The following is a 576,716-nucleotide window of genomic DNA, read 5'->3' as shown; positions in this document are numbered from 1 at the left end:
ACTTACTCTAAGTACAGGCCGTATGGAGGAATGCAGAGCCACAAAATGGATCCAGCTGAGACAAAAAGACCATCTGCAAACTTTGACTATATACATATATGCAATGTATGTATGAATTCACATTTGCATATATTCAAATAACATATATTCTTATATATATGCAATCACATAAGCATGTAATACATATATATTATTTTAAATGTAAACTAGTTTGAATGATGTTTCTATCATTTGTAGTGAAGCTCCCCTACCAATATTCAGTTGAGCTCAGGCTGAGAATTTATATGTGCTCTCCACCACTAAGTAGTTGTATGATCCAGGGCAAGTTACAGACCTTCTGTTCAGTGCAGTTCCTCATTTTTAAAGTGAGTATAGAAATGGTAGCTTAATTCATGGTGTTGTCAGTGTTAAATAAACAGTACATGTGAAGAGCTTACCCAAGTGTTTGGAATAAAGAGGTCAGCAAGTAGTACTTGCAATTTGATCGAGATCAGCAGAGGCTCTGTATGACATGAGTGGTGTATGCAGTTACACAGAGAACATGGCCCTCTTGGGGATACTCTCAATCATTCATATTCTACAGTGGGTCACTAATTTTTTATTTTCATTTAACCTCAGAAATACTAGTTGACCTAACAGGTCCAGAAAATTCCTACCAAATGGACCTCCTTAGAGCACAGCAAGAAGGCAGCATAGGCCATTGCTATTCAAGGGACTTGTAGAATGATTGGACCTTGGGATGCAGGATCCTGTCTGACATCTGCCTTACCCATGCACCTGGTCCCACCTGGGACAAAAATCCTGTCTGCAAACTTTGTCATTAGGTGCATGTCTTCTTTTGCCTTCTAAATTTAAACTAGTTTGCATTAAGCTTCTGTCATTTGCAAAAAGTTCTATACCAATCAATGTTTAGTGTGAGAGTTTTCAAACTTAATCCCTCCTTCCAATCCTGTTCCCACCAAGCACATTTCTCTAAGATAACTGACATAATCTTGGGCCTTCAGGACCCTGGAAAGTCTTTTGAGAAAGTTTTTGTCATCCAAAATTTTCCTATGGTAATAAAATACTGGGTACAGGGATAAATGTTTGAAAAGAAAATGAGATAAGAAAAAAAATACAGAAAAGACAAAACACAAATTAATATCTCACTGTATTGTCCATAAAATAGCTAATGCCCCCCATATTATTGTCCACTGTACCGAGCACAGAAACTCTTTACTTAATTTGGGTGAAGATCATGGAGCCTTTGTTATTTTAGCAAACCTTTTCATGTCATCTCCAGGCCAAATGAATTCCTAATAGTTCCCTTTATTAAATTATCAGGCTCAAACATCTACGTAACCATTTATATTTTAATAATTTTGTAACAACTTGAAAATATAGATACGAAAATAAGATAGTCAAAAACAAGATAGTCTCTTTAAAATTTAAAAAAATTCATAACAGCTGAAGTGTTGTATATCAATATTGGGCATCACACAATTTCTTAAAATTTAAAACCACTATGATCACTGATTGCCAACCTTATTTCCTGTTTCCCATTAATTTTTACATGAGACTTCCCTTTTTATCACCACCAAAACCCAACCCCAGTGTCAGAGTCAACATAGTGCATGCAATCTCATGCAGCTCATGCTGAAACATTGAAGCTGCTAACCTGTGTGCCATGTTTTCTCTGAAAATTCCAAATATTCTCCCTGTGAGTTTGTCCCAACACTCAGCACAGCTTGGGCACCATGATGCTAAGCCATTTCCAAGGTTTGTATTCTCCATACAACAGTCTTAGGAGGTCAGGGACTTTAATCAGGTATTAAAGATGAGCAAACCAGATTTTCAGGTTTAGTAACTTGTTTAAATATATGCAAGAACAGTGGAAGACAAGCACTTAAATTAAGGTCTCCAAAGCCTCTACCTTCAGCCGTGCTCTCCAATGACTAATGGAGGAAACAATATGTTTTTATTTTTAATGATTTTGTTAATTTCATGCCTTCATTTGTTTGATCATTCATAACATCTTTGTATTCAGTGCTGAGCCTGGGGCTGGAAATGGAGAATGAGCATGACCTGAGAAGACTACAGGGACAAATGAGGGCAATACCCTGGAGTATGTCATGTGGCAAAAGAATCCTTGATGATAAAGAAGTCTTTAGGTACCATCATGTTGACTGTTCATAAAATGCCATCTCCTGCGGAAGCAGTAATAGACACAAAGGAATAAAACTGCGAAAGACCCGAGGCTGTCTAGGGAAAAGGCCCCAGGGGAACAAGGGAGGCAGGAGGAGGGAGACAAATGTAGACCAGGGGCTGAAGTGCGAGGGAGGAGTCAGATTACCAGTGTTTTCTGGAAATATATCCTGCAAGGTAGTATTCCTCCAAAGAGTAATGATGATTCTGGAAAGATGCTTTTTAATAAATGGATCTCAAGGCAGTTGGAGAACCCTTTGTGGAATGTCAAAATAAACAATCTTTACAAATTTCTGCTGCCAAAAAAGGACAATAACAAACAACAAAAAGATTTTTGCTACTTGAGTATGTATATCTTTAGGAGCCACCGATGAAGAAGCTTGCATTCTCACCTCCTATGATGATTTTGCTTAAGCAAATTCAGATCAACCTAGTTTTCTTTAAAAGGCAACATACTTGCTAACTGTACTTCCTGTCTCCATTTTGGAGAAGCTGGGGAAAGGGGAAAGGTAAATGTAAAGACTATGCTTCTGATCCAGGTGTTCCCATGACTATATCTGACAGATTAGGGTTTCAAGTAGCTGCCAGAAAGTTGAGGTGTAACAATGAGTTTGCAACCTGAGCAGCTCCCATTAGTGTTCTGAACAGAAGCCCATGTGATTTCAGTTACACTTTCCTGTCAAAGAAGCACAGCCTGGCAGACAGGGTGGAGCTGAAATAAATATGCATGCCAAAATCTATTCAAGGAGAGAACAAGGTTGTCTCTACTCAAGGGTAGAATTGGCTCTGTTACAATTCAAACATACCATAAAAATGCTTAATGATGCATTTTCACAAGTCTTGCCCATCAAAATCCCCATGTGCCTGATCTTACAATTGCAAAGCTAATGGATCACAATTTGGAAAGAGATTTATTATCGAATTAATGGGGGAAACGGCCAGATACCAATAATGCTTATAATATATCGAGCATTTACAATGTGCTGAGACCTGTATGAAATACTTTATGTGCATCTGCTCAAGTCTCAAATGACTCTGATAGTAGATATAAGCCCTCCTAGATTCACAAACAGAAAAATGAATTGCTAAGCATCAATCATTTTGTTAGTGGCAGGAGCAGGATTGGGATCCAAATATGGGAAAACTAAAGAGTCTTACCCCTTTTTTTCTTTATCTTTTCACAAACAAACAGCAACAAAATTATTTTTTAAAAATGTGTTTTGATTTTTGACAGGATACCAAGAGATTTCAGTGCTCAGATCCTATTGAAACTCTGATTTTGAAGCTGTTTTGGATCCCTGCCCCAGAAGTCAGTAAACTTGAGAGAGAAGAAAGACAGGTTGATCCTTGTCAGGTTGTTTCCTGACAACCTCAGGGGTGGATCCTGCAAGGGTGGGCGTGATTGGGAGTTCTGCATATCAACCCTCCCTTCCTCAGAGGTTTTAGACACCTCCACTCAGAGGCTTCCCTAGACTTTAATGTGAGGTCCCTGGCCTCTCCTGGGACCCTTCAATAGCAGAATAGTCTTTTGAGGGGATGCAGTGGGAATGGCCATTCTCACTGCATCCCCTCAAAAGACTATTCTGATTACCAGTACAGAGATAGTTCCAAATAAATATGAAAAGAGACAAATTCACCCAATAAAGAATATGCATTTTATGATTTTGGTTATCATTTTGGAGAAAACATTAAAAAGAAATAAATTTTTAAGCCACCCCTAACATTATTTGTGTATCAATACAATTCAAAACTGATCATAATTTTGGCAGAGATTTAGAATAGTGCTCAATTCACAATAGCTAAACTGGAACCAACCTAGATGTCCTTCAATACATGAATGGGTAAGGAAACTGTGGTATATATAAACAATGGAATATTATTCAGCATTAAAAGAGAATAAAATTAGGGCATTTGCGGGTAAATGAATGGAGTTGGAGAATATCAAGCTAAGCAAAGTAAGCCAATCCAAAAAAGAAACAAAGGCTGAATATTCTTTCAGGTAAGTGGATGCTGATCCATAATGGGGCAGAGTCATGGGAAGAATGGAGGGACATCATATTGGGCAAAGAGGAGGAAAAGAGAGGAGGGGAGCAGGCATGGGGGCAGGAAAGATGGTGGAATGAGACTGAATATATGGTGCCACACTACATGGTATACAACCACGAGAATTGAAAAGTTTTGTTCCATTTGTGTACAATAAATCAAAATGCATTCTGCTGTCATGTATAACAAATTAGAATAAATAATTTAATTCATAAAATAAATATCAAATGTATATAAACAAATAAATATCAAATGATGTTTAGATATAATAAATAAATAAAATTAGAAAGAAAAAAGCTTTATTATATCACTCATTAGGATATAACAATCATAGTTAAAAGCATATCAGTATTTTCACCAGCTCTTTGACTAAGCACCCACTAACAACTACATTTCTCATAATTAGAAAAACATACCAAATGGCAGAAAATAGAGAAACATCAACTACCAAGTAAAACATGCATAAAAAATTCTTGTAAATATTAAGATATAGGCATATTAAGAAAGTATAAACTAGTCACAAACAGATATTAAATATAATAAATAAAAATAATTTTATTTATTTATTTTTCTGGTTTATTTCTGACTTCCAGAATTTTAATACAAAATTAGAAAAGTTGTTTTTAGCATCACAAAAACTGGCTATTGTGTATACAAATGATGATTTTTATTGAACTTAGAGAAGACCTACAGGTACCTGGAGGTTAAAGGGAACTCTTGAGGTTTCCATTTAAATGGGTATATTTTCATATTCATTCAATACCTAATAAAGTCTATATTTGGTTAAAAATGATTTTATTTGGCAATAAAATCTTTTAAATTAATCATCATTGATTCTGAATGTGCTGTACCTGTCATAGATGGGAATAATGTTCATTCAGTAAATATTCAGTCCCCACTCCTCTTTTGAAGTAGAATGCTTCTCTGCTCCAATGACCTTGAGTCACTTGGTCATGTGACTCACCTTGACCTTCAAACAGTGAGCAGAGGTAATGCAAGTAGAGATGTGGAGCATGACTTGCTTTCATGCACTTCTTGGAGAGAAAAATATGCCTTAGTAGCCACTGCCTCTTCTCAAAGGGGCAGATTCAACCCAGATTCAACCAGAAGGCTGGTGTGCAGCCTTCTGAAACAGAGCCCTTCGTGATGATCCACAAACCTACCCAGGAGAAATCCAGCACATGCTGTTGCATTCTGATGTCATGTGATAGAATGGTTGTATTTAATACCCCACTTCAGTCCACACCCAACAAGGTCTGACAATTTATTCTAGACCAACATGGAAAACTACCTGATCAAGTGATTTTAGCCGTCAAATTGCTTTTCTGTCTCTGGCCAGTACAAAATTTCTACTTCAGAGATCCTCTTCATTGGTGAATTTTCTTTTCTGTTTCTATGGGTCTGGCTTCTAAAATAAGTTGCAATTCACCATCAACCAGCAGGGAAACAGGGATTGGACCACCTGCTTCTGAAATGCTCAGCATATCAGTGTGAACAGGGTTCAGATTTGTCTGCATACAACTCATCATCCACATGCACTGCTGAAGCTTCATGGCTCTGGTCTCTGACGTTGGTGGTCCAGATGCTCACATCTTGGCAGTGGCTTTCTCATTCTGATATTGTCCACTTTCGTATTTGAAAAATTAGATGATAAATCAGATGGTCTCAAATAGGCTTCTGCAAAGCATTCTCATAGAACTGAGATCTTGGAGACCCAGTCACTACTTCTAAGTGCATCCAATAGTTTCTATTCCCCCTTTTGGGAAAATGGTACATTATATAAAATATTCCCAAATGACATTTATGGTCTACTTCCAACCCCAGGGGATGCTGCAACCACCTTCAGAAATTGGAATGTGGCTTTCATCTTCTCGTAGCCAGCCACAACCCTGGTACATCTCTTTGTCCTTCCCTATCACCAAAGTAGAGCCCCTTATGAGATACTCAGCCTAAACTTTTGGATAGAATTATCCAAATTTACTCATTGCTCTTTACTATCACAGTTAATTTAAACCAGGAGGATTTAAGCTGGGCTAATGTAAAAAAAGAGTAATTTACTCATGACTAGGGTTAAAATCAAGATTTAAATTTCCTTATTCAACTGGATATCAATTTGGAGAACTGGGTGAGGAATATAAATTTTAGGATATAGAGAAGGGGATTTAAAGTAACTTAGAGAAATCAGTGTGTATAGCCTCAGTTTTTTGGTATGTTAGGTGGTCAAAGAAGTAGATGAAAGAATACAGGAATCAATGTTATATTTTAAGTTATTGCTATGATGTTTCAAGTCACTCATTTTATTTTGCTATTAAGTTAATACATCCAAAAACTAAATCTGATGACAGTTTGAATTTGAATTGTTGGAAGATCATTTACAGAATTTAAGTCCTATGAGAATAGGGATTTTGTTTGGTTCACTGAAAGGAAAAATAGCTATCATGATCTTTAAAAAGAAAAAAAATATATAGTTGATTAAATTGATAGGAATAAGCCAAAACATTTTCCCCATTTGATTTTGACTTATAAATATCTGACAAATTTTGGAACAATTTGAGGAATATAACCTGAATATTAGTATATTCTTTCCATTTTATTTTATTTTATTTTTTTTAGTTTAGCTCAGCACAAAGTCGTCTTACTAGGAAAATGTAAAACATCAGGTACCATGCATCATATATGTCTAGCTCTTTGTTATTCAAATCCTCATGTCATTTTCTTTAGACTTAGGTGTGAGATTCATTAAAAATTAACATGTTCATCATATTTAACAGTTTCTATTCATTAAAAGTAAATAACCCATTTTCAGTAACAAAATTCACAAGGTCTTTTTTCCTTCACCAAGTTCAAAAAAAGCAGAACTATTTTTGAATAATGCAACTGTAATTTTTATAAAATGCTTTCCAGGAAAATCATTTGACATTGATTCATAGCTTCAGTCACTTGACAACCTGTGTAGTAACTTCACTTTGAAATAGAAAATAGGTTGTCAAAAGCTTTTCTTAATTTCCTATGAAAATATAAGTCCATCTCTGAAAAAAAAAGTTTGCAAAGGCAACTTCATGGACATATACAATCACTATTGATTACAATACATGGGGGAAAAAACATGTTAGCATTTAGTGAAAAATACAGAATCTAGCATGGCTTCCTCTGATTCTCTCGCTTTTCTCTCTCTGCCCCTCAATCTATGAAGATTGCAGAGATACTGTGGAGGAATAGAGAAAATCAAGCCTCCTTTCAACTTCTTTCTTCATCCCCTCTCATATATTAGCCTAAACCTGGACTGAAAAGAGAAGTGCTATTTTTCAGCCACTAGAGAATGCAAGTCAGGATTAAGTTGCATTATAACTACCTCCATAGGATGAGGGAAGGTCCACCTTTATTCTTAAGAAATAAAATATACATGCCTCAATCACATTGTGGATTTGGAGTGAGCAATCACGTGTGTATTTATCCCCATGATAAAGATTTATGTAATCTTCCTCTATACTTTAGCAAGGATGATTTCTGTCTAGAAATCAGTACAAATCACCTAAGACAACACGGGAACTTTTTCTGTAGGGAGACAAACCTCCACAGATTTCCTATGTTCCTTCATCTGATGAAAAGAGGTTCTGACTCACTTTTTTTAAAAAAAATTATTTATTTATCTTTTAAATAATTTTTTAGTTGTAGATGAACACAATATCTTTATATTTTTTTTTGTTTATTTTTATGTGGTGCTGGGGACCGAATTGGTCCTCATACATGCAAGGCATGTACTCTACCACTGAGCTACAACCCCAGATTTATACTGAAACATCAGCTCTCGCAGGGTCTTGAATATATGTTTTTTTTGGACTGGAACTTATACTAGGGCTTTCCTGATTCTCTGAGTTTTGGATTCAGACTAGAACTTAAATATCAGCTCAGGAATCCAGCTTGTTAGCTGCAGCTCTTAGAGCTTCTTAACCTCCATAATGTCTGATCTGACTCCTTATAATAAGTCTAGACAGACTGATAGACAAACGTGTGTGTATGTGTATATATCTAAATGTGCATATGTAAGCCTGTATATTTGTGTGCACACATCCTATTTGTGTTAATCAGCTTTACATCCTTGTGACAAAATACTAGAGAGAAACAATTTAATGAAGGAAATTTTTATTTAAGCTCATAGCTTCGAAGGTTTGAATCAAATGCCAACTGGATGGATCCTTTCTGGGTCTATGGTGTGGCAATACACATAGTAGAAGGATGTGGTGGGACAAGGCTGCCCACCTCATGGCAACCAGGAAGGAGAGAGAGAGAGAGAGAGAGAGAGAGAGAGAGAGAGGGAGGGAGGGAGGGAGGGAGGGAGGGAGGGGGAGAGAGAGAGAGAGAGAGAGAGAGAGAGAGAGAGAGAGAGAGAGAGAGAGAAGGAAAGAGCTGGGCACAATACATAGTTACCAAAGTCAAACTCTAGCCACCCACTTCCTTCTACCAAATTCCAACTCCTGCAGTTTTTCCCACCTCCTTGTAGTCTATCCAGCTATGAATCTGTCAATAGGTTAATCAATTGATGAGGTTATGAACTATATGATCCAATCAACTCTGAATATTGCTTCTCTGGGGACCAAGTCTTCAATACATAAACTTTTATGGGACATTCCAGATTCAAACTTTGACATTATTGGTCCTGTTTCTCTAGAACACTCTGACTAATGCATCCTCCTAAGACAATTTTACTTGGTGCATTTGCCTAAGCATACACACTCCAACAGTGTCTGTTTGATAGGAGGTTACTTTGGGCATTTTTTATTCTCTCTCCCCCACCAATATTATTATAAATATCATATAACTGTCCTGCTTAATATGATAGCTATTAGCTGTATCAGAATTCATTAAAATTAACCAACAGTTGACATTCAGTCCTTCAATCACATTATCTCATTTCAAATGTTCAATAGCTACACATGTCAACCACATTGTACAGCACAAATATAAGACATTTATTTAACCAAAGAAAGCCCTATTGAATACTATTGGACTATACAACAATGAATTATTATTCCATTAGTTCATAACTGCATAATATTCGTGCACCCCTTTATTCTACTTGAAAGTTTCTAGCACAATAAGAACACATAAGGAACAGTTTGTGTACAGTAAAAATTGCCTTTGAATGCATCAAGACATGGATATTTGATGCATATAACATTGTGCCTATATATAAAAGTACAATGTATTGTTTAAATACTTGTATCTCAACAATACAATATGTATGTGATTTTCAAACATGGTGTTTAAATATTCTATTTATTTTCTAATGCTCCCTCTCCCTATTTCTCTGGGACTGGTAGAACATTTCTGAATTTTGCTCCAATGTAGGTTTCTTTCACATTGTGTGAGTAGATTTCCAAACCTGGATAAAGAATGTCAATTCCTGGATGTACCTAGTTCACTTCTGGTCTGCTGGTACCAAGGTCACAAGTTACTGTTTAGTTATTACTAAGAGCGGCTTCCTGACCACTGGTGGTAAGTAAGCATGCTGGAGCAAAGCTGTTCACCACCTGGTAGCCAGGAAGCAGAGGGTAGGGTTAAGGCTGGGGACTAGAAGATAGAGTCCTCAAGAACCACCCACAGGGAACTGGAGTCCTGCCTGGAGTTGTGTGTGAGAAACTCAGGAGGAATTCGGGTGGGGCAAAATGGAAGAGAATTCTTATTAGTTTGGGAAATATAATAGAGAAAAATAGGTAAGAAACTTAGAAAAATGAAAGGATCTAAGGTATGAAGATAGAAATTGTCACAGCAATGTATGAGAAAGTTGACCTAACTAAAAAACAAAACATAATGAATAAGAAAGAAAGAATGACTTCACATCCCAAGCCAGTGAATTATTGAAGTCTCGGTGGAGATTGTGAAAGAGCCACATGCAAATCAGTCCTACCCTGAATATCCCAAATCTCTCCAACCTGCCAATGTTTCTGGGATACTCAGATTATTTTGTTTAAAACTGACAAAAACCCAACTGAAGGTAGCATAAGAATGGGAAGAAAATCAAGGCTCTTTAGGCTGAGGAGGTCAGCAGCAGTAGCCTTGGCACAACAGTATCCAGTAGGAAAGTGTCAGGAATCCATCAGTGACCAGCTCTCAGCTAGGCTCTTTTCCAAGTGGGAGTTCGTTCTTTGAGAACCTCTTAATTCGGTAACCTGGCAGCTCCAGAAAAACATGTCACTGTCCCTCCAACCTCCATAAAAAGGGGTTTCCCTCCTTTTCCTGTTGTGCTAGCAAAATTCCAGGTGAGCCAATCCCTGTAGCTGTGCAGAGGGCTCTGGACTACGTGATGTGGAGTGTGGTATATTTTATGCTCTAGTTGTGCAGATGAAGATCACAAAATGATTCCTGGAGCCAGGATTAGGGTGATCCCTGTCTCATACTCAAAGACTGAGAATTGAGCAGTGGTACCCCAAGAATTATCTTGAACAACTTTATTAGAAGATGGAGGATATATACTGGGCAGACCAAAATAAATATGCTTCCTGTGATTCCACTTTAGTGCCTTTATCTTCCTGCTTTAATGAGAAGAAATTGTGGTCCATTATTTGCCTTTATTTTCTTGTGATAGTAACTAATAAACCAATGATTATTTCATTACTGGTACAGAAACTACAAGTGGCTATTTCAAACAAGAATGTGGAAGCAGGTGCCGTGGTTGACATGTTCTTTAATCCTCACAAAGGTCATTGATCAGGAGCTGTAACCAACCTCCTGTCAGCTCTAATCTGCTACTGCTTGCTTGTGAACCCCATGGTTCAAGTTCATGTTGATTCCCTCATTTTCCCCCTGCCTGGCACAGGAATATGCCAATCATGCTTCTTTTCATTTCTTCTTTCTGATGATGCTCAGCAGATTCCACCTCCTAACTGGGTGTTCTCCACTGCAGGTAGTACAGAATGCTTTTGTGTAACATTATATTACATTAGTTCATATGGTGGAAAGTAGACTAGGGTCTCGCTAAATTTTCTTCTTTACATTCTCTACCTCTTCTGATTATGTCATCAAGAAAATATCTCTATTTGGACCAAGTATATCCTATTAGTATTGGCTCTTAACTCAAGAGAGCAAAATTGGCTCAGATTCCTTAGTGACCATTGGTATCTGGCTAAAAGTCCTCAATATTTTTATTTTCTTTGGTTGTGTAACTCATATCTCTGTGTGTCAAAAAATGACATTTAAAATGTAAAGGAATGCTAAAAATACAATTTTATACACTTTTACATAAGTAAAATAAATCAACCATTTTGCTAAAATATTAAAAGCACAGAAATATAAATGCTATGTTATAATGCAAAACTCACTACAATTTGCAATGATTATAGCTTTCAAAATGCTAGAAAGCTAAAATGGAACTCTGTTTCAAGGCTTCCCAGGATGTCTGTATATATGTGTGTATTATGTATTATGTTCAGACATGGATTTAGCATAATTTAGTAGATATCATTCCCAAGTTCCCCATGCCCTAGCATCCTCCCTTCCTCTCTATCCACTTCCTCTACTCTATTGGTCTCCTTTCCATTTTGTGAGATCCCTATTTTATGTCTTTTTTCCCTCTAGCTTCCATACATGAGAGAAAAGAGTCCACCCTTGACTTTCTGAATCTGGCTTATTTCACTTAGCAGAATGCTTTCCAGTTCTATTCAATTACTAGCAAATTACATAATCTCATTTTTCTTTATGGCTGCATAAAGTTCCATTGTCTATATATATCATATTTTCATTACCAATTCATTGGTTGGCAGATACCTAGGATGATAAAATAACTTTGACATTGTATATTTCAATGCTATAAATAATAGTTTGCATATATTATTGTAGCATGATGATTTGAGTTCTTATGGATAAATACCAAGGAATAGGATAGCTGAATCTTATGGTGGTTCCATTCTTAATCTTTTGAGGAACTTCCACACTGCAACCCAAGGTAGTTGTGCTAATTTGAAATCCCATAAAATATAAATGAGTGTAGTTTTTCCCACTTTCTCACCAGTTAACTGTGTTCTTGATGATTGCCATTCTAAATGAAGTGAAATGGATATTGTGTAGTTTTGATTTACATTTCCCTGGTTGCTAATGATCTTGAGCATTTTTTCACATTTTTATATTTTTTGAGAATTATTTGTTTAGGTCATTTGTCCATTTACTGATTGGGTTATTTGTTTTTCTAGTGTTAAGTTTTCTGGGTTTTTTTTTATATATTTTGGATATAAATTCTCCATCAGAAAATTAGCTAACAGACATTTTTTTTTGTCTTCCATTCTGTAGGCTTTCTCTTCAAACTCTTGTTTCCATTACTGTGTAGAAGATTTTCAATTTGAAAGAATCCCACTTGTTTTTCTTGGCTTTATTTTTTCAGATTTAGGGGTCTTGTTAAGAAAGTTGGTGACTGAACCAATACCTTGGAGTCATGACCCTATTTTTTTTTTTTTTTGTAGCAGGTGGAAAAATTTCTGGTCTGATTTCTAAGTTTTTTATCCATTTGAATTGATTTTTTGCAGGGTGAAAGATAGAGACCTACTTTCATTCTTCTATATGTGGATATCCAGTTTTCCCAGCACCATTTTTTAAAAAACATGTCCTTTCTCCAATGTTTTTGGCATCTTTTTTGAGCATCAAAATGCTGTATCAATGCAGGTTTTTCTCTGTTTCTTATTTTAATCCATTTGTCTTCATGTAGGTTTTGATGCCAATACCATACTGTTTTTGTTGCTGTTGTTGTTTGTTTGGTTGGTTGGTTGTTACTCCAATTCTATAGTACAGTGTGAGATCAGGTATTGTGATGCCTCCAACATTGATCTTATTGTTCAGAATGGCTTTGGCTATACTGAGTCTTTTCTTCTTCCATATAAATTTTAGGACTTGTTTACTTGTTTCCATATGATTTCAGAGTCCTAGATTTACACATCTGTTGAGATGGAGTGATTTTTTTTCTATTTCTGTAAAGAATGTCATTGATATTTTGATGGGAATTGCACTGAATTTGTAGATTTTTGGTCATATGGCCATTTTGACAATATTTATGGGAGGTCTTTTTATCTTTTAAGGTTGTCTTCAATTTTTTTCTTTAATGTTCTGTGATTTTAATTATAGAGTTATTCACCTTCTTGGTCAACTTACTCCCAGTTATTTTACATATGTGTGTATGTATGTATGTATGTATTGAGGCTATTATGAATGGAATGGTTTCCTTGATTTCTTTCTCAGTCTATGCACTATTGAAGTGTAGGAAAGCTATTCATTTTTGCATGTTGATCTTTTATCCTACTACTATGATGAATGTTTTTATTAGCTCTGAAAGTCTTCTGAGTTTTTCAGATATACTAATTATAGGGTCATGTTATCAGCAAACATAGATAATTTGAGTCCTTTTCCAGTTTGTATCTCTTTAATTTTCTTCTCTTGACTAGTTGCTCTGCCTTGAGTTTCAAGTACTTCATTAAATAAGAGTGGTTAGAGTGGACATTCTTGTCTTGTTCTCTATTTTAGGGGAAATGCTTTCAGTTTTTCTCTATTTAGTATGATGTTACCTCACTGATTTGCCTCCTGCTTTTCCCCATTTCTTACCTCTATTGCTGCTGCAGAACTGTTGATTTAATTCATTCTTTCAGAGCAGCTGTAGACTATTATCCCCTGAACCACCATCTTTATTCCTCAATTCAGCATTAAAATTGTTTAAGCACATTTTTTTTGCGTATGAAATTGTTTTTATATGGTATAAAATGTGGGCTATATATTAAAGCTAAATATCAAAAATACAAAGCATATGGTTTCCATTAAAGACATAACATTACACTAATAATTCTACAAACAACAGTAACAATTTAAAAAGGCCCATATCAAATTTCTGAATTTTGCAGATTTAATATGAAATAAAAATTGTATTTTTAGTGTAAATTGATAAAAAGCAAGTCTATGTGTTATAACTGTGTTCCACAAAAGCCAGGTTTTGTTTTAAATGTACTCAAATCTTGACAATTTAAAGAGGTTTTGTGAAAATAAAATTTTAAAATGAGAAACAAAATAAAACAGATATGAAAATAGTTGTGCATTAGGAAACATACTATTTCTTTGTAAAGGAGAAGGGGACTAATTAACATGCAATGAGAACTGTCAAATGGTCAAATCTATGAAAAGTTCAATAACATTAAAAAGACAAGAAATATGTATACACAAAATATGGATTAAAATAGGATGGTCATAAAGCAAGTCATGAGTAAATAATATTTACCACTCTGTAAAATTGGTGTTTGGGGAAATAATAATTATCCAATTTGACACCTACAGATAGTAGGATGGAAATGAAAAGATCTATAACCTCAAGTATGAAGGTCTAAAAAAAATGTTTCAGTGTTTCAGTTGAGAGTCTGGAGGCAGATATATTTTCAGATGAAATATCTTTTTTTTTTTTTTTTGGTACCAAGAATTGAACCTAGGAGTGATTACTCACTGAGCAACATCCCCAGCACTCTTTGTTTTTATTTTGTATATTTTGAGACAGGGTCTTGCTAAGTTGATTTGGGTCTCACTAAGTTGCCAAGGCTGGCCTTAGACTTGTGATGTTCCTGCCTCAGCCTCCTGAGCCTCTGGGATTATAGGAATGCACCACTGGCTCTAACGAAATATCTTAAGCTCTTAAAAGAAAATGGAATTTCTGTATTATATAACCTGGGTCAAAATACCATAAGATGTTAAAAATTTGCTCTTTAACATTATAAGAATGCTAAATGACTGTTATTTCAACTTGGTGAAAATGCTTAGTGGCCTTGAGACATTTTTTACTTATACAATTGGATGCATAGACACTAAAGGAAAAAATAAGTCAAAGCCATGTAGGTATGTGTGTGTATGTGTGTGTATGTGTGTGTACTGTGTACATATGTATCAATACCAATTGCACTGAATGGAGGCTAACAGTCAAGGACGTATTTATCTAAGACCATGGTGGTGGAAAGAAACAAAAGCTTAGAGTTTTTAAACCGTGGTATGAGCTAGTAAAAAAGCAGCAGAGGATGAAGGGCACATCACTGTGTTCATCACTGTGATTAGGCCACCTCTCTCTGTTTGCTAATTCGTACTTGCCAAGGGTGGGTTCCTATCCTCCCATAGAGACTAGGAGACAGGGGCACTATCTTTCTTGATAGTCCCATTTAAAAAAAAAAATTCCTCTGTCTTTGAAAAACATTTTCCAGGTCTGTAAAACTGGCAAGAGACTGTAGAAAGTTTCACACAGCAAAGAGGCAGGGAAAATCACAAGTAAAAGGGATATCAGGAGCCCAAGGACAGGAAGCAACCCATTTGATGATTAGTCAAACAAAGGGGAAGGTTAAAACTATCTGATCAACACACACACACACACACACACACACACACACACACACACACGTTCATATAAAGATGGTGCATTAAAAATAGATTTTATTTCAGAAATTGATTGGTGCTCAAAATTATGATGAATCCTAAATGTCTATTCCTGACTTACTAAAAAGAAAACACAAAACCACTGAATAACACAGAAGTAGAATTCTTCTTTCACATTTTTAAATATCTATCTTACATCAATCAGTCTTCATCAGTGTTTCAAATAGAGGCATCTGCAATCAAATTAAGAATAAAATAAGGATATCCACCGTGACCATTATCTATCATTCCCTTAGGGTCCTCAGCCAAAACTTCTCATCCACTGGTCCAGGAACCAGCAGTATGAGCATCTTCTGGGAATTTGTTAATATGCATAACGTGATCCTCACCTGATTCCCACTGAGTCCAGAACTTCAGGAGGTAGAGAGCAGCAATCAGTGTTTTAATACATCTTCCCAGTTATTTCTGTGCATGGTACAGCTAGTCCCAAAATATATATATTCTAACAGGGGCAGGCAAAAGTTTTTCAGTAACAGGAGCCATATTTTAGGCTTTGCAGCCATATTACCTGGGTCACAACCATTTTACTCTGCCAAAACAGCACATGCAGACATAGACAAGCTTTAAGTGAATGGTAGTGGCTATGTTCCAATTTATTTAAAAAGTCAGGTTGACTACAAATTCAGCAAGCATGTGAAAAGATGTCCAATATCACTAACCATTAGCAAATGCAAACAAACCTACAAGGACCCACATATCTATTTGGATGCCTACTATATGAGTACTTTACCACAGGAGAAGAATTTAAAGGGGAAAAAAATAAGTTCAAGGTTGTCCTTCATGCAGTAGGCTACCAACTATCATTTCTAGAATGTAGATTTGGATGACATCAAAAAATCCTAAAAAGGAATATAAGTATTAAAGCAAAGAAGTAAAATCTTCATTATTTTTTTCATTATTTTCAGATAACATAATTGTCATTACTTCCTGACAAACTACATATTATAGCTGTGCACTTGTTTATTTTGGTATCTCACAACAAGGGTGTAAGCTCTAGAGTCTTTGGGAATTTTGTCTGCAACATTCATTGTTGGAGAGCTGGCTCACAGAGCAATGTCTGACACATAGTAGGAAATCATTTGATATAATTAAGTTGATCGAAGATATGAATGTTCATTGCTCTCAAATTAATTCCTAGAATCAATATAATTCCCAAATAGAAATATTTGAAATTTTAACAAAGTGAACCTAAAATTCATCCAAATAGTTAAAAACAGCCCAATTAATTGGGAGGGGGACAAGGAAGCAACACGGCTCTGCTGTTAACAAACTGTACTAATAAAAGTTAACAAAATCCTGACAAATTGGAAATGTAGCCAATGAGTCTGGATTTAGTGTAATATGAAGATAGAGTGGAAAATCTATATGACAGTAGTATTAAGTAATATGAAGATAAAATTGAAAATCTATGTAAAATAGTATTAAGTATCAGGTATTTAAAAAAAAAAATAAGCAAAAGCTACCACATCGATCTAAAAACAGGAAACAGATACGAAAGTACCCAACAGAGGAAATATCCAGGTGGGGGTGTTATAGTGATGATTAACAACTTGGATTTTGATTTTGGAGTCTTAATATCAACTTTCACCTTTAGTAGTTTGATCTTGAGCAAGTTATTTATTTTTTAAGTCCTTGAATAATTGCAAAATAGAAATTATTGTATGTATATCATATTGTTTAACTGAATTAATACACAGAGAAGTTAGCATTATGTTTATCTCCTAGTAAATTCTTTCTAAGGGCTAATTTTTGTTATATCAAAATTGCCAGAGTACTGTGAGTTATTATAAGCAATTATAAGAAATTATTACAAAAACTTATTTAAAACAAAAATGTAATTGAGGGCTGAGGTTGTGACTTAGCAGTAGAGTGTTTGCCTAGCATGTGCAAGGCCCTGGGTTCGATCCTCAGCACCACATAAAAATAAATAAATAAAATAAAGGAATTGTGTCCAACTACAGCTAAAAATTAAATATTTTTTAAAAAAGAAAAAGTAATTAAATAATTTATCATAATCTCAAAAAGATGACAAAATTAAAATTACATATTTTAATTATACTTAGGGATAGATAAAAGTATTTGTACTTAAAAGGCAAAGGGTTGTGAAAAACAATATACAAATTGGTACACAGACTTGGTTAAGGGATAAGGAGAGATACAAATAAACTGAAATAAAAATGAGGCAAAAAGTACAACAGGATTGATATAAGTTCTCTTTGGGTGGTAAGCTTAAAAGGGACTTTTTAACAGGAGTAAATGCTATATTTTTAGTTACAGAATAAATAAAGCAACATGGAAAATCTAAATTATGATTTTGTGTTACAGTATATACATATCCTTTGTGTTTCAATAAATCACTGAATCAAATTTTTAATAAAATTTTAAGGAAATAAAGCTAACTCAACTTTCCCCTTGAGATTTATATCCACAGTATTTAGAAATCACATGGTTTTGTATTCATCTTCTCTTAATATTTCCAGATTGAAAAAGACAGAGCTCCACTCTAGTATTTTTTTTTTTTTAAAAAAAAATAATCCTAAAGGTCATTAAGAAAGGTCAATTCAGTGCTCTTAGTGTAGCATAGAAGAGTAAAGCCAATTTTAAGACCAAATCATCTTCTTAGAAGACCAATGCCAAGTTTTAGATACAACAACTTGTTTCAAGAATGTCTTGAAATGTGATAGACTTAAACCCCTTCAAAATAATTCAGTTGCTTCATTGTGGAAGATTTGGTTAGTCTTTTGTTTTCACAGTATTTTAGAAGCTGACAATGAATACAGAAATTCAAAGTAAATAATTCACAATTGCCCTTGAAAATTCATGAATGAATCATTGATTGTAGTGTATTTGTCTCTGATGACTGTGTCACCATGGCCAGTTTATCCTAAATAACTGGAATTCAATTCTCTGATCTGAAAAAAATGGAAAGGCTGGATGGGATGTATTTGAAGATCCTTTTTAAATCTAAAGAGAAGAGTGAAATTTTATAAACTGGACCATCTTGGTACTCTCAGGATAAATGACTTATCTAATCATAGATGTATATTAAAAACAGCATGTTTCATGTTTTGGCAAGAAGAGAGACAACAAAAAAATATATTAAGTTCAACACTGAAATTCTTAATACAGCACATATAGTCCATGCAGCAATTATCAAAGAAATTTTTTTTATCCCATAAAACCTAATAGCAGATTTTCCTAACTGTGTCAACAACCAGAATGACTCTATATTTTAAAAAAAAGTCATAAGCTTTATTGTTTACCACTAAAGGTAGAATCAAAATCTATTTATATAGATCTTGCCATGGTAATCATTCTTTGAGTCAGGACCATTTTAGACCTTCACGTTGTCTGGGTAATAATTTTAATGTCTTTGCCCCATCTCTGTCTCTTTCAGCAACATCTAATGAAAGAAAACTGTCTTTAAAAGTATTTTGTTCCACCAAAAATGTTGATAAAATCTTTAATAAAGTCTACTTGGACATTGGAGAAATAGCTTATTCTGACCTTTATAAAATATCCAGTGTCTAAAATCTTTGGTAAAGCTCTACCGACAATTTCCTAGATAAAATATGATGTCTGGGAGGCCTAAATGTAAACTACCATACCTCTATTGTTCATAATATTTACAATATTAATTTTAATACATTGCATAATATATGTGTTTATATGATGGTGTCTCCTTATGAATTGTGAGCTACATGGGTCCAAGTTTCTTGTTTTGGTAAAATCCCCAGGGCTGTTTGAAAATGGTGGATGCTGAACACCTGTCTGTACAATTAACGTTGAGATAATAAAGACTCACAAGTGCACCCTGGCTTTAATGCATATTGGTTTAGGGTGTTGGATTTTATTTATTTTTATTAAAAAAAATTGCCTTCTCCCATAGTTCAATATTTTGGCAAGTAAATCTAGAAAAGGAATAGCATAATTATTTGATGGTGAAGTAATATTCATGAAGTTGTTTTATTATATAAAGATCAATTCTAGTAGAATATTATACTTACCAATATAAAATGATATTAAGGGCAATGGGCCTAAAATTAAATATAGCAGTCAATCTACTGATGCCAATGTTCCTAAAATTTCTTGTGAAAATGCAAAGCTTTTAATTCTTCCACAAAGGCAAGACCAGAACACAAATACCCTTGGGAAAGAGCAGTTACAAGTTACTGATGTCAGAATTTTTCAGAGTTGGATAGAGGAAAGGAAAAGTAAGTAGGATATAGAATGTTGAACAGAGGTTCTACAAGAGGAGGTGAGGCTTCTAGTCTCCCAAAACTAAACTGCAAGCCCTGAATTCTTAGCTCAGGAGAGTTTAAAAACTATCGTGATCCCATTTTTGAATAAAATAATTTACAAGTTCTCCTTCACACTGGAAAACAATGGCAACTTAGCAGAGCTAAGCTAACAGAGCTTCTTAGCAGAGCTACTCACTAACCCTGAGTAAGCCATTGCTCTGAACCTGGTTTTCTCATCTATAAAACTAGCATGGCATCACAGAGGATATGGTCCTTACTTAATGTTAATTTTCTACAAACACCTTCCACAATATTATGTAATATAATTAATTGTGATGAATGGTTTTGTTAGTATGTATTCACATGGCAATCATAAAAACAAAAATGAAAACAAAAACAAACCTAAGCGTACTTAAAGACATGAGAGAATTCTATCTTTGTTTCCTGGTTTGACATGTTCTAAGCTGTTTTCCTCTCCCATGCCTCTTGATTTGACAGGGGAATAGAGGGGAAAGGATAATGTGGCCCCTGACATGCTCGGACCTCCTGTGAGATGTGAGTTTATATTCCACTAAGATGAATGAGTTTCTCTTATGCTATATTTGGAAGGAAATTACTTGGGCACAGATAAGTTAATATCTTCATATTGCTAATGCCTTTTTTTATTCTAATAGAATAATGTTTTTGAGTCACTAATCCACCCCACAGATGGAGGTGTGTATGCTTCTGAATCCTACAGAGACACAAGAAATTCATATGCTTAACAATATTGTTGTAAATATTGGAGAGACATGTAAAAGAGAGTTTGATTGGATAACTTGTGCAAAATCTCTTATTTTATTTATAAAGTTTTTATTTCCTTCAAGCCCACACTGTAATACTTGTTAATAGTATTCCTGCAAAAAGCTATTATACTATATCAACACATTATTAGCAGGAAGTAAAAGGAAAGGCTTAATTGAAAAAAAAAGTCTCTGAAAAGATTCTGGTGATATTAAAATCATAAAGTACAGGGACTAAGTAGTTTCCCTAGTAATTCATTATGAAACCATCTGTATCTTTATTGAGCCAAATGCTCTGCATAACATGTTAGGTACGCATATGGCCAAACTACCTTTGTATCTGGTATAGTTTAGATATGAAGTATCACCCTAAATCTCATATGTGAGGCAATGCAAGAATGTTCAGAGGAGAAAAGATCAGGTTATGAGGGCCTTAATCTAATCAGTGAATTCATCCACACAGGTGGATTAACTGAACCATAACTGTAGGTATGTAGAGTGTGGATGGAGGGAGGAAGTCACTAGGTATGCCTTTGAGGTTTACATTTTTTCCTGGTTGAGTGGAATTCTATCTTTGTTTCCTGGTTTGACATGTTCTAAGCTGTTTTCCTCTCCCATGCCTTTCTGCGGCCTTACTTTAGGACCAAAGCAATGGAGTCAGTCATCTACGGACTGAAACCTCTGAAACTGGGACCAAAATAAACTTTTTTTAAGTTGTTCTTGTTGGGTCTTTCAGTCAAAGTGACCAAAAAAAAAAAAAAGAACCTGAAGAACCTGACTACTAGAACAGAATCAGAAACAGGAAAAGAAGTCAACAAATTGCAATTAGCTATATTATAAAATCATGGTCACATAAGAAATACCATTACTGAACTCCTCAAACTGCTTCCCCATGGCCTATTCTCTATATATTGCACCTCGTTCTACTTCCAGCCTTTGCTCAGACACATGTGAAATGCTGTGTCCATGGATCTTGGCCTGCCCGTCTTACTTCATGTGGCAACTCTTAATGAGACCACCCATACTTTAGGAGTTGTTCTTGTATGCTAAGATTCTGTTTTATTTGTAGAGTGCAATCTTGTAGGAGTCATTATCTAGAACAGTGTCTGCTACTTAGGAAAAAAAAAACAGATATTGAGTGATGAATGAATGAAGCTCTCTCTTGTTTAACTTCATAGTGTGGATTGATTAAAAACAATGTAAGAAAAAGTTGCTCATGAGAAATATTTTCAAATAGCTATTTTTAAATTTTTTCTTACTTCTTTTTACAAAAAATGGGGGGGGGAGAACTCCTGGGAAAAATTATATAATCAAAAGTGGACAGATTTCTTCTCCAAATAGTAGATCAAGTGTAGCTTGGCCACCATTTATGCCTTAAAACGTCCTCTTGCATTGTATAAAAAAAGGGGATGGAGCAAGCAGGCTAGCGTGAACATGTGTGTGTGGAATGACCGAAGAGAGTTAGCAAGGCTGTTCCTGCCTGCTGCCCCAGCCCACAAGAGCAGTGGGAGTTTTATATCTTTTAAACAAAATTGGAAACTAAAATGAACACTTGGAATCTCATTTAATTCTGCCTCATATCCTAGCCTTTGCAACGTCAATTAACCTGCCCCAACATTTTATTGAAATAAAAGAACAAAACATTATGGAAATATACTTTCCCCAGCCATTTCAAAATTGTTGCATGTAAAAAAGGATGTCACTCAGACAAAGAGAACATAACTGAACCATTTTATGGGTTGATTATAGGGGGGAAATGCACTTCTTCCCCCCTTAACATTGTACAAATTCTGAAGAGGAAAGAATAGTGCTACACTTCACATAGCCCACTATGAAAAATATAATGATATGTGCATGTACAGATGTTGTTCTTTCAGTGAATATTTGTGTATTTAGCACATACTAGTTCTGTGCTAATCACTGAAAATATAGTCATGGATAACATAGCTGAGCATTTGGTTGTATTCTATCATAATGGGACCAGGCAAAAATAAACAAATAACTGAATGATACCATTACTGACTGTGATAAGAACAATGAAGAAATAAGAGAATAAGGGGAAGATGGTGACTGCTATAACTTGCATGATCAGGAAAGACCAAACTGGGACCCTCTGGGTATCTAGAAAGTTCTGGGCATATAAAATCATTGACCATTATTATAATTTATTCTTTTTTGTTGTTTTACTGGAGATTGAACCCAGAGGTGCTTAACCACTGAGCCACATCCCCAGTCTTTTTTATATTTTATTTTGAGACAGGGTCTCATTAAATTGCTTAGGGTCTTGCTATATTGCTGAGGTTGGCTTTCAACTTGGGATCCTCCTGTCTCAGCCTCCAGAGCTGCTGGGATTACAGGTATTCACCACTATGCCAGACTACTTTATTCTTTTCTCCTTGAGCATATATAGGACACAATATTTTCATTTTGGAAATTATAATAACTCCTGGAACTTAGAGAGCTTTGTTCTGAGATGTCCACTGAGCCCTTCGCATTTTCCCATTGGATGTACGCATTTCTAAATGGTCCAAAAGCCTTAAATGGTGTGAAGTAACAAGGTGCTACTCCCTCACAAGAGATAACCAGCACTTTTTCTAAGCAAGAACATCACATCCAACATCTCAAAATTAACATCCTTTTCAATTCCTTTGTCTTCAAGTCCATGTGGAGTAATTCACCAGTTAAGGAAAGTCCAGCAACAACTTGGAAGAGGTAGATTAAGCTGTAGTCATGCTAAATTTTAATTAGATCTGAGGAAAAGATATTGCTAGTTTCTAAATAGCCTGTTGAGTAAATGGAAGAAAGAAACCAGGCAAATGTGCAATTGCAATTAGTGGATATATTTAAACTCAATCTTAGTAATTATCTGTTAAGAATAGGAGTCAATGGCTCTTCCAGTGACCTTGAACAAATCGCATAATTCTTTAGGTTAAAAGCTTCCCAATCTGTTTATGAGGATGGATACCATTTCCCAGTTTCTGACCTCAAACAATAGGTCCTAATGAATATAATATGCTCTAAGATCTGCCTATAATTTTTTTCATTAATAGGAACCATTATGAGATTGCTAAATTTAATAAAGTCTTGGTGTTTCTATGGCACCTCAAAGAATTGTAAACTTTTCCTCCATCTTAACACAAACAGTCGAATTTCTGCTTAATTTTCCCCAAAGGTACTGGCTTCCATGTGTCCAAGATGAAGATTTTTTTTTCTCCAGAACACATTTCTAACATCTCAGACCCTTACTTATTCCTTTTCATTCTCACTTGTTAATTCTAAATATTCCATTTAGCATCATTAGCAACTTTAATTAACATGTATTTCAGACAGTTAGTAATGATAGTAAACAAAGCATATGAGTTGTCATACTGATGTGAAAGTAGGTCTTTTTTTGAGAAAACTGGTAAGACAGGAGAGAAGATGTGGAAGACTGCCACAGAAAGCACAGCTGAGCAGAGAACATAGGGAGTCAGGAAGAACTGGAATAGGACATTCTTGCCATTATAGTCCAGGCTAAATACAATTTAGTAGGCATATCAGAAGCATTGAATGCTGGAACAATTATTTCTTGGGTTCCTTGAACTGGATTGTCCAGAAAACATCTCTGAGCTCCTGAATCCTTGGGTGTCACGAGATGGTTGAAAGTTAACAATCATATGAACTGAAGACCTGGACGGCACTGGGATTGGCCCGGGAATATATAAAAATCCTCTAAGACTTGCACCCTGAACTTAGGTACAATTCATTCTGTAAGAAACACAGAAGGATAAATAACTGTCATCCAAACGGAGAAGTGTGAAACCAGCCACGGAGCAGGGGAAAGAGAGCAAACTGGGCACCATGGGGGTGGGGCTGGGGCTCAAGGAACAAATGGCATTTGAATTAAGTTTTCATGTAAGAATTTGATCAGAGGTTGATGGGAAGAACTTTGTCAAAGGGACAGAGATGTGTGCCTGTAAGTGAGAGTTTTTGAAAGTGAGAAGCTGTTCAAACCTAGAGAGCTTGGACTAAGAGAATAGGCTGAAGTAACAGAGGGTAAAGGTGTTCAACCTGTGGCTGGCCTTGCATGCCTTCTGCAGGGATTGAGGTTGGCTAGTAGACAACAGCTTGGTTCTGGGAGCAGCAAACAATTTAAAGTTGAGAATTAACATGATCAGTGTTTGTCAGTATTTTGACTGGATCGGTATGCTAAGAACATTTCAGTCCAGTCCACAGATTTATGTGTTTCAAACTATTCTCATAAAAGCTATGCTATTCGGTTGTAATAAATAGATACGTAAGCAAAATTCAATGAATTTTGGTGGATATCTGAGTTTAGCTATTGATTTCTCCTCCATCATAGAAGAGGAAATTAACTGTCATTAAAATAAAAATCAATCCTCTAAAGTGAGATGGTATTAGACACCACTTACTAAAATCTTTAGGGTGACAGTATTTTTCTCTAATTTTTCTAGTTATGTTAGAATTAATTAGCTGGGTTCATTTTAAAGCCTTGTTATTTAAAATGTGCCTGATTATTTACATATTTATATTTATTTAATATTTTTACCTAATTTTCCAGTGATTTTAGAAATAAGTAACAAAATCTGAGCTGGAATTTTAAGCTTTGTTGTTAAAAACTTTTATAAATCATCTTAATATACATTTTAATCATTAATAGATATTAATGTTGATCACATATAATTTTGCAATTTGAGTTAAAACCCAAGTACCAGTCCTCTGTTTTTATAAGGTATTGTACATCTGAATGCAGATGACATTAAAAGTTGAGTTCCGTTGAAAAACTTCAGGAAACAAAACTTTTCTTAATTTGTGGTGTGAGAACAATATGTTCATTTTCAGAGTGAAGCATGTTCCTATACTCATGCAATGGGAATAAAATATTCCCCTATATATTAGGTACAAAAATTACTTAAAAGGCCTCAAATAGTGCCAAGCATGATGCCATCCCTAAATTAAATTATAGATGTATGTTTGCTCATCGAACACATGGATCTTGCATTGAACTGCTCATAATGTAAATTGATTAAATATGTGGCCATTACCTATTCTACTGACAGCTGTTGACCATTTCCCTGAGGCTTAAACTTGTGTTGTCAATATTTATTGCATATTCATAAAGATTTAGGCACTGAACATACCCTGTGCATTAAGGCTCCATTCTCCATAGAGTCTTACCTTCTGCTCGGATGTCACCTGGTCTTCACAACACTAAACATGTCAGAGTAAGACATTAAAGTCAGTTCCACTTATATATTCATCCACAAGTATTCTTTGCTTTTATTTGTGTGTCTGAAACTGTACTAGGTGCTTGAGATTATATATAGCAAAGGACAGATATATAGGACCAATGTGATCTCTGCCCTCATGAAATTTATGATCCATTCAGCAAGAGAGGCATTAAGTAGGTAATTAAAAATGTTGTAACTGCTAAGAGAATTAGAAAAATTAAAGTTCTCTGGAATCCATAATGCAGGCACTAGGCTAATTCAGTTAAGTAAAAAAATTCTCATTACATGTAATTTCTTTAGTTTTGCCCTAGCCTATTTATTTTAGGCTTGGTGTTGAGACTAAACATTCATTTGTTCACTCTGCCAGAGTGAATCTATTTTATGGTCAAGTCTATCAGAATGAAATCTCAGAATACTCATCCAAGCAATTTGGAATTATTCAGTCTATTATATGGCCATTGAATGTGTGGCATGGGTTTTTAATTAAAAATCTTATATTCTGGAAATTGTAGAAACGTTTATTTCTAAAAGAAAGGAGTCAAATCTGAAATCAGAATAATTTCCTCTTGATTCCAATTGCTATTCAGGTTCAATATTCCACACCCAAATTTATATACAGTATTTTTGGTAATCGAACCAGTTTGGAAATGAAAGGCATAAAATTTCACTATTTTAATAAAAATCTAAGGAACAAAGTTCACATGGCTCTTTTATCCATCAGAATTTTGATTACCACTGTTAACTCTGAGAGGATATGATATGGGAGGTGAAGTGAATATTCTGTCTATGCAAAAATAGTAATAAAAAATGAAGGTGACATTATTACTTCTTATCTACTGAGCTTCATTATTTATCTGTCTTATGCCATTTCCCAACCACATTATCACTTCCTCTTTCCCTGGGTATTTCTGATACTCAACAATGGTTTAATTATAGTTACCCAGAATAATACAGAGAACAAAATGATTATGAACTATAAAGGATATTTAATTTCCCAGCGTTGGCCATAAAACAAATTTTGTGTAAATGCCTGTTTTAATTATGACAAGTATGTTTCTATACGAATGCATTGGCACCAGAGAGTTGGCATTTTGAAATGTTTTAATCCATTAGATAAAACCTATGACCAAGAAGATACAGTCATGAGTAATATATGGGTGCCTGGACCCTCCCTGGACTTTCTTATTACACAAAGACTCTCCTTTTTACTTTCCTATTGTAACCCATGACTAATCTACAGCAGCTGAAAGCTGACCTTAAAGAAGAAATTTCTCTTCTGCTCTTCTTTGATTGTTGGGGCAGCTACAAACTAAAATGATTTGCCAATCTCTGAGTCTGGGCATCCAGGGACAGACTATCAGTCAGGAAATAACCTTTATAGAGAATCAGCGTGCATGCAGGGCACTGTTCTAGTGTATTACAAAGGTACTGCAGTTCCTAGGGAAGCCCTGACCATCAGGGGCTCTTAAGTAATAGACAGTAATCCACTCCTTGATGAATCTATGACTCGACAATGGACATTTCTATGATTGATCCCATTCTCCATTGAATTAACTCTTCAGCCTCTCCGCCCATACTGATGGGATTGGCTATGACATTTTTTTATAATCACCTGATGATTCAGTCCCACCCAGAGTAGTCAGCTATTCCAAGGAGAGAATGATGAAAATAATTGCTCTTATAATAAAAAAAAGTATTATCATGTACATATAATAGATTCTTCTACTATGGACTACATCTAAGTTGACATATTTAAAATTTTTTGTATGTTTTGTCTTTTAGCAGATAACTCCATTACATAACTGAGAAAGGTGACATTCTCTTAGAAGGGGAAAAAAGTTTGCTATTTACCAGTAGGACATTCCCACTTGTGCAGAGACAGTCATAGCTTGGGGGGTGATGACGAAGGAACAAGGGATGTCTTGTTGGGGTGACGAAATGGTTTAACATCCTGGCAGCACCACTCTGATGGTACTGTAAACCTGGAATGTAAACCCTTAAATAGCTAAATTATATGACATGACAGCTATGTCTCAGTAAACTGATTTTAAAATTTCTAACTTTCTGTATCTGTATTTAGTTAGATAAAAAGCCCAACCAGCATTCTTGTTCTTCTCTTGATGGATTGTATTTGACTGCTTATAAAGCTCAGTTTACTTATTTCCCTTAGGCAACATAAAAGAAAAAAAAATACTTTGCAGGCTGAGCATTTTAGATTCGAAATCAGATATTACACATGCTTTAATGAAACACAACCTTTTTAATTACCCACCTGCTTTTCATTATCCAAAATGCAGATGAAACACTTAGTTGTTCCCTTCATTCTCTGTCTTGGAGAAGGACCTTCTTGTGCGTTATCTGTAGGCAGGGCATGTGGCATTTGAGGATTTTCCTTTCTTCCTCATCTGCCCCGAATAGTTCTCAAATGGACTGTGCTGCTACTGAAGCATTAGGCCTTGGTGAGAGCGACTGAGTTGTTTTCTAATAAGCACTGTTGCAAAATTATCTTTTAGTACATTACAAATACATAAAAGATACTGCAAAATGTATTATATTATTCCTAAGTAAGTCATAGAAAATGTGTGTTTTATGACTTGCTTGCTTTGATCCTTTCCTAAATGGATCCCCAAACAATTTAGGTTGTAAAAGAGGTGCATGTAAAACCACAGCAAAATGTAAACAAACCAAAATCACCTCAAATGATACAATAATTCTAGCAAAGGAAATAAAGAACTAGAGCACAGAGAAACAAAAGAGATAGATACCAGGTACAGATGGCTACTTGGCTACTAGATATGCAAGACAAAGCTAAGTTATAAAAAGACATATAACTATAAATATTAAAAGTTCACATAATGAACATTTGGCAATGATTTTTCAAAGTTCATTGGGAGCTCTAGTTCTTCCTAGCTTAGAAGAAATTCTGAAGTCCAAGTTGAATCTAGGCCAATTTGAGAGTCTAAAATTACTAAAGATTTATAAGGAAAACAGGGTAATCCAAGGGATACCCCAATATAAACATTTATGCATTCACCCGATATCCTTTGGGTCAGCACAGCCCAGTCTTTCATGCATAGGACTAATCTTTAGACTTGAAGCAGCAAAGATTCACAAGAATGGAAAAACCTGCCTTATCACTTATGTCCTGACAGTGGATAATGTCATCAAATATCCCACTCCTCTCCTAGGCTGTTTTACAACTATCACCCACTAACATGGGTATTCCTCAAAACTCTTTACTTAGGTTCCACTAACATTCTCCATTGTCTTCATGAAGGCAGATCCCTTCTTCATGCACTCAGTTAACACTTTTATGGGGATTCTCAGGTCCTCATCCCCAGTCCATCCCCTTGCTCCAGTGCCAGGACTCAAAATGCTGGTCAGGTACATTTACTTAGATTTCCCTAGGTCATCATGTCCGAACAGAATTCTGCATCAACCCCACCCCCAAGAATATCCTATCCTAACTACTGTCTTTTTGTCAAGGCCATTACCATTTTCTCAATTTCCTGAGCTCAAAATGCTACCGTCATCCTTAACCATCATTTCCTTCCTTTCCTGCATTCATAAATCATTGCTTGATTGATTTTTCCATTAAATTGTTGCATAACAATTTAGAAACTTCAGGGTTTTTTTTTCTATAAAATTTCTCCTGACTTCTGAAAACTTTAATTCCCCTTCCTCTGAATTACTGCAGAATATTCAATTTATGTAATTTAAACTGTCAGGTAATTTCATGAGGTTTTGTTTATAGTCAATATTCATGAGTGTGAATTGGGTTTCAGGGGGATAGTGTCTAAGTCTTTGATGTTTTAGTAATGATGGTAATGGTGTCTTAATGATGGTGATGCTGATATCAAGTCACTCCCACATATGCAACAGCCATGTTGGAACGTAAGTTGGTTATTTCTGGGGGGGGGGCGGGGGGAAGAGGGAGCCAAAGCTGGCTTGGAAGGTTTGGTAGAAAATAATGTCTCCCAAGGATAAACCAAGAGCCAAATGTCTGAAAATGAGGAATATAGCAAATGCAAGTTAGTAGAAGAGGTAGGTGGAAGGCATAAAAAGGCTTCTAGGAAGCGAGTTCCGTCTGAGTCACAGGTCAAGGGAATTCTTTCTAGTCAACTTGATAGAATCCAGAAACAGAATGAAGCATCTGGAAAAGGAAATGGTAGTAATTACATAAGAGAGATGTAGGTGGACAACTTACAAGAATGGAGAGAACAGTAGGCAAGGTAAACAGAAGACCATGCCAATCCAGAAACCAAGATGTCATGGACTAGTGGGACTAGGTCCTTCCTATTCAAAGGATGTTTTCTATTGTTGTTATAATGGGAAGTATTTCTAAGATACATTTTCTTTATACATTTCTGGGTTCTGGTCCTTTTCTTTCCTCTTGGTCAAAGCATAAAGTGAAAAATTCTGGTGATGGGTTTTATATCACTGGTTTGTTTTCAATCGAGGAAACTCATCCAAAAACAATTCATAAGTCTCAGAATTCTAATGTCTTTTCTGTGTGTTATTTTTTTTTTTTCTCCTTCCAGGACAAGTTCAGGGGATGTACTCGGGTAAGTCTCTAATTTGAAGACTACTTTCCTTGGACTTCCTTGGGAGTACAAAGGAAGACATATTCTCTTTTGCTTTTGTACTAAATCACTTTCTCCAGCATTGGCAACTGCCAAGGTCAATGCTTGGCACCAGAATCACGAGCCACCACACACCTTTGTAGGTTCAAACAGCAATTCTTTATTCCCGCTCTCACACCGCCTCCACACAGGTCCAGGGGCAAACGTGTTCTGCTGTCTCCCGCACAATTCACCTACTCCACGAGGCTATCTCCAAATCCCATTTTAATCTCACGAGAACTCAACGGGAACAAGCAGCAGGAACACCCTAATCCCAGCAATAATCTTCAACCTCTAACTTCCCTAAAACCCATTTTCTTAAACTGGCAACGCCTAAAACTCAAGGAGCCGGTTACTTCCTCAAACCTGATCAGCTCTAAACCCGGATCCGCCTTGGTCCTTGAGCAAGGTCACCTTATTAAAGCATGCATGCAATGTCCCATCGAATGTCCTCTAAGCAGCATGGGGTACGCTTGGCAAGGAAATTTCGATGCGTCATTCCTACTTGGTAATGGCCCTCAGCAGGCAACAAGTACAGAAACTATTGCATAGGTGAAAGGAATCGGTGATCTGTTCAGAAATAGGTGCAGTCCATGATGAAGACGGGAGAAAATACTCAAATTAGTTTACTAGCTCAAAGCAGAGAGGACTAACAATTCTAGAATGACTCAAGAGGACAAGATCTCAGTGGAAATTGGAGCACTGAATATATTCCTAAAATGATTCTGGTAACATGGAGACCATATCTCTATACCACCGCTTTGGGTAGAAGATTTGTAATGTTTAGAAACTCATTGGCTTGAGAAGTCCTGCCAAAACATATCAATTTCAGCTTTGATAAATAACCTGAGTAGTGTCTTCTTGGATATTTTTGTTAAAAATAATATCATACAAGTAGACATAAACACACACACACACACAAAACACACACACACACACATACACACACCTACAAATGTTGCCCTAAAGACAAGTTTTGGTTATTCTTCTGTACAGAAAGAAAATTTACCCAAATATGAAATTAGAGGACTAAACTGAAATTATTTAAAGACAGGTCTTCTAGTGGAAGTTATCAGTTTTGTTATAATTTGGTTTAATAAAAGATAAGATGTGATTAGTCTAATAGCATATTAGGAATAAAAACACACTTAAATTTTGAATAAAAAATGAAGCAATGAAGAACAAATTACTTACCCTTACTATAAAATAAAAACATATTAAATATTAAAGAATAAATTGCTCATGTTTGCCATAAATGAATTTCTATGGTTTAAAGAGGCATTGAAAGAGATTTTAAAAATATTGTACTATTTTCAGAGCACACAAAACCACCATTCATTTAGTAAAACAAAAACAAAACAACAAAAAAAAACAACACTTGTGATTTTGCCAAACACTCTTCCAGCAGCTAGATTATAAGCAACCAGGCTATATATAGAAAATTGATTACTTCAAAGAGCACCTTTGAGCTGTCTTTGTCATTTCTGCATCTCTCAGGGTGGCTGAATATCCTTAATTTCGCTTCTTTTTTCTATACTATGAAAGCATAGATGCCTCCCAGCTTTTTAAATTACAAAAACAAACAAAAACCTACAAATATATATTCTTATATTGATTTGGTTGGATTTTTCTTCCTCATGACTGGAATGCAAATGTCTAGATTTCTAAGATGATACCTTACGTATTGTCTTAGTGCAGGGAAGAACTTTTCCTTAAAGAAATGCCAGTGAGATACCTGGAAGGTCTAATAGTACCTCACAAAAAGCATCTGATACATTTTTCTACTCTATTACTTTCACTATTGAATTTCATAAGATATACATAATACAAAGAAATGAAAAATAAACTTCAAAGAGTCTTGTGAAAAACATCAGCAAGATGGCTGAAAAGAATGGAAGTATCTGCCTTCTGTCCATCGCCCAGAAGCCAGAATATAGCACATGAGCCAAGCAGATCAGCTGTTTGCTAGGTTAAAATAAAATACTCAGCAAAGATAACAGCATCCCAATCTCTACAAGACATCAATGTCAGTAGCCAAAATGATTCTTTAAATATGAAGTTTGCAAAGAAACATAAAATAGAACTTGAAAAAAAATGTAAAATGCAGGCTAACCCAGAATATTGGGCTTATAAACAAGGACTCTAAAGCATCTGTTACAAAACATTCCTTGATTTAAAACAAAATATGATCATAAGGAATAGATAGATAATCCTAGCAATAGAATGTAAACCATGAAAAAATCTAACTATCCTAGAACTGAAAAACTAAAACATCTTAAGTGAAAAACTGACTGGGTTGGTTTGAAGTACACTGGAGATGTGATAAGAAAGTAACAGTGAACTTGAGCTAGGCCTATGGATATCTAAAGATCTAAAAACACACAAATGAAAAAAGATTTGAAAACAACAAATGAAAAGATAGAAAAAATAAGTATCGAATATTCATGTCATAATATTAAATGAACTACCACATCTATAGCTAGAGTTCTAGAGGAGAGAAAAGCAAGATAATGAAGGCAGGAGGTGGGGGATCTAGACACAGTCCCAAAATTTGTTTTACTTTGGATGAAAAAATATAAACAAATCTAGGAAGTTTAGCAAACAACAAAAAAGATAACATATAAAGAAAATAATTATAGGACCATCATAGTTAAGCTACTCACACCCAAAGATTAAGTGAAAAAAATCTCAATTACAGAGCACCAAATTGTCTGAATAGAAACAATTGCATGGATTCCTCATCAGAAACAACAAACGTTCAAAAGGCGTTTAAATTATGGATCAGCTTTAAATTACAGAAAAAAATACAAGATGTCTGTGAAGTCAGAACCCTACATCAAAAACGATATCTTTAAAAATGAAGATGAACTACTCCTCCCTTTCAGTAATGGATGAAACAACCAAGCAGATCAACAAGGAAACAGAACACTTCAAAAACACTATAAATCAAGTAGAACTGTTACCTGCAGAAAATCTTACCTCAAAACATCAGAAAGACTTTCTTCTCATGTTCTCTTGAAACATTCCCTGGTAAAGACCATAGTGTAGGTTATAAAGTAAGCCTCGGTGAGTTCAAAATGAATGAAAGCACATATAGTGTGTTCTCTGATCACAATGGAATTAAATTTGAAGTAACAGAAAAAAATAAGAATATTATAAAAATGTGGAAATTAAACAACAGCCTTCTAGCAATCAGTGAGTCCAAGAGAAAATTCCAAGAGAAATTTGAAAATACTTGGTGATGAACCAAAACAAAAACATAGAAAAAACTTACAAAATCTAGTAGCGGTTACTGTCTTCAGGGGAAATTTTATAGCTGCAAACACCTATTTTTTTTTTTAGAAAAAGAAAAATTTTGAATCAATAATCTAAATTTTCATATTTAGAAACTAGAAAAATATAAGCAAACTGATCACAGACAAGACATAAGGAAGAAAATGACAACAACATGTAGACAGCAAATAGATCACATAGAAAATACAAAGAAATAGGAATTGGTTATTTGGAAAGATCAATAAAATTGGCAATCTTTTCACTAGGTTGAATAAAAACAACAAGAAAGTGGAAGATAATTCAAATTAGAAAAATCATGTATGAAATCTTACAGAATTAAGAAGGTTTAAAAGGAATAGTTTAAGCAATTGTGTGCCAACAGAGTGAATGAGATGGATAACTTAGCTAGAATGATATAAAACATTTTGTTTCTAGGTAGAAAAATAAAAATTGCCAAAATTAAATAAAAAAATAAATTTAATATCTAAAAAATTCTGTAAGTAAAGAAATTGAACATTTAATAAAAGTCTTCTCACAAAGAAAAATCCAGGTCTAGATACCTCACTAGTGATGTCTACCATATTTATTCTACTCTTTCAAAAAAGAAGTGGGGAAAAAAGTGGCAAAGAACATCAGTGTTTATAGCAGCACAATTCATAATAACTAAATTGCAGATCCATCCTAGATACACTTCACTAGATGAATGGATAAAGAAAATGTGGTATATATATATATACAATGGACTATTACTTGGCATTAAAAGAGAATAAAATCATGGCATTTGCAGGTAAATAGATGGGGCTGGAGAATATAATGCTAAGTGAGGTAAGCTAATCCCCCCAAAACAAAGCCTAATGTTCTCTGATAGAAGGATGCTGATTCATAATGGGGATGGGAGGGGCATGGGAGGAATAGACAAACTTTAGACAGGGCAAAGGGGAGGGAGAGGAAGGGAAGGGGCTTGGGGATAGGAAAGATGGTGGAATGAGATGTACATCATTACCCTAAGTACATGTATGAAAACATGAAGGATGTGACTCTACTTTGTGTACAACCAGAGACATGAGAAATTGTGCTCTAATTGTGTAATATGAATTGAATTGCATTCTGCTGTGATATATAACAAATTAGAATAAATTAAAAAATTAAAAGAAAAAGTGGCAAAGATGGAAGAAGAGAAGGAGGAGGAAGAGTAAGAGAAGAATCACTTCTTAAATCACTTAATGAAGTCAATATTACCTTCATATCAAAACCATTTAAAGTTGTCATTAGAAAACTATAGACTCAAAGTTCTGAAAAAAAGTGAAATTTAAAACTGAATCAAGTAATATGTGAAAGGAACTATGCACTATGAGCAAACAAGGTTTATCCCAGGAATTCAGGAACAGGGTAATATCAGATGTCAGTTAAGGGGCTGGGGCTATAGTTCAGTTGTAGAACACATGGTAGCATATGCAAGGTCAATACACACACACACACACACACACACACACCAGTTAAAATAATATATGAGCTTACCAGAATAAATGACTAAAACTGCAAAATATCTCATAAATACAGAGAAAGCATCTGACAACATCCAACATCTCTCTTCAAGATGAAAGCACTCAACAAATGAAGAACAGGAGGGAACTTCCTTACCTGACAAAGGGCATCTCCAATAAATCTGCTTATCATCATGATTGATGGTGAAGAACTGAATGCTCTTCTCCTAAGACCAGGAAAAGAGGAGGATCTCTATTCCCACTGCTTATGCTTAATGTTGTACTGAAGATTCTATATGGGGCAATTAGACAACAAAAAGAAATAAAAAAGCATACACATTGGAAAAAAGAGAAACAAAACTATCTCTGCAAGCATATGACATCATCTTGTATGTAGAAAATCCTAAGGAATACACACACACACACACACACACATACAATTAGAATAATAGTGCATGATATAAAACCAAAAAGCAAAAATTAACTATACTGTTCAGTGATAAATAATCTGAAAATGAATTAAGAAAAGTTTTATTTACTGTAGTGTTAAAATACTAAAATATTTAGAAATAAATTTTGTGAATGAAGTAAAAGTTTTGCATGCTGAAAACTACCACACATTAATTTGATCATAAACTTAAGCATTGAAGCCCTAAATCTGCTGGAAGAAAATGACAATATCTTATGACAATATATTTGCGCAATGAATCAGAATTAGTACATTTTGTTCTATAAGAAATTTGCTTTCTCTTACTAAAAGAAGTTCTTTTATTTGTGCGTATATATGTTTGTGTGTGTGCATGTGTCTATGAAAATTTTTATTAATTTTAGTTATACATAAGGAGGGGCTCATTTTGACATAATTATATAAACATGGAATAAAATTTGCTCCAATTTAGTTCCTAGTACTTCAATACCTCACCTTTCCCTCTCTTTCTCCCTCCCCCAATTCCCTTTTCTCCACTTTATTTGATCTTTCTTCTTTTTTAGAATCAGTGAATTATGGAGATATAGAAAGGTGAAATTCACTGGGATCTATTCATTTCCGTACATAGGAAAGTCTGGTCAGATTCATGTCCACAGTTCCTCCCTTCTCCTGTGCTTCCTCCTCAATTGCCTTTCTCTGCTCCATTGATCTCTCCTCTGTTTCCATGAAATTCCTCCCCCTCACTCGTTTCCTTTTTTCTCTTTTTTTCCCCCTTATTTTGATCTAACCTCCACATATGAGAGAAAACATTGCATCCTTTCCTTCTGGGTCTGGTGTATTCCACTTAACATGATTGTCTCTAGTTCCATTCATTTATCAGAAAATGACATTGCTTCATTCTTCCTTATAATTGCATATATATGTGTATACATATAATATATAATATATATATTATATATATCCAATTTCATATATATATCAATATATGATACATATCACACATATATACAAATATATCACATTTCATATATGACACACACACGCGCGCGCGCGCGCACACACACACACACACACTAACTGAGATAAGTAATTTTCTATAGGTAAATGGGTGGAAATCAGCTGGGAACTGATAAGAAGGAGTTTTCCAAAGTAAAGGAATCATTTGTAACTTAATATGAAAGCAGGTTTCAAGGGCATATGTATTTTTCAAAACTCTTTAAATTTTATCCTTAAAATCTTCACATGGAAGGTACACAGACCTTATCTTAAAAAAACTTAGCAAATAGTGAAAATAGAAAACCATGAAGAAAAGCATTTATGTAGTGAAAATGATTTCTCATGCTTAATCCCCTTTACAAAGATATTCTTACCTGCACAGGATGATTGAAGGCAAGATAGGCTTAGGGATTTGAGATTGTAGAGAGTAAGTGCTAGCTAGAGGAAGCTCTCTGCCTCCATGTACAGAACAATTTATTTCTGTTATGTGAAGGAAACTTTCAACCTAATTAATAAGGACAAACTAAAGTAGTTGAAATAAGCAAAGTGATGGTAATATAAAATCTTGCAATCTTGGAATCACTAGTTACAAGAGAGGGTAACGCTCTATAGACAAGATTACCTCTGTATGTGCTGATATGGAAACATAGGTATCCAGTTTTCCACATATCCGTTACTAAACACCTTTCAGGGTCCTGACAGTGCAGTGTCAGACTAGGAGGCACCACACACTTTGGAGCTTTGTTCCAGGAGTGACCATTCACAGCAGAAATAGTTATCCCTACAGGTACACAATGTGGGAGGTGGCTCAAGTGCCATTTACACCTGATAAGAACTGAGCTAAAGGTAGGAATATTTACACAAGCACTGTTCTCAGAATAATCACATCATTAGGCAGAGAAACAAGGACATGTGCACACTCATACACATACACACATGCGTGCACACTAATAATTCCAAGCAAATCAACGAAATTCTGTAGTAATATCTGTAGTAGTAATAAGTGGATAAATTCGTGATCATTCAAGAATGATCAGAATTAATTTTAGTATTTTGAAATCATGGGAATGATAGGTAGATTGAAGAACATCCGGGACAATGATGGAAGGAACTGAACGGTTCAGATGTACATATCAATTGTAGCAATAAATAGAAAGGCATTAAATATTCTCCTTCAAATAACATAATTCCTAGGCTGACTGAAAATCTAAGTTGATGTTTTAAGTGAAAAGCCTAAGATTAAAAAGATTTTTATGTTGTTAAATTCTAACAATTTGAAATGGAATAAAATGATGTATTAATAACAAAGGGAAAATATTAACACTATTATGGGGAAAATTTGCAGACACAATCTTAAATGAGTAATGAATGAAATCTAATATAACCACAAAGGGAATGGATAGATATCATAGGCCTCTTGGTAGGATGCACTGAAATTCTTGTGTTATTGCTAAAGAGTGCATAGCTTATACCTAACCATTAGGACATATCAGCCTATCTCAAAATGTACCTTCCACAAAGTAACTGGACAACGTGCTTCAAAATTATCAAGGTAAAGTAAGACAAAAAAGGGTTCCAGATTTTTTGTTTTTCTGGTAGTGGGAATCTGACATGGGGCTTTGTGCATAGTAGGCTATGATCTACCACTGAGTTACATTCCAGCCTCAATTCCAGATTTAAAAGACTAAGGAGATACATTACTCAGTTGAGAGGTTTTTTTTAGCTGTGAGCCATTTCTGAAAAATTACACAAAATTATTAGATTTTGTTTAAAATTGATGATATGAAAATAAAATTCTTAGGAAAAAAAAAGAGATTAAGGAGACTTGAAATGTAAATGTAATGGCTGAACCCAGGTTAGATCTTGAACCCAGGGGAAAACTTGTGAGAAATGACATTATGGATACATGTGGCAAAATTTCAACAGCGTCTATAGATTAAATGACAATATTGGTACATTTTCTGTTTTTGAGAATGGTACTATGGTTAAGTAGATAGATAGATAGATAGATAGATAGATAGATAGATAGATAGATAGATAGATAGATAGATAGAAAGAAAGAAAATAGACGATAGAATGAATGTAAAGCAGTTTTGTAAAATCTTTAAAATTTATTAGCAGGTAAAGAGTACATGTGAACTCTGTATATGTGATTCTTGTAACTCTTCTGAGTTTGAAATCATATGAAAAATTTTAAAAATATTGAATTTCACTACAGATAGATGAAATCTTGTTACTTTTTGAGTCAAAGAAGTTAGGAGCAAAATTATACAATCTTTTTAATATCTAGCATGAGAACAATTAAGGACCATATGTAAGTTATTTTTCAATATGAACTTTTAGACCAAGAAGCTTTTCTGTGTGAAGAACTCCTTATACATTTTAATAAATCAACATCAAAAATTCTTTTTGTTTTGATCAAAACTGTATTTGAAATTCCTTCAGTAGTCTACCATGAGACAAATTTAGTAAACAAGTGTCACCGGGAAGATTTCCTAGCTTTAACATCTCCTCTCAAGATTTAGGTTTTTGGAGGTTGAATTATTCATTTCCTTACTCTAGTTTTGAAGGAAAGAAGAAAAAAGATACCACCTCATTTGTTTTATTCAGCTCTCATTCCCATTTGACAATTTGACACTGTCACTTTTTTTTTTTTTTTTTTTTTTTTTTTTTTTTTTTTGCTTTTTGACCATTCATGCCAGGTGATGTGGAGAAATAGAAATATCACGCCTGCAGACTGCAGATCTGGTAGGGATTTTGCATTGCCATGCCATTTAATTTCTTTCCTTAGGAAAGTATAAAACAGTTTTCTCCTCCTATTTCTGTCCCCAGTGTTTACACATCTTAAAACTGGTGATGTATTGTCCCTCAAAAAAATTAGTGTCATATGTAAAAAGTTAGATAAAATCTCCCAGGCCTACAGCGATGTAAAGTCATCTGAGGTCACACTATATATATATATATATATATATATATATACATATATATATATATATATATATATTTGTTTTACTTTAGTAAAACACTACACTAAAATAATTGAAAACAAAAAATCAAGCAAAGAAGCAAAAAAAAAAAAAAAAAGAAAAAAAGAAAATAACCCCTCTTCCATCATCTACTGAAACCAGTGGTGGCCCTTGAATTTGTCCATATGCAAATTCCAATTTTGCACATAGATGCAAAACTACAGATAAATGTTACTATGTACATAATACCTCCCATACACTTCTGTTTGGCCATTTTTCTTATCTGTCCTCTGTGTGTTTCTTATTCCTCCTCTAGACTCCTTTGATATCCAGTGTTAGCAAATTGACAGTTTCTCTGACCTGTGGATATCTTGCACAGTATACACAAACATCCATGATGAAAGATCACTTATCTCATTAGCCAGAATTGATAGCTGCTCAATAAATGAAGAGCATAAACTGATGATATATAATTCAAATACATTTTTTTATTTAATCATATACACTCTTAAACATCATCTATATTTATCAGAGTATGAAACAGCTGACCTTAAACTTTCTTGCATAAATCACACCAAAGTTTCCAATTTGGGTTTCTTGTTTGCCAAGTGATTTAGTGTAGTATTGTTGTCCTTAAAGTTGTTTGCAAAGCAATTTAGTGTAGAACTTTTCCAGGTTTGGGTAATTTTCTTCCCAGCTTTTTTCACAGTTGTTTTGCGAACATGTAAGTACGTATTTTTTAGTAATTTTCAACCATGTAGCCTCGCCAAAGTTTTTAATTTTGTTTTCATCAGAACAACAAATCATTTTATACATATGCATGGATATACATATACAAATTATTTCATTGAATGTCATAAACACAGTAACAAGAACAAATGGCATAAAGGCATTTGGTAACAAACACAATTGGCCCTTAGTCAGTGAATGTTTAAAGGTCAGAACAAAAGTAAGGATAATGAGGCTGAAGTCAACTTTCAGGGAGCAGCCCCGTGCCCTTTGCACGTTTGGCATAGAGAGCACGGGTGGATTTAGTTGATCAATTAAATGGAAAATTGTTACAAGTACTATTACTTTTGTATCTTTTGGGTCCTTTGTTTTATTTTAATGAAATTATCCAATACATATTTCTCATGAACTTCCTTTCCTCAATTAAGGATACACAATTGTTATTTTAAAAAAATATTCATTCCTCTGGCTGCATGTGGTGCAGAGTCACACCTGTCATGTAATCATACATGTATGTGGGGTAATGACGTCCATCTCATTCCACCATTCTTCTCACCCCCACACCCTCTCCCCTCTAATCACTCTCCAATCCAAAATTCCTTCATTCTTCCCTACCCCACCCCCATTAGAGATTAGCATTGGCTTATCAGAGAAAACATTCGGCCTTTGTGTTTGGGAGTTTGGTTTATTTCACTTAGTATTATATTTTTCAGTTCCATCCATTTACCTGCAAATGCCATAATTTCATTCTTCTTTAAGGCTGGGTAATATTCCATTGTGTTTATATACCCCATTTTCTTTATCCACTCATCTGTTGAAAGGCACCTAGGTTGGTTCCATAGTTTAGCTATCAGCTATCATGAATTGAGCTTCTATAAACATCAAAGTGATTGTGTCACTGTAATATGCTGATTTTTAAGTCCTTTGGAATAAACTAAGGAGTGGGATAGCTGGTTAAAATGGTGGTTCCATTTCAAGTTTTCTGAAGAATCTCCACACTGCTTTCCAGAGTGGATGCACCAATTTACAGTCCCACCAGCAATGTATGAGTGTACATTTTCCCCCCACGTTGCCAACACTAATTATTGAATGTTTTGATCAAGATCATTATACAGACGTTTTCAGATATTGCTGCATTTATTTCTGCAGAATAAATTCTCTAAAGAGAGTATCTCTTTCCATTTCTACTTTAAATATCCTTGAATTTCATTCATAATATAAAATATGGGTAGAGCAAAAAAGGTCAGGGTATTAAAATAGACAATTATAATTTGTGTTTACACTTGAAAAGATTTTAAATGGTTAAAAAATTTCAATCCATCTGTGAAGCCATTCCTTACAATTTTGGTCAGCTAGGACTCAATAGCCCATTATCCTCCTATTCTGTAAGTAAATTTCTCTGCTCCATGTATTTCTTTCACATGAAGAGTGCTGTATTCAAAATGACTCTTACTTCTTTCCTCTGTTTCTTGCACTGATAAATCTGCCATCAAGTTCAAGAGACAAGAAAGCAGTGTACCCTGAGATGTTTAGGGGAAAACATAAAGCATTTAAACACATAAAATGGTAATATAATAGATGTGTAAGGACACATTTTCTATTTGTTACAAATCAAAACAATGTTTTTGTTAGTTCCATCTTTAGTTACCCAAGATAATGTAAATTATTTTGAATTTTACATTTGTAGTGGAATAGTGGGCTAAAACATACCAGGGTGTGGAATGCTTTTATTAAACAGTGACCAGGATTAATAAACTATTTGATGCAGATTCAAAGCTCACAAATACCCCCAGAAAAGTATCAGGCCCATCAGGTGCCATGAATCTTGAATGTCTTCAATCTCCTGCTACAGCCTTCTAAATCAGCTGCTGTGCATGGGCGTCTAATGATGTCTGATTGCTGATTCTGCAAAATGCACTCCTCTGGGATTCCATGAAGAGGAGACCTGATGTACTAACAGAAGAGTTGTACTCTTGATTATCAACAGCTTTGGGGTTCTGCAGTAGTTTCTTCACGACAGGATACATGCAAGTTTGGCTTTACTGTAAAGTTTTCTTCCCTCATTTTAGACATCCCAAGTATATGTGAGCCAGAGATGGAAAGATAACAGAAGTCCAGGGTTATAAAAATATACTTTGCATTATTTGACTGATTGAAAAAAATGAGTACTTCTTTCCTGGCTGGCTCTTCTAGAGTAAAATACAGATTCTTAGAGAAACTGTAAGATTTTCCCTGACAAACCCTTTTTGACAAGAACAACGATGAAGTCTGTCTTAAGGTTTTCATTAAAGCCTGACACCAAATTGCTACTGTGAGTTTACATAAATCTTGCAGTATATGCACATAAAGTGACTACACAGGAACAAATATTCCATAGATGGCAGGGTTATTATTATGATTTGTGACCTTATCCACAGAGTCAGTTTGAACCTTTGCTCCCTCAATTCCTGAGTTAACAGAAGCAAAATTTTGTATCTTCATTTAACAAGCCATTTGTGAAGGTGGCCTATTTCTAATTTTGTGGCATGGTATATTTCCAATTTGCTGTCTTTCTGTTATTTTCTACTCAATATTTCAGTAAAAAAACAAACAAAACAAAAAACAAACAAAAAAAAAAAAACTCCAATCCTTGGAGGACAGAGAAGAGAAACAGAGTAGAGAAGTAGATTGTTGCTTGTAGAAAGGGTTTCTCCACATCCTCCAAGTCAGCAATATGCTGTAATACTGAAACTCCAAGTCTCAAGAGTGAAACAAATTGGATTGGATGTATGGTAGATTTTCATGGTGTAAATATTCCCATTATGGATGATGTCCAGTGATCACTAAGTGCAGACTTGAAGAGAGATGTTGGCAATCAGTTTTGTCAAGCCAGCACCCTTCCTTTCCAACAAGCCAATTTAAAATGGTTTTGTCCCCATCACCTTGTATGTTTGATCAACTGAATTTGGATACGGGATGGATGGCAGGACTGCAGAGGTCAACAGAGAAGTTGTACTTCTAATTCACAATGTACCTGGGAGAAAGTGGCTAAGTAGAGTCAGAAAGGAAGTGACATTTCAGATATAGCTTCAGCAAGACTTTATTTCAAAATAATGTTTAAGCATCAGGCTACCTCACTGCTCAACCAAAATGACGCAAATATACCCTTGTCCATTTGGCACCCACAACTGTACACTCAAAGTATACTTAATCTCTAAATAAAGACAATGAAAAAATGTAATTCTGCCTAATATGGTATAACAATCCTTGGTGCCATTGAAAAAATACAAACCACTTCTCCAGAAAAGAGGTTAAATCCTTGTCTTATTTTGGTACCAGGGATTAAACTCAGGGGCACTTGACCACTGAGCCATATCCCCAGCCCTATTTTGTATTTTATTTAGAGACAGGGTCTCACTGAATTGCTTAGTGCCTCACTTTTGCTGAGGCTGGCTTTGAACTCATGATCCTCCTGCCTCAGCCTTCCAAGCCACTGAGATTATACCAGGTTAAGTCTTTGAGCAGCATTTACTCTTTCTCTTTATCTCTTAAAACTTAAATACTATTATGTAAAAATTGACAATACTTAAGCCCTACAACATAAAATCAATACTTCTAATGCTAAATAATGGAATAATTTAGGGGAGAAAACAAAATATTGGTTTATTATGTATAAAGAAACATGCAAACATATTAGAATCAAAGTAGGGAACACTGTTAATTACTGTCCTCATTTCTTAAGCCAGTTATATAGTTATAACTGGTTTATGACAATCTCTGACACTGCCCATTCTGTATTTCCTTCAGCATTTAAGTTGGTTGTGGTTCTTCACCTGGGGATGAGGGTGAGCCTGTACTTCATTCCCAAAGGTTCCAGCCCATTAGTCCTGCTGGGATTAGGTGGTCGCAGTTTTCCATTGACCTTCTTTATGGAGCAGGGTGATAATAAGGGAAACCCTGAAGGATCTCCAATTCCAGACTCAATCTCCTTAACCCACCTTATGGTTTAGTAGTCCAGTTTCCCTGGTTACTTAAGAAACTGCCAGCACAGGAACTCTCTTTGCCAGTTGATTCAGAGGCATGAACATGCCAAAGTGATGGGGCAGTCATCTTGGATTCCTATCTTCCTACTCAATGGAGTTATGTTGCCTTTCATGTTGGAACATTCTTCTTTTTTTGAAACTAAGGACTGAAGAGTAACAGAACAAAAGGTCATGGGAACATGAAGCATATATTTTGCTGGTGGGTCAGTGGGGATACTGGTGGATCATTTGACTTGCATTCCCAATCGTTGGACTTGATTCCTGGACATGCACCTCCTCCATCTGAGAGAAACAGCATTGTATATTGCACACTGTATCAGAGCACAAAGAACCTTCTGGAAGACCTTCTCAACTACTTACATAGCACTGCGAGTCTTCAAAAGGCCATTCTACTGTTTTATCAAGCCAGCTGCTTTAGTAAGGTTGAGAACATGGTAAAACCAGTGAATTCTGTCAGCTTGGGATCCTAGCCATAATTCTTTTTCTGTGAAGAGAATTCCTTGATCATAAGCCATAACAGTGGATAAGGCATCCCATAAATTCCCAGATGGTAGTTTTGGCAGAAGCATTGAATGCAGGGAAGGCATGTGCATATCTGGAGTTAAGTGTCTATTCCAGTAAAAACAAAACATTGTCCTTTCCATGATGGAAGTGGTCCGATATAATCAACTTGTCCCCAGATAGCTAACGTATCAAGGAATTGTTATAGTGGGAACTCTATGGCTAGCAGTTGGGCACTCAGCAGTGACCATAGTGTGGTCAATCTTGGTAACTTAAGTTCCACACACTGAGGCCATGCATGAACTCTCACACTTCATCTTTGTTCATTAGTCCATTGAATGAGGACAGGAGTAACTGAGGAAAGAGGCTAACTGGTATCCACAAGGTGTGTAATTCGGTCCACTTGATCATTTGGTCCTCTTCTGATGAATGTGTCCATGGAATGCACATATATTCATATTTTCTTGCCTATAGAGAAATCTATACATATACCTATTCCCTAGATTTCCTTGTCATCGATTTTATGTAATGTCCTTTCCAAATCTCCAACCATTAAACTATCACCTACAGACATGTTTTGATATGTAACCATATACATGCACATTTTCCCATCAGTGCAACATGAACAATCAGGTATGATTCTCAAAGTACTAATCACAGGAAAGATTTCCCTTCACCACTGTTTTGCAAGGGTGTTCTAGAAAAATGGTATAGGGCTGAAACTCTCCACTTTCTGGTGATATATCTATATAATTCAGAATCATCTGTAAACCATATCCCAGATTCCTCTGCTTCTGTCAGATGGGTGTAAGAACTCCTCATGAGGTCATCGGTTAAGAAAGAGATGGCATTAAAGCAGAGGTGGGAACTATGGGCATTAATCAACTTCTTTATGTGTCTGAGCAGGCCCTGAAGGCACAAACTACATACAGAAGTGTACCAATATATTATATAGATTCACACACACACACACACATTCATAAATATATACTTACATATACACACACATATGAATATCTTCCACTTGATAATGCAATGTTGCCATGCAAGCCCAACTCTACAATTTTGTGCATCAAATAATGTGCCACCTGTGATATGCAGCTTAAGTTGCATAACTTACATGATAGCTCATTTTGAAAATTAACTAAAGTCCATAATTTCTTCAAATTTCCCTTTGGTTTTATATGACATCCCTTTCTCTCTATTCCAGGATACTATTAAGGATACCATATTATGCTTATTCATTTTGTCTCCTTAAGCTTCCCCTGCCTGTGATAGTTTCTCAGAGTTCTCTTACTTTTGAACAAGAAAACTTTGACAGCGTTAAGGAGTACTGGTCAGGTATATTGTAAATTTAATTATAATATGCCTCCATGTTGCAATTTATTTGAAGTTTTCCTAATGATTAATCTCAGGATGCATGTTCAGACTAGAGTTGTGTGTTCTTAAAGGAAGATCATAGATGAGAAGCGACATTTTCGCCACATCAGGAGTACATACCGACAATTTGACCTCTTACTATTAGTGTTGACCTTGATAACCTGATTGAGGTAACGTTGTTGAACTTCTCCATTGGAAAATTAGTCTTTGTTTCTCCCCCAGTTTCCATATAGTATTCTTTAGGAAGAAGTCTCTATGGGCCTCACAGCCTTGAGTTGTGCTGCATTTCCTGGAAGATTGGAGAGTCTGTGCAAATCATTTGAAAATTCCTGCATGGGAGATTTGTATCTTCTGCCTTATTTTGTTTTTATTCAATCAGCCATTTATTTATGAGGGTATGAATATTGTGTTTATGTTATGCTTTGGATTACAATCTAATACTACTTTCTTTTGTTGTTCTGATTGTTTCAGTTTTAGCCATTGGGAAATTTGGGGTTTTTTTGGTTACTTTAATGGGCACATTATAATTACACATAATAGTGGAATTCATTGTGGCATATTTGTATGTGCCATGATATAATTTGAATAATTTCATTCCCCAGTAACTCCCTTTTCTCTCCCCTCTTTCCTCCTACCAAATTCACTTTCTCAACTCTATGGTCACCCTTATATCTCCATGAGGTCTTTTTTAAAAGCTGTTTTCTCTTTAGCTTCCACAGCCAAGAGATGACCATTTACTTTCTGATTCTGATTCTGGCTTATTTCATTTAACATAGTTATCTCAAGCTCCATCTACTTTCCTGAAAGTGACACAATTTTATCTTTATGATTGAATAAACTCTATTATGGATATACGTTATTTTCTTTATCTGTTGGTCTGATGATGGACCCTATGCTGCTTCCATAGTTTGGCTATTGTGAATCATGCTGCTATGAACACTACTGTGCAAATATCACTATAGTATGCTGATTTTAATTCTCTTTGATAAGTACTGAAGAGTGGTATAGTTAGGTCACATGGTAGTTCCATTCCTAGCCTTTTGAGGAAGCTCCATACTGATTTCCATAGTGATTTTACAAATTGAAAATGCCAATAAGAATGTATAAGTGTTCCTTTTCCCTGCATTCTCACCAGAATTTATTATTATTTGTATTCCTTACAACTTCCATTCTAATGGAGTGATATGAAATCTCAGTGTAGTTTTGATTTGCATCTACCTGATAGCTAAAGGTTTGGAACATATTTTCATATATTTGCTAGTCCTTTGTAGTTCTTCTTTTGAGAAATGTCTGTTTAGTTTGTTTGTTTACTCATTGCTTGGGCTATTTGCTTATTTGTAGGTTTTTGTTATTGTTTTTGGGTTTTTTTGGTGCTAATTTTTCTGAGTTCTTTATATATTCTGGGTATTAATTCTGTCTCAGAAAAATAGCTGACAAAGATTCTCCCATTCTGTAGACTCTCTCTTCACATTCTTGCTTCCTTTACTGTAGAGAACCATTTTAATTTGATGCCATCCATCTTATTAGTTCTTGTTATTTCCTGAGTTTTATGAGATTCTACTGAGGAAGTCCTTGCCTCCGTTGGTGGCCTGTGTTTTGGTATTTCTTAATAAAATTTTTTGAAACCAATAAAGTATGTTTTAAGGACCTCTGTGATTTTTATGCAGCTTATTAAGACAAGATAATACAAATGGAAGAAATGATTTACAGTAGAAGGGGTAGAGAGAAAAGGGGAGGGGAGGGGAGGGGAGGGGGGATAGTAGAGAATAGGACTGACAGCAGAATACATCAGACACTAGAAAGGCAATATGTCAATCAATGGAAGGGTAACTGATGTGATACAGCAATCTGTATACGGGGTAAAGTTGGGAGTTCATAACCCGCTTGAATCAAACTGTGAAATATGATGTATTAAGAACTGTGTAAGGTTTTGAACGACCAACAATAAAAAAAAAAAAAAAAAAAAAAAAAAAAAAAAAAAAAAAAAAATAAAAGAGGTTTACATATAAAAAAAAAAAAAAAAAAAAAATACAGTTATGTTTGTAAATGTATGTTCACTGTGTTTTTTGATGTGGGAAGTGTACATTTTCATCACATAGATTTTCAAAGAATTTCATTTTCTTTCACAACAGGAATTTTAAACAGAGATGAGGACTTAACTAGAGGAAAGTAGAATAAATGTTAGAAATGAGCACAAATATGGTAAACAAATGAATATTTGAATGAAATCTACTCCTTTACTACTCATAAAAATACCTACTTGGATGCTTTATTTTTCTATCATTAATTTTAAAATATATGTTACTGGCTTTATAAAACACATGGACAGTTATTTAGCACTTGACAATCCATTGAAAAAAATCATCTTAAAAAGCTAAAATTGATATTTAGTTGAGAAATAATTTACTATAATATTCCAAAAAAATCTCATTTTTAAATATATCTGTAAGCCTGTGATTCTTCTAAATGAAGCAAACAAGCTAATCTATTTCCTAAAATACCTTTGGACCCAGTCTAAAATAGCAACAAAAATATCTGTAATATAAAATAATTAACAAAAGTTTTTATAGGTAATTTTTAATTAGTTTATCTTCTATTATATGACTTTCATCTCTTGGGAAAACTGGTGGACCTAGTCATGTACTTAGAAGACAATATGCATTTTGTTTACCTGCCCTAGAAGAACTTTGGGGGAAAAAAAAAAACAGGCCACCTCCTTTCTCTGATTAAAATGTCAAAGGCATGCACAAAACAATTTGGCTGGTATACACAGTGATAAGGAAACACAGGCTTAGTTTAATTCATTCTTCTAAAGTGCCAACTGACAAGCTTTCATTGAATGCAGTCCAGGCTCAAAAGTATAATTGATGTCAGCTCAAATGCTCAGCCAACAGCCAACGACAAACACTGAATCTGTTGCTGTTGGCTTTGTTCGGGTTTCAGGTGCAGGGCCCCACCATATGGTATCCTTGAGGCAGAGCTGTTGTTATGGGTGTGTGTGTGTGTGTGTGTGTGTGTGTGTGTGTGTGCGCGCGTGCGCGCACACGAGCACAATTGCACACATGCATGCTTTATAATATTGCAAACATCCTTTATTTGCAAAGCAAACAAAGAAAAGGCAATCCACTCATTGTCTAAAACCAATAGAGACAACAAACTGCTGGGTGTTATTAAAGTTACACAAAGCATTAGACAAACAGAAGTTCCTGTCCAAGATATTGCTTCACCAATGAATTCTTTATTTGCCCTTGACATCCTGTTTTCTTTTCACCACCAAATGGCTGTGCATTTATAATTAATGAATTGACACTGTATTATTAATACAAAATTCAAGACATTATGTAACAGTCCAGTAAACTTATTCCACATTTTATACCCAAAGAATTTATTGATTCATCAATGCCTGTGACAGAACACATCTTTATACACATAAAAAATATTTTACTTGATATTGGCAAATCACTTGGACTAAATGATAAAAATGTGAATGAAAGAATGATTGCCTATGAAAAAAAGTGATTGATAAATTTAAAATATGGATTTCCCCAACACAGTCAATATATCTAGTAGTAAATATAATAGACCTGAAAATTTTCAGTATGTTATTTATGTGATTCCAATTCTATTCAATTACACAATTTTCAAATACTTATCAATTTTAGGCATTACATAAGGAAGACCTTATGGTGAACACAGAAATTAAAAATCTCTACACTCAAGAAACAGAGTTTTCTTATCCAAGAGGAATGCATACAAAACAGTGGATATTAGATACTGTCATGGACATTACAGTCAGAATGTAATCATCAATCAGAAGAAGCATAGGATTAAAAAAAACCAACAGGGATTTAAGTAAATCCCTGGAGATTCCATGAAGGAAGTGAATACAATTTTGTAGAATGAATGGATTCTATGTAGAAAAGCTTAAATATTGATTGTTAGTTCAAGAAAGACTAATAGTATGAAAAAAAACTAGGAGGCAAGAAAGAATATGCTGGGTGATTAGTAACCAGGCACAAGTAGCAGCACAGTGCAGCAGAGAATGCTGTTGGATAATTCACCTGTCAAGATTGGTAAGAACCTGTTTAGACTTGATGTAGTAGGAAAGTGCTGTCAGTAAAATCTGAGATTAGAGATCACTGTATCCAAAGCCCCTGAAGTTATCCGAATAGATCATGAATGGATCCACTAGGCAAACTCTTAATTTGGTTTGTTTTTAATGAAGAAGACAATGTAAAAATTTGTCAGTTGAAATGTCTCACTTCGCTAAAGAATGTTTTAATGAACAATAATGAACTTCTGTTTCCATAAATCAATCATAGGATAAGCTTAGCCCATGTAAACACATGTGCATTTATAGTACGATAATTTATTTTTTTCTAATTTGGTCTGCATTGTGAGTCTTAGGGATTTATAAACAGAAGTCAAAATCCTAGAAATCGATACTCTTGTTTATACTTACATTTTTTCATTTAACTGATACCTTAATTGTAATTATCAAACATATCTTCACTATAAACAGATTCATTGACTCTCTTGAAGAAATACAGCACATAAAGTTAGATGTTAAGTTGCTTCTGCCAGATACTTTAGGACAAGTTTTCCAAAATAATTACAAATAAGAAAGTTTTCTCCTGTCTTTACTGTGTATGTTGAGTTCTAAGACTAATATAAAATATTTTCTTTGTCTATGTCATATTCCTCTTCTGAGCCCTCATACATATAATAAATCTTAAAAAAACATAAGTGTACAAGACATGAGGTTGATTCACATCCAGTCATAAGACAGCCTTGGTTTGATTCATCTACATAATCCTGGTTTTCAAATTATAGTACAAGCATAGTTCCTCCTAAATAGTGTGATTTCCTAGTTAGTTTACCTCTAAGCACTTCCCCAGCAGGTACCCAGGTCTGTGTTTCCAGTAGTCTAACTTATGAACTGGAAGGGTTCGATGATCAGCATGCTGACTGATGTCCATTATGTCAGATTCAAACAGAGGATTTCAACTGATTTTCAAGATGTTGCTCCATCAACACTGAGGTCACCTCTCCACTATGTTTCTTTAAATACTCCTCTGAAGGTCAGGCAGGGTTGGCCAATATGTCCTGTCAGATTTTGAATTTGACCTTTCCCCCTAATCCTGCTTCCTAGATACACATTTGTCACAAATTTCAAAGAAACATGGTGACCATGTTGTTAGTCATCACAAAGACTTTATAGCCATTCATGAGCCTTGGATGAGAAGGACCTGATGAGAAGTTATCAGTATATGAATAATTGTTATGTACTCATCTGCAGCTTTTCCTGGTGCCACAACCATTTTTTAAAGTGGTGGTTCTCAGCTGGAATCCCTTGGAATCCCTTGAAAAGCTTCGATACCACTCAGTACCCAGGTCCTACCTCAAGCCAACTAAATCAGAACCCCTGCCCTTGGGATCATCAGCATTTTGAAGAGCTTCCCAGGAGATTCCAATGGACAGTCAAGTCGGAGCATCATTGTGGTAAAGGGGTGCTTTGTCATCAGATCCTTCTTTGACAGCTCTGAGGAGCACGGAGACTTTTCCACATCTCAGGTTTTCTGCCTGGAAGTTGAATTGGGTCAGTGTTACGTGACTCCAATTCATGGAATATTTGAGGACGTTGTGTGCCATCCAAATTATCTTAACTCAGTGTGTACTTCGAACCGGGGGAATGAAAGGGGAAACGTATGCCTCTAAGTCAGATGTCACTGCAGTCTTTCCTTTGCACATTGCAGAAGGATCAGCACAAACAAAATGAGGAAAACAGCCAACTCACTGAGTCATAAAACCAAAATGCTCTGGAGTAGGGACAGCTCAAGGAAATGACTGGATTTCAGAATTCAAATAGAGAGGTCACTAGGACCCAGGTCCTCTATCTCTTGGCTCCATTTTCTCTTGTGCTGGCATCTTGCCCAGGTCTCATAGTTGGGCCCTTTTGATTCCAGGCTAACATTATTCTAAGTCCAAGTTGAATAGCCCAGGTCATGGTTAAGCTCGGGCAGTCCTCCTACTTGGCCAACTGGATCCTGTACTCCTCCACCTATTCCTGGGGCAACTATGATAGAAGAGTACTTAGAGTCTACGTGTAATTAGTCTGTGTTTCTCATGCCCCCTTGCTGGAGCCAGGGGAGAGGGCCAATCTGAGGCATGTTACCTAAAACTGGAGATGGGATTTCTTCCAGAATTCACGTTGTTCCCATCTAAACGAAGAGGAGCAAGACTGTGATCCCTGAAAACATACAAAGGAATGACCCCCAAGGGCAAATGACAGTGTGGGGTGAGTGCTCCCTTGTACATTTGACCACACTGAGCCTCTGCCAGGAGTGAATGACAGACACCAGAGGGCACCTGAAAGCATGTCATTCACGGCCACCTTTCCGTGGGCTTCAAGGCAGAAAGGACCTGACACAATGGTTCCAGGTTTCAGAACATCCGAGGAAGAGCAGGAATCAATGTTAGTTTGTCAATATCAGCATGTCCTCCTTAATGAAACTCAGACAGTAAAAACACCTATTTAAGAAAAGAGAGAGAGAGGATGACATTTTAGAAAACAATATGGGAGATAAGCAATGGTCCTTTTTAAAAGAAAAATAAAAATCTATTGAAATATCTTATGGGGAGCTCAGAGGCAGGACTGGTTTGGTAAGCCTCATCCAGTTCTTCCAGTCATGAATCCTGGTGATTCCCTGGGATCTACTCCTTTCATGCATCTGCTTGTCAGACTGATAATGACGGCAGCCTACAGTCACATCACTGTCCATCACAACATCCAGGAGAGGAAGAACTTCCCTTCTAGCACTCCATGAAGGAGCACCAAGAGGCAAAGCAATAGTGCTTTTAGTTTGGTCTGTTTCTTTATCCTAGAAAAATATCTTGAAAGTGGTCATTCCACTTTAGTCAGCCTACAAATAGCCCACAAATATTTGTTGAGATGATGGTGCAACCATACAAGATGACAATGATAGGAATAAAAAAAAAACTACCCTCATCCTCATTAAGAGGATCTGACCTAGAGATTACATGGGTTTGGGAACGAGTGACCTATTGCTGAATTTGAATTCCAAATAAGATTTGGTGAGATTTTCTGCATCTCTAAGCCTCAGCTACTTAATGTCTAAAGTACCAGTAATAATAACTCTTACCTATAGCATGGTGAAGGGATCCATCAAAGCATGAAAACAATCTTTAGGACATAGTAAATGCTCAATAAATATTAGATATCCACCTCCTGCTTCCCCTTTCCTTCTTGTCTCCTTTATCTCATGATTGCTAACAGTTGTTAGTATATAATCATTAAGGCTAACACATCAAAATAATGTGCTATTTTCCTTTGGATTCGTTAGTTTGATTAGCAGATTTTTCTATTTCTATTTTGTAAATAATAAGATATATGGGAGAAACAGAGTTATAGAACAAAAAGGAAAAAGAAATTATAATTCATAATAATAATGTCATTCACATTTAAATGCCATTAAGACATTGGTATTCTTCTTTCCTTTATTTTCTTCCGTGAAATTTTTCATACCTAATCTTGTTTGCTTCTTTTACTTTCCTGCCATTCCCATCTTCAAGCAATCATGTCCTTTTATCAGCTAGACGAGATTTCAAGACCTTTTTTCCTTCCCCCCCTCCACTGCTTTCCTAACTGATCCTACTTCTTTCCTTCCTAATAACTGCAGGAGGTTTCAGTTGGTCTCTCTGATTCTGTCCTCCCAGTTCTATTGATTCTCCATGCTCCTGCCTGGATGATTAGTCTGACCATCTAATTTTTCCACTTTTAAAAATAAGCCAACAAATTTTCCATTGCTTCTGGGCATGGATAAAATAGATCAGACCCCTTGCCATGTCAACAAGTCTTCATAGGTCATGTTTCCATGTTGACATCAGGATTCTGTCTCAGTGAGCATCTCTCCTGCTTCATTCACTCTCCACCATACCTGCTGTGTTTTCTGGTAGCTCAGATAATCCTAGCATTCTCTCAAAACCCAGTTTCTTTTTCTGCCTACATACACTTGCATATGCCATTTTTCCAGTTCAGGAAAGAATATCAGGATTAGCATTTGTTAGGCACATACAATTTTCCAAGAATCTAATCTTCACAGCATCATAAAGATGTAGGAATCATTGTCTCTAAGAATAAGACACTGGTCAGAAGGAAATTGTCTAAGCACATGACCATGATTGACATAATAGCACTGCCTGACTCAATATATCTTTGCTCTTTCTCTTATGTAGATTACCCTACACCAGATTCTTTTTAGTGGGGAGGTAACCAGGGATTGAACTCAGGGCATTCGACCACTGAACCACATCCCTAGCCCTATTTTGGATTTTATCTAGATTCAGGGTCTCACTGAGTTGCTGAGCACCTCACTTTTGCTGAGGCTGGCTTGAAATTATGATCCTCCTGCTCAGTCTCTGGTATTACAGGCATGTGCTACCATGGCCAGCCCAATTTTTTTTTAAATTAGAATATTATAGTTACACATAGTTGTTGGGTTCATTTTGACAGAATCACTCATGCATGATGATCCTCCTTCCTCTCTCTTTTCTCCTTCCTATACTGATCTTCCTTTTACTCATTTATTTATTTAGATGGGTACTTTATACATGTTCATAAAGGCAAAGTTCCCTGGGGTATATTTATATGTGCACATAGCATGACTTTGCTAAATTCATCCCATATTTCCTCCCCTTTTCCATTCCTCTTCCCTCCCTCTCAATCTCCTTCTTCTACTCCACTGATCTTTTCTACATGTTCATGATTTTATCTGCCCAATGTTCTTTTCTTTATTTTGCTCTAGCTTCTACATATGAAAGATAACATATGACTCTTGATTTTCTGAGTCTGGCTTATTTCTCTTAGCATGATATTCTCTATTTCTATCTATTTACCAGCCAATGCCATAATTTCATTTTTATGGCTCCATTTCCTGCACTCAATTCTCTGCCTAAAAAAAAAATCCTCATTTTTATCTTTAAATCTCACTTTAGGCATTATTTCATCTCCAATTCTCTCAGACAGAAGAATGGACTAACCCATAGTGTCACACACCTGCTGGGAAATCTCAAAAGTTCTATATGGGGGACTCAAGGAAGCAATCCATTTGTAAGGAACAGACTGCAGGGGAGACTAAGGGACTTACCTTGGAGCTTTATTTATACAAGGGCCACAGCACTTCTACCTCATACACATGAAGATGATGCCAATGTGGATGTCCCTAACAGCCTGTGTGTGTGTGTACGCTATGATATGGCCTCTCCTGTGATATAAGCTGTAATCTAATTTGCCACTAATAAATCTCCCTGCCAGACTGAATGTGATCTCTGTCACATCTCATACAACATCTTATTCATCTTTTTATCCCAGGTCCTTGGCAGGAACTGGCTTTGTGTAGGAGTTCTGTAAGTGGGGAATACCAGAAACATTGAGTGCAATGGTCATTTTTTACCATAATAATACTTTAGAATCTTTTCGTAAAAATTCTTCAGGAAACACTTTGGAAATTTGGTGTATTACTTATCAAACACCAAGGCCCTATCTGCTAATGACATGTACAACTAATTTAGTAATTAGGTTATAATACTTTTAAACAAATAGGTCACTTTAATATCCAAAGTCAATGATCCTTTCATCCAAGTATGTGCCAGAATTTGCTCCTAAAATGATAACTTCACAGCTAATTCACTTCAATCTTGGGAAGAACTGTATTCTCTCATTAAAATTAAATTAAAATTAAACAAACTTTTTTCATAATCAAGGCTTGAAATTTGGATAACTTAGGTGAAAAAAAATAGTAATTGTAAATTTTATGAGTCTAAGAAAGTATGCCACATATGCTTTTTCCTCTCAAAGTAGGCCCTTCAGGGACAGGGTTGTGATTCTAGAGGGAAAACATTAGAGCCAAGATCCTGATATTTTGATCAGACATCGAGAGAAAAAAGTTCACAACCTCATGCAGATCCGTGCTTCTTCGTACATTCAAGGAAATAGGCAGGAAGCAATCATAATATTTAATTCTCTCACTAATCTAATAGCAATAAAAGTGGCTGCTATTTGAATTTCTATCAGACAAAACACTAGTTCCTTTTCATGAACAATACCATCTAATTCTTACATATATGCTCAAAGGCATTTCTTTTTCTCCCCTGCAAACTAAAGTTCAAAGAGCTTAGATAATTCCTAAAAGCAAGCAAAAGGTTAAGGTTTGAGGCATGATTTAGTATGCATTTTCTGTAACATATTTGATATCTGGAGCCTGGCAATTATCTCTGTACCATCTTGACTTTGTAACTATTAACTGTACTTAGTTATTTCAGGCATATTGATTCTGTAAGGAATTCTCTAACATTATCATTCAGAATTACAGACAAGTATAAAACTTAGCCTTCGTAATGTCTCAATTTACTTCATGAAACTATTTCAAGGATTAAATGATAGAATCAATAAAAAGTGCCCAGTCTGGTTCAGAGCTTATAAACTTTGATGATGATGATGATAATGATGATGATAATTTACTCTAACCTACTCATTATTCAATGATTCACTAAGAAACCAACTTAGAGAAATTAAATGGCAAGAACTTACAGAAAAACTGTGGTAGAGCCCAATTCTCACAATTGGATAGGGCAATGGGTACCTAGACACTGTTTGATGGTGTACTGTGACTATGACCATGTATATCCTTCCATGCAGGTGAAAATACCAACGCAAGGAGATGGTCTTCATTGGGATCAGGACGATATAATAGTGCCTTGCTACTCAACGTGTGCTGCAGTACCTGGAGGCTGATTACAAATGCAGACTCTCATGCTGCTCCCCAGACTTGCTGAATTGGAATCTTCCTTTTACCAAGATGCCTAGTGAGTCCTAAGCCCATTAAAGTTGGAGAAGCATTGATAGCACACATCTCAATATGGAAGTGATGTAAAGATGAGGAAGAAGGGCTGAAGGGAGACAAACCAGAGTGCCAACCCTGTCCCCACCATTCTCTAGCTGTGAGACCATGGGAAAGTTCTCATTGAATTAAAGGCAACATGTAATTAAAGCGGCTAGTAGAGTATGGTCATTCTCACTCGCATGATAATGAAGACAAAACCAGACAGCAAGATGATGAAGCCTGCTGCTTTAAATGACAAATAATGAGAGGATCTTGGTATGGGTCTAAAATGTCCATCTTTTAAATCAAATGGGAGTAAAAGAGTGAATTTTGACAGTAACTGTGAAACATCTACATTCACTTTTTTAAAAAAAATGTTGTATATTATATATACTTAAGGATATATATTCAATGTGATTTCACAATTTTTTGTAAAATGTTAGTTATCATTCCCAAATACAAATTATATACATACAGGGGAAACAAACCCTATTCAAGAGTATATTTTGGACACTGTCCACTAAGCCTAAGTCCTTCATTGACCAGCTTATTTTACCATAAATCAGTTTTGTGTAGAAATGGACATTTTTCATTTATTGAGTTGAGAATTCACCAAGTGTTCAAGTTTCTTATTTTATTAATTTTAATAATAGCAGTGGGGAATTGATGGGATGACCTCATTCCTAAGGTTATAAAAGCAGTCTGGCTAATATTTCAATGGGTTTTAATGTGGTCTAAATCCCAGCAGATAACAACATTAACCAGGAGAGATGATGGACTAGCCATCGGTTTTGGAGACCTTAACTTTTCTTTCGCAAAAGTGAAGTTATTTCACCAGCAGAATGTAACAATTGCCCTTAAATTCCAAGGTCTTTTTCTGCGATTGTAAAATGATGACATTATGATGGCCAGTGATGAAAAGATATTTTGGAGCAGGTTTGAAGGCATATTTTGTTACTGTTACTATCACGTGATTATTTCAAGTCTGGCCAAATGTCAACTCTTACATTGGGTGCTGGGAAGTAGACACTTTCCCAATGAAGATGGGCAGTCCTCCTCCACCTGCTGTCTGGCAGCATCTAAGTATCTATTCTCTATCAGAGAACCAAAAAAGTGCTCTCTTAAATTTATTTTGGCTGGTGTTATAAATGAAGCATCAGTAATCCTAAACTTCTGTGATCACCAGATGGCCTTAGTGTAGATTGGATAATGGGTTAATAGTATTACAGTTTCTCCAGGGACACTGTTTCTCCATATATGCATAATTGTATCTTCCTTATTTGCTTGTTTTTCTTTCTGAAAATAATAAGCAAATTATGAATTAGTGACTCAGTTTTCAGTCTGTGTTTTAGTACTTTCTAACATTGGTCTTTAAGCATTCTATGTCTATTTGGGGCACCAAGGTTAATGTCTAATTTGGGACACACCTAATTCCTGGGTTATTTGATTAAGGAAATCAAACGCTGTATAGACAGATAAGTTTAGGCTATTTAAAATTAATGGGATTCTTTTTCTTTTAAGTAATGAAGGACCCTGGGTTGTGGCAAAGATCTGTTGACCTATTTCTCAACAAACCCTTCATCAATAAAGCTGGGGACTTAATTTTTAGTTATGTTCCTAAGATTTCATTCCATTAGCATCAGTTCACAGAGAGGACCCTTAGGGAATTGCTTGTCAATGCTGATTTTGAAGTCATTCTAGAGACCCTTGAAATATTATATTTGATATCATCCTAAAACCTGATTAAATTGGCTTGGATAAGAGCCTTTTTCCCCTCACACCTCAGTCAAAAAATAAATCCTCTAGAGCAGTGAAGAGCCAGACAGAATGACTCCCATCCTCCTTTCCTAATCAAAGCCTGCATAAATCTTCTTCTTTTTTGATTTTTTTGTTTGTTGTTTGTTTGTTTATTTGGATTTTTGAGGTTAAAATGCATCGGATTTTCTCCTCTCTTAATAATGATGTTGCACAGGTATCTGGAAACTTACATTTCACTCTTTATAATATAGCATTCTTTTCTCTCTGAAGACTTTTAATTTAAGCCATTCTTAAAATTATTTGAAAAGGTTCTTATTGCAATAAATTATATGGACTTATGTTTTTTTTTCATTGATTTCAACAGCTCTTTAAATTTAAATATATGTCTTTAGAACATGTTCCCCATTTTAAGATTAACAGGAAGTTATAAACAATGCTTTAGTCCCTGAAATTCATATCCTGGCTCCATCTACAACCATCATACACCTAAATACTGCTAAAGAATTCAAACTGCTCTTCTTCTTTTCTTTTCTTCACTCAAGCCCCTAGTTCATGATATTCATTTGTTAATACTATTTTCTATATGCCTTCTTCTAGGTTCTAAACTAGAGTGGAGGAATGAGAGATATAATATTTCTACCCTAAAGACCTTATGAGCAAGTTGAAAGAATAGAATCATCAAAACACACACACACACACACACACACACAGAGAGAGAGAGAGAGAGAGAGAGAGAGAGAGAGAGAGAGAGAGAATGTAAAGTTGCTGGTCTGATTAGTGTCCGACAAGAGGAGCTGTGCAGTAACTAGTAGGTATTAATGAGAGGTTGGGGCGGCCCCTCAGAGCAGGGAGAATCTCACGGTGGAGTGCTTTTGAGAGAGAGCTAAAAGATGACAAGGATCCTTCCAGGAAGTCTTCCCAATGAAGAGGGAGCAGCTATGCCAAGGCCCTGGAGAGGAGAGGAGGCATCAGGAAAAGTAGAGTGGCAAGGTGCATAAGGAGACCTAAAGCCATGCTGTCCTTCTTGTAGCTAAAGAGCAGCTTTATTCCTACCTAAACCCATGCAAAGGGGTCTGCAAAGGAACAGCCATAGTGTCCCTGAAAAATGGAAAAACTCAAGATAGACTTGAATGCAACAGAACAGACTAGATGGCCTCTGTGCCTGACAATTCACCCATTTATTACCTACCATGTAGTTTGTTTTATCATTCCAACAATATGTTGTTATATTGAGTAAAGAAGACAAGTGAGAAATAAAATGTGGAATATAGGCTTTCAGCAAATAATTACCATGTAAATTTACACCTGATTTTGAATTTTGGAAATTGGAGTAAGAAAAGCAAAACTACAGTTAATGACATTTCATTGTATATTTCAAAATAGCTAGAGAAGAGGATTTTGAATGTTCTTACCACAAAGAAATGATAAATATTGGCGGTAATGAATGTGCTATTATGCTAATTACCCTAATTTGTAAACACATCTTACATTATTGCACTGTATTTCTCAAATATGTACAATTATTATGTGTCAATTAAAAATGAAATTAGAAAAAGAAATTTAGAAACAAATGCATATTTTCTAAGCAAATGTTGACTTTGAATACGTAGAAAGTATTTAAAGGTAAACGGCAGAAAATTAAATATTAACACCCTTACTAGGATATCAATTAGATGATGAAGTTCACTTCTAACTGTGGCCCCGAGCAGGGATAAAAGATACGCTCTCTTCTCCAGACTGACCAGACATCTTCCCTTTTTCCCAGGGATGAACTCCGATCTTTCATATTTGTGATTACCTGTTAGTTATTTCCATCTCCCCAGACCTTGATCCTGAAATCTAAGTTCTACCTTTGCCTGGAAGTGGACTTCACTGCCAGCCTTCCAGGAAGCAGCCCTTCTCCAGGGAGAAGACCACAGGGAGATTTTGCCACCCAAAACCACTGTAGACCTCCATTAATCTTTATTTATATTAATTTCAATTATGGATCATTTTGTCTTTTAATACAACTTTAGGTTATTTCATTATCTTGGTCCGCATCTATTTTCCATTTTTATCTGCTACTGTTGTCTAACTTCTCATTCCAAAGTTATACAGGATTTTAGTCCTTTCCTTTTCTTTCTCCTTTAATAATGTCTATTTTTCTCAGCTACTATTTTGCTTTCCCCCTTTGTGACATTTTAAATTACTCAAAAACAATAATGACATCAAAAGAAAAAAAGATAAAAAGGGAAATTACTAGTGATTCCAATACAAAATCTTTATCTGAAACTTCAAAGAACTTTTAATTTTTGTGTTTACCCCTTTTCTGAATATCTCTCCAAAATTTTTTTTTTTTATTTCTTTATTCCTGTGACAAGGACAAACAACCAGTAAGGCTCTGAGCTCTGTAAAGCTCTTGGCACTTGTTTCAATGGCCCATTCAACATGAAGGGCTGTCAGGGAGGAGAAAAGCATGGAACACTTATGGTGATGTTGTCAGGACTAATTTAAGAGTCCCCAGATGAAACAGTTTATGTTTGAACACATTCCAAAAAAATATCAGCCTCCACCGTCATGCCTGTGTCCAGAAGCATCTGACACATTAGCAAAATGCAACATTGACACTGCACTCTGCTGTGAAGAGGAGACCCAGGGAGAATCCCAGCACCGCTAGAACAAGCTCAGGTTCACTGCTTGCTGAAACCCACCATTCACCAGAAGACATCACCCCTCACCTTAATGAGTCTGTGAGGTTGAAGGGGTTTCGAAAATTCTTACGAACACAGGTTCTTCATTTCTCAGTTTTCCTGAAATTTTAGTAAAGAAGTAAATAGATTCTCAGGTGGCTCCTTAAAGGGTCCAACTCTAGAATCCCAGATCTCAATCTTATGGGTCAATCACGGAAGTCGTTAGGAGCTAGGTGTGCAATAGAAATGAGGGGAATCACAGGTGGGTACCACACCCTGCTGCCAGACACCCCGGCACATAGGGCCGGGCTCATGTTTTCTAAGAGCAATGAAGGGTAGATTTTCACCCTATTAGCCCTTTGTCCTTTACCTCACTTAAAATTTCCTCCACTCTTGAATTATGAACAGGTACTTTGGAAGAGAATGTGAGACATTATTTCATTAATTAACCAACCAGCCACCTCTATATAGATAAACTAAGCAACAGTTTGCCCATGTAGTCATTGAGCCTGAATTCTAAGATGTTCCAAAAATCAGCTATGAACATAAAGAAGCTGAAGTCTTTTTCCATGTTAACTTTATTGTGTTTTCTATGAAAAGAGTCCTTTCTAATCCTACCTTTTATCCTGTGCTTTTTAATCTATTTTATGTTTTTCGCTTTTATTCTCTGTCCCCCAGGACAACCATTTGCTTGATGTGTAACCTATTTTATAATAGGGCCTTGTTTAATGTGTATCTTAATTTACATAAATTACACCATTCTGTTTATTTCACTTCTCTATTTTTTCCACCAAGTGCTTTATTTTTTAACATCTTCCCATTTTGCTCTATTTATGTAGTCTCCTGTTTCTTTGTTAGAATAGTTTCCTATTGTGGCTTCAAAGGACTACCACAAAAAAGTGACTTCACCAACACAATTTATTCTCTTATAGTTTTGGAGGTCAGAAGACCAAAATGACTCTCATTGTGCTAAAATCTTAATGTTGGCAGCACTATGTTTTTTCCTGGATACTTCTGAGGGAATCTATTTACTCTCCTTTTGCAGCTTCTGGGGGTTGCCCAGGGTTTTTGGCACCTGGACCCTCTCCATACTCAAAGCCATAAATGGCTGATGGATCTTTTCTCATGTTGCATCTCCCTGAAATGTCTGTGTTTCCCTTTTCTCTAGTTAAGGACCCTTGTGACTATATTGTATTATTATTCTAATTATACTATATTAGGTATCCTAGGATAATATTGTTATTGTAAAATCAATTGATTAGCAACTTTAACTCCATCTACAACATTTATTCTCCCTTGTCATATAATGTAACCTAATGACAGATTCCAGGAGTAAGACGTAGATATCTTTGGGGGATAATTATTCTGCCGACTTACTCTAAATGGTATTGTACCCCATAGTTTTCATCTGCACATTCACCTTTTCCACATTGTCTCTTCTGAAATATATTATTGAAAAATATTGTTACATATTACATTGGAAATTAATATTATGTACCATTATATTGTGTTATATAAATATGCTGTGTTTTATATAACATGATCTTTCCTTTTTTGGATCACAGTGTATATGTATATTTAACTCAATGTAATCTTTCCAGAATGTACCATTAGCTAAGTATGCATCCTTATAAAGCTTCACAATTCTACCATCACTTATTATTAATGATTCTGAGCATTTCTTCATTGAATTTTTGGACTTCAAATTTCCTCCTTTGCAATTTTTATGTTCTTATTCTTTGCCACATTCTTGTCACTCTACAGAATTTTTTTTTAGATAACAATCCCTTTGTACTACTAAATATAACAAATTTCTTTTCTTTTGCTATTATTTATCTGTGAAATTTGCCTATGATACTCTTTGCTAGACAGAAATACTGTGATGATGAGTCTTTCACACTGTTACCTTATGATCTGTGTTTATAGAATTATGTTTTGCTTAAAAAATCCAAACTTATATGTCACATATTTTTCAATATTTTCTACTTGTAGATATTCACATTTAGATCTTTTAATGTATTTGAAGTTGATCTTTATATTTATGCTATTAGGTACAATGCAATGGTTTTCTCTAGACCACCTACTCATTAGTTTGCAATGCCAAATATATAATTCATTACATTTGTTTGTGAATGAGTATAGTTCTAAGTTTTCCATTCTATTCTCCTGATTTATTCATATGTTCTTATACCAGTAATATATTACCTATATTATTATGTCCAAACTACCTTATAGTTTGTATTAATATTTGACAAAGCAAGTTAACTCTACTTCCATGCAAACTTTTAAGGCAAATCTATAAATATATGTTATTTTTACACATAAATTCTTGTTTACCTGTAATATCTCACTAGGCAGAAGTCACCCATTTTCATGAATGGTAAATCCAATTTGTATGAGAACCTTAATTGATTCAATTTGTGCAATCTATGCTTAATTTGTGTTTTGTTTCTTAAGTAATAACGTTAAGATAGCAATTTCAATAATTTAAATATGAGATTTAGATTCTATTTGCATAGTGTCATTTGGGAAAAGCACACAAAAATGAGTACATTTTTAACTTTACATCTAAATGTTTTGGTGTGGTTACATCTGTGAGACAAGTTTCTAATAAAAATAGATCAAATATAGATTTCCATCTTACTAAAAAAACACATTCTTTTTGTGTTTCATTGTTTGATGAATGACTCCATTTAAACACTGTCATAAAATAAGAGTGGTAGAGGATAGCAGTTACAAATCAGAGCCTTGCAGTCAACTAGCCAAGTTCAAATCCTGGCTTCACCATTATCTATGTGACCTTGAGCAAATTACTTAATTTTCTTGTTCATCTATTTTTCTAACAATACAAGAGGATAACTGCAGGATTACTATAAGGCTTAAATTAGGTACTGAGTATTAAGTATTGAAAAAATAGTTAACAATGCTTAAGTTAAACTGTTATTACAAACACAATAACTTAAGATAGCATACCCTATATTAAAATCATGTACAATACAGTGTACATTTATGTTTTCCCACCTCAAGTTAGACAGCATTAGCATCATTTTAATAACTCTATATCATTATGTTAATGGGCATAACATTTTTATATTCCTTTCTTCCTTTCCAGTTCCTTAGACAATACCACAATCGAGAATTTCTTATTCTTTTTTATTTTTTTGAGAGTGAGAGAGGAGAGAGAGAGAGAGAGAGAGAGAGAGAGAGAGAGAGAGAGAGAGAGAGAGAGAGAGAATTTTTAATATTTATTTTTTAGTTCTTGGTGGACACAACATCTTTGTTGGTATGTGGTGCTGAGGATCGAACCCGGGCCGCACGCATGCCAGGTGAGCGCGCTACCGCTTGAGCCACATCCCCAGCCCGAGAATTTCTTATTCTTACCTACTTTGTCAGAACAATTTGTCAACAAGTTCCCCTGCCATCCTCTTCACTTTCAATCCATCTTATGTGATTTTGTTTGAATTTTCTTTAGGAAGTCCTGCTTAGCATCCTTCTTGCCTGCAATATGAAGTCAAAGTCCCACAGTCTGAGCAAACACATCCCCTTATTCCTCTGTCCCTCACTTTCACATTGTGGCCATTGTTTGATCCTTGTTATTTCTTTTGTCTCTTAAGAAATTATTCTCTGTCCTTTGGCACCTCTTGAATTCAAGTTTCAGCAAAACTGAATTTTTCCATAAAGCCCTTCTCTGAGCTGAGTTCTTTGATCACACACACACACACACACACACACACACACACACACACACACACACTCTACCCCAGTTTTCTATTCCATTCCTTCCCCTGTCCCTTCATTTGTTCTCCTTAATCATTTTCTCTTCCTGTCTCCATTATTTGTAATTTGTATACAAGGCTGAGTTTTCATACTGTTCAGAGTGAAAATGTCACATTCAGACCCAGCACATCACCTAGACCCAATGTGTTAATCACAGGTTGAATGAATGTAGATCACAAAGAAACAGAGGAGGGAACAAGTGGTAAGGCAGGGGAGAGTGGAGGAGATGGGGGTGAATGAGCCACGCAGGTTTGCAACCCAAATTAGAACAGCTAAGTTCTTCTGTGTCTGCACAAAATAGCAGAGCAAATTTGACATCATTTTTCTTTCCCTTGTCCCCAAGAATGTTTGAATGGTTTGTATTAAGAATATAAAGTAGGCTGCAGATTTGCCCTTCATCATAAAGAAATTTTTTAAAAAATTTATCAAAAGTTATTAAGAAGAGAGTAAAATGTTAAAATTTATTTTAAAAACAAAGAAAAAACAAAACACATTAGGTGCTAGAAACAATGTGCAGAAATTCTAACTCTAAAATTGGAAATCCTAAACTGGGCACAGTGGTGCACACCTGTAAGCCCAGATACTCAGGAGGCTGAGGCAGGAGGATTGCACATATAAAGTCAGCCTAGACAATATAAGGAGAACACATCTCAAAAATAAAAATAAAATTGGAAGTCTTCTACTATTTAGAATTCTTTTTCTACTTTTTCACACCTTGTTCTGGGAATCCCTCTAATTCTGGTCTCAATGCACATAATTAATTCATTTTTTAAACATTTTTATTGATTATTTTTAGTTATGCATAACATTAATATTCACTTTGACAGAATTATAGAAGCATGAAACGTATGTTCTAATTCAGTCCCTAGTACTTACCCTTTTTCTCCCCTCCTCCCTCTCCCTTTTTCCTTCTCTCTAGTGATCTTACTATTTACATAATTTTTTTAAATTAGTGTCTCGCTGATATGCATGATGGTGAGATTCACTGTGGTATATTCATATATATACATGCATACACACACAGGAAAATTAGGTCAGATTCTAAAATTAGGTAACATTTTAATAAAATTTTATGTAATTTGAATAAATCTTGTTTGTTTTTATTGGTGTTAAGATTTTTGTGTTCTTTATATATCCTGGATATTAGTGCTCTATCTGATGTGTGTGTGGTAAAATTTGCTCCCATTCTGTAAGCTCTCTCTTCACGTCACTGACTGATTCTTGTGCCAAGAAGCACCTTTTTAGTTTGAATACATCCCATTTATTGATTATTGATTTTATTTGTTGTGCTTTAGGAGTCTTGTTTAGGAAGCGGGACCTAATCTGACATGATGAACATGTGGGTCTGTTTTTCCCCTCTGTTAGGCATAGGGTCTCTCTGGTCTAATTCCTAAGTCCTTGATCCACTTTGATTTGGGTTTTGTGCATGGTGAGAAACAGGGGTTTAATTTTATTTTGCTACATATGGATTTCCGGTTTTCCTTGTACCATTTGTTGAAGAGACTATCTTTTTTCCAATGCTTGTTTTGGACACCTTTCGATAGTATGAGATAACTGTATTTAGCACATAATTAATTTTGATATGCTTTGTAAACATGTTTCTAGATTAGTTTTTCAATCTTTTAAAACTCTCCTTTCTAGCAGTATATTCCTTCCATATCTGTCCTGGTCTAGGAAGTGTTTTCTTAAAGCCATCCTATTTTGGAGATATTAAATCCACTTTTTAAATTACTCACTCTCATAGAAAGGAATGATCTCTGTCTTTGGACTGAAGAAAGTAAGAACAGAAGACAAGGGCGAATCAGTTGCTCAGAAAAACATAAGGGCAGGTGTTCTGAGAAACCCACAAAAAAGGAAAAGCTTCTGTCGATACCTTTATTCATTGTTAATAGAATTTCTTTATGTATGCACAGATTTTGTTTTTCTGAGTCTTCCAAAAAGCTGTCACTTCCTGGATTTAGAAAGGCCACTTAAATTCTATATTAATAAATATTTTATTTTACTAGTTATATTAGTTTTACATTGCTGCTATAGTGATTTCCTACACACTTTGTTTAAACCAGAAATCCAAAATCAGTTTTACTGAGCGAAAGTCATCCTGTAATCAGGGAGGAGGACTTCTACAGGAATTGGGAGAATTTGTAGACCTGCCCTTTCCAGCCTCTGAGCCACCTGCACTTCTAATCACCTAACCACTCACTTCCAGGATCACATCTCCTACTTCCTCCTCTGTAATCAAATCTTGCTCTGCCCCCTCCTTATGAGAACACTTACAATTACATTTTAAAGCCACCTGTCTGAGCCAGAGTAACTTCCCACCTCAGTATCCTGAACTTCATCAGACATTCGAAGTCTCCCTTGCCATAGAAGTTAGCATTCCCAGTTCCAGGGATTAGGACACCGACAACCTTGGGAGACCACCCACCCCAGACTTAGCTCACAAGGCACAACTTCTCATGATTTCAATGCTTCCACTTATTTAAAAATTATAGAATACATATTATAAATACATTTTAGGAAAAATGCCTTACAGTGATATGATGACTTTAAAATAAAATGCTTTTTGGAATGGAACTGGTGATGATCATACAAAGGAATATTCTCTGAATTGTTTTTACTTTGGGGAGTAGTGTTTCCAATAAATTCTGCAATAAACACACACACACACACACACACACACACACACACATTATTTACATTATAACATTGTATGAATGCTACAAACCTGCTTTACATCTGAGTCCTCCTTAAACACTCTCATTCCAATACGAATCTGCCTTTTACTTTATTTATTTTTCTGGTACTAGGAATTGAACCCAGAATCTCCTGCACGCTAGGCAAACACTTTACCATGTAGCTAAACCTCCAGCCCTGAATCTGTCTTTAATACCCATGTGCAGGACTGATTCTCCAATGCCAGATTCTGTCTCGACATTAATTTCCAGGCCCTTCTCTAAGCCTAATTACTCCAGCGTGCAAACCTGCCCTGCACTTTTAGCCTTGGATCAAGCTGGCATGGAGGATTAATTAAAGGATTTTATTTTTAGCTATCTGTAAATGCAACTGATGAGCAACTTCATTGAAAACTTTGGTTTACAAAAATAAGTAGAGGACTTGCTCAGGTGACCCGTGTGATCTTTACATATGAATTAAGTGCAACTTCCACAAGGTGCCTATTTTGAACCTCCATACCCTTCAGTCACTTATATCCTTATGGCATCTTATGATAAAAGATAAATTAACATTTTGGAAGATTATCACTTAAAACCACCATTGATCATTATCATTAGTATTATTAATAAGGCAGTTTAATATATGTAGCATAAAAGAGTGTTAGGAATATTAATATGAAACTTTGAAATTAAACCATTATTTCCTTGTCCCTGCTAAATTCTTTCATTGTCCACAAGTCTATGCTGTGGATTTATTTCACATGGACCACTTATACTACAGATTGCAGAGGAATAGTTGGAAGAAAAACTGGTAAAAAGGGAGAAGTTCTGGTTTCTCGTCTTAGATTGACAGCTATATCCATTGCAGGTATGGATGGAAGAGATTTAATTATTATATCATTGTTGTCACTGTTGTTTTGGGGCAGGTGTCAAGTCCAGGACCTTATGCATGGTAAGCATATTCTCTACCACTGAGCTATATAACCCAGGCCCTAATAAAATTATTTTAAGAGTTTCTTCTAATTTAAGGTGGTGTGGAAATAGGAAAAAAAATAAGATATTAGAGTGCTACAGTAGTAGATTGTTGTCCTAGGTCCCAAATGCTTTCTTAAAATTTTTGAGGGAGACAGAACTGTTAATTAAATAACATGTTCAGTATTTGGCAGAAAAATTGAGAAAAATCATATGTTCAAATTCATTGCATCTCTGTCACAAGTCTTTTTTCTGGGTCAGAGATAAATACATGCTTCCAACTTCCCTCAAAAATTACTTCTGCTGTTCTACATACTGGGTTCTTCTTTTTGCCTTTGTTTTCCTGGATAAATACATCATTTGTTTACTTAATTATCTTAAATTAAATAGAACTTTCCAGGTATGTATACACCAGACTCAAGTAGGCAAGTAAAGATAATTGACTCTTTGGAATAAGATATAATTACCCCTATAATATCGGGTCAAATATATCATCTTGAAAATTTCCAATGCGTTGTAAGACCAAAGCCCAGGGGTGTTCACATGTTTTAATCTTCCATTGTTCTACTGCTATCAGACATCTGACTGTATTGCATCACGCTTGATGATTCCCCCCTCCCCCCCGGAAAGATACACACATTCAGTATGAAGAACTTGGAAGACAGGGGATGCCGTTGGTGAAGCAGAGAGCAGAGAGCAGATGGGAAGAGCAGATTAGTTATCAGTTTGTGCTTTGCTTCCAGGGGACACCAGGCCAAGGCTTCTGGAAGCTGCATTCTCAGGCATTTACTCCTTATACTCATTCTTTCATTGGTAACATAGAATTTCCTTTTCTCAAAAAAAAAAAATATAAATCTTGTTCAAGAAGGACAGGAGTTTAACATGCCATCCTTGTTAAAAATCAAATCAAATCAATTTAAAAAAACAATGTAATAGGAGAATTTGGGGAATCAACTCATATCTAAGATTTTCTGATTATTTATAGATGTCAACCTGGTTGGTTGGAATGTCTGAAATGCCTGACCTGTGCACACTGGCCTTTCCTTAGGACTCAGCCCTTTCTTTTACATGCTTTTCAGTGGATTCCAGAACTTATGAATGAATGAATGAAGAACAAAGAAAATGTACAAAGAGACAAACCACTATGAATAAGGGGTAGATATAGAAGTCCTTTAGGCCAGCTCTGTGCATTTGGTTGTATCTGCTGAGACTCATGCAGCATGTGAGGCCTCCGCTGCAGTTGTCACCAGAGCCCTTTATTATTTTGTCTCCCACTCTCCAGAACATGGCTTTATGTGTTACCACCAGAGAACATCTCTCCTCCTTCCCACGTCCTGTTCTCTGAAGCTTCCCTGGTGAGGCATGGGACACATGGGCTTTGCTCTGTGGCATTTGATAAACTGGTGACCAGTGAAATAAAGATACCAACAGATACATCTTTCCTCCCTATTCATGGACAGCTTTTTGTGGGATGTAGATATTCATGTGGCCTCTGGAAAACAGTCTCATGAAATCAAGTGATCAGTTGTGCTGGATGCCAAGCAGAGTCCCAGTAACTAAGGCGCCATCTTGTATTTGCTCTTCTATCTTCCTGACTCTCATTGCTCACTCTTCACTCTTGCTTCTGTAGACTGCTCTTAATAAGTTTTTGCCTCATGCCATGCTTTTAAGAGAACTGGTCTAAGATAAGTCCTGTGGCCAAGGAGATGCACGGAGGTTCCCTCTCTAACCGACCTCTGACAGATGTTTTAAATTAACCCAAGATCCTCTTCTAGCTTTGTCACTTTGAATACTTTACCCTGTAGTTGGACAAGTCTTTTTGGAACTGAGTACAGTATTATTTCAAGTAATGTACTGATGTATTCAGTCATCAATTATAACCCACTGATCATTTATTTATTATAAGAAAATCATGATTTGAGGTATGTCGAGTAAGTCTAATAAATATGATCTACAAGGTAAACATTGAAGAAGTGGTTCCCTGGTGAATAAAAGAGACACTTACTTTTCAATCTCATCTCAGAAAAGGAGACAGAATTATCCTATAATTAGACTTCATTTGAACCCAGGGAAGCTGTGTAAATTGAACTCTACCAGTTAGCTGTGCAGTTTGTTAGAAACTTTCAAGAGATAGATGGAACCAGGGCATGTGATGCGTTTGGCTGGAACGTGGTTAAAGTCCATGTTCCTGCACTGGACCAAGGATACCTCCATCATCAAGATGGTGGATTCTAAAGTTCAGTTTGTAATTCTGTTTAACTTATAGTATAGTATCACAGAGACCAATAAAATCATCTAGGAAGCCCATTAGTACACAAGGCTCTAGGGCAGCACTAAATGTTGGTCTCAGGAAAATTTTTCACTCTTAAACATTATTGAGGACCCCAAAGAACTTTGATTCTAAATGTGGATTATATCTATCAACATTTTCTACATGAGAATTTAAAATTGAGAAGTTATAAAACTATTTATGCTTTAATTGAAAATTAATAAACATTTTATGCCTATATAGGTAAGATACTTTTAAGAAAAACATTTCTGAAACAAAAAGATACTGAGAAAAATATATTGTTTTATATTTCTGTAAACATATTAATGTCTTACTTAATAGAAGACAGCTGGATTATCATGTCTGCTCAGTATTAAATCTGTAGTTAAGAGAAAGGGAAGTATTTCAATAGTTTTCCAGATAATGATGGATATTCATTTTTGGTTCACCTCTGAAGCTTAACAGGAAGTATTTTAAAGGCTTTTTCTTTGCACTGTAAATCTGAAACCACATTGAATATTTGTTTTTGTACTCTATACATTGAAATTCTTTGGGTCTATCTTGCATTTTGAATGTGTCTTTTATCCATAACATGATTTTGTTAACATATATAGGTCAATTGGAAAGCATTGGTTCACCAAGCATTCAGATCTTCCAAATATTGACATCATTTACTATACAAAAGCATAAACATCATAATTGGTAATATCACCACCAGTGTAATCACAAAATTTTTTTAAGTACTGGAAAGTAGTCATGTGGTCATAATGGCAGACACAGGTTTTTTAAAGTTCTAATTGCTGTTAGAATGCTCAAATTTCTTTCACTGACAACAAATACTGTTGGTTATTTGCTATTAATTGACAAATAACCAACAGTGTTGGGTTTTCCATTTTTGAGAAAATATTTGCCAAATGTCCAAATATGATAACAACAGTTGTCCTCTCAGTAGTTTTTTCAAGTAAATATTGAAAAAAAAAAAATGAGGGCTAGTTGAACATACAATTAATATCATCTTTTTCCTTAAGACGTCCAACTTCAATATATAACAAAAAGTGCTTTATGTGCTTCCCAGATTACAGTATTAAAATGCATTTGAAGTCAACATTTAATAAAAATAATAACTTATGCTATTCTAATAAGGACAATCTCTGATTAGTGTGTGGTGGTGAAGAATTTGAAAATCGCGATAGTTTGGTAATAATCATGGACATGGCCTGGTGCCGTAAAGAGGCAGTGACAGTTTTGCCCACTGTGGTTTTTGTACTATCTCTGTAAATGTTAGCCCAGTGATAAAAAGGGAATAACATCTTGCCGTAATGGAAATTGTTCCAAATTCTTGAACTGGTCAATCCCAGGGGATTCCACATCCGGTACCTTAAGAACCTCTGCTCTTGGCAACAGGAGGGGGTCCCACAAAGTGCTTCCATGAATCTGAAGTATAGGCAGAGGAAGAGAGGGGACATCTCTACTTCAGATATGAAATATAAGAGTCTCAAAAGTACACAAGGATTAAGGGAAGGGAGGTGAGAGTGAGTCCTCCACAGAAGGCCACCAAGTCAAAGATGAAGATGAAAATAAGAGAATACAAGCCAAATATATAGTTCAGAAAGCAGAGGAATACAATGATAAGGAGGAAAGTATTGATCAGGACACCATCAAGAAAAATACCTGAGTGAAATTTGGAAGGAGACAGAACTCCAAGGCTGTTTGCCTCAGAACTTTCATTGTGTAAAATATAGGTGAGTTGGTCGTGCAAAAGGGGCCAATAACCACATAGGACCCTCCATTTTGACTGTTGGGATACACTCATGAATCATATTTATATTCAAATGTACCCTGCTTTCAGGAAATCCAATGCCAAAAATTAAAAAAAAATTAAAATACAAGTCAAATTCAACTCTAAACATAACAAAATGGATATTCAAATTAGGAAAAATTCAATGTGTTGTTTCCTTCAACATGGCCCTATATACTTCCTCAATGCCTGCAGAAAAGGAGATGATTCACAAAACTTTGGAGACATAAAGCATTTACACAAGTAGATTTCCTCTGGGGAAGCAGAGAAGTGAAAACATTTCTGATCAACACAGCTTCTTAAATTGAATTCAGCAACATTAATTAGACTCTCTAAATGGATAAGATATTCAAGAAAACCAAGCAATAATGTACTGCAATCAAATTCAATATTTTAGTAATTGTGAAAAAAAATAGAAGCCACAAATCACATGAGAAAGAGCTATAAATAATGTATCTTTAAAATCTCAACAGTATATAAATTTTAAAAAAGAAGATTTATAGTGTTACTACACCCCCAAGGCCTTAAACCATGTTTTATGTGATTTTTTAAACTCAGTTTTATTACGGTAAAGTTTACATGTAATAAAATTTACCCTTTTAAAAGTGAAATGTATTTTGACAAATACATACAACCATGCAACCACTACTACCACAAGCAAAACATTAAATTCTCAAAGAATATCCTCATGCACCTTGGTAGTCAGTCTCCAGGGCCCCACAGACTGAGTGGGAGAAACTTGCTGTTCAGTTTTTTTTTTCCCATAGTTTTCAATTGTTTTCCATGTTGTTCTTGAAGCTGTAAGTCCCGTCTTTCCATACATAAGTAGTATTGTATTATCCATTCACCAGAGGATGAACATTTGGGTGCTTTCCAGTGTGGGGCTATTTATTATAAGTTTATAAAATCATTTGCTTTGGGGGGGGTCTTAGTATACCCATATTTTTTTTATTTCTCTCAGGTAAAAAATTAGGAGTAGGATTGGCCGGGTTACATGATAAGTATATTATCAACTTAAAACTGCCAAGTCACTTTCCAAAGTTGACTGTACCATTTGGCACCCCTGCCAGCACTGCAGGAGAATTCCAGGTCACCTCATACTTAGGGGCTTTCATCTGTTGGTTTGTTTTAGCTTCCATCACTATGTCAGACATACAGTAGCAACAAATATTGGGGTTTTGATATATAAGCAAAGCATTTTAGATGTTTTTGTTAGTGCGCTACAGTCATACATAATGCCAGAGTTCGTTTTGATGCTCCTTTTCAGTGCCCAGTGCTTCTGCTGTCTCTCCCCTCTTCCCTTCCCTGCTCCTCTTCCTCTACTGTAACGGCGGCCTCCCCTCTATTTGTTCTCTGTTCTTTGAATTGGTGCTTTCTAGGGACACATAAAGGAGGTGTTCATGGTAGTATGTACATATGTTTACATTGTATAACTTAGTCAATTTTATTCTGTAATTCCATCTTTTTCCTGTCCCTTTTCCCTCCCTCTCAATTCCCTTACAGAGCTATAGTAATAAAACCCGCATGGTATTGGCATAAAAAAAAAAAAAAACAGACATGAAGACCAATGGCATAGAAGACACAGAAACAAATTCACAAGATACAATCTGATACTCACCAATGATGCCAAAAACATATATTGGAGAAAGCATGGCTTTTAAACAAATGGTTCTGGGAAAAGTGGATATCCATATGTAGAAGAATGAAACTAGGTCTTCATCTTTCAACTCAAAGTGGATGGAAGACCTAGGAATCGCACCAGAAATTTTGTGACCTCTAGAAACAAAAACTGAGGTCACCACTCTAACATACTTGTACAGGTATCAACTTCCTTAAAAAGATTACTAAAGTTCAAGAAATAAAACCAAGAATAGTAAGTGGGATGGCATCAAGTTAAACAGTGTCTGCACAGCAAAACAAACAAAAGTTGAAGAGATGCCTCCTGCTCATTCACTCTTCTTGCTAAGGATTGTTTTGACTCTTCTGGGTCTCTTATTTTTCCAAATGAATTACCAGACCTTAAACTATACTACAAAGCTATAATAACAAAAACAGCATGATAACCAAAACAGACATGTAGACCAAAATAAACATATAGATCTAGAAGACAGGAAAAAACCCACATAAATACAGTTATCTCATACTAGACAAGTCACCAAAAACATACGTTGGAGAAAAAATAGCCTCTTCAACAATTGGTTGTGGGAGAATTGATAAAGCATATGCAGCAAAATGAAAATAAACCCCTCTCTCTCACCATGCACAAAACTCAAAGTGGATCAAGAACCTAGGAATTAGTCCAGAAACCATGAACCTAATAGAGGAAAAAGTAGGCCCAAATCTTCATCATGTCATATTAGGGCCTGACTTTGTTAACAAAACTCCTAAAGCACAAGAAATAAAATCAAGAATTAATAAATGGGATGGACTCAAACTAAAAAGCTTCTTCTCAGCAAAAGAAACAGTCAGTGAGGTGAACAGAGAGCCCACATTTTCAGAGCAAATTTTTGCCACACACATGTCAGATACAGTACTAATATCCAGGATATGTAAAGAACTCAAAAAACTTAACACCAAAGAAACAAATAACCCAATCAATAAATGGGCTAAGTGGTTGAACAGATACTTCTCAGAAGATATACAATGGATCAACATATATATAAAAAATTGTTCAACATCTCTAGTAATTAGAGAAATGCAAATCAAAACTACTCTTAAGATTTCATTTCACAGCAGTCAGAACAGCAGCTATAACGAATACAAACAACAGTAAATGTTGGAGAGGATGTGGTGGAAAAGGCACACTCATACATTGCTGATGGGACTGCAAATTGGTGCAACCAATCTGGAAAGCAGTATGGAGATTCCTTAGAAAACTTGGAATGGAACCACCATTTGACCCAGCTATCCCACTCCTTGGTTTATACAAAAGGACTTAAAAATCAGCATACTATAGTAACACAACCACATCAATGTTCATAGCACAATTCACAATAACTAAACTATGGAAGAAAACTAGATGCCTTTTAATAGATTAATGGTTAAAGAAACTGTAGTAAATATACAAAATGGAATTTTCTTAGCATTAAAGTGAATAAAATTATGGCATTTGCAGGTAAATGGATGGAGTTGGAGGATATCATGCTAAGCCAACTAAGCCAATCCCCAAAATCCAAAGGCTGAATGATCTCTCTGATAAGAGAATACTGATCCATAACGGGGAAGTGGGAGGCATGGGGAAAATGTAGGAACTTTGAGCAAAGGGGTGGGAGTGTGGGGAGGGTGCATGGGGTCAGGAAAGATGGTGGAATGAGATGGATATCATTACCTTAGGTACATGTATAACTGCACATATGGTGTGATGTTACATCGTGTATAACCATAGAAATGGAAAATTGTGCTGCAATCAAGTACAATGAATCAAAATACATTCTGCTGTCATGTTTACTTAATTAAAATAAGTAAATAATTTTTTATAAAGTTGAAGAAAAAGCCTACAGAATGGGAGAATATTTTCGCCAGCTACTCTTCTAATGTACAGAATATATAAAGAATTTTTAAAAATCCTTAACACAAAAAAATAATAATAATAACCCAATCAATAAATGGGCAAAAGATCTAAACAGCCACTTCTCAAAAAATGTAATATAAATGCACAACAAATATGTGAAAAAATGCTCTAAACCCCTAGCTATCAGGGAAATGAAAATCAAAATTAAATTGAGATTTCATCTCACTCCAGTTAGAATGGCAATCATCAATAATACAAATAATAATAAATGTTGGCAAGGATATAGGGAAAAATACACTTATCCATTGTTGTTGGAACTGTGAGCTAGTACAAGCATTTTGGAAAGCTGTGTGGAGATTGCTCAAAAGATTAGGAATGGAACCACCATATGTCCCAGCTATCTCAGTCCTTGTTATCTACCCCAAACAGCTAAAATCCTAAACTCTGTTTAGTGTAGTGACGCAGGCACAACCAATGTGGCTTAATACACCTAGTGCTGAACATGTCTCCATTGGCTTATTTGCCACATCATTTTGGTTGTATCTATTCAAATCATTTCCCCATTATTTGTGGAGATAAGTGGTGGATAATGTTTTAGACTATTTCTGGGGCTTGAGATAAATAGTTTTCCTGCTCAGAAACGGAAATGCCTCTTCTGCCATTCAGGTGAAAGGGAGTTGAGTCAATGTGCTCAGTTGTTGAGCAGTGTGTCATTTTCATTGCGTGGTTTATTAGTGCATCAGAGACCTCATATTCCTGCAGCTCTGGGCTGCTGTTAGCTTGCATTTACCATGGAATCTGGAGAACAGGAGGCTTTCTCGGTGTTCTTAATTCATCCTTAGGTTTACAGCAGTTCCTGGACAATTGTATCAAAGGTGCGGGAGAGACAGGTTCTCTATCCTATTTCTCCTGTAAAAACAATAGACTTCTTTTGCTTCTATCTCCATCCTAGGTTCATGGTGGGGACAGAGTGGGATTGGTATTGGGATAAGTGATGTTGGTTTTCTTTTTTCAGTCTCATTTTGGGTCAAAGTCCTTCCCAATTCTCCCCATACTTGCCCACTTGTGTCAGCAAATCTGTCTGTCACTCTGGGTGTGTTGGTAGGAAACTCTCCTGTGTTTTCCATGACAGTAGACCTTGGCTCTGTATCAGCATACAGTCTTGGGTCCAACAGTGCTTACAATGGTTTCTGGCATTCTCTTGAGAACAACTGAATTTTGCTTATATCTATTCACAGAAGCATGTTAAATTGCCTTTTTCAGAAGCATAAGCCCCTTGCTTCATGTGTGAGAAATGTCCAGGGAAGTTATATCTCCTCTGAATGGTGGCAAATCACCACCAGCATCCTCTACTACCACAGGAGGCTCTCTCTGGTCTCTAGATCTTCCTTCTCAGTCTTTCTCACAAGGATCTGCCCAATGCAAAATAAAAATAACTGATTTTTGTTAATGATGGGAACAAAATACGTGAAGATGCCAATAGGTTCACCTTTATAGAAAAGTTGGCAATTAATTTTTAAATACGTGTTTATAGTTTTCAAAATTTATAAAACAACATTCAATATTCATTGAAGTGTTTATTAATAATCAATATGAATATAAGAAAAAGAATTTTTGGAGTGCTCACTGGCTATCTGCTTAGTGGAAGACATGACCCTGGGTATCACAGTTTAAAAGATGTGGCCTTTGTGATCCTGAGTTCCCGGTTTTTAGTAAATGAGACATGGAGTGGCATTGTCCCAGAACTTTTATATACCTCCTTTCATTTGATCTGCCCAAACCCTTTGTGAGACAGGTAGGTCTGCAACTACAGTGGTTTTACAGATAAGAACACTGAGACAAAAAAAGAAGTTAAATGATTTGTCAATGATCCTGTTATTCTTGTTTCATATTTTTTAGAAATCCCTAAAAGTGAGAGTTTAGAGCAATCCATTTCATTTTTTAAGCTCTTTAAATTTTTTAATTTGTTTTAATTAGTTATACATGACAGTAGAATGCATTTATGCACTCTGATATATCATACATAAATAAGGTATAATTGTTCATTTTTCTGATTGTACATGTTGTAAAATCACATTGGTCATGGAGTGATGTATGTACACATGGTAATAATGTCTGTTTCATTATACTATCTTTCTTATCCCTAAATCCCTTCCCCTCCTTCACTCCCCTTTACCTAATCTAAATTAGCATCCACACATCATAGAAAACATTTGGTCTTTGGTGTTTGGGATTGGTTTATTTTTCTTAGTATGATATTCTCCAACTCCATCCACTTACTGGCAAATACCATCATTTCATTCGTCTTTAGAACTGAGTAATATCTCATTTAATATATATGCCACATTTTCTAGGTTGGTTCCATTGTTTAGCAACTGTGAATAGAGCTGCTTTAAACATTGGCATGGCTGTGTCACTGTAGTATGCTGATTTTAACTCCTTTGGGTATAAACAGAGGAGTAGAATAGCTGGGTCAAATGGTGGTTCCATTCTGAGTTTTCTGAGGAACCTCCATACTGCTTTCCATAGTGGTTGCACTGATTAAAATCAGGAGCAAAATGAAATGGTTGCTGCAAATTGGTGCAACCATTTCATTTTTCTCCTGAATTTGATTAGCCATAACTTGGCTTGTCTAAGTGGTCTTTGCTTGGGATCTCTCATCAAGTTGCAGTTAGGTGTTGGCCAGAGGTACAGTCATTCAAAGGCTGAATTCAAAGAACATTAATTTGAGTTCAATGGTCAATATTTGAATTAAAATTAAACCTCTGCTTTCCTTGAGGGAGATCAAAATGTTCTATCATTACTGATGGTTTTTTATTTTTATTTTTTATTTTTTTTTTGCTATTTGAAAAGATGTACAAAACAAAAAGCAAAGTCACTTAAGTATCAGAAGTAATTATACAGTATTTGTATAGCTGAATAGAGGATTAACTTGTCATGATTTGCTGTAAAAATACAAATGATTAAAATATCCATTACTTATCATAGAATTGCAAGTTATATTCCATCCATAGAACTCAAAACCACTCTTCCATTAGACCCAATTAGGATATTGTGCAGCTCACTGTACTATTGCTGACTTATTATAAAAGGAACACTAAGTGTACTCCAAGTGGAGGTTTTGTTGATATCTGAGAATTATAAAAATATGCTCGTGGTTTTGAGCCTCTGGGCATTGCTGTGTGGAGGACACTGAGCCTCTGACTTCCCAAGCTCTCTTTTCCCCAGACAATGCCATCTGTAGTCAGAATTCACAGTCACCTAAAACTAAGGAATAATAACAGCTAAACACAACCATTCAACAGAAAATTCAGATTCAAAATCTAGACAAAAACTGAACTCAATCAATTGCCCTTTCTAATAGTTCTCATATGGACACCTCTGGGTACAATCTCAATTTTCTTTGTACATAAAGGTAACAGCACATGGATGTTTCTAATCTACATGATGAAACCCCAAATCTAGACAGGCCAGAAACAGTGGCTAAGTTATCGATGTTTCTCTTTATTTTTCCATATTTCTTTAATTCCATTCTAAAATCTTTCGAAGTGATTGTATATATGATCTTAGCAGGAAGGAAAGAAGGGAGGGAGGGAGGGAGGAAGGAAAGGAAGGAAGGATTCAAATCCTGGCATTATTTCATGTTCAAACATGTACATACAAAGATGAATGCACAACTTATAAACTAATGCAGGTTTTTAAATTTCTTTTGTTTCTGTTTTCACATTTTACTCTATTGTGTGGGCTTATTCTCTGTGTGACTTTCCTGTTTCATGTTAGAATTTAGTACTAAACACTTTAACGTTGGATAAATCCCTTTCTTCACTTATTCAAATCCCTGAGCAGTATATTAGTGTGAATGTGAGGGAAAGTTGGCACAAAAGGCACGAAGAGGATTTTTCTTTTCACCTACTGAGCACTTCCCAAGTCTAGCAGGGTCTGCTTTCACAAGTAGAGACATTTATGCATAAAAGATTTTATGCCTCTGAACAGGTGACCAAACTCCAAAAGATAGCAAATACAAGCGCAATATTATCAACAGTAAGATATTCTCCAAGCATCCTGAACAAAGGACTGGCAAAAGAAAACTGATATGAGAAGGCAGACAAGGAAAAAGATTTCCTCATTGTTACTATATTACTCTGGGGATTAGGAAAGCCAGTCAGCTAAAGTCCTTTTTAAACATCTTCATGTAGTTTACAGAGTGGATGAGGATACTGTGCTTTTAACTTGGCTTGGGTTTGTTGACATATGTTCAGGGTGAGCAACAGGGTGCTACAGAGCAACGTAGAGTTTTCCATCTTCTCCACATGGGAAATAAATACACCAACTCTTTACAGTCCCTGATCCATTCAGTTCATATCTTTTTTCCCCCAGTCGAATGATATCAGTTGACTTTGTGAGACTGTCTTAAACAATACATGCATTGTAACTATATCCTATTTATGCAAAATAGCGATCTGCCCTCTTCTTCTAATATTCCAATAATCTCTGATTAAGTAGCCTCCCTAATTTCCATGCTAAATTTCACTTAGGCAGTGGGCTTCTGAATTTTAACTCTCTAGAATCTGCTTTCCAATTGCCAGCATCAGAATAACCTGGCAAGTTTTCTAAGACACAGGTCTCTGAGCTCGGTGCACAGACAATTGTATTATTCCTCGCATTAGGAATAAGGTCCAAGCACATGAGTTTCCAGTTCAAAATGTTTGATGTCAAATATGGCCAGTGCCTCATGCCTAAGGGCTGTGATCTAAGTAGCAAATCCCTACAAGAAAGTTAAGAAGCACGTCCTCATCATCTCAAGGAGTCTTCCAGTTTTTAGCAGATATTGTGTCATGTTAAATCCAAAGCATAAGTAGAGTGTGTAATACTGATTAGCCATTTTATTTAAATTTAAGCATTCTTAATATAAAATTTAAATGTATAAGATGAATGAGAACCTACTTATACCTACAGAAGCACAAATGTGCATAGAAGTTTTCTATATATCAGCTTTATTTACACTTTGTATGAACACCAACATATCCACATTTATTCCTGTTCTGGGGAAACTGCATGAGCTCGCTCCATAGTCCGCATATATGATTTTTTAAAAAAATCACCAATATCAAGGTCTACACTGATGTTGTCTAAATACAGAAAACCACCCAAATTTATTTCTTCCAACTAATGATTTCAGATATTTATTTTAGGTTTTCTCTTCTTTCTCCTCCTCCTTTTTCTCCCCTGCCCCTTTTGCCTTCTCTTCTTCCTCTTAATACAAAGATCTTTATGAAGCACCTACTGTGTGTTGGATGCTCCAAGCTTTATGAGGAATGCAAGCTCAGACTCCTTTAGGGAGTTGCCATCACATTTAGGACAATGTAGCCCCTGTGTGCATGACTACATCATAAAACGGGGTCAGTATGGACAGCATAACAAGAAAAGTTAAAGAGGAAAGGCATCATCTCAATCTTGAGGGATAAGTAGGGTACCATGTTGGAGTAATTGAAACAGAATCTGGAGCACAGAAGATGCCCCATAAATCACTGCCCAGTGGAGATGCCATACGGCTTTGACTTTCAAGGACAAATGCAGAATCTGGACATAAGAAGATGAAAAAGGTAACATTCTAAGAGTCTGTAAAAGACTGAATGGTGGAAGAAGACAAGTAAAGCTTGGACTTACAAGTGAGAGGTAAATGAATGTACTTTGATGCCACTTTAATGTGCATGAACAAAAGACAAAGCAAAAAGTCTATTGTTGTAGACAGATTTCAGTTCCATGCTAAAGATTTTGCTCATTATTTGGTAGAATATTGGAAACTCTTGGCTATTCTGGATAAGAAATTTTTTTACAAAGATTAGTCTAGTCGTATTTATATAGGCTTTTAGAAAGGAGAAAGAATAGGAAGTGGAAACCTACTAAGGAGCTAGATAATAGTAGGGCTCATGATAGAGCAGTGGATATGGAGAGGAAGAAATGGTTTGACAATTGCTAAATATGTAGAATTTATGCTGCAAGAAAGCTGGTATTTACATGTGACAAGGGAATAACCCAATCCTAACTGCCAGCCTTCAAGTTTCTGCCACCCAGACTTTTGAATCCAATATAATGATGATGAGGTAATTTGGAGACATAAATAGTTTGAAGAATGGGTTAATAGCAATACTGATTTTCCATTTTTCTCGTCAATAGGAAACTCTCCTGTAATGATTTTTAAAAGTAAATCTTTAGCCAAAATTAGGTTTCAAAAATACATATTCCCAACCTGAAACCTCCTTTGACCAAGATAGAAGGAAAAACAACTATACACATTCATGTTCAAATGTGCTGGCTATACAATTGCTAAAATGAACTTTCTGGCAGGCAAGTACATTTTCAGGAATAGACAAGTGCAGTGTGCTTCATGGTGATTACTGACACTGTGGCGTGCCAGTGGAGTTGCAGCTCTGACAATCTGTTCATTTTGGGACTCTCAACAGAGAATCAACGGAGTGAAATCATTCATATGGCACTTGTCACTGAACATGAAAATGACAGAAGTCAGCACATTGGCAAAGCCATCATCCATTCATTTTCCTTCTAGAAAAACATTGTGTTTGGCTTTTGTACCCAGCTATTTCTCTTGATTCATTTTCCCCAGTTTATTATTCAAATCCAAGAAAACAGCTCAAATGCCCCTAAAATCGGTGGATACATTTACTTGATCAATACATGATTTTCATTTTGAGAGAGTAGGTGACATCCCAGATTTTTTAAGAATCAAGAACTTGGTGGCTTAGGATTGGAACGTGAGATTTGTGTCTTCTGTGACTATTGCTAAAAGAAAAAGTTCAATTTTGGATAATCAAAGGTAATTGTTAAGACTTCAAAACTTTTGTTCAAATCAGATGACAGAATTTGTTAAAATATATGCTTTCCTTGCAATGGAGAAAAACCGTGCCTCTCTCCATGTTAGGTAAGGATTATAAGCTTCTTGAAATTTTGTGCATATCCAGAAACACAGCTATCTTCTTTCTGCCTTCACCTCCAGGACAGTACTGATGTCAAGATACAGAAAGGGACAAGGGGAGTTTGAAAACACTTTCAAAAATAATGAGGTTGCCACTGATCATGCCTTTTATCTACGGGTCATAAAGCACTTCACATCACAGTATTCTTTCTCAGTCCTCATGAGGTGGACTGTATTACCTATATTTTACAGTTGGATAAACAGGAGCTCAATCAGGTTTAAAATCACACGGTGGGAGGGCTGGGAGAAGAGCCCAGAAGATCATATTCCCAGTTAGCGGTCAGAATCATTAGTGTTGCTCTAAATACACTCTTCTCCTTGGATTGTCAGTGAACTGTGACCCTACAAAATGGGGAGAAGAAGGAGGAAGAGATGAGGGAAAGAGAAAGGGTCGAGGGAAATAAGAGATGAGGGATGTTTATGGATGCACATTATATTTTCATGTGTTGGGCGTGGAAAAGACAGGCATGAATTGATCTAGCACTATCCATAGACAGCAAGAACCATATGCCTCATGGTCACTCACATAAAAGTACACACACACACACACACACACACACACACACTGCAGTGAAAAACAAAAAGCAATAAAGCATAGTAAATCGTATGTTCTCTAGTTGCTCATCTTATTCTGAAATTTCAAACGAAATGATCTTGAATAAGTTATTAAAAATTTTGGAACCTCAATTACTTATATGCAAAAGTCAGATAGTAACTCATACCTTGCTCAACTATTATGCAGGTTCAATAACACTTATATGTACCAATTGTCCGATTTACCATAGTCCAGTTCCATCCATGTACAGGTGCTCAGGACTTTTGTGGCCCTACTCACATTGCCCCTCTGGATTTTAAAAACTCCTCTGTAGGAGTTTTGGGACCATGATTAAGACTTTAAAAGTGTGTGTTTCCTAACTGAAAAGATTGGGTGGGGAATATGGAAAAACTAAGCACACAGTTGGGACCATTTCTGCTGGAAAATCTAGAGGAGATATCTGAAAAGCTGCTGGTGAGAGGTCTCCATCAGATCACAAAAAGGTAGGGATCTTGAGCAGAGGCAAAGCGAAGAGTTCATCCACGTCCTACCAGGGTTTTAACAACCCAATCTAGTTTCTCCCCCACTCCATTCTTTTCTTTTGAGATGATTCTAAGTCTCCTGCAAAGCAGCACTGTGGCCCTGTGGGACCCGGGCAGAGCTCTCGGATTGCTAGATCTAACGTGAACTTCCTTGTAGGACTCTCAGGATTTGGCTCATTGATTTCTGCACACCCCCATCCCTGCTTTCCCCACATTGTCCTGATCAGGCAGTTAATTCCCCTGTTGTCTTCCTGACAGTGAGCTGGGCTAGGCCACCTTTTGTTCTTTTTCTAGTCTCTCTCTGCATAAACTCAATGTTTATCATCCTTTGAGGCTATCTCAAAAGCTTTTTCTCCCTTAAGAAATAAATAAGTGGAGTTGGGATTGTGGCTCAGCAGTAGAGCGCTCGCCTAGCACGGGCGCAACCCAGGTTTGATTCTCAGCACCACATAAAAATAAAGGCATTGTGTTGTGTCCATCTACAATTAAACAAAAAAATTATCTCTATATATCTCTCCCTTCAAAAAAAAGAAAGAAAGAAAGAAAGAAAGAACAAAAAAGAAAAATAAGTAAATAAATGCCGCAGTCCTGCTGCAGCAAAATAACCGGGGGGTGGGGAACAACTTGTGTACATTGATACAGCAGGAGTAGGAGCCGTTTATTGTAGGACAGGAGTGGTATTTATACATTTCATACAGCTTATCTTAATTAGCATAAACTAGATACATCAGTCAACCAATAAGAAATCTCCACACTTAATGGCTCGCTGGCCTTCACAAACCACTCCCTCTGGCATTTTGCCAGGTGCCATCCAGACTTGTTTACAGACTCTAATATTCCCCTGGCAAAATGCCAGGCACCATCCTGACTTGTTTACAGACTCTAACAAATAAATAAATAAATATTTTATCCTCAGTGGAAAACTTTGGTTTTCAGGATGCTATTCCTGTGATAAAACCTCAGAGCTTATTTGAGATGTTTTAACAATCAAATCTGATTTCTCACTCGCACCATTCTTTTTTTTTTTTTTTTTTTGAGATGATTCTAAGTCTCCTGGAGGCAATGTAAATGTCACTGACTCAACGAGGGGATGTGTCAACTACGAGAAAGACTGAAGAGGAATGTTCAAAGATTAAGAGGATGTCAAGACCTTGTTGTGCCTCATGGGGAAAGCACAGGTTAAAGATCTAATGAACAGTTGGTCCTATTCCTGTGATGTCTGTGGTTGCGTAATGTGTCGGATAAAGCTTTTTGCACGTGCTTTTGAATCCTTACCCCATTTACAGACATTCACCTACCTGCTAAGGATCATCTTGTAAGCTAGGTACTGTGCTTGTTCCTGGGAAATAGTGAGATACCCTGTCTGACTCCATCTTTAAAAGACATCATAGTCACTGAGTGGAAGAGACAATCGGGTTGACAAAAGTGTGCTGGGGAGAAGTTATAAGAGTGTTTAGGGACTTCAAAAAGGAAGTCATGATGAAAGATGGGAGATGTCAGATTTTTCAGAGGAAGTGATGTTTGAACTTGGCTTTGAGGGAGAATGTGTCTTCGACATGGACGAATACAAGGAGGCATGGAAATCATGAAACTGCAAGAAAATTACTCCTTCCAATTAGAAATATAACAGAAGGAGATGCAGGGAGTGGTGGGAGCCAAGAAGTTGAAAGAACATGGGTCCAGATTGTGAAATCCCTGATCTTCTTTCCTTCAGGATTACATAACCCTGTGAGCAAGTAGAAGCTAGGACAAATGATGCCTTCTGATGCTTCACAAACCGTCGGCTGCATCCCTCTTCCCTGACAAGTGTTCCAACAAAACAAATCACTGATGATTCTCTTCCAATGTTCAGAGAATATATTTAATATAAATTGAAAACACAATATTAAAAATGTTTTCTTGAACTCCATGACAAAAAAATTTACCAAGTAACATTATGTCTTATAAACTAACATTAGAAGATAATTTAGTCTATGTCAATTTAAGCTTGTTGAATTAACAATTAAACCGTCTCAACAATAAAAATATCAATGAAAACATTTTCCCAGTGGCAAATCATAGTAACCACAAGTCAAATTTCATGGCACTCAGTTCTAGGTCAGGAGAAGGGCCTTAGGCACACCACTTAATCATAGGTGGCTCCTTCCTTGTCTTCACATCTTTGTAATGTCTAGCCAAGAAGCTGTGTCCCAGTTGTCACCACAATTAGTCAGTGGACCATGATTACTCATGAGATTATTTCAGTTGGTTTTGTGATACCTCTGTTTCCAAACAGCTGTCAGAAATGCGAGTTCTTAGGCTTTGAAGACACACCAAAAGGCAGAAGGAAGAAATGCATGGGGGTGGATGATATGTCAGTCCTGGGCTGATGTCTGAGGATGTGCACAGACTTCCAGGTCTAATGAGCCTTTTTGTTGAGGAAACACTTTCAAACACACAAGAAAAGACCCTATTCATGTTCTTGGCTGCTGTAGCTCTAATATATTGGGAGAACTGCATTTGACTATCTCATTTAGAATTACACACATGGTTCTTTTATTATGGTGGTGTTCTGGGCTGATTTGAAAATTAGCCCGGATTACCGCATTTTGTTCAGGCACCTCACCCTGTGTGAATTTGTACCCCCATCCCCATGAGCCCACTCCCATAGACGCTAACACTTCCACCCCCACCTACTTGTACCCTGACCACAATATCCTTGCTCTATGGGATTAATGCAAGAAAGTTTTCCTGAGCATGTGATTTCTATGACTCTTTTTTGGTAACTTTGCATTTGTATGAAATGTACCTTATGATTATGATGGCTTCTCCTGCCCACTCCACCCCCTTTATGCCTTATAAGCATGTTCCTGTCTTCGACTGGGGTTGAGGGTTGCAGAGAACTGCTTGGTTCTCTGTGCTTTTGGCCCCCACCAGAAAATAAAGATATGTTTTCACTTTCAAAATACTCAGAAAATTATTTGGAAACTTTGGAATAACATCTTAACAGTGGGTGTGAAAATAGTATTGAAATTTTTCTGGTTTAGCCATTATGAGGTACATTGGTAATGGTCAACTCATTGAAAAATCAAATATGATGTTTTAGATGAAGAAGCACATCTTTTTCTTACTCAGTTGCTATAGCTGGTATTTGTAGCAGAAGCTGCCACTGATCTGTGAATGTGCTCAGGTCCTAACTTTTGCTTGCTCAAAACCAAAAAACTGTTTACTTCTCACTGTGCACTCTGCCCAAATACATTTTTTTTCTGACTGAAGGAGTACATAATCAAGGAGGAATTCAAGAGTATTGGAGAGATGATGAACCTAGAAGCAAACTTCAACCAATAGCAGACAAGGAGCTGGTATATAAAACTTCAATTTCCTTGGTCCTCACTGGGCATAACTCTGAAGTGTGGTTCATACAGTTCCTCAGAGTTCGCCTGTGAGATTGTGTCCAGTTGCTCATGGTGGCCATGAGTTTAGTAACTCAGCTTTTCCTGGTTTTCTGTGCTTTCTTGCCTGTATTCGCCACTCCTCTACTGATGTTTCTCAAATCACTTCCTAGATAAACAATCTATGCTTGTTTGTAGAGTAACCCAGACCAAGACTGTCTAGGAGAGCCCTCGGTGCCTTCAGTATAAATATATGCACCCAAACTGTGCCTTTTCTTGAGAGCCCACAGTTCTATGGATTCTAAAATGTATTACTTAAATTCCTTTAGTTCATGGTGCACAAATGGTATAAACCCAGACCCTGCGGCATGTTAGGCTAGACATTCACTGCTTCAGAGAGAGGAAGCTTGCTCTCGCCCTCCCTGGGCTGGTGGCTGACTTTCACTAGTGCCTTTTGGATACATGGGCAGAAATGCAAGGGTCACCTCAGTTTTAGCTTCAAAGTTTCCCTCCATCCTGGGACACACTTCCTGCTCAGCACATTCTGCTCCACCATGTTTCACCCCACACAGAAGCCACCTGGGATGCCAGCTTGCCCCCGCTCTTTCACTCCCTTCAAAGATTCTTCCACATCTGACTCCTGGAAAGATTTTTTCATTCTTATTCTTTCCTTTGATCAAGTATTAATTTGCCTATTTAATTTTAAAATGTTATTTGATAAAGTTTTAGCAAAAATTTCTTCAAATATATTTTCACTTATCACTGTTTCTTATTGGAAAATATTCAAATGGTATGAATAATACTGTAATAAACATCTAAATATGCACAACTCAGCTTCAACTAAAAATTACAGATGTGGATCCAGATATACATATGAGTGCAAAGATATAAACACATAGACATGAATATATAATGATATTGCATACAAACAAAATTACATGAGATGACATGTAAGTATAAAATATGCAAATATATATATACTGCATATAAAATGATAGCATACAGAGATGTGTTGTCATTATAGCTAATCCAACATATATACCTGGTAAAATAAGTGAGGTTGTTCCCACCAAAGGAGTATGTCAAGTTATGAGGGATGCCTGCCATTTTCAAACTATCTTTTCTTTCATTTATTATCACTATAAAAAGACAACTGCATACTGAAGCCAGGGTTGTGGCTCAGTGGCAGAGTGCTTGTCTAGCATGCGTGAGGCACTGGGTTAGATCTTTGGCACCACATAAAAGTGAACAAATTGGGGCTGGGGATGTGGCTCAAGCAGTAGCGCGATGGCCTGGCATGCGTGCAGCCCAGGGTTCAATCCTCAGCACCACATACAAACAAAGATGTTGTGTCCGCCGGAAACTAAAAAAAAATAAATATTGAAATTCTCTCTCTTAAAAAAAAAAACAAATAAAATAAAGGTATTGTGTCCATGTACAACTAACAAAAATTTTTTAAAAAAGATAATTGGATACTGTTCTTTAGTTGGTCATTTTGAAGTGATTCATATTTCTCAACTAGGTATTATAGAATTTAGTCTTCCTTGCTACCAGATTTCAAAGCCAAGCATTCAACCTCTTTTATTTCTTCCTGAGAAAATTTATAACTTCCAAAAATTATGGAAAACATCTACTTTCTGAGTTTGGAGTGAATAATGAAAATTGTCTTAGCCCAGGTCTGCTGCAGGTGTTACTGTTGGTACTATGTTGTCACAGGATGATAGGTGGGGTAGAGGAAAAGTTCCTGGAAAGTCACAAATAAAAGATACCTAAGTACTGCAGCAAGTTTCATCCTGAACACCCTGGGCCTCCATGTTAAGAAGAACCTAGGGATGCACCACAGTCAAGGAGAAGGGTACCATGCTTGGAACCAAAACACACTGGTAAAGACTAAGAACTTCTCTTTAAGACAATTACTAGGTGGTAAAAGCTTTTAACCCAGTGCTGTCAGATCCCAGAGTCCCAGATTTTACCAGAGGGCTACATGGCTCCTCTTAATTTGCAGAGAAAAATGAATTCTGCATGATCAGATTTCACTATGATGGGGCCCATTGGATTTTTTTGCTATCAAGATTATCTCTTTTGATGTTGGGCAAGGTGGCACATACCTGTAAGTGACACAGGAGACTGAGGCAGGAGGATCTCCAGTTCAAAACCAGCCTCAGCAACTTAGCAAAGCCCTAAGCACCTTAGCGAGACCCTGTCTCTAATACAATATAAAAAGGGCTGGGGAGGTGACTCAGTGGTTAAGTGCCCCTAGGTTCAACCCCTGGTACCAAGAAAACCAGATAGTCTCTTTTGGGTTACCAACCAATGACAAATTAAAATTTATTCTGGAAAGTAACAGTGTGTAACAGCTGGTCAACTGCTTCATTATATAGTCATATTTCTTTTTCATATTTTTTCTTCTTCAGGGCTTAGAACATTTGAAATATTCTAATTCAGCCTAAAATAAAGCAGAAGAGTAATATGTTACATACAATTTAAGGTTGGATTATTTGTTTTATTTTTTTTTACTGTCTTTTTTCTTCCTCCAGTAATGATATTAGAAGGAAGTCCAGACATGAATGGCAAGTAATGGTTTTCTTTGACTTCATCAAAAAGTGCTATACTATTAAATATTGCCTAATTTGAAAGTAATTAATCCTCCATTTTAAAATTGCCTGAGATTAAATTGACTCATAAAAGGTATATTTGTACTCAATTTTATCAATACATACTCTTTTATTTCTCTATGTTCTTATAGCTTCTACCTACAAGACCTTATTACTGTAGCAGATGCTAATTCTTCAAAACTATAAATAAATATCCTGGTTTCTGATGGGATGAATTCAGCCAAACAAAAATATGGTTATGCATTGAACTGTTGAATTTATGTATAGGAATTTTTTTAAAAAATTAATTGCATTAAAAATACCAATATACTAAGAGTCATAGTCATAAATAAATATCTGCACAAAAAAGCTAGAAAGGATGTGAAATTAAGTTAGATAATCCAAAGTGCATGTAAATGCATATATTAAGGTATGTTGAAAACACTAATGGAAATTGAAAACTATTGATAAGAATATGTAGTACAGAAAAATTATATTCTATTTTAAAATTATATATTATATATGCAATTGTATATAATATGTACATGTAACATATATGTAATTATATGTATATATAATTCAATATGTGTGTATCTGTATTTTTTTTGTGTGTGTGTGTGTTTTCCCTCTTAATTAAGATAAAACAGAAATTTGAAATTCAATTTCCTAAAATCATGTTGGTTTCCCCTCTGGCTCTATTTCAATATCCCAGGCTGGATTTTAAAAAGACTCATTTACCCGTCTTCTCCTCCTATCTCAAAATCTTAGTAGTCGCATGCATCGAGTACCACAAGACTGAAACCACACCTTCACTCTGTCACACACAATCACATGAGATCAAGAAGCTTGGCAACGTAACGGAGCATGAACCCTGCTCTTTACCAGCTCTCAGATCCTTGAGTATAAGGGTGATTTATGTAACCACTTGGATGCATGTTGCATGTATGCTTTCTCTACTAAACTGTTTGTTATTTGAGAGCAAGGAGGGCATCTTCACTCATTTTTATATATTGCACATACATATCTTCAAAATAATATTAACTGCCATTTATAAAATTCCCACTATCTGTGTCTTACATATCCGTGGATGTATTTCAAGCCCTTGCATCTCTGTGAGTCTATCATCTCCACCATCATCTGTGACAGAGCAAACTTCTGCTAAAAACCACACAGTATGAAACATTTCCAATTGATGTTTATTGGATGGAGGTTATCTCATCCCCTTGAAGAAATGTGTTGAAATGCGTGCATTTGATTCACATGATAACTGTAACATGGAGCATGTTTAACAGGAGGAAAACCAGGACTTTAACTGCCCAGAAATGTGAGACATGGCCTTTCTCAGTTAAGAATGGTCTTACCCCAAATGACAAGAAGATCCCATTGAAAACTACTGGTAGGAGGTTGATGACTTTCTCTCCATTTCTCTATGAAATGTCTTTTTAAAAACTGCACCCAGCTGTAGTTGAGCATCCTGAGATAGTGGACTCTAATAAGCAAAACAAAACAAAAGGAATTAGGGAAAAATAAAGGAAAGGGGGAAGAATTTGATTCTTCTGGTTTGGGGCTTCCTATTTTCAGCACCATATCTTCACAGTCAGGTTATTTCTAGGCATTTAACTCAAGCGCCTTTTCTCCCCCCAATGACCCCATTAGTCAACTGATAATGCAAAAGATGTTAAATGTAATATGTTCTTCCCCTTGACACTCCTCACACTGTGAGCAAATTAAGAGAGTTCTCTTTATATCACTGTTTACTATGGGGATAATAAGCCTAGAGCTCAACATGCGTTTTATGTACTTTATGGAATAAATCACTTGCAAGTGATATTATGCCCAGATCTGTCTCATCTGACAAGTGAGTTGTTTGCAGTGCTGCAGACTGGAAATGACACTAAAAGCATACAGTGATTTAAGAGGCTAGTTGACTCATGCACTGGCAATGGCAGAGTCAATGGATGGCTGAGGGGACTGAAAGAGAGCTGGAATATCTGCATATTTCCATTCTCTATGAAGCCAAGGCAGACATGTTTTTAAAATAATCTTTTGTTCATTACACTCATCCTTGGCTTTATAATGAGCTTAATAAACAATTAACCCATGGGTCTTTAGCCTAATTAGTGAAAACCCATCCAGTTATTTTTTTCTCTGTTTTAACACAGAGCAGTGATATTGTCATGGGTTGCAGTGGGTAAGTGACAGTATGATAATAAAGCAGCCCCATCAAAATCCGAAATTCTCCCCAGCAATAGCTTGGAGAGACAGAAGGCAGTTGGGAAACAAGCAACATGTTCTAAATTAGTGTGAAGTTGCCAACCAATACTTCACTTTTGCTCTCCCACATCCTCTGCTGGTTGATGGAAGTAACAGAACCAGTTTCTAGATGTCAAGAGCAGCATTTCAATGGTGAGCACAGTTGGCACCTTCAGGGTCAAGTGCAAGACCAGCCTTGGGTCTTGATTTCAGAATCACTCCTCAGTGTTTTTCTCTCTTCTTGTTCACATTCCCCTGACCTTGAATCTCACTCCACATTTTTTTTCCTAACTGAAGGAGAAAATCAATTAGAAAGCTCATTGTTTGGTGCTCCTTCTTTCCTTCCTCCCCTCCTTCCTTTCTTCCTTCCCTACCTCCATCCCTCCCGTTCTTCCCTCCTCCTTGACATATTAGAAGCCACATAAGTAATGTTTTCATTCATCGGATATTTATTGTGTGCAACATTCATCAAGCATTCTCTGCTGGTCCTGGAGAGAGTTTATTGGCATTTACCACTTCGATTGTCTGACGTCAAGTACAGCCAACATTTAGTGAGAGGAAACTCTGTGCCAAACTCTGTGTTGGACATGGACATGCTTCATTAATAATGTATCCTCCCTGCTGTGAAAGAAATTCTTCCTATAAGACATCTAGATAAATAAAGGATCTCAAGATAGTGGAAACAGTGGCATACAAAAGGTATGCTTCCCGTACAGAAGAAGCTCAATGTGTGCACTGGGAATGGGGTTATCCAGTCAGGCTTTCTGGAGGTTTTCGGCCTGAATGTTGGTACTAGGGAGCTAACTGAATGAAGGGTATGGGATTCCAGGCAGAGAGGAGAGTTTGCATACATGAAAAGAGGTGAAACTAAGCATGGTATAAATCAGAGCTTGCATGAAGTTCAAAGTCTCCAACACAATGCATTTGAGATAAGAGGCAGCAGGGGAAAGGAAACCAGAGACCAAATTGGGGTGAATCCTTTTCACATGGTCAAGGCTTAGTTAGACTGCACCATGTAGGCCATACAGAGACAGCTAAAAGATCTTCACCACTGTGGAGGTAGGAGAGGGAAGCAGAGAGACACGTGAGGAAGCTCTGTAATCCTCTTGGGAAAATGACATGGACTTAAGTAAGGAAATGCATAGATTTCAGGAATGCTTGGGGCTTGGTGGTTGATTGGGCACAGAAACATTAAGGGAGGTGAAGGACTCGGAGGCAGCTAGCATTCTCACCTGGATGGATAGTGAGTGGGACAGGTAAGATATAAGTGAGACAGGTAACACAAGAAAGCAAAGAAGTTTGGGAGGAAAAAAATATGTATAAGTCCCGTTTTTGTCCTTTAGAATAGAGATTTTACTACTCAAAAAAATTAAAAAGTGAGGTAAAAAGTAGAAAAGTTATAGGGGGTGAAGTGATACATTTAGATTTTGTGCTCATTTAAAAATTAGTATTAAAAATATGTAAGTGAATAATGCTACCTGGAGAAGTTATATAATGAAGACATAGGTATTGCTGATATGACCACTGTTTATGGTTTGGATCTGGAACATTCCAAAGCTCGTGTGTTGAAAGCATGATTCCCAGTGAAGCAAGGTAAAGAGGTGGAGCTTTTAGACAAAGATTGGGTGATGAGCGGTCTGAGCTCATCAGTGGATTAATCCATTGATAGTTGGATGGCTATTGGGAGGAGGGACCAAGTGGAAGAAAATGGGTCACTGGGAGCATAATCTGGAAGGGTTTATTTTCTTTCCAGTGCTCTTAATATCTCTCCCTCTGTCTCTCTCTCCTCTCTCTCTTTCTTCCTCCCTCCTGCCCGATTTCCCTCCACCCCGTTTCTAGGCTGCTATTAACTGAGCAGATTTCCTTCACCACACACTTCCACCACGATGTTTTCCTTACCTCTGGCCCAGAGCTATGGAGTCAGCCAGCCGTGGACTGAAATCTCTGAAACCAGAGTTAAAAAATAAAACTTGCATAAGTTGTTCTTTTCTGGACAAAAAAAACGTTGACTAAAACACTAACACATCAGCAGATTAAAAAAGGAAATGCAGATTGTTGTAGCTTGGGCTGCTGTAACAAGGTATTGCAGACAGGGTGGCTTACAGAGAGCAGGAATGCATTCCTCCCAGCTCTGGAGGCTGGGAAGTCAGGATCAGGAGCCCAGCCTGACTAGCTCTGGAGAGCCCTCTTGGGGCTTGTTAGCCTCTTCCGTTCTCACATGGCAGAAATGGTGTTCAACGCTCTCTCCATCCAGTCCCTTTGATAAATCACTGATCCCATTCATGAGGACCCTCATAATCTCATCACCTCTCAAAAGCCCCACCTCAAAATATTGTCAGGTTGGGGATTTAATCAAAGGTAATTAATAAGAATCTTCCAATGAAAAGAGTATTCAATGAGATTCAATTCAATGCCATATATATTTATTGGGAACCTGGTAGGTACAGGAACTCAGCTGAGAATTCTCTGTGATCTTTTGAGGGTGGGGGACACAAGCATTCAGTCCCTAACATGGACCCTAGCAATTTCAGAAGTCTAGGAGGCCTTCAGTCAAAGTGTAGAATATTTGTATTTAATATTTGTGATATAGAAAGTGATAAAAATTTCTAGTCTGTTTTTGGTAAGTTAGTTAATTTTTAATGCTTCAGACTAAGGCAAAGAAAGAAAGAAAGAAAGAAAAAACATATAAATGCATTTGAAAAGCTATTCTAGATGGTTTATAACTATGAATGTTAAATTTTCCTATGTAGAGGACAGAAGTATATTCAGACACTCAAATGTTCAATGAACTAGAGCTACCAGATACTAGATAAATATTATCTATAAGGAAAATCAGAGCAAGTAAATTATGAACGACCAGGAAAGAAGAGTTGTTCTTCTCCCAGACTTACTGTGTTTAATGAAATTAAATTCAGCAAGAATTCAGTATTCACAATATTGTGCTAGATCTTGAGCTGGGAATGGTACTTGATAATGAAGGATTTAACCATTTATATAAAGTATTATTATTTTTCCTCTTTTAAGAAAAAGTTTTGTGCCCCCCCCCAAAAAAAAAAGAAAAAGAAAGAAAGAAAGCTTTTTCTTAAAAATTTATTCTGTGGATCCCCATTGGTAAAAGCAGCTTGCTCATTTGGAGGTTGCTAAGGAGTTGCTAAGGGATGTTGCACAGAGCAATATAAGTTTTGCATTAGCTGTGATGATCCATGATGAAAGGAAAAATACTTATTTCTTTTTTCAAAAAGGACAAAAAGATCACAGAGAATTCCCAGCTGAATTCCTGTACCTACCAGGTTCCTAATAAATATGCATTGCATTGAATTGAATCCCATTGAATACTCTTTTCATTGGAAGATTTTTATTAATTAGCTTTTATTAATTTTGACTTAGTCATGATGCAGTTAATTTAGTTGTCACTATTATTCCTCCATTTATCCTATGTTGGTAGAAAGACAGGAAAATTCTAATCGTGAAAAAAGGGAGAAGATAGCTTCTATTGGTGTGTGTAAAAAACTTTAAAATACCCCCAAAATCACAGCATGGAAGTCATTACCTTTTTATGTCTAACCAAAGAGCTGCCCTCAGACCAGAGGTTCCTAAGCTGTTCTGGAGTGTGTTTCCCTGTAAGGATATGATAAATCCAACTCATAGTAAACAATAACTGTGTACTGCCATCTGGAAACACTCCTTTTATTAGTTACCTTAAATGCATCCATTCTGCTCTTGTTCCTCCGACACCTTTTTCTAAGCCCTGCACCCAAGTTCATGGCCACACCTTTGGAAGCCACTTGAAGGCACCCACCACTTCATACAGCTATTGCTTTTTGTTATTTAATTTTAAAAATTAATCCCACCCCACAAATTCTGTCCCTCGACACAACTGACATTCCAGATGATCATTCACAGATGTCCTTACTAAGCACAGGATTGCACACACAGGCCCCTCAGCTGCATGCTGCTGCCACTAAGAACAAAGCACACCTGGCTGCCTGCTCTTGTCTCACAGCTACTCATGGAAACTGTTCCTTCCACTTCTATTCTCATCTCTCCTTTTCTCAACACAAAGAACCAATGGGCAAGAAAAACATCATGATCCCCTCCACTCCCTCTTTTCCTGAGAGAACTCACAAAACATTTTTTATCTCTCACTTCCAGGGCTAGAAGATCCAACTCATGAAAATTATGAACATATGCTATGGGAAAGTGTAGGAATAAACCTATAAAAATATGAAGGAAAGCTTCACTGATGGTTTTTTTTAAAAAGATATGATCCTATAGAGATTAAAAGAATAGGCACAGAAAAGACTTGACTTCTAGCTTATAGGATATTGTATAAGTCTGATATTGGGGTGGGTGACATTAGGCAAAATCTCAATGATATCATTGTCAACAAAATCATTTTTCATGTGCTTAGAATTTTTAGGCACTGATGCAAATTTAAATGATTTTATTTAACAGCAATTAGAAAAAAATTGTGATGAGAGAAGACATTCTATCATCTGTATTAACATTCTTAAATGCTTAGGTTAAAATGACTCCAGGTTATCATAAAACAATATGAAATGAATTAAAAATGTTTAGCTTAGTTATTTGGATATTTTGAAAAAAAAGGTAACCTTAACTGTACCATATTGATTGCAAATAAATTATAAAACTAAGTGTTTTTTAAAAGTTGATTCAAAATATAGATGAATATTTAATAGAGCTCTAGATAGAAGAAATTAAGAGCAAAGTAATAGATAAACTACTAGGAAATATTACTGTAATATTTTTAAATTTTACATTTAATTGTATAAAGAATAAAAGATCAAATACCAAGTCGAAAATTTTTTTGTAGAAAAAATAATGAAAATTTATAAACTTCATGTTAAAATGCTTTCACTTACAGATAATGAAATAACAACCAACGATCTTTCAATCGCCACCTTTTGTGCCTTGCCCTATCCTCAGCCCACCATTTCAGTGAAATGTGAACAGTTCCAGAAACCAGCACCTGTCTCTTTGTCCAGGGCCTTTCTCCATTGCACCTGGTGGTGGGCAGGAAGTATTAGGGAAAATCAGTCACCTTCCTCAACTGTACCCCCCTGCCCCGCTGCCCACCCGCCAAGGAATAACAACATTGTGTGATTATGCCAGTGCTCCTGTCTTGTGTGTGGACTAACTTTGAAGTTCTCAGTTCCAAAATGGGATGAAAATCCTCAAACTCATTCTGAAGATCTGCTCAAAAATGCACCTTCTTCTCTCCCCATTCTCATTTCGTGTCCCCATTCCCTACCAGCATTTTCCAGGATCAGCAACCAAATTAATCTCTTGTTCTCATATCTTGGTCTCAAAGCGGCTCCTAGGAAAACAAAATAAGATGCATTAACAACAAAATATTATAACAATAAAATCTATCAGCATGAAATTTGCCTCAAATAAAAAAAAATTGAACATTAAAGGAAGAACTAGTTTTTTTATTTGTTATTTATCAGATAGCTCAAGATCAAAAACTAATCCTCAACATTATAAAAGCAATACTGAGAGAATCCTTCCTACTCTGCTGAGGAGAATACAAATTGATGAGATGATGTTTATTTTAAAAAAGGAAAAGAAAATTGGCAAAAGATACAGCTCCCTAATATGTATGCCCTTTTGCTCACTGGGTCCAATTTTATTACTTTATTCATTTATTCACTGAATTGAATTACTTTAATTAAAATGGAGTTTGATTTATGGCATAGTTTATGCTAAGCATATAATCACAGACTAGGGGAACCTAAGCACAAAGTCTGAGGCTTAGTTACATTAGAGGGATCTGGTTCCAGTGGAGGAGGTGGGGGTGGGGAAGAAGTGGAAGAGTCCCATGGTTCCTCAACTTTTCTCCTTTGCCTTCCTCTTGGCTCTGAAATGTACTGCCCCCAGGGCTGTGGCTCTGATGCCCATCATTGCCTAAGTCATGCCACCTTTTCTCTTGGCCTGCTTCTCGGTTTGACTTTTCCTGAGTTATGGTGCTGTGACTTCCAGCATCTGCCTACCTGTTCGCTCTCCTGTGATTGGCTTGAATCTCATCCAGTTTTCAATGTCACTCCTCTCACAGCTCAGTGGCAACCAATTCTATTTTGTGACACTTTATCACCCAGACTATTGCTTCATTTGCTGGAAGGCACTCATACTCATGACTAAAAAAGAAAACACATGCCAACTCCCTGTTTTATAATCCATGTCCTGAGCAGTGATTGAAGAAAGGAAAACTAACAGATTTTGCCCATATATATTTCAGCATAAAAATTAGCTTTCCTTAAACAGTGGGTATGGCTTCTACTTTTCTGCAAAAATTTATTCCATACCATGAAAATCACTAACACATGATAGGAATGCACATTGTGTGTGTGTGTGTGTGTGTGTGTGTGTAACTCAGAAGTACTTTTTTTGTAATGTTACCTTTTTGTTAATTATTTTACAACAAATGATATTCAGAAATAAAAATCTGAAGTTTATATCATTCTCAGGACACCAATTATGGGAACTTTTAAACATACATCAAAACCTTCCCGAGCTCTTCACATAGGAAAATGAAATTCTGCCAAGTTCCTGATTTCAAAATGACAAGTTCACTTGTGGCAGCAACACACCGGAGGGACTCACTATTGCTTGCTCAATTGGCCACCTGCCAAGTTATTTTGGCACCAGAGGGATGTGCAGATATGTCATCAAACCACAATTTATAGATGCCACTGCAGCTAATGATCAGAACTGCTGCTGGAATTCTGTCCAGAGAGGGGTCAGGGAGTTGGGTTCCAAGCATGGATTTGTATCCTTATGAACACATCAGACCCAAAGGACATTACCTACCTATCATAGGTAGTTAAAAGAGAAAATAAATGCATTGTGAAATTAAACATATATTTGGATTTATTGCCAGCCATTTAAGATGAAATTTAGTTTCATTATATGTAAAATAATCTGTCCACATTTAACACTACATAAAGTGTGTAGAAAACTATGTTACTCATATATTTAACCAACCTCTTTGGATTAGCGATGAATTTGTGGGATTGAACTTTAGGCAATTTCCATTTTAAAAGTGTGTTGTACTGACTTAAATCTCTCCATGTGCCCAATGTCTGCATTTGATTTTACGTTTCAATATGTGAGGTTCACTGTATATACATTTAGTTGTTTTCTATTAACTTGTGATATGACTGTATGATTGGAGTGGCTTCTTAGATTGAAAATGCTTTGAGAAATATTTAATGTTTATGTCTCAAATAAAATATTTTTTAAAGTACCAGAAATGGTGAACTATTAAAGCATTATGTTTAAATAAACTTCATGTTTACCCAGTATTTTTACTGAGCTATTTGCACTTTGTGACTACAACATGTTTATGAAGTAGGAGTCACTGAATCCAAATTGTACTTTCTAAATGGGACAGAGTCAGGAATTTGCCAAAGATCAAAAACCTCATGGTTTAACAAGGACCTGATAAGTATATCCATGCTGCTGCTTCTTTGCTCCTTCAATACAGGTGACCTTGAAATAGATAATTTTCCACTGGCAGAATTTTGTGTTTAATATGAATAATGAATATTTATTGGTTTTCCAGATAGTATTTTAGCGAATCAGCCCTGAGTGAGACAGTTATTTGCTTAACGGTAGAGATAACCTCTGCATGTGATTTATCATGCCTTATAATTATAGTCTGCATATAATGAGTTCATTTTTACTATGTGCCATTGAGTTGTTTATTAGTAATATTGTTTTAGGCCAGCAATTCAATTAACTATACATATCACTGGTGATTTCTAATGATTTCCCTCTTCTTATAATGAAAAACAGTGGGTCTTTGTAGGTTTTAATATACCAGATGGAAGGAAAACGTTTGCTAAGTGGTATTAGTCTATTTTGTGCAAAAGAACAAGAATGATATCAAGGGCATTAGTAATTATTTGAATAAAAATAAGTGGTATCTCTACTCAATTTACAGCCTTATGAAAAGTTGTTTAGTCTCCAGCTTGGAAAAGTAAATCACCATGCTAGCTCTGTAATATATAAAGCATAATAAGACACATTTTTGTGTGGATCCAAAATATGCAAAACAGTGTTGCATGCATAATGTCATTAAATCCTGATAATAATGGAGCAGTACCCAATACAGGAGCAGGGACAGAGTGCCCTGGTACAGGCTATAATTGTCCATTTATGGATGATTTTTATAGTTTAGAATGAATATCTGAAAGAATGTGAAGCCAATGCCCAGTGTTTGAGAAAAACTTACTTTTCATAATCTGAAAAATACATGCATAAAAAGACCCTTCCACGTTTTGTCATCACTCACTGCACCCCTCCCCACTATTACTTATGGCATTAATTTTGAAATAGTAAAATCAACACATGAAATTTGGATTTGGATCCTGGTAGTGCATTCTAGCAAATGGTCCAATAGTCTGAGAGATAAAATGTCACAGAATATAAATTGTCACCTTTTGATGGTGGGAAGAGTGACACTGAAAGCTAAAAGTGGGATCCAAGTGAGGCCTAGGGGAAAGAATAGGTAGGTCAATGCCAGACCAATGGCAGAAACAGAAACGCAGTATGTAGTCCAAGACAGACAAGACACAGAAGCAGGTGGAAAGAAGGAGATGTCAAGACTAAAGCAACCGTGAGAACCTCAGAGCCAGGGCTTTGGTGGATGTGCAACTTGGGAGCCAAGAGGACAGAGGAGAAAGGTAGATGAATGCAGGAAGCCTGTCTACTGCTTCATTAGCCTGAGCTCCTCCATTCTTGTCATAACTAACACACAGAGAGCTTGAATGCAGGTTTCCTTTATCTCAGATTTTATTAGAACAAAAGAACAATAAAGGCATTTGTGAATTTATTAGATGCAATTTTAATAAGTCAGTAAATAATTAATGAAAATAGACATTGAGATAAACATAAGTACATTGAAAGGAAATTATATTTATATATACATTTAAAATTTATATATAATATACATATATATTTTTAATAATAATATGCATATTTTTTTCACCAAACCTCCCTCTTCAATTATTGGATTGAGTTATATTTTCAGAGCAGAATGGGAGGATTCCTTGAATACTTTTTATAACAATGATATTTGTTTCTTAATATTAAATATAATCTGATAAGTGAAGAATGGAATCTTTCTTCCTCTGTAATCAATTTTTTAATAACAGTGAAATAAATGTTTTTTTCAAATTTACTGTTCTTCTTTTATCTTATATTATTTATGCTTTTATTTTTTCCTGGTACCAGGGATTGAACCTAGGAGCACTTAACCACTGAGGCACATCCTCAGCCTTTTTTTTTTTTAATGATTAAAGTGTTTATTTCTCATGACCTGATTGAGTTAGTGGATCCTGTGGTAGCTGTTAATATAAAAGCCCTGGCTTTCTTAGAAAGTTTAAGACCACACCAATTATCACAGCCATCTCTCTAAGTACAGATGTTACACAACTTACAATGGGGCTGCACTCTGATAAGCCCTCAGAAGCTGAAAATGTATTCAGTTACCTAAATGCCAGGCATCATAGCTTAGCAAGACAGTAGAGCACCTGTTATTTAATGGCACAATTACATGGCAAACTGGGCAACAAGGCTCACTGCTGCTGCCCAGCATTGCTAGAAAATGCCCCACTGAATATCACTAACCTGGAAAAGATCAAAATTCTATGCACAGTTTCTACTGAATATACATCACTTTTTCACCATTGTAAAGTAAAAATTCATTTAATACAAGCATGTGACTTGGAGACCATAATTATGTTCTTCCAGACTTTTTGCTTTGAGCCCACACATATGTACATTTTTCTCCCTACAAAGACAATCATACAACTTATAGTGACACTATAATATATCATGGGCCATTTGCACTTGAAAGTTGAAATCCATGCTACTATTTAAATGACTACATGGTAGTGTGTTTTATTGTTTTGTTCATTCATTTATCATTTAAATTGATAAAACATTGTATATATTTATGTTATACATTATGAACTATGTATACCTGGTGGAATGGCTAAATCAACTGATTATGTGCATCATCTCATATGCTTTTTTGTGTAAAAGCATCAAAAATCTACTTTCTTAGCAACTTTTAAGTATATACTACATTGTTATTACTATAGTCATCATATCAGACAATGGATAACTTTTTAAAATTAATCAATTAATTAATTTACTTAATTAGGTGTATATGACAGCAGAATGCATTTTGATTCATTGTACACAATTGCAGCACAACTTTTCATTTCTCTTGTTGTATTTATGTTGGATTACACCATATGTACAGTCATATATATACCTAGGGTAATTATATACATCTCATTCCACCATCTTTCCTACCTCTATGCCCCCTTCTCATCTCTACCTCCCCTTTGCCTCATCAAAGTTCCTCCATTTTTCCCATGTTACCCCCCATTATGGATCAGCATCCACTTATCAGAGAGAAGATTCTGCCTTTGATTTTTTGGGATTGGCTTAGCATGATATTCTCCAACTCCATCCATTTACATGCAAATGCCATGATTTTGTTCCCTTTTAATGATGAATAATATTCCATTGTGTGTGTGTGTGTGTGTGTGTGTGTGTGTGTGTGTGTGTGTGTGTGTATATATATATATATATGTATTACACTTTCTTTTTCCATTCACCTATTAAAGGGCATCAAGGTTGTTTCTCCTTTAGCTATTGTGAATTGAGCTGCTATAAACATTGATGTGGCTGTGTTACTATAGTATGCTGATTTTAAGTCCTTTGGGTATAGATGGAGGAGTGGGATAGCTGGGTCAAATGGTGGTTCAATTCTAAGTTTTCTAAGGAATCTTCATACTGCTTTCCAGATTGGTTGCACCAATTTGAAGTCCCACCAGCAATGTTTGAGCGTGTCTTTTACCCCACATCCTTGCCAACATTTATTGTTGTCTATATTCTTGATAGCTGCCATTCTGATTGGTGTGAGATAAAATCTTAGTTTTTATTTGCATTTCTCTAATTACTAGAGATGTTGAACATTTTTTTCATATGTTTGTTGATCAAATGTACTTCTTCTGAGAAGTGTCTGTTCAGCTCCTTAGCCAATTTATTGATTGGGTTGTTTGTTTCTTTGGTGTTAAGTTTTTTTAGTTCCTTATATATTCTGGAGATGAGTGCTGTATCTGACATGTGTGTGGCAAAATTTTGCTCCCAAAATGTAGGCTCTCTCTTCACCTCGTTGATTGCTTCTTTTGCTGAGAGGAAGATTTCTAGTTTGAGTCTATCCCATTTATTAATTCTTGATTTTATTTCTTGTACTTTAGGAGTCTTGATAAGGAAGTCGGGGCCTAATCCAATGCGATGAAGATTTGGGACCACTTTTTCCTTTATTAGGCACAGGGTCTCTGGACTAATTCCTAAGTTCTTGATGCACTTTGAGTGTTTATTTTCATTTTTATTTTGCTACATATGGATTTCAAGTTCTCCTGGCACCATATGTTGAAAAGGCTATCTTTTCTCCAATGTATGTTTTTGGTGCCTTTGTATAGTATGAGATAACTATATTTATGTGGGTGTTTTTCTGTGTCTTCCATTCTATACCATTGGTCTACATGTCTATTTTGGTCCCAATACATGCTGTTTTTGTTACTATTGCTCTGTAGTATAGTTTAAGGTCTGGTATTGTGATGCCTCCTGCTTCACTTTTCTTGCTAAGGATTGCTTTGGCGATTCTAGGTCTCTTATTTTTCCAAATGAATTTCGTGATTGTTCTATTTCTATAAAGAATGATGATGGGATTTTAACTGGAATCACATTTAATCTGTACAATGCTTTGGGTAGTAGAGCCATTTTGACAATATTAATTTTGCCTATCCAAGAGCACAGGAGATCTTTCCTTCTTTTAAGGTCTTCTTCAATTTTTTTTCTCTAGTGTTCTGTAGTTTTCATTGTAGAGGACTTTCATCTCTTTTGTTAAGTTGATTCCCAATTTGTGTGTGTGTGTGTGTGTGTGTGTGTGTGTGTGGCTATTGTGAGTGGGATAGGTTTCCTAATTTCTCTTTCAGAGGATTCATCACTGAGGTATGGAAATTCATTTGATTTATGGATATTGATTTTATATCATGCTACTTTACTGAATTCATTAATTAATTCTAGAAGCTTTTCTGGTAGAGTTTTTTGGATCCTCTAAGTACAGAATCATGTGGTCAGCAAATAGTTATAAGTTGAGTTCTTCTTTTCCTATTTGTATCCCTTTAATTTCTTTCATCTTTCTAATTTCTCTGGGTAGATTTTCAAGGACTATGTTGAATAAAAGTGGTGAAAGAGAGTATCCCTGTCTTGTTTTTTTACAGGGAATATTCTCAATTTTTTCTCCATTTTAGAATGATGTTGGACTTGGGTTTAGCATAAATAGCTTTTACAATGTTGAAGTTATGTTCCTACTATCCCCAGTTTTTCTAGTGTTTTGAACATGAATGAATGCTGTATTTTGTCAAATGCTTTCTCTGCATCAATTGATATAATTATATGATTCTCATATTTAAATCTATTAAGTATAATTAATTATATTTCCATTTCCATTTCCATATTTTAACCAACTTTGCATTCTGGAATAAACCCACTTGGCCATATAGTACATTATTTTTTAATTAATGTGTTTTTGTATGTGATTTGCCAAAATTTTATTGAGACTTTTTGCATCAGTGTTCATCAAGTATGTTGGTCTGAAATTTTCTTTCCTTGATGTGTCTCTGTCTGATTTTGGTATCAGGATGATACTAGCTTCATAGAATGAGTTTGAAAAGATTCCTTCCTTTCTATCTCATGGAATAATTTAAGGAGTATAAATTTTATGTCGAGACAAGGTCTTGCTGAGTTGCTTAGGGCCTCACTAAGTTGCTAAGGCTGGTTTTGAACTCACAATCCTCCAGCCTCAGCTTTCTGAGCTGCTGGGATTACAGGTGTGAATCACCATACCTGGCATATCATGCATTTTAAAAATTTAATTTATAAAATATTTTTTTAGTTGTAGTTGAACACAATACTTTTATTTTACTTATTTATTTTTATGTGGTGTTGAGGACCAAACCCAGGACCTCACCCATGCTAGGTGAGCACTCTACCACTGAGCCACAATCCCAGTCCCAAAATTTAATTTTTAATTGATAAATATTGTATACACTCATCAGGTAAAACATGGTGTTTTGATGCATATTTATAAGATGGAATGATTAAATCAGGCTAGTTAGTAAATTCATCCATTCATAACATTTTGTTATGAAACATTTAAAATCTCTTTTAAAATTTTTGAAAGTAAATTAATTATCTAAGTGTGTATTATTTGGATTCTTTTTAAGTTTCTTTTTAAGTTTTTAATTAGCATGTACTAATGGAGTTCAGTCATTGTTCTGTCCATGCCTGCAGTATGCACTGATCAAACCCAGCCTCATTTGATCCACCCATCCCAACTTCTAGTGGTCACTCTTCTACACTCGGGTCAACTTTTCTTCTTTTCTTTCTTTTTCAACTTCCAGATACAAGTCCTGATCTTTCTTTTTCTGGCGAGCTTCACATCACATAATGTCCTCCAATTTCATCTGATTTGCTACAAAGCACGGGTTTTCATTACTCTCTGGGAACTTTCCCTGAAAGTTCAAGTGGGTGGAAACAGAAGTTCTGGGTGATAATCCTAGGAAATACCGATCAGAGAGAAGGACGGTGAAATGATGAAGAGAAAGGAATTTATGGAGTGTCTGTTTTTTAGTAGGTTCACACTCCAAATCATCCCACCATGAATGAGGATATTTCCAAGTTGACACCTGTCATTCTGTAGTGAGGTGGGAAGACTGCGGACTAACTCTGGCACTTCCAGTGCACCACAGCTGAACAGAGGCATGCTCAAGGAAGAACAGCAGGCACTGGCTTCACTCCAAGAGCATGTGCCAAGAAGAAAGGGGTGGGTCACCCACTGTGTCTGCTAAAAGGTATATTTTGGTTTAGTTGTTGTGTAAAAATCTTTTGATTTTGAAGAATTGTTAATTTCTGATTTTTATTGAAACTATTTTTGCTCATTTGTAGTTACTTTTATTTTTATGGACTTTTTCTATACAATTTAAAAATGTTATGAACTTTTCCTCTTACACTAAGCCTATGATATCTAGACTTAAATCTTTTTCTCATTTTTTTAAATTTATGTTTCATATTTATTTTGGAAAATTCTATCAGAAAACACAAAATAATGTTATTCTAGTTGTACAGTGAATATGTTTGAATATTCACTAACATGTTCAGCCTCCCCAGTTGCATAGAGCTGTAGTTATTCTCCCTCTCCTCCCTTCCTAACACTAAGGAGAGATTTCTTGGGAAAACTTGCCATTCGCCATTGTGTAGCAATGGATGGATCCAATTGAACTCAAATTGGGTAATCCCAACATCTATGCCATGGTTGCTGGACCTGATAATGAGCCTTTGCCAGTTAGCATATGTTCTTCCCTTGCTCACAGAGACTGAGTTAGGAGTAAATCAGGGGGAAACACAGGCAGTTTTTGAAGCTCTGGTCAGGCAGTGCCCTCTCCACAGGACGAGAATGAGACCCCATGGCTGTGGTTCCTGTCTGCACCCACCTCACAATTACGTACATATGTAACACAGCGGTCTGAGAAATAAGCCAACACAAAGACGGGGGCACCAGGCAGCTTGTATATGAACAAACTACCTGCAGCCCTAACTGGACTGTGGCTTTTAGAGTCTTTCAGTGGACTCATCCCACAATTCAGCCTCATTCTTGAAAACAGTTTTTATGTAGTTTTCTTTTTCTTAACCACACATAGCTGTGATTGATTGACATGAATATTTGTACTTTTTGTTAAGATTATATTTGATACATTTTTAGAGGGAAAGAAAAATCCACAGGAAAAAAATGTTTACAACCAAAGAACACGTAAGTTATTTATCTTAATAAAAGTAAAGCATTAAGTGTAAATGACCTTGTTCTCTACAGGAAGGTCTAGCAACAGACTGGCTGTTGTCTACTTACAACTATAAAATATTTTTTCTTATAAGAATCCTCCTATATAAAATATATTTTGGCAAAAAAAAGTATACTCCCAACTTTAAAATTTTGAGTTTTAAGCAACAATAAAGAAATTTAGTAAAAGTTATTAATAAGGAAACTAAGCCCCATAAAATTTAACCTATCTCTTGAGAATTTGTCAACTTTTGGTAAAACAATGACAAATTAGTCCTATAATTTCAGTTTAATTCAGGAAAGCTACTTCCTTATGGATAATAAGGTGTCTGAATATTTATACATTATATCTATTAATTCAAATATTTATGCTGAAAACATTTGTGATTATCATTGAGTTTCTATTTTCTTTGAGATATGGTACAAAATAACTCTATTCTATTGGAGACTGATGTACAAGGCAGTTAAGTATTCTCACACTTGTTCTTGGCATGTTCTTGTACTGCAAGGAGTTTTATGACTCTTTACACAAGTGCAAGATCTTAAACTTAAGAGGAAAAAATATAACCAACAAAGAATTCAATGATGAATGACTGAATACTGAATATCGTGATCAAGGATTCATCCATTTGGTTCTTTAAGGAGATTTTGTTTAAACTGAGTGTGCTTATATGTTAGATTGTTAATGCAAATGTTAGGGGGTATTACTGTATTTTGCAAAGTAAACATTTCTGCTTTTTCTATTTTCTCAGATATGTTTTGGTTGTCAGGCTGCAGAGTAAAGTCTTTAATCTGTATTACACACTTGGGGTCAGACTTCTCATTGTTGCAAACAACCATGGAACTCTTCCAATGATTTTGTTGATGACTCAGAAACACAGACAATGTTTTGGTATGTTTTACTTATTTCCTTTTTCTTAAATTCAGCTGCCTATCATCTTTCCTATGAGACTAAGTTCCACTGAAATAGGAATAGCACAGGCCTGATTGATTTCAAAAGTATTTGTGTAAAGCAAACCATGCTTATCAGCTAAACTAGCATGAGTCTTGTGAGGGTGATGACAAAGGTAAAAGCTGAGATGCAGCCTGAAGAAAAGTGAGATAAGACAGCATTATAGACTCAAAATCACTGAGTCAACAGATGGCATGGCATGTGTGTATCAAAGGCTACTTGAGAGTTTTTAAAAACCATTCCTTTAAAAATAAGGAATGCCATCAGTTAGGAAAAAAAATCAATATTCCAATAACATTGAGATTCAGTCTCATGGTGCCTTGAAAATACCAGTTACTAATGGAAATGTGTTGGATTTTTGTAATTTATAATAACTATCAAGAGGGATGGGGGAAGGTTGATCAAAGGATACAAAGTTACAGTCAGGAGCAAGAAGTTCTTTCAAGCTGCAGGGCAATTATAGATAATAACAATATACTATTCATTTTAAAAAAAAAGTTGTGTATTTTCACCATACTGAATTGATTAATGTTTGATATGATAGGTATATTTAACCTAATTTAAACATCATGCAAAGTATGCATGTATCAAAACATTATATGTTACCCTACTAATAGTACAACTTTTTGTTTTACGTAGGGGGTTGATTTTTTTTAAGTAAAAAAAATAAAACTCTTGAAAGAATATTACTATTTTTATGATCATAGTGAACAAGCAGAGGTTTTATACAAGTGATCATATTTGATATTCATATCAACCATTTAGAAAAATTATTTTAATTATCCTTGTGTTTCAGATGCAGAAACCAGGGTTCAGAATAGTTAAGTAATTTCCCCAAGACCCCAGAGTTTTTATGTAGTTGAGAAGAGATTAAACACAAGTCAGTTTTGAAGTTAAATGTCATATTCTTGTTATAACATTAGTCAACAATCCTATATACCAATTTTTGCATTTGTGAGTGTATTAGTCAGTTTTGTGGTCACTGTGATAAAATACCAAAAAAAAAAAAAAAAAAAGAGAAGGGAAGATTTATTTTGGCTCATGGTTTCAAAGCTTTCAGGCTATGGTTGGCTGTGTCCACTGCTTTGGGACTGAGATAAGGTAGAACATCCTGGCTGAGGTGTGGCAGAACCCAGCTGCTTACCTCAAGCCAGATGGGAAGCAGGGGGTGCTGAGGGGACAGGAAAAACGCAGGGACCAGAAATAATCTCCCAGGACACACACCAAGGACACATTTCTTAATTAGATCCCACCTACTACACTTTTCACCACCTCCCATTAATGCCATAAAATTGTTAATCCGCTGATTTTGTCAATTCCTGAGGATTCAACCACTTTCCAAAAGCCCCACCTCTGAACATGGCTGCACTGGGGACCAAACCTTTAACACAGGAGCCTTTGAGGGACTTTCCAGAAGCAAACCATAACAATGAGTTATCATAGGTTTCTTTTGTCTGCGGTTTTCCATACTGGTATGTGGGATTGCTTGAATATGCATAATGAATACATGCCATTCCAGGTGACACTGTGACTTTAAGACAGTAAGCTGTCTTGTCAAAGATACAATTGGTCACTAAATTCCCAGAATTTTGTCCTGTTCCTACTGGAAATCAATATATGTGAGTGACTACTTTGTTACAAAGACTAAAATGAGTTTTTAAATTATAAAGATGAATATGATTTGATTTATACCCTTTAAGATTTTTCGGAGCATCTCAGTTATCTTGAAAAGTTGTAACTGTAGCAAAGGGAACCATATTAAAGGAAAAAATCAATTTTTAACTTTTCTGATGTCTTAAATCTGAAAACATCACTTCCTAATGAAAGATTGCTAGCTTCAGAGTTAGATTTATCTATTTGTATACTACTCATTTCACAGAAATTCAATAGGAATTATGAAAAGAAAACTTTTAAGAAGAACAGAGAGACGGGATTTGAGATAGTCTGTGATACAACCCTTTGGTCTGACAGAGGGTTTTACTTAATAATACCATTGAGTCACTAGATATGCTCCATTTCTCCCCACTTTTCAATGGATCACTTCTCTGTTTGTTTTTTTATTGCTGTAAAAAAAATTAGAAAAAAAAATAGTGGGTTAAAACAGCACCCATCTATTAGCTCACAGTTCTGTCAGTCAGAAGTCTGGCACAGACCTGGGTTCTCTAAGAATCCGCCACGGCTGACTTCTCACATGGATATTCTGGGGAGAAGTCTGTTTCCAAGCCTACTTCAGCTGGTGGAGATTTCCGTTCCTTGCAGTTATGGAATTGAGACCCATATTTTCTTGTTGGCTGTCAACTGGAGTCTCTCCCTGATAGATATCGCCCATATTCCTTGCTAACCTTCCTTCTTCAAGCCAGCAACCATGCACAAAGTCCCTTTCATGCTTTAAACCTCTCTGACTTCCTCTTTAACTACTAGCCACAGAAAGTTGCCTGCTTGCTAAGGTTCCCACAGCTCCTTATGGATTAAGGCCAGTGAATAATCTCCAAAAGTCGTAGTTACAAACTCAGGCATTAGAACAGGACAAACATACTTCTACAGGATGTTCATAAAATGTAGGGTCACTCTCCCATGCCCTTGGAGAAGTCCTTTTTATAGTTTGTGTCATAGCGCGCATTTCACAAGCTCCACTGATCTTTGTCACAGTGGCCTCCTCTTGTCTTGCAGCTGATCTTGTACCAGAACTCTTGGCCACCGTGCCTATCCTGGGCTGATGCTGTTTCTCTCAAAGTCACAGAGGAAGTTGAGCAAAACCACTTTTCTCTGGACTTAGTGTCCTACCCTCTTCCCAAATACCATACAAGTCTTCTACGTGTAGCAGACTTTATTGAGGGAGGAAGACAGGAATCCTTCTTGACATGATATTTTCAAAGACAGGAGTTGGAACAGGTAAAGGCAAGTAAGACACTAGGGCACAAAATTTAAGAAATTGCTCCAGGACCAGTGGAAATGACAATCCTGTACCTGCCAACTCAGTGCTCCTGCACACCTGAGAGTTAGTTCTCCCTCCAGCTCACACAGCCACAGGATCCATCCCCAGTCATTTTCAAATCCATACAATAACATTCGTAAAAAATGGAAACTGATTCTATCAAAGCATGATTAAAGCAATTAAAATCAATTATCTGACATTCTAATGTACATGATTTCCTATGAATGTAGTAAATAAAAATAGACCAGTAGATTAGAGGAAGGGAATCAGAAGGAGGGAGGAGAGGGAAAGGGGAAGTACTGGAGACTGAAGTGGAGCAAATTATACCCCATGATTGTATGATTATGTCAGGATGAACCCCAATATTAAATATCATCATCATGCACTAATAAAAACATTTTAATAATCCAGCACAGAGTCCAATAATTTTGAAATAATGATAAACATAAATGGTATTTCAGAATATCTTCAAACTGATGATCTTAAAATATCTGTGATTTCTAGTAGTGGCCAATGTTTAGGAACACAGCATTACTATCTTGGGGGGGGGGTCTTATATTCACAGTAGAAGCATATTTTAATTTCCAATTAAAAATCACTCATGCAGAAAGATGGAATTTTTTTACCCAGGGTCATAGATGCCTTTAGTTCTGTCCACTCACTCCAGTTTAGGATTACAATATAAAACAATAATCCAGTATTCTGAATGCTTCAAGAAGTTGGGAAATAAAAAAAAAAGAAAAGATTATTCTGCGTCTCCAAGAAATAACAAATTTAAATTCGACTCATAGATGGTTTTTGAGTACAGTGTATAAGGCATTGGTTGAGAAAAGTGGTAAAGAAAAATAATAAAACACTTTTAAAAAATGAAAAACTAAGCCACAGAAGGATTTTCTACTCAAACACATTGCTGGCTTTACAATGGTGTTTCAGCTGCTCCCAGGGGGAGCCCAGTTTCAATTATTTAAACTTACGTTTGATCTACTTTAACTCACCTACTTTCAGTGGGCCTGGGCAGGGAAGGAGGGGGAAGATGCGAAAGATGATTGTTCTATAGGGCACTTTTGTGGTAATTCAAAATACATAACTGATTCATCAAAGATTACAAATCCGCAAGATTCCTAAGCAGTAGTAAATATTTAAAGCTCCTATGGAAATGGAATTAGAAGTAGGAATTAAGTCGTCTAATCCTTTCACCTGCTCAGATTCAATGGGAAGGCTTAATGAGAGAAACCCTTGGATATTTGCTGATGGTGCATTTGTGAGCTTCCCTTCCATTACTGAACACATGGAGAGAGTAATTTTTCATATTGACATTCACTTTTGAAAATGGTTTCATGTGTTAAAATAAATCCAACAAAGGAAAAGAACCCATTATCTTAAAGGAGATGAACTACAATAAGCTGATTCATGCCATGAGAATAATTTTATCTTACAAATGTCTTCTGCATATCATCTGCAAAGCCTTTTCTAAAAATACACCTTGAGGAGCTAACCCAAATTACCCTTTTTCAGCATGTAAAAAGCCTCAAAATACTGTGACTATAAGTGAAGTTGACCAGCTTAGGTTGACTTTTGACTATATTCTTTTACAAAATTGAGCTGCCATAAGTTTCATAAATCATTTCCTAAATCAGAACTTGATTTCATAGAAATAGGACACAAAATAGATTCTTTAGCAGAACTTGGAAATGCAGGATTAGTAACTCACCAATGGGGCTCAACTTTGGTGTCTCCATTAACCAGGAAGATGATAAGATGCTGATCATCCATCCCTAGTTCTGACACTGACCACTAGGATGCATTTCAACTTGGGTGCCTTGTAGGGTAAAGTATAGGATCAGTTTATCAACTAGTCTTAAATAAAGAACTTTATCCTAAGGATGAGTTTATGTGCCTGTAAAATGAACCTAATAACCTCACTTAAAGGGTTATCCATGAGTATCAAGTGAAATAATGTATTTGAAAGGACCTGTAAACTGTAAAATATGAGGTTGATTTTTTAATCTGACCTTTTCACCCATTTTGTTTTAATTTTCATTTTTCAGAGCTCTATTATATATATATATATATATATATATATATATATATATATATATATATATATATATACACAAAAGTCCTGCACATACTTATTGTATAAATTTAAAGGATATGTCTGGACATATGTATATAGTCATGAAGTCATCACTACAATTAAAATAATAAACATGGAGGTTGGTTGCTATTTAGATTTTTTTCTTTTTATCCAACTAACAAAGGAAGCTACAAAGTTCTGTTTGTGGGTTTCTGAGGGCAAAGGAACTAAGTATCTAGCACAAGAAGTGAGACAGTAGGCTAATGACAAGGGGTGTGCTTACCTTAGCAAGAGTTCTAAACTTCAGCAATGGCTAGACTTATGGTATGACATACTGACCCTTTTAAGACAATCCAGTTACAAATCTGTGTACCCAACAAAGGATCACATCCAGAATAAATAAAGAATTCCTGGGACTCAGTAATAAGAAGTCACCAAGTTTAAAAACAGGCAAAAGTTTCTTCACCAAAGAAGACATAAAAATTGAAACACACACATGCACACACACACACACACACACAAATCCATCTGTTGTGAAAATACAAAACACATGAAATGGCTCATTCTAAATGGCTAAATTTTTAAATTACGAATGACACCAAATGTCAGTGAGAATGTGAAGCAACTGGAACTCTCATACTTTCTTGGATAGGATATAAAATTATAGGATAATTACTTCAGCCATTCCTGAAACTGGAACCTGCCCAGGAATTATTAACAAAAGACTACATACAATGCAACTCATTCATGCAGTGAAATACACCTTAATCATAAGAAGAAACTGACTACTCATAAAAGCAACATGGGGACTACATCTCAGATCTTCATGCTGGTTGGAGGAAAGCTTCTAAAGACAGTGCATACAGTAGCATGCCATTAATACGATGGTCTAGAAGTGAAGTGCGGTGTCAAGTAATTAGAACGCTGGCTTTTGGGCAGGGGAAGGGCTGAAGATTGACAGGAATGAGGTGTAAGCAAGTTTTTCTGAGGTGATGACAGAGTATAAGTTACACAGATGTGTGCATTTGTCAAAACCAGCAAATGTACATTTAAGACTTATACATTACCTTGTATTGATTTTATATCAAAATTTTAAAAAGTGAAGAATTATTGAGCTGTAGGTATATTCACACTAAAGTATTTAGAGAAAGTATACAGATATCTGTAATTTATTAAATGCATCAAAAATAGGATAGATTGATGGATTGCTAGACAGATGGATAGATATGTGACAAAAAGTGTGGCAAAATATAGAATTGAGGAGATAAATCTATAAATGTTCACTGTACAGTTATTTTTTAACTTTCTATCAATATATTTGAAACTTTTATGATAATGTTTTGAACAAAAATGTGAAAACACATCCAGTATGCTACCATCTGTGAATCCTTTTCTAGGAAACCTGAAGTCCTGTTTCACAGGATGTGCATGTCCTTGCCTTTGCATCCTGATACAAAGCCAGACACCAAATGGGAGCAGTGGGATATACCTTGTTATATCCACCTTTGTTTTTCACCTTCACTGTGACTCCAAATGTCCCTCCTGGAGAGTTCCATCATGGTGGAAGGGAGTTTACTAGGAGCTACATTAACATCATAACTAACCTGGAAGCCGAGGTTCTGCCCCCATGTTTTCAAGAATCATAAGAAAAGTAGAGTGACATTGGCTGAGGGAGAATGAGCTTTGCCTCATGGGGTGGGATCGCTATCACCGAGCACAGGCCTGGGGGGGCTCTTCACAATACTTTTGTGTCCAGTGGTGAAAAGGAACAGAAAATCATGCAGTTCTTAAACTAACAGGATACCCCCTCCAGTGAAGAGTTCCCCTCAGCAAATAAAGTGTGGGTAAACTCTGGGCTTGGAAACCTGACCAAGGAAAGGAAAACAAGCAATAATCAGAGGGAAAAAAGGGATACTGTTCTGGATCAAGATCACATGAAGAAATGATGGCATAGATTCCCTCTGTATCTGAGCCTTCTTTAGTGGCTTTCTTTGGGACATTCAGTCCCAACAAATGACAACCAGTGGGCAGAATCTAGCAGAAGATGCTCACATGGTTTGGTTTCATTTTTAAATTTTTATTTAAATATCTTTCACTGGGTCGCCCACTCTCCTGTTCAAACAGGTTGCGTTTCTCATACTTTTCTTGCATACTTTATTCATAGGCATAATTACATATATACATACATCTATATATTTGCATATGTGTATACATATGTACACAGGTATGTACATATGTACATACAGATGTGTGTCCATATATATTTATGTATGCTATTTGCATAACCTTTATGAGATATTGAATTTGCTCCCACTTCTTCAGAGAGAGATTTCCATGCCTTTTTTTCTTATTTTTCTTCTCATTTTGCAATAGTTATTGATTGAGTTATTGGCTTCAAATTATCTCATGACTGTTGTTCAGTTACTGATAGGTTTAGACACAGTATTTATTTCAAACATTGCAGAACACAGAGCACTGAGCTGACTCAGGTACTGCTGCTATGTCTCCTCTGGCTGTAGCAATTGGTGTGGTGTGGGTACCTTTCTGTCAAAGCAAAGGATTTTTGCAGTTAAATACATTATTATTGAATTATGCAAACAATGTATGGGTATTTATGTGACTTGATATGCAAGGTGACACACTAAAAGGTCATGAGAAACCCAAATTTCTATGAGCTTCTTTAGCTCAAAACATGCTCAACAATTACGTTCACTGGTGGATGACGATAAACCAGTCTAACTGGAACTTCTCCCTTAAAAAATATAAAGAAGTAACTCTAGAAAAGGTGGATTTCTAAATTTTGGGCCTTATCCTTAAAAACTGCTGAGCTTGGTTTTGTTCCTTAACAGGCTTGCTGCATAGTCCAGTCTTAAAAAAAACAGAAATCTAGAATTACTTCTTGCCTGCTAAGACAACCTTCCCTGCTCCGACATTTACTCATATGTCCTTAAAGTAAAATGCCACCAGGAAAGATAAAATACACGTCCCATTTTGTTGATAAGTAACAGGATTCCATAGATGGTAGTTCATGCATGTGTGTGTGTGTGTGTGTGTGTGTAAACATACATGCACACTTGAATTATTATTGCCATAAATGTATCAATGTAATATTATATCAATTGTCTGTCACTGTATTATCAGAACCAATTAAGTGCCCAGCACTTCAGAGGTGTTTGTTTATTAAACAAATGCTTACAGAAGCTCTTCTCTAGCATGACCCTTACCTAGGTGCCAAGAACACGAACATTGCTAATAAATGTTTAAGGAATGAAAGGCCTATTTAGAAGTTTCCCTGGACTGATTTACAGAGCTCTCAAGAACCTGAGTGGATAATAGTTAGAATTAAAAAGTCACAATCTTTTATGCAAGATGTAGTTGGACTCACAGAGGTCATCCATCCAACCGACCAACCTTATAGAAGGCAATGACCTAGAGGTATCCCAGAATAGGCACTTATAGTTTTAGGACAAGATATAGCAGAAGACAAGATATCTCAGAATAAGCATTTTATAGCTTTAAGAAGGTTGGTACCAATTCTATCACAACGAATATACTTGCTAGGCATAGAGGGTAATTCACATCTTTCCTCAACTTAAGACTAGTTGCAAAAACTTGTTCTGGAAGAAAGAGTTTCATAAATGCTTTCTGAAATCTAATATAATGTGCGTAAGGATGTTATTATGCTTATTACCAAACCAGGAAAATGTTTCTGTTCAACAATTTAGTGCAAAATAATTAGCCTCAAAGAGGTTGTGATTTAGAAATGCTGCCCCTATCTCCCATTTACTTTAATTGAGTTTATGGTGCATGCAGGAAAAAAGGTAAGCATACTACTCTCCTCTAAAATTAAATTTTAGGAAAACTCAAGAATTATAGCCTCTTGTTGACCTGGTTTTCCTTCTGAAATCATCCCACAATTTGTTTATGACCATTTTCACATCATTAAACTTAATAGTGTTTTTTTTTTCTTCAGTCACTGCCTGTTTATCCTTTCTGGGTTCTTCATTTGGAGGCCTCTAAAATTGTTTCTGAATGGCTAATTATTTCCCACTTGCCCTATTTCTTCCTAACTCAGTCTCAGTCATTATCATTATGAGGCTGTTTCTCCCAGTTCATTCTCCTTCTCCTGGAGCTTCACCATTTTTGTTCAGACTTCCTGATTCTTTCCCCAATGAGATATTTGCCACATATTAATATCTGAAAGTATTACCTATGCATTATTGTAGATTTTTTTCAAAGAGGCACTTGATTTTTTTTAACACAAGGTATATACCATTCAAATATCACAGAAGAAAATCTAAATTGAAACTTGAACTTGAACCTAGAGGGATTATCAGGTCAAACAATCATAGGGATACAAGATGGCACTCTGCCATGGAGACAGACAGCAGGGAAGGGGGATATAATATGCATGATCTCTTCATCCAAAATTTTAATGTATGCTTGAGTTCTCTATTAATGAAGTTTATAGACATTTCCAATTAATGTTACAACTTCAACTTCTTTAAAATCATAAACTACAATGAAAACACAGGGAAGTATATAAAAAAAATCTCTTTAATTTTCTAGTACATCTTGTTTTAACATTTGCCATTATTGCTTATATTCATTTTCTATTTCTCTATAATAAATTACCAGCACTCTGTTGACCTAAAACAAGATAAATCTATTATCTCATCATCTCTGTAAAGTCTGGAGAAATACAACTCATTCTGCTGCAGGGAATCTCGAGGTTGAAGTAAAGGTATGTTGTGAGCACCATCCTCATCTGGAGGTTCTGGGGATGAACAGTGTGCTTCCAGGTTCATTGCAGTGTTGAAAGACTCCAGTTCAGTGTTATAGAACCAAGGACCCTGTTTCCTTGTTGGCTGTTAGCTAAGGGTCACCTTTAGCTCCTAGATTTGCCTGCCCATCCTGCCATGGGACTTCCTCCACACTCAAGCCAACCAGGGTACACTGAATCCTTCTTATACTTCAGTTTCTTGGTGTTAGTCAGCTTTCCATAACTATGACAAGATACCTGAAAAAAATCAACTTAAAAGTAAGAAAGATTTATTTTGGCTCACAGTGTCAGAGGTTCAGCCCATAGTCCCTTGACCGTACTGCCTGGACCTTTGTCTAGTCTCAACATCATGGTAGGAAGCATTCAGTTAGGAAAAGATGCTCACCTCATGAGGGCCAGCAAGCAGAAAGAAGGAGAATGGAAGGCTGATACCCAACTCCCTACACCAGGCCTCCGAAAGGGTTTATCTCCTCCTGAGAGACCAAGGCTTTGGCACATGAACTTTGAAGGATAATCAAGATTCACACCATAATATTACATGATCTATTTCTGAATTCTAGACCCAGATATGAGGGTTCCTGTGATTAAGTCATGTGATTGTAAGGGCTCAGATAATCTGCCTTTAAAAGTTAACTTGTGTTCTATAAATTAATGTAAGCACAGACACAGAATCCAGCATGTGTATAAAGTAGAATTAGTAGGATGTATAGAATAGCCCAGAATCTCAGGGATTATCCTAGAGTTCTGCCTACCATACTACTTCTGTGATTTCTTAAATAAAACCCTGAAAACATACAGTGCATACTGCATTGCAATTGAAATGAACAGAGAAGTTCTTTATCAATCAAGGTGGATAAATCATTTTTGCAAAAGAAGTGGGAAAATCAAGGTTAATATGGCTGGGCGATGTATTATTATCTGGGTAAGTTTTATAGATCTATTTGTCTTCCCCAAATCCTTTAAAAAGGAGACAAGCATAGTGCAGGCATGTAATATATTTGTTGAATTAATTAAAATAAGGTAGAATTTTATTCTTCAATTTTTTTAGTTGATTTTGAATTTTGAGGGTAAAACTAATACCACTACATATTTTTCCTTGGATAAATAATAGAAGTTTTCTGAGAATGAGATTAAGCACTATATATAAACTGTACAAGTGAGATGATATATAAATATGTAATACACAGATTGACATACTTAATAGATCCTCAGTAAATATTAATTATCTTTCCTTTCTTCTAATTGGAAATATTTATATATGAAAAACATACTTTCTCTCACTTCCCATTTTATCTCATCTTCCTTTAATTAACATTTTTTCCTATAGGGTTTACATTTTACTTATTTTATTTTATTTTTAATTCCACATATGCTTTCCAAATCAAAGCCATCAAACTGTAATAACACATTTACAACCTGGGTGATGATTTTGTTCCTGCTTTTAAAATGACTTCTGGTATTCAAGTCTATTGGCTAGCCTTATTTATTCCTATGAAGTTTAACTTGTACTCACAGAATGGACCTATGAAAGATTCAATTAAAACTTCAGTTACTAGTAGCAGTAGTAGAGCTAGCTAAGCAGCTATGATTAAAGAAAGTAACAAAATTTAAAACAGGTACTTTTGTGATAGAGGAATATTGTCTGGGGTATGGGTAGATACAATTTACAATTAAGGAACAAATTAATTTATTCAAGAACATTCAGTCCTAAAACTGAGGATTTTTACATTGTGCAAAATGTGTGTGTGTGTGTGTGTGTGTGTGTGTGTATCATAGTATTTTCAAGAAATCTTATTTTATTCTGTGCACTTATACAACTGATCAATCCAATAAGCAGTGGGCATAATGATGAAATTGAAAGAAATGTGTGCTTTTTGATTACAATGTGATTGATGCCTTTGTTGTATTTATGTCAAGGCATCATCATCATCATTCATGTTCTTTTCTGGGATTCAGCATTTCCATTTTAAGATCCCATTCAGCTACTAATACTCCATTATGAAGCAGCCTATGGGCTAAAATTGGTATTTATACAGGCAATAAGCTTAGCAGTGTATTTTCTAAATGATGATCAAATTTAGTCCCTCTGAATGATACCCTTTGATGGCTCTATTCTGCCCAGTTTGCTGTAGATTCTTTCTATTTCTATTGTGCACGATTACACTGGCAAGAAACTGCAAACACATTTCAAAGTCTCTAATTCATGTACTTATTAATGAGGATCATTGTATTGACATTTTCATGCACCTTGACTCACAATCCTATCTGTCATCTCTCAATAGGACACACCATTTATTGGCAAAGAAGTCATCTGAAATTTTAAGAAATCACTACGTGGGGTAGGGAGGAAGAGCATGAGAAGAAAATTACCTCTAGATAGGGAAAAGAGGTGGGAGGGAAAGGGAATTGCATGGAAGAGGGAAGGAGACCCCCTTCATTATACAGAATTCAGGTATGATGATGTGAGGAATAAAAAACAAACAAACAAAAAAGAAGTAGGTCACATTAGATTGGGTAGAGAGACGTGATGGGAGGGGAGGGGAGGGGAAGGGGGTGAAGGAAAGACATCAGAATAAAATAGACATGATTATTGCTGTATGTATATACGTGACTGCATGACCAATGTGATTCTGCAACCTGTACACTCAGAAAAATGAGAAATTATATCCCATCTGATTCAAATGTATGTTATGTCAAGATCATTTTACTGTCATGTGTAACTAATTAAAACAAATAAAAAATAAAAAAGAAATCACTACATGATTTTAAAGAAAGCAGTGATCTACTCTTGAAGTGCAATGTTTCAATAACACCTAATCAATTACTTACAATAAATACATGCTTATTACTAGAATGGGATTGGGAACATGAAGAAAAGAGAAAAAGAAAGAAAGAGAGAGGGAGGGAGAGAGGGAGGAAAAAAAGAAGGGAGAAAGAGAAAGAAAAGAAGGGAGGGAGTGAGGAAAGCTAGTCCAAGAGGCATCCTCATCAGTTGTCATGGCTTAAGCACCTTCCTGCATCAATCACAGAACAGAGTAAGAGAGATTTGAATAACATCTCACTTGTTATTTTCTACATGGCTGAATCTTGGTAAGAAAGACTCTATTAGAAACAAGGAAAAAAGAAGCAACATTTCACTGAAGAAAAAACTCAAGCGTGATTCAACCATTCAATAACTTAGTCATCAACTACAAATCATCTATTGGCATTTGGAAAATGGCATTATAGATCATTCTTGTGATATATATTTTCAGGTAACTATTATATATTAGAAATTTTATGAAATATTAGAGATAAAATTGTGAATAACCATCCTACTATCACAATAATAGTAACGATAATAATGTCGACAACTTGATATCATATGTTAAACCCATCATTATCAAGTGGTTTGCCTGATCCTTTGCTTGCCTCTCAGAACCTTTCAAATACCTAAAATCTAACTGCATTTTGTCAATGAGGAAACTGATTCCAAGCTGTGTGATTTTATCTGTGCCTCAGTTTGCTCATCTGTGAAATCTGAATGATGTGATTGCAGTACCAGAATCACAGTTAAAATGATCATGTGAACAAAGCAAAGGAAAAGTGCTTAGCACAGTTCCTGGCATAAAGCAGGCTGGGTTCTGTGCTGTGATGGCATCGTAAAAAGTAAATAGGTTGCAGAGCCATGTTCAAATTGTGAATGTACTTTGTTTTACTTACATATATGCTCACAAGCAAAATGCCTAAACCTCAGAGTGTTAATTTCATCAATCTCCAGATGGAGGAGTGGAAGTGGATTACAAGCTGTGACCAGTCTCTTCTTAATGTTTTCAGTATTTTCCACATTTTGTAAAATTAACATGAACTATTTTATTGATGAAAAATGGGGGGGGAATTGTAGCATAATAAACTGAAATTAGTGGTAATTTGCTTTATTTCCTAAATCTAGAAAGAAATGAAGTTGCCTTAAAAGACTATTCCTAAGCACTAAGCAGTTTTGTAATGAGTTTCTTTCTGCAAATCACCTTCTGCTCCATTTGCCTGAGTTTATTTTTCTAATAGAATATGTGAAATGGCATTTTGCACATTATCAGGTACATTGTGAATGAAATTATATGCATCCCAAAATAAAAATTTTCCTTCTGAAATTCATTTTGAAAATAAATATATGCTCTTGTTACAACTCATTTCCCCTCAGGTAAGGCAGAGATGAAGAAAGTTCTATTAAAACATGCCTGCAAGATCAATATCTCAGCAGCTACGGATATTCCAAGAATAGCTGTAATAAAGCAAAATGAAAAAGCATGGCTGATAGCATCTTTAGTTCACCTCTGAAGTGCATGCCAAGCCAAGGTAAGCTCAGATGCAAGGGATCTTCTTTGACAACATATTGGAGCACCCCAGAAACAAAACAGACCTAATAAATGTGTTTCAGCTGTTTGACTAGATATTAGCATCAGTATCCCTAATCCATATCATAGTGCAAGGCACTGATTCAGACTCTGGGGAATCAAGGAATCAGACAGCCCAACTTCTACTTGCATGAATGCTGCCATCATCTGGGAAATTGGGATTCAAGTGTTTGACAACATAACTGGAAGTCAGAGGTAGTACATGGTCACTTCCCATGGAAAAATAGAAGCTTTGAGAGTTTCTACAAAGGATCTCACTAGTTTATTAACACTAGATTAATTTCATGATACTGGAGATGATGTGGTATGTTGTCAATATATTTTTCTTGTGTATGTGTTGCATGAATATAGCTATTATCCCACTCTCCTTCAAAAATTAAGATACTCTTTTTCTATAAAAAATTATCTATAGCTGGAGTATTTGTACTAAAAGCCAGTGAATGTTGTCTTATTTACAAAATTTATTTTTGTGACACTATTTGAACTCTCACTATAGTAAGTTAACTTCAGGTATACAGGTGCAATTCTCTCAACTTAAAGTTATGAGGCAGGCTACAATTTTCTCCCATGGAAACTTCTGTTGGGGATTTCAATATGGAATCTAGGTGGGCAGTTCAGAATATTTTTACTTGTAATGTTCATCAAATTTGTAATAACATAGTATGCTTTAGTCATAAATTTAGGATGCATGATGCACATCATCTATGTGATCACATACTAGCTGTGTGGGAAGAGTATTATCATGTTATCCCCCTCTTACACTGGAGGAAAAGATTGCTCCAGGATGTTCCTGGACTCACTCGTGTTCACAGACAGATATAGAGAGCCAACTTTTAGGATTACTGGCAAGCAGCAAAAGGGCTACATTTATTGATATAAAGAAGTATTTAATTTTTTTCAGTTAAAAAAACAACTCTCCATTTACCCTAAATATATTTTTATAAGTACATATAATAATGTTACTACTCTTAAATATTGAAAGATAATTGATGACTTTCCAAGTTTTTTCCTAAAGCTAACCTTGTGGTATCTCCAAACAAAAACATTCTGAAAATATGGCATCAAACCCTGGATTCTACATAGGTGATTATTCAGAAAGTGCTCAACAACATTGGGAGCTAAAAAAATTCTGACTCGAGACGTTTCACTCAATAAATCTTTTAATTAGAGAAAATTGATTGTAATATTGCTACAACATTGAGGCTCAGCTGTTGATAATCATAAAGTAAGTCATATATTGCAGAGATCCTACTGTAATTTTAAACAGCAAGCATCTAAGTACAGACCTGAATCAAGATCAATATGTAAGTGCCTTATTCACAGTGCACTAATGGTCTCTAACATACCCTTAGGTTCTTGCATGAGCAGAATTAGTTTATCACCTGGGAGTTCATTGGCTATGCTATGCTGTATCTTAAGGCTTGAGCTGCACATCTACTTGCATACTCTTCCCTCTACTGTGATTGACACACTTCAGTTCTAGGCATTGTCTTCCTCAGACCAAACCTTTGCTGTTGTGCTCTGGATCACTGCTTCCTCGAGTATTCCTGCCAACCCCATATTTCTTCTGTGTTAATCATGAGTTTCATTTATTTATGCATTCATCTCCTTATTCAGTACTTAGACCAAAATGTTTTCTCAGTACTACGCACTGTCCTAAAGGCAGAAGATATGACAGAGAACAAAACAAATACGATTATTGTTACCATAAAACTTATTATAGCCCTAGTGGAAGAAGACATCAAGAAAGAAAGAAAGAAAGAAAGAAAGAGAGAGAGAGAGAGAGAGAGAGAGAGAGAGAGAGAGAGAGAGAGAGAGAGAGAGAAAGAAAGAAAGAGAGAGAGAGAGAAAGAGAGAAAGAGAGAAAGAGAGAGAGAAAGGGCGGGCAGGAAAAACAGTGACAGATACTACTAAAATTCAGATAAATATTTAAAAGAAATAAATAGAATGGTAAAATATGTTATAGAATATGTTTAGATGAGAAATTACATAAAGTATTATCTTGGAGGGCTATTTGAGAATAAATTTGAACTAAGAGTTTGGAAGGATGACATTTAAAAGTCAGTTTAAAAACAATCCACGGAGATTGGACAAAGCTCACAGGCGAGAACAGCTTGGCCTGGCTGAGGATGAGAAAGCACCTGGAGGTCGAATGAGCAAGTGAAAAGAAGCAAGAGCTCTGAGATGATTCTGGGGCACGTGCAGTCACTGAAACGCTCGAGACCTACGAAAATTTTAAATTATTTGAAGAGAAATTGGAAGACTTTGTATAGTTTTTAAAAGGGAAAAGACATAATTTCACTTTTTTAAAATTGATGAGTTCTCTTTAGTTATACATGACAGCAAAATCCATTTTGAGATAATTATACAAGCATGGAATATATCTTATTCTGATTTGATATTTTTTATTTATTTATTTATTTTTTTAGTTTTCGGCAGACACAACATCTTTGTCTGTATGTGGTCCTGAGAATCGAACCCGGGCCACACGCATGCCAGGCGAGCACGCTACCGCTTGAGCCACATCCCCAGCCCCTTATTCTGATTTGAATCCCATTCTTACTGATGTCCATGATGATGAGATTCACTGTGTTATTTTCATGTATGTACATAGGAAAATGATGTGAGATTCATTCTACTGTCTTTCATTTTCCTATTCCCCCATCGCTTCCCTCCCCATTGTCTAATCTATTATCTACACTTCTATTCTTCCCCTCACCAACCCCTTATTGTGAGTTAGCTTCCACATATAAGAGAAAACTTTCAATTTTTGGTTCTTTGGGACCGGCTTACTTCACTTAGCATGATAGTCTCCAGATCCATCCATTTGCTGACAAATGTCACAAAGTCATACTTCTTTATGGCTACTCCATTTTGTATATATATATGACATTTTCTTTATCCATTCATCTGTTGAAGGGCACCTAGGTTGGTTCCATGTCTTAGCTATTATGAATTGAGCTACTATAAACACTGATGTAGCTGCATCACTGTAGTGTCCTGATTTTAAGTCCTTGGGTATATATCAAGTAGTGGGATAACTGGGTCAAACAGTAATTCCATTCAAGTTTTCTGGGGAATCTCCATACTGCTTTCTAGACTGGTTGCAACAACTTGCTAGCCCACCAGCAATGCATGAGTGTACCTTTTCCTCCACTTCCTTGTCAACATTTACTGTTACTTCTATTCTTGATAGTTGCCATTCCTACTGGAGTGAGATGGAATCTCAGTGTAGTTTTAATTTGCATTTCTCTAATTGGTGGAAATGTTGAACATTTTTTTGATGTATTTGTTGACCATTCATATTTCTTCTTCCAAGAATAGTCTGTTCACTTTCTTTGCCCATGTATTAACTGGGTTATTTGGTTTGGGTTTTGGGTTTTTTTTTTTTTCTTTTTTGGTTCTAAGTTTCTTCACAGCAAAGGAAGCAATCAAGAGTGTGAAGAGAACCTACAGAATGGCAGAAAATCTTCGCCAGCTGCACCTCAGATAAAGTATAATTTCCAGGATTTACAAAGATTTCACTGTTCAAAAATAATGTTTCAAGGGCTTCTAGTTCAATTTTCCACACAAGCATACAAATCAGTACATATCAAATATCAATTAACTCCCTGTCTTTACCTGCGTTCTTTCCAGAACATATCCTCCTCAAGCTTCAATCTTAATTTTTTTATCTCTAGGTTATATATATATATATATATATATATATATATATATATATATATATATTTCCCCTTTGGAATTTCTCTTCTCTGCCACCTTAGAAATTCACTTCTCTCTCTCCTCTATTATATATGATGACACAAATATTATTGTAACACTCTGTTTCCTAGATACCTTGGCTGTAAGTGTGTGGCAGATGTACAATTAGCTCACAAGATATATTCCCTCCCCACCTTTTCCATATTTCACTGCAGGAACATACATGTCTTTCCACTCCGTTGACTTTGGGATTCTTTTGGCCAATGGAATGTAAACAGATATTATACTTAGTCCCAGGAGAAGTTTTAAGAATACTTGCATGGTTTGGCTCACCTCAGTTTTTGGAAAAAATTTTTGTAACAAATCTTAAGAATTTTCTTTTTTTTCCTATTCTGTTTTGCAACTCCTGCTAGTGGAATCACTGATATTCTGCATGAATTAACTAATTATTTAACTCTTCTATTTTTCATTTCTCTATCCTAGTTATTTCCATATTCTGAAAATTTACCCAATTTCATGCTGCTTTCCCTTTACTTATTTAAAATCTTGATATAGAAAACTGGGTAATATGCATTGTCATTTACTGTGTTCCAAAGACTGGTGGAGTAACAGTATTGAAAGGAAGAAAAGTTAGAGTTAAACTTCAGGCATAAGAAATTTTACTACTCTTGGTGAGAGTAGTGGATACAAGAGATATGAATTTTGGCTGTCATAAGCATCTACACCAAAGATAAAGGATAAGATTACTGAAAAAAAGGGAGATGTGATTAGAGATAAGTTCTACAACCAAGACATTAGGGGTTTTGGTAGACAATTATGAGATGGCAAGAAATGGAGGAGTTATGAGTAATGTAGAAAAGAGTGTAGAAGAAATAAAGAGATGTGGGCATAAGTAACAACAAGCCAGAGAGTTGTTCATTGCATCAGCCCAGTGGAAGGCATTAAAGTCTGCCACAGCAGCTTCAGTGGTTATAGTAAGGATGCAGGATTTGGTAGGGTTCATGAGCCGAAGAAAATAGAGTAAGTTCCTGAAGGGGAGTAAAGAAATAAAAAATGACTCCCAAGCATTTTAGAGCCAATAGAGATTTTGGAACATTTTATTGCTTTTCTTTAACTCAGGCAAATATACAAGAGAATACTAGTCCCTGGATTAGTAACTAGGATGTTAGCCTTTACAGAGATTGTAAAATTCTGTCCCTTAAGCAATGTCCTATAGCAACTCATTAAATGCTATAAAAGATGTATGTTCAAAGCACCATCTGATTGTAAGAGAAGGAATAAATCAGTTCCCCCTAAGTAGGTTAAGAAAGTTTCCACAAAAGCATGACATTTTAGCTCCATCCAAAACTATGAGTATTATTTTACCAACAAGATACATGGATATGAAAGGAAAAGACATGTCCATTAAGAGAAATGGTTTAAGCAAAATTCCAAGAATATGAAAGGGAAAACATGCCTGTTGAAGAGTGTGGAGACTAGAGATCAATGGAGAAAAATAAAGAAATATTGGGTGACATAGAGACTAAGGCTGGACATTAGACTGGAAGAAAAAGGTGATGTCCAATTAACAAGGACCTTGTATTTTCTACTGGTACACAACAGTAAGAGCAGTACCCTGTGACAGAAGCATTTGGTTTTTATAAGCCCTTACAGTGTTCCTGGCAGCAGCTCAAGAAGTCATGTTTCATGTAACTGAATCATCAAAAAGTCCCTTTGAGGTTGTCAAAGGGATAGATTTGTAGATTTGTCTGTGTTGTATTTTAGAAAAAAAGAATATATAGCAAGACTAACATTATGACTTGCTCTTACTCTATAAGTCAGGGAGAGTTAATTCCTATAACCAATAATCTAATGTTTTAATGACTTACACTAGGGACTTTTTTCTCAATTATATAGTATCCAACAGTATGTACAGTGAAAGGCAGTTCATGCAGTGTTTCAGAGATCCATGTTTCATCTGTGTTGTGGATTTAAGCTCCAGATAGTTCTCAGATCCCTCTAAATTTATCCAGCAAAGGAGGGGAAAAAATGTGTGGGGGAAGATATCACTCACCATTATATTCTGAGCAGCCTTAAGAATTTTCTGCATTTTATCACCCGTCATTTGCTGGTTCCTTTCATTTTCCATGAAATATCTGAAGTTTGGGGGAAAATCTCATATTCTTGGGAAGGTGTCGTAAATAAGAAATCTGTTATGTGCATCACACACACAAAAAGATCAAGAAGAATGTCTCATAGGTAGCAGTTAGTCCATCTCTTAAGAAGAGCAATGTTATCAGGATTTTATAACTCAAGTCCAAGGCTCTCTTTATGGGTGGCCCACATTGGAGTATCTATTCTGGGGATTCAATGAGGTTCAAGATTTTCTCTGCACAGAAGATCTCATCGGTTGCCTTCCTTTGGCTCCACAGGTTCTACTTAGAAAATTTCTAGGAGATTCACCATTTGCAAACTTGGATACAGATGGCCTCCCAATGGAGGGACAAATGTGTGCTGTGAGTCACAGATATTTCTTCTGTAGAGGATTGAATAGCAACCCTCAGAAAATTTGTGTCCACTATGACTGTAAACAAGGGGTTTGCAGATATAAATATTTAAGGATTTAAATGTGAAATTATTTCAGATTTAGGATGGGCCCCAACCATTGACTTGTGTCCTTGTAAGAAGATGAGAAGATAAAGTCTAAGAGAGAAGAAGGCCATGTGGGGACAGATGTGGTAGAAGTCACGCTGCCAAGCTATCACCACCTAAGCTGGAAGAAGGAAGGCAGGATTCTTCTAGAGTGTTCAGAGGAACTGGGGTCCTGCTGACACCTTGATTTCAGGTTTGTGGACTTCAGAGGATAATCGTGTTTAAACTGTTTTCCCACAGCACTCCTTAAAATGAAGCAGGCCTCATTTTCTCTAGGTTTTATTGTGAAATATTTTGGCTTTATGCCTCTTATATTCCATGCCCCATATCCTTTATTTCCCGCCTGGAATTGCAGGATCTTCCCTGTATTCACTCTCTCTGTCAATCCCCTTTCTCTCCCTCCCTTCCCTCCCCTCCCCACCCCTCCCCACCCCTCTCCTCCTTTTCCCTTCCTTTCTTTTCCTTTTTCTTTAATTGTAATCACAAATGATTAGGGTGTTCATCCCCCAGAAATTGAGAAGTGGGGTTGAGCCCGGTATATACTAAGGCTAAGATAATAAAATACTGCATTGTATTCTTAGCTCAAGGTCTCTTTCAGTATAACAAACTGCAAAGGTTAATATTCAATTTCCCTAAAGTTGGATTTTAAATATACCTGGACCAACCTCTTTTCTTATCTCAGGACCTCTAAGGTAAAATTAAAAGATGAAGGGAGGACAACATGTGAATTGGTTTTCCAGGGTGGTCATAACCAAGGTCTGCCTAACAGTGTCTTAAAACAACAGAAATTTATTCTCTCACAGCTCTGGTAAGGAAATATGCAGGGGCCTGGAGTTAGACAGACCTGTCTCCAGTGGCTGCCTCCAGTTTTTCACTCGAGGACATTGAACAGTGCACTTGAAAGTTCCAACCCCAAGGTTTTTTATCTGTGAAATAGAAATAATTCATTTCTGATCCATATGGTGGTTGAGGGATTAAAGAAGATGATCCAGGTAAAGATTGTAGCTCAACAGATTACAAGGACTCTATTGCAACTCTATCTATAGTTGGTGATATTTAGAACTGCAAGTGATCCATGAGTGTTAGCTATTATATTAACAGACATGAAAGTAGCTGTCCTCACTTTTATAATACACCAGAAATCAGGATGGACAGAGGATGCATGACATTCTAAGTGAAATCATAGACCTTGAAATCAGGTAGAGCTGACTTGAATCACAGCCCCACCAGCACTACCTCGGACTAGTTCCTAAGGTTTTTGTAAGGTTCAATATACTCATATCTCAAATGTGATTATTAATGTCACCCACATCAAAAGACAGCTGTGAATACCTAAGGAGAAGAGACTAGTAAGGCACTTTATATAGACTTTGCACATGATTAGCAATTGCAAAATACTAACTACATTATTATCAAAATAATACTGCCATTTACTCAGTTTCTACTAAGCCCTGAAACCTATGGCAACTCATCCTGCAGAATATTCTCCTGAAGTCTCAGAGCCATATGATAAATTAAATACTGCCATACCCTCATTTCACAGTTGAGAAAACATAACTCTTCAATGAATGGTGCAAAGTTATAGAAGGGTCAGCAATTCACAGTAAGGACTTCTGGGTTGAGAGGTTAGAAGTACTCAAGGACTTCTCAGAGAATGAAGATCAAGCAGAAATACGCTTTGAGCTGCAAAATCAACAAACTAGACATCCAGGGAGAAAAAGACAAGGACTCGGTGTCCCCTAAACAAAGAATACTGGATCCAAAGAAAGATCAATAGTCTATAAAGCCACCCGGTCATTTAGAGTCAATTATATTTCACATCCCAAAAACATATCAGATCTCTCTTCTCAAGGAGATTCTTTCTAAATTTATGAGTCATGGAATAGCTTTAATATATATATATATGACTATATATATATATATGACTATATATATTTAATATAATATATATATAAAAGATATATATATATATCTTTAATCATATATATAATACACAAAAAAATATTGAGAGAAATTTGGCCATATTACAGTAGTTTAATTATAGGCCTTAACAATGATTAATCTGCAGGCTGAAGAAGATAGGAGGAAAAATAAATATTTATTGTCTGAAGTTTTCTTAATAAATAAAATACTATTTTTAGATATGAAAGGAAAGGGCGTGAACTAATTGTCACATTTGTCAAAATATAAATCATGTAGTTTCTCCATATTGGTTTCCTAAATCCCTATGTTTTCACTTTGAATTATATATTTGTAATAGGAACACCAATTACTATTCATTCACAAAGGCATTTTCTTTCATCACATTTCAAACTTTTTTCAACATTATATCACGCAGGAAGATCTGAGAATGTTCCTTTCATTAATCCCTATTTCTAAAGGCAAGGACAAGGTTCCCAGATCTATTTGGATCCAGCTGGGTCACCTCCAAGGTACCTTCAAACCATTGATTCCAGAGGCTTCTATTCACAAGAAAGAAACACTGAAGCCACCATGCAGCTGTATCCTGTGAGGTTGTCATGGTAACGCATGAGCATGACCCTACAAATGCAGATTCAAGTTTGGTCACATCCAGTACAGTCAACAAAAAGATAACATCCCATAGCCAGCTGTCAGTACATAAGATTATCAACGTGTGTGTCTAGAAGGTACATCAAAGGAGGGAAACATACATACCCGTACTATTGGTTCAGGGATTAACTTCAAATCTCCCACCTTCAATATCCAATCTTTATCAACAATTGCTATATCTTTATGTGTCCTTGCACACACATACACACTATATATACATGTATGTACACATGTGGGTGCATGAGAGTGCATTTGTATGTCCTTTTGTCTCCATCTCTTCTTTTTCTTCACCTCAGATTCTACCACTGTGATCTTTCAACCAAATGACTGCAATAATTTCTGGTCAATTAACTTCTACCCTGCAATATTCCATACTTTTCACAGTGCCAAGGATGAGTCTAGATATAGTTTTCTTAAAAAAAAAACAATTTTCTTCTAAATTAACCAGGTTATGGCGGGTGAAACATATATAAATAGAATATATGTATGCCAAAAATTAAGGATGTGCTCAAAAACTGCTGGAAATATTTTGAAAATGCAAATGGCTACCTTGAAGGAGCCAAACATGAGATGATGCATGTTTTGAAATGAGTGATATAGGAACAGATTTTAAACCATTCATAAAACCAGAATTCATGAGTTCATATTGAGAGTAAAAAATAAATATATAAAGAAGTAAATTTTAAAAAATAAATGGGAAAGAGAACTAATAAAAATGACATGGAAGGATTATTAACTTCTACCCTGCAATATTCCATACTTTACACAGTGCCAAGAATGAATCTAGATATTGTTTTCTAAAAAAAAAAAAAAAAACCCACTTTGGGTTTGGGTTTTTTGGAATCAGTAAGGATTATAAAAAATAAACCAACCATTATAAAAATAATTTTCTCGGGTAGAACTATATTATCAATAGTACTAAATACTGTTGAATAAAAATTAAATAGAAAACGGGATATTTACAGGTTCTCAAAGTCTTCTCTGAGAAAGAAGAAGACTTGCAATGAAACCTCTCCATGGAAAAACTTCACAGATTTATCCACCTTAAATACATAGAGCGAGTATCACCAATTTAGGGACAAAGTGATGTCAAATAATTCTTGATGTGATATAGTGAGGTTATAATTTCTGTACTGTTCCTGTGAAAGAGAATCACTTTTGTGATATTCCTGCCAAAAATCCATTAGCTAATCTGATTATTATAAAGCATCAGTCAATGTCAAACTGAAGGGCTTTGGAGTTGGCACCTCAGCTGGTCTCTACTCTTCAAAATGTCAATGAAAGACGAAGGACAAGATCTCTTCCAAACCAAGGAGACAAAGGATGAATGGCAACTACTGCAATTTCAGTGCACCTGGAATTGATTCTAGATGTGGAAAGTGCAGTAAAGAATGTTAGAGAGACCACTGGGAAATCTGAATATGTTCTATGTACTGGATAGTAATGTATCACCATTGTACTCCATAAACTTGATAATTTACATTGGAGTTGTATAAGAGAAACTCCCTTTTCTTTGGAAATACTGAAATATTTAGAGGTGGAGAGTCACACTGTATATAATTCACATGCTGATGATTTGGAATCAGTAACAATAGTAATATTAATTATAATAAAAATAGCTTTGCCTATAGAGGAAAAAAAGGATAAAACCACCAATCTAGATCAAGAATATTAAGAAAGTCATTGTGCCATTCTTGCTAATATTAGATTTTCTTTTAAACTAAAATCCAGAATTTAAAAATCAGTTTTCTTGTGACATAAATTAGGCATTTTTTTTTTTTGCCCTAGATTCCTTCATTAGCTGTCTATTCCCATCAGAGTAAATTCAAATTTTTAAATTGTCCAAACTACCACTCTGGCTTTGTTCAGAGCCAATCTCATTTTCATAAGGATTTTCTTTCATCTTCAAGAACACATCGAGAGATCATGACTTTAGGTGCTCTTCCTTCTATTTGCATATCTGGTTTTCTTCCTTCCTTTCCTACATCCATCCTTCCTTCCTTCCTTCCTTCTTTCCCTCCTTCCTTCCTTCCCTCCCTCCTTCTCTCCTTCCTTCCCTCTTTCCCTCCCTCCCTTCTTTCCTCCCTCCCTCCCTCCCTCCTTCCCTAGCTATCTATCATCTATCTACCTATCTTCTAGCTCTCCTTTTCCTTTATTTTATAAAGCTTCCACATTCATGATCCTTAGGGAAGTTTCAGAGAAAACTTTTCTTCTTTCATCACCTCTTGTCCCCATCACAGTCCCTCAACTGCTTTTCTTCACAGCACTTTCTAAACTGACAGTTTTTCTACTTAATCATCTTCCTAAAGTTTGCTTGCTTATCAGTCATTTTTATTTCAACTTTCATGCTTCTAAAGGTCAAAACCCACAAATGACTTGTGCACTGTGCCCTACTCCCACTCCAGTGCCTTCAAAGCAAGGAACCTCCTACAAGAAGGGGTGTGACTGGATACTGCATGCCAATCACACAGACACCACAGGGCAAGCTCCTTTCTATTCCACCTGGTTAACAGCTCAGGGCTTTCTCTCCCTCTTCTTATTCTAATGGTCCCCAGACAACCATTCAGGGAGTTTCCTGCTCTGCATTATTATAGGTAAACTTGAGAAATCCAGGTCTAAGGCAGGGTACCTTCACTGACTGAGTTCTTCATACAGCAAAGTGATTTTCCAGCCTCTGGGATTTGAAGCTGATGCATCCTGATGTGGTCCATTCCACCTGAGTGCCTTTCAGAGTTAGTAAACCTTTTCTCTCAATTCTCTTCCACCTGTCATTGTAGCAGCTGTAGTTTCGGGTCCCCTCAGAACTAATTTAGCTCTTCATCTACATGACAGTGTCTTCTCACTGTTGATAGTTAGCTCTTCTGTAACTGAGGTTTTCTCTTATCTGAGCTTTTCTTCATTGGTCTTTTCTCCTTTGGTCTCATGGAAAATATTTCCCCCTCCTTTCCAGAAAATGAATCCATTTTCTTTTGTGCTGGAGTATTTTCTCTATGTCAAAGGGGTAAGGCAGTTTTTTCTGTAGCCCTGCTCCCAAGCAAAAATGAAAAGGATATGATACCTAATCCTGCCTTTGTTAATCAGTTAAATGGGTCTTTTCCAAGAGAGCAAAGACTATATTCCCTTTATGAGCTCTTCAAAGATTTTCTTCAGCAAGGTACTTGCAAAACATTCTTTCTTTTATTAGGATTGAGTGGACATAAAGGAAATGACTGACTGCAGCCACAGGAGGGGTGCTCAGATTTTGAACGCTTACTTTATGTCAGTTACAAGTTCCATGCCATTTCTTCCTATCAAACTTCCATTTGGTTAGAAATATCCCCATTTTCCAGATCAGGAAATGAAGGTGTTAAAATAATTCACCCAAAGGCATGTAATAAATAAATGACAGTGTATGGATTTTCACCTTTATTTTTACATCATGGTGACTCTTTAATTTTTTGATTAATATGTAATAAATGCACATATTTATTGGATATGGTGTATATTTCAACACATGCATACAAATCAAATCAGGCAACTGATCAAATCAGGGCCATTAACATTTCCATGTCCTTCTCATTTCTTTATATTTAGAGACTTTGACTCTTCTAGTTCTTCATAAAATGTTATTGTAAGCTATAGTCACCCCACTGTGTTGTGGAACACTGGTCTTTCTATGAAACTGGTTTTTGATACCCATTATGGAATGCAAAAAAAGAAAACATAGATTTATATACACAATAGAATATTATTCAGCCATTAAAATAATTAAATTCTGTCATTTGCAACAAAATGGATGAAACTGGAAGAAATATGTTAAATGAAATAAGTCAGACACAGAAAGACAAATACTTCCTATTCTCTCTTATATATGAAAGCTAAAACTGTTGGTCAGGATGTAGAAGAGGGATTACCAGAGTTTAGGAAGGGTAAGGGGGATTGTGAATAGAAGGATATTGGATAACAGATATCAAACTGATTTTAACTAAATCAAAAGTGGAATTTAAAGAAAAAATATTATGAAAAAATTACTCAGATGCTGATACTGAGGTTGCAAAATAGGATGGACACACAACAAACCACTAAACAGATAACCAAATATAATTAAGAGGAAAGAGATCTGGAGGCAGCATTGGGTCACAAGTGAAATATTAGCATCTACTTGTGTTGTGGTTGGCACATGGGTGATGTTTGCAAGTAGTACTAGAGTAATGAAGGTGAATAAAATTCTAGGAAGTAACAAAACATCAAAATAGAATAATTAGCATCTAATCCTCTCAATTAGTTAGATCCTTTGTATAGTAGTGTATAATATTGATCATCAGTCTTTAAAAGATGGACATCACTACCCTAAGAGCATGTACGAAGAAGACACTAATGGCGAGAATATACATTGTATGCAAGCAAAGATATGAAAAATCATGCTCTATATGTGTAATATGAATTGCAATGCATTCTGCTGTCATATATAACAAATTAGAATACGTTTTTTCAAAAAAAAAAAGATTCTAGTATACTTGGAGAGAGTCCAAGAAATACAACAGAAATCATGAAATTCACAAAAATACGCTAAAATTATTTGCTAAATGAATACACAAATTAATGAATAAAATTGGTCCTTTATACTGGAACGAAAATACAAAAGGGTGACCTAATTACAATCTTGAACAAAGTTGTTCTCTGCATCTGTGGAGACGTTAGAGGAGACCTTAAAAAGGGATCTTGTATTAGAGTTTAAGAATAACTTCCCTGTCCTCAAAATAACACAATAGTGAGAGAGTGGTGGGCAGATGTTCATAAATGATGTAGAAAATGAACTTTTCTAAAAAAAATTGGACTTCTCAGATCAGAATGCCTTGACCTAGACTGCAATTCACACTGAGACCTGTTCTAACTCTACTCTTCCGGGCACAATTACGAAATCTGATTTGGAATTATAAGACAAAAATGAATGCTTAAGACACATTTATCTCAGAAGTTCTTGAATTTTTCCATTCTAGTGATTCAGTAAAAATCTAGGTTCCACCCACCACCCCCATGGAATCAGGTTAATGCTTTCATTGCTTACTTCCTAAAGTTAAAAAGAACTTGGTGTTAGTCTAAAAGGGAAAAGGATCATAATCGGAAGATGATACAAGGAACCCATACTGGAAATTGAACTTCTTTCCCTCATTTCTTTTCTGCTAATCACATTCTGGAGCATGTCTGAAGTCTTTGGAACCACCTAATTCAAGGTTATCTTGATATCATCCACCCATTGTCTTAAAAAAAAAATCTCTATTCTTTGAAATATCTCTATAGATGTCCCACTAGGTACATTCCTAAAATTAACAACTGTTGCCTGAAGAAACAGCATATTCATAACAATAATAGTAACAAGTGACTTCTGTATTAGTCAAGGTCCTCTGAAAAGCAGAAGTCAGTATGAAATCCAATGTGCAAGAAATCTTAGGGGAAACTCTTGGGGTGGGTGGAGAAAAGAGGGAATGAAAGTGGGAGAGGCTGGAAAATCCAACAGACCACAAAGCATTTCTGATCCCAAGTGAAGGAGAAAAAGGAGGAAGGAAGCTTGGAGGAAGCATCTCATATTTAAGGAAAACTCAGCAAGACTGTGCAAGAGCCCTGGGGCCAAAGATCCTGATAGAAGGAGCCTGCCCATCCCCAGGTCCACCAGAAAGCCCTGTCTTGGAGTCCCTGCCACACTGAGTCAATGGCACTAACAGAGCTGTGGATTTCAGAATGTCCAGCTGACACCCTGACTTAGTTTTACTCTCTTCAGCCTGAGAACCGGGAGCCACATTCCCACTTCCACCAAGGCAACAGTCTCTTTTGACCCAAGTCTGTGCCACTCACTATGCTCAGTGCTCTGGATGAGTCAGTCTGCAGAGGACTTGCTCATTTTCCCACGGTGACAAAGTGGCAAAGAACACACTTCAGTTCTATCTCTCTGACTCTCTGCTCAAAACCCCCACTCCCTGCCTCCCACTGGAGTGTTCTACCTTGCTCCACAGCACACCTTCCTGATTACCCCTTTAAAATATCCTAAGTGAATAATCTAGGCTATAATTTAGAGCTATTTCTGCTTGCTTTTTATTATAATGGAGAGGGAAGGAACAGTTCAAGCTAACCTTTCAAATTCTTAGAAGGGTACTTTGGTCATTCGTTCTTTTTGATGAACAACATACTTTCTCATAAAAGGTTTACACGAAACTTGTGACCCAGTGCTACCATTATCACTATGTACCCGTAGCTTCACAGGGAGCGACACCACCCAGTACCTGTTAGATTCCGGTGCTGACTCATCCCCATACGTTGCTCCTATTTCTAGACATCTGGAGCACAACCTGTGTCTACCTCCTGTGGGTGTACCTCCCCCTCCCCCCATAATCCTGCAGTGTATTTTAGTGTCATCTTTTCCAATAATACTTCAGTTTCTCGTGGTATATTTTTTAGTGATTGCTGCGGCTTTTATTACTTGAATATCAGCTTGATCTCATTTAGAGGTTTTACAAATATGCTTCCTCTGAGTATGTCAGCTGCAAACATTAGGTCCAAAACCTAAGTGTGCAAACAAAAGCCTCACCTGTCATGTACCTTTCCTAACTGTCTCCGATTCCTTTCTGGACATTATTTTATCAGCTGCTTAATCAACAGTAAGTAGATTTTTTCTAAATTTTGAAAATTATTTTAATTAAGGTACAGTTTACATACAATGAATCAGCTATTTTAAAGTACAGCTCTGTGATCTGTCTCTGCCAATAAGGTATGTGACACACAACCATCAAGACAGAGAGTAGTTTCACCCCCACACACCAATTCCCCTGTGTACTCTTAACACACCTCCCTCCAGCTTCTTTTAAAAACTTATCTTTCTCTATCTTTGTAGTTTTGGCCCGTCTGAGATACTATACAAATGGAATAATAAGTTTTGTGACCTTTGTGTCTGTACTCTTTCATGTTAATGAGATTTATCTCAAATGATCGCTAGTGATAGGAAAGAAGAAAATTATATTTGTTCCAGAAAGATTAATTTAGATAAACATACTTTATATAGCATATAATTCTTATGACTTGTTAAATTTCTACTGTATGTTGTACCATATACTTGCTATTTTGCTTATATCATCTCCTTTTGTCATTATTACATATAACAAATTTATGCATTATGCCCACTTTGCAGATGATAAAATTGAGGATCAGTAAGCTTGTCTGGTATCAGATCTAGTGCACAATTCAAATTCAAGACTGTCCAAATTCAGAGTCCATGGGTTTTCCCTTACCTATGGACTCACAGTTTAGAATATAATTCAAAATACCTTTCTTAATACTATTGTTCATGGGCTTTCATTTTTAAAGTCAAACAGCTATCTTCAATCTGCACTATTGAATTAGCAAATGTTTTTTATTGTAAATATTATAAAAACTGAAATGCTAAATGTTTTAACATTTTTTTCTGTTCTATACTACTTTGTTTCTTTATACTTTATAAAGAAACAAAGTAGTATAGTAGTATATTTATAAATATAAGGCCTAATTTTTTATATTCAGTCTACATATAATCTTGTCATGATCAAAAGATCTGTTATTTGTTTACAATATGAAGCACAAATTGTCCCAGGCATTTTCACTTGTTTTATATCTATATAAGTATTTCAGCATAAAAACAATGAACAAATATTAGAATATTGCTTGCATATGTAAAATGGTCTAATGCTTGCATTTTAACAACATATTAGTTTGAATTGTGAAGTACCATGTTTAAAAAAAAAAGCTGATAGGTATATATCTCATCCAGAAGGCATTTTACAAACAATTTATATAAAATAAGCATTGATGATAAAATTCAACATGATTTTGCATAAGGAAACAGTCTCAGGGACTAGGGGATAGCTCAGTGGTAGGACACATGCTTCGAATGCCTTGGAATCAATTCCAGCAAAGGAATAAAAGATGGAAGGAAGGAAGGAAAAGCCTTAAATTCAGAAAATATGAAACCTTCACATCTACACAGTAATGGGCCTTATGAATTTATATAGATGCTCCAATTTTTCCACTCCACTTCATAATCTTTCATGCAGCAATAGCTTGAACAAACTACATCTATAATCCTCATTGATGTTGTAGCTTGGACATTGAAGTTAGGCACCATTAATTTAAACCTAAGCCCAGCCTTTATTTTGTGACTTTATAGTTTGATAGCATACTTTATCTTTCTGAATTCAACTTTCTGTTTCAATTTTTTTCATTTTTATAACTCACAAATAATAGTAATAAAACCTCCCTACCATTAATAATTTTGTAATCCAGCAATTTGCAAAAAGCTGAAGAATTAAAAATGTATATATTTTAGGCAGTTCTATGCTGCCTGAATTTTCTTTAACTTGCAAGTGTTGGGGTATAAGTTATCAAAGAAGAGTTAAAAGCAAATTTTTCTAGTCCAGGATCACTTGTACCTCCTCATCCTCCAATTCCCAGGATCCTAAGATCCTCTGCAGTAACTGAATCAATCCTTCAAGGCAGACTTTTCCACACTTGTGGTTAAATGTGGCCTCTGCAATCCCCAGAACCTTTATACTCTATACCAACCCTTGAGCTCTGCTCTCTGCCCTTCCATGGCCACAGTTCTCTGTGCCTCCCTCCCTCATTTGACCTCAATCCTCATGCCACTACAATAGCTTTGCAGTCCTGCTCAAAGCAAAAGGTTGATTAGCTCTCACTGTATATGAAGGTACCTCTGTGTGGGCCTCAGAGTCCCATCATTGCTGTAGAGTTCATTTTCTTGCACAGTATTCCTGTCATCAAGGATGTGGTGATGGGATTGACTGAGACATCAGCCTCCCTAGGCTCACAATCACTATTTCCTCCCATCAATGAGTTCTTATTGCTGAATCTACTTTGCCCAGCACAGATTTCTTATTCACTCAAAGCAAGCTCTCAGGTTGTGAAGCCTGACTTTCCTCACGCAGGTTTCGTTTCAGTGTGTGCTGTCGCTCCTCTGCTACCACAGCCACCCATCTTTACTTGACACCTCTGCGTGCATCTGAACCCTGATGAAGCACACAATTTGAGAGATTTTGCTTGTTTGTTTGTTTTCTGTTTTATGTCTCACCTCCAATCACATCTCCATTTATGTGACTTAACGGAATCAGGTGTTTGGCCAGGATCTGAGGCATAGTTACTTATCTCCCCAAAATTGTGTACCTGAGACCCATCCTAATGTAGATAACTTTGGCAAAAACAAGGGCTGAGAATTAATGTGGATGTAAAATACCAGACATTATGGTGAACATACAGGGCATTCTTTCTTTGCTCCTAGGAGGCAAAGATGTTTTAAGCCATAAAGCATTTTGTTCTGATTTTTCTTATCACGTCATTATGATTCAATTCAATTGTTGTTTACTGAGTGAATAAATAAATGTTTAAATAACATAATTAACACTCACTGGAAGGACAAATAAAATTATATCTACCTGAAAATCTCATATCTTATTTGCTTTGTGACTCATTTTCTAAGACACATAATGAAAATATCAATATAGATAATACTTTTCTAGATTCCCTATTTTGCAAAAGAAATGTTAGGTCAATGATATGAATATAGGTAAAACTCCAAAGATAATCTAAGTAATGACTTCCAAAGCCTGATCAAAACTCAGAAAAAATTAAAAATATATTTTGCAAATAATGATTGACATCATAATTAAAAAGGTAAAATTATCAATTACATTAAAGCCACTATACAATATACTGATTTAAAAAAATTGTTTTATTTAACTGTAAAATGAATTTGGTTCTTCAGCATTCATCAAATGAAATATAATATTTGCTTTGAGATAGCCTGTTTTTTTCATTTTACATTATTCACAAAGGCAAGATGTGTCTCTAGCATATTTTCATTATAAATGTCCAAATAACTTCATCTTATAAGAAATGTCATTTTCAAATTAGCAATTATAAAAGATGAAGGGATTTAATATTTCCACCTCAGAGATGTTTTAAATATGCTGTTTTTATGAAAACTTTGATATTATTATGTCAAGTTTCATAGGCAATCATGGCCTCTTTACACAGGTTATCCCTACAATCACAGTGAAGCTCATCAGTCTTCTAGAGCAGGAGGGATGTATAAATATTATGACAACAAAACAGCATCCTCATATTCTTAGTAACCAGATCCAGCCAACTCTTGGCTGACTTAGTTCTCAGCGTTCCTAATTTGTCTATAGTAGTATCTACAATCAATCCAATTTATTCTGCATCATGCCATGGTCAGGTAAATCTAAATGGTAAATATCCCAAAATGGATCACTAGTTTTGACATTGTAAAGAAAACTTGGAGGAGTCACCTTATTAGGTTCAGAGAGCACCTGTGTGTTTTACAATGGTTATTAGTTTGAGGTACTTCACTTCACCTCAGCCAAGTGTTGCCAGTTATTTAAATAAAGGCAAATATTCTTGGAGGTATATTTCACATTGATTTATTCATGTCTTTAATCCTTCAAGAAATTGCATTGTTATGATAGCATTTTAGGTCTTTTTATGTTAAGTCACTATTTCTAGTTATGTTCAATTTCAAATACTCTGAGTAATTAGTCCAAGATGGTTTAGCATAATTCCTAGTAGCAATTAACTACTGAAAGATGGCAGTGAGCTGATATATAGGCTCTATTGAATAAGTATTTCCTAGTGTGAACAAACAGGAATATAAGATTATTTTACTAAAAAAAAAAAATTTTAAACTTGCATGACCTCTTTCTACAACTCTGCACCTTGGAATGAATGATCAGTTGGATGCCAAGTCTCTTATTTAATGGAAATCCAAATATGTGCCCATAATTCCTTTTAATATTTTCAAGATTTTGAATTAAGATAGCTAGCTGTAAGAATTATCTTCCTCTTTCTCTTTCATCACACAGAACTTTTTCCCAAGAGCCATTCTCATAGAACAGCCCCCCCATATCTAAGAAATATACACTTGCCTCTAAAGGAGAGCACTAAATCATACTGGTTTTGGTGTGGTCTACGTAGCATCCAGTAACCAATATCCATGAGAAGGAGGTAGGCTAGTAAAATTAAAGATTGCATATAACTAACTGCAAGCAGGGAGCCTGTTTTTAAACATTAAAAAAGCTGAGGAGACAGAGATAAGTCAATGAAAGAGTGTCTTTATGTAAATTACACTTGCAAAATAATAAACTGTTTTCTAATTTAAAATAACTATTGCAAGCCTTAAAGTAAGTTTGTTTATAACTATTAATTATTTTTTACTTCAAACTAAAAATATCAGATTTATTATACATAAACATAAAAGTATATTTAAGCCATTTAAATGCCAGGACATATCAAAAGGGTACTAAGAACATACCGAAAAAAATTATGTCTAACTTTATATCTGTTTTGGTAGAAAAAACATCTAATAATTGTTTTAGAGTTATTGATTACCTTTACTTGAGATATTAAAATGAGAGTTTCTAAAATTATCAGCAATCCTCTCACAGAAATAGATATTTTTAACATTATCTTACTTTTAAAATATTTTAACACATTTTAAATATTGTATCTTTTGACTAAGAACTAATCTCAGGAGCCAGGATGGTTCTGCTTTTTGAAATACAAATTTTGCCAGGTGGAGTGGCACACACCTGTAATCCCAGCCACTGGGAGGCTGAGTCAGGAGGATGACAAGTTCAAAGTTATTCTCTCAGCAACTTAAGAGAGGCACTTAGCAACTTAGCAAGACACTGTTTCAAAATAAATTTTTTTTAAAAAAAATGCTTAAAAGGTCTGGGACTGCAGCTCAGTGGTAAAGCATCCCTGGATTCAATCCCTGGTACATTCTCAGACCAACCGTTATCAGACATTAGTTAGGTCATAAGATCTCCTCCTGCCAGAGGGGTCCTGCCCCAAGCCCTGAAGGAAGGAAAACCACACAGAGAGGCCAAGCAGCATTTGAACAGACAGGCCTGGTGGGCTTCCCCACCCAGTCTCTGAGCAATCAACCCATGCAGTGAAGTCTCAAAAAAAAAAAAAGACAGGGCTCAGAGAGCTATTCCAGGGGGAGAAGGAAGAGGGAAGCCCCATGCCCCCTCTGATACACCTCACTCTTTGCATCTCCTCCTCTGTATCTTTTATAATATCATTTATGATAAACCACAAACATAAGTAAATGTTTTTCTGAGTTCTGTGAGCCACTCAAGCAATTTAACCAAACCCAAGGAGGGGTAGTAGTGGGAATCCTGGTGTCTAGTCAGTTGGTTGAAGCACAAGTAAAATGACCTGGGGCTGGCTACTGACATCTGAAGTGGAAAGGGGGTCAGTCTTGGAGACGTGGCTTTCAACCAGTGGAACTGAGGCTGCCTCCAGGTCTCATCATGTTGGAACTGAATAGGACTAGAGGTCAGCTGGTATCCACTGCAGAATGGATTGCTTGTTTGTGTGTGGGGACAATTGTTTACAAAACTGGCGGCGGTATTGGTTGTGGTGTGAGCAGACTACAAACAAAACAGGTATTTATTTTCCTTGGTCTGCAGTTGTCAAAGAAGCTGGGTAGTGTGCGGCTCGGTTTTTGATCGGAGGTCTCAGGGTGAGCCCTCCCCCGGTGCCAAAGGCTGTTTTATGCTGTACAGATGCATAAAATCATATCACACGTGTTGGGAACTGACATCTTACAAAGACAATAGCACAGTAATTACTGATAGTCGTTAGCACTCCAAGCTACTGAGAATGACCCATAAGACCAGCTGCACCGAACTGGGAAACATGAGGAGGTCTGCTGATCAGAGAAGGCAACAATTTTCTCAAAGCTCCAAATAATGATGAATAGTCAGATTGTCTAATTAAGGTCACACACAATGATCCAGACTCTAAGGTCCCCCAACTCTAAAATTCTGTGAGAGAACAACGGCAGCTAACGGTTTTCCCCACAATGATTCTGCCGGACATCTCGCCAGGATAATTAATTCTACCTCAGAGCCTTCTGTGAAATGACTTTGGCTACCTGTAAATAAGTAAATAAGCCCATTGGAAGATGGGGTTTTTAAAAATAGTCCTTCTAATTGGTATGTCTTTAAAAGAAAATAGGAACCGTAGTTACAACGTTGATTCAGAGAATCACATAAAAATCCTAAAACCGTACTGTTTTCCCATCCCTTTGACCAATGTGAATTGGTATCTTCCTAACAGCCCACAGCTGTGGAAAGGACTCATTCCATTTTTTTTTTTTATAAAGTTCACACTTTATTTGCTAAATGGTACACTAGGGAATAGTGACTACATTAGAGCAGAGAGTTCTCATCTTACCCTGTAGACCATTCTTCCCAATTACTCTAGCACAGATTTGTATTAAGGTGTTTAATGAACAGAAGCTGCTATTTATAGCGTTATTTATCAAGGAGTACACAGACTGCATCTGGAATTACCCAGCAGCCTCAATCTCAGTGCCCTCTAAGGAACTCTGTCAATCAAGTTTCTCAGTTTCCCCAGAATTCCTGCAATTGTGGTGAACAGACCAATTAAAACTTCTTCTGCTTTCTATTCTCTTTGAGTGTGTGGCTACACTTGCTACCACAGCACTGGAGTGACAATTGCACTGACCTACACAGTCATATTGTCCCAGTACCATTATTAATAGTGCCAGGTTTTCATTCAAACAATTGATTTATAAGTTATATGCTTCTCCTGCCTATAGATGATCCTCCCAAATAGTTGGGGAGGAAATTCTGCAAGATGGTGAACTTTGAAATGTTGAGAACCACCACTGTCCACTCCCTGCATATAGAGAAACAAGAAAATATTTCACCTGTGAATACTCTCAGATTGCACCCCTGTAATTGAGAGTTTACTGCAAAGATAGAACAAAACATAAAAGATCAGGATGCAACTGTGCAGCCATAGGCACATCTCATGGAGAGTTCAAATGCCTTTTAATATGCAATATAACTGGCACTCTAATTTTTCTTAATACTATTCCACCCCACTCTATTGCAATAAGCAGGCAACCCATGCTAGAATCCCCTCTAATGTTTTGCTATAAAGATGACCTAGTCTCTGGATTTTACTTCTGATGTTAATGACTGAATCGCTTATTAAGTCCTTCCGGGCCATCACCCATCCATGGCATGGCCTCTCAGGGAAGCTCAGGTTTATGTGTGCGTCCCGCTTTCCCTCTGGTCAGCCTCTGACATCAGCCCCCCCCCCTCTCTACAGCCAGGAGGAGTCTGAGTCCAGAGCCTGAATTACCAGACTTGAGGACAGGAACTTGACCATATTTTCTGTGAGTGAAATGCTCAAAGAACTACATGTTATCTTAATTTGATCTACCCCCTAATCTTCGTCCATCCATGGAGATGAAGATATATCATGACTAGCTTGCTCCCTTGGCATCTCTTTTCTGGGGATGGAAGCCTGGGCCTCAGGCATGCTAGGTAAGCACTCTACCACTGTGCTACATCCCCACCTTCTTCTCTCTCCCTCTTAATTTCCTCTTCTAGCTCTTTCTTTTTCTTTAATTTTTTATTGGCTCTTTTTTGTTATACATAACATTAGGATTCAGTTTGACATAATTATAAAAGCAAGGACTACAATTTGCTCTCATTCAGTCCCCAGTGCTTCCCTTTTCTCTCCCTTCCTCCCTGCCCCTATTTCCTTCCCCCAACTCTACTGATCTTTCTATTCTAGATCATCTATCCCTGGGCCCAAGCTGAATGAGGCGTAGAATTGTTCTATGGGATCCATGCCATTTTTGAGGGCCTCTCTGCTACCATGTGACTGTGAGCTTGCAAGCAACTCTCTGTGAGAGTCTGGGTGACCTAGGCCACCTGAGGTATGTGGTAACATGCCCTTCCCCTCTACATTTCTAACACTATGGAGCTATCACTGTGTGGCAGGCATTAGAACCCCAGGCTAAATATTTTACTGGCATCTTTTCTGTTGGTTTCATAGCAACCCCATGACGTAGAGAGTCTTATTATTCTCATGGCAGGGGAACATCTGATGCTTGGTTTGAAGCTACTTGAGCTTGCTTTAACGTGGAGAAAATGAAAACCTGCATGTTTTGCAGATATTTAGAATAAAATCCCTTTCGAATGACAAAAGCTGACTTTCCCTTTTCTTCGTGTGTTTGTGTTCCAGAACTTCCCAGGAGAATAAATGCTGAGGGATTATATTTGCACAATTCTACTTATCATGCTCAGATACCTTATGATGCTGCCTTCTCAGTTATTTATTTTAGTTTGCTATTTCTGGCAAATGAGATACTAATTGATGCTAAAAGGAACCACATAAAAGCTAGGTTTCTGAGATGGACACAATAAGCTCATGTCCACCAGGGATCTAGTGGCCTCTCTGTTCTTCTTGACTCATCAAATAATAGAGATATTTTCCAGAGGTACGTGGAACAAACTTTCCACTTTGCATCTGATATATCTGTTTTGACCACAAAGCTATGAACGTGCTGAGTTTGCATGAGTTAACAAACCCATTACATAATCATGATTGTCTGAATTTAAAGGCAAGGAAACACATTTAGAAAGTTGACACATCAAATTTATTTCCACCTGGTAATTTCAAGTACTAATTATTAAAATCTCAAGTGCATATTTCCATACCACAGCTAAGTTTGGACTACAAAAAGTTTCTAACATAGAATACGGGAGTAAGTACATACATCAAATCACTCTGAAAATAGTAAAATATCAGAGTGTCATTTTGATAGTACAGACCACAATGAGTCCTTATCTGTAAATAAATTTTTTAGCCATTTAGTTTTCCATCCCTCTACATTAAACTTGTTATACTTATTCTAAGAGTCCTGAAATTCTATTTATTTCATTTACAAAGGAGGACATCAAAGCCTATAGATATGCATGATTGGCCAAATCATTTGCTATTTGATTACTATTATGACTAAGAATCATTTTACATTGACCTGTAACTTTTATTTATTTGATCACAAAGTACTTTGCATTCAACTGCAGAACAAAAGTGCATGATAAACAATTCAAAAGAACTCCCATTTTCTCAAGCCACCAACCTTCTCTTTTGCCATTATATCACCCCGTTATTCCTTAGCCATTTTTTAAATGTCTGTGAATTCTATTCTTATAATAGTGGACTGACAGTTCAGTGATTTTCTAGCAGTTCTCAACAATGAAGCATCAGGACAATCAAGGATTATTTAAATTCATAGAGGTGCAATGTATAGTACAAAATTCAAGTTCTCCTTTACCACCCAGGTTAATCATATCTCAATCTTCATTCAATCAGACTCTAGATAGCAGAGCCCACAATTGCCCATAGATGACTTTCTTTTTCAAGGGATGAGCTACTAAAAAGAGCAAGTTAGAAAAATAGCAAGAAAACTGGGTAGTTGCTAAAATAAAGGCTGCTTTCATGTTACATATTGCTAGTCAAATCAGGGCAATGTCAGTTTGGTAGGTGTTTACACTTTCAGGATCATGGTGGACACTGAGTAGAGATGAGCAAGTTGGCAGCACTGACCACTGTGCAGTCACCATTCCACAGGACTGACAGAAGACAGACCTCTAAATATAAGCAAGACAGATTCAGATAAACGGAACAATATAGAAAGGAGTATTAAAGCATTAAAATTAAAATAGTTTTACCAAGATAATAAGAACAAAGTGAAAGGCTTCTATTTTTAAAACTTCTATTTTTAGTTTCCTTTTAAAGAAAAATGATAAAGGCAAGGGATGTAGCTCAGTGGTGGAGCACTTGTTTAGCATGCATGAGGCCCTGGGTTCAGACCCCAGTATGGCAAAAAAAAAAAAAAAAGAAAAAGAAAAAAGGATACTAATAAAAATTGATAAGAAAGGAGGAAATTAGGTACATACTACTAAAGAGAAAAAAGCTACTAAACCAACCTATATGGTTTGGTCTTCAGAAAGGGCTCCTAAGACATTTCAAAATGGAAAAGAAGAAAATTCACTGAGCAAAGACCAACCATGTATTCACAGGAAATGGCAGAAAGTCTCACCAGGCAATGTGAACATGAGTCCAAGGTGAAGAAGAGCTTTGTTTTGTAGAACTTCAGATTCAGAACTGATGCCACCTCTACATCTCTGCCTTCCCTGTTACTATCTGTGTTCACTTTGTGCAATACAGTCTATATTGCCACTTTGTTTTTAAAATATTTTAAAAAGACATATGCCACTAAAATAAATTGAATAACAGATCTCTCAACATACCTGTAATAAAATTTCACATCAGCTCTTGATGGAAGAGAATGAATCCGAAGCTCTCTTGTCCTGGTCTCTGGGGATGCCCGAGGTCATGCCCTCCTCCCATTCATTGCCCAACCCAATTCTCTGTTCTGTGTAAGCTGAAAGATTCCTTTTAAACTTCATTTCAGGTCAACTACTGTTTCTTGCTTGCAAGCTTGCTAAAAACCAAACTCTCCTTCCCCTTACCCCTTGACAATGTAGTGAGGGGCCCCAAAGCATCTTCTTTACCTCAGTGATTTCATACCCAGGCAGCATTGCCCTGGATTATAGGGTATGTGGATCAGCACTAGGAATCCCCCAAATAAAGTGGGACCAAATTGTCCATAATGGTCAAATTCTTTTTAAACATATGGCTATCAGGGCTTTGATTTAAGCATCTGAAAGTAATCTACACACTATTCATATATAATGTGCATGATACATTGATTTAATCACACACTATTTCCAAAAACTCCTACCTGCATTTGGGAGAAAACATCCTGTTTCTTTCAAATTTAAATCTAACTTTATATGCGTACATTTCTTGGGACCACTTAAATTTTTAGACTTTGTCTAGTATCAGCCTAGATTTTAACACAAAATGTGATAAGTAAAGCAAATAAGCAGAGATTTATAAAGCATCTATTATGTGAAAGGTTAGTCTCAATAGTTTATCTGTAAATGTGAGAACCTAATTATTATTTAGTAATTGGTGAGACTTGTTAGGTCACAGTTTTAATGAATCTTTGAGATAAACCATCCTCAGATGCAACACAGAAAAACATTCTCTATAAACTGATGTCACTGATTAACGATCCTCACGTGAAAAATTAAAAAAAAAAAGTTTTACCCTATTTCTGTCCAAGAAGAGAACACCCCCAACCCCTTGAGCTGATTTGCGAAAATTTCTCTTATTTCTAAGTACAGCTTCTACAAATAAGGAGCAGAATCATAAAAGAAATAGGAAACTTGAGTTATTTTTTCTCTCTTTTAAGGTTTAGTGGATTTTTAAAATGACAAATGACTATATAATGCATAAATAGCACAATGTAATAAGGTTTCTTTAAGAAGTCATAATCAACCAAGTGTTTGCACATGAACTTTACAGCTGACTACACTCTGCAGTTCATAGAAATTTGGATCTTTAGTTTTATTCAAATTTCCTATGGAATGTTTAAATGATGGATGTGTCTGGGACATTTCAACCAGTCTTCCAAAGCTCCATCTGCCAGGCCATCTGGATTTGTATCCACAGAGAACTACTTGGTAAAGGATTATAGACTATGACTTAAAAAAAAGAAGAGAAAGGAAGGAAGGAAGGAAAAGAAAACAGCAAATTGTTACATGCACACAAATGAAACTACAATTATTTTCATACAATATTTTATAAAGGAAAAAGTTCCAAAACAGAAATGCATTTTCTGGGTTTTTCACCCATAATTCACAAGACTTATGATGAGTACTTGGCCTTTTTCTGTAAGATGTTTAAATGGCAGCTGTTATGGGTGCAGGATATAATTTGAGCAAAAGCTTTTGAGGACAATAGTTTGTTTTGCAAAGGTCAGGTTTCTTATATACTTGTGAATGTGTTCAAAAGGATTTCTAGCTAAATGTACCACATTTCATTGAGAATAAATTATATAAAAGCTTTCAAATTAAATGTAAGCCACCAAATCTATAGAGAATACTTTGTAGGAAAACCCAACACATTGTTCACATTGGATATTCTTTTTGAAAAGGTTAGTTGAAGTTGACAGAAAATTTATGAAAATTACTTATGTAGATACCAGATACTAGTTAAATCTTGTTTCATCACATATAACATATGTGAAAGTATTTGAAAAATGTATAGTATCTACTTCTATTAGAAAATAGGAAAAAAAGAAGTGTTAGGGTCTTTTTATCCCAGGCCTTTCTTCACTCCTTTGTTGATGAGGAAGCTCCAACACAAGTAGCTTTTGTCCCCATTAGATAGCAAAGTCTAGAATAGATTGTGTAGGTATGTAGATACAACCCCCATTAAATAAAATTTATTACTTTGGAAAGTTTTGATGAATATACCTCCAGTTGTAGACCCACTACAACTATCAACATTCACACCACTCTTGTCAACCTGCTATGGTGTGGATATCAGTTGGATATTTGAATATCCGAATAGTTCATGAGCTGGAAGCTTGGTCCCCCAGGGAGGGGGTAATATAAAGAAGTGATGGAACTTATAAGAGGTGAGGCCTACTGAGATGTGCTTAGATTGTCGGTAGCCTCACCTTCAGAAGGGATTAATGAAGTGTTCACAGGACACTTGTTAGTTCCCATTAGAAAAGGTTGTTATAAAAAGCAAGATTGTACCCCATCTGAACTCTGATTTTCTCTCTTGCTATGCAGTCTTTGCCACATACATTGTCCCACCATGATGCCATTCACCATGAGGCTCTCACAAGAGCTGAGCAGGAACAAGCACCATGCTCTTGGATGTCCAGAAATAGGGGCTAAATAAACCTCTTGTATTTATACAGAACCCAGTTTCAGGCACTTTCGTAGAACAGCAGAAAATGGCCTAAATTCAATACATGAAGTTTTCTTCTGTCCACTGCGGTCAATCCTCTCTATCTCAGACTTTTGGCTTCTTGTTTATGTGTCCTATAAATTTGCCATTCTTAAAAAATGTCATGTAAATGAAAACTTTCAATATATAATCATTTGGGTCTAGTTTCTTACAATTAGCATAATCCTTTTGAGATTTATGCATGTTGTTGCATATATCATAGTTGATTACTTTTTATTGCTGAATACTATTCTCCAAACTAGATGTTACACAAATTTGGACATTTGGATTATTTCTACTTCTTTGTGATTATTTGTCATACACATTTTCATATGTCTTTGATTAATATCTAGTGAGTAGGGTTGCGATGCCATATGTAAATTAAGCATTGTAAAACATTGCCAAATTACTTACAGCTGTACCATTGTGTATTCCTTCAATTCATGAAAGTTACAGTCATTTCCACAAGCTCATCAGTACTTGATATTCTACGCTAGTGGATGTATATTCTTAATCAAAATCCCAAGATTTTTTTTGTGTAAATTGATCACATTTTGTTGTGAATTTTATGAACATGCAAAACACTAGAATTACTGAAACAATTTTGAAAAACAAGAACAAATTCAAAGGACTTGAATTTCCTGATTTCAAAAGTTAATGAATTAATATTTTGTGGTTTGGGCAGAAGGAAAAAACACATAGATTAAAGTAACAGAATAGAAGGGGAGAAACAAAGCTACATATGAACACTCTCGAATGATTTTTGACAAAGATGACAAGGGAAGTCAATGGGAAGGATAATCTGTTCATTGTTATATTGCTACAACATTTTTTTAAATCCTTAGCTACTACATTTAGATCTAAGATCCATATTACATTAACTAATATGTGGTTTAAGGTAAGGATTTAAAAATATCTACATCATGGACATCCATAAGAGTAGGATTCTAATTAGAATAAATCATACTTCAAGTATGTATAATATGCCAAAACACACTCTACTGTCATGAATATCTAAAGAGAACAAATAAAAAGAAAAAAATTGGAAAAAATTATTGAGAAAATGAATAGACAGTGATAAACTAGAAGATAACATTTGTAAAGCATCCAGATAATAACCACTTGTCTTTGGAATGTATAAAGAAATCTTACGACTCAATAAGGCAAAAAAAATCAATAGAAAAGAGGAGCACAGAAACTCTTGGAGAAAGGCAAATTGCGTATGAACACATGAAAAGATGTGTGATATCACAGCCATTAGGAAATGCAGGTAAAAACCACAGAGAGAAACCTTTCTAGATTATATGAAAATATTTTACAATGAGGTAAAATAATTAAAACATTTGGGGGAGAATTTGACTCAGTATATGGCTTTTATTCTGTCATAAATAAACTAGACAAAAATGATCTAGGAAAAAGGATTTGTCCATTAACATATCACATAATCATCTTAAACACAACTGAGACATAAATAAGACTAATCCAGATTTTAAATGGATGCTCTTATTTCTATTTTCACTTTTTAAATTTAATAAATGCCAAATTAGACTCTCGATATTTCAAAATGACGAATTCTGGCTTGTTTCAAGTTCTATGCTTAATTCTCATAAAGAAAAAAATATTGGTTCTTAATTTTTTAAATAAGTAAATAAAACTTATGTCATAAAATTTATATAAGAAAAAACAGGTCAAAAGTAAATATATAATTAACTGGTTAACAGAAAACTTTAAAAATCAGCAGTCCTAATTTGCATTTTTCAACAGTGAAGCTAAATATTTTTCTCATGGATGTAGCACTTATTGATGTATTCTCTCCTCCAAAGTGTCATCACTTTTTCTGTTAAAATTTTGGCAAATATTATTGCCAGTTTGTTCTTTTCCACAATTCTTTTTAACAGATTATTTCAAAGCAAAAGAGTCCTTATGTTCAGCAGTACACACAGCAAATCTTCCTCCATAATTTTCAGCAGTCTGGAGCTTTGGCTATATGAAGTCAAAACATCTGACTGAAAAGTAAAAACTAAAAGCCGGCTTAAAGTTTTCTCTTAAGGACACTTGAATTGAGTGGAAAGCCAAACTGAGCACTCTTGGACTGTTTTAGTTTGCTTGAGGCTGACTTTACATCACATTGACTTCTACTTTTTAATTCAACTTTTTTGTTGCCAAATAAATAGAGAATTTCGTTCATTTATCTTGGTAACAAGAAAGTTTGTGCTTGAATACATAGGAGTTTTAAAAAATATTTTGAAGATATGATGTTTGCAACCCAAAGTAAAGTGTGTGCAGGTGAGTGCTTAGACTGACAGAGCATGACATGGATTTCACAAGTCTAGAGGATTCTCATTTCATCAAGGACATTAAATTACAAACTTTACTTCGGTCCTGCCACTTCAGCCAAGGTGGAGTAATAAGGGCTGAATTTATTCTCCTCTTTTTGGAAACACAAGTTGTTTGATTATATTCACATCAAATACACATAATAGGCAAATCCTCTACACAGTAGATGAATAGCTAGGGACACTGGGCGACTAGGAGTGCTAACCAGTACAGGTTTTCTTTTTTCTTTTCTAGTGGTAGAAATGGTTTGAAATTAGATAGTACTGATGGCCCTACAGCTCTCTAGATATATTAAGTTAACACTAAAACTACTAATTTTACATGTGTCAAAATAATATCAATAAAATTATCAAAAAATACATGAAGAAAAATCTGATAAAAATGCAAAGAAGGCAAATTCAAAGTTTTTTCCCAGGGATTTCAATATCGTTCCATCAACAAATAATAAAACAACCATAAAATAACAAAGAAGAATTTATTAAAATTATCAATAAATTATATCTAACTAACATTTAATGTATACTTCACAAAACAATATCCACATGTGCATTTTTTAAAATATATTTTTAGACATTGATGGACCTTTATTTTGTTCATTTATTTATATGTGGTGCTGAGAATTGAACCCAGTGCCTCACACATGGTAGGCAAGTGCTCTACCACTGAGCTCCAACCCCAGCTCCCACATGCACAGTTTTTAAGAGCATTTGGAATAGTTTCCAAGACATTCCTGACCATAAACTAAATCTCAAAAATTTACTAGTATTCAAATGATATAAAGTATGTTCTAAGATCACAAAAGATTTAAAGTTCAAATCAATTTCACAAATATATCTGGATCATTCCAGAATATTTGAAAATTAAATGACATATTTCTTAAAAATTCAAGGGTCAAGGAAGAAATCATTATAGAAACTAGAAATGAAAATGAAAATAAAAGCCTAATATATCAAAATATATGGGATGTGGCTATAGTAGTACTTACAGGAGTGTTTCCAACACTAAATATGTACAGAAGAAAAGAAGTCTCAAATAAGAAATTCAGTTGTCACTTAAAAAATAAAACTAGAAAAAGAAGAGCAAAGCAAACTCAGAGAAAGAAAAATACTAAAATAACCAGGAATAATTAATGTGGACACTAATAAAATTGAAACATAAAAAGGGGGAAGGGCAAAATCCCTGATGCTACGTGTTCCCTTGAGAGGATCAACACAATTGATGAATTTCTAGCCTGATTAAACAGGAAAAAAAATGCAGAAAAAGTTGAGGAGGAGAGAAAACAAATAACAATGTTAGAAATGAGAGAAGTGCTATCAGCATAGCTTTATGCATATTCAAAGTGCAATTTGTCTATTTGAATCAAACTGACAAATTACTTGAAAAACAAACTAATAGACCTCACCTAAGAAGAATTAATAGCCCTATGTCTACCAAAGAAATTACAATTTTAGTTAAAATTCTTCCCACTACAGAACCCTTTTGACCTAAATGTCTGTGTTGAATTATACCAAGGATTTTAAAAGACCAATTTTATAAAGTTATTTAAAACTAATTCTGCACAAAATCTTCCAGAAATTTTAAGGAAATACTTAACAATTTATCCCCTAAGACCATGTCACTTCTACAAAAACAAAATAAAGGTATCTTAAGAAAGGCAAACTATAAATGAAATTCCTTCAGGTATGCTAATGTAAAAAATTCTTAATAAATGTTTAATAAATTAAATCCAAAAATATATTTTAAAAGGATTGAACATTTTGACCTGATGTTTTTATCCCATAAATAAAAGATTAACTTAACTTTTGAATGTGTTTCAGCACATCAACAGAAGAAAAAAGAAATAGATAGATATACACACACACACACACACACACACACACACACACACACACACACACACATATATATATGACTGCATTAATAGAAAACATTTACTCAAAAAAATGTTTAAGAAATTTGAAATTATCTCAGTAATCTATAGCAAACTAAAATCTTCTTAGTTTTTTAAAGTATAACTACAAAACAAACAAATATAAACCACAGTAGCATCATAAATAATATCAAAAGAGTAGATGCTTTCCTGATAAGATCTGCTCTCATCATCTGTTCACCAGCCAAGAGGTAATTGCTGCCATATTATCCCAGATAAAAGAGAGAAAAGGCCTGTGAGTTTCCAACCTATAGGTTGGAAAGAAGTCAGACTAACTGTATTGATAGATGACATGAGAATCTATGAAGATGGTAAAATACAATCTACTAGAAAAATCAGAACTAATGGAAGAATTAAGCACAGTTATAGGACATAAGCCCAGAACAGAAAAAAAAAAAAAACTTATTCTATAGCAGAAATTGCAATAAAATATATTACTATTTACCACAATATCAAAATGTATGAAATCTATTGGAAATTTTTTGACAAATGTAGGAAAGACCTCTTTATATTAGAAATATTATGGTATGGGCAGTCAAAGAGCTACATAAATGAAGAGGTATAGTGTGCTCCTGTTGAGAACTCAATATTGCTTGGATTTTAAGATATTAATCCAAAGATATCATACTATCTCAATCAAAATCTTAAAGAAGCTTTTTCATAAAAAAAATCAACAAAATGTTCCTAAAGTTCCCATGGAAATGAAAAAAAAAAAAACACTGAAAATAAGCCAAATTTAGGTGGCATGGTGACACAGGCTGAAATTCCAACTGCTAGGGAAACAGAGACAGAAGTATTAAAAGCTTGAGGCCAGCCTCAGCAACTTAGCAAGATTCTGTCTAAAAACAAAATTAAAGTAAGAAGGGCTAGGGATGTAGCTCAATGGTACAGCCCTTGACTAACATGTGCAAGGCACTGGGTTCAATCACCTGTACTGCAAAACAATAGAAAGTAGTCAGGATTCAACTGAGTGACCTCAACATTTACTACAAAGCTTCTTATTTTGAAGGTAGTTCTAAAGATAGTATAATTTTGGTGTAGAAGTAAAGCATAGATAGATCAACAGAGCAGGATAGAATGTTAAGAAATAGACCCATGATACATGGTCCATTGATTTTGCATAAAGGAACGATGACAATTTAATGTAGAAAAGACAGCCTTTTCAATAAATGATGCTGGAATTATATAGTATATTAGTTTCTGGGGATGTCATAACAAAATGTGACATTTATAATAAAGCATGAGAGTGTCTTAAACACAGAAATTTTTCTCTTAATTCTGAAATTTAAATTTTTAACAGATCTCACTCAAACAAAAAATATTGTATTTCAAAGTAGACTTTTGAAAGAAGAAAATGGCAATCCATTGAGAAAAATATTTGTAAACCATATATTAAACCAACTATTTGTATCTAAAATAGGTAGAGAATTCATACAACTCAAAAAGAAAAAGTCCAACAGCCCAATTTTAAAATGTGGAATGTTGAATTGAACAAACATGTTACATAAGATAGCATACAGATGGCAAATTATCACATCAAGATGTGAGCTGCACCATAGGTATTAGGGAAGTGCAAACTAAAACCAGAGTGCAATGCTACCACACACCCAGTAAAAGGGTTGAAAATAAAGAGAAGGGGTGCACACACATTGGAAAACCTGTGAAGAAACTGGTCCCTGCCAGACACTGGGGGTGAGAACTTACCACGGTGCAAATGTGTGAGCCATTTTCTCAAGTGCTGAGTCTACAATCTTTGCATCCCACTCCCAGGTTTTCACCTGAGAGAAATGAAAGTATATGTGCACACACGAACATCTGTGTCAGCTTTATTAGTATTGGCCAAATTTTGGAAATAATTCACATGCCCATAAACTTATGCAAGGATAAATAAATGTGGTATATCTTTAAACTGGGAAACTACTCACCAACTAAAAGGAATGCATTATTGTTCCACTTAACTATAACTGTCAAATATATTTGAAAAAAAAATAACAGAAAGAAAAACAAGACAGCCGTAGCTTGGGATTGCATTTGTAAAAACTTTTAGGGAATACAATCTAACCTCTAATGACAAAAAGTAGATCGATGCTTGTCTGAGCATGTTTGGGAGGGGATTAAGGAACAGCAGGGACGCAGTTACAGTTCTGGTATAAGTTAACATATGCATTTCCTTGGTGTTCCCATTATCTTACCTTTTCTAGTGTTTAATTTAAATATAAATATAAATCAATTGTGGTTAGCAATCATGATAGGAAGTCTGGGAGCTTCCAAGAAAGTTTTTCTCATAGATTAAATATGAACAACATATAAAGGACCAACAAGAATAACAGCCCCTTTTTTGGTCTCTGAATGTTGTCATGTGTTTTAATTAGCTTTTTTTGCTGCTGTGACCAAAATACCTGACAAGAACAATCAGAGGAGGAAAAGTTTATCTTGGGGAATCATGTTTCAGAGTCTCAGTCCATAGATGACCATCTCCATTCCTCAGGGCTTGAGGTGAGGTAGAAGATGATGGCGGAGGTGTGTGGTGGAAGAAAGCAACTTAGGCCGTGACTACCAGGAAGCAGATAGAGAGGTCTGATGAAAAAGGACAAATATTTAACCCAAAATCATGGCCTCAGGAACCCACCTCCTCCAGTCACACCCTACGGGGCTACAGTGATCAGAGGATTTATGCACTGATTGGCTAAGGCTCTCATAACCCAGTTATTTCACCTCTAAACCTTCTTGCATTGTCTCACACATGAATCTTTGGGGGACACCGCATATCTAAACCATAACATTATGTGAAAATGAAATTGATCTAGTAAATCATAAGAGAGAGAATTGCTTCCATATTCTAAAGATGGCAGAGCTGAAACACAAAAATAACTAGATTTCAGGTGAAATTGCCAAATGGCTGCATCCACCAAACATAGAAGCTCCCTTCCTCCACACCCTTCATTATTAGAGAATATAATTGCCTTAGCAATTATGTAGCTGATGGGGAGTTTTTTTGACACATTAAATATCCTGTATAAAATGCAATTGTAAAATGTCCAATATAGTTTGAAAACTATCTCATCACTGGCATTCATGTTGACCTAAACTACAAATTATATTAGGCATCACCATAATTCTTACTTGAGGGTGTCTCCGGCATACAGGGAAGCACCCAGTCCTTGGCTGTCTGAGTGTGCAGAGTGGTTTGCCTAGACACATGTACAGTGTTTGTTCCTCTCCCATCAAGAAAGAAAGGTGATATGGAACGACCAGTCCCATGATGATACATTCCTGAAGTTTTCATGATCCATTTTCCTTCTTTTCTCTGACTCCTCTCCTGAGACACATGCAAAGCTGTATGACTTCCCCTTTTATAACCATGGTGATTTACTTCTGGAGGGTACAGGAATAGGGGTTGGCATGGGCCCATGGTCTGCTCACAGAATTAGAACTCTCCGTTAACTCAACAAGCTGTTTTCTTGAAGAGTTATTGTGCAGAACATCTTCACCCTGGCTTCTCTCCTTGCTGGTGGTCTGTCTCTGTTGTCACCTATCAACCTTGACTTCACTTTTGCTGTGACCCAAGATGATTGTTGTGTGTGTGTGTGTATGTGTGTGTGTATGTGTGTGTGTAAATGCACGCACATGCGTGTGCACACATTTTCATGCACATGTGTGTGCACGTGCTAATGCTGGGGATTGAACAGCAGGGGAACATGATCTTTTTGTTATTATTTTCATTCCCTGTTCATATCTGTCTGGTCCACTAGTCTAAAAGGAAAATATTTCATGACCCAAACAGTGGATTGTGGAACTATTTGATATTTACTCAAAAAAAAAAGTAAATCATATTATGGGCGGGGGGGGGGGGGAGGAATCAAAGCCCTCTGAACTGGTAGAAGCCAGTTGTATGAGAGATATGATGATTTTAGTTGGGCGGCAGGAGGCAAAATTTCATCATCAGAGATATTACAAGTTGAACGTGTCAATTTTTAAAGCACGCACTGAATTAATGAAAATTCTGTTAACATGACTGTTAGCTGTTTCTGATTTATTGGAAAGGAATAGGGAAGAGAAAATCATCCAGAAAGAAGCCTAATGATTGTCAGTAGGAACAATGCTGGCTCATTTGTGACCTTCCACGTAATGACTGCTTTCATCATGCCTCCTGGTAGATTGGTTTGGTTTCAGCTATTAGGTTTGCAACAGGCACTGAATTCCCCTAAAGGTACTATGAACTGCTGATACAAAACCCCAGGAACTGAGCACTACAGATCAGTTTCTAGTAACATCTGATCTGTCTTATGTTTCTGCTGAAGTAGATTTACCAGCAACAGAGAGAGAGAGAGAGCTGTCAAGAGTGCCCGTGGCACTAGAAGTGAAGAATCATGTTTAGGTTGTCACAGAGTAAGCAAGCCAAATAATGTTCTTCCCAAAAATAATGCCTGAAATCTTGACCGAGATTAGACTTCTCATAGCCTGGCCTGAACATAATCCTTATATACATTTCCCTTTGGCAAACTCAACCTAAACAAATCTTAGACTTACTGGATGTTGATATTCAGTTCAGGAAGCACAACACCATGATAAAAAATACTTGATAACGTAATAAAATGCACTGCATAAAATAATTAAAATATTCTTAATAAAGTGTAATTATGTGTTATCTTCAGCATTCAGAGTCATTTTATCCATGGTGCTTATTAACCATGATCATATATACATGCATACATATGTATAAATGGGGAAAAATCAAAGATATATGTATATACACATAATCACGTATTAATATGTAAACACATACACATATGAAAAATGTCAAAGATATATGCTTATATAATAAAACACAAGTTCACATGTGTTCACATATGTAAGAGAAGTATCTTGGAACTTATTCCCTTCTAAAGTGACTGTACATAAATTTAATAATGCATTTGGAATGATAGGTTCTACTTGGGATTGAATGGCTCTTCTAATTATGTGGATTAAAAAAAATAGCCAAATAAGAAATATTTTAATTCAAATGTCTTAAAGGAAATTAGAAAAGTATATATTGACACTTACACTTAAATAGTGCTTTAAAATTTATTTTTCATACATAACCTTTTCAGTTCCATATCCAGTAGAAGGCCATCCTTTCATCAGAGAGGAAAACATGACCCACAGGGGTTAATGCACGGGTTTGATATCAAACAACTGCTTTTATAAAACCAGCCCAAATAGCAGATGAGTAAAGTAATATCTATTTTTAAAGAAATTTCAGTGAGGCATTCAACTTAACCAAAAAGAGAATTTTATCCCAGTAAAAACAATCAAAAAATATCTGCCCTTTAAGCTGTGGTTTTCATATACAACTTTTAGACATAGAGACTAATAATGATGTTTCTACCTGTAGAATAGTACTTGATGACACCAAGTGTTTTAATTTTCAAAGTGTATCCTGTTGAAAGTTCCCCCACCAACATTATTTGTGAATAGTTGCAAAGCATTCTAATACATTGGGAAAGGATCAGGAATTTCTTTTGTTATGCTTGGTTCATTCTTGTCCTGATTTATGCTACTGGAACTGGTTTCTAAAGTCAAAGCAGAGAATTACATGGACTTCCCAATTTTAGATCTGAGAATTCTTTCCATTTTAAATAGGTACCAAGTTATCTACCTAGAGCATCTGGGCATATCATGCAGAATTCCTCCTTCTGAATCTTGCCATGTTGATTCTTTATCATGAATATAGTTCAGAATCTTTTAAAATAGTAGTGCTACATTAACGTGCTTCCCAACATTTACCACATTCTGTAAAAAATGTGTCCAGTTAGGAAAAAGTACATGCATTTTGCTATACATTTCATTGAAGTCATCTGTGTAACTACTTAATTATTTTGAGGCTTTTTTTTTTTTTACGTACTATCTACAATCTAAAATCCTAAATCTATTGTATCTCCAAAAGTCTATTTAACTTACAATCTTCTAGCAATTATTTAAAAATTGCACAAATAAATGTTCTTTTAATTCTTTTAAAATCTCTAGGAAAGGAAATTATGTACTTCTGCAATATGTTACAGTTTGATGTCTTCTACTCAGGGGTAATAATGGTATGAGGAGAAAGGGAAAATTAAAAATGATTAATAGGATCATTATTATACATTTTAAAATGCTAAATGTTAATTTTACCAAAAAGTATGTGTGCTACAACTTCAGAAAATATGAATGTTGTGATAGAAAAGAAAGACTATAATGAATCTTTTAAAATAATTTTAAAGTGCTTCAATGTACCAATACTTAATTTAATGATTTATTTGTTTTTCTTTCCAAAATAAACTAATTAGAAGTAAAAATAAAAGTGCTTTAAATTTCAAGTTCATGTATCAAACCAAGGCTGTAACTGAACATTTAACAGGCAGCTCCAATATAATGTATCCCTAAACAGAATCCTTTCCCCCCCACTCCTACTAAAAATGACCCACTTGCATGTATCCCCTGCATCAAAATATAAGTTTTGGGAGAAAAGAGACATCATCTGTTTTATCTATCACTTATTTTCAATTCCAAAATCAAAATCAGTGCTGGATGCATAGTAGTCATTAAATAAATATCTTTTCTTTCATTAAATAATAATAGAACATTAAACAATGACTCAAAGTGAGAGGCATTGGGTGTCAACCTATGATTTCCTGATCCCTTTACACTCTTATATAATTGGGCACCTCAAGTCTTTGTTTATGTGGGTTATATGTATAAATATTTTCATAATATAAATTAAAATTTTTTAATATTGTTACCATCTAGGTGTGCTGGGTTTGTTGTCTGCATTCAGCAAAGAACTGAAGAACAGGACACAGAGATAGAAAGCAAGAAGTAGATTTATTGCAAATGCAACTTATCCAGAGAGAAGGAGTCCCAGAGCTGGGAATGGTGGGAGAATTTGGGCGTATTCTTTTTATGGTCTCTGGACTTTCTTCCATTCCTTACCTCCTCCCCTGTCCACGTGCTCCTCACTGTTATTGATTGGTGCCCCCTCTGTCCATGCATCTGCTTAGTTTTTCAAATGGATCCCCCACTTAGAAGCACCAGCATGGAATTATCCGATTGGGTCCCCACTTACGTCCAGGAGCACTTTTGTCAAGTGGGAAGTTGACCTCATTTACAGAACCTCTCCATACTCCTTTGGTTTGGCCCGGCCCCTGACCTCCTCCCTGGACATCTTTCCTTGGCAGCCTAAGCCCTTCTACATCTTCCTTAGTATCTCTTAGTGAATTTCATAACAGAGTAAGAAAACATTTTGATTAAAATTTTTTTTTAAACTCTACAATTGGGCATAGTGGCACATGCCTTAATCCAGGTGGCTCTGGAGGCTGAGGCAGGAGGATTGCAAGTTTAAAACCGGCCTCATCAATTTAGCCAGGCCCTAAGTAACTTAGTGACACTCTGTCTCAAAATTTTTTAAAATTTTTTTTTTAAAGGGGTAGAATGTGCCGCAGTAGTTCAGCACCCCTGTGTTCAATCCCTGGTTTAAAAAAAAAAAAAAATCTACATTTTCTAAGACCAAAAGGTAATGAGAAGAGTGGCATCATATTACATTTGTAAAATCCTCTGTAATGCTGTTTAAAGTAAGACAGCACAGCTGGGCTTCCATATCTAATTCTACAGTCAATTCATGTTATGGGACAGAGAGAAATGCTTTTATAGCCTTTTAAAATAATTGTGAAAATTTTTCTTTGATCTTACACCAAAACCCAACAATTTCTAGTTAAAGGTTTGTTATAACGTGGAATCCAAATGGAAGTCCACATTTCACACAAATGTGGACTTCCATGTAAATGTCTGTTGGTTTTGGGTGTACCTAAGTGGAACTGACACCCCCTAAATTTTGTAATATCACATATTAGTAACTTGTACATTATTAACCCACTGAACAAAGCATTTCTTCCAAATTTTGACACATTGGTTATATGATATGATTTTAGAGGTACATTTGATGATATCTTCATAAGACTCAGCAAAAAGCTGAAAATTCTAATTTCTGTGAAAGACTGAATTTTGTCATTAGCAACATGGAGTCAAATGTTTTCCTTTCAAAGTTAGCTCATTGTATTCATGACAGAAGAAATGTATCTCAAATTTACAAGTCCGAATGTGCAATGTGTTTATTTGGTTCTTTCGTGTAAAGCGGTGTTTGTAGCATTTTTTAGTTCATCTTTGCATATGCATTATACATTTGGTAAACAACAGAAACACATCACACCTATTCCCTATGTTGTCACTCAGAGCATGAAACAATTCTTAATATAGTGAATATTTAATCAAACTTATCATTTCTATTGCTTCTATAAAGATATTCTTAAGTGAACGTGCCTTTCATTTTTACAACTTTACTGGTACTACTTTGTTTATGCTAAATTACCAGAAGTTTCTCCCATGATAGATTTTGTCCTATCCACAAAAGTCAACCCAGTGTATACAGCAGGTGATATCTTACTTTTTTAAATTAAAACAATAGTTTGGCTTCATGAATCCCTAAAGGAATACAATAGTCTGAGAAGTGCTGAGAACCACTGACATAGAGAATAATTTTATTTAATATTATTATTTTCATATGATTCTAAAATTTTGGATTTATGTGAAAGTAGATACATTATTTCATCCAATTTTATATTATTCATTAAAAATATGCCTATGATTTTAAGATACACCATCCAATTTGACCTCTATGAGACACACATTATAGCAGTCTACATTAGTTACTATAATGTAGTAATATCTTATAAAAAGGACACTTAGTGTAGGTACCATTTATCCAAAAGTTAGACTCCATCCTAATCAAAGACAGGGATATAATTAAAATTCAAATCAGCAGTTAACAGAAAGTTATTCCTGATAATTCAGTAGAAAGACTTGAAGCTGCCCAGTACAGTTTCAAAGCCAGCAGAGTGAATTATGTGTAACTTAACACTAATGGATTAAGAATCTCATACATATGATTGTCCATGGCAACCTGAAAATCACTTCATTTAATTTTTTACAAATAGCAACATAAAACAGACTTTTAAAACCTTTAGAGTCGTCTACAATTAAGTTTTCCTCCTAAAAATATCAAGATGATACTATTACAGTAGAGCATGGGACACAAGATGGAGCCCAATGTCTTGGGGTCAAATCCCAATGAGGGCAACCTTTCAGAGTGACAGCATCTATAAAATGGGATAGTAATAGTATTTCCCACATAGTATTAGCAGTTATCATTATTATTACTATTGCTTGCAGCAAAATAATGTTTGTGAAAGACAAATTAATTAATGCATGTGAAGTTCTCAGAACAATACCAGGGTAGAAGTAATAAATATTTTTATTTCATGTTTTAAAAAAAGTGAAAAGATTAAAAATATTACTAGATTAAAAATATTAGATTCTGCAATCTGCATTTGGGGTAAAAAATTGGGAGTTCATAACCCACTTCAATCTAATGTATGAAATATGATATGTCAAGAGCTTTGTAATGTTGTGAACAACCAATAAAAAATAAATAAATAAATAAAAATAAAATAAAAATATTACTAGGTATCTCCTGTCTACTTTTTTAGATCCTCTCAGCCTTAAATTGCCTGAGTTACTTTGTAACTTAAAATTATATAACACTAGTAGTAATGCAAAATGTTCCTGAGAGGTAGAAAACTGACTATTGCCCTTTGGGTACTGACTAATTTTATAAATATGCATAAATGGACTTCAGCCTCCCTGTCTACTTGTCTGTTCATTGAAATGTCTTCCTGATTCCCTAATTGACACCTTGCAAAATATTTGAGAAGAGTTCATTTTTTATTTGTATTATTGATGTGATTTGAATGTTTTAAAATTGTATTTTAGCACATTACTATTACAGAAATATGATATTAATTAAAGAGGAAAACACACTATGTGGCAAATTAATCTACCTTTGGAAGATGGTGGGACCAGGTGGTGTGGCTTATTGGCGACAGCCCTGGAAGTCCTCAGAGATCAACATGTTAATAACACGGAGCTTTCAAATCAGAAGTAATGGAGCTATTTTTTCACCACTGAAGAAAGATAAAAAAGAAAATACATTATTTTTTAAATCAACTATGGCTAAATATTTTAGCTTAGTTATCCAGAATATTTACTTCCATAGAGTATCTCGTTTCCTGACAAAACTACATATATAAAATGTTCTCTGCAAAATATCTAAAAAATATTTCTCTCCTCCTGCTCTGTCACAGTAATTTAAGTTGATTCCCTGAGCGTTCTATCTCAGGTTATAATTCTGGAACTGGAAGCAATAAGTCCTCAGTTGTTTCCCTCCCACTCTTTTTCTACAGTTGGCCTAAAAACTCACAGAACTACCATATTGAGTTTTTACTCCATTGTAAGATGAAATCTCATTTTGCATTTAAAAAATGATGCTTCATTTCATACACAATTTAAAACCAAATTATTAAGAATGCTTAAATATTTTTGCTTTTGAGAGATATCTTTTATTGTTCCTTTTTTAATATTGACCTATATTTAAAAATAGTAGCATGATAAAACTAGGAATTCATAGTTCAGCAATTTGTGGGTTGTCATGATTTAGGCAGAGAGGGACTAAATCCACATTACCTTTATGTAGATATTCACTTCGGAAAACGGCATATGGACTATGCTTAGCATGAAACAGTTCAAAATGTCATGTCCATTTACACATGACCCTTGTGATAACAACAGTTTACTTATTTACTAATTTATGATAGCTACTTGAAAGTTTAAGATAGTCAGAAGTCCCAGTATATACTAAATGTAAAATCAAAATAGTCTTTCTCATAAGCAAATAAAACTATTGTGTATTCCCATGAATGTATAGAATGGAAATAAATTTTTAATCCTAAAGTATCTGAATAATACTTAATTTGTGCAAATCCACTGAACACATCAAATTTTCTGTTTTATAGCAAAGTTAGCATATGTTTTGTTTTTTGGTTACTGTTTTATTCCAAGAAGCTCTTCAATTATGCCTTCTCATCAACACGGTAGAATCAGGCTGCAAATTTAAGTGGGGAGTTTTGTCAACCACATTTCTCGAATACCATAAAACAGGAATCAGTAATATAGATTTGTACCTTCATGCCAAATTCCTGACATGCAACTGTATAAAGAAAAGTACAAGTAAAACCTTCTGGAAAACTCTTGTTTAACATTCATAACATTTAGCATTCCCCAAATGACCAGTATCTTCATACATTATTATATACAGTAGATTAGCTCAATATATTCAAATCTTCTCTCATCTTGGATCACTTGGACTAGTCAAAAGACTACGAATTAAGCAAACTCAGTAACGTCTATTTAGTACCAAAACAAACAAACAAATACACCAAAAAATACAACAATAAGGATGCAGAGAGGAGAGAACAAGAAAGGAATCCTTATTTATAAAACACTAACAAAATAATGTGGGCCTTTTATTGAATTATAAAACCCTCCCCCAAACAAAACCTTAGTTTTGATCACACTCTAATCTAATCATAAATTATTCAGGCTTGTTGCCAGTTAAATGTCCATTTCCATGTGTGGATCTTACAGGGAAGAGTGACCTGTTTGAAGAAACAGGCAGAGGAGAGTAGCTATAGGCAGTATGAGGCAGAAAGAACCTCATAACATCCTGAGATGGAAATTCAAGGTTAAGAAGAGAACCCTGTGCTGTTTCCACAAGCTCACTCATGTGGTTTTGGGTACTTGAACACTTCTTCATTCATATCATCTTTTCTTTAATAATGCTTTAACCACTGGATTTATTTAAATTTGACAAGCAAGCTTTGGTGAATTTTTTTTATGAGTAAGCAAAATGATGTCCGCTTCTTTTCCACTTTACACAAATAACATTTAGAACCTTTAAGAAGGAAAGAGTTGTCTTTTAAAATGTAAATTAAAATTATTCCAAGACTAGGAACAATAGGGGGGTCCTTATGTTTATTACTTTCAGTAATAACTTGGTACTATATTTAAAACCAAAACAAATCTCCTATGCCTTAGGTGCCTCAAGGAGGAAATATCATTTTCCCTGAATTCTCTCTGGTTTCTGATGAGTAAAAAATGCATAATTTAGTTAAATGTAAATCTAACAATTTTATTTTAAAAAGTATGATTTATTTATAAGATTTGTACCTTCATGCCAAATCCCTGGCATTCAACTATATAAGGGAAAGTACAAGTAAAACCTTCTGAAAAACTCTCGTTTGACCTGCGTAACATTTAGCATTTCCAAAGTAATATTATTGGGGCTGGGATTGTGGCTCAGCAGTAGAGTGTTCACCTAGCATGTGCGAGGCCCTCGGCTAATTCTTAGCACCATATAAAAATGAATAAAATAAAGGCATTGTGTCCAACTACAACTAAAAAACAAGTATTTTTTTAAAAAGTAATATTATACTTGATTCTTATATGAAATTTGTTTTTCATTAACCATATTCCTTATGTTTCTTTTGAAAATAGGAAAATGAGCAGTGAGTAAAATGAGATCTTCTACAACGTTTTGAGGTTTGATTACACTAAGCCCCTCTCAAGAAAGTTTTCATTAATGCTGTAAATTCTGTGTGACTCCCTTTAAGCCAACTGCTATAGCTATGGCAGTAAGAAATACAAATAGCAGTAAGCAGGTTTTTTAAAATGTGATGTTAACTTTGGCAAGTTGCCTTTGACTTTTTCTGATCATGTCCCAGAAGCAGAAATCTCACTCTGCCCCAGCAAAATATTTTATTCATGAATTCAAAGATGGGAAGATCAAAAGGGGGTATAATTCAATTCAATGTGTTTAAGTGGACAGGAAGGATATTCTTTTATTCAAATAACAAGAACATTGAATCCAGAAAAGCTGTAGCACTTCCTTCTTAGGGAAGGGTACAATTTGACTGTATAAATTGTTTTGAAATTGTCTTCACCAACTTATTAATAGATCCAAAAATCAATCTAAAAATGAAGTAATTAGCCCAGCCTTTTGTCTAAAAAGGTAAAAAGGGGTATTTGATTAACTACAGCCAATGAACATAAAGAACCATCTTATGGGATTTTGTTTCGCTGAACATCTTGGGCAGGGTTGGTGAGATGCCACTTCTCAAGCTCTGTGAACTGACAGAAGAAAGACATTTCATTCACACAGTGACAAAAAGTCCAATCAGCTTGCTTATCAAAGGCCAGGGGGACTATCTTCCTGAGCACCTCTTGGGTACCAAAGAAAAGAGATGGTAAGTTTTCTAGAAAAGTACCTGCATCACTGGTGTTTTGGCAAGACTGGGCCCAATCACAGGGTATTTCCTTGCTCACAAATGAAGTTTTTGTTTTAGTGGTATACATCAATGCCTGGTCATATGATGAGAAAACATTTTATAGTTTTTAGATATAGTTGGACACAATGCCTTTATTTTGTTTATTTTATTTGTATGTGGTGTGGAGGATCAAACTCCATGGCTCACTTGTGCAAGGCAAGTTGCTCTTCCACTGAGCTCCAACCCCAGACCAACACGAATTACAATAAAAATCAAATGACAGAATATGGGAGAGTATAATTCTATTAGAGTGGGACATTCGGGAAACATGGGAATCAAGACAAATATAGGACTCCAAGGAAAATGTGGGTGCTCCACAGCAGCCTGCCTGATATTTGGTACATTGGCAGTTCCCAGATGAGTCTCTTAAACATCAACATCTGGCTTTCCAGCCTTAGTGAGTAGGGGGCTCTTTGAGACTCTCAGGGTTCTTAGCCTGCTCTGTGCAACAGTGTCAACTGGACAGTGTTTTCATGTCTGTCTCTTTCCTGAACCAATTAAATCTGTGTTCTTAGTGTAGGCCCAACACAGACATTGTTTAAATGTTGCCACAAGAGATTCTAACATCATGGTAAGGCCTGCCAGTCGCCAATTCAGGGAGAAATGAGGGATTTGCAAAGTAGAAAGGGAGATCTAGGATGCATCACATTTAGGGAATGAATATGAAAGTACATCCTTTCTCACTACCTCCTGGCCTGGCCTGCCTTCTGGATTCTGTGTGTGAGTGCCACCTAGATGGTTCTCACTGTGAAATGTTCTGACTGAAGGCAGGATGTGTGCATTATGACTGTGCCTTCCTGTGCTTCTTGTCCCGTTTTCTGCTGATCAAATCCAGGATGTTACAGCACAAATCAACACCCACTTCCCTCTCACAATACAGGCCATTGTCTTACCAAGAGCAAACTTCACCTGAAGAAAGCAGGCTACAGTGGTATAAACCTGGACTCCAAGATCTTAAGTAAGCTTGACTTGGTAGATAGTTCTTTGGAGCTACTGAACCCAGGAAATTGGATTAACTGAATTCTTATCTCTCCGCTTGCTGATCTCATCCTTAGAAATAGGAAGTTGAGTTTCAAGGTGGGTGGTGAGTGACAGGGATGCTCTAATGGTTTGTGCAGGCAAAAGAGGAGGGCTTCTGGCACGTGTTGCCCTTTAGAGGGTAAGTATGTTGAAGAAAGAGGAAAAGACTGAGGATTGGTCCCTGGGTCAATGGATCAGTGTGGCTGAGACAAAAGTGTAACAGGTAATGACTTTATTAAATTATTTGGTTTTAAATAACTATAGATTTCCATAAACTAAAAAACAACACAGAGAGATCCTAAGTACCCTTTATAATTTCCTTAAAATATAATGTCTTGCAAAACAGTATCCTGATCAGGATATTAACATATATTCAATCCGCCTGAGACCTGGGGGGTGTGTGCTTGTGCATTTAGCTCTTTTAGCTTGTCACATCTGTGGATACCTGCATCCCCCAACACCGTCAAAACACAGGACAGTTCTATTACTACAGGATCCTTTGTCCTGCCCCTTCATGACTACACTTAAACTCTCTCCTCTGCACGTAGACACTCCTAATTCCAGGAAACCACTAATCAAGCTGTTCTCTGTTTCTAAAGTTGTGCAATTTCAAGAATGTTATATTCTAAATTCATCTAATATAGAACCTCTTGGGAGTAGCTTTTTCCAGGTTTCACAATTCCCTAGAAATTCATCCAAACCATTGCATGAGTTAATACTTTGCTTCCTGACACTTCTGAGTAGTATTCCATGGTGTGTAGGCCCTACACATTGTTATACCTTTCAGCCATTGAAGGATCTCTAGGACTTCAGATTTACACTGATCTATAGATTTGTGTGAGCAGAGTTTTCACTTATTTGGGATAAATGTTCAGTAATGCAATTGTTGGATTAGACAGTTGCGTGTTCAGTCTTTAAGCAATTCCCACTTTTCAAGAGTGGCTCTAACATTTTATACTTACACCAACAATAATGTACGAGTAACCTGATTTCTCCACATCCTTATTCCTGTTTCCTGCTGTCACACTTTTTTTTCTTCTTGGTTTTGCCATTCTGATGGATATATAGTGATATCATGTTGGAGTATTTTGTAAGGCTTTTTGTTTTTGTTTTGTTTTGTTCTGTTTGTACTGGGGATTGAACCTAGGGTGCTTAACCATGAGCCACATCCCCAGCCCTTTTTAAATATTTTATTTAAAGACAGGTTCTCACTGAGTTGCTCAGTACCTCACTAAGTTGCTGAGGCTGCCTTTGAACTTGTGATCCTCCTGCCTTACCCTCCAAAGTTGCTTGGATTACAGGTATGCCCTCACTGCGCCTGGCTCCTGATGTAGTTTTAATTTGCATTTCTCTAATGCCTAAGGATGCTAAGCATATTTTTATGTGCTTATTTCCCATCTATATGTCCTCTTTAGTGATACGATGGTTAATGACTTTTACCCATTTTTCTAATTGAATGATTTCCTTTTACAGTTAAATTGCAATATATTTTAGACATTAATCTTTGATCAGATACATGGATTGTAAACAGATTGTTTCGTGTATTTAAACTGTCTTTGTATCTTTTATAAGAACTTTCATGGGAAAAAAGTTTATATTTTTTATCTTGATGAGGTTCAACTTATTTTTTCCATTTATGAATCATTTATGAATCATCAAGTTTAAGATCTAAATTAGTCCTAAATATGATGATTTTATCCTATTTTTCCTAGAAGTTTTATAGTTTTATATTTTAAGTCAGTGATTCTTTTTGAGTTATTTTTGCAGCAGTTGTAAGATTTAGGTAAAGGCCAACATTTCTTCCTATGTAAGTCCAACTTTCTACTCTGGTACTAATTATTTATCTCTTACATTAAATTGGTTTTACATCTTTGTCAAAAATCAGATGAGGGACAGGGGTTGTGCCTCAGTAGTAGAGTTCTTGCTTAGCATGTGTGAGGCACTGGGTTCCATCCTCAACACCACATTAAAAAAATAAATAAAAAGGGCTGGGGTTATGGCTCAGCTGTATAGCACTCACCTCGCAGTGCGAGGTCCTGAGTTTGATCCTCAGCACCACATATAAATAAATAAGATAAAGTTAAATAAATAAATAAACAAACAAAATAATGGTATAAAAAAAATCAGATGAGCTTCTTTATCTTAATCTGCTTCTAGGTTCTCTATTCTGTTCTACAGAATATGGACTATGCTCATTCATAAACATGGCCTGAAGAAATACGCTTATCAACTTCACCTCCCATTGGAAACAAGAAATAAATATGAAAATATTAAATCCATTTGAATACCACTAGCTGATAAAAAAAATACGCTAGTAATTTCTTATTAAATATTCCATCAGCTTACAAATGTAACTAGGAAAATATAGCCCCTTTCCTCTTTTGATATAAGCTGTATTAGTGCAAAATCAACAAATTGTGTTTTACACTTAAAATCACATCCTACACAGACTCCTGCTCCCATGTAGCCACCAAGACTGTTCACTTCCTCTATGAATGTTTCTAGGAGTTTATGACTTGTGATGGATCAGAGCATATAATAATCTCTATTCTTGACCAGTCCTCTCTCATTTATTACAATGCTCAGCTATGTTATATAAGTTCAATAATAAACAACTTATATACTCTTAGAGGAATAACTGAAATGTCTTAAGCCCAGAAACACCAAATATCTATCTCAAAAAATTATAGATAGAAAATCCAGCAGTGATTCTAACTTCAGTGAAGCCCCCGCCCCTACTTATCCCTTCCCCCTTTCTCCCTTACACTTCTCCTTTCACTTTTTCTTCAGTGTCCATATCTCATATTAACAGTTTGATAGCCTGTCTTGCTCCGATGCTCCCTCACTGGACCAATCTCTGCAACTAATACATGGGGTTCAATGATTAGCCAAATTTGGGATATAGATTGAGATGGTCAAGACCCACAGAATCATAGGGGATTAGGGAGAGAAAGCTTTTGAATTGGAAGATGGCAAAAAATAAGAAGTAGCCACATTTCTGAGATGAATGAGAGGTCAATACCAGCTCTACATCACAATGCCACCCAGAGGAACCTCACTCATGTGTAGGTCTGTATGGAATTATCTCTTGAGCTCTTATCCTCTGGTTGCTTGGTGTGGGGAATATTTCAACCTCCACATTACCTCCAAAGGTAGATTCACCAAATGTGAAAGCACTCATGTCGCCCATGTTTTCAAAGTCAATCTTGGAAGATTATATCATACAACCAAGACACACAGAATCAGAAAGCAGAAGCAAATCCCCAGATTTCAATGTAGTCATGGCAATTGAAATGATATTTCTCTCATAAAATCAATGTCCTAGTGAAACCGGGGTTTGAGATGAAATTGGTTCTCCACTTCTGCTGGTGGGTGGGATCTGCCTAAGCTGCAGGCCTCTGAAGTCAAGAAAGACTGTTTTAGTGTTATCAGCTAATCACAGCAGGGCCTGCTTGCCAGTGTCACTTCTGAGGGTCACAGTTGGCAAAACCAGATTCTTCTTCACTACTATCCAGTGGCAGGCTGCCACTGTTAACAGGGGGCCATGCACTCCAGTATCACAGCAGACTCCAGCAGCTCATTGCCAATTTCTTTGTTCTGGATTTTTATCTCAGGAATTCAAAGAATGAAATTCACATATGAGGAAGACTGTGTGTCAAAGAATAGGATTTATTCAAATAAGAAGAAAAAAGCAGAGCCCTTACAGGGAGACAGGGGACTCGAAAGGGGTTGCCACGTGAATATGCTGGTCTAGGGGTTTATATAGCTCTTAGGTCAATACTATTGGTCTGAATTTATGGCAGTCAGGTTTTGGAAAAGTACTCATGCTGTTGGTTAGCCCTGCAATCTCCATTCAGGTATGCCCCCACTTTCATTTTCCCTCTGCTTGTGGGCCCTGGCCAGCCATCATAGGGTGACAGCTTGGCATGCCCTGGCTCACCTTGGTTCTGGCTCATTGGGCCCCAGGCTGTAGCCTATACTCACTGCCTATGCTTCAGCCTGCCCAGTCTGCCATTAGGCTGCCACTTCTTGGCTGCACTTCTTCTCAGGCATTGATGGGCTGGCTACATGGCTCAGCATCTGGGGAGCCATGTTGTCCAGGCCAAGGGATTGGATTCACTAGCATTCCAGCCATACCACAGACACTCTCTGTGCTCATTCTGTCTACCTTGACAGATAGATTCTTATGGATTAAAGAGCACATCTCCAGATTTTGGTCTCTATATTATGGATGACTAGAAACTATTAAGCCATTTTTAACATAGACGTCCTCACCTTTCCCCACTGTCATGGTAGCCATTCTTCTGTTATTCTGAATGGTGTTTGAAGGGAAGAATACAGGAATGTGAAAGGCCAGGGGAAGTTAATAACAGAAGTCTTAGCCAAGAAGAAAGAAATTTTGAATGGAGCACTAACAGACTAGAATGGAAGAAATGACAATACCCAGATGATTTTAGAAGACTAACCAATGGGAATTTATTGAACAACCCAAATATGGGTAGAAGTTATTCTTTCCCCTGAAATGTAAATAAAATCTACTCAAACCACTTATTTGCCAACCTGTGAAAGACCAGTGATTCCATCAAGATGTTGGCTACTGCTAGAACTCCCTCTCATATTCTGTTCCTAATGAATCCTGAGCTCTTTCGCTCCTTGCATGTCAGCTCCTATTGCTTTCGATAGTACTTATCCTTGCTCTTACCCACACGTGAAACAGTCCTATTTCTTACTGTCTCCAAAATGCCAATCTGCAAAGGATCCGTATTAGTAAATATTGAAACCCGAGGGGGGCTCAAAGAGGGTACTGATGGATCTATGTATTATTTTAAAAGTGGAACAGAACTATGTACATTCAAATGGAATATGCCCTCCTATGAGTCCTGCAGGAACTGGGAGTTTCTCATTGTCCAGTATTCCTCTCCACAGCTTCCTGATACTATGCTATTTGTCCCTTCATCTTTTCCCATAGCCATCCATATTATCTTATCTTCTTCAAAAGTCCTGTTTGCTTTCTCACTGCCCTCCTCCATATATATCCAAATAACCACCAGAAAGCTTCATCTTTAAAGAAAAAAAAATATGTCCACAAAGGTGATTTAAAAAAAAAAAACTCACATTTTCCTTGAGTGGAATTTTGTGGCCAAATCTCACAGTATATTCTTCTCCCCCTAGTATCACTGGAAATTATGGGGGCGGGGTGCAATTAAGGATCAAATTCAAGTTTTAACCCTATTACAATGATACAAGTATGTAATAGATAGAGGGAATTATGACACTATGCTTACCATATACTGGGAGAATCTACTTGCTTCTATCTTTGAAATAACCCTGGGTTCTCACAAATATACAAATTTATTATCACAGCACCTCAAGTCCACATGTTTTCTTTGACTTTCCTTCCTCTCCCTTGGTCTATCTTTGAAATAACCCTGGGTTCTCACAAATATACAAATTTATTATCACAGCACCTCAAGTCCACATGTTTTCTTTGACTTTCCTTCCTCTCCCTTGGTATCAATCCTGTATATTAAAACAATTTTTTGTCCATTTTCCTTTGTCCATTTCCTTTTTAAATTATTTTGAATTTATGGATCCTGATGTGAGTATCTTATAGAAAATCCTACATGCAAAGTTCACAGTCAATATGTCTTTGGTCATATGCTACTCTTCCAAAATCTCACTTAAATTCAAAATTTGTCTTTTTCCGGGACTTGAATAAATCAAGACTGATTTCATGGTAACAGAAACATTCTTTCCTACCATATATTTCCTGCAGCAGATGGATATGTCTCTATATCCTCCGGGTTTCCAGCTCTATTTCCCTTTCTGGTATTCCATTCTCCTTTCAAACAGATCTTAGCAGAGCTTGTAAAGTTCAAATTGCTTCTTCAATTAGATGCCACATCTCTTCTCCATTCGTAAAGCTAAATCTTTATTGGATAAGAGTACCATCTTTCTTTTTCAATTTTTACTGATTAAAAGGAAAAAAAAACTTTATTCTCTTAATTCAGGTAATTCAGTTAACATCATTACCTGTGCTTTTGGTATCCCCTTCCCAAAAGCTGAGCAGTCATTCACTCTCCACGTAGTGGTCAGTCAGTTCTAGTTGCTGCAACACAAACCCACAGTCTCAATGAAACACCACAACAAAAGTTCATTGATTGTCCACATTACAGTCAGATTTGGGTAAACAACCCCTGTCCAGTTTATATTAGTGCCATAAGGACCTCGTGGCCTCTAGGTGACCACAGCAGGAAAAGAGCTAAAGACTGCATAGGATCCTTCTAAGGGTCAGGCTTAAAACTGATATCTATAACTTCTCCCCCTACCCTCTTGGTTGGAAAATAATCTCATCATTTTAATCTAACTTCAAGGGAGTTTGGGATAGACGGATTGATGCATACATGTATAAACAACATGCATGATTAGCACTAATGGTCTCTGCTACAAATCCTCAGCAGTCCTCACCCTCACAGTTTCTTTTCTCTATCTCAGAGGAACTAAGATGGGGCACTTAAAATGTGGCCAGTCTAATTTGAGATGTGCTGTGCATATACAATACATTCTGAGTTTCAAAAACTTGATAAAAATCATAAAATATCTTGTTAATAATATTCATATTGACACAAGTTGAAATAATAACATTTTGGACATATTTGGTTGAAGACAATATGCTACTAAAATTAATTCTTTTTTATCTGTTGCTTTGTATTCAGAAAATTTCAAATTAGATGTGGCTATACTAAACCTCTATTGGATGACACTGCCCTATAGATAAAGCATTCCAGATCTAAAATTTTCTTGAACTGTGTTTATTTTTTGGTATGGTAATGATTTTTTATCAAAACTAAAGAAAATGACACACTTTCTTGTTAAGGTCTGTAGACAAGTCAAAATAACACCTGGTATTTTGCCAGGGGAATGTAGAGTTCCTAAACAAGTCTGGATGGTGCCTGGCAAAATGCCAGAGGGAGTGGTTTGAGAAGTAACAAAAGCGAGCCTTTAAGTGTGGAGATTCCTTATTGGTTGACTGATGTATCTAGTTTATGCTAATTAAGATAAGCTGTGCAAAATGTATAAATAGCTCTGTTGTCCTATAATAAACGGCTTCCATTCCTGCTGTATCAATGTACAAGAGTTATTCGTCACCCCCCGGTTATTATGCTGCAGCCGGACTGCTGCAGATGGTGGCCCGTTAAGGGGAGCCCCGGGACACTCGGGGGGTAAGTGACGAAAAAAAAGCTGCCCGTCCATAGATAGGACGGGAGCAATCTGCTCGTCCCTAGACAGATAGGGCGAGAGGAAAAATGGCCATTTCGAGAAAATGGAGAAGATTGATGCAGTATGTTTGTGTCTTGTTTTGTCTCAGTGTATTGTATTGTCTTTATGATGAAAATATGGAAGGGGTGAGAAGTAAATTGATAAGGGAAAGAGGCACCCCAATGGAACGAAGAATAATTAGGGCATGTGTTGATAAGAGCCCAGAAACTCTAGTCAGAAAGAAAAAGAAAGTTCAGAAGAAGAAAGATTATCAGAAAAAAAGTTGCAGCAAAAGGCTATTACTAAATACTTTTCGTTACCGGAGGGTGCGTGAATCGGTGCAGCGGCTGCCATGTGCAGGAGCGAATCATGGTGTAGTAAGGAGTTTCCAAGCAGCGGCAGCCGGCTCTTCCCCGGGGAGCGGGACGCCATTGCAAGAGCCCAAATCTAGACCTGACCTGGAGGTACAGTCTCGCAGGCTCTTGCTCTCCCTGTGCCCAGTAGCAATTTGAGTCCGGACACTCTGCGGACTCTCCCCGAGGCCATCTGGGGCTGCCCAGGATGCTACAGCCGGCAGAAGACGCTACCAGCTTCCCTGATGTTTCATCATTTTCAATGCCAATAACTAAACTACAATGGTTCTCCCACACCTGGAAGCTAATGAGTAATGAGCACCATTAAGGCTTATTTCAAATGTAAAAAACCTTGAGATAATGTACTAAATTGTTCAGAAGGTTGTTTTCCTAGTAGAATGCTACAAGATTTTCTTTAGCCAGCGTTGCAGAGTTCCTGCCCTCGTCCCAGTGCTGGTGAAAATGAGTGTGGAAGAATTTCCAGTGTTGCTGAAAACTGGAGGAGACTTCGGCTGAAAAAAGGATGAGACTTCAGCTGAAAAGCGGACGAGACTTCGGATCAAGCTAGCTGCCTGCAGAACTTACCTGGACTGTGATTTAAGCTAGCTGCCTGCAGAACTTACCTGGACTGTGATTTAAGCTAGCTGCCTACAGAACTTACCTGGACTGTGATTTAAGCTAGCTGCCTGCAGAACTTACCTGGACTGTGAGTTAATCTATTGAGACACTGCTTTACTTGGACTGAGACAACAAACTGTAATGTACAACAAATTGTAACTTGATATCTTTGCTAACAGTGTCATTGCTGGTATAATTTTTCCAAGGGCTTCTTGCATGGAGCCATTAATTGGCTTGGTATTGTTACATTTTGTATCCTCACTTTCTGTTTGTAGCAGGTTATTTATGGTGTTTCTGTAAAAACCACTATGGTCGTTATTTAAATTAAACAAAAGGGGGAATTGTTAAGGTCTGTAGACAAGTCAAAATAACACCTGGTATTTTGCCAGGGGAATGTAGAGTTCGTAAGCAAGTCTGGATGGTGCCTGGCAAATGCCAGAGGGAGTAGTTTGAGAAGTAACAAAAGCGAGCCATTAAGTGTGGAGATTCCTTATTGGTTGACTGATGTATCTAGTTTATGCTAATTAAGATAAGCTGTGCAAAATGTATAAATAGCTCTGTTGTCCTATAATAAACAGCTTCCATTCCTGCTGCATCAACGTACACAAGTTATTCGTCACCCCCCGGTTATTATGCTGCAGCCGGACTGCAGCACTTTCTTATAGTAAATATCTGCATTCTTATTTACTCATTCATTAGTGATTTTCTTCTCTTTATATAAATTTACTGCCTGGAATCTTGAAATCTATAACCAAAATAAGAGCTTATCCAATGTTTGTACAGGAGTCAACTCAAGAGCAAATTTCAGGGTTGATTCAGGGATATCAAAGAGCAACCACGTGAATCCCAAGAAACCACTAAATACTAGATACAGTTGAAATCAGTAAACCAAGTTGAAGCACTGGGTGTAATATCTTTATGCTGGTTTGGTGCTAAGAATCTGAGTAATTGTGAGACTCACACAGGATTAGAACTTAGCATATGTTGAGAAATCCTACCCCTGAAGCATCAAGTACTCCAATGTTCTTGTTACTTGAGCAGAAGTCTACCCTGTCTCCAAAGATGAATCTTTTTCTCAAATTGCTATTAGAGTCTGCCTATAAGTAGACAGTCAGGCACTTTCTGAGTTGAGATGATTGGCTAATCCTTGCTCTCTCCATGTGATATTGCTCCTCAGCTGCTTGGAAAATTCATTGGACCTGATAAAACTAGGGAAAATATTAGAAACCAGAGTGAGATTTTGATAGTAAGATATTATTATATCCAGAGCATATGGAGATAATCAATTCCTGTCCCGGATTGTAGCCAGTATTATAAAGGACCCTGAAAGAGATACACATAAAAAATAATGGAGAGGAATGAAAAAAAGTTTCAATTCCCATGTTCTGAATCTGTATATTGCAATAAGGAACTCTGGAAAGCTAGATTGCACTTATGTTTTTAAAGCTGAAGGCGTGAGAGGTCTCTCCCCATACTAATTCCAAACTCTAATCTTACAGTTTTAGAAATACAGGTAAGTATTGGCAAATGCATGGGACCTATTTTAAATAATTTAGACTTTGCAAACTAAGTCTCTGCTGCAATTACATAACTCTGCTGTTGGCATATGAAAGAAGCTATGAACATTACATATTCCAATAAAACTTTATTTATGTAAGTAGAATCTGGGAATTGTGCTCTAGTTTACCAATGCCTGAACTACAGGAGGTGGGTGGAAAAGGTTAGAGAGGCAGGCAGGAATCAGAGCAGACAGAAACTAGGTCACAATACATCAGCTATCTCTTGCTATACAACAAACCACCCAATTCTCCCTGCCTCAAATCACAACAACTATTTATTTTCCCATAATTTTGAAAATTGAACAGTGCTTAGCAGACAAGCATGAGGTAATTTATGTCCCATTTTGTAGATCAAAGCAAGTCACAGAATAGTCCAGATTCCCTGCCTACACCATACACCGTTCACCAGGGTGGTTCAACTGGACCTGGAGATTCAAAATGGCATCACACTCACTCTTGGTGGCTGAGTGCAGAAGGATGCAGGGGACAAGACTAGCAGGGCTTCCCTGTCCCTCCCTTCACAGTCTCTTTGCCACCAACACACTCTCTCTCCTCATGGCCTTTCTATGCAGTGATGGAGTTGGACTTCTTTGATAGCAGACTTTTCATGGCACAGAGTCTTCCAATGCCCAAGCATGAGATAATTTCTATCCCATTTTTATAGATCAAAGCAAGTCACAGGATAGTTCAGATTCAAGAATAAGAATAATACATGCTACTGTTTGGGGAAAGAATGTTTTGGCAATCTTATTTGTAGCTCATTTTCCTCACACAATAAGTAGTTGAGATTTTTTAAATAAAATAGAAAGCCATTTTATCTAACAAGGAAATTACATGTTCTGATTTCAGTTTTGGAAAATATATATATATACATATGGAAAGAGAAATGTCTCCGTTATATCTTCCTGTAGTTATCTTTCTGCTGCACCTGGGAGAGCTTGGTGGTAAGATAGACAGGAACTTATGAGAACACAAAGGCTAATAAAGACGTAAGGAGTCTCAAAGAATGAGGGCTGAAATTCACCCGAGAGAGACTCAGCTCTTCCTGATGTCGTGACAAGCCTCAGTGATTTAAAATGGCTTCATGCTAATGCCCAGTGGCTCAGTGGAGGTGGATGGAGGAGCCAGGGCTAGCCTGGCTTCTCTGTCTCATGTGTGCTCAGTTCTATTCTGCAATTATGAGTTTACAATAATTATGGCTAGTTACCTCACATCCTTGCTAATGTAATCCCAAGGTGAATGAATTTGGCATGAAATAGGATGGTTTCAAGTCAAATGGCTACTAACAATTAGGAAAACTGAAAGCTCACATCCTACTGACAGCAGATTATTAAGAACAAAATGATTTTTCATAAGTTTAGTAAGTTCTTAAATTAGCAATTTATCACTAACATTTTCCAAAAAAGGGCATATCAAAAACCAAAATGTTAATTTTAATGCTTATAAAATCCCCATAAATGCAAAAATCAGTTACATACTGTATTCACTCTTGGTTATCATTTTTGTTTTCGTTTTGGTTGTTATTTTCTTTTGTTTGAAACAGAGTCTCACTATTTACCCAGGTTAGCCTTGAACTCCTGGTCTCAAGTAATCCTTCCCCCTCAGCCAAGGATCTGGCAGGTGTGCCTTCAATTATTGTCTATATAAACTTTGTATTTAGTCACTCATTGATTTTATATAGTCATTTTTATTTTATCATCAGTAGTAGTAGTAGTAGTAGTAGTAGTAGTAGTAGTAGTAGTAGTAATATTGGGAATTGAACCCAGAGGCTCTTTATTACTGAACCATATCCCCACTCCTTTTTTTTTTTTATTCTGAGACAAGGCCTCACTAGGTTGCTGAGGCTGGCTTTGAACTTGTGATTCTCCTGCCTCAGCCTGCCAAGTCACTAAGATTGCAGGCATATGCCAACCAGCTACATATTTTATTTTTAAGTAGTTTTCTAATTATTGATATTGCATTATACAGTAAAGATTCTACATATTCATTTATTGTATTCCTCTGCTGGAGACCTATCAATTTAGCATCAGTTCACTTTAACTGTAAAGAATGAACTTTATTTATTTATTTTCTTATTTATGTGTTTTTAAACAAAAAAAACACATGTCTCAGGGGAAATTTAGAATGAACAATAAAGAGAGCTAGTCTCAGTAGTAGGTGTGTTTTCTAAAACAAAAATCAAAAGCATCAGGCATGGAATCATTACAACAGTCATTAACGATAATGGAAATCGGTGGCCTTATTTCTCTGTCACTGAAAATAAGGCAAAGAAATGCACTTTAAGAGCATGATTTGAGAATATTCTGAAAGTTAAAACTAGTAATCAGCTATTTTTCCCTAGGTATTTGAAGTAATAATACAATTTCTTTCCTGTCATAGTATCAGGAGAATAGAATAAATGTGTTTCAAGCATCACCTGAAAGAGGAAATAGGAACAATTTAAAAGCATTCTCATTAAATTTAGCATGATTTCATTGTCCTTCAGCAAAACACATTTCCTTTCAGGGTTCTCTATTTCACTACCCTCTTGAAACTAGTTTGAAGAGGGAGACATGAACCGCTTGAATAATTTTCTGCCAACCATCTAGTATTTTCTTACCATTGCGTTTCAGCTTATTCCATAAAAATAGACTAGATCTTACCTAAAATGTCGAGTTACAGATAATATGTTTATGAATTCAAACACAATCAGCAATGAAGAACTTTTAAGACCCCTGTTGAACTTTCTTGTACAAGAAAGGTTATTTTTGTAATCTGAATAAGTGGCCTTGGTGCAAGAAAGGACCACAAGTCTTTGGTAACAGAAACCGGTTAAGGTCTGCTGGGGAGAAAGCAGTGACAATAAAAGAGAGAAGGAGATGGCCAAAGGAGTACAGGGATTGGGGACAGCCTGCAATGTGTGAGAAAGTTTGTTACAGACCTTTGGGTCCTAGTACACCCTGAGGACCTCCATATTCCCTCAAAGAGCGCTCTTAGCACAAACCAATAGAGTTATTTTTGCTGTCACAAATAGCATCCCTTCAGTGTCCAGGTTCAAGATTTTTTTTTTTTTAAATCTGCTCCAAGAGAAACAAGATTTTTAAACAATAGGAAAAAATTTCTTCGGTAAGGAAGAATTTTGGCATGGATTGTTGGAAATTTTGGCTTAATGAGGACATCACATAATGTGGCCATCAGAAGCCCTGAAACCCATTAGCATCACAGACAACTGCAGGCATGCCCAGCAGAAACCAGCTTTGCCCCCAATGGCAGTGAGAGGTTGGCCACCAGAGGCAGTGAGGAAGCAGTCTCTTTGCCCAACCTCCATGCAGCAGATGGGAAAGAAGATGGTGTCTGAAGTGAGTAAGGTTTGTTCATCAATATATCCAGAACACAAATTGTACATTGACCAAAATAAACGAAAAAAAAAGAAAAAAAATATATATATATATACATGCTAGTTAAATGTGTATCAGAGGGAAATTATGTTTTTCTAGTCATATGGTAGCCACTTCTCCCTTGACTAATAGCAGCATGGTTTCCTTTAAGTAGTTCCCCTTGCCGCATTGTGTGCTATCATGTTTACATCGTAAATAAGAGTGCCCTCCCACTATGAAGACCAAGAGAACCCCAGGGACTTTGGTAGATCAGACCTCTTCCTGCTTATCAAAGGGCACGATGTAAAAATACAAGTAAGCAATAGTAATTGGTATCTCTACCCAGCTACTTTGATATTTGAACACAATGAATCAAGATATGGAGAAATACAGGGAGTTGATTCCTCTGTGAAGATATTAGAACTCTGGTATTAAATGGTTTATATGTTAAGTTTACCATTACTAGTTCCTATCATTTCTGTTCAACACTCTGCTTTGCATTTATCCTGTGAATTTTGGGGTATCTACCAATAAATTCACTTTAAGAGAGATAATTTCTATTTGTAATAAAAGCACATGAATGAAATTATCAGTATGATATGAATTATAATGGTTATAATCGACACCTCTTTAGAAAACCAGTGTAATACTTAATGTTTTTCTTTGTACAATATGTCATTATTAAAAATTAAATTTTAGAGAAAACATCCAACCTTTGGTTTGGGGGGATTGTCTTATTTCACTTAGTTCCATGATATTCTCCAGCTCCATCCATTTACCTGCAAATGCCATAATTTTATTCTTTTCTAAGGCTGAGTAATATTTTGTGTGAATGTATGCCATATTTTCTTTATCCATTCATCTATTGAAGGGCACTTAGGTCGGTTCCATAGTTTAGCTATTATGAGTTGATCTGCTATAAACATTGATGTGGCTGCATCACTGTAATATGCTGATTTTAAGTCCTTTGGGTATATACCAAGGAATGGGAAAGCTGGGTCAAATGGTGGTTCCATTCCAAGTTTTCTGAGTAATCTCCATACCGCTTTCCATAATGGTTGCATCAGTTTTCAGTCCCACCAGCAATTTATGAGTGTGCCTTTTTCCCCCACAACCTCGCCAACATTTAATGTTGCTTGTAGTCTTGATAACTGCTATTCTGTGGATGTTAACTCACAATAACAGTGGAAGGGGCAGTACTAGGGAAGAATACTGTTACTTTAGATTAGGTAGAGGATAGTGAAGGGAGGATAGGAAGTATGGGGTATAAAGAATTGTAGAATGAAACAGACATTATTATCCTATGTATATATATGACTACATGACCATGGGATTCTACATCATATACAACCAGGAAAATGAAGAATTCTACTCCATTTATATATGAAAAACATTTAAAAATTGGATTTTAGACAGACCACTGCTCCATCAGGCCAACAGTTTCTGAGTAGTATGTTCTGTGATAGAACTATGATCGTGTTTCACAGGTTGTGTCTCCTTTGCTATAGACAGGATCCTGAGATGATCCTGGCCTGAGATGACTGTAAGCAATGTTCTATATCAAAGACTATCAGTAGGTCAAAAAATATAAACCCTCAAATAATGGTGCTGACCAAGGAAGTAAGAAAGGCATATCCTTCCACAAATATGTATCATTTCCAGTCAAGACACTGTCCATTCCAGAATGAAAAATGTCAAATAGATTTGCTGTCACCAAATGCTTGATTTGTCTCTGGAAGAGGTGGTGACTTATCTGCAGTCACTGTTGACCTGTTGGATCTTCAGGAAAGGCAGCAGCTAAATCACCTTTGATGAATAGGGATCCAGTCTTTCTTTTCCATCAATGGGTTTGAAGTCTGAAAATGACTCAAGTCAGAAATTAGGCAAAGGATTGTGACTTTGTTTCTTCTCTCTCTCTCTCTCTCTCTCTCTCTCTCTCTCTCTCTCTCTCTCTCTCTCTCTCACACACACACACACACACACACACACACACACACACACTGCTGACAGCCACCAGAGATGGTTAAAACTCCCAGTAACACTCAATAGGAACTTTGAAAATGGAGCAGCCTTATATAGCAATGCTATCTTTCTGCTTTCTATTTCATATCCTGAGGCAGGCTGGTTCAGGTGAGCTGTCCTCCCCAGTGATGCTGCCAGATTCATATTCATATTTTCTCTCTCTCTCTCTCTCTCTCTCTCTCTCTCTCTCTCTCTCTCTCATTGAACTATCCTCAGGATCTAGTCACTATATATTGATGAGGGTTTTCAACTCTTTCAGGAAATAACCTTTTTCCCAAGTTACCAGAATTCCCTACAATCCACTGCCAGGTTACCTTGAGAGGTAGAGATGGATCTTCACATTCAAGGCAGCACCTTCTATGTCCTTAAGTAGTTGCAGAGTAGAGGTCTGGTCTTCAGTTGCCAGCAGTGAGACTTCCTGTAGACCAAAAGGATTTAGGGGCATATTGGGATTTCGAGGTTCTGATATCATCAATGAAGTGTCCCTATTCTGTGATTGCCTAAGATCACACCTGCAGTGTTCACATGCGGAAGCATAAGAAAGGTAAAGCAAAATGAGCCCAATGGTCAGTCTCCAACTTGAGAAAATAAACTTTAGAATTGGGCAAGGCCAGGGCAGATTGAAATTTGGAAACAGATCACCAGAATTGAGACAGCTACATGGAGAATAGAAAACTGCTCAGGGAAAAAGCTCTAGAGATCTTCAGAGGATTTCCTTTGGTTTTCAACACAAGGTTGATCAGCACATGCATGTGAGAAAACTATAGCAGCCCAAGTTCAAAACGGACAGATGAACAAAAATTGATAGGCTTGATTAGCAGCAGAACTTCATGATGAGGCACACCCAGTACAGGGTGCCCTGCAAGCAGAAGGCAAGTGACAGCAGTGTTCAGATCTTGATGTCTAACTGCCGTCCTCCCATTGGGTGAACCAGAGACGAACCATGAACATCTTGAAGTACCACAAAGTGGATAAATACTCTAGAAATAAAAGGATAGAGGGACTTTATAGGGGCCCAGGAGCCAACCTGAACAAAACTGTCTCTAAGGCCAAAATAGGAACAATTTATGCAACAAAATAAAGTAGCATGGGTTATAACCCAATATACAAAACAAAGACATCTAGGTCCATAGGGATATAAATAAATAAATGGAGGGCAAGAGACGACTCTTCCTTAGAGAATTACAAATGATAGAAATTTTATACACTTTAGTGGTTTTTTTAATGAGTTCCCATATATTGTGTGAGAAACTTCCGGTCACTCACAATACCTACAATTAGAAAAGATCAGGCCAATCCCCATGGGATATCGGGAGATATATGGATTTTCCAGGCTCCTTAATTACTGAAGCTTAATAAATCCAGGAAAAAAAATAAAGATTGTCATTGCAGTCTCTGGCAATATCCCTGGGGAGAGCAGCTCACCTGAACCAGATTGCCTCAGGGTATGAAATAGGAAAGCAGAAAAATAGCATTGCTATATAAGGCTGCTCCATTTTTAAAGTTCCTATTGAGTGTTACTGGAGTTTTAACCATCCTTGGTGGCTGTCAGCAATGAGTAACTGCCCAGAGCCATTAGAACCCTTCGGAGCCTTCCTAAATTACATAGTGTGACCCAGTGTGCTGCTTGCACAGCATCCTTGCTGAGCACTTCCAAGGCACCTCCAGTTCTATATGTCCTAAACCAAAGTTATAACCTGCCCACAAAGAGCCACTTAGCTCTTGAATTGGTTGTATTCCAGTCTCTCCTATCCTAATGAATGACAACAAAGAAGACCAGTAATCTTTACAATTTTATTATAAACTATTTGGCCTGAAGTCCAAAGTCTCATAAAGCAAAACTTTAAAAGACAAAGTAGTTGTGGCAATAGATGCCACTTTATATAAGTGCAATGGAGAAACTAGAGAAAGAAAATGACAGGATCAGAGTTTTAAATTCCCACTTCAAGTTTCTTATTTCTTATTTCTTGAATTCCCATAGTGAGATTGGTGAAAACTGAAATCTGATTGTGTAAGTGATTGAATTACAATGCAAACTGAATTCACAGGCTTGGTAGTGTGCTTAACATTAAATTATAGCATTGGTGAAAAAATGGGATTTTAGTAATTGTAATGGATATATTTGGGTGTACTTTGATGAATATAATAACTTTAGCCTTCCCCATAATTTTTCTGGACTTCTCTCATCAACAAAAGCAGCTTCTCCCTTCCTGTCTTGTGTAAAATTAGCAATTCCCACTTGCCTGAAATCGTATAATAACCATGCCTAAGTGATTGCCTTGAAAGTTCATGCTGAACTTTTACCATTTTACTACCTCTTGTTTCCAAGCTCATAAGTATTCTTAAATTCTGGCATTTTTTAGCATAACTACCACAAAATCTGACCTAGAAGATATACACTGTGCATAGCAAATGAATGGTACAATTTTTCATTATATATATATATATATATATATATATATTATGTTATTAGTAGTTACTTGGAAATACATATGGAAGTAGATCCTGACCATGTTAGATCTAGGAGATACAAGGACTGTGTTATTGGACTAAGCTAAATTTAGTATGCAAATACTGACCAGAGATTATGGATGCAGGGTTATGTGTTCTAAGAATTTTGTGTAGCTTTAAGAGTTTATGAAGTTGGTTGACTGAAGCCCAAATTAGCATTGTGCTGCACTAAATGAGATGCTAGAACTTTTAAAGTGTGTATAAAAGAAGGAATCTGAGAAATTAGGGAAACTAGAAAGCTGGATTAGATTTCTCACATGTTACTGCTTATCCATTCCTCATGTCCTTTGAGAGGGCCCAGAGAGTATTCGCTTCACCAAGCTTTGAGAAATGTGGTGGCAAAGATAGCTAGCATCTTGAAAGGTTCCTTAGTGACTATTTTAATTAGCTCTTTCACTGCTGCAACTAAAAGACCTGACCAGAACAATGGTAGAGGAGAAAAAGTTTATATGGGGGCTTACAATTTCAGAGATCTCAGTCTATAGAAGGCCAGCTCTATTCTTCAGGGCTCAAGGTGAATCCGAACATCATGGTGGAGGAGTGTGGCAGAGGGAAGCATAGAAAGGCTAAGCTCAGCTCACCAAACATAAACTGCCGCAGTCTGGCCGGGCAAAATAACCGGGGGGTGGACAAGCAACTTGTGAAGGTTGAAACAGCGGGAGCCACTTTATTATGGGACAGCAGAGGTATATATTCCTAACTGATTATGCACAGCTTGTTTCAGTTAACATCATCTAGATACAGCAATCAGCCAATAAGGAATCTCCATCATCTTAATGGCTCGGTGGCGTTAGCTCACAAACCACTCCTCCTGGCAAACTGACAGGCACCATCTTGACTTGGTTGTGGCCCTCAACAATAAACTCCAAAGGCATGCTCCCAACGATGGACCTTTTCCAGTCACACCCTACCCACCTTTAGTTACCACTCGGTTAATCCAACGCAATCATTTCACCTGTGAATGTTCTTGCATTGTTTCACACCTGGGCTTTTGGGGGACAAAAGCATATCCAAACCATAACAGTGACAATTCTCTACTGATAAGGGATTAGAATGGGAAATGCCACTGTCCAAAGGGCCTCCTTGAATTCAACAGAGATGACACAATCCCAGAGTGAGAGAAATCAAGTAGAATGTTTCTCCCCTTTCCTATTTGCCTCTGTAAATCTAAGGTGTGCTAAGAATGATTAACTCTGTAACTTAGTGCTGAGATTTCTAGATACCATATGTGCACTGTGGCAGAGCTAGCAGAAAAAGAATACCACCAAAGACCAAGTGTGTGTGAATGCCACAGGGCTTCAGAGCCAGAGAGGCCCTCAAAATAGTTGAACCCCAGAGCTGTTTGCCCATAGTTAATTTAACATGAAGTCACTAAGACTGAAATAGATCTACTTAAATGTTACTTGATATATATAAACAAAGTAATCTAGACCTCATGGTTTTGTGACTTGAATCAATAGAATAGAGAGTCATAGCTATCACCCAATTCAAGTACCTAAGACAGAGGTAGGTAATTGAACACTCTTTGAATAAAAAGTTAGTAAATTCCCTTGGATAATTCTTTGCTTTGCTTCTAAAAGTATATCCTGTAAGTCTCCCTCCTATAACCTAAGATCAGAAAATGAAAAAGTGAAAATTCAGATGCTGCCATCTAGTTTAATTTTTTCAGGACTCCAGTGGTCTGAAACATTCCAAGATATCACCATCAAGGTGCAGAATAAATTGTTGCATTTTGCTAAATCTACCACTAAGAAAGACGCACAGTTCTTTGATTTGAGGAGGTAAAACTATAGAACCTATTTGGGTATGCTTTCTGCTTGAATTACTCACCAGCAACCTGTATATCCAGAAGTTCTGAGAGGATCACACAGTTAGAGAAGTTTTTCATCAGACTCAGGCTCTGAAAAGTTGCTTTGACATTTGGTTCATATATCACAGCAGATCCAATTCATGTTAGTACCTGTAATGATTACAACACAGAGAAATGAACTTCAAAGACTCTAAGAGTAAGAAATCCTCAGAAATGAAGATCAAAGCCATGTTCTCCTTTGCAGATAATTCATATTACTTGAGAAATAATTCTGTGTTTGCTATTGTCTCCTGGTAGAAATTTAATGCTTGACCAAAGGACATACAGGTATCAGGAGTCCTATGTTACTTACCATGAACTGAAGTTATTTGACCCACGATGCTATACATTTGGGTGTGAACAACAGCATTCCATCATAAAATGGATGTATTATATAAATAACAGACCTAAAGAGATTCTGAGGTATAATTAAATTTCATGAGCAAGAGCCTCAGATTTCCATAGCAACTACTCCTACTGCATCGACAGTTCTCTATACATCAAGGCTACCTACCTATAGCCACGATTCAGTTCTACTTCCCAATAGCAGATGCCAAAATTTAGCCCATGATAGAACATTGGCATGCTGGGAAGGATATTTGGGGGGATTTGAAGAAGTAGGGGGTGTAATATTGGATATCTTCATTATGGAAGAAAGAAAAAGATGTTTTTACTGGAATAAACCCTGGCCTTGTATATGGATTTGATTTCGCTGACCACAGAACTTTTGACAATATCACTAACTTTGGACTTAATGAAATGCTTTATTCACTGGAGTTGTGTTCAATATAGTATGATTTCCAATCCAAGAATTGTTTAAATAAGACATTAATTGTGGAAATGGACTCATAACCTTGCAATTCACTTGTGTTACAACAAAAGATTCAATTATTATGCCAGCAGGGAGAAAACACCTTAAAAACCTGGGGTACTTCCCTAAAGAATAAGTAGATACTTTGAAATAGTAGCCAATACTATGTACTATCGGTAACTTCATCTGTTGATTAATCCATTTGATGGATTAATAATTTGAATGAACTACTTCGTGGTAACTGTAGGCAAGTGGAGTGTGGGTGGAGGCCATAGGTCACTGGGGACATGACATTAGAGATTATACCTTGTCCTGGCTCCTCATGTGCTTTCTTGTTGTGTTTCCTGGCTGTCATTAGCTGAGAAGCTTTCCTTTACCAAGCGCCCCCACCATACTGTTCTGCTTCACTACAGGCATTGAGTAATAGACTCAGCCTACCATGGACTCTAAAACTCTTTAGCCCAAACTATACTTTTGTCATGCATTTTATCACAGTAATGAAAAGCTAATGCAGTGATTTTTGTGGCTGGAAAATATGAGTATGAGTCCAGGAAGCAAGGGATGAAGATAAGCGTGGGCCCTCTCGCCTTCTCCCAATAATCAGCTATTCATGGGTTTGCTTCTTATTTCCATAACATTAGGCTCTGATTATTGCTATTTACATTAATTTTAAAATTATTATGGTAAAATATGCATAACATAAAATATATCATTTTAATCTTTCTTTTTGGGGAGGGGCAGGAGCAATAACTAGGGATTGAACCCAGGAGTGCTTAACCACTGAGCCTCATCCCAACCCACTTTATTTATATTTTGAGACAGGGCCTCACTAAGTTCCCGAGGCTGGCTTTGAACTTGTGATTCTCCTGCCCCAGCAACCTGAGCCACTGATATTACAGATGTGCACTACTGTGCCCAACTACCATTTTAGCCATTCTTAAGTTTACAGTTTGTTATTAAATACATTTACATTGTTATGTAATCATTGCCATATATTAAGGATTACATAGCATTGGAATTTGAAACTTCCCATGCCATACCACAGAAGGAAGTCCCTATACTGGCTTGGGTGATTGATCCTAATGTAGAGGGTTAAGTAGAGAGAGAATGATAACTATGTATCTTGAACCCAGAAAATTCTCTCGGGTACCTTTAGTACTCTAATGTCTGCTGGTAAAATTTAATAGAAAATTACAGAAACCTGACAGCAACAAGATCATAATCCAGAGAGTTTGGGTCACCCTACCATATGAATATTCAAGACCAGTTAACTTGCTAGCTGAAGGCAAAAGGGACATAGAAGGCATGGGAAAGAAGAGAATAACAAATACTATGATCACATGACCAGCTGCAGAAATGAAGTCTATTGCATTATGCATACATATATAAACATAGATTTACATATATGCATTTATTATCAATGGCTCTCAGAAAAATTCTGTGTGCATGTTTTACATTTATTCATTTCCTATTGTCCTGTATTAATATGAGGCCTACAAATAATGCTTAACTCTCTAATTTAATATTTCAGTTGTAGACATCCAGTGTGCATTGTGACTAAATTAAGAGAAAAATAAACATTACCAGAGATTTGTAACTTCATGTCTCCATTTTGGAAAGAATGTGAGCACACCTTAAATTTGATGTAGAATAACTGTATCATGTTAGTAAATATATAATGCTGTATTTATCTTCATTTGGAAAGTAACCATAAAAGTGTTGCTAAAGAAAAACAGAAGTTGACTTGGCAAAGGAATTTCTACCCTGATTTATATTTTGTAACTTTTCTATCAGACCCCACCTAAAAGTTCTTGCAGAAGAGAAGAAAATAACTTTCACCTTCCAGAACCTCTTCTATATGGTTCCAGGTTAGAGCTTAACAAAGGAGGCCCTCACATGAGACTTGAACTCATGCAGAGAAGGAAATTCTTGATTCTTTCATGCCACTTGAAGCAAGTCATGCGTACAGAAGTGACATTCAAAGTGAATTCTCAGTGATTTTTTTAAATCTAAATTTTAAAAACTGTGATGTATAATATACATAACATAAAATCTGCCATTTTAGCCATTCTTAAGTGAACAGTTCTGTGGCATTAAGCACATTTACAGCTTTATGTAACCACTGACACTAGCTGTCTCCTAACTAAACTCATTCAACTTGTCAAACTGAAATTCCATACCCATTGAGGGATGACTCCCACAACCCCATTCTGCTTTCTCTGTTGACTTGACTGCTCTACATACTTCAAATACGTGGAATTGTACAGCATTTGTCCTTTTGTGTCTGGTTTATTTCACTTAGCCGAATGTCTTCAAAGTTCACCCATGTATTATAGTATGTGTCAGAATTTCATTCCTTTTTAAGACTAACAACTCAGTATATGTCTATATTTTGTTTATTTATTCATCTATTAATGACTATGAGGCTGCTTTTACCTATTGGCAACTGTGAATAATGTTGCTTATAAACATGGATGTGCAAAACCTGAGTTCCTGCTTTCAGTGTTTTGGGTATATCCAGGAAGTTTCAAGGACACATGCTTCAGGCTGCCATCTTTAATAGCAGCTTCTCTGACATTTGGTGGTGACATCTCTCAAGTTCATTCCTGAAGCACTTGGTTTTAGCCCCTTGTGGTCTCCCTTCCCCCACCACCCCAACACCATGGGGAATACAGAAATCTATTGGGATTCATGGTTTTGTTTTTGTTTTTTTTTTTAACAGGCATTCATTCAAAGTGACTTGAGATCACTGGGTAATTGCAGTTCAGTGCAGAAATTTGATGCTAGGAATACAAAATGAGTGATGGATCTTTGATCATCAGGAGCTTAGAGTTTGGATGAAATGTTAATTAAATAGGAACCTATATAAATGTAAAACTGGGAATCAAGGAAAGGGTTCTAAACAGAGGAGACCTGGTACCCAAAGATACCTGAGAAAGGAAATGCATTCCGTAGAGTGATTCTGCCCTTCTTTATATCTTTTTTACCAACTAGACTCTATCCTATCCCAGGACCTTGGAACCTACTCCTGTGGGTATTTGGGTTCCCATCTATTACTTAGTATGTTTTCTCTCTCTCTCTCTCTCTCTCTCTCTCTCTCTCTCTCTCTCTCTCTCTCCTTCCATCTTTTCTTCTTTCCCCTCTTCCTTGCTTCTTTCTTTTTCTTCCATTTAAGACATGCTTCAAATTCTAGCTCTTGTTACATCCTCAGGAATGCATTTCCTTTCTCGGGTATCTTTGGGTACCAGGTCTCCTCTGTTTAGAACCCTTTCCTTGATTTCCAGTTTTACATTTATATAGGTTCCTATTTAATTAACATTTCTTCCAAACTCTAAGCTCCTGATGATCAAAGATCCATCACTCATTTTGTATTCCTAGCATCAAATTTCTGCACTGAGCTGCAATTACCCAGTGATCTCAAGTCACTTTGAATGAATGCCTGTTAAAAAAAATAAAATAAAATAAACATGAATCCCAGTATATTTCTGTATTCCCCATGGAGTTGGGGTGGTGGGGGAAGGGAGACCACAAGGGGCTAAAACCAAGTGCTTCAGGTTGCAGTTTGAATTCTCAGCTGAAGGCAGCTGTCAGAGCTAAGAACATACCTACCTACTCACAGTCCACAGGAAGAAGATAGTTGGGGACACGTCATTAAATGTGGTGCTCAGAATGGTGACATTTGGGGCTTGTATTTTAGGCCACCCTCATGAAAGAGCACTGATGTTCCATTGTAGGAACACAAACTCCGGAGCACTCAAGCCAATCAGGAAGACCCAACAAGGAAGACCTACCTTCCTCTCAAGGAGAAAATGGCAAAGGGGGAAGAGCTAAGCAAGTCTGGTTTTTCTCAGAATGTTATCGGCCTCTCGATCTCAAATTGTACTTACCAGTGATGCAGAAAGAGAAAACAAGTGCACAAGAATAGAATAAAAAGGAAAACACAAATATGCCAACAGGAAGCAAGTTGCTAACGTTTTGGTTTTTGTTTTCTTTTAAAAGGAGATGATTGATTACTTCTAAATTCCTCATGTACACTGCAGATAATTATTGAGATCATTCTCCAAATCTGGCAAATAGAGTTCCCAATTTGAAATTCTAAGTAAGAAAACAAATGTTAATAATGTGCTCAGAATTTAACCACATATATATGTTTCTATAAAATCTTGTCTATGAAACTCGATACATATGCCCAACCCATCTCAAGTCTTATGTTTTCACAAAGTCTAAACACTAAAAATTTATATTGTCTTCAAAAGCTGAGAACTGATTTATTAGGTCCCAATCACAATTTCACCAGTCTAGTTGGGAACAAAAGGGGTAAGAAAAGTCCTATCCATTTATTCTCAATGGCTTTCCAAAGAACTTAATTGGAACCCTTCAGTTACTAGTTTTTCTCTTCTGATTCACTCAGATTTCCGAAGTGACTAACCCTTTCATGATGGCAAAAGGGATTTCAAATAATGAATTTAGTCACCGTCAAGCAAGCTTACACAGTAAGTGCCTGATAATTGAACTCCAAGCCATGGCAATTCAAAGCTGCTAAAAGGTTTGGTATTCATAGTTTCCACTACTCTTAAGTCTTAACTATCCTAGATGATAGGTGGAAATGGAAGAGAGTCTTGTTAACACGGCACTGAGTGTACAGCTTGAGGGGAAACCTGAGCTGATGTATTCCCAAGTAGCAGCAGACCACGAAGTAGAAGTTCGAGAAACACAAGAGGCCATGTGTACCAAGAGAGAAAGCCAAGGCTCTCAGGAATCTCCAGCAAAATGCACACTGTCATGGACTGAAAGATAACGGGAGCTGGAGGGCAGAAGGCTAGAGGGTCAGGTGCCTACAAGTAGATAGTCAACCAAATTGTTAAGAGTTCTGGGCAAGGCTAGAAAAACTCTCTGCACATCGATCCACACCAGTGAGGCCAGGATCCCAGCTTAGTGACAGCTGTTCAATACTTCTCACCCTGGAGAAAGCCTCCATGAAGCAGACCCCTGCTCAGGCTGCAAACAATGACAACAAACAGCTGGCAGCACAGCAAACGTGCTTGTGGGGAACAGGTACAATTCTCTGGCAAGGAAACACTTACCTGAAAGACAGAGCTCCCCTGTAATGTTATCCTCAAAGTCCACATTCCTAGTCCATGCTACAAACAAGTCCCTGATAGAATGTGCACGTTTCTGAGAACTTAAAACCTCCCTGGCCAGAGTCCAAAACTGGCCCAATTCTTTCAGGTTTCATGTTACATGTAGTGCCACCCTATAAATAGGAAATTCCCCATGAAGCCATAAGCGGGCGCACTGCAGTGTGTGCACGATGTGAGAGCTGTGTTTATCTGACACCCCCAAAATGGAGAAAACACCGATCCCATGGTCGGCTGCCTGGGCTCAGGAAGGAAAGCAAGTCAAGATTTGGAATTCCGTGGATGGACTCCTTTTCATTTCAGTTCCCTGCTGTAGCTAGATGTAAGCTTAAACTAAGCCATGGGAATTTGTTTTCAGAAAGGGATTGTTCTTGAAACGTCTCTAAATAGTTAATTTACTGTGTGAGGCAGGCAAAAGCTTAACTGTACAGTGACAGAAGTGAGAGGCTTTATATGGTTCCACCTGGCTTCTACTTTCTGCCACCTGTCAGTGTTAGCTATGATGTAGGAAGGCCCAATGCCAAATGCCTTGTTCAGATTCTATTCCGCCTACCTTCCAACCCAAACTAGCTCAAGATTTGAGAGAAGAGACAGGAGAGTATGGTGAAGCCCAGATAATCATGTTGTCAGTCAAAACAAAGCCATGCCAAGGTGCTGAGCCAGGATTCTTCAGACACAGCAAATACAACTCTTATGCTAATACAGGCCAAAGGCTTCGATTTGTTGAAATTACTCTTATCGGTATACCTTTTAAACTTCAAAACTCACATTGATACTTATCACTATGTCCCCAAAAGAACACCCTCCAAAACCTCATCAAACCAATTTTACATTTGAATCACCAAACCATTTTTGTAATGTATACTCCAAACTGGCTTTGTCCCACCTTATTTGCAGCTCCAACTCCATTCCAAGATGACTAATGGATTCTCAAAACAATCTCCAAGGAAGTATTGCAAATGTATGGCCAGGAGCATGATGATCCAAATAGGGATTTCCAAGTATTTTCCCTGAGCACCTAGCCTGTATCAAATCATTCACTCAAACTTCCATATGGTAACTGCTAAACCCTCCCCCAAACTCTATTGTGGTCCATACTTTTATCAAGGGTCTTCTCAAAAGAGCCACATGTGTTGAGTCTTCCTCACTCATGAGGTTTATGATAGAGAATTATTCATAGTAGAAAACTTTATATGACGTGTGAAGCACTTAGAATACATAATCTAAATAGAAAAGCATTTAGAATAAAAAGGTTTTTTTCCCCCCCTCCAAGATAATTCTATTTTTAGGTTGAGTGTTCTCATAAGTTACATACAAGATAGCAGTCTTTTCTGAGATACAGGTCAAAATAGACATTATCCAAATAGCATCAGCAGGGAACCCAGTTGGTAGAAGGAAGGTTTTGCAGACTCCAATGGTCTCACATGCTATTTGGAAATCAGTAGAGCACTGGTTGCCCGGCGCGGCGGTGGTTGCTATAGGGATGGACTCCTGTGAGTATCCCATCTGCTACAAGAGGGACAGCTTGGAAACCCCTCATAGGTCTTAAGAAGAAATGAAGCAAACAAATGACTCATCTGGTTGGGAAAGCTGGTTGGACTAAGTAGCTATTTCAGCAGATTTCAAGCATATGCCTGCCATGAGTCTTTGGTCAAAGTAGAAAAAAAAAACTTAATTTCAAAATTAGTTGCAAAAATAATCCAAATTTCAGTTACTCTGAACACATGCATGTTCACCAAGCACAATGTGCATCAACCCTTTCATGTTAAATTTAGCAAATGTGCTTTTATTTAAGTGCTTAATCTACTTTTTCCAGAACAATTAATATCAGCTTCTAAACAAAATTAAGGGCTCATTTAACAGACTCATTTTGGAGAACATAGAAAAGATAGACTAGTGTGATGCATCCATATGGGATGTGGGGAACTCATCCGTGCTGAAAAAAAATAATTCAAAGTTGTCTGCAACTTTTACTATTTTTACCACTCTACTTCATTACTAAGCAGAAAGATTGATAGTAAACCTGGACATGGGCTAATATTACTTTTAAACTCACACATCAATCCAAACTTACACAATTAAATAAGATCCATGTGGCACATTTGGAAAATATATATATATATATAAATTCTGTATATATATATTAATTGTGTATATATATATATATATTAATTGTGTGTGTATCCTATTTCTTAATTTAAAAAAAAGAAGTAAACCAAATCTCCTAAAAGTAAATTGGATTTCTGGACAATGGTATTTTGAAAAAGATTAAATATTTGAAGATATAAATCTGAATGGGCACTACAGTGTGTTTTCCTGATTCTGCCTATTTATTTGGTGCTGAAGTCAAAGAGCTGCTAACGAATGTGGTCTTTGTTTTATATAAATTTAAAATTATATGATTCAGCTAATGCACTAGTACAAGGTCTCAATAAGCTGGATCTTGGAGAGTCTCCTAAGAAAAGAGTACATCTGAGTGAAGAGTGACCTTCTAGAAGTTGTCTCTTCAACAGCCTAACAATTCAACATGTCACTACAGAAATTAAATGTTGGCATAGAGTTCTATTTCTCAGAATGATATCTCCATAAAATGGCCCTACCAATGTTCACCCCTTAAAAAATGAACTTGTGACTACTCTACTTTCCTAAGGGAGATGGGATATAAGGGGGCCAACGGGACATCTATAGTCCAACATTTTTTGTTGAATCAAAGAAAGAAGTAGAAAGATAGAAGAAGGCTCCATTTCTATATGAAACTGGTAACACAATCACAGTTCTCTGTCCTTGCATTGTCTTCAAGTGGCCTTGTTTCCTCTCTCCTTCTACCGAAGCTCTTCTTGGGGTTTCCACCTTGGCATTCACGCCCATTCTGTCTCCAGCTCTCAAACACCACCAAATGTAGTCACCCTGATTTTCACTTTCTCAAGGTACTCCCAAGTCATCCAGATCTTGCTAAATTGTAAATGACTGATAATGATATTCCTATAGTCCACATGAGGTAGTTGAAGATTTTAGCAGAAATCTTGCTTTTTATGTGCTAATAAGACAAATCATTTATTCAAGACACAATGCAGAAGAAACAGAGAGATTCTTTGGAGCTAGGCCAGGGAGTTTACAGTCCCTCTGATGCTGGCACACACGCAAAGCCATCTATCCTACTTAAAGGTGGGATTCAACCTTTGCTTACCCTGCATATAATGCAAGATTAAAATATCAAATGCAGTAATTTAGAAACATTTTGGAAACATTTAAGGAATATTTTCTGTACAGCTTCATATGTATATTTTACACTTTACATTTTTTCATTCTCTGAAAATTCACACAATCCACTTATGTCTTAATAGTGTGTAATGTGTTTAATAGAGAAGAATACCAGAAGGACAAAGTTTAAGATAAAGATGGCCCGGCAAAAGATGACCATATGATTGGCTTAACAGATTTACAAGAATCAGAGGGAGAGATTAAAGGAGGAGAAGATAGGCTAACTGGAAGCAAATGAGAAGGAAACCAATTTTGTGAGATTTTATTTTAAACAAATACATTTGACTTTCTTTGAAACTCAAAGCAATAGCAAAGCATCTTAGTAGATGGTTAACATACCCAAACAGAGTGAGGAAAGTTATGTCCCAAAATTCTATTACCAGGTTCAGAGTTCAGCTGGATGTACAAAATCCTGCAGGAGAGTGAACAAGGAACTAGTCATCAGGGATGAGGTAAGACAGGTCACCAAGGGCAAGATGGAGAGGGCCTTCCAGGAAAATGTAAGGATTTTATTTACTTTTCTATATATTTGTTTATGTATATGAGAAGGAAAATAATTTTGAGCATTCAAAGCTCATAAACTTACATTTTAAAGGGAACTTTTAAAATAGCTACTATTATTGTATCCCCCAATATTTTTTTCTAGTGTATTACAGAAAAAATTTCAATTAAATAGTGCCTTTATTGAAATAGATGTGAAGTTTAAAGCATGAATGAGTGTCACAAATTGCATACCTCAAAAGATCCCTAGGAAAGTATTAGTCTAAAATAATCAGGACCTAGACCTTGATTTATCAGACAAGCTCAGACCAGTTCAGGATTGTGATGTTTTAAGAGTCCAGCAGAGGGAAGCTGTGGATGACTTAGTCTAATGCTCCCATTTCACAGAGGGGGAAAATTGAGTCCTAAGGAAGCTCACTACATGCTAAGTGACACAGAGAGATGAAGGGAGAGCTGAGAAACGCCTCTAGAGCTCCTCCTCCCTCCCTTCTCTATTTCCAGAACAGTCTTGCACTTTGAATACCCAGTATAAGTTGGAAGTGGTAGAATGGACACAAACTAACTCAAAAGCCAAACTAAATAATGTTTTTGAAGAATGATTAAGCAGGGCCTTAAAGAATCCAATAATCTAGAACCCAGGTACTAGGTAGAGGGTTTGTTTCAAGTTTTTGAAATGCAATCAATCAATAGAAGATTGGAAACCTGGGCTTTGGCTCTTAAGCCTTTCTAGTCACTTTGATTTATTAGTTAATATCTTGCACCTTTATTTTTGAGCTATCAGTTAAAGATGGCATTGAATAGCTGGTGTAAAAATAAATGATAGAGTAATACATGCAAGTATTTACCCAAGTGCATATCAAAACGACAAGGAAAAAATTGAAAACACTAGAAAACAACAATGGAGTATGGTATATTATATATTATTGATTTTAAAGTAAGTCAGGAAAATATATTCAAATAGCAGTAATATTTATTTACATTTAAAGAAAAGATAGTATATTGAGAGGTGTTATTTTTAAACTCTATTAAAGAATTACAGAAAAAATGTTTCTTTAAAATCAGACATTAACAAATCATCTACTACATCATAAAAATAATTTCAACGTTGTAGGTTTTTGTTTATAAGGCAAAATGTTTGCAGGTAAATTATCAGCTATCCTGACAAGCTATCATTTCCTCTTCCAAGTGTACAGTCAGCATTTCAGCACAGGACTGTGTGGAGAGCATGTAATCACACACATCAGCCCAAAACATCAAAGCTCCCATCAAGATTTTGTGTTTGTGATTCGACATGACAATGAATTCAGTGAGTCCCAGGAAGTTCACAGTTGGTCTTCCAACTTCTTTAAACTGTTGAGTGAAAAGCAGATAATTTTATGATAACATGGATTTAGTTAAGGTCACCAAAATTTGTAAAAGCTATTCATAATGATGTATGCGTTATGCTTTTTCTGTTAACCTATTTTGTTGTTATTTACAAAAAGGAAATTAAAGAGATTTACAGATTCTTTAACATTTTTCTAAATTTAAAGGGGAATCCATTGCTTGCAGATTAAAGACTTACTCAACTACACTCTGTTGTTTCAGGGTTGAAGTGCTCGAATATGCTGGGTTTTCCCATAAATATTTGTATTATTCTAAAATTACATAGCATGAACATTCACTAAGTTTCAGCTCTGCCTTATTTTATTATTTTATTAGCTATTTTAATGTTATAGTTTATCTATGTGAAGAGGGAAATGAAAGTACTTACAGAGATCATGACAAACAGAACCGGATGCCTTTTCTGTGTCATTAAGATTCCAGGGTTGTTTGTTGTCTCTGGTAGTTTTCACACTAGCATCATTACTGCTACTGTATCACTAGCATTGTGTTAAATAAATGCATATAGATCTTTATAGACTTAAATAATGTTTATAAATTGTACTGGTCAAACTTTTCCAGAGAAACACCACCAATAGGAGATGTATATATATATGTATATATATATATATATGTATATATATATGTATATATATATATAATACATATATTCATATATATTTATATTCATACATAAATGTATAAATGTATATAAATATATATATGGAGATTAATTATGGTAATTGGCTCAGAGACAGGGAAGTCAACATGTCCCACAATGTAACATCAGCAAGTGAAGAAACAGAAACCTAGTGGTATAATTTAGTACTAGTGGGAAGCCCTGAGAACCAGAGAGCCCATGGTATAAGTTTTGGTGCAGAACCAAGGCCTCAGGAGCCCTAATGGCCAAAGGCAGGAGAATACAGATTTCTTGCTTAAACAGAAACCAAATTTGCCCTTTCTCTGATCTTTTGTTCTCTGCCTGCTCTTAATGGATTGGATGATAGCAGCCCACATCCGATGATCAGCCTTAATTACTCTACTGATTCAAATGATAATTTGTTCCAGGAGCACCCTCACAGACACACTCAGAAATAATATTTCACCAGCTCTGTAGGCCTATCTTAGCCCAGCCAAGTTGGCACATAAAATTAACCACCATATACATTTATGCTATTACTGGACCCTTAAAACAACACTTTGGAGTAGATTTTATTAACTGTTTTCCACATGAGGATACTGAAGTTGGGTGAATCACTGGTGGAGTGAGGATTCAAATTAAGATTCCTAAATCTGCCCTTTCCATGATCATTTAATGGTAGCATTTTGATGTCTAAAACGGATGTTGGAGTATAGATATAGAATCCATAGCATTCGTTTTTAAATAATTTATAAGGATAGATAGGACACAATGAAAGGTATTTAATAAACAGAATATACTCAATTGATTCATTCATTTAAAAACTTGGATAAGAAGTGATTATAGCAAAGTTGCAAGACACAGGTTAATATATGAAGGTCATTTACTTTTCTATATGCCAACAATAAACAATTGAAATTTGAAAGTTTAAATTCAATAATATCTACAATAGCACCAAAAAAGAAATATTTAGCTATAAACCTAACACAAATATGCATGAATTATTTGTAGAAAACTATCAAAATCACTAAAGAAATCAAAGACCTAAGTAAATGGAATGACAGTCTGTGTTCATGAATCAAATGACTTAATATTGGTAAGATGTCAAATCTATAAATTCACCTTACTGTTTCTATAGTTTTATATTTTTGAGAATGTCTTCAGTTGAAACCATATAATATATAATTTTTTCATACTGGCTTTTTCACTTAGCAATACACTTTTTAAGTTTCTTTCATGTTTTTCATGGCTCAATAGCTATTTTATATTGTTTTATCAATAAATAATGTGCCATGTTATGGATGTACTACAGTTTATTTATCCATTCAGCTACTAAAGGGCAACTTTATTCATAATCTCCCCCAAAATGGAAGCAACCAAGATGCCCTTCAGTAGCTGAATGGATAAACGAACTGGAGTATGTTATTCATTGATTAAACAATATAAAAGAGCTATCAAGTCATGAAAAGACATGAAAGAAACTTAAAAGTGTATTGCTAAGTGAAAGAAGCCAGTATTAAAAAGTTATATATCATGATTCTAACTATAAGACATTCTCAAAAACATAAAACTATAGGGACAGTAAGATGATCAAGTTTTGCCAGAGGCACAGAATGCAGGGATTGGGATGAATAGATGAAGTTCAGGACTTTTAAAATAATAAAATGACTCTATAGGTGCTGTAGTTTTGGATATAAGATATCATTTTGCATTTATCAAAACCCATAGACCCATACAACACAAAGAAGCAAATTTTAAAAGAATAATCATTTAGGAAGTTGGGCTATTCCACTAAAGAATGAAGATTGTGACAAGAGAATCTGGCTGTTTTTTAAATATATTAAACAATCTCACTGAAGGAGAGTGAGGGAAAGGTGTTCACCAAGTATATTTGGAAATGAAATAGGCACTGCACTCTCAGTGATACTTAATCCTCCTCAGAGTATAGATTGGTGCTTTTCTTTCTGCTGTATGTACACATAAATGAAACAAGTAAATAGAGGGCAGTTTCTCGCTGTTGACTTTTACAGATAAAGAGGAAGAGTCAAGAATGATAATGTGAAGGATTGGAACTGGTGACATTGATTTGAACTCACATTTAGCTAAGTATATATACAAATGGTTCCATCCAGAAATATATACCCACGGAACTTAATAGAAACACATCCATTTTGTTCTCTCAGCTAAGAAGGCCTAAACAAAACAACACCTACTCACAGCAAGCACCTGTGGCTCTCAGATTTTGTTTTCTAATACAGTTTCTCAACAAAAGCATTCAGGACACCTTGGGGAAATGTCCAACAAGCAGAACAGGTAGAAAATGCTAAGCAGAATGATGAGAGACTACTAAAGGTCATGACTTTTCACTGAAACCAATCCAGTGGATGTACTCAGTTGGCTGAGTAAGAAGTTCTGTGTTCAGGAAAGCAAACCCTAGGATCCCTTGTTCAGGCATCCTCCACGCTTAAAGCCTCAGCATTTGCAGGTAGATCACTCTTGCTGGGTTTTGCGAAAGTCTACTTTTGGCAAAAGGAATTGTTTGAGTGTTTAAGGGTAAGAAGAATGGGCACAGGAAAGCTTCTCTTCCTTCTGCATTTCATGTAAAATATAGGCTTGGGGGCTCTCCATACCCTCTCTCCTACAGCAAGAAGTCATGGGGGCTAGCATGAGAAAACAAATCTAAATATGGAAAGAAAAATATGTCTGGTAAAGTCACTTTGATTGAGCCTCTAAGACACAAAAAGGGCAGAGAGGTTGGCATCGTGAGCTGTGACTTGGTTTCCCATTTTTGCCTTCATCCCACCCCACCTTGGGTGTACAGGAAAATCCAAAGACAAACCCTCTATATTACCCTGAGATTGGCTAACCAACATGGAACATAGGAAGAAATAAGACTCTATTCATTTGCCTAGTGAGGGTTCCTGAAATTCCCCTTCATATTATTGTGATGTCTACAGTTAAATAAGAAAGAGTAACCTAGGGGTAACTATCTTATTCCTTATCAATACTAAATTGACTAAAGTGAGTCTGAAAGGCAACTAGCAACGGGGCCTATATGCTCTGCCAAACAGAAGCCTTTTATACATACGGCTTACTCTTTCCCTCTTTAGCTAACGAGGACACAGAATCATTGAGCACAGTTCAATAAACTAGGACTTCAGTGATCTAAAATGTGTTTTACTTTGTGATCCACCTCCTACAGTCAATTATGGCAATGATCATTTATTTCTAACCAGCAATTGTTCCCCTTTCCTTTGAGGCATCTTTGAGAAATTGGCCAGTGTGCGTGGATGGGCTCTCCTTGTCACTGCTAGAATCACAGGAGAAGCTTTGGCAAGAGCCTGTCTACGGTAACTTGCTCAAGAGCTGAGAGCACAACCCAATCAGGACCAACTGGAGAACTGCTATCTCATTTATTGACCCTGAGAGATTGAAAGCTTTTCTTCCTTCTGCATTTCGTGTAAAACATAGCCTTGGGGCTCTCCATACCCTCTCTCCTGCAGCAAGAAGGCATGGGGCTAGCCTGAGAAAACAAATCTAAAATGGAAAGAAAAATATGTCTGGTTAAGTCACTTTGACTGAGCCACTGAATAAGCTTCAACTTCCTAGCTATGGTCTGCATGAGGCAAAGTCTATGGATTTTGTTTGGAGAGGGATTTTTTTTTTGTCATTTTTCATTTGTTTTGTTTTTTGCTTAAGCCCATTTGAGGTGAGTTTCTCTCAGATGTGACTAAAATTGTCCTGATCAAAACATGTGTTTTTTCCTTGAAACTATGACTTTTAAATGAACACACATATAGCAAGATAACAACAGAGCTCCTTTAAAAAAAGATAATTATAGAAAAACTCAGGGCTGATTCTGTGTATAGTCAGTTATTAGGGGGAACATCTATTCTAATGGAACAACTGTAATATCATCTCTTAATATGATCTTACAGAACGAGAAGCCAAAGAGATGAGATATGTAAATGTGAAAATGCTTCATAAAATATGAAATGCTGTATGAACCTTAATTATTGATGATTTCCATCAGATAATCTTTGGGCTTCGCACATTCTCATTCACTGAGAGTTTGATAAGGAAACACATCTCCAAGAGGGGCCTCAACCTTCTAGGTAAGTTCTACCTGCTCCAGAGGGCTCCCAGCTTACTGGTCTGAATCAAAGATGATGAACAGAAAAGATCATTAACCAGAGATAGGAATATTGATGGCATGTGGCAAAAATAATTTAGTGAATTCTCGTATATTCTGTTCTTTTAAACATATCTCAATAATTTTTTACCATTCTCTAATACATATCAGGGAAATTAATGCTTCCCATGAAGTTAGATATTAACCCTATAACTTTTAATAGACTGTTATGAGGTCACACTTACTTTGTCTTTATAGATTAAGTATCCTATTAGAATATTTATTTCATATTAGTATTTTTAATTTGGTACTACTTTCAAATTTGTCGTCTAATAGGATACTTAAAAGGATCTAAAGGATCTAAAGGATCATTTTAAGCAAAACTTCTGTATTCCCCTCTATACTTCATTTGTGTCTTATATTTACATATGCACATGTCCTTTCATTTTGCTTTTTGTTAGTCTTTACATTGCACTTTTTAATCCTACTTTGCATTTCTGAAGTCTCAGATAGGAATTCTTTAATTTGATCATCATGTAAATTTATTTATAGGTTTTAATGATTTATGTACAATAATCACGAATTAACATCCTCTCACGAAGTTAGCATGGTGCTTGCTAACATATTCTCCTCTTTCCATATTAAAGAGATCTACTCTGGCTCTCTAAGCCTTTTCCCATGAAGATAAATACTGCCTTTAGGCAATTCAGTATACTTTCTTCTACAACCCATTACAGCTGTGAATGTATTTCTAGTATGTATCTGTCTCCTTGGGAGTCTTTCTGTTTAACTTGGAATGCTGACAATAGTATCACCTGAGCCTGGTGTCACCAGTGGTCAATACTCAGCTGGATCTTCAAGCTTAAAGAAATTGCAAATCAAACCTCTACCTCCAATGCTGTATCTATGATACCTGATTCTAAGATATTGGATAAGAGACCACAACATTGAACATAGGGGGAAAATCCAATGAAATAAAGAGTTTCCAAAGATGTTTTTTGTCTTTCTTTTTAAAATCAAGACAACATACTGATTTCAAATCTCAGATACTCTGGCAGGAGTTTGGACTATTATAAACACATAGAAGAAAATGCATGGTGAGTTTTGTATGCAAATTTATGTTTTGCCCACACATATAAGCAGTGGAGCAAATTCTCTTCCCATCACAGATCATGCTGTTCTTCCCTGCAGAGACAGAAAGCAAAAAAAAAGTGGACCACTAATGATTTATGCTTTTGGTCCTTTCAGTCAAAGCTACCCCATGCTAAAGTCAATGGCTGAGCAAGAAGAAGGGTTTCCAGTCTCTGGTGTTATACATATTGAGGAAAGACCATAGAATATTAACACAATTGATAAAATGAAATGTTTGCTCAAAATTGGTTATTTGGTATTGGAATATAAAGAAGAGCATTTGTCTGTTTCATAGCAAATATCCTGTTTAAATGTCTGCTTCCACCACTAAACGGATATTTGCAAGAAAGGGGCTTATGCATGACATTTATTTTTATTGTCCAAATGCTTAACAGGGAGCCTGGTTGATAACCAGCACCCAACAATTTTCCACTGGATGAATGAATGAGTGAAATGCTGTCCTCATGAATATTACTGTTATTTTAAACTAAGTTATTTCCATATATTTATACCTAGTATGAATCTATAACTTTTATAACATGACATTCTGCACAAAGACCAACATGATAATGGGTTTGGGTAAACACTTTAAAGTGATTCTAAATATGAATATCATGATGAAGAAAAATAATTTAATATGTCAAGCAGTAGAGTACAGGTTATATCTTTTCTTTTTCTTTTTTCTTTTTTATTATCAATGAAGGGAAAAGGAGAGAATAGCATTAAAAGGCTCATCTTCAAACAAATCAAATATGAGATGTTCACAAGGGATCTATTTTAAAAGGAAATTGTCTTCTCTGACCTTTGCAAAGTCCATGAAAGATAATATGCTCAAGGTATCAAAAAGATTAAAGGTGTGTTTACTAAGAATTAAGACTTGTGGCAAAGCATAATTTTACTTTCAAACTTCCTTTTGTAAAAAGACCATTTCACTCTGACTTATGGAACATTGAATTATAGAATACTCGCCTGTCTTGGATGAGCACAGAGGTCACACAATGCAAAGGACAGCACCATATAAATATGGCATATTTTAGAGACAAGAGAATATTTAAAAGATAATCTGGAAGTCTGACCTTTTGAAACACCTATTCACTTTTCACATTTTAAAAGCACCAAAGTAGACACACTTTTCATTCAAATAGAATCTTTCTAATATCTAGAACAGAGAAGACTTCCTATCGCTTCCAATAGTATTTGATTTTATCCTATCATTTTGCAAGTTACTACATCCTGGTGCACATGCACACACATGCAAACTAGCAAAAAATGAAAAGTTTCAATTCTCTAAATTAAAAATCAGCAAGATTTCCCTCCTCTTCAAACCAAAGCTTCCAGGGAAAGGAGCCTGCACTTGCTACATCCCCTCCATCCCTTCTGTATTTAATTCATCCGGTAAATATTTATTTTGGACCTCATCTGTGCCAAGAATTACTGTTCAGGCTCGGAAATCAGCAGTAAGGACAACAGACAATAATTGTTACACGTAAGTATTGTGCATTCTAGTAAGGAAGAGCTAGACAACAAATATCAACAATAAGTAAATCACTGATCGCATCACTTCCAAGAATGGAAAAATGAATCATGGTGTGTATGTTCAAGCTCTGAATGAGGGAGCAACTTTAAACAAAATGGTTAGAAGGTATGAAAAGTTGATGAACTAAAGGGATTTAACCAGAAGAATATGCAGTAGAATGTTCCCAGTGGAGAAAAGAGACAGTGCAAAGTCTTTCATGCGGAGGGCATTTGCTGGGTGTGAGGAACAGCAAGAAATGTGAGGCTGGAGGATCTGCCAAGGGGAAGCCTGAATGGAGATGAGGTCAGAGAGGAAGAAGCACCTCATGGTCACACTCACAGACTACCATGAGGAAAATGGCCTCACAGGGTTTTGAGCAGAGGTGTGACATGATCTAACTCAAAACAAATCCTTGAACAATTTACATTGTCTGTTTTGTGAAAGTTTGGGTAAGATTTGATGCATATCCTACCACCTCAAACTCAAGTGACTTCAAACAATAATGATTTATTTAGATAATGGCTCAAGTTCAGCAGTTTGATCTGGGCTGGACTGAGCTAGCCTGTGTCTCTATTGGTCTCCTCGGGTTCATTCACATATCTCTGGTCAGCAGCTCGTCAGGTATGCGATTCTGCTTCTGAAGGTCATTTGGCTGTCAGACTGCAAGACAGGTACAACTGATCCAGAAGTGTTCCATCAGGCTAGACTGGGATTCTTTACCCTAGTGGAATTGCAAAGTCTTCCAAGAGTAGAAATAGGGAATGTCCAAACGCACGTTCTTTTCACAACCGTTCTTGCATTATATTAGCTTACATTCATTTGGCCAAAACAGGTTCGTGGCTAATCCAGATTCAAGGGGTACAATATGAAACTGCACACCTGAATACAAGGGGAAAAATACTTAGCCTTGAGTGCAATCTATCCAAGTTGGTATTAGTCTTCAGAGGAGGCAAGAATAAAAGCAGGACAAAATTATTCGCTGTTTTTTGTTGTTGCTGCTTGTTTGTTTGTTTGTTTTTTGATAATCTAAAGAGAGATTGGGTCTGTGGCAAAGACTGTAACAGTGGAGTTAGTAAGAAGCCTTTGTTTTAACCAGACAATGTAGGTGATGCCTGTAATCACAGCTACTAGGGACGCTGCTGAGGCAGGAGATTTCAAGTTCTGGTCAGCAGGGGCAACTTAGCAAGAACTTGTCTCAGAATAAGATTTAAAAAGGGTTGGGGATGTAGCTCAGTGGCACAGCAGCTGAGTACCATGTACAACATCCTGGGTTTTCCATCAACCTCCCCAAATTCTCTCATGCCTCCCATTTTAGTCAGTCTTTCTTGCCTTCCCCTGACTTCTGGAACCACTGATCTCTTTTACTTCTAGAAAGTAATTTGGTTTGTTTTGTTGTTTTGTTTTTTACTTCCAGAAAATCATAGAAATGGAACTATGGAGACCTTTTCTTTCACTTAGAATAATTCATTTGAGATTCATCCATTTTTGTGTATATTAATAGTACATTTTTTATTTTTAAGTAGTAGTCCAAAGTATGTATTACCACAGTGTTTATTTACTCTTCAAGTGAAATCATTTATGAATAAACTTGTATTAACATATCATGTCTTTTGTGTGAATATAAAGTTTCAGTTGTCATGGGTAAATATGTAGGAAGGAAATTGCTGAATCATACAGCAAATATATGCTTAAGTTCAGAAGGAACTGTCAAAAGTCAGAAATTCAGCATTCCAAGGGGCTATTTTGCATTCCCTGGAGGTGTGCAGGAGATTTCCAATTGTTCTACATCATTGCAAGCACTAGGTGTTTTCAACTCATCAGTGTTATAGTTGTTATCTTCCAGCTACTTTAATAAATATTTGAGAGACTCTCATTGTGGCTTTAATTTCCATCTTTCTCATCACTGGTGATGCATAATGCTTACTTATCCTTTATATAAACCATTGGTATACCTTTGATAAAATATCTATTTAAACATTTTGTAGGGTTTTGTTTTGGTTTGGTTTGGTTTTAGGTTTTTTGGCGGGGCTATTTTCTTCACATTGTTGTTACATCCTCATCCACAAACCACCTTTATTTACATCCCCAAACTGGGGGAAATTTTCTGCCTATTTCCACAACTTTGGACTCTACAGAAAAGGTTATGTTTCCCAAACTCAGGGAGTTACTCTTATCATGGGGCACAACAAGAGTTACTTGGGATGATGAGCAAGAGCAGACATTGGGCACCACAGACTCCTTGTGACCTGGAACTAACAGGAAAGAAGAGAAGTCAGGACCTTGGGACAGTATTTGACCTAGATTAGCAAGAGGAGGCAGAACTGCTATGACACAGTGGGTCAAGGAGGAAATGCATGGAACACAGGTGACCCACCTGGGAGCCTCCAGGCACTTGCCCAGCTGTGACTGTGAATGGACAAGGGCAGCAGTTCTGGCCTGAGAAACATATTGATCCTCAATATGACTTCTTAAATAAAGCATCAAGATATGCAGTGTTGGCTTGGGATGTGGCTCAGTGGTACAGCACTTGCCTATTCTGCACAAGGCCCTGGGTTCCACCCTTAACACAGTCAAAAAAAAAAATGTGCACCCTAAGTGCTGATGAGGGCAAAGGAATTTAGAATGGGTAGCAACAAGGAGCAATTGGAAATCTGAGACCAATTAGTAGGCTTCTAGTTCATTTCTTTCATCTTCCTCTTCTCAAAAAAATTCTTCTCCAAAAAGAGGCTCACTAGGGTCCTGGAGGAGCTACTTCGATTGCATTTCTGAATGGGAAATCAAAACTATGCAAAATAAGGTTTTGACTATGACAACCATGGAGGGACATCATCAGGAAATCCCTTGAGAAAACCAGGGCAGTCAGTTGCAGGAATGGAGTCAGTTTATAACACCCAGCTTCAGACCTTCAAGGTCAACCTTGGTTTTCAGGTTCTCCCTGGCAGCCACAGCCAATGAAATGATTGAGCATGGCCCGGATGCTAGGACCCTTTCAGTCCAGTGCAAGATTCCTCTAATGGGAAATCCTTGTGCTGCGTCAGGTCTCTTTCACAGTCTCAGGTTCTTCCTGCCCAATTCTGCTGCTACTCCACTTTTCTTTCATAGACATGAGAGTTGCATTGTTTTCTGAAAACCTTATCAGTTCAGCTCTGCTCCGTGTTCCTTCAGCTTTCATAGGCTGAACTCCATGGGTTTCATAGGAACCTCCCAGTCCCATCCTCTCAACTCTGCTTCCCAAAAAGCCAAACATGATACAAGCAGCCAACAGAATACTCAGGCACGTGTAATGATAATCAAAATGAAGCTTGCTTACAAACATAAGGCATAAGGCCCTGGGTTCAATCCCTGCTCCTGAAAAAAAAAAAAAATCTTTTGCTCTTAGTATTAAGAAATCATGTCTTTACTTGAGAATAAGTTCTTGCAATAAAGTTGTTATCTGTGAAGTTATATGGGGAAATACACATGATTTAATTGTATTTTGACTTGATTTCTTAGTCTTGGATATTATATATATATATTTATACTCTAACTCTTGACCCCATAAATATTCAGGATTAGTGGGAGTAGAAGAGAAAAGAGTTGGTAATAATAACAAAAATTACATTACAAACAGAACTCAAGCACTTGCCAATTTCTATCATCATATTTCATAAATGGCTTATGTTGTACCTGCCACCCTCCCTCCATAGGAAATACCTAGATGCTCAGTTACATCAGAAATAACTTTCTGTGGGACTCCAGGGAAACAGATCCACAGGGGATTAACTCAGGGAGGCCCCTTTCTATTAAGGAATATAAATTTCCTGGGAAGGTGCTGTAAGTATCCAAGATATCTGAATCACAGCATTTAGATTTAAAAAAAAAAAAAAAAAAGCAGACTTACAATCTGGCTGGAAAGAGAAGCTGCAAAAAACGTCCACTCATCAGTGAGTGACATGAGAGGGAGGTGGGATCTTAGCTTCAAGTCTGATACAACCAAATGTAAAAATTATTCTGATGAATTAAAGCTGTGCCTGTGCTGAAATCACCATTAACGCTGTTGTGATGACGTGCATAGCGTCAACCCCTGTGCACACCCTCTGCCTCCTGAAGGAAGGAGCAGTTGACCAGATGCTCTCTGGCACATCTCCAAACAGCACTCTCTGAACTCTCGCCCTTATCCTCAGGAGAAGTCAGCTTTCCACCCAGGAGTGAAACCTTCCCTAGCCACTCTGACATGAGTCTCCATATTAATCATCTCAGGCAGGAAAAGTAATTTGTCTCCACAGCTGACTCAAGCCCTTTACGGGAAAGGTCAATAGGTGATGGCATCTTCTTGCTGGCGGCATTAGAACTTTTTGTGGATATGAGCATTTAGTTACCTCACAGTAACTGAATTAAGACTGGAAACCAAATAGCTTCATGTCCACTCAGTATCCAGCCCCAATTCTAGTAGCTTCTTCATCAATATCTCCATCTCCATTCCACTGGGAACATGAACAGAAGACACTTAGGAATTCCCTTCAGTCCTCTGTCCAAACGCAGCTTGCTCTCTGGGTAACAGGTAAATATTACTCAAATCTGAAACCAAATCTAAAATTGTAAGATCATCTACTATGGTTCACAAAATATCTGATGAATCTCTCTCTCTCTTAGTAGAACAGTGAATGCTATAATTACACAGTGTATCACTGATGTCCATCTGTTTCATAGGGAGACAGAGACCATCATAGGTATTTTCTAGAGTGATGGCTATATTTCCTACCTAGAACCCTTTTGTACCTCCTGGGGCTACATAATGTTATTCAAGGAAAGAGGGAGGAGCACAGTAGCTTAAAAGATTTAAGATACCAAAACTTTAAAATTAACTATATCCCATTAAGCTCTAACACTGCACACCTTATGAAGTTTTAAAGTCTCTTTCCTACAATCTAAAATAAGGCAATGTGGAATACTAGAAAGACCTTAGTTCCTAGAAAGATCACAGAGACTAGATGTGCAAATCTCAAACTTTCTCACCTATTTTTATCTTGTAACTTGGGACTGTTAACCCTAATCCAGCAATTTGTTGTAACGTTCAGTAATATAATTTTAAAGTGCCTAACAAAATCCTAATATAAAATGGTAGCTCTAATTAAAAATAATACTAATATATGTACTAAGTGTGATGTGAATGCTTTTCTCATACCATTAAATTTAACCTAATATGAACTACAAGAGAGATGTACCTACTATCTCAAGACAGCCAAATAAAATCAAGAAACCCCCATTAAAATTTAAAGTCAGATAAACAATGGAATTTTTAAGTATAAGCATGTCACACTTAGTACATGAGACATATTAACAGACATCATTTTCACCTGAAATTCAAATGTGGCTGACTGTTCTGTGATTTATTAGCTGAGTATGGCAACCCTCCATATTATTCTGTGGCAGTCTGGCTGGGCAAAATAACCTGGGGATGACAAGCAACTTGTGAAGATTGAAACAGCAGGAGCCGCTTTATTGCAGGACAGAAGAGGTATATATACTTAACTAATTACACACAGCTTAACTTAATTAACATAAACTAGATACAGCAGTCAACCAATAAGGTATCCTCATCATCTTAATAATTACACATAGCTTAACTTAATTGACATCATCTAGACACAACAGTCAGTCATTAAGGAATCTCCATCACATTAATGGCTCGCTGGCGTTACTCAGAAACCACTCCTCCTAGCATACTGCCAGGCGCCATCTTAACTTGGATGTGGCCCTCATCATTATTCCTATTTAAGATGAGATGACTAGATACAGTGCTAAAAAGACTTCCTCAGGATCACAGAGCTAGCAAGCTGCAAAACGGATTCCACTCCACCAGAGAGTCTCAGAGCAACCCCACTGAAATATTATGCAATACTTCTGTTTTCTCCGTAGGACACATGAGACAGTAATAGAGCCACACAGTGTAGATTTCCCTTTATCCTCATTCAAGATGCCAGAAGAATGAGTCTCAGCCACTATCACACCCACAGCTCAGTTGCACCAGGGCAGTGGAATGGGTGGCCCAGAGGCCAAAGAAAGAATCTGAAGATGGTGTGAGCTGTGTAATTCATTAGGAAAGCTTAGAAGAAATCAGTGACTATTCCTATAGGAGTTCAGTGGGGACAGTATCTCCATCCCTCACAGTGCCTTGCCAAGCAGTATCTCCTCTCCCTCATGTGTTCTGGTCCGGTGGAGTCAGCAGGACAGGTGACACATACCCTTTCCACAGTGCCCCAGTTCCACATCTGTCCCCACTGAAAGAGGTTTTATACGCTGGGCTACAGCAGGAACCTCAGCATTAGGTTACTTTGTTTGCCTACATAGCCAGCAATCCAGGGAGCAACCATCCTGACATACAAGAAAGAAAGTAGCTCTCTGCAAGAACTCGGCCTTGCTCAGTTCCTATTGTGAACAAAAGAAAGCCAGTGTCCTTCAAGAGAAGAAGTCTCTGGACATTTTAGCCTAGGCTTGTTCTCATCGTTCCCTTAAGGTGGCTAGGTTTAGGGGAACGAAAGGGGGGCATCCAGTGACATGAGTTTTATTATCCCCTTTTTCTTTAAGGACAATACAGCCTCTTCTTAGTATGGAATTCTTGGCTGATAGAATTCCATTCTAGGTGGAACAGGAGAGGTCGAATGAGTCAGCTTCTGCAGAATTTATTATGAATGTCAAATGGACCAAAGCCAATGTGAAAAGCAGGAAGCCATTTATAAAGAAACTCTCCCTCCTTGACCTGATTTTCCTATATCCTGACTTTATGAGGACAATCAAATATGCCCAAACATTGTAAGCCAAGTCACTAAATAATAGTTCGAGATGCCCCAAATTTTGTTTATTTGTTTATTATTGATCTGTAATATGATCTTCAGTGTTAATATATGTACCTAAAAACCAAAAACACTTGCAACTAATTTTAATTCATGATATTCTATTCTACCCTTTCTTTGCGTAATGCTAATCACTATATCCTAGGTGTACTTGGAAGTGTTTCTCAGTAGGAGAATTGGGTGAACTGACAGATGCAAAATATCGTCTCAGGGTTCCATCTTCCTGTTATCTCAAATAAGCAATCATTGAAGAGGGGGAGAATTTTTATAATGACGCTTCAGTACATGTGATTCTACAACTGCCGTCGGTGGCTGCTGTCATTGCCTGTTGGCTCCCCCTGGTTGCTTTGCATTTAATTTTGTTTGCTAACCCAGCCACAGGAGCAGCCCTTTCACAATGCTGGGAAAGCACCTCATGGTTGTAAACTCACTCCATAGAGACAAGGTAAATGATTAATGTGGTTGTTTCCTTGGCCTCGGAGGAAATATGAAATCACTGGGGTAAGGAAACAACACAAAATTTCACCCACAGGAGGGCTGCTGGTTCTGCAAATTACGATTAACAACAGATTGACAGAAAGGGAATAGTTATCCAGAAAATGCCAAGATAGCTTCAAATCCCATTCTATGACTTGTTCCGTCACAAAGAAAAAGGACCATTCGTTCCAGCCTCCTATATCACATGTTCTTCTAGGGGTGAAAAACAGGGGCTAAAGCCAAGACAGATATTTCTGTCTCTCCTTTCCTGTCACAGGTATGTGATTATAGAGACTTAGTCTAAAGACCTGCCTTGTATTTAGAGAGTCCTTTAACCTCCCAAAGAACTTCATAAGCATTGACTAGATCAGATGCAAGTTATACACCAAGACACGTTGATACGTGTTACTCATTTTCAGCCATTGACAGAAAACCTTGGCTAGCAACCTGAGTTCTGAGTTCTGCTGAGAGCTGCTCCTGCCTCTTTGTTTAATTTTGCCCAAGTCATCCACAGAAACTTCTCTGGAATGTGTCTATAGAAGCACTACATGCATGTATTTTCTTATCAATGTGTTATCAAATGAATTGTGCCCCCCGGAAGCCCTGTTGATATCCTAACACCCAGTATCTGTGACTAGGACCTTAGTTGCGATAAGATCTGTGAAGATGTAATCACCTTAAGATGAAATCGTGTTGGTTTCAGGTGGGCCTTAAATCTAATGACTGATGTATGTGGTAAAGAGAGGAAGACACCAAGACACACAAAGAAGAAGGTCAAGTGAAGGCAAGGCCAGAGAGTTCAGTTTTGCTGTCATGGGTCACAGAGAACCACCAGAAAGAAGGGGTCGTCATTTGGATCTGCAGTGTCCCCAAAGTCTCACATGTTAAAGGCTTGGTTGCCAACCTGTGACACTATCAGCAGGTGATGGAAACATAAAAGGTGGGTTTTAAAGGAAGAAAGTTAGGTAATCAGGTCATGCCCATGAAGTGTACATTGGGATGCTATCCCCTCCCTGTCTCCATCTCTTCTTGCTACCTGAATACCATGAGGTAAACAGATCTCTTCCTCCACATACTCCTACTGCTAGGCACAAGACTGAGCCTTTGGTTTTTTGGGATTGGTTTACTTCACTTAGCATGATATTCTCCAACTTCATCCATTCACCTGCAAATGCCATGATTTTGTTCTCTTTTATTGCTGAGTAACATTCCATTGTGTATATGTGCCACAGTTTCTTTATCTGTTCACCCATTGAAGGACATCTAGGTTGGTTCCACAATTTAGCTATTGTGAATTGTGCTGCTATACACATTGATGTGCTGCACCACTGTCATATATTGTTTTTAAGTCCTTTGTGTATAATCTGAAGAGTAGGATAGCTGGATCAAATGTTGGCTCCATTCCAAGTTTTCTGAGGAATCTCCAAACTGCTTTCCAGATTGATTGCACCAAATTGCAGTCCCATCAGCAATGTAAGAAAGTACCATTTCCCCCACAGCCTTGCCAACTGTTTATTGTTGCTTGTGTTCTTAATAACTGTCATTCTGACTAGAGTGAGATGAAATCCTAGAGTAGTTTTGATTTGCATTTCTCTAATTGCTAGAGATGTTGAACATTTTTTCATATATTTGTTGATCGATCATATATCATCTTCTGAGAAGTGTGTGTTCAGCTCCTTAGCCCATTTATTTATTGGGTTATTTGTTTTTTAGTGTTATGTTTTTCCAGTTCTTTTATATATCCTGGAGATTAGTGCTCGGTCTGATGTGTGTGTGTGGTAAAAATTTGCTCTCATTCTGTAGGCTCTCTATTCACCTCACTGATTGTTTCTTTTGCTGAGAAGCTTTTCAGTTTGAAACCATCCTATTTATTGATAAGTGGATGTTGATTCATAATGGGGATGGGGAGGAGTATAGGAGGATGGAGGAACTTTGGATAGGACAAGGGAGAAGAGGTAGGGAGGAAATGGGGATAGGAAAGATGGTGGAATGAGATGGATATCATTACCTTAGGTACACAAATGGTGTGACTCTACTTTGTGTACAACCAGAGAAATGAAAAGTTGTGCTCCATTTGTGTACTAGGAACTGAAATGCATTCTGCTATCATGTATAACAAATTACAACAAATGAATGAATTATTTAATTTTAAAAAATTCTTTTAAGTGACTGGGCCAACCATGGGTTGAAACCATGAAAACAATGAGCCAAAAACAAACAAACAAACAAACAAACAAACAAACAAAAACAACTTTTTTCCCCTATAAGTGGTTTATCTCAAGTATTTAGTCACAGCACCAGAAAACTAAAAAACAAAGGATTCTTCTCTAGCACTTTGAGAAAGGGTTTGATCCTGCCAACACTTTGACTTCAGACTTGGCTTCCTTAAACTGACAGAATAAATTTCTGTTACTCTAAGTCATCTGCATTGTGACAATGTATTACAGTAGTAGCCCTAATATACTAAGACAATATGCATACACACTTATCAAATGTAAGAGAAAACTAATTTGTTTTTTATGTAAAGCTATCATAAGAAAAAGATAAACTCTGTCTTCTAGGTGTACCATCTAATTGAGAGATTAAGTGAGTGTCAGCAATATCTCCAGATGACAACTCATAGTGCAAAGCAGCATTATGCACAAGATTTGATGGGACAAATTAGAAGCATAAACTATGAAGTTAAAATTTAAAGTGGAATGATTAGGTTAGTGCATTGTAAGGCCTAAAATGTCAAGTGTTTCCTTGACATCTTGAACCTCAGAGGGCTCCATAGATTTATGGAGAGTTCCCCTGCTCTTACAAGATATGCCCATCACCTGGCCAGCTAGCCCCACTATCTGCCAGACAAGCACACCCAACCTGTTCCTCGGCCCCCAAAGGTCCATTTCCCTGCAACCCACAGAGTGATTCTAACCAGATAATCATGCCCTCTCACAGGAAGGAGGACAGAGGTAGGAGACACCCCACCCTCTTGATATTATAATGCCTGCCTCCCATGGCCTTTGGTATCCTCTCTAGGACTCTGAGCAATGTGACTAGTAAATTGCTGCCAATCTTATCTGTCCAGTCCAGCATTGGTTATCCTCTGTCCAACAATTCCCAGACCCCAAGTTGGGAAGATCTCTCTTACCAATGGGATGAAGAGGAGGAGAATAAAGTAGCCCCTGAAAATCACTCATTAGGAAAACAAAAGACCTTTAGGCAAGGTGCTCTTGAGAATGATCTTAGAGAAAAACTCAGTGTGTCAATTAGATAAGAAAATGTGAGAAATGAAAGCACAAATCATTTGTGAGCAAAAGAAAACATCAACAAGTTGTAATCAGAGGAGATCAGCCCACCATGGGATGAGCCTAAGGATCACCTTACCACCTGGAGCTATGAGGGTAAAATAGTGTTAAAGAACCCATTAATTCCAATATGTACACTACAATACAAATTACGTGCTTGAATTACATACAATTATCCATTAAATAATTTTATATATTGAAGGAAGATGGTGGGCCCGAGGGAGGCAGCTTATGACACATATTCCATCTTATTGATTTCATAAGTTTGGAAAGCACATTATTTTAAAAATATTAGTATATATTTTTGCATATGACATATAGAATATTATATATCCTATATATAATATAATGTTTTATACATGGATATGAATACATTTGTGCCTATACATACAGGTAGACAGATAGACATGTCGGTAATGCCCTTAAAAATGCAACCCAACATGCAACCCTTTGGAAGTAGTCATGATTGGTGATCACTGAACTACAGCAAAGGTCTAAAATACTGACCTCTGAGAAGAATAATCTTGCTGTCTCAGTTCGAATAGAATTTTTTCTTCAAACTTCCATCTATGACCAAAATTTCTAATATCACAGAAGATAACTGCATTCTTTTGTTCTTTTGTAGTAGGGATTAAACCTAGGAGTGCTTAACAACTGAACCACACCCCCAGCCCTTTTTATTTTTTATTTTGAGACAGGATCTCACTCAGTTGCTTAGGGCCTTGCTAAGTTGCTGAGGCTGGCTATGAACTTGTGATCCTCCTGCCTCAGCCTCTGGCACCCCTGGAATTAAACGCTTGCACCACCACATCTGGAAATTCCACTCATTTTTAGATTAAAAAAAAATAGAGAGGAATATTTTACAAACACTAGCGACACCATAGAACTGACTTTAAGGGGGGATAAAGACGAGTCATTAATATTTTATTCATTTTCACTTTATTTTTTATCTATTTACTAAAACTGGGAGTTTTTAAGTGCAATGTATATTTTATAAGTAGTATCCACTGTCAATTTGAGCAACCATAGCCAAATTGTTATAAAAATATAGCCTAAATCTCATGGTGTGAGCTGACCTTTTTTTTATACCTTGTCATAGCTCATAGTTTTTTGCCAATTGTTCCTTACTTTGGAGGTTAGAACTCTAATGTTATGCAAGGAGAGCCCTGACATTAATTTTTAATTGGTTTGAAAACTCAGAAAACTTTATGTCTCTCTCATTTGCTGACATTTGCATAATGGCCCTTTTTGTTCCTTTTATTCTCAGATAATTGAGTCAGAATATCTCTATTAGACAAACAATCTCACAGAAAGACCCTTGGACCTAATTATAATCTGGTAAAATTAGACCAGGTAGAAAGTAAATGAATGCCCAATACTTTCATCTGGAACATAAATGTTAGAATATAAAGTTTGGGAGTATGGCCAGGGAAATAAATATGTATTATTATGCCCTATTTAAGAATCGAATTAACAAAGGACTAAAGTGACATTTGTTGGGTTGTGTCTGCTAATGAAGCTGTAGAATTCACCTACTCAGGGAAGCAGGGTGAGAACACTGGAGCGGGCTATGGCAAGACCATCTTGCTAACAGGTAGATCAAGCACAGATCCCACATGTTAGAAAGAGTAGTTACTTAAAATACTCTCATCTCTGAACCATCGATGACTCTAGTATTTTTATTATTTGATGAACCTCATTGAAGTATACATAAGCCATCAGTTTGCAGTTTACCTTATCAGTTCCTTTTCCCCTCATTTTAGACTATTTTTATAGTTTTCTAATGTTGATTTTCTAAAAAAATAAATAATACAATACCTGTCACTTCAGCATTTGGACTCTTTATGTGCCTGTGATTTTATTTTTGTGTAGAAAGCTCGGTCCTGGTCCTGAATGCCATTTTAATAACAAGACAGGATTTTGAGAAAAAGGAAAAAGAAAGTTATTGCTTTGCTAGCAAAGGAGAAACACAGGGACACGGGGGACTCTGGTGCGGTGATTCTGCCCATCAGCAGGAACAGGGGGCTTTTAAAGAGGTGACTCAAAGGTCATATTCCATTGTTCTCTGCCTGGAGTTGTAATTCACTTGTTAATTTGGGAGACAGTCATTTCTGAGGTCTTCTGGCACCATCCCCAAAGTCTGGATAACTTCATTCCCATGGTGGGTGTGTACTCAGGGACAGGTAACTCTGCCTCGGATAGAGAAGAAAGGTATCCCTGAGATGAAGGAGGGGTAGAGATTAGGGAAAGCAGGGAGAGAGGAAGAGAAAGAAACAGGTTCTGTAAGGATCCGGCGAATCACTGGAGAAAGAGACCACAAGAGACCAGCTTCATGCAATGGGCAGGAGGGAATTTATTGAAGAGGATCCTAATTCAGCGCGCTGAGGCTCAAGACTCACTCAGGAAGGGAGAGCGGCCCAGAGCCCAGAGCAGAGGTCAAGCAGAGTTTAAGTACACTTTTTGGGGAGGGCGGGGGGGGGGGTGCTTTGCATACATCAGAACAAATCATCATGAGGCGCGGGAAAATTGAACAACAACTCTGAGACGTGATTAGCACATTCATTGGCGGGAACCGGCCCTGCGGGGGTGATTGGTCATTCCTAAGCGGGGTACACATTCAAACTGATTGGTTCGGGCCCTGTGACGAACTGCATAGGTAGGCTAAATGGCCAGTAGGGCGTTGTATTAACTATCTCAGGAATCTGGGTGTAACAGAGGAACTTAATAATACCTAATCTTTTACATTTTAATTCAAGCTTTCCAGCTTAGAAACTTTACCCTTTCAGTTCATTTTTAAAATAATTTCAGTGACAGAGCAGCAAGGGTTACATTCAAAGCATAAAGTGGACCACTATTACATTTTGTTTTTAAACTTCATTCTCCTCTAGTGCTAATCACATTTTAGAGTCCATATTATTTTGTTATCCTTATCACATTTCTCTACTTCTAAAAATGTACTTAGTAAAAGAATGCCAAAAGAGATCTCTTTTGCTCTTCCATTTTGATGTAAGTGGATTTCTGTCTTAATTTTATTTTCATTGTTTTTCTGCTTTCAGTATTTCGTTATATACCATCAGTATTAGTCAGTAGGATGAACTAAAACATACTCCTAAGTCAAATTTTTTTTCAATTTGATATACAAATTGCTATACAATCTCTTCATTATCATCTCTTTATTCAGTCAGCTTCAGTTCTGGTTAATGTATTAATTCACTCCAATCATGAACAAAAAATACATAAATACACTACCCCATGAAGAATCGCTACTCAAAACTGGTATCATCAATGGGCTTCAAAATACTAAAAATAATAAAATAAAATTATAAAGGTGTGGATAAAAGAAATGCAATTCAGAGTCTGGAAATAGACCATTTTATATCAAAACGTGATTTGTGATTTTTTGTGTATACTTTCACTTCCGTATCATACAACAAAACTGAAAGACACTCCTAACCTGTAAATAGCTATATTATTTAAGATATATATTTTTTTCCCTTGTAAACAGTAATCACCACACTTTCCTGGGCTTGCCATAATTATGGACAAACCTTTTTACATGCAATTTAAGGTATTAATATTCAAATGAAGCTACTCTCTGAATGTATTAGCACTTACCACAATGATTATCCCATACAATAAATTAATGTGCTATATTACTTTAGGTTTTGCTTCATGCTTAATCACAGTTTCTCCTATTTAATTACAAATTAAAGACAATAATCAAACCTCACTTTAAATTGCTGTCTAAGACTAATGAATTTTCCTATCTGTCACAGAGGGAAGTTTCTATAACCCACTTCCCCACACCCAGGCCAAATCAAGTGCTTTTCTTTTGTGTTCTTATAATAGTGTCCTCCTTCCCAGCAGTTAACATAGTTCTAATGACTCTCTAGTTCCAGATTGAGTCTGCTCCCCTCCTGCCCCATGGTGAGCATAGTCCTGAACTGTCTGTGCATGCTAGGAACAGTGAGGTGCTCAATGACTGTGTGTTGAATAGATGTGGACTGCATCCCAGTGTTCTATGCCCCAACTATCACTAAGAAGCGTCTATTGCAGAGCCCTGTTGATCCCTGTAGAGTGCCATGAATGGCACTCTCCTATAGATCCAAACCCTTGCCTTGTAATACTGAGCACTCAACTTCAAATCTCATATCAGAATGTCAAGGCCTACCTGATTCCACAGGTGAGAAGTGTTGTTTGGGAGGATTTGGTAACTACTCCTGAAAGGTGAAATGAAAGAGCAAATGGAAAGGAAGACAGATTTGTGACTCGGAAGTGTGTTTTTAGCTCATCCCAGTGAGTGGTACTGATGGTATTTAATGAAAGATATTAATGTCTCAAAGATGAAGTAGGGTTATACCTTGAAATAATCCCTTTTTGGAGGGTAATTCCATTGTGGAATACAAATCAGGTCTTCCAGCTGATCACCACAACCATTCTGAGAGATTCATTAGCTCTTTTGTATGGCTCTGCAATGGGCCAAGCTGTATCCTTCACGTTTTTCTCTCCCTTGTGTACAAAATCTCAATATAGATTCTTATATGGTTCACTCTACAAAGCACAGCTGTGAGATTATTGCTTACTATTACATTAAAGAAAGAAACACAATTGAGAGGCGTAGATACAGTGAATAACTGATGAGCACTGTGACTGCAGTGCCTTTTTTCCTCTTCCACATTTCCAAATGTAGCTGAGAAACGGAGTTCATTTGCATACACCTTGCAAGTGGAATGTGATCTTAACAATTTGTATATTTAAGCCCAATCTGGGTTCTCCTATTGCTATCTGCATTAATCAAGCATAAGTTTATCAATGCCTGTTTTGATTGATGCTCTATTCTATACATGGTCTCCATATTTTATTATTAAAAAAGCTCAAAGGTGAATATCACTAATTTTGATTTTTTTTTTCTTTTAAAAATATGTCTAATTTTTACTATTGAGTCAGATCCTCCAGTTACAATCTGACTGTCATGCCCATTTGTAAGAAGAAAGAGAAATGAGAAGAAAGGGAAGAAAGAAAGAAGAAAAGAGGAAGGGGAGACAGGAAGGGACAGAGAGGCAGGAAATAAAAGGAAATAAAGAATCAAAGAAAGGAGGGGGAAAGAGGGAAAGAAGGAAGGGTGGTGAGGAGGGAGGAAGGGAGGAAGAGGGCAGGCAAGAGAGGAGGGAAGGGGGGAGGAGAGAGGGAGGGTTTTGATGCCCTTGAACATGCTAATTTAAAATTAAAGCTAGCCCTCTGCTGCAACCTGCTGACAGACTGGAGAACTACAAATGAGAGAATATTTAAGATTGGCACCAAGAAATGTATGGTAAATATCCTTTAAAATCCAGTAATCTTCATAGTTTTGTTAAAAATAGGATCAAATTGGGGTATGCCTGAAACAAAGCATCCACATTGTTTCACGAGTAGAAACAGAATAAATAAGTATCTGAAATAGACTGTACAAATATTATAATATACATTCTCCTCCGGGATACAGCTAATAGTCCAAGTTAGGAAGTTATAACCTGGCTCCTGGCCAGGTAAACACCGTCCAGGGAAGCCTGTTTTCAACAGAGGAGACCACAGTGAGGACAGTGCAGACGAAGTCCCCTCTGTCAGAGGAGACGGCATCAACATCCCCTTAAAGATCTGACTTTGATCAGAAGCTTGGAGGCTTCATCTGAATATTTTAAACACCTGAAAGTTACTTAAAATGGGAAAATATCTATTACAAAATGCCCAGAAACTCGTTCGGAGACCTTTTTCCCTGGCAAGTTTCCCTGGTGAGTCCTCTTGGTCAAAATTCAAGAATCCACACACTCTTCAGACACTGGCAAGAACCCACAGGAAATCCAGCTATAGCATAAACATATGCTCAATATTATAAGAGGTGTTTTGGTGAGGAGAAAGTGTTTCTGCCAGAGAAAATTTCATATTTTTATATATCATAATAAATTATATAGCTAAATTCTATGATATAGTAATATAAACACCAAACTTCATAAATGATGCATCATATATTTTATTATAACATTATTATGACATTATATAATATTATGATGCATTATTTTATAAAGATTGGTGTTTTCCCCTAGCAATCTGAAGGGAATTTAGGATTTCAACACAGAGAAAATGAGTGTTGATTTAAAAAGAGACTATGGGAGGTCTCCCACTTCTTTACTTAAATTTTTAATTTTTTTTTTCTTGAACAAAAACACCAAAATTGGAGGTATCACAATATCTGATTTCAAGACATACTGTAGAGCCATGGTAACCAAAACAGCATGCTACTGGCATGAAAACAGACACAGACCAATGGAAGAGAGATCTGAGAAATAACCACACATCTACAGCCATCTAACTCTCCACAAAGGCACCAAAACCATTCAATGGGGAAAGGACTTCCCATTCAATAAATGGCTCTGGGAAAACTAGCTATCTAGTGGCAGAAGACAGAAACTCTGCATAAAAAAATCTATTCAAAATGGGTCAGAGACCTAAATGTAAGACCAGAAACTCGGAAACTACTGGAAGATATGGGAAGATTCAGGGCCTTATAATACACAATGGTTTCTTTGATATGACCAAAAAAGCACAGAAAACAAAAGCGAGAAATAGAAAATTGTATTACCTCAAACTAAAAATCTACTGAGGAAATAACCAACAGAGTAGAAACAACCTTTACAACAGGAGAAATATTTACCAACACTCCATTCAACAAAGGATTAATATCAAGAATATATATAAGGGATTTTAAAAACTTAACAACAAAGAAACAAGTAATCCAATTAAAAACGAATAAAAGATATGAATTGAGACTTCTTGAAAGAAGAAATACAAGTGGTCAGCAAATATATGAAACAATGCTCAATATCATTAGCTGTCAGGGAAATACAAAATAAAACTACAATAAGATATCATCTCACCCCAGTTAGAATGGCTATTGCTAAAAATAAAATACTAGCAAATAATTCGCATGGATGTAGATAAAGAAGAACTTTCCTATACTATTGGTAAGAATGCAAATTAGTAAAACCATTATAGAGAACAGTGTGTGGAGTCCTCAGAAATATAAACCTAAATCTATCTATGGTCCAACTATCCCACTTCTGGGTATATGTCTATAGTAAATAAAATAAGCATACTAAAAGATAGCTATACCCCATACTGTGCACTATTCACAATAGTAAGACATGAAATCAGACAAGTTTCCCATCAATGAATGAATCAGTAAATAAAATGTAGCATATGTACACAGTGGGGGATATTATTTATCTATAAAAGAAAGAATGAAATCCTGTCATTTCTAACAAAATGGACAGAACTGGAAAGCATTATGTTAAGTGGAATAAGCCAGACACTGAGAAAAAAATATCACATGTTATCTTTCATATGTGGAAATTTAAACAACAAAAAGTTGAACTGAATGTAGAATAGTGATGAGAGACTCGGAAGTAAAGTTGGGGAAGATTCAATCTTCAAAGAAGATTCAATTTCATGAGTATATACTATGTAAATATACTGAAATATCACAATGAACCCATTAATATGTACATTTAATACATGTCAATCAAAAAGCAAAAATTAAAAAAAAATAGAAAAAGAGAAAAGAGGCTAATGTTGGTCAGTAAGAACCCATGGAGATGATATGTTCAGACCCCTAAGGAAGAAAAACACTTCAGACCTCCAGTATATGGCTGTGGGAACAGGGATTTGTCAGAGCTATTTTGTGTTGAGAGTTTCTTAAGACATACTCAAATGTTAGTACAGCTTTCATTGCCACAGCAACTTTAAGTCTTGGAATAAAAATTTAGAATTATTGTTTTGAGATAATAGAGATTTGAGCAAAATCTCTGCCTTTTTCCTTAAATCCCCTTGTTTAGCATGCAAGTACCTTATATATGGATGAAGGAGTTGTGGTCATAGGTTAGAGATTGAGTGAAACATGGCTCCATGTGGAGGAGAAAAAAGGAAAGTGAATACCTTTTGGTCATGGCATACCTCAGTGACATTTGTCTAGTGTGATGCATGGCCTAAGTGGTTGGTTTCCTGCTGAAGACAATGGATTCATTCTGGACATTATCAACCCAGACCCCTTTTAAAGAGGGAAGGGGGAAATGTATATGTATATGTAAATGTTTCCTACATAAGTGAAATTTTATTTCAGTACTGTTTAGAATAAAGATGTGGACATATAAATGACTATAAATACATAAATAACTGATGGTATAGCCCTTGAAATATACTGCATGCAAATAAATTCAAGAAAACCATACAACTAGTAGTAAAATAAATTAGAACAACATGGGAAGAAAAATTCAAAATTATTTTAGGCAATAATTAGTGAAGTACTGTCATTATATAAACATGGAAAACAAGTGGAAGGCTAAAATTTTAAAGTTTTCTTCTCTTTCTTGAAATATTGTATTAGGTTATCATGTTTGTAGAATAAGTGTATGTATATGCACAAACTCTGAAGCTCTGAGAAGTAGGTGCTAGAGATTCAGTGCACAAGAAATCCGGGGACTAGGGTGTAGCCCAGCGGTCAAGCCCTTGCCAAGCATGTGCCAGGCCCTGGGATTCATCTACAGCATCAGGAATGGAAGGGAGGAAAAGGGAATGGAAGAAAAAAATGTCTTTGGATTTGGAGAATGCCGGTGAAGGATGGACAGGAAAGCAGAACAGCGAAGCACAGAAAGGAAAGTTTGGACCACGCTAAAGCAAGTTCTGGAGCCAAGGTCACCCATTAAAGCATTTCCAGGCTCAGAACGGGCCTGTGCTAGTAACCTCATTGTGCTCAGTCATTGGCAGGCACAGCCCAGGGGAAAAGTGGTGTTGGCATGTACATTGGCGGTAGCTCCAAAAAGGCAGCTGGGACTCCTTCCAACTATGCCAAGTTATCACCCAGAAATATCCCATAGAACAGGGAGTGAAAGGATAAAAGAAATTGAAGTTAAAATGTAAAAGACTGGGTATTGTCAAGTTTCTAAGCTGCAAAGCCTGAGTTAAAATGTAAAGGACGAGGTATTGTTAAGTTTCTATGCTACACTCAAAGCCTGAAATTCCTGTGGCTGTTAGGACAATCCCGGGACTGCCCATTAAATAATCCCCCCCCACCACCACTTAGTTGTTTAACAACTTGGACCCTGTGCAGCTTGGCACATAGGCACCTCAGAGCCCAAACCAATCAGTTTGAATGTATCCCCCTCCTTAGGAATGACCTATCACTCCAGCCCTACCTGTTCCCGCCAATGAATGTACTAATCATGTTTGAGAATTGTTTGATTTTCCCTCAGTGTATGGTGATTTGTTAAAGGGGACTGTGATGTATGTAAAGTCCCTGCCCTCCCTAAAGAAGTGTACTTAAGCACTGATCAACCCCTGCTCCGGGCTCTTGGCCGCTCTCCCTTCTTGAGTGAGCATGGAGCCCCAGCGTGCTACATCTGCAATAAACCCCCTTTTGCTGTTGCATGAGTCGGTCTCTTGGTGGTCTCTTCCTCTGTCGTTCGCCGGACCCTTACAGGAGGAAATCATCAGCCTCTTATTCCCTACCTCTGATAGGCTCAACAATTCTTTCACTACTTTTTGGGGGGAGAATCCATTTCCCTTGCATTCTGTAATAACCTCTTACCAGTAATTATTTTTGGAAAGTGACTTAGAAAATATTTGGCACACCGTAGCCTATGGTTGCCCTAAATCGACAGGGCAGCTTGTCCACTACACATCATTCCTCGTCTCTCTGACTGGGGACTCTCCATCATAGACTGGGGAACCTTGCAACATTTTTAAATCATATATCATTTTCAATGCCTCTATGTTCCTTAAAATGCCAACTGGGGAAGAAACAAAAAGCCATCATTATCTCCTCCTTCCAATTATCATTCACTTGGGAGAAGCATTTCCTACTGAAAAGAATCTTAATGTGTGGTTGAATAATGGGGTTTTCCTTTTTAAGTTACATTGTACTGAAGAGATGGATGAGGCTCATGGGCTGTGCAGTCCTACCCGTTATGAAAAGTCAATCAAGGGGAGTTAACCAGGTTCCAGGAACAGGTGAAGGGGCAGGAACCAAACGAAGCAGTATAGAGCTGAATGGTCTGTGGACTTCCAAGGGCTCAGAAGTGTCTCAAAACACAGCAGGAGTCACAGGTCTTCTCTCTCTTGCTTTACTCTTTATTTCTAGCCCAGTAGAAGGCCTCAACCCTTAATTAGAGATCACCAGAACATGGAGCGTATCTTGGAGGCTGTAAAATAGCTCTGAATGCCTGGCTTGAATGAGGCATCCCAAAGGAAGAAGCAGTTTCTCACTGAGTTTCTCTTTCTGAAGATATTGAGTAATAATACTGAAAACAGTTCACCTTGTTGATCCGGGGACTGTTCTAAGCAATATCTTCACCTGGATAAGCCAGAAACTGTATCCCAGACAGTGATGGTCCTCATCTGGACTCTGCAGCCTTTTGTCTGAGCCCACCTGCCACAATCTGTGAACAGAGTAGCCCCCAGCACGGAGGATGAACACATCTTGAGAAGAGCAGTGATGGATTCCTACTCTTTTCTTTTCGAGTTTGCTTCTATAAAACATCTTTGTGAAGTGTATACATGCAGTTAACTTGTACCAATGTGACACTGGTACTTTCACAAGGAAGAAAAAACTACCTATTAGACAAAAATCAAAACTATTTGTATCATAATTTAAACCACTTAGAATTCCTGCTATTTAAAAAAAATGGTTATATTTAGCCCCCATACGTCTTATATGTACACTTCATTCTACTCAAGATGCCCACTCCAAAATGGAGATTTGCCACTTGAAATCATAGAAATGGATTTTAATTGTATTATTAGTGTCATAAAAAATAAAAGAATTTTGTTTCACCCAGTGCCATGAATTTATATCACGCTCTTTCTCCTTGACATATAGTGAATTTTATTGTGGATTTTATTATTTAAAATATGCTTTCATTACACAGCACACTATAGCTACAAGTTGATCCTATTCACGATTGTCCATTTTTCTCAACACTGACTTAATATTAGGTCAGTGATTGCTAGAGGCTTTCTGAATAAAATGTGTGGACTGGCACTTAGAGCTAGTTGGAAACGATGCCAATATACTTCTTCCAATATATCCAGACTCACAAAATAATTTTTTTTTAGAAAAAACAAATGTGGCACTCTCCTTCATGTATGTAGTGTGCATATGCTACATGAAAAATCATTCTCTGCCAATTAATGATTTGGTCTCCCTCAAAAAACCAGGATCTGCTAGCATGCACAAGAGATAGTGGTTGCCTTTCCACATGCTACACCAGTGATGTGACCATGGCCAACAGTAGTGTTTAATAAGGGAAGTCACCCATGGCTCATTTCCCTCTAAGCATACCTGTTGAAGAAGTCAAAGGTAGCTTTAGGAGCCTCTTGGCAATGGTGTGACTTGTGCCTGGTTTTGCAGTGAGAAATGCAACCTTGAATGGTGATACTTGTGGGTTTTGTCTCTTTTTTGTTGTTGTTTGTTTTTGCAAATTAAATCTTTGTTTTTCAGTTGTTTGATCTAGACCGTTTTGATCAATTTGACAGGGAGGTTACTGTTCTGTTTTGTGGAAATGATTCGTAAGAGAAGACTTCATGCCACGGCTTGACCAAATTCGTGGTACAGAGAACAGTGGAGGCTGGGAGAAGTGGAAGGAATTTGAGAAGAGGCCATATTTCAGCAGTTCAAATTTTCTCCCTCAGCTGCTTATGCAAGTTCTTCACACTTGCAAATTCACTTGTCACAGCTTGAACAGATTCCAGGATCACTGGTGTCCTGGTCACTATTTGTATATGACATAAATTTCACTTGGAGTTACTGCTTTCCTCACTGCTTCTACACTTTATTAGTTGATTTTATTCAAAGATCCATCTTGGAGAAATGTGGTGTAATGCAAATAATAGAACCATCAAAAGTGAAAAATTATAAAAGGCAAACAATAGAATGGGGATAACCAGAGAAATGTGTGTGCTGAGTTAAACTTTTCTTTCTTGCCTGAGACTGTGCTGAGACTTACTAGCCAACACAGTTCATGTAGTGTACACATGCTATTTATGATTAGTACTGTTACAACATAGGGGAACGCTACCACCCCAATTAATCTTATATTTCAATGTTATTAAATGAGATTAAAACCATTTTTTGTTGTGTTCACTTAGTTATAAAACAAAACTGTCATGTATTTCTTAACAGAACAACTGGAACAATCATTAACCAGAGATTCCTCTTTAAGTAGTACTGTCATAGAGCAATTACTAATTCTGTGTAATCTAGGACAGATATTCAAAAAATTATTTCTCAGCCAAGGCATCAGTTGGATCACTTTTGGCTGTCTGATTAAAATGTATTAAATGATAGAAGATTAATAATTCTCACATAAAGACAAAGTCAGAAATAGGTCGCTTTAAAAATTAGTGAAACCATAGCTCTGGGTTGTTTCTAAGATGACTACAGCAGCTGAAACTGTTCTCTTCTCACGAGACACACACAAAGCTGAAAAAGGGGAACAGCCTCTCTCTAAACCCTCTTTGTACCAGGGCATAAAAGTCTTTCCCAAAGGAACCTAGAAGATGCCCCTTCTTTGCCCTTCCTAATAACAATATCATTCATGTACACCAACCCCAGAGTGGCCAAGTGAGTTGGCAGCACCTCATTTAGTTTAGGCTAATCATGATTCACCTTCATCTGTGAACACGGCCCAGCAAGCCCTGTACAAAATCAAGGTTCTGGCATCAAGGAGGAATGGACTTTGGCAAATAGCTTTTGTGCAAACAACAAACTGTGTCTCTTGCACAGCAAGAATTAGGTTTTCAAGTAGGTCATACATTCCCCAAAATATATAAAACAAAGAGGCTTCAATTGAAGGAGCCTATGGACAATCTCAACTTCTCTATGTACTTTTCCCCCCACTAAGTGGCTCCTGAAGCATCCCTTTCAACCCTGAGGTACAGTTTAGAAATCACTGAGTTAAGAATTGAATGACTACACAAATAATTAAATGTAAAATAAACCATGACCAAATAGGATTCATCCCCAATATAAAAAGATGTTTAATATAGAAACCAAGGTAATATTCCTTGCTTTATGATTTTTATCATAAAAAATGACTTTTAGTAACATATCTTAATAGAACAAAAAGAGCTGGATTTGTCTTTTAGATGCTTTTTATCCCATTCTATAGTCCTTGCATAATAACATTTGAATTAAAAGGGCAAATATATACCTAAACATTGACCTGAAGGGGAGGAGCATTTCTGTCATGTTCACAAACAGTTGGAAGATATTCGGAATTCATTAATCTGGAACATTGGTCTCGGCAATTGGAAAACAAGATCAGCCTATACAAAATGCAGAGAAGGAGGTAAATTTCATTGCCTGAAGAGGAGACCACTGACTAACTAGGACATCCAGATTCAGCTCATAACTTTGACATGAACCAGGCATATCCCTTGTGGGAGAATCCTCTTCCTTACTCTTTAGACTTTCCCTTCCCATGAATTTTTTAGGTACACATAAGTAGATACACTAAAACATGAGAATGAATTTAATGAGTGAATATGTCAATAATGAGTCCTATTCAGCCAGTCCTTAGGACAGTGATGTTCAGGGAAACCGTATAGGCAATGACATCTGAACTGATATCAGTTGGATTCTTGTTACAGTCAGGGCAGTTATTAGAGTGATTTCCAAAAAAAGATGGAGTGGGACAACAAATTTGGAATATCTCTTGCATGTGCATTTTTCATGTTTTGTTGTTGCAGAAGAACAAGACAGACTCAGGTGTTAAGTAGTTGATTTGGAAGGTACAATGGACAAGTAAGGTCTGGAAAGGAAACCACTCATTAATGGCCTGTCATAGGACCAACCTCTACCATAAGCAACCAGACTTTACTGTCACTGGAAAACATGTTTCAGACTATCCCACCGGAGGCATCTGGGAGCTGGAGTATTTATACACCATTCCTGAGAGCTGAGAGAGAAGGGTTGCTGAGGGCTGGGAAACGAAAGCCCAGGACTTTCAGCTGCATTGTGTGGCCACAGCAGCTGTCAGTGGTACAGGTGGCAGTCCTCACACTTCCAAGGCAGGTACCAGCTCCTGGGAGTGTGCTGGCCTGGCTGAGTCATCAGAGATCAGAGAAGGGTTCAAAAGTGAGGGACTGAACTGAGAAGCAAGGGTACAAGACTACCCAAGTGTCACTTTTTGGTGACCCTTTCAGCCATTGAGGAGGAACAAGATGATCTACAATGTGACAGGAAAATACAATGGAGAAACAGACACAGGTGGCTAAACACACATGAGACAGCTGCCAGAAACTCAGAGAAATATCTTGTTGGCATTACAAGAAAGGCTAAGATTCAATGAGATCATATTTGGCTTCCAGTAACCATGACTTGTATACTACTGGAATGGTATTATTTGTAACTACTGATGAATACCTAGGAATGAGGTTTTTCATAATATAAGATCATTTGCCATTTATAATATCCAGATTCTTTTTTAAAAAAAGGAATGGAATAGAGAAGCTAAATATAAACATTGATAAAATTAATAGCACCACTCAATGTATTGGCAAAACTGTATTCAAACCATATGACAGTGGCCCTCAGATTCTCTTGGCTTCTCAGCAATTGGATATTAAAATAGACTTGATATAAAATTAGATCAAATCATTAAATTTAACAGTGTCAATTGACATTCTGCTGGGATCACTGTGTAGAAAGAGGTAATCTTGGGGGAGATGGGGCTGCAATTTTATAAATTTTAAAATGAGTCTATAAAGCCCGATGGGTGGTCAACCACAACTGAAATAAAAACTGCTCAGGGTCTGGAGAAATTAACAAAGAAAAGAGTGAAAAATAGTTCTGCAGAATATTATTTTCTTCCAGAAAATAAAAGGAAAAACCTCTGTCTTGGCCTCTCAGTCATTATTCCCAAGGCAATCCAGTTTATGTGGAAAAGACATTTAAAAATAAATCAACAGAATTTTCTAGCCACACATCCATGCCAGCCTCGACACACTGTTTCCAGTTATTTTCTCTTTTGCTCCTTTTTAGTGTATCAGCTGACAACTAACACTGGCCGACAAGCCCCCTCCCATTTGACTTCTCTCTGACCCAATTCAGGCTCCCTGGTGAGAAGGGATAGAAGCCAAGCCAGCCAGTGCTGGGCATTTGTTTACTTCTTTGTGTCTCAGCACAAATGATGATACCACTAGAAAGTGTCTGGGGAATAATGTGTCTTTGTTGGAGTGTGGCCTGCACACCTGCGGGGTCAGAGCAGGCATTGTTTAGTGGTTTTCTCATATGCCAGAACAGATGAGAAAGCAATTCTTGTTATTGCTTTGTGATTCAACATCCAACCCCTTCTTACCCACACAAAACTAGAGTAGGCATATGCACGCAGCCGGTGCATCATGAAGAACCCTGGGATGTTATTATTTTTGTTATTATTTTTTGTTTGTTTTACATTTTTCTAGCAGACGTTGATCAGGAATATTTTGGACAGAAACATTCGCCGTGTTCCTGCGGAATAACTTCAGTTAGTGCTGCTTTCCACATTATGCTATGAAAAGTTGCTTCTAAGAATAAATTATTCAGAGAATTTTAATGAATTTTCCACTATTCTGCAGAACTATTTTTCTCTGGTTTCTCTGTTTGTTGCTGATCAATTAGAAAAATTTTAAACTGTAACAAAATTATCTGGAGACCTACTATTAAAATATAGGTTGAAAAGTTGCCAATTTACTCTTCTAAAGATGCATTACACATTTTAAGACAGTGCACTGGCATATGCAAGCATAAATTATTCTCCAAAATAATGCAATTTATGTTGAAGCTCACTGGATACGAACCAATTGGACTTATCATGCTGAACACATCAATGGTAAATAATTAAAAGTGCAGCATTACTGTATTTCTGTGGATGATGACCTCATGTTCCACAAGACAGCTGTGACAGTGACACAGTATACAGGGTAGAACTCCAGAGGGACTATACAAGAAGAATTTTACCAATCTTATCAGAAGTCAAAAATTAAATTTGGCTTACCAAACAAACTTGAGATATAGACTTTCATGAGTTTGATTTCTGTGCTATAAATTGCCTGCCTCTCAGAGGGACTGAGAATTAATAGTTGTCATATTTTTGGCAGTTTGGAAGAAGCACCAGGAAACACAGTCTCCATAACCAGGCATCCACTGCCGACATTTATACAGAGCATTTCATAAACAATGAAACATCTATTTCATTTGTACCACTGCTGGATAATCCCAGGCCTTAGGGACTTCTGGATCGCAGATGTGACAGAAATTAGACTTCAACAGCCTTTGAAATCAAAATGTTTCTTTGTTTGGTTAGAAATGCATAACATGTTTATCTACAGTTCCATAAAACATGTTGAAAAATAAATCGTAATGATGTGATTTTGTTAGGGATATCAATATCTATGACACTCTGGTTTATTTGGAATCACTCTACCTTAATGTCGTTCTATAGAAAACATCCATATGCAGTTTAGTACAGCACCAGGGCTCATGCTCTGTATCAAACTAAGCCAAGTTTAGCTCTAGGCTCTCACATTTTCAAGTTTTTTTTTTATCCTTGGGCAAAATGCTTAAACTTTCAGAACTTTTTAAACCCCTTTCCTTTTAAATCTGTTTTTAATGCATAACAGGTTTAAGGGAATGGTTGAATAATAATATGTGAAAATGTCCTGGAAGCACAGAGTCCATAAAATGTAAGAGTGACACGAATCTAAATGGACAGTGTGCATGTGTGCGCATACCGACATGCACACCCTGGCCGCCAGCACTGCTGCACTTGGGGATGAGAGGGTTGACTCGGGGACTGGCATTGCAATTAGGAAAGGCTCAGCTTGCAGCTTAAGCTGGAATGCAAACTTGAATGGAGATAGCTGAGAACTCTGTAGAATTAAAGTGTAAAGAAAGGGGAAAGGACATCCCTGTGAACTCAAGATATTACTTTCATGTCAGAATGATGTGGGGTCTTCCTGTGGGTATGGCTTGAGGGACAGGAGTTGTGGGCACTGAAGTGGTGTACTACGGAGACAGAAAGGAAGATAGCTCTGAATTATGGCCAACCACAGCAACCAGAAGGATGCTGCTGGCTAAGGGATGGGACAGTTGAAATTAATAATTCCCTGGGGTTCTGCTGCTGGATTTCAGAAACAATGATACACAATTTTAATGATGTCCCCATTTTATAGTGTAATGCCCTGTTTCTCACCACCCTCTAGTAGTTAAGAAAGGTTTATCCATCACAAAATTTCATCCTGCTCTTAGATTAATGTAACCTTAAGGACTAAAGAGTGAGGATTATGACCGCATTGGGAAAGGTAGAAGAGCCCACAGAAAACTGGGTCAGCAGGAAGATTCAGGAATGGATGGCCAGGTACTATCAAGGAGGCCAAAAACAGCAAAGAATGAAAGTTTCGTGTGACAAGCCACAAACATGATGTGAAAGCAATGTGTAAAATTGTCCAGCAATGGTTCAAAGGAGAATGAATGTCTTCCATTGTATCAGAGTGAGGTTTATCATTTTGTGTATTAATTTAAAAGAAAGTAAACCCCTAACTTCAAGAGAACTCAGGGATATTCCAATTATATGAAGCATTAGTAAATTTACATTTTGAAAAATATCTGGATAGAGTTTGAAATCAACAAAGTGAAAAATTTGCAATTAATATTGATTTAATAGACCTCTTTGGTGTTTATTTAAATGTTGTTTTTCAAGGGTTAATGATCAACCTAGTTGGCACTTACACAGAATGGGAAAGAAAAGGGAAATCAAATTATATGGAGTCTCTCCTCTGTGCTAGGCATTTTAGGATCATTTCATTCATTCCTACAAGGAGAGTTTGATTTCTGTAATTTCTGTATTTCACACTGCTGTGAAACTGAAAAATTTTCCCCCATAATATTTAACAAGTCAGCAATAAATTCTTGCTGCAAACACACTTTTATACAACTAAAATGTAAATCCCAGAGTACATCATCTAAGGTCATGGATCCATCAGAGGGAATTGCTGTAGTTGAGCTTGTTTATAGATATTCTGCATATATACTCTAATACTACCAGGAGAATAACTAATGGATATGCTAGATACACTTATAAGTAACCACCTTTGCAAACTTAACAACCTTTACAGTGGGTATCTTTGAATCTCAGACATTTCTTAGCATACTGCAATTCACAGAGAAGGTAAAATATTCAGAAAGTGAAAGAAAAAAAAGTTGCTTCCTAGTTACAGAAGATATTTTGTGTTTCCTTTAAAAGAAAGCTAGGTGAAAAAATATGTCATATACCAAGCATGCCCTCATTGATGGTAGAAACTGCTAACTCTCCTTTAAAATTCACTTTCTACATCATGGAGAAAGAAAGCTTAAGCTCACACATGGCTACCAATTTAGAGACACCATTTCTCAAATTCCCTTGAGGCTGGATATGGTTATGTGACTTCTTTAAGGCCAATAGAGTTGAATGCAAGTGTTGTTCCCAAGATCAGGTGATCATCAAATTAAAACCTGAGTCACTTGCCATGGTGTCCCCCTCTTTCCTCTGTGCGATAATGCAGACAGGGTATGACACACAGCCTTAACTATGCAGATGAGAAGAAGGCATTAAGAAAGAGCAGAGCAACCAGATGAAGCTGGCCAGGGAACATACCCACCTTTCTGAAACAGAGGATTCATCTCGTGAATCTTTAGTGAGAGAGAAATAAACACTTTCTCCACACTTGAGGAGCATTGTCATGTGAACTTGGTCTCTGACTTCACTCTAACTGCACCCATGGAAAAAGGTCCAAGTCCTGAATTCCCATGCCCAATGAGGTATGTGCGTGACTCACTTTCTTCATTATTCAGAATAATTACAATCATTTGTGTAAGGTTTTATTTCCTTTGGTATGGTTGAGTAACTACATCCCTTGCCATTTGTGAGGAATTAAAGTGAGAGCAGAATGAGCTATTCAAAGCTCATGCTATTATAAAGTCACTTTTTCAGCTCACACTAACACTTTCACCACCAACTAATCTCTTCACTCTGTTAGTGTAAGAAGACATTTTGTAAAAAAGAAAATAACGGGACTCAACAAATGAAGTTAATTTTTATATTTAAGTCAAATTATTATTTTTTGTTCTGACCTGTTAGTGCTTGCTTTTAAAAGGCAAATTTAAAATGATTTATTGAAGTAAGATCATTTGGAAATCATTATTCAGATTAAATCACATGAAAGTCTGAAAACACTACCTGCAAATACAACTGGGGGTGAACTTGTGCAGGACAAAGAAATGGGATACCACTTTGCCATGCTGGTCTCATTAGTAGGAATATTCCTATTTTCTGCCAATTAGCATAATAAATGATTTTTTTCATTTATACATTTAAGAAAACATGTTGGATGTTATGAAAATAAAATAACCTAAACAATTCCTATATTGACATCACTCAAGAAAAACACTTCTCCAAGAAAATAAAAAAGGTGCAATAATATATCAGGGAGGGCGCTTCAAGATTTAAAGGTGGTTTTCAAATGATGAATGTCTTCCCTGATATAAGGATGCTGATTCCTAATGGGGATGGAGTGGGGAGCATAGGAAGAATAGACGAACTTTAGATAGGGCAAAGGGGAGGGAGAAGAAAAGAGAGGGAATGGGGGTAGAAAAGATGGTGGAATGAGACGGACATCATTACCCTAAGTACATGTATGAAAACTCAAATGGTATTAATCTACTTTGTGTTCAACCAGAGACATGAAAAATTGTGCTCTATTTGTGTAATATGAACTAACGGTGGTTTTCCAGTAGGAAAATTTCAAAGGAAAAAAACAAGGTGCAGTAGTTTTCCCTTAGGCATGGGGATTCTGTTTTAAGACCCTCTTAAAGCAGAAATCATGGATAGTACCAAACCCAATATACACTATGATTTTTCTTACTTGTTCTTACTATAGATCTCAGCAACGTCACCACATATTTTGTTTTTATTAGGACAAGGATTTTCATCATTTTACCTAAAGGAAGCATTTAACAACTTCTCTTTGACATATCCAAATTTCCAGCACCACTACCTCAGCACACTGGAATCATTATTGAGTAAAATAAAAGTTCCTTGAACACAAGCCCTGTGATGCATTGATGGTCAATCTGATAACCAAGAGGGTAACTGTGTGACTAATGGAAGGATGGATATGCTGGGCAGAGTCATGACTCACATCCCACTTGGGACAGAGTAGGATGGTGTGAGATTTCTTCACACCTCTCACAGTGATGAGCAATTTAAAACTTATGGATCATTTATTTCTGGAATTTTCCATGTAATGTTTTCAGGCCATGGTTGACCATGAGACTGTCAACTATAAGAATTTTGGAAAGTGTCTCTTCACGTCTGGCCCAGGGTTCCAGAGAACACATCATGTAGATAGAAGGAGTAGACTGTGGTTCTGGGCAGGAGTAAATGCTATTCTGGGTCCATAAGAAGGAGAGGTGAGTGCTTTGGCCTGCCTTCTTTTCCAGATATAAGTCAAAAGCAGATAAAATCATATCATAAGGAAACCAGGAAGGTATACTTATTCGATCCATCTGCTCACACTCAAGTCTGGGCAGATTTTCCTTGTACAATAATAAATAAAAAATTAAAAAGGGGCATGTCATGAAAAATCATGGATCAAGAGGAAAATGCTCTAGAACAAAGTAATAATAGCACTGAAAGATTGAATAGAAGTTGCCTCTCCATAAGATAAAAAAAGAAAACACTGAGAAATAGAAAATAAGGTAGTATTATGTGATAAAGGAAAACTTTAGGAATAATAAAGATAAAATATAGCAATGGCAAATTAAGTCAAATCAAAACTTATGATGTTTTAAAATGAATTAATGCTGCATAAAATAAACATGAGCTACTCTCCCAGAATGAAAATGAAACAGATTAGGAGGGGAAAAAAACAGTACAAGAAAAGGAAAAAAAAAAATAGGAAAAAACTCAGAGTTCATATTAGGTACCAGATAAAGACTAAAAATTAAATTTAACAAATCATTTTTTGAAAGGAAGAAATGTGTGCAAATCTAACAAGATCTCTGTATTCTAAACAAAAATTGATGAAAAGAGGGAATAAAGCAAAAGAACAGAAAAAAAAAAAAAAAGCTTAGTCATTTCACACCCTGAGGGCATTTCTGAACTTCTGAACTAATATCCTTTAAGAATAAACTACAATGCTAAAATCATTCTTGCAAAAGTGATAGACTACTCTTACCACGATCAAAACTGATAATAGTCATTTATTGTCAAATACTAACACTGTTTATTGTCAAGAAATAAACAAAAACAGTTCTGTCTTGTTCACTGTCAGAAGACAATGCAGCAGCCTAGGCTTAGGCTGATGTGCTCACAAGGTTTGGTCTCAGGAAACTTCAGGGAGAAGGTGGTGACTAGTTCATGAGGGTGGAGCTTTCATGAATGGAATTAGTGACCTTATTAAAGACACCCCAGACAACTGCCTTGTCCCCTCCGCCACGGAGTTCACATCTGGAAGGTGTCACGTATGAATGAGGAAGGGAGTCCTCACCAGACATCACGTTTGTCTATGGCTTGGCCTTGGAATTTGCAGCCTCCAGAATTTCACTTGCGAATGAGCCATTCAGTGTATGGCATTTTGATACAGAAATTTGAACAGACTATGACAGTTCCTTACACTCGTAAAATCTATTGAGGATTCTGAAGGGCTTTTGTTATGTAGATCATATCCATTTATACTTATTTTACCAGAAATAAAAAAAAGAGGAATTTTAAAATATATTAGTACCCTGGAAAATAAAAATAAACCCACTACATTTTGTAATAAATGACACAATTTTTAAAGTGTTGCAAAACAGTAAAAAAAGATAATAAAAGAATGGAATGATTTTTACATGTTTATGAATCTTTTAATGTTGGGCTTTCTTAGAAGATAGCTAGATTTTCCTGTCTGCTTCCACTTTCAAGTTCTTCTTGCTTTACACATAACATAACTTATGGAAACTTCCACTTTACGTTATGAAAAAAAAAAAACGAGACTGTAAAGGCCAGGTAGTATCCTACTATTAGCATTCAAAATGGTTTTGAACTCATGGAGTTTCTAGAAGGATCTCAAGGACCTCTTGGGTTCTCATACTTTGTGAATCACAGTCTTAGGCTGAAGGATATTTATCAAAGAAGTAGCAAAACTGTAGAGGTAAGGTGAGCCCAGGGTTGGCGAAGTCACAGGCTTATTGACATCATGAGGTTCTTCCTGCCCTGCTATTGAGCCCTTCTCAGACAGCACCTCTGTCCTAACTGACTTGCTACTTTGTGGTCCTAAAGCTGCTGTGGTTTCAGACATCAGCACTCAAGACAAGAAGGAAGTTTTATTTTTTATTTCATAAACAATTTTCATAGTGCAAAAGCAATTCTAAAGTGTCCTACTAGGTCCCTAAACATGCATAAAATAACATCCTTTGGTTAATAGAGAAAATTACCAGTGTTGCATTACACACACACACAGAGATATAGATGTAGGTCCTTAGGTATACACATATTCCCTTTAAAAGTTTTCTACTATTTATTCTAAAGGAAGCATCCAACATGTACAAGATGAATGCATCTTGCTATTTTTATATGGCATTTTCATACGAGTGGTATTAAAACTCAAAGGCTTGAATCCTAAGAAATCAGTTGAATTTTTTTTCTGTTTCTGACATTAAAAATGATGATGTGGAATTACACTTATTAGCATAGAAAAATACTCATAGTATATTGTTAATTTTTTAAAAATAAAATTTATAAGCTATCATACATAATATAAATCTACTTTTTGTAAACATTCAAAAGTGTGTATGGAAACATGTCAGGAAGACATATGAAAATAGTAATAGTGGCCACTTGTGGGTGATCCTATTGCAGGACATTTTTGTTGTCCATTTTTATATTTTTCTATATTACCCAGTTAATTAATGAATGCATATTATTTTGTTAAAAACACATTATCTTATAATGATACTTTATTAAAGCTATTTTCATCTTGAAAAAGTGAATATAATGTAGAAAACTCTTTAATTCACTAGCACCATTAAAAAGAAACCTCAAAAACATTTTTAGAATTAATTATAAACAGGCTTTCTCAACATAAGAAGCATTGCAATTTAAAAAAAATGGTACATATGCAATTGTTAGGCAATATAATGTGACCAATTTATATTCCATGTGATTTCATAGCAACAGCAGTGTGAATAGAAAGCATCAATCACATTCATGAGTATCTCTGGACCATATTTCTTAAATAATAATTGCAATTAATCTTCATCCTATAAAAACTTTTGTTAAAATGCCCTAAATTACTCTGTAATTGATTTGAAGATATAGAAATCACACTTACTTGAGGGCATGGTGTGCTGGACAGAGAGATAGTCTTGAAATTAGGATCTCAATGTCAAATGCAATCTGTTCAAAAAGTGTTAATTTAAATATCCAGCACCCTCTTCAAGAACCATTTCTTTAACTTACCTGTTTAGAGGCCAAAATAATTTCTATCTTCAACTTTACTATTAGTTATTCCAGCCTAGTGTTCTCTAACACTGCCTAGATTCACTTCTTCAGTCATGAATTACAGACCACCTAAAATGTCCTCGGTATAGCGAAGGACACTGAGGATACAAAACAAGTGAGAAAAGTGCCACTCCCAGAGATTGAGAGGTGGAGCCGGAAAGTGGTGTTTTAGAAAATCTGAAATGGTAAAGAAGCAGTGATGCAAATATTAATTGATTTACAGACAGAGAGACTTATAGGCAAGGTTACAGATGCCCGTGGTGTCTATTTGTAAAGTGGGAAGCAGTGTCCTTGGTTGAGACAGGACAAGGATGTGCAGATGAGGAAGGCAAGGGTCTGGACAATTGGACAGGGGGATGAAGGTAGGGGATTTTCATGGGGAGAACAGTCAAGGAAGTGAACCAGAAACAGGAAAATGGTTAGTAATTTAGTTTCAATTCTTGATGATATCAAAACAACACTGAGGCTATATGATTATGACAGGACAGGAAGCCAGAGAATGCAAAATGATCCTCCACAGCAGAATGGGTTGTTTCCTATGTATTGAGAAGGAAATGGATGTGCGTTTTAGGAAGGACAGAGATTGACACTGCCTACTGAATAAAAATAGAAATAAAAGTAGGAAATGAAAATAAACAGCCTAAGAAGGAAGGGAGTTTGCAGGAACCTGTGGTATCAGTATTACTGCTGACAGCTCAAGGTAATCAGCAGCACCAACAATCATTAAGGTGTAATCATAAAACTTTCAAACTCATTTCTTTTTTATGTTTATGCTCCAGTCTTTATAATGTGTCAGTAATTATGGTAGCATTTAAAAAGAAAGCTTAATTTAAGAATAAACCATGATTATGCGATATGTTATTAGGTAAATTAGAAAGCAGTGGTTAAACCAAAATAAGCAATGAGGACAGTAGATAAAAATCACCGATAATATTAATCATACAACATTCTGGTATTTTACCAAGACTGTAAACTTTATCTTCATAGAGTCTGATAATTATGGGTGAGAATTAAAAATAGCACCATGAATCTATAGAAAAAGCTCTATTTTAATGTTAAACTCTTATAAAATTGTTTTAAAAATGCAAATTTCAATCTTCTAAAGCAGTTTTTTGGAATGCAACTAATTTATGATTTGAGAGTGGATATAAATTTTTACTTGGGTGTTTATAAAACCTGCTATGGTTTGAATATGGCTTGGGTGTCCCCCAAGGATCCATTGTGACTGGGGTATGTCCCAGGGTATCAATATTGGAAGGATGCTTTAAGAGGTGGAGCCTCATGTGAGCTCCTTAGGTCATTTGGATGTGCCTTCAGAGGATAGGTCTCTTGGGACTCCTTAGCAGCTCTAGAGAAAGTTGTCATAAAAGGAGCAAGCCTGGTCCCACTCAGATATCTACTCCCTGGTTCAGGATGAAATCTCCTGCTCGCTCAAGTGTTCCTACCATTGCTATCTGCTCTACAAGGTGAGACAGCCAAGGAAAACCCTCACCATGGAGCCTATGACCTGCTATATGCACTTTGAAACTCTAAAACTACAAGCTAAATCAACTTCTTTTTCTTTAGAAGTATCCTGTGTGCAGCATTTATTACAATGGCACAAAGCTGACTAATACAAGACTCTGTTTCTTACCACATGCCCCCGTATAAACACCTGAACTTCATTGATTTTAATTCTGACTTTGTAACGATGCTAGCCATTCCATGTAAAAATGAGCTCAGCCACTTTCAAGTGTGTGGCCAAATATCCATTTTGCCAAGGACTAGATGAGTTCCAAGAATTTGGGACTTTTAGTCCCCCTTCAACCAAAAATGTGAAGAGAGAGCCTACAGAATGGGAGAAAATCTTTGCCACCTGAACCCCAGATAGAGCATTAACTTCCAAGATACATAAAGAACTCAAAAAACTCAACACCAAAAAACCAAATAACCCAATCAATAAATGGGAAAAGGAAATAAGCAGACATTTCACAGAGGAAGAAATATGATCAGTCAATATTTGAAAAAAATGTTCAACATTTTAACATAAGGAGTTAATTGATATTTGATATGTATTGATATGTATGTTTGTGTGGAAAACTGAACTAGAAGCCCTTGAAACAATATTTTTAGACAGTGAAATCTTTATATACCCTGGAAATGAATGTTCTATCTGAGGTGCAGGTGGCAAAGATTTTCTCCCATTTTGTAGGCTCTCATCTCATTCTTGATTGTTTCCTTTGCAGTGAAGAAACTTAACACCCCAAAAGAAAAAAATAATTAAAAAGACCCAAACCAAAAACAAATAACACAATCAATAAATGGGCCAAGGAACTGAACAGACGCTTCACAGAAGAAGAAATATAAATGGTTAACAAATATATGGAAAAAAAATTTTCAACATCTTAGAAATTAGAGAAATGCACTTTAAAGCTACATTGATACTTCATCTCACTCTATTCAGAATGGCAATTATCAAGAATACAAATAACAATAAATGTTGGCAAGGATGTGGGGGAAAAGATACACTCATACATTGTTGGTGGGACTGCAAATTGGTGCAACCACTCTGGAAAGCAGTATGGAGATTCCTCAGAAAACTTGGAATGGGGCTGGGGATGTGGCTCAAGCCTTAGCGCGCTCACCTGGCATGCGTGCGGCCCGGGTTCGATCCTCAGCACCACATACCAACAAAGATGTTGTGTCCGCCGAGAACTAAAAAATAAATATTAAAAGTTCTCTCTCTCTCTCTCTCCTCTCCCACTCTCTCTTTAAAAAAAAAAAAAAAAGAAAACTTGGAATGGAACCACCATTTGACCCAGCTATCCCCTCCTCAGTTTATACTCAAAGGACTTAAAATCAGCATACTATAGTAACACAGCCACATTAATGTTTATAGCAGCTCAACTCACAATAACCAAACTGTGGAACCAACTTAGGTGCCCTTCAACAGATGAGTGGATAAAGAAAATGTGGTCTATATACACTCACTAGATGAGTTCCAAGAATTTGGGACACACAATTTTACTCAACCTTAAAGAAGAATGAAATTATGGCATTTGCAGGTAAATGGATGGAGCTGGAGAATATCATGCTAAGTGAAATAAGTCAATCCCAAAAAACAAAGGCCAAATGTTCTCTCTGATATATGGATGCTCACTCACAATAAGAGGGAATATGATAGGGAAAATAGAAGTGCTTTGGATTAGAGAAAGGAGAGTGAAGGGAAGGAAGGGGAAATGGGAATAGGAACAATACAGTAGAATGAATCAGACAAATAACTTTGTATTATTCATATATGAATACATGACCAATGTAATTCTATATCATGTACCATCAGAAGAATGGCAAGTTGTACTCTATGTATGTTTAAAAGTCAAAATACATTCTACTGTTATGTATAACTAAAAAGAACAAATAAAACATATGTTAAAATTTTAAAATGTCTTATTTAATCCTTGTATTAACTGAAAAAGAGAAGGGGAAGACATTAAAAATAATTCACAATTATACTGCTCCTACCATGATTCTTCCAGTCTTGTGGGTCCTGTGTTACTCTTGAATGCACCAGACATGCATACATAGCAATAATGGCATAAGTATAATTTTACTGAGTTCTCTGTGTGACTTAACATTTTGTCATAAATGCACCACTGATTTTTGAAGAGCCACTCAACAAATCAATAGGATTCTCATTTGCACTACTCAGACATTAACATCTCCCTACCCACATCACTCTGATGATTAGAAGATAAGATTTCTGACTAGTACTTCATGCTCTTTATTATAATGATTTTTATGACACGAAAAATATATGTATATATTCTTCAAGTTCCTTTCAATCATTACTCTCAATTCCAATCCCTTATCCTGTCCTCAGAAGTCACCCTAGTATGATTTGATGAGTGTGAAATCTTTAGAGCATCATCAGAGATAAAAAGAGAGGCAGACAGAGACACAATAGATCAGGATCTGCTATGGTATTTGGATGATGCACAGTGTTACATTGAGGATTATATCAGTTCCCCTCCTTTTACAAGCTTCTTCAACTTGCTTTTCTCACTTAACAATGTTTTTGCAGAGTGTATATTCATCTGCATACTTTATCATCAGTAAGTCATAGAGTCTGACTGAGTGCTGGCTAAAAATTTTCAAGCAGCTACTTACTGTACATATTTCCACCATTATATATTGCCCCCCAAAATCAACATATATAAAAATCTTGGACAGTGTCCATAAAAACACTATCTTCAATACCAAAAAAAAAAAAAGGAAAAAGGAAAAAATCAAACTAAAAAGACAAAAAAGTCATTCTGCAGAGAGGCAGGGAGAGGAGACTTGACTTCTCTGAACCCATCTTGTGTTACAGTTTGACTCTGTAACAAGATTAACATGCTCAATAATGTTTAAGTTAAAAAAGGAAAATGAACAAATAAACAAGTCAAGCTAACTAAATATCCGACCACGTAGGGAATTTTTTTTAATAATGCTGATTCACATATTTTCACTACTCTACCTTTGTGGAATATATCTGAAATCAGCAATAACTGCAAAGGAATCTTCCAGTAGTTTTTGATGTGAGTGATTTTGTTATTATTTTGGAACGATTATACATATTTTGCAGCATTAGGCAATGGGAGGATTGTTTTAGAATAGGCTCCCTAGGAAAGAAAACCTAAGGCAATAGATTTTGTGAAAACATTGTTACGGTTTGGATGTGAGTTGTCCCCCAAAAAGCTCACATGCAAGAAGGTTGGGAGAAGATTGGGTTGTGAGAGTCTTAACCCAATCCGTGAATTAATTCCCTTGATAGGGATTAACTGAACGGTAACTGAGGGCTGGTAGTGTGTGGCTGGAGCTGGTGGGACATTGGGGGCGTGGCTTTGGGTATATATTTTGTATCTAGCAAGTGGAGACCTCTCTCTCTCTCTTTCCCCCTCCCCCTTCCCTCGCTCTGTCCTTTCTGACCATCATGTGAGCTGCTTCCCTCTGCCACAATCTTCCTCCATGATGTCCTGCCTCACCTAGAGCCCAGAGGAATGGAGCTGGCCTTCTATGGACCAAGACTTCCAAAACCGTGAGTCCTCAAATAAATCTTTGCTCGTCTACAATTGTTCTGGTTGGTTCTTTTAGTTACAGCAGCAAAAATGCTGACTAAAACAGAAATTAGTACCAAGAAGTAGGGTCATTGCTGTGACTAACCTGACCTTGTGGTTCAGAAGGTTTTGGGGATTTTTGAAATTGGTCAGAGGAATTTTGAGATTATTAGGAGTGCAAACTGGAAATGCTTTAGGTTGATGTAAGCAGAGCTTCATGGCTGATTCTGGTGGGACCTCAGAAGACCCAGAATGCCAATAGGACTGTGAACAGTGGAGACAGGGCTCTAGAGGGTTTAGAGGAAAAAGAGGCCACTGTGGGTAATTAGTCTAGAGGCCATTTGTTTTATGTTCTGGATGAGAAAAATCTGCATTTTGCATGTGTCCTGAGATTTTCTGTGAGGCTTGTTTTAAAAGTGATGGACTTTTTAACTTGGCAGAAGAAAATTCTAGATAGCATAGCATTCAGGAAGTGGCAAGGGTATTGCTGGCAGTTTTTAGCCAACTTTTTTGTGATATTCAGGAGGAGAAAGCAGAGCAGAAAGATTTGGAAGACTTGGACTTGAAAGCAGGAGTAAAATTGAGGCTAAGGAAGTTGCAGTTGTTGAAGACATTATTGCCACCAAAGAAATGCTAAAGACTTTGTCTAGAGACAATAAGAAAAGATGGCTTGAGGGTATCTCAGGAGCTGACAAGATTACACCCACCCCAGGCTCAAAGGAGTAAAAGTGAAAATTCTTTGGAGAAGAGACCAGTGGGGAATCCTTCTTGCACAAGGGGGCCTAGGGAGATTTTTCAATGTGCTCAACTATCCAGACACCCAGAGGCCACTGCAGCCAGGGTCCCTGGAGGCTTGGTTACTGCTCAAGCTGGCGGCAGACCTTGGTGTCAACCACATCTCCCTGATTCTACAGGAATGCAGGATGCTAGAGTTAGGGAGTCATGGAGGCTTCCACAAGATTACAAGGAAAGGCCTCCTTAGCCAGGCAAAGTGCAGTAGGGTCAGAGTCCCTGCAGACACTCTCCGAAAAGGCAAGATGTTCAAATTTGAGGAGGAAGCCAAAGCTGCATTGGAGATCCCTGAGCTTGGGACATTGTCCTAGGAAAGCTGCAGAAATTGAGCAGAAACAAGCCAACAGAAAGTTCACTTGGGCTACAAAAAAAAAAAAAAAAGAGCTACACAAGCCCTTTGGAAAGGACATCATGCCATGTGCTCCAGATGCCAAACACAGAACTACAAGACTTGTTTGCCCAGTTGGATTTCTGTCTTGCTTTGGTCCCATCCTTTTTTTCTATGCTTCTATTTTTTTCAATGGAAATGTTTACTCTTGCCATTATATATTGGATGAAAATAAATTGTTTTTAATTTTACAAGGGCTCACAATGTGAGTTTGCCTTTAGCCTCAGAGAAGACTTTGAACTTGAACTTTGAGCAATCTCAGAACTGTTGAGATGATGGGAACTCTTGGGAATGAACTAAATATATTTTGCATTGTCAGATGAGTCTGAACTTCGGGGTCCCAGGGACAGAATGTTATAGTTTGGATGTGAGGTATCTCCCGAAAGCTCATGTGTGAAAAAATGCAAGAAGGTTGAGCGAAGTAACGATTGGGTTGTGACAGTCTTAATCCAATCCCTGAATTAATCCCCTGATAGGGATTGATTGAGTGGTAACTAAAGGTTGGTAGGGTGTGGCTGGAGGAGTTGGGAGACTGGGGGCATGGCTTTAGGGTATATATTTTGTACCTGGCCAGTGGAGTCTCTCTGCTTTCTGGTCATCATGTGAGCTACTTCCCTCCACCACACTCTTCTTCCATGATGCTCAACCTCACCTTGAGCTTTAAGAAATGCAAGCTGCTGTCTGTGTATTGAGACCTCTGAAACTGCAAGCCCCTAAATAAATTTTTCCTCCTCTACAGTTGTTCTGGCTGGGTACTTTAGTCCCAGCAGTGAAAAGGCTGACCAAAAGAACATGCAATCCTAGGAAATCAAGAAGGAGAGGATGAACTTAGGAAAAAGGGAGACCCAATACATGAGATTATTTTGCAAAGCTGGCCCAAGCTTTACAGTACCTGTTTACTTACTGCCTATGACTCTATGAAGGCAGTATGAGACCACTTGATCTTTGAATAGAGTGACAGGTAGGGAATAACAATTGTTCTCTATTATTGATCAGAGTTATTTATGGGGGCTAACCTTCTCCCACTTATGTCAGGATGAAGGGCTTCTGCAGAAACTCTGGGACAGGAGGCTAGAGGAACAAAATACTGGGATAAAAATTTATTGCCAGGATATATCCTCAAGTGGGAGGAGATTTAAGCATCCCGTTTATCCTGGGACTTTTGGTCTTTAGTGGCAGTAAAAAGAGCAAATACCTAATTCTAGGACCATGGGAAGATTGGAAGCAGTTCCTAGAGCCACACCAAAAAATCAAGTCAAAGAATGTATGTGTGGCATTTCATACATTGAATCTGATATAATTATATGAATATTAGTCGGCACCAGGACTTTCAGCAAAGGAGAAAAAAGATATTGGTAAAAATCAAAGATATTGAGTGATCACCTCTGGTTCACAGATAGACCTGGAAACAACAGTATGAGCTTATGGTTTATTTTTCCCTTTCTAAAAATGTATGCCTAGCCCGACTCTGTCTGCTGAAATAACCTGTGAGCAATGGAAACCTGGTGACAATGAGCATTTTGAGTTCCCCAGATGTGTGTGAGTGGCAGTTTCTCAAGAAGGAATCACGGCTCCTCAAGCTAGCAGATGGCTCCAAGTGTGTGATAAAAAGTTGCACAAGATGAGTTCGAGCACTTTCCTTGGAACAGAAATCAAGAAACTGTTGAAGACTATTGATATTGCTTCAAAAGAAGAACAATGCAAACTTTTTTTGCCCTGGATAAAGATGGCACTAGCTTGTGTGTCTCAAACAAAAGTGATTACCATAGGCCAGAACACAGCAAATAAATGAAAACCCACAAATCAGCAGTTATATACAGAAAATTTTTGAAAAGTAAAGTCACCATGGTCATATTTGGAGATTGACAGTCTGAGATCATACTCTGAGGACTGCACAGTGAGGAAAGGGGTCAGGTGCTTGCCTTGTCCTCTATCGTAGAACTGAATCTCAACAACCAATTAGAAAATGAAGAAAGGCCTTTCAACATATAAGAATATCAGCTCAAATGTGCTGAAGAGATAATAGGAATGCCCTCATTTTGTAAGCCCTAATGAAAGAATATCTCCAGATCTAGACAATTACAAATAATTTTTAGGGGAAAGCTTCATGAGAAACTTCAGAGTAAATTGAGCAGTTTTTCAACACTGACCCCACAGCGAGCTGTAACATCAAATGCACTCGATATTTTTCTTGATATTATTATTCAATAAATAGCACAAAGAACCACCTAGAATGTGTTCCTGACTCCCCCAAATTGACCCTGAATCAAACCGAGCTTCCACATCTAATTACCAGTTTAAAAAAAGAGAATAGAGAAGCTTATAAATGACATCAGGAAGATGCTATTAGTCGAATTCAGACCTCAGATAAATAATGGCCTCTTCAACAAATAAATGCCTTCAATAAATAAGAAGGAGAGAGCTCTTTTTATAAGCTAAAGGAGACCTAAGAGACCTATCAGGTAAATATAGCATGTGGACCTTGATTAGATGCTAAGAGACAGATTTAAGACAGGAAAATTAGAGATGGACTCTTTTTAAGCAAAAATTAAACTACTACTCTTAATCATTAGTCCTGTAAGGCTATATATTAGCATATATTAAAATATTCTCCCTAATTGTTAGGCATGATAATGGCAGAAAAGTTAGATAATTTTTAAAGAGACCTGTATGAAAGAAACAAAGTAATTTACATGATGTATGATGTGACACCAGAAATTTGCCTTAAAATACACCAGAAATTTTAAAAAGAAAGCTTAATACAGATGAAATTAAAAACTGGCAAAATGCTCTTTATGGATAAAACTATTGATGACTCATTCTGTGCTATACATTTGTGCAGGTTTAAAATTTTTAGTGATAAAAAATTATAAAATTTGAAATCCATGCATATGTAATAAGATTATTTTTACAATACCGGGTCTTTTTAAATTCTAAACATCCATATAGTCTTGATCATAATATCAACAGATGAGGATGATGTAGGGAATCCCAATACTTCTGGCTGAGATGCCCATCATGAATCCTGCACACGCCTCTGAAGAACCCATGAGCCAAGTCTGGTGTGTGCTATTGTTTTAGTCAGCTTTCGGGACACGGCAACCAAAAAATCTGACAAGAACAACTTAAATGAAGACTAGTTTATTTTGGTTCCTGGTTTCAGAGTTCAGACCACAGCTGACTGACTCCATACCTCTTGGTCCAAGGTGAGGCAGAACATCAGGGCAGAAGGGTGTGGCAGATGAAAGTAGCAGGACAAGTCCCGAGGAAACAGAGGGAAATCCGTTCATCAGAGACAAAATATAAACACAAAGGCACACTCCCAGTGACCCACCTCTACCAGACACACTCTAACTGCCTACAGTTACCCCCAGTTAACTCACATCAGTGGGTCAATCCACTGATTAGGTTAAGGCTCTCATAATCTAATCATTTCACCTCTGAAAGCTCTTATATTGTCTCACACATAAACTTTTAGGGGACACCTCACCTCTAAACCATAACAACCACCATCATCAAGATGTATTGTTCCAGCATCTATGGTCCAGCCCTTCCTCGGGTCGGCTAACCCAAACCATTTTCACTCTCTATTCAACCAAAAATGACCCTGACATGGACATAACAAAATCTTGTGACCCACAACAACCCACTTTGGTTCCTCTCTGTCGGTGGACTCAAACACAGAATTGTCAGATAATTGTTTGAAAGGAAGAGTAACTTACAGGCCTGTTTCCTCTACACACAACCATGGTGTTGAATGTCACTGAAGAGAGATTTTTATCTCAAGAAATGCCAACATGAATAGAAATACTGGATGAAGAATTGGTGTTTTAAATTACTAGCTGATTCTACAAAAGCAAGCTCAAGTATGCAGTGATGCTTGTATGTGTGAACAGAGGTCATCAAAAAGAATCATCCTTAAAATATGTTTACTGAGGAAGCTGTACTCGGCTTCTAGTTTGGAGCCATGATTTTATCACTCTCCCAGTTCAATGATAAAAACAATTCAGTGGCATAAGAGTGTTATCAAATAACAGGACATGCATCTAGCCATTTGTTGATAATCGTTTACTGCTTGTTAATCATCTCTAGGTGTCCCCAGAAGACAGGGAGATGAAAGTGGAAGAGTTGCTTTCCACTGAGTTTGTTCAAAACAAAATTCAAACAAATGGTTCATTTCAGCTCTTTCCACAGCTTATGTAAACCCACTATTCTAGCAGTAAATTTGCATGCATAGTGTACATTTCACAATAATTGAACTGAAAGGTAAGTTTCAATATCTCAAAATCTCAAGTTTCAACACATACTCTTAGACAACAAAATCCTCATAAATTTTGTTTCTCTTCAGTAGATACGGGTCTAAACAAATTTTGAGCAATTTTTCTAACGGTACATAAGTATCAGTTCCAAAAATTCAATGCATAGTTTTAAAAAGAGCTTTACACAAAGCACATCTACTTTTTCAAAATAATTGAATCATCACACCTCACACATTCAAGAATTCCATGAAGATACAAATGTTTTTTTATTGCATTGACAGTATGAGAAAAACAGTAAGATTATGTCACTGCTCTGCAATGACATAGTCCTTACAGAGCACTGGCACTTTCATAGTTTCTCTGCTTTCAACTCATTGTAAATAAGACAAGTTTGAACTTACTATATTTGAAAATTGGAAAAACATCTCAAGAAAGAGTCAAGTCTAGGAGGAAAATAGGTCTTGTATTACTTATTCAGTAGAAATCATGCATATGGGAAACCAGCTCTGTAGTTGCATAATGAATTAAACAAGCCAATAGAGCAAGGTAAGACAACCCAGGGCATAGCAGCTGCAGAGAACTGATGGGCCTTCAACCTGGAAGGACTGAGGAGAGAAAAAGTACTGACTCCAAACCGCCCAGCAGAAATCACACCCACAGAGTGGGAGCTGCCTAGTGGATTTAGAACAGTGAACAAGTATCAGTTACTGCTTCAGAAATCACCTAACTAGAAACAAAGGGGGGGATACATGCTTATTTTTGTCTCTTGGTCTCTGATTTTACACCAAACATAACCAGAACATAGTTGGCAAAGGAGCCTGAGAAATATAATTTTTACAGAACAGCCTCCTACCATCCAGAACAGAGCAAGGAAAGCATAGAAGATGAATGTAAAGACCAAGAATCAAATAACCAATAGACATGTTGTCCAATTTAATATGCTTTTTCAAAAAAATTATTGCTGGCACTGTGACCAGCAAACAGCAGGATATCAATAACCCTGGGTCAAATTGTATTCATTGGCAAATATTTATTATGCAGGTCTAATGGATCACACACACGTTCTGTGTACAGGGGACATATATAATCAACAGAAATGAACTTCCTGCCTCATGAAGCTTGTAATCAAGTGAATTATCCAAGGCCTACAGCCAATTAATGCTCTGATACAAACCAGAAGATTCCTTCTGCAGTGATCCAGAACAGACTTGCTTCTACCACATCAAGCTGGGTTTTTGTTTGTTTGTGTCTTGCTTTTGTTTTTGTTTTTTGTTGAGAGTGAACACACTAACTTAGACTTTCAATGTTCTAAGAACTCAATGTTGTGTTTCTCCAAAATCTAAAAGGAAAAACTCTGTTAACAAAGTTGAACCATCTTTGATAATAATCTGGACTTTTTTTTTCAGAGAAACAAGATTATCAGGGCTGTATCCTAATTCATATCAGGGTGTTTCCTGATTAGGAAGCCTTTATAAATGACAAAACATTTAAAATTAAATTTATCAATTTTATTTAAAAAACATCATTTCAAAGTGACACACTGAAAAAGATGAGCTTGTATCCATTCTTATCTGAAGCACCACTAAAATTTCAGTAGCATTCCATTTCTAAAGTGAAGGCTTTTTTGGCAGGGCTAGGGATTGAACCCAGGGCCTGGTGTATGGGAGGCAAATACCTTACCAACTGAGCTATATCCCCAGCCTGTTCTATTTCTAAAATGGAAGCGTGAATAAACTAACCACCTAATACCTCTTCCTTCAAAAAGAGAGAAAATCAGAAACACAAGCTCCATCTTTATTAACATTGAAAATATCTGTAACTCTAAACCACAATACATGAGGAAGCACTGACAAGAATCCAGTAAAGAAAAATCCAGGATGTGGGAAGATGTCAAAAAAAAAAAAAAAAAAAAAGACAACTATGCTTCAGATCTCAGACAAAACTGACAGCATAATTACCTAAGGTGTCACCAACGGTCCTTGGATGGTAAATACTATAGTTTGGCTCACTAAGACACTATTCCCACCCCCTTCTGCTTTATTATTCTCTGATGCAGGGAAGAAATCAAAAGACTCAATTCATCATCTCTCAGAATAAACATAAAAGAATAAACAGGAGAGGGTAGGGATGTCCATCAACAGGTCTATCAATACAGTTGGAAGTCTGAAAGAATAGGAAAGAACTTGGTAATTTAAAAAGAGAGGAGACTGTTGCTGGAGGGGCCTGCTGCAGAGGTGGCGGAGATAAGATCTCCCAGAAGGCAGAGGGAGCCAGGAAGGACAGGAAAGGGGCCTGGTGTGGCCAGATGTGTATCTCCTGAGCAGCTTTGCTTGTTGACCCCTTCCACTTCTCCCATCCAACCAAGTCTCCAGGCAGGGATCTAGGGCTGGCAGTGTGGGTGTGCACCCAAAACAGAGCCCTCAGCTTTCACATTTGGTTGCCCTGCTGCTCACACACAGCAACATCTAGTTGTCAGGAAACCCCACCTAGGTTTAAAGAACTCAAGATCAGCCACAGAGCATGTCTAGGTGCATGACCTTAACCAGAGGCAGCCCAATCTGGCCCCTTAGAAAACCAATCACCTCTCTTTTCTTGAGTCCAGAAGGGCAAGCACTGGCTATGAGTAAAACCAGAAATCTGGAAGCAAAAGTTCAAGTCAAAAATATAAGCAATTAATCCTGAGGGAAACAGATCAATCAGAGAATAGAAAAAAAATTAATTAGAAGATTATAAAAACAAACTAGTTATTGAAATGTAAAATATATATCCATGTGAAAAAATATGTAGGCATTTACTCATCATGCAATTTCATCATTGTGTGAACATCATAGAGTCTATTATACAAACTATGATGCCCCGATGTCCCTAAGTGATACAGTCTTATGGGACCACCAACAAGTATGAAGTGTGTGCTAGCTGAAATATCACTATTCAGCACATGACATATCTAATATGCTTCACTATATTTAAGTTTTATTTATTACATATTATTGTATGTGTGTATATTAATGCTTTAAGTATGAACTTAAGTATGTATTTATTTATAAGTATATATATATACCTTTCCATATATATATACTACACTATATGGCCTTTTTCAGGACAGAAACAAATGAGAAAATACATGGGAAGAAATGGGAGAATGAGTAAGCAACCAAAGGATTAGAGTTGAATTTCCACTTGTCCAATTACTAAGATTCCTCTGCTAGCTGAGAAACACTGTGTGTGTGTGTGTGTGTGTGTGTGTATATATATATATATATATATATATATATATATAAAGTGTTTATACACACACACACACATACATACACATGTGAACAAGTTGAATGTTGAGTATCCTTTACTTAAAATAAGAGAATAAAGATATAAAGATATTTCATATTGGGATTTTTTTAGATTTTGAAATATTTGCATATGTGTTTTGAGATATCTTGGTTCTGGGACAAAACTTGCAACACAAAATTCATTTATGTTTCATAGTACCTTATACACCATTGCCTGAAGGTAATTTTATGCAATATTTTTATTGCTCCTGCAATTTGACTGTTATCTATCACATGAGGTGACCTATGACATTTTCCACATGTGATGTCATGTTGGTGCTCAAAAAGAGTAATCCGACTTCCAAAACACTCAATATTCAGGTAACCTTTATCTTCCTCATGAAAAATGAGATCTGTGATTAGACCACTTAGGTTTTAATCTCAGTTCCCTCACTTACCTAGGATATTTTAAATAATGTTGTGATTTAAAATGCTGACCTCATCCAGTTGCTGTAAAGACGAGGGAGTCCTGCTATTTGGCATCTATGCCTCCTGTCCTGAGCTCTAAGTCTGTCTCATCACAATGACTAGGGGCTTTTCCAAGACAGAAACAAAGGAGAAAGGATATGAGAAGAAATGGGAGAATGGGTGACAACCAAAGGATTAGAATTGAAGATCCCCTGCCCAATTACTAGAATTCCTCTGCTAGCTGAGAAACACTTCTAATGTCTATCCCCTTCCCCCAAGTACAACAGACAGACTTCAGGAGGCAGAATGGGGCTTGAAGTTGTGCAGAAGGTTAGACTATCCTCACCTTTCCTGTGAGACACCAGATGTCAGTAGACCAGGATATTCAGATTAAATACTTTATTTAAAGATGAGGTGGAGCTTCATCTTTCACAAAGAAGAGACAAGGAACCCAGAAATTATAGGAGAAAAACACATTTAGAGTAAAGTAAATAATCCCCCCAAATAAACAGAAATGGGAATGGTTAAAAGAGGTTGCTTGTGGTTAGTGCAGTGAGGAGGGGAAAGGTGGTTGGGGAAGTGATAGCTCATTTATGTTCTTTCATTGTTTTCCTCTCTGTCTTATTTGGTCCACAGTGTTATAAAGAGAAACTGACACTTACAATAATAAACACCGACGACAGAGTGCAAGTCTTACTTTTTTTCTTTTTCACTATAATTATTTTCTTTCTAATCTTGAGAACACATCTTTGAACGGCCATTTTCCACATTCTCTCCCAATGCTATCTTTAAAATAATAAATTATTCTGTGGGTAAAGAATATATCATTCAGGATTTGAGAATCTGGAATGAAGTGATTCAATCATGAGGGAAAAACTGGGGTTCTAATTTAGCTACCCTTATGCAAAAATATCCAAACTTTAAAACTATATGCATGTTCAGAAATATTTGAACAGTTTACTAAATTAATTACAAAGTACCGTTCTTCATCAGAGAGGTGATTCTACATTATTTTTAGCTTGTTTATTCCTCTGTATCTGAGGCGTAAGTGGAAGTGTTGTGTTGGAACAGATACAAATAAGAATATTCAGAATCTACAAAATATCCTGTTATGTAGAAACACACTTACAGGCTCTTCTGCTTACCAGAAAACTCTGATATCTCTACCGAGCCTTTATTTCTTCCCTAGATACATTCTCCTTAGTGTTCTCCAATTTGAGTTTGAGTCAAGAATGTCTTCGCCAAGGTTTCCAGTGAGCCATTCCTTGGTTGTTTCCTTGTGCTTCTGGGTCTTTCCACCAGCGTGACACACAGCAGGGCAGATCCTCCCTCCCCATCCTTCTCCTCTTAAAGCATCCAGGCTGATTGAGTCCTTGCACAATGACTCACAGAGATACCCACAGTGATTCACTCCTAGCCTGCACTTGTAGACACTCTATCAACAGCTCCCGTTCTTCCTTATAGGGAACAGTTTTGGATCCTTCCCCAAACTTGAAACCAGACTTAAATTTCCTTAAAGTTACTGAAATTCCACTTTGCTTTCTTCCCAGTCCACTCCCTCTTTAACGTCCCTTTAGGTCTGGATGTGGATATACTGCTGACATTGGGCCTTGAAGTTGGGCGGAAGGTTAGAATATCTTCAACTTTCCTGTGAGACGCCAGATGTCAGTAGACCAGGTTCTTTCTTTTAAACAAAGTGTTCTTATAGCCAGGTTCTACATGAATCCGTGTTACAGCCCTGACCAATCTACCAGATAAGTGAAAGAACCTCTATTTTTATATAATTGTTTTCTTCCATTACTACTCATTTCATTTTACTTTACCTGTGTAACTTGTGTAACTTTTTCCACTGGCCAATATTATCAAAAGCACAATATTTTGGCATATATATGATATCTATTAATTTTCTTATTCAAAATATCAGATAAACCAATATGACAATGCATGTTCAAAACAACAAAATAGGATTTATTTATGTATTTTAAACGGTTTTATTTATCACATATCTCCCCATAAGCTTTTCAAAAATACCTAAATCAGTTTGTAAAAAAAAAGTCATAAAGTAATTTTTACAAATGAATTCAATTTTGAAAAAACATACCTTTTAGATTAAATATTTAATCTACATTCATTTTCCAAAGAAAAACTTCAATTGTTTTTAACTTGGAAATAATACATAAAATTATGTTAGGAATATCAGCACTTTGGATGTTAAAATACCTGTCTGTAAATCTCTAGAGTATGGAGGAGTTTCCACTTGGAGTCTACCCATGCTAAGGTCTCATATTTTTTTCCCAGTAACTGCTCTCTAATTGTCCATCCCACCTTTCCTGCCGTATATTTTAATAATATTTGGTGAGATTCAGTAATTTTCCATTGAGTTTCACATCCTGAAAGGATTATTTTGAGCAATAAGAAACTGGACTCCAGTGGCTTTTGGTGGCACTAGTGGGCCACTTTCTAGGACAGGGGTACTACAAGTTAGAAGGAAAGAACCCTTTGATCCACTGCTCTCTGTCTTCTTAGGCACTAGCTCATCCTTCCTATTGGATGAGAAAGAGGTGTGACAGCGAGCTTCTCTCACCTGCATGAATGGCATCCTTCCTCTTGTTGTTTGATTGGCACACTCCTCTACTCAGCTCCTTCATGTTGCTGCTAATGTGGCACTCTTGCATGTGGGTTTTCTAAGAATCCCTGCAGGAGGTGGTTCTTCTAGTCCTGGATAGGTCCTCCATCAAGACCTCTTAGCCTCACCAAGTCCTACCATGGCCTCTGTGTGGTGGGCTTTTCTTATTCAACAAGTGACTTCTTGTATATGGTACTTGAATGAGCATTAAACTTTGCTCTAAGTACACTGTATACTCACCTTATGGTGACCTTATGTATACTTGGCATATGAAACAGGACTACCAGTTTTTCCATTGTCCCCAAAATGCCCTCTTCCTCTTCACGTTTCTTTCTCTGCTCAGAAAACACAAATAAAAAAACAAATATCCTTACTAAAGCAACAGACCAGGCAGCTAGACCCCTTCCCTAGATCCTGTGCTTTATAGAACCCTACTCTGACCCTCTTCTGAGCCTGTAGGACATGCCAGTCTGGAGCACACCTGATACACCCTCATGTTTAGACCCCAGACCCTGTGCAGTCTTTCCTGAGCTCATCTTCCCAAGACAAGGCAATGTCAGCAGTATATCCACATCCAGACCTGAGAGGGAGTCAAAGAGGGGTGGGAGTGGGCAGGGAAGGTGGGAGGTAGAGTGGACAGGGAAGTGGCCTGAATTTAGTCAGTTTCAGATGAGGCTTCCACTTCAACTCTTGTCCTGGGTCATCAACTGGTAATGATCAGCTTGAAACAGACTGCACTGAAGAGTGATGAAATGGTGTGTCCTTTTGCCCATCTTGCAGGCGTCCCAGACCTCCTGGAATACCACTCTTTTGCCTTAAAGGGAGAAGTACCACTCTTCCTTCTCCCCATAGGAAGAAGTAGCTGCCACCACAAACCTTCTTTGTACCAGGATGAAGCCCCTATCCATTCTCAATGCTTTCCTTGCCTTTGAATGAGGAAGGGTATCATGCATTCAGATGGTAGATAGTGATGGGGTCTTTAAAAGGGATCCCTCTTCGCAAAGTCCACAAAACCAAATAAAGAGATGGCTGACTCAATTGCTGGTGGAATATGGGACTTGTGTGTGTGTGTGTGTGTGTGTGTGTGTGTGTGTGTGTATGCGCACATGCGTATGCGTACACTTTCTGTACTCAATTGTACTCAATGCTTGGCTTTTATGCAACTTTAGTAACATATATCATCCACATCTTTTTAGATATATAATTATATTTATATTTATCATCTACCTATCTATCTGAGACACAGAGGGAAAAATAAAGAGGAGGCATGGAGACCAGAGACCAAGAAACACAATCACATTTGTTGTGAAGTATGAGACCAAAAGTGAAAAGGGAAAATTTAAAAGATATCTTTAAGGAAGTCTAAGTATGACTTGGTGTATCATGAACATTAAGTAAAGGAGATTGCCAAAGATTAACCTAAGATAAATGTCAAAACTTGACAGTTAAGTCCTTACATAGAGATCTAAAAAACAGTTTTATTTAGTCTGCTTAATGTTATAAAATACTTTAAAAGAAAAACAAATTTTGTGAACATGTTGAAAATAATATTTTTTATGAATTTTATGAATCACTATTTTATGAATCACTTTTAAAACTAGAAGATCTGAAGACCCTGCTCCATCTCTCCACTGGAGTTGAACAGTTCCTCTCCTTTGATGGGTGAGTGGGTCCCCAGTTAGCCCCAGTACCCTCCCAGATTTGCTCCTATTGACCCATGTCTTGGTAATCCCTATTCTAACATGCTTGTTCTAAGGAAGGTAAAACCGGTGACATCATTCATGTAAGCAGGAAAGAAGACCCTAGTGTAGTGAGTTCAATCCTGTTCACGCTCCTTCTGAGGTGACAGGAGAGCTCAGTCGAGGCAATTCCTGTAGCCGGAGGTGTAAGATTAAACTTAAGGAAAAGACAGCACAAGCTAAAGACTGTGTACAGGGACTGGAGGGACTACTGGGGATGGAGATTCAGGTGGGTAATTCACAGAGACTGATGATGCCCAGGATACCTGTGGCTGTAGAGAGTACACTAGGGAATCTACTGGTGGTAGGTCAGTTCCATGCCTTGCATGTGCATGCATGTTAAAATCACACAGAAACACATGTGTATGCACACTTGCCTGCTCTCTCTCTCTCTCTCTCTCTCTCTCACACACACACACACACACACACACACACACACACACACACACAACATAAATACCTTCACTGCTTGTTGGACCACCAAAAGTTTCCTGCTTCTCTGCAAATTGTTTTTGCCTGGGTTTTTTTTTTTTTTTTTTTTTTTTTTTGGTTTGGTTGTTTTATTTTTTGACATATTTCCTCTCCATCTAACATGGTATCAGAAAAGGAAGTCGTAAAACCTCATTTCCTCACGTGTGATCGTTCACCTTTAGTGGGATTAGGAGAGTGAAACACAGGCCTTTACTACATATTGTGGCCTTATAAATCCACTTTAGATCATTTTTGACAGATTTAGATTACAGCCTGCTATACAATGCAGCTGCATGTACAACTAAGAGTATATTTACTTGAACTTGACATAGAACAAGCAAGAGAGCCTTCAGGGTGTGAAGGAAAGAGGTGCCTTGGGCTAGCAGGCCTTCCAGACTCCACTAGTGGGGGTGCTGGTGCAGTAAGTCACTAGCTCCCCATGTGGTATCTTCCTGTACCCCTGGTGCTCACCACACTGCTGGCATGTCGCATCTGGCAGTTACCCACATTGTCTCACCCTGTGGTTTATTCCATCTGCCATGTGCCTTCTGCTCAACTGGGCCTTAAGCCATAAGACCCCATGACCATGGCCTGTAGGAGGTCCAGGTAAGTGAGAAAAATGGGGGCAATGTCTGCTGGGCTTCCTCACCTGTGCGGATACTGTATCCATTAGCACCTTTTCTCAAGCCAGTAACAGCAGAAGCAAACCATCCAGAATCAAGTAAAAAGAAAGATGCTTTGACTCCTGCAACTGAGGAGTCCAGGGCAGGTTTGGCTTCCAACTCTGCTCCTCCTTGTCAGCTCTACTTTCTCCACCTTGGTTCCTTCAGCAGCCAGATGCTGAGCTTGGACCACAAAGGGCAACAGCTCCCTGAACTGTACTCTTTCCACTGCATCTGCCTCTTTGAGAGTTCACATAAAATTCCAAGTGTCCTCTTCTTCTCTGGCTCTGCTGGCCCACATTCCCACCACTGAACCAGCCACCAGAAGGAAATGTACTGAGCGTTGTGGTTTAAGGTCATGAGCTTTGTCCAGACATCAGGAGCAGAATCCATGAAAATCCTGTGAACTAAGAGCCGAGGGCAAACCAGGTGGAGTCTCACAAGCTTGGAAGAAGAGCAGGGATTCCTTCTTAAAGAATCCAGAGAGCCCAACTTCCTTTTGTGAGAGGCACACTGCAGGGAGAAGGAGGAGTCCTTCTGAGGCTGGGGGTGACCACCAGAGAGCTGATGATGGGTGGCTTGCTGCTTGCACTCACAGGACACAAATGTAAATAAAGGGTTTATTATCTAACACGACATAAAATGTTAAGACAGCTTGTTTGTCCTATGACTGACTCGTTTTATTCCTGATAAATTAGTTAATAGTGTTTTATATTTTGTAGCTTCAAACCGCATTGGTGGGATTTATGCTCTGTGCATCAGTGTTGCAGAGTTAATTGGTTTTGGTTTATATTCAACATAGACTTCATTATTTTCATTCTCCCCAGGAGGAATTCTTAATTCAGCCTTATAATTTCTTTGCTGAAATACATCGACTGTTTGAAGCCTCTGAAGTGTGTAATCGTGAATGATAACAGGGCCCTCCCTTTGAAGAGCAGGCCTCCTCCCTTCTTCCTGTTTGTAGCATCCCTTGCTTTTTGTTGTGGCTCTGGAGACTCCGGGATGCTGTAGATACTTCACCTGTGTGGCAAGTTATTGCCGGGTGTTTCCAGGGTTACCCAATATCTCGCCCCACGAGAATCAAATAAGAAAACTGTTAGGAGGTAGGTAGGAGGGCTGCCCCGTATCTTGACCTTCATACTGCAGTTGAGTTCTGATTTCCATTAGTCCCCACTATTCATCTCCTGCCTTGGATTTTGCACTGGCTTGGATGCACTCTTCATTTTTGCTTCTGGAAAAATCCCTGATGTCCTGAACTTTCAAAGGAACAGTCTGTTCCTTTGTGTTGTTCCATATGGCCCTCATCATTGTGACCTCTTGTTATCCTACTTGATTATTTGCTTATCATACACTACTATGATGGCTGTTTCCTGGTACTTTGATTAAACAACTACAAATCTTCACTCTTTGAAATAAGCTGCCTTGATTTTCCTTTCTTTTGTCTATCCCTACCCAATTTTTTGCTACAGTCTAACCTGAGGAATAAAATTAAAAACAAATTCAATGATCTCAATACCTTGTCCTATTCCTGCCAGGCCACTAAAAAGCATCAATGTCCTCCCTTTCCACTTAGCATACAGACAAGGTGAAATGCCTTGATGGAACCTCAGCCCGGATGACACCCTTGGCCTCAGCCTCCTCTGTGTGCCTTTTACCCTCCCCATGTCAGCATGGCTGGCTCTTATGGAGCGGCTTGGACCCTTCTTTACTCAAATTGTTGGCACTGCCTAGGAATCACTTCCTTCCTTCCTTACCAGGATGCATCCACTAATGTTTCCTATCCTGTTTCCAGGACTATTGTCTAGGGATAACTTCCCTGCTTCTGTTTACTGGGCAGCCCTCCTCGTAACCCAGCTTCTTGACCTTCTCAGAATACCAGTGGCCTCTCCTTCATAACTATGTCCAAGTGTGTAGATCCACACTTTGAAATGTGGCTAATGTGTGTTTCTCTGCAAGCTCCTTCAGGACACCTGCCGTGTCTACCTGGCCTCCTGTGGAATTCTCAGCATTCAGTCCAGTGTCAACAGACAACAGACCCCAGGAAAGGTTTGTTCTTCTTATATAATTCCAGGGAACCACAGAGCAACAACCCGCCAACAGCATCCCCAACATCACCAGAGTCACTAGGGCCATAACAGAAAACAAGGGATGCCAGAAACCAGAAGGGCACTGCAAGGGAGGGCCCTGTTATCATTCACGATCACACACTTTAGAGGCTTCAAACAGTCGATGAATTTCAGCAAAGAAATTATAAGGCTGAATTAAGAATTCCTCCTGGGGAGAATGAAAATAATGAAGTCTATGTTGAATATAAACCAAAACCAATTAACTCTGCAACACTGATGCATAGAGCATAAATCCCACCAATGCGGTTTGAAGCTACAAAATATAAAACACTATTAACTAATTTATCAGGAATAAAACGAGTCAGTCATAGGACAAACAAGCTGTCTTAACATTTTATGTCGTGTTAGATAATAAACCTTTTATTTACATTTGTGTCTTGTGAGTGCAAACAGCAATCCACCCATCATCAGCTGTAGCCTTTTGTGGTCCAAGCTAAGCATCTGGCTGCTAAAGGAACCAAGATGGAGAAAGTAGAGCTGACAAGGAGGAGCAGGGTCGGAAGCCAAACCTACCCTGGACTCCTCAGTTTCAGGAGTCAAAGCATCTTTCTTTTTACTTGATTCTATGTCAAGTTCAAGTAAATCAACTATTAACAGTGTATGCATATGTATACACAACTATAGAGAATCATAGGTTACAATATAGATCATTCTAAAACTTCTTAAAATGATCTAAAGGTAAAAAAAAAAAAAATGTATGGACCTTGGTTTCACTTCCGTAATTCCACTGACCTTTAACAATAACACATGGAGAAACATTTTATAACTTTCCATTATGAAATAATCATAATTTAAAAGGAAGTTTCAAAAATGTACAGAGAACTTCCATGTATTCTCCCCTCAGCCTCCTGCCATAACCATACCCTGTACAACTACAGACCATGTCCAAACCAGGAATCTGTCACTGGTGCCACCCTCAGTGCTCCTTCAGAGTTGACCAGCATTGCATAATTGCATGCTCTCGTGTGTGTGTGTGTGTGTGTGTGTGTGTGTGTGTGTGTGTAAGAGAGAGAGAGAGAGAGGAGTTGGGGTGAGGGGGGAGAAGAGAAAGCAATTTTGTCATCTGTATAGTTCCAAGGTACAGACCAGATACATCACCAGAAGCTTCCCTAGTGCTACCCTCTGTACCCACAGCTGTACCTACTTCCATCTTCAATCCCTGGAAATCAGCATTCTCTTCTCCATCTCCATAGTTACATTATCTCAAGATGCCATACAAATGGAATTCTGCAACACATGACCCTCTGAAAATAAGGTCTTTCACTCTGCATTCCCCGAGTTGGCTAATCTACCACATGCATCTTATTTTTTCCTTCCTGTTTCTGAGCAGGATGCCTCAGTATGGATGCAGCCTAGTCCATTTCATCATTTGTCCACAGAGAGACCCTGGGTCATGTCTCCTTCCATTCTTAGGCTATTAAGAGTAAAGCTTCTGTGCACGGCGCCCATGCTTTTCTGTGAAGACAAATTTCCATTTCTCTGAGATAAATACAAGAGTACATGTTGGGAATAATTTTTAAAAGACTTCAATCTCCTCACACATCTCAAAGGCCTCATTTCTCTGCTCCAAACCTAGATCGTTCATGGATTTCAAAATATAATACCTGTGTTGGTCTCCTTAATTTCAGCCGAACCCAGCATCTAAACCTTGGATAGGCTGAGTAAAACAGTATGTTTTTTTTTCTGATTTTGACCTCAATATATTGAACATTTTCTGAACCCGCGGCCTTAGAACAAGCAGCTGAGAGTGGAATGATCAGATCTGTTTCTCATACAGAGGATTTAGAGGTGCCACCTAAGTCCACTTTAGTGGCTGGAAACAGCCTCCAAACACTAATGCATACTTCATAATCTAGTAAACAGTTCATAAATTTGCAATAAGATAAGGTGTTTCTGACGTCTCTGATCCAAACTACTGTCTCATATTTGAATTCTCAACATTAAGTATGACAAGTATCTAGGAAACAGGTTACTTTTTTTGTCTTAGAGTGTTACATCTTCTAAAAATCAAATTTGTGAGGGAAAGAGGAAAATCACTGAGATGTAATTCAATTGTTGAATTTCAGAGAATTTCATGTGTATCTAGTGTCTAACCTATTAACTATTCCACTGAGAAACAAGGAAATGGCCCTTGCATCCCAGAAGGAACACATTTAATATGCAAAAGAAGACAGAAAAATGCATTTCTTGAATTGCACACTAAATTCCCACTTACTTTATTAAATTAGTGGAAGACTTTTCTCTCTCAGTCCTCATTTTTCACGCTTTTGTCTGAACATAAATACACACACAGGGGACCCTGGGTAGATTCAACCTTGCAGATTTGGACACATCTGCCTAAAGTCCCAATTCACACAATGTACGAGATGGGAATGGAGAAAACAAAAATTTGGTCATGTGTTTCAGGAGCAATGACTGAATGCTGACAATATACAGGCCCTGTGTTCAATCACTTAAAACTGATCATCATTTAAATGCTGATGATTTTCAGGAGTGAACATGACAGATAAAACCTGCCTTCATGAATATTAGAAGGAATTCAATGGGGTCTGCTCAGATACATGGTAACTGAAGCACAGGGCACTTTGGGAGCACCTAGAAGGGGCACCATCTTGAGTGGGAACACTGAGATGTCTTTCTGGAATGAAATGTAAACTGACTCCTGAGTGAGAAGAAGCAAGTAGCCAGAGGATGTGGGAAATAGGGACAGGGAGAAAAAGCATTTCAGGCAGAAGGTGTGGTATGCTCTTGTCAGGAGGGTGGATCTCTCAGCCTCAGAGAGTCATTTGGAGAGAATGTTACACTAAGTGTGAGGAGCTTTCTGAGCCCAGGGTGAAAGGACAGCAGGGATCCCAGCATGGATGGTCTGTCAGGATGGTGGGGAGTTCCTACCGGAACTTGAGCACAACCGGGTAGGGCAAGTTTTCTTGATTGGTTGATTTTACCCACCATTTTCCTTAACTATACCTTTGATGTTTCTATACCAGTGAAACACATTTATTGAAAAAAATCCAAACAAGGTAAAATAGATTATCAGGTGAGGTTTAAAAATAAAGAGTGAAATAAGGATGAAAAGAATGATCTACTGGACAAGTACCTTCAAGAGAAGGTCTCTTGGGATCTCTGTGCACACCCTGATCTCTGCTAGTACTTCTGTGACCCCCTTCCCCAGTCTCCACATATCTTTCTGACCACGGACTCCTACCTCCCACAGTACCAACCCCTCCAGCACTCACAGTCCACAGCTCCTTTTCCTGCACACTCCCAGAGCACTTGGTACATTGCTAGAGGAACAGAATCAACAGGAAGTATAATTACAAAAAATGGGATTTATCAAGTTGGCTTACAGCCAGAAGCTGGATAGTCCACAATGGCCATCTGCAGGCTGGAGAGCTGGAGAACCAGTGGTGCACAGTCCAAGAGGCTGAAGCCCCAGAATAACAGGGATCAACAACGCTACCCTAGTCTGAGAGCAAAGCCTCCTGGAGAATCACTGGCAGATTTCACTTTGGAAAAGAGAAGAACCAAGAGTCTGATATCTTCAGAGGATTGCAGCAGCAATCAAGAACCCATTCAAGAAGAACTGAGCTTGCATCTGCTGCTGCTTCCTCGTTCTTCCAACTTTTATTCCATCCAAGCCATCATTCTATTGGATAGTGCTGTCCAAGCTTAGAGAGAGTCTCCATTTCAGTTGGCTATCCCACATGCCAATCATTCCTAGAAACACCCTCATTGACATACCCATAAGCCTCTTAATCATTGTCATCTCTTAATTCAATCAAGTTGACAATTCAAATTAACCATTATGCTAGGTTTTTGTTTTGGTGTGTCTGTCTTCCTTGCTGATCTCCTTGAAGACAGACTATGTGTTAGTTCCGGATCTTCATTCATTCATTCGTTTATTCACTTAATAATTATTTACTAAGAATCAAACAACACAGTTCGGGGGATGCTTCAGTCAACATTCCCCATCCACTTGGAGTCCACATTAGAAGGGGCCACACCATTGTAGCTGGAAGGCTTGGCTGGTTTCCTGGCTTCCAAGAAGAGAATACAGAGTCCAGAGGGATTTCTAGTTGTCCAGCACTGTTGAGAGGGAGAATTGTAAGGAAATTTGAGTCCTTCAACCAGCATTCTGTTCAGTCTAGAAAAAAAAGCTTTCCAAAAGTCAACTAGGGCTCTCACAAGAGAGAGCCCATTCCTCCCATCCTCCTCTTCACTGGCTGCTCATCCATTCTGAAGCTTCACCTCCAAGGCGCTTGTCCAGTTTGCCGAATCAGGGCTAATTTTGGTACTAGTGAAAGACAAATGCCACGTATTTCCCTTAGCTGCAAACCCTCCCCCCAAGGAGCCATTGGTTTTGATAACCATATGCTAACTCCATCAAATTTCTTTGAGTTTGGTTTTAGTCAGTTTTGTTTTGTTTTGTTTTTATTTTTCTGCTATGACTGAAAGACCCAACCAGAACAACTGTAAAGGAGGAAACTTTTATTGAGGGACTCATGGTTTCCGAAGTCTTAGTTCGTAGAAGGCCAGCTCCATTCCTTGGGGCTCCAGGTAAGGCTGAACATCAGGGTAGAAGAGTATTGGCAGAGGGACGCAGCTCACATCATGATCAGAAAACAGAGAGAGGTCTCCTCTCTCCAGATACAAAGTATATACCCAAAGCCACACCCCAGTTCCCACTTCCTCCTGCTATACCCTACCACTTCAGTTACCCCTCAGTTAAACCCTATCAGGGGATTAAATCAATGATTGGATTAAGACTCTGCCAAACCAGTCATTTCTCCTATGAACTTTCTTGCATTATGTCACATGTGAGCATTTGGGGGACACTTCACATCCAAACCTCAAAAGGTTCCTTTGAGCAGCCATTTTGCTAAAGAGTAATTGCACCCCTCTGGAGGAATGGAGAAAAAACAAAACAAAACAGTCTCTATGTCCATGAATTTAAGAACTGCCTTTCCATCCTCAAGTCCATGTGGGGTCAGCCCACCTGTCTTTCTTTTTAACCATATGATAATTGAATTTCAGAAATATCATTGCCCTTCTCTGCCATTAGACCTTGTGAGGCATCCATGAATTCACATCAATAATTTATTTGCATGCAGGACTCTCCAGTTAGTGATTTTGAGAGCTTATCCTTCCACCCTAGGCTCCTAGTCTTTACACAGTTCATCAGACACCTCCTCAGGCCTCCATATTAAATAGGAGGACAGGCTGTGCTCAGTCCTGCCAGCTCTTCTTATCCTTACACAATAAGGAATATCTCAACCATTCCTATCCAAATCAGTCTCCTCCAGCATGAACTGCTTCTCCATCTTTGGACATCAAAGCAGGAAAAAAATATTTATTTTCTTCTTTAAGGCTCACCTCGCCATTCATCTTATCATTTTTTTCAAGTATCTATAAATCAGTATTTTCTAAAAGGCAGTATTTTCTAAATCAACTTAATGATCACAATCACCTGAGGCACTTTAAAGAAGAACCCCAGGACTGTGCCCTTCAGGATCTGGTTTACAAAGTCTGATAAAGACCAAAGGATCTAGACCACTCACCAGCTCTCGGGTGATTCCAGTTGCCATGTCATTATGGGTAGCACTTTCTGATCCCATCACACGCTGAGCCTGGATGTCATGTCTCTAATGAGGATAGGAATTGGGGATGTTTATCAGGGGTGTGAGAGAGCTTAAACCTTTAAGAAAAGAGAGAGTTTAGCAAATGTTGCCCTATTCTTTCTATTAGGAAACCCTCCATTGTTGCACCAGCTCCTGCCACTTGCAGGTTATATGAGTTTAGCCAGAAGTAAGTGTCTCTACACATTTGCTACATCACTATGCCCCAAATTAAATCTTCAAGAGGTCATGGTCCAATAGGAGAGGACCAAGGTGAGCAACTAGGCGTGAAGTGCTCTGAGTGCTGGGATAGAAGTATGTGATTAGTTTGGTGCTCACAGGGAAATTTACTCAGATTGTAGTATCCAGAAGAGCTTCGGAGGAAGTGCTATCTCAGATGAAATATTGGCTCTCCTGATTCTCAGCATCCTCATTCTGCAAAATGGGAATTGAAGTTTTTACTACATAGGGTGCTTGTTAGATCAAATAAACCTAACACATCATTGGCACTCAACAAGTGTTAAATGTTCTCTGATTTTTTTATTGTTGTTGTTAAGGAATCAAAAATCCATTATAAAAAAAATACAAATAACATGGCATCGTTTCTCCAAGTATAATGAAGCATAAACAATTATAACTAATGTACCTGAGCCCATTATTCTAAAAATAAAATGGAGTATCTCCAGATACTGGCACCTCCATTTGGTCTTCATTTAATCTATATTATCTCAGATCAGGAATTATCTCCTCTGTGTTCCTTGCAATTTCTTACCCTGTAGCCAATGTGCAGTTGGATGGGACAAAGTACATTTTGTTTAAATTAAATTGACATTCACATTGAGAGTCTCTATTTTGCAAGTCATGTCTAATCATTAATCCAATCAAGAACTCAGTGAGGAGGTTATATTCTCCCATTTAATTACCCCAGGTTTATAATCCATGGTCCAGGAAATCCGGAGATTGAATCTCTCTTTACTGGCCTAATCAGTCAGTAGAAGCTAATAAAGATTTAAAATGAAAACTTCCTGGCATCAGAAGTCTTAACAGAAATAACAGGCTATTTTTCTAGTTGATGGCCAATTAATTAAGAAAAAAATCATTCAAAGGTTTTAAAAATTTCTCCTGTCCTCTGATACACCCATAGTATAATTTAGACATAGCTGTTAGATCACTTATCATAATAATAATAAATCATTTAAAATTTTACATTATGGGAAGCAAGAATAGCTTTTAAAGTTGAAAAAAACATTCCACTGGTTAAAAAAGAAGCCAGCTTCTAAATATAATGAGGGGGTTGACTTGTTAAGCTTAAACATTTGAAATAGCTCAAGAACTTTACATATCTGGAAATTTGGGGTTTAGTCTGCATTTTGTTTGTTGATTTTAGCTTTTACACTTCAACTGTATTTGTGCAATATTCCATAGGAAACAAAGAAGCATGCCTTGTGTGTATTTTTAGTGAAGATCTTTGCCAAGTTCACTGGAGCATACCATAGACTTGGAATGCATTGAGTCCTAACAGATACCGAACTTTAGAGCCCCTAGGAATAAAGAGACTGGAATCTAAATATTGCTAAGGATGACCCTGTGATGAATGGAAATATATTTCCTTCTAATACAGAGTTCTACAAATTGTTTAATTAGTTCCTAATGTAAACTTTTGGAATTCCACACTTAAAAGTCCAGATTTATTACTTTTCTTAAAAATAAGTAGATTTGGCAACACATTCCTGCACCATTATAGGCAAGTGGAGTGACAGCTACCCTCTTCAGAAGTGTATGTGATTTGTCCAGACACATCCTCCCTCACTTACTTGTCCTTTCTACTCTGAAGGCAAGCTAAATTGGAATCACCAGCCTTGTCCTAAAGCCCTCAAGATACAAACAAAGAAGGGCATCCTGGGAAAATAAGGCACATTAGTCCTGTGGCCCAATATTGCTGTATAAGGAACATCCAAAGCTCAACAGCATAAAACAATAAGTGTTTGTGTTTCTCATGTGTCTGGAGGTTAGCTGGGCTCCTCTGAGACAGCTGCACTCTGCCTGGTTCACACTCCTTCTGGTACCAGCAGAATAGCTAGGCAGCTTCTTCCCATGGCAGTGACAGAAATGGAAAAGGACAAGGGGAACCCATAGCCCTGTCAGGGTCTAAGCTCATCACTAGACACCATCCCAACCACCTTTTCCAAATGAGCAAGGGAAGTTGAATGGCTGAACTACACTCAAGGAGAAAGCTCTGTCCTTTAGTGGTGGCATACTTCACAATCACAGCATGGGAAGGCAGGGGGTATGAGGTAAATAATAAGCCAGGGACCCCATCTCCCACTGCAGAGGTAAGTAAACACCCCTGTGCTGCCTCCATCAAGCCCACTTTACTCATTCACCCTTTGTCTCTGCCCCAAGGCCATCTGATTTGGAGACAAGTTTGTCTAATTTCATCATGCAGCACTCCTGTGCCCAACATAGCAGAGCCAGACCCTGAGGAGCATCTGCTCCCCAACCAGGGCTCGTTATCATCAGTTTGAAGATAAAATACTATCTCATCTATGAGAAGTAAAGCAATTTCTCAAAGCTTTTTCTAATAAAATTCCAGGTTTTGAAGAACTACATGTAGATAAATAGATATATGATGATGATGATGATGATGACGATGACGATGATGGATGGACAGACAGATTTCTTTTTTCTACTTATTTATTTATTTTTGGTGCAAGGGATTGAACCCATGGCCTTTTGCACATGCTAGGTCACTGAGCTATACCCCAAGCCCTGAGAGTGCTGTATTAAAGCTATAAGGACAATACAGAACTGGACTACAGATCACTCTGGGGTAAGTTTTAAGTTCTCAAAGCAATCTGGTCCTTAATAATTCTCAGTCTAATTGCATCATATATAATATTATGGAGATATTTTTCCATTAGGGAACAATATTGTCCCTGTATTAAGGAAGCAAGAGCATTCTACAAATTAAGCAGCATTATTAACTTGAGATGGAAAAAAATCTCAGCAGGTTTCCCTTTCAGAATTGTATTTTCCCTTGCTCTCTTCTTCTAAGATGTGATGCTTTTAAGAAATACTAATAAGCTAATAAGCCATTGAATCTCTAATGAATGGACAAAGGAGAAGCAAAATTTATCAAATAAATTTTAACGTGCTAATTTGGAATATCATCTATATTGATATATGACCACTGGGATTCGTTAATTCTTCACAACAGAAGCTCCAGTCAAACAAGTGGAAGCTCATGTGTTTCTGTGGTAGTCCCACATACCCATCTTCCAATGTCCATAACTGGCCTTTGTAGTTAAGCTTTCCAGAAGGGCTGCCATTACCCACACACAATCTATCTCCCATAGCAGCAAATGAAGGAACGCAATGTGGATGTAAGAAACCACACAGGTGGCAACATTTCATAAGGTCCAAACCTCCCAAACCATCTTAGTCTAAAAGTTTGCAATATCCTTCTTCCTCACTGGCATGAAAGCAGAGTGCACATGCGCGTGCACACACATACATACATACATACACACACACAGACACACACACACACACACATATATATAAACATATACACATACACACACAGAGAGCAGCATGGGGTTCAAATACTTTAAATTTTGAGCTTTGGAACTATGATCCCTTTTTCAGACTAATTTTGTTTTCTTGTGGGGAAAAATGCTGTGGAGGAGAAAAGATAAACAGAAATTTCTATGTCTCTCCTCCATTCATTCCAAATCTAGAATATGCTATTTTTCCTTTCCTAAAACTTTTCCTATCTACCGCATGAATATATGTTGACAGCTTCTCTAGTTCAAGTCTTTCTATGGTAGCCAGGCAGTTGGGTTAGACTAGGACCCTCCCAGCCCAGCTGTTCATTGACAGGTACAGCAAGTACTTCCTGGTGGTCATGACCCTTCCACAAGGACAGTGAAGTGAACGGGACATAAAGAGTTTATCTCCTAACAGAATATCAAAGAATGTCATAAATAGCATTGCCCTCCATGAATGTCAACCTATCCAGCAGGGATGAGAAACATCATTCACAGAGAACATGTTTTGTTATATACTCTCATGGATTTAATATCACTTAATCCATGCAACTGTGCGGAAAGTTTGGATTTTCATTTTGTAAGTAGATAGGAGACAGGAGGGAACTAGAAGTTGAAAGAAATCAAGACATTATTTTAAGGTCACCCACTTATTGAGTAGCAGAACTTCTGCTGTGGCTTGGAATGGAAAGACCTTGGACCACTGCAAGGCCACTGAGTCCTGGGTTGAACACTACAATCATACTTTTTTAAAGTGCTCCTTGAAATGCCTGTAAATTCATGTGAGGAATATAATCAAAGCTACCTTCCTCACAAAATGGTTGATTTTGTAAGTGCTTAGCACACTTACAGATTTGCCTTTTTGTGTGTTTGTTTGTTTCTCTGTTGTGGTTTCTGAACAGAATTTTAAAATATTTGGGAAAGGAGTAAAACTTCTAGGCTATGTTTCTATACTAGAATTTTTAAGGGCAAATTGGTGCTAAGTGGCACTGAATCAAAGAGTAGAATAAGTTTTTTGGTTTGACTATGAGGTGTTCCTGCAAAACACGTGTTAATGCAGGAATACTCAGAGATGAAATGGTTAGATTATGAGAGCTGTCGCCTGATCCGTCCATCCTAGTCTGAATGGACTGACTGGGAGGCAGGGCATGACTGAGAGAGATAGTCCACTGGAGCTGTGACCTGAAAGGGTTCATCTAGCCTGTAGCCTGTTCCCCTTTCTCCCTTTGCTTCTCTAGTGGCCATCAGGTGAGCGGTGCCCCTGTTCCATGCTCTTTTTCCATGACATTGTGCATCAACATGGGCCCAGAGTGGTGAAGTCAGCGGATCATGGACTAAATCTCCGAAACTGTGAACTAAAATAAATGTTTCACCCTCCAAGCTGTCCTTGTCAGATATTTTGGTCACAGCAACAAAGAGCTGACTAACACAATAAGGTGCCAGTGTCTTTTTATTGGATAATTCCAGAGGTTGTGCCAAATATATGACATCTAACTTCCTCATAAACAGCTGAGAGAGAGACAGGGAGAGGTGGAGAAGCTGTGAGTGCAATAGGCAGGCCCAAGAATGCTTCTGCACAGTGGGTACGATGCTTCACACCCAGCTGTTCTCAAGCTGTGAGGCTGACCAGGAATGCTGGTGACCAGGGGTGCTGGTGACCAGGCTCTCCTGGGCATAGTTGCAGTAAAACTTTCACCACTGTCTCTTCTACCTTTTCTCTTCCATTAAGGATTTAAAAAGTAGATTTGCAATGAGTGAGTAATTAATACAAAATTCTCTGAATTTGAGAGATTTTGAAATTGAAAGACTTTGTCCTAGGTTTTGGTCTCATTGGATGCCTATTCTAAAATCTAAGCACAGCTCTTGTATATCTAACAATGGTTTGAATTGCTTATAAACTTCCTTGTACTATATGAAAAGAATACATAGATTTATTGATAACAAAGAGACATCCATCACATATAAGTGTATGTATATATAATTGTGTAATTCCTTTGTCTGAATTGTGGGATAGCTCAGTGATTGCTTCTAACCTAACAATAAAGATGAAGATGTCGCCTCCATGATTATGTAACAAAATCTAGTGCTCTGGTTCAGATGAGGGTTCCCCAAAAGTATATACATATAGGCAAAAGCTTATTCCCCAGGATGGTACGGTTAGGAGATGCTGTAGACTTTTAGGTGGCAGGGAGTAGTGAGAGGTTTTAGGTCCTTGGAAACATATCCTAGAATGGTATAGTGGGACACTACACTGTCCTCTGTGGGTGTGTGTTTGTTTCCTGACTTGACACATCACCACTCACTTTGATAATACTCTCTCCATGATAAGCATTCCTCACCACAAGCCCAAACCTGTGGGGCTACCCCATCTTGAAATTGAATCTCCAGAACCATGAACAAAAATGAATCTTGCTTTACTTCATAAGTAGCCTCTCTCAGATATTTGGTTACAGAGTTTCAAAACTGACTGAAACAGCTACTATCTTGACAAAAAAAAAAGCCTTTATCTCTTTTTTACTTTGATAAAATAAGCTGTAGTCATATTGGAGAAACCCAGGTTGCAAGGAACTAAGGACAGTTTGCAACCAATAACCATCAAGGAACTGAGGAGCTTAGTCCAGCAGCCTGAAAGGAATTAACCCTACCAAGAGCCATAGCTTGAAAGCAGATCTGATAACCTTAGCTGAGCTTTCAGATGAGACCCCAGTCCTCGATGACATCTTGATTGCAGCACTGTGAGAGATCCTGGGCCTGGGGTACCTAGTCAAACAGAATTGGATTCCTGACGTATAAAACTGTAATAATAAACATGTGCTACTTTAATACAGTAGTTGGGAGTGTAATTTGTTACAGAGCAATAAATAACTAGTACATCTACCCTTAAACACAAATGACATATCAACTTCCTCCTGAGCCATTAAGAGCCATTAAATAGTTTATCTTTCTTTAATACTCCTGAAAATGAAAACAAAATCAGTGAAATAGAATAATGGGTAAAATAAATGGAGATACATAAATGAAACAAAATGTTTCGATTTACTAAAGCTGTTGAACATTTTTTTTTCATCTGTTTGTTGGATATTTGTGTTTCTTCTTTTTGAGACGTGTCTCTTTAGTTCTTTTACATAGTATTGATTGGATTTGGGGGGTTGGGGAGGTTTTGTGTTAAGTTTTTTGAGTTCTTTATATATGCTGAATATTAATTCCCTATCTGAGGAGCAGGTGACAAAGATCTTCTCCCCTTCTGTAGGTTCTCACTTCAGACTCTTAATTATTTCCTTTAACTTGCAGAAGAATTTTAATTTGAGCAAGTCTACTTATTGAATTTTTATTTTATTTCTTATGTTTAGAAATCTTGTTAAGGAAATCGGTTCCTGAGCTGATATATAGGAGTGTGGGGCATACATTTTCTTCTAGCAGAATTTCTGATCTAATTCTTAGGTATTTGATCCACTTTGAGTTTTGGAACCCATCTAGATGCCTTTCATCAGATCAATGGATAAAGAAATTGTGCTATATATATACACAGTGGAGTATTTCTCAGCCATAAAGAAGAATAGAATTATGGCATTTTCTATAATGGATGAAATTGGAGACTACCATGTAAGTGAAATAAATCAGTCTTAAAAAGTTAAAGGTTGAATGTTTTTTTCATATGCAGAAGCTAATCCAAAATAAAGGGCAGCAGGGTCTGGGGGTATAGCTCAGTTGGTAGAGTGCTTGCCTTGCATGCACAAGGCCCTGGGTTTGATCCCCAGTACCACAAAAAATTAAAAATAAATAAAAAAAATAAAGAGGGAGGTGTCATCAAAACAGAGGAAATATCAGTAGAGCAGATTGAAGGGATTGAGAGGGAACAGGGAGGGGTGGAAAAGTGAAGAGCAGTGGAACAAATCTGAACTTTCCTATGTACATACACATATGAACATGCCATAGAGGATCCCAACATCAAGTATATCCATGAAATACTAATTTAAAAAGTTTTTTAAAACTATAAATAAATTACAGAAAGATCTGTAGAGTAGAGGGAGGGAATCAGGAGGAGGAAGCGTGGGGAAGAAGTGCTGGGGACTAAATTAGAACAAATTATATTCCATGCTCTTGTAATAATATCAAAATTTATCATGTATTGTGTATATCATATAATATACATGTATATTTTAATATGTATAATACATCAATAAAGACAAACAGTAAAATAAGGAAATATATTTTTTAAAAATCTCTATAGTTAATGACTTACAAATATCAGATAGACAAACCTATAAGTAAGACTATCTAAAATTCTTACCTGGGGATTCAGCATATCTTTTGCCAGGGCCAGCTTTCTGGTAGCTCATGAAGGACAAATGTAGGCATCCATCTCATCATTGTTTTCAGTGTCCTCTGGGTGGCTTACATTTGTTCATAAAAGGAAAGAGGTGGAAGATGACACATGGAAAGCAAGGTTCAGATGCAGGAGAAGACTATCTCCTGGACAATACCGTTGAGTCACGAAATTAAATTGAATCTGGAACCTGTTCCCTACCCAAACCTTGATCTGAGTTATAAAACAAAGAAAAAAATCATCTTCATTGTTTTTGCCAATTTTATTTGGGCTTTCTGTGTCCTAAACTGAATACATCTCACTGATATACATCTTTCAGGGGAAAATAACTGAAGTTCTATTCAGCTTTTAGAAAGCAATCGAAAAACATTGTCATGGTTTGAATGTAAGAGAGATCCTGGGCCTGGGGTACCCAGTCAAGTAGAATTGGATTCCTGACCTTCCAAAAGGGTCACATGTGAGACAATGCAAGGAGGTTTAGAGGAGAAATGATTGGGTTATAAGAGCCTTCACTCAATCAGTGACTTAACCGCCTGATGGGAATGAGTGGTAAATGAAGACAGGTAGGATTGGGCTGGAGGAGGAGGGCACTGGGGAGCTGGCTTTGGGGTATATATTTGTATTTGGCAAGTGAAGATCTCTCTCTCTCTCTCTCTCTCTCTCTCTCTCTCTCTCTCTCTCTCTGTGTGTGTGTGTGTGTGTGTGTGTGTGTGTGTGCTTCATGATCATGACGTGAGCTGCTTCCCTCCACCACACTTTACCACCATGATGTCAATTGCTTTCTAAAAGCTGAATAGAACTTGAATTATTTTCCCCTGAAAGATGTATATCAGTGAGACAGATTCAGTTTAGAACACAGAAAACCCAACTCAAATCTGAAAAAAAAATGAAGATATTTTGTTTGTTTGTTTGTTTGTTTGTTTTAGAAATCAGATCAAGGTCTGGGGAGGGAACAGGTTCCAGATTCAATTTAACTTAGTGACTCAAAGGTAGTATCCAGGAGACAGTCTCCTCCTGCATCTGAACCTTGCTTTCCATGTGTCATCTTCCACCTCTCATTTTCTTTTTTTTTCTTGACATATCATATTTCATACATTAGAATCAAGTGGGTTATGAACTCCCATTTTTACCCCAAATACAGATTGCAGAATCACATCGGTTACACATCCACACTTTTACATACTGCCATATTAGTGACTGTTGTATTCTGCTACCTTCTATCCTCTACTATCCCCCCTTCTCATTTTCTTTTTATGAACAAATGTAAGCCACCCAGAGGACACTGAAAACACTGGAGACCCAGTGGAATGGAGCCAGCCTTCTATGGACGGAGACCTCTGAAACTGTGTGACCCAAGTAAACTTTTCCTCCCCTATAATTGTTCTTTGTCAAGTCTTTCAGTCAGAACAGTAAAAAATCGGAAATAGAAATCCTGTCTCAAAATCACATTTTAAAAGGTGTGAATGTGCAGCTAGCTCAGGGGTTGAGTGCTTGCCTAGTAAGCTTGAAAGTCTGATTTTAATCCCCAACATCACAAATGAGTAAATAAATAAATAAAACCTAAACATTTGGACTGTACACAATATAAGCATGATATCTGGAAGTAGACATACATTATAATAGACTGAAAAATACCATATCTCTCCCAAAGATATCTGTATACCTATACGCTAATCCCTGGATCCTGATAATATTACCTTGCATGGAAAAAAATGTTTTGCAGATGTAATTAAATTAGAGCTTTTGAGATGGGAAATTATTATGGGTGATATCCTGTCTCTAAATAAAATACAAAAAAAAAAAAAAAAGGCTGGGGATGTGGCTCAGTAGTCGAGTGCCCTTGAGTTCAATTCCTGGTACCGGAAAAAAAAAAAAAGAAAATCTTTTATAAAAGAGATTTCAGACAAATGGAGAAGAGGAAAAGGTAAGGAGATGGAGCAGGAAAGGATTTGAACATGTAGTCTGCTGGCCTGGATACTGGGAGAAGAGGCATGAAGAAAGCAAGTGTGAAATCCAGCTCCCAAGCTGGTAAAGGCAGGAGGGTGGCAGCCAGCATCTCAACTTCAGCCCAGAGAAACTGACTGCATTCATCAGACTTCCAAAACTGAAAGACAATAAAGGCTTGCTGGTTTTATCTAGAACCAGAAGCCACATTGTGTCTCAGGTTCAACAGCCACAGGAAACGAGTGCACATATGAAAACAAGTTTCCAATAAGTGTTGTTCTGAAGGCATGATATCACCACATCTGGGAACTCCCACCACATGCTCCTCTTCAGGTGGCATCAGATGACTCCCTTTCTACCCAAAGTGGTCACTCACCCCAAGGCTGGACCAAGACACTAGTAATTCATTCCAAAAAAAGTTGGATTTGTTGTAAAATTAGAATATCCATGGGGAAAAAAATCAGCCACAGAGTAGAAGAAATCAAATGCTTTGTATATGCTATTCCAAATACTTGGAAATATTTCTGTATGTGTTAGGAGTATCTTCCTCAGTTGGATGGTATACAGTAATGGATCAGAACCGAGATCTCTCCAAAGTCATTTTTCTATATACTCACCCCTAATTTTTTGTTTTTGGCAATGAGATACATCAATTTTAGAGTGTTTTTCATTTTTATTTTACATTGTTAAATATCTATATATCATGCCTTAGTTGTGCCTTTAATTTTCAAAGTCCATGGTACAGCTATAATTCTTAAATGACTGAATTTTGAAAGTCAGAAGTATGTCCTTCCATCTCTCTATTTTTGCATTTATATGACAACTTCATTTGTTTATCTCAAAAATAATTCTAATTTCTGATCTCCAAGAAATAGAATAAAAGAAACAGGCCAGTCCAAATTCCATAAGAGACCCATCAAGTCCCTGCTGTGACACACTTTCCTAACAATAATTCACTGTAATGACACCCACCACAATTGTAACTAACAATCAATTTTGTAATTCTTCATATGATGTTTTTCTCCCTTAACTAGAACAGATCTCAGGAGAGGAATAGGCTGTATGTATCAATATTGCCTGGCTCATAATAAGTATCTGTTGAATGACTGAATACAATAAATATATATTATTGTTTCTATTTATTGAACTCATGATCATGATGTGAGTTGCTAATTATTTCATACATAAAGATAAGAAATCTGTACTGTATATGTCTCCCTTAGAATATTTCAATTTTAATACATTAACTAAAACGTTTTGTTTCTATTCCTTGATTATTGCAAATAGGATAAACTCAGAAATATTTGAACTACATATTAAGCACATTATCAGTAAAATGTTATATGACATAGTATTATGGTTTGGATACAAGGTATTCCCCCCCAAAATTCCTGTGTTAATGAAGGAATGTTCAGATGTAAAATGATTGGATTGTGAGAGGTGCAATCTCATCAGTGGATTAATCCATTGGGTGGATTAATAATATGCAAGGACTAACTAGGTGGTTACTGTAGAGGGTGGGATATGGCTGGAAGAGGTGGAACTCTGGGGGCATGTCCTTATGCTATTATGCTCTGCCTCACTTCAGGTCCATAACAAAGGAGTTGGCCCATCATGGACAGAACCTCTGAAATCATGAAGTAAAATAAGCTATTTCTCCTCTAATTTGTTTTGTTAAAGAATTTTGGTCTCAGTGATAAAAAGCTGACTAACATATCTAGAGATTATAGCATCAGTATCCAGCACTTGGAGCATTCAATATTTACACACCAGATAGAAGTGTTTCTCTCAAGTGACTTACAACGTTATTAAACAATAATAAATGAGAATGATGTGACTTTTTCTCCATATATTTTAACAGAATAAATGATTTTATCTGAATTTAAGATAAATAAAGTAAACTTGCAAATTAAAAATATCTTCAGATTGTTAGAGTGAAAATCTGACCGTGAAAGTACATATTCTATCAATCACGACTCCTTCTGTGTACATAGGATGAAAAATTATACATTAGAATGCTGGAAAAGATCCAAGTAGAAATTACATCATTTCTTCCACAGAAACTGAAATTATGCAAGGTAATAGAAAATATATTATAAAGTTAACAATGTGAAGAGTGCTTCAGATGATCAGCTCAAGGGGCACTACCTGTTCTCCACACGTAAACAGAATTTTGTTTACTGCTTAGGAAAGGCATCAAAGGAAAAAATGGCTTGGGAGGTGATTTGAATGATAGTTGGAAGTAAGACAAGCAGAGAATTCCAAGCCAGGGAAATGACTTTGAACCAGGATGTAGAAGTAGCATATTGAGCCTACTGAAGTTAATGAATAGGCCTATCATGACACATCTTAGCGAGAATGTGCAGCATGAGCTAATGAGATAATAACTTCTATGCTTTTCCAGATGCAGAAAGATATTTTTCCTCTTCCTACCCCAGGGAATATGTAAATTCCTTTCAGGGCAAAGGTCCACTCATGCTACCAAAGGATGCAACTGGAATTATTATATAACCTGGACAGGAAATGTAACTTTATTGACACCTTAAAGAGCAAAATGCCACAGGGAAATGATGCTTACTGAGCTTTTAATTGGTTTTCCATTGAATCTATAACATCAGTTATAATCAATTTGGAGATAACTGACAATTTTGCAAAGTTTATCTTTTCCTAATCAATTAATATTGCATACTTTTCCAAATATTTAGATCTTATTACAAACTTAATTTTTTCCTTTGAGCCTTATAAAGTTCATATCATACTTATCCATGGATATGTAAGTTTTCTCATGCTATTTTAAATGGTATCTTTAATTTTTTTCTTTGTTTCTCTGATACATAGGTATAGATATTAATTTGTATATTAATATATATTCATACATACACATAAAATTGATTTTATATAAGTTATGCACACAGAAAACTTGATAATCTCTCTTTTAATTTAATAATTTGGTAATAAAGCAAGTACTATATTGTTTTGAATCTTCCACCTACCCGGTCAAATTCTCTTTCAACAATAACAATTCCTATTCTTTGCTTACAATTCTATAAGTAGAGTCACTTTATTTTACTTACTGTGGTTATTTGCCTTAATATGCCACATAGATTGTTCAAAAAAACCAGAATGAAACCAGTAGTAGTGATTGTGGTGAATTGTTTTATTACTTAAATATCATTTCCTCTTTTTAGATTAAGTTACTTCCACTTTTTTCGTTTGCAAAAAGCTTTTGTGTCTTAATTTTATCAAATGCTTTCCCAGTATTGCTGAATAGATTATGCAATTTTCCTCCTTTATTCTGTGACAAAATATATGCTTTTATTTTCAACTACTACGCCAACTTTGTTTTTTGACCATAAATTAATTCATCTTGGACTGAAGCTCTTCTATATTTGTTAATACTTTGTTAGGATTTGTTTTACCTATATTGCTAAGTGAGATTGGAATATGTTATTTTCTCACACCATCATTTTTGGGTGTAGTAGGAAAATTTTCTTAGCTTTATAACATGAGTTAGAATACATAGCTTCTTTTTTCAATTCTTTGGAAGATCTAGTACAGTTTTAGAATTATTTCCTTTTTGAATATTAGATTGGACTACCCAGAGAAGTCAGCTGAGCCTGTAATGTTATTTCAATAATTTATTTAATCAAGCTACTATATAATTTTAGGAAAATTATAGTCAGTTTTAATAAGCTTAATTTTTCCAGGAATTTTTCCATTTCATTGAAATTTTTCCAGTTTTCATCACAAGTTTTCTTACTAAATTGTTAATTTTGCTAGGTCATCATCAATTTTTCATTAGCTATACCAGCTAATAATCTACTATAGACTTGTATTACCATAATATTGATAGTGTTTCTTCTCTTCTTCCAACTTGATCAATTTCTCCAGAGATTTGCTAAACAGCTATGGAAGCTTTGGAAGCTTTAGATGTCTATTTATAGATTTTAAAACACATAGAACTTCATGTTTTTCCCATGGATTTATACATTTTTGTATGTTAAAATGAATTCACAAGGAAAACTACTAAATTCTATGAAGTAAATCAGATACCTAAATAAATGGAGAGATAGTCCATGTTCGTGGATCAGAAGATTCAGCATTGCCAAAAGGTCAGCTCTTCCAACATGATTTGTATATATTCCACTCGATCCTAACCAAAGCCCCAGATATTTATTTGCTGAATACTGATAAACTATTTCTAAAGCAGATATGCAAAAGCAAAAAAAATTATAATCATAATAGCTAATACAACATAAAGGAGAGGAACAACTTCAGGGGACTGATATTCCTCAACTTCAAGATTTACTATAAAAATAAAGTAATCAAGATCATGTGGTAGTGGAGAAAAAAAAATACACCACACATCCAGTAATCACACTCCCTGTTATTTACTGAATGTAGTATTAGAGATAAGGTAAAGTGTGTTTAGTATTGTAAGAAACTGTCAAGCCACCTTCCATTGTTATGTACCAAATGAGTTTATACAAAATCTTGCACCCAAGGGTTTATAGCAGCTTTACTCTTAGTTGTCAATCAAGATGGAGTCAATCAAGATGTCCTTGATGAATGTAGGTGAATGCATAAATAAACAGTAATTCATCCAAACAATAGAATGATATTTGGTACTAAAAAAAAAAAAAAGTCAGCTATCAAGCCATGGAAAGACACAGAGGAAACTTAAATGTATTTCATTAAGTGAAATAAGCCAATCTAAAAAAGTTTCCAATTATATTACATTTTAGAAAAAGAACAACTCTGAAGATGATAAAAAGATAAGCAGCTACTGGCAAATAACAGAGCATCGAGGACTTTTAGGGCAATGAAACTATTTTTTATGATACTTCAATGGTGGGTATATCTCATTAAACACACGTTTGTCAAAACCCATGAAGTGTACCACCCAAAGTGAACCCTGAGGTGAACTATGTGCTTACCAACTGATCACCTATAGCAAATGTATCATTCTGGCTGTGGGTGTTCCCAGTGAGGGAGGCTGTGTGGATGTGTGGACCGGGAGTTTATGATAATTCTCTACACTTCCAGCTCAGTTTTGCTGTGAACTTAATATTGTTCTAAAAAATTTTCAGTCTATTTTTAAAATAATGTGTATTCTTAAATGCTCTTTACATGTGTGGATCTTTCCTTACAGTGTGCTAATATTCTTTAATCTGACTTTCTGTCTGTATTTTAAAAATTGCCACAAGCACATATTTCATATCACTATATCACTACCTCAGTTATTCTTACCACCATTGATATATTGCACCATAACTGGAAGCAGAGGACATTGCCATGACACTATTTGTAAGTCTGAGCTATTTCCTATATCTTTCTATCTTCAAAGAAACCCACTCATCCAGTATGTTACTAAGCTTTCAAAACTCCCTCAAGAGTCGCCTTTCCTACATTGGTTTCCTGACTTCCTGACTGAGCTGCGACTCCCTGTATGTGTTTCTGGATTACCATAATACTCTTATTATTACTTATCTCCTCCAGGATAGAACTTTTCTATTCCAGCACCTATGAAAGTTACCCCAAATACTATATATCAAACAAACGTTTGCCATGTAAATGGATAAGATTAAATTATGTGAAATTATAATGGGCAATTGGAGAGATTTGGCCTAAATTTTTTCTCCTCTACAAATTAACTTCTGATTTTTTTTTCAATGCTTTTTTCCCTTTTGTACTTCTCCTGCTTAAATGGAGGCCAACCTGTTTTTAACATGGATAACCATCTTGGTCCTGCTTTTCTAGATTTGCATCTGTCCTTTTGTGTTAACTATGGTACATAAGTGCCCCTCCTTCCACCAGGATGTGGAGTTTTGATCTGGGCTGGCCTCATGACTTACTTTGACCAAGGGAATGTAGTGCATTAATTCCAGGACAACTAACAGGCATGGCAGAGTCCATCTCCTCCCTCTTGAAAACCAGTTACCATCTAGCTGGTTTATAGATTTAAACTAGTGAGTGATGGAAAGTCATGGAGAACAAAGTCACAGAAACTGTACGAGAGCACTTCAGCAAATATGGGAGCCTCCTAGATGCTCTAGCCACAGTAGATCTCCTCCTTGAACTGCCACAGAAAGGATCCCAGGCAACCACGTGAGGAAGAACTTCCCAGCTGATTCCAACCTAAGCCAGGATCAGAGTTAATACTAGTAAATCATTTTTTTTATCTTAATCTACAGAATTCTAGAGTGGTTTGTTCCATAGCAACACCTATCTGAAACACGCTCTAAATATTCAAAGTCAAAAAGAAATTTAGGTTTATAAATCCATTGGAATATCAAGAAGAATTCTTACATTGGGAGTACCTACTAGACTTCTGAGTCTAAAGGTGACATCTCAAAACTGTGATTCAGATATCAGGGAGGTTCTGTAGCTACTCATCACAGTCACTGCCACAGCTGCCCTGTGAACCTCAAGCTGGTGGCTGCACCCTAGATCCCAAGCCTGGCCTCCACCACTGCCTCAGTAAATCCAAGTCCCTTTCTACCTTGTTTCCCAGCAGCCCCACAGTGCAACCCAGCTGGCACTTTATAGTGCCTTCTGAAACTCCCTGCAACCTTCTATCACACCCAGTGCTTCTAACTGCAACCTTTACTTCATATCCAGAATACAGACTCAAGGGAGCTTGAGGTGGAAGGTTTTACCTTTCCAACCTCAGGCTAGAAGCAGGATTGAATAGATAATGGGAGAAGTCTAGTATCCACCACCACTACCAATAGATTCTAAGTCTATTCCTTGTGACTCATAGACATGGAATGTATAATAAGGCCATCTTGGCTCCACTCTGTATTAGATGTATGACCTTGTTCAAATGACTTAGGCAGTGTGAGCACCAGCATCCTCACCCATAAAAATGGAGAGACTCGTATTTAATTTGGAGTGTTTTTCAAGAATTTGGGAAACATTTCAAAAGTTTATGGTAAAAACCTGGCACTTGGTACTCAGCCATTAAAGAAGTTCTACTAGTGGAGAAAAGCACAAGTGAATTAAAAACCACTGCACACAAAGGGTAATATCTGATCAGGTAAAAGTGACACATGTCAAACTAGGAAGGAAAAATTTATCCTAAAGAAGATGGCTTCTGATCTGAATCTAGAACTATGCAAAGGCCAAAAACAAGGAAAAGGAAATTCCAAATGCTGATCTCTTCCTCATTCAATCTGTGAATATATAGGAAGAATCATGATCCTGTGGCTCTGTACTATATTTCAAGAACACTATCACTAGCCTTGGATTTTCACCCCTTCATGTTTCTGGATTGATGGTAAGCAGGGATAATCATAGGATTTGAGTAACTAGGTAGCATTCCTACTTTTGCCACCAAGCAGTCTTATTGTTCTCTAGTGGATCTGTGGTACAGTTCTGAACTTCTAGGTTTTCATTTGTTTTATACACAAAACACCAACAGTAAAATCAAAGAAAAGCCAATGAACATAAATAGCTTAAATGACTTCCATGCCACTTCCAGCTTTGACAGTCTCTAAAATGCTTTGGTATCTATATATCAGACACCCTAAATGTGAATCCAACAAGAAAATTCACACTAACAAGTTAAATAAAGCCTATTAAATAGAATCACACACTAACCATTAGGCTTGGCTTCACAGGTAAACTCCATCTAAGTGGTGAACACTGGTTGAATAAATGTTGAAGCAAATGAAAGCAGAAAAGGATAATGAAAACTTGATGCTTTAGGGAATATTTTATCGAGCTTCACAAATCATACCCATGTGCTTTTAAGTCTCTCCAATGCAAGCATTTCTTCAGTAGAAGATGGGCTATGTGGCAGAGTGTCAGCAAGGCCTCTTGTTCCTGTCAGCTTGGAGCTTTCGACACACAATGACACTAACCGTCCTCCCTAAAAAACTACAAAGAGTATTTTGATTTTTATTAGAACTTTAAAAACTAGTTGCATAATAACTCTCCTATTGCATTTAAGATTTCTATAAAAATAGCTATTTTACTTCTTTTTTTTTCCTCTTTAGCAAATAAACAAACAAGGGTAAAAGGGACAATATCCTTGATTAGCTCAGAACAGAGCACATTTTAAAGCCTACACACAAGAAACTGTTAGAAAGAAGATAAAGCTATTAAAAACCCTCATCTACTTGTATTAATAAATTCTAATGATCATGTGGGGAAGAACAAAAACCCATTTGCTTTTATTTGAATAGACATCCTCAAGACCAATCAATCTGCCAATTCTGCTCAGGGCTTCAGAGAAGCTTACCATTTGTGCTGCTTTCCCACCTCTGGGCCAAACTGTGATATTTCTATTTCACTTCACTTGACCCACAGCAAGAGCAGAAGCAGGCAGAATAGATGCACAGGAAATGGGTTAGTGCAAACACGAGTGCACACCAAAACCACAGGCCTGAGAAAAGAGTGGTGACAACTGACACTCTTTTCTTTTTTTTTAAGAAAAATTTCCTGGAAATCTTTTTATATCAATTAGAGCTACCGAAAATGTTTTCTTCAACCGTCTTCTACTACCTAATCAGTGTATGGAATTAATGTTTTGCAAAACTTATAGTATTTTTTAAACTTTACAAGTATTATGCTTCTTTCTTAGTCTGCTATTAGAAAAAAAATGCATACCTTCTCTTTTGGAAAATAATCACTTGATATTTGTAAATATATATATATATATTTATGTGTATATACATACATATGTATACATACATATATATATTAACATTCTATTAACTCTGTGAACAAATTGAAAATTATGCTATGACTTCCCAATAGGAACAAATTTTATGTTCATATGTATCCACATATCTATGACATATCCAAATTATATGAATTAGACCCTAAAATCAATAAGAGAAAGACTATTAACACAATTTAAAATGGGCAAAAAAAAAAATGAGTGAGTTTGGCTAGATTTCTTTCATTCTTTTCTTATAGGAAATTGCCTGATTTTTTCCCCCCATCAATTGGTAAAGGATTTTTGTAATCTTTGTCTATTACAGATATTGGTCATTGGTCTTTTATTTGTTTTTACTACAAATATTTGCCAAATGATATAATTTGCCTTTTGGCTTTTTTTATATATTTTTTACCATAATGAAGACTTAAGTTTTATGTATTTAAACATTACAATTTTTTTCTTCTATAACATCTAAGGCACCCCTCTTGATTAAGAGAACATCAGCACTTTAACAACACACGTACATATGCACACGTGCACTCAACACGTGCTGGCTTGCTCTCACTCCCTCTCTCTCTCTCTCTTACTCTCACTCTAATAAACTCAAAACCAGTTCCTTGAGGAGACTAATTAGTAGATAATCCCCCTTGGAAACCCAATTGAGGAACAAAGGAAGGAAGCAAAATAACTCCAGATTAAGAATGAGAAAAGTTGGGGCTGGGGATGTGGCTCAAGCGGTAGCGTGCTCGCCTGGCATGCATGCGGCCCAGGTTCGATCCTCAGCACCACATACAAACAAAGATGTTGTGTCCGCGGAAAACTAACTAACTAACTAAATAAATAGATATTTAAAAAAAAAAAACACACACACACACAAAAAAAAAAAAAAAGAATGAGAAAAGTGACTTAGCCACTGATTGAGGAAAGATTTTAAGAGCCTTTAGATAAAAACAAAAAGACCAAATTAAATGTCAACAGAGGAAATAGAATGTGGGACTCTAGGCTCATTCTCTCTCTTACAAGTCAGCATCACGATGGAGAAGGGGAGGGAGCTTATTTACATGAGATAGGATGACCAAGTCCACTCATTGTCTATGAGAAAATAGCGCTCTGCTCAGGTCAGCTATAAAGGAAGGCAGTTGCTGTGGTATATTCACATATGTACATAGGAAAGTCAGGTCAGATTCATTCCACTGTCTTTCCTTATTCTATTCCTCCGCCCTTCCCTTTATTCCCCTTCCCCTCTATTTTTTTTTCCTATTTTTATCCCCCCACCTCTTGTTTTGGATTAGCTTCTGCATGTCAGAGAAAACATTCTACAGTGAATCTCAACATCATGTATATCCACAAGACACGAAGTACTGGGGACTGAATTAGAACAAATTATATTCCTTGTTTTTATAATTATGTCAAAGTGAATCCTGATGTTATGTAGAACTAAAAAAAAATAAAAGTATTCACAGAAAAATGAAAGAAGGCATTTTGGGGACAACTGGAGAAATTTGAATATGAACTGGGTAATAAAAAATTAAGGAATTGTTGAGTTTACTGTGTTAAATGATATTGTATTTATGTAGGCGAATGTTCTTACTTGGGAGATAAATGCTAAACTATTTAGAGATGAAAAGTTATGGCATAATTTAACCATTTCAAATTATGGGTATACATTCTATTCTTTTTGGTATTCTTTTAACAATTTTGAGGAATGTTTAAAATCTTCATAATGAAGCTAAATAGAATGCATATTAGAAGGAACACATAATTTAATGCTACATGAAATTCTAAGGCAAATGTTTCTGAAATCTAGAAAAGTTGGAGGATATTGTTAGTAAAATATAATTATTAAGAAATAAAATAAGTGGAAATCTTGTATAGACCAATTACCACAGAAGAGATTTGAAACTGATTATAGATCGCCCATTTAAAATGTGCCACAACCAGATGGCTCCACAGCTGGATTCTCTCCAACCGCTAGAGAATAAATAATCCCCGTGTTATTTAAACTGTAGTAGGCCATGGAAAGAGGCAGAAGGCTCTCCAATCCAATTTAGTAAGCTAGAAAAATATCTCTGGCAAAACGTAGTAAAGTTAATTCCTAAAAGAGAAAAGAACAATCCCACCCATGTGTAGAGATGCAAACTTCTTGATGAAATATTAGAATGTGGATTAATTTTTAGATTGCTGCTTTTAAAAACTAAAATAATTCTGTGACCACTTTGTTAGATATTGACGTGTCTATCTGGGAATGGTGGATGTCTGGAATAATCCACACACTGCTGAAGAGGAGGAGAAAATCAAAATGCCAAGCAAAGGAAATGCACAGGGTTGACTCAGGTGTGGGAGAAATTGATACATCCCATCCGATATTTACTAATTCTTCCCTTCTTCCTTAGATTGAGCCCAAATCTGCCTCTGCATAACTTTCACAGGTGGAGGGAAAAAAGAAAGATTCCAGGACATTGTTTTCCCCCTGAGGCCAGACAATGAATTAAAGCCAAATTTGGAGAGAAAAGACAAGATTGGTTTCCACTTAAAAATCTTCTTTCCTGTCAGTCATTTACCTCCCTTTGAGCTATGCCCCCAAGGAGTCTGTTGGACCAGTAGTGATAAAATGCTATACCGGGAATATCCTGGGCAAAATCCCACAGCCTGGCAGAGGTTCACATGAAAATTGTATCACTTTAAGTGTAATTTTCTTCCAAGGACTGGTCTGTCTTCTAACACAGTAATGGATACATATCATATTTGATCCATTTGTCCAAGAATAACCTGGAAGCACTCGGCTTTGTCAAATGGTCTCAGCTCTGGGAACTAAAGTATCCTCATCCATATGATCCCTTTTGCACGTATTTTTTCTTGTCACTCTTTAATATTCCTTTGGCAAGGCCAAAAAAAAGTACCTTATGAAACGGTATTCAGCCAAATGAAAACAACAACAACAATAATACTGAATTAAATCCCATTGTTTGCATTTTTATTAAAAAAAAAATGGGGACTGGGGCTGGGGCTCAGTAGTAGAGTGCTCACCTGGCCGCGTGAGCCACTGGGTTCCACTGGCAGCACCACATAAAAGTAAATAAACAAGATAAAGGTATTGTGTCCATCTACAACATATATATATATATATATATATATATATATATATATATATATGAAGTATTTGTGTCAAAGTACTTCTTACATTTTTGTTTATAATCAGGTCTGATTTCTTATTGCTGAATAAGACAAGTTTTAAACTTTTAATAACAACTTTTTTAAAAAAAAAAAGGTTTATTTATTTCTTCTATCAAAGAACAGAATTATGACGGTGTAATTTACCAATCCTAATTGGCTTCATTTTTAATTTTAAAATCAGGTAACACTTCATTCCATAAAACAGAATCAGTTTCCCTATGAGCCAAGCACTCCTCAAAAATAATTTGATGAGTTAACATCAGATTATTTATTTTGCTTACACAAAATAAGGACAAGGGAACTTCACTATTTCGCCAGTTGAAAATGGCTGTTTTCCCCCCAATCTAGATTTCTCTGGGAGGACCAGATGTGTCCGCTTGGTTTGACTGACTCCATGTTGTTGTCCACCCCCCCCCCAAACTTGAATATTGTCTCTGTTGAAAAACTAGCTTCACAAAGAAGGTGGCAGCAGGAAAATTTCAGAATCCAAAGCTTAAAAATAAGTCTTGGGCAGTGTGGGGTTATTTTCTGTCTCTGGGAGGGATCATCTGGTGTCTGAGGCCTGGGGGCAGAGGCAAAGTCCCCAGCTGCCCATCCAGGAGATGTCACTCTCAGTAGTGTCTGATGTCCTGAACTTTGCTCTACCAGGATGATGGTGGGTAAGGAGCAGAATGTCACAGGGGCCCTCTGACCCTCTGAGAGACAGAGCTCTCCCTGGGCAGACCCTGGGGCTGAGGGTCAACGGCCAGGGGAGAATCATGTCAACGACTCCCCCCCTGTGGTCCCTGAGGTCCTGGGGCAGGGATGTAGGAGGTAGCTATTGTCATAAGACGTCCCCATCCCCAGCCAGGCTGGCCGCCTGGCTAAGCAAGGAAAAAGACGTTGTCCCTCCTCAGGGCCTGGCCCCTGCACCTGGTCTCACTTCCTCCCCAGCACCGCCTGGAAGGGGAGGAAGTGACACCCAGGGGAAGGCCGGGAAGTGAGGCCACCGTCACATTCAAGTTCAGGGTGCGACAGCTCAGTCTGCCTCCAACAGGCCCCAAACTCGGCTCCCCTTCATGGGCCACTGGGCCACGTCCCTTCTGAGAGTCACACCCGGCTATTTATAGGCACAAGGACCCAGAAGTTCCAGGGACATGTACAGGTTTAGGCCCTCAGATCTGGAAGTGCCTCAAGCGTCCATATTTAGGCCCCCGGATCCAGAAGTTCCTGGGACATCCATGTTTAGGCTCCTGGATGGAGTCCATATTTAGGCCCCCGTTTCCAGAAGTTCCTGAGGTGCACATCCATGTTTAGGCCCCCGGATCTAGAAGTTCCTCAGGTGCATGTCCATCTTTGGGCCCTCGGATCCGGAAGTGCCTTAATAACTTAACTTTTAATAACTAAATAAAATGTATTCACCGCAATTACAGTACCATATTATCCGGATAAGTTATTTCCCTCTGTGGAACTCTTGCCTTATTGTAAAAATAGAGTACATACACTTTTCTCTCAATAGGGAATTAGAAAGGAGGTCTTGCTATATTAGAAAATCATTTGAATTTGGACATTTGCATTTCTAACTCAATGCCTATCTTTTTTTTTTATTAATTAGCAAATGTCTCTCCTTCTAATGTGCATGCTATTAAATTCTCTCTCAGCTTTCCCTTATGTACATGGGGGCAATATTTCATGTCCCAGCTCCCTTTTAGGATGAGTGAGTTGTGAATCAAGTAAAATAGAATACTTTGTAAGTTGTGCAACACTAAACAAACTTACAACAGTTAAGCCTTGAGACATGCTGACGCAGAAGTGAACTCCCAGGGTGCACTGGTCTTGGTATCACTTAGGGGAGGTTGCTCAATGCCACAGAATTACTCTAAACAGTGTTCATCCTACTTCCCACTGTCTCTGAATATCAAGACTTGAACTCATAGTCAGGACGGATGACTGAATTTCACACCACTATGCATGCCTTTAGGTCTTTGGGAAAATAAAAAACAATTTTCGTTTTTATACTTACTGCTGCAATGAAAAGATTCCTAAAATCTTTTCTTACTCATAAAACCCATGCTATCAGCCCTGAGCAAAGTCCTATAGAAGGATGACAAGTGAGGATTATTGACAATTTTGTTCTTCTAGTCTAATAGATCTTTGGACAAGTAATAAGGGCTTTCCATGTCTTAAAAAAAAGCCACTGGTGCTTTCATATATGGAGGAATTGTATCTGGGCTTTAAATAAGGGAGGGAGGCAGAGAGGGAGGAAGGAAAGGTATGATGGTTTGGATATGAAATGTCCCCCAAAGGGCAGGTACTAGCCTGTAGGAGGCCAGGCCAAGTGGGAGAAGAGGTAGTCACTGGGGGTGCACACTTGAAGAAGATATTGGGACCCTGACCCCTCCTTGCTCTCTTTACTTCCTGAGCACCAGGAGCTGAGCACTTTTGTTCTACAATGTGCCTCACCTCAGGCCCTAAGTGAGGGGCCAAAAGACCACGGACTGAAACCTGTGAACTCATGAGCCAAAATAAATCTTTCTTCCCCATAAGTTGATTATCTCAAGTGTTCGGAGTTTTTTTTTTTTACTAACACAAAAGGGGAGAGAGAAAAAGAAAGAGAGTGGGTCAAGGGAAAGAAAACTCCATGTTATTGAGACATTTTCAGTCTTATAAGAGAGCCATAATAATATGAAATGTAATAACACAGTCCTGGGAGACTCCGTCTCTGAAGTCTTATCCCCTGTTCCCCATTGCCCACCCATGCCCACCATTAATGCTTTGTAAGTCGCTTACTTTATTTGAAATAAAGCTTTTTGGAGACAGGGACTATTTTCTTAGCTCTGCATCCTCTGGAAGAGTGAGAATAGAATGGTCCATAGTTGATATTGCATTAAGTGTCTGTTGAGTAGGGTTATTTCTTTCTGATTGAATGGCTTGACCCATGCCACCTCAAATGAAAAGGAGAATTAGAACATGATAAAATTTGATTGTAGCTTATGCCTTTTGTATATTAAAGAAGACCAAATAATAGTAAAAACATGATTTGAGGTCATTGAACAAAATTTGAAACAACTAATTCCAACAGTGCCTGTTCCTTGAATTTGGGGAATTTCTTTAATTCCCCACTAGAATTTTAGATGGGCCTTCAACATAGGATAAAGAGGTTGAATAACTCCATTTACAGCATTTTAAAATGCAAATAAATTTATTTATGCGAAAGTTTATGTCCAGTGGCAGCACACTAACCCTATCCCTAATCTTAACCCAATGAAATCTTTGTGCTAGATGCTGTTTAAGAAATTTACACTGATTTGCATAACCCACTGAGCACCCAACCACATAGTTAACTATTTTATTTCCTCAATTTTCAGATAAGGAAACAGAGGCTTACAGAAGTCTGGTAACTTGCTTGAGGTAGAAGTAAATTTGAGGTTTAGAAGCATTTGGACTACAGAAAATGCACCTGTATCCACAAGTATGCTACAATTTGCATAGTCCTCAAATTCATGTTTTATAAACTGGCTGTTCTCTGGGAAATGACAACAAGAATGGTCATATTTCAGCAATGGCATCTCTTAAAATGAAAGTGTCCTGGTGTAGAGTGCAGAATGAAACATGGATGACTTTGAACAGCTTGGAGTGGGTTAAAGTCCAAGCAGGAACGTAAGCCAAGAAACTTGATGTAAGTCATGTCATTTTCATAGATTTGCTATTACAAAGCATCTTAGCCATGTCTCTTGATACAGTTGAGAGATTGGGAATCACCAAAGAGAGAGTATCAAATTAGCAGATCTCAAGTCCAAAGTCCTTTATGCAGCAGAGGACATGCCTGCATCTTCTGTGCAGGGAGTGTGTGTGTATACGCCTGTGGTTGGGATACTCAGCTCTCTCCCTATAGGACCCAGAAAGCTTCCCTGAACCCTATATGATTGTGGGGCTGAGGAGAGCCCTGGGTGGTATCATTATGGGAACTCTCTAGGAGTGAGACGCTGTGGTCTCTATGTGACACACACCTATGTGTAATGTGTGATGTCTGCTGTCACACCAATGTCCACCTTCCTTCTCAGGGTGATCCATGGAATCAACATCACATAGGGTGTGAGTAGAGCAAATAGACTTTGGTTCATCAAATCCTCTCCCAGCAGATTCTTGGTCATCTGAAGCTGGAGAAAGTACATTGGTAGTCACAAAGGAAGGACAAGTGATTTTCTGGTACTTGACATGGTTGAAGAGTGAGCCATGTGGGTTATTCAGGGTTCTGGATCATCAGGTTGCTCTGCCCCGATGCAGTTTTGAATATCACAGCCTTCCTTTCCAGCACTCTTTTCTCTCCTCCCTTTTGTCTCCTTGCCTCAGGCACTGAGCTCTCCCTTCGCACAAGCCCATCTGAGCCTTATAGGAGTTACCCTTAAGCCAATATTTGCTGAGTGCCCACTATGTGCCAGTGTTCTGAAATCAGAGACAAATTAGGTATCCTTTCCCGAAATGCTCAGGTTTAATGTATTATCTCAAGAGACTATGCACTTAAAGGTATCACACAGGTGCACCTGTTAAAGGGTGTGGTTAGAGAGAATTGTTCCTACAGAGATCTCCTGAAGCCATCACAGAAGTAACCACCTACTTGCTTACCCTTAAAGGTAGGGTTCCCGTACTGAGTACCAAATGGGAAAGTGCATATACAATGCAGAATACAATATTTTGTATTATAGGTTGTGTTGGAACCAGATGATCTTTCAGATACTTCCAAAATCTTCCAGAGCTCCTGCCAAGCATAATTTCTACAATATGCTGAAATGATGCCAAGTCAGTATTTCTGTCTAATTGAGTCCTAGGCAGCAGGGAGCTGACCCAAGTGCATTTAGCAGCTGTTTTAGAACTTTATACTGAAATGTGAACTTGGGTTAAAACTACATGCTTATTGACTTTAGAAAAAAATGGCAGGGTCACAAAGCCATAAAAAGAGGCTAAAAACCCCAGAATACTTGGAGAGGCTATCCCAGATCTCCCCAGACTGCCCTCCCAGGGACTAGCATCATTCTTCCACCCGCCAACATTGAGTTAGAAAACCACCCAGCATGTGACTCAGGCTGAGAAATCTTAGAAGACTTTTATCAGATAGCGATAGCCAGAGAGCAGGCCAGACAGACATTTGGTAAGACTGGGAACAGAAAAACAATACAAATGTTCAGTCCACTCTCCAAACCTGACCCATACTGCCCAGTAACCCCACAACTCAACTCTTACCTCCTCACCCTACCACCACCTGGAAATCTCTTACTCCACATTACCCTACTATGCTGCGGTTTAGATCGCATTAGTACCCGACACTGCCTTGTTCATTTCTTCTACTCATTTATTTATATAGGTGGGAACTTGCTGTCTCCCACTTCCACCACCAAACACCTTATCAGCCCCATACAGCCTTAGGTGGGGCTGGTAAGTTACTCTCCTTATCCTGAGTTTCTAGAACAGTGTGAAGTTAGTATACACTCGGTGCTTAATGAATACTGGCTGAGGATGAGAATGAATGCGGAAGCTTATTCCACAGTCCTTTTCTCTCAGTAGGGACTTCGGACAATGGAGACTTCAAAACGCTGGCTTAGGAGGGGTTACGGATATCCCAGCCACCAGACCCTCCATAAGCTCTGACCCCTGTCCAGGGATAGAAGACGTGAGCTTCGCCCCCGCCCGTTCTCCAGTCTGAAAATAGAGGTCTAATCAGCAAATGCGGCCAGAGCTCCAACCTTCCAAGCACTATCCAAATGGGGGGTGGTAGAGGTGGGCAGGCCCCGCCCGGAGCCCAGCAGCCGCCGCCGGGCGCCCTCCCCCGCCGCCTGCGGTCCCCGGAGTGGCTGCCCGGTCCCGCCAGCTGAGGCCGGTGGGCGGCGCGGGCTGGAGCCGCCCTGCGCGCGTCCTGCTCCAGCTGCGCCGCCGCCGGGCCGGGGCAGCCCGCCGAGTGGCTGTGCGCGCCCAGCCCAGAGGAGCGCAGAGTTTGGAAAGTCGTCTGGAAGCTTCAGCGGAGGGAAGGGGGTGGGAAGAGTGGGGGTGCAAGACAGAAAAACCCGCCTCTCGTGAGTTAAGCGAGGAAGCGGGGGAAAGCTCCGAGTTCCGCTTCCTGAACGGCGGGTGGGTAACGAAGGCTGGCGCGGGCAGGACCAGAGGGACCCGCGCTCTGGGACCGCGGCGGGATCGGCGCGGCCGGCGATGGCCAGTGAGCGGAGCCGCAGGTTCACCCGGAGCCTGCTGAGACCGGGGCAGGCGGCCGAGCTCCGGCACAGCGCCGCGTCCGCCGCCGCGGTGGCCGTCAGCAGCCGACAGCAGCAGCGGGTGAGTGCGGCGCGTCCTCCGCGCCTCCTCGCGCGCTCGGGGCTGTCAGGGGGCTGGAGCGGGCCTCCGCGAAAGCTCGGCGCGCCCCTGCCCTGCAGCTCGCTAGTCCTCGCCCCCGCACTCCTCCCCCGCCGCCTCTGCGGGCGCCCCTGACGCCACCTCCTCCAGGCAGTGCCACCGACGCACAAGGACACGGGGCGCTTTTGGGCACGCGGGACGCTGAGAGGAACAGCTGCGTGGGCAGCACAAATGCAGCGTGGGAGAGGATGTGCCCGGGTTTTGAGGAGGTTGGGAGGAGGCGGGGGTGCATCCACTTTATGGATAGGTGATGGGGGTGCTAAGGGACCCGGACGCGTGGGGGGTGGGGATCTTCAGACTACACCTCTCAGTCCACGGTTTTGCGCGTCCCTCTCGCCCCGGTCGACTACTGAACAGAGGGCAAAGGACGTTATCTGGGCAACTGGCCCCGGCTGGAGCTAGGACACCCTCCCCACCACCTTTACTCTAGCGTGGAAATAAATGTACTTCCGCTCAGCGCTCCTACCACAGGGTAAAACCCCACAAGCCACTTCATACTGCTCCAGAAAGGACAAATTGTACTGGCTGGTGGAGACGTGGATCATTAAAAGGGTCCAAGTGGCTTCTGGTATTTTTCTGAGGTTTTGCGGGGTTCTCCCTTCAATGGCGCGTTACTAGTTACTTCCTTATTGAAATGCCTTCTGAGTACTGGGTGATTTCCGCGGGAAGTTTTTGGGGCAGCAGCCAGTGTCTGGTGCCCAAATCCTATACATACATCTCCAGATGTTCGTAAATTCCAGTAGGTGTCATAATCTGGGATGGAAGTGGCAAAAGACGGGGGAGTCCACTCTGGTGGGAAAGGGAAGGGGAACAGCCTTACAGGAGACCCGGGCTCTGCAGCCGAGCTCGCAGCTTGACTTTGCTGGACCGGAATCCTCCTTGTGTGTTTCATTTTCCTTTTTGCCAGTAAATATCATTAGGAATTAAACGGCTCTTTTTTAGAGTGTCAAAGACAGTGTTGCTCTTGCCAATCACCAATGAGGAGGGAGCCAAAGGCTAGCTAGAGCCAGTTCCCACAGTGAGGACCATTCTCTAAAGCTAGAGGTCGGAAAGTTGAACAGAACGGAAGCAAATTGGCTGGCAGAGGAAGAGGCATCAGATGCCCAAGAAGGTGGGGGTGAGTGAGTTGGTGGCCTGGGTCCCTTTTTTTTTTTTTTTTTTTTTAACCATTGGCTGCACTCTATAGCTACCTCCAGATGATTGGACGGTTAGCCAGCCCTGTGCCAGGGACGGCCTGTGGTTCTGATATCAGTATGCACATTTTCTCGCGCAGGAAGGACAAACTGTCAAAAAGAACATTTGAAACAAACAAACAAAACAAACAAACAAACAAAAAAGGTAAAGATATAAAAAATCTTAAGACATGAGTAGAAAACAGTTTTTGGGATTGCAACTTTGTCATTCTCTACCATTTGCTTTACAATAACTGTTTTTTCAATTGATTCCTTTTACAGAATCCAGTTTACAATGTGATAGAGAAATACAGCCATAATAGCGTTCAACTGAAATAAACAGCATGCATCTATTTTTAGTTTGTGTTTAGTTTCTAAGTGCTGTTCTCCTAGAATTTCTGTAGCACTGAAATTTCTATAAAGTGTATCCCTTCTACACACACACATATGCACAAACCCTTTCTCTAAAACTGTATGAGATTTGAACTCTTAGCAGTATGTTGTCACAGTGAATAAGCTCAGTGTCTTTAAGAGCAGTGGGGGAGGGGGATTCACTGGCAAAGGTGCTCCTCCGCCTCCCTTGCTTCACTTCAGCACCTTGGCCAACACTCCAGAGGAGCTCTTGCCAAGACTTTTCAAGGGATCTTACACATCTAGGCAGGCAGTGTTGGCAGCGATTTTGGCAGTGAGACACGTGCTTTGCTTTCCTCCCTATCAGCTCCTGAAGGGAAGCAGGAAGGTGAGGAGTTCTCTTGAGTCAGTACCCCCACTTGGGGGAATGCTGAGAGGCGGGGTGCCTGTTTGGGACCTACAACCTTGACATTAGACTCTGGTGGAGACTAATCCTGGCTTGTGATGATCCAACCCCCTTAGATTCTTAATATCTCTTCTAGAGGTCCTCAAAGCCTGGTTGTCAAGGGAGAAAAAGAATAGAATAAGGGGGTGAAATGATGGGTCACTCATTTCAGCACAGACTGGGTGGATTACCTGTGCGTGTAAGCTGTCAGCCAGTGAAAGATATTTGAAGGGCACTGAAAAGTCCTGCTGAGAAAATCCATCTTGCTGCTGCGTAGGTAGTGTCCTTTCTGAAAGCCATATTTTAGGAACCCAACTCCTCCGGCATGTTAAGAGATTGCTGTAGGGTTGAACTTTGTCAGATCCTATAGGAGCTGAGGAGATTGTCAAATTAACAAGGTTGTTTTGAACTCTGTGAATGGTGTGTGTGTGTGTGTGTGTGTGTGTGTGTGTGTGTGTGTGTGTGTGATTTATTTATTATTGACTGATTGATTTCTATTCACACATAGACCAAGAAACCTTCAAGATGATCTTGGAATGTGGAAGCAGTCAAAGGGTTACTGAGTGATGTCAGCGACCAGGGGCCCTGCATTGAGGGCAGAGGCTGGGGGAGGTAAAGGTATACACCAAAGCAAACTTGATTTCTTTTTTGACCCAAGGCAATGGACCAGGCTTAAGTGTCTTCCGAGTCTTGGTTAGAATCCATCTTATTTTGCGAGCAGTTATGAATAAAAGCCATACATTTTGAAAAGAGAAATGTATGCTGCTTTCAGTTATCCCCCACTTTTTGTAGAAAGTAAATGAATAACAACTCATGCAAAGACCAATTCATAGGATCAAGTCAAGTTTAAATAATTTTCTGAAATGCCATTGCTGCTTGTCTTACAAAACAAGCTTCTCTAGTATAAAACCTCAGCTCTAAAATGAATTGAAAAAATGTTTCTCCCATGTCAGGATTTGAGTGTTTTTTTTTTATTTGGGTTGAATATACATACCACGTTAGCCTCAAAGTGGTAATGCCACTGATTAAAAATTCTGTCTTGATAAGAAACTTTCTTCTAAAATGTATGAAGTGTGTTTGTACCAAATGGGATGATTCATTTATGTGGTGTTCTCCCCCACCACCACCACCACCGTCCCCCCCTCTGGTACTGGGGATTGTTTGAACCTGGGGCACTACCACTGAACACTACCAGCCCTATTTAGTTCATTTTTTGAGGCAGGTTTGAACTAAGTTGCCCAGGCTGGCCTTGAACTTGGGATCCACCTGCCTCAGCTTCCCAAGTAGCTGGAAGTACAGGCTTGTGCCAACATGCCTGGCTATGATTAACCTTTTGTAAAAGAGGAAGCATCCTGCCAGAAGGGATTGGAGTTAACCACTATGTTTTCTTCCTGCCCACTCACTCAGAAGAGGTAAAGAGTAAAGAGAGGAGTGTATTTTATTTCAGTAATTACAAAAATTCCATTTCCTTGCTTTGATGCCTCCTAACTCCTTTATACCCTTGTAATACCACTTTTGATATTATATGTAGTTTTGACTAAGAAGCTGAACCTTTGACCTACCAAAGAGCTTTGATTGAGAAGAAATGAATATGCAAACATGTTTACATGAGTATGAGGAATTCCTAGAAGGAAGAATTTCCTCTCCTCTGAACTCCCTGACATTTAAATAGTTGAAAGTAGGAGAGATTTTTAAAAATTGAGTGGGGTGGGGTAGGACTGGAATTTCCCAAAAGTCTTGTCAGAATAAGTGAGAAGATGGGGAAAGTGATACTGAATGTACTGAATGAAAGGAAAACACTTGTTTTACTGTAGATGTTCAGAGTTGAAAACAATATGCAAAGTAAAGGCCTGTTTGGCATTCACTGCCACCTCCTTTCTTTCCTTTGACAGGGCTTTTTGTGACAAGGATGTTTATGCTTTAGCAGAAATCACACATTTATGTTGTCATATGAGGAAATTCCCTGTCTTCTTTGCTTGGTAAAGACATCAAAACAAACTTAGTTTACAAAATCAAGTTTGAATGGTACTGATTGTATCTGCTCATGTTTTTGACTTCTCAAAGACATTGAAGAAATAACTTTGAAAATAAACAGTAACAACATTGGTTCTAGAAATTTCCATGAAGGGTCCAAAAAGGAAAATGAAAGAATGAGTCACCATGTATGATTTGGGGCTCTTTCCCTCCTCAACCACTTTCCTTGATGGCCTCATATAGAAAAAGAGGAGTTGTAAATGTACTGTGGTAAAACATTTATTGAGAATCCCACACAATGTGAAGTGTTTTAGTTAATTCTCAGATGAAGTTATTGTTACAAGTTGTAGAGGAAGCCATTGAGACACATAGGGTTAAATACCTTGCTCAAAGCTCAAGTAACTGACACGGGACCTTTATGCATCATGAATAGTAGCCACACAGGGTTACTATTCCAACAAACCTCCAGCAGCTTTGCAGTTTAGTATCTACTTCATGGCATCTCCAAATTGGAGGACACAAAGAGTTGGCCTTGGTTGATTTTGCCCTTTGGTCTAAGATGTAGCTCTACCCAAGGAACAGAAAATTTTTCTTCCCAGGAGTGTTTCAGAGTAGCTGCCAGTGTTCACTTTAGTATTCCTGAGGTTAGTAGCGACAGTGAAGTTTTTCCACGTACCTCCTTGGGCAACTGGAAGCTCAGTTGCTAAATCCTTAGCAATGTGAGTGCACTGAGTCATCCTCATCCTGACTGTCTGGCAAAGCCTGAAGCGAACTGTGACAGGGAACAGAGTTAATCCTTTGCAAGTTTGCTTCTAAAATCACTTGCTTCTCCATTCTTAGTTTGTTACCGCCCTCCATCATGTGCCTAAAATTTCCAAATGTATCCTGTATCCTGGAGCACATATTTTCATTTATCTAGGTTGTGTTGAGATTCTTTTCATATTTCACATTCTATCTTATTTAAAAGCAGGATTTGAAGTGTTTCACAAAGATGCATGTAAGATAGTAGTAAAGTAACCAAACATAGTAAGCAAGGAGGACAAAAGCAATTGTAGCAAAAAAACATCAGGGGCTGGGGATGTGGCTCAAGAGGTAGCGCACTCGCCTGGCATGCGCGGGGCACTGGATTCGATCCTCAGCACGACATGAAAAAATAAAATAAAGATGTTGTGTTCACCAAAAACTAAAAATAAATATAAAAAACCCATCAATATTAGCAAAGTTAGATGTGGGTCAATGAAATAGAACCAGTAAATAAAATGCATAACCATGAAATCACAGTCTTACTAAAGGTGCTTCTTATGCCCAAGTCAAAAGGAAAAGACCATGAGACTGAAGAGATCCATTTAAAAAAAGGAGAGAGAATAATTTGCTCTTAACATTTCCAATTTTTTTTCTATGAAGATTCAAGAGACAAGACAGTTTCTTTCCCTGTGATTTTTTATAACAGACAATATGATGCAGTGATAGACTTTCACCAAACAGGGTGAAATCCAAGAACCAATAGCATTGGCATCACTTGGGTATAGCTAGAAATGCAGAGTCCCAGGGCCCACACCAGACACACTAGTTGTGTATTTTAACAAGGTCCTCAGTTACTCATAAGCACATTAAATTACAACATTAGCCACATTTTTTGCAGTATATGATCAGTTAAGGACGTATTTTCATTGTATGGAAGTCTAATGCCATGTGGTTTATTATGGAACTCGTTGAATGCTTTGCTTAAGGCAAAAATGAAGTTCAGACCACCTAAGATTGAAAATGGAATGTGGTTCATTTCTTAATGACTTTAGGGAAATCGCTTGTGTGTTCCTGTTATATTTTCTTCTTCATCTAGCACCTTAATTGTAGTGTGAGCTTAATTTAAGCATCTAGGTTAAGAAACATATTTTATCTGAGACATTAAATAGTTGTACTCTAAATCAGCAAAAGTTCCCATCCTGGGTCATAGGGTGAAAGTTCTCACTAAAGCCATGTTGCAGAGTGAAGAGGGTTATTCCCCATGCTAGATCACTTGAAACACCACCCCAGCCCATGTGTTATGGACTCAGTGTTTGTGTCCTCCTCAAATCTTGATTGAAGCTTTAATCCCCAATGTGATGGTGCTTGGAGATGGGGCCTTTGGAAGGTAATCAGGGGTAAAAAAGACCACGAGAGTGGGACTCTTATAAGGAGAGTAGAGATTTTTGAAGAAGTGGGGTAGAGCCTGTCCTCTCTCTGCTAGGTGAGGATGCAGTGAGAAGATTCCATCTGTAGTCCAGAAAGAGAGCCTTCCCCAGGGACCCCACAGGCTGGCACCCTGACTTTAGATGTCTAACCTCCAGAACGATAAGAAATGTTGTTCAAACACCCTATATTGTATCGGTTGCCTAAACTGATGGATAGATCATGCAATAACGATGATTTCTTGTTGCTTTATAAGACCTTCATTGCTACCTTATTGACCCTTGGGATTTGATAATAATTGGCTATATCAGAAAAACCCATTGCTGGAATCAGAAAATCTTCAAGATGTTATTCTGTTTCATAGTCATTGAATCCCAGAAGAAAATTATTTATCTTGTCCACACTCAAATCCCCAAAGGATGGGATTCCATGGAGTTAGAGATCTTGTTTTCTTCGTAGACTGTAATGTAGTCCATGATCTGTTTGGCTGTCCTTCACCTCCATCTTGGAAGACTATTTTCCTGATTATCCCATTTAGAGTTGTAAAATACACTCTTAGCAATTTTGCCACATGGAAGTCTAGCAAATGGGAGTTAGTGTAGGAAATGGCAGAGCCTGTGAGTCTGAAGACTATAATTCCAAATCCTCTCTTTGGAGAGTCTCTTTGAACAGTTACCTCTCAGTTTCCCAATCTGTGAAATTAGGGGATCACCTGATTGGGTCCGTGTATTTGCTTTTTTTTTTTTTTGCCCCAGAGTTCTCACAGTGAGTCCTCCTCATCCTTCAAGTACTTAAATGCTGCTTCTCGGAAGGTCATCCAGCATCAACAGGTGGAAGTACCCCTGCCCAGCATCCCCTCCCTCAGTCCCCTCTGTCCCTTTATTCTGCTTTGTTTCTTCATAGCTATCACTGCTACCCAAAATGATCTTTCTGAATTTGTCTATTTTGCTATACTTATGCTCCATTTACCATATGAAAATAGCTTTTTTTTTTTTTTTTTTTTTTGAGGCGAAGCCTCTTTCTCACTGCAAATAAGGTGCTTAAGGAAAGTCAGAAGAATGGGCTGGGTGCACATAAGCGGGAAATCATAGTGGGGACAAATGACACTTGTCTTTCTTTGACTCATCCTCTCCATAGTCTCTGTAAAGATTGGTAAAGCTAGACATACAGTCACTCAGGAACTCTGGGCATGCCCTGTGTGCCAAGTATTTTACTGGTACAGTCTCTTTTAATCCTTACCATAACCCTATGGCAATAGGTTTTCATTCCTATTTTATAGATGAGGAAAGAAGTTTGTAGACCAGAAATGTATCCAAATCAAACATCTAATCAATAGTGAATTCAGGACCCCATGCAGGCAGTCCATTGTTTGAGTTCCTCCTGACCACTGTCAAACAGCCTACTAGTCCTACCTGGTGAAGAAGGCCTCATTAAACATGCAGTTAAACATATACTGCAAGAACAGTGAGCAAAGGAAACTCCAGAATACCAGCCATAGAAAGAGTTTCTAAAAAAAAAAAAAAAAAAGAGTTTCTTTACAAGAGCAGAGCTGTGGCTACTTTTGCTTTGCTTAACAGTTTTTCATTCATGCCATTCTGGCAATACAGGATATTGGGATTGACAGCCACTTGGGACAGGATATGAGTGCTCAGTCACTTCCCAAGGACATGACTGGTATGGAGCGGGTTAAGCTTTGCAAACAAAAGCTCCTTCATCTCTGAAAGAGGCATCATTTGATTCTTCTCCTTCTGCAGAAATGCATTTTTGGCAAATTAGCATGGAGTGTTTGGGTTGCAGTGTTGCATCAGTTACATTGTCTCTCGTGTCTTGATTTTAATGTTTGTGTTCACAAATAAGAGGATTTTTTTTCCATTGAAGTGATATTTGTTTGCTTATTATCATTCACTGCAGTGTCAGTGGGATGGAAATAAATGCATGTGTTTGCTGGACCTGACATGGTGACCTACATTTAATGGTACAGAAATGACAAAAGTTAATCAACTTGACGAAGTTCGTGACAATAGAGAAAAACGATTGCCTTTGAAAGTGTTAATATTTTGCAATTGGATTGTGGAAATGTCTGCCTGTGAGATTAGAAGAATTAATGGACCCCACTCATCGAAAGTTCATTTAATCAGTACTACAAAAATGTAAAAATACTCAATTTTTCTAATTTAGTTTGAGCATGCCTCATCTCCTGACACAGAATTTGGGAAACCAGGCAGCTCTGTAATATAAATTAAAAACCAAAATGGCAGAGTTTAAAAAAAGGATCTGGAAGAGAGTCTCTTTGGAAAGATGACACCATTTATGATTAGCACAATGAGCTTTTCTTCATATAATGATTTTAGTAATTACCAATTTTAATGAGTAATTAAGGCTGTCAAAATGACCAAAGACTTTTTGGCCTTTCAAATCACACATTCTATAAAAAGAACACGGGAATGAACATTTGACTTGGCAAACAAGCAAAAAAAAAAAAAAAAAAAACTTAACAAAACTTACTATTCAATGAAATTTGATAATTAAATTATTCTGGAACACCCATTGTTTATTTGATAAGCTCTTCAAAATCCTTTTGTCATGGCTCTTTAGAATGTGAAAAGGGAAATTGAATGCAGCTGAGAAACCTTCAAAAATTGAAAGCGATGTTAGAGCTCAATCACTTTTTTGAAGAAGAAAATTCGAACATGGAGAAGAAATACTTAAAGGTATTTACTTTCCATGATGTTTACATTATTCACTTATTTAAAAATCAGGCATTGATTCAAAAGAAATTTTCAAGTGAGAAAAGGCATTTATGTTTCTTCTACAGCCTATCTATATGGACAGCTATAAATTTGCCCTGTATGTGAAACTGCTAGTAATAAAATTTACTGGTATACCAACATGCAAAGATAAGATTCGTTCAGGGCCCTTCCCAGAACCAATAGGGAAGGTTCATTCATTAACTTCAAGTTTTTGAAGTTAAAAGCCATTTTGTGGCTGCTCTCCAATCAATTTGAAAAATGTATCTTTTTATCACTAGGAAGCAGTGGTTTCCAGGCGGTGTAACCTTGATCAAGTGTTTAACCGCCTTTGGATTGGGTTGCTGCTAAAACAAGACATTAGATGCCAGACCTTGAAAGATGCTTTTGAATCCTAAAAATTTGAGAGATTTATTACTGTTTGGAGGGAGGCGGGGTATCAAGGAGGACTAAAATGACACTTTTTTTTTTCACTTTAATAGCATCATTAGTGATTCAGATTCTGATGTTAGAAACTGGAAAAATTTGGTTTAAATGACCTCTAATAAATTTCTATTTTAACAGTGAAATACAGAAGTGGTTACTTGAGATGGTAAGGAAGGCAGTGGCTGTTTGCACATCTCCAGGAAGGAGCCAGGGGTAAGGGACCTGGCGCACCAGTAACCAGCAGTGGCCAGGTTGGGCCAGTCGGGTTCTTCCAACCTCAGGAAGCCACAGGCAAGCACACAACCCCCTTCTGTCTTCCTTATCCTGAAGAGAAGGGTGAGATCCACCTGCTTTCGGAGAGCATCTTTTCCACACCCCATGCTGGATCTTTGTTGTTCCAGTCTTCTGGCTTAAGGTCTATGCGGAGCCCCTCTGGGCACCACAGGGCTGGCATGGAGGCAAGCAGAGGGCGAGTGTGAGCTCCTCCAGTCCCCCCAGCCTTGATAAAAGCAGCGAGAACCTCCTTTTTGGCAGCTCAGTCTCTGACTACTGTTTTCCCTCTGCCTCTCTCATCTCCTTCTCCCTTTCACACCTAAGAAACGGAATATGATCTGACCTGGACCAGGTGTGATCTCAGAGATGTTGGAAAGAGAGCCGATTCTTCCTCCAGCCCTGGGCTCAGAGTCCTCCTAGCAACCTGGTACCTAACAAGACACAGGGCATGTTATTCCACAGTTAGCCATCAGCCTTAGATCCACAAAATGTCATCATGATGGGCTTAAATCGATTCCTAGTATAATCCTGTTCCTCAGTTTTCATCCTGTTAGGATAAAAGAGCATAAAAATGGGAGGGTAGTGTGCCAGAGACACCTTTGTATAATTTCACTGCTAGTCAGTCTGATGAATGGCAGATCTGTTCAAATGGCATTCCTGTGTCCGCCATTTAAATAGGACTCGTCTGCGTTATCTTTCCTGGACCAGGAGGAGTCAGTGGCGTTTTCCCCCTCAAACTTCCAAAACTCTGAGCCTTTCTAGGCCAGAATTGTGATTACTGCCCTTATATCCCCAGGATAGCAAAATCCTGGTATAAAGTAGGTACTGACTAAACACTTCTCAAATGGAAGAAAGAAAGCACCTATTAGGCATGTGAAAGGAAATCTAAGTGGATAGCTTGCAGTAGATAAATTCCTACATCTGTTGCAGAGGAAATACCTTAGTGTCTAAGTACAAGCATATAGTATCACCTCAAAACTGGCAAGTGGCATTGAAGTAAATGGAACAGAATTCAAGATTTCTGCAAAAGGCTATTGAGAAGTTAGAAAATAAAATGCTGATTCTGTGTATCAGTATGCCTTTATGTTCTTGATTATGTAAGACAATATGTAAGATAGGGCCAAGCAGGTAGGATGGTTTCTGCAACTCCAGCTCCTTCCCTGGTGGGGCTGAGCAGCACACAGGCCACACTGCTGGACGCCATATCAGTTTTTCCCACAGATGCTGTGAGCAGACACAAGGCTGAGGCTGAATAAAACTGAGCAGGGTACAGAAAATGATTGATGAAAACACAGGAAGTGTGGGTCAAAGAGTTTTGACATTGGTTTGTTCCTGGTTCCATGATGGAGAAAAAAAGCTTAATAAATCACCAGATCTGTGTGATTTTATCAGTGGATGTAAATGCTATTTTAGTCTTTGAAAACTTGCCTTCTGTCCTCAAGGTTAGAGAGCTTTCCTGACACTAGTTTAGAGTGTTGTAATGACTCTTTTCATAGAACAGTCTCTTATTACATCTACACTTTCCAAACTTTTCTGGTTTTATTAAGTTAGTAACTCAAGACACAGAAAATAACGAAGAAAAAAAACTAGTAATCACTCACAATATAATAAGCTTTTGAAGCATTAGTCTCATTGCCAAAACATCCTAAGGAAAACTTAACGTAAAATAGGTAAGAAACTAAGTCACAGGGCTGGTTTAAGTAGATGGGGGTAGTGTTACAGAGCAAAGCCATTGAGCCCCCCAGTGCCTGTTCTCCTTTGGTCCAGTGCACCATCTGCAACAGTAAGTATAATTTTGCATCACAACATGGAAGTCTAGAATTCTACTCAGATTTCCATGGGTTCTTCAGGAAAAGTGAAAGAGGCTTTTCTCTAGCAGAGCAGTACATTTAAAAGAATTTAACTGGCAAACATCTATCTAACTTGGCGTCCATGCCTGGTTTACTTCTTGACCATATGAGGTCACTGTTACCTATTATTTGCTGAGACTCTGTACAGGTATCTCCAAACATATGACCTGCATTTGACAGTTAAAAATTATTCTCTGCAGCTCATGAGTGCAAGGAGGGCCTAGACATGCCATTGGCCTGAGCCATCCTGTAGGCTTACCTTGCCCTTTAGTGATTTGAATGACTATACATAAACTCTCAGTTCCCTAAGAAGGGTTCAGAACTTGAAAAAAAAAAAAAGCTATACGTCTTTGAATGATATATAAACTTGTTAAAAAAAAAAAGTCATGCACATACTGATTTATGATATCTTACACAGCTGGGCATGGTGGCACATGCCTGTAGTCCCAGTGGCTGAGCCTGGGTTTCTCTGATATTCTATGGATGTGAACACTGTGGTAGGATTTCTATTGCATTACAACAAATTTAGTGCTTAGACAACACCACAATGATAAGCCTGGAAAGGGTCTGTCTCATCATGCCAAAATCAAGGTCTCCTACATTAGAAGTTGTGTCCTTTTCTGGAGACTAGATGAAAATCTGTTTTGTGCTTATTTGAGTTGTCACAAAATTCAGACACTTGAGCCCTCAGGGTGGAGGTCCCCAGGTTCTTGTTGGATGTCAACTGATGTCCATTTCAGCCTCTAGAGGGCACTATTCTCCTCAGCTATGGCTCCTGTGCTCCATGTTCAAAGTTAGCAATGATGTTCGGGGTCTTTACCTGTCATATCTCTCTCATCCTTTCTTCTACCTTCCCTTCCAACTGTCCAGGACTCGTGTGATTGGATGAAATCCCTGAATGATCGAGGATAATCTTCCCATGTTCAGGTCCTTAATCACATTTGCCAAGTTCCCTTTTTCATAGAAATGGGCATATTCACAGGTTCTGGAGGTTATGCAGTTGTGGGGCCAACTGCAAAAATGCTCAGAAATATTATTCAAAGGAGAAACTCCTCACTACGTACAGATTTCTGATCCCAAAACAAAGTGGAGGAAACAGTCTTTGTAGAAGCTCAGTGCAGTTCAGTTCTTAAACCTGACATTTTACTTGTACAGCTCTAAGTCACTGAACCAAGTTTTTCTCCTTATAAGATCAGTAGATGGGAAAATTCTCAAAAGGATCAAATTATTACATGGTCAAAAGTTTTTGAAGGTCCATTTGTGTCCATCATCACAGTTGTCATCTGGCCAAGGGGGATGTGGCCCAGTTGCCTTTCTATCCATGTTCCTAGAAATGAGCATCCTGGAATAAGAACCCCTTAGCTCAGTAGATGATTGACTATCACAAAGGTGACGGTAATGGAACCTGATCTGGGTATTCAGGGGAACATGGCCTCATGAGGTCTATATAGCACCTTCTTTCTCACCGGCTCTCATTATTTTACTTCCAAAAGAGTAGCTTTAGTCTGTGGTTGCTTTCAGACTTACAAGACTCTAAACTTCTTTCCTATGGTCTCTATCATGTGATGAAGGCAGAATCCAGTACTCTATGCCCCAGGACAAGGCAAACTGTCTACAACGTGTATGTGGACCATTACTCAAAAAAATAGACTGGACTATTTTAACATGGTAGATTTACTCAGAATACCATCTGTGATTCATCAGTAATCCAGTCACATTTTTGATCACAGAAAAATGGATCGAGTATTCCCCAATATTTTTTATTCATGGAAGACCTTCAGGGGAAAAGGAACCACAAGGTTAGGGTTCACGGAGGATGTAGCCTTGGAACCTCGTCCATCCCCACGAAACTTCCCTGGGCCATTGTGTCCTCTCGCTTAGCTTCTCCTCTCATACATCCACTGATGCTTCCAACTCTCCCTCCATCTTGGGCCCGGGCCCTTGATATCTTTATCTTCAGGTCCTTCTGTTGTTTCAAACTCAACAGGGTCCATGGGTAACACGTTTTCTTACCTCATAATTCTGTTTTTTCCTCCCCTGAGTTTTATATCTCAGTTGGTCCAATAAGTCTCAATATGAAACTCAATTCTTTCTGTTCTCTGCCACCATTCATGTTCCAAGAGCTGGCTTTACCACCTCCTAAATGTTTCAACCATTTCCCTGACTTTAGTGATCTCGGGAAGTGGCTCAAGATTTCTTCCCTGGATGGTCTTCTGCAAGGTCCTTGTAGTTCCTTTCCAGCCTTCTAACTAGGCTCCTTGTCTCTGGTCTCTCCACACCGTGATCCACTGCCCACATGTACACGTCCGCCCACATTATCTTGTGCTCACCCAGGTCTGTGATGATGCAGGCCCACTTGAATGCTGTTGATGCTTTTGGTTACCGCCTCCATATTTATGGTCCTTTTAAATGTTCTCACCATTTCATGACATTTTTTGAAAAGGAAATGCATTGCAAATATTGTAATACGGCATTATCTTTTCCCTCCTTACTTCCATGCTTTAAATATTACCTAGCATTAGAAATAAGAGCCCGGGCATTCAGATTCAATGACGTTGAAAAATGAAACAGATTCAGACTTTTTCAAAGGACCCATTTTAATTATTGCCTTTCAATGAAATGATGTGACTATGGAGGGGGGAGGGATGTGTTTTAGGCCTGTGATTTCTTTAGTTTTAGAAGCACATAACTTATCATTTCTAATTGGAATTTTTAGCTCTTGAACATTTGTACCATTTCTAAATATTTTTTTTCTAATTGTGGTGAGTCATATTAAATTGTACATTATTTTTTATGAATTATCTAGTTTTCTGGGGAAAATAGGAAGTCATATTAAATTGTCCTATTGCTAGCATTGAAAATCTTTGATCTAATAATTCTTAGTTCTAACATCCTCTTGCTGCCCATCACAGAACCAACTCTTAAGCACCTGTATGCAGCATGTGCCTTTAAACCATCACCCTCAGGTTTCTCCTTTCTCCTACCCAAAATACTCCTACCACCCAAATACATCCAGAGCCCAGGTAGCTTGAATTACATTGGGTCCCTCCTTTCCATGACATATATTCTTAAAATTTTGAAATATACAGTGTATAAAACTATAGAGAATATATATTTACCGTGTAAATAATGACCCTAGGACTTTTGATCATGAAATACCAATACTTCTGCAGTATTCCATCCCAGTTTCCTTTTCCCTGTACCTAACCACTAATCAAATGTGCTAATCTCCCCCTCTTCTTCTTTTCCTTATAATTTTTTGTCTCTCTTTTTCCTTCTCTCTCTCTCTCTCTCTCTCTCTCCACACACAGAATATTGTTTTCATGACACACTTGAAAATAAATTGTATGCACGATATCCTTTTACCTCTAAATACTTCAGATACATTTTTAAAAGTAATTTCTTTATACAACTATAATAAAATAATCAACATCAAGAATTCAACCTTGATACAGTAATATATAGTCCATAGACATAATTAAATTTTGGCCAGTTGACCTACTAGTTTTCTCTCTTGGTCTCTTTAGTTTCCCTTGATGTGTCACTATTTCTCAGTCTTTGATGTTAAAGTTTTGAAACCACAATCCTTGTAAGATGGCCCTTAGTTACTTTTAGATTGAAGCTTCCTCCTGGTGAGATTCAGGTAGTGCTGATGTGGGCAGGAATGTCACAGAAGTGATGTGCAACATGAGTGTGCCTTGTCAGGAGGAACGTTTTGGTTGGCTCCTTCATTGGTCACTAGTTACCAGGTGTCTGCAGGTTTCTTCTCTGTGAAGTTTGTAGGTTCCCCTCGGTAACCCATGAGTAAGTTGTGAGGGGACCTTCTGAGAGCCCCTGCTTCTCTTCATTCCTTTGTCATGAATCTCAGCCTCCAGTTGTGATAATTTCCTGAAATGGTCATCCCTGTGGGTGGACATTTACTATGTTCCTATTAGTCTTCAATTTTTGCTCTTATAAACAATGCTTCTATGAACATCCTTTTCAAAATCTCCTGGTAAACAAGGACACAGATTTCTCTAAGGGCAAACGCTTCTTCAACTTTAATACTCCCAGGTTTTTTTGCTTTTGGTTTTAGTTTTTCAAAACTACCATGTCACTTTTCACTCTCACGATTAGTGTCAAAGGCTTTCCTTTCTGCATTTCCTTGACAGTAAAATTGTCAGTGTTTCCCATTTTTACCAATTTGGTGGCTGTAAGATGGGATCCTATCAGTTTTCATTTGTATTTCCCTCTTAACCAAATGAACTAGAGCATCTTTTGTATATTAGGGGGCCATTCAGTTTTCTTTTCACACTGACAATTTAGTCTTGGGAGATTGACACTCATATGGTAAGTGTGTCAAAAAATAAATGATCAGATGATTATTAGAGGTTAGCTTTTAGGAAGAAATTTGTTAAATTTATTTAAATTGCATTTGGAAGTTTTGTTAGCACGTTCTCAAAACTATGTTTATAATTAGGAACAGTGTCTTTCTGCCATTGAGTTTGTGAGCTTTATTTTTCAATACTTAAATGTCCAATATAAAATTTTCATAATGAAATTCATAGCAATAAATGCAAGCAGGTGTCTCCATTTAAGAAAATTCCAAGTATTCCAGTTTTTGCCCTAGTTGAGAGACAAGAGAGCTATTTAGACTATAGAGTTTCCTGGCCCCAAGCATTTCTTGTGCAAATGTTGCCTTGTTTAAATCAAAACTGAATTATACACTACATTCCATTTAAGTAGTAGACAACAACCATCCTGAAAGATTGCAATTTAAAAGTCTCAGGATTTTTCCAGGGACAGATTCTGGTGGTAGTACTTGGTTTTTATATTAGAAGCTTTTTCATCCTTTTTGACATTAAGATTAGATTAAGTTTCATTCTACACTTGTATGAAAATACAAGGTTGTGGGAGTGAGTTGAACGTAGAAGACTCATTTTTACTATCACAGGTTTGCTATGGAAAAAGATTATGACTTGGAGCTGGTTTGGGGACCCAATTGTGTGAGTTCTGGGTGGCAAAGCTGAATCTTCCCAGAAGAGGTAAAAGGGCATCACCAAGGCAGAACAGGCAGCTCATATGTGGTCCAATAAGAGAAATGGAGCGACTGAGTAATTGGCTCAAGATGGCCCTTGTTAAATGGAAGCGTGATGGCTGACACTCTGAACTCACTGTCTTAGCCTCTATGTTGTAAGAAGCTGTGAATGTTTGTGTGTATGTAGGTGTGTTTGTGTGTGTGCTTGGACATTAGAACATTATGAATTTTAAGGCATAATGGGGAAAATGCATAATTGGGAAAATGAAATATATATTAAGTATAAAATCCAACTTGATTTGCTTTCTTTTCTCACTCACTAAATGGAAAAGCTTAGCATGTGGGAACCCTGGGTTTGAACAGTGTCTTTCTGCCATTGAGTTTGTGAGCTTCATTTTTCAGTACTTAAATGTCCCATATAAAATTTTCATAGATAGAAGAAATGTGATTTCTCCTAAAGACTATAATATATAACTTATTGAAGTGAAAATATTTAAGACTTTGTAGAATAGCTCAAATTATTTAATGTGTGGGTCCTGTTTTTGTATTATGTGATAAACCGCAAACAGACTCACTGGTATGAGCTTTGTTACACAAACATAACCATCTATCTATAGGAGCACCAGGAATACTGAGGAATAGCAACACTCAAATTTGTATGTCTTACAAAAGAACTGGGAAAGAAATAAACAATCAAGCAGCAACAATTATAACATCAAAAACTCCATGACCCTTTCTTCTATCTTCTATCTCAAACTGAGTTAGAAATAAAAGTTCAAATTCATAAAAGCAAAAATCCTGAATACAAGTGATGGTTCTAGGGCATACTGCAAATATTTCATGGGCAGTGCTTCCCACAAAGAGAATAAAGCCTCAGCCCTGAACAGGGGTGAAGTCTTTGTGGACAAATCCTTCTCTGGATTTCTTTTTCCCAGATTTCTCCCACATTTTATTAAATAAAAATTAGGTTTAAATAAACAGTAAGAACAATTTTTTTTTAGGAGGAAACAGTCATAAATGAGGAATCCTGCAGTGAGTAGCCCCACAGTTTGGGTGAGAAGTACCTGCTTGGCTCTTGAAAAAGGAAGATTTCATGAACTGATTACTTTCCTACTGTTAAACCAAGTGCCCGTTACCTGCCAGGTTCCTTCGTGAACACAGGACACATTGAATTTTGTTTGCTTTGTAATCAAACAGATTATTGGAATGCTGCTGGGATGTGGGTCCAACTTATCACATCATTTACATGGTGATGTGTTTTGACAAGGGGCATGGTAGATAAGGGACTTTCTGTTGAACCAGACAATGACTGCCCCTATCACATTGGTGCCTCTGCCTGAGGCAGAGCTCTCCAACTCCCCCTGCCTTCAGCAAACTCCCCGATCATCTCCCAGATCTCCCCCAGAGTGTAGTTCCTGAAACCAAATACTGACTTTTTATATCCCTGCAGATGTTCAGAAAACCAGTGGACATAAACAATATTCTATGTCACACACGCATTCCATCACATTTGAACAGTTACTTTCACACAAGTGCAAGTGATGTGTATGCGTGGGTAGGAAATTCAAGATTCTTGGGAATCTAAACCAATTCCATTTTCCTTACTAAGATTAAATGCTCTAACATATGCCAGTAATTAGATTTCTAAAGGTGAAGATTGTTCTAAATGGCGGCAAGTATTGTTTCATTTATTTCAAGTTGAGATGCTTGCAATATAGTTTTAGAAAAATTGCATCATCTCATGATTGCCATTAAGTTGATAAATTTCCTCTTAGAATCTTAAAATAGCTACCTCTACTCAGAGAAGAGAATATGTATCCCCCAGAATACATCACAGCAATCAGTATAGATTTTGTTCTCCCAAGGAATAGAAGAAAGTGTGATGTTTCTTAGGGAGCAATCATTTAAAAAAAATGTAGGGAAATTTGCTTTTTGAATATTATAAGTTTCTAGGTTGAGTTGTTTGGCAGCAGATTCTTCGCTTCACACTTAGCTCACTGTTTCTCTACCGCATCACCAATGTGTTCACCATATTTCATGTTGGTCTTTTCTGTGACTCATCTGTTCCGCTCTGTGGACTGTATTGACAACAGATGAATATTAATGTGTACATCATTCTCATCAAAATGTCAAGGACATACAGTAGAAATTGTTATGATTCCCCTTTTAAAAATGTTATAGACTTGAATATCGGTTTCAAGAAGATCCACTTATGAATCATTAATGTGAATGTTCTAGAATGAGATAGGAACCTGGCATTAAGCTGGGGGCAGTTTTCAAATCACGAAATGTCATGAAGGCAAATGCTCTGTGTTGCCGAGGAGATGTGTGTTGGGTCTGCTTCTCTGACTCTGAGCCGGCTTCATCAGGAATGAATGTCATGAACAACATCTGGACCACAGATATGTTTGTAATTGACACCCATGTATCAAGGGATTCAGCTTTGTCAGTTGGTCACATAGCTTGTCAGAAAGCATGGGAACTTGCCTAGCTTATTCTCAGACTTTGGCTGCTGATCTTTTGCTTAATAATCATGAAATTATCAGGCCATGCTTTGTAGAAGGGGAACTGAACATTAAAAACTTTCAGTCTCTTTCATCACGTTTGTATTCAAGCCTGGTACCAAAGCCAGAGCTAAGGGCAAATATTTGCAAAGAAACTTCCATTGGTGAGGGAGTAAACATTCTGCTTTGGAGTGGAAGATTTGGTGTCTGGGGGAAATGAGAAGCGGTGTTTGACAGAAAAATAGTAGGCATTGAACAGCTAGAACCGAAGCCAAAAGGAAGCAGATGCCAGGACTATTAAAAACATGGGTATCAAAAGAGAAGAAGGCAAGAACATAGGACTGTGAAGTGGGATTGGCTTGAGAATTTGTACCTTAGCCAAGGTGGCTGGGGGGATCAACCACACTCTCTTGAGCTTTGAAGTTGCCATTCCCCAAATTTACAGTTGTCTTCTTTTAGCTGACCATGAGAGTCTGTTTCATATCTTGGGAATCCAGAGCCCGTATTAGTTGGGAACATGGTATTTCTCCATATCTGTTCAGGAGACAGTCACATCATATGGTTGGAGTAAGAGCCTTGATTCATTCAAAATCCCACATCTACTAGCTGGGGTCTTGAAGGTCTAGAGAAGCTGATGACCAAAAGTTAGGGGATTGATCTCTACTGCAGCCTAACCATGGGGCTGTTTTCTCTCTCACTGAATTGCCAAAGTGTTCTCTTCTGAGCAATTCAAAAAGGAAGCCTTAGAAAACCTACATCCTTTCAAAAAGATGGTTGCTTGTGGGCTTCAGAGCTCTGTAGACATTTATATGACATCTTGAAAAGGCCTAGAATTTTCCCACTTTCAGCTGCAACTTGTTGCCCTTTTACAAAACTCCCTGCTTGCTGTGTCCTGGAGAGAGTGTGATGTTATGTTCTCCTCAGCCAGCACCCTCCTAGTCCTGCAAGGAATGGCAACTCCCTGCATACCAACCCTGGGAAAGTGTTTCTCCTTTCCAGCTGTTGAGAAACAAGCCTGAACCATTTAGCCCACAGTTGATAAAATATGCAGAGCAAAATAGAGGAGACTAAATGCTTTGTTGAGAATAACCATTATAAAAATGTTTTCTAATGCACTGTATTTTTCTTTTAAAACATATGAATACTGCATTTGAAAGCAAGTTGTCATGTCCTGAAAGCTTACCTGTTGTTATGGAAGAGATTCAGTCAAACAGGAGTTATGGGACACCTGGGGGGGGGGGCAACCTGCCATGACTGAATTCATGCTATTCCAACAGAAAAACTGATACGGAGGGGCAGGGAACAGGCCTTGGCAACCAGAGGGTGGCCTCTGTTCTCTCTCGGCAGGGATAACGAAGAACAGATGCAATTATAAATAGAATTATAGCCCAAACCAGGATTACTTGGATCACTCAGTCAACACAAGGTTTTGTTTGATTGAATTTTCTAGATGATTCCATCAGTGATTAACCTAACTTCATTAGTGAAGGGCTAAAAGGGGAGCCAGCTTAAACAGAAAAGCCAGCCCAACATTTCCTTTTTTGCTTATTTTCACTTTTTTTTCTTAATAGTAGGCATATCTCCAGTTATTGGCTTTTTTGGCTAGACAGTTCCATCCACTGTCAGAGCAGAAAAGATTAATCAAAAGAAAATGGACAAGTTGGAGAGGTATTCGTGCTGAATAATTAAATTATCTGAGATGTTTACCCAAATGGCAAGCCAGGTCAGTTGATCAATCAGTCTCTCATCACTTTTGCTTTCATTTCGTTCCATAGAACATGTAATTCCTTCTATGGATCATGGGATTTCTTCCTGTAGTGATGCTGTCTTCAAAAATAAAAGTTGGGTGGGCTGGGGTTGTGGCTTAGTGGTAGAAAGCTGGCCTAGCGTGCGTGAGGTGCTGGATTTGATTCTCAGCACCACATATAAATAAGTAAATAAAATAAAGTCCATCAACAACTAAGAAAAATATTTTTTAAATAAAATAAAATAAAAGTCAGATGATGTATTTCATCCTAAACCAATCTTTTGAATTATTGGTAGTGTACAACCTTTGAGAGTGCATTTAGAGGACCCTGAGTAAGACTGAATAACTCCCCTACACCCTTGCCATTTCCAAAGAAGAAGAAGGAGGAGAAGGAGGAGGAGGAGGAGGAAGGAGGGAGGGGGGAAAAAGAGGAGGAGGAGAAGAAGAAATTATTGAATACTATACTGAAAAAGAAATCCTTTCAAAAGTTTCTCTTAGTTTTATTTTGGGCAGTCTAATTTGAACTTGAGCTTGGAAAATTTATGGTAAAAGGATTTGCTATTTGGAAAAGACTTTACATTTAGGTAATATCATGCCCTAGATTTTTAACAAGACATATTGTTAAAATACAAATTATAATATATTATTAAGAGTAACCCTTATTTTGAGCATAAAATTTTAGTTTTATATATGATGTAAAAGTCCAGATAAAAACAGAAGACTTATATCTACCTGATATTTATTTATTTATTACATTTATTTATTTATTTATTTATTTATTTTTATGTGGTCCTGAGGATCGAACCCAGGGCCCCACACTTGCTAGGCCTGTGCTTACCACTGAGCCACAACCCCAGGTTCTACCAGATATTTAATTATTCCCGTTTACTTGCATATTTGATATAGAAGAGATCATAGTAAGGCATTTAAGAAGCAAATTATACGCTAGTGACAAACCTGTTAACCAGACCTCTTAAAACCAACTGACTCTAGATGAAGAAACCATATTGACCTAAAAACACCAATGAAATAATGCAGAAATAATTTGCCAAGAATTTTAGCACAGGTTACCTCATTCAAGCCTTGGAAAGACTGTGATAAAAAAAAAAATAAAACTGAAGTTGGAGTGAAATTTCTAGTTCTTACTTTAGCTGACTTTTTTTTTTTGGATTAATGAAATTTCATTTCATTTCATTGACATTTTGAGACTTCTCCTCTACTTTCCCATATCTACCAAATGTGAAATCTTTGAAAGAAAACACAGTTGCTGTAATTAGGATAAACCTCTTCACAGAGTCTGAGGAATAAAATAGAAAGGCAAAGCAACAAGGAGGCCTGTAAACAAGAAGTAGTTCATATAGGAATCCAGAGGCCGGCCAGATGCAATTTGGAATGGGGCTTCAGTGCTCTGGAAAAGGCCTGGAAAAAGCTGCCCCCTGCCCCATTCCTCAAGCCTCATCCTGAAACCCAGCCTCTCTGCACAGGCTACCTCTGAACTGGCTCTGGAAGCCCTAAGGCCACAGGGCGGGTAGATAGTGGGATGGAGAATGTTGTACCTCAAGATTAGCCCACAGATTGTGTAAAATGAAATAAGCCAGACATAGAAAGACAAATAGCATGTGTTCTCTCTCATATATAGCAGTGGAAAAAAGTCGATCTTAAAGCAGAAGAGGCTAGGGAGGGAACAGGAGGGGGAATAGAGTAAACTGTGAGAACAGGGATAGAAACAGGAAGAATAAATTCTGGTGATGTGCAACACAGTCAGGTGTCTGTAGGTTTCAATAAACTATTATATACGTTTTGAAGAACTAGATGAGAGAAGCTCCAGGGATCCAAACATTAAGGAGATGGAGATGCTAATGACCCTGATTTGATCATTTTACACTGTACATGTCTATTGGATTATCACAGGGTACCCCATAATGTACGCAATTATTATAAGCTAATTAAAATGAAATTAAAAAGATCAGTCTACTGACTGAAGTTCCAGAACATATGAGGAAAAAGGAATGTTATGGAAAAGTTACAAAATAAATCAATATTCAAAAGATGAATTTTGTCTTGATTATGTGGAATAGTAAAGCAATCTGGGAAAGGTTCCTTGAAAGCACAGCAAAACCCTAGCATCACAGAACATGGTGATGTGAGCCCATAAAAGTCTAGATATACAAACTACAATGTTATGTTATTCTAAGTATAATAAACCATATTTTGGCTATTTCCCTGTCTATGGGGATAATATAATGAAAATATTTTATGGTTTTTAAAAAATTTATTGGATATATTAGAAAGTTTTTTCAAAGACCACTATTACAAACTTTGTAACAAGTATTAAATTCAGCAAATCACAAATGATCATAAAATGGTCACTTCCAAACTGCACCCCTATGTCCTCTTTCCACATCTTTTAAATAAGATTTTATTCAGCCTTTATGAGTACAGGCTGATGATGGAGGGCAGTCCCAGATGACATGGTGGCGGTATACAGAGTTTGCGGCTCCTCATGTTGGAGTGTATGTTAGAATCTTGAAGAGGTCAAGGAAAAAATAGTGTCTATAAAAGAAAAGGTATGGTAATAGTCATCTCAAAATAAAATCTTGGAAACCAATCCAAATACATCAATAATTAACCACAATAAATTTAAGCTGATTAATCATATCTGTTACAAAACAGAGAATACTCAGTGTATACTGATACTGCCATAGCTTAGTGTATTATAACATTTTTTTACTTTTAAAATATTCCTACATTTTGTAAGAAAATTTCCTTCGACTTAAATTGGATATCTTTAAGCAACTAAGATTTTTCACAACACAAAAAAATCTAAGATATTCTTTCAAAAATCTTTCATTATCTCCAAAAGATATACAAAAGAAAATGTATTCGGCTTCCATGATGTCCAATACCCAAGGAAATAAATGATATCATCAAAATTCCCAGGGGCAAAGTGTCAGTTTAAAAATCTACATTCAGTTTGGGGATTTTTGATCTAGCCCTAGGTATTTTCTTTCCAGTGAGTTTTTAAGATGTATTTCTTTTTCTTTTTTAAAAAATAACATTTCTATTCAGACTTCTGGGAAATTTTGATTTTTGAAATTGTGACTATTGTTTAAGTGATAGTATACTAAAATACACATAAAAGAGAAAGAAGAAAAAACATGTAAGGCCCTTTAAAACATTTGGAAAGTTCTCCATTTCTTAAACTACTTATCTGTTTTTCATCATTTACTATTACACCTTTTTCTCCCTCTTCCATGCACCAGCACACACACACACACACACACACACACACTACACACACACACAGCCTGCAACCTGAGCTGAATTTTCTATCTCTGTTCTATTACATTGCCATTGATTTGGGAGAGCTGATGTTGCAACTGATCAGAACTAGCAAACTGTAAATACCAGGATGGGTAGGATGCTACCTGCTATCGTTCCCACCTCTTGTTCAGTAGTGCCAAGATGCAGACAGATTAAGTCACCCCAAACAGCATAGAAAGCCCAGACGGTTTCTTATCTAGGGCATTTGAGAATCCAGCTCAATAAACGAACAAACCCCAAGTCTCCCCTTTGCCTTTACTGCAATGATCTGACTACACTGCTTCATTCATATCAGAATCATGAGCTTTTCTGCTCATGACCTTACCAATTAAAAGAAATGCAGAATAAAGGTGGGGTTTAATTCAATTTGGGGAGCCATTTATGAGACATAATACATTAGCATACTTGAAACTTCAGCATGCCTTCACAGCAGGACATTTAAATATTCAAGTACCAATGAACACACTTTGGAGTGCTGAGGCACATTTATATTTAGGGATTTTGAGGATGCTTGTTTTCCAACTGGTAAGTCATTATTTTCCTATAGGGCAATGGAAACTTCATACATTTGAAATAAATAAATTTGGTTTGGTTTTAATGAAGAAACAACCCATGGCATGCAGTCGTCTTGATGTGTGAGTTAGAGTATTGACTAAGACTGAATTATGATTTCACTCTGCTGCAGCTAGTCAGGAAAACAAATTTCTGAATGTTTTGAAATATAAGCAAAGCTTACACGTGACCTGAAGTATCAAACTTTTAGCAAGCTTTCATTTTCTCTCTCCACAAATGGGGATAATAATCATATTTTATTATTTATAGAGTTTTTCTAAGGTTTTTTTTAAAACAAGTAATGTTTAGCATTTTACCTGTTATACATAGTTCATCGTTGTTAAACATTAGTAGCAGTATTAGAGTTATAAGCAAAAAATGAGATAAATGCTTCATAAACTATAAGTACCCTGTCAACTCTCAGCAGATGTAAATATCTCCTTCTGCTCTCTGATGGAAAATCCAACTTCTGTTGGCATTATAATTTTTTTTTTGAAGGCTGAGTATAAAACTGAAAAAGCAGATGTTATTATACACATAGATTAAAGGATTGGGAATTGTCTTACGCATTCTTATTTTGAAAATAAAGTGGAAGCAGATGGAATTTCATATGAAATTATTAGTGAAATAAAATGAATTTTAAAGCATATTTTGAATGACTTATCTATTCTCCCTGGCTAATTGTTGTGCATGCCTGCAAATGTTTTTCTAAATCTCCTTATTTAACAAAGAAATAACTCAGGATACTTTGAACCTTTGGTTCATGGGAAGGGGCTATATCTGATTACACTCGCTTGCAGTCTGGTCCAGAGCCTAAAATTAAGAAACCCCAGGCAGAAAGCCTACAGCCCCTGGCTCTCAGTGTAACCCCTGGCAAGTTCGACGAGTCTGGGCCTCTCTTTTCCTGTTGCTTATGTACTTCAAATGCTAAATGAATGAGGCCTCATTTTGAAAAATTTAGAGCCATGCTATGCATGAGAGTGAATTATTACTGATAGCAATATTATCATGCAACGCCATTTTCAAGGCCTTCTCCTCAGTGAATGGACTTAGGAGGCAGTTTGTTTTCCCTTTCTCAATGTACCTGAGCTAGTTTTCATTCAGTACATGTCTGCACTGACCTTACTCTACTGAACCATTCTCAGTGGTCAGGTCCAAAAGAGCAGCTCAGGTCCTTTACTGGGGATGGATCCTGGGGCCTCATGCATGCTGGGCAAACACTCTACCACTGAACAACCCAACTCTGCCATCTAACTCTGCTATACCATACCCCCAACCCAGCTGTGCCATCTAACTCTGCTCACTCTATAGCTGAGAGCAGCTTGACCTTTCTTTCAGAACTTTTAGGTGCCTGTGGCTGTTTGCATATGACATGGCCTCTCTGCCAATTGCTATCTGTGCGCACAAGCCCTCTTACATCTTTTGGTGCACAAATTCTTCCTTTTATTTCACTGCACCTAGCTCTGGACTTGACTTGGTTGAGGTTTTTGCTAGTGTTCAGAGTCCTCTCTTTAATTCTTAAAAATATGAACAAAGTGAATGCACTTCCATTTTAAAGGTTGTAACTGCAATGAGATCTCTAACACAAAAATTTTATTATTTTTTGAAAAGGCCAGGCATCACCTAGAGTCATAACCACAGGCCTACAGGGTTGGTGGGTGTCATTGATCTCAATATGCAACACCCTTTAAGAATTGTTAGTTTGGTTTTTGTTTGTTCTTTTAGGTAACTTGAATTTACAGCCTCTTTTCTCTCTGGCTTAAAGGGAGTCACTTTAAGAAGGTGCTACTTCTGGGGTGAGAATACCTCCAGCAGGTTGGTTTGTGTGATGGACATACGCTTCCTATTTCATTTTTCCTCCCAGGAGCAAGAGAAGAAATATGATTCAAATACTTTCCACTTATATGTAAAGCCATAAGATTTTTCTGGCAGCTATTGTAGTATTCCTTTTTTATTTTTATTTTTCATTTTGTAATAATCGTCATTGGAGCAAAACTGTCTTTGAACTGATCATTTGTCAAGACATCCTTGCTGTGAAGGACCTTTGACTAGGTACCTATGCTGTGATAGATATCACATCAATATTTTCCATCACTACTTTTGCTTTGTCAGAAAACGTGTGCTCTGCTGGGTGAGTCAGAGGATGTTAAACTCAGCCTTGCTTCTAAAACTCAAAATAATTCACCATTTTCCCTTCAACGTAGTTGACTCAACAGTCCTGTTCCTTGTGCTTGGTTTGATTTGGAGGACTGAGGGTGGTGGGGTCAGGTGTCTTCACTGTGCTGGGTGGCTTCTTCCCTTTAACAGGCTAAATGCTTCTTTGGAAGAAAAGTGTTGCAGGATCTAGTGCTGTGGACGTTCTGTTTCTGATTCTGCACCAGTTGACATCTCTCTTTAAAAGCACATCTGTTTTCTTTCTTTCTTTTTTTTTCACAAATTTTAATCAATATTCCCAACTCTAATTCATTCTTTTAAAATCTAACTTCCCAACTGGTATGAAGTGTCCGACTTGATCAAAAAATGAAGTGCTGGAGCTTCCAAAACTCATCTTTCTTTTGCTATCCCCAAACCCCTTCCCTTCTTCAGTTTTCTCTCTTCAAAGAAACTGATGTCAGGAGTGCATACCAGTGAGCAGTAAGTAGCTTTATCTGGGTCTTCTCTAGGTGCATCTTAGACAATATAAGATTCTAACCCCTGGCCTGGTAGAACAGTGGCATTAACCTTCCCAGGCTTCACGCTTCCCTGTACCAGGCAGGTGGCTTTCCATGCTGAGTCTGGGCCCGTATGATGCCTTGGCTGTCTCTCTTGATCTTTTGCTATTTTCATGACAAAATGTCTGGACCCGTGCAGGAGAATGAGACTTAGGGGGAAATGTTGAGTCTGCCTGGCTCAGAAATGTTGAGTCTAGCCAAGGCACCAGAGCCCCTCACAGCTGCCCGACTGATCTGCAACTGACTGCAGGTGCATGAGGAAATCTCCAGCCACTGCCATGGCTGCCTGGCCAGAAAATAAGCTCCTTAGCAATTAATTTTTTTTTTTTGCTTTTTTTCCTAAGCCACTGAGTGTTTAAGGTGGTTTGTTACTCAGCAACAACTAACTGATACAACTGTTAGAGGAATCTAGTGACTCAGCCAAACAGGAGGGCAATTCAAAGCCCTTCTACGTGTCTATGGAATCATATTCACAGACCAGAAAGGAGCTAAGCATGTCCCTGAGTGTGGTTGGACTAAGCACAGTATTGGGTCAGAATGAAAATTTGCAGCAAGTCTTTTAGGTGAGCAGGACAAGTTTGTTGCCTGTTGGAAAGTTTAAAACAAACATACAAAACAAAAAGCCTCAAGGCATGTTTCCTCATCCCCTTCACCTCTATTTATTCTCTTTAGATGTCTGTTAACCTCTCTAAGAGCCACCCAGGGGAATTAAGGTTTTCAGAGAGACACTAGGGAAGAGCAAACAGGCCTTTCACTTGAAAGATAATTGCAAAAGTAGTCTCTTATTGGGTTGAAGCAAATAAGTAGATGGGATATTTTATACTTTTGTTCAAAATCTCAAAGAAGGAGCATTTTTTTTTCTCTTTTAGAAATTCACCTGAAAGTCTTGAAGTAGTAAGACGAGTTCCCTAATTTTTACTCTCATAGAGCTTAATATCAGCTACTTTTAATATTTTGATTCAGCGACTGGTGTTTTGCTTTTGGCATATAGAATAGTATGTCTTAGCTAAAACTCTAACACCTTGTTTTGGTTGAAAACTTCCTATGGATATCAAGTTTTCACAACTTTGTCATCCTTGACCCCTCATTTATGAGTTGACCTGGTTTAGAGCATTTATCCCTAGAGGGCGCCATATCCTCACTTCTTGATGGTCTTTAAGTGTTGGGAGGCTGAAGGGGTTAGAGTGCAAGAGGGGAATATTTTGGTAAATCCATCAGTAGTGGAGGCTTCATTAGAGCATGATAAATGTGTAACTTAATAGGTGCACTTTGTTTAGGGTTTATAGCAAATGAGACGATGTGGTCCAGTGGTTGTGGTTAGTTGTTCAGTTCAAGGTCCTTGGTGGCATCGATTCAGAGCAGCCTGAGGAATAGTACCAGCAGGTAGTGGAGTGCTGGGAGCACCCTCAGCAATTCAGTGGACCTGTGCTCTGTGGTAGAACATGTCACCTCTGTGGCCCATTTGACTTCGCTTTTCTGATTTGTAAGGTTAGAAAGCCAGGCTTGACTCCTGTCACACTTCTACCAACTCAGGGATTCATGATCCCTGGTATATAAGAGCAGTTCTGCAGTCTGGGAGAGGAAGTAGGACTAGTGCTCCCAACTGCTCATTCAAAGGAAATTTAGGTAGTTAACCCTGTGAAATTTTGGCCAGCCCACAAGAGGTGTCTTAAATTTTGAAAGGAAAGGAAAATTGACTTTTGAAAATCATACATACATACCTTCTCAAAGAAGAAATAAACGTGCCTTGATGTATCATCTTAAAATGTGAATATTGTCAGAGTCCTCATAAATGTTGGCATAATACTTGTTCAGGGGAAAAAGTGTCAACTACCCAAGATCCAGAAAAATGCAAAGAGTCTCCACTCAAAGGTGTGTTGAGTGAATGCCAAGTGAATAATACCTTTTGGGGTGTGGCTTGTATTTCTAGAAAATTCTTTATTATATTGAGTCAGAATTGATCCCTATTTACTTCCAGCAGTCACGTCCACTCCTTTGGGTGATAGTGAGAACATTGTATTTGCTATGAATAAACTTTTTTTTTTTTTTTACTTTGTTATGTTTTCCACTCTACTATAAAAAATAGTTAATAGTAGAGTCTCTCAAAGAACAGGGTGCCTATCACCAAGCATGTACATAATTAAGCATAATTCTTCTTTTTCCTTTTGGTACTAGGGATTAAGCTCAGGGGCGCTCTATGACTGAGCCACATCTTTAGCCCCCTCCCCCCCTTTTTTTTAGACAGGGTCTTGATTAATTGCAAGGCTGGCCTTGAACTTTTGATCCTCCAGCTGCAGCCTCCCAAGTTGTGGGCCACCACACCTGGCTGGGCATAATTCTTTTTACATACAATTTGTAGGTGTTTGAAAACAATCGTTATGCCTGTACAGGCTTTTTAAAGCTAATCTTCCTTTTTTCAGAACTTCCTTATGCAGATTTTTCAATGTCATTATTTCCCTCATAACAGGCCTGTATTTTTCTCTTTCCTTCCTACTCTGTCACTAAGAACTCAACACAGTATTTGAAATGTCATCAATGGCAAGACAGGAGAATCACCTTCTCCTCTGTTCTGAACACTATTTTCCTGCTAGTGCAACATAATATTGGATTCCTTGCCACGTGCTGGTTTCCGTTGCAACCCACATCTTTTTCACCAAAACTCTATTAAATCACACCTTTCCTTTATGCCTTGTGATTTGTTTTTACTTGAAGTTCACCTTCTTAGACTTAGCTTGCCTGTGGGGACAGCATGGGCTCTGTTGCGCCAGCCTTCCAATTCTGTGTCTAGCTTCCCGTTATTTACAACCATATGGCCCCGTGGCCTGGTCACTTGACTCATTCATGCAAGTGTTTAGCAGATCAGAGAGCCTTGCTGCTCAGTGTTGGAAACCACCCTCCAAGAGTGTCCAAAGAAACAGCTTGGAGGTCTTATCAGATGCCTTCATGAAATTCAGAAAATCTTTCTGACTCAGAACAAGGAAAAAGAAGGCACAATGACTATGATGGTCTCTAGTGATCTCCACTGGTATCTGCTGACTTCCATTTCCTTTCCCAGAGTAAAAAAACCTCCTATTCATCTTCACTCTGCCAGAGATGAACATAAAGCAAGAAAACACATTGCAGAACCCACTCACACTCTTCTTATAAATTCTGGGACATGGTGCATACCTGAGTCTCCCAGCCGGTCCCCACACAGCCTCAGAGCCATGCCTGCAGGCAGGTGAGTTCTCTCAAAACACAATGTGACTCCTGGGCTCCACCTAGGGCTACTCTTGCTCTCTTAAAACTGGGGACTTTGAAGGCTCCCTTTGCCCTTTTCTAGTACTGATCATGAACATGGAGAAGATGAGAGACATTGCAGTGGTAGCCTCTTCTACTTGGAGCATAAAAATCACTATTTTAACTTCTAGAGGTTATAGGGGTGTTTGTGGCAGCTGAAGGACTCTGATGAAAGGTAATAAAAACTCTATCTCGTGAAGAAAAGGGTATCTTTTAGAAATAGAACACGAGGTCTGCTTTCTCAATTCACTTTCCAATCGACTGTAATATATCTAATGACCTCTTTTCTAAAATTAGTTTCATGAAGGGCTTGATTGATTTCAGATGCTTTATACATTTAATTTAGTGTTCATTCTCCATTGTATTATTGCCCAGCATGAGTAAAAACGATCATACTTATGATTGGGGAAATAAAGCAAAGCCTTTCGGGGCCAAGTGCAGAACTACCTTATCCCTGGGCTGGGAGACGAGGCTACACATGAACTAAATTGCTGATGGACAGACTTTAATGGCTCTTTTAATGCAAAAAATTGATTTTGGAGGCAGGAAGCTGCTGGAAGAGGCTGCTCTGAACCTGTATCAGCACATGCTCAGCACTCTTGATTCTGCCTGCAGAGAACAGGTGCTTTCTAGACTGCCAAGCCAGCATGTGGCCTTATGCTCGGAGCACAGGTCCAGAGGTCAGAAAGAGACTAATGATAACTGTGCAGCCCTGGCAGGTTACTTAACCTCTCTGAACTTCAGCTTTCTGCACTTTAAAATAAGAACACATAGGTTTCCTAGAGCTACTGCACCAAATGATCATAACTAGGTAGCTTACAGCAATAGATATTTCCTCTCTCATGGGGGGAATTTACTCTTTCAGCCCAGAGTCTGAAATCAAGTCAGTAGTTCTCTCTTTCCTCCCTCTTCCAGCAGAATTTCTTGGTTTGTAGCAGCATGGCTCAAATCTTGGTCTCCATCCTCATGACATCTCTGCATCTCTTCCTCTTCATTCTGTGTTCCCCCCTCTTTGCCACTGGAAAAGTCAAGATGGTCTCATCTTGAGATCCTTAACTCATCTCCAAAGACTTCTTTTTTTTTCTCAAATTAAGACACATTCATGTGTTCCAGAGATTGGGATGCAGGTATAACTTTTGAGAGGCCAGCATTCAACCCAGGGACAATTTTGATTATAGCATAGACTAAATGAGAAAATGCCAAGAATGTGCTCCAGAAATATTAGTCATCATCTTTTGTTGATGGTTAAATATCTCCTTGGTTTTGTCACCTTGCTGTTTACCATGGAAGACCTAGCTGCAGATAACACTGAGCTCTGTCATGATTGAAGCTCATGGGCATCCATGAGACTCCAATTTCTTTGAACCCTTCCAGCAGAGAAAAGTTCTCTCCTCCAGAGTGGTTTGGGAGTCATTGACCTTATTTTGTTAGTGTAAACATATATTATAGAACTTTAAGAAGACGGTGTGTTTTGTAATTTTAGCAGACAGGCAGGCCATTAGAGATCAAGGTTGTTAATGAAGTACCAACCATACCACTCTGGAATATTTAAAACAAAGACTATGATTAGATGCTACCTTTAAAACTAAAAGGAACGAAGTGTATTTCTGTGTTTTAGACTTGTCTGTTTTGAACACAAAATTTCACTTGTTTAGACATGAAGTCAGTAAACTTAGCAATGAGCTTTTTTAGGATTTTGGATCTTTTCTCTGGTCCTCTTTGAGTCAGCCACATTGCTAGGGACGATTCTGCTCCCAAGATCCACCCTGCTGGTGGAATGATGAGACAGACCCCTCCCACACACCATTAGGGAGCCGGGTATGTCTTTGGGTATATTTACCCCAAATGGGGACTCAAAACTGAAACCTTCTTCAACTCCTTCCCATTCTCAAAGAGAGATGGGATTTGTCCTTCTAACCACTTTTCTGGGCCATTTGTCCATACCTTTCCAGCCCAGAACAGACTACACTGATAGGGTCACACCTTTTCTGCAGTAGGTCGGAAGCATCAAGTGACACTGCAGGCCCTCCTTGGAGCTGTGGTCACCAGAGGCTACCTACTGGTTTTCTTTCTTCTGTATATTTGGGTGTGAGTGTCTGTCCACCTGAGTGTGTGACCAGCTCCTTGAGGCTTGGCTTGGCTGTGTCACCCTGCAGTGAGCAGACACTCAGTACTTTCATCAGGTGAAGAGAGCTGAACATTTGGACAAACCCCAGCTACCAACGCTGGAATATTAATGACATGTCTGTCCATAAGGGACCCCAAGAAGCAGAATCAGCTTCCTTATCTAACTTCAAATTCTCAGAAAAAGTTTTGCATTGCTACTGGTATGTGCCCCCTTCTATTGAACATGCCCTTTAGGAATGGAAACATGGAGAAGAGACAGTTTGATTAAATGATATTGAGGATGGCAGCTGATTCCTTCTTATGGGGCTAAATGGCTAAATGTTTGTGTACGCAGCGTCTTCTCACAGTGGACAGCAGGGGGCGCTGTCTATGTGGAGAAATATCAGCATCTGGTCAAGAAGGTCAGATGCCTTCCTGCACCAAATAGCGTCTAGTGTAGGAAGTACTCTTCCTCACTTCTCCCATTGTGTCCTCCTTTGTCACTAGCTCAGATATCTTAGCCTGTAAAAGACTGCAGCTCTTGGCTAAATTACTGCCCCCTTGGATCTGCTGTGGTCTGCATGTTTGTACCCCCTCAAAATTCACAGGTTGAAATTCTAGGCTTAGGGGATGATATTAGGAAGTGAGGCTCAGGACATGATTTGTTCATGAATGCAGAGTCCTCATGAGGGACATTAGTGCCCTTACAAAGTAGGTCCACGGGAACTCATTGGGCCCTCTGCCACGTGTCGCCACAAGGCAACATCTGTGAACCAGAAAGCGAGTCCCTCCCCAGACACCAAATCTGTCTGGCTTTGAACTTCTCGCCTCCAGAATCATAAGAAATAACTTTTTTGTATTGTTTGTAAGTCACCCATTTTTTTGGTGTTTGCTACATCAGCCCAAATGAACTAAGACACTCTTTTAGTCGGCTTTTTTGCAGTTGTGACTATAAGATCTGATCAGAACAATTTTAAAGGAGGAGAAGTTTATTTGAGGGCTCACAGTTTCAGAGGTTCTTGTCCATAGAAGGTGGGCTCCATTCCTTGGGGCTGGCGGTGAGTCACGACATTATGGTAGAAGACTATGGCAGAGGGAAGCAGCTCACATGGTGATCAGAAAGAGACTCCATTAGCCAAATACAAATACCTACCCCCAAGCCACACCCAATTCCCGCCTCCTCCAGCCACACCCCACCACTTCAGTTACCACTCATTAATCCCTATCAGGGGATTAATTCACTGATTGGGTTAAGACTCTTAGAACCTAATCATTTCTCCTCTGAACCTTATAGCATTGTCTCACACGTGAGCTTTAGGGGGACACCACAGCAGATACTGTCCTTCCATGCTACTTTGAGAAAAACTCTTGTCAGGACTCTGTTGTAGACCACGGTGTTCCTTTTTCCAACCATATTTCACTAAACCCCTTGCAACTACTCCCAACTCCTTTATACTTCTTGGTAGGTAGGGACACCCTGAAATACTGGATTACTTTGTTACTCCTATTACTATTAGCCAACTAACAAATTTAAGTTACTGACAAGAGACCACTAACTCTAACAGTCCTCGACTGCCCATTGTTGACATACATTAGCAATAAACCTCCTGAGTAGGTTAACTCTCTAGTGAACACGTTATTAGCCCAGATGAATACAACACCTTCTAGTGACCGGTTTTCTTTCTGTCCATAGCTGGAGCACCTGGGCCTTTCTCTGAGGGGAAGGTACACAAGGCACTGTGGAACGTGCTGAACTTCTCTTGGCCTTCTAACAGGATACTTTGCTTTCCAGGAGCTGTTGGCTGGAAGTGCTCGGGACAATAGTTACACCTTCCCTTGTTAAAACAGTCGCCATTGGGTCTTCCTCACATGGAACACACAATTCCACAAAAGACTCTCATCAACAAAATGCACATGTCTAGAGGCTACAAGTACCTCAGAGGGCACTATTCTTTTCTTGTGCTTTTACAAATGAGCAAACAAGCTGTTCGAAAGTAAGCAGTGGACTGAAGTTGATTTTCCATGGTGTGTAAAGCTAGTGTGTGTATATGAGAGAGAGAGACAGAAGAGTGACCCCAATTCTGTTTTACAGATGACTGGACACAACCAGCACGGCTTTGGAAGGCTCATCATGAATCCTTGGGGCCAGCTGTAGTTTTACATAAAAGTTGTATGAAAGTCACATTCTTTTCCTCTTTAATACACTGTACTCTTCCAACTGAAGGTCACTTGCCTACCCAACAGTGATTGCTTTAGTACTTTGTGATGTCAACAGGCTGCAGTTTGAAGAGCCTTCAGAGGGACCCCGTTGCATGACACGTAATAAAACTTTCAATTCATAGCTGAGCTTTGCCAAGCACTTGGATTTCCTGTTGTGGACTGTTGGGTTGCAACTCTCAGGTTAGGGACTTGGAAAAGTTGCTTCTTTAGGCTTAATGTTTCTTATCTGAAGTGACAGGCATTCCAACAGTCAATGCTCAGTTTAGACTAAAGGATACAGACACACACCACCACCATTACAGTGTTTATGGATAATAATTCCCCAAGAGAGCTTAATATTTTATTTTCTATTTAAAGCAAAATATAAGTGTCAAGGGATTAAAGGTCTCTCTCTCTCGGCTCATGGCTTTATATCCATCCCCTTGGGTAGTGCCTGACAGAGGCCAGTATTTGGCTAATAGTCAACAAGTGAAGAGAGAAAGAATGAGAGCGAGAGAGGAAGGAAAGCTGGTACATCGACATCCCATTCAGCAGATCTTTGCTCCCTGGGGTAACAGGGCCGAACCCGCCCTAAGGAAGGTATTCAAAAGAAGCTTAATACTGTGAGTGGGGATTTCTAGAGCAACACTTTTATAAGAGAAAAGAATACATCTAAGAACTACAGCTGTCCTTTTTCCACATAAGAAGTTGCAAAGGAGGGGTCAACAGGGCCCCCTCTGATGGAGGACTGGGGTGAACAGAGAACAGGAGAGGAGAAGGGGGAAAAAAATGGATTTTGAGCTGAACCTTGCAAGAGAATACTGAGGCCATGGAGATTTTCAAGGTTGGAAGAGGTTTTATTTTTTTTAATTAATTAATTAATTTGTTCAAATCAGTTATCCCTGACAGCAGAATGCACTTTGATTCATTGTACACAGTGGAGCACAGTTTTTCACTTCTGTGCTTGCACATAAGGTAGGGCCACACCATTCACGCAATCATACGTGTACCTAGTATTTATATATGGGAGATGCTTTGGTGCTGCTGGAGGGAATAGTGGTCAAGGGGAAAGTGGTGTCTGCTGGGGCAAGGCCCTGGCAAGATGAGAGCCCGGGGCTAGGCTAACCGGGAGAACTTCCCTTACATCTGACACTGAGGAGTGCGTGGGGGGATGTAGGTAAATATTTTGAAAGAGCAGCACTCATACAAACAACACCAAGGTGTTGAGCCAAGAAAACCCAGATGCTTCTAAGACGTTTCGGTCGTGTTCCTTTGCTACTTGTTCACTCATTTTTCTGTAGCTGCAACAGCTGACTCACAGACCAGAGGCGGGAGAGGCATACTCTGCAGGAAATACATGAAAAACTTGTAGTTGGCATAATTCTAAGTGGAAATTGGAAATAGATTTCCATTTCTCTAGCTCCCGAAACCCCAGGCTCCCTTGAGATTGAAGGTAATCAACTAAAACAGGGTGGTGGCCTCAGGAATTGGAATGTGGGAGCGCATTTGACAATCACTAGGAGATCATCGGCAGGTACAGAACTTCAGAGCTTTTGGATCCTGCCCTGGGGAAAAAGCAGACAAGAGGCAGCTGGGATGGCACATCTTTGTTTGACAGCATGTGTTCCTAGCTCTGTGCCCACACACCACATCCTGCTTGCTTTCCCCGTGGGTTCTTTACTCCATTGTGGCCACCAGTCTCCCCTCTGGAATCTGTCTTCAGACCTAGCATCCTCTGTGGCTTTGGATCCCATTGCGTGTCTGGCGGTGGCTATCTTACTGGATTCTGCTTAGGGCCTCCTCAGCTTGTTATAGCTCTGGACCTCAGATCTTGTGCTTGCCATTCCTCCAATTACCCAACTACAGCATCCAACACTGACTTTTGCATATGGACCCAACACAGACTGTTCTGATCTTCCCCTCCTGTTACTGCAGATCAGCTAGTGCAAGTGAGCTGTGCTCCTCGCATGTTAGGTGATGGCCACGAAGAGGAAAGCAGCCAGGATCAAGTAATAGCTGAGGGAACGTGGAGCAGCTTTTAAAAGCAGCAGGACAGTCGAGAGGCAGAACTGGTTGATGAAACAAGGCCCCGAGGCCATATGGATTTGGCAGTGCAGAGTATTTGGATGGAAATACAGAAATAGGCATTTGAGGGATAGGGTGGACTTTGAAGCTGGAGCTGAGGCTCTGGAGGTACCAGGGGTAGGGCAGCTACGTTCTTGGGAGACCACATGAACCTGAGCTGGGAGACTTGTCTTTTCCTTTTCCTTTCCTTGATTGGAAGCCAGCATGGCTAGAAGAGCTTCAGATACAGTTCCTGGTCCTCATACCAGCATCTTTCCAAAACTGCAGCCTGACCCTCCTCTGCTTCTTCTTGCTCACCCCATCTGTGCTGGGAATTTGCCTTATTGTCTCCTCTGATGTCTGCTGACTATGTCCCCTCTCATCCTGAAATGCAGTCTTCCTGCCAGCCACCAACCCTCGTGGGGAGACAAGTTCACAAGCTTCTCAGGGCTTCTTATCTATCACCTGGAGATTGGAATCCTTGACTGTTCAGCCCTGATCATGTTGCTAATATTTATTGACACTATTGTGCCAACATCTGGATAAGTTATTTCACATGAATGCTTTGTTTGATTTTCACAGCAATTATAGGGGATAGACATTGCTAAGGTGACCATGGGTCCCATTTTATTTATGAATAACCCTCTTTATGCCTTAGCATAATTTTTAATGGGACCTTCTCTCACTTTCAAAGGGTTATGGTTTGAATGGTCCATTACATGGTCACTTTCCTTGCTCTGGAAGAGTCCTCTCATTATCCCCTCCATCAACCTGCTCAACAGGGCATCGTGGTCTTCCCAAGGGAGTTAACTGGGCAGACGTTCTGGACACTTCCTGATAAGAGGAGAAGCAGATAGAATAAAGTCCTGCTGGTTTCTGACTTGATAATTATTCCATCTCCAAGTTGAAGAAATGGGTTTCATGGAACCTTCTTCTGCTACCTCATATCTAATCATGTCTTCTCCAGCTCTTTTTTCTTCTTCTTCTTCTTCTTTTTTTTTTTTTTTTTTTTTGGTACTGGGGATTGAACCCAGGGGTGATTAACCCCTGAGCCACATCTCCAGCCATTTTTTTATATTTTATTTAGAGACAGGATCTCATTGAGTTGCTTAGGGCCTTGCTAAGTTGCCGAGGCTGGCTTTGAACTCACAATCCTCTTGCCACAGCCTCCTGAGCTGTGGGATTACAGGTGTTCACCACGTACCCAGCTCTTCCCCAGCTCTTAGTACACCTGATGCTCTGGCCTCTGTGCACATGCTGTTTGTTATTCACTGCAGCCTTTTAAAAATTGGTGGGAGGTAGGACAGCAGGGATGTGGAGTGAGGTTGGGGACAAGATGCATTTGGACAGGAGAGATACCTTTTAATGTCCTGTGTATAATAGTTGCTAACAATTGATCACAGATTTCAAAATAGCTAGCAGAGAGGATTTTGAATGTTATAAGGAACGATACAAGTCCGAGGGGATGGCTATGCCAGTTACCCTAATCCTACACATTGTATACATATATTGAAATGTCACTCTGTATCCCACAAATATGTATAATTCCTGTTATGCATATTTTGAGCAAAAGCTCTAATAAGAACAGCATAGAGGAAGAAAAGTTTATTTGGGGCTCACAGTTTCAGAGGTCTCAGTTCTTAGATGACCAACTCCATAGTTCTGGGCCCAAGGTGAGACAGAACATCATGACATAAGGGTGTGGACAAGGACAGCCGCCCAGAAACATGGCCATCAGGAAACACAGAGAGAGTTTCACTCACCAGGGACAAAATGTAAACACCAAAGGCATGCCATGAATGACCCTCCAGCCACACCCCACCTGCCTACAGCTACCACTCAGTTAATCCACATCCAGGGGTTAATCTGCTGATTAGGCTACACTCACAGTCTAATAATTTCACCTCTGAATGATTTTGCATCTTCTCACACATGAGCCTTTGGAGGACACCTCAGATCTAAACCATAGCAATTACTCCATGTCAATTTAAAATAAAAATGCAAAGAAGGCCAAATTATATCAGGAGCACCCTCATCCTCAAAATAAAATTGTGGTTCATATTTTTTAAAATGTTTTAACAAATGTAAGATGCATAATGGTTTGGTATCGTGCTCTCCACATCCTGAAGCCACGTGTATACACAGGGAACTGTGGTCACACAGGAGCTCCTCCTGTCTTCTCTACTCTCAAGTCTGGACATCTCTCTGAATCTCCAGGTTTGATAAAGCTAAAGGAACCTAGATCTAGAGAGAAGCCGAGACCATCTGTTCTAACCTTCAGTTTTATGAGCAAACTTAGACCCAGAGAAAGAGGTGGCAGACCTTGCTGGAAGACCTGATGTCAGAGCCCAACCCTGTTCAGTGCTGTTCCCACCATGTGGAGCCCTAGCAGACCTCCTCCTGAAGAACCGCAAGACTTCCATTGTCAGTAGAAGAAACTGAAAGTTAAGAGCAACAAATCTTTAAGTATTCTCATCCTGCAGCTTAGGTTTCAAAGAGAAGCTGAACATTATCTTATCAAGTTTAATTTTTTGAATATCACCCGTTCTTCCTGTTCCCGTTGGATTTAAACCTTGGTTTGCCTTCATTTCCTTTCAAAAGCTCAGAGCTGGGCGCTTTGTACCAACCCTCCAAAGATCGGTGGGCTGCTCCCCTGGGTTCTGGCAAAGCATGTGGGGCTGACTGACATCCTCCTTTTCATCTCTTCAGTTGATTTGGAGAGAACAGTTGTAAATGACTTTAAAGACTGCTGGTTTTGTGTTTGGAAAGCAACTCGTAATTATAGTAAACTAGATTTGAGTTGGAATGTTTAGGAGGTGGGTGGTTAGTTCCTGCCACGATTCAAAGTGGAAAAAAAGCAAACATGAGAAATAAGGCAGAACAAGTACTGAAAGTACAGTCAATAGTGCATTTATCTAGTATCATCTGAGAACAATTTTCACATGATGTTATAACTTTTGAAAATAACATCGTTTATCCAATTTCATCACTAAACTTTTAAAAATTAAAAGCAGTCATTGGTAGAAACTTATCTAGACTGTTTCACAGATTTCTCTGTCCCTAAACTATGGTCACCAGACATCATATGACTTTCTGGATGCATCCATGTCACGGCTGCAAGTGCTCATTATCGTATAGAGCTGTGACATTGTCACTCATATTGACCTTCACCTCATTTATGGCTCCCATCACGGATGAGTCCCAGATACTGGGGGTATTGATTTCTTCTCTCTCTTTGGTTGGACTGTTGATCATGGGTGCCTTCCTTTTGTGGTCGCTCATACCTGTAAGTGTACTGGGACCTGCTGCCTGGTGAAAAGGAGCCCATACTGTTTCCTGCCCACCCCACCCCACCCCCAGACCTTGCCATTCATCCTAATGCCAAGGCTGCCCCTTGCTTGAGATACTACTTGCATATAACTGCACTGGCTTTGAGCCTTGACCTAAAGGACTTTTATTTGCCCTCCTTAGCATTTACTTAGAATAATAGTGATATTAATAAACAATAGTGGCATTAGTAATAACTAGTGAAGGAGTGATAGCATCTGCTCTTTATGCCAGTGTTTTATACTAAGTGTCTTTGTTACAGCTCTGCAAAGGAGTTCATGTTACTCTCATTGGACCATTGAGAAAAATAGACTCGGAGAATTAAAGTCATGAAATACAGCTAGGGTTCAATCTCAGACCTCTAGTTCCAAAGCCCGGGTTCACTGCTCTGAATCACTTCTTAGATACCAAGTTGGAACAAGGTGCTCTCAATCCCACCCTCAGGAGCAGTTCCACACTCTTTCCGGTGACTTAATGGCCCAGCCTGCCACAACCCCTTGAAGAGGCTGTGGGCACACTTGCCTTCAGCAGGGACGCCAGTTCTAAGTGCCTGCTTCCTGTTCCCCAGGCCTGGGAAGGTCAGCATTACATTGCTTCTGATCCAGAGCTGCTGCATGTTTGGCTGGCAAGCTCTTTAGAACCCTGTGCAAGGAGGTGATGCTATTGGTGGCAGTCTGAGCACCTCTTCCCCATCACTCCCACCAGCTTCATGGAATGAATCATGTGCCATGTCTTTCTGGCTCTGCAAAAGTTGCTTATGTTCCTTCCCAGACTTGGCTGTGATCAGAATAGTTGAGGTTGCAAAATGAGAGACCTGGGGATAAGTGAGGGATTGGTATGTTATTTCAAATTTGTTTACCATGGGAAAGGACTGCCAAGGGGGTTATGGAACTCATGTCACATTGCCATGGGAGCTAACTTCAAAGCCCAGGGAGTTGTGCCCAACACCCCCAGTCCCCCCATTATCCAGGGAGCTTTGTGTGTCCCTGGGTAAGGCAGAGACAGGAAATAAGAAATACCACTTGTAGGGGAAGTGGGGAGAAGACAAGCAGAGTTTGAAAATTCTTTGTTTGAAAATTCTTCATTCTCCTTTTCAGTGTGACTACATGTATTGAGCACTTATCCTGCTTCTGGAACTGGACTGAGCCAGTGGGGTGGGGATTAGGTCCTCATTCATTTGACAGATGTGAAAACTGAGGCTGAAATTTTTGCTCAGAGTGACAAGGGCAATAAGAGCTCCACAGATATTGACTCTAGGCATCCGCTTCCTGATTTTCTTGCCTACTTGCTACACAATTGCAAACTTCTACTATGAATAAGATTTATTATGAGCTGAGGAGAGCTCAGTCAAACAGAGACACCTGAGAAATGTAAGACAGGATATTAATGGAACATTTAAATTATCCATGCACTCGGCAGGAAGCGCAATTAGAAAGCAATGAAGAATAATTTTCTGATGCATCTAAATGTACCAACAAAAGAATAATCTATCTTTGAGCTGCACCCGTGCCAAAGGTAGGGAAATGAAGATAAAGGAGGGCTCGGTAGCACACTCATACTTTTAAAACAAAAGAACAGTGAGCTTGTTTCCAACATAATTTATTGTAGAGCTCAATAAATGTCAGCGTGTGGGAAGGACCCCTGTAAAGAGGAGGCCACTGCAGTTAAGTGAAAATGGATAGAGAGAAAGTGAAGGAAGAGAACTGCCAGTCACAGATATGGAAAAAGAGGTCAAGGATTATTATGGATAAAGACTTGTACCCCAGGTCTTGAGTAGAAGTGGCTGCTGGGGAGGCGAAGAGGGGGATGAGAGGGTAACTGCGCCTTCATCCCTTGGCTGGGTTGCTTTCCACTTTTCAGCTAGAAGGCCCTGGAGGACTTGCCCCTAGACATCCCTTCCAGTTCCTACCTGAGGGGACATACCTATCTGGAAGCGGACAAGGAAGAAGAGTCTCACTAATCCCTGCCCTGGAAAATGGCAAATGCTGTGACCTGGTTTTACTTGACTTGGGACAGAATCCCCAATTGTCTTTAATCTATGGGGGTCTCTCCTCCTTTGGGCTACTCTTTGGGGGCAACAATTGCTGTTCTTCTGGGAGATTTACAGAGAAGCCCAACATGGTTGAGGGGATGATGGCGGTATTGATAGTGATGACAATAATTCTGACCTTAATTACCTACCAATTGATTCATGTGTCCCACAGATCATTAGTGAGCTCCCTGTAATGCCTGGGCTATGGCCTAAATAGGCAGATGGAGGTTTCTGACCCTCTGCCTGGGTCTCAGCACAGAACTCAGCAGAGAATGCTGCACCTGGTGGAGAAGGCAGGTGCAGCAGAGCTTGGGAGGCCACAGAGCACCTACCAGGGTGACGGTCACGGCCAGACCTTCACACTGTCCCTGGAAAGCAAGTGGCTGGCTCTCTGTGAAGCAGTGACATGTCCAAGGTGTCAGCCAACTCTCCAGGGCCTCTTTTCAGGGGGCATTTTGGCACTAACCAACACTTTCTATCATGCAGGCTAAACAAGGCATTACAAAGGGAGCCAGTCAGGTTTCTGTATTCCAAATGTTTGCTTCCGTAGCCAACTAGAACACTGGAGTCGTTTCTGCCCCTGAGTGTTTTCGCACAGTCAACGTTATGCACTTTTCAAAAATTCTCTCATCACATTCAGTTCATTTAAAGGTATCTTAAATCCCCATTAAAATGCAACTTAAATGATCACCTCCAAACAGTCTTAAGATTGCTAACTGCTTTCAGAAATCATCATCCAAGGAAACACCACAGCTTTTCCTGTGAGCGTCAGATCAATGCTCAAGGGGTGGTTTCCAGGCTCACCACTGCACCTTGCTGGACACCAAATATTTTTCTAGTATAAACCTATCACTGGGAGATAGAAGGCTTGTGTGATGCAAATTTAACATGAATGTTGTAAGCCCAGACTCTTGGAGCCAGACTAACTTCAAATTCTGACTCTGCTATTTAACTGTAGCTGTGGTTCTATAAGGAAGCCCTTCACTTCTCTGTGCCTCCGTGTCTCTAGCTGTAAAATGGGGGTGATCATAGCACTACCTCACAGAAGGAGGTGTAAGTGAATCTCTGTATTAATATTAACTAGAACAATGCCCAGGTCTTGCTTTCTTCATACGTATTCTCATCACCATTATTATTACATTGAAAACCCACTACAAGGTAGGCACAAGGTATATGATGAACAGTGTTAGCACAATCTTGGGTCTTTAAAAATCAAATCAATTCGAATGTCACAGCTTGTGTGTTAGGAAGGAAACCCCTGGGGTGCCCTGATAAGGACTGAGTTAAGGGCTGTGCGGCAAAGGCCTGTCAGAGAAGCTTCTCCAGGGCAATATCATTTTCAAACTAAGCCCAGAGGCTAAGAGTGAGGGGACCAAGCATCTGTCATTCCTATGAACAAATATCACATTTGTTCATTGAATTTGATTATTATGGACCTTGTCAGTTGCTCTCCTCCCATGAAAACCCTGCAGGTATAAAGGATTTATCCCTATTTTATATTATTTGCTGTTGAGACTCAGAGAAGTTAAGTGACTTGCTTAAAAACACTCAGCTTATACATGTCAGAGCCTTCACTGCACAGTGGTTGTGATGGTAGCATACTGGACTCAGAGCCTCACTGTGGGCTTTTCAGCTGAGCTCTGCTGGCTGTTTTTTCCACCCTGTTGCCATAGGGACAAGGGGCTAGTTGGACTTGAACCATGTTTCTCAGTAAATGCTGATGGGATACACTGTTTCTTTCTCTATAAAATAGCCAAAATATAGGGAGGGATCTCCTTAGATGGGGTAGCCAGCTCTGGGAAGAGAGAAGATGGACATTTGCAGGCCCCTCCTTTGCTTGGTCAGACTGGCACTGGTGGATGAGCTCCGGGGACGACAGCGTGCCTGCTGCAGTCTTAATTTCAGGATGTGGAAGCCAGATTGACAGACAGGCCCGATCCAGGCCCCATTGGCCAAGGCCAAAGTCATAGGATTTCTTGCTGCAGTGCTCCCTGTGCTGGTCTCTGAGGGCACTCGCCTGCTGTGGCTAGCAGTGGTCAGGGGCTCCAGTGTCCTGTCTGCGCCATGGAGTGGGCAGGAGGAGGTTCTCTGATAGCTTTTCCACATCCAGCACGGGCTCGGTCCCGCTGGCTGAGGAGAGGCCGCTCCTCTGACCTCTCTTCCTGCTGCGCGCAAGAGCTGGACCTGACTCCTTCAGTTTTGGTTATTGAACCTTGTGATCCTCTTCACTTTTCATCTTTCAGAAACACCTGGGAATTCATTCACTGATGGGGCCCAAGTGCTCTCATTCTGCTCTGTGGTCATTCCACTTGGTCTTGGGGAGGAGGGAGGTAAAGAGATGTGCTCCGTCCACTGCCTGAACTAGAAGCCGTGGCTTCCAGAGTCTGCAGGTGGGGCCAAGGGAGTCGGCTTCAGGAGGAGGCACTTTTCCGGAGGCTCCCACCCTCTGTGCTGGGGGAAAGGGAGGAAAGTGGGGTGGATTCACCCCACGGCCCCTGGGAAGCTTTCTTGAGAAGTGGAGGTTCACGGTTCACTCACTGGAGGCTTCGTGGTTGGAATACGGTTTCCCTGGAAAGGTCTTAGTATCAGTCCGTTGTGACAAAACACTACACACTGGGTGGTTTAAGCAGCAGAAATTAATATTCTCAGGATTCTAAAGGCTGGAAGTTCAAGATTAAGAGGGCTTTGGGGTTGTTGGCTCTGGTGACAATTCTTGTGTTGTGTGCAGCCACCTTCTGCCTGGGTCTCCTGTGGCCCCTTCGTTGTGTGCATGTGGAGACAGAGAAAGAGAGAGACCTAGTGTTCCCTTATATCATCATCAACATCATCATCATCATCATCCTTCTTCTTCTTCTTCATTGTAGATGGACACAATACCTTTATTTTATATATTTATCTATTTTTATATGGTGCTGAGGATCAAACCCAATGCCTCACATGAGCAAGACAAGCACTGTACCACTGAGCTACCTGCCTGTTTCCTCTAGGAACACCAATGTCAGAGGATTAGGGCCCCACTATTATGACCTCATTTGACTTCATATTAGTACTTTTAAAACCCTATCTCCAAATACAATCATGTTGGGGACTAGAGCTTCCAGTGCACACAGTTTTAATCCATAAAGTCTTCCATTCTCAAAATCTCAGCCTTTCCATCAATTTCTCTTCATAAGAAGTTTTATTAAAGTCTTGAAATAGTAATCCACACCTTGCAGTGTGTGAAGCAATGAAGCACCCAGTATTGGGGTGCGCAAGAAGCACTTCTGGCTGCTGTTATTGGGCTTCATTTCTCAAAAAGATACTTTATGACAAGGTGGTGCATGGGAGCTGAGACAGGATAACTGCAATTTAAGGCCAGCCTCAGCAACTTAGCAAGACCCTCAGCAACTTAGTGAGACCCTGTCTCAAGATAAAATATAAAAAGGGCTTGGGACATGACTCAGTAGTAAAGGACCCTTGGGTTCAATCCCCAGTACAGCAAAAAAAAAATATATATATACACACACACACACACACACACACACACACACACACACTCACGGTCATCTTTTTTCTTTCAAGACAAACTTTCCTTATCAGCACAAGGTTTAGTATCCTTGACACCTTATACATGTGGCTGAGGACTTCCTGCCACAGGTCAGGGGAGACTCAAAGGCTCCAGGTCTTTGGAGAGGGAAGGAAAAGGGCTTTGCCTCCATCTTGCCCAGCCATAGTCCAATTCAAGATGATCAGGGTAGATTTAGATAGATTGTAAGATAGATTAAATAGATAGATGGAGATATACACCTCTTACATAATTTAACAAAGCTGGGAAAGTCCCACACTTTCATTAGGGCATTATTTATTGAAATTAAAAATGGGTTCCTGGCCCATTGTGTAAAGATCTTTGGATGCACTGCCCCAGTGGTGGAAAGATCTACATTTAGAGTTAAGTAATTCACAGGCCAAAAAAACAATAGACAACTACTCTAAAAGCGACGTTCCTTGGAGAGGGTTTGTTGGCAAGAGATAAGCAGCCTACATCTAGGTGTATACAGCCCTGAAACAGAGCAAGAGCCCTCCTTCCTGGTCTTCAGGGCTGTTTTGAAGATTTTAGAAATCTCAGTCCTTTCGTTCTTTCTCCCTTTTTCTTCTCTCTTCCCTCTCTTTATTATCTGAAATGCTACACTTTTCCCTTTCTCCCTGATGTCCCTTATCAATAGCTTCTCCCCCACACCTTTCCTTCATTCCTGTGTACACCAGGACTCCTCCGTGTCTACACAACGTGGCCAATTCTATTTCCAACATGAAAGGTTTTCACTGTGTGCGTGGGTTGAAGACTTCATGAGTGTCTACTGAATTCATGTATATGAAATAGCACATAATAATACATGTTTAATAGCCCAAAGTAAAATCTCTTATCCAACACTTCCTTGGAAAATTTTGCATTCATACATGTTATTGATAATATTTTCTCATCTAGAATAATAAGTTCAAAATCCTATCTCTAGCATTTTACAAATAATCAGTGTCTGACTGAATCATGAAATAAGAACCCAGCTAGGAAAGGAGGCAGATGCGGGTGAAGGAGGGTCTCACAAAGTGACCTCTTGGTAAAGCCATAGGCCCAATTAATGATCCATTCATTGATTGTTCTGACAAAACCAGCACTCTTTCTGAATCGTTTATACCAAATCTTCTAATATTTCTTGTGTATTAACACACACACTAAATACGAGGGGAACATCTCTTTGGTTAGATTTCTACCTTCTTCCCCACCCTCGCCCACCTGCGGCTTAATTTACTTTGTAAACTTTAGCCTTAGAACCCAGCCCCTTTCTTGTACCTTTGCAAAATGTTGGAGGACATTGTCCAACTCTTATTTCCTGCTTTCCATCCTTTGTGTGTCTTGTCTTTTGGGTAATGAGTGTGCTCTGAATTCCAAAAGACTCATCCTTGAAGACTCCCTTCACTTGATAATACAGGTTAAGAGACAGGGAGAAGGAGAAAGTAAAAGAGTATGGAGTCTCTCGGCAACCCATGAGTAATAGGGGTGAATTCCTCAGAGAACAAGAGGGGATCGATGAGGGCCGGCCTCTAATAGCTAGAAAGCATCTCATTTGTTTCCCTAAAGACTTTGACATCTGCCAAAACAGCTGACTCCAAAAGCCACCCTGGAGAGTTGGCCGGATTTAGAGAGAAGTGGTGGCTGGGAGGGAGTTATAAGATGCAGGGCACGTCTTCCCCGACAGGCCATGCTGCGTGTCTGCCTTCCCTCTCCACTTCCACCTGGAGGGGTGACATGTCTGAGCATTTCTGACACCCCTTGCTCATCCGAGCCATGTGGTCAGGAGCAGATGATCAGAACCTACGAAAGTGACTGGAGAGTGATCTGTCACCAGGTATGGGACTGGGTGGGCAGGCTGGGCACTGACGTACATATGGAGAGTCTGGAGGAACAGTTCTACTTGAAGCGAGTATGAACATGGAATCCCGTTCTTTACTTTGTCTCTGGTGGACACCATTAGATACAGATATTCAATACATACTAGCTGGACAGGCTAAATTGTAGCCTCTCTGCAGTAAATGCTCCGGTTGTTTGGAGTAAAAATGGTTTAGATTAGCATCCGGGCACTCTGACAAAGGTCCGGAGGAAGTCAAGGACTTGCCAGCACCATTAGCATTTTTTTCTTCTTTTTCCAACAGCACTCAAATTTGTTTGCTCAAAACAGAAAAAGATGAAAAACTCCTGAACATCTAGTACTTCTTAAAAGTGGGAGCGGTAGAAACATGTTTTACTTCTTCGGCAAGCACACCAGTTTAAAGGACGCTGTGTTGTGACAGATTACTGAGCAATTAATGCCTAATTGATCATTTTGCTAGATGCTTCTGTGAAAGCAATTTTCCTGGGGGCTGGGTGGCCACACCTTACGGCAAAACAAACCTCGCCCAAACTTCCTACAGGACCCCCACATCCAGGAGCACAGAGACCAAAGAAAACCTTTTTTTTTTTTTCTTTAAATCTCTAAGAGTTACACTGAAAGAATTATCTTGGCAGAAAAGATTCCAACGCTGCAAATCCTACTGGGGATTTCATACTTTCCTCATTTGTAAGCAAAATCCATTTTCCATGAGATATTTTTAGTGTGAGTATCCCCTGCTGTCCTATTCTCTTTCAGTGTACCATTAGATCTTGAGGCCATTCCAGATGGGTCACATGATTTCTGAGCATCCCTCTTTGGTTCCCTCCTAAGTGACTAGTCTTGCAGAAGTCAGGGAATACTAGACTCTTAACTATCAAAGACCTCAAAGTCCTTCCCCAAGGCTTGAATTCTTATTGATAGGATGTTAAAATGCTTCACAGCTGCCTTTTCTAAGAGGCCAGCCTGGCGGAACACTCCGAGTGACCTCAGTAATAGAGATATTTTCAGCCCTGCAAGCCGCCTATGTAAATATAAAAATGTATTAGGCTGCAGAACTGCATGTGTGGGAACAGAACAACTGTGCTATTGAAAGGAAATCACAGTGACACTGGTGTCTCCCACGTGGGCTTAGTTAACGCGTGCATACTTTCTATAAATCATCTTGATTCAGTGTACTCTACATTCCAGATGAGCCGATTTCATTTCTAGAACTTACCAACTATGAAAAGTCAAACTCCAATCACTTAATGAGGTGTCCAGCAAAATTTCCTCCAGGAAGTGTTTGCATTAAAAACAAAAAAAAAATCCTTTCAATTATTTATATGATGCTTATCTGCCCTGGGGCAGAGGGGAGGGATATCAGGATGAAGCGGGATTTTCAGTTGTTTTGTTTGAAGGAGTGATTTATTATTTGCATGTCTGGGTGGGAAAGACACATCTGTGCAAACCTCTGAGACAGGAATCGAAGAGCGTCAATGCAATGAACATAAAACCTGCTCTCAAAATGAATTGAGAAATACACTCTGGGCAACGAGCTCCGATATTCTTGAGTGTGCTCAGTTTCCGTGGATCAAATCTTTCCCATCTCTGCATCCAAGCTATTTGGCCGTGATCAGATGATCAGAGCTGGAGGAAGTGATTGGAGGGTGAGCTGGCTGCAGCTGAAGTGTAGGCTGTTTGCAGGGACAAGGAGCCACTGTTTTTCAAACATAGCATCAACATAGAACTTATTCTGTAGGCTCCAGGATGCAGCGATGGGCTGCACTGCCAGCATTGTTCTGCTTCAAGCTTTTCGCTCTGTGGTCCAGAGGAGCTGTCCACACATTTGTAGACGACGCCAGGAGGAAACATCCCACGAAACTGTGCCTCTGGAAAGTGACGATGAAATGAGTAGACCCAGAACCCTCATCATAATGGTATGGTATCCCTGCAAAGCAGAATCCGTTGGTTGAACTATTATTATGGACACATTGCAATTTAAGATCTTGGGTTTTTTTTTGTTTTTTGTTTTTTGTATTTTTTTTTTTTTTTTTTTTTGGAGGTGGTGTTCAGCTTTAGACCAAGATAACCATATCCTAGAGTTTGCTACTTTGCTGATTAGGGGAATTTGTCCCAGAACTATATCTACCATTCAAAAAACTGATTTGTTTCTCTTAAATCTGTCATAAACATGTGAAGTTTGTAAGTCTATTAGAAATTCTTTCCTGCCTAACATTTTATCTGTTAACTTTTCTGCAGGAAAAAAAAAATTATGAGTTTGAGTTTGGTTTAATTAAGTGGATTTTATTTTTATAACTCTTAATTTGAAAGAAGAGCCCAGAATAGATTTTCAGTACCATAGAACCAATCAAGTTTTGTAGATGCAGGTAGTTAGATCTCTAACTTCAGGAGAGCTGGGGCTTTTATTTCTGATTCTACAGTGGAGATGCCTTTTCAAAATGCTTAACTGAGGCGTAAAATCAGAGTGAAGTCTTGAGAGCTTTGTGGAATGTGTGGTGTTTTAATTAGAAAGCTGCTTCTTGCCACTTGTCAAATTACATTTTTGCCTATGCTTTAATTGTAGCAGACATGTCGCTCCTGATGGTGCATCTGCTGGGTCAGCAGGAATGGAGCAGAGGATAGAGCCCTTCCTTACTTTAGGTTTAGGGAGAGATCTGCTTAGTCACTGAAATCCTGCTAGGACATAGGTGGTGTGCTTAAGTTTGCAAAGTTGGAAAGGTGTTGACATCCAGGTGATTTCAGCACAATCAAATTTTCTCTCTTAGATTTCAATGTTCCAACATCAAGGATGTAGTAAATAACAAATGAAAAAAAATACCTGTTACACTAACGGTGTTTAAATGACACTCATTTTGCTTGGACTCTGCCTCTGTTACCAAACTGAAACACTCTATGTCAATTCCTGTCAGCAAATCAATATTGATTTTCCAAAAGCACTGTTGCTTTTGAATTTGGGGCTATGATTATCTCTAAGCAAAAACACTAAGTAGAAATGATGCCATACTCATTACTCCTTTAAGTTTTCATAAGTTCAATTTTAAAAAGATGTGAAATAGTTTTAAGGTCAAAGAGCACTTTTCTTATAAATGTAACTTGTTAGTAATGTTCACATTTTATAGCTATGTGGACTGCTCATGTGGACATGCTCATTTATTATAGCCATCAATTTTTTTTTCTAATTTTACTAGTTAGGCTGTAGAACTTTATAGCTAGAAATATGCAAAAGATATAATTCAAAATAACTAAGAATCTTTTAATGACTTAATAGTTTTTCAAGGAACCTTCTGATTTATACTATTCATTGACATTAATTGGAGTGATGAAGAATTTTCTATAGATAATGATAATGTCCTATATATTTCAAAAATGTAGAAGAGAGGATTTTTAATATCCCCACTGCAAAGGAATGGTAAGTGTTTGAGAGAAACATGCTTACCTTGATTTGAACATTATGCAACATGTACATATATTGAAACTTCACAGGGAAGCACATAAGTGTGTACAATTTTTAATGTGTCAATTAGAGAGTTTAAATTCGTTTAAAGGAATGTGCAGAAATTCTTCTTTTCTGTGATTTCTGAAAGAAAGCAGAGATTCAGAAAGGTTGAATATCTTAACATCACATACCCGATTCCAGCACCCCACCTCACACTTGGAGCAAAGATTCCCAGAGCCAGTCTACTCTCCACTCTGTTCACGTCTCAAAGGAAGTAAGGTTAAACAGATAAACTGGCTTTTACAAGAAAATCTTGGACACCTGGAGTAAAGTGGGCTCCTCCGAGTCATTGTGCACTTGAACATTTCCTCTGGGTTGCTCATTGTCTTCTCCCTCCAGCTTTCACCTTCCAACTTGGGTCCTGTTGTCCTGGTTTGGTTTGGGTTTGGGTTTCTGGCCTTCCCATTTCCCATGAGTCACCACGTTCTGTGTATTGATTTTTTTTGTAAGGTCACAGGCTCTGGAGCCAGAGCATCTAGGTTGGAATCCTAGCTTCGTCACGCGTCTCCTGAGTGACCTTGGGGGTGCTGTTTTAACACCCCTGGGCTCTTTTCCATACTGTACAATGGGGGGAGTAGTCCCAACAAGCCTGAGCTTCTGTGTGGGTGTAATAAATATGTGCTGAGAGCTAAGAACAGTGCCTAGATATGCTCATCAGAGGTTCCGTACAGTGGCATGCCACATCCTAACTGAAGGAATGACATTTGAGAAAAGACCAAGGAGGTGAGAGTAAACCATGCCACTTCCCCTGGGGGAACTGTCTGAGCAGAAGGCCAACTCAGGTGAAAGACCCCAAGATGAACAGAAGCTGGGATGGCCGAGCAGTGAGAGGCCTGTGTCCAGGTGACCAAGGAGGGGGCAGTAGAAGGAGAGGTCAGGGAGGTGATAGGAGACAGAGCATGTCAGGGTGTAGTCACCAAGTGTGGGCTTTTCCCAAGAGTAGAAAAGGAAGCCGTTGGAGGAAGCAGGTACAGAAGATGGAGCATGGAGCCAGCACGTCAGGGTTTGAGTCCTCGCTCTGCCACTCCTAAGCTGTGTGCTCTTTGACAAATGACTCTTCCCTCTTGGCCTTCACTTCTTCGTTGATAAAACATAGCAAGTGACAGAACCCACCAGGTACAGTTATTGTAGAAATTCAGGAGTTAATATTTAGGAGTGTGGCTAGTGAATATCATGCTCTGTGAACTATGTGCTCATGAATTCATAGGGCCCTGAGCAGGGAAGTCCCAGGACCTGTGACTATAAAAGGTCAAAAGTTGAAGCAGGGAGACCATTGGTAAGGAAGCTATTGCAATGCTGCAGTGTTCTTTTACAGTTTTTTTCTTAAGGTGGGAAGTGGTTGGATCTTGAATGTATTTCAGAGGTAGAACCAATAGATTTGCTTAGAAGTTGAGTATGGTATGAGAATAGGGAAGGAGTCAGGTTGACTGTGCTGATTTGTACTGAATGTTTGGAGGACCAGTCTGTCCTTCAGATAGGGAAGAGCACAGGAAAGGGAGCTTTGGAGAGAAAATATAAGCTCATTGCCAGGATGTTGGGTTTGAAATGCCTATTAGGTCTATACATGGAGATGCCAAGGATGGAGTCGCATTCATGAGTCTGGAGTTTCAAGAAAATGTTTAAGGAAGAGTAAAACCTGGCACAGTGTAAACGCCAATAAATGTTTAATGAATGAATAAATAATCTCTCTCTTCTGATCTCCTGTAATATTTACTGTGTGTAAGTCTTTTTGACAGTAAATCATCTAGTCTTTCTAACGTATCTTCAGCTATGCAACTTCACTTTAAATTGCTTATGTATTTTACTATTCATATTTTTTTTCTCATCTTATTGGTAGATGGGCAAGAGCCTTTTTTGCACCCCGTGGTGGGTTGCTTCTCACAGATGGACATTGAATTGGTAGACCTGTTGATAATTTGACTTTTAAAGCATGAAAATCCCAGTTGATAAATCTGTTTTCTTAACTCTTTACCAGGAGCAGGTTAAACAGAGAAAGCTGTCAAGGTAAACACAAAGGTGCGGATGTGGGTGCCCTGCATAAGGTTCGAGGTCTTGGCACCCGGATCCTTAGCATGGAAGGTTGGCCTCATGAGTCTTATTTCTGTCGTCCAGGTTCTGAATCTTTATTCAGAGATGGGCTTTGGGCTGCCGTGGTTGTAGTATTTCACCTGGGAGTCCAAAGTGGAGAGACTTGTTACACACCAAAATTAACTATGGTGATTCTTTATACATCTCAGCATCTGAGAGCACTGCAGTGGCCTATGGAAATGCAGTCAATAGGAACTGGGAAAAATGAAGAGTTCCTCTGAATTGTTCATTTATCTCTCATACAAGTTTTTTTTCCTCCCTGATGAGAGAATTAACAGAAATAATTTTATGAATTATTTTTCTTACTTCCTTTATATCATGTGTTGTGAAAGTTCTCAGACAGACATTGTCTAACTTATGGAGCTCTACTTTCTGGTTAATGCCCGTGCTTTCTTATATCATTTATTCATTACAGCTCCAGAAGTTGGCTTTTTTTTTTTAAATCTTTCTCCTCCTCCCACAATAAAAAAGAGTACTTATCTGCTGGTACTTTGGAGCAGGGAGCAAGAGGAGACTGCAAAGCAATTGCCAGGCAGGGTATTTGTCTCACTCTGGCATATAAGCCATTCCCACACAACAGATTCACCATTCAAAAGTGAACTTTGTTGTTGTTGTTGTTTGTTTGTTTGTTTGTTTGTTTTTAATCCATGAGCATTTTGAGGCACCTCTGAAATAGTAGAAACCAGAAGATTTAAATTCGGGAACGTCAAGGATGTAGTATATAGTGCAAGCCAGACATGATTTCGTCTTTAATGTGAGTCAGGGACAGAGGGAAATAACAATAGCCTAAATGTGTGGTGAGTCCAGGAGGTGAAATTGCTGTGACCAAAGATGTGCACTTTCACTGTAGACCTTCCAGAGCCAGGGACTTTGGGTTATGTCCCAAGACCTGCATGACAAGTCCTCCTTTGGTGCTCTAGAATCTGCTGGGTCTAGAGCTTTAAAAACTACGCCAGGTACAGGCCAACTTATACCTGTAGCCCTACAGCCCATAAGTAAGAATGGTTTTCACAATTTTCAAATGACATAAAACAAAACCAATAAATTAAGTATAAAGAGGAGAGGAAGGAGGAGGAGGAGGAAGAAGATAAAGAGGAGAAAGAGTAGGGAAAAGATATGGAGACCATCCATGTGTGGCCCACCCAGCCTAAAACGTTCACCGTCTGACCACTAACGGAGACGTTTGCCAGCCCCTGTCTGGTGTACAGCATGACCTCGACCACAGAGGAATCTCCTGTTTTTAACTGTGCACTCCACAGTGTGTTTTTGTTATTGTCCCTAAACAGAGCCAACAGAACTTGGACTTTTCTCCTGGGCGCTTGCTGTTTACATAAGACTCTGAGAGCCGTTGTTGAAGAATGAATTCTAGATTTGGAGTCAGAAGACCTAGGGTCAGAGTTTCAAGTCTCGCACTTAGTAAAAGCCCAGATGACCTGGGTATACTGGTTCATTGCTCCAAATCTGCTAAATGGGAATGGTTATCTGTTCTGTCTGTTGGAAGCACAAGAATGTTTACTTTCATAGAATCACACCCCAAATGATTCTTATCCAGCCATCAAGTCTTCTAAGGCAGGCTAACAAACAGTTCCAGAGGTCCACTGTAGTCCACTGGGCCAAAGAGAATCATACCAATTGGGAAAGGCACTCAGCAGCATACAGAGGCCATTCACTGCGGATTTTACTGTAGTTGTTCCACGTTTACCCTAAGAGGGTGGAACAGAGAGTGTGGCCAAACACCAGGGGCCAGTGAGGACCTCAGCAAGCTTCTACTTGAGTTACCTATTTTATCTTCCATTTATTTACATATGCATTTTTTCACTTTTGATATAATTCTACATAAAAGTGAAATGCATTGTGATATATTGATGTACACAGCATAACTTAGCCGGTTTTATTACTTTTATTTTTTTAAGTAGAGATCTTTTCTTCTGGCTCGAACACTTTGAAAACTTGGGATAAGAAAGGAAGATAAATGAAGGAAATAATTATTTGTAAAATAATAATAATAATAATAATAATAATAACTCCACATATTTGGAACATACATTTGCTTACATATGTGTCCAGGGAATAAAATTGGGACCAGAGATGGATACACTATGAGAACTACTTCAAGAAAATAAAATAATCTCTCTTTTTACTGCTCTAGTAAATATTTCAATCTGATGAAACTTTAGCAAAGGGATTTTTAGCATGCTTTTTCCTGATTTTGTCTTTTTGAATGGGCATATGAGGAAGAAATACTTCTAAGCTCTCTAGGTCCTGAGTTAATGTTCTAATTTCATTTTAGTGAGAATGGATCCAGAATATACTAACATAAGTTTCCTCAGGGAAAAAAAAAAGCCCTTATAATGGAGAGTGATTTAAATGGTTGGCTACAGACAAGTGAAACAGGAGCTTAAAAGCCCAGAGAATCTTTGGCAGTTATTTTTTTGTGTGAACTCAATTTCAGCTGAATCCCAAAGCCACAGAAAATGCACAGATGAATTAAGTGTCTTCTCCATGGGTGGAAGAATTAATCGAATGTGATTGAAAGCTTAGTAATTAGCAACACACATCTTTGAGGCAAAGCCTTACAAAACTCAAATAACTTCTGGTGTGATTTCATTCAAATAATATTGCATATTTATAGTTCTCCAAATGACACCCTATTATTTGGACATAATAATGAACAAGGAAAAACGCTCAATTTTAAAACCAACATAATGATCATGCAAAACCAGAAAATCGGGTGTGTGTGCTGTGGAGTGATATACAGAAACTTAAACCAAAAACAATGCACCATACCTATATGTAGATATGGATATAAAATAATGTATGTCAAAAATAGAGAACATTATACCTGAGTGGATATAAGCGTTCAGGGGCAGCCATAGTGTAAATGTTAAAAAGATGCTATTATCATGTAGAAGTATTTAGTTTTATGGCTAAGAAATGGATAAATGCTAGTCACTGGTGATGAGATGCCCTTTATTTTAAAAATATAATCAAATATAGAAAAAAATCTGATATTCTTGATTTTGTTTATTTCTTTTCATGCTAGATGAGTGATTTTTAGACTTATTCACAAACAGACTTTTATATAATAACTTCTTGTGAAAACTGAACAATGTGATTAAAGATAAGGTGCATCTTCTGACAAGTCAGATGTGAGTGCAGCATTTCCATAAGGTATCAACAAGTTTTCTTCTGAGAAGTCATTTTATTTTTTCAGATTTTATTTTTATGGAAATGAATTGCTTGTGGCTAACGCATCTGAAATGCATGCTGTCCTTTGGCCCATGCTATTGATGGGTTCCACGCTTGTGGCACTATTGAAAGGTGGTAGGACTGGGCGAGGTGATGCATGCCTGTAATCCCAGCAGCTCTGGAGGGTGAGGCAAGAGGTTTGCAAGTTCAAAACCAGCCTCAGCAACAGTAAGACACTGAGCAACTCAGTGAGACCCTGTCTCTAAATAAAATACAAAATAGGGCTGGGATTGTGGCTCAGTGGTCAAGTACCCCTCACCCAGCCCAACACTAAAGAAAGGTGGTAGGACCTAGTGAGAGAAAGTAAACTCATTTAAATCTGCCCTTGGAAAAGATACTGGAACACTTCCTGTTTCCTTGTTTTGCTTTCTGTTTGTTGTGAGGTAAGCAGCTTGCACTCTCACCATGATGTACTATGTCACCAGAGGCCTAAAAGCTATGAGACAAACAACCATGGACTGAATACTCCTAAACCGTGAACTAAAATTAAGGTTTTCTTCTTCTATGTTGATTATCTCAGCTATTTTGTCACAGTCACAGAAAGCTGACTGACCCAGTTCATTTCTCAAAGTCTACTTTATTCTCCTGGAATTTGTTTTCTTTTTTTAAGATCATATACAACAAATTCAACGTGCATCTGGTGAATTTGACACAGATTGTCTAAACACGAGAAATTCAGTAGACAACCGAGAGAGGCACACAGGCACACAGAACAAGATACAGTGGGTGGCTTGCTTCAAGAAGTGTCCGTTTTGATGGCTGAGCTAGAACTCAAACAAATGTCAAATTGTAACATGACAAGGACTTTGGTAGTGAGAATTGTATTCTACAAAGGCTGCATCCTTTGAGCATCCAGCCTCATCAAAACAGTCAGAGAGGGGATCCCCTAAAAAAGCGGCAATGGAACTGAGACCTGGAAAACAAATAGATGCTGAGAAGAAAACTGTGCACTGAGAATCCACATGATAAAATGCCTTTGGCCTTTCCTGCTTTCCACTGTGCTGTTAAGGGTTGAGGACTGGAGTCAATGAGTGTAAATCCCTTGCTAAAGCACCTGCTGTCTGTTTGGTCCCTGGGTCTGTTATTTAGATTCTCGGCCCTGGTTTCCCTATCCCTGTCTACTAAATGGCAGTGAGGCAGGTGCCTACCTGTATTAGGTTCCTGTCACTGCTGTGGTAACTTAGCACAGAGTCGTTTTAAACAACACGTGTATTATCTTACAGTTAAAGCAACACCCATGCATTCTCTGACTTTTCTGGAGCAGAAAACGGAAACAAATCCCACTGTGCTAACTGGCAGAGCTGCCTTCTTCCTAGGGGCTCTAGGGAAGAAGCTCTTGCCTGGAATTTTCCAGCTTCTGGAGGCTGCCCACATTCCTTGGTTTGTGGCCCTCTTGGATCTCCCAGCCAGCAGCATGGAGTCCCCTGATGGCTCTCCTGCCTGCCTGCCTTTTTCACTCATCAGGACCCTTGTGGTCACACTGAGCCCTCCTGGTTCATCCCGGCCCTCTCCCATGTCCACCTCAGGAACCTTCATTCCTCCCCAGCCCTAATGCCACCTTGCCACATAAATAGTATTTTCACAGGTTCTGGGGATCGGGATGTGCACATCTTTAGGGGACTGCTATTTGCCTATCTCACGGGGTTATTTTAGAGATTCAGTGGGTGAATGCCAGTAAAAGACCTGTAAGGATGCCTGGTACTTAGGAAGAACTCTCTAAGCTTTAGCTGCTTTGACTATTTGTATGAAACCAAGAAAAGTTCACAAATTCAAAGAGTTATTTTAGGAAAATAATTGAACTGCTGAAAGGAAGCATAATTTGTGCTTCACATAATATGAAGCAATGGAAATTCAAGGTTGGCTTATTTATCAAAGTACTGTGAGACTGAATGGATAGATTATTCATGCAGTTTATTTAGAGAAGAGAAAAGGTGGTTTCTCTTCTGTGTTATCTGCCAATGGCCTGTCTTCTGAAATCTAACTTGTTAATTTCTAATAGGTTTTTGGTTTTTTTTTTAAAGAGAGAGAGAGAATTTTTCAATATTTATTTTTTAGTTTTCAGTCGACACAACATCTTTATTTTATTTGTCTGTGGTGCTGAGGATCGAACCCAGCACCCCGTGCATGCCAGGCAAGCGAGCCACTGCTTAAGCCACATCCCCAGCCCTAGTTTTTCTTTTATTAAGGGAATATTGCATTCTTCCTGTTTTCCAAATCATGTGAAACTTAGAAATTGTAAGGAACAAAGAAAGACTACACAAAACCATAAAGAAAGTGTTGAACCCTTAAAACTAGTGCAATAATTAAGAAAAGTAGAAAAATTATGAGATAGAATTTTAAATTCCGTATGTAGAATTGAAATTACTAATTTTCAGAGATAGAGAATAGACTGTATCTTACTTGAAATTTTAAACTGATTCCACTGCCATCTAATGTGAGTCATTTTTTTTATCACCAGCTTATAACCATTAAGAAACAAAATTACACAATCTCAATTTCCCTACAAATAAGTGTTCAATAAAAGATTCAACGGATGAATGGAAGTACATCATTCCTAAAGGCATAAAGTAAGAATCTGTGAGATGGAAAGAATGTAGATTGACTTGGCAAACCATCCACACGCCTGCCTGCCATGGTCCAGGGGTATAATCAGTGGTCTCCTTTACTTTCATACACTTTAGGAGAATCAATTGAGTGATCCACAGACTATCTTAAAATTCAGTTTGTGAGATGGAGAAAGTAAAGGTGGAAATGAGGCCTCAAACCCATAGCTCTCTGGTGAGCATTCCCAACTGTTTGCAGTCATTCTATATTGTTGCCACAACCACCGCTGGAAGAAATTGATATTTTCATTCCCTAAAACATTGATGAAGAAATTAAGGCATATAAAGTGGATCTGACCAACTGGAATGTGAGTAAACCACATATTTAATTTCAAAATTTCTAGGAGCCATAATTTAAAAAGTGAAAATGATATGGATGAAACTCATTTTAATAGTATATTTCATTTAGCCCTATATGTTTAAAGTATTATTCTTTGAGCATTAACTAATATAAAAATTATGAGGTTATTTCACGTTCTTTTTCGTATACCAAGCTTTTAAAATACAGTGTATATTCAGACTTGCAAATTTCAATTCGGATGGTAAATTTTTATCACAAATATTTGTTTTATTTTAAGATTTCATAAGATTTTACTACTGAAAGAGTAAATACACGTATTTATGATTTTTTTCCAGAACTAGTTAAGTATTTTCCCAGAAACTGAAAAAATTATCAGCTCTTAATATTAAATAAAAAGTAGCAATAAATGAAATGTTAATTTTAGTTTCTTCATTGCACATACCACATTTTCAGCCCTCACCGCTGTGTTTCACGTTCATGGTGCTGTGCTGCACGGTGAAGGCAGAGCAGTCGCTGACCACCCCAGACTCGTTCATCCGGTAGGGACGTGAGTCGCCATCAGAACCCACGGCCATTGCTGCTAACCACTGTGCTACACTGCCTCTCTCCACACCACCCAGCAGTGTGCCCCGTGCCCTGAGTGTACCCTCTATTGCTTTCCTGTGGCAGTATCTTTCTTTGATTAGAACAAAACTAGACACAACAACAACCAAAAATGGGTCATTTAACTTCTTTCAGTTATGTAGGGAGACAGTTAAGATGTCTGTTAATGGAAGGGTGTCTTTCTTTTTTCTTTTTTTTTTTTTTTTAACCTCCTGTCCCTGGACAATTCTTCTAAAGTGGATAAGTGGCATCTTTATCAAGTCGGCAAGTGAGCCAAAATAAAATAAGAAAAAGGAAAGAAGGAAGGAAGGAGAGAAGAGAAAAGAAAAGAAGGAAGGGGAAAAAGGGATTACTCAGACTAGAGATAGACAGGAGCTACCTGGGTGCATCCCTTGGCCAGCAACCTGCAGCCTTCCCTGCAGCCCGCCTCCTCTGGGCGTGCCCCTCCCTTCCCTTGCTGCTGTGCAACCACGCCCACCCACCTGCCCCTCCTCTCCCACAGCACTGAAATTGCCACAGCTCCTCCTGTTACTCTGCCCTCCTGTTTTTCCTCCCTCAGGTCTGACCCCACCCACCTTTCCCTTCGCACCTTCCTGCTGCGTCTAGGATTTCTTACAATGACATTCTTCTGCTCAGTGTCCAATATTGCAAGGTATTTGATGTTTTCCTTAAAAATTAAAGCTTTTCAATAACAAAATGTTAGAAATTTGAGATTTATAGACTCCAGTTACCTCCTTGGAAGGTGAAGCCCAGGGCCGAAGAGGTAAATTCATCTATCTGTAGCCTTCGTAACATCTGATGGCAGAACAAGGATATTTGCTCCTTTCTCAAAGAGACCCACATTCTGTATAATGGCTTGTGATTCCCTTCTCTTTATTCCAGGGACAATGGGCTACAAAGTTTTTGTACCTGAAACTACCTAGATATTAGCAGCAAAATGTAGTAGCAATAATAATTTCAGTAGCATAATGAATCCTATCCAATTTCTGACTATTTTGAGGAATACATTTGGGAATAAAAGCCAATTCTGTCATTCCATAAATAAGGGACTCCTGCTCCTAACTAATCCCTTGAGTTTTCTTTAAGGATTAAATACAAAGATAATGAGTTCAAGTTAATCTGCAGAGTGTACCAATGAGAAAAGCAGATGCATCAGATATACAGAAAGAAATTGAGGAGATCCCATGGGTCTCAGCTGACAAAGAGAAAAAAGAGAGAGAGAGAGAGAAATCACTTTGCAATCTCTTCATAGTAAATGGCTTACATAATTCTGTTTGGGGAGCAGACTTGTATCTTTGTGATCTCACAAAGCTCTGAATTCCACAGTGCTGCAACAGAAACAGAATGGTATAATGATCAAACCTGGCTTTTACTGTCTGAGAAATATGGAACTTTGAGATAATTCCCTCAGTTCTCTGAACCTCACTGTCCTGGTCTGTGGCATGGTGGTGATTCCCCACAATACTGTCCATGATCTGTGTGGACAAGGACGAAAAGCACATACCACAGAGGCCAGATCACTGAGGGACTGTGCTTTCTTTTCAACTGTAAAATGAGAAATGCCTGCTGTCCTCCTATATTATAGAAATTAAGGTAATGACTCCTGTATGTAGAAACATACTCTGGTCTTTTGCATTAGTTCTAAGGAGACATTCTGGTAGGCACAACTATTCCCCACTGACAAGGAAACTAGAACATCGAGTAGGAGACTCATCAAGCAATGAGTTATTCAAAAAGGGGACCCGGTACCGTATTTCCCACATGAAGGCCATTAGAAGAAATTAGTGGGCCAAAAAGCAGAGGCAGAGATGAGGGATAAGGAGAGATGCAGATAAGGGAGGCAGCTCAGTGAGCAGAGAGAGTGAAACCAAAGTGCCTGCTAAAGGGCATGGCCCAAGGCTGGCTTTCAACCCAGCCTGCTTTTGTACCACCCTAAAGCAGTGTGGCACTTCAGTCTGCATCCATCATCAGTGACAGTTACTATTTCCTAGATGTCTATTCTTTCACATTAGTTGCCCTATCATGCCCATTTTGTTCATGCTGTTGAACAAGGAAGGATGATAGGCTTTGAGGTAAAGACTGCATGCATCCATTTCTTTCCCTTGGCCCTGAAAGCTGGGTGAAGCATGACAAATCTGTATTTAACAGCTGGAGTGGTATCCCATCTTCAGGGGCTGATGTGATGGGCCTTGGAGACTGTCGTCCTGCCCTACAGATATGAACCAGTGGGCACCCTGGAATGCGGATTTACAAAGTGGGGGGATAACAGATATACACTCTTATAACAGAAAGAAATCATGACGTGTTCATATGCATTCTACTGCTACATATGACTAATTAGAACAAAATTTTTAAAAAGAAAGAAATTATGAACCAGATACAGTTTACTACAAGACAGTAAGACCCTTTGGAATCCCCCACTGTCACCTTCAGATGCTCTTCTCACCTGTCCTTAGGGACAAGGTATTTCGGTACACACGTGTTTAAGACCATTAACGATCATCAGGACTTCAGATGACTTCCTTAAAGACAGAAACTGAAAGAAGAAACAGGGTTATGGTGGGATGTTATCAGAATAAGTTCAAAAGTGTAAGAAGAAATCTGTTACTGCCATTTGAAAGGGCGGCTGCTTCTTCACACCGCTGAATTTTCTGGAACCCCCTGGGCAAAAGCAGAGAGCCCAGTGGCAAAGTGAGCACCAAGCACTTCAAGTAAAGAAATCGCAGCTGAACAGCTCTGCCTGTGCTCTGCTGCAGCCCTGATTGATACCTGGGTTTGGCGAGACGTATTTGGAGACTGTACATAGTCACGGTCCTCATTGAATTCTGTTTTGTTTTCCCACTAGTTATCTGACTCCCCATTCAAAAGTTTAGATTTGAGTGTCTCAATTAAAAATTCACCTAGTGATTTCCATTTAGATGTGTTCCCCAAATATTTATTAATAACTGCAGTTGCTAACACATAAAAACCAAAAAAAAAGGCTCTCATATTTTTAGGTTTTTAAATTATTTTTAAATTACCAGAGAAGAATATACTATATGAAAGATGAAAATGCTGCATATCAATGTAAAGTGAAAACACTGGAGGCATTTTTCTTCTATCCTCTTACATGTAGACCTGCCTTCCACTCAGGTCCATGCAAATCACCATTATTAGCACCTACATGTATAGTTTTGCTTTTTTTCTTTTTTTACAAAAGAGACTAACGTGACACTTGGCATGCAGCCCACCAAGAGGAGGCCTTTTGAATCCCACATTAAATATGATCGTGATGCATCGATTTGGACATAGAGCCATGTTGAGGTTTAACTTCTGAGTGTAATTTGGTAAGGAGGCCTATTATAATCACTGATATGCTTTCCGTCATAGTCACCAAGTAGAGTGGCAACTTCAGATATCCAATTGTAAAATAATACTTGTGGAATGTCTTATCCAATGCCAACCCACGGGGCAAAATTTTTATTTACCATGAAGATCACAAAACCATCTGAAGATATACTTCTTAACCCTGGATAAGATTAGTGGATAGGCTGAACTTTATCCATTTAGTTCTGATGTTCTGGGCCCAGTGGACTCTTGGTTGTTTTAGGACCAAGAATATTTTAGAACAAAAGAGTTTTCAAAGACTTATTCTGTTCCTGCCTCCTTTGTCACTGATATGGTTGAGTGGAAGCCTCTGCATTTTTTACCTGAATATCTGCTTCAGGATAAGCTACTTAACTTTACAACCATGAGCTAGCTGGCACAGAAGGGTTACCCAGGTTTTTTCACAGCCTCAATAAAATATAATTGGCCATAAACCCAGTACGTGGTAAAGTCTAGTTCCAAAGAAAATTGCTGTGTGGCCCATTATACTCTCTGACACACTTAGCATTTTTCTCCATCTTTAAAAGGTGAGTTATTTTTCTCTGTCCTAGGCATGCTGAGTGATAAATCCTCAGACTTAGACTGTGTGATCAGTTTTACAGTGCTCCTATCAGAAGCACTAGTCTTCCTGACTTCCAGAAAGAGGCAGTAAAAACGTACGATTTCAAGAAAACTGAAGTACTGCAAAATCCCTCTTTTGTTGCCTTGAGATTTGCATTCAGGAGTTTATAATTACATTAAAGTAGAAATTCAGACTTATATAAATCTTAACTCTCCCTAAAATATTTGGTGGTATTTATTTTATAGATTCAAAACAGTGTGTGTTATCAAGTAAGGCTCTTTCTACAGTAAGAATAAAAAAATATATTGAGGGCCATGTCTGGGGGCAGGGCACCATCTGTCTGGACTTCTTTAGTTGCTCAAATAATTATTCAGCACCAGAAAGATCCGGACCCTCTCAGAAATGACCTTCAGGACAATTTGGAGGGAAAGAGGCCTGAGAGTAGGTGATGCTTAGGCCAAGCACTTGAAAATCTTTGCCAAATATCTGAAGGCGTCAGAGAGTCTGTTGTCATTTTTATGGGGTAATGTTAATCAATTAGTTCAATTCTGCCATAGATAGTAAGTCATTATTTTCACTGGAAGCCACCAAGGTATGATTAATAATACATCTCAGTTTCCAAAAGTAGCATTTCACTTGGCACTAAAACATGGCTCTTTGAAAAGGACTGTTTGTATATAAGACACATAGTTAAAGTAAAATATATTTTCCTAAAAGTAACCTTGTGAGACAAAAACTATAGAATTTTATATGATGCTTTCTGGTTCTTTCCATATAAATGAATACAAGTCAAGTTCCTGCTTTAAGCATGTCCAAATAAATTCTTAAGAAATAGTGTTTGGGGATTTAGATTTAAATGTGTTATATAAAAGTTTGAGGGAAGTCGGTTTAAGTCCTTAATAATTATGAAGCATCTGCTATATTCAAGTGCAGAAACTAAGCTCTTTGAAGTGAAGAAAGAAAATTAAGCAATTATCTGAGAAAATATCAGAGCAAGGGGGCATTTGTCCTGTAGTAAGTGAATAAAATCTAAAGAGAAATCTGGTAACTTCCACAAGAGAAGGATAAAGGAAACACCAGGAAGTTTTCATAGAGGACAAAGAAGACAAGAATCCATCCATCTAAGAAGACAAATGAGGACAGAAAGGCCAGTGGCAGACACCTTGTGCATAAATGTCAACCTCATTGTGGAAGGGTACAGAAGACAGCCTGATGTTAAGCATCTAGTCAGCAACATTGTGTCCTATAGGCCAGCTCTACCCACTCTGACTCACCTGAAATGGTCCACCTTTAGGATTATCACCAAGTCTCCTTGAGGTTTGCACCTATTCTGAAGTTAAAGCACTTCTAGTGAATAAGCCATTCATTCCATATACTTAAAAGATTGAATGCTTGTATTTTAGGGAAAAAAGTGTATGATCAGATGAGAGATGTAATTGTTTTCTAAAAATCAATCCTAACAAAGACTAACATTTTGCAGGCAATTCAAAAATCATTTTAATAAGCGTCCTTGCCTCCTATGCAAAGTTTTTCTTTTATCTGATGCAGGGATGTTACCTAGACCATCAGGGAGATGTATTTTGGCTGTGGACATTCATGCCTGACAGCCTAGCAGGCAGCAGTCACCCTGTGTCTCCACCCTTAATCATTCTGAATTGTTCTCTCCTAGTCCTGGGTCCTTGGAATATGAGTGCTTCTCCTTGCACTTCCAAAAATACAGTGGCTGAAGGGAAAGAGAAACAGAAAGGGAAGGGAGTCATGGTTTTGGAGGGCATGATGCCAAAAGGGAAAATTTAAACTTTAACTTATTGACCATATTCAAGGCGAGTAATAACCTTTTCTTAGGGCTATGGCAAAGTCATGATTTTAGTCCTGGCCCCGTGGTTCTTGTACTTTCAAAAGCCCTCAATAAAAGGCCATTGAATAGGACATGTATTCCATACACTTAAAAACTTGAATGATTGGGTGTGGGAGGAAAGTGTGCATTATCCGATGCAGATGTAATTGCTTTCTAAAATCAGTGGATGACTTCAGCTGCTGTGGCATGAAAAGCCTCTGTGGACTCAGTGACATAGCAGAGAAAACAGCAATGCTGACTTGGTTGGAAGCTTGCTGGGTAAACCCTTTAATAAATAGTCACCTCTGACATTAATAGGAGAAATGCCAGTACTACTGCATAGCTTCGAGACTCTGTGACGCATGGCAGAATCCTCTCTGGACCATCTTTAAAAATAAAAGACGTGTGAGTCTGGTGGTATCTGTTGCAAAGAGGTTTCTTTTTGAAGATCAGAGCATTTTAAACAATCGTTTTCATTTAAGTAATGAATAAAACATTGAATTTTGACTGGTTATACAATGCCTTTTATTGTCATGGCGGTTTATCTTTCTTAAAGAGTTTTTCTTATTCGCATTAAATTTTATGGCACATTTTTATTACCCCTTCCTAAACACGTATCATCTTCTTAATGTCACCAAGGAAACTCACACAAGATGCTTCACCTGTTCTTACTCTCTGTATCTTGTATTTTGGTTCTCCTTTCAAACAAAGAAAAAATTAAATAGATACATTGAAAATGTAATATACAGGGAAAAAAAAAAAAAACCTCTTTTTACAAAGGTGAATTTCAGACCACACTGAAAAAGCATGATGGTGTAAGGCCAAACAGTTTTCCAAGACCTGTCTCGTCAGATTCCACACCCACCCCACACACATCCCAAGGGCCTCCTGCCCTTCCTGAACCTTCTCTGTCCTGTTTTGCTCTGCTCGTCAGTGGATGTGAATATTCTACGGTGTCCCCACAACTGTTTACATATGGAGTCAGGCTTCCCAGGCATTTCAAACACATAGTATTTGGGGAAAGGAGAGGGAGAGATGCCTTATAGATCCAAATAATTCTTTCCCAAATGGAACCATGTAGAGTGACCCGTGTTTCCTCCCTGAAGGCCAGCCTTATTGCCATTATACCAAGAGGGTTGACTTCAAGCTTGGACATGTGGTAATGGTTCATTGTTAATGGTATACAAAATAATTTAAGAAAAATGTGTTTGAACCTCCTCATTCAGAAATGCATTATAACTTTGGCTTTCTCCTTTCTGACCCCTCATATTGTACTCTTTCTGGATTTAAGGAAACTTGAGGGAAATTCCAATTCTCATGGACATTCTTTATGTGTTTCTTGATTATCTACACTTTTCATGCATTTTTTTTTCTTGCAAGGTGTACACTATGGTGTACAGCCCAGCTATTGGAAGCTTAAAGCCAAACTATAAAACACTTAATACGTAAGTCTGGGAATCTGTTATGAGCTTTATATAAACATATTAGGTGTCCCCGCAGAAGTTCATGTGTGAGATGATGTAAGAAGGTTTAGAGGTGACAAGTTTGGGGCTGTGAGAGCCTTAACCCAATCAGTGAATTAATTCCTCTGATGGAGATTAACTCAGTTGTAACTGAAGGCAAGTAAGGTTTAGCTGGAGAAGTTGGGCATTTTGTGGGGGGCATGCCTTTGGGGTATATTTTGTTTCTGGCGAGTGGAGTTTCTCTGTCATTCCTGATCATATCCTGAGCTACTTTCCTCCACCACACTCCTCCCCCATATGTCCTACCTCACCTTGAGCCCCCAGGGATGGAGCCACCTGTCCGTAGACTGAGACCTCTGAAACCTCAAGCCTCATAAACTTTTACTCCTCTAAAATTGTTCTTGTTGAATCTTTTGGTTGCAGCAGCAAAAAAAAAAAAAAAAAAAAAAAAAAAAACTAAGAGCATGGTATCTGTATTATACCCCTAGGACAACTGAAAATTGTGTGGTTTAGTGTTGGAAACAGATTGAACAGAAGGACACTTGACTAGAGACTGGTCAGGTGCTTTGAGGAGTGACACACTGACCTCAGCCATCCTGGCATGGAAACCATGATGTGGACATGGAGGACTAGCAGAGAAAACGGCATTAGTGATTTGGTTGGAAGCTTCTCGGGTAAACCCATCACTCAGTAATCTCCTCAGGTGTTAGGAGGAGAAAGACCAATAAAACTGTACAGTTCCTAGACTCTGAAGTATGGCAGAATCCCCTCTTGACCATCTTTCAAAGTCTAAGAAAAATTGCAACCATAGCATATCTGCAAATAGCCCATAAAGTCATTAAATAATTTGGAAGACTTTTGAAGTCTTTCATCATGATTCACATCTTGTAACCAATGCGAGGACTGTATATGAAACAAAGAAGAGTATCACCTTAACTTTCCAAAGGTGAATGCAGAGAAGTGGAAACATTTAATGAGACTTTGTGGCCTCACTGTCATTAAGCTTATATGGTGTTTGAGCTAAGTGTCTTTGAGATTATTTATAATGTTGTCATATTTTATTGAATGACAAAAATAACCAAATACTAAGTTCCTTATCCTGATGCGTGTTGTTCCTAAAAATGCATGTGAGAAGCATTTTAAATTGATAGAATATTAGTATCTTGAGCAACATTTTATGTTAAAATCTACCTTTCTTTTATTCTTAGAATAAAATTATTACTTGAAATGAGAAATTTATATTCTCTTTAAGAGGTATGTCTATCAGGCTGGGATTCTGACTCAAAGGTAGAGTGTTTGCCTGGCATGTGTATGGCACTGGGTTTGATCCTCAGCACCAAATAAAGTAAAATAAAGACATTGTGTCCATCTATAATTAAATTTAAAAAAAATAGGTGTCTATCACTTAGAAGTTTTGATCAGCACTATGTTCCCATCACTTACATGAAGAGATGACAAACTATGCCATTAATTACCACCCTAGTTTCTGATGTGAACTGTCTCTGCATTAAAATGGTTTTTATTTTTTTAATATTAAAGAAGAAATTTAGTTTGTTTAATGCTTTTTGTGGTTTAATCAATGCAGGAAGTATTCTCTTCGCCATTCATTCAAGGTGGGGACATTTTGGTTAGATTGGAATAGAAACACACTTTTATCACCACATTCAAATTATCAATGTGTTATTCTCACTTGAAAAACCCTTCTGAGTAAATTATTGATGTACTATAGACCTCATTGACTGCAGACATACAAACAATAGAAGTCTTTGGGGACTGTTGTCCTGTCAAGGAACCAGACAAGGCTTAGACCAGACTCCCAGTCACCAGAGTCCTACCAACAGACATGATCTTAAATGTGATTTTAATCAAGTGCTCCACACCTGATTGCCCACAGGCCATGGAGGGAATGAGTGAAGCAGGTAGGACAGGGAGACAGACAGGAATGGTGGGAACAGAGCAGACTCCACAGGAATGGCCCATCCAAAGCCTATGGCTACTGCTCAGGCTGAGCATTGGTTTTCATATCATGAGGGGGGACCAGGATGGTCCTATTACACCCTCCTTAACTCTGTCATTTCTTTAATTTTTCAGGAGAAGCTGATAACCAGAGCTCTATGTAAAAACAAACAAACAAAAATCTTCAAACATTTGTATTTTGGCAGTGAATTCAAATATTTAAAGATACTTTGGACAGGAAAAAAAATATAACTAAGAGACTAAGTTGAGTCCCTGGCTACATGATTGTCATTCTCTTACAAATTGTTATTAGAGTTTCACAATAATTCGATGTTGCAACTTCAGGGAACCAGCCAGAACTACACTGCTTTCAACACATTACAATTTGTTTGGCTGATATGAGTGGAAAATGATTTTGATGTTTCTGTAAATGCAGAACTAAAGATTCTATTTTGACTTCCAGAAACGTGCACTCTGGCTCCTAATTCAGAAAGATTTCCCCAGGTATAATCGAATAATCACACAGACTATCCTTTCTTGACTGTAAAATAATACAAAGAGAATGTGGTCATACATATCGGACACTTAATTTAATTTTCAGCAATATAATGCTGAAGTAGATGTAGCAGCTGTGACTAGCAATGCATCAAAAGCAACAAACATGTCCCCAAATCTGTTTATAAACCAGAGCAGAGAGATCACCAGCTATTCCTGAAAGGAGGGGTGGAGTGTGGATGCAGGTGTTCCGCGTTATCTCCTTAACTGGGTCAGGAATCATCTTCTGGGCTTATTCAGTGCTACAGGCCTATGACAGTTTGCCAGAGCTCATCCTATTAAGCTGGGGTGTCACAAGACCCAACAAATCCAAAGCCCCATATCTAAATAGAGGTCCCCTTTGGGCTGGTTCAAATAAATCACTTTAAGTATTTACTCAGGTTATGTATTTTCGTGACTGACGTGCAGAAGTATCTTGGTCATCTGCTGTGAAAAGTCACTCCAGAGAGAGATGGAGGGTTGTTTCATGCATAAAGGAATGGGCTGAAATGGAGAACGGTGCAGAGCTCTGGCCCTGAAGCCTATCATCCAGCTACCACGCCGTTGTCCCCTGGTTTGACCACCCAGCCATCTGTCATCAGCCCCCTTTCTTTATATAATCTCCTGCAAATCCTGACCATTCCAGCGAAGGTGCTGCCATCATCCCATGTGCTAAAATATTTTGAATTCAGTCTCATTGGGTCTCTCACCATGTATGCCACTTACAGACACCATTTCCAAAACAGTGTGACCCAGAATTATAAGTGTTCTGTAAGAAAATGCTTCTGTGCAAAAATAAATGTGGGTAGTAGTGCCTGGTGCTCCTCAGGAGTTTCCTATTGTGTTTATGACTCTTGAGTTCTTTGGTGAGGCCAGTTTAGCTTTGCTCAATCCTGCATTTCTAGTTAGTCAACATTGTAAATCTCTGATCTGTGGTAAGCTCTAGAACACAGTGGAGGAAACATCACTAAGGACAAGTGAGGATGTTAACCAAGGCTTCTGAGTTGGGAAGGACATGGCCAAGCCTGGATTCAGAAAGGACAGTTGCCATCATGAGAGGGACGATTAAAAGAAAACATACAATCAGAAGGAAAGGCAATGAGATTTTTGTTGGTTTGGTTTACTTATTGTTTTGTTATTTTATTTTTATCATTTTTTTTCTGTTTTTAGAAGAATAGTTTAAAGAAAAGATAATGAGATTTTTGTTTGGTTGATTTTTAGTGCTTTCTAATGCAAACCTTCCACCACAACCTTTGTGGAACCATCTTCTCTAACGCAGGTAAAGGCTTACCTTTCTGACTGTCCTAAATACTTAGGACCAGGTCTGTACTCATATATGGAGTAAATGAACCCGTGGTTGCCAAAAGAAAAGGACCTTAGCTAAGTCTGGGGTAATAAAGAGCAAGGGAGGGTATTAACCCATCAGGCTAAAGAAAGTGCTCAACATCGGGCCGTAGTAATTAAGCACAGGAAGGAGCAGGTCCCTAGAAAAGAGATTAATGACAGCAATAATGACAACAAAGTAAAATAATATGGAGAACACAGGTCTTTGGTGTAAATCATGGCTGTAGTTTGCCTTCATGTCATTTCTTCTAAGGCTCAAGTTCAGAGAAAGACAGCTGGGTTGATTGAGGTGGGATTGGGACACCTGATTAGATGTGCCCTGGAAGGAGAGAGGGTAGAGGAGATACTGCCTACAGGAAAATCAGTCCACAGTTGACCCAACAAGAGAACAAGATTGGCTATTACACCCTCCTTAACTCTGTGCTTTTCTTACAAATGGGCCTTGGTAGTGGCCCCATGAAATCAGTCTCATGAAATCAGAGCAGAGTGGGGCAAAACGGAGCATCAGGTATTTTTGAAAGGACTGGTTGCCAAGTGTCAGCTTTTGTTCTGAAGCTACATCCAAAGCACAAGTAGAGGTATTTTAAAAACAACCTGAATATTGAGATTTAACCAGGTTAATATCAGATGCTCTATTTGCCAACCCCATCAAGTGTGTATCATCTAGTGAGAGCTTCTTAAGTGAAATCTAGCCGGGGACAGTGAGTAGGGACAGGTAGCATCTTGGAGGCCTACCATCTGCACCAAGTGTGGAGAGAAAAGGGCTCTGAACGGAAAATTGTTTTACCATTAAATATAAGAAGCAGAAGCTTCTTTTCTCCACACAGTCATTGATTTATCTGAAAATGGATGATATAAGTTGTTTTATTGAAAAACACAAAACCTAGAAAATTAAGGATAAAAAAGACTTTAAGACAAAGAGGACCATAGAGGTTATTGTTTAGTCCAAGGGCACTCGGACCATCAGGAAATAGACTGATTCTTGAACTTAAGGGCCCCCAACTACCTTCCAATGCTGTTCTCACTGGGCACACAGATACACTTTGCCTAAGTGAAAAAATAAATAAGTTATCAATGATTGACATTACTCAGTTGTTAGGGCACTGAAACAGAAAAGTGCACACAAATTCAAAACTGGTCTCTGCAAATGTGACTCTTAATACCAACCAAAGCAAGAGGAACACCAACATTAAATGCAGCCAAAGATCATTTGATGCAATTGAGGTGACAGATCTCCTTCCCAATCTATGATATCCTTGCAAAAGAAAGCAAAGTCAGATTAAATGTCTCTTTGTCAGTGTACTTTAATACCTTCCAGTGTCCTTGTGGAAAGTTGTGGAAGGGCCAAGAGGAAGACAGAAAATTAAAGTGCAATGTCCCCTTTTCTTTTCTGTTCACAGCATCAGATCGGTAATTATAATGTTGGTATTTGCCACATGCCAGTAAAAAATCCAGCCCAGTTGAGACATAAAGACCATACTGTTTATTGATCTGGGAATTTACAGTTCTGCTTAGGCAGAAAAGTAACCATGAAAAGAAAGGGAAAAAAAAGCATATGATATTGGTTAAAATGTGGCTTTCTTAACTTCCTTGGCATTTGAGCCTTTTGTGTGGGATGAAGGCAGATGACAGAAATAGGATAATTGGAACCTTTTGTAGTTGTGCACAGCAGGATTTTAAAAATGAAATGACCAGTGTTGTAAGACACAGCGAGCACAAAGGGGTCCGTGGTGGAAGGGGCAAGTGTGCGGGGGAGAGAGGCTACTTATCCATATTCAAACCAAGGGGCTGTTCTGCCCACTCCCTTCCATCTTGGCATGTCCTGTCCCGTTCCCTGCCACTTTCAAAGCAGCTGGTGCCCTTTCTGTGTACCTGGTTCCAGCTTTTCCTAGCATTTCATGCATGAACATCTAAGATCATATTGCAATCCCAAAATACACACTGTAGGAGCCCAGCTCAAGACCACCTCCTCAAAGGAATTGCTGCATAATCAAGGTTAGAGATAGCACCCATTGAGCACTGCTCCATTGCAGGAACTGCGCTAAATGCTTTATACCTGTTCTCTTATCCATGAGGTGGGTATCATGGATGTCCTCAGTTTGCAGGATAACTTGTTCAGAGGCTCCCAGCAAGTAAGTACAAAGGCCCAGGAATCAAATGCAGGCCTGCTGACTCAGCCCAGTGATCTCTCTCACAGTAGCCAATACCACACTCCCCACCCCCAACTTTAGCCTCCAAATGTGTGTCTTCATCTCCAATTCCTGATGGCCTCGCCTTAGTGTCCAGCTTGCTTCTTTCAAGGTAACAGTCTTAATTATTGAAGATTACAATGGCTTCAAATCTTTTCCAGACAAGTGATACCTGCATTTTAATGAAAACAGCTCAGAACAGAAACAGAAACCTAGGCTCAGAGACTCATTTCAATGGTAAGATTTTTAAGGCACATGGAGAGGTGAGAGAGGGAGCTGCCTGGAAGGACAGTAGGCCTGAGGTTCTTCCGGGCTTTCAAGAGGTGAAAACTCTCGTCCAAGGAGAAACATCTGTCATCTTCCACATCACTGGGCCTAAAAGCCATCATCAAAGAAACCTTAGATTAAAACCTGGGATGGGGATGGGGATCTTGGCCTCCTTCCTCTTCAGGGAGTTTCTGGTGATGAACAAAGCCAGTGTTGGTTCTCACATTTGGGGCAGAATGGAGTGATTTCAGCATGGAGGAGTGGGGGTGCTACAGGCATTTATGAATGATCTGTTCCAAAATATTAATAATGCTGGGTTTTAGAAAGCTTGATTCAGACAATAAATATCACAAGCATGACCAGTCTATTGGTCTATTGGTCAGCTTTGTGCCACTGGGACCGAAATACCTGACAAGAACAAGTTAGAGGAAGGAAAGCTGATTGTGGCTCATAGTCCAGAGGTAAAGTCCATGGTTGGCTGAGTCCGTTGCTCTGGGCCCAAGATAAGGCAGAACATCTCGGCAGAAGGGCATGACAGAGGACCGCTGCTCTCTGCATGGCTGACGAGGAAACAGAGACGGAAGTGGGGAAGGGGCTGCAGGGCAGATGAACCTTCCAGGGCCTGCCCACAGTGATCTACCTCCTCCAGCCACCCACACCCCACTTACCTAGAGCTACCGCCCAGTAAGTCCATTCAAGCTAGCATGGACTGAGTTGGTTACAGCTCTCATAATCTAATCATTTCACCTCTAAATATTCCCAAAAGTGACAGGAGCTTGGGGGGGGGAGCACTTCATATACAAACCGTAACAACCAGACATACAAAAGTCCAAGCAGAGAAACAGCCGGCCCATGAATAGGAAATGAAGTAAAGTCAAAGGTGGGTGGGGCAGATAGGAGGGAGGCTGGGAGCAGGTCTGAGGCCCAGTGTTTGAGGGCTGACTGACTCCAAAGTTTTCTCTGTGGTGTCCCAAAGGTGTAGCATGCCCCAAATGGCCACTTGGTTGAACATGCATTAGGAAAAGAGAATATTCGATTTTATAAATGAAACCTCCATCCAGCATAAAAAATTATTTGTTTTCAGAAATGGCGCCCCAGAGGGCATTATTAAACTCTTAGGTGACCTGACTTCTCAGTCATTGTTTCTCAAGGTGTGCGCTATATGGCATCTTTAATGAGCTTCACCTGGATGCTCATTATAAAGCCAGGTTACTGAGCCCCCATCAGACTTTACTGATGATGTCTTGAATAGGGTCTAGGCATCCATATTTTTCACAACTTTCCATGTGATTCTTAGACACAATGAATTGATTTTAATTTTTTTTTCTTGGTGGTAATCTTACAATAATGACTTTTGAAGTCCTATCATTATCCGGCTCCCAACTCAAGTCATAATACCTGTATGAAATCATCTTTAACCTTGACCGATACAATATTGTTTTCTGTTTTTGAAGTCTACAACCAATATTTTTCATTTTTCACTTAATTTCTGCCCTATGGTATTCCTATGGATTGTTTATATGAGCCATTGACTCCCCATACAAACTGTGGATCATGCTCTTTCCCAATCTGCTTTTTTGTTTTTCCAAGTTGTTGATAGACCTTTCTTTTATTTATTTATATGTGGTGCTGATAATCGAACCCAGTGCCTCACACATGCCAGACAAGTGCACTGCCACTGAGCCCCAGCCCCAGCCCCCAGTCCTCTCTTCACACAATCCTCTCTTTACCACTGGCATCTGATATTGGGCAGGCACAGGAAGTGTTGGGCAGAGCCTGAGCCTCCCACACCTCGCCCTGTCTCCTGAGCAGATTATGTGGGATGACTGCCCTCGTGAGAGCTATCCGGGCTTGCCTTCCTGGCTGATTCAGTATTTCTTGTTGGCCTGGTAAGGTGAAGAACAAATAGCAAAAGGTTAATTTGTCCTTTAATTGGAAACCTTACGTACGGCACACCAAAGGTCAAGAATTTTCTGCAGTGTGCACAGCTAAATAAAGGAAATCCAACAATTAATGCTCTCCAAAGTACAAAGAAACTCTTGACTGAGAAACCAAGACCTGTGGTTAATTCTGTTTTCACAACGTAAAGCATTAATTCCTAAATCTAAATGCTATATTGGCTTTGCAGCCTCCTGACAGAGGCCTTAAAAGATAAATGCATTATGATACCATTAAAGAAGTAGTTTGGGGGTGGACTGGGTTGCACAGCTTACACCCACGCTCACAGTCTGATCTGCTGGCAAGCAATTGTTGGTCAGAATAGCTGGTGGCCTGCATGCTCAGAATTTGGCATTTACTTAGTAATTTATTTCTCATCAAAATTGTGTAGGTAAGAATGTTTAATTGCCCTCCCTTTGTAAAAACAAATCTCTGCAGGAAAAAAAAAAGCATAAAATAAAATATGCATAATGCTGATATTCTAGAAATTAACCAATTTTTCCATTAGAATTTCACAGATTTAAAAGACTTTGGTCTCTTCATAAAACCTGTGTACAATGTGATTTTTCTGAATAATTATTAAACAGTGAGTGACATTCCTATTGAAAGCAAGGTAATTAGCAGTCATAATAACTACAGGAGAGCATTTTAGGTGCTTGTTTTATTTTAAAGAAAATAACTGTCGTTAACTTCACCAGAAGAGGGACGCTGGGTGTGGTACAAGAGACGAACCAGCAGAGAGGATGCCTTGGTCTTCATGGGAAACTGCTGTTGCACAATCGTCTCTGTGTGTTAGATGACCATAGCACTGATTCAGAGTTCCTCACACCCAGCTGGGGCTGTATTTGTGTGTCTTCACCTGATCATTTGTAGCACAATCATCTGCCTAAACCCAGAAAACCTTTCGGTCTTATTTAAAAGTAAAAGCGTGGCTGGATGTGGTGGCCCACACCTGTAATCCCAGCAGTGTGGGAGGCCAAGGCAGGAGGATCACAAGTTCAAAGCCAGCCTCAGCAACAGCAAGGTGTTAAGCAACTCAGTGAGACCCTGTTGCTAAATAAAATACAAAATAGGGCTGGGGATGGGGCTCAGTTGGTCAAGTGCCTCTGAGTTCAATCCTGGGTACCCCACCTCCCTAAAAAAAGTAAAGGCATGATATTATAATAAAAAGTGATTTGCTTTTGGTTTAATTTTTTAATGGGAAAAGGAGACTGTACTCTAGGTGGAGAATTCACTGCATGACCTTTTAACAAGCACCAGCAACCCAGATGTATAAAGTTGTAAGAAAGGAACTTAGGAGTCCTGCGATAGCCATGGTGTTTGTGTAGTTCTCATTGTCAGTGTTCTTATGCCCTGACTTCTGCGGATGGAGGCAAGAGGTGTGCTTTGAAGCAGGGTCTCCAAAGAATGAGTGTTTGTTCCTTAGAGATGTCCCATTTTCAGTAACAGACAAGATCAAACTGGAAATGTTTTAGATCTATGTGACTTCTTGAGGACCGTTGATGTTTATAGATGATCAGCATTTACCCTTTATCATGAAGCATCAACAATTTCAAGATGAATGCTAGGTTCTTAAATTCCCAATAGGAAATTTAAAAAGAATAAATTCTAAAATCAACATTCTCCAATTTTGAAATAACACATGAAGATACTCATTGGTACATCCAGACTATGATGTCTTTTCTGAGTATATCCAGACTTGGTGTCTGTTCTGGAGGTAGAAGGCTATGACCAATGTTAAAAGTTATTTATTGGAAAAGTGGACCTCCTTTGCATTTGCTATTATCTAAGATGGGTTCACTAAACTCTATAAGAAAGAGTTCCTTACCTGTCCTAAGCCCTTTCATCCAGTGATGCTGGGGAATTTCCAACTCTTTAATTCTAATGAAATTATATCAACAAATATCACTGCAACTTACATGTCTGAAGGGGTGTGGTTGGAATACTATTATGCAATAAAGGGAATGTATGCCTGAAATGCAGGCACACACCCACAACCCACCACACCCACACATACACACACAACCAACACCACACATACACACTAAATCCACATACTCCTCCACACATGTAAGACACACATCACACACACACACACACACAAAGTCCACATACCCTTCCACACATGTAAGACACACACACACATACACTAAGTCCACATACCCTTCCACACATGTAAGACACACCACATGCATACCACACACACACCACAAACACACATACAGATCACACACACGCACACACACACTAAATCCACATATCCCTCCACACATGTAAGACACACATCACACCACACACACACACACACACACACACACACACACACACACAGACTGCAGTGCGCTTCTGTTGTTGGCTTGCTTACATTCTCCCTCGCTGTTATCCATATTGTATAAAACTCTTCATTTTTCATGAAGTTCCTTAATATTTTATACTAAAATCAATGCTATTTGGATTAGAGTTTTGTAGACAAAAGATACAGATATTACCCAGTGAAAACTACGTATAGAAATGTGAGGTTTCATTGTGTTCATTTAAACTCTCTTAGAGAAACCTCTTCCCTCTTTGGTAACTCGAAGTGGTTGGGTTGACTTGACCTTTCTCACAGGAAGCAGTGAGCCCCAGTGCTACCAACCCGGAGAGCCCTTGTGCCTGGGGCCGGGCTCAAGACAGGCCACAGTGAAGGAGGAAGTAGCTGCTTGCTGTTCTGCTTCCTTTAACCAGGATGTAAGGTGGTGAGCCGAGCCTGCACATGCTCTCCAGCCAGAGCAAGGCTGTGCAGCAAACTAAACTCACTGGCTGCCAGCGGGAAATGTATTGGGAATAGGAGAGGAAAAATAGGAGTTGCAAGTGCTGAAAGAGACGCATTGTAATAAAGAAAAGATGTAATGAAGGGTGGTAAGTAAAGCAGGTGGAAACCAATAGGAAGTGCTTTACCAGTTGCACAAATTAGGATTTGAGGAACCAAGCACCATATCATGTGTACTTGTCTCAATCTCAACCACCAAGTTTCCAATTGACTCTGAATTCCTAATGGTACTTGGGGGTCATTTTTATGGAGTGGACTTAGATGCATTATCAATGAAAGCCCAGTTTCTGCCCCTTGATTCTTAGGTTCAATGATGATGTCACATTTTAAAATGTAACATAATTAAACCGTTTTTAAAGGATATTTTTGTAACTTATTGCCTTTGTTTTCTGTGTTTAGTTGCCTACTTGATTATGTATCCACCATTATTTGTCTTCCTCCCTTCCAACTTGGGTTCTGTTACACCCATTCTATTTATCACCTTTATTTCACTGTTACTTGTTTCCAGTAAATGATCTATAAACTGAATTTCTGTTTCCTCCCACTCAGATCTTAACTCCACACAACTGAATCCCACCTCACAGCCCCCAGTGGAAACCACATGTAAAGACCAAGGGTTTTTCTCACCTGTACCGCCTTCTCAGTACATTCGTGATGTTACAATAATTTTTAAAAGATAAACACATACACACAAAGTTCAGAATGAGTCCGAAGTAGACAGCATTCCAAAGGTGTCCCCTCAAGACCCCCTGGTTGTTCAGTCAAGCAGTGATCTTAGTACTGCTGTGAAGGGTCTTTGCAGATATAAATTAAGGCTACTCATCCATGGCTCTTAAAGTGCATAAACTTTTGTGGCTTTTCCTGGTGGAATCAGTTTCATCACATGAAGCTTACAACCCAGGGTTTCTTCTGGCTAGAATGTAGAGATGCAGAAGAAGAGATGGATGAGACACATGAAGCAGTAGAAGTCAGAGATTCAAAGTGTGAGTGAGGTTATTTCAGGCTTAGAAGGGGTCTCCTCTAAAAATGACCCCCTCAGTCCTACAACCACAAGGAATGGATTTTGCCAACACTCTTACATGAGCCTGGAACTGGATTGTTCCATGAAGCCTTGAGAAGGATCACCTCCCTGCTCAAGGCTTGAACCTCAGCCTTGTGAGGCTATAACCAGAGCATTGTAGAAAGGTGCTGTGCTCAGATTTCTAGTTCATAAAAACTGGGAGATACTAGATGAGGGTTGGTTTAGGCCTCAAAATGTGCAAAAATTTACTTCAACAGTAATAGACATCTAATGCAGATTGTTGAAACATTTTTCTTGAGCTTCTGACATCTTAACATTTAAACTCCTGTTTCTTGTAAAACATGGTTAAGGCTGCCCATCTTAGCTAACTTCCAAATCTATTGACAGTTGCTTTCTCCAACGGAACACCATAGGGCCAGAATTTGAATCCATATATCAGAATGTGTGAGCATGTGTATTTTCTATGCACATGTATATGCACAGACAGGTGTGTATGTGCAGAAATGCATAGTAACACAACATCTAGCAAATGCCAATCCTTTTCCACAAATGATAATTTACATATATGCACATATAGGAATCTTAGCCATTATATATGCCCGTACATATATTATTATTCCCCAACTCCAGGGACTAACATATATTTCACAAAAATTCTAAAAGCCATAAGCTCATTATTCCATTCTATTTATTAAAACAGACAGAGAGAGGTCAAGTACCTCACTGGAGGTCATCCAAGGTTTCTGTGGAGACAGATGACAGGGTCCTTGGTTCCCAACTATCTTTTATGCTAAGTCCCTTTAGATCTCTTCTCAGGTCCTCCATCTGTTTCTGCCCGGATGCCCCATCTTCCTAAATCAGCCTTCCCCAGGACCTCTGGGCTCTGCACTCCCCTGGTGTCACCCCCTCCCCCCAGTTATCTCTTAGCCATCTCAGTGTTTCCTAAATTGCTTTCCATCATATGTAAAAGAATTTCAAGACTTGTGTTTTCAGTTCTGTTCCTCGGTTCTCCAAAAGTTCAGTTTATTTTTAGACCATTAAGTTTAACTCTCTCCATGTCTTTCCCCTTCACATCTTGAGTCCTTAGATCACTTTTATTATTATTACCTCTTTTTTTTTTTTTTTGTATCGGGAATCAAACTCAGGGTCTCATGCGTACTAGGCAAACATTTTACTACTAAGCCATGGACTAATCAATCTTTCTTTCTTTTTGTTTCTATTTTTTAAAGTTTTCCCAGGTTTCTTCTAACACTAATGATTTCCTCTATCAGACATATGCTTCTTAACACTATGGAGAATGCTACGCATTTCTCAGAAGGTCTAGCAATGCCTTGAAGACAGCACTTAATAAATTCTAATCATTTACTACTATCAGAATTTTTTTCTAATGAACTGAGCAGTGTCTCTTTGTGGTTGAACCAACAAGTCTCTGATTTGTCTTTGTTGCTGGTTCTTGCCCATTGACTATTGTGATTTTTTTATTGCAAACGCATTTTTTAATCTAAGCAGGAAAGAATTTGTTGGGAATGATGTGGGGTACTTTACAAAATGTTGGAGAAGCAGACTTGGTGTAGAAATAAGGGAGGCAGATGCCCAGAGGAAGGCCCAGCAGTGCCATTCATGGGCATTGTTCCCCCCGTGCAGTGACCACAAGTCATGCCTCCCTGATGTCCTCATACACTGTCTGGCGGTGCCTCCTTTTGCCAGTATCTAAGGAAATGAGAAATGAGTTCATCTCACATTGCAGAAGTTGGCAAGTGGGAGGGACTTCAAGATGAAGAACCGTGATGCCTAAAGAGGAATAGATTAGAAAGGGAGGAAGTCACTGAAAAGTTCTTCAGGATTATGAAGTGTTGTGTTAGCAGTCAGTCTGCTTGTCTTCTAAAGCTGGGGGTCAGGATTTAGGGTTCCATCAGTAAAAGGAAGCCCAGAAGTTTGCCATCCCCTGCACGTTATCCCGTGCATGTGCAGGTTTTGAATACTTCCAATTTTTCTTATGAGTAGTTATATCGTTTTTGTTAGATTTGCAAATGAGTCCATAATTTAAAAAGGGGTTTAAATGCTATTTTCTAGTCATTAAAATAAAAATAAGTCTGACACCAGGAAATCAAGTGACCCAGAGGCAGGGGCCCATAACATCATAAGGAAAAAATGGCATCTGAAAAGTCTGCAGGTACTGTCTTGTACCTGCTCACCTAACGGAGGTCAAGGGGTTCCTCAGAGGATGTGATCTGTTTAGAGCCAGAGACACAAAATGGAATTTCTAAATATCCAGTGACCATGGATCAGAAGGAGCTGTACCCTCTGGAATTCTTGATTGCCTGATTAAGGCAATGACACCATATTGATATAGTTTAATTCCCTGATTGTCATTTTTACAGCAACCTGCTATTTTTCTGACCATTTTCAAAAGAATCCTCCTCAATTTCCATGCTTACATAAGGGATCCTGAAGCTGTCTTGTCTGTCACCTGTCTGGCATGAATCACTACGTGACAATGTAGGGATGTACAGGTGGCCCAAGCCCAGGTACATACATGTGCTTCACCTAAATCTAGTTCCAGCTGGGGAAAAGGAAATAGCCTAGTCCTATTGCCTCAAAATATCTCTCATCTCACTTAACTTAGGAAAAACAACCTGTCATGAACCCCACTTGATCGTGGTGCACTATCTTTTTGATACATTTCTTAATTCAATTTGCCAGAATTTTATTGAGAATTTTTTCATCTATATTCATTGGAGATATTGGTCTAAAGTTTTCTTTCTTCCATGTGCAACCTTTGCCTGCTTTTGGAATCAGGGTGATATTGGCCTCATAGAATGAGTTTGGAAGTTCCCTCTGTTTCTATTTCCTGAAATAAATTGAACAGTATTGGTATTAGTTCTTCTTTAAAGGTCTTGTATAACTCGGCTCTGTATCCACAAGTCCTGGGCTTTTCTTGGTTGGTAGGCTTCTGATGGTGTCTTCTATTTTATCCCTTGAAATTGATCTGTTTAAATTGTGTATATCATCCTGATTCAATTTGGGCAAATCATATGACTCTAGACATTTGTCAATGCCTTTATATTTTCTATTTTATTGGAGTACAAGTTTTCAAAATAATTTCTAATTATCTTCTGTATTTAGATAGTGCACCACAATCAAGTGGGGTTCATCCCAGGGATGCAAAGTTGGTTCAACATATGGAAATCAATAAATGTAATTAATCACATCAATAGAGTTAGAGATAAGAACCATATGATCATCTCATTAGATGCAGAAAAAGCATTCGACAAAACACAGCACCGCTTCATGTTCAAAACACTAACATGAAGTTAGAAAAACTAGGGATAACAGGAACATATCTCAACATTGTAATGGCTAAGCCCCAGGCCAACATCATTCTAAATGGAGAAAAATTGAAAGCATTCCCTCTAAAAACTGGAACAAGACAGGGATGCCCAATTTCACCACTTCTATTTAACATAGTTCTTGAAACACTGGCCAGAGCAATTAGGCAGATGAAAAAAATTAAAGAGACACTGATAGTAAAAGAAGAACTCAAATTAGCACTATTTGCCAACAATATGATTCTATTTCTAGAAGACCCAAAAAATTCCACCAGAAAACTTCTAGAACTAGTAAAAGAATTATGCAAGTAGCAGGAAACAAAATCAACACCCATAAATCAAAGGTTTTTCTGTATATCAGTGACAAATCCTCTGAAAGGGAAATGAGGAAAACTACTCCATTTAAGATAGCCTCAAAAAACTACTCCATTTAAGATAGCCTCAAAAAAATGGGAATCAACCTAACAAAACAGGTCAAAGGCCTCTACAACAAAAACTACAGAACACTAAAGAATGAATTAAAGAAGACCTTAGAATATGGGAAGATCTCCCTTGTTCTTAGATAGACAAAATTAATATTGTCAAAATGACCATACTACCAAAAGAACTATACAGATTTAATGCAATTCCAATCAAAATCCCAATGACATTCCTCATAGAAATGTGAAAAGCAGTCATGAAACTCATCTGGAAAAATAAGAGACCCAGAATAGCTAAAGCAATCAATCCTTAGCAAAAAGAGTGAAGCAGGTGGCATCACTATATCAGACCTTAAACTATATACTACACTACAGAACAACAATAACAAAAACAGCATGGTATTGACACCAAAATAGACTGGTAGACCAATGGTACAGAATAGAGGACACAGAGACTAACCCACATAATTAGTTATCTTTATATTAGACAAAGGTGCCAAAAACATACATTGAAGAAAAGATAGCCTCTTCAACAAATGGTGCTGGGAAAACTGGAAATCCATATGCAACAAAATGAGATCAAACCCTTATCTCTCACCATGCACAAAACTCACCGCAAAGTGGATCAAGGGCCTGGGAATAAAACCAGAGACCCTGAATCTAATAGAAGAAATCTCCATCATATTGGATTTGGCCTCTACTTCCTTAATAAGATTTCTATAGCACAAGAATTAAAATAAAGAATTGATAAATAGGATGGATTCAAAGTGAAAAGCTTCTTCTCAGTGAAAGGAACAATCAGTGAGGTGAATAGAGATCCTACCGGTTGGGATCAAATTTTTACCACTTGCACATCAGATAGAGCACTAATCTCTATGGTATATAAAGAAGTAAAAGAGCTAAACACCAAAAAAACAAATAACCCAACCAATAAATGGGCGAAGGAACTGAACAGACACTTCTCAGAAGGTGATATATGACCAGTCAACAAATACATGAAAAAATGTTCATCATCACTAGCAATTAGAGAAATGCAAATCAAAACCACACTAAGATTTCATCTCACTCCAGTCAGAATAGCAGCTATTAAGAATATAATAAATACAAACAACAGTAAGTGTTGGCAAGGATGTTGGGGAAAAGACACACTCATACATTGCTGGTGAGACTGCAAATTGGTGCAGCCAATATGGAAAGCAGTATGGAGATTGCTTGGAAAACAGGGAATGGAATCACATTTTGACCCAGCTATTCCTCTCCTCGGTCTATACCCAAAGGACTTCAAGGGACACAGCCGCATCAATGTTTATAGCAGCACAATTCACAATAGCTAAACTGTGGAACCAACCTAGATGCCCTTCAATAGATGAATGGATAAAGAAAATGTAGTATATATACACAATGGAAATTTACTCAGCAATAAAAGAATAAAATCATGGCATTTGTAGGTAAATGAATGAAGTTGGAGAATATATGCTAAATGAAGTTACCCAGTTCCCAAAAACCAAATGCTGAATGTTTTCTCTGATATAAGGAGACTGATTCATAGTGGGGCTGGGAGGGGGAGCATGGAGAGATTAGAGGAACTCTAGAATAGGGTAAAGGGGTGGGAAGGGAAGAGAGGAGGCATGAGGGTAGAAATGAGGGTGGAATGAGATGCACATCATTACCCAAAGTACATGTATGAAGACACGAATTGGTGTGAATATACTTTGTGTACAACCAGAGATATGAAAAATTGTGCTTTATATATGTAATATGAATTATAATGCATTCTGCTGTCATATATAACAAACTAGAATGAAAAATCTAAAAAAAACTCTATTCATTTGTAAATTATGCAGTTCAAGGTACAAGTACTGGTTTAAATGCTGAGAACAGTCAATGAGGCAGAATAAATCCCCATTCTTGTGCAGCTAATGGAAGAACGTACGTAGACCATGGGCAAAATAAATGAGTACACTATATGTTAGTGTTGTGTGCTACTAAATGCTATGGAGAAAAATAAAGCAGGAAGAAGCGTCAAGGTGGACTGGAGGGCAGCATTTTTCACTTTTTAAATAGCCCCAGAGAAGAGAGTAAAGACAAAGATAAGGGCGTTAACTGTTTGGCTGTTTGTAACCATTTGACATGCAGACCTAAGACATCTGTGGGTGTTGTATTTAACTGTATTATAGCATAATTTATTTAGGCAACCAATAAAAATAGACAATGTAAATATCTCCTCGTATATCCTAAATGACCCTGGAAGACCACTAGTTTAGTCTATACTTGCATATGCAACTGCTTTAAATAGAATTTTCTGTCCAAGGTTCTGGGATTACAGTTACCTTTTGGATCTGGCCATCATTACATAGTGCAGACAGTGGCTTCAGATATGAAGCCTGTAGTAAACTGACTCAATCCCGACTTGGTTCCACGGGTGATTTTCCATCACAGGGTTCATATGGCTCTGAGCAATCCTCTTTGGTGCCCAGGGTCCCTCTGTGTCTCTGTCTTGCTTCCACGCAGGTGTGAGAGAGAGCTTACACACCAGGGCAGAGCTGCTCACAGGAAGTGGTCACTTGTTGGTTTTCCTTTCCTTTCTGTTGAGTGCTATTAACGCAGCATGAGCATTTCCCTTTTCACCGAAGCAGAAAGATTTGCTCGGCTTGGTGAAGCTTCAGAAAGAAAAAATTTAACTACCTCGATATTTTAAAAACATATCCTGACTGAATGACAGAAACACAATGAGCTTCCGAAGTAAGGTGTTCAAACGGGAGCCCAGCGAATTTTGGAAGAAGAGACGGACACTGCGGAGAATAAATCAAGAAGAAATCCACAGATTTAGTTCTGTAGGTATCTGAATATCAACATTTTGCTCTCCATCTTTTCTTCAATACTGTCTTTTTAAAAAGGTGGTTTTCTAACATAGACTACTGGCAAAGTCCTCAATAAGAATACTCAGCTGGGTTCATAAATATCCACTTTTACTGACATCTTTTTTTTTCAAAGTCATGCTGCTTTCAAACTACCTGAACTTCTTTTGAAAATATGGGTAGAGGATTTAAATAGAATATTTGGAATATTCAGAATTCATCTAAGGTTATCTTAATGTTAGGATACAAAATGTTATTACTGGAACAACTTTTCTTTTTTAGTAAAGAAAAGCCTACCATTGCCTAAAGTAGGACTCCAGTTGATGACTTAGATCTAGTTGTGTTTTTTAAATGTCTCCACTCCATTTTTATTATGCACCACTTCTTTACCTTAAAATTATTAGCAACAACAATCCAAAGCATAAAGGAAAAAAAATAAATAAGTATTTGATTGATGGAGCCAGGATTATAAAAGTTGATTCATCTTAAAGATTAAAAAGATTTGGTTTTCTGCCTTGTTGTTGAAATACCATCAGTGTTCTGGAAATGGGTACTTATCATAGAATTCTAGATTCCTGTCTGGAAGAACTACTGACAGATACATGTTACAGCAGATTGCTGGCTGGACTGTTTCAGTGACTCCCATGAAATGTGGGTATCCCAGTAGTGACATGGTGGCTGCCATCTTTTCTTCAACGCTTTCTTTTAACAAGGGTGAGCCTAGAGTGGTATTCTAATATAGGCTACTGGGCTAAGTCCTGCATAAAACAGAATACTCTGTGTGGCTCTTAAATAGCTTCTTTTACTTGCATCATTGTTCTGTGGGATACGTGGCGCAGCAACATGACTGAGGAGCTCATCTTAAGACAGATCATTTTGCTTTCTTTAGAGCAGGCTTTCTCAACCTCTGCACCATTATCACTTGGAATCCAACTTTTTTTTTTTTGATAGGGCAGAGGGAGAGGGGGGTAGTGTTATTCTTTGAATTCTAGGATTTTTAGCAACATCCTAGACTTTTATCTACCCAATGCTGGAGGTATCCTCTCCCCAATTGTGACAAACAAAAATGTGTTCTCTGGGCAGAGAGTGACTTCCTGGTTGAAATCTCTATTCTAGGGGTAAAAAAATCTTTTTCTTAATATAAATATCTATAATCTAGAGGTAGAAGAGGCTTTTAAAAATTGCATATAAATACATATGTGGCTACTTATATGAATTGTCATTTATGAATATGAAGAATCAAATCGAAGAATAGTCACTTATCCCTTGATAAGACAAGATCATGTAAAGTATACATGGCTTTCCGTATACTCAGTGACAATTTAATAGGAACAGAATTTGTTAGAGGTCTGGCTTTCAGGGTTGGTACATGTTGTTATTTGTTCAGATTCTGTCTCAGTACCGCCTGTCTGTGTATTGCTGATACACAACCAAGTTACCAGCCTTAGGAGGAATCCTGGGTTTTTGCACCCAGCATTTAATAACCAGAATATGCACAGAGTCCTGGACCCAATATTTGTTCCCCATTGACCAGAAATAGGAGACTGATGGTATCCTCTCAGCTGGCTCCTAAGAGCCTTTTCAGTTGCTTTAAATGGTATAATTGTTAAGTGGTATAATTGTTTCAAATATTTGCTTTTAAATGGTATAATTGTTTCAAATATTTGCTTGGTTTGAGATTATTTTAACCTTTAGACCATTTCTAAAAACTCAATTTCTATGCTGCATTTCTCTTGGGGAATTTAGAAGTACAGTGGGTTATGATATGACACCCTGAGATTTACTTTTTGTTTCCACTACAAGAGACAACACACAGGAGAAGAACATGTCTATCTTACACACACCATACTTACAGTGTTGGCAAGAGGACGGCCTCCAGTGTCTCAACATATAATGAAGCTAATCACTCTATGAATTATCTTAATTGAATTTGAACATATTGCTACTGAGTACTAAGGGGAAAGCAGCCAGTAAGATGCAGTGTTTTCCCAGAGCATTCAGTAGCAATGCATTCAAATTTAATTAAGACCATTCATACAGCGATTAGCTGTTTTTCTGTGGCAGGCACTGGGGACTTTCCTGCTACAGTTGCCTGCTTTTGGTCAGCCTAAGATAGGCATATCTGCTTTCACAGGTTGTCTCTGCTATTGAGTAGGGGATTGTTCTGTTCATCTTCAAGTATTATCCTAAGATGTGGTTTTTATTTTGGAAAAGAGAATCCAAGAAAATGGATTAATTAGAGGGATAGATTTGACACAACTGTCATGGGGGTCATGCTGTCTACCTCTCACCCCCGCGCCTATCAGTGCTTGGCTAGATTACATACATCACCCTGAGCCTCAGTTTGCTCTTCTGCAAAATGTTCATAATAGCACCGGTCTGTTCTTAAGACTGCTGATTAGAATTTGATGTGAGAACATGCTTTCTGAACAAGGCCTGAACACAGTAAAAAAAAAAAAAAAAATTACAAGTGTCATGTAGTATTATTAAACCACATAAAATAGTTCCATTTCCAGGGGAAAGAGGCCACCATCCTAGTGTGGTTGTCTTTGTGCTCTAGAGTCCCAGGTCCTTCTATATGTCCATGGGGTTTGCCCCCAAAACAAAATGTTTTTCCATCCCTGGCCTTAGCGTCAGCTGAAGCCCACTCAGAGCCAGGTTGATCTTCCCTCAGTACACTGATCTAAGCTTTCTAAAACCTAAACCCCTCCCTTGATTGGCTGAGGAGCCTCATCAATAGGTAGGAGAGAAGGAGGAATTCAAGTGACAATTCCCTGGCAGATCAATGCAAGCCCTGAAGTTAAGTTAGAAACGAAACAATCATTTCTTTTCAACTTTGAATGTAAGGAGAAATAACAATTGCTGGAGATGATTTTCCTAGAGTATCTGTTTTTCTAAGGAGCATGTGGATTTTGAACTAAGTCATTGCTTGCTCTAAGGCCAACTTAGAAGTTATTTGATTTTGTAGCAATAGAGAATGCTTATCCAGAACTCTGACTTCCTAACAAGTGTGCCACCTAAATCTTACACCCTCCTGATCCAGCTTGACAAATTTGTGGATTCTGCTTTTTTCAAGTGGTCTTTGAAGCTGTGGAGTTTACTGAAATATTTAACTTATTTGAGGGTTTCTTTTGTTAATCCAATTTTCCAATGTATTGAATAAACACCATCACATATTTTAACCCATTTATCACAGACAACATTCAGGTTAGAAATTACCATTGTGTTAAGAGAACTGTTCAAGGAAAATGAAACTTATTTGGATCATCAAGTGAACTACTTCCCTTAATCTTTGAAAATGTGTGCAGTGTTCTGTAGTCGGTGGCTTTCTTTTTAACTGCCTACTTTTATTATTTGTTACCAAAATTACGTGACATGGTCTCTGGTGCATAGGATGTTAGTGAAAGACAATTTCCTTTCTACATTTCATGTTCTAATTTGCAAAGATTAAATATATGATTGAGTTGAGTTATATCAGTTATCTGTACAGTCAGAAAAAAAATGCTGAACTTTCCAAAATTAATGTGATTTGTTGTTTTTAAGTTGTTACTTGGGTAATGGATCATTAATCATCAAGATTTCAAAGTATTTAGGAAACTTTGGATATGTATGAAAATATGCTTTCTTTTAATAATAACCTATTATCACTTTAATAGGAAATTGAAAACTGTAGACAGAGGATCTCATCCAAATGGTTTTGACATATCTCCCACATAACATCATTCTGTATTATACCATGCTATTGTCTTTCAAGTCAGTTTTTTATCTTTTACTCTGGTATCTTAATATGAAGATAGTCTGCTGGTCAAGTGAGCTTCTTTATCGTCACTATCTGATCTGTAAACATTTTGTTGGTAGCTAGTTGATAGAAAAGAAGCACAGGATGGAATAAGAGGTCCCAGGTGATGGTTTCAGAAAGAAAAGAGTGATTTGAGGTTGAAATGCACAGGTATCAGGAATGAAATTTATAAACGGAGAGGTGGAGGAAATGGGGAATCACACGTTGACACTTGATCCAGCCTCAGAATCCAGGTGATCACACATACAGGACTCTGCATGTGGGCCCTGACGTGAGGGAACAGTCAGCTCAGGAACCAGTTTGCTGCAATACGGACCTGGGGGAGGTGCCTGTAGTCGAAGCAAGAACGACCTTAACTTTGCTCAAGGTGGACTGCCAGCAGAGGGAGGAGAGAACCAACCATCTGAGCCTGGATGTGGAACCCGGTGTCTGCTAGGGAACCCGGTGTCACAGTGGACAGGAAGTGAGGTCAGACACCAACAACTCTTTACTTCCTGGTGGTGGCAGGAAGACTTTTTGGTTTTCAAGATTTTCTCAACTGGTGGCAATTCTGACACAAACATTATTGGCATTCACTAAGTGCTTTCTAAATCCACTTTTTAGATTCCTGTTCTTCACCTTCCTTACCTGTCCATAAATATTTGTCCTCTGTCTCTACCACTTTCTTTTCTGAGATGCCCAGTAACCTCTTGCCAATCCTTGGCCTTCCCTCACTGTGAAACAAAGGGAGAAGGAAGTTTCCTAAACTACTGTTCTATTCCAGAATCTTCCCCAAAGGCTTTTTTTTTTTTAATTTGTTCTGATTAGTTATACATGACAGTAGAATGCGCTTGGACACATCATATAAAAATGGAGTATAATTTCTCATTCTTCTGGTGGTACATGATGTAGAATCACACCAATTGTGTAGTCATATAAGTATACATAGGGTAATAATGTCAGGTTCGTTCTATTATCCTTCTTAACTCCTTCCCCACCCCTCCCTTCACTTCCCTCTACCCAATCCAAAGTAACTCTGTTCCTCCCTAGCCCCTCCCCACATCTTGAATTAGCATCCACCTATGAGAGAAAACATTTGGTCTTTTGCTTGGGGGGATTGGCTTATTTTGCTTAGCAAGATAGTCTCCAGTGCCATCCATTTACCAGAAAATGCTGTAACTTCATTCTTCTTTAAGACTGAGTAGTATTCCATGGTGTGTATGTACTACATTTTCTTTATCCATTCATCTGTTGAAGGGCACCTAGGTTCTCAAAAGGTTTTTTTTTTAACTTTTTAATTTTTTGTTTTTAATGCTTTTTTGTTTCTTGTTTCTGCAAGGCAAGATATTTGCTGATAATGTAGAGTGAAGTGGATCATAGGTTTAAGGATGAGCTGGTTTAAAATATGGGTTCTTCCATCAGCTTGCTGGCCAAGTCATTCAAGTCCTCAGAATCTAAGTATTCTCATCTATTAAAAAGAAAAGAAAAGAAAAAAAGAAATGATGTTTTCTTCCATGATTAATATGGTTACTTAGTGAGACGAGATATTAAATACATATCATGGTCCTTGCCGTTGATCATAATGACCATAGTAGAAAAATATCACCAGCATTTATGGGATATGTTGTTTAAAATTATGGGATCCATTGGTACTATATTAATAAATTTTGGGTGTGGCTATGTCACTTTTATAAGCAAACATGTATGTATTTTCATATTACAAATTCAGCAAGTGTGACTCTTGAGATGAAAACGGCAGAATGAAGGAGAGTTCTCTGAGGTTGGGAAGGCTTACAGATGCCTGCTCTGTCATTTGCTGCAGGGGTCTAGCAGCACTTCCAACACAGTGAGGCATTGCCCACAGAGAGCAAAATTACAGCAAATGACACTGTCAGCAAAGAAAGCAAATGTGGTCATAAACTCATGTTTTGACTTCCAGATGTTCTGGTGTCCTAGGAGGGTGATGAATTGAATGAGTTACTGTTCATAGAAAATTAGAGACCAGGGCTGCACTTCTTGTATCACCTTGGAAAGTCACAAAGTTACCTAAGTTCCTCATTCCCAGGATGCACGATGCCTGGTATAAATTTTCAGAGTGAGATGACATGAGGGTGCATTAGTAACGAGTGAGTTTATTAAACCTACATTCTTGCACTGCAAAGGCAAAAGTCATTGGCTGCAAGAGGTCCTTTAAGACCATTCAAATTCAAATAAACATAAATTGAAGAAGTGATAGTCCTCTATTATAAGTGTTGCTCCTTGTTTTATGAAGTGTTAGGATCTTTAGTTGGAAGCATTAAAATCTTGCTCCAGAAAGCCAGGACAGTCCAGAGAAGAGAGCAGGAGGCAGGACATAGAGAAAGTCTTGGAAAAGAATTAAGCTTGGAGTAGGAGCTGCCAGGATGTTGGAATCAGGCACATTTTGGTGGCTGGAGGTAATGGTCAGTCCTGTGGGACTAGCAAACTTAGAAAAGAACAAATTCCAAGTCTCCTCTCAAGAGTCAGTGTTTTGGAAGGAAGGATCCAATAGATCTTGCTGGGCTTTATGCTTAGACCATAGAAAAGCTTGACCTTTTTAATAATCAGGATAGGTCTTTGGGGGATAGGGAGAGAAGTCCTCAAAAGGAAATTAAGATGCTAGTCCTAAAAGAAGGCATGATAGGTGTTGCACTGAAAAACCAAAAGTGTCCACTCTGTATGTTCATTTCCAAGTGGCCACAGATAAGAAAGAGGATAAAAGAACTGGCTATCATCATGGTGAGACTTTTTGAAAATATAAGATGCGTGTTGACAAAACTATTTACATTTGTCTGTGTGTGACACATACATATATGTACACACAAATGCGTATGCACATCCAGACACACACACACACACACACACACACACACACACAAACACACCACTTGACCTGTGGGTGACAGTTTATGTGCTAAAGTACTAAAATAGTGTCAGAGTTTAAGCGGGTGGCAGCTTTCATCACAGACTTCATATAAATTAATCTAAAGTTCCCTGCAGTTTGCTCTCAGGCATTAATTTCCTTGGTGTCAAGCAGCCTTGTAATTGGGTTGTGATGTATTTTTAATGATATTTATTATCTTTCAAGTGTTCCTAGAAAACTAAATGAGACATGTAATTTAATTTGATTTAGAACTTCTTGGATGTTTTCTACTTCTTTACAAGTACCCATATTATACAGAGAAGCAGCTACTTTGATTTTTATTTTCATATATTGTGCAAAAAATATATGAATTTTGACATGATCCTAAGACATAAATAAGGTTAGATTATTTCCCTAAAAACAAGGCAGCAAAAGACCTAATTCAGTTTGAGAGTCTATCTTACATCATGGATAAAGTCTCTAAGGCTCTTTTGGTTTTGGTTTCTTAATGAAATCAAGGGGTTAACAAAACAGATAATTATGAATTTTCTAACCATAATGTGTGTGTACTGAATATAATGAACTGATCATGCCTTATATTGCAAAGGACTTAACACTTCACTAAGTTTAACTTGCTTTATTTCACTGGAATGGACAATGAGTTACTACTGGTTGATTTCTTCTGCAATCTGTGTGTCTTTGTTACCAAGGAAACCGTTTCCAAACTCAGCTTAATCTGAGTTTGCCCAGCTGTACAGTTCTTAACCTTGATTTAGCTAGTGTTTTTCCGTTCTTATGACAGTGCGATTCAAGACAGAGAGAAGGTTAAAGGGTCAGCCGGCAATGGCTTATTCCTTACTTAATCATTTCCTTCTGGTAAGAAAAGCGAGTCTTGTTTTCTGAAGCTCAGGCATTTGAGAGATTGTCCAGTGGAACTCCCTCTGATGAGAGGCTGAATTAAATCTGTCACAGGCCCACAGGCCCACAGCTGTGGCCATGGATCCAGCTGCATGGACTCTCTCCAATTTTCTCAATTTGTATTAAACACAAATGGTGTGGAAGTTGTTTCTCATCCATTTACCTTGAGGCCAAAGGGTCGTGGCCTATTTTAGGGTCTAAAGAATTCATGTATCATTTAGATCTTTTATTTCTCTTGATAAATTTATTCTATTATCTTGATAACACTGAAGTTAGTTAACAGTTGTGATACTTCTAAATTGCTGTGGAGGTCTCAAGGTTGTAGATTTTTTTGGGGGGGGGGTCTCTCTGAGGACCCTGTGGATCATCACTGTGAGCTAGTTGCTTGTCTGTATGCCAAGATGTGAAGAGAAATTTTAAATAATTGGCATTTGTCCTCTTATAGAGCCTACTCTATTGATGCTAAAGTAAATATTGTTTTTCTGTGTGTCATTAACCGAGGATTAATAGTATAACACTGAAGAAGGCATTCTGTTACTAATATTCGAAGCAGAATAAAGATTCAGATATTTAGCAATAACAGGAGCAACTGAAGAAAAGTAAGGAAGTCTCAGATAATATCATGATTTGCACTGTATCTCACAGAAAGGTCATACAACTTCTCAAAGTGGGGAAAGGGTGTTCTTTTCATAGTGCTTCTTGAAAAGACCAGATTTTTGAAACGGAGAATCAAAAATAACTCATTCAGATCGATAGGACTGGAGTAACCTCAATAGGCTCACTCCCCTAATTATACCTAAAGTTTAGAACCCAACTAGGCAGCCCCCAAATAGGAGGGGTTTGCTCTGAGGATTGTTCTCTCTTCTTGACTCCATCAGACTCTTTGCCAAGCAGCTCCCCAGGACTGACAGTCTCTCTTGTATCTGTACAAGTTTGCATTAGAGAAAGAAATTCCAAGCATCTACAACATGGATTGCCCTCTAGATATTTCTATTTGCAAAGCTAACAAGTTAATTACCAAACCCATTCTAAATTTAATCCCTCTCTTTTGAACTGAAATTATAAATACATAAAAGAATTTTCTAGGCTATTTCTCAAGGAAAACAAAAGGTAGAATTTCAGGGTCATGTTCTGGGGCTGCTGCACATAGTTAGGTGGATTGACTTCCTTTTTCCTCCGGGGCACCCCGCAGCTGGTTTGACTTAGGAGATACAGAGAATAAGCTGCTCCTTTCCTATTTTAGTACTTTTCCTTATATTAGTACCTTTTTTAAACCTCTGTTCAAATAATTCACTGAGTTTTCTGTTAAGGAAATTTGGATAATAAATATAAAATCATATAGGGCTGTCCCTGGAACATGAAGAATTTAGGTTGGTTGGTAGGATTGCTCGGTTTGCTTTGCCTTGATTTGCTATCATAGTTTTGAGAAATCCAGTTCATTTTTTTCCACCACGATGAAAGCAAAATATGTTCCTAATAGAAAATTGGAGAATGCAGAAAAGTCAAAATAGTAAAATCCTAAAAATCACAGTCCCATCCAAACATAATAACTAATAATATTTGGATCCATATCTCTTACCTTTTTAAATTTTCAATAATTTTTCAGTTAGTCTGTTGTACAGTACTTATTTCCATTTTTATTAAACAATAATATGTACACAATTTTGCTTTTTGTCATAAACTTCAAAAGTTTTGGGGTAAAGCCGTGTGGATAATTTTCAAATAAAAATAAAAATCTGTGTTTGGTATTTTGTGATTCACTTATCACTTGCACACGGTTATTTTTCTTCATCTTTACGACACCATGGCCCTTATTCCCACTCAAATCAACATCAGCTAAGACTGGACGACTTGCCCAAGTCACGTAGCTGGTAGGGAAAGATTCTGAATTTCCCCCTGGAGTTTCTGCATCTAATTCTTCACAACAGTGACCATCACATCTAGTTTAATACATGAGATGTCAGTGGTTCCCTATCAAGCCAAAAATAGTTCCACTATTAAATTGTTAATTGTGATTCTCCGTTTTGCTGACATGAGCTTCTAGAACCTCATTTCTAGTCTGTAATTATTTTCCCTGGTCTCCTTTCCCCAGTGTTTGTGTATCTTTTTTTTTTTTTTTAATTACTTGAAACTGTTACTTTCGTGGTTGGATTTCTATATGAAGCCCCACTGTGGTATTTCTAGGATCCCTCTATGGTGGATTTTCAAAGGGGTAAACAATTTTAAAATCAAATAATTCCCCACTGTTTCAATAAAGCCATGATAGTTTTAAGGAATAAAGTTTATGTTTTCCACCAAAGTATATTTCTAATAGAAAATGTGGAGAATGCAGAAAACTTAAAGAAGTAAAATCCCAAATATTACAGTCCCATCCTAACATAATAACTAATAATATTTGGATCTATATCTCTCAGCTTTTTTAATTTTCAGTAATTTTTCAATACCATGTTCAGTTACTCTGTTGTACAATATTTATTTGCATTTTATTAAACAATAATACATATACAATTTTGCTTTTCACCATAAACTTCAAAAACACAGTTTTAATTGGCATATCTTATTTTATTGGGTTGATGTGCCTTAATTTCATAATCATTTCTTACCATTAATCACTTCTTATTCTCCCTTTTTATGTGGCTATGCCCTTCCCACGTGACTACACCTAGACTTCTAGACAGGTATTCTGGATTCAGACTCTAATGTCATCATGTATGTAAATCTAGAGCCACTGTCAAGATTTCCTTGAGCTTTTCTTCTAAGATAATCCATTTCCCTGTGGCTCCTTTTGTAGCTATCTTGATTATGAACCCCACCTTCTTTAGGTCCCCCCCAAAAAAAAACAAACCAATCACTTGCAAAACTTTGTGAGTTCACTAACTTTACCAAGGAATTGAAGGATTCAGCAAATTCATGACAGGTGCTACACAATTATTTATTTATTTACTTCAACCTTTATCCTAGGCTTAATGTCCTTCCCAAAGCTTACTGCTGCATTAAGCCTTTCTCTATTACACATGGTTTTCTGAAAATTATAAGCCACTTTTCTTGAAAAGCAATTCAGATATCTTCACTCACTGGGTATAGCCTCTACCAGATTGTCCACCTTTCTTATCCCCCGTGGTGAAGGTAAGCATGTTTCTCCACCTTGTTACAAAGATAATATCACCAAGTCATCCTTGCACATATCTTATACACAAATATATATGATTATACATAAATATATATGGTTTTACACATATTTATGTGCATATACATATATGCATACTTATCTACATATATACATGTGTATATATACAAACACATACATATATACAAATATATAAATATTTGTAAATATTATGCAAGTATGTATTTGTACATATGCATATAGATATATATACATACATATGTAATATGTATATATGTTTATTATTTCTTTTAGATAGATCCCTAAAAAGGAATTACTGGATCTGGATGCAAAGATATATATTTAATTACTCAATACATTTTTATTGAATGCCTACTTGCTCTTTGCTCTTTGCACGTATTAAATTCACAACACAGGTCCTTTCAGTTCATGACTAGTGAAAATTTAAAATTCATAACCTTAACTTATTTAACCTTAACTTATTTAATACTTACGAAGTAAATATATGAGGTCTGGTGCTTTTCTAAGAAGTACTACCTCATCTCATCCTGTGAAACAATCTCTTACTAAGCCATTTTACAGATGCAGAGATTAAGACATAAGAATTACTATGCCAAATGTTACATAGTTCATAGTAGCAATTTTCTAGACTCCCAGAAATTCTGGTTCCTGAGTGTATGATATACTCCTGAACAACTAGGCTGGGTAGTTTACTTTTTAGTTAGGCTTATTCTGGAGGAAGGTCCATGTTGGTAATTTAATAAGTAAAATTTTAGGGCCACGTGCTTCAAATATGTATTTTCTTTTCTTTGGTGTCACCCAATTGGTTTTTTCCCCTAATTGATTTTGAACTGTAACAATGAAACTGATTCACATCTTTGTGATGAAGCACTGTGTGCTTAAGATCAGGATCTTTAGTTAAAGCATAGACAGTCTCCTAGCTGAAATGGTCTTGGCAGCCTGGACTCTACCAAGATGGCAGCTTCCCCACTCCAGGGCTTAAGAATGGGTTGGTGTTCATGAGAAGTTGTAGAATGAGGGGAAGAAAGCATCTGTTTTGGTGACAGGGGCCCATTCTTCTGCTGTGAAGTTGCTTTGGAAAAGAGCTGAGGGTTTGGGGAACTAGATCAAACAAATCTCTTAATACTATATAGGAAGAATAGGGCCTATTACTACTGTGGGGAAACATCGCCCTACTGCATAATAACTGGTCCTGGTGGGTGCCTTTTCCCATGCATAGTAACTTTAAAATGGCTAATGAAATTCATTACTCATTTGAGAGAAAGAGAGTAAGAGTAAAAAGCACTATAAAATCCAATCCAATTCAGGGTAATCTTGGCACATACTTTATCCCAATTGGTGCATTTCCAAAAGAAACACACACACTAAATTCAGGAGGGACAACCCAACCCTTGTTAAAGCTGTAAATCAATGCTGCTCAGTTCCCATTTTCACTCAATGTCTCTGCAAAGATCAGGATTGAGAAAGTAACTGGTCCCACCATCCTTGTATGCATCTGTATCTTTGACTGAATCCCTGAGAAGATAGCCCCCTTGCTCTAGAGAGAACTACTGGTGGAATAGTCTGCATTCTCAGTATCCCAGAAGTATAAAACTTTCATGGCAAATCCTAGGCTGTAGGTGCTGTCTGACTTGTTAAATTTCTTATCCTCCAAATTCTGATGTATTGAGTATCTTGACACCAATTAATAAAATCCCTGGGAAGATAGCATTTCGCTAATCTACCCTGCCTCAGGCCAAAATTTATGATGCAGATATCCTGGATTTGTGATTTCCCCCATCAAAATAACTGTGGTGCGATATTCTAAATAAGAAAGGCCTAATAAATATCATTCATTAATTGGCTGATATGTCATAGCCTGAAATGGAGACATACAAATATGCCCTCCCACAGTAGTTTGCAGGGCTTGCCTTGTTTGGGGAATATCAAGAACAGTTAGGACTTAGTTTCTCTGTGATTATGTCAATAACTTTGAACTTGAAAGCTCTGCTTTGCCTCTTGCACTAATTTGAATAGGATTAAATTTAGGTAAAATTTGGGTTCCAGTGGAGAAATCTTTGAAAGACCTTCTTGTCTCCCCTTTCTTAATTAATGCTCAAGTTGGAGACTAATGAGAGATAAAATTAGGTAAAAGATAATGAGAACTGAAGTGTAGAAGGCCACTCAAAACATGCTTATGTCATATTTATTTAAATGTGTGAGTTGCAACATATACTAGAGCCACATCCTCTTGCTCACATTGGTTGAAGAAGGGGGAAAAAGAGAAAAGTGGTGGCAGATATGACCTGGGCTGTTCATTGAGGGCATTGTACACCTAAAGCAAAGAAACTGAAATGAGGAAAAGGGACATAAATGACCAATCAAATCTGTGGTAAGATAAGAGCTTCCTGAGAGCACTTTACTATGCATTTTGTTTCATTTGATATATTTCATGCATACATATTCATCTTGGGGGAAAAAAGAGGTTCCAGAGTAACTGAAGTGTTTTAAACTTGAAGACCCATAAGGGCTGTTGGTGATATAAACATGGAATGCTGCAGAGTCAGAGGTAATGATGGATAAGTGCTCCTGAGGCCTGCAGCTGAACTGGAGTGAAACACCACTACTTAAAGACATTCAAAGTCAATTTAAAATAAAATAAAGCCAAACAAAATAAATGCTGATGCCCAACCAAACATCTGGGGCCTGCATTTACCTCTTAAGCCATCAATTTTTGATCCTTGGAATTAACTTTTTTTTCTGGGAAACAAGGAATTGGAACTTAAAATAAGTCTAAATAAAATAGGAATGTCAAAATGTAGGGATTCTCGAAAGGCTCTTTAAAAATCACCCAAGTCTTGCCATGGGATTCAATATCTTCTACTTCAAAATGCTCAGTATTTCACAGAACTTTCACTAAACAGATTGTGTTGGCAATTGAATTGCTGCTTTTCTTCAGATGGCCTACAGACTTCTGCATTTTATTTGCTAAATATAGCCGGTTTACTAGAAGGGCCCCTCCAGGGAGAATAAGCACCTTGCCCTGCCCTGAGCTTGCCTAAACATGTGTGGGTTTTCTTTTAATGCAGAATGTGCACATTTTATTTTATTTTGTTTTTGCTTTTATATTTGGAAAATCATCAAAATAAATATTGAGTGCTACTTTGAGGTGTCCATTAGCAGTTTTTAAAACATCGATGAAAGGTTTGGGGAGTTTAGCAGCAGACAACATTTTTCTAAAGACGTCCTCCCTCCAAGCTAAACCTATGTGCTTTGCCGCTTGGGGATGAGTGGCACGTGAGGGGCCAGGAGGTGGGTGGAGAGTTTTCTGTGGTTATCACTGATGTGAAAAAGAAAAGAAATTTTTTTTTTCCACTTGTGAGATCACTTTAGTATCCAAACTTCTTGGTGACCCCTAACATTCTAGTACCCACCCCCCCACACACACAAAGGACTATCCTTGTTCATTTAATTTGCATGAAGATTTCATTAAAGGGATGGGGTTGTATCTTTGGTTTTTGGATTTGTAATGCTTTGTTCTGTTTTGATTTTGGAGGGGTCCGTTTTTCTCTCCCTGTGTTATAGAGTTTGGAGGAAGAACATCAGTTTTATGGTGAGGCAATAACATCTTGTCCCGTTTCTTTGTTAGCACTCTGGGAGGCTTTTCTGAAGGGAGAGCCTTTCTTCTTGGGTTCAGGATGTGAATGCAGTATGATTGGCTATTTTTCCTGCCTCACGCGTTTTCACCACACTGTGTCCATGATGGCTGTGTTGTTCGGTTCTATTAGAGTCTGACCAGGCTTCTCTCTGTGGAGACAAAGAGGCTTAGAGCCAAGCAATCAATCCTGACACAGGATCTGTGCTTCAGTGACAACTAAGACGACCTGTGGTACTGTGATTGCCAGCAAGATGCCAACATTTTAAAACTGACCCAAGGAGAACAAACAAAGAAGTAGCTAATTCAGCAAAAATGATGATGATCATCGTAGTAGCTAATTCAGCAAAAATGATGATGATCATTGTAGCAGGTCAACAGAAGCCCTTTCTTCATGTGGACAAAGATCAAGTTTACAGAAACATCTCTGCTATGGATGTGCCAGGCAGGCCCCTGTGAGCTCTGGGGAATCAGTGCCAACAGCTCAAATTACTGAAGGAGATGTTAGGTATTTCAGGACCTTCTCATATTATTTCAGATGTGGAAATAATAATCATGTGGCTTTATCCTAAATGCCTGGAGTCTCTGTGACTGCCTTGTAAGTGCGATACCAAAAACCTCTGTGACAACTAAGAAATGAAATCAAAGGACACATGGGGAAGAAGCAAAGTGATGTGTGTGAGTGGTTAACATGGTATTTTTTCTTTTCTCACAGCAGGAAAAACCTAGGCTTCTGGAGCCTTTGGATTATGAAACTGTTATTGAAGAACTTGAAAAGACCTATCGGAATGACCCTCTTCAGGACCTCTTATTCTTCCCCAGTGACGACTTCTCAGTAAGTCTCCTCAATTCAGGAGGGTACTATACATTGGGTCTCCCCTTTCCCCATAGATTCAGAGTTTCCTCTTCCTGTGGTCAACCTATATTGCATTGCTATAAGACCAGTCCTCATCTGGCCATAGAATGTACCTGAGGGCCTTCTCAAGATGGGAGAGTGGAGGCTCAGCCAGGGGCCAGGAGCAGCACAAGGTGCTACCTCCCTCCATCCAGTCCAGCTGCTACTCACTGCCTTCCCTGTATGTGCAGTGCTTTTTCTCCCTCTCATTTCTAAAAGCTCCCAAGCAACTGAAGCCAGCCAGTGGCAAAGACAGGAATGTATTGACACAAAAGATGAAATTCTTAAAAAATCACTTTTCATCTTGTTTGGCCTTTAATAAGGAGTTGCTGGGGCTTAGAGGCAAAGCAAGGTAGGCAAGAACATCTTCAGAGAAGATGGTCTGAGATAGGCCCCTTTAGGACATGTATAACTATGTACAGAATGCTCAAGAGGCTAACAGAGAAAATGAATGAAAAGGAAAGTAATATTGGAGATAAACAGTAAATTATGGATGATGAGCACCCTTTTGTCCCAGACATTCAAAACTGATATTTGTGGTTACTTTAAGCTTTTTAAAATTATTTATAAAGATCTAAGTATGCAAAGATTCTCATGGGTGGTTGGTGATCTTTCCTTTATTTTCTAAAGGAAATTTCAGCATCTTAGAGCTGGTGCAGAGACAGCTCAAGGGTAACACTGCAAAACAGATATTGTCTGTGGAAACCTCTGTCGGTGAGTGTAGACCTCAGTTCCCACACTTTACTCAAACTCAAAATTCAGTTGCATCTCTGACCTTTGGGGCAGATCTGGTTTCTTGCTTCTAAAGGGTTAATTTTTTCAGGTTCCTCCATGTATTCGTGAAAAAGAAAGTATATAGAAGTTAGCACTCCTGTTCCAAGTATGAAGAATAATGGAAGAAAGAAAGGAGATTTGCATATAAGAAAAAATGATTCTTCCAGTCTGTTTTTAAAATTTTTAAATGGCTTCCTCCTCATGTTGGCATATTTTGAGAAAGTTATATCTCATGCAGAAATCTCAGTTCTGTGGTTGGATCAGGCTACTGGGGCTTGAACTGCAAACATAAAGTTGAACCACCCTTTTTTTTTCTTTAATTCCACATCCTCATTTTCGTTTTTCAGACTTAAGGTAGACCTACCAAAAAGCTTCTTTTCTGTAAAATAACTCCGAAAATTGTGAAACTAGGGGCATCTTTTCAAGACTCCCAGCTGCAAAAGAGAACAGCCAAGTATAGATGGATGAAACATTTGCACTGAACTTGAATTCATTTTTGGCATCTTTCCACACTCATTCAAGTTAGGGATTGTCTCTGATTACTCTTTGACCTTTGCCACCCTTAATGGTGTAAACAGGATCTAATAACATACCTATTTTCCCAATGCAAACATTCCAATCAATATGCTGACCTATTTTATTCTGTGCCTGCTTAAACCTTTCTGTAACTCCCCATTGATTTCCAGAGCTTAGTGTAGCCCGTGACCTCTCAGGAACTAGACCTTGGTCCTTTCTCAAGGTCAATCTTAGCCATCAGCCCATGCCAGCCCGTCCTGCGTAGTCACTCTCACTCCACACTTGACTAAAATACTAACACAGCTCCAAAAACTGCCATTCTAGAGGCCACCTCTGATTCTTGTCTTTATTCATTCAACAAATATAAAATGTATAATACTGAATGTTGGCCATCATTCTAGGAATGCAAAAAAAAAAATTGCCTTGCCCTAGGAGAGCTTACCTTTTGGTGGGAGGAGTCAGGAAAATAAGTAAAAAGATTAATTAACAAGATAATTCAGATGAAGTTCTAGAATAAACCAAGGCTGAGTGATGGAAACTGACTAGGAGAAAAGCTACATTGGACTGAGTGTGCCAAGGACAGCCCCTCTGATGAGGTGACAACTGAGCAGAGCCATATTCTCCAGGAGGACCCCCCATGCTAAACACTGGGAAGGACTGACTCAGGCTAAGGAAATGGCTGGTGTCATGGGCCAGAGAGTTCTCAGATGGAGGATCAAGATGGCTGGACATCTGAGAGTTGTCAGAAAGAAGGTGGGGCAAGGAAAAGATCAGGCATTTATGTCTTACTCTAAATGCAAGTGGCAAGCCACCAGAGTGTTTCAAGAAGGAGAACAAATGGCCTTGTGTGTATTATCAACAGATCATTTGGTCTGTGTGGGGAACATACAACAGGGCAGAGAGGAAGCCCTGAGTCCATCTGGGAGATTAGCTCCTCGTCAGTAGATGCCCAAGAGAAGAGATATTTGATGCTACTCAATCCTTACTATCAAAAAAAAGTCATATTCTACAAGTGGCTAAAATGTAATTTACATTAAGCAATTGAGAAACTAAGGAGAGAGTTGGAATACTTGCACAAAATTGCTATTTTTAATAATATTTAAATATAGTTCTCCTTCTTTCTTGCCCTACAAAGTACATTTTGGTAATCTGAGAACAGTAGGCAACCCGCTGATTATTTTTGCATGTCTTGTCAGCTCAGAATCATCTTTATGTTTTTAAATAATTGAATGGAAAAAAAACAATATTTTGTTACATGTGAAAATAATCATGAAATTCACATATCCATAAACAGTGTTTTATTTGAATATGGATGCCCAGATATTTACCAGTTGTTAGTGGCTGCGTTCGTGATGTAAAGACTTTGCTGTGACAGGGTTACAGTGACTTTAGCAGAGACACACAGCCCTAAAAGATTTATTCTCTGACCTTTTTGCAGAAAAAGATGGCCCGTCCATGTTATGCAGTACAACTGCATTTATTTTGGAATTCTTCCCTCACCCTCTTTGTGAAGTGTGGCCACTTCTCTTAAGTTCCCTGTGGCATTACCTGCTCCATCCACAGCCTAGATTGCAAGTTTCCATGCTCCTGGCAAATGCATCATTTCCTGGACTTTTCCTTGAGCAATGGGCAGGGATTCTCTGGAATTCGCTCTCCACTCAGCCAGTGGGAGGTGGCGACCGAATGACCATACAAACCCCATGGCATTGAATGCTGGGAGGGGACAGTGCTTCCCAATCCCACATCCATCCAAACATCTCTCGTCGGATTTCTGCCTTGTGGATTGGAGACTCCAGCTCACTTCTGCTTCCACGTTTCCAAGCACCCACACTTGCAGTGCCATGATTCATCACTCAGTTTGTTTAATCAATATTTATTCAGCACCCATGAGGTTCTGAATATGGAACAGCACTTCCTAGAAGAGAGGGGCTGACAGGAAAAGCAGGAGCTCCATGCTTTGGGAGCCTGTGCCCTACTATGGATGGAAGATAAAGTTGACGAAAAGCTATGCTTAAGAAATGCCAAGAAATGCATATGGCACATGTTATACCAAAAAGGAGATTATTCTTTTACCAAGGCACTATTCCGTGCTTACACTTTGAGCACAGACATTAGAAGTGTGTTCCTGCTCCCTCTGCCAACCCCAGCTCCCCTCACTCTTTTCTGCCTAGTCTTACTGCTTTCTCTAAACCTTGCCTTACTTTGATGCATTCATACTCAGTACACAAAGGAACCTTAAGAAACACACGTCAGATAATGTCATGCCTCTGCTTAAATCATCCCAGGGGCTCCCCATTGCCCTAGGAGTCAAATCCAGCTTCTGTGGTGGTCTCTGTTACCTGACTCCCTGATGAACTATGAGCCCCTCTTGCCTAGCAGTGCCCCTGGGGAGGAACAGAATACCTGGAATTCTTCCTGTTCTCTACCCTTGCCAAGCTCATCTGCCCTGTAAAATCTGTATACTCCCTACATGGCTGGGTCCACTCAGCCCAAATGGCACCTCTTCAAAGAAGCAATCCACATTCTGGCCTGCATAGCCCCACTTGCCCTGAGTTACTCCATCACATCACCAAGCTTGATTTTCTTTGTAGCGCTTGTGACTACTTTGAAGGTCTTTATTTGCTTGTTCATTCCTCTGTTACTTGTTTCTCACCACGAGATTGTAACTTCAGCAGGACAGGGACATTTGTCTTGACCATTGTGAGATGTGGAGTAACTAACTCTAACCCCATCCCTAACCTTAACCATAACCATCATCTTTGCAGCAGCCCTTGTCTTGGAGCAGGCAGAAAATTCATATTTTTTTTCATGAATTGCCTTTCATAAACATAGGTCATTATTTTCAAACATAACTTTGATTCTTTGAGTATCTTGAGCATCAAAAAGTCATTCCAAAATAACACTCTTGAAAATGAAGAGAATAAAGTAATTGATGAGAAAACGATTGTTAATGTTACTCACCTCTTGACACAATTCAACACTGCATCTTAAAAACCAGCTCTGAGACCACTGTGATCCCCTCTTCCATCTCCTATGTGCACTGTTCCTGCACATAGCTGACAGCAGCTTCCTGGTTCTGCACTTCAGTGTACTTGCTCACTTGCTATCTGTTCACTTGCTTTCTATAACTAGGCAAGGAAGAAATCAATTCATGTCTATACAACAAGGACCCAATGCACTGTCTGGTTCCTGGGTATTCAGTAGAGATTGTTGAATATTGTGTTACAATATTCTTTAGGTTAAGTGGATGAAGTAGAAACATTTTTCCTTTGTCTTGGCACACTGGGTAGAAGTTCTTGTGGCATGTGCACTCTGGGATCAGGCAGTATGAACTTGCACCACCTCCATCATAATGATTCTCTAGAAATAAGCAGTACATATGCATTTGTTAATCCATTCAGTAATACTTCAGTCATTGTAGTTGTTACACTTGTCCCTCTCATCTTTCTTTTTGAGTAGGTGGTAATAGAAACTTAGACCAAAAAAAAAAAAAAAAAAAAGCACTTAGGCACTTAGTCATCAAAGTGTGACTCAGTGAAGTTGTTGAGGAGAGTAAGGAATTCAAGAGCTAAAGCAGAGTTTCAAGGACACAGTGAATCATTTGTTGAATGATTCAGTTTAAGGAGATACTGATACAAAATAGCACCACAATGAGAAAGCCAGAAATGCATTTTTTTCTTTCTTTTTTTGGTACTGGGGATTGAACTCAGGGGTATTTAACCACTGAGCCACCTCCCCAGCCCTTTTTTATATTTTATTTAGAGATAGGGTCTTGCTGAATTGCATTACTTGCTGAGAGAAAGATGCAGAAAGTCAGCGTTATCGAATCATTTCTGGGACATACAAAACCATAAATAAGAAAAATCAGAGGTTTGAAAGCTGGGACTATTGCACACATGTATTGTTTTTCAGTACCTTCCATATGATAAAACTCCTGTCTTTCGACTAAGCTTCATGGGCCACCTTAGGTGAGCTAAGTGAATATATCAGGAACAACAATATGAACAAGAATAGGGCTTATATTTGGACAGTTGAAGTTGTAACACTGGACAGTGCCATTTTCTATGCCACTTGATTGGAATAAGCTATCAAGAGAGTTAGAGTATCTCCTCAAAACCCACCTTCACATCAGGAGTCCAGATTCAGGGCTCTAGGGCTCCCCAATGGATCCTGCAATTGTCATTTGCTTACTACTAAAACTGAATGAATAACAGATTTCATAATATACCAATGGCTTGCTCTTCTCATGGTATATTTTTAGCTATAAAAAGCGACTGATATTTGGGGACTTCCAGATTTAACCACATGGGTCATTCTAGGAGAGGAAACAGAAAGACATTAATATGTTTTAAATTGCAAAGCAGAAAGGTCATGAGTTTTCATTGTTTTCTTCTGAGACACACTTAACATTTTATAGGAATCTCAACTTCTTTTTAATCTGTGGCTTCTAGGCCTGAAGAGCGTGTTTTAAATGGTTCATAATGTTCCTGCAAGAACACTTTAATTGCAATTTGAAAGCTAAGTAATAGTCTCTGTTGAATTAGATTCCAAGTTATAATATTCCTCTCATTTACAAGCTAATAAAGCTAAAATTAGGGAGGACTCTCAACCAAAGATATAGAGCAACTTTGAGGACAGAAATAAAACATAAGCACCTGGACTTTTGACTTTCTTTTCTGGCTAAACAGTATGCTTTCAGCTTCATAGAAAAATAAGGTGCCCAACTTGAGGGAAATATTAACTCCCTGAAGCCCACAGTGAAGATCATTAGAAAATTACTAGTATAGTTAAGCAATTTTAGCTGTTAACTTTATTTCAGTGAGAATATGCAGACACTCTGCCTTGTGTTTGATTGTCCTAGGAATATATGTCCACAGAAAGCCTTGTACGTGAATATTCAGAGACTCAGAGCCCCAAATGGAAACAGCCCAAATGTCCATCAACTGATGAATGGATAAACATAATGTGGCATATCCATACAAGGGAATAATATTATTCCTCCATCATCAAGAATGAAATACTTATACATGTTACTACTTGTAGGAACCTTCAATGCATTATGCTGAGTAAAGGAATCCAGTTAACAAAAGACCACATATGTTATGATTCCTTATGTATAAAATTTACAGAACAGACAAATCTATAGAGACAGAAAGCAGATTAGTGGTTTCCAGGGAATAGGGAAAGGGAAAGCATGGATCAAACTGCTGGTGGAATATGAGGATTCTTTGGGGAGTGGTAAAAATGGGCTTGGGGTTGTGGCTCAGTGGTGGAGCACTTGCCTGGCATGTGTGAGGCCCTGGGTTCGATCCTCAGCACCACATATAAATAATTAAATAAATAAATACGCAAACAGATAAATAAAATAAAGGTCCATTGACAACTAAAAAAATATTTAAAAAATTAAATAGTGAAGATGTTTGTACAATTCTGAATATACTCAAAACTACTAAATTCTACACTGTAAAAGGGTAAATTTTATGGCATCTATCAATTACATCTCAACAATGCTCTTATTTAAAAATGAATCTAAAGTTGGTCTCTAGACTTCACATATGATGTAAGTAATAAATGATAGAGTTCAAAGAAGAGAAATGTGTGTGGGATGAGCTATATGAAAATAAGATACTAGGGCCTGGGTTGTGGCTCAGTGGTAGAGCACTTACCTAGCATGTGTGAGGCACTGGGGTCAATTCTCAGCACCAATATAAACAAATAAATAAAATAAAGGCCAACAACAATTAAAATAAGAAAAAGAAAACTTGTAATCATTGTGCATTGCTGGTAAGAATAAAAAATTAAAAAGAAAAAGAAAATAAGATATGGAAAGAATAAGGAAGAGAAGTGGAAGAGTCTGAGCAGAGGCTCTCTGAAGGCTGGTGGCCAGCGTGGAAGAAGCAAATGACAATTGCAGGATCCATATTTCCTTATTTATATGTGATACTGAGGATCGAACCCAGAGCCTCACACATGCCAGCCATATGCAGAGAGGCGTGAAGGGCAGCCATATTGAGAGAGGTATGGAGGGCAGGCTGTGGTGGTCTGTGTCCTGTCTTGGACACAGAATGCTTTCAGCTTCATAGAAAAATAAGGTGCTCTTCCTGGGGCCACACCTGTAGGCCCTAAGCCAAACAGGTTTCTTCATAGGGCCCTCCTGAGCAGTGAGCTCAGACTGCAGCCTTTGAGTCCTGGCCAAGAGACCCTCCTGCTACAATGCATATCTTTATGTTGTTGGGTACTTTGCTCCTGCTAACGCTCACATTGTTTCATATGTAGAATGTAAGATTATTATGTGTCAATCAAAATCAAATTTGTTTAAGGAGATGAAAATGTGAATTACCCTGATTTGATCACTACGCACTGTGTATATGTATCAAATTATCACATTATAATCCATAACTCTGTTAAATTAAAACAATAATTATTATTTTTTCAAATAAAGAATGTTTTTGTACTTACCCCCTTAGAGTTGGTGAGGCACATTTGGAAACCTAGAAAATAAGTCACACAAAAAAATCTGACAAGAATCATTTAGTAATTGGTCAGTATAAGAGTGTAACTCCTTGAACCTCTTCCTTACTCACATACTTAAATACTGTGATGCTATACTAAATGTCAACCAGAGTTTTTATTAAAAAAAAAAAGTCCCCATTTTTGACTTGGCTGGATCATGACAATGACAATTATTCAGCATGTATAATTGCTTGTCAGTTGTGCATTTTCCATAGTTTTCAGCAAAACAAGAGTGGCCTTCCCTGTAAAGCACAGTGAAGGTACTGAAGAGACTTTCTCATTTATTTAAAAATAAGTAAGATAAAATCACATTAACACTTTTCTAAATGTGGCCAAAAAAATGTTATTTAAGCAATGATTATAGGTGTCTTCTCTAATAGAATAAAAGGCAATATCAGTGTCAGTAATCACATACATTTGGATGAAGTTCACTTTTAAAACACTTGCTTAGGCCAGAATTCATCATGAACTGGGAGTTAATAGTTTTCGTTGAGAAGCTGTTGACTTCTCTTGTTAGGATTGATGGATTGCCGTGAACACATCATTTCTGTCCTCCTTTGTGAGCAGCTGGAACCTGAATTAATGTCAGAGGAAGCTTTCTCAGCCCCAGGATAGGAAAAGCAGCCTGTTGTAATCTTTGACAGTGGCCTTTGGCCAAGGGAGAAATATCTCCTCTGTGCCTGGAATGAAGTCTTCCCTGGTCACTTTAGCCAGCAGAATGGATGGTGGCTGCGACAAAACCACAAGGACTACCCACAGGCGGATAGAAGGAACCGGGAAGTGACAGGGCTGCAGTTGAAGGGGTCTGAGCCTCCTGGACGTGACATTGCAAACACCAGCCTGCATGCATCCTTCCAGGAGCCTTTTCATTTCCAGACGCCTGATCTGCGGACAATTAGCTCCTTATGAAACTCTTACCACCAGGACAGGAGCTCGGCTGAGAGCCAGTGCAGCCTCAGATCTGTTTTATGCTCTTGAACTATACTAATTGTCGACCAGAGGTTTTATAAAAAAGAACAGGAAGTCTGTTGTGGCCAAGGCATTTTGTAGTTGTCCGAAAACATCTATTTCTCAGAAAAGAAATTCTTTGTAACCATATTAATACCCTTAACAAATATGATCTTTATACTTCTTATTTGATCAATTCATTTTTGCTTCAGTAAAAAGACATTAAAGAAATCTAAAATAAGTGCAACACTGCCACTGTTTTTAAAGCTGAAATGTGATGGAGGTCTTTTGCTTTTTCGGTCAAATGCTCCAGTATAAACAAACTACAAGTGAAATCAGTGGCATGTTCTAGGCATATACCTTTTGCAAGCCTTATGTACTTGGAATAAGGTATTAAATTACAGCAAGTGCTTAGATATTATAAATTAAGATTTCCAATTTATCACATGATTTTTTTGAGAATGTTTAAGCTACAGTTGTAAAACAACATTTTATGACTGACATCATCAGGAATCACTCAAGGCATGATGAGGCAGTTTTTGTAACTCCACCTGCGTGAATTTCCAGTCTTTTATGTTGTGCCTGAGCACTAACGTAGGCATGAGGGCCTGTCTTTGCTCTATGACATCACTAACCCAGTAGCCATATGCCTACTGTTCCCAGAAGCCTGAGCCCACTCTTCTGAAACTTATTTTAAAAAAGAAAGTAACTTAATTCAGTAAGTATTCACTATATCTCACTAAGCCACAGAGCTGTGATCTTGGGACAACAGGTTTACAGTTTTACTATAAGCTTAATGTGGAGTCCTGTTTCTCTACTCTCCGTCTGATGGACTTACAGTAAGAATGCAGTGGAGTGACGTCGGGGGAAAATGAGAACGAGGAACGCTTGGCACTTTGTTTTGTATAAAAATTTTTATCACAATCACTATAATATAGAAAAATTTTCAATTAGAAAAAAAAAGAATCTCTAATATTTCCAGTAGATTAGATTGTCAAATGTAACGTTCTCTGGACAACAAGCAAGTGACAAACCATATGTGTGAATTACCTGTCTAAATAAGAAACAAAATCATCCCCAGATAATTGAAATTCAGCAATAATCCCCAAAGCTCAGTTTAACCAGGGCTCTTAATCTTTTCCAAACTTTCAAAGAAGTTTATTTACTATTTATCTCCTATCAGATTGAAGAATATAAAAGAGAAAATTCAAAATAAATTCAAAATGTGAACTCTGAATAATAAATCAGTTGACGCTATCACACTCCACCTGGGAAACAACCACACCCTGATTTGTCCTCATATATCTGCTGGTTCTCTGTGTCTAGAATAGTTTGGATTGGTTGCCACAGCCCTTTCAAACTACCCATACAGTGGCCCAGGGATTCCGTCTACGGCTGTTTTAATATGAGTGCTTATTGGGATGGGCGTGGCGGCACACACCTGTAATCCTAGCTGCTCGGGAAGCTAAGGCAGGAGGATCATGCGTTCAATGCCAGCTTCAGCAACATAGCGAGGCCCTAAGCAGCTCAGCAAGACCTTTTCTAAATAAATGTTTAAAAACAAGGGCCAGGGATGTGACTAAGTGGTTGAGTGCCCCTGGGTTCCGAAAAAAGGGGGAAAAAAATGATGAGTAGTTAATTTTACTCTATGATATATCTGGAACACAGTTTTCCCATTATTTTTTGTCCATTCATCTTGTTAGATTCACATGACTTTGTTCCTCTTTCACAATGTCAGAACCCATGCTTTCCTAAAATGCATATGCATGCACACACACACGCATTGCACACAATCACGCATAAAAACACATAAGCTAACATGCTCACATTCTACACAAATGCACACTACATAAATTTACACCACCACACATGTACACATTCAAATAAAATACACCCTCATGCACAATCACACTCTCACACTCTCATACATATGCAGACACAACCACACGCTATACTCAGGCACACATACTCCACACAGACATGGAGTACACTCATGGGCTCACACACACTCACACATCTCACACTGAACATAAATATATATATATTCACATGTTCAATAAAGTCAGCAAATAATCATTTAAGCACCAAACCTGACACTTAAGTTATAACAGTGAACGAAACAGACAGAATTTCTTGCCTGCATGCCCAGGAATGAAGAAAAGGGGAATTTGAAGAAAATATGAGTCTGGAATTGGTTAAATAAAAAAAGGAGTGCTAGGAACAATGCTGTCTTTGGTGGCAGAGTTTTCTGCAGTGTGTGTGTGAAATCAGAAGACTAACCCCATGGGACCCCTGTTCTTAACTGTGTCCATAACTAAGCATGAATTTGAAATCTTATCTGCATCAACAATCAGTCCAGAATAATGCCCCTCATCTGGACTGGTCTCAGTGAACTTTAGTTAGTGCTTTAGAAACCCTGATGGCTCTCTGTGATTTGGGGAATATGCTGTTTGTACTGTGGATGTTCATAGGCACATTCTCTCAGCCTCTGTTTAACCACCAAGGTGCCCAGACTACAGGAGGCTGGTGGCTAGGGATGCAAAACTTCTGTTTTAGGGCAAACCCTACTCCTCCCCTGCTTGAGTACACTTAAATAGGAAACAGCCCATACATTTCCATTTTTGGTGTTTTAAGAAGTACTTCATATATCAAATCATGTTTATCCACTTAATAGGATATTATTTCTGTAGAAAGAAAAAAAATATTGTGCTAATTTAAACAAAAATAAAGACAACAAAAACATGGTGTATTTTCTTCAAGGTTCAGATTTTCTGAACATTTACCCTCTTCCACCCAACTATGGCTGTGAGCATACTTAAGCACACACACACATGCACACACATGGTTCCTGAAAGGGCCACATTTGCCTTGTTGATATTTAAGAGATTATTTAAAGTAGCATTAAATAGCAATAGCTTGGTAAGTTTTTACCTTTATTAATCTTAACATGAACAACAATGATGATGAAAAATAAAAGATTATGATAAAATTAAGCTAAAGTAGAAATATGCAATGTCCCAAGTTTTTGTTTTCTGCAGGAAGGGAGAAAGAGCTTAAAATGATGAGTTTCAGTGAAGGAGCAGTGAAACGGATCTGATTCGTTAATCCCTGTGGCAATGCATAGTGACAATGAATGGGATGCTTGGACCTTCTTTCATAGTGAGGAAGTTGGAACAACCACACAAGTCTCTCTGTCTTGTTATCTCTACACTAAGCTCTAGAACAACGTCCCTTGGGGGTTTCAATGTAGTGATCCTCTTGGTACCTTTGAAGATGAGGGTTTCATTTCTTCTCATTTTTCCTCTCAGGCAGCCACAGTCTCTTGGGATATCCGAACATTATATTCAACAGTACCCGAAGATGCAGAGCACAAAGCAGAAAATTTGCTGGTGAAAGAGGTAAATGTGACGCTTCTGGTCTGTTATTTTACAAAATTTTTGCCTTCCCCCAGGGAATACTGAATGCAATTTACTGTTAAGTACCTACCATCTCCCACTTCTCTTCAATGAACAACTACACATGCTCCCCGCAGCCTTTCAGCTGTCACCTAGCAGGAATTTCCCATCTTCCTGTTATCCATGTCTCATTATCAGGTGACTGCTAAAGTTTCAGATTTTCTTTTCCTTCTTTTTTTTCCCCCCCTTTAGTCGAAATCTCCATGTTGAGAAGTATTTGAGTACATGTAATAGAAAGATTTCACTTTCATTTATTTGCAGTGCATAGTAGGAAAGACCATACTACATGAGAATTTTGGATAATAGAGTTTCTATTTTAAGGGATATTTTTCTTTTGAGTACTAGCCATGGAAATAGTTATGCTTAACTATTTCCACTAATAGAAATAGCGTTAAGGGGATATTGATTGAGCATCTCCTTATATTTAATTGAAATATAAGAGGCCTACAAATTGGTTTCTTCATCTTGTTCCCAGACTCCAGGCCACGTTAGGGCAGGGATTGAGTCAGGACACAGCAGTTTTTAGAAGACATTTGTTGAATGAATAAATGAAGCCAGTCCTAGTCCTCCTTTTATAGAAAAGGCAGGATGTGGGGACTGCAAATTGGTGCGGCCAATTTGGAAAGCAGTATGTAGATTCCTGGGAAAGCTGAGAATGGAACCACCATTTGACCCAGCTGTTGCCTTTCTCAGACTATTCCCTGAAGACCTTAAAAGAGCATACTACAGGGATACTGCCACATCGATGTTCATAGCAGCACAATTCACAATAGCTAGACTGTGGAACCAACCTAGATGCCCTTCAATAGATGAATGGATAAAAAAAAAATGTGGCATTTATACACAATGGAGTATTACTCAGCACTAAAAAATGACAAAATCATGGAATTTGCAGGGAAATGGATGGTATTAGAGCAGATTGTGCTAAGTTAAGCTAGCCAATCCCTAAAAAACAAATGCCAAATGTCTTCTTTGATATAATGAGAGCAACTAAGAACAGAGCAGGGAGGAAGAGCAGGAAGAAAAGATTAACATTAAACAGAGACATGAGGTGGGAGGGAAAGGGAGAGAAAAGGGAAAATGCATGGAAATGGAAGGAGACCCTCATTGTTATACAAAATTACATATAAGAGGTTGTGAGGGGAATGGGAAAAAAACAAGGAGAGAAATGAATTACAGTAGATGGAGTAGAGAGACAAGAGGGGAGGGGAGGGGGATATTAGAGGATAAGAAAGGTAGCAGAATACAACAGTTACTAACAGGGCATTATGTAAAAATGTGGATGTGTAACCGATGTGATTCTGCAATCTGTATTTGGGGTAAAAATGGGAGTTCATAACCCACTTGAATCTAATGTATGAAATATGATATGTCAAGAGCTTTGTAATGTTTTGAACAACCAATAAAAAAAAAAAGAAAAGGCAGTGGCAAGATCTAAACCACCAAGTCAAACTAAAAATAGTAGTGTCTAAATGTGGCCTTTAATTCTAAGAAAACAGTGTGTGCCCATTAGAAATTAATTAAAGCCACATTTAATATCAACACCACGCACAGTTCTGAAACATATTTGACTCAATACAAGCTGGACTTTTTAGTGTACGTATTAAGGCTGATCTGATTCATTAATTGTACATATTTTATGTTGTATTATACAGTCCAGATCATCATTTGCATGAATTCACATGTTGGTTTTTTTTGGTTGTGTGTGTTGTTTTTGTTGTTGTTGTTGTTTTGACTAATTTGCTTATACTGCATTTATTTCCAAAGTTCACATTGAATTACAAGAACTTCTAAGGAGATAGAAAAAAAAAGTGTACACTCAGATACCATCAGGATATCTGAGAATGCTGTCTTCATATTTACTGATAAAAATAATATATGATGTCAGGACCATAGTATTTTTGTTCTAGAAGAATTTATTATCTAATAGTACATTGTGGGTTTTTTTAATGTCTACAGATACTTTTCTATACTAGAAAGCCAGAATCACTGAGACCAGCTCTACAAAAGTCCAGTAGTATATTTATGTTAACTTTGGCAGCAGTTGAAACTATCATGATTTTTAATTCCCAGCTAAGAACATGTAACCAGGTCTTCCTGCAGGTCATGTTGTTTACTAAAATATTGTACTTTCTTCATGAAGACCCTTAACTTTGTTGTTCAATTTATTTCCTCTTACCTGATAGTTTCATTCCAAATCCAAACCAGACATTTTTAAAATCCATTTTCTTTTCCTATTATTAATTGCTGATATATTTTAAAAAGCTATTGATTTCTAATAAATATAACTAGTTATTAAACTCTTATCCCAATAGTTATTTGATAATCAGATATATAGTATCTCATCTGCAAATAAATTTTATCTTTTCTACCAAGTATATTGTTTCTTCAATTTTTAAATTTTTTTATTTGTTCTAATTAGTTATACATGACAAAAGAATGCATTTGACCCATCAAATATAAATGGAGTATAACTTCTCATTCTTCTGGGTGTACATGATGTAGAATCACACAGGTCATGTAATTATATTTGCATATATAGGGTAATGATATCCAATTCATTCTACTATCCTTCCTACCCCTGTACTTCCTCCCTTCCCTTCACTCTCTTCTGTTTCTTCAATTTTTGCCTTACTCTGATATCCAATATCCCTAAAACAATGTTGAATGATAATGCTAATATTTCACATCCTATCTTCATATTTGTTTTAGGGGGAAAACTATTTTCTTTGCTGCTTTGTGAAATATGGTTTTGCATACTGGTTTCTGATGTCTAAATCATGTTTTAAGAAGTGTCTTTCTTAGTTTCTTTTGAGTGTTTATAAAAACTTGCCACACTCTTGTCATGTGCATGTTTGGTATTTTAATAGGACAGCTTTTCTGCTTTAAGTTAGTATTATAATAGAATTAATGAGTTTTTCTCTGCATTTTATTTGCCTTTCTGGTATAAACTTTTTTTCAAGTTGTATTATCACCTTATTATGCTATTGTATTCGAATTAATTTATTTCAAAAGTTTGCATTTATATCCGTGAGTGAAACTTGGTTGTAGTTTGCTTTATTTTCCCCCTTTGTGTTAGGGAAATGTTATCTTTAAAAGGTAATTAGAGAAGCACTAACTTTTTTCTGTGCTGTGGAATAAACAATCAAATGACACAAAACACTATCTAGAATATTCAAGTGCATATTTAACAGAAGCCTAAAATGTTATTTAATAGATGGTAAAGGTGCCTCTGCGAAGTCTTTGAGGAAGAGTGAACAACTCAACAAATAACATTTGGCTATCCATTTTGGAAGAAAATTGTTAGGTCATATTTCACATTTTGATTCAAGTGGGTTATGCACTCCCATATTGCCCCTTATACAGATTGCAGATTCACATCAGTTTCACTTCCATTGCTTTACATATTGCCATCCTAGTGTCTGTTGTATTCTGCTGCCTTTCCTATCCTCTACTATCCCCCCTCCCCTCCCCTCCCCTCCCCTCTTCTCTCTCTACCCCCACTACTGCAATTCATTCCTCCCCCTTGTATTATTTTTCCCTTTCCCCTCACTTCCTCTTGTATGTAATTTTGTATAAACCTGAGGGTCTCGTTCCATTTCCATGCTATTTCCCTTCTCTTAATACAAATGGAAGAAATGATTTACAGTAGAAGGGGTAGAGAGAAAAGGGGAGGGGAGGGGAGGGGAGGGGGGATAGTAGAGAATAGGACTGACAGCAGAATACATCAGACACTAGAAAGGCAATATGTGAATCAATGGAAGGGTAACTGATGTGATACAGCAATCTGTATACGGGGTAAAGTTGGGAGTTCATAACCCGCTTGAATCAAACTGTGAAATATGATGTATTAAGAACTGTGTAAGGTTTTGAACGACCAACAATAAAAAAAAAAAAAAAAAAAAAAAAAAAAAAAAATAAAATTTAATACAGTTTTATAGAAAAAAAAAAAAAAAAAAGAAAATTGTTAGGTCTATATCTCATATTACATAAAAAGTAAACCCTAGATGAATTAAAATATCTAAATTTTTTTATACCTTTATTTTATTTGCTTATTTTTATGTGGTGCCGGGGATCGAACCCAGTGCCTCACACATACTAGGCAAGCACTCTACCACTGAGCCACAACCCTGGCCCTGAAAATATCTAAATTTTAAAAGCAAAAGTTATATAAATGTAGGGAAACGTTTTTAAGTGGAAAGTTAGGGGAAAATGAACAGATTTAACAAAATGAAAATTTTAGATTTTCATATGATGAATGATATTATAAAGTCAGAAGGAATATTTAATCAAAGAAAATATTACTCATAGTATCTTTTGTCTAATATACTGAATATTCAAAATGAAGTTCAAAACAAAAAAATGAAGTTGGTGTGGCCAAGAGGCACACACTAGTAGAAATACAAACAAAAATTATGCATAATATCTAAAGGGAGAGAAATTTTAAGATGAATATAATTTAATGGTGGTGGAAATACAGTGAAAGAAATACTCTCACACAGTGTTCAAAATAGGTCTATAACTTTTGAGATATAGTTCACAAATATCTTTTCAGTAGCATCTATAAATATACACATGCACCTTATAAAAACAAACACATCTTATAAAAAAAAGTGCTATGTACTGCTGCTTTGGAAATTTGGAATACCAATAAGTAGGGGTAGGATTGAAACATTTCAACACATTTGTTTTTGGTAACAATATACAGTCAATAGAAACTGTATGTGTGTGTGTGTGTGTGTGTGTGTGTGTGTGTGTATGCATATGTTCATAAATATATATATATATATATATACACACACACACATATATATAAGTATATATACTTAAATATCTTAATTTGGGTGTTCATGATATATTGTCAATATAAAAAAGCAAGTCACAGAATGCATAGTGTGATATTAAAGTTATTAAAAGTATAGTAAACCTATAGGCGTATGTGCAAATATGTTTATATAAACCTAGAAAAAAAGGGGAAATGTACACAAATCGAACTCATGCATTGGCTACTCAGAGGTTTGGGATGATAAGGGGAAGGGGAGAGATTGATTTACAGTCTATATAATTCTATCCTGTTGTGGTATTAAAAATGAATGAACTTTGTAATAAAATATTTTGGAAGAAATTATTTAAATAGACTTTCAAATGTTGCCAGAATAGGAAGTGTACCGAATCTATGACCTAACTTGTCTCTAAAAGTTAAAATCCGATAATTCTTCATGTCATTGGTTAGCCCTCTAAGAGACGACTTCAGGCCCATGGTTTGGTGATGGTTTTAGGATAGTAATGAAATGTCATATGGAGTCATCAAATCTCCTGTGCACTCTGCTTTGATTCTACTTGCTGAGCTTGTTCGTCAGGCATAGAAATCCATTAAATTCATCTGTCAATTCTTGATCATTTTTAATGCAACTACTGTGGACTTACATATGATTCTTTAACTTCAGAGACTTGTCATCTGATGGTGCTTTCACGTTTTTGTTAGTGGATGGAGTATTTGTGTCCAGTTTTGCAGTAACTTCCTTTTGGCTGTGAAAGTTGCTCTCACATGGACCAGGGCCCTTAGCTCTTTGCTGTGGGTCTCTGTACAGAAGGCTCTGGGGCCCTTGGACTGGTCATTGGCCTCACACCTCCTCCTCGGGTTGTTGGCAAGCATCCCTCTGAGGTGGGGCCAGTCAGCACAAACCTTAACCCTAGGACTGACTCAAGACTCGTAAGGGCAATCTCTGGAGGCAACCACGGGTTCCAATTCAACGACTTTCCAGGGGAAAGGACTTTTTGAAACCCAGACACACCCACAGTATTATTCTAGGTTCTTAGAGGCCTTGAGTTTAGTGTGTTTCCACAACTTCTGCTCCACAAGTGTCCAAAAGGACCCATTTAGAACCGCACCATCAGCTGAGAACAGGTGGAGCACAGTATTTGCTCTTCTCTTGTTATTTCTCCTGGGAGGACATTTCTTACCTTCATTTTTGTTCCTTGATTTCCTTCCGACTCCTCGCAGCCTCCTTTTCTCACTTCCACCCTCAGCTTCTCACTTCTCCTAAGAACTGCTGCAAAGAGAAACCAAGTAGAGTGCCTCTCACCCCAGCCCCCCAGGATCTTCCCAACTCGTATTTGGTCTTCTTCTGTAACACAGACAAGTCTTCTTGTCCTGTTCTTCTCGCTGTATGGATCTAAGGCAGAGAAGGAGGAAGAAGGAGGAGGAAGTCTGAGAAGAAACTGTTTTATTCCCTGCTAATTTTTTTTTGTGTGTGTGTCACTATCAATGAAAATGCTTCAAACCTTCTCATGCTTTTGCTTGGTTTTTAAGGATGGAGACAAAGTGTGATCTGTGATTTATAGGATGAAAAAAGAGAACCCCTAATTACAAGTATCCCCCAATGGTAATATCAGTAGTCAAGCCTGAAGACAACAGATTTTTAAAAAGTGATCACCAGTGAACTGGTTCAAGATGGAGAATGGTTTAAGGTGGAGAATTATGCTAGCAGATAGTCTTGACTTCAATTGCTAATGCAGAAAAACCTTTATGGACCACCTACTTTGTGCCAGATAAGCTACATGCAGTAATTCCAAACAAATTCTGCATCATTATCATCATTGCCTCTTAATAATGGGAAAACTGTGTCATAGAAAAGTGAAGAAAGTTGCCTAGCCAAGATCAAATAGCTGGGAATAGACAGATCCACATCTGGGACACAGACCAGGTGGTCCAAGGTCCTGGACTCTCGACCACAATGCTAACTATGGTGCTTTGTGCTAGTGGCCTTCTGGGAGGAACACCTCTCTCAGTCTTTGCCCTAATGAGAGCACTGTAGTTTTTGCCAGGTGATTCTGATGCACATAGTCAATGGACTACAGCCCAGGAACAGTGGCTGAAATTTTGAAACCCTATTAAGCAAGGATTAAAATGAATTCATAAACTTTTGTAAGGTCTTTGTGGCAACACATGTTTGCCTTATCACGGCTGCTGTACTAAGCGACCTTTTTGTGCAACCCTGTGCTAAATTGCCCAGCGGCTCCCTGCAAGGTGGTGAGGACAAATTTTATGGTTGCTAAGCAGCAAATTGGCAAGAATCTAGTTCAAACACATCAAGCTCAATAAAAATTTTGAGTTCTCTCTCATATCACCACTTTGACAATTCTCAGCCTCTTGTGAGAGGCAGTAGACATCCTTTTCTTTCTTAATCTTGAATGGCTTCATATTTTTAATGGACATTAAATGACATGAAGTGGCTGTCTTTTCTGTTTTATCTGTTACTCTCCTCCCTATCTATTAAGAGGAAGGTTAAGTATTTCCCACACAAAAGCCCAGGCATATTTCACATCCTGTGAAGCACTTCACAGCTATGTGAACAGCAAACTTTGGTCTAGCAGCAGTGTGCATATAGAATTATTTTTGAGCACTGTAATGTGGGTATTATTAGCTCATTTTGCAGCCTGAAAACAGGCTGTACATGTTTAACTAACTGGCCTACGTTTACAAAGAACCCAGATTAAATCTGCTGTTTCAGGCCCCATATTCAATGTTCTTACCCACCTTATTGTCTCTGATCCCTTGATAAACTATTCAAAACCATGGGCTTCATAGCCTGACTTGGGGAAAACATTTCCACATCCTGCCTCAGTCTCTCCATTTTTATATTGGACAATTCATAATTCTAATGCTATGATTCTGAGAACAAAAATAGCCACGTATGAAAAACTTGGGAAATGACAACTTGGGAGTATTGTCCTTATCTGATCCTTCTAAGTGACTTAACATCAACATCTATAACCATTTAAAGAACAAAATCAAACACTTCTGGGATTAAAAAACACTCAGCTCCCACGGGAGGCGGGGGAGGGCAATTAAAGGGTCTATAAATAGAGCGCAGAATTCCTGAGCAAAGCTTCTACAGCAGAGTTCCCATTTTAATATACACGCAAAGGCATAACATAAAGCTGGAAGTTCAGCCCACCAACAAAAACTAAGCCCTTGGAAACAGCAGCCCGGGGACTTGAGCTGAGTTGTCTGGGAGACACTCCCACCAACACTAAAGCAGCAAGTGGCTCCAACCACAAAGCCCTCTCCAATTCATGGAAGCCAGGGCTCCTGCGGGAGGAGAATAACCATGAAGGGAGCAGAAAGTCATGAATCCCAGAGGTCAAGCCTCACTGTGGCCGTGGTATAAAGCACTTGAGAACCGTTGAGGCCTGGAAACCACCTGCAAAATGGAGGCAGATATCTGCATCTGTGTCTGCAAATGCACACCTGCACACACTCTCTCTCTCTCACACACACACACACACACTCACACACACGGTTGTGTCCTGTCTCCATCAGACTCCTAAATTACTGTGACAAGGATAAGTTCAGATTTTAAGCAGGAGTTCCAAGCCAGAAATGATGAGATTCTCTGGGAAATAAAATAATGAAATCAAGATCCAAGCCTAAATTTGAAAATTTGAATCCGATTTAAGGCAGAGTAAATGTTGAAATCCTTAAGCTTCCACAGAAAATTCACATTAAAAATATCAGAAGTCCTCATCTTCATGGTTTAAATCAAGGCAGCCGGACAGTTGACAGAGGCACAAGGACAGGTCTACAGGTCTCTCTCTCTCTCTCTCTCTCTCTCTCTCTCTCTCTCTCTCTCTCCCCTTCTCTCCCTCCCTCTCATTCTCAGCATCTAATTAGCACATATCCGTTTTGAGGATGTTTTAGAAGGGATATGACGTGAAACCTTTTCCACATGTATTGGACCATGGAGAGAGAGACTGTGCATTTCCCCCCACATGTTTGAGAAACCCTGTGGAGAAATGCTGATCTAAATCTGATCCAAGAAGATGGCCAGGAAGTAGGGATATCATACAGTTCAAATAAAATATGATCAGCTATTAGGTAAACCTCTGCACATATTGCTTTGGAACAGATGCTAATGAAGTAAAACGAAATGTTAAAGCCCCCAAGAGATCAAATAAATTGGTTGTTTCCTTTTGTGGCCAAACCTCCACTCTTAATTCTTACTGTTGGTGTCAGTGATGCCTGTCTTTGTCCATGGAGGTCTTGTGATACTGCAACAAAATTCCAGACAAACCTCAGTGATGTGTGTTCTGTGATATATAGAATCATAAGAATAGAAAAGGTTTGATTTTAAAGTCAGAAGTAAATAATAATGATCACAAAGGTCAGAGTTACACTTTGTTAGCGTCTCAGTCCTCTACCTAGCTGTCACATTACTCTCGCTTGGGGAAATGTATATTCGATGGCATAAGCAAGTTGCCTTTTTAAGTATAGAAGAATCTGCTGTTTCCAATGCAGTTGGATGGAGTTAATTACCCTGTTTTATAAAGAATTGAATTCTTTACATAGAAGCCCCTTTCCCACCGACTACTGCTACTGTGGGTCAAATAGCGGAAGTTTAAGTATATGCATCAACCACTGAGGAAAGGTTGGACAGGGCTCCATATCCAACATTTATCACTTCCTAAGCAGGTGATACAGGGGGACGTGGCACAGTCCTGCCCTTGAAGGGCATGCTCCCAGGCAACACGGGGGATCAGATTTTCACATACAGACTGACAAGTGCACCAGGTATTAGTAAGGTAAAACAAGTTCAGCCTCACCTGTAAGGAAGAAGAATAACTAAAAGCAGAACTAAGTGTGGAATGGTTGGCTGGAAGGGTCAAGAAGCTGAAGAGTTAGGGGACGATTAATAGCCCAGCCAGGTGACAAATGGCAGGTGATTGTGGTAACAATAAATAGCCACTGAGGAGATAGAGCTGGAGAATTTGGGGACCAAAAAAGAAAGTTCAGGAAAGAAATGTGTTGACAATGACGCCCACACTTATGGCTTGGACATAAGCTGGATGGTTGGGCCATTGATATAAATAAGGTGTCCAGAAGAAAGGCCATTTTTTAATCTTTAAGTTACCTGCCAAAATATTGTTAATTTATTGAAAAACAAAAATTTCACAAACACACATACACAAAAAAAATAATCAATAAGTGATCAGATATTGCAAATGAATCATTTGCCTCTTTCTCTCTTTCACCATTTGGGCTTAAACAAAAGGCATTCAGCCTCTTCAGGAAAAAATTGTAAATATTCAAAGAAGAAGTCACATGCAACTTCATGGGAGTAAAGGAGATCGGAAACAACTGGATCCTGGGAAAAGTGAAGAAAGTTACAGAGGAGGGGGCTGGCTACAAAACAAATTCACTGCTTTTCATTTTTGTTACCCGAAAAAAAAAAAAACTGTATCTATGATTTGAGGGGGTGGGTTGCATATATAAATATAAATTAAGTAAAATGAATGTTGTTTCCTAATTCTCAAATATGGATATCAAATGAATGATTTCAGTGCACTCATGAGTGTTAGACTAGAACTCAGAAAGCATGATGTTGCTCCCTCTGCAACTGAGTTTCATGATTTGACACCAGGGCTACATGAACATTCTCTAGCTCCATCCAGTTACCTGCAAATGCCATAATTTTACTCTTCTTTAAGGCTGAGTAATATTCCATTTTGTATATATACCACATTTTCTTTGTCTTTATCCATTCATCTATTGAAGGGCACCTAGGTTGGTTCCATAGCTTAACTGTTGTGAATTGAGCTGCTATGAACATTGATATAGCTGCATCACAGTAATATACTGATTTTAAGCCTTTGGGTATTCACTGAGGTGTGGGCTGTGACTGGGTCAAATGGCGGTTCCATTGCGAGTTTTCTGAGGAATTTCCATGCTGCTTTCCATAGTGGTTGCACAAATTTTCAGTCCCACCAGAAATGTATGAGTGTACCTTTTTCACCACATCCTCACCAACATTTATAATTGTTTATATTCTTGATGATTGCCATTCTGACTGGAGTGAGATAGAATCTCAGTGTAGTTTTTTTTATATATATTTTTTCCAGATATTTATTTTTTAGTTGTAGTTGGACACAATAACTTTCTTTTTATTTATTTATTTGTATGTGGTGCTGAGAATCGAACCCATGGCCTCACACACACCAGATGAATGCTCTACCACTGAGCCACAACCCCAGCCCAGAATCTCAGTGTAGTTTTGATTTGCGTTGCTCTCATTGCTAGGGATGTTGAACATTTTTCATATATATTGCATTTCTTCTGTGATGTGTCTGTTCAGTTCCTTTGCCCATTTATTGATCAGGTTAATTGTTTGTTTTTTTCAGTGTTAAGTTTTTTGAGTTCTATATAAAGAATCCTGGAGAGTCATGCTCTATCTGAGGGGCAGCTGGCAAAGATTTTTCTCCCATTCTGAAGGCTCTCTGTTAACATTCTTGATTGTTTCCTTTGCTGTGAAGAAGCTTTTTGGTCTGAGGCCATCCCATTTATTGATTCTTGGTTTCACTTTTTGTGCTTTAGGAATCTTGTTGAGGAAGTTGGTTCCTAAGCCAACATGATGGAGTCTTTGGCCTCCATTTTTTTTTGTAGTATGTGTTTATGGTACCTTTGTCTGGGATGAGATGGCTGTATTTATATGGGTTTGTCTCTGTGTCTTCTGTTTCACTGGTCTCTATGTCTGCTTTGGTCCCAATACCATGCTATTTTTGTTACGACAGAAAGTGTAACTTAAGGTCTGGTATTGTGATGTCCCCTGCTTCACTTTTCTCACTAAGGCTTGCTTTGCCTTTTCTGGGCCTCTTATTTTTCCAAATAAATTTCATGATTGCTTTTTCCATTTCTATGAAGAATGTCACTGAAATTCTAAATGGAGAAAAACTGAAATCACTCCCTCTAAAAACTGGAACAAGGCATGGATGCCCTCTTTCACCACTTCTATTCACCATAGTCCTTGAAACCCTAGTCAGAGCAATTAGGTAAAATAAAGAAATTAAAGGAATACAAACAGGAAAAGAAGAGCTCAAACTACCCCTACTTGCCAATGACATGATTCTGTATTTAAAAGACCCCAAATTCTCCACCAGAAAACTTCTAGAACTCATTAACAAATTCAGCAAAGTAGATATAATTGACACCCATAAATCAATTATATTCTTATACACCAATGGTAAATCAGCTGAAAGAGAAATTAAGAAAAATAGCCTCAAAAAATAAATAAAATACCTGGAAATAAATCTAACAAAATAGATGAAAGACCTCTATAATGAAGCTGTAGAAGGCTAAATAAAGAAATTGTAGAAGACCTTAGAAGATGGAAAGATCTCTCATGTTCTTGGATAGGTAGAATTAATAGTGTCAAAATGTCCATACTACCAAAAGTTCTATGCATAATTAATGCAATTCCTATTAAAATTTCATTTTGCATGTAGTTTTAAAAGATAGATTTACAAGTAAAGCCGTGTTTATTTCGACCTCAAAAACTTAATGGAGGAGCTGGGGCAGGGGCTCAGTGGTAGCACACTTGCCCGGCATGTGTGAGGCACTGGGGTCGATTCTCAGCACCACATATAAATAAATAAAATAAAGGTCTATCACCAACTAAAAAATATATATAAAAAAACTTAATGGAAAAATCAGGATATCAAAATATATTGTTTTTCCATATCTGGCCATCTTTTTTTTTGTAAATGATAACTGTACTCTTGTCATGGTCTGAAAAAAAATGGATTTTTTTATACTAAATGTTTAATACTAAAGGTAGTAAACATTTTTTAAAAAGTAAAGATTAAGGTAGATTCAAATGCATTTTTAATTTTCTGGTGGCATTGGGAATGAGATGTACCTGGAAAGACACCATTGGAAACAAAGTGGTAATGTATGGCACATAAACAACCCTGGAGAAACTCATTTTCTATTCACTAAAATCCCTAGACCAGTAGTCTTGCTTCCAAATATGAAAAACCATTCCAATTCTAAATTGGCCTCCCCTTCTCCACAATAAAAATCATTCTAAAATGTTTGGCAGTGGGTGAACACAGTTGTACAATTCAGAGACCTTGGAGTTTAAGAGTAAAACAGAACCCATTTTAAATTTGAACTTCAATTTTCAATTACATTGAATTATAACCCAGGTTATATGTCTTACCTGTGGAGACTGATTAGACATAATGTTGCCAAGGTTTTTTAGTACCATCCACTATTGCTGTCCTGAGTGACCCCTGGTAGAATCCAACTAGAAACTGGAGTATGTGTTCCAAGTCCTGCACAGGTGTGGTTGATGAAAGGCTAATTTTACAGTTTACGCAGTTGCCACTGGCAGAACACATTTTGAAAAGAGAAAACAAATACTTTAGTTCACTTTCAATTTACAGTCAATAAAGATCCTGAATGACACCTTAGCCTACCCAGAAATTCAAAGCAAGAGAAAGCTTTAAAATGCTTTTTACTTATGGCTGGCACCTGGTATGACAGTCTGGTTGACATTGCACATGCATGCTTACAGAGCATGTAGTATTTTTGTAAATCAGAAACAAAACCCATGAATAAGATTGTGCCATGATTTCTGAAACTGAATCGTATTTGTATTATTTCTGTTATCCAAACTTGTTATATTTTTCTCTTCTGACAAGAGCATAGAATAAGTTTTAAGAACCCATTAACTGTTTTCAACCTGTTTTAATGATGTAGAAATTATTGTATTTTAAAGAAACAGATAATTTGATCCAGTTGAAGGGGAAAATGTTTTGTGCACTTTTCTGCTTTTCTCTACAATGTCCGCACACAGAGTGACCACATGTCCTGGTTTGCAGAAATACCATCTCTTATATTAACTGTTGGAATGGACATCAGTGTTTGTGTCCTCTCTGAAATGCCTCAGGATAGTCGAAAAATTATTCAGCTATCCTTTCAATGCACAATTTGCCTCAATTCACTTAATTTCATGATGCCTCGTTTTCAACATTTTTATACAATAGCCATAATTACTTCTAAACTTTATATAAAGAATGGTCGGAGCATGAAAATTATCAGCATTATTTTACAAATACAGAATTAATCCCAGTGGGGACAAAGGGCCAAAATGGACACCTTTTGTGGTTGCATTAATCTTTCTGGCAAGAAACTAGTATATAATTAAATAAACCTCTATAGCCAGAAAGAAAAATAATTTTGCATCTAAAAAGCCATCTGTTACCTGCTTATTACTCTGCAGCCAGAATCTAATAATCAGCCCCTATAAGAGAAGGACACATTGTTTTGCCAACCCCAAATTGCTATTTGAGGGATAGAACATGATTTGAATTGATTCTAATGATTCTCAGAAGAGGAGAGAAAAGGAGAAAAATGAAATATTTTCTTTACAGTATTGTAAGGCACCTTTTATGATCTTCTGCTCTTTTCTAAAGTATTTAGATTTTTCAGAATTGTCACAGTATCATTTTTCGCCATTTCTAAAGGACATAAAGAGATCACTCAACAAATATAAATTGAATGTTCACTAGGAACAGAGCCCCTTGACAGAGTAGGCATGTTCTTTTAAAGGGCTGATTGGGGTAAATCACCAGGGTCCAGGTGTGAAGCTGAGCTCTGAGGCTCTTGGTTCCTGGTCAGACTCTGTAACAAGGATGTGGCCACCTTATTACTCTTGTGAAAAGATAGAGCTGCATCTGAGGTGCAGCTCTCAGAGTCACCCAAGCTACTTCTTACAATGCAGATTATGCCCACCAGCCTGGGATTTTTGTTCAGTGGGTCTCAGATGGCACCCAAGAACCTGATTTTTTTTATTAGTGCATTATAGCTATGCATTATATTGGGTTAATTCTGACATAATTATACAAGCGTGGAATCGAATTTGCCCCAATTCAGTCCCCAGTACTTCTCCTTTCCCTGCCTTTCTCCCTCCCCCTGTTTCCTGTTCTATACCCTACTAGTTTGTCCTCTATGTACTTATAGTTTTTAGAAATTAGTCCAATTTGGATGTACATCCCTTGTTTCCTGTTCTATACTCTACTAATTTGTCCTCTATGTACTTATAGTTTTTAGAAATTAGTCCAATTTGGATGTACATAAAGGTGAAACTCGCTGTGGTGCATTCAAACACCTACATAGAAAAGTGAGGCCAGGCTCATTCCTCCAGTCCTCCCTGTCCTCGTTCCTCCTCCCTGTCCCTCAACCCCCTTCTTCTGCTCCATCCATCTCTCATCTATTTTCATGGTATTCCCTCCTCGTTTTTTTGCCCTTAATTTGGTCTAGCTTCTGCATGTGAGAGAAAACATCTGACCCTTGACTTTCTGGGTCTCACTGATTTCAGTAGCATGATGAGGAACATGTATTTTAATGACCAGCCTCAGAGTAGTAGGACATTGTCCACCATTTAGGAAACATGATCCTCATGGCACATAAGCCTTTCACCAAGTTGGCTTTGGCTCTCTTTCTCATGTTGAAAAGCGTAGAGGCAGAGAGGGCAAGCATCAGCACTCCCCGAGCAGACACATAAGGAGTGAAATGCATGTCAGAGAGGGATTGCTGGTTGGAAAAATCAACCAGCTGAGCAAGCAATTGCTCAAGATTGACAGTATTTAACTTGGAAGTATGCTGTGACCGTCTCCATCTGAAAGGATCCAGAGTTGGTCCTGTGAAACACATGCTGTGGGCCAGGAAGTCACTAGGGAGAACTGGGGCCATTGACTGACTTAGGCAGAGTTGTTGCCTGTGACTGAATTTGCAGCAGCAGATCATTGCAGCTTAGTCTCTGGACAAAGAGGAGCTGTAGTCATAATTATAGTAGTTTTTAATAATCTTCTTAGAGTGACTGTGTGGGCTGGCACAAAGAATAGAGAATGAATTTCTATGCATAACATTTCCAAAATGCCATAACTCTGTAAGAAAAAAATGGTTATGTTTGTAAAATGTACTGGCTCTCTCAGAAGCAGAAAAATTGCATATTTACAAGGGTTCTTAAGAGTCATTTAGTCCAATCCTAATTCTTACCTACCCACCACCCGATACAGGAAACTTAGCAAATAAATTCAGAAGTAATTTGAATAAAATGAGTTTTTGATAATAAAACCTAACATAGTTCTCCAAAACTCTATCTTTATAAATCAAGGAAAACAAGTTGTTATTAGCAATTGTTGTGAATGTAAATTAAGCATGGAATCAAACTTTCTGAGAATGCTGATATTTAAAGCAAACATTTATTGAGTTCTTGCTCTATATTAGGTTCTTCACAGAATTTATCTAATTGAGCCTAGTGAAGTTGGTATTAATTAGATAGTGGAAGAAGTTTAAAAGTATTACATTATTCAGTTGAGATGCCACAGCTAACACGTGGCAGAAAAAAATTCAAAACCAGATCTGACTCATGAACAGAAACAAAAACACCATCAGTATATCCAGAAGGATGATCAGATGTGTTTTTAAAAATATATGTGCTGAGAATTGTGGCACACACCTCTAATCCCAGCAATCGGGCAGGCTGAGACAGAAGGATCACAAGTTCAAGGCCAGCCTGGGAAACTTAGTGAGATCCTCTCTCAAAAACAGAAAGGACTGAGGACATTGCTCAATGGTAAAGCACCCATGGGTTCAATCTCCAGTGCCAAGAGAGGGGGGAAAAAGTCTGCAATCATTAAACAATTCACAAATTAGCTGAATGGACTTTTCAACTCGGGCATATTCAGTTTGAAATCTTCCTTGTACCACGTGTGGAATCTAGGTCAGAAGCTGAGCATCTCCTTGCAAAATCTGACAAATATATACAACAGGAAGGAAGGAAATAAGAGAGAGATGGAGGGAGGGAGGGAGGGAGAAAGGCAAAGGAAGGGAAGGGAGGGGAAGAGAGGAGAGGGGAGGGGAGGAGAGAAGTAGTTCTCTACCAATATAAGAAAGTGCCATATTTGGTTTTGGTCAGCAAATTTGAGGATTAACATATCTCAGATTCAGTTGAGCCTGTGGCCTATTGTGAATGGCATGAATAATGTGTGTGAGGGTACACACACTTATCATGGTTAAGCAGAGGACTACCCATAGCAGGAATAGACAATGAGTGAATCATGAATTACTGCATCTGTGTTCCACTAAAAACTGCAGATCAGGGAGTTTGCAGATAGAAATTATGTGGCAGTAACCTCAAATCCCATTCAGTATTCTCAATGTTCAATAGCTAAATCTGAGATCCAAATAAAGAAAATGATTTTACCAAGATTACATGAGGCATCTCGGCACTAGTCCTGGGACAAGAATAAAGCTTTGTAGCTCTGGGCCATGTTCCATTCGTGTGCATGTAGCTCATAAAGCCTCTGTACTGGTTTGGCAGGGTTTTTGTTTCTTTATTTGTTTGTTTATAAAAGAATCTTGGGCTACTTTGAGCAACCTATCTCAAGAAAATTATCCAACTTGTGGTTGGTCCTGGGGGAGGATGAGAAGGCCATATTGGAAAAGATAAGGTCTGAGGCATTTTGTTGTTGTTGTCTTTATTTTTCTCTCACAATGGCACAAGATTTAAAGTAACCATTAAAAAAAAAAAAAAAAAAGAAAGTCTCTTTGTCTTGTCCTTTAAGTCTTTGCTCCAACATCATATTTTCTTTAAGACCTGACCTAACCATCCTATTTAAATTGGCTCCCTTGCCCCAAATCTCCCATCCCCCTTCTCCTGTTATATTAGGAGGCGACAATTTTCTAACACATGGCACAGTTCATTTGTGTTTCCTGAATTCTAAAGGTGCGTGGATTTTTGTTCCCTGTTCCTTACTGCATTCCCATCACCTAGAACAACTCTAGGTACATATTAAGGGCTTCGTCACGCTCACTGAACAAATTAGTAGATGAATGAGTCTCAAAATGAGCAGACTAGGGTATTGAATTAAGGTGTGACCTTTATGTGCTACTGATTTAAAGTAAAATTTGGAAAGCAAATGTAAACCTCTTGAGAATATGCTAGGCGACAGAAAAACAATACGCACAGAGAAACGCATACGTAAAGGGGAACTGGGTACAACAACTTACCAGAAAAAAAGATCGTAAAAGGAGGAAGGGGGTGAGCTTTAGGTGTTTTTGTTTTCTGTTTTCAAGTATATTTTGTTTCATTAAAGCAAGGTGAAGAGAAAGGAAAGTCGGGGAGAGGTGAGAACCTCAGTCAGGGAACTTCTGGCCCCCTTACCTGGGACGCCATGAGCCCCTCTGCTCCTTGTCTGAATCCTCGTCATCTTTGTCTAAAATGAAGATAAAACATTTGAGCCAAGAGCTGAGGAAGGCTCAGTTTTCCTCCTATTTCCAGAAACATGTGCTTTGCAGGACTGAAAGTTAATACGTTGAGTTTTGTCTAACCACACTGCTTTGCTCACATTCCCCATCTTTGTAGACTCCTGGATTTCCTTTTCCTCCTCTCCAGGCTCATCTGTCTTGTTGCTGTACTTTTATGGAGGGGAGGAGAAGCGTCCCTGTTCTTCTTTTCATTTGTTAATTAATTTATTTAATTTTTGAAATGGATCCATAAAAACATGGTGTGACGTGAGGAGTAGCTGTACGCTGTGCAACGTTTAGGTCAGGGCCGACAGGTCTTCCTCCTCCAACATTCATCACTTATGGCAAAAGCATTCAAAATGCTTCCTTTCAGCTTTTGGAAATATGCAGCCCATAATCACCGTGGTGACCCCGTGGTCCAGTACACACCAGAAAGTCTGGCTCACATGGGTCCCCACTAGTGCCCCCTGCTCTCTCTCTCCCTGCTCTACCCCTCTCCCCCTCCACTTGTTTTCAAAGCCTTGGTTTGTCCTGTACTCATGCCTCTCTCCTCCTACTCCCCAGTTTGTGCGTGGGCACTTCACTGAACAAATAAAGCTATGGTGCAGAGAGAATTCAAGGCCAGCAAGATCCAGAACAGCAAAGGCCTTCCTAACCACCATCCTCCTTTCCTGCCTTTTCTGAGCATCTGGAGCTGCATGCTGGGGAACCTGTGCTGCCTACCACTGTCCACAGTGCCCAGAGGGCCCCTCCTACCCTTCTCCTGATTCATGACAGAGACCATCATAGCCCGCATTCCTCACAGTGCAAAGAATTTATTGCCTTCCACTAGTGCAAGAATATAGGGTGACCTTTTGTCCTAATTGACAGCTTTTTAACCCCCAGAATCATAGGATGTTAGAATTGAAAGGAGTCTTAAAAGCCTCCTAGTGAAATCTCCATTATAAATTCCTGGTCATTAAAGCAATAAAGTATTTGCTATCAGTAAGTACTATAAACTCAGCCATTGTGTACCACCATAGGATAGTTACTTTGGGCTATTCGCTTGGGTTTTGAAATGGTTTTCAGTTATCTTTTTTTCACATCTATTATAAAATCTATGAATCATTGTAGAGAAGGCTGTGGGCTCAGAAGGCAACCAGGACCAATGGAAAACCCATTTCAGGCTGATAAGGACACGGATGCAAAAAAAAAAAAAGATCAGTTACTCAAGCAAAAGCAAGAAGAAATTAGGCTAAAATTATGACAAAAGAATTGCACATCAATAGCAACATCCTTCACCACTAAGACCGGTAGATAACGGAAGCGTTGCCAAGGAAGCCGGGAGAAGGATGCTCCCCAAGTTAGCAACGTATCCGGTGTAAGTCAATTGTGATTGGATTAGGGTTTTCCTGATGGAGTAAAATAGAATAAATATGTTAAATGATTCCTCTTCCATGCATCTGGAAAAGGATAAATTTCCATTTCATTGGAAAACGTAAAGCGACTATAGAGAGAAAGCCCCTTATCTACCTTTAAAAAGGCAAAAGATTTATATGATCTTAGAGAAACTCCAGTGTTCCTCACCCAATTTAGAATCACTAGCAGCCACCATAATGCCACCTGGGGATTAGAACTGTCTTCATGGTCCATTGTGCCGGAACAGCTCATTTTTTTAATGATAATTTTTATAATTGTCTTTTTCTCCCTTTCAGGCTTGTAAATTTTATAGTTCCCAATGGTACGTGGTAAACTACAAATATGAACAATATTCTGGAGACATTCGACAGCTACCCCGGTAAGAACCTGTGATAAGGACTGTGGGAAATTTCAGCAGGGGTGACATCTTCTGGTTTTACCTCTTTAACAATTTGCTTGGTCCACTGCAAATGGATTGCAGGGGAAGCCACAGAAGCAAGAGACAGAGGCTCGTTATTTTGGAGTTGCCTTACTACGAAGAGCAAAGCAGTGTTCCTCCGAAACAGCGAATCTTTTCCCCCAACACTGGATGTTGACTTCTACCAAATTTCTAGATGTTCTTCTAGACTCAGTCATTCCAGATGGGTAATTCTGGGAACTTTCTGTTGGGAAGATCCTGCCACACTCTGGGCCCTCCTAAGTAATTATGACATTCAAAACCTCTGAGTATTAGTCACATACTTTTTGTAGATACCATTGAAAAGCAAAGCATTTTTTTTTACCACCCAGACTTCCTCTTTCTGAGAATAGTTCTGAGAAGTGGTTACAACTTGGAAATCATGTCCAGCCAATTGGAAGACTGTGCATCGAGTGAGGAGAGGTATCATAGCAGCATTGAGCTCCCTCTCCAAAAAAAATGTCTTCCCAAGGTCACTTCAGTGACTTTGTTCCCAAACACCATTTATACTTTCTTACATCCATGATGTAATAAAGAAAAGGAGAAAGTAAAATAATGTACATTTCCAGGAGTCTTCCTGTACTAAAATCACAGAGGAAGCTTGTCCACTAGCGGCAGGTACAGGCCCTCATTGTCGAACTGGGATTCTCATAGAGCATGCAGATTCTTCTCGTGAGAACAAATATTCTTGAGCATTTCCCTTACTTTAACTGAAGGAAGTGGAAATTGATACCAAGAAGGGGAAGAGTAAGGCTGCCACAAGTTAGAAACATGAATTAACTTGTATATATTCAAAATGAAAATAAGAAGTTCCAGAAGACAATCCTGTAGCATGCACCCAAGAATAATGAAGACTGTAACATTGAACAGAAGAATTCTGTTTTTACAAGGTTTTGCCAAGCTAAGCACTCCCTCCTAAAGACTGTGCATATTTAGGTCAGTGGTGGAAACAGATTAATTTACTTGGGCCTTCTGAGGCTAGTAGAGGTAAATCATTTTCATACCTCCTGGATTAGAATTTCCATATGTCTGCGACTAATTTAAACTGATCATTTCTTTTTATGGGTTGCTGAGGCTGCAAAATACCAATGTGCAATCATTAAAAAGTGAAAAAAGAGGTGGATATATTTTAAATTTAAAAATGCATTTTTTTGTCTTTTAAGAACCCTGCTTCTTTAAAAATAAATTGCTCATAAGAAGAAACTAGAAAGATACAGTATTTCTAGCTAAAAAGCAAAATATAAACCATAAAAGGTAAAATAGAAACATAAATAAATATCAACACTGAACTTGGAGTTCCCAGGTGATCAGAGCAGCATAAAAAGCTTATACCACTGACTTCATTTAACCCCTAGGTAAAGTACAGAGATCTGTGGCACACGAAATATTTTTTAACCATAGTAGATTTGATATAAAAAAGGAAATCTCCTAAAATTATATTTTTTTGACTAAAGATCAGATAAGGTATGGCCAGCCTAGCTGGGCTGAGTTAGGACAGAATAATTTTGTAAAGGACAAAAGAATGTTTCTTGAGTGTCTACAGTGAGTGAGTTAGAATATGGTGGAAGCCATAAGTATGTTATCTCATTTAATAACCATCGGCTAGAAACTCTTCCACATTTTATAGAGAAACCTTGGGCACCGAGAGGTGCCACCATTCTTATAGAGGTGACAAAGGAAATTTAAGTGAAAATTTGATAAATGAGACTGACAGTAAATCATAACTCGGTTGGAATCAAACTCCGAGGGTAAGATCCCTGACGGGCCTTTACCCAAGATCCCAAAGGCTCTAAGAGATGACAGAATGCTCCTGGGGGCTCGGGAATTTAAAGTCAAGAGCCTAAAGCGCTGACTTTCCCATGATCTTTAAAAGACGAGGTAATCTTGCACAGTGGCCCCCAGGACTGATGTGAGAGTGATGGCTGGTTTTCTTTAAAGACAGAGAAGTTGTGCCCTGGGGACCATTGGGACCAAGACTAAGAACAGCCCAGGAGCCCTTGAGCCTCAGAGGTAGTGGAAACACTGTCTGCCATCAGGGCCCAGAGCCGTGCCCTGCACAGCTGAGCTCACCTCCTCCCACGGTCTTTCCTCCCCATGCCCAGTCTCACTGCCTTCCACTCCTGGGTGCTCTGAGCTTGGTCCTCCTCAGCACCTTCACCCTTATGCTTCCCTCTGCTGGAATGATGTTTCCCTAAAGCGGCTCAAAACTGGCTGCTTCTCATGCTCAACCTAAAGGACACCTCCCTAGAGAGGCCTTCTGTGCCACCCTTACTAATCTTGATCTCTGCCTCTCCTACCCAATCACTCTCTTCTCTCCGATTCTTTTTTTTTTTCATCATTTGTTTTAAGTTGCCAGATAGCATCGTGCATTTTTACATGTATGGCAAGACGTTCTGAAGTCCACAGACACTGCACTGGTCAAATCTAGCTAATTAAAAAATCCTCCTAGTTGTCATCATTTTTTGCAGTGAGAGCACTTCACGTGACTCCTTCTGCAAAGTTTGCAAGAATGGGGTGTCGGTCATTAACGTTGGTCACCCTGCTTGTGCAATGGATCTCTTGAAACCCTTTGATTTTTTCCAACAACCATTTTCACTCAGGCAACTTGTGCTGACTTATGCCCAATTTATTCTGGACTCCCTCCTCCCATAGAACGGGAGCTTCTTCAGTTTAGGGACTTGTTTTCTGTTATGTGGCTGGCATTCTTGTGGTTCTTCTAGTTATCAGGTACGAACTAGATTCGGGAAACTTAGAATTGGGAAAAGCTGGCACTGGAAGGACATGCCCACATCAACCCTAACTTGAACTCACTGATATATACACACACATATATACATATATGACTGTATATTTTTTTAATTGAGGTGAAGTCAGCATGGACACAAAGACGACTGCATTTGGTTGTTTTGCTATTGACCTCATTCCTGTTGTCTTATATCTTCTGAGTTATTTTTGAACAGTTAAAGTGGACGTAAGGGGAATGTTTAAAGGAAATTTTATTTTATAAAAGAGTGTAGAGATGTAAATTGTAACATAGCATAATAGAGACTATCTAAGTAATAAATGTAACATTTGGGAGATTGTTGAATTTTTTTTTGACATTTGCATGAAGTTTTGATTATTAGTAGTATAAAAAGGAGAGAGTCTGTTCAGAAGGTATCATTTTGGGTTACTCTTTATATGGTTCCCTCAACACTTCAAAAGTGTCATGCAAATTTTGGAACATAGGAAAAGACTTGTGTGCCAAGAAGAACAAGTCATTGGGTAGGGATTTATGTATGTGCGGTCTATTGGGGGGGGGGGTTCAAGTAAAATTCACATACAAGGAAATATGCAAATTTTGAGTGAACCGTTGGATAATTCTTTTGAGGAAGAGTTCACCTGCAACTCACACTTCCTTTGAGACACAGAGTACCATCACGCCCCAGGTGATGGTAATCTGATTTCCTGCTCAGTGCTACCCTAGAGAGACAGCCATTACCAAGAGCATCATAACAGTAGAATCATGCCATGTATATTCTTGTGCTTCTGGTTTCTTTCATATGGCACAGTGCTTTCGAGTGATGTCCCTGTTGTCACATGGATCCATAGCTCCTTTTCCATTTTGAGTAACTCTCTTCCCAAGGGTCTACTATAATTTGTTTAGCCATTCTCTGTTGATGGGTTCCTTAGTGTTTTGTCCCATATTATTCACAGTTTTGATGCATAGGATTTTGTGATTCTTTGGCCACATGTTTTAGACTATCTCCATTGTCATTGTCATTTCTCACCTGGGAGATCGTGAAAACCCCTCAAGAGTACTGAGCCTTATACATTGATGATCACGAAAACCTTATGTTGTCCCCTTGTCCTTCACAAGTTTGAAAAACTGTTCCTTCTCTTGCTTGTTTGTAAGTGAGTCCTGGAAATCAGCCCTAATGAGAAAGTGAGCAATACTGCAATCCACAGGTGACAAGAACAAACACCCACAAAATCATTCTTCTGTGAGAAAGAGGAGGAAGGACCTGCCATGCTGGCACTAGAGGACAGGATAAGGAGTTCAGAAATGAACAGCTTTGTGTGGTGCCTAAGGCAGACAGAGGGCAAATGATGAGCACAGAGCCAGGGTTGACATCCCGTGTTCAAATTTGGCTCTGCCTCTGCCTCCTTGGTTTTCCCTCCTCATCCCTTTGCCGTGCACTTGGGATGTGTCCTCAGTCCTCCCTTTAAGGCTGGGCCACCATGTTCAGAATGCTGGAACACTGGTGTTTCATCTTCTGCAGAAGAAATGCTGCAAGTCACCTTGAAATCAGCTGTTTGAACCTGCCCTGAACCTGGGTGACATGTCATCTCTCCCAAGAGGGGAAGAGGAGGAAAGGTTGTTTTTAAGGGCTTTGTCAATCAAATGAAGAGGTAAAAGGAGATGTTTTTCTCTCAAGGAGTGTCAGATGATATTAAAGAGAAAGGGACTATTTTTTGATGAAGTGGGAAGAATTTTCATCTTTCAGAAATAACACTGTGGAACCTCTACTTTCTTGGCCTTCTCATAAAGTTGAGCCTGATCAAAAGGAGTGGACCATGTTAACACCACACAAGTACCCAGGTCCCTTGGGGGGCGGGGAGTATTCATTTGTGATTAACATTCTTATTAAAGATGGTTCAAATTCACCTTTTCTAAAAGCAAGAATGATTTCAGAGATAAACCTCCTAAACCCATCTCTTCCACTGTGTGTTTTATATAAATGATTGTTACAGTCTTTATTTTATTCCTATAAAATGGTAAGATTAATCAAGACTATAGAACCTAACATCATTACAAATATCTGATTGCACACACAATAGACAAATAGTCTATTTGCTAAAAAGCAATAGACTATTTAATGAACATTTAGACTTCAGCATATATTTTGGAACATCTTTGGACTTGTAAATAAGTCATTATGCACTAATGTCTTTGAAATGTCCATACATGTCTTATATATCTATTAAAAATATTTATTGAATATGTACTATATGCTAGACCTTGAAGTGGAGCTGACCATGAGATACACATTTCCCACCACTTTTCCATCAAGCCTCTGACTGTTAAATAAAACTTTTACCATTAGTAACTACTTTTCTGTACGTCTTGAGGTTTTATTCAGATCACAGCTAAAACAAAACAGGATGGAAATTGGAAATAGGACTGATGTGTTACTTCCTACACCAACCCTAGCACTCAATCTCAAGTACTGTTATCCTCAGAACAGCTTTACTGTTCTTATTGTTTGAGTTGCCAGTAAATCTCATTAAAATGAATTTATCAGGTAAAATCACAATAGTAAAATACTTTTAAAATACCATGAACATGTCAGAGGTACATCTTTAGATTTTGATCACCAAAAATACATTCCTCAGCTATAATAAACATCACCAAGATGACTGCCACAAGAGAGTGTGAAATTATACCATTTTATATCATTTCACTTCTATTCTTCTTGCTCACCTTGCCCTTTAATTGAATCAACCAGCAAATGGGTTTTGAGCATCTAAAGCAATAGGAAAGGAAAGCTGAGTAAGATGCAGGTGGGTGTTCATTAGAGTTCCTGCCTTTAAGAAAGGTATAATCCGATGAAGGCTTAGAACAGGGCACAGCTAACAGGAGCAGGTGTGCATCGTTGAGAGACTAATGCTCAGAGTCCACAAGAAGAGAGCTCCAATTCGAAGAGTCCAGGATGACTTAATGGAAATGATCTTTTGCCAGGTTACAATGACAATTATCATTGTATTCAGGCTTAAAAATGAATGAAATCCTGGCCCATGCTATGACATGGATGAGCCTTGAAGACCTTATATTAAGTGAATAAACCAGACACAGAAAGAGAAATACCTGATCCCACTCATATGAGGTGCTTAGAATAGTCAAGCGCATGGCAGAGAAGGTCAGATAGTGGCAGTAAGCAGGGGTGTGGGGAGGGGAAGAGGTGGAGAATTATTTTTAATGGACACAGAATTTCAGAATGGGAGGATGGAAAGACCTGGAGCTGGAGACGGTGATGGCTGCACCCCAATATGAATCTGCCTCAACATGGTGAAACAATAATTCTTGTGTCTATTTCACCACAATGTTCAAAAACCCTCTTAACAGGAATGGCTTGTGGTTCTGATTTCAGACTTTGCCTAGGTGAGCACACGGACAATGTTATTTTTGTGTCATCTCTTCCACTGTTGTAAACTGGGAATCGACATTTTCGTGTGCCCAGGAGGGTGAGGGAATATTTTAAAGCCATTAGTTAGCACCCTGCATGAACTCACAGTAGGGAAAATTTATGCATACTTACATATAAGTATGGTCAATTTCCTTCCTCTCTGGAATACCGTCAGCATAGGAAATGTATGTGATGGGAATACCAATTTGCCTCTGATCTTTGTTTTTTTTCCTCAATAGTCAGATTCAGAGATTATTTCTGCACCATGTAAATCATCTGAGAGAAAACACAAACATTCCATGAAATTTCTTCATATAGAAGTTTTTGCAATAGAGGTGCTAAAGAGCATGGGAGCACACACCTGTAATCCCAGCAGCTCTGCAGGCTGAGGCAGGAGGATCTCGAGTTCAAAGCCAGCCTCGGCAACTTAGCAAGACCCTAAGCAACTCAGCAGGACCCTGTCTCTAAATAAAATATTCAAAAGGGCTGGGGATGTGGCTGAGTGGTTAAGGCCGCTGGGTTCAATCTCTGTTACCAAAAAAAAAAAAAAAAGCTGGATATCAGGAGTGTGTGGGCGTTGGAAGGGATTTTCTGGTTTCCATCCAACCCTCTCTTGTGAGATGGCGTCAAGCCAATGAAAGCCTATCATTCTGACCTACTTTCAGAACCAGCTGTGCCCTCGTGCTCCTCTGGGCGGATAACGATGCCATGGCTGAGGAGGCATTTCTCAGCTGCCCTGGGAACGCACAAAGGAAGCACAGCTGCCACTCGGTCCCTTCCAGTGGCCTTCTGAGGAGCCCTCGGGTAGAGAAGCTGCACAGCCCAGTGACGTGGCCCAGGCTGCTTCTCAGGATCAGGGTTCCTCAGAGCTGAGGCTCTTCAGGTGACCTCCCTGTAGCCTCAATCATGTCACACAGAGGTGAGCCAGGAAAGGTAATGGAGATGTCACTGCTTAAGACTTCAGAAGGTGGAGGTAGGAAACTTCCAAACCTTGAATGGCATCTTGCTTGCTTTGTTTTAATTCATGTTTTAATCCATCTGTGTGAATAGTTAACGCCGTTGCTTAAATTGTGTATTGACTGGAGGTAAGATATAATGGCATGGGCAAGGTTAATACTTCTAAAGGAAACGGGACCCCCACAGTTTTCAAATCTTAAAAATTTCTAAGAGTGCTAGCATAGTTGTTACCTTGGGAACAGCTGAAAATGAGAGCCATGTCCTAAATGACAAATCAGAATCCTTTTTTTGTTCTTTCTTTCTTCTTTTTTTTTTTTTTAACATATCAGAGCAGAATACAAACCAGAGAAACTTCCTTCACATTCCTTTGAGGTTGACCATGAAGATGCTGATAAGGATGAAGTAAGTGAGTTGTTGAAAGTGAAATGTTTAAACATGAGGGCGATTAGCTCCTGCCTGGCATTGGAGATTTCACCTTCTGGCCAGTTTTTCATGAGCAGCAGTAGCTGATTGTGTTGGGGCTTTTAGTCAGAATGAATCATGTTTGTTTTGACATTGAACATGATGTTGCAGATGAGTCACAGACAGGAAAAGGAGGCTGGTTTTTAAGTGCCGCGTCTGAGCCCTGGATGCACAGTGCCATGCTAATGATACCTTTCTGCAGGATACCACTTCCCACTCCTCCTCCAAGGGCGGTGGGGGAGCCGGAGGATCAGGAGTTTTCAAGTCTGGCTGGCTCTACAAAGGGAATTTTAACAGCACCGTGAACAACACCGTTACTGTGCGGGTAAGGGGACACCAAGACTCATCTTCATTTCTGTCACCTCTCTTGATCCTCCCTCCTTGGGTCACAGCACAGAGGAGAGCCATTTGCATTGAATTTGTGTTTCATATCATATTTTATTTATGAGGAAGTAGGATGCTCTTCTCTAGAACAACGCCTTTCTGAAGGAATTACAATATTTCTAATCTCCATGAGTAACAGCTCACTGCAATTTAACTTCTTCTATCTTTTATTTAGTCATTCAAAAAGCGCTACTTCCAGCTGACTCAGTTGCCCGATAATTCCTACATTATGAACTTTTACAAAGATGAGAAAATATCCAAAGAACCCAAAGGCTGCATCTTTCTGGATTCCTGTACAGGTGTGGTACAGGTGAGTGGAAATCCCTTTTTCCCCCTGGGGGGTTATTTTCATGGCAAAATGCATTCAGCCAATATTTTTTAATTATGTGATGTGAACCCAGAAGTGTTCTAGACTCTAGGCATTCAGTGAAAACCAAAGTAGCCTACATCTCTACTTCCACAAAATTTATTTCAAAGAAAAACAGGAAATAAGCAAAGAAATAAATAAACAGGATGAAGTCAGCTGGTAAGTTTTTCGATAAAGGAAATAAACAAGGTCACAGAGGAGAGAGAGGAATGTTAGTGCTCAAGACGTGAGAAAAGCATTTTGGAAGAGACACCGTATGGTTCATGGACTAAAAAATGAGCAGGGACAGCAGGTGCAAAGGTCCTGAGGAGGAGCAAGCTGATACAAGCTGAGCTATGTATTCAAGGAAAAGAGGAGAATGGCCACCTGCATAGATGGCTTCTGTGGGGAGAACCAAGGAGCCAAGGAAATTCAGTAAGATAATAAGCAAATCACAGCTCACAGCATACACTTCATAATTGTCATCTTGAGGTGACCATGTAAATTCACAGTGTGTGCACACACCCCTCTTTCCTCTGTGAGGAGGTCTCCTCCAAAGGCAAGAATTACATTGATTCCCGAGGTTTTAATTTCAGAAACAGCTAGTGCTCTTAACAGGTACTGCTGTTCTGCAAGTTCTTGACCTTCAAATTATTGTTCTTAGTGTTGCATTTGGCATGAAGCACTATGGCAAAGGGAAAAAGAGTAATTTCAGAGACCTCTCCTTTTCCATGGACATTGGAGGTCTGTGCATTCAAAACATTTATTCTCTGCTCAGATGCATTGTCTTACCTTATTTCTTCTTAGGTAAAAATGGAAGCACTCTAGTGTTTTAGCAGTCTTCCCCCAAATTTCCCAATAAAGCTCTGGCTGCTTGAGGTGAGGGATTTTGTTTCTGGTCACAGGCCACTAGAGCTGTGCTTTCTGTTATCAGCAAGCTGCAGGCACTCGCTGGTTACCTTGTAGCTGAGATTACATCTTGGACAACTACTGGGGTCACTTAGATATGTGGATGCAAAATGGAGCTCTCTCCAGCCTCTTAGTCCTGGCCTGTTTCTGGACAGTGAAAATCTGGAATTCCTCCAGAAATTAATAAGGCTGAACTTTAAAAGGAAAGAACTAATTAAGTGTAGCTGAGCACTCCACTGGAAGTGAAAGCTAATTGCGTTTTAACACAGACGCCAGCTTTTCCATATGGAAAGGGCTATAAGGATCTTAATGGAGGGCGGAGATAGTTGTCTATCGTTGGGTATAAAAGAGGCTCTTTGGTCTTAGCAATATGAAATAATTCTTTAGCAATAGTTTAGAGATCAATAACTACCTTTTGCTAGACATGGAGCTGAAAATTTTACATATGTTCTTTTCCACTTGTACTTCAAAGCCTGCTCTGTCAAATGACTCATCATTTTTTTAAAGTATAATTGTGGTCTTTTTTACTAATTAAGTTTTCAGAGACACAGTGGTGATGCAGTGTCTTTCTTCAAAGACTATAACTGGACTGGGGGTATAGTTCCGTGGTAGAGTCCTTGCCGACCCTGTGTGAGGCACTGGGTTCCATCCTATTTTTATTTATAAAAAATAGATGAATTAACTGAGGTATTGTGTCCAACTACAAGTAAAAAAAATTAAAAATATAAAAAAAGTAAATTGAAAAAGAAAGAATCATAGACTATGTCGGACATACACCTTAGAACTCTGGTCTGACTTTCTGCTAAAAAAATTAAAAATATAAAAAAAGTAAATTGAAAAAGAAAGAATCATAGACTATGTCGGACATACACCTTAGAACTCTGGTCTGACTTTCTGCTCCAAGAACCTGTGTTTCAGACTGTGTTTCAGTATCAGCTTAACCTATTATGTCCCACCTATGTCCTACAGATAGGACACCTATAAAACCCTAAAATTTAGGTTTTTATAGATATCATGCATAGAAGGATGGTACAGGATGGGTTTAAGCATCACCTTAGAAAGAGTCTTGTGTGTGTGTGGGGGGGGGGGAAACCCAAGGTTGGGATTGGTGCAGGTCAGTATTCAAATTCTAGTTTTTACTTCCTGAAGGCTTTGAATAAATGACTCAGCCTCTTTGATCGCAAGATTTCTTGCCCATGAAAGTAAAATAAATGTATTAGCCTGGAAGACATTGTGTCTTCAGCCTTTCTCCTCTAATTTTCTTTTAATTGCAAAGTTCACAGCCTTGGGAGATGGACACTCTGTGTGGTAAAGCCATACCCCAAATCTTGATTTACCTTCCTGAAACTTCTACCTAAGTGTACTAACAAATCCATTTCTCTTTTTGTTCCTTCATTCTTTCTCTCATTCCACAGCTTGTTTAGTGCCTGTGATGTGTTCAGAACTCTGTTTAGGCGTGGGGGATTCCGTTTTCTTTCAAAGTCAGATAAGGACAGAGCCACCTGCTCACCACTATTCCCTGTCACAGAGCTATAATAGAGGTGTGAATGACAGCGCTCATGGAGCAGTTTGGCAGCACAGATCAGGTGAACTCTTTTAGGGAGGTTGCATCTCTGCACAGAAAGGCTAAGCCTGTCTGTAGACTTTGAGGATTTCAACTCTGTGTCCCTGCACTCTCCAGCCCCTTGATGAAGAACCTTTAACCAGTCCCCTTACACCTTTGATGCCAGTAGGGACTTACAGGTTCTTGAGATCACGTGGGGAGACCGACGTCTGTGCTACTGGTCACCAGAGATGTGGGTCCCAGTTCCTGCCTCTTTAATTACAGCCCTTTCTGGCTTGCAAATGTGTTCATCTGGAAAGATTTCAAGTGAGATAGTACCAAGTTTAACCGTTACTCTTTCAAGTTCTCAGGCACAAAATGTGCTTGAAGATGAATCACATACACACAAAAGCAGAGAACAAATGAATAACTAGAATGAGTCAGACCTATTTGGTTAAGAAACATTGCCAGTTTCCCTTGAATAAAACAAACAAAAAAGAAGAAGAACAAAGACTTCACCTCAGACAGCATAAGTATGTATCCACATACGTACATTTACCCTACATAAGCCATGAGGCTAAAAGAACATCGCAAAGATGCCCTCATGTGCAGTTTTAAGCCATGAGTGTTTAACACAGGATTCACGTCAGGAAACATATATTGGGAAACTTGTTATGTGCAAAGCATTGTGAAAGACACAAAATATGAAAACAGATGTGACTCCTGTCTTCAAAGAGCTTCCAGTCTATGGAAGGGTACACAGAAAAATGAAACAAAACAGAAGTGGCATATGCAAATAAGACATGAGTGACATACCTCAGATAATAAGTCCCAACAGCCTATGTAAGAATGAAATTAAATGTATCACTGCATGATGCTATATTGTTACGCTCCACGTGGATTACAGACATTTAATTCTATTTCTACATATCAATTTACTGACACTCCATTATACTATAAGTTCAATAAGAGAAAACACTTTTTAAATTTTTTTTCAGTGCTGTGTGACTGGCACAGAAAAGGCTCTCAATAAATTTTTGTTGTCTAAGTGGACAAATAAAGCTACAGAGAATGGAAAGGATAACATGGAAGGGAGCCATCAACACCAGTAACCTGGATTTGACTTGTGATGTTTCTTTTAAAAATTCCTCTATTGTTCCTGAAAAAATTCTGTAGAAAGTGCTAGAAACATAATTGGCACAATGGAATATGTTGTTTGGATGACTTCGCTCTTTGCCATTCAGTCTTCCGCCAGCTTTAGTGGCTTTCTAGGAGATGTGGGACTAAATCATGTAGGGGGAGGGCAGTGAGCTTGACTGGACACAGTAGCTGCATTGGCTACTTTGGCTACTTTGCACTAGCACAGATTTAAGGGAAATAAAGTAAAATTGGGGGATCAAGAGGAAGACCATGATTACTTCTCAATTACATTACCATTTCAATGACTTATCAATTACACTCTAAGATTATTAAAACATCCCACTGACTTTTGATCTTTGTTCTTCCTTTTTTTTTTGCTATTTCATATACTATTACCTTTGAGATTATAGCGTGAGATAGAAACCCAGCCATCTTAAGTGTTCCCAGCATAAGCTTCTATATACTGCAAGTACTTCTATTTCTCTCAAAAAAGATAATTTACATTTTGAGAACTTGCCAACAGAATGCCTTTTGCACTTATAAGTGTCCTTTTTTGAGAAGTAGGAACTTGTTATACTTCACTCAGGTTTTTAAAAGATATTATAATATTGAAGTCGGTAACCATTCTCAATTCATTTGAAGTACAGAATGCAATTTAGAAAATCAACTTTTATTTATTTATTTATTTAAGTATTTTATTTCTGAAAATTCCATTAGGTTTGGCCTTTGTGTCGGAAAGAAAGTTGCAACTTGATCCACTTTTTCTGACCTAGCATGACATTTACTGGGCTCTGTGTCTTCCTCCCATATTATTTGCACCATCAGAGTAATCAAGCAGATTTTCTTTATATTAAGACAACAGTAAGATTTGTTTGCACGTCACCATACTCAGGCACTTAACAATATCCTAGCAAAAGTTATGCCTCAAATTCTGGCCATCTCTCCTTCTTTTCAAAGAATCTACTTCTTTTCCTATTGTTCATGGCCTCTACCATGGCCACGGTAGGAGACCTCTCTCACCTGCTCTCCAGCCATGTGGTCTTTGCTTTAGGCCCTCTGTGTCAGTGAAGGTCAAGGGAGTTTCTCCTTCATCAGAATTTCCCAGAAAGGCATGTGAGGGCATATGGAGGGAGCCTACCCCCCTCTCCTGGGGAGGGCATGACATCTAGGAGTATCACTCAAACATGCTGTCCAGCTATGTGCTTTGTACACCAAGTTTGAGGTCATTGTCTTTCTGACTGCATCCCGCTATTTCCATTACAGCCAGTAAGATCTTCTCAAAATTCAACTCTTGCCATAATCATCCTATTCCATGTTCTCACAGATCCTAGTATCTCCTCATCAAAGCATTTATACAAAATCTAAATACACCTATTCTCCAATTTTATATTGGTGTGCTTAGTTGGTTAATGCCTGTCTCCCCTATTCTACAAGGGCAGAGACCACATTTGTTTTTGCCCAGCACAAAATGTAAACAACAAGCCTCTCTTTTATGAATGAACATCACCGCGCTAAACACTGAGGCTAAAAAGTTAGCTTCTTCTCATATGAGACTTGTGAATTATCATAGAGCCGGACCTGTGATTGAATCGTTACAAAGCAAGACATGTATAACACTTGACAATAATACAAAGGTATGGACAGGAGCAAATAGCTTGTCCTTGGAAGAATATACAAAGTGACATTTAAACAGGGACATTCCATGGTGAGAAGCATAGTTAGCTTTTTCACTTAGTCTTCTTTCATCCTTCAATTCTTGAATTGTACTTTTTGTCAGGACTTAGGTGTTGCTCTGTTGTGCATTCTCTTGAACTTAGATCAACAGAGACCACAGGTCACAGCCACTTCTTTGCTGTGTGGTGGTGGTGCCAGGGCAGTAGCAAGGAAGAGCAGCATAGACTGGGCATCTTCTGCGAGCCTGACTCTGGGCAGCTCAGGCGGTGGATGCAGAGCACTGGTCCTGAAGTGGTTTTCCCTTCTCTGCCACTTGCTGCTGCTACAAACTCAAGCATGTTTTTTCACTAATCCCCCCAAACTCCACTTCATCACATGTTAAATAGAATCGTATAATTCTGCTCACAGGATTATTGTGAATTCAGTGGGAAAAGTTTACACTTTGAATTCACGTTTCTAATCTTATGGCAGAAATATATAAAACTGCAAGAGAAGAATTGGTCCTGCCCCCAACCCCTTCTCTCAGTGCCCTTTTCTGGTCTTTAAATAGCCGGCTCCTTCTTTGACAGGTTTTGACTTAGACATCACCTTCTGCAAAGCCCTGCCTTCACCACTCTTTCTAAAGCAGCTGCTCAACACATCCTCCCATTCTAATGCAATGCAGTTTTGTTTTTCAATTGTCTGGCCAGTTCGTTATCCATCCACTCACCATGTCCCCACTAGAATTTCAGTCCTAAGAATAGGAACTTTTTTTTTCATTCATAAAATATGACTTGTTTTGAACCCCACTCCTAAACCCTTGTATGTATTCACACCATCACAAGATACAGTGGTAAACGAAACTGACTGACAAAGCCCTTGTGGAGGTAGCTTTGAAGGAGACAAGCAAACAAAGGAAATTGAAAAAGCATATAATTTGGAATTAATGTAAGTGTTCTGGAGGACAATGACCTTTGTCCCCCTGTCTGAAACTGGGGAATTGAGGAGGGTCTTCAGTTTAGGTTTGAAGAGTGGATTGAAGTCATGTGAAGTACATGCGGGAAACACCACGCTCTCTGTGTTTAGGGGAATTTTCAGGGAGGGGGAACATTTTCAGATCCTGTGGCTAAACCAAGAATGTATCAGGAGCACATTCCGGGAACTAGACCAAGGCTTTCTGGGTTAGTTACGAAAAGCCAAGTAGAGATGTCAAGTTACAGAGATTCTGGGGACTGATGGCCAAGCCAGAGCCAGGGGTAGAACTGAGCTGTCGTTGCCTATGGAAGCCCTTCAAAGCCACTGGACTGAGATAGAACAGAGTCTAAGGCAGAGGCAGGACTACCATGAGAAGCCATGAAGAGAAGGAAGAGCCCGCAGCACAGAGTGGACAGTGGCGACTGATGAGGTGGAAAGAGTGTGACCATGGAAGCCAGGGACAGTGAACTTCAAGGAGGAGGAGCTAGCCACCATACCAATTCTGTTTAAAGTCATGGAAGACAGAAAGAAAGAATTGTCCCTTAGATTTGTGTGGCAGCAAAGAGCTTGTCAGTGACTTGGCAGGTGCCTCTGGATGTGATGAGGTCAGACGCCCAGCTGTGGTGAGTTGCAGACAGAACCCACGCTGAGCAGGACGGCAGAAGCTCAGAGCAGTTCTTCAAAGGCTGGAACATAGTCCCACTCATGCCTGAAGACGAAATGTTTGGGTGCACATACTCAACCCATCAACAAAATGTGAATGAAATGTTTCTTAGTACAAATATATGTGAAAGAAACCAAAGTAAGTTGGGACTCTGAAATTCTGTCCCATCTTGAAGGTTTTTCTCTATGTTGGCCACCTTATAGAAAGACTTGGAAATCCCAACCCCACAGAAAATGCCTCTCACTCTCTAAGACTTCTCAATGGGCCTTTCTTTCTTTCTTTGTGTATCACAGAATAACCGACTAAGAAAATATGCCTTTGAACTGAAAATGAACGATCTGACCTATTTTGTGCTGGCCGCTGAAACTGAGTTGGACATGGACGAGTGGATTCACACCCTCAACCGCATCCTGCAGATCAGCCCCGAGGGGCCCCTGCAGGGAAGGAGGAGCACAGAGCTCACCGACCTGGGGCTGGGTAAGAGCTCAGGAAACCATCTTCCTTCCTCTGACCTGTGATTTCAGTTCTCTTAAAGCTGGGGCAGTGGTGGTAGCCGTCAGTTCTAACCCATGCATCCCTGAGCTGTTTGCTCTAAGAAGTCACCTGATTCTTACGGTCACCTCTTAGAGGGATGATTTTGAGTTGATTGGCAATGATTTGAGGCTGTCATCCTGAAAATAATGTTGGGAGTCATTTGTCAGCAGCATCAAAAATGTACCCATGTCTGATGGAAGGTTATCTTACAGGAGGTCATTTATGTGTTTTGACCCTTCATTTCATCGAATTAGTAGACCTTATTCTTTGAAAGGGCAAGTATGTATTACTCCCTCTTAGTTAAAATGTATTTTCATTTATGGTTTTTTGACCATATTGAGATCAGCTTTTATGTGAAAGTTTCAGTGCTATGTGTGGTAATAAGAAATCTATATGATAAAAAAAAAATTCTTCTGACCAGCCTAGTCCCCTCATTAGATTCTAATTTGTTGTAGGCAAAGAGAAGGAAACTAGAAAGAGGAGAGAAAGGTAAAAGGAGAGAGAACAAACTCACAGCTATAGGAGAGGCAAGTTTTTGACCACAGAGTCAGTTACTGCTCCCAACAGAAAATGATTTCAAGACATTTCACAAAGCACCTTGGTAGATTAGAAACCAAACCGTTCATAAATTCTAGTAGTCTAAATATCACATGCTATAAATTGAAAGCCTCGTGAGATAATGAGGAAGAACATTGTTGGTGATTTTATTTATTTATTTTTATTTGTTTTAATTAGTTACACATGACAGTACAATCATCTTGACATATCATACATTTAAATCAGATGGGGTATAATTTCTCATTTTTCTGAGTGTACAGGTTGTGGAATCACATTGGTCATGCAGTCACGTATATACATACAGCAATAATAATGTCTATTTAACACAGCTTCTCTACGCCAGAGTATTACTTACTTAATAATAATTAACTAGAGTACTAATGTTTACAGTGTCCCACAGAGCTAAAGTAACTGAAGCTAGCAAATGGGTTCTAGATTGATGTATTGAGAGTAATAATTATCAAGAATATTTATAAAAACATATGTAAACATCTATACATATATACAAATATATACAATATATCAATATATATACATATATACAAAAAAGAAAAATATAGATATATAAAAGAAAACTCTAGTATGCATTATTGAAGCAAATCAAGAACACTCCAAAGGTACATGTGTATCATAAGGACCCAAAGTTCTTACCAGCACAGGAAGGTGTCTGGCAAGAATCCCAAAATGATCATCAGGGACTCTAATTTCCAGCCCCTGATGGCCTAACTGAGTATGGATGGAGTGCAGAGAAGAAAATTAAGTCTTAGCTCACCGAGGTCTCTCTCTAAGCCCTTGCGTCTAACCCAGTTTCGTATGTCAAGGGTATAAAAAGCTATGATTGTGAATGCTATTTAAAAACCTGTTTTGGTGTATCTTTTCAAGATCCGCTGGATAATTCTACAACCTGTGAATGTACACCAGAGGAAACGGGGTCTTCAGAGAACAGCCTACACCCAGATTTCACTAAGGTAATGAAGTTATCATTGTGTTTGCTACTTATCATTGATGGCTTTCACAGGACAGATGGAAATGCTCTCTTAAGATTCAGACTAAGGAAGGAATTCAGAACTTTCCATTAACCTAAGTGTTTCACTTAATGGGAACACAGCTCTCAAAAACAAAAGCATGTTTTTATAAGACTTATTTTGTATTAGTGGATGACATTAAAACAGTGACAACACCCAGGGATGCTAGCGGACTGAGCGGATGTGTCTGGGGATGCATCTGGACACACGGATGCTAAGGGCTAATGTAGTTTTCCCCACAGTACCTCACAGAAACTGAAGAGTCTGTCAAAACCACCCGGAACTTGGAGAGACTGAGTCTGTTTTCACTGGATCCAGATATAGATGTAAGTTGGAATTCTTTCTGAGCGGACATAAACGTGGCTGTTTGAATACAACTGGGGATTTGATTGTAGAATTTATTTTTTTATGATGAATGGTAAATACAATTTCTGACAAATTTTTCAGAGCTTGAAACTTCAAAAAAAGGATCTTTTAGAACCTGAGTATGTGATCAAACCCTTCGAAGAGAAAGCAGCCAAGAGAATCATGATCATTTGTAAAGCCCTCAACTTAAATCTTCAGGGTTGTGTAACAGAGAATGAAAATGATCCCATAACAAATGTAAGTTTCTCTTCTGTTACATCATATGCCAGTCAGCCAACGTTATACCTCACCCCGAGTCAAAATGTTTCTACTCACACCAATTCAGGCACTGATTTCAAATGTCTTTGAAATTTACAAAACTATGCATGCAAGACAGTGATATTTTCACGTCACATGTGAGATTGTTGATGAGTAAGCTAAAATGAAATTGTATCATCAGCAAAAATCTAGCCCCAAAATGAAGCTTCTTCATAATTTATGAATTTAACTGAGTGCTAGGCATGATTTAAAATGAAAGTAGTTCAAGTCAGGTTTATTCACCTCTCAAAAAATACTAGGTGTGCCAACCATGAGCCAGACTTATTCTAACTACTAAGAAGACAACAAGTGAAGAAGATAAATATTCAATAAATAGTAATGCAGGCTCCCAGTCTCCTGAAGATCATATTCTTTTTGAAAACTCATAAAGAGTAAAGAAGAAACAAATTAAGAATATAAGTGCCCTCTGAAAAATTTTGTATCAGGAGCAGGGGTTCTGTAGATAGAGTGGTCATGGAAGGCCTCTCTCAGGAAGTGGCATCTGAACAGAGGTCTCAAGTTGGAGAAGGATAAAAATGCAGGTTGAGGAGAACATTCTAGGCAGGAGAAAGAGCAAGTGTAAATGCCCTGAGACAGGGAGGTCTTGACAGGTTCAAGGAAATGAAAGCAGATGGGGCTGGTGGAGGCTAACCAAGATGAAAAGTGAGAAACAGTAAGAAATGGGTTTAGATTGAGTCAGTTTAGCCAGGGCCTTACGAGCAGAGTGGAGAATTCAGGTGTATCCTAAGCAAGAGTGGAGACTGTCCCAGGGTTACAGCACTTTAAAATGGTGGGGTCTAATTTGCAATTCTAAAAGCCCGCATCAGAAAAATGGATTGGAGGAACTAGGAGTTGTCCAGGGAGAGGAGCATGAAGACCCCTACCAGGGTTTATGGTGTGATCCGAATGAGGGCTGGCAAGGAAGGAGCGCAATGGGCTCATCTGACTATTTTTGTAGAAAGAATGAGTCAGTGATACAGAAGGGTCCTGAAGTTGTGTTCATGGGGTCAAACAGGAGTGTAATTAAATAATGGCACAAAATGGGGCTGGGGTGGGGGAACAGTAGTCAGCACAATTTATTTCCAATTTTGTAGTGAAAAGTGTTAGGAAAAATGATCAGACCTTGATTTCATGCAGGGTTTTTTAAATCCTAGAAACTTGGTCCTTGAAATTATTTGGAAACTTCAAGAAAATTTAACCCCAATCATAATGTCACCTATTCACTGTATTAAATAAAAATAGATGGGGTTTTGACCCAGCACATCTCTAAGTGCAATTTCAAAATCCAATTTAGAATCAAAGCTAATGGTCTTTGCTTTCCACTGCCAAGGGCATATGACTCCTTCCACGAGGATTCCTTTCTACTATGCTAAGACTCCTATTCAAAGCTAAGTGTTTATATCTGGGCCAGACCCACCAGGCAAGGATGAGACCCAAGTTCAGAGAATGGTTTTATTGTGCCCTTTCATATCTGCCAGGCCAAGGGGTTAAGTTGATTTGGACTGTTTTGTATGTTTGTTTTTCATTTATGTTTTTTCATTTATGTTACAGTTGATACAAGTGTTAAAAAAAAAAACTAGGAAATTACTTTTTAAAAATTTCACTGTGCTACTAAGCAGTGACACAGAAAACAATAATAAAACAGTCTCACTCTAAAACCATGTTTGTCATTTAATGATATTGTTTTTAAAATCTTTTAAATTCAATACTCTCTTATTAATGTAACTGTTTTTTAAACCCCTTGTTCTTATTTCAATGAAAATGCTTTAAATTAATGGAAACATTTCTCCATTTTGCTGAAGAGCCAACTACTACATTTAATGAATGATCATCTAAAGATTCCCTGAGACAACATGATCACGAAGAGGAAACAATATTTGACATCATGTAATTTTGTATTCAGTAAAGTGGAAACCAAATTCAACTTGACAGTTTTATGGTATAAAATATTTCTTTGAAGATAGGAATTGGTTCCAAAAATCTGAACTAATAGAGCTGCTTCACAGCAAAGCTACATTTAAAATTCTAGGGTTTTGAATTTTTAAGAAGAGCAGAGAATTCTAAACCTAAGCAACCTGTGACTTAATTTTTTTCAGGCTTTAAAGGTGCTTTGTTAAACAAAACTGAATTGAAAAGCCAGTGATTCAGAAAAGAAAATTTGACATTTACATTGAAAAAGTGAATTGGGAGAAATAAATGAATCATCACATGAACTTTAATTTCTGAGGGGTTATCAAAATAGGTAATTTATTCCCATTCACTAAAAGAAATGAAAATCAAAATGCAACCATTTAGGAAAAATAATAAGGATTTTATTCTTTGACCTTTAAAGTGTTTTGAGTTCTTACCTACCTGAGTTACTTTAAGTTTTGAATTTTTTTCATCTCTTAGCAGACTATCACCACCACAAACCAAGGGGATTTTTAAATTAAATTGTTAGCAATATATGAAACATTTACTTCATAATTGTTTTAAAAATAATTTGTTGAATTTTATTTTATATGTGCAATTATATTTCTTACAGTAAGGGAACTGGAAAATACTGCTATCATTTAGGAATTGAACCAGTATCCCTGTTATAAGATACTCATTAAGCATTTAACAAAGTCCACAGCATGAGTGAGTCTGTACAATGATGAACTGTATCATAAGATGGTTTTTATATATAACCTACTTGTTATCAGAATACTGGCAAATGACAAGTGTCAATTAAAAATCAAGTATCAAAAACAAAAGTCAAAATGTTGTTTTTGTAGACATAGTTTATCTTTAGAGCCTATTGCTAATTACATATCTAAGCAATTACATATATGTGCATGTATATAATGTATGTCACTTTAGATATGCACATGCACATATATAATATGTGTACAGTTGTATATACGTGTATTTATTCTTTGATTTATTTATTTCCATCTCTGTGGCATTTGACATTTTTTTTAGTTGACCATTTCCTCTTTTTTGACTGTTTCTTCTTTCCTATGATACCCAGGTCCCATTTAAACAATTTTATCAGTTTTTATCCTTACTTCTCTTCATTTCCCAATCGCTTTTATGAGTAGTTTTCCCTACTCCCATTTCTATCTTTTATTGTTGGTGTTTTCTAGGATTTTATTCTGATTCCCTTCTCTTTATCTCATGGCTTATTGAGGGGTCACAAACAAAAACCTCCCACATCCAGATCTCCGGGCCATTTTCCTTTACTGGACTCAAAATACGGGCCCATATTCACTGCTACTGGGATGTCTCACCAGTGACCTTCTGTGTCCCATTCAGAAATTGTGCTTGTATCTCTCTCCCATATGTCAGGGAATGGCATTAGCATCCACTTACGACCAAAGCTGGGAATTTTCTTCTTCCTGCCCTCGTGTATCCATTTTCCTAATCAACAAATACACATGCGTGCAGTGTTTTGGTTAAACTTCCTTAGAGTTTCTCAAATGCCTCTTTTATGAGCACCTCCTAATTTTCACCTGCATTCTGATCTCATTCTAATATTCTTTTCCTTTGTCTTATCATGTTATTATTTCTTTGCATAGGTCACCCACCCTATTTAAAAGTCCCTTCTAACCAACTCTTTTCCTAATTCCTACTTTTTAACTCAACCAATAAATTTCATTGTTTATTCTCATCTTTCATTCATTTCCCATTTATTTCCCATCTTCAGCTTTCTTTCTGGCACCCAGGAAGAGGTTAAGGGATGCTACACAGAGGCTTGGACATGGGTAAACTTTTCAAGAATTCCAGAGGGCAGGAAGAGAAAAGTCATGTAAAAGCACCAAGGTAGCATGTCCCTGGGTCTGCCAGGATATGGGTTAGGGAACTCTGGAGGAGGCATCAAGAACAGGTGGCTAGTGTGCTTGGCAGTGGTTACTCCAAAGCCATAAGGTGACTGAACAAATAAGTAAATAGATTAATAACAACAAGATCCATATTTCTCACTATTGAAGGATATAAGTATAGATGCAGAAAATAGGAAGGTTAAAAGGAACCCTGGAGCATTTGAAATAGAAATGAATTCATCAATATGAATGCACTAATTTTCAAACACAAATAAAGAAATGGAGATGTAGTAGAGTATTGTTAATTATGTGTTTGTGTGGGTCGCCTTCATGTAAGGAGAGGGCCCAGAAGTCGTAATGTCCCAGTGACTTTATGATATTGGTTTCTAAATATCACCCTGACAAAAACAGAATGAGATATTATAGAAATATCTCAGGTGTGGAAAGTATGAGAAAAAGTCTGGAGCAATTTGTTGGGTATAAAGGTCCTAAAAACCTTATGTGGACCTGCCAAAATTCTTAGGGGCAATTTGAACACCACTATAAATAATGATTATTAGAGGTTGAAATGTGTCTAATAAAATATTAATCCATGAGTCTATACTTGTATAAATAAATAAATGAATAAAAAAATGAGGGAGAAGGGCAAGCTCACCTTTATCATTGCTGAACACATGTAGAAAGAAAGATGGCACTAGAAGATCACCATTGGTAGCCAACTTGGTGGCTGTTGATTCTAGTAAGAGTTACCAGAAGAGGTTGAGACTGGTGGGTTAAGGTTTGATGAGACCTTGGGAGTAATCTCAGACTATATTTCCACAAAGGCCAATCAGTAACAAAAGGAAAAATGGTGACTTTATAATGGAGAAAACTAGCAGATATCAGCATAACCAGCAGATCAAGGTTGGCACTATATGTGCTTGATTCAATGAATTTTTAACATAAAGGGAAAAAATTGTCAATGTCTGTTTTTAAAAACTCATCAAAAATAGCTCCTCTGAGGAAACCTTCTGTCTTCTCTGACAACAGGCTTCTTCCTTCACAACCTGAGGCTCACCTGACTATTTATCACACTGAATTTTAATATATAGCTTGTTAGCCAGTGTGTGGGAAGTTCCTGGAAGAGTAGCAAGCAGATAGTAGATGCTCTAAAGGTTGATGTGTTTGTCAGCTTTTCATCACTGTGACCAAAATACCCAACAAGAACGACTCAAAGGAGGAAATGTTTATTTGGACTCATGGTTGCAGAGCTTTGGTGCATAGATGGTCAGCTCCATTGCTCTGAGCCTGAGATGAGGCCAAACATCATGGTGGGAAGGCATGGCAGAGGAAAGCTGCTCAGCACTTGACAGGATGCAGAAAGAGTATAGGAACGAAGGATGAAATATAATCCCCAAGATCCAAGCCCCAGTGACCTGCTTCCTCCAGCCATGTCCCACCTACCTCTAGTTATCACCCAGTAATCCACTCAAATTACTAATCTATCAAATGGGACAGGATTAGGCAGCAGATCTCATGATCTGATCATTTTGCCTCTGAACATTGCTCCATTGCCTAACATGAGCTTTTGGCGGGGCGGGGGAAAACCTCACATTCAAACCCTAACAGCAAGCTATTATTACTAACCTATCAAGCTGTTATAAAAATTTATGAGAAGTGGTTGGACTAGTGAAATGTTTCTCCATGCAGTCTAACTTCTAGGATTCCGTTGCAGATTACCAAAGTCCTGGGGTAACTGAGGCAATGGGTATTTCCTGAGAGTGTAGGGAAAATAACTGGAAGGATTTGTAAGCCAAACCATGCATGTAGTTCAGTATGTGGCAGAAAATAGTAGGTGGGAATACTAGAGTGCAGAGATGAGTGAAATACAGTCCTGGGGTCTTAGGCTGCAGCTGAAAGCAAGGACCCTGGGTACTTCTCACGGAGTCAAGGGGAACTTGCTGTCTGCACATGTTTTATCTATGGCATTGTTAATGGATGTGCCAGAGAGGCTGTTGCCTGGGTAATGATTTTCTGTCAAAACCATCTGTTCTTTCTTTTTCATGCAGATTGAGCCTTTCTTTGTGAGTGTGGCACTTTATGACCTCAGAGACAGCAGAAAGATTTCTGCCGATTTTCATGTGGATCTAAACCACACTATTGTCAGACAGATGCTCTCAGGGGCTTCCGTGGCTTTGGAAAATGGTAACATCGACACAGTCACTCCAAGACAATCAGAAGAACCTCACATCAAGGGATTTCCAGAGGAATGGCTTAAATTTCCAAAGCAGGTTGCACTTTTGTTTACTTGGAGCAGAAAATTTTTGTTCCATTGTTCTTACCCTTAGATCACATAAGATGGGCAATATCCCAATTAAAAATACCTTAAAACCGTCTCTTTTTTTAAATGGCATTTTGCAGATTCTTTGGTTCAAATTTCTTAGATGCTTATGAGCTGCTTTCTTTGTATATAGGCTATATTTTCTGTAAGTGATCCACATTCTGAAATAGTTTTGGTGGCCAAAATCGAAAAAGTCCTGATGGGAAATATTGCAAGCGGTGCTGAACCTTATATTAAGAATCCAGACTCCAACAAGGTAATGCATCATTTTCTTATATGTAATTTATATTACTATCAAGAAATAAAGTCACACTCCCTTGCTGAATTTATCATGTATGATAAATGTATGACTTTAAATATTCTCTTTTCAATGAAATTAGTATTCACCAAGAAATTCTTAATGTATATATCTTTGACCTACATCTTTTGGACTCAACAGTTTCTGACTTCTGAGAATTTATGGGTAAAAGCAAATTTAAGTGTGGATAAAGTTTTAGCCCCAAGGATCAAAATATTTACAATAATGAAAAATTAAGATAATCTAAGTACAAACAAGTGAATACAGTTTGCTAAAATATCAGCAATGCAGATGATAAACTAAGTGAATAAGTAAGATAGACAATTGTACATCAAATTTTGCCAACACCTAAATAAAGTAGGAAAGAACAAAAGAAATACAGCAAGTGCTTTGAGTAATGGACCTACAGGTAATATTTTTCTACTTTCTTCTTTTCTATTAAAATAATCAAATGTTACTGTCTAATAAAAAAACAAACATCTATTTTCCATGCAAAGGAAAGATATTAAGGAAATAACTCATAAGAATTGAATTTGAGCAAATCTAACAATAAAGACAGAGTTTAATGTATTTGTGAGAGTCCCTTAATTCAGGATTTGGCAAACTAAGGTCTTCAAGCTAAATCCAGCCTGCCATTTACTTTTTTTTTTTTTTTTTGTAGTTATAGATGGACAGCATGCCTTTATTTTATTTGTTTATCTTTATGTGGGGCTAAGGATCGAACCCAGTGCCTCACACAAGCTAGGCAAATGCTCTGCCACTGAGCTACAGCCCCAGCTGCCATTTGCGTTTTTTTATATAATGTTTTATTGAAACACAGTCACATTCATTATGGACGGCCAGTGTTTGCTTCTGTCCCATAGAAACAGAGTCAGGAAGTTGTGATAGAGACCATGTGGCCCATGAAGCCCTTTACAAAACAAGTCTTCTGACCTCTATTGTATGAATCAAAGAAGACAGAGTACAGGCTGGGAATCTAAATTTGATACACTTTTCATTCAACATTTTAATGTCTTTTAAGTCAAGAAAAGAAAACAGTATTATAAGACAAGGGTACTTTTTACATTTGGAATTTCCAAATAAAAGGGAAAAAATGCTCTATAATAATTTGAACACAGAGGCTATCATTTGGGTCTTTTTAAAGTAGAATCCGTGGGCCAGTAAGGCAAAGTTCCACTCAAATTCGATATAAGATAATATGAAGTATTTAGTACATATGCATTTCATAAAGTATCATTCCTAAACAGTATTTTTATTTTTTTCTTTAGTATGCACAAAAGATACTAAAATCCAACAGGCAGTTCTGCAGCAAATTGGGGAAATACCGAATGCCATTTGCTTGGGCAGTGAGGTAAGTTGATCATTGCAACCAACAGAAGAGAAGTTCATTTATAGTCTGCCTAGTTAGAAGGTTCTGTTTTGGACACCTTTGTTTTACCTGTTATTTTTAATATACCAACACCTACAAGAATTCTAATGTAGTCATTTTCATAAACATTTCCAGCTTCCCAGAGACACATTTCACAAGATATTTTATCAAGACAGTTCATTATAGAAGGTCCTGATGTGTGTACAAGTGTGGACGTGACCAGTAGTGCTGTGAATTATTTGTAGATGTCAAATCAAAGTCATAACTTGTTTACTGTGTATACTTGGTTCCACAAAACCTTAATATTATGTCAGCCCTGAGTCTGATATGCATAAAATTCAGAGGGATACACTGATTTCCTAAGCAGCTGCATGTTTTCATCTGTGAGTAGAGCTCAGGTCTGTATCTGGATGTCCAAAGGCAAACAACAGATCAATCTTTTTAATCTGTCTTTGATTTTGGTACAGATTAGCAGAACCAAATTTATCTGTGCCAATTGATTCTGATAAAAATTTTGAGTCCTGTGGACATTGATGGTGGAATCATCCACCTGGACACATCCTCCATGTGAAGAACAAAACCTGCTGTTCAGATCTGCTTTAACATCAGTTACATTGGCCTCCTCCATCTCTTTATGTCCTTATTAGTATAAGAATTACAGCCTGGCATGCACTAACAAAGATAAAAAGGTAAAGGTCAACAATGTACAAACTGAATGAACTAGAAGATGTTAATTAGAGTTACAAAACGAGACAGCCTTTTAAGTATTCATTTGAATATCAGTAACAGTTTTACAGTGGCAATAAATTTAAAGTCCAAAAGGTTCTTTAACCTGTTATGGCATTTATAGGTCACACAGTGGATCTAAAATGGTGAGTATATTCATGGGAAACCTCATCAGTATTTGTCATTGTTGTGAGGTCATTATTTAAAATCAGGGAGCCCTAGGTGAAGGAAGAAAAAATGTCTAAGTGTGGGCTGCAGTAAACTAAAATAGACTAATGCAGTCTCCAAGAACTAATTTTCCCTAAAGCCACCCAAAGCAAGGGAGGAAGAGGCTAGGCCCAAGAGCCTGACAAGCATGGTCCAGATCAGCACTTGCTGTAACTCTGGGCGTGTTTCCTCTCCGAGGCTCAGGGTCTTCATCGCCAGAACAGAAGGAAGTGCACACGGTCTCAGATGCAAAAGTGTTTGGCAAGAAAAGTCGATCATGAGTGTTACTTCATCTCTGCTTACTATCTTCCCTTACAGCGACAGCTAATGCCAGCATATTCCACATGAGAAGATATTATACATTGAAACTTTCACGATGCACTTAATTATTCTTATTTCTCATAAGCTTTCATAGAAAGGATAACGAGTGATAATTCACTGATCAAACATTTTCAGGTTGCTAAGTATTCTCTAACTTCACCTGTTGGGGAAAGTGGAGGCAAAATGGCCCTTGACAAAGTGAAATATTCCTACACAGCAAACTGATAATCATGAACACATTGTTCAGAGATTTTAGAAGCAAGCATTTTAGAGCTAAACAGAGCTGGACTGAAAATCCTAGCCCTATTCTGTGTAAGCCAAGTAAACTTAGCCAATTACTTATGGTCTGTCTTTTCTTCCATTGTTCAGTTTTTCAATCTACAAAAAAAGATTGCAGATGAATAATTTACTGTTGCAAGGATTAGTGAGAATAGATATGCACCCCATAAAAGGGAGTAGTGATTAGGTGGCATGACTCCCGTGTTGTTATTAAAAGTCACCTGTAGAGATCACACTCACCTGATAAGTCTCTGTTTCTGGTAAATTTGGGTCAGTGAAGAATAATGTGGAGTAAGGAAATAAAATTATTATATATTATTCAAAGAAGCTGAGAAGTTAGAAGAAGCACCAATCCTGCTTTGAAAGTGTCTGGTAAAATAAACTGTAAGGAGGACAGAAGAAGTTTCTGGAGTGGCTGACCATACTGCCAACTGTTGAAGTAATTAGTCCTGGGAAAGAAAAGCCAGCAAAACTACAAGCTCATGCTATATGAGGGCTGGGATTGTGGCTCAGTGGTAAAGTGCTTCCCTAGAACATGTGAGGCACATTAAAAAATGAACAAATAAATATAGTTATAAAAAATTTTTTTTAATACTAATGAATGGCTGAGTTGTAGGTTGGGTAATAGTGTAAACCTCCAATCCGTGTATAAAAATATGATTTATGTTTTTATAACCTTCTCTGTGAAGTGAGAAAAATGATGAGGAGTATCATTTTAATGATTGCATGTTAGTCTTGTACACTGTTGGTAGGAATATATATTAGTGCAGCTACTATGGAAATCAGTATGGAGCTTCCTCAAAAGACTAGGAATGAAACCACCATATGAACCAGCTATACCACTCCTCAGTATTTGTCCAAAAGAATTAAAGTCATCATACTACAGTGACACTTGCAGACTTGTGTCAGTGACAGTGCAACTCACAATAGACAAGTTGTGGAACCAGCCTAGAAGTCTATCAACAGGTAAACGGATAAAAAAAATATATATGTGGTGTATATATACACAAAATGGAATTCTATTCAGCCAGAGAGAAGATGTAACTGGAGAGCATCATGTAAAATAAAATAAGATATAACTGGAGAGCATCATGTCAAGTGAAATAAGTCATATTTAGAAAGTCAAGGGTTCTATGTTATCTCTCATGTGTGAAAGCTGAAGAGAGAAAAGGAAAAGGGATCTCATGAAAATAGAAAGTAGGCCAGTAGGTTTGAGGAAGTGGGCCAGGCAAGGAAGAGGGGAGGGTAAGGGAACATACTGGGGAATTAAATAAACCAAATTATGTTATGTGCATGTTCAAATATACCGCAGTATTTCATTATTATGCACCAATAAAATGTTAAAATCAAAATAATTATTCAACCTAAAATGAGCATTTGTTTAAAAACTTGGATTATCTAACCACAAAAATGTTCAAGTTTCAGCCAAAAAAGATTTTAATTGCCCCTTCACAATGTGAAACTATTTCAAATAGATGTTGACAGGATCAGCAGAAGGCTGGGGTTGTTCATGTCATTTTGACATGAGCTAGCTTCCAGACATACTCAGTATCTTATTGATGCTATTGCTTCTCTGGATGATCTTCCTATTATATTTTTTAGAATGTGGTCTACTTCACAGTTTTGAGTATACTATTAAATATTTTGGTCCTTAAAAATCAACTGCCATTAAGAGTACAATGGATGAAGTTGCTTAAGACCATATTTTCACCCAGATGTAATGTTCCCACATGCTGCAGTACACACAGATGCTTAGCACTGTAAACAGTGTTTTACTTGGAATCAATTTGGTGGGTGTTCTTATACTTGGCACCAACTGTACTGTCATTTTGTAGCAAAAAGGTTGTCCTTGAAGTTGATATGGAGACATAATAGCTATGCAGGGTGTTTTATACTTACTATGAAGGAAAGGTTGACCTTCACAAGTGTGTCCTGTGGTTAAATGGAACTCTGTCCATTCATGGCAGTTCCTGGATCATTGGTGCCTAAATCCATGCCAAGATTCTTTTATGATTTCTTTTCTTCTATCTCATTTGACATTCCAAATAGACTACCAGGCAATTCTGAATTTTCTTTAAAATTGATCAAGACTAGAATAAAAATCTATTCTGTATCTGCACATTTGAAGAAGGTGCCCAGTGCAGCTCTTATCTAAGTCTCCCAGGCTGACAAAATCGCCAACAGATATTTGTCCAGCCTCCACTTGAATCCTTCCAGTGCCAAAAGACCCAAGCACATCGACAGTGGCTCCTTCTGTCTGTCCTTCTTAGCTCTAATAATTAGATGATTCATATTTTTAAAATAACTTTAAACTGCCTAACAAGCACTTTTATATTTTATCTTCTATAGCCACAAAAAAAAAAAAATATGCCTAATTCTTTCTATTCTTCCCGGCTATTCATCCTGCTTATGAATGAAACTATCAGGACACCTAAGCTTCTTTTCCTTTGGCTAAACACCACATTCTCGTCAATTATACACAAAATATCCTGATTCCAAGACTGTCAAAATGGACTAATCATTGCTCAACTGTGGCAGCTGAAACTAGGCACCATGTTCCAGCTGTCCTGAAACCACAATCTGTATAAATGAGTCATTTCTCTCAACTCTTGCCAGTTAGTGTGTTTAGTGAGTAATGGCAAGTTGTATGTCACTGTAAGCAAAATTTCTCCCCTGGTGCAGTACCCTCCATTTCCTGTGTACCCAAGTGATTTCCATGATAGAGCGTGGATAAGAGCAAAACTGAGTTATATAACTCACATACATGAAAGTACCTGAAGTTCATTTTTTAAAATTATGACTAGTTCATTTAAAACAGTGTTACACAAATAAAGTCAAACTTCCTCTCGTGCCTGTTTGAGATACATGATGTTGGTTTCAACATTTTACACACTTGAACAAAAGGCATATGTTACATTTAGTTGAAAATAATTTTATATATTTTCATCCTGGGTCCCCAATGTGATTTGATAGAGGGACTTCCATTTTCTCTCAGTCACTACTTAATAGAGAAAAATGAGGAGACAATTTGAAAGAGTCTAAAAATATCATTCCAATCAATTCCTGGTCCATTTTCTGTTACTTTACAGTCAAACTCTGTGACCTAATATCCATTGTAATGGCCATTACAGTCCTTGGATTGAAATAGTTGGATAATTTAAAGAAAGATAAAATATCCTGGTGAAGATTATTAAGTTAAAAGAAGTAAACATTCAGTATTTCTCTAACATTGAAGACAAAGCAGTTATGTGTGGATCTAATTTTTCTTTGGCCAACACATTGTGTGATAAAGTGTAAAGTGTAATGAAGAAAACACTGAGACTAAGGATACCTTGCACCTGAAGCAAGCCCTGCCTGACATTGTATTATCTGCACAAAAATAATTTATGCATTTTAACTAAATCTCTATGTTTCCAATAAAATGGGTCACAGAAAAGGAACAGTGACTCAGGTCATCTTATTCTCATTTAATACAAAAATCTGATTCAGGTTGCTTTCATTTTATCTGTATATCTGTTCTCAAAATTCAGTCAAGGCCCATTTATCTACACAAAAATGTGTCACCTTCTACATTCAGATACAATCCCACTCTTGTCTACTTGTAAATCCTAATGGTTCCACCCAAAGTGAAATGGCCTTGTCTGGTCCAGGTTTAGGATGTCTTGAAGAAATAACAAAAAAGAATACCATGTCCCACTCCACAAATATTCCAGAGTTTTGATTGAAATTACTACCTGTGAGATAAGTTGTAATATTGACTCCTATCACTTTAGACATAAAGTTGAAATACAAAATTAAACATAACAAAATACAGTGTAAATGAAACTTCTATCTAAATTTTCTTTTCTTTTTTTTTGCTTTATAGTTTCTTCTGTTACAAATCAAATATTTCTTTACTCACCTTAAAATCACAACTCTATCAGCAGTAACCAAATACCAACCTAAATAAATATTATTTTCTTTCAGATCTGTATTTAAGGACAACCAGGGAAATGTGGACAGAGACTCAAGATTTTCACCCCTGTATAGACAAGAAAGTAGCAAGATTTCAACAGAGGACCTCCTTAAACTGGTGTCTGATTATAGAAGGTATGATTTTTCGGTTGCTCTTGAAATTAACATTAGCCATATTGCCACCATTGATTTGTCTTTCACTGTAATGATTATCTGAGTCTCAAATGTGCAAACCCATCCCGAGGCAGATGCTTTTCAGATGATTTCATGTATGTCCAAATGGTGCACAGGTGTCTGTTTGCCAGAATTATATGGAAGGATTATGAAATGTGGAGCTATGTCTGTTATCTTCAGTTGTGTAAGAACCACCCCAAAATTTAGTGGCTTGAAATAACACCACATATTTTATTGGTGAGTCCAAGAGTTAAGCTCTGCAGGGCAGGAGAGCTTGTCTTCCATATGTGGGATGGACTTGGAGAGGTCAGCTGGGGTCAGAGGACCCTCTTCCAAAGTGCCTGGTGCTGGTCATTGCCTGGGAGCTCAGCCACACCTGTGGCTCTGAACCTTGTTCCTCTTCCCTGGGAGCCACTCATGAGATACTTTGAATTCCTCATGGCATACAGCTTGGTTCTAAGAACAAGTGTCCTCAGAGACAGGAAAAGACAACTGCCAGTTTAAGTGCCAGGCCTGGAAACTGTCACAGTGCCACTCTGTCATAGTTTACTGTCAAGCTGTCACAGAGTCTAGGTTCAAAGGAAGGTAACACAGACAGACGCCTCTTGGTAGGAGGAGTGTTAAAATATGTTTAGGACCATATTTTAAAACCCCGCAGAACAATCATATTGCTATAAATATAATTGCTCTTTAATATTTTGGTCAAATACTTTCAGAAAAGATAGCTGAAAGCTAAGAGAAGGAAACTATAAAAGCCACAACATTTTTTAAGTGAATCACCCATATTCCCAACATCTGAAGACGATAAGGTCTTTCATTAAGCTACTTATCTAAAGCTGTTAGCCCTCTAAACTACACAGTATTCTCATACCCTTTCCTAAATATTACCTCTCTGCGTCTCTCACTTAAGAATCAGCAATCTCCTATCAATTAATTCTATCCTCAACCAAATAATATGAGACTATAAAACAAGCATAATTTTTTTCTGCAGCATCAGTAGATGATATATTTCTGTTTATCTAGAGGGGAAGCTTGTCCAATGTTCTTTTTTTATTCTGGAAGAACATAAACTTAAGAAAGAAAAATAAAGATGAGAAGTGAAATCTCAGAGGAGGCCCTGAGGCCGTCTAACTTCTTTGCTGTCCTATGAGGGCCCTCCTGACCCGAGGTGACCTTCCTTCCTTTGCTCATCAAACCTCCTCACCACGGGCTGGGGATGTGGCTCAAGCGGTAGCGCGCTCGCCTGGCATGCATGCGACCCGGGTTCGATCCTCAGCACCACATACCAACAAAGATGTTGTGTCCGTCAAGAACTAAAAAAAAATAAAATATTAAAAATTCTCTCTCTCTCTCTCTCTCTCTCTCTCTCTCACTCTCTCTCTCTCCTCTAAAAAAAAAAAAAAAACAAAAAACAAAAAAAAACAAAAAACCTCCTCACCAGAACCAAACCATGCTCTTGCAAGGCTACCCAGCCACCATGTGACACTGAAGAGTGCTTTTCCTCTTTGCCTTTTTGCCAGCACGCTAAAGCACGGAAGGTGGTAATTCCAAGCCAACAAAAGAACAGGCAAAATATTTTGGGGTGTTCTCATATAAATAGGAAGAACCCGAATTCTCACAAAACCCATGTTCTCAGTGATTAGCAAGAAGAGATATCACTGTGGTGGTTAGGGGGACAGCTACAATACACAATGCAGAGCCAACATCAAATTATTTCATCGAAGTCTCACAATTTATGAGATTTATTCTCAGTGGTAGGCTGATAAATGTGGAACAACAGACTTGCTAGAGAAAAAACTGATTTGTGCCAATGACCAATTCCTCTGGTATACATTCTCCTGCCATTGGTGATTTCAAGCTACCCCTGGGACGTCACTGAACATGGGGTTAGGAAGAGATTGATGTGAACAAACTCAAGGGCACAGACAATCTTATCACGTAATATGGTCATTAGGTAATGATAAGTTTTGAATGTTTAACATCTTTTGAATGTATTAACACCTTGTGTTAATACAACTGATTAATGTTAAGTTAATATGATTTAATTTTAATACCAGCTGAGTTTAACCACTGGCAGGCAAAATTCCTTAAAAAAAAAAATAATTATTACAATCCACTCTCCCAAGCTGGGAAGAGCTGGCTCTGATTCAATACTGTAATTATTCCAACTTTCAAAGTGGAATCATGCCCTGCCCGGAGGGGCTTGATGCTTGAAATTGTCATCAGTAAGTTCCATGCTACCGTAAGGGAAAGTTAGTGAGACAGACAGACAGGGAGGGAGTGATGTGGGTGGGGAAGGAGACATAGTCACAGAAGGCCAAAGTTGGGGAAGTCCTGCTTGGTGTGGGTAGAGGAAGACTGCAAACTCTTAGCAACTGTGGCAGAGCCAGCCTTGTTCTCAGACCTTGACTCTCAGCATGAAAGAGAGTTGCTTAAGCATATACAAATGCTTCAGTAACAAAACTATGTGACTTACTATTGTACTTGTTTGGCCATTTTTATAAGTGTTATCTGAAGTTGAGTAAAAATAAATTCAAAGTATTCTTCAGAATATGTGTGGATTTACTCCCCACTGGTTTTTTTTTTTTTTTTTGATTTGCAATAGCACATAAATTTTTAGTTTTCAAAGTTAAATTAGCTAAAAGAAATCATCGTAATATTATTTAGGGTCTACTGTTGTTGACCTTTTCAAACCTCAGAATTTTAGCAGATTACTTTTTTTCTCGAAACTGAAAATAATACTGTGTGTGTGTGTGTGTGTGTGTGTGTGTGTGTGTGTGTGTGTGTGTGTGTGTCTGTGTCTGTGCTTGTGTACTTTCACAGGGCTGACCGAATAAGCAAAATGCAGACCATCCCCGGAAGCCTGGATATCACTGTTGACAACATTCCTCTGGAGCATCCAAGTATGATGATGACATCACAGTTCAGTTGTAGAGTTCTGAATATTTAGTGGGGTTATTTTTGTTTGTTTTGTGGGTTGGTTGGCTGGTTGTGTAACTGGCTGCTTATCAGATTTTGAGGGCTTTTTATTGTTGTTTTTTCCAAAGTGAAAACTCATGGAAATGCAAATCATTATGCTATAGAAACATAGGGTTTCTTGGGCTGGGGATATAGCTCAGTTGGTAGAATGCTTGCCTCGCACATACCAAGGCCCTGGGTTCAATCCCCAGCACCATCAAAAAAGAAAGAAATGTAGGGCTTCTTATTTCTCCATTAAGGCAGACAATGAATATCACAAGGCTATATTCTGAGCAACATAACATTTTGTTTAATACCCAGCAAGATTATATCATTTAATCCTAAAAACCCTGGAGGGTTGCAAAAGAGGAAAGTCAGGTTCAGATATGGATAAACTGATAACCCACAGGAGAAGATTTATATTCTATCCAGTTCCTCTCACTCAGAGTAGAAGCAGGTTCTGCCATACTGTGCTAGCAAAAGGTTCCTCCAAACACCGCGTGCAGCCACCCAAGTGAATGGGCAGTGATTAGAACTGAAATATCGTTAGACTCTGCTACTACTCAGAATCTATGTTTTTCAAAATATGATAAAAAAAAATCCTGCTTTGCTTATTATAAAGTAGAATTTCAGGGGTTGCTATTAGCCTGCAAATGAGTTTTAGAATTTAGAATGAATTAAGCCTTCCTATACTGAACCACAACCAGAGAGGGTTATTACCGCAAGATATCTGGATTACCGTTTGTACTATTAAGTTTTCTGTTCTTGTAATTTTCCATAAATCATCCTCATATGGAACATAATGAACCCTCTAACATGAGCCCTGACTCCAAATCACTTTTATATTGATTGGTACCAGAAAACAGAGGATTAACTAGCCATTTCTTCTTGATTTGGGAAACAGGATTATTATTACCCACAGTAAAGTAAAACAAGAAAAGAGGAAACTAAATATTCTTTCACAAAGAATTGTGGGAAATTAAAGAAATTTGAGCATACAATAAAAATATTATAATTGATTTTTGGAAAAAAAATTTTAACCTAATTCCCAAGCACACACCGCTAGTCATTGTGCTTTATCTGAATGCAGGACGATTCCCTCCAGGTAAAGGAAGGAGGAAGGCCTTACTCAGTAGCACAACTTCAGCCCCCAAATTATTTAGTGACAGAAGTTTTCATTTGTAAGTTCCTAATGGTCTTTTCTCTCTTATTTCTTAGGCCATTCCTGCAAAGTTACATTTTAAAAGTTTGTAAAAATTAAAGCGAAAAATAAAATGTCACATAACAAATAATGTAGAGAGAGACCTTCAGGCCCTTGCTGTGAAATCATCCTTCAGGGAAAAATTAGTATTAGTTCACCTGGTATTAGCAGTAACAAACCCATTGGAAAAGGGTTTATTCTGTCATATATCAATTTCTCTATTGTTTTTCCAGTAGTGTGGCAAAGCTTGGTGGATTGCTCCTTATAATATCTAGTTAGCATATTCAGAGGATCATTAGCTAAAATTTACTTTTTAAATTAGAAAATACGACAAAAAGAAAATAGTTATACATCCGTATCAAAGATTTACCAGTTTTTAGAACTTGAGTTTTGATATGAAACATGTAACATGTTTACACCCTACAAATTTTTCATGATTAGTGTCACTTAACATCAATTGGTACACATGTCTGGTTTGTAGTTCATTTGAAAATATGTTAAATATTGTTCGCTTAAAAAAAGAACCATATTAAATGACAAACTCTTATTTTCTGATTTTTTAAGACTGTGTAACATCGTCCTTTATCCCTGTCAAGCCTTTCAACGTGATGGCTGACTCAGAGCCCACAGTGGAGGTGGAAGAATTTATATATGACTCAACAAAGCATTGTCGTCCTTATAGAGTATACAAAAATCAAATTTACATTTACCCCAAACACCTCAAATATGACAGCCAGAAATGCTTCAACAAGGTACGTATGACCCGAATTTCTGTGATGTCATTTCTCTTCATCATACTTATACCATACAAGATGGTTTCTTGAAAAGGCAACTGCAGATTGTGGTGGGCCAACACTTTGTGATTAGAAAACATTTGGAGAAAATGCTCAGTAAAAGGCAGTGAGAGGTTAATTTTAGAAATGTTTAAATTTGCATAGTTTTTGTAATATATTAATAATCTCTTCTGAAATTGGCCCTATATAAATTTGATCTAGACTTTTCTTTTGGTTTCATTTCTTGCAATCCTCTCAAAATAGCACGCCTGCCCCTTTCAATATGAACTCTTTCTTTCCTTTTAAATCTTTCCAAATTTTTTGCTATTTCTGAGCACTGTGGATAATGTCACAAGAAAATGCTGGGTATTCTACATTTTTCAGATTTAATTAGAAGCTACTTATTTTAGGCACTTAGATTGTTTTGGGGTGTTATTTAAGAGGAAATTGCGATTTCCATTTTCCTCACTGTAATTTCAGGCACGAAATATAACCGTGTGCATTGAATTCAAAAATTCTGATGCAGAAGGAGCCAAGCCCATGAAGGTGAGCCAACTCCGCTGCCAGGGGACACAGCGTAAAGAGGGAGGGAGTGCTTCTGTTCTTTGTGCCATTGAGGGGCTTTTTATGTGAGTGTGGTTAAAAGAAGAGCATTTCAATACATTTGTTTTAGATTTTCTGAAATGCCCCTGATTTAATAGCCATTGTTAACTCAATCTTTTAGAAATGTCAATCTTATAGCTCTCTTAGCTTTTCATGATTGGTATAAAGGAAACCTTTTTAATGTAAAATAAATGCAAAGATTCCCGTCTGGCAGAATCTGCCCTTTTCAAAGATTAGCCCAGCTCTGGACTCAGAGAGCTTTATTTAAAATGGCGCACCTTGGCTGGCTTCCCAGTGATCCATGCTGCATGCTGGCCTGATAGCCAATACAGTGGGCCCAGAGATGCTCACATTGAAGAGCAGGGCTGTGGCCAAGGGTCTGTGGGCCTGGAAAATGGCTCTGGAAAGTCAATTCTGGTTGTTAATCACATGATTTAATAAGATCAAATAAAAGCTGTGAGGTTTGTATGAACTGATTTATTATAACCTATAAAACTGCAACCAGATAGCTTTTTATTTTTTATTTTTTTTTTAAAATCTCTGTTTGATATATACTGTTTTTATCCTAGAAGCTTCAAACAACATAAAGTAACTTCTGAAAGATGGAGAGGGAAATTATTTTTAGTGGGCCTGCTGTGAGAGCTTACCGATTTCAGTGAATTAGTGCAAGGAGAACAGAGCTAACTTCTAACTAACCCCACCATTATTTGTGATAATCTTTTAAAACGCTTTGTCAGGTACAAATCAAATCCTCTAATTTATGCTACCAAGAAGGTTGGTGGCACTGTTCAGAAGAAGGATGATCAATTTGAGGATGAATGAGTCATTTAGAGTGGAGAGGAAGAATTCTTCAAAATAATCTTGAACCACTGTCAATAGTCACAGTAACAGGCTCCACAGCAGCGTTCACATTAGGAGAGAAATATTAAAGTTAAATATAATCGTCAAGCAAACAAAGACAGTGACCAGGCAGCAAACACACCCAGCCTGTTGCAGCAGCGTTTTTACCAGGAAAATTGTAGGAAAGAAAGTCAGAGGTGTGTGAGTTCTCTGCTTCAGTGCATTCTGAACACCATACAAAGATACAGCAAGGCCAGCAGTCAGACTCCACAAGAAGGGCCCTGAGCTTTGGGCTAACAAGGCTTGTAAGCTATACTACTAGGAGTGCCGGATCTCATCCTCTGGCTTGATTTGGGGCTGGGATACCATAACAGTACAATGTGGTAAAGCCTAGAGCTAGATCTATCCTGCCAGCTGGCATGCCCGGGATTGGCGTCCAACCCAGCTTGTGGTCACCCAGGACCTTAATCTGGACCACAGCAGGTTCCAGCAGCTCCTTCAAGAAACCATTCTGCAGGGATCTTGAACAAGTTAGCACCAAGCTCATGGTAATCCAAAGCTAGATAGAGAATGTGGCTCAGGAGTAGAGTGCTTACCTAGCATGCACAACACTCTGGGTTCAATCTCCAGAAAAAAAAAAAAAAAAGTTAAAAAAAAAACCCAGTTAGTTAGTAAATTGGTCCAAGTATTTGACCCTCATGAAATATCTAAAAGATGAATACAAGCTTTCATATTTTACAATCACCATCCCATTGTATGATAAATGTGGGTAGTCCACCAAAGAGCTTCAAAGTTAACTGGATGCCAGGTGAGCCTGGCAAGTTATTACAAAGTGTGTCTTTGTCCTGAGATTGATAACTAAAGAGTTGTGAAATTTTTTTTCACTTAGGGATAATTTCAGACACTTACTTTTTTCAACTCATAACTTTTTAAAACAGTGTATTTATGGAAAACCTGGAGGGCCCCTCTTTACCTCAGCTGCCTACACTGCCGTTCTGCACCACTCTCAGAATCCAGATTTCTCTGATGAGGTAAGAACCAGGCCTCCATTGCCCCCAGCAACTCCTAAAAAGGTTGGATGAGTGGGTCAGATAAACACTGTCTCTAGACCACAGTAAGACTAAGACCTGCTTTGGCAGGGTCGTGCTCACCAAGATTTATAACCTACTTAATGGACAGTTGTTCCTGGAGTATTTTGCAAATTCAAGTATTTCAGCATAGGAATGACCTTGAAAATGTGATGTTTTTATTGTATCATTCTTTTTAAGGAGACTTATTTTTTTTCTTTTATTGCATTAGTCAGTATAAAAAAAAATATGTTAGATAGCTTTGCCAACCATTGGCAGCATTTCATATAATGGAAATAACAAAGGACCAGAGTAGGAGCCAGCATCATTGCTTATGACCTGCATGACCTTGGAGTCCCTCATCTCAGCATGGCAGAAAAATGTCCTGCCCTGGTTAACTCAAGGCTCCTACTGTGTGCCAGGCATCAGGCTACATTCCCCCCATGGCACCTCACTTCATCCCAACAGCCATCTGAGAAGACACTACCGTGACCTTCCTGTTTTATGAATGAGGAAAGTGATTCTCAGAGGAGTTGAGTGACTTGCCAAGGGCACACAGTAAAGTGACAGTCAGAATTCAAACCAGGCCACGTGACTCCAGATACAGCAGCTTCACCACGCTGCATAAAGAATAAAGAAAACATCACTGGGTAAAAAGTAACTACTATACTCCGGTTGACTTCTGTTTTAAACAGCTTCAGACAGATGAGTTTCAGAGATTAAATAGAATTTCTAATCCTAAAGCTGAACCAGTGCAACCCACTAATATAATATTTGTGATTCAAAATATCACACCTCATCCATGTGGTTCCTGTTGGATGCTACAAGACACTGCTGACATTTAGTGGCATGCATTTGATATTTCCTAGTTCTGGAGGTCAGAGGTATGAAACGTTGCCCCGGGGCTGGAATGGAGGCCTCAGCAGGGCTGCAGGCCTCCTGAAAGTTCTTGAGGGGCACTATTTCCTCGCCTTTCCACCCTCTGGAGGCTGCCCACACGCCTTGGCTTGTGACTCCTTTCTGGCCATCTCATCACTGACTTCTTCTGCCCTCAATCTCTGACTCTAACTCTCCTGCCTTCCTCCTGAAGGGACCTTTGTCATTATACCATTTTTTCCTTGGAAAACCCAGGATGATTGTTCCATCTCCTGGGCCTCAACTTCATCCATCTGCAAAATCCCTTTTACCTCATAAGGCAACGGTCACAGGTTCTGGGTATCAAAACATGGAGGATATGTTTGTGGAGCTATTTTTCTGTCCCCATATCTTGCTTCACATTAATCATTTTAAAACTAATTAAAGGAACACCCATGAGCCAACCTGTATGACCTTATCTCCTACCTCCATATTCACTTAATGCTCTTAATTTTCTTCCATAAATTCAGGACAGAGGGCAAGAAAAGTTAGGGGAAACAGTTACCATTACATTACAGAACACTTATTGTATCCTTTGGCCCTTTGACAGAGCCCCTCTGAAAGTTGCATTCTCTGTAGATAGATGAGGTCTGTATTTTTTTTTTTTATTATTATTGTTCTGACTGTTGGTAACACTGGCTTTTACTCTTTCTCATTCACATGTTTTCTATTTCCACATGAGAGTCGGTATGTAATAAACAAATTGGTGATCTCTGTGGGGCAGATTGAAAACTAATTTCTTTATTATGGCAAAAAAAATGTTATTGCATTAATTCTTTCAAGGCACTGTTATAATAAAATATATTTTCAATATTTCTTAAGTGAAGAGCATTTTCATTAACATTTAGTTAACTGAAATTCTTAATTGCTTCTCATGTGCTCTTACTATTGTCTAAAAAAGAAAATGTCTTTCTATTGCATTATTATTGCATATTTTGGAAAGTATGTTGGGTTTTATAATGAGATGAGCAGGCTGGTATATAAAGCAGAGGTAAGCTTGTGAACGATCCAAACCTAGGGATTCTCAGTCTTCACCCCATATCAGAATTACCTGGTAGACTTGTTGAAGCAGAGTTTACCCCGGATTTTGGTATTCAATAGGTCTGGGTAGGGCCTAAGAATTTGCATTTCTAAAACAAGTTTCCAGGTGACACTAATTCTGCTGTTCAAGGGACCACACTTTGAAAAGTCTGTTCTGCCTTTCCTATTCTCTATTATCCCCCCTCCCCTCCCCTCCCATCTTCTCTCTCTACCCCATCTACTACAATTCATTTCTCTCCTTGTTTTCTTTCCCCCATTCCCCTCACAACCTCTTATATGTAATTGCAGAATACAGCAGTCACTAATATGGCATCATGTAAAAATGTGGATGTGTAACCAATGTGTTTCTGCAATCTGTAATTGGGGTAAAAATGGGAGTTCATAACCCACTTGAATCTAATGTATGAAATATGATATTTCAAGAGCTTTGTAATGTTTTGAACAACCAATAAAAAAAAAGGAAAGTCTGTTCTAACATCTTTTCTAGAACAATGTGAAAATAAATTTAGCTAGACACACAGACCATCTAATAAACACGCTGATAGATAGTTGATGTGGCTATTGCCTTACTGCTTGCCTAAACAGATCTTGGAATTTCAATGTTAAGTGGTCATCAAAAGATGTGGGTCCTTGTCCTAGAAGATCCTAGTACCGACTGTACCACACTCTTAGTCACCCAGAGCCCCCTAGAGTCTCTGGCCTTGGTTCCCACCTCTGTACAGTCTTCTTCACAAGACCTTTGGGAGGGGGGGCTGTTAAATAGCAACAGGCTCTGAAATCTGAAAGACGCCGTAAAATATAGAGAATTATTTCATAGCACCTCTTTCCAGAAGTATGGAGCAACCTATATCAATGTTATGTTTTACATCTGTTTATTCAGAGGCACTTGTTCAGCTTCAGCATGACCACATCATAAAATGGCTCATTATTTAGCTGCCACAATAACTCATTTCATATGCTTTTGTAATTTTTTAAAGGAATAGATTCCATGCTTAAGTTACACCACTTACTGCTGCCATGTTTCTCAACAATGTGCACATGAATTTCCTGGGGGGTATTAAATGCGGATTCTGAGTCAGTGTACCTGGGGTAGAGTCTGAGATTCTAAATGTCTAGTGAGCTTCCAAGTGACACTCGTGCAACTAGTCCAGACGCACATGAAACAAGGGCTTACTATTTATTCAATTTGTTTCTTACTGATAGTTCACTAATCTGCCTCGTTAAGTCCTATAGTTGTATATTTGTGTGTGCTGATGCATGTGTGTGTTTAATCCATATTCTAGTACCATAAATTATCTAATGAGAAACACTAAATAGTCTAAATATCATCATTCACCACAGTGAAGAAGTAAAAATAGCTATATTACTGCTAGCAACATGGATATCTATTGAGAATTAAATCATACACTCAATTCTATTAAGTATGGAGCTAGATTTAAGTTAAATTTTTTAAATGGCTGTTCTTCATCTTGCTTTGATTCTATACAAATCATTTTAATCTCAGTCCAACTATGATGTCTTTCATTGCAGGTGAAAATTGAGCTACCAACACAGCTCCATGAGAAACACCATATTTTGTTTTCTTTTCATCATGTCACATGTGACATCAATGCCAAAGCTAATGCCAAAAAGAAAGAGGCTCTGGAAACATCAGGTAACTGACAGAAGCCATCCAAGTGGCTTTGCATGTCATCTGTTTGATCTGAGTTGGAGAGTGTTTTAAAAAGCTCTGATTTATTGAATTTTTTTAGTGAAGTTTAGGGTCCATAAGTGATAAAGAGCTTTATTTTCCCCTTCTTACCATGGAGGTTTGTGTTCCAAAATTTTCTCTTTCTTTTTTTCTGGCACAGTGGGCTATGCTTGGCTTCCTCTGATGAAACATGATCAGATAGCTTCTCAAGAGTATAATATCCCGATAGCAACAAGTCTGCCTCCTGATTATTTAAGCCTTCAAGATTCTGCAAGTGGAAAGGTACTGAGTAATGTATAATTTAAGAGAAAATAAAAACACTTCAGCTAAATGGCATGAGGTTATCTTTCTTTCTCTGCTGAGAAGATGAAGACCATAGTGTATGTGTCCATTATATTTATGAACAAAATACACCAGCAGTATTCCAAAGCTCTTGTTTAGTGTATGCCTACTAGAAGTGAACTATTAAAAGGAATTCCTTCAGCCTGGCATAGTGCACGCCTGCCATCGCAGCAACTCTGGAGGCTGAGGTAGAAGGATTGCAGGTTCAAAGGCAGCCTCAGCAATTTAGCAAGAGCCTGTCTCTAAAAAGAGAAAGGACTGGGGATGTAGCTCAGTGATAAACGCCCCCCCCCCCCGGATTCAATCCCCAGTACCCATAAATAAAGAAAGAAATAGATAAATATTTGGAAAAGAGATTTGAGGACATGTTTGAAAAAATAAAACTAAACATAATACACTTATATCATATCAGTCTCATCTGCCAATATTGCCTAATATATTTGCATCTTTTCTATATCTGTAGTAATGTACAAGTAATGGATCAGGATGGTCAATTAGTATAAATTAAATAACCTATTTTTTCCCTAGGAGTATCATAGTGACGATGACAAACTTTTTTTTTTTTGCAGCATGGAGGGAGCGACATCAAGTGGGTAGATGGTGGCAAACCACTTTTCAAGGTGTCGACATTCGTTGTATCCACTGTGAATACTCAGGTGGGTACATTGTCCTGCGATATTAGCATCCTCTCTAACATGCCAGATCACAAGGTGTCTCCTGTACATACAGGATGAGACAAGTCAGAGGTAGGTGACTGAATACTGCAAAGAAGGATATTTGGGGCACAATTTTATGTCTCTCTTAAGATAAATAGAATGTCCCAACCCTATAAGCCCAGCTGCCATAAAATCTGAGACCAAAACACCAGGAGAGCATTTAACAGAATGATATCACCTTTGCAGTGTGATTTCCTCCATGGACAACACCCAATACCCCTCTGCCCATTAAAAAGTATACTTTCCTGTGTATGGAAGGGAAATTGGTAGAATGCTAATGAAAAAGCAGGAGTGGGAGGAATAAACAAAGGACCTTTACAATAAAAGGAGTTCAGCCCCAGGAAGTAGTTCTCCACCCATTGTCACGTGGCCAAGAAGGACAGCAAAGCCGGTGAGACTGAGATGGGAGAGCACCTGAGCTTTGCAGTGCAGGTGGAGCCTTCGATAGACCCCAAGGCCCAGCGAAGGTGGAACTTTGTCACTCAGGCTTCGTGACACAGTACAGTACATCCAGGCCCTGCCCTGCAGAAATGCTCATCTCACACCACATTGAATGTGGGTCACCAGCTCATGTGCATCGTCAGAAATAAACATCTGTTGCTGTTGCAGGATCTGTACGTAAACGCATTTTTCCAAGAGTGCCAAAAACGAGAGAAAGACATGTCCCAGTCACCTACCTCGAATTTCGTCCGCTCTTGTAAGGTAAGGCAACGTGCCAGTAGCTCCAGTAGCTCCAGTGGTCTCCAGGGTAAAACAGGCCAAAGAGACCTCACACTGTCCACTGAGGAGCAAACAAAGAGGTGACTAGCCCTGATGATTTCATAATGAGATATTAATTCAGAGAGTAAATGACTTTATTTCATGATATCTAAGTAGTTCTATCTGTTGAATAAAACAATATAAAGATCATTGTTCTACAAAACAAAAATGATTGAAAAATCAGAATGGATTTGCTGTAGTAAATGGAGATATTTAATTATCTTCACACTCTGCTGAGCTCAGTGAAGAATGGAGCCAGGGAAAGGTGAGCCACAATAATCACATTCAAGTTCTGAAAAACACCAGCAGAACATGCTCTATTATATTTTCCTTATTTATTTATTTACATATTTGACTAATTAAAATGACATATGGAACTATATACGTATATTTATCAGGTACAACACAATTTGAAATAAGTATACATTGTGCAAAGACTAAATCAAGCAAACGCACAACCTCGAATACTTATCATACTTTGTGGTGGGAAAATTTAAAATCCACTCTCTTAGAGATGGTCAAACATAAAATAAATTGTTATTAACTATTGTCACCATGCCATACAATTGATCTCTTGAACTTACTCCTCTGTTCTACTGGAAATGTAGGCTTTCACCAGCATGTCACCAATACCCATTCCCCTGTCCCCAGTCACCACTCTTCCACTGTCTGCTTCTATGCATTCAGTTTTTTTGAGATTCCACATATAACTGAGACCATGTGGCATTTGTATTTCTGTGTGCTTGGCTTATTTCACATTATTTCATAATGTCCACCACGTTCATCCATGTTGCTGCAGATGACAGGATTTCCTTTCTTAAGGCCGTATAGTATTCTGTTTACCACATTTTCTTAATTTGCCTGTTAATGGACACAGGTTGATTCCATGTTCCTTCCTATTATGAATAATGCTTAATGGGCCTGGAAGAGCAGGTGTCTCTTCAATATTCGGATTCAGTTTTCTTTGAATACGTAATGGGATTGCAGGGTCGTATTGCAATCCTGCTTTTAACTTTTTTGAGAACTCCATGCTGTTTGCCATGATGGCTGTCTAATTTACATTCCTACCAACAATGTACCAGGATTTCTTATTCCACATCCTCACCAATACTTCTTATTTTTCACCTTTTTAATAACAGCATTCTCATGGTGTGAGGATATTTTAATTTTAATGTGATTTTAACTTGCCTTTCTCTTATGGTTAATGATATAAAGTGCTTTTTCATATACATGTTGACTATATGTATGTCTTTTGAGAAATGTCCTTACAGATCCTCCATCCGGTTTTTAATTTTGTTGTGTGTTTAATTGCTGTTGAGGTTTTGTTGTGTCCCTTATATACTTCAAATATTCAACCCTCATTTGATGTATGGTTTGCAGATATTTTATTCCCTCCAGCAGGTTGTCTCATCACTCTGTTGATGATATCACAGGCTGGGAAGAGGGTTTTAGTTAAAGGTAATTCCCATTGTCTATTTTCACTTTTGTCACCAGTATTTTTGTGATCATGTCCAAAAAATTATTACCTCAATCAGTGTTGCAGAAGTTTTCTAGAAGTTTTAGAGTCTCATGTCTTTAATCCAGAACATGCTTTAAATTTTAAACTATGTTTTTTTCTGCCAATTTACTACAGAATTTACTGAATGTGGAAAAGATTCAAGCAATCATGAGTTTTCTGCCTATAATTTTGAATCAGCTCTTCAAAGTTCTGGTGCAGAATGAGGAAGATGAAATCTGTACAACTGTCACCAGGTATCCATAGCATCACCTTGGGAGAAGAGATGTCATATCTGTAGTTACACAAAACCTTGATTGCTTGATTTTTAACTGAATAATGTTTACACTGCATTTGAACATATCTCAAATTTAAGTATTTCTCACTCTTGAATCCTTACCTTCTAATAACCTATTAGGATCATTAGTAAAGTGCAAGATTTCTTTTTCTAACTTTTCCTTTCTGTTTTTTAAACATTTTATTTTGAGATAATTTAGGGTCATATGTAATTTAAATAATTAAAAGAAATAATGTGGAGAGAACCAGTATACCCCTTACCCAGTTTCCCCCAATGGCAACATCTTTCAATGTATACATGAGAGTGTGTACACACACATGCACTCACATACATACACACACACAAAAAAAAAAAACTTATATATTATATAACCTTGTGGTATTGGCTCTGTCACTTAGCATAATTCTCTGAAGATGCATCCAACTCATTTATCTATCAATAGTTTGTCCTTTTGGTTAGTATTCCAGATATGGACATACCATAGTATGTTTTAGCAGTTCACTTCTTAAAAAGACATCTGAATTGTTTCTAGTTTGGAATGTTAAGAATAAAGCCACTATAAAAACTCACATACACATTTTACATATACATAATTCTAATTCTTTATTTCTCTGAGATGAATGCAATGGCTAGGTGGTATGGTAGTTGAGTCTTAAATATGTAAGAAACTGCCAAACTCAGAGTATCTGTGTCACTTCATATTCTCATAAGAACTTTTTTCAAAACGTTAAAATTTTTTTCTTTAACTAACATTATTTTAAATTTGGTCATGTTATACTCTTTCAACATCACTAATCTGGCTACTGACAAAATCAGTTGTGCATTTATAGAAATAATGTTTTGAATTAATCATTTCATCATGTATTCCTACTATTCATTTTTAAAAAAAAAATAGTTTCAGCATTCTGGAAATTTCTATTGGTAAATGTTTACAGCATATTACTTCTCTTGTCCAGAGTGGGGATTTTTAGTTTCTTAAATAGAGCCCTGAAGTTCTGACAGTTTTAGAATCTGTAGTGGTTCCATATCAGCCAGTTTGGGGCTCACGTGAATAATCACCAACTCTACCTTCATCTAATGCCCGATCCAGCTATGTGTGTGTATGTTGACAAGCCTTTTAAATACTGGGCTGACAGGTCCATTGAAATTCAAAGATATTTCTAACCACTACATGAAGCAACCAGTAGTATTAGTATAAAAATTTAAAAATTCACTCACACCACTACTGCTATTTGGACCCCTAACCCAGTCAAGGCAGGAGAAGAAACCCAACTGTATCTTAACCTACTTTATTTTTCCTAAGTATAGAGTGTGTCTATAGGTTGGAAGCCAAGCTCTTTTAAAAGTCTTCGGTTTTAATTTTATCCTAAAAAATGATCTGTTTTCCAAGAAGACGATATCAGCAAATGCAAAGACTACAACGGGCAATTCAACCTGGTCAGAAAGTCTCCAGTGGGCACAACAGCCGTCAGGCACTGTGTATAGCTTAGTGTTTCCAGGTTCCGAGTTGGAAATGGTTCGTAGGGATATGAGTGAGGAAAGCCAGAGAAAAGTGTGAACCTGGTTCATTCATTCTTCCAACAACGATTAACACCCAGTTTACCAAGCATCAAATGACAAATTAAAGTGGTGTTTCTCTCCCTTCTGCAAAAGACCACTAATGAGCTTTGCTTTTCCAGGGTGCTGACCGACATTGTGGCCAAGTGCCATGAGGAGCAGCTCGACCACTCTGTCCAGTCATACATTAAGGTATGAAATTGCCACTGGGACATTGGTCTTAGCCCTTCATGCTGTGTGGCTTGTCGCATTCCCTGTCTACAATAAGTGAAAAGCTCTCTTCCTTAGTTGGTTCCAGGTGCCCGCCATTTTTAAATTCCCTGTAGCAGAACTCCATCTTTTTGCATTAATGAGCTAGATGTATTGTTTATGTGTAAATGTATATCTACTGTGTGTTATGTCCAAACAAAATTTATATGGGGAGAGAGGAAAGTAAAAGGATAGAAGAAAAGATGGAAGGACTTTTCTCTTGAAGTCAAGATTACAAATACATGAAATTCTAATGTTAATATAGGGAAGACTGTTCCGCAAGGTATGTTGAATGCTCTGTGTTTCTTCTGTAATATTTTCTTAGCTCTTTTTATTGTTTTCTTCAGGCGTTATTTCATTTTCCCAGTTACTGTATATTTGTACCTGCTTCTGGTATGTGAAGTCCTTTATCTTCTGGCATGAACCACTTGCCCATCCCATCAATATGCACTGCTTTCTTCAGTGTCCTGTGTCAAGCACTCACCCAGAGATGTTTCTATTCTCATTTCCAGTTGGCCTGTGAATTCATGCCAGTGAACTTGTGATGATGTTTGCACTTTTACACCTGCTACCTCATGTCTTCTCCTTGAATACAAAGAAAGAACCACCCAGAGAAAAATACCTTAATCTGATTTATAATATGCAGAGGATCTGCATTGCAAATTTTTGTCTCTGTATAAATCAAATCTTTTGAGACACTGACTTTTTAATTAAGAGACTATACTTCATACTATATATGGACAGACATACACTCAGACATTCTAGATGTCTCGAAATGTAACTAGAGAAGAATTTAGGCCTTTGATGTTAGAATCTTGATCTTTAAAATAATACTAATAATTACGGTTATCAATGCACCTGTAAAAGGAAATAACTAGGAAATGCATTCTGGAGTAAGCCCCTTGTGATACCATCTATAGGTATTCAGATGGTATATTCTCACTATAGTTTTATGCTATATACTTCCTACCTGCCAGAAATGTTGGCTGTCTTCCCAAAACACGAGGGCACAAGCATGTGCCTTTCCTGGAAACAGCAAGAATACTGGCAATACTCTGTGACTCCATGGTGATTTCCCTGCCCTGTGATTTTACCTGATAAGACCCTCCTTTCATTCTTTCTTTCTTTCTTTTTTGGGGGGTTGGAGGATGGAACCCCAGGATACTCTATCACTGAGCCACATCCTCAGCCATTTTTATTTTTTACTCTGAAACAAGGTCTCACTAAGCTGTCCAGGCTGGCTTCCAACTTGCCATCTCCTGCCTCAGCCTCCTGAGTAGCTGGGATTGTAGGTATGCACCACGGTGCCTGGCTAAAACCCACATTTCAATTACAAAAAGCCAGTTCCATGTACAGGTACCTTTTTAGCTTATGCTCTGTTTAAGAGAGTATCACAGATTACTCTTATAGGTATTGATGAGTGTCCTGTTCAAGAGAATCTGGATAAATTTCACCCTCTCTATGTATTCCAATTTTCTATTCTCCAAAGAGACTAAGAAGAAAACAGTCATCCTTTGATCCTCTGTACACACAACTTCATTTCAACACAGTGTTATATTCTTCATTCCAGTGAATAGTTGAAAATCACACTGAGGACCCACTGATAGTCTGGCTATTTTGGGGACAGTCAAGGCTAGTTCCTTCTAAGTTCCTCAGCTCTCAGACTCTTCATCTGTGATGCTACTTATTTTATGCATGGTCTTGATTTTTAACGAGAATATCTGAAATATCCTGACAAGACCATCTCACTGTATAATAAAGGAGATCCATTGCTTGTCTAGTTTGTTTTGAAGTGCTTCAAATCTGGAAATGTACTGATGTGGAATTTTGGATTAATAACAATTCCTAAGGATGTTTTAGAATATACATTCAAATATCTAAACATATACTTACTAATAAGGGAAGCAACTTTCACTCTCCTCGGGAGAGTGCACTAAAGGTTTAACGGTCAACTTTAGCCGTCAGCCTCACTCACCCTCAGGGTTCTCCTCTGTCACCTAAGGTGAGGGAGAGAGACCCAGTGACATCCAGCTCTGACCCCGTGACTGGCCTCCCCTCACACCACACTGCTGACAACCTGCCCTGATCAGAGAGTCTGAATCTTTACCCCAGGTGGGAAAAATTATTCAACATACAGGTTGATGTTAAATCCCACCGCAAGAATCATAGTGAAAACTGATGGGCTGTTTCCACAAAGTGCTTGGAGGCCCTTGAAACATGTGCTATTCCGTGTAATTTTATATTTATTCAGAAGTAAACAAAAACACCATTTCAAGTTCAGTGGTGCTAAATGCTGCTACCTCGCTCCATCGACAATATCCAGACTGCACACAAACACCATGTCTGTTTCCAAAATGTGTGTTTAAAGTCAATCTAGCTAAATGCCATGGTTTCCAGTGATTTCTGGCACTGACAGGTTCTAGTAGTCACGGTTTTGAATTTCAGCTCTAGTAGAAAGCCCTTCTGGCTAGATAACTGCTTGGCATTAGAGAGTCGCTGATGACTCTCCCCTGACGAGGCATAATCTCTAAGGGGAAAATTTGTGTTGCTCTTAACTTGAGCTAGTTTCGTGCACCCATTAGCTTTGTCTTTCTCCTTGGAGATGAGCTTGCAAAACTCAGGCTCCGCCATGGTGCTGATACGCTACGAAGTTCAAAGAAATGGCGATAAATTCGGAAGTGACTATGCCTCTGCTTTGAGCCCTTCTCTTGTGTACCTTCCCTCTGAATCATAGTGAAGTCTGAATTGTGAAAATTATAAAGAAATACCCTTCTTGAGGCAAACCCAACTCATACGTAAAAAATTATAATACAGTGAAAAGCATTTTACATTTGAAACCGATTTATGTCCATTAATGGATATGAATATTCTTTAAAGATATGAAAAAATAATAAAAATCAGCTCCAAACCAATCTTTTTTGAAAAAAAAAAAAAATATATATATATATATGAACAGTCCTTGTCATTTGACTGCCAGCCGATTCTCAGGAACCTCTCCCTAGCTGCGTCTGAGCTTGGGATGGTAGAGCCTGGGCTTGGGGGGACCTAGCCCATCGGCCTCTGGAAGGCACCGCTTCCCCACTTGGCTATTTGAGTGGGTGCTCTACCCTTTCAGGATGAAGAATTGCTACCATGACATCCGTTACCAGTGGAAGGAAGGAGAAGGGGAATGTGTCCTACGTAGGTGGGTCAAAGCCCTCCATGTTTCCTTGAACTCGCTAAATGGCTCTCTGGCTCTTTCTCTCCATTTCTACCCAAAGACTTTGAGCCTAGGTGAGCAAGGCCCTACCGTGCAAAGCCCTAAGTAGGAACAGGTGTGTACCACTCTTACCAGTGGGCCTTCATTTGTTTCATGACAAAATCTGGCATGAGCAAAAATTCTGAGTAATGAGTTATTCATGTGGCCTAATTTTTGAGGCTTTTTTTAAAAAAAGTAATTCACTTTGTTTCCTTTTTGGGTTTTCTTCAGTTCGTGTTCAAGGGCAGCGTATGCAAGGAGAGAACGATACATGAGGAGCTGGCGAAGAATGTGACTGGTCTTTTGAAATCAAATGACTCAACAACAGTAAAGCACGTCCTGAAGGTAAAAAGTTTAGAGACAGCTGATCAGTGGTTGGTACAAGGGGTGGATCTCTCCTGTGACCTGGAAAGTGATAGAACTCACTGAATTTCATGGGTCATTTTTCTTCTGGTTCCTGACGGAAGATTCATAATGAAACTGTAGCATATAAAAATATTAAGCAAAGGAGATCTGTGTCAAGAGAAACAGAAAAGTAGATTGGACTCAATCTTTTAGGAGCTTTGGGCTAGAGGCACAATCATTGACCATTGAAAAATTCTCCATGTAACACAATAAAGCATTTGGAGACTTTTTGTCACTGTTAAGAGAAAAAAAATACCTTGAAAAAGATCAACTATGCTATGTGAATGAGCACACCGAAGATAGCAAAACTGAGCAGCAGTTACTTTTAGGTCTCGAAGAGTTACAACACAGCTGGATCATGTGAGAAGCTTATAAAACAGGAACTCTAAATTATTATGGAATCCTGATTTTAGGCCTAAGCTAAATTTAATTAGCTACTGGGACTTAAGGAATGAACCATTGATAGGGTATAGCTGAAAAAGGAAGTCAGGATCAACAAGCATCACCAGGAGTTCACTAAAATCAAATTATCCTGGGTGAAGCGGTTCGTTTTCTTGAATTAAGCCTATGAGGATATTCATTCCATTTGTCCACCCCAGGTATCCCAAGGGCTCCTCTTGCAGCAGGCACACTCCTAGACACTTGGGATGCATCAGAGAACAGAATAAAAATGTCTGCCCTTGAGGACTTATGTTCTGCTGGGGAATGAAAATAAAATTACACGTGTAATTTATGAATAAGTTCTATCATATGTTAAAGGTGAGAAATCAGATTCGCAAAGAAAATGTGGAACAGCAGAGGAAGTGGGGTTCCTGAGGACAAAGAATTTGATTTGAAGTCTCGACTAAGGTGGGCAGGTTGGAGCCCATGAAGAAGGCAACAGCGGAGCAGAAATTGTCCTGACGGAGGGAGGGAGCTTGCCTTGGGATCATCCAGTGGCATGCCGGAGGGAAGGCCCTGTGATAAGTCACAGGGCAGCAGGACAGCATGTGGAGTGGAGGCTAGAGGAAGGTTAGCTGGTGAGATGAAGTTGTTTGGTATGTCCGAGGGCCATGGTGAGAGTGATTGAATTCAGAGACAAATGTTGTGACAGTTAGCATGAAGGTTAAAAATGCCATTCTGGTGACTGGGGACATAGCTCAGTTGGTTGAGTGCTTGCCTCGCATGCACAAAACCCTGGGTTCAATCCCCAGCACCACACTCGCACACACACACAAAATGCCATTCTGGGCAAGATAGGAGACGGGATATTGTTGCAATAGGCTTTGGATTCATTCAGTGTTCCTGACCATGTGGATTTTACTTCTCTCTCTTTTTTTTTTTTTTAACTAAGAATCAGTCCCTTCATTAAGCCACAACTGCCTCTGCTCCTCCTCATCTCAGTCAATCCTCTGGAGTGAGGACTGTGTGCTCAAAAATTTTTGACAACATTGTATCACCCTAAAAGTGGCTATATAATTCAACGTTCATTCACAGTAGAGCAAATAAGTAAATGGTGATCGTTTCTGTGATGTGGTGACAATGTATGGCACACCCCCTCCACCTCATGCCTTAGAACATGCAACCATTCTCAAGGCCAACATATAGAGTAACTAAGAAAACATGCCCAGTGGGAGACCCACCTCCCTTCTAGACCTGGAGAGGCCCAGGAGCCTCCACCTGGTTGCAGGGCTGCTTAGACCCTTCCTATGTCCTTCCTCCAGAGTGTGGATCTAGTTGCCTAGGTGCAATGCCAGACCCCAGGAAGGAGCCCTCACTAGCAGAAAGGAAAAGCAGGATCATAGATATCTCTTGATATGCAGGAAAGACAGACATACTTGAGCCCCAGACTCCTCAAGGTACAGGAGGGGCAAGGGTCCTGCTCTGCCCAGGTCCCACATTGGGTGTGGCAGTCCAGAGTGTTATGAAGTTATATTTTTCAAGGTAGGATGAGCAAGCATTTTATTTAGCACTTTGTCAGCTTGACTTCTAACTTCTGTTTAAACATATAACCTTTTATTTTTACATTCCCCAATATCCCTGGAAATTTTAGGGATTGGCTTGCTGTGAAAAGTTATAGTTTTCTTAACTAAGTGAAAAAAATAGAGCATCCTATGAATAAACAATTATTATTTATCATTCATGCCAAGTAAACTAGAAACTTGTTTTAGTCTAAAGACTTTTTGAGACAATTGAGAAACCAAAATATCTGACATGTACTTTTACCATTGTATCTTTGTAAAGATCATCCTGAAATAATGGAAATATATTATTGCCCTGGTTCATTTAGTTTCAAAGAATACACGATTAAGATAAAGGTGGGACAATATCACATATTGTGAAGAACAGAGTTATCATTATTTTACCATAGGACAATAAGTTGTTATTGTCTCTTCCTTTTCCTAACAGCATTCCTGGTTCTTCTTTGCAATTATCCTCAAATCAATGGCACAGCACTTGATTGACACAAATAAAATCCAGGTAAGATCATGTATAATATAGTCATATAATGTCAGCCAGCAATCTCACTGATGAACAGGTTCTAGTTATTTCCATTTTTATTGGCTTTGGAAACCTTAGCAATTTATGTTAATTGTTTTCTTTAAGTGGAGGAAATGATCATGTATGTCAGTACAGAACCCATTCAAAAGCAGACGCCAGGAAAAAATTACAAGCACAAAAAATTTCTTGGGCAAAAATAGCTATAAAGGAAAAAAGAAATAGGAAGTTTTGATGTGTGTAAAAGAAAATGAAGACGGAAGGAGGATTGGCTGGAAAGGGCCATTCAATGAGAAAGTTTGGGCCAGGCCAGTGGGTAGTCTGAGAACAAAGAAGGCTCATTATAGGATTCTGCAAATCATCTAGCTCTAGGACCTCAGCAAGCTCAGTCTTTGAATAGGAGCAGCATGGGGAGAGTGTGGCCATGGTGTGTGCTTGATGCATTGTCTTTTTACATTCTTCCCAGTCGATGGTCTTGCAGGAGCATCTGAGCTGTGCATGGCTATGGCTTCCACAGTCTGCAGTCTGCATAGCACACCGCACACACTCTTGAATCTGCTCTTCCTCAGCTCCATTGAGACTCTTTACCGGAGAGGATTAACTACAGCTCCTATCATGGCAGCAGGTCTCCTTAGGGGCCACCATGTAGTCATCACTTACCTGCACTACAATCCATTCTCAATCCCCTCACTCTAGCTCGGGGCTCTGAAATTCTTGTTAACTTACCTGATAGTGGGACCCAAACCCTAATTCCACAGTGCTCTCAGCCTCAGTACTCACACTCCACTTGGGGCAGGTTGCTGCATATGACAACTCACAATCACAACTGGACAAGGAGGACCAAGACACATCCAGAGGCATCACCTCCATTCCACACTTCTTTCTCTCAGCTCTCATTTGGGTAAGACCAAGGACAAGACTCTGGCACTGTCTCCTCCCCTCCAGGAGGGTAACTCAGAACAGAATAACATTGCATGAGGGGGCGTGGCAGGGATTAGGGCTGCTGTTCTGATTTACTCTTTTTGTGGGGGAGAAGCAGCGTCAGAGCGTCCACGTGGCTTCCCCACTAGGGTAGTACCACAGGACCCGCACGCAGTCAGTGTAATGTTGCTCCAAATGTCAATTTTGTCAATTCCCACTGTACAGTTGTGACCAGTTAACCGACTCCTAGCTGGATCTTTGAACCCAGTGGACCTATTGTTAACAGAAATTTAGTCAAGACTCCGTTTTTAATCTCTGCAAGTCCTCACTCTAACAGTGCAGACATGGAGATGTGTTTGGTTTCCAGATATCGATTTCAACTTGGATCTGTATCCAAATGTCCTTGAAATGTGTTATTATCCCCCTCTCCCCAGTGGAAAGTAGCCTGAACAAATGATTGTATTTGGGGAAAAATAAAATAAAAGTGGTAGAATCATTATAGTGTACACTTAGTACTATTTTATGGGTTTCCCTTTAGGGACCCTGCCACCTCTTCACTTGATGTGTACCAGATATGAACATTGACTCAGGTCCAGGAGAAAGAAGGGCATCACGACTATTTATTGGAGTGAGCATCTTAATCTTCCAGATGCTCCTTCTTTCCTACTTAATGGATGCAAACTGCCACCATTGCTGGTTGCTTTGTTTTGTCTGTAGGGTTTCTGCACAGCGCTAGCCAGCTCCACAGGTCCTGAGAGTCAAGCCCCCTTTGCTTTCCTCCAGCCTTGCTCTGTAGAATAGCTACAGCCTCCTGGCTGCTGGAGATTAAGTACCACACAGGGCCTCTGCTATTGTGGTGGCCCGTGGTCCCCACAGCTGTTGCTCCTCCTACCTGCAGACAAGGAGGCACCACTGAACATCCGAGTGAGGTTTGTCTTAGCACCTTCTTGATGACCTGGGTGCGGAGTGTGTTTCCTGGACCTTCCTGTGGAACCTGATACTCTGGTGGCTCTTCTGGTCTCATGGCCATTCCCACATGTCCATTTCCTCCATCTTTTACTCTGTCCTCCCTCCTCTGCCAAGGTAACTCAGACATTTCCAACTTTCCCTTAAGTGGCCCATCTCCTTGATTCTGAGAGCCACCCTAGCAGTGAGTTGCCTATCTCTGGGGCTTTAATTGATCCTGTGCCCCGAAAAAAGCACCCCCTTGCCTTTAAATTCTAATTTACCCCTTAGAAACCCCTTATTATCCAGTCTCAAAGGTACTCCCCTGGCTCCTGTTAATTTTTACAGCCCCTTCTAGTACATTGTCTTTCCCACTTTATTCATCCCAAGAAGTCCTCAGTGTTTGGCCTGATCACCAGCACAGGAGGGGGTGCAGCTCCCAGGAGTTTGCCTTTTCCCTTGCAGGGCAAGGCCTTTGGAGTGTCTCTCACATGGGAGAAGTACTGGCTGTTTGTGGGGAGGGTAGGACATTTCTATCAACATTAAGGGTTAAGGGCACTGTGCTACTTCCTTAAGGTCACCCACCCAGAAGCTCCATCCAGAGGCTTCCAGGCCCCAGGCCTTTCCCACCGTGGCCTTGACCTTAGCATAACAAATATGTGGGCTGCACCTTTAATCTCTGCTGCTTCCAACTTTTCACCTTAAGTCCTATGTTTGCTTTTTGGCTGCATCTGTTCTTCCACTTCCAGAGATAAGAGCCTCCTGCCTGGAAGGAAGAGAAAACTCTAAAATAAAGATTAGAATGATTCCTATCTCTGTCATTAAACCAGACTGGAAATCCTCACCATCGTAATCCCTCCCCTGTCATCAACTTGTTAGATGATAAAAATGACACTTAACATCTCAGAATTGATTTTCTCATCTGTAAAAGAATGGATTAGGGGAAAGTTCCCCTCCAGTTATCACCACTGTGCATCTTCTCACGTAAGCAAGTCACAGAGCACACCCATGAGCAGCCTAGGAATAAGTGATCACACACAACACTGTGTCCACCAGTCCACCTTCCATGACGCAGGCTTGCATCTCATTACCAGCTTCACTGATATCCCCACCCTCCAGAGTTCTTTCAGGGGCCCAACACTGACAATTTTCTCACCATCTCTACTGATCACAATAGGAAAAGACCTGAAATCATCATTTTGCATAAAGACAATTATAGTAAACTTCTCCCAAGCTGTTCTTTTTTTTTTTTCTTTACAAATTATGAAGTGAATGGCCTTCTTCACCATTAGAAAAATTTCAGTCACTAATTTCAGGAGATTTAGGGAGTATAAAAAGGTGCTGGTCCTCTGAGAGACCCAATATGGTTAGGCCAATAGCGCCCCCTGCCTTCAGGCTAAGGTGAGTCCCTGTTTCCTGGGAGCTACTGAACAGCTTCTCGCACTCATCTTTTACCCCAAAGGTCCACTGAACTGCTCAGACTTTCGCTCCCCATTGCTATCCTTGCTCCTAAGAGCTCCCAAATGCTGATGTTCAGCCCTTGCCTCCAGGGCCTACTCCTCATCGTCTTGGCCATCCCATAGCCCAGCTTGTCCTCCTTGTTCCAGCTCTGCAGCTCAGGAAGCCTGCTGTCATCTCACTTCCGTCTCCTGTCCTGAGACAGGATGCCACCGTCTCTGGTACAGGAATTCTTCCACCTCAAGCCTTCCTGATGTTCTTCCAGAGAACAGACTGAAAGTCTTTGGTTTAAGAGTAGAGGAAGACCACAGGATGCCTTTGAAAGATAGGGATGAAAAAGGAAGAAGAAAGGCAATAGCAAAGCCCAGGGCATTGTGGCGAAAACAGGCATTGACATAATTATTGGATCTTAGAAAATCACAAATGAAAAGAGGAAACTACAAATGTGCTTTGATGACTTAAAAAGTGATTGTTGCTTTCATATATGCTGCCATCTAATTCTAAATTCTGTTTCTGTGTGTAGTGAAAATGTGTCTGGGTCTAATTTTTAAATGCAACTTGTAAAAATGAATGAATCTCACGGATCCGGTAGAAAGGGTCTATATAAATTTAAGTCATGGAAACAACTCAGCCATCTCGAACGTCCCCCTCATGTACAGAAGTCCAAACAGGACTCTCAAAGTTTTATTCAGTGTTATGTAATCTCACTGCCAAGCCCTTCTGTGCCTTGTGTCACAAGCATCTTAACCTGGGAGGTCTCACTGTCACTCCTTCCCTGTGGCACATACTGGGACCAGGGTGTTAAGGTTAGCTAAAGCTCGTCTGTTATTAGGGAACATTTCAAACCAATATCTGTACTCATCTCGTTCACTGATTTCTAGTAGCTGTTTATTAGGGGACTCCTAGTTCTAAAAGAATCAAAATATGAGTTTAAAATTTTAAATTGAGTTACATCCAAAAACTGTTAGGATAATATTCATTAAATTTTTAACAATAGATACTCCCCGAGAAGCAAGAGAAGGTAATTAAGATGTGAGGGAGCTTTTTAAAAGTTTGCATTTTACTTTGTACATTTCTTTATTGTTTGAATAGTTTGCAGTTAACATGTAATAATTCAAATTTTAATGCAAAGGTGAAAATTTATTGACCAAAATAGAAAGGAACATTAAATGAAAATGGTGGAAATCATGACCTTGAAATATAAAAGTCTTCTATTTATTATTGCCTTCAAGTTTGCAAAAGGGCTCTTTATTTGTCAATCAATAAAGTAAGTCTCTTTATTTCCTCCCTACTTAGTATTTCACATGCTACATTATGAATAATCCATTCTTTCCACAGCTTTCCCGGACTCAAAGATTTCCTGAATCTTACCAAAGTGAGTTGGACAATCTTGTGATGGTCCTGTCCGACCATGTGATTTGGAAATACAAAGATGCACTTGAAGAAACCAAACGGGCAAACCACAGCGTGGCCAGATTTCTTAAGGTACAGTTATGAGGCTGCGTTTCTGCTCACACCCCATGGCAGCAAGTGCAAGTTGGCTAAATGTTCATGGACTCGCATCTCTGTGATAAAGAGTCAAAACTGACACAGAGAGATGCATGTTCTCATTACACATTTTTCCTACTTTAAATACTTCTTCATTTTTTTTTCCAATTTGGAGTCTCTCCTTGAGGAAATATTAAGGAGATATTTTAAATGGATAAAAGTATCCATTTGAGTGTTGTCAAATCATAGTATTTCTAAATAATTTTAAAGAGAAAAATGAAATGTTTGCAGGAGAAGCTGCATTGTGACAGTATTATTCTCTGAAGCATTTCTGCCCTTGAAATGGCACTGCAGATTGTGATGGTTGTAACAATCATATCAAATAGCCACTTTGGAAAAACCTTTGGAAATTGATCACTTTGGGTATATTACCTGGAGGCTTCAGATGATGTAAAGATTACTCAAGGATCATATGAAAAGAAAATTATCAATTTTAATATGCAGCAACAACTTTCTGAATCTGGATGTATAGGCAGGCCAGTTATGTTTCTCTGGGTTACAGGGATTCATATTGAATTGAAAAGATGAAAATGTAAAGGCAAAAAAAAAAGTCAACATGCAGAATTATGGTAATCATGTAGCAGACAATGAACTTAATAAGAAAAACTATTTTTCTTCTCTTCCTTCTGTTATTCAGCAGATGACTACAATAACCTTGATGAAGCCACTTTAGTTGTTTCTTTATGTTAGATGCAAGACCATGCTGGGGGACTGTGAGAATTCATAAATAAATGCTAGTAATATAACATTGAGAAGCTATGGCAGTGGATGAGAAATCAACCTGGGTTGTCTTTGTTGTGCTTTAATTTGGTCTAAATTATTTTCTAATGTGTTAAAAATTACTCCAAATTATACACTATAGTTTTTTCTTACCTGAGTTTATTTTTCAATGTTTTGCCTCTCATTTTTTCTTTTCTCTTTCCTTGCTTCCAGTGAGAGAAAAGGATGGTCAGGGTTAAAGGGGAAGAGGGTAAAGGAGAAAAAAAATATCACTTTAGTTATTTACCACATTTTAAGACCTATGGACATAAAAATTATTGTTATATTGGTAGTTTATTTGAAGCGCTTCACAGAATAAAATATTTGGGAAAATCATTAATATTTCATTGCTATTAATATTTCATTGAAAATACTAAGTGATGTTTTATATAGTTGATAAATACAGATTTGTAACTTTCTGACGTATATACTATATCGAGTATTTCAATTAGTTGCCATATGTGGAAGAATGCTTAAGCACATTTTAAAGATTTTTTTAAAAAACACATATACAACCCATTTAATTAAATGTTATTTTGCTTCAAAATATATCATCATCTTTCCTAAAATCTTTGATGATTCCTCTAGTAAAGATGTTTGAAAGTAGACTTTTATCCCTTTCAGCGCTGCTTTACGTTTATGGACCGAGGGTTTGTGTTTCGGATGGTTAACAATTACATCAGCATGTTCTCCTCTGGGGACCTCAAGGTAAGAGCCGTGGGCTGGAGTGACTGCTTGCTAAACTCTGGCGTTGTAAATAAGTAAACTGGTCTCCGTGTAGATCTACCTTAAAATGTAAGGTATTTTCTACATCAGAAAAATAATGTCTATGCCAAGGAGAGGCAGGCTTTTAAATAGTCCATCTGCTGAGCAAGTCTCCCAGGTCCTTCCTTAATGAAGGACAAAGGAGTGGAGGAAAGTGTTTGCCTCCATTTCTACTTCCTGTGGGAGGTGCAGCTACTGGCTTTTTCCAGCTGCAGTTTCCATAGTTGGGTTTATCCTGGGATGTGTGGTTTTATCACTGGAAGTCTTACTTCCCTGTCACCCTTAAGTCCTATGCAAAATGGACAATCCATTTGGGCCAATCACCCTACCCAAACAGGGGCATGAGCCAGGAGGTGAGGAAGGAACTCCTGAGCAGTAGTAGTTCTTCAAGTGTGATTCCCAGACTAGTGAGGGAGCATCAGAAAAGCCCAGAAGTCTGTTTTAATGGAACATTCGGGTGACTCTTTCACATTTTCAAGTGGGGTGATTCTTATGCACTCTCAAGTTCAGACCAATGAGCTATCATATGGCACATGCCGGAGGAATGTAAGACTGAAATTGGCAGATCAACCAAGTTCTATCAGTTAAGTTTTCTTCCAGTGACAAGAAACAGAGCAGACTCCAGTTTGATCCAAAGGGAAGATATTGGAAGGAGGTTAGGAGTAATGGCATTGAGTAAACAGCTGGAGAACTAGGTATTGAGAAGAGCAAGGACCAGTGAGCGCACTTTCAGAATAATCACAAATGAGGGGCCCTTTGGCCAAGGCACTGCTGCTGCTCCTGCTTCTCATTATACATTCTGTAGAGGAAATATGTGATCAACCTGCTCTGTGTCATACACCTGACTCTTAAGGAGGGAAGATGAGTCACCTGAAATAATAGTTTCCTATTCGGCTTTATTTTCGAATTGGGAAGGAAGTAATTCTCCAAGGGGAAATTATTGTTTAAAAAATATATATATAAAAAAGACCAAAAGTAAATAATGGCATTTTTAAGCCTTTTATGTCATGCTTAGGAGCCTGAACAATAGTTTTGCAGCAGTAAAAATTTACTTTTGATCGGGGGTATTACACGATTAAATGTAATTTGGTTTGAAAATTCAATTTCTCTCTAAACATTTCTTGAAAGTGTATGTTTGGGCTCCATTGTTCATGAAATTTGCAGAATATTGGTTGAGATAAAATTGTAGTAGAACCAAATTATATACATTTCCAAAAATAAAAGAGAATGAGTGAAGTTCTCCATGAAAAATAATTAACATGTGATTAATTTACACTCCTGTTCACTATGTTGTATAAGAGGATATGTGAAATACTGTACTTATTTAAAATGGTAGTATTTTAAATTATTAATTGATGATACCCCAAACTACAGTCCTAGGGCATCTGAGTACATGGGATATATTTTTGTGTGTGTGAGCTGATATTAGTGAATATAATAATGGTGATCTAATTTGGTCTTAAAGAATGGTTACTTAGCCTGCATGAGATAAAAATAGAGCACTTTTGAATGTGCTAGTGGTCCTTGGGATGCAGTTGTTCTTAACACATGTGCCACAGTCATTCATCATAGACCACGTCTAGACTACACTGTCATTGTCCACAGTCAACCATTATTGAAACCTTAGGCCTTTTTGATAGGGCAAGGAAGAAAGCAGAATTAAATAACATCCCTAAGAAGTATCATACAGCACTTCACTCTTATAAGAGATCTGCACCACCAACTTCCTTAACTTCCTTAGCTCTGGATCTCGGTTGCTGATTGTAGGAGTCTGTTTATGACTTAAGTGTAGTTTTTGAGAGAACAGTGTCCCTAGGGTGCAGCAGGATTTTTATCACAATAATCTTGCCATGACATAAACTAAGAGAAGCACAAAACATGACTCAGGACCTTGTCTCATAGAAGCCTCATGTAGGTTACAAATGGGGTCTTTCTTGAGGAAAGAACCCTGAGCAGTCTCCAAAGACAGGGAGCTTCACGCAAGTACCACTTCAGGGGGCACAGAATCCTTTAAACTCAGTTATTTGCTGACCACACAATAGCAACTCCCTCTTTTTATGAATAAGATTCAAGTGCAGATTTAGTTTGTTTCTATTGACTTCGTTGGTGTATAAATCATAGTCATTCAGTTTGACTCTTTTTCAGACACTGTGCCAATATAAATTTGATTTTCTACAAGAAGTATGTCAACATGAGCATTTTATTCCGTTGTGTCTTCCCATAAGATCAGCAAACATTCCAGGTAATAACTCCCCGAGTTTTATTTAATTAATAATTTAATTAGCCAGCTTTAGTGGCCCACAATTCTAATCCCAGTGGCTGAGGCAGGAGGATCTCGAGTCCAAAGACAGCCTCAGCAATGGTGACTCCAAATAAAAATACAAAATAGGCCTGGGATGTGGCTCAGTGGCTGACTGCCCCTGAGTTCAATCCCTGGTGCCTAATAATAATAATAATAATTTTAATTATCATTTGATTAATAATTCCCACACTTTTATTTATTTTGCCTTTAGTTATTGTTTTCTTACCTTCTCAATCATAGTTTTATCTGCAATTGTAACATGAATCTCAGAGCCAGATAATCTGATCATTAAAGTTCAGAAGAAGTTGATTGTACATGGTTAAAGAATACAACTTTATGTTTTTCAATGTTTGTGTCTATTTTCACTAAAGATGAACACAATTTTAAACCTGGTGATTATAACAAAGAATGGTAACCTGTAATCTTCCTGTGTTTTACTTTACCAGCTCCAAAAGAGAGCTTTCCATTGATTTTGAGATATCAAAATAATTGCAGGAAGAAAGTTATACTTTGTGAGTAAAATATCATTTAGGAGTTTCATTAATGTGTACATAATTATGTCAAAATGAACTTCAAAGAATTGTACAAAGAAAAGTGGAAGAACAGGAGGGAAAGGTTAGGAGGGAGGAAAGAGCACAGCATCATAAACACTTGACTCTCCCAGACCAGAGAGGGAGAGGGACCCGCCTCAGGAGGAGATTCTGGGTCTTTTGTTGACTGCACTTAAGCACAAAGAGTCTGTAGGAAATATTTTTCTTTATTATTTTGAAAACTAAAATGTGTGTACTGGGGGAGCTGTAGGAGGTTCCTGATAGAAAATTACCCATCTAGACACCAAGATGCAAAGAAAATACTATAATAATTTAGGAACTTGAAATGCTTTACATGTAAGTAGTGAATGAACTACTCACAACAGCATTGAGATGATGAAAGCAGAAACAAAGATGGTAAAGAGGCTCCTTAAGCCTACGATAGCTTGCACCATTATTTTAGAGGGAAAATTATAGTATCAAGCCTATAAAAGTTGTGGCATTTTAATCTTCAACATAATCCATGTAACACCCCATAAAGCACTTTCCAAAGAAAAAAGGGTAGAAATGATATTTTAGACCATGATATTTTTAGGGTTCTGAATTTTTTTTTACAAGTTAGGGTCAAGTTATTATTGGTTAACTAAGTTGATTTTTAGGAGCACCAAATTCTTATTTGGTCATTCTATTTCCATTCGTTCATTATTAATACCTCAGAAAAAGGCCTGACAATTTCTTGGTAGGTCTGATATTATAAACAGTGAACATAAAAGTGTGTTTCAAAACAGGCTGGTTTCATTTTATAGAAAAATAGGACCTTTGTTGGAGCTATTAAAATAATTCTGTTCAAGACATTTTCCCTTAGGGAAACCAATTAACAACCAAAGGTATTCCTCCTGAAAAATGAAAATATTGAAGAGACTCAGTTATAATTTTAAAAAATATATTTAATAAAAAATATATTATAATTTTAAAAAATATATTCCATTTATAAATTACACATAGTTAATGAATATGTGTGTAACTGAGAGTGTATGTGTATATATGTATATATATTTATATATATATATAATGTATATGTATATATATGTACTTTCTGTTCATTTGAATTAAATTTAGATCCTTTGACACCTTCAGAATCAACTCAAGAGCTACATGCCTCAGGTAAATAATAGCTTATACTACCTACCTAATCAATATCCAGTTGTCTAATAATATTGATGAGTAGAAATACCATAAATCTCCAGCTTTCATGGTGCTAATAAGTAGTCTTGTATTTGATATCATATAATCAAAATATTCAAAACATTGACTAAACTTTTATCTTGTCACAGATAATTTAATGACTCACTAATATATTTCTTTCATATTTTACTCTCCAGAAGTTGATATTTTTCAATTTCCCAAAGCATCAGAAATCTTTGTAGTGTGTATTATAAATAAAATTCATATATTTTACATATGTATATCACATATACTTGTTCAACGTAACCTATTTTATATAATATTATACACTACACTACTATTAACTATAGTCACCATGCCATACATTTGATGTCCACAATTTATCTTATAACTAAAAGTTTACATCCTTTGACCAAAATCCTGTTTCTCTCAATCCTACCTCCTGTAACTGCTTTTCTACCCTCTGTTTCTATGAGTTCAACTTTTGAAGAATCCACATCTAATCATGCAGTGTATTTCCAGGTCTGGCTCAGTTCACTTAGCAACTCCATCCATGTTGTTACAAATGACAGAATGTTCCCTCCTTTTTGTAAAGAATGAATAATACTACCTTTTATTTTCTTTATCTCCCCATCCACACATGGACACTTCAGTTGTTTTCATATCCTGACTACCTTGAAGAACTCTTAGATAAACATGGGAGTGCAGATATTTCTTCAAAATGCTGATTTCATATCAAAAAGACTAAAGATGGCAGGTGCTGGTGAGAATGCATAGAGAAAAGGGAACCCTTGCACCCTGGTGGTGGGTATGTAAATTAGTACAGCCACTATGGAAAACAGCACAGATATTACTCAAAGAATTAAAAATAAGCTGGGCCCAGTGGCACAGACCTGTCATCCCAGCAGCTCAGGAGGCTGAGGCAGGAGGATCGCAAGTTCAAAGCCTGGAATGCAAATGGCAAAGGGACCTAAATGCCTGCTAAGGGATTTAACCTTAGGCCCTAAGCAACTTAGTAACTCAGTGGCTAATTACCTCTGGGTACAATCTCTAGTACCCTGATACTAAATAAATAAATCTGCTATATGATTTAGCAATCCCCTAACTGGGTATATGTCTAAATAAAATAAAATCTGTATGCCAAAGAGCCTTCTGCACTCCCATATTAACTGCAACAAGGGAAGGGAGACAACCTGTGTCCATCAACTGATGAGTGGATAAAGAAAGCATGATGGAGCAGGTTTTCCCTTTCCTGTTTATGTCTCCTTTAGGAAAATACCTGCTCGGGTCCCCTGCCCAGTTTTTAATTGGGTTGTTCTTTTGCTCTTGGGTTGGGTGAGTTTCTATTGTATCAACCCCTGCCTAGGCTTACATTTTGCAGAAGTGTGATCTCACAATCTATAGTTATCTTTTCACTTTGTTTCCTTTGCTTCTGAGAAACCTTTTAGCTTGATGTAGTTTCACCTATTTATTTTGGCTTTTGTTCCCTGTGCTTTTGGGTCATATTCATAAAATTATCATCCATATCAGCATGAAGGAGCTTTATTCCCCATGTTTTCTTACAGGAGGGGCTGGAACTACTACTTAGGAAGTGAGATGGACAATTCTAAAAAATCTGTTATTACTGGAAATTTTCACATCTTTTCTCATAATCCATGCTTATAATTTTGCAGCCCCCTTTGGCTTTCCTCTCTCCTTGCCCCTCACATCCTTCAGCAGACTTGTCCTGGTTTTGCTTCTGCTACTCAATTCCTACTGCCCCAGCCCAGGCACCATCTCCTCTCCTGTCCCTCCTTCTTTGTGTTGGGTTTGTCACCCCACATCCCCCTTTTGTCTAATTCATTTACACCCTGCCACTATCTCAATTAGTCAACAGAGTGCAGGTCTCATCAGGCCACAGAACTTCAAGCCAGACTTTAGTGTGTTAACCTTTTCTACAGGAATGCAAATGGCAAAGGGACCTAAATGCCAGCCAAGGGATTTGAACTTAAGTTCCTCAGTCACCTAACCCCAACCCTTCTCTCAGGTCTCTTTTGGTGGCTGTGTCAACTGGACCTCATATACCTGTGCCCTCCAAATACCTGTGCCTGCAGACTTTTATGCCAACAAAAACCCTACCCCTTCTTCTCCCAACCTCCTGTCTGACCTCCCCTGCCTCCACCTGTACTTCCAAACTCTAAAGCATCCTCAAAGGCCCACCTCAGCACATCCATTTCTACATTTCCTGATTCTTAGAGAAAATATTTTTTTTTTCTCATGCAACTCCAGTAGTACTGTAAACATGCCATTTTAATCAGATGAAACACATTGACATGGTGTGTTAGTGTGTGTTTGCATTTGTGTTTCAGGGCACAGAACGTGCCCCATCTCACTGAATGCCTCTGGATGACAGAACACATATCTCTGTAGCGACACTGTATTCCCCAATACCGCCTGCCAGTGGCAAGCAATGAAAGTAGTTGTCTGATATATCTTTTGCAATTATAGAGTGACTATTTGATTTTCAAAAACATATTTTGTTTTCTTTCCTAATGAAGACATGCCTGAATATTCAGTCACAAATGAATTTTGCCGCAAACACTTCTTAATCGGGATTCTGCTCCGAGAAGTTGGCTTTGCCCTGCAGGAAGACCAAGATATCAGGCACTTAGCTTTAGCTGTCCTAAAAAATCTCATGGCTAAGCATTCATTTGATGATCGATACAGAGAACCAGTAAGTGGTCTTCCTTTCTCCCTTCTCTAAACACCATTTAATGGCTCACTGCATTAAATGCACATCAGACCTACGAGCCTATTGATTTTTATGTGAATCATCTCTTCTGGCTACCTTTTCACCTAGAGAAAGCAGGCCCAGATAGCAAGTTTATACATGCCCCTGTATGGCATGCTTCTGGACAATATGCCAAGGATTTACCTGAAGGACCTGTACCCTTTTACTGTCAATACATCTAACCAGGTAAGTTTGCATAGCATTTCATTTTTCTGTATTAACACAGATTTGTCCTTTTCCTCTTTATACCATGGATAATTTCGTTCCACCTGTGAGTAGATTAGCAATTAAACAGTCCATGCAAGGAAATCACATCCATGTCATTTGTTCCAGATTGGCCACTTTAGGCTTCCACATGGTCTATCCCTTCAGCATGGCATTTTTCCTCTGTTCTCTGCATCATTTTGCATTTTTCCCCCAGTTTTTATAGCTCCTGGGTTGCCTCCATGGTCTGTCCTCAGTGCACACCTTTCCCCCACTACCTTCCACATTGTCTTTATTCTTCCTGGCTTCAGTGTGGCCAAGTGCCTTATCCATAGGGACAGCCTGAGTGGCCCATCACAGTGCTTCCTCCACTGAACCATTATTGTGACTTCTCAACCACCCACATGAGACTTGCTGCCTGGGTTAAGTCCAGATGATTAACACACTGCTGGATGCAGTAACAGTGGAGGATATTCCCATTTAGATGGCCACAGGCCTGGAGAAGAGTTTTTGGTAGGGAACCTTGTTCAAATCCCAGCAGTACCAGTTATTATCAGTGTGACCTTCCATAAGTTATCCAGCTATTTTGAGCCCCCGTTTCCTATTTGTAAACAGGATAAAATACATACCTTATGTATCCTTATGAGGATTAAGTTACACAATAAAAAACATTTGTTATAAAGCACAAGTCCCATCAGGCCACTGAACACAACCTTATTTAAATACTCATTTAAAAGCTAGTTGTTGTGGGCTGGGGCCATAGCACAGTGGTAGAGCTCCTGCCTAGCATGTATGAGGCACTGGGTTTGATTCTTAGCACCACATATAAATAAGTAAAAATAAAGGGAAAAAAAGCTAGTTGTTAATAATAGCAACTTACATGAAAATTAACCCATAATAATAATGCCATGTAATCTATAATATAACCCATAATTACTCAGCCATTTTGTCCATATCTAAAGCATTGTTTTGACCAAACTTAAAAAAAAACTCACATAAGAAAATTAAATTGTCTCTAAGAGCATGCTTTTGACATATTCATTCTCACTGCCGACTTTGGTAGAAAACTTTTGTTAGAACATAAAAGATCAAGTTAAATAAAATTAGCTGGAAGTAAAATGGAGAAGATACATATGGGTCAACAATGTGGAAATATCTCAATTGCCATTACTCTCTTCTGCATTTTGAAAACAGGGGTCTAGAGATGACTTGAGCACCAACGGAGGATTTCAAACTCAGACATCTATGAAACACGCAACCTCTGTGGATACATCGTTTTCTAAAGATGTTCTAAATTCCATAGCAGGTACTCGAAGCCTGAGAACACTTGTGTTTAACACTCATCCACACTTACATTGTATATCATTGTGCTTTGTACCCAATCCATAATTCATGTGCATTGTATCTATGACAAAGTATATTGCATTTGTACAATCAAAGACCTTTTTACATATTTCTTTGAATACCATTCAGTGACTTCCACTTCTACTAAGTGTTCATTTTTACTTGGCTTAAGGAGCAATCTGATCAGTTGTTATCAAATTACTTCATTCTGGAAAGTCTTTAAGTTTTTATTGCAGACCCTTTTAAAATATAATAGCTCTTCAACTTCAAAGATTATTTTTAAGAACTATCTTGGAAATGTCATTTTTAATTTTTCATAAACTGTCAAAAGTTGAAAGCTCCTTTCCCCAAATTCTCTTTATGAGCTTTTACTAAAACATTTTTAAAACGCGAGCTATATTTCTTTAAAAAGCATTTTAACAGATCAAAAGAACAAGCGTTCTTTTATTTCTTTCCATTTATAATGGTTCAAATTTTTCTCAATAACCATTTTAATAAGAATTAAAATGTTCCATATCTTTAATGCCAATCCAGACTCTGTTTCCCAACACAGCAGCCACCTCAGCACTCAGCGTGGTTTGGTTCTTTGTTTTTGTTTGGTGGTGGGGGGGTTGCTTTTACTTTTTCTTTTCTTTTCTTTTTTAATCTTTGTCTTTTTGTACCCATCCATCTCATTCCCATACGTGTGCTGTGGCTTATGTTTACAGCATTTTCATCAATAGCTATTTCTACAGTAAACCACGCTGATTCCAGAGCATCCTTAGCAAGTCTCGACTCCAACCCAAGTACCGCGGAGAAGAGCAGTGAGAAGACGGACAACTGTGAAAAGGTACAGCTCCCCTCCCGGACTTCTCAGCCACCATAACTGTGAGGCAGAGGTGGCTTCCCCGTGCTCCATCCTTATTGGTTCTTTTACTCCTAGATTCCAAGACCCTTGTCTTTGATTGGGTCCACTCTTCGATTTGACAAGTTAGATCAAGCGGAAACCCGGAGTCTCCTTATGTGCTTTCTTCACATCATGAAAACAATTTCAGATGGTAAAGAGAACTCTTTCAAATTAAGTTTAAAAAAGAAAAAAGAAAAAGAAAGAAAACTTTTATTGCAAAGAGCTTCACACTCTGCACTTTCCCCTCTAGAAACTCTGATTGCCTATTGGCAGAGAGCACCCAGTCCAGAGGTGTCTGACTTCTTCAGCATCTTGGAGTAAGTTTTCGAGTTCATTAGATAACACTTTCTTCTAGAACTTTCAAAAGAGCTCACCATCCCACCCTTTATTCCAAGAACTTTTATGGTAAATTGCCTATCAATAATACTACAAAGAATATTTAGAGAATATGTGAGATTTTTATTTCAGTATACTAAGATGAACAGTTAGGTATAGATAAAAAGAGCGTGAATAATGAGAATGCAACTTTTCTTTCCAGTGTTTGCCTTCAAAATTTCAGATACCTTGGAAAACGCAATATAATAAGGTAATGATTTTAAACCCCATCAGGTTAATGTGGTTTTTGAAAAAGCATTATGACATATATTAACATGCCAGGTTGCACTTATAAATATATGTTAGAAATTATAAAATGCAAATAAGGATGTTAGGTTAACTTCACAACAGACATACAAGTTTGAAGATTTCCCTTTCTTCATAGTACATCCAAGAATAAAGTTTTCTAAGGAGAAAAGCATGAAACCACACATTTATCAGTAGATACTTTATTTCATGTATCTTCTGAACTAATTAATCTATAATTACATAGTAAAATTTAGAAAATACCTATTTAGGAAAATAGTTCCAATAAACTAAAAACAAAAATTAATCTGAAATAGCTTATGGCTGTTGTCATTTTCTCATGAGTGACAAAAAATATCCACAGCACCCCAGTTTCCTATTTCCAGAAGAAACTCAAATTTTACTTTCCACTAGTTCAAAGCATATCAAATTTTGTTAGTAATCACTTTGTCAGTTGTCATCATGTTTTTATGCAAGTTATAAAAGTTGAGCCATTATAAAAACTTCAGTTTCTCTTGCAGAAAAATTGCTGCTGCATTTAAATTTGTGCAATCTACCCAGAACAATGGAACCCTCAAAGGATCCAATCCTTCCTGCCAGACATCAGGGCTCTTGTCACAATGGTAACATCACATTGGTATTAAAATTACTCACTTGTGTATATCCGTGTAGATTTGTGGATGAAAGCCTATGAGAGGTGTGGATACACACATCTATATATTTCAGGCCAAATGCAGATCTGTAAGTTACTCTGTATATTTATATAAAGAAGCACTTTATCTGGCCCACTAGCTTATACAATCAAAGAGCTAAGGATTATGCCTTATTTGTGTGCACTTAGAGCACAATGCCTTGAATAGAATGAGCTTTAATGAGAATTTCAATTTAATTGGACCTGAAAGATACACACAATTCCAATGAGTGCTTCTTTTAACACTTGTTAATCTCCTAGTGACAAAGCAAAATTTGAGATCATGTCTTCCTTTTCTTTTCAGCAATTGTAATATTTTAGCAATGTTATGAAAACCAGTGTTGTTTTTTAAAGGGTCAAAGCTAATAAGAAAGTATTCAGAACCTATTAACTCCCCTTAGACTTCCTAGTCATTAGACAGATTTTTTCTGGCATATAGGACCTGCAGTCACCCTTCATTAGCATACCTAATGGGAGACATTTGCCCCAAAATTCTACCTTAGAGCTCCTCTAGGTCTAATAAATAAGAATTGCTTCCTAAAATTTCCCCAGTTTGATTTGTTTTTCCCAGAGGTGGCATAATAATATATAATATGAATATTTTAGAAAGTATTAGAAGGAAATGTGAGACTGGTAGATAGTCAATAAATCATAGAATAAATTCTGCCTCCCTCCAGGGGGACCCTTCAATTGCCCTCTGGTGAGAAAGTAAATTTTAAAAATGTAATGGGTGTGTTTGCAAATGTTGATAGAACAGTAAAAAAATTGCTTTCCAGGCTTAATAAAAATAGTAATCCACTTGAGGCTGCTGCAAATCTATAGATGTTTGGTGGGCTAGATTTCAGGCTCCTCCTGAAACAGCTGGACAGAGCCCACGCCCTGCTGCCCCTTATCTGGAAACCAGGACTTCTCCTTTACAAGTTCAGAATAAAGAGACTCAAGACCTGGAGGAAAACAGTCACGAAGGTTCGAGCCATATAGCACAGAACAAATTATTCCTTGTAGATTCGGGAACAACTCAGGTTTCCTGGGCGACTGAAAGCCAGAGTTAGGTCTCCTGAACCTTGAACCATCCAGACCCTTTGATTTAGCCAGAATCAAATAGCCTTGAAGAATGTGACAGAGAAAACCATAGCCTCTTTTGTAGGTTTTAAGGACATCTGCCATTGTCTGCTTCTCTCATATAAGTGTTTATGAGTAGCTTATGTGACAGCAAACATCCCAAGCATTATTAGCTTATTCTTTGGCCAAATCATACAGTCATAAGCAGGAGGTGTCCCTAATTCCACAAAAACACCACCTGATGTTTCCATTTGGAAGTGCCCTGGGGCAGTGGAGGAATAGCACTGTAGACCACTGTTACCCCTTCAAGCACAGAGGACCCTCAGATGTCTACCTCCCCCACAATGGACACACATCAGCTCCCTCCCCCCGACCTATGGATGTGAACCAGCAGATGAAAAGTCATGAGGAATTTCCAAATATAAAAACAGAGGAACATAAGGGTTTTAGAGGAGATTTTACACTTCTTTAAAAACAATGCAATGATTCTGAGATACATAGTATTGTGGCTTCTAATGCCCACCACTATGCCTTCCTTATCAACCAGTAGCCAACTCCACATTCATGGAATCCCACAATTTTTACAAAATAACAAGGAATGTGCTTGAACAGATTTGAGCATCTGTTATTCTATGCATTAGCATTCTAAATACTGTTTTGAATTAAATAAATTTCTCCAAAAGTATTTAGAAGTCACATTCATCATGTGGCTTTTAATTAATTTTTTTTAATAAAAAGACTTCTTTTTATATATTTGACTCAATCTGGAATATTTGGATGGAACATCCCCACTCAATATTAACCACTTTCTCATTTCCTTTTCAGGATGCACACCAACTCTGGTCATGAAGGACATAAGCAGCACAGATCACAAACTTTACCTATAATTCGAGGCAAAAATGCACTTTCTAACCCTAAACTCTTACAGATGTTAGACAACACCATGTCTAGTAAGTAAACCAGAAGTGATAGGAACAAGATGGTTACTGACTGTTCTCTGGAATGATAATGTTTGAGAAATGGAAGGGATGTTGCTGTGCCAGGGAATCCACACTTTAAGATCTGTGGCACCCTTGGAAATTTTACTTGGAGAAAAGAAGCACCAGGAATGGTTTTTAAAATGTAGTGCCCTTATGGGAAAGAAAGGAGAAAGTGAAACTCTTAACATGATATGCTCAGGGCAGGTTTCCCCGGAAACAAGCGACTTTTGGTATTTTGAGGGTTGCAGGACCTCTCTCAACCAGATTGTTACTGAAGATTCTGGAAGAAGAGGATGACATTGTCCATGTGTAGAGCAAGAGATATGATATCTTGAACCCAGAGAGGCACACACTCCAATGTCAGTGAGAAAGAAACAACTTGGTGTTTTGTGGCACATAAACGGTAGCGATGATGGGCATGCACCAACCATTGCTTTTGTCAAGCTGTATGTCTTAATCTTAACCTGTGAATACACTGTGTGCCTTTCTGAGGGGGCTATTTGTGCAGACTGTTCCCTGAGACCATACTTAATAGTGGATCTGTCAGCCCGAAAGCATAAACCTTAAAACAGCCTGATTACCAGAAATATGACTCTGTCAGGAGCTGAATCGATAGAAAAGAACTAAGAAAGGATGGAAACCCTACAGCTTACATATGCAAAGGGCACAAAAACTAAAGCCTCCATCTGCTGTTTCCTAATTCAGCCATTAAAGAAAATGAACAAACAAAAGCACTTTCATTTAATAAATTATTAATCAAGATACCAATAAACACTGGATACATTGTAATGGAAGAAAATCCTTCATTAGATACAAAGAATTGTTTTAGACCTCCATATGTGGTTTTATTTTGTAGGCAACTCCAATGAAATAGACATCGTGCACCACGTGGACACAGAAGCCAACGTGGCTACAGAGGTCTGCCTCACTATCCTCGACCTGCTGTCCCTATTCACGCACGTACATCAGGTGAACACACGCACAGCATTTTCTGCAGAATAATTAAACGGGAGGTAGAGAAGTCATTCAAGGTCAAGGACGTGTTTTTAGGATGGTTTATGAAATCAATTGACCTTACATGAATCAATTTACATGTGAGGGGAAAGCATATTAACTATGAAATTCAGATTTTATCACAAGCTGGTCAATGCTGGCTTGTGATCCAGACTTTTGTCCAATAACAGTCTTTCTTTCTAGTTTCTCTTAGTTTGCTTTTAGGTAGTCTAGGCTAAATGAGAATGGCACTTTATCTACTTTTTCAACAGAAATGGGATAGACAAATGATACTTTGTATTAAATTTACAACTAGATTTTTTAAAAAAAGACTTACTAATTTTGAGCATATTTTGTCTTCTTATTTGCCATTTGTTCATCTTTGATGCAATGAAATTACTATATACCTATTTAAATTGCTAAAGTTAAAAAGACTGACCTTGTCAGGTTTTGACAAAGATGTAGAGAAACTGTCATTCACTGATTGTAGGAATGCAAATGGTAAAGACACTTTGAAAACCAATGTAGTGGTTTTGTAAAGTTAATCATATACCTATCATGTGACCAGCTCTTCTAATGCCAGATACTCCTCCTGAATTACCAGGATAAATAAAATCGTAAGTCTACACCAAGATTTGTATACAGATAAACATAGAAGCTTTTTGGAGGTGGGGACAGGGGTACTGGGGATTGAACTCAGGGCCACTCAACCACTGAGCCACATCCCCAGCCTGTTTTGTATTTTATTTAGAGACAGAGTCTCACTGAGTTGCTTAGCACCTCACCTGAGCTTTGAACTTGTGATCCTCCTGCCTCAGCCTCCTGAGCCACTGGGATTACAGGTGTGCACCACTGCACTCAGCACACAATAGCTTTATTTTTAAAATATCCTTTTTTACAATATTTTTGTATTTAGATATGGACAGAGTGCCTTTATTTTATTTGTTTTTATTTTTATGTGGTGCTAAGGATCAACCCTAGTGCCTCATGCATGCTAGGCAGGTGCTCTGCCACTGAGCTACAGCCTCAGCCCATTTTGAACATTTTTATTAGTGCATTATAATCATACTTAATAGTGGGGTTCATTTTGACATTCATGGAATATAATTTGCTCCATTTCAGTCCCCACTGCTTCCGCTTTCTTTCTCCACCTACCTCCCCTTCCTCTATTTTACTGGTCTTACTTCTACTTAATTGTTGCTTTTTAAATTGGTGCTTTATAAATATACATAAAGATGGAATTCACAGTGGGATATTCATGTATGTACGTAGCATAATTTGGTCAATTTCATTTCACAGTTCCTCCCTCTTCCAGTCCCTCCTCCCTCTCTTTCTTCTATTATACTGATCTCCCTTCTATTTTCACAGGATCCCCGATCCTTTTTTTTCTTTTCTCTTTTCATTCTGGCTTCCACATATAAGAGAATAGATTACACCCTTGACTTTCTGAGTCTGGCTTATGTCCCTTATCATGATGTTCTCATTTCTGTCCATTTACCAGCACATGCCAAAATTCCATTCTTCTTTATGGCTGAGTAAGACTTCATTATGGATATGTGCCATATTTTCTTTATCCATGCATCTGTTGAAGGGCATCTAGGTCGGTTCCACAGCTTAGTTATTGTGACTTGAGCTGCTACAAACATTGATGTGGCTGTGTCACTGTAGTAAGCTGATTTTAGTTCTTTTGGATTGGTACCAAGGAGTAGGATAGCTAGGTCATATAGTGATTCCATTCCTAGCCTTTTCAAATCTCCATCCTGCTTCCAAAGTGGTTGTACTAATTCTTAGTCCCAGCAATGTACAAGTGTACCTTTTTCCCCACATCCTGGCCAACATTTATTATTATTTGTATTCTTGATGGTTGCCTTTCTAAGTGGAGTGAGATGAAATCTCAACGTAATTTTGATTTGCATTCCCCTCATTGCTAGGGTTGTAGAATATTTTTTCATATATGTGTTGGCCATTTGTATTTCTTCTTTTGAGAATGTCTCTTTAGTTCTTTTGCCCATTTGCTGATTCAGTTATTTTGTATATGTGTATTAAGTTTTTTGAGTTCTTTATATAGTCTGGATATTAATGCCCTGTATAAGGAATAACTGGCAAGATTTTCTCCCTTCTGTAGGTTCTCTCTTCATGCTCTTGTTTTCTTTGCTGTGTCGAAGCTTTTTCTAATTTGACATCATCCCACTTCTTGATTCTTGACTTTATTTCTTGAGCTTCAGGGATCTTATTAAGGAAGTGGGTGCTTGCACCAATATGTTGGAAGGTTGAGCCTATGATTTCTTCTAGCAGTTGCAAACTTTCTGACCAATTCCTAGGTCTTTGATTCACTTTGAGTTTTGTGTAGGGTGAAAGACCCCATTATATATCAACAGCTAGATGAATTTCTATTTATGCAACAGACTACTCTGATAAAAATCGGTAAAAACAAGAAACTGCCACTACAGGATGCAACGTGGATTAAGTTTAAGAAGCCAAACCAAAAAAGGGTATATACTATATTGTTCAATTTATATAAAATTTTAGAAAATGCACAGAATAGAAACAGCAGATCAGTGGTTGCCCAAGGATATGGAGGAGACAGGAGAGAAGGATTAGAAAAAAAGATGTTTTAAACCTTTGGAAGGCTGGGCGTGTGGCTCAGTGGTAGAGGACTTGCCTAGCACATGTGAGGCTCTGGGTTCAATCCTCAGCACCACATAAAAATAAACAAATAAAATGAAGGTATTAAAAAAAAAACTTTGGGGAGTAATGGAGATGTGCGTTATCTTTATTGTGGTGACAGTTTCATGGGTGTATACCAATGTCAAACTCACCCAATTGCACACTTTGAATATGTGCAATTTATTGTTTGTCAATTATACTTCCATAATGATATTAAAAATATTTGTAACATAACCATATGAGCTACAGACCTTGGCTGGCACATTAAGGATTGATCCAGAAGTTGCATCTGTTGAATAAACTGTCTACATCCAATAGCACCATTACACCAAGAAAGCCCTGCTTTTAGATGAACAAGTCTGTTCTGAATGTTTATAACTCAGTGGAAATGTTTCTCAAATCTCTCATTTGAAAGGCTTTCCCTGTGCCCACAGGACCTGCCTATCTGTGACTCACCTTTTTTCTCTCCCCTGATCCTTCCCCGTTTACTATGCATCAGTTATTCTGTTTTTCTTTCTCAACCTTGAACTCAGAAGCTCCCCTGCAACTCCAGCTCTTGTACCAGCTGTTTGTCCCTCCTGGGAAGGTCCTCTCAGATCTCTGAGGCACTGTTCTTTCAGCTCATGTATCCCTTCACCCATGAAAAAAGTCCTCACTGATCACCCTATCAATGTAATCCCACCCTCAAAGCAAATCTGTCAAAGCATGCTGCTGTCTCATCTCACTCAGTTTTTCCATCACTGCTTCATAAGTTTCCCTGAGAATAGGAACCGTGTCTTCTTACTCAGTGGTTTTTTTTCTAGCACCCAGAATCGTGTCTACCATATGGTAGGTTCACAGTAAATATTTTTAAGAAATGCAAGTGTTCTTTCACTTATACTAAATAACATCTGTGCTGAATTTCCAGAGACAACTCCAACAAGCTGACTGTCAAAATTCATTGATGAAAAGGGTCTTTGACACCTACATGCTCTTTTTCCAAGTCAACCAGTCAGCCACAGCACTGAAGCATGTGTTTGCCTCTTTGAGACTGTTTGTATGCAAGGTAAGCATCTGCCAGGTTCCAGGGAACGCTCAGTTCAGGATAATAATAAACACATAATAATCCTGGCGTCCCTCAATGTGGCAGGAAGAAGCTTTGTTTCCTTCTCTTTTGGTTTGACTAGACATTGATTCCTGGTCTCAAAATGAGTTGATATTCTGCCTGATTGAATACTAAAAGAATAGAAAATTGCCTCCAATCACCAGTGCTTTGGGCTCTCGGTGGCTGTAACAGACTTTGGTAAAATGCATTCCTTCAAGTGCCATGTCCATCCATGTCAAGTTCAAGATCCCACATTGAAGTACATAGAGCCACTGTCTTCAAGGGCACATAACTGACACCTGTGGTTTTAAAGACGCCTGGTGAATAGAGGACATTTCAGAGCTTTCATTGGGTTATTTGGGATTGTCATCCGCTACTGATGTGGAGAATAATTACATAGATTTTTTTTAATGAAAGTATATTTTTAATACTTGCAAACGGAAAAAAAAAGGAGTAAGTTAAAAAAAATAGGAGTTTTGTTCTAGGGAGTTTAAACCTATGAGAAAAATCAGAGCTCAATGAAGGACTGTTGCCTACTCCATCCATTCTCCATTTCTCTAGTTTCCCTCAGCATTCTTTCAAGGGCCTGCCGACCTCTGTGGATCATTCTGCTATGAAGTCCTAAAATGCTGTAACCACAGGTCACGGTCAACTCAGATGGAAGCCTCAGCACTTCTGTACTTCTTCATGAGGAAGAATTTTGAATTTAACAAGCAGAAGTCAATTGTCCGTTCCCATTTACAGGTAAGCACCACCAGTTTTCATTAATGCCGTTGGTAAAGCCACAGATTGGGGATGGAGCACTTGCCCGCCATGCACTAGGCCCTGGGTTTAATTCCAGCACCAGAACACACACACACACACACACACACACACACACACTGATGTGTTTCTGCAGTAACTGAAGCCTCTTGTCCCCAGGAAACCAGTCAACAACTCCTCCACCACATTCTCCTTACAGAGCCCAGTACACTGCTTTAGAGGAGGAGCACAGCTGGGCAGAAATCCACACAGCCCATATCTCCACTCATACATTGCGCTTTCCTTTCTTCATCCAGGAAATAGAATCACATAGGTTAGACAACTCAGGTAACCATTGCCAGTGCTGGAAGACCAAACACACCAAATTCTAAATGCATAAATGTCTTTCTTTGAGATATCCAAGATTGCTGCAGCTTTCCCCAGACACTCATGTTTGGAAGGAAATGCCCTGGATCACGTGGCCTTCTGAAGATGCCATAGTGACCTATGGGGCATTGGACCTACAGGGAGAGATGACGCCTAAATCCAATCCAGTGAATTTCTTTAAAAATTCTCTTTTGCATTTTGCTTCAGGGGCTCATTTTCCGTTTGCCTTCCAGCTCATCAAAGCAGTAAGCCAGTTAATAGCTGATGCAGGGATCGGAGGCTCTCGGTTTCAACATTCCCTCGCAATCACCAATAACTTTGCCAATGGAGACAAGCAGATGAAAGTAAGAAATGCTTCGTGGACTTTTCTTCTAAAGAATCAAGAATAAGCTGAAGAGGATTCTTTTCATGGGATAGCAGAATCATAAACAAGTTAATTCTGTATTTTGTTTACTGAGACTTTGAATATTTGAGTTTTCTTGATGGCATTGATAGCTCCTATGTTTTCAGCACACAGTCTGTTGGGTAGAATTTCCAAGATATGTTGAAAGGTATATTACAAGAATAGTTACCAGAAATATCCTGAAATGAAGTGATTCACTCACGCCCCATTCTTGGGCAAATACATCTTATCTTTCTGTTAGCACGTTCAAAAGACTTTTCCCTTTAATTAATATATTGAAAATTCTAGGGGTTAGAGCCAAGTTTCCATCATGACTAGACTCATAGATTAAAATAATGCTTTCAGACACTCCTCCCCTACTGTTTCTCTTTTGCCTCTTTCCTGATCTCTATGTTCAGGTCGTCTTTGTTCACTTTATTACAGGTAGGATCTCCGCAGGGGATTGCTCTCAGAAGTCAGGAGCACATTGATAGTGCTTATGAGTGGGAAAGGCTCCTCATTTGATAATGCCAATTAAAGACCCAGCACTGGATCTCTTTGATCCAATCTTCTATAATAAGCCAATTACAATGGCCTGGGGGAAAATATGATTGGCCAGACTAGTGCCCTGTGCCACCTGTGGTGCCTATGAATGAAATCAGACATTTTCAAATCACGTGAACTAGAGTCATGGAGGACAGGATCTCAAAGGCTATCAGGATGCTATCCCAGAAGAAAAGTAGGCTAGAAAGCCAAAGGAGAGTCTCCTATAATTCTCATATTCAGATGTATGTGTATTACCAGAATCAGAACACATATGTAGAATGCAAACATTGATGAGCAACATGTAGGCTACACCAAGTAGCTTGGTGATGCCAAGCCACAGCTAATAGCTGACCTGAAGGAAGTTAACTTGGGAACTCTAAACAGGTAATGACCCAGGTGCTCTCTTTTCCAAAGAACAGCAATTTCCCAGCGGAGGTGAAAGACCTAACGAAGCGAATCCGGACAGTTTTGATGGCCACGGCTCAGATGAAGGAACACGAGAAGGACCCTGAGATGCTGGTGGACCTCCAGTACAGCCTGGCGAATTCCTACGCAAGCACCCCTGAACTACGAAGGACCTGGCTAGAAAGCATGGCCAAGATTCACGCAAGGAATGGAGACCTGTCCGAGGTAACCGGCAAAGGCTCATTCACTGGCTGTCGGTCACATCCTGTTATCAGGATGACTGAATTTTCATGTACAACATGAATCCATGAATCACAAAGTGTCACCGTACATTTCCACCATGACTCGACTATATATGGTGTCCGACAAGCTAGCATGTAGAACTCAAGGACACCCAACTCCAAATAGATGACATCTAATAAGTGGGGGTGACAGCCATGTGTGAAAAGCAGTGCAGAGCTGAATGCTTATACCCTGAGGCGTGGAGGGTGGTGGTGAGGCGGTCTGGAAATTAAGAGTCATAAAAATTAATGTTCTGTTTTAAAATTCCTCCCCTGCAATTGGGTTTGAAGGGGGAAGCTTGCTACTATGGTGAGTGAGCTCAGGCGGAGGAAATTAGTCCTTGGTACAGCTAGTCCACACTGGCCATGGAAAAACATAGCATTACCCACGTAATTCTGGTCTGAGGGTAACTGACCTGTGACACCAGGTCACACTGTTTAATCAAGTACTAACCCATGAGACAGCCATTTCAAAGGCAATAGGAATCAGAAGAGAAGCCATCACTGAAGGCAGAAAAACTTAGAAGGCTGATTAATTTTTATTTTCAATTTATGACCAGTTACTACAGTTTATAGTTTTAGTAAGAAAAGGACCTACAGATTTTTTAAAAGCCAGGCTTAGATCTTAAGGAAGGAAAGTAATGCTATAGGAAAATTGTTCAGACCAGTTTCTTTATGCATTTCAAAATCATATCAGGAAATACAAACAGAAAATCCCAAATATTCGTTTTATTCTCGATGGTGAAATTTTCAGAAATCCAATTGATTCTTACTTTCAATGCTGTCATTACATAGTATTCTTCTACCTAACATATTCTGATGTGGAATATGGAAGATTATTAGTCCTAGCAAGATAAAGAGTAAAATCCATCCTCGGAATCCTTGTTTTCTTTCTTTTCACAGGCTGCTATGTGTTACATCCATATCGCTGCCCTCATCGCAGAGTACCTGAAAAGGAAGGGTAAGATGGCCACGGGAAGCGGGGAGTCCACACACATTGAAACCTGGCTAAAAATTAATTTATTAATTTTGTATTATATTAATCTCACTTATGTTTTATTAACAGTCACTTTCACAGATGTTTCTTATTATGCTGCACTCGAAAATTTTAACTATTGTTCCACTAGTTTGTCTATTTTATGTACAGCAAGGCTAACTGAATGGTCAGCTTCTTTGTCCAAAATGAGACTATATCATTGATTAATGGTTTGTAGTTTCATAAGCTTGGATTAACAAAAACATGGTCTAACTTCATCTTGCACTACCATAGGTTACTGGAAAATGGAAAAGATTTGCACATCATCCCTGCTCCCAGAGGATACCCACCCCTGCGATAGTAATCCATTACTAACAACTCCAGGTGGAGGAAGTGAGTGATCTAACTGTGCTTATTCACCCCCATGCAGAGGAAATCAAGCTGCTGCCTAAATTTTATTTCATTGAAAACCTTTTAGATGTATTCCCAAAGCAAAAACTATCTCAGACCTGCAGAATTTACTCTGCAAAAACGTTAAGTTAGTAATGTTCAGAAATCCTATTCACAATTTAGGAAGTTAGATTTCTAGAAAAAAAATAATTCTCAGCAAACAGAACTGAGTGTTAGCCAACATTCAGGATTGTGAGCTATGGTCATATTTGGGTACCAATCTGCATTTGGGTCGGCCATTGGAATTTTATTTAGAAATTGATGAATTAATATGTGAGAAGAATCTATTTTAATTTGTAAATGTAATAAATACTTTATTTCAACTAAGAGACACATCAACGAGATATGTACATATACTATATATGGAGGATTTTATAATCAGCATGTTCCAGTTCATTTTTAAAAGCATAAACTATCAATTTATAACACATGATTTGCAGCATGGATTTCCTTTAATTAAAGTTATTCCATCATTAATATCTGATAAAATATAACAAAAATTAAAGTTACTGGGGTTTTCTTTTTTAAAGAATAGTTAACACATGTAATCTATATCCTCTCGGAAAAGTTTGTTTAAACCCAAAATTTATGAACTAAAATCTACTTGATAACACTATCTTAACTTGCAATTTTGAGTGGAAAAACTCAGCGTATGGACACGGGAAATATATTTGTAAACATTAATATCAAAATACCTAAACATGTAAATGAACTTTAGTTGCAGTATTTCAGAAATCTACTTCATCCCATTTAAATATGTGTATATTTTCTGAAAGGTCACAGTAGATTTTGCATAGAAGACATTTGAACCAAATGACCAGAATGAAACAATAAGATAACTTCTTTATAGTCCTTGGAGAAGACAGTTGGCATCATAGCTCATATTCACCCTGAAATCCAGGCATCTTCTTGCTTACTTCCATGTTTTCTATTTAGCCTCACTTTATATGCAAATCATTAAAAATAGCACCTTTTTATTTATCATGCACTTCCTGCCCATCTATTTATATCATGATCAGATACCATACAGTTCCAGAAAAACTGCTTCAAATTATAACTAAAAATGAATTGAAGAAAACTAATAAAACCAAGTATCGGTTTGAGAAGTTGTGGAAATTTATGTGCCCAAAAGCTGTATGCATTTTTAATTTTACAACATTTTAAAATGCTCAGCTTTAGACCTGTGGTGATATTAAAATATAATATACCCACTGGGAAAAAAAGGATACATTTATTAGTAAACTTCAGGGAAAGGGATCACTTGAGATGCACGAGCATATATTCATATCCACCAGGTTTCTGAAACTCACAGACTTGTATTTGAAGTTTCTAATGTGCTTTCATGTTGTGATGTTTCTGAGTCAGCAGAATAAACTGTGCCCTGCCTGCAATGTGCACATGATAAAGACATGGTGAAGACAGGCAACTGAGGAAAGCGGAGCTGCCTCAGATGCATTAAATGATCATGGTCCTGTGAGAATTGTGTTGTGGTGTTTCCTTCTACCATCAATTCTCTTGTATTTTAATACATGTACAATCATTCTAAAAAGTAGGAAAGTCTAATTTTTAAAACCAAGGTTTGGATTGCAGTGCTGCTGCTGCTGCTGCTGCTGCTGATGATGATGATTTCTAGCATGTTTGGGGAATGAATTTAGTTACATGTCTAAAGTGGTAACAGTGGAATCATTCCCCAGAATGTGACCTGGAGCTTGGAAAGCGCTTGCTCCATAGAAGGCTGTGTGCTAAGCAACATCCTGGCGATGTCTCCATTCATCATCAGTAACATCTATGACTCGGGTGCCTTTATCACTTCCTATTCATGGATGAGAAAACCAAGAGAAACAGTGCTTGCAGTTTAGCTTGCCATGGAACCAACATTCAAAGGCTGTTCTGTCATTGCAGCCTGTGACCCTCATCCATCATGTTCCCCATCATTCACACCTGATTTCTCCTCTGGGAACATTTCTCATTATCATCTAGATATCACATATACCTGTAGAGTCTTTTAATCTTATTTAGGACTTTTTAAAAAGTTAGTGGCCAGGATAGTAGGAAGATGTAGAAGGTTTCTAGATAATGCAAAAGTGAAACCTAGTGAGTCTTGAGCATTGTCTTTACAATTCACAGAATACACCAGATGTTTTCTCAAATATTGTGTTTTTAATCCTTTCAACATCCTTTGAAATAGATATTGATGTCTCCAGTTGAACAAAAGATGGAACAGGCTCAGAGAGGTTAATGACCCAGAACATTGCAACTACATGTACTTACAAATTCTATGCTCTCTTCAAAACTCCATGCTAGCTCTTTACACACAATGCCACCAGAAAATGATACAAAAATTATAAAGGGGAAGCACTGGTTGACTGGCAGGCAGTATTTATCAAAAGTCACAATATAACCATCTCGTTGATTATGTGAATTGAATAATACTACCACGTTTAACATCCTAAACAAAGTCATTGTCTTTCCCAAATAATATTTGATTCAAATAATAATGTCTTGTGTGTTTCTCCCAAGGCATGTTCTCTATGGGATGGCCAGCTTTCCTGAGCATTACACCAAATATTAAAGAAGAAGGAGCAATGAAAGAAGATTCAGGAATGCAAGATACTCCATACAATGAGGTTAGACTATCATGATTAATGCATAGTAATTAAATAAAAAGATACTCTGAATTGTAATGTTAAGCAAATAGAGGAAAAAGAGCTTATTCAGAAGTCAGATAATGTTACGGTATATTATGACTTCATTAAACAAAATGAAATTAGGCTAACATAAGCCAAGATTAATAGATATCAGATTCCATTATGCATAATTTTCAATGAAAATTTAAGCTAAGCCTTACTTATTTCTCTAGGATAAACATGATCAGTTCTTCTGTAAGTCATGCAATCTGTAGTCTTTTGGTAAAGGTAGGAAGGGATGCTAAAAATTTTATGAGCTTGTGAAAGCTTTTTTTATGCACTAAAAAGATTATTTACAAATGCAGTTCATCAAAAGCCTCACTGGTTTCTTCAGAAAAACCTCCAGACATGAAAATTGTGGGTTATTTTTCATTCACAAATGAAATTTCTAGGAATTACTTAATGTAATAAATAAAATACAGTTTTCCCTATCAAGCAATAAAATGTTCCATAAACTAATTTTTTTAATCTTACTATTATATGGGTGAGAAGAAGGGGTACAAAATGTAAATTCAGGGGGGATGGGTTGGGATTAAATTTTACATATGGTTCTATATTGATTTAGTATATATTGCAAATAAATAGTAAATGCAATTGCATATTTTATATTAAGCATTTCAAATAATGCTTACAAATCTTTTCTTAAGACATGTTGGAAACATTCCAATAATATTATGCATTTGTTTTAGAACTTATGTAATTTGATTTAGTTGGAAATTTATTAATTAATAACCAATGCTCTCATGAGATATTGAGTTAAGGACTGGGAAACAAAGATAAATAAGGTACAATTCCTGCTCTTGAAGAATTTAGAATCTTGCTGATAGCATCCTTCGGGATGGGGAGTGACCACTTGGAAACAAATGATAAACGTAGACATCTTAACTGGTTGCAAGGAAAAAGAGAACAACTTTTGACACGAAAGTGGTCAGAACACAGATGAATGGGACATAAATAAAAGTTCTGGATATTTTCACGTTGAATATTGACAATTGGAGAACTACTGCAGGGGTCTGGCCATGAAGTAACAGTAATGTGGTCTAAGTCAGCGACAGTGACAATGGACAGAACTAGAAAACACAAAGGCATTTCGTAGATTAAAATTAGCACATCTGATGCACAAGTTAGGTGGTCACAGTGAGAGAAGGGAAGACTCTGAGATGACTGTGATGTTTTGCTGGGTTGCAACTGCCAATATTGAACAACCATCAGGAATCCCACTACTAAAAAAAACTTGATAATGCAGCCATTTTGAAACCAAGAGTCAGGGATGAGCCACAACCTTAATCATGGAAAATCTCATCCTGACTGGGGTATTGCAGAATATCCTGGTGGAGCAGCTGTACATGTGTGTGGAGTTTCTTTGGAAGTCGGAGCGATATGAACTCATTGCTGACGTCAACAAGCCCATCATTGCTGTCTTCGAAAAGCAGCGAGACTTCAAGGTATGTATTTTAGGAGCTAATTAAAATATCCCACTTCAAGTTGGCAGATTCCTTACCGTTTTCAAAAGTAAGAATCCCCTCTTTTTATGTCAGCCTCATCTTCAGGAAACCCTTTGATTTATGGTTTCAGAAATTGTCCGATCTCTACTATGACATCCACCGGTCATACCTAAAGGTGGCAGAGGTGGTGAACTCAGAGAAGCGGCTATTTGGTCGCTACTATCGTGTGGCATTTTATGGACAGGTAAGTTCACTAGAGGTGACATGGTCTCTGAATTCTGTTGAATAGTGGGATGTCATTTTTATATGACATCTGACTGTATGTGCAGTGCGTTGGGGGTGTGGGGTGCTGAGTGTACCTGAGTGTTTATCCAGATGGGAGCCTCTACCTGCTTACCCATAGACATGGACTTAATTGGGGAACAAACGAGCAGAGAAATCCATAGGATTTAATAACAGCTGAGCTAAAGATAGTGATTTCTAACTTCTTGGAAATAAAGGATGTTGACTTGTCCAGCATTCTCTTTCTTCCAGTTCACCCACCCCAGAATATCTAACTATAGGTTTATGTCGATTAAAGTGAAATCAAATTGAACATGATTGAACAAATGACCTTCATGGCATTCTTGGAAATAAAAGGCTCCCCAGGGTCTCTACCCTACCAAACCTTCAACTTCACAACCATGTGAATTCTTCTCTCCTGCTTTCATGTTACCAGTGTTTCAAAGCAGGACATCCTATGGCTCCTTTGTTCTGTGTTGGAGGTCAACGTAATTGGAAGATTGTCTTTTCTCAATTGATTGCATAAGTAATGACACGATTGAAAATATTAGCTAGCCATAGCATTGGCCTAAAGCGAATGTATTATATATCAATCATAAATATCTGTCTCCTCGTGGCAGTGCTTTAGGTAGGATAAACCCAGGCACCATGCTGCTTATTTTCAGGAAGGACCTTGACATTCTTCTGTTTCAGCAAAAGTATTTCACTGTGCTGTCCTGGGACACACGTGCCATTCTTTGGTTCTCACAATGGCAGTGACTATCAGACCTCTCACTTTCTTCCCACCACACCTGCCATGTGAAGTGCTTCTGCCCATAGGTCTTGTTCTCTTCAGAATCTTTTAAGGCCACAGCTGGAGTTAAATCCAGCCTGGTCATTCTAAATCGTTGCCCATGGAAGTCTTCTGAAAAGTGTCTGTTTTCCTCCCCACCAAACTAACATCTGAGTTAATGAAAATGGATTGTCCCCACCTGGTGAAAAGTATCAATGAGTGGCCACTTAATCATCTCACCAGCTTCATCTCACCTGGATGCTCTCCTTTCTCAGCAGCATCAGGACTGTGGAGATGTAGGAACCTAGTGGTTGAGAACATGGTCCACAGGAAATAGCAAAATTCAGATAGTTGGGGGAAGTCTATGGAAAGAAATGTGAACTATCCACAGTGCAATTATCTTTTGGAGGAGAGAGAAGAAGCATGAGACTCTTAGGGAGAGCAGAGAAAACAGTACCTAGGAAGCCATGAAGAAAATATGCAATGTGTGGCCTTGGCAAATCATGAGCAAGAAAAATGGTGGGAAGCCCAATGAGGATGTGGGAGTGGAGGAATTGAAGGGGAAAGATAGGGTTTCAAAGGAGATGGCCACAGGCTAACTGAGCAGTGCAGAAGTGACATGCAGAACGTGTGTTTGGCTAACTAAAACACAACTACTGTCTTTCTGTGACCTTGGCAATGAAAGAGCAGTGAACCACCACTGCTACCCTGGTAGTGACAACCATATTGCTACCCGCTGGCTTCTCCAACCACTGTCTAAGACATGGGCTGTTGAACAGGTAGAAAAAATCGTGCTGCCTTCCAATTAGTTTTTAATGCAGATGTTTACTCTTTTCTTCTTTTGGTCTTGATTGTTCCAGGCTGTGGTAAGTTCGCCTCCTCTCTCTCCACATTTGCATGCTCTAATAATCCTCACACTTCCCTCTGTCTGGTTTTACTGAAACTTAACTTTTTTTTGTGCAAATTCATATTTGGTGCAAAGGGTGAGATAATCCTGCTCCCATTCATTTTGGAGTCATCCCAAATTTCTTTAACTAAATTGTGTTTATTCTGGTGACCTGAATTACAAAAATGTATACTTTTATTATTTATATATATCCTCTAATTCCACAAAGGTAGAGATTGTGTTCTGAAAGCAACACACACACACACACACACAAACACACAATGTGAACTACATATTATAAGCTGTCATAGAGTTAACTTACTATTGGAGGTTGCCTGCTTATTTCAGGCTACCATGAATTACAGCTAATTAAGATGAAGGTGGTTGGAATTTCAGAAGTTGAAGTGGTGGCTAATTATGAGCACCTTCCTAAAGTCCTGAAGGAAACTTTGCCCTTTTCCAAAGGGAATCTTGGGGAGATGGGGCTCTTTCAGTGGCAAGATCTGAGCATTTTCAGTGGTATCGTTTCCAACAGAGAAATAGAACAGGGAAATAAATCTTTACCTAATATGTAAAGTCTCCAGAGATGCAGAAAAAAAGTGAGGTAAGCAATTTGAAAAACAAACAAAGGCAGAAATCTCCTTCCAGTTCCTAGAGATCTCTAGGAGAATTTGTATGATTTTGAGCCACATGAAGTCACCTATTTTGAACCATTTTCCATCTACAAAAATAGCAGCTTCTACGGTTTGCCATGATATTATTGTCCATTGAGCTGAAAAGAAAGATTCTTTCACTATCCACACATTGTTCCCCTTCAGCTCACTTGTCCAGCACATACTTTTTTGTAATTCTTTAAATTCCTTTCTACCTCCACACCATATGGGTATATTTCTACCTTCATTTATAAATTGGGGGCCATGAGTCCTTAACTCACCTACTAAAAAGATGCTTGAAAATCCCTGTACTAGAGTGGGCCATGGGGAAGGACTGGGAAAGCTACTTGCGAATGACCTAACTTTGTTCTTTTTTCAGATTCCTTAGTAAAGCATGCTGGTTGTTCGCCTGACTTCTTTTCTAAATGCTGCCAGTAATCTCAATTGTCTTTTATAAAAAAAAAAAAAAAAAATTCCATTCCAAGCTTAAAAGGCACAATGTCTTGTCAAATGTGCAGACGTGAGAACACGCCTAACATGCCTAAGCATGGCCCTCCAAGCTGAAACCCCAGCCCTGGAAACAAGGAGAACTAGTGAGGTGGTCCTGAAAAGCAGAACCTAGAGCCTCCATCTGCACTGTGCAGAGGGCTTTCAAATGCCCATCCCAAGACACCAAATGGCCAGAGGGAACTCTGGTATTCAACAAGAGCAGGACGCTCACAGCCCTCCACTCTTGATAAATGCACACAAAATAGATGTGAACATCTTCTGAAACATGTGCAGAATAGAGGTTCTGAAGATCTGAGGTGAAACCTCGACTACTTGATTAGCATAATTCCTAGGGTCTGAAATAATTTCTTATTCGTAATTGTGTTCTATGTCCCCGTAAAACCCACCTTTTAACATCCACATGGATGTGTGTCTTACAATAACATTTTAAAAATTATGGGAATATACTCTGCCATAGGCTCTTCACCTCCAAAAGACCTTTGAGGATGTATTGTCATGTCCCATCTGGACTGGTGCTTTCCTTTTATCATATTGGCTATGGTATTTAATATTAATCGTGTCTGCAATGAGCCAGACGTTAGGAAACAAGTTGAAAACTGTTCTACCACAGCAGAGATTTTTCAAAAATGCAAGTCTTGCATAGCATGAAATCTCTAACCCAGCACCTGGCATCATTGGCTATGGAAATTTTACACACAGCAGCCTACATAATGTATCCCCCCCAAGTTCCATGAAGTGCTCATTTCCAGAATAATGAAACAGCAGTAGTGATCAAACACCAACATCAGTGAAATCCTTAGGTCCTGGTATTTAGCACAAAAGCAAGCAAGTAGATGCCTTTTGCATAACTTAAAAGATCAGATGCCCCTGGAATTAATGAACTGGAAGACCTGGGGGAATTTTATTCTATGCACCAAAGAATTTAAATTCCATGATTCTCAATCATGCTTACTTGAGTGTAGATGCATCTCAGAATCTTAATAGAAAAAAACTTAGGGAAGGCACATGTATAGTGTGAAAACCCCCGTCTCCACTTAGGAGGTGATCCCCCCTTCCCAACTCCTCACCTGTATGAAGATCAATGATCTAGACACACATGTATGCATATGTAAAACATACGTATATACACACACATAGAGCCAGACATCATATTTAAGTTCGTATGTATATGGAATCCTTTCTCTGCATTCTTGTAGCTCCTCTTCTGGAAGAATTTAGCCTATTATTTCCATTTTCTGACCTATCTTTTGTACACTAGATTCATCTTGGAATGCATGCTTTTAATGGTAAATTTTGGATCTGACAATTATAATAGCAGGGGCACATCCCAGTGATGATCCAGGGGCGTTGAAAGATTCTTGAAGTACCTACAAAAACATCTGAGTCAATGATTTTACCTGTCAGTTTGTTGAAGTATATTTTTATCCTGATGCATTGCCTTGAAGTTTCATTATCCATGCATGTTGATGCTACTGACTCAAGGTCCTTCTTTAACTCAAACATGCTCTTTCCCAACCACAACAAATTAAGGCACTTACTGCAATGTAAAATGACATTTTAAAAAAATCAAACTAATGATGGAAATGCAAAGACCACATTTCCTGGTGCCTCGTAGGCAGTCGATTCATAACCTTGGGGCCAAAGCAAATGGGAATCTGCCTCTGGTCTGTCATCACCTGTAACCCATTTATAAATCATTTATTCTATAGACAGGGCAAAAGTTGAAACCTTCCTTCAGATGGTGCCCTGTAGCTCAGTAGACTCTGCCTTAATCATTTCCCTGGTGAAAGTAAATATACATTCCAAACATTTATATGGCTGCCATTTGTCTGGCTCCAAAAGCACTTTACCCAAACTGTGGTAGACAGCAAGTTAAATTCTTTATTCTGCTATTCCTACTCCTTCTTATCCATTTTGTAAAACAGTCTAAAAGATTTACATTCCTGTGCTTTTCAGGAAAAGTTATAATCACTGCTTCTTTCTGATCAGTCACTTACCAAAATATCGAAATAGGAGTATCAATAGACTTTTTGTAATAAGGGAAATTGTAGTTCTGATGCAAGAAAAGCTGAAGGTACGTATTTTAAGCACCAGACGCTGAGTTAAGCTGTTTCTCTGCATCCAAGTCAGAACTTAAATTGCTTCATGGATTTGGAATTGTTTCTTCATTGCTGTCATTGTCTTTGTCGTAGCCAACACTCATCAAAGCTCTACTGGGCACCAGGCACCGTACTTAGTAGGACTTCCCAACAAAATGTAGAGTCTGCACTTTTCCCTTCCTACAGACTAACGATTAGGGGTAAAAGAAAGTCACAGGTCATGACCAAGGCCATCAAGGTCATGATAACAGCAATAAATACCTACTTCTTGCCACTCGTTTTCTGCTAACTCCAGATTCAGAAATTTGTCAAGGGAAAAATTCACAGTGAAAATGTCTCTGTGTACTAGTTTCATGCTGAGGTGAAAGAATCTTTTTCTAAAACTTGGAGGCATTTTCCTCTTTGAAATCAAAGTTGTAAATGCTGTTTTTGCTGTGGCCCTGCAGGGATGCTGGTGGATGGCCTCAGAAGTCTTATTTCTCTGATGTGTCAGTCTGTCAATTTTAGCCACTAACTTCTGACCTGGCATCAGACAAAAGTCCTCAAAGAGAGCAGTGGAAAAACATAGCAGGCGGGAAGCCAGATAGGGATGGGGTCAGGCCTCACCGCCCTGCAAAGCCCAGATGAATGGTAGGGAGCTGCTGCTCTTCCTGATTTCAGAACCATCAACCACCTTCTAGCACTCTAGGATCAGGTACTCATAATCTGATGTTTATGCAGTAAACACCTCTTTACTAAAAACAGTGAGGTCTTTTCCAGTTACCTCTGGAGCAAATATGCCTTTTGAGATTTCTGTCCTCTAAGAACAATTTCATTCATCTCTTCAAAAAATACAGAGTGACCCTCCCTCCTTTGAAATGCCAGGAAGTATGCTAAACACTAGGCATGCATTTGTTGAACAAGACACATTTGCTGAAAGCCCGAAGTCAATTAGAAAGATGGACAAGGCCACAGATAATTACCTGCTTGACAAGAACAGGGCTGAGGAGGGGACCCCACGCCTTGACTTCTGCAAATGACAGCTACAGCCCAGCCTCTTAGGATAGAAAGTATCCTTTTAATTTTTATCACACTTACATATGTGAAAATACAGGTGTACAGCACCATACGAAGTTAATAATGCAAATTCTATAATTACTCTCAGATGGCCTCACATGAGCCATGAAAAAATAATACAACATTAGGAGGTTTTGTCCATGTTTATTTTACATAAAATGAATACTTTTAGTCAAAAATGATTTTTTAAACATAGCAATGTTTTTTTTTTTGAGCCCCAGTATCATTAGCCAACCTCAAAAGCTGTTTCTTTGCAGGGAAACTCTGTAGTCAGAAGAAACCAGATAATGTGGTTTCTTCGCTGTGAGCTTCATGACATATTTTGAGGCCACATGTATTCCACAGGAAAAAGGTTCTATCTCTTCAAAGAAGAGGAATTATAAATATTTCCTCACTTAGTTATCTGCAGATAATGGAATCTTCCTTCACCCCTGCTTCAAACCAAACCAAATAATAGAAGCTAACCCCTATTTGATGACTTGGTTGCTATTATTAATCTTACAAGGTCACGACTTTTAAGAGGGGAAAAATTATATTGGAAAAGTAAATCGAATAATTGAATTACATATAAGCTAAATTGCATCAGGTCCCTGAAGTCATAAATAGGCAGCTATAAAGTTACTTTTTAGATAGCAGTAATTGGGAGCATACCACATGTAATTCTTCTGCAACAATAAAAAGTGTCATGATTTTTCAACTAAGACAATGTGGGATGGATTTCAACAAATCCAGATGCCTTTTCATGCAGCACAGTGTTACTGTGCTAGTTTCAAAGACTTGTAGAGGACCTTATTAAAAACCATACCCAGTACTCTGAATAATGCCCCCAATTTTTGTGTTCTACCCCAGGCTGCCACAAGAGGGCATTCTTCCCCCAAAATATATGCAGGCAGATATTAACATTGATTTCTACAAAAAAAGAAAATATATTTAATGAGGCTCTTTGACCTGACTAGGAAATATTTATATTAATGTCTGTTTATAATATATTTTTTATGTTCTTTATTTGTTTTTTTCTAATTTTGAATTTCATAGAGTACTAATAAATGGCTTGGATGGCAGCCAAAAGACTGAATTTTTTTTTCAATAAATGGACATTTGTTTTGTGTGTGATTGGCAACTGGAATTTTCTGATAAAATCAATGGTTCGTTGTGTATCTTCCATAGGGTTTTTTTGAAGAAGAAGAGGGTAAAGAATATATTTACAAAGAGCCTAAGCTGACGGGTCTCTCTGAGATTTCCCAAAGACTACTCAAACTCTATGCAGACAAATTTGGAGCAGATAATGTGAAGATAATCCAAGATTCCAATAAGGTAGGAAAAAATCAATATTTATGCAAATTCTAAGACTCAACGTAGATTTTTTATTGTCATTTGTTCTTTAAAAAAACTATATTGTTTTAATTTTCCGTCTGACTCTGCAAAGTGAAGTACCAAAATTATGTTGGGTGTTTTGCTTGTTGATTGGCTGATGGTCGTCTTCTATATAGCCAACTAAGTCCTCTACTTCTCCCATGGGTTATTTTGTTCAAATAGCAATTTCAGTGTTAAAGTGATTGCACCCAAAGGTGGGACTAGAGGAAAAAATAGATTGAAAATATTGATTCCATCAAGAAGGTCTTCCTAGGTCATTCCAGTTTTGAAAATTGCCCCCTGGGTTAGGACCAGACTTACTATTACATTGTATTAGCCTGTGAGAATCTACTCAACCTCTTGGCTCCAAAAAGCAAATGATTACATCCTCTCATTCGATGACCAGAATTCTCTTGTATATTCTCATTCATTTAGCCAAATTCTAGTAAGCACCTCCTGTATCCCAGGGCCAAACTAGGAGCTATTGTGTGCAGAGCATATTCCTCCCAGACCTCCCTGTCCACGCGGGGCCAAGAGGAAAAGGACTTGTGTGAACAGTCACTAGAATGCCATGAGGTGCCCCCAGTGAGACATGGCCCAGTAGCAAGGGAAAGCTCAGGGCAGGGGACTCTGAACAACTCACTTTTGCCTAAGCATTGCTACCCAGAGGAGGCGATCATTGAATAGCAGGTGAGTAGTGTTTCCGAGAAGCAATGAGCATTCTGGGAAGCCCAGCACATGCAATGAAATGAAGGAAGGAAAAGGGAATATGTGTTTAGAGAATGGCAAGGCTTTAAAAACAGATTGGGTAAAGGAGTGCAGCAGGGAGGTTTCTTGTCTTTTTTAGCAGGTAAGCTGATTGACCTATTACATGATTGCCATGGTGTAGAGCTCTATTGGGACATGAAAGAGATTGATGATGATGATGATGATGATGATGTCGTCTCTGCTGGCATTTGTAGGGGTTTAGGCACAAGATCGCTTTTCTGGGCAGAAATTGTTTCAAATGTGCTCATTATTCCTCTTGGCTTGAACGGTACAACCTTACCTATTCAGGCAGATGGAGGATTGCAGTAGTGACACTCCTGAGTGAAAGCATCAAGAGAGCTTTGGTAGGATGGAGAAAAATGCCACTGTGGTGTGAGAGGGATTTGGGTCTTCATTCTACCAAGCCATGCTTATCCACTGATGATCACAGATAGAGTAGCTGGCCACTCTGAACCTCCACTTTTAAGTATTAAAATCCATAAAATGGTCACACTTCTTCCCACCTTACAGTGTAATTATTAGTAGCATTACAAAAAAAAAAAAAAAGTTCATGAGGTTCCTCAAATCTCTGGAACTGGATAGGGAGTGGATGGGTGGACCCATGGAGAAAATTGGAAGTTTTAAAATTCTTCAAGATATCATTAGAAAAGAGGCTGAGAAGCATCGCTTCCAGCCTCAGAGGAGAGCCAAAGCAATTTCCCAGATTGTCTTGGGAGCTCCAAATTGTCCTTCTTACTATTTGTCAAGCCCATTCATCAAAGCAAAGTTAGAAAGGACATGGAATAAAATGTCCTCTTGCAGTAAGAGAAGGTAAGAGACATGAAAAATACAAAAATTTGCAGTTGTCTCAGAGGTTAATCAGCTAATCCCCTAAGTAGACAAAGGACCTCCCTCCACATTACCCCCTGTCTAGGTGTATGGCTAAGTCACAGAGGAACAAAGAGATGCACCTCTGCTTCCAAAAGACTTGCACACAAAGGTGCATGGAGGTTCATCACAGAAGAGAAATAAATAAAGGATTAAATAATATGGCTCAGCAGGCAGCTAAGTGGTAAAGAGTCTCAGTCCTTAAACTGGCTCCAGTCCTGCTGCTTCCACAGCTGGTTGCTCAACCACTGTTGGCCAGTTCCTTTGTGGTCTCACCAGCTCTGAAATGATAATTGGCCATTTTCCTCCAAGGGAAGAGGGACAGCCTCCTCAGGATGCCAGCCCAGAGCAAAGAGCTTCTGCGCTTTCTTTCAAACACACCTTGCGACTCACCTCCCTTTATTTGCCCCTAATGTGTTAACACAGGTAAACCCCAAGGATTTGGACCCCAAATATGCCTACATCCAGGTGACTTATGTCACCCCGTTCTTTGAAGAAAAGGAAATAGAGGACAGGAAGACAGACTTTGAAATGCACCACAACATCAACCGCTTTGTCTTCGAGACGCCCTTTACCCTGTCGGGCAAGAAGCACGGCGGAGTGGCCGAGCAGTGCAAGCGGAGGACGGTGCTGACAAGTAGGTGCCGCGGCCTGAGCCCCCGCCTCGCGCAGGCGCACTCCGCCCCGGAGCTGCATCCCTCTGGAGGCGATGAGTGGAAATCAAGAGTCATTTCAGCCTGCAGATAAGCACCCAGAGTGTGGCGACTTGGAGATACTTGCCAGGAAGACCCGATTCCCCCTTTATCTTTCGTTAGGAGAAAGAGGCTTGAGAAGGGAGCCAGAGGAGAATTGTCCCTAGAGTTACTTTGCACTTAGTCATTGTTCCCTGCAGAATTTGCAGTCGCGAAGGTCAGTGGCGTCAGGGACAATGGGAAAAGAAGCACACGAGGCACTAAACTTTCCTCTCACCTCTCCCTGAATCTATACCCAGCCGCTTCAGGGTTAGCGGCTCTCATCCTTGTGCGGTTTAGGGCAAGATTTTAAACCACTGTGGGAATCAGAGTCTTCCTCTAAAAGGAAAGCAGGCGTTGATCTGCAGCCCCCTCCCAGCGCTATCTAGATCTATTCTGTCTTTCATTTATTCAGCTGACACTTAATGAGTTCCTGCTAGGTGTTGGGCTCTGTTTCCTGGCAATTAGGATACACAGAATATTGCCCTAAAGATGCTCACAGTCAGGTAGGAGAAAGAACCAAGTAAAGCAAGAATTTCAGGTCAACACCACATGAAATAGAGATGGAAGAGCTAAGAGGAGCTCCTGAAGGCAACTGAGAGGGAAGGTGAGCAAAGGCAGTTTGAAGGGAGATCTCCCAGCCACCTTGGCGGACTCGTGGTCCTGGACTGTACAGTAGACAGGTTACTAGCACCAGTGTCCAAACTACAAGATGCATTCACTTTTAGGAAACTTGTCCAGGGATTTTGTAATTTAAAAAAATAATAATAATAACTAGAACTCTATATACTCTGCAGTATTAATTTGAACTTTCTTTATTGTGGGCTAGTGTAGATCTTCTTTGAAGTTGCATTGAAAGCCATAATCTTTTTAGTGTTTAACTATGCTGAAGATCTTACCCATCCCTAAGATTGCATTCACGTTAATTGGTGAGGAGAGAAGACCATGCCTGGTGGGGCGGCTGGGACAAAAGGTAAGAGGTATGAGAGATGCTGGCATCTAGAAGAAAAACAGACACACGCAGAAACAAACAGATGGAATGTGCTGTGAAATAACACAAGATCTTCTAAACCCCCTGGGGAATCCTGGTCTTCCCACTAACCCTTAAATCCCTCTGTGTGGTTTTTGTGCAGCGAGTCATTTGTTCCCCTATGTGAAGAAGAGGATCCAGGTCGTCAGCCAGTCGAGCACAGAACTGAATCCTATTGAAGTAGCGATTGATGAGATGTCCAGGAAGGTCTCTGAGCTTAATCAGCTTTGCACGATGGATGAGGTGGACATGATCAGACTACAGCTCAAACTGCAAGGAAGTGTCAGTGTGAAGGTTAGTAAGCATTGCCCAGAGCTGAGATGCACACAGCCAGTGAAACTTGGTATAAAACACCTGAAATTTGTTTTTACAAAGGATATAAGAAATATTTTTGCTATTTGTGATACAACTCAATATTTTCATCTGAGTCTTTAGAATGATGTCTAGCTGTAAATGCACATCGATGGTGCCAAACACCTGTAGTTACACTTTTAAGCTGAACTGAAATAACATTTCTCTTTCAAACCTCCCATCCCATCTTCTCTCGATAAACTTTGTTCTGTATCTGCATTCTAATGAATGAATCAACTAATGAATAAGCACGGCACTCTTCTACATATCTGTTATTAAGAGCCTTATAAAATTGTTCCAAAACAAATCCAGAAATAGAATGCTTACTAGTTCATAAAATGTGCGGCAGTGTTTATGTGACTGTCAGGGTTGTGACAGGAAGCAGATGGAAAGCTCACAGTGGTTGATTAAGGGAAAAAGAATAAACAAACTATTTGCAAAAGCAAGCGTGAGCAGCATTGAAGAAACCAGCAAGGGCTGGTGCATGGTCTAGGAATACTCGGAGTGTTACCACCCCAAACCCAGAGAAACAGGGGGAAACAGGGAGCCCCTGATGACAGACAGGTGTGGCTCTGCTAGAGGACTGCGAAAAAGCCAATGCTCGATCCCAACTGGGCTTCTACTAGGGTGAGGAGAGTGAAGCACAAAATGTAATCAGTAATCAAGATCTTAATACAGTGTTTTTTAAAAATCAAAATGCTAAAATCCATAACAAATAAAATATTGATTTTTCAAATAAAGGTCGGCAGGTACCCGTGCCCTGCTGAGCTGTACTGGAGCCTGAAGCAAAGGAAAAAAATGTGTGATGCTGCTGATTCTCACACTGAGTGCACTGTCCTTGCTCTGCCCCACTTGTCTGGTCCCCCACTGGCTAGCTCAGAAAGAAAGGCAGCCAGAAGGCAAGGGATCCACTGTCCTACTGCAGAGGAGATGGCTTCCCTAGGCTCCTGGCTGAGTAGAGGAAGAGAGGATGGACCTGGAGAAGAACAAAAAACATATGGTGCTGACTTCTACTAATGGCCAATGCCCAGTGGTCACAGCATCTGAAGTCTGCTCAGTAGTCGTGTCCTTGATGTACCTGGATCCTTTCGAAGCCCCATTAACAGATAGTATGCCCTGAGGAAAATGAAGCCCTCCACTAGTGTGGACTTGCTACCCTGTGTCAGCGCTGATAGAATGGTGAACACACTGGCCCTGTGTATTCATCCAGCAGCTCGAACAGATGCCTCCTTGGACCATGATCTAAGATACTGTCAAGTGGAACACAGGGAAAGAGGGGTTTTCAGAACAGCGCACCCACCACAATCACTGTGGAATGGCTTTTCATACTAGCTGGGTGCTTAATAGAAAAAAAAATTAGCTCATCGAACATTTGTTATTAAAAATATCAAATTTAAGTATAGTGAATGTATTTAAGTTAATAGAAGTAATTGGTTTTCAAAGCTATTAGGAAAAGCAGATCAGACATTGAAGACAGGGCAAAATGTGAAAGAGCTGGCAAGTAATGGAGTCTGAGAAAAGTGGTGGGAAAGGACAAAACTCTGACACACTCATTAGTGGCTTCGTGAGTGGTTAGATATAACAGGAATACAAATTAGTGTGTCACAAGGCAGGAAGAGAGAATCAGGGTGCCACGTGAGTGGCACACACAGTTGCCGTTCCTTCCATGTGTGGAGAAGGTTCCATGGAGGAGGTGGGGTCAACCTCAGCCAATTCTCTTTTCCTAGGTCAATGCTGGGCCAATGGCCTATGCACGAGCTTTTCTTGAAGAAACTAACGCAAAGAAATACCCTGACAACCAAGTAAAACTTTTGAAGGAAATATTCAGGTAAGATTCTCCTTATTGGAACACTCTTCCTTGAACTCCTTCCCACAAGAGGCATGAATTCGCCCGACCATCCCTGTTCAAGGTGGCAGAGTCCACCAGCATCCCAACTCTGAACCCAAAGTTATTGAACTCAAGTTATTGAACTATCCTATGGATAGTTTTTAATCTGCTTCATGCTCTTGCTAAAGACAATTTGCAGATGCGTGTGGGCAGGCCCTTGATGTGAATGAGCGTCTCATCAAGGAGGACCAGCTGGAGTACCAAGAAGAACTGCGGTCCCATTATAAGGACATGTTAAGCGAACTCTCCGCAATCATGAATGAGCAGGTGAGTGTTCCCTGTTGAATGGCCACTGTGAGCAGATAGAAAGTTGTACCCATTGCCAGGGCTGGAGAGATTCTCTTTTCTTTTTCTGAAGTCACTGTACTTTCCATCACCATCATGCTCTCTTCACCATGCACAGTAGCATTTGGCTTAAAGCAGAGATTAGATTAGAGAAAAATCTGTAGGAAAAGTATGTGAGAACCCAGATGCTTTCCAGTTTTTAAAGATGATTATCCAATCCACATGAACTGTTAGTTTTCTATAATAAGTGGGTCTGATGCGACATTGAGGACCATTGTGGTCAATTCCCATTAGAACTTGATGCCACTCTCTCCCACCCCTGGTTGGGGACCTCACAAGAGCCAGAATGTGGTCTGGAGTTCCACACTTCACCACTAGAGGTCTCTGCACCATGTCCCAAAAGAACCTCAGGACTAGCCATGGGCTTTTACTTCCAAGACTTCCTGCAGAGACTGGGTCTCGGGCACATGTGCACAATTGGATAAAACTCAGCCCTCACCCCACAAGTAAGTTGTCCATGATTTCACACAAGTATGCAGCATGTTCTGTAAGAACGCACAAAGTGTGGCTATTCGATAATGTGGAGTGCAAAAAATCAAGTCCTTCAAAACCAAGCGCTGCTTCATTAGCTGGCTTCCAGTATCCAGCAGCCCTCACACTCTACCTGTATATTGTATTTTCTGTGCTCTTTGTAGAATACATGCAGGACAGAACTTGACTAGTCTCATGATGGTGATACCTCACACATAATAGTCACTCAGTTAATATTAGTGATCCTTCTTTTCCGTATGACCTAACATTATCAACACTACTTGCAAAAAATGAAAAGTATTCCATCTTTCATTCTAATTGCAATTACCTTATGTATTAGTTTTTCCTTTTTTTCTATCTTCTCATACCCACATCTTTAACTCTGTATATTAGCTGAAGAAAGAAATGTTTGATTGACTTAGGTAAAGAAGAATGAACTCTCTGGACAGGATTCCTAATGGAAGTAGAACTGGCATGGGCTTGGTGAGAGGTGATGGGAATTAAATTCTTGGCAGATGCCTTGAAAGCATGGGAGAAATTATAAATCTGGGAGAGAAACAAAAAGAACAAACAATGGCCGTAAAAGCTGGGAAAGATGAAGGAATGCTTGTCTCCATCTCTTGGTCTGGCTTTCAAACGGGCACAAACGCTCTTCTCTTTTCTCCTGGCAGCTCTGCCGAGGTCCGTGTTTATACAGCTTCTGTTCCTCTGTGTCTAGTGTTTCCCTCAGTACTGTGGGCAAAATTGGTATGTTTTTCTTTCCTTATGTCTCCTTCGTCCTTTGTGGCCTCTCCTATCACCTATCCTAGCCATGCATTTTCCCCAGTCAGCTTCAAAGTGGCTAGTGTTCTCTAAGGTTTTTATTTAATTAAAACAACTTCATTTCCATTTCAAGATAGGTCAGTGGGGGTGGGGGGACGGATCCTGGTGATTTAAAACTAAGGTTTTAAAAACCTTAGTTTTTAAACAGAAAATTCATACTCCATCAGCTTCTAGAATGTATTTCCGCCCACCTGTCTCCAAAACAAAGATGCACTGCACCCTAAATGCCAAAGCAAAAATCAAAGATCAGGTGGCCAGGGGAGAGAAAAATAACTTCTTTTATAGGAACCTTTGCTAAAAGAAGGAAAAGTTGCCTCTAGGCTTCCTAGAAACTGACACAAAGAACCTTATGGATTGCACAGGTCTTGCTGTTCAGTAAAAGAAATAGATCTGTCAGCAGGAAAGATAAACTTTCTCCTGGTCCTGTGCTTTGATGAGGCATTTAATAGGTGGTTATATATGGGAATGCCTGCATAGGCCTCTATGCTTGGGCACATATTCTGGAAACAGGTGTGTGTGTGTGTGTGTGTGTGTGTGTGTGTGTGTGTGTGTGTGTGTGTGTGTGTTTACAATGGAGAGAAAAATTCTACCATTTAAGTTTGAAAATTAGAAACAAATAGAATCAAGACATAGAAATACAGAAATGGAAATAGAAAAAAAATAGAATAAGTTATGTAGTTCACTCCAAGAGTCTCCAGAAAAGCCTTGGCTAGAAGAATCTTCTGAAATCATCTAGTTAATTAAAGAACCTTCCATACAGGGAAAGAGATGGAGCAGAATAAAGAGGATGCTGGTGTGTAAAATGGAGAAGCTGAAATGGAGTCATTTGAATTGGTAGTGACAGGCAATAATTGCTTTTATAGGCAGCCAGAATTTCACAGTGTTTTATAAACAGCCAAAAATAATAATAATAATTCTTTTGGCTGAGACCAAAGTAATGCATATAAGTAGGCAGATGAAATATAAATATAAGATGCTCATTTGGAGTGTGTTTCAACATTCAGTGAGAACGACAGCAGAGTAAAGTCAACTGCAGTAATGAGTATCAAATATAAAAAACAGAGAAAGACACAGACCTGTTCTGTTCCAGGGCCACGCATGCAGGAGATGAAAGCAGATTGCTGCGAGGGCCCTGGGTGCTCTTTGAACACATTATCAACCAAATTATGCATGCAGAGCTTGGTGGCACTGATCATGAGTAGAATTCATTGGTAGTGTGGGAAACTCAGATGCCAAGTGCTCTTTAGGGGACAGAAGCAGCAATTCTCTCCTGGAAGAGGGAGAAGCCGCAGGTCACGGCACAGGGTGGTAAGGTGGTAATGGGAAAATCATCATACCTGGAAATTCAAAAGATTCCTTAAGTCTGTTCTGTTCAAAGATACATTTTTCAGATGCCTGGGGTTTCTGTGGCTGCTGTTATTATTGTGTTTACATCTCATTATTTGAATAGGTCAGAGTCTAAGAAAGTATCATTGAGACCTATTAACATGATTTTCAAGTAAAATCAGGTCAAGGTTAATTTTTTTCTTATATTTCCATTAATGCAAATATTTAAACGCGGTTTCCAATCTCCTCCCCACCTTTTTGGTAGATTTTGAAAAAGGAAAAAAAAAAAAAAAAAGCTCTTAGATTAGAATAAAATTCTGAAATTACTCAGATGCATTGGTGTCATTCAGACATTTATTAATTTATATCTGAGAATCAGCGTGTTGTGAATCTACTTTAAATATCAACATACTATCTCGGAGGGGAAAAAATCCTTCATAGCTCCTTTGATAATTCTTTTTTGGTTAATAAAAATCACTGTTCTGATTTTTAATTTTGTATCTCGGGACACCAATGCTGACCTCTCTATTATGGCTGTCTCGTGTTGCGTTGCTCCCGTCTGAAGATTACGGGCAGGGACGACCCGGCAAAGCGCGGAGTGGAGCGAACCTACACGCGTGTCATTAGCAAGGCCCCTCCGGCGCCACCCCAGGTCTTCATCTCGCAGGGTGCTGAAGCGTAAGGAGCCCCGACACGCCTCTCGCCTCTCGGAGGACTTTCAGAATCTGCAGCTCATCTCGGGGAAGAGAACAATAGATTTTAATTTATTTGAAGATTTTACGGTGTGAATATTTTTGTTTACCTCGCTAGCTTGAGAATTTTGCCAGCCTCTGAATTTGCACATTTCCTATAATTTGTTTTTTTTTTCACTGAGTGGTGTCGATCAAGCCAAGCTGAATATTTGCCATAAAATTCCAATGAATGTGTAGCTCAAAAGCAGACTCTTGAGTTTGCTGTCAGTTACGTGTTCAATGCGTGGTCCTAGTACACATATTTTAAAGGTCAAAGTGAATGTTTTTGTAACATTGAAGCATATTTCAGGTGTAAATAGAAGATTGTAAAATATATGGTTTTTACCAAATTTAAAAGAACATTTTTAGTTATTACTTATGACAGTACTAAAATTATATGAATACCATTTCAGATACCATTATATTAAACTATTTGTGTATGTGTAAAAAAGTGTTGATAAATACTAATCTTTAAAGTTTGTGGAGTTCCTTTATTTGTAATATATGTGCTCTTAAAAGCAGTGGGATATGAAATTATAGAAGTATTTTGTTGTTGTTAATAGAAATAAAAAAAATGTTACTTTGCATTCGGTTTCCTCTTGATGGGCTGGTGAGTCACTGCTAAAGGCGTTAATAGATGTCTGTTGAATGGAATCCCATACACAGTATTTATGATATCTTGCCAGAAGTCAGAAAAGGACCTAAACCCAAGGAGACTTCCTCCAGAGATGTACTAAGTAAGTCAAAAGCTTCCAAACCTAGGAAAGTACTAGAATTATTTGAAGAAAACATAATGAATCAGAATCCTTAGGTAGCTGGGAGGTTGTGGTAGCTATTGGGATGATTCACGAATATTCCTTTTATACATCCTACGAATTTGCCATAGGACAGCACTTTGCTCCCTCTTTTGAAGTCAGTATGAGCATGGAACTTGCTTTAGCCAGTGAAATGTGAACCCTGTACCCTGTACCACTCTCAGGAGGAAGATTTGCAATCCACTAAGTGGAACTGCCTGATCCCTCGCTTGATGAAGTTATCTTTGCCCCACGCTCTAATCAACCTATACCCCATAGGCCATCCTTACACTTCTGCTGGGGGTCTGGGTGGACCCCAGGTCAGACAACAATTCATGTTAAGCTGAGTATAAACAGCAGACCACCTGCTGCAGAATCAGGCAGGACATGTGTAGCCTATTTCCATCAAACCTTCTGAAATGGAAACCCCAGGAGTAGAGTCCAGCATCCAGGCCCACAGGATTCTCAGACATACTCAGGTATAAAAATGCCACTGAGTCCTCTGTTAATTATTGACTCCAAAACATTTCTTTGCAGAAGATGATGTTTTCTAAGACAGTGACCTGATTTTGAATTACCAAGACATTGAATCCTCATTTTATATTCTTTTTCATCTTTACACAAATTTTCTTAAATTAATGCTCTTTAAAATAAGCTCATTTAAAAAAAATGGTGATAAATCTCCAGGTTCTACAGATGGAAAGACTGAAAATAAGACACAGGTATCAAAAACAGAATAAGTGAATCTAATGCAGGGATGTCAGGTGTGCCTCTGGGCCCTCATCCATTCAGAATCCCACTCAGCACACCTACCTGTCCATTCTCAGATTAAAGAACAGAATGCCCAGCCTGCAAAGAAATTAACATGCCCCTTCGTTTTCATTAGCTTTTATTTTAGGCTCATTATCCATACCTCTGTGCATCCCTATTCTGTGTCTGCACTCATTTAGAAGCCAAATACCAGTAAGCCAATCAGCACATTTCCTCCATAATGAAGTACAGTTCTCTGAGGGATGCTGTCATGACAGACAGAGCGTTTTACTGGAAAGTCGGCTTTCAGACCTCTGAATGTCGCTCAGTAAAGGATTTCACCATAGTTTCAGGCTGATGATTTACCACCTTAATAATCAAATTCCAGAAAGCTAAAAATATATACATTTTATAAAATTCCAGTACTCCTATGAGTACCAGAAAATGAAACGCATTCGAAAGCAAACATAGCAAAATGATCCTAAAGCAATTAGTAGTCTCTCAGATTACAAGCAGCCCCTACAGCACCACCCTTGCATCAGTAAGTAAAGAATGATATATAGGGCTGGGGTCATGGCTCCGTGGTAGAGCGCTCTCATAGCACATGCGAGGACCTGGGTTCAATCCTCAGCACCACATAAAAATAAGTAAATAAAAGAAAGATATTATGTCCAACTACAACTAAAAAAATGTTTTTTAAAAAAGAATGATATATAACATCTGATATATATGTATATGCACATATAGCATGCTGACAATATGTTTTGTCTAGAAAACGATGAAGTACAGGCAAAATGAGCATTGCAACTCTGCAGGAAGCCCCATCCCTTTCTTTTAACTTCCTTCCACTCTACTTGCCTACATGTACCCTCCACTACAGCCACAGCATTCTGTTAAAATACCCATCTTGCTCCTTCTTCCAACAGGAAGCTCCCTTTCCCTTTCCTCCAGCCACATAAATGGATCCCATTCATAATAGGACCCAGCTTAATACCACACCTAGAACCACCCAATGGGACTGGGGCTCCTGTTGCTTCAGCTGTAGAGCTTCTAGCAGATGAAGGCTAGTGACTGAATCCTTCTTAGCCAAGGCTAGTTTTTGGAAAAAGAGAGGCATATGTGAGTTCCTTGCAGAGTGGTGTGTGGGTATGTCATATTTTGGTCACAGATTACAAAGTTCCCAACAGCAATCCCAGCAACTCTTTTTTTTTTTTTTTTGACACTATTCCAAAGGCTATGGGCAAAGATGCAAACTGATTCCCCAACAGTTTTCAAAGTCTGAGGACTACTAGGAGAGCTGCATGTGAAAAATGCCGATGAAGGAAGTTTAAAAACATTAAACAGTCTATGTAGGAATCCTGAATTTTTCAAAAGAGTGAGGAGTAGCTTGAGGAATACCAAAACTGTCATCTGAGAGCCAATCTCTGCACCTCCAGCCCAAGGGTGACCATAACTAGAAGACCCTTGATCTTCTTTATAAAAGAGTCCCCTCCTCGCCATGAGTTCATTTGCCTGAGATGAAGTTTGATAAGGTTTGATAAGGTTTGATGAACCAGTGGGCACACAAGAGGAGCTGTGTTTACTTGAGGGCAGGTAAGCATGTTTGAATTCAGAACATGGTGACTGAAGGGTTCCAGATGAATTATGGAGATGTCAGCAAAAAAAAATCCCATGAAATCTCTTAACCTCCTTTGACTTCTCATTACCCCTAGATATTCCTGTAATAGAACACATGTCAGATGTTCTGGGGGTTCAGAGAAGAATAGCTTGGTGGAGAGATCATTAGTCACAAGACCCAAGAGACACTACAGCAAATATGCTGGGTTGGTCTTAGTGTGATAAAAAGTGAGAGAGATCAAAATATTACCATATGAAAATCATTTGGAGATGATAATGGTGATTGAGCCTGAATGATTGAGCAAAGATTACAGAAAACAACTTCTATCACTTGTGTAGAGGATTCCCCAGGGAATCTGCTTGTGATTTTCTTGCATCACTTGACATTAATGCCCTAGCTACAACATCATTGTTTCTTGGACATATTCCTAATATATAAAGGATATTTACTTCTGAAGCAGATGACATTCCTTATTTTTCATCAAAAGTCATACAAGAATAACTTCTACCTGTATGGGTGGGATTTTTGTTTTGTATTGTTTATCTGTTGTGAATCAGACAGTGGTGTTTGTAGGATGTTTTGAAAGACAGTGGCTTATGAACTGAGAACGTTTGTTTCATAAGACTTGAAGGTTAATGATCCAAAGGACCAATCTTCTGCCTTGTGAGTTTTCCTTTTAGATGAGCAAATTTTTAAAGAAATGAGGAATTGTAGGAAAGTTCTAGAAATCAATTGAAATCCTAAGAACAAAAATTAAGAATTTTCATTTTTTTAACAAAAGTAAAAAAATAAAAATAAACCTATAAATCTAGCCTAAAAGAGTGGATCATTCAATGAAAACATTTCCAAGAAACAATCCAAGCCCATCGGGGAGGACTTTTAGTGTCTCAATTCAAAACCATTCTTTCAGACGCTTCAAGTCAAAGTAAGCCCATCTTTACAAAGATTCAAATCTATAGCACCCCACCCCCACACACTTCTTCAGAGCAAAAAGACTTTGACTTCCCAGGGTACCTTGAACTGACTGAAGAATTTGGGAAATGTGGCCCCTTACTTTCCCTTTAACATTTAGAAGAGCTGAAAATATAAGTCTTTCCAAAAATAAACTATTTCCATTGGGATTGTAAGCCCAAATGTTGCAGATGATTATGGAAAACCATCTTTATCCTTCCCTCCAAGGACCCAGGCTCAAATATTATGCCTGTGACAAGTGTGACTGTGAATAATGGAGCATGAACTATTTCTAAACCATATTCAATGCCTTCTGTGGAATAACTTGGACACATAGCTGAGTAACAGACTCTCTGCTCCTTTCCCCGATTTCCCTTCTCTATTTTACTACTGCTCCTGCTTGGAATGAGTCAGAATCTCAAGAGGGATAGGTACCACACCCCAGAAATGGGGATTTCCTAACATCATACATTTGGCACGAATGAAACAAGATGTTCCAAAAATGCACGAAACACAAATGAATCTAGCCCAACAAAGCAAGTCAACACTTTCCTGACTCCAGGGCAGATCACAGGCCCTGGGGACCCCAAGGTTTTCCATCTGCAAAAGCTCTCACACAAAGAGGCATTCTGTTTGTTTCTGAGAGATGTCATGGTGACGTTATCTTACACCTCTCCTAATAGTCTTCATTTGGCCTTACTCATACATATATCATTAAAAGTTGGGCTTCAAATCAAGTTTTCCGTCAGATTATAGGATTCCTTAAATCTGAGTAATGGGTTTCAACATTGCTTTTAGTTATTACCCTTTTTTTCCTCTCTCACTGGATGTGTAGGTGTTTTTGTTTTGTTTTATTTTGTTTTCCTTTCAACAAAAACTGAATAAGAGAAACTTTGGCCAGTTTCTAGAGAACTGGAGCTGCAATTTAGCTCTTTCTTTGAGACCCCACAGAAATAGCTTCTGGCTGGAATTATGGATGATTGCTCCATGCTTTCCCCTCAGTGCTCATCTCCAGTGAAAACCACTCCTGACCTTGGATCAATCATCTCTTTAATGGAATGAGCAGCTTCTTGGGTTTCCTGTGCATCATATCAGATGGTATTTACCCTCAGAATTATAAACACTAGCATATCTTCTCTTTGACAAATTAGTAAGGAACATTTTTCATGGCAGAATAACCCCCCTTATATTTTCTGAAACGTAGTATCTTGACATTAGAATGGACATTTGATATCTGATCTGAGAGACTCCTGTTGCCAAGAGTGGACAACAGACACCTTCCCTGATCTCACACAGCAATGATGGTCCCTGACAGAGAAATGAAAGAGAAATACATGGAGGAAGACCGAAAAATGAATGCTTGAATCCAAGCATGTAACTCCTTGCAGCTAAAGATTACATTTTGGTTGCCTTTATTTCCTGGAGGCCTGCTAGAGTGTCGGCCTGTCAATGGTTGCTGAGGACATGGGTGATAGATGAATAAATGAATCAAAAAGAAAGGAAATCAGACTTCCTCAAGTAATTGCCCACTTCCAATGACTCTCTGGGGTTTCCCTACTCAAGTGGAAGTATGACATTACAATGCATGGTAGCATGGGACATCACTCTGATTCTGGAGCAAGTGTGCCCAGATACAAAACGCCAGGTCCACTGCCAATTTGTCTAGGTGACCTCAAGTGAGTTTCCTCACTGAGCCTCGGCCTCAACATCTGTAAAATGGTAATAATAAGTATATAGATTTTACCACAATTAGAGGAGTAAGTGAAATAAAGAACATAAAACCCTCAGCACAAGATCTGGCAACAATAAACATCCAATGCCTGTCAGCTATGATTACAAAGATGGTACCAAACAGAATCCAGGTGATAAGTTGGGATCACAACTTTGTTAATCTAAAATTTATTAAGATAATGATGAGATAAACGAATAGTTAGTGCATATGTAAGTTTAGGGAAAAGGTGATTCTTGTTCTTTTCTTACATAGTCACTGATGAACACCTAGGGCCAATTGGGAGTCCAGGTGTGAGAGCTCCTGAGACTGCAGGCATAACAAATGCCACTGACATTTTCAGTGGACATTCTGAAAATGTCTTTACAAGTGCACAAATACTACTTATTATCTGCATGTATCCCTAAGAAATGATGATACCTGTTGGCTCAGTGTTATAGTTTGGTTTTGGAAAGTCCCCAGAGGTTCTTGTGTTGAAGGCTTTCTCCCCAGTGTAGCAATATCCAGAAGTGGGGCTTTTGGGAAGTGATGAGATCATGTGGGTTCTGACCTTCTCAGTAGATTAATCCATTAACAGATTTCCAACTTGATTGCATTATTGGGAGGTAGCAGAAACTTTAAGGAGTAGGGCCTACTGTAGGAAAAATGTCTTTGGGGGCATGTCCTTGAAAGATATATCATGTCCCCTACCATTTTCACATCCTCATCCCCCACCCCCTTCTCTCTCTCCTTCCTGACCTCCATGAGGTGAGTAGCTTTGTTCCAATGAATCTGCCATGATGTTCTGCCTCACCACAGTGATGAGGAGAAGTGACCATGCACCTCTGAGACTAAGGGCCAGAATAAATCTTTCCTCCTCTCAGTTAATTTCCTCCAGTATCCGTGATGGAAAGCTAAATCACACACTTGGCTTTGAATAAAGGTTCTGAAATTCCCCATAAAAGATGAAAGTGAAATTAGAATAATCGTTGACAAAGAAAATGAATACAGAAAATGCACACTTTCTAAGATCCAGCTGGATCCAGCAGTTAATTTGTGTAAAGATGTTTCTTATTTTTAGCCAATAATGTCAAAAATAATTTGGCACAGGATTTGCCTTCTATCTTAGGAAGTCAACTTGATCTTCTTTAGTGACAAAAATAAATTAGAACTATATAAGATTTGATGGCATTAAAAAGTGCCTGGAAGCTGTGTAAAAAACAAAAAGATTGATGTATTACCATGACCTGCAGCATGTTTCGGAAGTTGAGATTGGAGACCTATTAAATTGATTGATGCCTTCAGCAATCATTTACTATCCTTACCCCAAAAATGGCTCAAATGTAGAATTCATAGCTTTCAGAGCAATGCTATGAAATAACTAAATAGAGATGTACATATACATATAACTGTGAAAGAAATGTGGAGCAATAGTCAAATGGAGAAGGTAAGGACATAAGGAAGTATAGAAGAAATCTAAAATAAATATATCATTAATAATTTATTCCAAATACTAAAATAGGTACACACACACACAAACACACACACACACACACATACACACACACAAATAGGATAATTCTGACAAAAGAGCAAAACTTCACATTCATCACAGTAAATGGAAAACAGAAGAAGGAAATTAACGGGAAAAAATGACAAACTGCTCAAACCTAGTCGCGTTGCACACTTTGGATTTTAGAGTAAAGAAATTGGAGTACATAAATCGACACCGTGTAGTTCTGCATATACCCAATCTATTCAGCACAATGGCAGAACTTCCAGCCAGGAAGCTGTTTACCGGATTCCTGCAGAACTCAGGATCCACCTCTAAGGACTCTGAGCTGCAGGGACCCTACTTGAACACAAGTCTGATATCTAGGTGGTGCCCTCTTGTGGTGTTTGAAGATTTCGATGTATTTGGAGAAACCCCAACTGAAAGGAAAAGAAAAAGAAAAAAAGAGAGAAGAGGAAAGCAGAAGATGGAGGAGGAGTGAATCAGGTGAGCGTCCAGTATTTGCCCTGTGCTAAATAGTTTTACATACAGGATGTTTTTATCCTCTCAGCACCACTATGAATATTTGTCCTTCTCTTCATTTCATGGATAAGGAAATGGGGGTCCAGAGACATGAAGGAACTGTCCAACATCACAGTATAGTTAGTGGCAGGACTGGGTGGTTCTCAGATCGGGCTACCTGCCTGCTGTTCTTCTGCCACTTACCAGTTTGCTTGAACTTGGTTGAAGCCAAACTATCAGCAGCTGGTCCGACTGACAATATGAGCTGATTTCAAAGAAGCTGACTGTATCAATAACTAAGAAAACGGTGAAGAAACCATATAGCACACCAACATAAGTTTCTAAGGCAGGACGTCTCGGTGACCTCAAGGGTCAACTCCAGCACTAGAAGAAGCAATAGAGCGAGCACATCAGAAAGCTTCTATTTATTGGGGAAAAGACATTTGAGAAAGTCCCACCCAAATAAGGCAAGGGATTGGGTTTTAGAGAGTGGAATCTTGCTTGGGGATATCTTGTGGTCAGCAGATTGACTGACGTCTTGGAAAGCCACACCCATCTCAGGTGCTTTGTGGGATCACAGGCAGAGCGAGAGGAAAGGCACACATATGTCACACAGCCCAGTCGGGCAGTAACATCAGGCCAGTCCCCTCATACGCTCAAATGCATATGGATCACACACACAGCCCATGGATGGCTCGCAGCACCAAACCAGAATCCTCAGGAGATCAAAGGACCCTCCTGCACTGACCTCACACAGCCATTGCCCATCATGTCACCAGCCATCCTTTCTCAAAGTATCCCCAGTTTCCTGAAGGATGACAGTGCTTGATGCCATGAGGTTAGAGATGATGTTGCCTGTACCTCTTACTCTAGAGACTCTCACATAATATTTGCCTGTACCTCTTACTCTACAAAATGTCACGAAATATTTTTCAACCTAAAAACTACCATTTTAGACAATGAGAAATGCCTTCTGAGTAAACTTGAATGTTTGTGTTGTCTTTATTATATACTTCAGTCTAGGAAATCTACTGTAAGGACCAAATCTCTCACCAGACAGCTGCATAATGGGAATATGGAGTGCAGTGTACCAGAAATGGACATTTTAAAAGACATTTCACTCAAGCTGAGTCTAATAAAAGCCTGTTGAAAAGCACTTTGACTTGTTTTATTTGAAAATAAAAATTGTTTTCCTCTTAGTTGTGCATCTTTCTGTAAATTAACTTATTCACAACATTTACCTCTGTTCCAAGAACTGCATTCATTAAGCCCTGAGAAAACCTTTTTTCTCCAATTTCCTTTTTCTTGGGGTTCTCTGAACCATTCTAATTTCCACTCCCGTCTCAATGCTACTTACATTTTATTTTATAATTCTCATCTGAGATGTGTTCACATTCATTTCTGTAACTGTTTCAGTTTGCCTCCTGGTGATCTTGGGCTTTACATTTACTTTCATTAAAGAAGCTTCCTTCTCAATTTCTGAAATTTGCATTGGTGGCAGAGACGGCTACCTTCTTTCTAAGTAACCCAATCATGATTTTATGTAAGGGAGGAAGGTACCAAGACCAAGACTATGTTTACCAGCCAACCGCTCTCTATCTATGTGATTAAAATCTGATCAATAGCATGTAAATGGATGTATCAGGTTACATTCCTAAAAACATTCTTTCAAAGCAGCACATAGCTGGCCTGACTGAGCCTTTTTGCAGTTCCTCACTTCCTCTCTCCTGCCTGGAATGAAAGACTGAGTCCTAGCCGCCATCTTGGACAGTGGGGCAAGAATGATGGCCACACAATGGAGACAGCAGAGCAAAAAGAGGTGAGGTCCAAGATGATGACCAGTCTCACACCAGTGGTATAGATACCTGTTTTCTGGAGAAGAAAAGAAATTAGTGAACTCATCTCATTTAACCCAGTGTTGTGACTAGTATGGTTACCACCATCATTATGCAATTTCAAGTCAATACAATCTTTCTAGATTTCCCTGAAGATGTGGAGTCCCTTTTTATCACCTGTGACATTTAGATAATTAACTTTTATCTAATACATCGAGAGCAAGTAAAACTACTGTAAGGTATTAAGTCTTCGGTTAAATTATATTGCAATTATATTACAATGTTAGTTTACATTAATATAATAATTAATTATATTAATTTAATTATAGTGACATTAACTTTGAATCAAGCTTCTAGAATAGAGCTAAATTACAACAGTTGGTAAATAAACATTTTTGCACAACCACTTAAATATCCCTGATTATTGACACATTACTTGAGAAACATTTATCAAGTACTTGGCCATGGCTATGGACTTGGGGACTTTGGGTTGCAAGAACTAGCTTAGGAAAAACAGAAGTATTGGTATACCTAAGAAAAATAGTTCAATGGTAGATCTAATTTTTAACATCACTGGTCCTTCAAGAATCTGTCTTCGGTTTTCAGCTCTGAATTTTTAAAAATTGACTGTATTCCGAGGCACTCTTTCAATCTGGCTGCAATCACCATTAGTAGATCTAAGAATAGTTTACCAGCTTAAAAAACTACTTGAAAGAATACACCTCTCCCAGATGTGATGTTAGATTATTATTCAGTAAATATTCGTTCTCTCTCCTTCAACTTTCATGAAAACTTTTGAGGTTAGAATTGGCAGTGTGATTTGCACGGGCCAATGGACCTGAGTTAGAGCTGAAACCCCTTATGGGATTTATCTCTTATGCTTTGCTTTCATCTTTAGAGGACTATGTTTGAGCTGAGTAGCCACTAGCCTGGGAAGGCTAGAAGATACCTAGAGCAGAGCTGGGGCCAGACCCAGCCAAACTCAGACTCGAACAACCACATCCCAGCCAATCTTAGAATGTATGAAACAGAGATAAATACCAACCACTGTCTGCAACTAGGGTAGTTTCTCATAGAGTGTACATGACCAACAGCTAACCAATGGCCAAATTTCTCAGGCTTCAATGCCATTAGCTCCAGTCAGTGTTTCTCTCAGTGTGTTCATCAGCATCACCTAAAAACAAAAGCAGCATCACCTATAACCTGTTAAAAATGATCAGGTCCCAGCCCAGACCTACAAAGCCATAAACTTCAAGGGAAATACAAGCAACTTTTGTCTTAATAAGCCTTCAAGTGGTTTTGGTTCACTGTAAAATTTGAAAAACATAGACCTAGATTATATACCTATTCTTAAAATTGCAGTAGCTGAATAGCCTGGCCTGGTGCTTTGGAATAGCTCAGCAACATCAAAATGATTTAATCTACTGGGGAAGAACCCAAGAATGTACACTTCTAACAAGTTCCCAGGTGATGTTGATGTTGCTGCTCTGACTATACTTTCAGAACCACCATCTAGATTAAGTGACAAGAGTATTTCCCCATTTGGAAATCAACATCCTATTGATGAAAGAAGGAAACAAAATAAGTAAGATGCTGGACAAGGAACAAATATCTGTCACTGCTGTCAATCATTCCTATTGAGAGAAAACAAATTCTAATGGAAGAGATCAAACAACCATCAACAGTCTCCAGCAATTCTGCAGGGACAGGGAAATATAAAGTGAAAAGAGAAATCTCATCTGTCATTCAGTTCATGAAATTGATTGAGACACAAACTGATTCTTTCATCTCTTCAATTTTACCAAAATTCAATACAGATCTGAGGAATCAAATAAAAGACAGCAGTTTTTGCTATAGAAAGCCATGTATCATTTTCAAATGTGATGTGAGCTGTCACACTAATCTTTCTTAGTACAATTTGCTGGAGATAAATATAGTATTTAAGACAGTGTCTATGTATCACACAATTGAATCATTCTGATTCAGTCTGGTGAACCAAGACAGCAACCTATAGTTTTGAGTGATCCAAGATAAGAAATAGAACCACAACCCCTGATTATTGACACATTATTTTAAATCTAGTTTTGAAGTCTGAAAATCAAAGCATTTGAGACCTCAGAGGAGCTTAGGGTTCACCTGGCTCAGATATGGTGAACTGCCTGACAACAGGCCACATTCCACCCTGAAATATGTCTTATTCTTATGAAACTTTTCCTTTCAGTAAAATTATCACCATATTTAAAATTTTCAACTTTTCCTGATGAGTTTGAAGATCTAGCAACACATGATGTGGATAAAAGTCTATGTTCCCTCACAGGCAGTCAGAGATGAGTGACCACTACTGGGAAAGAGGCAGATATTGTTAGACCACGACGCAAAGAAAAGACCACCGACTCCAATCGAAATCAAATTAAAGCAAGCTTATAATTTCGACCCGCTGGGATGTCTTTCCCAAAAACCGAGGAAACAGAAGACAGCCCCACAGCTTTCTAGGAGCACAGCTTTAAAGCACAGAAAGTTATGCAAAGGGGGGTTTGAGAACTTACAGATAACAAAATTTTGACAAGCATAACACAAATGCTAGTTAATATTTCAGCTGGCCCCGAAATCAGAATCAGAATTTATGAGGGTCATTAGAGCTTCGGAGAGGGTTGTTATCTGGTCAGGGAAAGCCAGGCATGGGTGAGTTCAAGGCACAGGCAGGCATTCCAAGCAAAGTTTAGAAATCGCAATAATTTATAGTGGAGCCGAAATTCGCTTTTCATGCCTTTGTGGTGAGATGGCTCCCAATCTTAAGAGGGAATTAGGCTGGGTTTATCAATATCCCTACCCCCTACCCCAATTTGACAGGCCTCTTCACTCTTTTCCAGGGCCCACCTGGGTCCTGCAGGGTTCCTCAACCCTCATCTCAACCAACTCCTTTGTTCTGTCAATGAGAACACTGAGGTCCCCAGTGGTGACAACTGTAATTCACATCATCTTGGTAGTGCACACCAAGCTGGGGTTGTTGGACTTTCATGGTTCTAGAGTGTAATTTTCTCCTAGAGATGTTTATTCACCATGGAAAAGGGGATTGTGAAAGTTTGTCATTGGAATTCTGCTTAGTCGATACCAAGGTAGCAATAACATCAGTATATGAGTAATCTCAGCAACCTCAAGAATAAATCCATGCAGAATGTCAGCAATGACAGAAAACAAGTTTAATGTGAAATAAATCTTATTCGAATTATGTACTCTAGATAATTTTCAACTCCTCCGGCTACAAAGTGATTTTTTTTCATAAAAAGGAATTTGTTACACCTTATACCTATTAGGATGATTACTATCACAAAGACAGAAAATAAGTATCAGAAAAGGGATAGAGAACTTGGAATCATTGTGCACTGTTGGTGGGAATGTAAAATGGTGTAGCCACTATGTAAAACAGTATGGGAGTTCCTCAAAAAGTTAAAAAAAAAGAAGGATTACCACATGATCCAAGTAATATAGGTAATACATAGAATTCTAGTTATATATTCTAGAATTAAAAGCAGAATATCATCCCAATTGGGTTCAGGTGCTTACTAGTCATAGTAGTCAAGACACAGAAATCTAAATGCCCAGTAACAGGTAAGTGGGTTTTCAAAATGTGGTGGTGGTGGTGGTGGTGTGTGTGTGTGTGTGTGTGTGTGTGTGTGTGTGTGTGTGTGTGAAATTATTCAGCATTAAAGAGGAAGGAACATCTGATACATTTCACAGCATAGATAAACCCTGAGTACATAATATTAAGTGAAATAAGCCAGTAATAAATGACACATACTAAACGATTCCATTTCTGTGAGGTATTTAGAATAGTCAAACTCAGAGAAACAGAAAGTAAGACACTGGTTACCATGGGGCTGGGGGAAGAGTAAATGGGGAGTTATTGTTTAATGGGTATAGAGTTTAAGTTTTGAAAGACAAATAAGTTTTGGAGATAGGTTGTATAACAGTGTGAATATATTTAACACCATTGAATTGATTAATTAATTTTTTAAAAAAAATAATTTTAATTCCTCTTGGAGCAACAAATAATGAAATGCTCTCTAGACCTAGAACTGATAAATTTTTGGATTAGCACTTTATCTCACTTCTAAAACGACAACAAAAATTATCGCATTGAATATTTTAAACGTATTCTAAAAATAACATGTTGATAGGAATATTTGATTGTTATAATTAATAAAAGCCAACCATGGAAAGATTAGGAAGGACATTTTATGATACTTCACTCATCCATATCTTTCGGATTCCTGATCTACCTTCTAGATTCTAATCATCTTCTTGGTATAGATTAATTCCTCCTGTTGACAAATCCTAGAGATCGTTACTCCTGGAATTAGCTGGTATTGTAACTGTTTTGACTCCACAGGGCCTCCATCACCGAGGAAAGGCAAGACGAGTGTCAATGCCCCAGAAGGCAGTCCTAATGCAGACCGTCCTCGATGGTTTTGCGATGGTTGGCTTATTTTCTTCTGCTGGATAAAACAATCTGCATGCCACTCGTGTGGTTACTGCTTTGCCTCACCAGCTTCCCACCCTGTCTTGGTTCTCTGAAGACTGCCAAGGAAGGATCCACACTGCCAAGTCCTCCAAATGGAACTCCACGGCTGAGTTTGGTTGGCTGGAGAAGTTTCACTTGGCTCCACTCTGTGAGTGTCGCTCACAGCCTCTCTTCACTGTGGATGCTCTTGAGCTATAAATCGTCAATGTTCAGTCCTGTGAAATGGAAACTGGAAGCTATCCAGGAAAGAGATTAGCCTAGTACTCCAGGAGAGGCCATCCCTGAAATGCAAACTACAGACCTGTTTGAGCCTAAGGAGGGAGCCACACTGTCATCCCTGCGTGGAAGCTAAGTGGCACCAACGAGAATTATCATGATGTCAATACTCTTGTGAGTGTTGCGCAGGGGGGTTGAGGAAGAGGAATTGAAAACAATGAGGCCATTCTTTGCTTTCAAGAAATTTATAATTTAGTCAGGGAGATAAATGCTATTTACATGATTCCAGAAAATACATGACAGTATATAATCAAGTGTCAAATTTTGTGGCGTCTGCTCTATTTATTAAGAGAATTTAAAGAAGGAAAAGATCAAGGCTGTCGAGAAGGATTTGTTTCATGAAATTGATATGGTTCTCCATGGACCTTGAAGAAAAGATGGAATATGATACACAAAAATAATCCGAGAGTGGACCACCCATATCCTCCAGCCTGGATTCTACAATTAGTATTTCCTATATTGTCTTTATCAAATACCTATCCTTCCTGGAACCATCCACCAACCCATCTTGTTTTTAAAAGTATATTTAAGATAAATGAATGACAATATTTAACCCCTAAAAATCTCCAGCACGAATACCACAAACTGGAGTTTAATGTGTTCACAATTTTAAAGGGAAAAATTACATGAAAGGAAATGGACAAACCTTGGGTGTGCTCTAGTTAAAGTTTTGACAAACGCTGGTCCCTGTGTAATGCAACCCCCACCCTTTCAATATATCACTACAATCGCCCCAGAAAGTGCTTTTGTTCCTTTGCTGTGAATTGTCCCCTTCAGAGGACCACTGCTTTAAATTTTTATCCACAATTTAGTTTTTCCTATTGTACAGCACCATATAAATGGACTGACAAAGATTCTTCAGAGTGAGGTTTTTTTAAATTCAGCATGTTTTTTGACATTCATTCAAGTTTTTCATGAATCAGTAGTTCCTTTCTTTTTAGTGCTGGGTAGTATTCCACTGGATAAATACACCATTTTATTTATCTGTTCTTCTGTTGATAATCACCCGAGTGGCTTCCAGGGTGGGGATATTAAGAACAAAATATCTGTAAATATTTGTATATGCATCTTATCATTTCCCTTATGTAAGCAGGGGGGAGCAAGTTACTGGGTCAGAGTAAATTATATATATATATATTCATTTTATAAGAAACCGACAGACCTGTATCCTAATTGATTGTTCTGTCTTACACTCCCACTAACAGTGCAGGGAAGTTATATCTTTTCTACACCCTGACTGTTAGGGTTTAGATATGAGGTGTCCCCCAAAGGCTCATGCACGAGACCATGTGAGAATTTTCAGAGCTGAAATGATTAGGTTATGAGAGCCTTAACGTAATTGGTGAATTAATCCACTGATATGGATTAACTGGGTGGTACCTGTAGCAGGCAGGGTGTGTCCGGAAGAGATAGGTGGCTAGAGGTTTGCCTTTGGGTTTACATTTTGTCCCTGGTGAACAGAGCGCTCGGCTTCCTGATTGCCATGTGCTGACTCATTTGGGCTCAGATGGAGATGGCCATCTGTGGACCGAGATCTCTTGAGACCATGAGCCTCACGTTATCTTTCCCTCCTCATATTGTTCTTGTCAGTTCTTTGGTCACAGCAATGAAAAAGCTGACTAAAACATTCACCAACCTTTAGAGTTATCAGGCTTTTCAACTTAGTATCCTGGTGGATGTTTGTTTTGGTTTGGGCTTGTTTTTTTGTTTTTTTTCTTTCTTCTTAATGATGTTCCTAGATTTGGGGACCAAGAATAAGGAGAAAGGGAAATAACTTTACAGCTTATCCCAGCACCTCATTTAAAAGGGAGAATACAGAAAGAATAAAACCAGATGATGGTGTATGACAAGTCTTAGCAGTTTGTTTTTAAATTAGATTTTGCGCTATAAAGCTTCTACAGATACCCATTAAACTTATACTTGTTTTGAGAGGATGCTGGGGAAGGCATGTCATAGAAATACTCAGTCCCATAATTTGTATTTTTTTGCTTCAAAACAAAAGGCTGGAGAGACCTTTGTAAAGGACTGTTTACAAAATTGCATCTCAGCAGAGAGCTGTGGAAAAACAAAAATGAGATTCAGTCACTAGGAATCATTACTTTTTTATAGTTTATGCAACCATTTTGTCAAAGTTTTAAAATTCAGCAAAATGTCAAAATATACAATTGAACTGAATTTTTATTCTACTTTTCTATTGAAATAAAGTAAACAAGAATGCATGATGATAATCATTATGTTCTGGGTAAACAGTCTTTTTTTTTTTTTCTTTTCATCCTAGACAAATGCAGGTAAGGAATTCTCTAATAATGCAGACTTAACCTAGAAAAAAAAAATCGCTCTATTTTCTTGATACTGGTGATTTTTCTAAGAAAACTTTTTTTTTTAACAGATGTATTTTTCTCGAATTTTAGTATAGTATCTCTAATTTGAAAAAGGACTCCCATTCTGGGAAGAGCAAATTACCCATCCTAGTATTTTAGGGTTTCTCAACTTTGTTTTGTGATAAGATTGCCACTACAAAGACAGCTTCCACTCCGCACATTCAGACTCAGTGAGATGAAGCCCCCAAATCAGTCTGTTTTATTTCTAAATGAGCACCCGGGATTAATTCTTACCCTTGAAAAAACTTCCTTGCAAAGAACCCCCCGCCCCCCCCCCGCAGGGATGTGGGCAACAAATCTGGATATCCCAGATCCATTACACCTCTCTTCCGCTACCCAGCCCCAGGACTGAGCAGGCCATGAGGCCCCCATGCGATTTTCTTCCCTTATTTCTAAAAATTAAGAGGAGCATTAGGATCTGTGAATTTAAGTCTGATCTTTCCATTCCCACCCAAACCCTCCAGTAGCCACAAATAGATAGAGAATGCAGCCCGAAGTCATGCCATGGGCTGCAGGCTGACAGGATGGGCCCAGGACTCCCTGTGTGTCCTCCGTCCACTCCGAGCTAGCCACAGTGGTGTGCAGTCCTCACACACAGCAGACTCACTATTAACTGCAGTCATCCTCCCATTGGCCTAGAAAGATCTTCCCAGGTATCTGCAAGTCTAGCTCCTTCACTCCATTCAAGTCCCTGTTTCCATGTTTCCTCCCCAAAGAGCCCTGCCCTGACATTCAGGGCAAAACCCCACCCACAGCAGGGACCCATCCCTTCCTTCTGGTGGTTCTCTTCTTCCTACTCTGTCTTATCCCTAGAATGTATCACCCTCTGGCATTTCGCAATAAATTAGCTGTTTATTGATGTGTGATTTATTTATGTTAATTATTTTGCTAGAGTTTACACTTCACAGGGGCTGTGTATTTTGTTTAGTATAACTTGAGAATCTCAGACAATACCTGTCCCATAACATTTTTTGTACACTAGTTCTAATACTCAAGGCCTTGATAGATTATAAATTTGTATTTGAGCTGATCAGTTAACAAAGGCTAGAAAAATCAGTAAATACCTAAATCTTTCATGTAATTATTTTTATAATTTCAATATTAGATAAAATAATTCAAAATGTTATCCTTTTCTACTAAGCCACTCTTGCCTCTACTCATTTCAACAATTGTAAAAGTACCCCTGAGTTCAATCCCCAGTACCATACACACACAAAAAAATCTGGTTATTGACATTAATCTGAAGTTCTTCCCGCCTTCTTTAATAATAATACTGTAACACAAATAATACTTAGTGAAAAAAAGAAAAGGGAAAGCTGAATTGAATTATGTTTTATTTGATTTCAATAGCTTCAGCTTGTTCAAAGTCTGTATTTCCATTATTTTCTTTTGCTCACCAGGAATAAATGTCCCAAGTTTAAACTCATTGACAAATATGCAGAATTCCAGTGTCTAAGACAAAGGGTTAAGAAAGACCTTTTCTGTTGCATTCAATATAATTATTACCACCATACTTCTCATTCCACAAACTTATGACACATACAAGTAGACACTGTCAGTGGTATAAACACCAGGACCAAGAAGAGTGATAATCACTTCCATTATTTGAAGACTTACTATGTGCCCCACACTGTTCTGAGCACTGACTTCACAACCACCTTCTGGAAGCGATTATTGCTTGACACTATTCATGTGTCAAGTTGATTGTGCCATGGGGTGCCCAGATTAAGTATTAGTTCTAGGTGGGTATTTCTAGATGAGATTGGCATTTGAATTGGTGAACTCAGTAGATGCCCTCCCCAAAGTGGGCAGTATCATCCAGTCCGCTGAGCACTTCAATAGAATAAAAAGGCAGAGTAAGAAATTTATCCCTTTTGCTTTCTGCTTGCCTGTGTAAACGGGAACGTTGTTCTTCTGTCCCTGGACTGGGATTTACACCATCAGGTTCCCTGGTTCTCAGGTCGTCAGACTCATTTGGGTCTCCAGCCTGCAGATGGCAGATCACGAGATTCTCCACCTCCATAACTGCATGAACCAATTCCTCACAATAAATCCTTCTTCCCCTTCCTGCCTCCCTCCCTCTCTCAATATGGGTGTGTGTGTATCTTCTTGGTTTTTTTCTCTTTCTCACTATACACATATATGTATACATATATACATATATATATGTGTGTGTGTATGTATATGCGAGTGTATAAATGTGTGTGTGTATTCTTGCCCCTTGAGAAACCTGACAAATACACCAATAGACATAAAATAGTCATATAAACCTAAGAATGGTTAGAAAAGGGACTAATAAGAAAAAAAATTATGAAAGTAACTTCCCAGTAATGAAACACAGCAGAGTTTTCCTAATGGTTAGAAAAGAATACATTTCAAAGGTTGATATCTGCTATTTATTTGCATTTACAATTACAGCTAAATGTGTCTGTTATTTAATTGCTCTCTACATTTACTTTAAAAAAAAGAAAAAGAAACAATAATAGGCCAGCAAAATTCCCTATTTCTGTACACTTCATTACAGTCTATTATCTCTAAACCATTGCTTTTTAGGTTAAGCATTTTACCTGAGTCACATTTAAAAAACAAAGTTTAAAAACCCAGGATAGCACTTCACTGTCAAGAGTATTAAAAAGGGAAGAATATAGAACCAAAAACTCAGTTCCAAAGAAGTAATTTGACTGTTTAGTTTGAAATAAATTTCCAGAAAACAATTGGTAATGGCAACAAGAACATAAAAATCCTAATTTTAAAAAATAAATTCATATCCTGTAGTCCTGCTGATACTTTTTAAAACCCACCTCTCTGACAAATTTCCATTCTTTATATAGCAACATATCAAAAAATCACAGATGATGACCAGTCCCTAAACAAGAATAACGCGTTTTCAATCACAGAAGCCTGGAGCTAGAGATGACCTCAATGCTTTCAGCAGACAAAGGGCTATCTACAAAAAACAGATGGCTGCTTGCTTAATTTATAAGCATTTCTAGAGACCAAGCTTTTGAATTGAACACAAACAAGAGCAAAATGTTAAATAATGGATGGAAAATACATTTTTAGCAACATCACAAGTGCAACCAAAGCCTTTATATTAACTTCAATTTATACGTTCTATTAGTCTCACTAACAAAGTTGCATATAAAATACATTGAAGGGCTGGGGATGTGGCTCAAGAGGTAGCGCGCTCGCCTGGCATGCGTACGGCCCGGGTTCGATCCTCAGCACCACATACAAACAAAGATGTTGTGTCTGCCAAAAACTAAAAAATAAATATTAAAAAAATCCTCTCTCTCTCTCTCTCTCTCTCTCTCTCTCTCTCTCTCTCTCTCTCTCTCTCTCTCTTTCTAAAAAATATAAAATAAAATTCATTGAACCAAAGTTAATACAAATCTCATATAAAGAGGGCACCAATAGTGAACCAAAATCCAACCTATTTTCTTTGAGTTGTAATCCTGCCTAGCTCAGAAAGAAAACCCAACCCCTCCTCATCATGTTCAGATGGCCCCACTGCCCTGTGAAACCAGTGCCATGAGTTGGCTTGTTTCTGACACAATGTGAGTCACTGCTATGAATATGGTCCATCTCAGTCCACCAATAAGGCAGTAGATTGGGATAGTAGAGGAGAACCCAGGAACTATTTCAGGACCTCCAACCCAACCAGAGTGCATGAAATCACACGCCAGTGACTTCACAGGGATTCACTCGCTGAAGAGTCAAATCATCCCATCATCTGCATTATGAAGAAACAGAAATAGGGCTTGTTTGTAAGCATGCTAGCCATCTCTTTGAAGAACTAAATGAGCAAGCACTCTTAGTTCTCTGTGTTGGCAGTGTCTTCTATTCATATTCTAAATATATTCGGAGAAAACTACTATTCATTTCTTCCTTTACCAAACACACCCCAGTCGCCTAAGGAACAAAGAATGCTCTTTGTTTTAATACAATGGCCATAGTCAAAATAACTCAGTTCATTTTGAACAGTCTCTACTATAAACTAATAAAAGAACTAACGGTAATATCTCATCTTTTCTCCTCTTTAGAGTCAGAATTCCCCACTACCACAAAAGTTCAATCACCAACTTCAGTTAGGCAAGTCATTCTCAGATAAATTCAAGATGTTCTGCCACTTAAAATAATCAGATGTGGTTAAGTAGTTTTTGAAAATAAAATGTTTTTTATCCTACCACAGGCAACACAGTCACTCAGAAAGCAGGACCCTTGCAGAGATCAGAATCAGATCATTGCTGTCAAGTTTGAGACTGAAGATTATTCTAGTGAAATAGTATCTGTAGGAGAAATTCCTTATATGACACTGCATATTAATAGTGCATTACAAAATTATCCCAAATCATTCTGTCTCCTGCCGTTTATTACCCATTACTTAGTATCTGTTCTAATCTATCATCCATAGCTCAAAGGATCCTTCTAAAACTTTAAACCTTACAAGCCAAACTCCTCGGTGCTGTCTGCAAAGCCTTTTGTAATCCCGCTGAGCTTCTGAGAACTAAGATATTCCCATCCTTCTGCCACAGAGATCTGCCCTGGATTTCTTCCTTAAGACTGTTGTTGGTGATTCCCATCCAGTGTTAATCATAATACTAATCATATGATTATTTTATGTTTTTATTTGGCCATCTTGTTTATTCCAGGCACAAAACCTAATTGTCTCCAGTGCCCTATTGGTACCTTAGATTAGTAGGTATTGATGAATATATCCATAAGTAAATAAACAAATGAATAAAAAGAATTACTCTCAAAAGAATCTCTCTCTCTCTCTCTCTCTCTCTCTCACACACACACACACACACACACACACACACAGTGTTTTAGGCTTGCAGTAAATAAACCTTTTCAAGCTATTGCATCACGGAGTTGAGAACTTTAAGTGTGCTCCTCTCCTTGTGCTGGGCACCTAGGCCCCACCTCCTACAGTTTCCACCGCCTTCCAGTAACACCACCAGGGACCAAGCCTTCAACACAGGGGCCTCTGGTGGAAAATCCCAGATGCAAACCACAGCAGAGAGCAAAAGTAAAAACTTCAATGCCTCTGAAGAGCTAACTTTGGAAGTCACATACCATTTCCACCATTTTCTATTGGTGAAATCAAGTCTCTGGACAACCTGGATTCAAGAATAAGGGGAAAGACTCCGTGCCTCCATATAGGAGGAGCTGCAAAGAACCTGGGAACACAAGGAATCCACTATAGTTGCCCTTGACCCCTTTGGAAACTGTTAGAACTCTCTGCATTAACTCCTCGTGTCTGTCTCCAAACTGCTCATTGGCCTAGAAAATGGATGTTGACTTCCCCTATTATGTGGACATGTAGTCAGCCCTCAAGAATGCACTGCAGCTGTGATCATCATTATTCCCTCCTTCTGAACAGGCTGACCTGCAGCCAGCACTTCTGGAAAAGTCAGATAGCAGGAAATGGGGAATGGATGGATGGTGGGGGTCCCTAAAGTATTAAACACACCTTGATCCCTAAGGGAATAGTGGAGCACAGGTTCTCAAGATGACACCACTGATCCTGGGCAGGGCACATTAGCAGCTCCATGTGCTTGTGGAACGTCAGAGACGGAGAATCCCTTATCTAGTTTTTAGGAGCATCAACATTCTCCTTTGAGTAACCACCTCGACACACTTCCACCTGCTTTTTTATTAAAGGGGAAAATATATCTGCTTACTAGTTCATTTGGTGTCTTTCAAGTAATTACATTGCTTTTGTAACAAACATAAACCTTCAAACATACACCAAGTGCTTTTCTGATTGACTTGAGTGTTTTCTCTGGCTAGTCCCTTTTACTCCACAGGTGGTAATTAGTAGTAAAATAAAATAATTTAGATGTATTTTCAACTTGGATGGCAGAAGGACCTGACAAATTATTCATGTAAAGATCAATCAGACTTCCAGATCAGGGTTCTCTCAAATGATAGATTCTACCCAGCTTCTAATTAATTCTAAGTCCTTGGGCATATTTTCATGTGCCTCGTTTAGCAATTAGCATGTAGGGAGGAATTAAATAAATGCTTGTTGTTTAAAAATACATGAACAAAATTTGTATTAGTATGCCATACATTTCATCCTGCCTCCATAATTTGAGGACTAGCATGAAAGAAACCATCTCCAAGATTCTATGAATATACATCCCCTTAAATCCCCTCATGACCCATTTATTCAACAAACATTTACTGGATGCACTCTTCTTGGTATGGAGATAAAGCAAACAGACCAAGCCTCCATTCATTAAGAATGGAGAGGCACACAATTTAAAATATATATATATATATATATATATATATAATAATGTCAAGTGGATGCATATGAGGGAAAAAATAAAACAAGGTGAGAAAACAGGGTGTGACAGGGCAGCTGCATTTGATAGTGAAGTCCTCTCGGAGGAGCTGACCATTGAACAGATCCCTGAAGGAAGAAGTGAGCAACATAGCCTGGGTCTTTGGATCCCTGTGGTAAGATGTGGCTCTGAGAGACAATGGTGTGGCCAGGGTCCTTGTGTTAGTCAGCGCAGGTTGCCATAACAAAATACCACAGACTGGGTGGCTTCACCAACAGAAATATTTCTCACAGTTCTGGAAGCTACAAGAACATGATTAAGGTGTTGGAAAATGTGGTTTCTGGTGAGCTCCTTGGCTCCTACACAGCCGCTTTCTTGATGTGTCCTCACAGGGCTGTCCTCTGCTTGTCATAGAGAAAGCTCAAGCTCTCTGGTGTCTCTTCTACAATGGTCACTAGTAATATGACATTGGGTCTCCATCCTCAGGACCTCAATTAAACTTAATTACTTCCTTTTAGGCCCATCTCCAAATACTGCCACACTGGGGGTTAAGGCTTCAACAGGCACATTTTAAAGACAGTCAGCCGATTCGAGTTCTCCATCTAGAAAGTGTTCTCTGTCCCAGAAATGGAATTTTAACCCAAGGCCAGTTAACTGCAAGGCTCACTCACTGTCTATCATAGCCTAGAATCGCTCCCAAAGAACAAGATGCTCTGAGGACAAAGTAGGGAAATAAATATAAAAATGCTTTGTAACTATTGATGTACTACACAAATATAAAATATTATTGTTACTCCCGGGAATGCTGCTGGTCCCTAGCACTTAAAAATATTTGACTGCACTGAAGTTTTATTTCAGCGGTAACTATCAGTATGATAAACATGCTACCAAGAAAAGTTTAAAACAAAAAGAAGTTCACAGAAGCAGAACAGAGTAGTGGTTACTAGAGGTTGATAAGGGGAGGCACCGGAGAAAAATAGAAGGATGCAGGGGTGGAGTTGGATGGGAAGGATAACTTCTGTAGCACAGTAGGATTTTGGATGTTCTATAGCATAGTAGTTGGCTGACAATTAATTGTATATTTCAAATCAGCTAGTAGAGAGGATTTTGAATGTTCTCAATACAAAGAAATGATGTTTGAAACTACAGACATGCCAATTACTCTAACGTGACCATTACACATTGTAGTATGTATTGAAATATCACGCTGTACCCTACAAGTACATACAATTATTATGTGTCGATTGCATTTTTAAATGTAAGAATTATTTTTAAAAAGAAAGAGAAGCTAAATAATCAACACAACAATAATGACTACAGCACAGGGAACTCTGTGTCTGTACAAAGTGATTCTGATAAAATTAATCAACTTTAAAAAACAATCAGAAGTTATAACATTGGCTTCTTCCTTCTCTCTCTCTTTTTTTAATTCCTTCTCTTTTTTTTCTCTTCTATTTCAGACCTAATTCTCTGTTTTCCTGTGCAAGATGCTGGCAAATGAGAAGCATAATGATAGCACTTAGCAGGAAATAGGTCAACATTAATAAACTTAACATTTATTAAAGGACAAGCTCATAAGCAAGATTACCTGCGGGGACTGCCAACAGACTCACACTGTGGAAGTGACACTATCCTCCTTCATGCTTCTAATGGAAGAAGTTAGTCCTTTCTCTCCCAAAGGCCTTTCTCCTAATACTGTCATAATTCAGTTAGAATTTCTATATATGAATTTGGGGGAGGGGGACACATGGACATTTTGTCCACGACATTTCTCATGGGAAAAATGAAGGGCTCTGCCTCCTGGAAGCCACCCACATTGGAACCAAGAGACTCCATCCACCCCCTCTGACTTGTTTTGCTGGACTTGCATAGTATATTGTAAAAGATGGAATCCACTGCCCATTTTTCAAACTTGGAGATCTCCTATGGAATCTGGATTCCCAGTTTCTTTTAGGAAGTTAAAGAAATGGAAACACTATGACTGCATTCCTTCAAAGCAACACAAGGCTGCCCAACTTAGCATCTTCGTTCATTATTTTGCTTGCATCTCTGCTCAAGTCAATTGATTTATAATTTCTGCAATGTCTCCGTTTTACAAGTAATATTTAAAAATGAGTTAGTAACAGAAGACAAGTTAGGACCTCAGATCTCTGTACCTTTCCATTATATCGCTTCAGGTTTTTTGCACTCAGAGTGGACCTGACATTCTTATTCTCATTAGAAACTTACCACGGGCCATGGAAGCCTATCAAATAGTGGTTGTTCCTTCCCAAACCTGGCTCCAAAGAAGCCCCTTTATGCATAACTAACCAAGCCAAGATCATCTCACATCTGGCTACACCAGAAAGTGGCTAATCTCTTTCATGTGAATTGACCCAGGGAAACCTTAAATATCCCTCTCACAGACTTATCAGCATTTCATGGATGATGTGCCTGTCAAAAACTGCTGTCATCTCCTTCCTTTCTACATGATTGCTCTGCCACTGTGTGGTAATCAAGTGTCAAAACAATAGCAAGATGGCAGACTGTCAAATACAGTCCTGAGTCTGGGCTCATCGCAACACCAGATGCTTCTGGTCACCTGGGAAATCACTGCGACAATGGCTGCATATCAAGTTGAAGGTCAGTAAGAATTCTGAGCAAATGCTGCAAAAGTAGAATTTCTCAGGAGCTGTTTAAATAATTTATAACACCAGGATAGATGTCTGCTAGAAAAGTAAGACATAAGATTTCATGTAAGTGACACTTTCCTATTATGTCACAGCGGGTAAGGCAATTGGATATCTCTGCACCAGAAGGAAATGCAATCGAGTGGTGAAGAGCCAGCCAGAATTCCAGCGTTCTGTGCTGACCTTGCTCATCCTCTGTCATTGACTAAAATGGAAGGTTCTGACAGATAAGGAAGCCACAAGTTGACCCTACACCTCATATTCCAATGAGGCATGATTTTATGCCCAAGAATTATTTATTTGAGGAGGAAAAAAGGCATTTGGTGCCAACTCTCCAGTGTCTGGAAAGTGGACATCCTAATGTAGCTAGTCTCCACATTTAAAATATCACCCTCAGATCTGAAAAGAGCTGAAGTCCTCCCCATCCCCACCAGGCTGACTCACCCTGGAGGTGGGAGACATGAGGATTATTAGCTGACTCAGGAGGTCAGCCACGTAGATGTCCAGGGGGACAGTGGCCTTCTACTCCAGAAGACACCCACATGCTTAAAATAAATCACAAGAAATCACAGAACCATCAGCCCTCATATTTACACAAAAATTACTAATTCTAACCAGCTTTTGTTCTATATCAAATTTTAAAAGCATGATGACAATCATTGCAGACTAAAACCACCCTGGAAAGGAAATTCCAGTTCTCACAAGTCATTGTGAGACTTAATCACCATTCATTCGATCTTCAGCAAAACTCTTCTAAAAAGTCCAGAGAAAATGTAATGATGATTCATTTTATTAAATTTATTTCATTTTAACTATTCCATTTAACTTACTTGACATTTTCCTTGTCAAAGTCCTTAACATAACTACAGTATTTTTTAAATTCAGATGGCATATATGGGTAAATAAGAATCACCCAAAATCTTACTATACAGGTTAAGAATTCTTTTCCTTTTGGAGTACATCTTTTCAATCCTTTGTACATAGTTTAGATTTTATTCTGTGTATAGTTGGGTATGCTAGTTTTTTCCCTCTGCATTTTTCAGGTTCAGAATATTACTGTTTTATGTGTGTACAACATTTTATGTATTCATTCTCCTGTTTTGAACACTACATTATTTCCAATGTTCTGCTATTAATGTGCAGTGCATCCTTTTACAAAAATTTCTAAATGCAATTACTTTCTTAGGTAGAGTCTAGAAGGTAGAATCCTCAAGTTTGCAGTTAAGAACTTTTCAAATATACTTGATGCTTATTGTTCAATTGCTTATCAAAAAAACTTCCGGGACTGAGGATGTGGCTCAAGTGGTAGCACACTCGCTTAGCATACGTGAGGCACTGGGTTCGATTCTCAGCACCACATAAAAATAAAGATATAAAAATAAAATAAAATAAAACTCTGAAAAAACTTCCACTTATTAATTTTGATTTTTTTCCTTTTTCAACATCTTTGCTAACTACTTAGGAACCTCCAAAATATATTTATTTTAATATAAAAATTACTGATGAGGTTGGACTTTTTCAAATTTTTACCACTTGTATTTCTTCCAGGAATTGTTTTGTAACTTCATCTTGCCTAAAAATTTACCAATATATGCTCTTTTCCTTACCATAGCTTTACACTATGTTGAACAATCTAATTAGGCAAGTTCATTACTCTTCACTTTAAAATACTTCAAAATGATTGTCTCCGGCTAAACTTTAGAATAATTTAATAGATTTCTCTTTTGTTAAAGTCCATTGAGATTCTGATTGGTCTTCCACTAAACCTATAAATCACTTAAAATACATAGTTCTCTTACCAGGAATGTAGCTTCCATTTTCGTAAGTTTTTATTTTGTATCTCAGTAAAGTGTTAGTTTTCTTCATGGTAAACGTTACAAACTTTTTAAAAAGGAAATTCCTTGTCACTTTATATGTGGAAAGCTAGTGTCACTGGAATACTTTCCAATTAGTTTTCTCTATAGAGTTATTGATAGTATTTTGAAAAACTATTAATTTATGAACAGGGCATAATGACACACATCTATAATCCCAGTGACTCTGGAGACTGAAGCAGGAGGATCCGAAGTTCAACACTAGCCCCTATCAATTTAGTGAGACCCTCAACAGTTTAGTAAGACCCTGTCTTAAAATAAAAAATAAAAAGGACTGGGGATGTAGCTCAGAAGGAGAACACCTGTGAATTCATTCTAGTGCCAAAAAACAATAATAATCAATAAATAAACTATTAGCTTTTAGGTGCTCATTTTGTGACATGGCTTAATCACAAAATAATATTTTGGATTCATTTTCTTGGGTTTTCTAGACATACCATTAAATTGTTTATAAATAATGATGATTATCTTTTCAATTCCCAATAATTATACAAGTTATTTTTATGTGCTGTTTAATTTCTAAATACAGTTGCAAGAATAAAATGCAACTTCAGTATCAAATATAATTTTAGGAATGATTTTCACTGCCACTCTGTGGAATATTTCCTACTATGCTCTCCAGATTCTGTGGCAATTTATGCTATGCCTCTCAATGCCTTCAAGACACCTGGATAGCCTAGTTCAAAAGACCTACTGATAAATGGGAGCATGTCCACAATGAATGTCATTGATGGACTCAAGACCCTTGAGCCCACAGTAGGTGATGGACAGCTAAAGAAATTGGAGATATTTATTCTGGAGAGTAGAGACTCAATGGAATATGGTAGAACAAAAATTCATTAAAACAAAGATTGGATATACTATATAACATCTCCAAAAAAAGAAGTTCTAAGAACAAACTACATACCAATTTTTGGTCAATGTAAGTCATTTTAGTTAAAAAGCAAATAGAAAATCCTGTTCCACCCAGCCCAGGACTCCTGGACCTTTGCTGCTGGTCTGCTGCTGGGTGCGCGACTCTGGAGCCTGAGGTCACTTGCGGGCAGGGTCCTGACGCCAGGCTGCTGGCAGGCCAAGTGGTTCTGGAGCTTCTGGACTGCAGAGCACGGCCTGATAAGGCCTGGCTGCGGGAGCCCGAGCCTGGGGAGGTCTGTCCATAGTACCTGCCCTGCCCTGTCCTACCCTGTCCTGCCCTGCTGCTGTTTGGTTTGCTGTCGGCCTCAGGGGAACACGTGAGAAGACAGACTCTTGACCTGTCTCACCAGAGAGATAGGCCTCCTGAGCACTGCACCACTCTGGAGGGAAGAACCCAGAAAAAGCACATAGCTTCTGAGCAAAGAGAAGCAAGGTCCCAGGTACATCTGACCTTCAATCCATGCTTGGACCAGCCACTCCTCTGGCCCAAGTTGCTCTCCTGCCCAGAACCTTCTTTATCTCTGCGTCTAAGTCAACCCCTACTGCATCTCCCTATCCTCACCTGCTGCCCCGTGGGTTAATACCGGGTGATGTGGTATGTAAAACTCAGTGACAGGAAGTTTAGGACCAGACAGAGTGCTGGATTCACAACTGGAATACTTAAGTTATGGTCTTGCTGCTGCCACCGGTAAAGCATGTGATCTTAGGTCTTGGTTGCACTTGACCTTATTTTCCTTTTCTCTGAAATAAAGATTGAACTAGAAGATGGCATTTGCTCCTGCCTGTCCTGCCAGTTTTGTTTTGTTGCAGTGCTGGAGATTGAACCTGGGGCTCTTGTATGCTGGACGAACACTCAGCGGCTGAGCTATACCCGAAACCCCTACACAGCTGCCTTTCATCGTTCAAATGATTTAATGCATTTTCCTTGTGTGCTATTTGCATTGTAAATTCTTTGAGGGCAAAGATCATTTCTTGTATTTCTTCCATATGTCAATAAGTTATTTTTCTTGTCATATATTGCATGCTCACCGTAGAAATTTCAGAGAATAATAAAAGCTTATAAATAGTAAAAGTTTTTTCCACTGTACTCTCACAACATTCTTATGATACTAGGAGTCAGGGGCAGGGAGATTCCTCACCCTCCAAGCAAGTAATGCTGCAGAACCAGACACTGGCTGGGTGTCCTTTAATTCAATTTATTTTTGACACTGCCTTCTTAGGGGTAACAACAGGTCCCATAGGTTGAGGGCTTAGTCCCGCAAGACTTTCCCCCAATTCAGACACCAGTTTAAGCCAGTTATGACCAAACTTTATTAATTTGGTAGAGCAGTTCACAAAATCAAGGGAAACATTTACTAGCTTATAATAAAAGTTACCACCAAACAATAAAAAATAAATTATCAGAAAGGATCCAGATAAAGAAGTGCATAGAATGAGGTACGGGTGTGCCACCCTCCAAAAACCTCATGCGTTCAGCTCTCAGACTCTCCAAATCCTTTTTTTTTTTTTTCAAGTTTTTATGGAGGCTCCGCTAACACAGGCACGATATATGAAATCTTTGGCCAACTTCACCATCAGGCCCTAGCCTTTGTCAATTCTTAGCACATAAAAAGTCACTTGTCATTTATCAATTTGAAGATTCTATGGATTTTAGGAGATGTGTGCCAGGAAATGAGATGAAGACCATATGTTTATCTTACAATATCACATTTCTAAAAAAGAAAGCAAAATCACTTCCTTCAACATCTAGAGATAACCATTGACAGCTCTTTGGTTCATATCCATAAGAATCCTTTTCTATGTTCTTTTATTTATGTGCGTTTGTATATGTATTTTATCTTTTTAAATTTTTATTCTAAAATGTACATACTGGGGGCTGAGGATATGGCTCAATTGCTTGAGTGCTTGCCTTGCATGCACAAGACCCTGGGTTTGATCCTCAGGACCACAAAAAAACAAACAAACAAAATATCCTACCGGGTTGATGCTAAAATGTACATACTGTATAATTTTAACCATTTTTGAGTGTATAGTTCAGTGGCATCTTAAGTGTATACATTCATTTTGTTAAGGAACCCTCATTACCATCCATCTCCATTGTCAATGATGACATAAAACAACAACTTGACTTTAAAGAAAATAAGATAGCTTACTCAGAACCAAGTATGAGTGGCACAGGAACATGGATTCAAGTTGCCTGAATAACTTGTTCTGATGTGGAAGAGGTTATATGAACTATTTTATAGCCAAAGAACAAAAGTCATCAATCAATATGTTTAAGAAATAAATTGGTGGGGCCAGTAGGTAGGTGAGCTGTAGAAAAGAGGGAAAGATTTTCCTATAGGTATTGACTGTTACAGCCTTCTTAGCTTTAGGGTTGGTGGAGGCTAGAGGTCTGTTAATACATTCCAAGAGATGTACCTAATAGGAGAACGTTAGGTCAGATAAAAAAGTTAAAGTAAATGACTTTTTCTCTAAAGGCCCCTATGTAACCCAAGCTAATTTTGTCCCTTAACCTACAATTTGCCATCTCTCCACAATCAGGATGTTCTCAGCTGAGGTCAGTCTGCATGATCCGTAATACAGCTGTGGCACTGGGGAATAACATTGACTGATTTATGTTACATGCATGTACAATTATGTAACAAAAAATTCTATTATTATGTTTAATTGTAATGCACCAATAAAAATTAATTGAAAATATTTTTAAAAAGCAAATAGCAAACTTTGGTAGGAAGAAGACTCTCTTACAATCGAAGTATTCAAAATATAGGGTCAGTGATCCATTACAAAGATATCGTGGAACAGATTAGAACATCCAATAAGTGGTTAGACTGGGCGACCATTCCAAGTCCATCTTGCTCCGTATTCCATACTTCCACACTCATTTCTATACCCTCAGAATGTCCAGCATCAAAGTGTTTATTGAAAATCATTTAAACAGAAATAGCATCTCCAAATATCCCAGTTATTTTTACAGACTGACTTTTTCATAAGCATATTGTAAAGTTTGAACATGTAAATTTGAATGAATAAGAAAGGTGCAATACTTTCTTCAATCTCTCCTTCCATCTGTGGCCTTGAATCGGTCAATAAATATCCATTAGGATAGGCAAAAACATCAATATACATAGGAAATAGGAGTCAACAAATGGGTGGGGAAAATGATCTCCATGGAAAGTTTTCCAGTGGTTTTCACCTATTGCAAAAGATCAGTTATGTTTAAACATTAATTGAATTTCCAGAGACTGCTATCAGAGTGTATATTATTTAAGATTCGTACTTTTCATTCCCAACAACAACAAAAAAAAAACCTCTTCAGGAAATAGGTAATGAAAGCTGTAACTGTTCCTTGTTTTTTCATTCAAGATTAATGTTCTGCCCTTATCTTCTTACATTCCCAAAATACCCCTGGGCAACCTGTGCCCAGGCAAACATCCTAAAACAAACTACCAACAAGATGCTCATAAGTTACAAACCTGCAGAGACAGCCTGCCTATGGTGCTTTCTTGGTCTGTCCTGAGGGATTTATGTATAATTACCAATATCAGATTTAAATAATAGTCCTGCAGTTCAGATGACCCTCTTGTGATTAATGTCACCCGGTTCCTTAATCAAAAGTTGTCAAAATTAATAATTCTCCATAAAAACTACAGAACTATGGCATATTTTACAGAAAAGATAAGCCATAATTCTTAGGTCAGTGTTGTTCTACATGTGGCAGTTGGTGAGCCTTCAAAACATTTGATCCCAAAGGTGGCCACAGCGGAAAGATTGAATGGCTGTTGTGGCTATTATTTCAAGACGGGAACAAGAAACTCTGTCCTCACTGGAAATTTTTTTGGAGTATTCTCTTCTGCTCGGACACAAAGCCATGTCTAGAACTGTGTGGATGGATATGAAATTAAAGAAAGAAAAGCACTGTTCTGAAAAACAAAACCCAGGATGAATAAGTCATGGAGATCCTTCACCTCCCCGGGCAGCCTGACCCCCCGGGTGCTGAAAGATGGCACAGGGGAGAGAGACAGGCATTGTTCGGGAAGGTTCACTGGAGGACCAAACTGTCCCACTGAGTAACAGTTGGCCTGTCTTCCCCAGAGGTACAACCAGAGAACCAGAGAAGGAAGCAATGGAATCTAACACCCAGCTGCTCACAGTCATCCAGGAATTGCGGGCAGAGATCAGCAAACTGGAGAAGGAGAATCAAGCCCTCCGCATGAAACTGGCTTCAGGTAGTCACAGGGCCGCCGGCTCTGGGGGAGATTCAGGAGACGAAGGGGAAGAAGAAGTGCACGGACCGTCTTCAGCAGCCCCTCATGGTGATACTCCCACTGATGCAACGCCAACCACACTGGAACACCAAGGTACTGGGCTTGCACCACTCTCCTGGGCTGTACTGGTCTTTGCATAGGTCCTCAACAGTGGGTCTACGATGGTATCACATAACTGAATTGTTCAGTATTCCCAGTGATGGGTTCCCTAGACAAAAAAATTCATTAGCATTCTCAAGCAACCTATTCTAGCAGCACTAAAATGATTTCTGGATATGTTGGGAAGAAACATCAGGTTTGTGGAAATTAATCACCTTAAGAACCACTTAAATGCTGCATAAAGAACACTGAATGTGTATCTCTCAAATGGCAGGTTCTCTTGAGCTGGGACAGTGTTGCAGAATCGGTGAGTGTATGGATATCAAAATCAGACAAGTATGTTGTCAATGATTTGTTACTCAGCCACTGGACTGTGAGCTAGTTATCAAACTTCTTGAATCTTCATTTTCCAGATCCAGAAGCATTATGGTGCCCAGCTTGTGTTTGTGAGGGTCACCTGCAATTGTATGCACTTAAGGCTCCATATGGCACCTGGCAAGCACACACCATATGGCAGACAGTGGTTCTTAACCACATTTTACAAAGAGCTTTACTGTCTTACGTGAGGCATGTTGCACATGACCCCACCTACTGCACAGAGTGAAGGCTTCCGGAAGTAAGATCAATGTTAGACATAGTCTAGAAATCAAACTTCACCTTTTATAGAAAAGATTTTTTAAATTATACTTATTAATGCATAGTGTCTGGAGGCGTTTTTGACGATCATAACTGGTGTAAAGGTGGGAACTATAGCAGTTAGTAGTTAGAAGCCAGGGGAGTCACGAAACTGATGGGCTTCACTGTGGTATTTCTATACATGTATATGCCATGCTTTGATGATGCCTACCTTCCCTTCTTTCATTTCTTGCCCCCTCCTCTCATTCATCCTTCTCCCTAATATCCCCCTCTTCTTCTCTAATAGTACCTTGTCTATTTCCATATCATCTGTCTTGCCTTTCTTTTTTATAGTTTCCACATATAAAACATTAAATACTAATCTTTCTGTATTTGCTTATTTTCTTAACATCATGTTCTCTACATTCATCCAATTTCCTACAAATGACAGGATTTCCTTCTTCTTTATGGCTGTGTAATACTCCACTGTGTATGTGTGTGTTTGTGTGTGTGTGTGTGTGTGTGTTTCTTTATCCATCCATCTGTTGATAGGCTAATTCCACATCTTGGCTATTACGAATAGTACTGCCAAAATAAACATGAGTACACAAGTATCTCTTTTGTATGCTGACTTCATTTCCTTCAGATAAATACCTAGGAATGGAAAGACAGTGGAATGAGATGGACATCACCACTCTAAATACATGTCCTAGGAATGGTATAGCTGAATCCTATGATAGTTCTATTTTTAATTATTTGAGGAGCCTTTACGCTTTTTCCCAATAGTGGCCATACTAATTTACATTCCCAACAACAGCATCTAAGGGTTAGTTAAGACTTTTGATTCTGGAGATTATACATAAGGTCAGAAACCAGCAGAGCAAGAAATATGTTCTGCATTTAAATTGTCAGTGATATATATTCAACAACATATTCACATAAAATTGACATACATAATTAACCACTCAAAGTTCTTAATGTCATCTGCCAAGGCTTCAGGCAATGCCATTTGGAGTTTCTGAGCAGATTGACAATGTGCTTCTCTCTATGAGAGTTTCTCTCTCTAGTATGGAACACTAGACCCTACGTTTCAAAGCTGAAAAGAGACTCTAATCAGGATCTTTCCCTTTTTGTCAAGTACAGTTATGGACTTGAGTAGCTCTGTCTGCTGATTATGTAATAAAATGGCATAAGGAGATTAGAACTTTTAGTGAAAAACAAAAATATATTGGCATTGGTAATATATACTTACTCCAGGGTTTCTCAACCTCTGCACTGGTGTTTTGGACTGAATAATACTTCATTTTGGAGGTCAGGATAATGGGCATTCCCATTGTCCTGGGTACTGCAGGATGTTTCATGACTCCCCTGGCTTCTAACTACTAACTGATGTAGTTCCCACCCTTACACCAGTTACGATCGTCAAAAACGCCTCCAGACACTGTCAAATGTCAGTTGCCGGCAAAAATCATACCCCACACCTGCCATTGAAAGCCACTGCCTTGCTCCAAAAGCAAACAACACTTCTTCAGATCTACTTTCTAGCACACTTATCCTAATAAGAAAGTTGGGTCTTTGTGTATCTTTGTCCTGTCTTAAAACAAATATTGCATGGTTCAAAGAGCAAAGAGTAGAACCCTTTCAACTCTCAGGGTCTGAAGATCATCAGGCTTAGGGGAGGTTAAAATATTTGTAAAAATTAAACATATGATGGGTGTCACACTCCTTCAGCACATGAACAATAGTGTCCAATGAGACATTGGGAACTCTTGCTAGGTGCATCAACAAAACACAGAAGTGTGATTCACATTTTGCTTGAGAGCCTGGTTGTTTTACTTTAAATATGTATTTGTTTATTATATGTGATGTAGTACTATAGAGTAAGGAGAATGAATATTGATTGGCTTGAGCCTGAAGACAGCTGGGTGATAGCCCCAGTTTTGTGCTAGTTGTACAAGACTGGGCAAGTCATATCAAATTGCTGATTGTAACATCATCACGTAAAAATGAATGGGTTGGGATAGACAAATTCCAAGGCCTCTTCCAACTGTAAGCTTTCTTAATTCCATAAGTGCAACGTGCTTTTATGATCCATCTCTTTGCCTGTACAACAGGAATAGTGGTAAAACCGGTCTCGGGACTGTCAAGAGGATTAAATGAAATAACACAAATAAGACTCAGCATGAATTATTCACGGTTGTCATATAAGTGGATGTATCAGAAAAATAGTGCTTGACTTGAGTATAAGTTTTTATTAGTATTTTCAATAATATTTTGCCAACATCAATTGAAATTCATACTTGCAATTGAATCATATAAATCTACCAGACAGGAATTTCCAAAGATCTTCCAGTAGAAACGCCCTTATTTTTTTTGAGAATATAAAATCCAGAGAGATTAACAATTTATCTTACCCTTTTTGATAATGAAATGATATAAACCTGGTTTTGAGGAAGAATGATGTAAAATCAGAAGTATGAGTCTCACTTTAGAAAAGGGAACACCTGAGCAGGCATGGTGGTACAGGCCTATGATCCCAGCTACTAGAGAGGCTGAGACAGGAGGACTGCAAGCTTAAGGCCAGACTCAGCAACTTAGCAAGATTGTGTCTCAAAATAGAAGGGGCTTGGGATGTGGCTTAGTAGTAGTAGAGCATCCCTGGGTTTAATCCCAAGTACCAAAAAAGAAGAGAGAAAGAGAGAAGGAGACAGAGAAAGAGAGAGGGTGTGTAACCAAAAAACCTGAAAGCAAGTCAGTTGGAACTGAAAGTTTGTCTCTTTGCTCTGTGATATATGTAGTAAGAAACAATAAGTCTTTGTGAGTGGAGGATCCTGTTTCCCCTGTAGTCACCTGAGGACATAGAACGCTGATATAGCTCTGATATAGCTCAGGGTATTATACCTATTAATATGGATGTTATAAATATAGCTATATGTCTATCCATCAGGAAAATGCAGATCATAAATACACTGAGATTCCATCTCATTCCAGTCAGAATGGCAATCATCAAGATTACAAAAAAACAATCAATGGTGGTGAGGATGCAGGGGGGAAAGGAACACTTATGTGCTGTTGGTGGGAATGTAAATTAGTATGGCTGCTATGGAAATCAGTGTGGAGGTTCCCCAAACACTAAAAATTAAACTAACGTGTGATCCAGCTGTACTACTCTTTTGTAAGAATTAAAGTCATCACACTTTGAATATACGTGCACAATTCACAGTAGCCAAGTTATGGAATCAGCCTTGATGTCTGTAAAGAGATGAATGGAATAAAATGTGGTATATATACACAATGGAATCTTATTTTGCCCTAAAGAAGAATGAAACTATGTCCTTTGCAGGAAAATGAATGGAACTGAAAAGTATCATGTTAAGTGAAATAAGCCAGACATCCAAAGACATACGTCATAGGTTTTCTCTCATATGTGGAAGCAAGAGGGGAAAAAAGAAAAGAGGGATATCATGAAAGTAGAAGGGAGACCATTAGTGTAGAGGAAGGGGAGGAGGAGGCGGAGTAAGGGAGGGTATTGGGGATAAAATTGATCAGATTATTCTATATGCGTGTACGTTATGGTTCGGATGTGAGGTATCCCCCAAAAGCTCACGTGTGAGACAATGCAAGGAGGTTCAGAGGAGAAATGATTGGGTTGTAAGAGCCTTAACCCAGTCTGTGAATTAATCACCTGGTAGGGATTAATTGAGCAGTAACTGGAAGCAGGTGGGGTGTGGCTGGAGGAGGTGGGGCATTGGGGGTATGGCTTTGGGATATATATTTCTATCTGGAGTGGAGTCTCTCTCTCTGCTTCCTGATATTCATGTGAGCTGCTTCCCTCTGCCACACACTCTGCCATGATGTTCTGCCTCATCTTGAGGCCCAATGAATAGAGACTGCTGCCCATGGACGAGACCTGTGAAACCATGAGTCCCCAAATAAACTTTTCCTCCCCTAAAATTGTTCGGGGCCAGATCTTTTCATCACAGCAGAAAAAGAAAACTGACTAAAACATTATACAAATATGTCCCAATGAAACCCATTATTCTGCATAATTAACATGTGTATGTATACATATGTATACACACATACGTATATGTTATAAGAATGCAGGGTGCCCGCTCAGAATGAGTCCTTGTTGAATAAATGCTCAAGGAAACCTCAGTATGTGCCTAAATATTTGGAAGAGATGAAATCTAGCCACTGCTTTCAGGAATGGTCCCTCTCCCCTTCTACCCTGTGCCACCTGGGCCTTGGGACTGTTAGGAAAGAGGTAATTTGCTGCAGAGAAGATAAAAGAAACAATGCGTTACAGGGAACTCGCAGCATCGCCATTTTTTCAATTTGCTCATCTCCTTTACTAGCACATAAACTGCATTTGGCAATGATCTTTGAAATTGTGCTAAGGATGTTGGGATGCTGTGTTGACCATCTCTTCCCTTGTGTTGATGAGAAACTGAAGGACACACACTATTTGTGACCCAGGGAGATGAACAAAGAGCTTATTGCTAATCAGTTCCACATTGAGTGTAGGGCCCAAATAAAAATAAACTCAGCTTCACTATCACAGCATGATTTCCCCGGTTGTTTCCTGCAATTCAGAATGAAGGGTTGTCGTCTAACCCATTTAAACAGAAATGTTCACGTTTGCCAGTAGTGGCAAATCTGTTTTACATAGTTATGAAAGTTATGTATCATAGCCAAAGAAAGTGTTTCAAGTTAACTTATGAACAGAATTTGCAGTTAATCACTTCAGATAGATTTGAACTTAACTCTCCCCAGAATCTTCTCTAAACTTGGTCTTCTGCTCTTCCAAACTACACAAGGCCAAGGAAATCTCCACTTCATGCATTTGCCATAATAATCTTATGTCTTCTTTCTGCAGAGGCAGGAAGCAAATTTAATAAATAATTATACTTCTGAGTTTCTAATGCATGACACAATGTGTAATGTTTTTACGCTCCCATGAGAATCATTAGCAAAGCTATGATGAGAAAGAGAAAAGGGTCCAAAAGATGAAAACCAAACCATGAGGTCAGTGTTGTTGGCCTCCTCGATGATAAGTGGATATCCAAGGAGAATTCAAAAGAGAAGCAGGGTGCTGTGGTGCACACCTGTAATTCTAGCAACTCAGGAGACTGAGGCAGAAGGATCACAAGTTCAAGGCCAGTCTCTACAACTTAGTGAGACCCTCAACAACTCAGAAAGAATTCATCTCAAAATAAAAAGGAACGTGGCTCAGTGGTAAACTGCCCCTGAGTTCAATCCCTAGTGCCAAAAAAAAAAAAAAACCAGTCAAGTGACAAGTTCCAGGTAGCAGTTAGTACAGTGTGAGAGTTGGGATTTGACAAAGCTCCCCTAAAATGAAACTCTTTTCATCCGGGTTCTTTAGTTTCAAGGAACAGAGAAGATTTTATTTACCTCAAGAAAGGATCTTATTGGAAAAAACAGACAGAAATTGCACTGAAAGCCCTCAGGAGCTAAGGCCAGGCTCTCTGTCCACCTCACCCAGGGTCACTCCAACTGCCCGTGCATCTTCTCTTCTTTCCACAGGTCTTCCCTGCTCTCATCTCTCCTTCAACGGGTCTCCTCATAACAACTTTACCATGGAACCAAAACACGCAATAACAGGCCAGTTAGAGCAACCACTGGATACTGGGGCATTCAAGTAGCCATTCAGGTGACCATTCAGGTCAGAGATGGTGGATGAGCCAGTTCTAGAGTGAGGGTGAGGAGGCCATCAAGAACTGGCAGCTCAAAAAGTCCCACATTACTCCAATTTTAAGTCCTGGGTTTATTATCTATTTATGACTAGGTCTCTCTTCCTCATTTAATTTTTTAGATTAATTGATACTGTTTTAATTGTATATATTTATGGGGTATCGTGTGATAATTTGATATAAGTAGGCAATGTGTGATGCTCCAGGAATCAGCATCTCCATCTTAAACATTTTTTTCCGTTTTCAACCAATACATTTTATTTGTTCACATTAATAGAGTACAATGTGATATTTCAACATGTGTATATTATGCACATGGCTCAAACCAGGATCATGAACACTTCTCTCTCCTGAGCATTGCTTTGTGACTGGAACCTTTGAGTGCCTCTTTTCTAGTTATCCATAATAACAGCTTATCCTTAAGCTATTGTGAACAGATGCTGCATTCTCACAACGTTTTTTTTAAAAGCAAAAATTTAAACAGGGCTGGGGATATAGCTCAGTTGGTAGAGTACTTACCTTGCATGCACAAGGCCCTGGGTTCAATCCCCATCACCACAAAAATAAAATAAAATAAAATAAAAACTTAAACAGCTTCTAGTCACCTCCTTCACTGGTCTCTCTCCCCTGCCCCTATCAGCCCCATCTTTCTCGGTATGAATCATGTCATGTATTGTTTGGTTATTATCTGTCTTCCACAAACGACTATAAGCTCGCTGCAAGCAAGAATTTTATATTCATTATCACACCCTCGTTTTAGAAAAAGTGACTGCTACATGGTTGGCCCTCAACTGACATTTGTAAAATAAATCAGTAAATAGATGTCTTTTGTGCAAGAAATGAAACAAAAATAATAGTTTTGTTTAGTTAAAGTCAATAAAGTGTGATTGACATAATTTTCCACATGTGGATATCATTAAGGGTAACATCACGTTTAACTTGAATTTTTTGTCTCCCCTGCAGGCAATGTCATGATTGTTAGGCGCTATTCCATTTCTTCATCAGTTCATTCATTTACTGCAAATGATCCCTGGAAAACTAGGAAAAGACATCCAAATGGTGGAATTGTGGAAGCTCAGGGACCAGTTAAGTCACCGACAAGTTCTTCAGTTACAAAGCAGGACAACCAAGACAGGATGTTGGCCGCAGATTCTTTTAGCAACAGTAGTTCCAGCCAAAGAGCTTCTCCTGAGCATGCTTTCAGGTGCAGGTAATGTTCACTGTGCTAGGCACATGCTTAAGATTGGATCAAAATTATTTCCATCTGATTTATTTCCATTTGGGGAATCCATAGGAACAAAAAAAAAATATTAGGTCAAATCTTACAAACACACTCTGATACTTCAAGTAAGCATAAAACATAAGCTTTCAATCGTTCATCGGGCCTTAGCAATGATGTTCTGAGCTAGGCACCAACAACACAAGAGTCAGCAAAAGTAAGCCATTATGTTCAAAACTCTCATTTAATCCTAGAGACACACAGCAAACTGCGCACACAACAAAGTGTTTCTAGGGAGAAGGCCTGGGCACGTTAGGAGCTGAGCAGACAGTTGCTCTCAGAGAGAACTCTTCCTGTGGAGGCACATGACTTAATGGGCTGGATGGGCTTCAGGGTCTTTGAAGAACTCTTCAGGCAAAACTCAAAAGGGCCAAGAGTCAAAGGGAAAGCCAAACTGTCTCCAAATTTTAAAAATTGGTATTTGCAGAGTTAGGCATAGCCTAAGAATGAGAGGAATTTGACAGAATATTTGAAAGACAGGTTTGGGGTCTTCAAGAGGAATCTTAGCCAGTGACCCCTGCAGCAGGGAGAGTCAAGGAGTCTTCTAGAACGAAAGTGTCATATTAAGCATAATTGATCGACCTACCATGCTGGAGTGTGGCCTCCTTTCCCCCACCCTCTGCCTCCCTACCTTCCAACCCCCAGTGAGGCCCTGACTCCAGCCAAGTCTCCACACATCTGTCTTGTGTGAATAAAAGGAGGAAAATCAAGAAAAGAAAACCAGAGAGCTTCATGATTAGCTTATCAGAGAAAAGAGAAAGTAGAAAATACAAATGTTGAGAGAGTAAGTGAATCATCTCCTTTGGTGGTAACAGAATATCCAATCAAGGGATAACCATAAGTAACAGCGCTGCAGGAATTCTCATAAGTATTGCAAAGAGCCCAGACCTCCCACAGGATGTGGGATTCAGAAGTTGAGCCAGTTTTATTTGGATTTCAAAAGACAGAAAGAAAATTGTGTGTCCTTTGTAGAAAGTTCCATCCTAGGAACAGAGAGGAGCCTGAATCATAAAGGAAGGCTGGATTTAGTCAGGCAAAGAAAAATGGAAACGTTCACATAAGTAAAACAAAAAAAAAGACGTGAAGGCAAAAAAAAAAAAAATGACATTAACAGAAACCAAAAGTCGTGATGTGAATGAGGATGGAGAGATGAGCAGAATCTGTCATCAGGGGCCTTCTGTGGCATGCTAAGGGCTACATCCTGTAACTATTGGGAGGCTAGTGAACAATTAATTGTCATTTGAAATCTTTCAATGCACAGGATTATTTAGAAATGTTACAAACACTGATGTAGACATCTACAAGAGTTCTATCGCATTTGCTTCATATATTTTTATGTATAGGAGAAATGCAATGTGACTAATTAAGAGGAAGGCCTTATCTCTCTCTTCCCCCAACCCTCTCAGGGGCCAATGTCATCACGAGTTTGGTTTCGATTTTTCCAACCTGTTTTTCTGCTTGAATTACATATAGTCATCTATTCAATAATTATGTCCTGAGTGTGTTCTTCCTGCTGGGCAAGATTCGAAGCCCCTGCATACAGCAGGGAACAACTGCCACGGATCCCAGCCCTCCTGGACCTTGTTTCTTTGTAACATGATAATCAGTGAACATGAAAATTGAGAAAGGGTACATTATGTCAGATGCAGTGAGGAAAAGCAAAGCAAAATAGAGGGCAAGGGTGAGAGGAGCCAGCATTGTTAGAATATTTGCTGCCATAGCCAAAAAGGGCCTCACCACTTGAGAACAGAAGGAGCGAGGGATGGTACCCCAGGGAAGAACTCGGCAGGCCTTGCAAACAGCACATGCGAAGCACCAGGCAGGAACATGACTGATGTGTTCAAGGACAGG

At 38.1% G+C, this 576,716-nt stretch overlaps 2 protein-coding genes and 1 non-coding gene across 14 annotated transcripts in view; all 3 read left to right on the top strand.

Moving 5' to 3' along the window:
• The first annotated feature begins 277,179 nt into the window (after positions 1-277,179).
• Positions 277,180-277,253, top strand: Trnaa-ugc (transfer RNA alanine (anticodon UGC)). Its single transcript has one exon. It is a non-coding gene; the product is annotated as a tRNA-Ala (tRNA).
• Positions 277,254-297,630: 20,377 nt separating this feature from the next.
• Dock10 (dedicator of cytokinesis 10) lies at positions 297,631-534,871 on the top strand. 12 transcript variants are annotated; one of them, XM_078018100.1, is made up of 57 exons: positions 297,631-297,903; positions 398,959-399,078; positions 411,198-411,287; positions 431,133-431,215; positions 438,747-438,819; positions 439,082-439,204; positions 439,439-439,573; positions 446,787-446,970; positions 448,468-448,553; positions 448,853-448,936; positions 449,058-449,213; positions 455,104-455,325; positions 455,509-455,631; positions 456,942-457,024; positions 462,542-462,664; positions 465,527-465,606; positions 467,427-467,614; positions 468,116-468,181; positions 470,017-470,109; positions 473,632-473,755; positions 473,952-474,073; positions 474,703-474,789; positions 475,459-475,551; positions 477,242-477,360; positions 479,081-479,150; positions 482,677-482,790; positions 485,239-485,310; positions 489,991-490,137; positions 491,584-491,667; positions 493,870-493,966; positions 495,676-495,720; positions 498,279-498,454; positions 498,581-498,697; positions 499,910-500,021; positions 500,767-500,888; positions 500,982-501,096; positions 501,196-501,262; positions 501,484-501,531; positions 502,088-502,189; positions 504,145-504,269; positions 505,156-505,268; positions 508,867-509,004; positions 509,605-509,787; positions 510,405-510,515; positions 511,514-511,729; positions 512,689-512,746; positions 513,056-513,154; positions 515,732-515,838; positions 517,221-517,343; positions 517,474-517,587; positions 524,769-524,915; positions 527,016-527,226; positions 528,454-528,644; positions 530,429-530,529; positions 530,718-530,856; positions 532,077-532,152; positions 534,119-534,871. In XM_078018100.1, the coding sequence occupies exons 1-57, from the start codon at positions 297,781-297,783 to the stop codon at positions 534,178-534,180; spliced, it is 6,582 nt and encodes a 2,193-aa protein (XP_077874226.1). In that variant the 5' UTR covers positions 297,631-297,780; the 3' UTR covers positions 534,181-534,871. The 12 variants fall into 12 exon arrangements, with proteins under 12 accessions (XP_077874226.1, XP_077874228.1, XP_077874230.1 ...); XM_078018097.1 differs by lacking the exon at positions 297,631-297,903 and adding an exon at positions 347,277-347,568 and having other exon boundaries at positions 398,962-399,078; XM_078018099.1 differs by lacking the exon at positions 297,631-297,903 and adding an exon at positions 347,277-347,568 and having other exon boundaries at positions 500,794-500,888.
• A 32,145-nt stretch (positions 534,872-567,016) lies between these two features.
• Ccdc195 (coiled-coil domain containing 195) overlaps positions 567,017-576,716 on the top strand; it is an 18,030-nt gene continuing 8,330 nt past the window's right edge. Inside the window, exons 1-2 of the mRNA XM_078016407.1 lie at positions 567,017-567,251; positions 574,550-574,796. Coding sequence (XP_077872533.1) covers positions 567,017-567,251; positions 574,550-574,796 — 482 coding nt within the window. The remainder of the gene's footprint in view (positions 567,252-574,549; positions 574,797-576,716) is intronic.

The sequence above is a fragment of the Ictidomys tridecemlineatus genome, chromosome 7 (genome assembly GCF_052094955.1).
Source record: "Ictidomys tridecemlineatus isolate mIctTri1 chromosome 7, mIctTri1.hap1, whole genome shotgun sequence".
In the NCBI taxonomy this organism is placed as follows: Eukaryota; Metazoa; Chordata; class Mammalia; order Rodentia; family Sciuridae; genus Ictidomys; species Ictidomys tridecemlineatus.
The sequence above is the reverse complement of the archived record's forward strand: the minus strand, read 5'-3'. Positions and strand labels throughout refer to the sequence as shown.

Bases quoted from the DNA above. Each gene is read 5' to 3' on its own strand.
- Dock10 (XM_021729998.3), top strand. From the start codon at position 347,407: ATGGGCTGCACTGCCAGCATTGTTCTGCTTCAAGCTTTTCGCTCTGTG. The intron at 455,632-456,941 runs GTAATGCATCAT...TTTTTTCTTTAG, and splicing joins AGAATCCAGACTCCAACAAG to TATGCACAAAAGATACTAAA. The intron at 482,791-485,238 runs GTAAAAAGTTTA...TTTTCCTAACAG, and splicing joins CAGTAAAGCACGTCCTGAAG to CATTCCTGGTTCTTCTTTGC.